Raw genomic sequence first — 576,716 nt, 5'->3', positions numbered from 1 at the left:
AAAGATTTTATTTATTTATCTCTAGAGGGGAAGGGAAGGAGGGAGGGAGAGAAATATCAATATGGTCACCTCTCATGCATTCCTTGCTGGGAACTGGCCTGCAACCCAGGCATGTGCCCTGATTGGGAATCGAACCATTCTTGTTTGGTTTGCAGGCCTGTGCTCAATCCACTGAGCTACACCAGCCAGGGCTGCTATTTCAGTTATTGATACATTTATTGGTTGGTCTTTGTATGTGCTCTGCCTGGGGATCAAACCTACAACCTCAATGCATCGAGATGATGCTCCAAACAACTGAGTTATTTGGCCAGAGCAGCCCTACTATTTTCAACTGAAAGTATTGCCATGCTCTCCATCCCATGTTGAATTGTACTTTAACAGTCAGTCGATTTTTCAAGTGCAGTATTTTGATTATACACTGATCAGCTCAGAACATAGAGAAGGGCATCCAGCACAAAAAAGGGGTGGGGTGGGGGCTTAGGAAAGGGTGGAAAGCCAGAAGTTATTGATCTGGCCTCATGTGTACCCCTTTTCCACCCATATCCCATGATGTTTGTCATTATCTAATGTCTCACATCCAGAACACCCATCAGTTTTGATTACATTTAGATTACTCTGAAAACTCTACCCTGATGAACCAAGTGCCCTCATCCCCTCCATGCTTCATCATACTGTTTAAAGACCAATGAATATGATGTAAGAGTCATTTCCATCCATACACAAAAGCTATCTATAGTGTTAACATCAACTTTCATAGAGGGGCAGGCCTTCATTCAAATATTTGGAAGCCTACTGTGTGCCAGACACTCTTGAACAAAGAATTTTTAAGACCTCAGATCAACCAGTGTTCTCTTTGTTTTAAAGGAGAAGAAAATGAGATCTAAAAGATCCAGAGTGGCTCAAAGTTCCCTGAAGCTATAAGAGGAGTTAGAATTAGAATATCATTGGTAGACTAAGATTAGTTTTTTAATATATTTTATTGATTATACCATTACAGTTGTTCTATTTCCCCTCTTCATTCCCCTCCACCCTGCACACCCCCTTCCCCACCATTCTCCCCTTTAGTTTATGTCCATGTGTCACAACTTCTTTACATTTTGTATTTCCCATATATTCTTGTCCTCCCCTTTCTATTTTCTACCTACCATCTATGCTACTTATTCTCTGTACCTTCTCCCCCTTCTCCTCCTCCCACTCCCCTGTTGCTAACCCTCCATGTGTTCTTCATTTCTATGGTTCCGCTCCTGATCTAGCTGTCCTCTCAGTTTGCTTTTGTTTTAGGTGTGGTTGTTAATAACTGTGTGTTTGCTGTCCTTTCACTGTTCATATTTTTTATCTTCTTTTTCTTAGATAAGTCCCTTTAACATTTCATATGATAAGGGCTTGGTGATGATGAACTTCTTGAATTTGATCTTATCTGAGAAGCACTTTATCTGCCCTTCCATTCTAAATGAAAGCTTTGCTGGAGAGAGCAATCTTGGCTGTAGGTGTTTGGATTTCATGACTTGGAATACTTCTTTCCAGCCCCTTCTTGCCTGTAAGGTCTCTTTTGAGAAATCCGCTGACAGTCTGATGGGGGCTCCTTTGCAGGTAACTGTCCCCTTATCCCTTGCTGCTTCTAGGATTCTCTCCTTCATTTTAATTTTGGCTAATGTAATTATGATGTGCCTTGGTGTGTTCCTTCTTGGGTCCAACTTCTTTGGGACTCTCTGAGCTTCCTGGACTTTCTGGAAATCTATTTCCTTTGCCAGACTGGGGAAGTTCTCCTTTATTATTTGTTCAAATAAGTTTTCCACTCATGGCTGTTTCTTTTCCCCTTCTGGTACCCCTATAATTCGGATGTTGGAATGTTTAAAGATGTCCTGGAGGTTCCTAAGCCTCTCCTCATTTTTTTGAATTCTCATTTCTTCATTCCTTTCTGTTGGATGTTTCGTTCTTCCCTCTGGTCCACTCCATTGATCAGAGTCCCAGTTTCCTTTCCATTGCTATTGGTTTCCTGTGCATTTCCCTTCATTTCAATTAGTTTAGCCTTCATATGTTCCTCTAATTTGTGACTGAAATCTACCAGTTCTGTGAGCATCTTGATCACCAATGTTTTGAACTGTGCATCTGAGAGGTTCACTATTTCTTTGTCACTTAGGGCTTTGAGTTCTTCTTGAGCCATATTTTGGACTGTTTGTGCCTATTACATATGAGGAGTGGAGCCCTAAGTGTTCACCGGGGTGGGGCAACTCAGTTGCTGGGTTGTGATGCTGTATGTGGGGGCAGGGTCAAAGAGGAGCAATGGTGGTCCCCTCTGCTGCTTCCCGCTGCTGGGGCTGCGCGGTTGATCTCACTGCGCACAAATATGTGATTGTGGTCAGCCTGCCACCTTGTGCCCTCACTGGGTCTGCTGCTGGGGCCTGCGCAGTCTGTCTCACTGCTCACTGCTCACTTTTTTGCTGGTTTATCTGTGCATGAATGTGTGACCACGTTCAGGCTGCCACCTTTTGCCCTCACTGGGTCTGCTCGATGCTACCCTGGCTGCCTGGGCGCCTGGGGTTGGGGGATCCTTCCTGCCCGACCCTGCTCCACTCTTGTTCTGCCCCTCTTACCAGTCCGGTATAATGGTTCATTGTTGTTGGACTTCCGTATAGTTCAATTTTCTGTTCTTTGGCTGTGTCTTTGTTTACTAAACCTTTGTTGTATTTAAACTTGGTTGTGGGAGAAGGCACAGTGTTTCCACCTATGCCTCCATCTTGGCAGAAGTCCAAGATTAGTTTTCTTTTGATTATTGACAAGAGAAGTAATGAAAACTGAGTGCTCATTACTGTAAGTATTGGTTTACCCATCAAAGGCAAAAAATAGAAATTAGAAGGTAGAAATGATCAGAGAAGCCAAATTAGGTGTCCCTTATAGTTAGTCTGTCACATTAGTGTCCATTAATTAGTCTCATTCAAATCTACTGAATGTTTAGCTCTCCTCTTCCATCTCACTCTTCATAACCCAAGAGGTTTAAAAATTTTATTTAACATGTAGAGGCCTATGTTCACAGAGAATGAATGCAGAACAGGGTACGTGAAGAAAGCTTCAGCCCAGGGAAAGCTACATAGTTATAGTACGCTGAGGGTGTGTGATGGCAGAGGCCTCAAAGAAGACACAGCCGAAAGCAGAGGAATGGGGACAGGAAAGCTTTTGGAGGAACTGGGATGAATCCTACAAATGAAGAGGACCAAGCCAGGTGGAGGGGAAGGGTGAACAGTAGGTACAGAATAAGTGTCTCAGGACCTGGTTTTTCTTCAGCCTTTGACCTGGAAATAAGAAGTTGATGCATTCCAGGAACTAGAAGCTTGATGTTGGTTAGATTGGAGTGAGCAGAGAGAAAGGAGGTATGTTCAGAGAAAAAGGAGCCTCATGGGCCCAAGTTAAAGAATGAGCACTTGATCTTAATGGTGGAAAAGGTCTTCAGCAAGGTGTGATCACATGTATGTTTCTTGCTTTGGATTTTGAGTCCTACTTCCCCCACCAGCTTCATTCTATCTCCACAGTGCAATGACAAGTTTGTGCATGAAGCTTTTCTAACATGGGCCCTCCCTTCAAACCAAGGGACCAGTTCCCACATTCAGAGTTGTGCACAAGTTTATCTAAGAACAACTGCTTCTTTTTACAAGAATACCAACATAGATTTGTTTTGGCTGTGAAACCTTGGAAAGGTTAAATTATAAGTACCTAGAGAATAAATTAGGCATTAAGTTTTGGAAGAATTTTTATTCAAGCAGAAAATGCTAATGAGTATTGAGAAAAACACTTTGAGATGGTACATAAACATGCACATAGAAAGATCCTAGTAATAAAAGAGAAGTATATCTATCCCTGGGGAGAATAAAACCAGGAAGATACAAACCTCTACATTTCATGTTCCTGGAATTTATTATATGTGGGCATTTCTTTTGTTCATGCTTTTATCAACTTCAGATGAAATTTTAATGTGGGTACAGCTTTAATAATCATAAACACATTAAGAATTTCTTGCTCTACCCAAAGACACAGAGAACTTTTGAGTGGGAACTTATTTCATATCATTGAGACTCCAAAAATCATTACTGGCTTCTACCTGAGTGATATTTTGAGTTACACATAATTTAAAAAGGGGTAGAGGGACTGGGAAAAAAGGTAAAGGTATCAGTTAATACTAGCTTATTATACACCATCCTTAAACCTATAAATTCACTTTCACATTGTCTTTGGCCTTGCTTAACATTGATTTCCTACAGTGTTAGAATGCAAACAATATGGAACTTTTGTCATCCTTTCAAAAAATTAAGTTAGGTCAAAGTAACTTTATTTGTGTGATAGGAAAGGAGTTAAATGCAGGATAGGCTTTCAGTGTGTAAAAATGTGTGTGTGTGTGTGTGTGTGTGTACATGCATACATTAAATAGGACTTTTTAAAAAATAATTTTCTTTTCATTTTTTAAAGATTTTATTTATTTATCTTTGGAGGGGAAGGGAAGGAGAGGAGAGAAATATCAATGTATGGTTGCTTCTCGTGAGTCTCCTGCTGGGAACTGGCCTGCAGCCCAGGCATGTGCCCTGACTGGGAATTGAACTGCGATCATGTGGTTGGCAGGCCCGAGCTCAATCCACTGAGCTACACCAGCCAGGGCTAAATAGGACTTTTTTAAAAGACTTCTTCCAGAGTTTTAGGTTCACTGATGGCTGCTTCAAAAATTGCTTTCTTGGTTTGGTTTATAATTCTGAAGTCTTCCCCATCAGGGGCCATCCAACAGTGTCCTGCCACCTTGGGACAGAAGTCAGGGCATGTTCTTGGCCCAATCCATCCTCCACTGGCTTCCTGACATTCACATCTGTGTCTGTGAGATGGGATCCAATGTACCATATAGGTTTTCTGGCTTCTTTTTCTTTTCATCCTCATCAAACTGAGCTTCAATCTCTGCTGGATTGATGTAAGTATAGAATCGAGCCATGATGGCAAAGATTATGCAGACAACCAGAAGCAATGAAGCAAACAGTATGTACTCAGCCCACTTTGAAGGAATTGGAAATGGAGCAAGAAAAAAACAAAAACAATATCAGTTATAGTAGTGTATATAGCACATGTACATTTTCCTCCTATGTCCAGATGGAAAGTGCTTTGAAATTAAATTGTTAGGGGAAATTGGTAGGCTTCTGCTACATATAGATATAGAATGGTCAGTTATTGCCACTGATACAGAAGGTCCAGCATTTTGTGAATGCTCAAGAATTCTAACATTTTTCTAGCAACACTGGAATGTAGAAACATGAGACTTTGGGAAGACAACACAAAATTTCTGAGAAACTCAAGTCTTACGGTACCTAGTCAGCCCCTGAAAGAATGGAGACCAAGAGAACACCAGGTACTTGAAAGAAAAAGAATATGCTGAACTGTTTGAAGTTAAGAGCTCCCTGTTATCCTTTGGCAGTACCTTGAGGTCATAAGCATGCTCTGAGGGGACCCAGTAGAGGAGGTAATGAAACTGATGGGGTGGAGTATGGGATAACTCCCTTATGGGGTAGATATGCTGATATACTGAAGGAGAGAATTTAAGCATTATAAAAAGCCCATACTTTATTTTAGCTGGAAAAATCACAACGATCTTTAGAATGGCTTTAACTTTAGTAATTATGACAGCTTCTGGATAACATCTCTAGTTAGGGACTATTAATTTACATTCACTGAAGCTAGGAAAGATCTTTTCTTTGCTAGTAAATGACATTAGGGTGTATGTATGTTAATCCAATCTGGTTATTTTGGTTGTCAATTTTCAACTGCATAACTCCCGGTGGAAATAAGAATCAGCACATGCTTGGCCATAAGAGCACTTGGTAACCACACTATTTGGCCAGTCTGGCAGTTTTATTCAGCCAGTAGCTGAGATGACCATGTATATATAGATGGCTAGGGAGGGACATCATGATGACCACTGATAGATAAGACAAAGGTACATCTCCTTTTCTACCTCATACCTGTTCACTGAGCTGGCCTGCTCCTGCCACAATCAGCACAATGATGTTGCCAACTGCCACTGTCAACAGCCATCCTGCTTGAAGAACTGACTTCATGTTGGAAGGAGCCTGAGGAAGCAAAGCAAAGAGAATCCCAATCCAGATCTCAACCTCGGCAGAATACAACTCACCAATTCATTTAATTAAGCACTCATGCTAAAAATGCGCATTAAGAGTCAGGCTGACTTGAATGTAAAAGAGATCATTACTTTGGTAGCAAGATACTCTAAATCCTCAAGTTGTACAGACATGCAAGAAGCCCTTGTTTACCCCTCTCCACACACTTGCAAAGTTGCCATCCTAGTTAAACAGACAAATCTACGGATGAACTGATTCTATTTCTGCAGAAGAGTTTCCAAGTAAAGATATCCAGTGTGACACTCCCCACCACCCCATGGAGGCTGCTGTCTGGAGGCTGTAAGTTTGCTCTTCTGTGAGCTTCCCTATCACATCACCAAAACCTCTCTTCAAACTCTTGCTATCTGTGTTATGTCGTCTCCTTTATTAGACTGAGGTCACCACAGAAAGGGGTTATCCAGCTCATATTTACAATCTGTACTGAAAACTTGAAGGTACTAGATATTATGGGGATGTAATTATTATAACTGTAGCTTTGATAAAATCATTAATAAATTAAACTCTACAAAAGGTATCAGCAAGATTTGCCTCATTAGTATATATATATAAAGTAATAGTTTTTTTAATGTTTAAAATCTAGGCCTTAATCAGTATGTTTATTAGGAGCTATAGAGAGACCTCAAATGAACCTTATAGATAATGAGAACACAGACCTGGAAATGAGCACTGTTATGAATTGTTGAAACCATTTGGTTGTTTCAGAATGCAGAGTAACCTGACTATCATGACCTTTGTAACCATTGTTAATACAATTTTTCCTACTAGGAGTATAAACCTCTGTGTATGACTGTGGGAATATAGACATGTGTAATATATGCACTCATGAAATTAAACAGTAATATTCGTAGTCAGTATAAAGACAAGGCATGGTGACCTCGAAAACATTGTTTGGTGGAATATACCATAATGTTTTCTAGAATTATTTTACATTATAAATATATGGCTAACCCAGATTTAAATGAAGGCCCTGCAGCATTTTGAAGGCAGGGGTTTAGAGGAAGGGTCATAAAACCAATGAACAAGAAACCTGAGAATATGAGAACTCCAATCCTGTGATAGAGAAAACCACCTCCCCACAGGTGATGAGGAAATACTGTGGGATTTGCAGGGCCATGCTAACTGAATTGGGTGAAATATCTTCAATTTCTTTCAATCCAGGGCAGCCATCACTCTAAATCAATAAAGCAAAAGTGAGAAAAATAAATTAAAATCAAGATTGCTTCTAAAGTAAAAATTGTTCAAACTAGCAAATGGAGTTTTGATTCTAGAGTTATCTCATATGATTTATCAAGTACACATTTTCAATGTAAATATACAACATTATGTTTTATACTTGTGATGAGATAGCCATGGTGGAATTTGAAAATATGTTCACTAGTGTTTTCTCCTTGAATAAGGGAGTAGATTGGCAGTCAGTTTTGTTCAAAACATTGCCATCTCTGTAAACTAAAAGTATCAAATACTTGTCAATGTGAACTGTTAGTGAGTTCAGCTTTATTCTAATGGTGAACTTAAGTCAATGTTAAGTAAAGACTTGGTGGTAAACTTAATTAATTCTAAGGCAGGGGTGTCAAACTCATTTTCACTGGGGGTCACATCAGCCTCATGGTTGCCTTCAAAGGGCTGAAATAGTTTTAGGACTGTATAAATGTAACTACTACTTAACTGTTAAGGAATTAAAATTACACTTGGCCCTTTGAAGGCAACCATGAGGCTGACGTGGCCCCCAGTGAAAATGAATTTGACACCCCTGTTCTAAAACCATTTAAAATACAGATCCTAATAATAATTTATATCATGACTATGTTCTGAGTGTTTCTCAGGTTAAGAAAGTTTGAGAAGCACTTCTGATTTTATTAAATAGGTTACTAACCTTCTTGATGATTACATAGGTATATGCACTACCAAAACTAAGGTTGGGTGTAAAAGTATTGTTGCAGTTCCCTGGAATCTCTGAGAAGCTTAGTGTGATGTTTTTTCTATGGAAAGAAAGGATAATATAGGTTAACATTCTAGGTATTAAAAGCTTCAATATATTCAGAGGCATGGAAACATGGAACAGACAAAGAGTGACCAGAGGCGAGGGGAGAGGGGGATAATGATGGACAGAAGGGGAAGGGACTAGTCAAAGAACATGTATAAATGGCCCATAGACATGGACAACAGTGTGGGGAGCGACTGTGGGAGCAAGGGAATGGGCTGGGCAGAGGAGGACAAAGGGGGAAAAATTCAGACAACCGTAATAGAATAACAATAAAACATTTAAAAAGTTTCAATATATTGTTTAAAGAATGACTTGATGTCCTTGAACTTTGGAACAAACTGTCTAGTATAGGTACTTACATGCCAGAAGGAAAAAACTGATATACGCTGGCATTGTGGCTGGTGACATGTTCATATACTTTCCCATCCACTGTGGCATTGAAGCTCTCACCAAAAGCATTTACAAATCTGAAACAGAAAACAGGAATCTGTCTTGTGACTGGACTAAGGAATTCTCAATCAGCTCTAAATCACAGCACCTGAAGAAGGCTATACTTCCTATTAGAAGGAATTGAAGGTGTTTACTCTAGAAATCATCTAGATTCCTAGGATGGCAACAGCAATCTTCTAAAAATCTAGAAGATTTCTAGAGGAAGGGCAGAAAATGAACAACTCCAGGCTTGCCCTTGCTCACCCATTCATGAAAACACACCTAAAATTTTAATGTAGTTAAATACCAGGAACTGTTCTAAGTACTTTGTAACTAGGAACTATTTCAAGGATGTTTGGGATATTAAATATAGACTGAAACAGGCACTAATCTCTTTCCCTTCAAGAAGGTAGCTATGCCATTGTGTTCTGCGCTTCAGAAGCTTTAGAGCTAAAGTGGTAGAGGACAAAAAGCAGAAATTGATGGGAACTTATGAATTAAACTCAGGTCCTGATATCCGTAGGCATTCAATGTGTTGTAGTTTGATAGGTAATTAGTATAGGAAACTGAACCTGATATGTGTCCCAAGTAACCTAATAGGTAGAATTAATACTGCCCCAAAAACTCAAAGCTGCTTTTATCAAAGATTAAGATGAACCACTCAAAGGAGACAGTGGGAAGAAGACGAATTTAGGAACTCGGGCCTGGGGCCTGAGCCTGGCTTTGTAGCTTAAAACACTCTGAATAAAACTCACCATAAGGCTAGAGTACCATAATAGAGTACCATACTAGAGTACTATTATCTTCCTGACATACATCTCAGCCTATATAAGATATCAAAAAGAATAAAATAATCTGAAAAAAGGCAACATCATACATATCAGATGTGTTTTAAACAATAGAAAATAGAGCATAAGTAGCAAACACACTTTGAGTGCTTTGAAGGGTGAGGAGAAAAGAGATCCAAGGTTTCTTATACTCTACTAATTGTGATCAGGCCCAGTCAGTCTTTGTTAAGGCTCAAGTTAACTTAGGCCTCTTATGAGTGCCAGGATCTAAGGCTACAAAGTGATCATGGAATGAGGTATGGAGAATGGGAACCAGCTGAGAAAATGACAAGATGAGACCAGTTCCTTAAAAAATAACCAAGGCACCTAGAGACTGGTTCCTTCTCATTCTTTTAAATGGCTTTGTGAAATAAATTTACATACAACAAAACTCACCCATTTAAAGTATACAATTCAGTGGCTTTAGTACATCCACAAGGTTGTGCAACCATCACAACAATCTAATTCTTATCACTCCGAAGAGAAATGCAAACTCATTAGCAGTGATTCTCCATGGCCCCTCCCCCAGTCCATGGCAACCACTAATCTGCTCTGTGTGTACGGATTTGCCTGCCATTTAATGTAAGTTGAATCATATAGTATGGAGTATTTCTGATTGGCTTCTTTCACTTAGCATAATGTTTTTAAGTACACTCATAACATATACCAGTACCTTATTCCTTTTTAAGGCTGAATAATATTCCAATGTATGGATATGGATAGACCCCAGTTTGTTTATCACCTCATGGCCATTTGAGTTGCTTCCACATTTTGTCTTTTGTGAGTAATGCTGCTATGAACATTCACCTAGAAGTTTTTGGGTAGACATATGTTTTCATTTCTTTGGGGTACATACTTAAAGAGTGAAATCGCTAGATCATGTGGTAACTCTGTTTAACATTTTGAAGAACAGTTTTTCAAAGTGGCTGCATCATTTTACATTTCCATCAGCAGTTTTCAAAGATTCCAATTTAACCACATCCTCACCAACACTTGTTATTGTCTAATTTTTTTAAAAATAAAGCCTAATAGTTTGAAGTGGTATCTCATTATGGTTTTGATTTTCATTTGGCAAATCACAGTCATCTGTAACAATTAATGATTTTAAGAAACTTCTCGTGGGTTTTTGGCCATCTGTATATCTTCCTTGGAAATTTTTCGGTTTAAATATTCGCCCCTGTAAAAAATTGGGACATCTGTCCTTTTATTACTGACCTGTAAGAATTCTTTATACAGCATCCAGCAGAAGTAATGCCTTCTTGAGTGTGGTTGGTAGGGTAATAACATGGGTGTAGTAATTTATAGTTTTAATTTGAACATTTAAGTTAAAATGTCATATGGTGTGCTTGAGTATGATATTGTTATGTTACAGAATTAGATGCTCATGATTTTGAAATAGGAGATTTGATAACAAAAAGAGGTATTATTTGTGCCAGACCCTGTATGTTCAGAATATAAGTCTTTCATCAGATCTACGATTTGCAGGTATTTTTCTTATTCTGTGAGTTGTCTTTTCACCTTTCTGATGATATCATTTGTAGCACAAAAGTTTTCAATTTTGATGAAGTTATTGTTATTTTTTCTGTTGCTTGTGTTTTTTGTTTCATACCTAAGAAACCATTACTAAACCCAGTTCACAAACATTTACTCCTGTTATTCTTCTACATTTTACTACATTAATTTTATTAGGTTTATGATCCATTGAGTTAACTTTTGTGCATGGTATCAGGCCAGGAAAATCTAGCTTTACTCTTCTACGTGTGAATTTCCAGTTGTCTTAGCTGTTTTGTTGAAATTTTACTTTTTAAATGAACATTTCTTTTTGAATCTACTTAAAGCCACTTATGTCTTACCCTCACTCCTTCCTTAAAGTATTTTTATCACTATGACAGGATTGAAATAAACCTAACTTAAAACCAGGACTCTGCATAGCTTTTTTCCCCAAGTCTTAAAATTGAGATTTTTAAAAGAAACTAATGAAGCATACGTTCACATTATCTATAATAATTATTTCTGTACCTATAATGAATAAAAATATTTGTAAAATATTGTTTGTTTACTTTTCTCATATTTTACATTTCTTTATTTGTATTACTATTAGGCACATATTAATTTGGTACAGTTATATGTTGGTTATATGTACAAATTTATAAAGGATGTGATATTCATCCATTGTGGTTGTGTGCTCAAAATATTTTCATTGAATATGATGAAAGGCCTAAAGACCACTTCCCTAGAGAAACACCCACATGTGGACTAAGAAACACATGAATGTAGATTGTGGCATTGTTTGGAAAAACGTGAAAAGCCTGAATTTCCTTGAAAGAGAAATGGACAAATGGTGGTATGCCCATACAATAAAGTATTATACAGTGGATGTCAATATGGCTAAACATTAAAAAATATTTTATAATATGATTTATATTATTGCAGAATGACATATACACAGGGCAATACCAATTATTTTAAAATATGCTCAAAACATATTGTTTATAGACACGTGCATATGTAGTAATATCTAATGTCAAAAAGATAGAAGTATCTATCTTTTTTATAGAAGCATAAAATAGAAGGATCCAGGATGGTAGTAGAATAAATGGAAGATATATCTACCTCATGCCAGGGCAAAACTGAAGTTACAACTAAATTATACAGCAAACAATCTAAATAACCAATAAAAGACTAGTTGAAGAGAAGTCTTATAACCAAGGATTTACAGAAGAAGCCACATCAAGATGGGTAGAGAGAGTTGAGATGTGAAAACAGCTGGCTGCTCTTTTAACCCATGGGCAGTGATTGAGATTCCAAAAGGATATCTCATCTATGGAGTCCCACCTGGGAAATGTGGGATATCTCAACCCCAAGCTGGGGTCCCCAGTCTAGAGCACCAGAGCAAAGAAGAGGTACCCACATAACATGTGGCAATGAAAATCATTGGGGATTCTGTCTACCAGGGAGAGACAGAAGTCTGCTAGAGACACAGATGCCCTCTTAAAGGGCAATGCACAAAATCTTACTTATATCCCCTCACCCTAGGCTCTGCTGGAGGGACCCTAGAGTCACATGAGGAGAGACTGGGGTTTGTGGCTCTCGGGGAGAGCTGAAGGGAGCCACTGGAATCCCTGAGCTGAGTTCTGCTCCCACACCACAGATGACAAATTTCTCAGGTGGAGCACTTCCCTCTATACAGCATCAGATTGGGGGAATGCAATAGCCCTATCCTTTGGACTCCCTGCTGCCCATCCATGTGGAGTTTGCATCCTGCCGAGGAGTCAGCTGCCTGGGTCAGGGTGTAGAGATCTGGGCTGAAGGGGTGTCAGTGATTGAGTTGTGTGACTTTGGGGTGGGAGCTATTTCCTACATCTTCCCTTGAAACTGACTGGTACCTCTCCACAGAAAATCCACAAGCCCAACCCCGTGGCTCCATTCTCCTGACTTCTGGAGGCTCTGCCCCGCCGAAGGCTGGAAAGAATCCAGGACAGATTGAATTGTGTGGCTCTTGGCTGGGGACTACTCTCTTTACTTTCCCACAAGCCTTATTGGCACTTCCCCCTCATGGGAGATGAACTAGTCACCCCTGCTGCTGAGATCAGGCTCTGGGAAGAAATTAGGACAGACTGAGTTGTGTGGCTCTAGGATGGGGGCCTATTTCCTCTGTATGCCTGACCAGTGCACAGATCTCTATTTACATGGTCAAATCTTGGTCTCTTTGGGCCTGGTAGTCTCTGCTGGCCTCACTCTGACAACTATAGCAGATTTACCTAACATATAGAAAGAAACACAGAGAGGCAGCCAAAATGGGTAGACAAAGAAACCTGTCCCAAATGAAAGAACAAGAGAAATCTCCAGAAATAGACCTAAAAAATGGAGTTAAGCAATTTATCAGATACAGAGTTTAGAAAAAATGGCTATAAGGATGCTCAAAGAAACTTAATAAGAACTACAGGGAACTTAGTGGGAACTACAACATGATTTCCTTGAAAAAGGACACAGTAACCTTAAAAACCAGTCAGAAATGAAGAATACTATGTCTGAAATGAAGAATACACTAGACAGTAGGTTGAATAAAGTAGAAAACTGAATGAGCAATTTGGAAGATAAGGTAGAAAAAAACAATCAGAGTAGAAAAAAAAGAAGATAGTTTAAGGGATCTTTGGGACAACATGAAGTGCATATTTGCATCACAAGGGTACCAGAAGAAGAGAGAGAGTGAGAGATCAAGGACCTATTTGAAGAAAGAATTACCAAAACTTTCCCTAACTTGGTGAAGGAAAAAACATACAAGTTTAGGGAGTACAGAGTTTCAAACAAGATGAACCCAAAGAGGCCCACACCAAGATATTTTTAATACATCATATTTAAAATGGCACAGGTTAAAAACAAAGAGAAAATCTTAAAGGCAGCAAGAGAAAGACAGTTACTTACAAGGGAGCTCTCATAAGACTGACAGCTGATTTCTCAACAGAAACTTTTCAGGTCAGAAAAGATTGGTTTGAAATATTCAAAGTGAGGAAAAGCACTGACCTATGACCAAAACTACTTTACCCAGTAAGACTATCATTTAAAATTGAAGGAGAAAAGCTAAAAGAGTTTGTTACCACCAAACCAGTATTAAAAGAAATGTTAAAGGAAGAAGGAGGAGGAGGGAAAAACCACAATAGGGGACATAATTAAAACAGTAAAATAGCAATAAATATGTATCTATCAATAATCACTTTAAATGTAAATGGCTTAAATGCTCCAATCAAAAGACATAGGGGAGCTGAATGGATAAGAAAACAAGATCCATATATATGCTGACCATAAGAGACCCATCTCAGAAAAAAACATACACACAGACTAAAATAAAAGAATGGATAAAGATATTTCATGCAAATGGGGAGATAAACAAAGCTGCAGTAGCAACATTTATATCTGACAAAATACACGTTAAAATGCACACTATAGTAAGAGAGAAAGAACACCATATAATGATAAAAGGAGCAATTTAACAAGAGGATATAAACCTTATAAACATTTATGCACCCAACATACAAGCAAACATAAAAAAATGAAGGATAAAAATCACATATATCAATAGATGCAGAAAAAGTATTTGATAAAATTCAGTACCCATTTATGATAAAAACTCTCAGCAAAGTGGAAATAGAGAGTACATACCTCAACATAATAAAGATTACATATGTCAAACCCACAGCTAATATCATATTCAATGGGGAAACACTAAAACATTTATCTTAAGATAAGGAACAAGGCAGGATGTCTGCTTTCACCTCTCTTATTCAACATATTACTGGAAGTTGTAGACATAACAATTAGACAAGAAGAGAAATAAAAGGTGTTCAGAATGGAAAGTAAAAGCAAAATGATCATTATTTGCAGGTGACATAATACTGTATATAGAAAAATCTAAGTATTCCACCAGTTAACTACTAGAACTGATAAGTGCATTCAGTAAAATAGCAAGATACAAAATAAATATCTAGAAACAAGTGGCATTTTTATACATCAATAATCAGAAAAGGAAACTAAGAAAACAATCTCATTTGCAATTGTATCAAAAAATAAGTATCTAGAAATAAATTTAACCAAGAATGCAAAAGACCTGTACTTAAAAAATTGTAAGACACTGAAAAAAGAAATTGAAGAAGATACAAATAAGTGGAAGCATATATATATATACCATGTTCACAGATAGGAAGAATTCAACATAATTAAACTGTCCATACTATCCAAAGCAATCTACAGATTCAACACAATTCCTGTCAAGACACCAATGGCTTATTTCAAAGAACTAGAACAAATATTCCAAAATTTTATATGGAATCACAAAGGACCCTGAATAACCACAGCAATCTTGAAAAAGAAGAACAAAGTTGGAGGAATCACACTACCTGATATCCAACTATAGTAGTAGGCCATAGTAACAAAAACAGCATAAACAGCATCTCCTTCTGGTGATGTAAAACCAGCATATGGTACTGGCATAAAAACAGACATAGAGATCAATGGAACAGAATAGAGAGCCCACAAATAAGTCTATGCTTTTCTTGTCAATTAATATTTGACAGAGGAAGCAAGAATGTACAATGGGGTAAAAATAGTCTATTCAATAAATGGTGTTGGGAAAATTGGACAGATACATGCAGAAATGAAAATAGACCATCTTTTATATCAGAAAAATAACCTCAAAATGGATTCAAGACATTATGTTAGACTCAAAAACCATAAACATTTTTCCAATTCACTTTCCATAAAAGTCCTAGTAGAAAACATAAGGCAGTAAAATTTCAGACATTTCTCATAGTAATATATATTTTTTGCTGTATCTTCTTAGCCAAGGGAAGCAAAAGACAAATAAGCAAATGGGACATCAAACTAAAAAGCCTATGCACAGGAAAGAAAGCCATCAATAAAATGAAAAGACAACACACTGAATGGGAGAACATATTCACCAATATGTGATATTCACCTTATACATCTGATAAGGGGTTAATATCCAAAATTTATAAAGAACTGATAAAACTCAACACCAAAACAAGAAACCCCAAACAATCCAATTTAAAAATGGGAAAAAGCCCTGAATGGATACTTTTTTCAAAGTGGACATACAGATGGCCAAAAGACATGAAAAGATGGCCAACATCCCTAATCATCAGAGAAATGCAAATTAAAATCTCAATGAGATATCACTTCACAACTGTCAGAATGGCTATCATTTATAAATCAATAATCAACAAGTGTTGGTGAGGATGTGGAAAAAATGGACCCCTTGTGCACTGTTGGTAAGAAAGCAGATTGGTTCAGCCACTGTGGAAAGCAGTATGGAGTACCACTTCAAAAAATTAAAAGTTGTACTGCCTTATGACCCATTGATTCCACTCCTGGGTATATGTCCAAAGAGATCTGAAACACTAATTTGAAAGAATATATGCACTCTTACATTCATTGCTGCATTATTTACAATAGCCAAGATTTTGGAGCAGCCCATGTGCCTATCAGTATATGAGTGGATAAAAAGCTATGGTACATTTACAACCTTTTGTGACTCCATGTATGGACCTGGAGAACATTATGCTAAGTAAAATAAGCCAGTCAGAGAAAGACAAGTACCATATGATTTCACTTACATGTGGAATCTAATGAACAAAAATGAACTAACAAATAAACTAACAAACAAAATAGAGATGTACTTATAGATAAAGAGAACAGGCTGACAGCTGTCAGAGGGAAGGAGGGTTGAGGAGCTGGGTGAAAAAGGTGAAGTGATTAAGCAAACAAAATAACCAACACACAGACAACAGTGTAGTGATTACCGGAGGGAAAGGGGGTGGAGGGAGGTAGAAAAAGGTAATGAGGGAGGGAATAAATAGTGATGGAGGACATTTGAGTTGGGGTGGTGAACATACAATACAATATACAGATGATGTATTATAGAATTGCACACCTGAAATCAATATAATTTTATTAACCAATGTCACCCCAATAAATTCAATAAATAAAATTTTTAAAAAGCATGAGAAGAATGCATAAGTATCACAATTTCAACTAATTTTTGACTGAAGTATTGCCACCTTATTTAAAAGCTCTATTTAGGGTAGTCTATTTACATCCTGCAACTTAGTTATACCACATAATTAAAGGATACCATTTTGCTTAAAATTTGGTGTGCTCTTTGTTTTCTTTTTAATTTGAAAGAACACTTTTTAATCTAATGAAGTAAAAATCAAGCTTGTTCATGTTTTCTCACACTGAATGATATAATTTTAGAAGACATTCAGCTTAAACACAATAAGAAAAAAAGAACAACGCAAAATTATAATTATTGTGCTTGTCAAATTTACACTAAATCAAATTTTCTTATATATTTATTTACTAACAATTGAGTACATTTGGAACTGCATGATCCTCTCCCCTTATTTTGTTTTAGTTTTGCAAATTTATAAGTTCAAAGAAAATATTATTATATCATGGTTGTAAACACTTCAATTAAACATAAAGTTAGAATCTCCTTTCATATTTACCCCATTACCTTTCTTTCTCTTTTTTTTTCAAGAATGAAGGATTTTCTTTTTTTAAATTATTGTTCAACTACAGTTATCCCCATTATCCCCCCATTATTCTACTCTGCCCTACCCACCCCACCTCCCATCCTACCTGCCCCATTGTCTTTGTCCATGAGTACTTTTTACATGTCCCTTGACTCAAACCTGCCCCTTCTTTCCCCACCCCTTCTTTCTCCCATTATCCTCCTCACCACTCCACTATGATCACTGTCAGTTTGTTCTTTATTTCAATGTCTCTAGTTATATTTTGCTCACTTTCCTGTTTAGTTGATTGGGTTCTACTTACAGGTGAGATCATATGGTATTTCTCTTTCACCAACTGGCTTACTTCACTTACGATAATGCTCTCCAGTTCCACCCATGCTGTCGCAAAGGGGGGGAAGTTATTTTACTTCCTTCTTTCTGCTGCACAGTATTCCATTGTGTAAATATACCACAGTTTTTTGATCCACACATTTACTGATGGGCACTTAGGTTGCTTCCAGCACTTGGCTATTGTAAATTGTGCTGCTGTGAACATTGGGATGCATAAGTCCTTATGGGTTGGTGTTTCAGGATCCTTAGGGCATAATCATAGCAGTGGAATTGCAGGATCAAAAGTGAGTGCCATTTTCAGTTTTTTGAGGAAGTTCCCTACTGTTCTCCACAATGGCTACACCAGTCTGCATTCCCACCAACAGTGCACTAGGGTTCCCTTTTCACCACAACCTTACCAGCACTTGCTGTTTGTTGATTTGTTTATGATAGATATTCTGACCAGTGTGAAGTGGTATCTCATTGTGGTTTTAATTTGCATCTCTCTGATGGCTAGTGTTGCTGAGCATCCCTTCATATGTCTCTGGGCCCTCTACATGTCCTCCTTGGAGAAGTGTCTGTTCAGGGCCTTTGCATATTTTTAATTGGATTATTTGTTTTCCTGGTGTGAGGTTGTGTGAGTTCTTTATATATTTTGGAGATCAAACCGTTGTCTGAGGTATCCTTGGCAAATGCATATTCCCATATGGTTGGTTCTCTTTTCATTTTAATACTGTTTTTTTTTTTTTTAGCCATGCAGAAGCTTTTTTACTTTGATGAGATCCCATTTCTTTATTCATTCCTTTATGTTCCTTCCTCTAGGGGACATATTGGTGAAAATATCGCTGCATGGAGTATCTCAAACTTTCCTGTTTATGTTCTTCTGAAGGACTTTTACGGTGTTGCAACTTATATTTCACTCTTTTATCCATCTTGAGTTTATTTTTGTGTATGGTATAAGTTGGTGATCGAATTTCATTTTTTCCATGTAGCTGTCCAGATCTTGCAACGTCATTTGGTGAAGGGGCTATTTTTACTTCATTTTATGCTGCTGTTCCCTTTGTCAAATATTAATTGACCATACAGATGTCAGTTTATTACTGGGCTTTCTATTCTGTTCCATTGATCTATGTGCCTTTTTTATGCCAGTACCAGACTGTTTTGATGACAGTGGCCTTGAGGTTAGTTTGATATCAGGTATTGTGATCCCTCCTACTTTGTTCTTTCTCAAGATTGCTGAGGCTATTCAGGGTTGATTATAGTTCCATGTAAATTTTTGAAAGGCTTGTTCTGTATCTGTGAAATATGTCATTGGTATTTTAATAGGGGTGGCATTGGATTTATAAATTGCTTTGGGTATTATGGACATTTTGATGGTGTTAATTCTTCCAATCCAAGAACATGGTATATACTTCCATTTATTTGTATCTTCCTGAAATTCTTTCTTCACTGTTGTGTAGTTTTCTGAGTATAGGTATCTTATCTCCTTGGTTAGGTTTATTTCCAGGTACTTTATTATTTTTTTTGCTATAGCAAATAGGATTTTTTCCCGATTTCTTTTTCTGATTTTTTTTTGGTGGTGTACACAAATGCCCTCAGTTTCTGAACATTGACTTCATATCCAGCTGTTTTGCCAAATTCACTTATTAGGTTGAGTAATTTTTGGTGGCGTCTATAGGATTTTTTATGTATATTGTCATGTCATTGCAAACAGTGACAATTTCACTTTCTCCTTTCAAATTTGGATGCCATATTTTTTTGTCTGATTGCTGTAGCTAGGACTTCCAATATTATGTTGAACAGAAGTGATGAAAGCTGACATCCTTGTCTTATTCCTGATCTTAGTGGGAAAGATTTTAGTTTATGCCCGTTGTATATGATGTTTGTTGTAGCAAACATTCTAGCCTCATTTATAGCCTTTACTATGTTGAGGAATGCTCCCTCTACTCCCACTTTGCTGAATGTTTTTACCACAAATGGGTGCTGTACCTTATCAAATGCTTTTTCCACCCCTATTGATATGATTGGTGATTTTTGTCTTTCTTTTTGTTTATGTGATGTATGTTTATGATTTGTGAATGTTGTACTATCCTTGTATCCCTGAAATGAATCTCACTTGGTTATGGTGTATGATCTTTTTAATGTATTGCTGGGTGAGTTTTGCCAACATGTCATTGAGGAATTTAGCATCAATGTTCATCAGCAATGCTGGCTTGTAGTTTTCTTCCTTTGTTGCATCTATTCAGTTTTGGATTTAAAATGATGCTTGTCTCACAAAAAGAGTTTGGTAGTCTCCCATCTTCTTGGATTTTTTGGAATAGTCTGTGAAGAATAGGGGTTAGCTCTTTCTTAAATGCTTTGTAGAATTCTCCCATGAAACTATCTGGTCCAGAGATTTGTGTGCCGGAAGTTTTTTATTACTTTTTCAATTTCACTAGCTGTTATTAGTCTGTTCAGTCTTCCCGCTGCTTCTTAATTCAGTTTTGGAAGAGCATGTCTCTAGACATTTATCCATTTCACCCAGGTTTTCAAAGTTTGTGGCATATAGTTGTTTGTTATAACTTCTTACAATTCTCTGTGTTCTGTGGGATCTGTTGTAATTTTTCCTCTTTTATTTCTGATTTTGTTTATTTGGGTCCTCTCCTTTTTTTTGTTGATGAGTCTGGTTAAAGCCTTGTCAATTTTGTTTATCTTTTCAAAGAACCAGCTCCTGGATTTTTTTGATCATTTGAATTGTTCTTTTAATCTCTATGTAATTTAATTCTGCTCTGATCCTGGCTATTTCCTTCCTTCTGCTTGCTCTGGGCTTTGTTTGTTGTTGTTCTTCGAGTTCTTGTAAGTGTAGGATTAGGTTGTTCATTTGAAATGTTTCTGTCTCTTTAAGGTAGGCCTATATCACTAGGAACTTCCCTCTCAGGACTGCCTTCCCTATATCCCATAGGTTTTGGACTGTTGTGTGCTCATTTTTATTTATTTCCAGAAACATTCTGAGTTCTTCCTTGATGTCATTATTCAACCATTTATTGTTTAATAGCATGCTATTCAGTTTCTCTAAGTTTAAAACTTTTTGAGTTTTTTTCCTTGCAGTTGAATTTTAGTTTCAAGCCCATGTGGTCATAGAAAATGCTTGGTATGATTTCAATTTTCTTGAATTCATTGAGGCTTGTTTTGTGTCCTATCATGTGGTCTATATTTGAAAATGTTCCATGTGCATTTGAATAGAATGTGTATTTTGCTTCTTTGGGATGAAAGTTTCTATATAGATCAGTTAAGTCCATTTGATCTAACACATCTTTCAGTTCCACAATATCCTTGTTGATACTTTGTTTGAAAGATCTATCTATTGTTGACAGTGGAGTATCAAAATCCCCTGCTATAATTTTGTTGTTGTCTATATCTTTCTTGAAGTCCTCCAAGATGTTCCTTATATATTTGAGTGCTCCTGTGTTGGGTGCATATATGTTTATAATGTTTATATCTTATTTATAGATTCTTCCATTTAGTATTATGAAGTGTCATTCTGCATCTCTTTTTATGGTCTTTGTTTTGAAGTCTACTTTGTGTGATAGAAGTATTGCTACCCTGGCTTTTCCCTCACCCTGTCTGTTTGCTTCGAATATATGTTTCCAGCCCTTCACTTTCAGTCTGTGTAAGTTTTTTGTTCTGAGGTGGTCTTTAGTAGGCAGCATATGTGCAGGTCATGTTTTCTTACCCATTCAGCTAACCTATGCTTTTTGATTAGAGCATTTAATCCATTTAGATTTAAGTTTATTTTGACAGGTACTTTTTCATTGCTATTTCACCCCCTTTGTATCTGTGTTCTTCTCTCTCTCAATCTTTTTCTTCATCTACTTAAAACAGTCCCTTTAGCATATCTTTCAATGCTACTTTGGTGGACATGTATTCTTTTAGCCTTGTTTTGTCTGGGAAACTCCTTATTTTGTCTTCCATTTTAATTGAGAGTTTTTCTGGACAGAGTCATCTTGGCTACAGGCCTTTGCTTTTCATTACTCAGAATATTTTTTCCTATTCCCTCTGACTTGCAGTGTTTTTGTTGAGAAATCAGCGGCTAGTCTTATCAGGGCTTCCTTGTATGTTACTTCCTGTTTCTCTTCCAAAAAGAGTAGGAGAGGGGGCCAGTAAAATTTGGTATTTGAAATACAAAATTAATGATGATCTAGAGATAAAAATGAAAAAGTACAACTACCCTATGAGCAACCAATGAGCAAATATTACTAAAGGTGGAGAGAGAAGGCAGATATTTTAAGAGCAGGGGGAAAAGTATGTGAGATGGCCACTGACAGGGAACTTGGTTTTATGAGGCTGTATGGGGAAGAAATGGTAAGAGAGAAGAATGAACACGAATTGTAGCAAGAGAGAAAACAAAATTTAAAATGAAAATAATGAGAGGAAAGAAGAAGGTAAAATGGGGTTAGAGAAGGGACAGGCAAAATACGTGAATTGAAATAAACTGTAGTATGAAATCTAGTGACTTAATATGCATAAACTTGATGGACAAGAAATGAAAGTTAAAATGCTGTGCAGGAAAGAAAATATCACAGATCATGAAGACCATGGTGGATTTTCTCTTTGTAGCCTCTAGTATTTACCAATGTTTTTTCTTTCTGGATCTCCTTCTGGTGATGTGAAATGGTAACTCTGTCTGACCTTAGGCAGCCTGTTCTGAGACTTCCAGGGATCTACTGTCTATGGCTGTCTCCTGCAGTTGTTAAGCTAGTCACTCTGCATTCAGCAGTCAGATAGTACCACAGAGCAGGGCAGAATCCGTCCTGGGGTTGGGGCTATTATTTCCCCTCAGGCTACTGCTGCTTGGAGGGGAGTGGTCTGCCTGAGCATGATGGCTGCTGTTGTATGAGGGATGATTCAGCACCAGGATTTCCAGGGGCTACTCACTCAGTTCTCTCCCCAAAGCTTCCATGTCCAGTCTCTCCTCAGGAGTCTCTAGCCTACTCTGCCCTCACCTTTGCTAGAGCCCAGGGTAAGTGGCTGCAAATGAAAATTTGTGTCTTGGCCCTTTAAATGCTCTTTGTGTCCCTAACTCACTGTCTCTGGCAGAGAGCAACCCTGATGCTTTTTGCAGCTGGATGTCATCTGTGTACTTTTTGGGTTCTGGTGCTCTAGCTGGGGATCCCAGCTTAGGGTTTAGACTCCACACTTCTCAGGAGGATCCAACTAGTCATTTAGTTATCCCTCCGTTGCTGCCACCTGTGGGGGCCTAGCCAGCCTTCTTGAGTCTCCACTACACTCCTTGGCAATCAAGTTGTGCTAAAAATAATTCTTCTATCTGCCTGAGATAGAAGACTCTTTTCTCACTATTGTTCAGTTGTTTGTTCCAGGTGTTTTCTCCACAATTTATTTGTAAATCTAGATTGGTCCAGTGAGGAGGTCAGTGTGATGGAGTATTCATTCCTCCACCATCTGGCAAGCCCCTTGTGTGCTCCTTGTTTAATTCACATTCTTGCAAATCTGCCTTCCTGAAATTCTTGAAATTGTTCTATTTATCAGTTAGTTTCAAACTAGTTTTTTAGGACTTCCCATTTTTTATGCGTTAGCTCCAGAACATTTGGATACATTAAGAATTTGATGTTGCAATTAAAAGAAAAATGTTTCTAGTTTATCTTTTACCACATGGGTGGGTTGGTGGGGTAAAATGTTGCTGATGTCATGGGTTCTTTTCCAAGATCTCAACAATGACAATTTTTAAAAAATGAAGCTTTAACAGCACTGAAATAAGAAAATATACTACAATTTAAATTGTTCACATTTTCCAAAGATAAGAGACATTTCTGAAGAAATCAAAACAATTATTCAGAGGCACAAAGAATATCCCAGAGGCATTTCAGGCTTAGAATCCAATACAAAGGTCAGAAAGGGGCCAGGTGACTATCGTCAATGTATTTCTTTCCAGATATTCTACGGCAGCTGTGGTAGATGTATGTGTGGGGGACAGAGGAGTATTCCAGAAGACACAAAATAAAGTATATGGGCTAAATTATATTCCAACCACCCCAAATTCATATATGTTGATATCCTAGCCCTCAGTATTTCAGAATGTGACCATTTGGAGATAGGGTCTCTAAAGAGGTAAAGTGGTCTGGCCAAGATGGAGGCATAGGTAGAAACCCTTTGCTCCCTTGTACAACTAAAAGGAGGATAACAATCAATCTAAAATCAATAAACAACCAGAAGTGCCAGAAAATCAGACTGCATGGAACCCCAACAATCGAGGAATTAAAGAAACAGTCAACCAGACCAACCAGACTGGGAAGGCAGGAGGACGGAGAGAACCTATGGTGAGGTGGCAAACCACACCAACTGGTCTGGCTGAATGGGAAACTGAAACTTAGAGCTGACTGTAGACTATGGTGTGAATTGCCTCAGTGGGAGAAACTCCCAGTCTTACATGAGGGTTCACTGGAAAGTGGGCCAGAGCTAAGCAGGAGAGCTGCATTGTTCCCTCTCTGGCCTCTCCCCCACAGGCAGTGCGGCAGCACAGCATGGCTAAGGCCATGCCCCCTTACAAGTTAGCAGGTCTGCCAAGACAAAGAAATAGGGCTAAAATGAAAGAAAAAAGCAAAACTTCAGAAAGAGAGCTAAGTGATGAGGAGACAGCCAACCTATCTGATGGAGAATTTAAAGCCCTGGTAATCAAAATTCTCACAGAACTGATTGAGCTTGGTCAAAAAATGAAAGAGCAAATGAAAGATACCCAAAATGAAATAAAGTAAAATATTCAGTGAACCAACAGTGAAGGGAAGGAAACCAGGACTCAAATCAATGATCTGGAACAAAAGAAAGAAATAAACAAACATCCAACCAGAACAGAATGAAGAAACAAGAATTCAAAAAACTGAAGAGAGTCTTACAAACCTCTGGGACAACCTGAAATGTTCCAATATCCAAATTATAGAGGTGCCAGAAGGAGAAGAACAGTGGCAAGAAATTGAAAACTTATTTGAACAAATAATGAAGGAAAACTTCCCCAATCTGGCAAAGAAAATAGACTTCTAGGAAGTCCAGGAAGCCCAGAGAGTCCCAAAGAATTTGGACCCAAGGAAGCACACACCAAGGTACATCATCATTAAGTTACCCAAGATTAAAGACAAAGAGAGAATCTTAAAAGCAGAAAGAAAAGGGACACAGCTACCTACAAAGGAGTTCCCATAAAGCTATCAGCTGATTTCTCAAAAGAAACCTTACAAGCAAGAAGGGACTGGAAAGAAGTATTCAAAGTCATGAAAGGCAAGAACCTACATCTGAGAATACTGTATCCAGCAAAGCTTTCATTTAGAATGGAAGGGCAGATAAAGTACTTCCCATATAAGGTCAACTTAAAGGAGTTCATCCTCACCGAGCCATTATTATATGAACTGTTAAAGGGACTTATCTAAAGAAAGGAAGATAAAAAAATATGAACAGTAAAATGACAACAAACTCACAACTATCAACAAATGAACCAAAAATAAATAAATCAATGAAAACAAAAACTAAGCAATTAGAACAGGAACAGAATCAGAGAAATGGACATCATATGAAGGGTTTTCAGGGGTGAGGGGGAGGGGAGGAATGGGGGGGAAAGGTACAGGGAAGAAGAAGCATAATTAGTGGCATTAAATAGATGGGGAGAGATCAAAAATGGTGTAGGAAGCAGAGAACTCAAAGAACTTACCTGTACAACCCATGCACATGAACTAAGAAGGGAATGCTGGAGGGTTGGGGGTGCAGGGTAGGGGGGGGATAAAAGCAGAAAAATTGGGAAAACTATAATAGCATAATCAATAAAATATACTTAAAAAATAAAGAGGTAAAATGTCATTAGGGTGGGGCCTAATCCATTTGGCATTGTCAGTTAAAAATATTATAGCCATCCAAGGTATGTCATGAAACTCATTGTAGTTTAAAGTTATATTTCTTTAATGGCCAATTGTGTTGGACATCTTTTTATGTGTTTGTCATTTGTAAATCTTCAGTGAAATGTCTGTTCAAATCTTTTGCTCTATTTTTTAACTGTGTTATTTTCTTATATTGAGTTTTGAAAGTAATTTATATATTCTGGATACAAATTCTTTGTCAGATATGTGATTTGTAAATATTTTCTACCAGTATGTAGCTTAACCTTTTACTCTCTTAACAGTGAGATATATAGTTTTTCATTTGGGTGAAATATAATTTATTAATATGTTCATATATATTAAATTTGTAATTATGTATAATATATAATGGAATATTAGTCATCCCTAAAAAGAAAAAAAATTCTGCTATTGTGACAACATGGATGGACATGGAGAGCATTCTGCTAAGTGAAATAAGCCACTCAGAAAAAGACAAACATGGTATGGTATCATTTATATATGGAATCTAAAAAAAAGCTGAACTCATAGAATAGAAAGAAGAATGGTAGTTGCCAGGGTGTAAGGGTTAGGAAATGGGGAGATGTTGATTAAAGAGTATAAACTTTTAGTTCTAAGATGATCAAGTTCTGAGGATCTAATGTACAGCATGCTGACTATAGGTAATAACATTGTATTGTATATTTGAAATTTACTAAGTGAATAGATCTTAAGCATTCTTATCACAAAGAAAGGTTAACTGTGATGTGATGGATGTGTTAATTGTGGTAAATATCATAATGTATACACTTACTAAATCATGATATTGTACACTTTAAATACATACAGTTTTGTCAGTTATAACAGAATAAAACTAGAAGAAATAAACAAGAAATAATGCTGTGATTTTGATAAGAATTGTACTAAATCCACAGATCAATTTGAGGAGAACTGACATCTTTACAATATTAAGTCTTCTAATCAATGAACCCAGCATATCTGTCCATTTATTTTTCTCTTCATTGATTTCTTTCATAAACTTTTTGTATTCAATTCTCAATTCCTTATATGTTTCCTTATAACTAGTATTTCATCCTTTTTTGGAGCTATTGGTCATGCTATTTAGTTTTAGTTTCCAATCAGTCACTGTTGGTATATAGAAATATGTTTGATTTGTGGTTGGCCTTGTATCACGGACTCTTTTCAAACTTACTTATCAACTCCATGAGTTTTTTTGTAGAGTCTTTGGGCTGTTCTCTGAAGATAATTATATCATCTGTGAATAGTGAGTTTTATTTCTTCCTTTTCAATCTAGATATTTTTACTCCTTTTTCTCATCATAGTGTATTAGCCTCTGAAAGGATGTTGAATAGGAGTAAAGAGAATAGAAGATCTAACCTTGTTTCAGATCTTACAGGGAGAGCACTTCGACTTTCACCATTAAGTATAATGGTCACTTGGGATTTTTTTTAGATGCCATTTCCTGAGTAAGAAAGTTGCCTTCAATGATTAGTTTGTGGAGAGTTTTTCTCATAAATGGATACTGAATTTTATCAAATGCTTTTTTCTACATCAATTGATATGATTTTATGGATTTTCCTTTTTAGTTTATTAAGGTAATGAATTATATTGAGTAGTTTTTAAAATATTGAACCAACTTTATCTTCTTGGGATAAACCCACACTCTCATTTTATATCCTTGTTATAGGTGGACTTTACTACGGATATGCATTACTTCCGTAAGAAGGTGATATAGCTGATTTAAAAAAAAAAATACGTGTACCTGATTCCATTTTGTCCTTCTTTTGGCTTCTGGTAAAGGCCATCTTTTACCTGAAAAAAAAAAGCATTTTAAAATCTAATCCACTAGAATACATTTAGATTAACATTTCAGCCTCTGAAAAGGAGAATGATGTTGACATTTATCCTGGAAGCTGAGAGCATAATGATTACATTTGCAGGACTCTATCCTTCAGCCCTAGTTTTCTTTCAAGTTAACATGAGCCTCTATAATTTTTCATGCTTGCTTTCCGATGGTTCCACAGAATACTACTCTCTGAGAATGTAGAACATGCCATTCAACAGCTCCCTAATGAAACACATGATCCAGAAGTCCTAATCCTATATTGCAGTTCTATAGAAGTTCATTTAAATTTACCTTACAGAATATCCACAACTCCCTCATTTAGCTAAACTACACCTTCATAACTGCTTCATATGCTGAATGGCATATCCAGATGTCTATATTTGTAATGAAATATTTATATGTATTTTATTGCTTTTACCTGAAGTATTCACTGTATTTTTTTTATAAAAACTGCTCCAATTTTCCAATTACTCAGTGAAATTTTTAAATTATGCAATTAAAGGTATATTTTAAACTTCATCTCAAAAAGTTACTGAGAGACTTCCGGCCAAGATGGAGGCATAGGTGGAAACACTGTGCCTCCTCCCACAACTAAATTTAAAGACAGCGAAGTTTTAGTAAAAAAGACGCAGCCAAAACACAGAAAATTAAACTCTACGGAGAAGTCCGCCAACAATGAACCATTCAGCCAGACTGGTAAGAGGGAGTCAGCAGCGGAGCGGGTCAGGCAGGAAAGATCGTTCTGTCCGACCGACCCAGGAGTGTCCTAGGCGCAGTTGGTGGATCCCAGGCATGGGGTGGCAACAGGCGGACCCAGTGAGGGCGTAAGGCAGCAGGCTGACTGCAGTCACACATTCGCGTGCAGATAAACCAAGTGGGGGAGTGAACAGTGAGACAGACCACTCAGGCTAGGGCCCCAGAGATGGGAATTAAAGCCTGAAAGCACCAACTGGAAAGACTTTCTCAGGGTTGAGGGGCCAGGAGAGGCTCCCAGGCTCACAGAGAGTTTGTTGGAGAGACCCACAGGATCCTGGAGAGTATACGGGCCCACACACCTGGGATCCAGCACCAGAGGGGCCCAATTTGCTTGTGGGAAGCCGCAGAGGGGACAGAAATCTGAGAGAGAGTGGAGCGGAGCAGAGCAAAGCGTCTTTTTTTCCCCTCTCTGACCCTGCCCCCACATACAGCATCACAACCCAGTGACTGGGTTGACCTGCCCTGGTGAACAACTAAGGCTCTGCCCCTCATACATAACAGGTGCAAATAGACCAAACATTATGACTCAAGAAGAGCTTAAAGGCCCAGAGCCTATAATTCTAAGTGACCAAGAAATAGCCAAACTTTCAGATGCACAGTTCAAAACACTGGTGATCAGGATGCTCACAGACTTGGCTGATTTTAGCCACAAATTAGAGGAACATATGAAGGCTAAACTGATTGAAATGAAGGGAAATACACAGCAAACCAATAGTGATGGAAAGGAAACTGGGACTCAAATCAAGGGATTGGACGAGAAGGAAGAAAGAAACAATGAAACAGAAAAGAAGGAATAAGCAAGAATTCAAAAAAATGAGGAGAGGCTTAGGAACCTCCAGGACATCTTTAAACATTCCAACATCTGAATTATAGGGGTACCAGAAGGGGAAGAGGAACAGCCACAAGTGGAAAACTTACTTGAACAAATAATAAACGAGAACTTCCCCAGTCTGGCAAAGAAAATAGACTTCCAGGAAATCCAGGAAGCTCAGAGAGTCCCAAAGAAGTTGGACCCAAGAAGGAACACACCAAGGTACATCATAATTACATTAGCCAAGATTAAAATGAAGGAGAGAATTCTAGAAGCAGCAAGAGATAAGGGAACAGTCACCCACAAAGGAGCCCCCATCAGACTGTCAGCTGATTTCTCAAAAGAGACCTTACAGGCAAGAAGGGGCTGGAAAGAAGTATTCCAAGTCATGAAACCCAAACACTTACAGCCAAGATTGCTCTACCCAGCAAAGCTTTCATTTAGAATGGAAGGGCAGATAAAGTGCTTCTCAGATAAGGTCAAATTCAAGAAGTTCATCATCACCAAGCCCTTATTATATGAAATGTTAAAGGGACTTATCTAAGAAAAAGAAGATAAAAAACATGTGTAGTGGAACGACAGCAAAATCACAGTTATTAACAACCACACCTAAAACAAAAGCAAACCAAGAGGACAGCTAGATCAGGGGCAGAACCATAGAAATGGAGATCACATGGAGGATTAGCAACAGGGGAGTGGGAAGAGGAGAATGGGGGAGAAGGTACACAGAATAAGTAGCATAGATGGTAGGTAGAAAATAGACAGAGGGGAGGGCAGGAATACTATGGGAAATACAGAATCTAAAGAACTTGTGACACATGGACATGAACGAAAGGAGGGGAATGGAGGGGGAGGAGTGTGCAGGGTGGAGGGGAATGAAGGGGGGAATGGGACAACTGTAATGGCATAATCACTAAAATACATTAAAAAAAGAAAAAAACTCACTGAGAATGCACACATGTACTTTGTGTGACTTGTGTATATGTGTACACACATGCACACACACTACACTTAAAAGTTCTTTTAAAAAATTTAATACTAATCCCTCCCATCCACTAGTTAAACTTTTATTGGAAGTCGAATGACTTGTGTCTTTAAAGAAGGAAGAAATTGAGGGTTATCTAATGTAATACTACATAGGGGTAAAACAAAGTCACACCACTAAAAGATCATGTCTTCAATATGACATATAATAAAGAGTCAGCTGTAGGTGTCCAGCTACTTATACTTACCACTTGGTAATGGTTGGGTTCCCACACTAGAAGGGTATGGCGATGGCCCGCCTCAAAATTATGAGTTACTGGAGTGACTGCTGATCCAGCAGAAGAAATGTTTATACTTGTCAGTTTGTCCACATCAAAAGTCCTAAATATGTTTGTCTGTAACCGGAAAAGGAGTCATAATTAACACCACAGAGTCTTGCTTTGCACTGTGTCACTGAACACTGTCATGGCACATTATTTGACATTGCCAGTGCATGTTCAAACACATTGAAAAGTGCCTTGGGGAGCTGGCATTGGTTTGTCTTAGCCCCCCACCCTTAAGGACCCTCCCATGAGGTTGCTTAGTACTGCCAGGATAATTATAGTTCTCATCCAGCACTTTACTTTTGTTTTATGAAGATAAATGAAGAAGAGCATCAGCCATGGAGATAATAAATACTGGGCTGTGCCTAACATCAGGAGTCAAACTTTCTTTTTCCTTCAAAATTATTAGTTTGGCAAAGTCTAAGGTAGTAGTTCTTAACCATGTCTAAACAGGAATGAGATCAGTTCAATCAAAATCTGTGGGGATGGGGCCCAGGTATCAGAATTTTCAAAGCTTTCCAGAAGATTCCAATATAGACTCAAGATTGAGAAGCTTTAATCCAGACCAATGACTACATCAGGTTTTTCCAACCTCAGCATTATTGACACATGGAGCCAGATTACTCTTTGTTGGGATGGGGTACTGTGTACATAGAAGATGTCAATAGCATTCCCAGGTGTGACAACAAAAATGCCTCCAGAGATCGTCAGATGTCCCTTAACTATGTAACATCTGGTTTCTAGGATCTGATCTCAGACTAAGGACATTAGGAGTCTAGTTTAGCCTTGTTGTGGGTCCAAAAGGCATGTGAATTAGCTTGGAAACTAACCGTCATTAGAAAAGTTAGAATACAAAAGGGAAGTTCATCAAAAAGACACATTTCTGAAGTACTTTGTAAAGGCTGAACTTCTTTTAACCAGATCTTTTAGGAGCTAATGTTACCAAAAATAAGTTTCATAAACTTTTCTCCCATTATATATCGCTCCTGGTGGAAGACAACTGACACAGCTTTTGCTATTTCAATTGTGGGTCCATGCACTACTAGCAGCAACATCACCTAAAAGATTTTTAAAAATGAAGGTTAAAGACCTCCCAATCAAGAATCTGCATTTTAACAAGCTCCCTCAGTGATTCACATGCACATTAAAGTTTGATATGCATTTGTCCAGTGTTGGGAACCATCCTGCCTGGTTTCAGAAGCTGTAATCCCACCAAAAGGTGAAAAGGCCTCATAGCTAGGGGGACTTGGGACCATAAGCCACTAAGGAGACAAAACTTATCCTCCTGGCAGGGATAGAGCCTCTGCCTCCTTTACTTCACCTTGCTTGGCCCCTGAAGGATGGCTGGATAGTCAATGACTAGTAAGATTCCTCAAGAAAGGAACAACCTAAGACAGGCACAGTTGTGGAGGGGCCATCAGGGAGGACTTGGGGTATTGTGGAGAAGGATCAAAAAACCCCCACCCCTCAGCTTTGTCCTAGCCTGAATTCTCATTCTATCTGTAAAAAGTCTCCTAATCTCTTGGTTGCCTTGCTTCCCCCACCTGACTCAGGCCTGAAACAATGCCAAAGAGGGGTGCAGCCCTGTGCCAGAACTGGTGGTTCCCAGTGTGTGTGTGGGGGGGGGGAGGGGGGGCGGGGTGATCAGGCCTAAGAAAGAATGCATAAAGTCCTGTGAAACCTGCTTTGCTAAGAATGTCCTCAATTTTTTTAAAGACACATTTATTCAGCATCATGATCAGACTATTACATTTAGCAGTCAACAGCATGGGTGCAAAAAGGGGAAAAAAGTGCATTAAAAATCCTTTGTTGTAATGCTTTACACTTTCTACGGAACAGACACTAAAATAACCTGTAATATAATTAGTCATAAATACAGTCCTTGAGATTTTTTGCCCATTCAATGAGTATTGTCTAAAACATGTCTTCTTTGTAGCAACTAAGCCCTGCCACCACTGTGCTTGGCTGAGTTCACGTCTGTTGTAACCTGTAGCTTCCCTGCCACTCTCTGGCTCTCCTCTCCTGCTAAGCTTTGTTTCCTGGCATAATTAAAATCTTCTGCCACTGCCATAGCTACTGCTACTGCTGGAACCACCATAGCCACCTTGGTTTTGTGGTTTGGCAAAGTATTGGCCTCCACCACCACAGGGGCCAGGGCACCTGCCTCCAAAGTTTCCTCCTTTCATGGGTCCAAAATTTGAAGATTGATTGTTGTAATTGCCAAAATCATTGTAGCTTCTACCACCTCCAAAGTTGATTCCATCATTACTAAATCCAGTATAGCCATCACCACTGCCACCATATCCACCACCACTACGGCTACCACGAAAGCCACCTCGACCACTGAAGTTTCCTCCAGGACCAAAGTTGTCGTTCCCACCACAACCACCTCTGAAGTTTCCAGAACCACTTCAACCTCTTTGGCTAGATAAAGCACCAGCCATCTCTTGCTTAGATAGGGCTTTCCTTACTTCATAGTTGTGGCCATTTACAGTACGGTCTTTCTGAATAACAATTTTTTCGACAGAGTCATGGTCATCAAAGGTTACAAAAGTGAAGCCTCTCTTTTTGCCACTGCCATGGTCAGTCATGATTTCAATCACTTCAATTTTCCCGTACTGTTCAAAATAATCTCTTAGGTGATGTTCTTCAGTGTCTTCTTTAATACCACCAACAAAAATCTTTTTCACCGTTAAATGGGCACCTGGTCTTTGAGAATCTTCTCTTGAGACAGCCCTCTTTGGTTCCACAACTCTTCAATCCACTTTATGTGGCCTTGCATTCCTGGCTTCATCCACCTCCTCCACAGTGGCATATGTGACAAACCCAAAGCCTCTGGATCACTTGGTGTTTGGATCTCTCATCACCACACAATCTGTGAGTGTTCCCCATTGCTCAAAATGGCTCCTCATACTCTCATCTGTTTTTTCAAAACTCAGACCTCCAATAAAGAGCTTCCATAGCTGTTCTGGCTCTTTGAGAGACTCTGACTTAGATATGACGACTGCAGAAGAGAGAATTTCAACGATGCTTACTCAATGGCGTCCACCGGCAGAAAGGAGTAATGTAATGAACATACCTCGAATATCCTCAGTTTAAATGTTAAGGGTCCAAGCACAAAATAAGTTTGTTTCCCAGGATTTTACAGCCAACTGGTGTCACCCTGTCTACCAGACCCTGACTCAAAAGGACCCCCATGATCCCAGAAATGTTACCTGTAAACTGTACCTCCTTTCTCTGATATGCATCCCTATGCAAGCTAAACTCAATGAAAGCCCATTGAGAGAGAGGCTAAATGCCTTTCTCCTCTGAGGGACTGGTCAGCCTTTCTTCCTCAAGCAGATCATGTCTGGGTAGACTTATTTTCATCTGCAGAGCCTCCCCACAGTCCAGAGTGAAGCCAAAAGGAGATCAAGATAATAAGACATTTCACTTCTGGGCTTCTCTTATACAAGGACCAAGAAGATCAGCTTCCACAAATTCTATTATAACTCAGATCAGATGACGAAAAAGAAAACTGCAGTTCCTTCTACTTACGTGAGACATTTGGACAAGGTGCACTGTCTCTTCAGGAAAATATATAGTCATATTATAATTTCCTATATTCAGTACTTTAATTTGGACTTCATTTCCTTTGGGGAAGACTGGAAGAGTTTTCTGAGCAAAATAAAACATAATTGGAAGTGAGGTCTTCAGTTTGTACAGAATATGATTTAATCATGGCACTGGTGTCACTTTCCCCAGCCATTGAAAGCTGTGCTGGCTAAGGTGCACTAAATACTCCTCTGCTAAGCCTCCAATCTCTCACTTTATTGCACCCATATAAAATGATGTAATGAGAAAGAGGCTGTTCCTGTTCATACCTTGGATCTACCCATCTACCTCTGGGTCAAGGGGTGCTAAGTTATGAAGCCTAATATCTGAGGGGGTCAGAGTAACCATAGTTTAAATGAATGCTTATCTTGTGACACTTGAGATGTGCTTTCCCTGGATGCCTCCCCTGTAACTCTGGAAGCCCAGACATCAGCCCTAGACTGGCACCTTAAACAAGCCCCTCACAAATGCTTTATGCCCTCCTGCCTCAAGGTTTCTGCCTTTTCTCTACATGTCCTCCCTCAAATTCCAGTGTCACTAAAGTAATCTATTTCATTTTAGCCCCACAATTCATTTTCCACAAGACTAGCTATGTTCAAGGGAAAGTAAGTACACCTATGATCTTAGTAGCATTATTAATAATAGCCAAGAGGTGAGACAAACCAAGTGTCTATCAACAAATAAATGGATAAAATGTGTTATATCCATACAGAATATTATTCAGCCTTAAATGTGCTATATCCATACAGAATATTATTCAGCCTTAAAAAGGAAGGGAATTCTAACATATGCTTCATATGGCTGAATCTTGAGAACATTATGCTAAATGAAATAAGCCAGTCACAGACAAATACTGTATGATTTCACTTAATACAGTATCTACAATACTCAAATCCATAGAGACAGAAAGTAGAATGGTAGTTATGAGGGCTTATAGGGTAGGGAGGAGGAGTGAGGAGTTGTTGAATGAATATAAGGTTTCAGTTTGGGAAGATATAAAGCATTGGAAGATTAAGTGCACAAAAATGTGAGTATACTTAACACTACTGAACTGTACATATACACACAATTAAGATAGTAAATTTTGTTATGTTAATAACAAAATAATAACAAATTTGTTATCTAAATTTACAATTAAGATAGTAAATTTTATCACAATTAAAAATTTAAAAAATAGAGCTCTGGCTGGTTTGGCTCAGTGGACTGAGTGCTGACCTATGAACCAAAAGGTCACTGGTTCAATTCCTAGTCAGGGCACATGCCTGGGCTTCAGGCCAGGTCTCCAATAGGGGGGCATGTGAGAGGCAACTGATAGATGTATCTCTCACACATCAGTATTTCTCTCTTTCTTCCTCCATTCCTGCTCTCTAAGAATAAATAAATAAAATATGTTAAAAATAAAAATTAAAAAATAGAGAAGGAATGAGGGAGTGAGGGAGAGAGAGTGAGAGTGGGTGTGGGAGGGATATATATATATATATATATATATATATATATATATCAGGTTTCTAGGACCTGATCTCAGACTAAGGGCATTAAAAGCCTACTTTAGTCCCATTATGTGTCCAATAGACATGTGAATTAGCTTGGGAACTAACCATTATAAGGAAAGTTAGAATACAAAAGCCAAGACATCCATCAAAACGATAATTTATACAATTCTGAAGTACTTTGTGAGTGATGAATTTCTTTTACCTAGATCTTTTAGGAGTTCATAAAAGAACAAGTCCCATAAACTTCTCTCCCATTATAAGAACTGCAATGGAAGCTCCTTATGTAACTGCTGTCTAGTTTTTCTCCTAATTACGTGTATCCATTTTACTTTATTCCTGGCATCCTTTGCAGAGCTAAGAACCCATAGCCCATGCTGTCAGGAAGGGACTATTTTGCCCCTTAGTACATCATCCATAGCTCCTGAACTTATTTTATCAGCAAAAATTATGGTCTCCCCTAATCCTTTTAGTCCTGGAAAAAGAAGACTTCTGAACACCCCACCTGAGCTAAGAAAGGCCACTGGAGAATCAGAGGGCAACTCACATCAATTTCCACCTGCACAACTGCAGCTGCCACAAAAGCCATGGAAGCCAGGAACATTCCAACTGTCATCTTCTTCAAGGAGCTGATGGGACAAGCAAGAGAGTGATTCCCAATCAGTTTCAAACAAACAAGCTAATGATAAATTCCCCAAAGAAGCACTCCTCTCCTACCATCCCCCCAAAGAAAACTAACTTCCCTCCCAACATACATGAGATTGAGAGCATCTCTTCATCTGTTTTTCATCACCAAGACTAGGGATGCTAAATGTAATACAGCTTCTCATTTACATTCTTACATTTAATTTCTAGAAATTCTAATCCTGGTGATACTTTGAATTATAGTTAACATTTCTATTGTCTAAATTATGGGAGAAGAAGAAATTTTTCTTTACCTTTCTGGGTCTTTCTGCTGGTTTAATAATTAAATTGACATGTATCTCATGTCAATTTAACAAGAGATTAACAAGAGAAAGTAACCAAATTTAATTGCATACATATGTGTGGGAACCCCACATATATGAGAAGTTCAGAGACAGAAAGGGAAAATGAGGTATATGTGGCATCCTGAGTCAAGGAACGACGAAAGATGCCTTGGGGCTTCAGAGGGGAGAAGCACAGTTTGCAAGATGATAAGAGAAGCAGGTGTTCAGTAATTTAGATATTTACCCTGCCATATAGATAAGTCATAAAAAGTTATTTCTGGTAATGACTCATTATGGGAAAGACCCCAAATTTAAATTATTTAAGGGAGAGCTAAAAGTTTTCCATAAACCCATAGGGTCTGGATTGCTTTCAGGTCAAGACCCCCAATTTATATTCTTCTAGGTAGTGTAGGGAGGGTCAGAAGATTCTCCTGAGCCTGCAGGGTCTAGATTGCCTTCAGCTGAAAATACTCTGTGGGCCAAAGTGGTACACCCTGGGGAAGCCTGTTCTAACAATCTTCAATGTATATAAGAGAGCCTTAATTACAGGCTTTTACAGGCTGCTGTAAATAGCACTTTTATTTTAAGGACAAATTTTCAGAAACATCAGCACACAAAAATCTAATTCAAATGTATTTCTTTAAAAGCCCCATTACATAGGTGGTGTTGTGGGAAGGAAGAAAGACTTCTTTCCATGGAGGTCTGGAAGCTGAGGCAGTGCAGTCTAGTTGCAAAGCCCTAAGACTAATGGAGGTTCCCACCAACACCAACACTAAGGTCACCTACGTGAAGTTGAAGCCACATTTTGCAATCAGAGGATACACCACAGCATCTATGATGGGGACCATGATGATGATCAAGATGGCATTGACAGTCTGCAGGTAAAGTGGAGATGAACTGTTACCATTGTTTCAAAGGTGACTTTGATCTCCAAAAGCAATTTAAATACTTTCTCTTACCTGCATCTGATCCGGCTGAATTTCAATACTTCCCTAGAAATGGGGGTGGGGAGAGTCTTATTTAGTTGATCATCTAGTTTCCACAGATGATCAATTTGGGGGTTGAAAATGTCATAAAAGGAAAAGAGAAAGGGGACAAAGGGACTAAAACAAAGAAATAGTGACCAGGGGAGTTAAAATATCCTGATGGCTCACACTTACAATTTTCCCATTCATAGTTGTTGCTTGAAGTGTCCACCTTGAGCCCTTAAAAACAAACAAGGTTACTGCATCATTCGGAGCATGGGTTTTAAACATTTCACAAGTCAATCAATACTGAGTTTTTTCCAAATCAGAAAGGAGGTCTGAAATATCACAGAATTTACAATTTTTTTTCAACATCAAGTTCATCTCCCAGTTCCATTGTAATACTGGATGAAAAGAAACAACTTGCATTTCTGCTCTGCAAGTTAACATAACATATAGTACCCCCACCCCCACAAGGAATCTACAAAGTACTATTCTGAGATAGAGCTTTCCTCAGGAAAGACAGAAATGCCTTTCTGAGGATTGTTGGGAAGCAAGACATTACCTGTAAGATGAAAATAGCTTTAAACCTTGGGGATATTCTACATTCACTGGCATCATAGTGTAAAGAACATTATTATTGCTAAGAATCATTTTTGACAGGGTAGGCTGTCCTAGAATGTGATTCCAGGAAGAGACTGACAAATTTAAACCTGGGCAGTCTCATTACATTCAACCTATTTTATAGAAAAAGGTGACTCAGGACTGCATAAGTATATATGATCATTTCGATGGAGGACTAAAGATATGTGTCCATATAAACTATCAACTCCACTAGGAGAACATCATAGAAAGTCATGAAATATACCACTGTTTGTATTATTTTTCTTTTTATACATAGCTAATTTTTTATTGTATATTTTTCCATTACCATTAATTGTTTGAATTCTTCATATATGACAGTCTCTGGTTACTTTATATATGTTCTCCATTTTGATCCTCACAACTTTGCCATCTGTTATTACCCTTTCAGACAGGTTAAGAGATTAACCCAAGTCACACAGCTAAAAGGTGATGAATGTACTTCTAGTGCAAGTCCAAATCCAATAACAGCTTTGTATTCAACATGCAAGATCACCTCCCTGGTCTTTAAAATGCTGTTCTAAATTCCATCCTTACAAATAAGGAGAATAATGTGTACACTCAAATTTTTTCCAAGAGATGGTTTACCCTTATAATAATCCCTCCTACACAATAAAATTCTGCATATTTGTAATTTTTTTGAAATTCCATTTTCTAAAAGGAATAATATCTTAGTACTTTGATTAATAGGCATCATACATTGAATTTTCTAACCCTATGTTGAAAATTTCCTAGGCACACATCTTATAGCTGTGGGAAAAAGAGCAGGTAACATGGCAGTGATCAGGGTTCTAGTTCCCTGCTCTAATAAGAATGACTTTCCATCCCTGGATGATACTTCTAAACCAAGCATTCAATTTTACATAGGAAGATACCAAGTCCCTGTCAGTTTAAATATTCTGTGGATCCCATAAAAGGTAATACATCCATTTACCATGATGCATCAATAGAAAAACTCTTCTCAGTTTTTTGTTTAATGTTCTTTTTTTCCTCAGTTTTTCTTTTTTTTTAATTTTCTTTAGTCTCAGTTTTGATTTGAAAGAGTCTTGGACACTTTGATCAAATCTTTCCTCCTAAGGCTCCTTCACTTGACCACATCTAATTTATTCATTGTTTTGCAACAGAGATAAGGATGGAACCATCTAGAGTTGTTTTTTAAAAAAGAGATACAATGTGATTAAATTATCAAATACATGAATAAAAGAGAAACTGGAAAAGAACATTTTTAAGAGCTAGAAACTAACTATGGCTTGGTATGTGATAGTGATCAAAGGATGTTTGCTACATGAAGATATACAAAAACACAGTTTCACATTACCTGCTGATCAAACAAGGCCCAGAACATGGGGAGTGGAATATACAGGAACATCACCCTTGTAACCATCTTAATTTGAGAGATAAGCCGCTCCTATAGTTGGAGTGGGGGAGGGACAAATAAGAACCACCTTGTGTTACAGTTATCAGTTAATTTCAGTGTAGATATTTACATCTAGAGACAACTTGGGTGGTGGTTAACAGTTCTAAAAACCATTCCTCACGTTTCTTTGGAAAAGCAAAACTTCCTACTCTATTTAAAATATGAGTGAAAATGTCTGTTTAGGAGGTAAGTTACTCGAATTTATATTTCAATTCCACTAAAGGTAAATTCCACTACCATCTTTTAATTCTTCTATGTTCAAACTAGTTATGTGATCACAATTTCATATAATAATTGGCAGACTGTACCAAATGAAAATCTATGACAAGATAATGTTGTTTCCAGAAACCCTTCATTTCCTTGCACAACCAAAAGAAGGATAACAACCAGTCTGAAATCAATAAACAACCAGAAGTGCCAGAAAATCAAACTGCATGGAACTCCGACAACCATGGAATTAAAGAAACAATCAGAGAGAACAACCAGACCAGTAAGGTGGCGGAGGGAGAGAAACCTCAGTGAGGCAGAGGACAGTGGGGGTGAGGCTGGCTGCAGACTTTGTGGAAAGAGCTGACTTAAGGGGAAAATGAGACTCAGAGGTGGCTACGGACTACAGCAGTTGCAGAGGTGAAAGAAACTCCCAGTCTCACATGAAAGCTCTTTGAATAGTGGGCTAGAGAGAAGCAGGAGAGCTGCATTGTTCCCTCTCTGGCCTCTCCCTCACAGGCAGTGCGGCAGCACAGCAAGGAGGTTTGCCCTGCCTGGGTAAATACCTAAGGCTCTGCCCCCCCACCCCCACCCCCCACAATTTAACAGGGGCCCCGAACAAAGAAATAGGGCTAAAATGAAAGAAAAAAGCAAAACCCCAGAAAGAGAGCTAAGTGATGAGGAGACAGCCAACCTATCTGATGGAGAATTTAAAGCCCTGGTAATCAAAATTCTCACAGAACTGATTGAGCTTGGTCAAAAAATGAAAGAGCAAATGAAAGATACCCAAAATGAAATAAAGTAAAATATTCAGTGAACCAACAGTGAAGGGAAGGAAACCAGGACTCAAATCAATGATCTGGAACAAAAGAAAGAAATAAACAAACATCCAACCAGAACAGAATGAAGAAACAAGAATTCAAAAAACTGAAGAGAGTCTTACAAACCTCTGGGACAACCTGAAATGTTCCAATATCCAAATTATAGAGGTGCCAGAAGGAGAAGAACAGTGGCAAGAAATTGAAAACTTATTTGAACAAATAATGAAGGAAAACTTCCCCAATCTGGCAAAGAAAATAGACTTCTAGGAAGTCCAGGAAGCCCAGAGAGTCCCAAAGAATTTGGACCCAAGGAAGCACACACCAAGGTACATCATCATTAAGTTACCCAAGATTAAAGACAAAGAGAGAATCTTAAAAGCAGAAAGAAAAGGGACACAGCTACCTACAAAGGAGTTCCCATAAAGCTATCAGCTGATTTCTCAAAAGAAACCTTACAAGCAAGAAGGGACTGGAAAGAAGTATTCAAAGTCATGAAAGGCAAGAACCTACATCTGAGAATACTGTATCCAGCAAAGCTTTCATTTAGAATGGAAGGGCAGATAAAGTACTTCCCATATAAGGTCAACTTAAAGGAGTTCATCCTCACCGAGCCATTATTATATGAACTGTTAAAGGGACTTATCTAAAGAAAGGAAGATAAAAAAATATGAACAGTAAAATGACAACAAACTCACAACTATCAACAAATGAACCAAAAATAAATAAATCAATGAAAACAAAAACTAAGCAATTAGAACAGGAACAGAATCAGAGAAATGGACATCATATGAAGGGTTTTCAGGGGTGAGGGGGAGGGGAGGAATGGGGGGGAAAGGTACAGGGAAGAAGAAGCATAATTAGTGGCATTAAATAGATGGGGAGAGATCAAAAATGGTGTAGGAAGCAGAGAACTCAAAGAACTTACCTGTACAACCCATGCACATGAACTAAGAAGGGAATGCTGGAGGGTTGAGGGTACAGGGAGGATAAAGGGGGAAAATTGGGAAAATTATAATAGCATAATCAAGAAAATATACTTAAAAAGATAATATTGTTTCCAGATAAATTATATCCATTCTTAATCAAGTTCTTTTTAATATAAAAAATCACACTCCCAGAATCTTACTTAATGTGATATATAGGTTCTGAAGATACAGCTGGTAATCTTGTCCATGGAGCCTTAACAATATGAATTGCAATTATGGAGTTCACTTTCTAGAGGAAGGTCACTGGGACCACTGTACCAATAATGATCACTTACATCATACTTCTCTTTGGCCCAGTCTAGCCAGTGCTCCCTTTTAGGAAATTCCTTACTCCGGTGCCTAAACCTATTTTTGATGGCAAACTGAAAGAAGGAAGAAAAGTGGAATTTCAAAACAGGACTGATTACTTTACCAGGAAAACACATTTCAATTAAACTCCTTTTAATGGAAAACTTGTGAGAGAAGCAAAATAGAAAATTGTATACACTAATATATATATGACAATGCTAAAAGGCATGACATGCATTTATCTAATCTTTTACTAACTACGAGTGTGTAAGTTTAAGGTAAACAAAGTCATTCTGTTACTACTCTACGCTCTAGAGAGGAACATTGAATAGAAATAAAAGATGACATTTATGTTTTCTGGCAGCCATATTAAAAAGCAAAAAGGAAACAGGAAAAATTAATTTTAAATACATTTTCTTTAACCCAAGGAACACAAAACATGATCTTAATATGTAATTAATGTTTTAAAAATTCATAAGAAGTTTTACATTCTTTTTTAAAACCAAGCCTTTCAAATGCAGGGTATATTTTACCCTCACAGCACATTTTAATTTGAATGCTAAATTTTTATTAGAAATATTTGATCTGTATTTACATTTCATAAAATTTTTGTGAAAAACTAGATTTATATACCTATGTTGTTCCAAATATAATTTAAAGTTTTCCAATAACTGAACTAAGTATTCATTTTTAAAATCTAAAAGAACACATTATATAGAAATACATGTATAAGAAATTATATAATTTAAATTAATTGAAGTGAAATCCAATAAAAAACTCTGTTACTCTGTTGAACTTTTTGCATTTCAAATGCTTAATAGCTATATGTGGCTAATATTTACCATATTAGATAGTGGAGGTCTATAATAAATGGATCATAGCTACATAAAGGACAGTGAGAACCCACTACAAAGAAATGGATTCATAAAAAAATAAAGGTTATAGTTGAACATGTTTTAAAATATGGTAACACTGATTAGAAAAATACACTGAACACCCATCATAAAATTAGGAGTTTCTAAGATTCCTTGTTAATAAGAGGCCTTTAGGAAAAGCAAAACACATTTACATATGTAGCACCAAAAGAAAAAGATGGTGAGGTTTGTTGGGAACATGGATGTGACTAAAAGGTAGTAAATAATTCAAAGCTGTGGGCTGATTTTGGATGCTGGGCAGTACAGTTCTCATGACTCTAAAGAGCTTGAAGTTCTTCTTTTGGATTTTAACTAAGTTGTCAATTACTAGGGAAGTAAGAACTTGAAGAGACCTTGGTAAGATACCTTCCTAACTTGGAAAAAAGTCTGTGAAGGGAATTGCTGTTAGAGGAAAATACAAAAGGAAAAAAATAGCTGAAAGGAAAGATAATGTTTTTTATTTTGAGAGAACATGTTTATTTCATGAAGTAAAGTACACATGTATAATTTAATGCAATAAAGCCAGGCAAAGGGAAAGTAAGTGACCTAACATTGCCTTCAGGTTGCCTTCACATCCCCAAAGTTATCCATACATATTTTTTTACAAGTAAGTGACACATGTCCTCTGATTATATGATGTATACATATTCACTAAAAAAAAATGAGAGGAAAATAGGGGTAATTTGACTTCATTATATAAAGATTCCTACACTCAACATTTATTTCCTGACTTTAAATGTGCTCGTATGTACATACACTAGGAGGTGGAAGGTTTGGAAAGTTCTAGGTTGACTGAAAATGCCACTGAGAGAGAGCTACTGAGATACTTACACCAATGCACTTGACTATTTTCTTCATAATGTTACCCTGGGGCTGGAACTTCTTGTACATTCTACTGCCAAGGACAAATACAACTGTACAGAGCAAAAGAATATGTGTTAAGAGGGTATTGTCAGAACTACTTCAGACCTAGAAGATGTGCGTTTATTTCAGTTAAAACCTTGTTCCATATATACTACGATTATTCATAGAATGGGTTTACCTACCTACCTCCCAGTTTAGAAAATGCTTTTGATTCTAACAATTACAGGAGCTTCTGAGTAATGTTATATTTGGGTTCTCACATATAAACAATGAGGTCTACTACTATTTAATTCCCAGACTTGGGGCAACTCAAAGAAACTAAATATAACTATTTAGGAACAAATTCTGTTACTGTGTAAGGGGAGAAAAAAGGAATGAATGCTTTCACATAACAGATTAACATATTACTCTATACAGACTAAAACCAGCTTTATTTTTCCAATTGCAATGACAGGAGAAAGTTTCTTTTTATAATCTTCAGAAAAAAATAGGAACTAATGTCTTGAAATGTTTACTTATTCAAATGTGACAAAATTTATTCCGTCCGGAAACACAGCTCATGGTCTAGAAACACAGCTACAGTTTTACACAAAAAAAGCACTTACACAAGGAGGCAATTCTTCCATGAACCCTTGTAGAAAAGACATATTATAAAAAACAAAATACAACAAACTTAGGGAAAAAAGCATTTCTGGAAGAAACTCTGAAAACACAATCTCAGTTACCAGAATTTCTGATTATCCAATCCTGGAATTCAAAAACTTTAAAACATCAATGAATTGTCTGAATTAGATTTTTTCCCCTCAGTTAAGAGAGGGCTTGAGATTTTGAAAGGTACTAATTCTCAAGCATATCTCCAAATGGAAGAAAGGGGAGCTTACTCATGTTCTCACCCAATGCCAATTTTCCTCAACCCAGACATGGATGGTAGAGGTTAAGTATACATTTTTGCTAACTAATATTTTAATCTTTAAGCTTCCGATTAACTAATTCAAGCATAAGATTGCTGCAGATAGAAACTTCTAGAGTTGATGTTGACACATAGGATTTGACCTGTCTCAATTCTTCCATAAAAAGAAGCATAATCTTTGATGTAGGAAGGACTCATACATACTAAATGACTACTTATCTAATACCAACTTAATACAGTGTCCGGCCTAAAACAACATTTTTTGAAATCCTCTTTATCTCCATTTCCTTATCCAGAATTAGAGAAGAGAAGGCATATATGAGCCTTTTAGGGACTAGGGAAGTAGATAAACAATTAGGGAAGAAATTGGACATATATAAAAAGGAGAATGATGAACTCTTGCATAAGTGTATGGAAAAAGCTAAATTTCTACATGAGCAAAACATGTTAAAAAGGTGCATACTTTATACTATTAAGAATTGAAAACATCAGCAGAGAAAGTAACAGTGCTGACTTCTACCTCTTTGAGTGGGAATAACAGCTAAGAAGGTTTGAGACAGCAAACTGGGCTGTTTCCCTGTTGTACTACTGTTACAGGTTGAATTATGCCCCATGCCCTGCCCCAAATATGTTGAAGTCCTTATCCCCAGGACCTCAGAATGTGACAAGGTAAGATGAGTCATTATTGTGGCCCTACTCTACCATATGACTGGTAGCCCTATTAAAAGGGGACATTTGGATACACAGAGGGAAGGGCATTGGTAGATTGCCATTATGCTGTCACATGCCAGGGTGCTTCAAGAGGGAGAGAGGCCTGGAAGAGATTCTTCCTCAGGTCTTAAATGGGAACATGACCCTTCCAACACATTGATCTTGGACTTCCAGCCTCCAGAACTGTGAGACAAAAAATAAATTTCTGGTTGGTTAAGCCACTCAGTCTGTGGTATCTTGTTATGGTAGTCCTAGGAAATGAAGATCCCTACCATCTCTCACACTAGACTGTCCCATGTAGAAATCTCTTTATGCTTCTTAAAAAGCCAGTGCCAAGAACTCACGTGCAAATGAATGCATCTAAAATAAACATATATATTATGATAGAAATATTTTGAGATGATACCTTACAGAAATCTAGATTGTACTGGAGGTATTTAAACAACTGGACTAGGTTACCGTGTCTTCAATTTGTAGACGGTCACATGTTGACATGAAGAAAAGCTTTCAGCTATGGGTTCAACCAGTCTAGCCTATCCTATCATCTTCATCTTATACTATCAAGCCTAAAGTATCACTAGCCTAAACAGTATCACACCTTTAGATGTTCAACTCAGTTGATCCCTTTTCCTGTAAAACTTCTTTGACCTTATTCCCTCTGAAAAATGCCAAGGTTACTTTCTTTAAATTCCCAGAGCATGTTTAACATAGGATGGCAGTTCTTCATACTACTTATTATTATAATCTGTTACATGAACTTTTAAAAATTGGTCACAATAATTAATGTGAAGGCCTGATCCGATCATAGGATTATATTAATTCAACTCATTTCTACTTACTCAGAGAAACAGCCATGAGAGCAGCAGGAACCCCAAATGCCAATGGGTAACAAGCTTGCTTACTGTGAATCCCACATTCTTGAACTGGGGAGAAATTACAAGATAAAAGCTTATTATGGCATTGATAATGTTTATCTACTTCCCATGTTAAAAATCCCTAACTGGTTATTACATATTTGTGTTCACTTAATCTGCTAGGCTTATCTATTTGCCTTACTAACATAGCAGAGAAGTTGCTGAGTAGCTTCATTAGATCAGCTCACATGCAGCAGGCCAAAGACATAGAAATGCTGGCACCCCTGATCAGAGGTGGCCAAGCCTGGGAAGGGATTAACTGCTAGGAACAAAGAAAGAATTGACTTGGAACTTTTGAGATGATCCCTAACATACCATAATGATGTGCTTCCTCCTCTGTAACAAGATTGGTTTTTTTCTCTTTTTGCCTAACTACTTCAGCTACAGGAAGTATGAGGCCATTTCAGGATTTGGGCTCTCTGTAATTAAGTGGATGCTCATTGTCAGGTTTTCCCCTATTTCCCTGGATATTTTGATGGTCAGTATTGGGTCTAGCGGCTGTTGCTAGTTTTAGGCTTTCTCCTGTTTCTCAGAGGGTATGCCAGTTATGGTGCCAGAAACTTTCTCTCCCTTGTTTCGCTTATCTTTATTTGTGTGGTCCATTCAATTCCTTGTTCATGACCACCAAGAGCCTGGACCTCATATCCATCTGCATCAATCTGGCAACTGAGCAAAGGAGTTTTGTAGTAAAAAGAGCAGGAGATAGAGACTGGTCTAATCTCAGACCTTAAGTAGATATCTGATACTAGCTAAGCCAAAATCAATTCTTATGTCAAGTGGGTTTTCTTAGTGGGGGAGTTAAAAAATAACCAGAATACTCAGTAAATAAAATGAAAAGTGGCTTGGAAAATCATGGTTGCATGTTCCTGAATTCACACCAATTTGAAAACAATTAGATGACCCAGGGCAGAGGTCAACAAACTTTTCTGTGAAGAACAAGGAAGTGAATGTTTTAGTAAAAATATGGGCCATTTAGTCCTTGTCCCACTACTCAACCCTGCTTTTGTAGTAAAAGGAGCAACAGACAATACACAAATGGATAGTCTTTTCTACATTTCTGGATTTGGCCTGTGAGCCATAGTTTTGCTAACCCCTGAATGAGGAACAATTTTAACTCTGAAATCCTAGGATTGGTATGAAAATAATTAAGATTTTGGACGGGGCAACAGAGAATTCTGTAAATCTTTATAATGGAATGCTGTAACCTCCATGAATCTGATCTTAAAGGAGTTTTAACTTTGTCTTTGACTAGCTATTTCATAATTCTGTAGAGCGAAAAGTTAACTAGTAGAAAACTAATATTCACACAATGTTTCCTATTCATGGCAATACAAATAAATTCCCTCTCTGTAAAGAATATAAATAAATCCTTGTTAGTCAAATTCCTATTTCAATGGACTATTATCCAGTTCCCTCATTAATTAATAAGTTATGTAAAATATTTGTCACATGCTTATTTCATATTTGTGTGAGAGTCATGATTTTACCTTTAAAAAAGTTATCCTTTAAGACTCTAATTCAAACATGCATAGTAGATATTCTAGTAGGTGGGGAGGTGGTGGAGGTGAGGGAACATAAGAATAAAAACTACTAAATTTTTATAATACAAGTTGAAATGTGGTCTAAGTATATCTGGAGATGTCCAGACAGTAGTCTATGCAGATATCCAGAAATACTTACAAAATATTTTATTTCAAAATTAAAAATGTTTCGGTGTGCATATCATAATCTTGTTTTGGTCTAATTTGTCCCCAAATATTCCCTTCCATGTCAAAAATTCACAAACTCTAAATGGATCATTAGTAAGCATAAAAATCTGAGTGATTTTGCTAGTTGCTGTCTCATCTTTTTTCCTGGGCAGTTCTTTTTGAAATATGTAAGATAATAGAAAAGCAAAAAATAAGACCTTGCTGACAAAATTCTTCCTAACTCAATGAACATCACTGGGGAGCAAAATCTGAAGGCAAAATGTGTAGTTTCCACAGCCTCTCCTGTCTTATCTTTTACCATAAGTAAGGATTTTGCGTTAGTAATAACTTAGAAAAATTGACTGCTATGCTAAGGATGCCATAGATTATTCAGTAGTCAAATAAGATTGAAAAGGAGATAAAACTCAAAAGAAAAGAAGCACATATTCTGGATTTCAATGTGTACTCCAGTGTGTCTGGTAGCTGAAGTATAATTGGAGACTAAAGATACAAAACAGACAAAGCAAGGACTTAAACTTTTAATCTGACTTTCTCCCCACAATTAAAAAAAAGAAAAACAGTAGTCCCCTTCTGATATTTTTACCTCTGAGAATGGGAGTGATGATAGTAGAAAGCAAACTTCCAGCATTAACGGCGAAATAATATATGGAAAAAAATCGGTTTCTTTGTTTTTCCTATAATAAAAAGGATAAAGTTAAAGTATAATAACTTTGGCTGTATATCAACTGATCAAGTGTGGCTGGTGGCCTGACTTTACTTCTCAGATTTGGTCAGTATCTCACTTCAAGTCTACTTGAAAAGAATTGGAACTGGAGAGCATTATGGAAGAATTGGAACTGGAGAGCATTATGCTAAGTGAAATAAGCCAGGTGTTGAGGGGTAAATACCATATGATCTCACCTTTAAGTGGAATCTAATCAACAAAACAAACAAGCAAGCAAAATTTAATCAGGGACAACGAAATTAAGAACAATCTGACAGTAACCAGAGGGTAGGTGGGAAGGGATAATGGGGGGAAGGGCAGAAGTGAGGAGGGGAGAGGGTTTTCAGGAACAACTATAAAGGACACAGGGACAAAACCAAGGGGTGTTAAAAGCAGGATGGCTGGGGTGGGGGGGTGTGGTGGGGGGTAAATGCAGACAATTGTACTTGAACAATAATAAAATCATTTAAAAAAAAGAAAAAAGAATCTAGTGGAGAACAGACTTTGTGTCAGTAGGATTTGATTCCTGGAGGTTTATAATTCATTTATGTGGTTTCCATGAATGCGCATGCTCTTACCTGGCCCTCTTCAAACTGATCTCCACCAAATGCAGCCACACAGGGCTTGATTCCTCCAGTACCGAGAGCTATCAATGCCAGGCCAATCATAGACAATGCCCTAGAGAAAGAACAGCGTGGGAGTTATTGCTGAAATGTGAGATCATTATAAGCAGGAACCTCTTTTTTCCTAATTTCCCACTGAAGACCAGGTGCAGCAATAAACACAGAAAAGGGACACAATCTATATGAGAGGAAAATGCACAGATATGCAGTCTTGATGGGTGAATGGAATTTGATCTCTTGGACCTTTAAGCTTATACCATTATGTAATAATTTACTAGCTAGAAACTTTAAAGTAATAGCTTGCATACTGAATAAGAATTTTTGTAAAGAGTTCTTTTGCAGCCTTATCATTTTCAGTAAAAGAATAGATAAGTGAAATGTTTGAGCATTGTCTCTGGTATAATCTTAATAGACTCATAACAGTCATTAAAAACATTAGAAAACATGATTTAATTGCAAAGCAGAATATCAAGTTATTTAGTATGATATTGTTTACAAAAGGCTAAAAAAGTAGAGAAAAAGATTTATTATTCTAATCTTTTTTTAAAATTTAATTCTTGTTCAAGTACAGCTTTCTGTCTTATATTCCCAACCCTGCCCACCCCCCGCCCCATGCTCCCTGCCTCCCTCCCATTTCCACCCCCCATCCTTAGTTATTGTCCATGTGTCCTATATACTTGTTCATGCGAGTCCTTCTCCTTTTCCCCTGTGATTCTCTCCCCTCTCCCCTCTGGTCCCTGTCAGCCTGTTCCATATTTGAGTGTCTTTGGTCATATTTTGCTTGCTTGTTTGTTTTGTTGTTTAGATTACTGTTAATGGTGATATATGGTATTTGTCTTTCACTGCCTGGCATATTTATTATTATAATCTTTTATAATATTAAAATATTATTTACAATAATTACAAGGATAAGGGTTATTTTTATTTACTTTTGCATTTTCCAAGTTATCTATATGTGTTCTACTTTCTGAATTGAAAACAATCACTCAGAATTTACCAATCCTCATTTTGTAGTTCATTGAATTATAGCAGGTACTACAAATTTTAGATTTTATAATTTTTTCCATATCTTCTTGGTTGCTATGTTGCTTTAAAATGCTAAAAAATATTTAATGGAACAGATAAAGTCAAGAGAGATACAGCACATAAGAAAAAATTCTTTTTAAAAAATACATTATATTGATTATGCTATTACAGTTGCTTCATTTTCCCTCCTTCAATCCCCCCACCCCCACCCTGCACAGCACCTCTCATCCACATTCCCCTCTTTAGTTCGTGTCCATGTGTCATGCATATAAGTTCTTTGGCTTCCACTTTTCCCATACTATTCTTGCCCTTCCCCTGTCTATTTTCTACCTACTGTCTATGCTACTTATTCTCTGTACCTTTCCTCCCTCTCTCCCCCTCCCCTGTTGACAACCCTCCACATGATCTCCATTTTTGTGTTCTGTTCCTGTTCTAGTTGTTTGTTTAGTGTTTTTGTTTTAGGCGTGGTTGTTAAATGTGATTTTGCTGTCGTTCTACTGCACATGTTTTTTATCTTCTTTTTCTTAGATAAATCCCTTTAACATTTCATATAATAAGGGCTTGGTGATAATAAACTCCTTGAACTTGACCTTATCTGACAAGCACTTTATCTGTCCTTCCATTCTAAATGAAAGCTTTGCTGGATAGAGCAATCTTGGATGTAGGTCCTTGCATATCATGACTTGGAATACTTCTTGCCAGCCCTTTCTTGCCTGTAAGGTCTCTTTTGAGAAGTCAGCTGACAGTCTAATGGGAACTCCTTTGTAGGTGACTGGCCCCTTATCTCTGGCTGCTTCTAGAATTGTCTCCTTCATTTTAATCTTGGGTAATGTAATCATGATGTGCCTTGCTGTGTTCCTAGTTGGGTCCAAAATCTTTGGGACTCTCTGAGCTACCTGGACTTCCTGGAAGTCTATTTCCTTTGCCAAATTGGGAAGGTTCTCCTTTATTATTTGTTCAAATAACTTTTCTACTTGTTAACCTTCCTCTTCTCCTCCTGGTACCCCTATAATTTGGATGTTGAAACGTTTAAAGGTGTCCTGGATGTTCCTAAGCCTCTCCTCAATGTTTTGAATGCTTGTTTCTTCATTGTTTTCTGTTTGGTTGTTTCTTTCTTCCTTCTGCTCCACACTATTGATTTAAGTCCCAGTTTCCTTACCATCATTATTGATTCCCTGTACATTTTCCTTTATTTCATGTAGCCTTCATTTTTTCATCTAATTTGTGACCAAATTCAACCAATTCTGTGAGCATCCTGATTACCAGTGTTTTGAACTGTGTATCTGATAGGTTGGCTATCTCTTCATAACTTAGTTGTATTTTTGCTAGAGCTTTGATCTGTTCTTTCATTTGGGCCATTTTTTTTGTCTTGGCATGCCTGTTTCGTAGTAAGGGGCAGAGCTTTAGGTGTTCCCCAGGGCGGGGCAACCCAGTACCTGGGTTGTGACACTGTATATGGGGAAAGGGCTGGAGAGAGAACAATGGTGCTTGCTCTGCTCTCTGCTGGATTTCAGTCACTTCCCTCATTTCCCACAAGCAAATTGGGCCCTTCTGGTGCTTATTCCCAGGTGGGTGGTTTGTGTATATTCTAAAATCCTGTGGGTCTCTCCAACAAACTTTCCCATGAGGCTGAGAGTTTCTCCAGCTGCCGCCACAACCCCCACAGGTATTTTCAATCAGTGTTTTGAGGCTTTATTTCCCTGCTCCGGGGCCCTGGGTTGTGTGGTCCATCTAGCTCCCCCTTTGTTTCGCCTGGTTTATCTGTGCTCGAATGTGGGACTGCCTGGTCTGCCAGCCACTGCCTTGCCAGACAGCTACAGCCTTGTGCACCCCATTCCACAATCTGCTGTCTTGCTGGGTTCTCCAGCCACCACCTTGCTGTGAGTCCTCTCTTCCCTGGCTGCCAGACTCTCCCCCTGATACTGGTCTGGATGAATGTGTCTACTTTAATTCCTTGGGTGTTGGACTTCCATACAGTTCAATTTTCTGTCAGTTCTGGTTGTTTTTGTTTTTAAATTGTTGTTGTCCTTCTTTTGGTTGTGAGAGGAGGCACAGTGTATCTATCTATGTCTCCATCTTGTCCAGAAGTCCAAGAAGGAATCCTCTAAAAAATCATGTTCATCTTCCCAAATTAGCTGATCCAAGAACCTCTTTCATTGTTTGCTTCTTAATACAACTTGAGTGCTGTCACTCTAAGCATTTTTTTTATTCCAGAAAGAGAAGAAAGGAGCAAGAAAAAGAGAAACACCAATGTAAGAAACATCGATTAGTTGCCTCCTGTGTATGCCCTGACCAGAGATTAGACCTAGGAATTGAAACCACAATCTGTTGGTTTACAGAACAACACTTTAACCAACTGAGTCACACTGGCCAGGGTTGTCACTCTAAGTATTTCAGAATACAACAAAAACATGACTAGTTCAATATAATATATCATGCACTCTTGTGAGAATTGTTAGTATTAAATGTGTTAATATTCACTCCATGAAATAAAATAAGTAACTAAGCTTTCTTGAGTACTTCCCACTAGCCAGACAATGTTCCAGGTGCTCTATTTGGATTAACATACAACAGTCCTAGAGGAGATAGGTGCTATTATGAATAAGGAAACTTAGGCTCATAGGTTAGAAAGCTTGCTTAAGATCACACAAATAGTAAGGGGCACAGCCAGAATCTGAACCCACATAGCCAGACTCCAGAGTCCATGTTCCTAATATTGTAGATTAGAAGATTGAGGCACAGAGAAGATAAGTTGCCCCAGGTCTGGGAGTCAAATACTGGAAGCCTGAGCTGCCACTAATAGCCAATCCCCTGGACCAACATAGTTCCCTATGGGCACTGAGAGTATTGTGTCAAGGGACCTAGTGTAGACTGCAGTCTGACTGATGAACAAACCAGAAATACAGGGACTGAAGATATGAATTTGAATGTCAGTTATATTTTCCCAACAGATAAGGTGGTTTACTTAGAGATCAAGGAACTAAAGCACAGGAACAGGAAGCAAAATAAATCTTTGTAATGTGTCTACTAGACCAGACTGCTGTGAAGAGAAATTAATCTCACAGAGGAGCATTTGTCAATAGCAGTTTCCATCAAGGACTCAGAACGCAGGACTCAAACACATATTTATAAAACTGAAGTACTGAAAGCTCAGCAAAAATGTAATACAAGACAGAAAACCAAACATACAGAGTCTTAAGGAAACCTGGCACAATTAACTATCAAGGTCAGTAGGAGTTATGTCTCTCTAGGGAAGATCAAGATTAACACAAGTATTCTGTGCACTGACTTTATGAAATGTACTCTCGACAACAAGCTTTCAGGTTAGCAATGATTCCAGACAACTGCTAGGATGGTGTCCCACTGAAGACCTAACTCTTAGTCAATTAAATGCTTTCTCTATACTGCTAATGAGGGAGTAAAGCCCTTCTTACACTTACAATGAAGTTTGAGGGAAAAGATTAAAAATTAGAGCATCAGATAAGACCAGGGGGAGGGTTCAGGTAGGGCAGCAGGGGTAACATCAACTCACACATGTACAGCAATGTTGTTAGGGGTTCCATCGTGGTCGAAGTCTGAGAGGTCATTAATGGAGCTTACTGAGGTGACTGCCTGTCCAATTGTGTAGACAATGGATAGTGACACAATTGTCCTGCATTTCAAGAGGTTAAGAAAATCCAAATTAATTGTACAGCCCACTTCCTATTCCACCACAAAAAGTTCCCCTACCTTAAACTTTCAAGAGCCCAGACATGAATATATTTGTTTATCAAACTTGAGTAAAACCAGTAACTTTTAGAAAGGCAACCTGCTGAAGAATTCATTGACCAGCCTGCAAGTGCAGAACAAAGTTTTGGCTGGAGGAGCCAAGGCAAGGAGGAAGATCCATTTCATGTTTGAACTCTTTGAAAGACTCACTGTTTGCTTTAACCTAACTATTGGAATCAGTACATAAAACTCCAGATACTTATTTTCTGCCTGGTAACATTTGGGCTGGAGTGAACCATTAGTTATTTTTGTGCTGTATTAAATTACTTTGAGAAGGAATTTTTCTGTTCCTATGCACTTCATGTCTTTGGCCTGGAAGAGCCTCCACTTCCTTGCTTATTAGGTCCTAGGAACTTCCTAATAATCCTCTATTGAATGCCCTTCCTGAAGGACTGGGTGAGTGTCATATGTCCTCTCTACTTACAGAGGAGTGTGAGCCTTTTGGCAACTGGGACATAAATTAGGGAGTTTCTTTGTTCTCCCTGCCCGTAACTCAGTGCCCCACACATTATTAATGATACACAGTATTCCTGCTACTATTTCAAGGTGAGACAAAGATCCTTGTTTGAAGGAGGAAAAAAAGAATCTACCAGTGCTATTTGCAGTCACTGCTAAATGCCAGGCACAGTGCCAAACTCTGGGAGTAAGATGATTAGCAGAAAGAGAGTCCAGCATGCACTCCTAAGAGGTTTATCCTCCCAATTCTTTGCTCCCAGAGTCCATGATCTCAAATCACAAAGCTAATAATTACGTTTTGTCTTGTTTGTGAATAAAAAAGTTGCAACAACTCACTTGAACTTTCCGATCCAGGAATCAGCAATGAGAGCACCGAGAATTGGTGTCAGGTAGCACAGAGCAGCAAACGAATGGAAGATTGCAGTGGATAGATTGTCATTCCAACCAAAGAACTGTGTGAAGTACAGAATCAGGACCGCTTTCCAAAGTGGGCAGGGGGAGGGGAGGGAAACACAGTTAGGAGTGGCTGTGGTAACTGGCCCCTTTCACACAAAGGGATGGGATATTGAAAATATTTACCTCTCATGCCATAGTAGGAAAATCTTTCACAGAACTCATTGACCACAATGAAGAAGATGCTCAGGGGATACCCAAAGCAACTCTGACAAAAAGAAACAGTCAGGGGTTAAAATATGCTCTTCATTGGCCCATATTTACAAATGAGTGCTAATGGCATGAAAAGTAGCTTGTACCTATTTAAAAACTTGTCAGTGACTATCCAGAGGTAGAATATAAAATTTTAAAATCCTATATTTCTATTCCCTTACACACCACACAGAGACAACAATGAAATGAAGCATCTAACAGTTTTACTGTTCGTCTAAGAAGGGCTATATATAGCATTTCCTTAAGAGAAGGAATGTCACACAGAAACTCAGGATTGTCCTCTCATTCATGTTAGATACATGATACACATTTGTTATGTTAATGAAGCACAAATATGAACATTTAGGAGCAAAACAGACTAAAGTTCATAAGATGAAGCCAAATGGAAAAGAAAAAAAGGATACTTACCTGTGGTTTGGACATTCCTGAAAGAAAAACAAAGATGCCACTATTAAAGTCAAGTAACTAACATACCTTTTGTTGAGCCTAAACACAGACCCTCTGACTTTTCCTGGCAGTCAGATATGTTGAGTCCAAGGGTCCCAAATCACTTTCAATCCCACCCAACCAGGCTGCACAGCAGTGGATGAGAAGCAGGTGAGTTAGCAAAGCTTCATTCACATTACTGCCTGAGCTCTGTCTTCTGTCTCCCTCCCATCCCCCGCCCCCGTCCCTGGTCCGTGGAAAAATTGTCTTCTGTGAAACTGTTCCCTGGTGTCAAAAAGGTCGATGGGATTCCAGATGGCTCCAGAACTCTCCAGGGTCCCAGCCCTAGACCATGTGTCTTATCCTTTTAATTAACTCTGGGCAATTCTCACGTGCAGTCAGAGCAGAGAACCAGAGGCACAGAAAATGGTGCCAGAGCCATTTCCTTCTTAAACACTTCAAAGGCTGCCTATTTGCCCACAGAATAAAATTCGAACTTTTAGCATGTTCTTTAGTATCTCACAAGGTCAGTAGATTTGGTGAGGATTAAATTATGGAAATATGAAATGCTTATGGGTACCTAAAACACTGAGGATTCAACCACCATTCCTGTTTACTAGACCTATTCTTCTTCCAACCCCTTCCCCATACCTAGAGGGCTCCCATGATGCCCAAACATTTGTTCACTGACCACATTGTATACCCACGCAAAGCCCTTAATGCAGAAGACAGCAAATCCTCTGGAAGGAATGCTCCTTTTATGCCCTCCTTCCCTTCATGAAGCCTTCTCTGACCTCCTATGTTACCACAGTGCAATAACAGTTTATATTTTTGTCCTACTTTCATAGAAGAATCATGTGCTGGCCATCTCTACATCTTTTCCAATACCTACCAGAGCAGGGCCTATTATTGAAAGAGTGAAAAGACAAAGGGTGAGAATCTAAATGAATTGGTACAAACCAAGGGCCATTGACTATCTTCTTAGCTTAGTGCCCTTCATCCCCACTGCCTAGCTCCTGATCTTCTGTCCTTGTCCCAACTACTCAACCCTGAGTTCTGATAAAAGATCAGTTTTGTCAGAATTCTGACAAAAATTGAACCATAGTCTTGTCTCAAGTCTAAACATTTCTTTGTACTACTTCCTACACCAACACATTGCCCTGTAATTATCAGTGGCTGTTACATGCTAGACCTCTTTCCATGGGGAATCATCTCCCTCCCCCTCTCCAGCCCTCATAGTCCACATTTTAGAGTTCTTTGTTGTTGAGATCCTGTTCTCAGGGTCCCCTGGGCCCCCCTGCCTCACCCTGCCTCTATTAGGAATCAGTGATTCCATAGCAGTGTTTCTCAATCTGGTATGTACCTCAGCATGACCCTATGGGGTTATGAGAACTGGCTGCTACACCATATGCCCAGAATTGTTGTTCCTATAGGTCTGGGGTGGCCCTTTGAGCTTTCATCTCTGACAAGTTCTAAGGCGATGTTGATACCCTGGTCCAGGTACCACACTTTAAGAACCATGGGTGGGCTGTGATGTTAAGTTGCCTGACTGATCTACACAAATAAGTTTTATCACTTCACTGGCCCTGAGACCAGAGACCATTCTGTGTCCATTCAGAGCAGGAACTGACTACAGAAGCTGGACAGTATACTGAAGTTTTCACCAAGGCTTCCCGTCTCAAACTCCTACATGGTTCCCCATTCAAGGCCCTTCTTCTTGGGTCTATTATGTGCAAGTCCAGGGCCCCATGACACAATAAAAAAAACTGCAACTCTACCTGAGGAACTCTGTTCTTGGCCCATGTGGTCTTTCAGGCCTCCACTTGCTCCTCTAGTGGGACCATACTTCCTGATTCTGGACATGTTTTGCTGTGGGTATTTGCACTTCTCCAGTTCAGCATGGCCCCATGGCCTCATACCAGATAGTTTCACTTTGGTGCACTTAAGAACAGTAATGCTATTTTAGTCCTTGTCTTTAGGAGGAAAATAAACTGTCCTGATCTCACAGGGCTCTGGTTCTGAACTCTTCTTGCCTACAAAAATTCTGGAAGGAGATTCCTCAACACTAAAAGACTGGTTTTCCCATATGATCTCACCTATAAGTGGAATGTCGTCAACAAAACAAACAAACAAGCAAAATATAACCAGAGACATTGAAAATTAAGAACAAACTGAAAGTAACTAGAGGGGAGGTGGAGGGGATAATGGAGGGAAAAGGAGGAAGGGTTTTCAGGAACACCTATAAAGGATACATGGACAAAATCAAAGGCAGGTAGGATCAAAGGTGGGGAGTGGGGATGGCTGGGGTGGGGGGAGTGTAAGGGGGAATGGAGAAAACTGTACTTAAACAACAATAAAAATAAAGACTGCTTTTCTTCTCAGTTAGACTTCCTTGTGGGAATGGGCTGCTTTGAGGGGCATGATGTGAAGAATTCGGGCATGGGTTCATATGATTGAATCTCAGTCCAGTTACTTTCCAGATGTAACCTTGGGCAGCCTGCCTATCAAATGAAGATAATGCCACACACCTTACAGGACTGCCGTAAATGTTCCATGTGAAAAGCCTCAGCCCAGGGCTTGACACATCATTCATTGGGAAATTCTACTACCACAGAGTCCTCAACACCTTGCACAGTGCTTTTCACAGAGTAGAAATTGAATGTTTGTTGAATAAATACATATTCCAAAGTAACAAGTCATCAAGTACCGTGTTCAGATCTTGGCTCTACTACTTGCTAGTTGCATTTGCCTCTCCTGCTAGCTGCTTTCTGCCCATTAGGTTGACCTGCAGGGATTTTAGGACACATGTTTTGTAAAGCCTGTTGGCAGTATTAGAAGCCCAGTTTCATTGCAGTGGTGCTCTGTCTTCTTGATGACATGGCAGGACCTTACAGTGTTCTGCCTACTTACACTCTATATAACATTCTCTTACTATTATCTCCCAAAGACCAGACACAGAAGGGACTGACACCCACAGACTGGTCCTTGCAATGAACCTTTAGAAAAACAGGAGGGAGGTATGAACACTCAAACTCAACAGAGATAGGCAAGATCTTTACTGCAATCATGCCTTCTCCGAATTTCTCAGAATTTCGGTTTTCAAGAAAAGACTTTGTTTGGCCAAGGTAATATCTATAATTTTTCTTTTGCTAAATTTTATTTAACACTGATTATTTGTTAAATAATAATGGCAAAGGTTTTGTTTAGTTCAAACATAAATAGAGTTATAGAAAAGAGACCAAAACAATCAGACAACTTAGGTCTTGTTATAACCATCAAACCGAGAACTACATTATGGAAAATGATATTTCTAAGCTCACTCAAGAAAAAATCTGAGTACACAGCACCACTCAGGAAGTTTTTTATTTTCTGACAGGTGTACTTTTAAAAGGCATATATTGCAGGGCAGAGGTTGATAAACTATTCTGCAGAATTCAGAGCTATTTACTAGGTGTAATACTGTAGTCAGTATTTTTTATCTTAAAACGCCTGTGTTAACAGGATTGCTATCTTAGATAGCAGAAGTGGCGCTTATGTTGAGCCTTAAGTCTGAACTCAAATTTCAGCTGTCACGAGAGTCTGTTTATTCTGGTACAACTGTGTCTGTTCTTGGTATCCAGATAGTAAATCTAATCAGCATATTTGAGTGGTCAGATGTTTCTAGCATCATTCATGGGTTGCTCGGCTTTAATTACTGATCCAAGTAAACCAGTTTAGAATCAAACTTGCCATGGAGCTAGCTTAGCCAGTACCAGGCACATGGCAAGCACTGATCAAAGCTGGTTATTATTGTTATTCTAAGACAAGCAGTGCTTTTATCTTTTGGCTAAAGAATTTAATAAAATAAATATACATTATACATTTCTATGATTACTGACTTGGGGGTAGTATCAGGAAAAAACAAGAAAGACAGTCTACACTTCTCATTACTTAATGAAATCTTTCCATTCAGGTGACTATTTCCTACTATCTAACAAAACACATTGCATTTTTTAAACCATTTAGGGGTAGAAACTGTAACTTTAACTGTCATTACCTAGAAATTAAAAACTCCCTTAGCACCTTGATGGGTTTAAAGAATGAGTTTCTAGCACTTACACTTAAAGAGAGAAGGAATGAAGCACTTTGCTGAAGTCTAACAGAGGAGCTCTCACCTTCATGTTGACAGAAAATTGTTCCTTATCTGTACCAAGAATGAACTTGGGGGAATACTTTAAGTGTTGCATAATTTGTTAGAGATAGTATTTCCAAACTTGTGTGGTGTGGTATGCAGTATGCTGGTGCCCCAAAGATGTCCATGTCCTAATCCTTTTGCGGTTATGGTCATGTTACCTTCCCCAGCAAAGGGACTCTGTGATTCAGTGAAAGACCTTGAGATGGAGTGTTCACCCTGGATTATTTGGGTGGCCTCAGGGCAATCACAAGGGTCCTTAAAAGAGTTCAAGGAGGAGATATGAGGCAAGAAGCAGAGGTTGGGGTGATGGCAATTGCTGGAAGGCCACCAAGGGCCAAGGAATGGTGGTTTCTGGAAGCTAAAAAAGGCAAGAAAATGGTTTCTCCCCTCAAGGCTCCATCAGGAATACAGCCTTGCTGACCCTTTGATTTTAGCTTAGTGAGATCCAGGTTGGTTTCTTACCTCCAGAACTGTAATACAATACATTTGTGACATTTAAAACCACTAAGTTTGTGCTAATTTGTTATAGCAGCAATAGGAAATAACACATATGCAGCCTCAAGCTTGGTAAACATAGGTTTTTAATCATAATTTATATAGAACCAAGACTTGAACTTCTTAGCAGTTTTATTTGTTGGCAGACTGCCCTTTTTGTATTTTTTTTCCTTGGCTACATACATGTTCTACCTGGGGCCTTAGAAGTCCGTACCTGGCATCTTCCTTTTTGATGTGATCTAGCAGCATCTGTATGTGCTCTGCTACCTTCTGCACGTTACTGACTCTCCATCTCTAATGCAGGGATGCTGCCTTCAAGGGGTGCTGCAAAGTGGGAGTGGTCTTCCAATAGTTTCATGAACCAGGATTAAAATGAGTTAAGTTGATCATTATTGTTTTTAGGCTGTACACATGCCTCACAAAGTAGGTCACATAAGACCCCAAGGAAGGTAGTGGTCTCTGCTATAATACACTTAGCCTCACTCTTAGTCTAAATGATTTCTGAATTAAGGTGAGCATTCCTCTCCCACCACTACTCCTGAATCTAATAGGGGCAAGGACATGGGCCTTGGAAATAAGGAGGTTGAACCGCAGCTTGGAGGCATTCTTCCTAGTCATGTGACTTTGTTCAAAGCACTTAACCACTGGACCTCTGTTCCTTCATCTAGAGAGGCTAACATCTTCTTTGCAAGTTGATTAATCAGAGTCTACATTAATAAAATGAAGTTTGTTATTCATTCCACCCCATGAAGACAGCTGGGTAGCATAGACGGGTGTTTCAAATGAATTGACTTAAAATGAAAATATGGAGAATTTTCCATGGCGAGCCTTGGCAGGAGTGAGAAGGCTCTCAAAGAAAGATGCAGTTGCCTCCAGGGTTGCTCACATTGACCAAACACAGAAGGTCCTCATGATGTCACCCTGGGAACTTCAGGCATGGAGGTTAGGACAGAGAAAAGTCCATCTTCTCAAATATGAGCCACAGTGGCAGGCATTGCTTTTCAATCAAGCTGCTTTTTCAATGGGCAGCACTATAGTGTGTGACATATGGGTATCTATAAGGGTTTAAGTATCATTTTTAATTCCCCAGGGCAATGGGTCTCAAAATGGGGTCTCTGGACCATCAGCAGCAGTACCTGATAACTCATCAGAAATGCAAACTCTCAGGTCCATCCCAGACCAACACAATCTGAAACTCTGAGGGTGGGGCCTGACTTTCTGCAAGTTATGAAGCCTTCCTGGTTATGCTGAAGCCTAGAACAGCATTACAGAGCATAAAGAAATGGGCCTGGTGCAAAGATGTGCGTGCTTAGTGGCCACTCCTATCCAGGTGATTAGCTCCTCTGATACGATTCTGGCCTTTGCTAATTTTGCCTGTTTCTAAGGCTCCATCCTTCTTTTACCTCCCAGTCTTCTGTTCACTCAACCTGAGCTTCTCTAGATGGTGCATTTCAGGACTGCTCTCAAACCTTGCTTGTTCTGTTACCTGTACTGTCAGACCTGCTGCTCCATACAGCACTCAAAGCCATTTGGGATCTGACTTCCCATCTTCCTCCACCCAAACAGAGTGTGGGCACACAACTTCTCTCTCTGTGCCAGGCTCTTCATAGTTCCCTGCACCATTAGGGCAGTTAGTACCTCACCTACTCTCAGCCTCCCAAATATTTTCTCGCCATCTTAGGTCTTTTTGGTCAGCTGCCCCTGACCAAGCAAGTTGTTCTGATTTCTGAAAAAAGTTAGAGCCTCACATGTTACTTTTTTTTTTTTTTTTGAGAAAACAGTATGTGCCACTTCAGAAAGAGCCTACCAGGATATGCATGAGGCATAGCTGTGGTTGACCTGAGGCAAGGCAATTTGGGAATACAGGGGAAGATGAAAAAACTTGTGTGCCTTGTGTTGCATACTTGCTTTGATTTTTTCCCCCAAATTGATCAACTTTGATCAACAGTGAAAACTGCTCTGGCCTGTGTGGCTCAGTTGGTTGGAGCATCAACCTGTAAACTAAAAGGTCAAGGATTCAATTCCCAGTCAGGGCACATGCCTAGGTTGTAGGTTTGATTCCTGGTCTTGATGCATACAAGAGATAGCAAATAGATGTTTCTCTCTCGTGCCAATGTTTCTCTTCCTCTCTCTGTCCCTCTCTAAAATCAATAAGCATATCCTCAGGTGAGGATAAAAAAAGTGAAAAGTGCTCTTCTCTCCTTAAATGAGTGATTCCATAACAGCAGATGAACTTTAAACCAAATTCTGTGTCTGTAACCAGTCCCTTATTTCTGAAGCAGCTCTTATTGAGTCTGTTTCTTGACTGTTCCTTGGCAAGTAGAATAGGGAAACTGAGACACACAGCTGAACAAACTGGCCCAGCAATTTACAAGAAGATACAAAAGGTCACCTCCCTCTAGATAACATCTAGGCCTCACTTGTGTTTCAGCTCCAGGGCCAGAAAAGCAGCAGAACCAGGTGGGCAATGCCAGAACCAACTACAACGATTAAAGACCCCCTGCCCTGGCACTGACCAATCAGAGGAGATCATGACCCTGAAAGGGCATATCTGAAACCCTCTCCTGAGATCTCCCCTAAGATTCCTGCCTGCAAGAGAGAGATAAAAACCTCAAGACAAAGGACCCAGTGTGCATGCCCTCTGGGGAGTAGTCCAGGCCATTCCCTTCTTCTTCCTCCACTTCCTCCCCCACAGCCACCCCCAAGTCCTAAACTCTAAGGCAATGGACAGCAGCAGCATCTTGCCCAGGTGGTCCTCAGGGCCCCTTTTTCTCTGACTTCCCAGCAAGCTAAGGCAACCCAGCCTAGGTTCTTCTGTTGCTTTTGCTATGCTAAGCCCTTCCTTGTTTCACCATCCCTAGCTTTAATAAAGGATACTTTAATGAGGATACTATGTATCCTCATAGTCACCTGGACTCCTGTTGTAAAATCTTTCCTACACAAAGTCAAGAACCCACACACTACAGTGGCTCTAGGCTGACCCACTCCGTAACAGGGCCAGGCCCCTGTCTGGTAACAACTTGATGAGTTTTTTTTCCCCCTTACTTGAATGTTTTGCTACATGTCCTACCCTCAGGGTCCCTGCTAGTCCACACGGCACTTCTTTTATGCATTAGGAAATTGTGATCTTTCAGGCCAGATGCTGCTCGGGAAGGTACAGCTTGATGAATAGACAGTGACTTGGCTCCAATAAGAAAAGGTGTCCTAGGGAGGATGCACTGCATGGGAATGGAGCATGGGCTACATCCCGGCCCCTGGGGCCCTCTTGCTGGGGCCTTCATGCAGGATACAGCCTGTCCACATATGGACAGAAGCCCTGCCCATCCTTCATTTTTTTCTTTTATACAAACAGCTCTCTCCACAGCCACCTTCTTTCCCGCTAAGAGAGAATTTACTTGTTCCCTGATATTCAACAAGTAGCTACATAAACACAGAAGGCACTAACACATGGTCTGCAGAATTAAGTCACTTTAAACAAGCCACTGGTTTTCTTGTCTGCACCATTGTGAAAAGCTAAGGAGTAATCAGTCCTTTCAGAACTAAGAGTGTCAACTAAACCCCAATAACATGAAGCTGCTTTAGAAATATGGGGCAATCAGTGCTAACAGGACAGCATAGGTTTTGTTAAGTGACTTTGGCCTGATACCATTGTAAGGAATGGCTCAGCTCTGGAGCACTTGCAGCCTTACTTGTACACATGCAGTCAATGCAGGCAAAGGTGTGAGCCCAGCTGATGAGGAATGGAGCTTTCTGTCCAGGTCTCATCCCTACCCGCCCCACCCCCCACCGAAAACAGATATAGAATATAAAACCACTTAGTTGGTCTTCCTCTGTCATAGTCTTCTCAGCAATGAGGTATCTCACAACGCATGTTGCCATCATGAGCTCCTGTTGTTTCAGTGCTGCCCTTTTTGTTGTAGGAACAGGGACCACAGGGAGCTGACACCTTTGGCTAGTCTTCCCTTGCTGTGGGTATAATAAACTACCTTGTTGTGTCTTTAGCCATCCATCAGCCAGGTCTTGTCCTTGCCTTGTCCTGGGTGTGATTGACAGCTATGCCTTTGCCTTTCTTTAAACCACCTTGTGGACTCCCATCAGCTTGGGAGTCCACTGGTCAGGGCTGAGGGAAACAGCTCATTAGTTTGCTGGGGCTGCCATAACAACATACTACAAATGAAGTGGCTGAACACAATGGAAATGTATTGACCCACAATTCTGGAGGCTGCAAATCCAGGATCAAGGTGTGGGCAGAACTGGTTCCTTCTGAGGATTGTAGGGGAGAATCTATTCCAGGCCTCTTCACTAACTTCTGGTGGCTTGCTGGCAATCTTTAACTTGTAGGAGTATCACCCTGATCTCTACCTTCATCTTCACAGGATCCTCTTCCTGTGTACATGTCTGTGTACAAATTTTCCCTTTTTGAAAGGACCCAGTCATAGTGGACTAGGGGCCCACCTACTCCAGTATGACCTCGTCTGAACCAATTTTATCTACGATGATCTTATTTCCAAACAATGTCACTTTTTGAGATACCAGGGGTTAGGACTTCAGCACACAAATGTGGGGGTTTGGGGAGCAACAGAGTTCAACCCACATCAGTCAGAGAACATTTGTAGTATACAACCTAGTATTGTATGCTACAGATATTCTCTTGCTGTTTAAAAAGACTGCTACACATGACAGACTTAAGAGGTCTGTAATAGCTGCCTCTGATGGTTTCATAAATAAGCCATGACTTTTATCATTGTTACCATAACTACATTTTTGCATCCTGACCACCACTTCTCTTCTCTTTCAAAAAAACTATCTCTATGGGTCTCAGGATCCAACGGAGATTGGATCTCCAACTGAGATCCAACAGGACATGCTCTGAGATTGATCGTTCCTCAATTGTAGGGAAAGGGCAGCCAGGCCAGAGGGCGCTAGAGAGTTAATATGGAATAACCTGTTAATGCAAAACAGGCTTAGGCTCTGCCTCAGGTGGAAGCAGGGAACAGTTACTTCAGGGAGGTGATTTTATTGGGTGTTAGGAAGGCAGCACTTGCTCTTCATGTGATGTCCTTTATCTACACCTGGACAGTCTTTTATTCTAGAAGAACATCCTTTATTCTGCACATCGAGTCAGGCTTACTTTAAGTTCTATGATTGCTGAGAGTGAATAAATTTTCAGATTAAAGAGAAGGCAGACTTATCCTCAGAGTAGACTCCAAACCGAAATAAGAGAACAGCACAAGAAGGGAAGCAGCTATCAGCTGCCTGAACAACACCCTCCCACCACAGGTAAGTGTTACACACACCCAACAGGAGACACTAGCAAGTTTATTTGCATTGGCCCTAATAATATTATTTATTGTCATATAAGAAAACAATACCAAAAACTCACAAGTGTCATTAAATCAAAAGGAACTAATATTCTTGTCCTTGGGTGGGGGGCGTGGGGTGGGGTGAGGGGCCTGTTGCTTTGGAGGCAGTTAAGTTATAGACTTTAAATATTAGAGACAAAGATTTACTCTTGGATGTTAAATCTTGGCTAGAAAATTTGCTTTATGATCACGGAAAGTGTGAAGTTAGGATACAAAGCTATGTATGAAATGCACATTCCCCCCACTGGATATTTAGATTGCACATGCCTCATTCCTATCATGAGACTATCTATAAAAAGTTCCTAGAACGACAATGCTGGTAAAATATTTGCACATTTTAAATTCTGTTAGATGTTACCTAACAACTCTCCATATAAATGTTAGGTGACTCATTTTTTTCCATTCTTGTAATTTTTAAATGCATAGAAGAAACAGCTATAAAGAAAAGGTTAAACATTATCCATAGCTAAATGCTGCCTGGAAATTTTATCCACAGTATGGACATAATTTTTAGAATTAATTTGAGGTAAATTACCTGAATCTATGACATCACTGTGAGCATCTCTGATTCACTAGTTATAATACATGGGAAGTGTTTTCTACATACTAATTCTGTTATTAAATGGATTGTTGCTTACAATTGATTAAAACTATGACCAGAAAAGTCCATCTACTGTTTGGGGGGAAGATACTAGTCACCAAATTTAGCACCTTAAGCTGAGGATGCAGGTTGCAATATAGTTATCCTTACACATGAAGAATATTTTCTACCTAATGTTGTGTATTAGTGATGTACATATTTTGGAGAGAACATTTTCTATTACCATGTATACTGGGTTAAATGGTGTGTGATCCCAAAACTCATTTCCTTCTCAGAATCTCAGAATGTGACTTTATTTGAAATGGGGTCACTACAGATATAATGAGCTAAAATGAGGTCATACTAGAGTAGAGTGGGTCTTCAATCCATATGACTGGTGTTCTTACAGGGAGACAGCCATGTGAAGACAGACATGTACAGAGGGGAGATGAGGCGAAGACACACAGACAGAGTATGATGGCCAGGTGACCATGGAGGCAGAGATCAGAGTGATGCATCTATAAGCCAAGGAATGCCAAGAAGCTAAGAGGGAGACGTGGAACACATCCTCCCCAAGAGTCTTCAGAAGAAGCATGGCCCTACCAATACCTGAGTTTGGGACTTCCAACCTTCAGAACTGTGAGAGAATACATAGAGGTTTCTATTGCTTTAAACCACACAGTTTGTGCTACTTTTTTTTACAGTGGCCACAGGAAACAAATACACCGTATGAACTTATGTGTTTTGGCTAAATGAAAAAAAAAATTGGTTCCTCCAAGAACATCTCAAATATACCGCCTGATAGTTGTAATAGATCTCATAACAAAATGTTCCCACTTGGGGCAGATCATAGAAGTTTCAAATGTTTGGTATGAGAGCTTTCAATGAATTGTCACATGTAAGTATATTTTGTGAACTTTCCAGTCTTAAGTCTGATTCTTAAACCACATTTTCCTTTGGGTATTTGCTCAGTCATACAAGTTCCACACAACAACTGATGACTGTAAATCCAAACCCAGTGAGAGACTCCCTTTGGAAGGCCAGTGGGAGGCCTTGGTTGTTTTCCAATCTGGAGGAATTAAATCATCTATCATGATCCTATCCCTTCCCCTTGACTGTGGTAATTTCCAACTGTGGAGACTGTTCAGTGAATCATTAGCTGCACTTGTACCCAATCTCGGCAGTGAGCACAGGCATGGCCAGGCCTGTCTGACACAACCCTGTTCACATCAATCCCATGAGATGACCCTGTGGCCATTTTCCTCAGTGATATATTTCTGGACTCTGAAACCAACAGACAAAATTACAAAGCAGCAATTCTCTGGTTCTTTGTGTTGCAACCCCAGTTTATGAGTCAATGTTCTCATTCACCTGCTTATGACACTACTCTCATTCTTCCATCATCCTCAGATTCCACCTTTGGTTTTAGTTCCTTATCAGCTCACCTGGGACACCTACCCACTTTCTCTCCTGACAAGGATGAAATCAAGATGCAGTTGTGTCCTAGAGCTACCCTGGGAGAGGACATAGCTGGCAATGTAGTCCTAGCTTCATGTTTCCACTCATGCCTTGACGACTGTCCTTGTCACTAGTGAACTTTCCCATCGGCTCAACAAGCCCATTAACTAATAGTGACTCAAAAGGTAGCAGGAAAATTATTAATCCAAAAATCCAAGTAAACCAATAATGGAATACTTCCACTCAAGACATTTTGCAGAGGTGTGAAGGATTATGTAAAAATTTAGCATTAAGATGGCAAATCATCCAACTTTGACAAGCAACTTTTAGGGGCTGCTTTCACTGGTCTTATACTTCATGCACCTCAACTGTAACTAAATGTGGAAAAATGTTGTTTATGGGCTTGTGTTTCTCTTCCTTAGTATATGTATTTCTTCAAGGCAGAATTCTTTTCTTCCTTTACATGGCAAATAAATATCTGCATAGATTTTTAAGGAATTCAGGCTGGCCCCCTGCCAGCCTTTGCTGGGCTATATAGATTCATCACTTTTATTCTTTTCCACCCCAGGTTCTTAGCCTTTGCAAGCTAGTTTTCAAATTCACCCAAAACTTGATCACCATGAATAAGCCAGGGGCTAGACTGCTCAAGATCTTCTACCCATGACCTCATTTGGGGCACAGTGACAACATTTGGACAAGGTGAGGGTCAAGAAAAAGAGAGCCTGTCATTTAAAGCAGTGATTCTCCAAGTATGGTCCTGGGACCAGCCCCAGCACCTGGTGGCTTGTACAAACATTAACCCTTGAACCTTGCCCTAGATACCCTGAAGCAGACACTCTAGTGATAGGGCCTGGCAACCTGTTGGAATAAGCCCTCACTCTGGTGATCCTGATGCATGCTAAAGTTGGAAGACCACTGACTTAGAGTCATGCCAACATGGAAGAACCAATGTCAGTTTTTTCTTCTTGCTGTCTGGGATGAAGAAGAGTCCCTCAGGGGTCAGAGCCCAAGGCCACCTTTGGCGGGCAGCCATCTCAGATTCTAGCTATACATATATAGCCTGTAGCAGAAGTGCCAGCTGGGACCTCAGTATTGTTCTCTGGTTTACCCAAGAGCCTCTAGCAAAAAGAGAGGATGCAGAAGGGTTTTTAATAACCTGGTCTTCTACACCTTTAAGGCTAATCCATCATTTTATGCTCAAGCAGGAGGCTGATAACTGGGGAAGAGAGGCAGGAACATAATAAAGTATCCTTTCTTAAGTGAGTGAATTTCTCAAATCAGCCTGGAGGCCCTGGAAGAGGGAGAACTTGAAGCCTCCTCATACTTAATTTTCTCTTCTTTTTTTTTAAAGATTTTATTTATTTATTCTTAGAGGGGAAGGGAAGGAGAGAAGGAGAGAAATTTCAATGTATGGTTGCTTCTTGTGAGTCCCCTGCTGGGAACTGGCCTGCAACCCAGGCATGTGCCCTGACTGGGAATTGAACCTCAATCGTGTGGTTTGCAGGCCTGCACTCAATCCACTGAGCTATACCAGCCAGGGCTCTTTTTTTCCTTTTTTACTGTATTTTTTTCATTACTATTTAGTACCCTTACACCTCCTCGCCCCACCCCACAACCACCACACTTTTCCAAGTCTGAATCCTTTTCCCTTTTTGCTCAATCCCTCTATTCCCTCATCTTCCCTTAGTTGTTATCCTGCTCTCAATTTACGAGTCTAATTTTCAGTCAGATATATGGCAAATCATAGAGCAGAATCCATGGTTTTTCAGACCAAAGTAATTTGTGATAGTAACAAGTTTAATGTAGATGCTTGCTAAACTGTGGGCAAGAAAATGGGGTGGGGTAAGAGGAGAGAGATCAAATACTTAAAGTCTTCAAAGCAAGTCTAGCTCCACAAAGGCCTGAGAGGCAGCTCTCCAGTCACTTGGGGGGTTCTCAATCATTCTGAGTCCTAACTACACAAGACAGCCCTTGGGAAACTGACCCTCTTTCCATTCCCAACTCTGATCAGCACACCCATATTTTAAAGCAAGGGCCAGCACACTATGTTTCGTGGGCCAAATTAGGCATGGTTTCTACATTTTAAAATGATAAAAAAAAAACAATTTTAAAAGACTATTTAGTGACATATGAAATTGCATAAAATTCAAATTTTCATGCCCATAAATAAGGTTTTTTAAAAAATCCTTATCCGAGGATACATTTACTGATTCTAGAGAGATGAATGGGTGGGAAGGAGAGCAAGAGAGAGAGAGAGAGACATGGATTGATTGCCTCCTATATGTACCCTGACTGGGGAGTGAACCTGCAACCTAAGTATGTGTCTTGACTGGAGATCAGACCTACAACCTCCTGGTGCATGGAACCATGCTCCAACCTGGCCAGAGCCATAAATCAAGTTTTATTAGAATACAACTCTACCCATTTGTTCATGTATTTTAAACTACAAAGGTGAAGTTGAGTAGTTGTTACTCAACTGTATAGCCCCTAAAGCCAAAAATATTGACTATCTGGCCCTTTGCAAGAAAAGTTCGCTGACTCCTCTTAAAGCAAAGTGTTGGTATTAGAGATTCTAACCAGATTCTGCAGCCAGATTTAACTATCCAGCCTCACCCCAAAGCAATTTTCTACCCAGTTTATTCTTGTGAATTCTTGTTGTTTGTGTTACTAAGTCTAATGCCTTAATAGTACAGTTCTGACTCTCATCCACCTCTCACTTTCCTATTTGGTCATAATTTCTGCCTCTTCGTTCCTAAGGTGAGTGAAAGAACCTGGTGTGAAAATCAGTTCCAGTGACACATGAGATGAAATCAGCTCAAAGCAAACATTTTTCTGTGAACTGTTTCCTTGCTTCTTTCCCGCCCACTGTATTCACCAACTGTTTCAAGTGTCCCCTTCAGTCACCAGGGGATCTGAAACAACTTGGCATAATCTAAGCACCAAAGATCTTAAAAATTCTTAAAAGGGGAAGTTACTGTTAGATCTTTACTAAAAACGTTTCCAATTATTTCTTTCACTTACTAACTAAACCTAGATATTGAAAATTTAGGATCCGAGTTAAAAATAAAACTGTTGTCTGCATATAAACTTTTTGTTGCTACTCACATGCTATGCCAAACTCATACGCAAAATGAAAACAAAACTCGCTTAAGAACCAATTTCTAAACTGGAAAAATTCAGTTCACTAGGGCTACATTTCAAAAGCTAGTTGTGTTTATTCATCAATAATCAGCCATCCTGACTGATGGGCCCCCGTCAGGGCCCTCCGTATCTGCACCCGGGAGCCTTCGAAGACACCCCCTGGCAGGTGATCCGGCGCCCAGTAACTTCCCCGGAGTCCTCGAATTCCAGCTCCAATAACCCCTCATCGCTTCCCTTTGCTTCCACGAGTTCCTGAGGTGCGTCCCTGAGCTCGCCCTCGGTGCCATCCCTCCCTGAACAACATGCCGGTCTTCGAGACGCAGGCGACATCGGGGACTAGCTGTGCAGCCCGGCTGGACCCTTGACACTCCCTCTCAAGCGCCCTGACCACGCAGCCTCCGAAAACCCCGCCCGATCCCGGACACAGGAGCCTACCTGTGGTGGCGGATACAAGAGCTTCCTAGGACTGGCGACCAAGGAGTCTCGGCCGGAAGATTTTTTTTTCAAGATGTTGCTCCTTTGACTTATTTCCAGGCCCTGCCCAGCCACCTGCGCAGCTGGAGGTGTGCGGGCGGGTTGGCAAGACTCCACCCAGGGAGCAGAGGTTAGCGCTCCCTGAGCCTCCGCAGAGGGATACCTGTCCCTTGTCCAGCCCTGGGACGCCTTTGATCCGCCCCAGGCCCTTGGAGGAGGGCGAGGGGCAGGGCTGCACGTGGCAGCGGGGGTCCTGGGCTAGGGACACCCCAACGTGAGTGCTCACAGAGTCACTCGCAGGGCTTCTCAAAACGCAGGTTCCGTGCCTCAACCCTATTTGCCGACATGGTATGTAGGGGTGTGGGCCCCCAAATTTGCATTTCTGACAAGTTCTAATGTGATTTTCCTGCTGCTCCTGAGGACTCCACTTTGGAAACCACTGCGCTGAGAAAACACACTTCTGCAGCAGGAAGCAAAGCGGGTGGGGCATTGACCAATTTCACAAGTGTGCCACCCGCACACACCTGGAATGTGAACCCATGGAAAGCATTTCTGGAGGATTCTACCTATCTTTGGGGGGCAGGTAGTAAGAAGCTAGGAAAATTCCTGGGCAAGTGGAATGGGGAAACCGAGACAGAGAGCTGAACGTACGGCTGAGCAATTTACAGCCAGATACAAAAGATCACCAGGGTGGTAAGCCCCTGGTGCCTGACAATGGACAAAACTGGTGCTGCCTGGCCCCCAAGGAATCATCTCCTCCCCTGGTATATCACTGGTCTTGTGGTTTAGACCCTTGACCTTTCCCCCTGAGATAGGCCTCAGTTGTATTTCAGCTGTATTTCAACATCTAGGCCTCAGTTGTATTTCAGCTCCAGGCCCAGAAAAAGGATCAAAACCAGGCAGGTGTTGCCAGGAGCAGCTGAAATGACTAATAACCTTCTTCCCTGGTGCTGACCAATCCATGGAAACCATGACCATAAAAAGGCACACCTTGGAAAAGCTGATGAATATTCTATTGATATCCTCCCCTAAAACCACCCCTAAACCCCTGACCTTTAAAACCCTCAAGCCAAAGGACCCAGGGTACTTCCTCTTCCTCTGGGGAGCAAGCCTGCACCTTTTCCTTACCCCTCTTCTTCCCCCACAGGTATGCATCTTCCTAAACTCTAAGGGCCCCCATGAGGCTTACAATCAGGGAAGCAATGCACAGCAGCAGCTTGTCCTGGGCTAACCCCCTGAACCTGTCTCCAAGGCCTCCTTTTCTCTGACTCTCCAGTGAGCTAACAGCAGCCCCACCCTGGCTCCATTTTCTTCCTATCATGTTTCTAGAGTGCCAAACGCAGCCCTGCCTAGTCTCTCTCCTGTTGCTTCTTCTATCAGAGACCTTTCTTTGGTTCCCCACCCCCAGCTTTAATAAACACACTCTCAAAATCACCTGTACTTTGTCTGAGCTGGCACCCTAAAATAACAGAAACAAAAATAACAATGATATAGTGATTATATCCAGGTTATTTTTCTGTTTCCTTGTCTTACTTGAAAGATGTGTGCTCTGCACACACTGAGAGAAAAATTAAAAATGAAAATGAAGGTGAGTTTCTATTGCCTTTAGATAATTGTGGTAAAATATACATAACATAAAAGTTACTTTCTTAATTGTAAGTGTACATTAAGTGCCATTAAGTACATTTACATTTTTGTGCAAACATCACCACAATTCAAATCCAGAACTTTTTCATCTTTTCAAAGAAACTCTATTAAACACTACCCATTAAACACTAACTCTCCACTCCCCCTTTCTTGGCCCCTGGCTGTTACCCTTTTACTCTCTGTCTATGAATTCGACTACTCTAGGTACCCGATGTGGCTGAAATAAAAAAGTATTTGTCCGTATGTGTGTGGCTTCTTTCACTTAGCATAATGTCTTCAAGGTTCAACCATGTTGTTGCATGTGTCAGAATTTCCTTCCTTTTTAAGGCTGAATTACATTTCATTGCACACACACTTTGTGTGTATCCATTCCTCTGTCTTTATTAATTTTTGTCTTAGCAGTTCCTCTAGCCTGACTGGAAGACTGTGGTAAGAGAAATCCAGGCAGGTCTTCCCAGAAAGTGCCTGAACCTGGCCTCCTCAGGCTTCTTCATTGTGCATGAGGAGAAACCTCTTCATGCAGTGGCTTAATTGATACACACAGGCAGGAGCTGATGTTACCAAAAGGCATGGAGCTACAAGTAGAAACACTACATCAAATAGAAAAATGCAGCATTGACTGAAGGAAAGAAAACTTACCCTTGAAGGAAAGGAAAGCATGCTTTCCTTTCTACCCCAAGAGCCAGGGGTAGAAAGGAAAAACTTGTGGTATTTTCTCTTGATTAAACTTTTCTCTACCAGGTGGTATTTCTGTTGATGAGCTCATGAAGCTGGGAATCCTGGACACTCTTCTAGGCCCTGTTAATCTAAAACTAAAAGGCCTTTCAAAGTGAGAGACAACAAGCATTTATTTCAGATCAAAGAATAGCTATGGGGAAGCACTGATTCAGGCAGAACCCCGAATAATATTCCAATTAGGAGACAAAGCCAATGGGTATTTGAAAAAGGGAAAGATGTCATTTCTATCAGTGCAGATGGGCTAACATAGCCCTGCTAATTCCAACCCAAGTCCAGTAGTCAAAATAACTTCTTTCTTATTATCTTTCTTTGCAAACAGCCCTTTGAGATACAATGTTGCTTTAGGCCCAGTCCAAAGGTTATATTGCCCTGTTTTGACATTCCAAAAGTTTGAAGCATGAGATGCTTGAGGTAGCTCCAGCTCCATTTTAAAGTGGCTGTGTTATTATTATACAGCCAGTGGTTCTCAAAGTAGGGTCTGAAAGGGTAAAGCCAGAACTATTTGCTATCGTGGCACTATTTACTGAGCAGGCCTATGACCTTGTTAACTGTGACTGTCATTTTACTCTTTAAATTTGTCCCCAGGACTGGAAATTACTAGAAAGCAAGAACAGAACATGACTTAAGTGACTAACCACTGCCTACAGCCACAGGCAGAAGATAACATTGGAACAAACTATTAGCTTTACGTTATAATGACCTAAACAGCCCAGGGGCCATACAACAGCACCCTCCACCCTTTTTAAATCCAGTTATAATCTATTAAAAGTTCAAAGCCCCCACCTCTTAGTGCTGCCTAATATCTCCACTCCGCACCCCTTTCCTTTCTTGGAGAGTAAATAAAATCTTTACTCTCTACATTTTCTTCTCTTTGTGAATTCTTTCACAGCCTGTGTCACCGACCACCACGACAAAGTCTACAGACCAGTGGCATCAATATTACCTGAGAACTTGTGACAAAAGAAATTCTCAGGCCCCATCTCCACTGAATCAGAAACTCTTCAGTGGGATGATAAAGCCCACTTTTCAGTACTCATAAAACAAATGCTGTTTCTTCCATGTGATTATGTAAGTGCAGTTATTATTTATTTATCATCTCCACAGGCAAAGTACTATACTAGTGACAGGTATCAGGCAAACAGCCTTGTACTCACAGAGCTTATGTTATCTTTTAAGCATGAAAAGAAGTAAGTTACTTGAGATGGAGAAGCAAAACTGAAGAACAAAAATTGAGGGAGTAGAGGCAGTGCTTTCCTCCTAAAGGCTACAGTGGGAATCCTTCCTTGCTTCTTCCCTCTTCTAGTGGCTTACTCCAATCTCCATCTCTGTCTTCACTTCCCCTTTTCTCTGCTCTCCTGAGGGAACTTGTTATTAGATTTAAGACCCACCCTACCTAGGAGGATCTCATCTCAAGACCCTTAACATAATTCTGTCTGTCTTTTTTCAAATAAGGGCATATTCATTGGTTCCGAATAGACTTACTTATCAGGGACAGTGATGGGGTAGGGCCACTGAACCCACTACATATCCCCAAAGTGCCCCTATGTGTGGAAATTGAATGTGCAGAATTGGCAAACTGGTTCTGGATATATAGAACCGTTACTTAGCCTCAGAAGGTGGTCCTCATGAATATTATTAGGGGAGAAGTGAATGTTAGTGGTAACACTGAGATTGGCACAAAATGCTTGTATTAAGAGTGTTTTAAACCTAGACCATTCATAATCTCTTTTACTGAAGCAATGGTACAGAGGTTTAATAGAATTTATTTCAGTAAGAGTGCTAACTGGGAAGGTGGCTTGTGAACTTTTTGTAGTAATAGAGTATCATTTTCTCCAGCTCTGCCCCTCAGATTTCTTGACTGTAAAGACCTTTTAATTTGGTCTCAGAGGACAATTAAGTAGAAGTCTTTTTAATAATGTTACCGAAAAATGAAGGGACCAGACACTGAGGGGTTCAGGAGCACGATCTTTATTATGTGCACGGGCTCAGAGGAGAGTGACTCCCAAATTCTGAGCCCCAAACACTGGCAGGGGTCTTACTTTTATACTCCTTTCTTTCTAAGCTACGTGGCAAAAGCAGGTTACAGAAGCAAATGCGGAAGTTATGTCTATTTCCTTATTCGGGGATAAAATGCTAGATCTCTCTTATGATTGCCTGGCAGAAGCAAGTTACAGAAGCAGATGCGGAAGTTAGATTACTTTGTGGCATTCTTAGGCTAGCGGGAGGGGCTTTTTCCCTATCATTCCCCCCTGTGGGTGCTTAGACAGTGTTTTCGTCTGTCTCAGCATCCAATAATGGGACTCTCTGCTCTTGTTGTTGCTGGAGCATAAGGATGCGGCTAGTGGTCTTCCGTACTAGTGCTCCTTCTAACTGGCTGACTACTGTCCTGACGGCCCAGGGTCCTACGGTAATAACTAGGATGAGGATGATCAGAGGTCCTGGGACGGGGGCTAGGAGGGAAAGAAGAGTGTTCTGCCACCAAGAGGTGTCTCCCGTCCCAGCTCCGGGCCGTAGTCTGCCTTTAAGTTCATGTATGCGTTGTATGTTTTCTTCAACTAGGCCACTTTCATTAACAAAATAGCAACACTCTTCTCCTAGGAATATACAGGTCCCTCCTTTATCTGCCATTAGGAGATCTAAGGCCCGCCGGTTTTGCTGGGCTACTCTAGCTAGAGATAGGATCTGGCATTGCAGGGAGGCCATCTAGAGGTTGCTACTGATCCTAAGGCCTCATGGAGTTCTTGGCGGAGGGCCTCTTGGGACTGCAAGCTTGTGGCTAATCCTGCTCCTCCTACACTGATACTGGCGAGTGAAGCAGTGAAACTTAGTCCTACTAGCACAGGGAGGAATAATGCCCTTCGGCGGAGAGTGGAGTTTATATACTTGGCTTCTAGTTCTCCGGGTGGGTAGGCTAGTAATTGGGGGGCTAGTGCTACTAGGAGGTAAACACGAGAGTCCGAACAGTTGACACTTGGGACTAATGTCTGATTAGTCCAAAAGAACAGCCCCGGTGGGGGTACAAGGGGAGGTGATTTGTCCCCCTTGCACCAGCTGGTACTATTTGGGTATAAACTCCTCTCTGGGGACTGATAGAGGGGGGCCTGGACGGGCCCTAGGAGTCTACCTTGGCTGCCGTGGTCTGTATTCTGAGGAGTGGCATTAACTTAGACTGCAATTAGCTGGGGGGGGGGGGGCTTGCTTAGGGAGGCACAGAGGAAACAATCTGTGAAGTTTCCTGGGTCACTAAGGTTGAGGAGGGCTGCTCCCTCCTGGATTAGAGTTATCCAAGAGAAAGGAGTATCTGTTTGGTTGACCTGGGGTTCAGCCCTTTCAATGGTTTTCTCAACTGTTTTCAGCATGTGGAGACCAAGGTACAGATCTTTCCTTTTAAAAACTATTATATCTCCTACTGGTCCTGAAAAGGCCATGCCTATGTAGACTTTTCCTTTAACTCCTTTTTCCCAGATAGGGTCTTCTGCCCTATCTAGGGTTATAACAATTTCTCTGCTATTTGTGCAGTGGACTCGGCAATATTTGTAGGCACAACCCCCATAGGTCTCCAGCCACCGATTGCATGACTTATCAGTCTGATCTTCTTTGAAACAGACAAACGGGTCCCTGAGCCAAACCCACCCATTTAGGCTTTGGAAGGAGCCTCCCAAGATCTTGAGTACTAATTTTCCTCTGCAGGGCCCAAGACACTCTTTTGTGCCTATGGTGACTACAGTCGTCCACCTCCCCTGTTTCCCGAACTACGATGGTCTCATTATATTCCCAGTGGGCTGACCCATAGGCTAGCAGGGGCAATAGGATTAAGAGCGTTTGCCAGGGGTTCATGTTGGGTGGGTTAGACAAAGCAAGCAATAGCTATGAATATACAAATCAAACCTAGGTATAGTAGTCCTAGGGTTACTCGGTCTCTGGTGGTCCAGTCTTCTGGGGCAGTATACCAGAGTCCAAGTCCCCCTACTGTGGTGAGGAGTCCAATGATGGTGTAATAGTCCCAGGAGCAATTGTCCATTCTGCTCTCCTCTCTCGGGTTATTCTTCAGAGTCTCGAGGCAGGCACCTGGCGGGGACTCTCAGATTCTCCCTGGGGTGACGAGCCGGTGCTCAGGGTCCTCATGGGTCACGGGGAGTCTGGCGGTGGTTCTGCAATGGTCCGCTCTTCTACTCCGTCGTGGCAGGTCCTCTGCAGCTTCAGGGTGGGCACCCAGTCCGGTCTCTCCTCAGGTCTCTGTTCGGGCACCTCTGGATCGGCAGCAGCCTTCGCTCTGGTGTGGTGGATCCAGGGGGTGACACCTGCGACTTCTAAAGTGGTAGAGGTAGTTAACAGTACCAAGTAGGGTCCAACCCATCTGGGCTGGAGGGGCTCTTTTTTCCAATCTTTTACCCAGACATACTGTCCTGGCCTGAAGGAGTGGGCTGGCCCCCCCTGTTGGTACTAGTTCTTACCCAAGGTGGGCTTGCCTTACTCTTTCTAATTCTTGGCCTAGGGCGACTAGGTAGGATGCTTGACGGGTCTCTCCTAAAGCAGTTAAATCTGTGGTGGCTGGTATTCGGGTTAAGGGGGTGACTCTTCCATATATGATTTCATAAGGGGTATATCCAGCTGCATTCGGGGTGCACCTTATCCTGAAGAGGGCAAGAGGCAAAATGTCTGTCCAGGGGAGGTGCGTCTCTTGGCAGAGTTTTCCCAAAGTCTCCTTTAGGGGTCAGTTCATCCGTTCTACCTTGCCTGAGCTCTGGGGCTGGTAGGCAGCATGTAGTCTCCACCTCAGATTCAGGGTCCGAGTCAGCAGCTGCATGACTTTAGCGGTGAAGGCTGGTCCGTTGTCACTCTGTAAGCTGAGTGGCAGGCCAGGCCGCGGGATGATTTCTTGGAGTAGTACTCGCACTACCTCCTGGGCCTTTTCTGTGCACGTGGGGGACGCTTCTACTCAGCCTGAAAAGGTGCACACTAGAACTAGGAGGTACTTATACCCCCGGCTGGGTTTGAGCTCCATGAAGTTGAGTTGGAGATCTTCAAAAGGCAGTGTGCCGGTATACTGGATGCCCTGGTGAGGAACCTTGGGTGCCTTAGCGTTATATTGTGCACAGGTAGGGCAACGGGCTGTGATGGAGGTGCACAGGGTGTCCAAGGTGGGGATATATAGGAACTTTCCAAGGAGCTGGCTTAGCTTAGTCTTTCCTAGGTGGGTTAGACTGTGGCAGTTCTGGACAATATTCCGGCCTTGACTCTGAGGTCTGTATATCCTCCCATCTTTTAGTTTCCAAAGCCCCTCTGGTGTCTTCTGGGCTTGGACTTGACTCGCCCACCGGTCCTCCTCTGGGCTGTAATCACGCTCAGTTGGGGTAACTCCTAGTATTGGGTTGAGGGTAATTATAGGCTCCGGCCGTTTGCACGCCACCTCCTTTGCAGCCTGGTCAGCGAACTTGTTTCCTTCTATTTCTCTGGTGTGGCCCCGCTGGTGTCCACGGCAATGGATTACAGCCACTTGGTTGGGGGCCTTTACCGCCTCAAGTAGCCTGAGTATTTCTTGTTTATTTTTTATCTCTTTTCCTTCCGTGGTCAAGAGCCCCCTTACTCGGTAAATTGCCCCGTGGAAATGCAGGGTGGTGTAGGCATATTTGGAGTCAGTAAATATGTTGACCTTTCTGCCTTTACTTAGTTCTAGGGCTTGTATGAGGGCATATAATTTGGCCCTCTGGGACAACCACCCAGCGGGTAGGGCCCTCGCCTCTATGACTGTGTCTTGGGTGGTGACTGCATAGCCTGTTTGGCTCTCTCCGGCCTCAGTCAAGTAGCTGCTCCCGTCAGTGTACAGAGTCCAATCCTCATGGGGTATAGATTGGTCTTTCAGGTCGGGTCGGCTAGTGTAGACTTGGTCTGTAATGTCTGCACAGTCATGGTCTGGGGCCCCGTGCTCTGCGGGCAAATATGTGGCCGGGTTCATAGACCGCACAGTCTTCAGGTGGACCTGGGGATTCCCTTGGAGCAGCCCCTGGTATTGAGCTAACCGCGGATTGGATAGGTAGTGGTGCCCTGCCCCTTCTAATAGGCTATGGACAGCGCAGGGCAAGTAGATGTGCGTTTCCTGCCCGAAGGTTAACTTGTCTGCCTCTTGTAGCAGGACTGCCGCTGCTGTGACTGCTCTCAAACATGGCAGCCACCCCGCTGCAACATTGTCTAATTGCTTAGACAGGTATGCTACTGGCCTTTTCCAAGGTCCGTGATCTTAGGTTAGCATGCCTAGGGCTATTTTGTCCTTCTCGTGCACATAGAGCCAAAAAAGGCTTCTCTGGGTCAGGCAGACCTAGGGCCAGCGTGCTAGTTAAGCAGTTTTTGATCTGCTGGAATGCCTCCTCCTGTTCGGGGGTCCATAGAAATGGATCAGAGTCCGGTCTTTTTGTGGCCTGGTACAACAGTTTGGCTATCTGGGCGTAGCTGGGTATCCAAAGACGGCAGAAACCAGCAGCTCCTAAGAACTCTCTGAGTTGTCTCTGGTTTGTTGGGACCACCATTTGCCTGATGACTGCCTTTCTTTCTACCCTGAGGGCCCGCTGTCCCTGGCTAATCTCTAACCCTAGGTATTTGACAGTCTCTTGGCAAAGTTGTGCCTTTTTCCGAGACACCCGATATCCCCTGTCCTGCAATAACTGGAGTAAGGCGCCTGTGTGGACTCGGCAGTCTTCCTTCCCTCGCCCGGCCAGTAGCAAGTCATCTACGTATTGGAGTAGAATAACTTCAGGGTACTCGTCCCTATACGGGCGCAGGTCTTTTGCCAGGGCCTCACTGAATATGGTGGGTGAGTTCTTGAACCCCTGTGGCAGTCTTGTCCAAGTTAACTGGGACTTTTCTCCAGACACTGGGTCCTCCCACTCGAAGGCGAAAATGGCCTGTGACTGCGGGGCCAGTGGGCTACAGAAGAAGGCATCTTTCAGGTCTAGGCAGGTGAAGTGATTGGCTGCCAGTGGCAACTGCCCCAACAAGGTATATGGATTTGGGACTACAGGGTGCAGCAATGGGGTGTTCCACGGTGACTGGCAAGGGACTAGGATCCCTGCTTCCAGATGTTTATTGATTATTGGAGCTATGCCATGCCGGGCATCTCTTGGTATCGGGTATTGTTTAATGCACCTCGGGTTGCTCTGGGTATGAGTTCTACTAATACGGGCTCCCGCCCCCTCGCCAGTCCTGGTGGGTTGTCCTCTGCCCAGACTCTGGAGTAGGCTGCCCAAAGGGGGTCCTGGACTGGCCCCTTGTCTTTCTGGGGGAGTCTATATTCTTCTCTCGGTATTACCAGGGCGATGGTCCGCTGTGTGGGCAGGTCCAGGGAGGCCCCCCCAGGTTGGAAAGTGACTTGTGCCACCAGTTTGGTTAGAATGTCCCTGCCCAACAGGGGAATTGGGAAGTCTGGCAGGTACAGGAACTCATGGGTAATCTGGTAGCCTCCCAGTTTGACCTTCCACAACTGGCAAAATCTTTGCAGGCTGGCCGAGAGGCTAGTGGCCCCCTGCACTAAGACTTCTTTTCCAATGAGGGGTCCTACCGGGGCGGTGTCTACCTAGTGTTCTGCCCCGGTGTCTACCATAAAGTCTATGTCTTGGCCCCCGACTTTTACTCTGACCATGGGCTCCTGGGGACTGAGCGCGATGGAGCCTGGTCGCCCTCAGTCTTGGCTGAACCCGGCGAGGGCTAACACGTTGGGGGCTGGTGCCGGCGGGACTGCCCAACTGTTAGTTGACTCCTCTCGCTGCTTTCGGGCTGGACAATCTCGCTTCCAATTCCCCCGCTCTTTGCAATAAGCACACTGATCTTTTTCTACTTTGAAGTGTCCCTTCTTTTCACCCGGTTTGATTTTTGATGCTGCCGGGGCTGGTTTTCCTAGTGTGGCGGCTAAGAGGGTGGCCTGTAATTTCTAGTCTTCTAAGCGGGCAGCTGCCGCGGCTTCATCTTGGTTTTCATATACTTTGTTGGCTACTGCCAAGAGTTGGTTCAGAGTCATGCCTGCGAAGCCTTCTAATTTCTGAAGCTTCTTTCTGATGTCTGAGGCCAACTGAGAGACAAAAGCCATGGCTACCATACACTGGTTCTCGGTCGCCTCTGGGTCAAAAGGTGTACAAACCCGGTAGGCCTCCATTAGGGGCTCTAGAAAGTCCCCGGGGCACTTGTCTGCCTTCTGAATTATGGTGGCTACTTTAGCCATGTTGGTGGGTTTTCTGGCTGCCACTCTTACCTCCTGTAGTAGAGAGTGGCGATACTGATCGAGGGCTGCTTGTCCCTGTTCTGTATTTGGGTCCCAGGCCGGCTGCTGTTCAGGGGCGGCCGAGTGAGCAGTCAGAGGGGTCGAGGGTCCCAGCCCTGGCGTGCGCCTCTAGGTAGCGTCGGGCCTCCTGCAAAATCTTTCTCCTCTCTTCTGTGTTAAAAAGTGTGAGGAGGAGTTGGCGACAGTCAAACCAGGTGGGCCGGTGGGTTTGGAAGATTGAGTCTACTAACTCAATCATGGCCTGTGGCTTCTCCGAAAATGGAGGGGTATGATGTTTCCAGTTTAGGAGGTCAGTGGTGCTAAAGGGCTGGTAATAGTAGGTGACCTGACCTGGCTGGATGGTCCCATCGTTATTGACTCTAGGAGCCGCCTGTACCTCCTGGAGTGGCATCTGGAGAGGTGGCTGATGTTGGCTTCTGAGCCTACTGGCCACGGGCAACGAGCCCGGCTGGGGCAAGGCTGGGTACCAGACAGGTGCCGATTCTGGACTAGGCCGTTGCTCTTGAGGCGGAATGGAGGGTGGTGGAGTTAAGGGCTCCTGCGGTGGGGCCGTGGGCAGCACTGGTGGGGCCTGATAGGGTGGCGGCTGGAGAACAACTAATTCATCTTCTTGGGCCTGATCCTGATGGATGGGGGGTCTAACCCTGGCAACTAATACAGATGGGATCCTCGGTCCCCGGGGCCGCGCACAGCATGTTCCTGAGCGCGTCCCGCCCAACGTCCCTTTGGGACACCTCTGAGTTCCTGCACACTGACTCAGCCATCTGGGCATGTCCTGGGCTAATTCCTGCCATCTGTCTATATAGGGGTATTGATCTGGGTGATCTGGCTTCCCTGCAACTATAAGGTGAACTGCTCTAATGGTGGACAAGTTTAGAGTTCCCTTGGGGGGCCAGCTGACTCCGAAGGTTGGCCATTCTGATGTGCAAAAAGTCTCTAGTTGTTCTGCATTCAGTGACGGGTCCTGCCCTCTGAATTTACTGAAGTTCGGAAGCATACAGTCTAGGACTGTGGAAGGCTCGCCTCCCATGGTCTTCCTCCCGCTCGGCGCAGACACGCAAAGTGTGGGGTTCACTCACTCGTCCACCTGGCCTGCTCCCTGCGGGACAAAAGGTCGGTCTTGGCTAAGGTTGCCCCAGCAGAATTCGGGGTTAACTGTCAACCGTTATGCCATATGACCTGACACAGGAACCGCAGGTTGGGACCCAATCTTGCTCAGTAGGTTTTTCACCCATGGAGCCACAAACACATGCACTCTCACTTTCACCCTCAGACACTCAGAAGTTAAACATCCCCTCCCCGAGTGAGGGTCCAGTGATCTGACTACCTAGTCTCGATCCTCAGGCAGATCTGGGAGGACTCAAACCTCCCTTCCTAATCTTGGGTCCGGTCCCCGGGGCACTTACCGATCTGGCGCCTTCTGATAGATCGTGGTCCGATGCCCTCACTTCCCGTCTGGAGTCGCGGGCCGGCATCCAGTGCCCCGACCGGTAGGGGCCTAAGAAATCTCAGGGCACGTGCTCCCCCGGTCCCCAGTCGGGCCACCGGTCGCCTGGCCCACCCTGTCCAGCCGGCGGCAAATCGGCTCGAATTTATGTAAGGTCGCTTCCCGGTCAGGGAACCAAAATGTTACAGAAAAATGAAGCGACCAGACACTGAGGGGTTCAGGAGCACGATCTTTATTACGTGCACGGGCTCAGAGGAGAGTGACTGCCAAATTCTGAGCCCCAAACAGTGGCAGGGGTCATACTTTTATACTCCTGTCTTTCTTTCTAAGCTATGTGGCAAAAGCAGGTTACAGAAGCAAATGTGGAAGTTATATCTATTTCCTTATTCGGGGATAAAATGCTAGATCTCTCTTATGATTGCCTGGCAGAAGCAAGTTACAGAAGCAGATGTGGAAGTTAGATTACTTTGTGGCATTCTTAGGCTAGCAGGACGGGCTTATTCCCTATCAATAAAGCAATTAGTCACAGCAGAGATGCTGATGGTTAATAGGAGAACTTTAGAAATAAACAACAACAAAAAAGGTGGGTCCCACTGTTACCTATTTGAGAAGAGTGACAGATTTTGTAAAGTGGCCTGGCATGAGAAAAGGAAGAATTTGAGGTCTGAAAATATACTAAAGTTCATTTGAAAAACAGGTTTCAGGAGAAGATTATCAGCAACCAGCTCAAACTGATTCAAAGATGGTTGTCTGTTTTTATTTAGTTTTATATTTTTACTCTTGTTCAAGTACAATTGTTTCCACTTTCCCCCCACCACTTTACCCTGCCCCACTCACCCAAACTTCCCACCCTCAATTCTACTCCCTTTGACTTTGTCTGTAGGTCCTTTATACATGTTCCTTGACTACCCTTCCCGTTATTTCCCCCATTATCCTCTGTTTCCCTCCTCTCTGGTTGCTGAAAGTTTGTTCTTTATTTCAATGTCTCTGGTTGTATTTTGATTGTTTGTTTGTTTCGTTGATTAGCTTCCACTTATAGATGAGATCATATGGTATTTTTCTTTCACTTTCTGACTTATTTCACTTGGCATAATGCTCTCCAGTTCCATCCATGCTGTTGCAAAGAGTAAGAAGTTATTTTACTTCCTTCTTTCTGCTGTATAGTATTCCACTGTGTAATTGTACCACAGTTTTTTGATCCACTCATTTACTGATGGGCACCTAGGTTGCTCCCAACACTTGGCTATTGTAAATTGTGCTGCTGTGAACATTGGGGTGCATAGGTCCTTATGGATTGGTGTTTCAGGATTCTTAGGGTATAATCCTAGCAGTGAAATTGCAGGGTCAAAGGCAGTTCCTTTTTTAGTTTTCTGAGGAAATTCCATACTATTTTCCACAGTGGCTGCACCAGTCTGCATTCCCACCAAAAGTGCACTAGAGTTCCCTTTCTCCACAACCTTTCCAACACTTGTTGTTTGTTGCTTTGTTCATGATGGCCATTCTCAATGGTGTGAGGTGGTATCTCACTGTGGTTTAATTTGCATCTCTCTGATGGCTAGTGATGCTGAGCATCTTTTCATATGTCTTTGGACCCTCTGTACGTTCTCCTTGGTGAAGTGTCTGTTCAAGACCTTAGCTATTTTTTAATTAGGTTGCTTGTCTTCTTAGAGTAGAGTCATGTGAGTTCTTTATATATTTTGGAGATCAAACCCTTGTCTGAGGTATCACTGGCAAATATGTTTTCCCCTACGGGTGGTTCTCTTTTCACTTTAATACTGTTTTCTTTAGCCATGTGGAAGCTTTTTATTTTGATGAGATCCCATTTGTTTATTCTTTCCTTTATGTCCCTTGCTTTAGGGGAAATATCAGTGAAAACATTGCTGTGTGAAATATCTGAGATTTTCCTGCCTATTTTCTTCTCTAGGACTTAATGTTGTCATGACTTATATTTAAATCTTTTATCCACCTTGAATTTATTTTTGGGTATGGTGCAAGTTGGTGCTTGAGTTTCATTTTTTTTTTTTTTTTTTTTGCATGTAGCTATCCAGTTCTCCCACCACTATTTGTTGAAGAGGCTCTTTTTACTCCATTTATGTGGCTTACCCCTTTGTTGAATACTAATTAACCATAGAGACTTGGATTTATTCCTGGGCTCTCTGCTGTGTTCCATTTGTCTATGTGTCTGTTTTTATGCCAGTACCAGGCTGTTTTGATTACAGTGGCCTTATAATACAGTTTGATATCAGGTATTGTGATTCTTCCCACTTTGTTCTTCTTTCTCAAAATTGCTGCAGCTATTTGGGGTCATTGATGGTTCTAGATAGATTTTTGAAGTGTTTGTTCTCTATCTGTGAAATATGTCATTGGTACTTTAATAGATATTGCATTGAATCTATAAATTGCTTTGGGTAGTATGGACATTTTGGTGATTCTCCTGATCCATGAACATGGTATATGTTTCCATTTGTGTCTTCCTTGATTTCTTTCTTCAGTGTTGTGTAGTTTTCTGCATACAGGTCTTTTACCTCCTTGGTTAGGTTTATTCCTAGTATTTTATTTTTCTTGTTGCTCTATCAAATGGGATTTTTTTCTGAATTCTGTTTCTGATGTTTCATTGTTGGTATACAAAAATGCCTTTGATTTCTGGATATTGACTTTGTATCTTGCAATTTTGCCAAATTCATTTATTGGATTGAGCAGTTTTGGGGTGGAATCTATGGGATTTTCTAGGTACACTATCATGTCATCTGCAAACAATGACAGTTTTGTTTCCTCCTTTCCGATTTGGATGCCTTTTATTTCCTTTTCTTGTCTCATTGCTGTGGCTAGGACTTCCAAAAGTATGTTGAATAAAAGTGGTGAAAGGGGATGACCTTGTCCTGTTCCTGATCTTAGTGGGAAAGATTTTACTTTTTTTGCCTACTGAGTATGGTGTTGGCTGTAGGTCTCTCATACATGGCCTTTATTATGTTGAGGAATACTCTCTCTACACCCACTTTGCTGAGTGTTTTGATTGTAAATGGGTGTTGTACAGTATCAAGCTTTTTTTCTGCATCTACTGATATGATCATGTGATTTTTGTCTTTGCTTTTGTTTATGTGATGTATTATGTTTATTGATTTGAAAATATTGTACCATTTTTGCATCCCTAGGATGAATCCTACTTGATCATAGTGTATGATTTTTTCGATGTATTGTTGGGTGCAATTTGCCAATATTTTGTTGAGGATTTTAGCATCTATGTTCATCAGGGATACTGGCCTGTAGTTTTCTTTCTTTGTTTCATCTTCATCTGGTTTTGTTTTAGGATGATGCTGACCTTATAACAAGAATTTGGGAGTCTTCTGTCTTCTTGGATTTCTTGGATAGTCTGTGAAGGACAGGGGTTAGCTCTTCCCTAAATGTTTGGTAAAATTTTCTTGTGACACATTCCTGTCCAGGGCTTTTGTGTGTTGGAAGTTTTTTGATTCCTTATTGTATTTCACCAGCTGTTATTAATCTGTTCAGGCTTTCTGCTTCTTATTGATTCAGTTTTCGAAGATTATATTTTTCTGGAAAATTTTCCATTTCACCCAGGTTTTCTAATTTCCTGGCATATAGTTGTTTGTTGTAATTTTTTATAATCCTCTATTTCTGTGGTATCAGTTGTAATCTCTCTTTTTTTATTTCTGATTTTGTTTATTTGGGTCTACTCTCTTTTTTTCTTGATGAGTCTGGTTAAAGATTTGTTAATTTTGTTTATCTCTCTAAGAAACCAGATTCTGGATTTATTGATCCTTTGAATTTTTCTTTTAGTCTTTGCATCATTTAATTCTTCTCTGATCTTGGTTATGCATTCCTTCTACTTGTTCCAGGCTTTGTTTGTTGTTGTTCCTTCAGTTCTTGTAGGTGTAGTGTTTGGTTGCTTATTTGAAATGTTTTTATCTTTTTTAGGTAGGCCTGTATTGCTATAAACTTTTCTCTAAAGACAGCCTCCACTGTGTCCTATAGATTTTGGACTTTTGTGTTCATTTTCATTTGTTCCCAGAAACTTTTTTTGTTCTTCCTTGATCTCATTATTCACCCATTTATTGTATAATGGCATGCTATTCAGACTCCATGAATTTGAATGTTTTTTGAGTTTTTTTCCCTTGAAGTTGATTTCTAGTTTCAAGCCCTTTCTGGTCCAAGAAAATGTTTGATATGATTTAAATTTCTTGAATTTGTTGAGGATTGTGGTCTATAATGTGGTCTATCTTTGAATATGTTCCATGTGCATTTGAAAAGAATGTCTATTTTGCTTCTTTGGGATGAAAGGACCTAAATATATCAGTTCAGTCTGTTCTAGGGCATTGTTCAAGGCCTCAGTATCCTTGTTGATATTTTTTTGGAAGATCTATCCATTATTGACAGTGGGGTGTTAAACTCCTGTATTGTAACTATGTTGCTGTTTGTTTCTTTCTTGAAGTCCTCCAAGATTTTCCTTATATATTTGGGTTTTCTATGTTGGGTACCTATATGTTTATAATGTTTTTGCTTTCTTTTTAAATATATTTTATTGATTATACCATTACAGTTGTTCTATTCCACCCCTTCATTCCCCTCCACCCGCACACTCCCTCCTGCACCATTCTTCCCCCCCTTAGTTTATAACTACATGTCTCAAGTTCTTTAGATTCTATATTTCCCCCACTATTCTTGCCCTCCCCCTACCTATTTTCTACCTACTGCCTATGCTATTTTCTGTACCTTCTCCCCCCTTCTCCTCCTCCCACTCCCCTGTTGCTAACCCTCCATGTGTTCTTCATTTCTATGGTTCCACTCCTGATCTAGCTGGCCTCTTGGTTTGCTTTTGTTTTAGGTGTGGTTGTTAATAACTGTGAGTTTGCTCTCCTTTCACTGTTCATATTTTTCTTCTTCTTTTTCTTATGCAAGTCCCTTTAGCATTTCATATAATAAGGGCTTGGTGATGATGAACTCCTTGAACTTGACCTTATCTGAGAAGCACTTTATCTGCCCTTCCATTCTAAATGAAAGCTTTGATGGATAGAGCAATTTTGGCTGTAGGTCTTTGGATTTCATGATTTGGAATACTTCTTTCCAGCCCCTTCTTGCCTGTAAGGTCTCTTTTGAGAAATCCGCTGACAGTCTGATGGGTACTCCTCTGTAGGTGACTGTCCCCTTATCCCTTGATGCTTCTAGGATTCTCTCCTTCATTTTAATCTTGGGTAATGTAATTATGATGTGCCTTGGTGTGTTCCTTCTTGGGTCCAACTTCTTTGGCACTCTCTGAGCTTCCTGGACTTTCTGGAAGTCTATTTCCTTTGCCAGACTGGGGAAGTTCTCCTTTATTATTTGTTCAAATAAGTTTTCCACTCGTGGCTGTTTCTTTCCCCCTTCTGGTACCCCTATCATCCGGATGTTGGAACATTTAAAGATGTCCTGGAGGTTCCTAAGCCTCTCCTCAATTTTTTGAATTCTCATTTCTTCATTCCTTTGTGGTTGGATGTTCTGTTCTTCCTTCTGGTCCACTCCCTTGATTTGAGTCCCAGTTTCCTTTCCATCACTATTGGTTTCCTGTGCATCTCCCTTCATTTCAATTAGTTTAGCCTTCATATGTTCCTCTAATTTGTGACTATAATCAACCAGTTCTGTGAGCATCCTGATAAACAGTGTCTTGAACTGTGCTTCTGAGAGGCTGGCGATCTCTTGGTCGCTTAGAGTTATTGGTTCTGGGACTTTGAGTTCTTCTTGCACCATCTTTTGGGCAGTTCGTGCCTGTTACGTAGCAGGATTAGAGCCCTAGGTGTTTACCAGAGCAGGGCAACTCAGTCGCTGAGTTGTGACGCTGTATGTCAGGGCGGGGTCAAAGAGGAACAATGGTGTCTTGTCTGCCACCTCCCACCGCGGCCTCCACAGGTGGCTGGTGCTGCAGCTGCCACCATCACCGGGGCCCACGCGTTTCGTCCCACTGAACGGGAGTGCACCACCGCCGTTAGCCCTCCACTGGGTTCGCCCCCTGAGGCCTGCGTGGTCTGTCTCACTGTGCGGGAATGTGTGACCGTGGTCAGTCTGCCCCACACCCTGACTGGGTCCGGGCTACTTGGGCGCCTAGGTCTGGGGATCTTTTCTGCCAGACCCTGCTCCACTGTTGGCTCCGAGTCTCTTACCGTTCCAGTTGAATGGTTAGTTGTTGTCAGACTTCGTATAATTCAATATTCTGTTCTTTGGCTGTGTCTTTGTTCTCCAAACCTTTGTTGTATTCATACTTGGTTGTGAGAGAAGGCACAGTATTTTCATCTGTGCCTCCATCTTGGCGGAAGTCTATAATGTTTTTGTTTTCTTGGTGGATTCTTCCTTTGAGTATTATGAAGTGAGCTTTTGGGTCTCTTTTTATGGCCTTTGTTTTGAAGTCTATTTTGTCAGATATAAGTATTGCTACCCCAGCTTTTTTTCCCCCTGTCCATTTGCTTTGAATATTTGTTTCCAACCCTTCATTTTCAGTCTGTGTAGGTCTTTTGTTCTGAGGTGGATCTCTTGTAGGCAGCATGTGTGCAGGTTACACGGTCTTATCCATTCAGCTACACTATGTCTTTTGATTGGAGCATTTAAACCATTACATTCATTGTTATTATTTTAGGTATGTATTCATTTTTTTCTGCTTTGTACTTGTGTTCCTCTCTCTCTCACACTCTTTTTGTCTTCTTAAAGCCATCCCTTTAGCATATCTTGCAATGCTAGTTTGGTGGACATGTATTCTTTCGGCCTTCTTTTGCCTGGGAAACTACCTATTTAGCCTCCCATTTTAATTGGGAGCCTTGCTGGATAGAGTAGTCTTGGTTGCAGGCTTTTGCTCTTCATTCCTTGGAATATTTATTGCTGTTCCATTCTGGCTTGCAGTAGAATCAGCTGCTAGCCTTATTGGAGCTCCCTTGTATGTCACATCCTGTTTCTCCTTTGCTGACTGTAGGATTCTTTGTCTGAAATTTTTCATTTTAATTATGATATGTCTTGGAGTGGGCCTCTTTGGGTTCATCTTGATTGGGACCCTCTGTGCTTCCTGAATTATAGGGGACCCGGTTTGTCTTGGCCTGGCAAATGTGACTCAGCTCTGTATGGAAAACCTATAGATGTGAAGTGGTCAGCAGGAGCCAGATCTTCAAACTGAGTTTTCCCCTGGGAATCAGGCCTAGAGAATGCTTACAGACTGTTATAGCTTGCTTGCTCTTGCGAAAACTCCCTCACCCTGGTCTAAAGCAACAGGTGTATATTGTCTATCTTCAAGGTAGTTTCCAAAGCCTGTGTGAGCTCTCCCAAGGACAGAACTAATCAGCTCATTGCCATCCCCCTCTGCATGTTATTTTTATTTTCTTGATTGTACCTAGAATGTAGACAATAATATTCTATGTGATAGATGTAGTCCTATCTTCCTTTGATGTAGGACTCCAGGAAAATAATAAAAGCCTGTCTAGGCAAAAGTCAGGATGCTCCCCTCTTGAGGGAGCGGCTGAGGCATCCAGAGGCACTCTCCCCTTGAGAGAGCAGCTGTGCCTGTTCCCTTTTTCTCCACAGGATTGTTGTCACCTGTGCACTGATTTTCGTTGTAAGCCACAACAGGCGGACTCTGCTGGACAGGGTCTGCTACACTGAACTAGCATGGCTTTCCCCCCTCCAGGTTAGGGACTTTTTTATCATTATTTTTCAAACACATTTTCTAGCTCTTGCTCCTTTTCTCCTCCTTCTGGTATTGCTATGATCCAAAGGTTGTTGTGTTTCTTGTTTTCCTGCAGTCCCCTTAAGCTGTCTTTATATTGTTTGAGTCTTTTTTTTGGTACAGCTGCTCTACCTAGGTATTTCTCTCTACCTTGTCTTCCAGCTCATTGATTCCATCCTCTGCTTCATCCAGCCTACTTGTAATTCCTTCTAGTGTATTTTTTTATTTCAGCTATTGCACTGTTCATTTCTTCCTCGTTCTTCTGTATAGTTTCTATTTCCCTTTTCATTCTGTCATAGTTCCACTCAGTTCCTTGTAGTTGTCAGTGAGTAGCTTGAGCATCCTGATAACCATTCTTTTGAATTCTATATCTGATAGTTTGTTTGCTTCTATTTCATTGGTCTCTTTCACTGGGGAAATGGGGCTGCAGAGGAAGACTGGCACTGGGATTTAAACCAGATGCAGCAGCTGTGGGGGCAACTTTTCCTACTAGTTCCCCCATCCACCACGGATGAAAGTAAACACTACCAAGACATGATCTGCTTGGGGAGGAGAGGTTGCCGATCCCTCAAAGGGGAAAAGCCCTGAGAAGTGGCCAGTTTCTCAGGGGAAAAAGGCCTCAAGCCCCTTCCTCCAAGAGCTTTTATTGGGTTGTAATACACAGGAATACAGGGCGGCAAGGATCAAACAGCAGATAACATTTCAAAGAAATCTGAGGGCTTAGTCTGAGTCAGAGTCTGTCAGGAAGGGAGTTTTGGAGAAACTTTAGGGTTTCCTGCTCGGACCCTTAACATATGATGAAAGCACTCTTAGTAGAGCAGATTTCACAGGTTTTTGAGGAATTCTTTGTGATGCCAGATTTTCTCCCCCGGATCTGCTCTGGCAAGGAACTGCATCCCTCCCCATCAGGTACTCAGGCTTGCAGGGATTAGAGCCAGGAAGCGCTTCTCCCAAAGGACATGGGGACTCGGGCTATGTCACATAGTCAGGGGGCAAGGGTCTATTGCTTGCTCTTTATTGCAGTTAAAGGACTTGTTCCCCAAGTCCTTCCATGATGGCCTCCCAAGTGATCATGTCTGGCTTAGATTGCTCCCCACTGTGAGGAGACTTACCCATCAACAACATAGACCAAGCTTTGGGGGCAGGGAGGAAACTGAGACAGCATTTGCTACCAGAGACAAGCTTTGTCTTCTGTGGCTCGCATTCCAAAGGTCACTTGCTTATCCTTAGCCACGGGGGTGGGGGATAGATACAATTCCTGACACCAGGCAGAGTGGCCTACAACAAGCAGCCATTGGAGAGAGAATCATGTGGCTTTGGCAGAGTGGGGACCCCCGTAGCTTTAGTGAGAGCAAGGAGCATGTGGCTTTGGGGTGCTCCCTTTTGCCATAGGGCTTAGGAAGCAGGAGAGACTTTGCCTGGAAGAAAAGGGGTGAAAGGACTCTTGCTGGTGGGCCATGAGAAGGTGCCACATGGCTTTGGATTAACTGAAGATCACAGCCGTGACACAGCAGATGGTGCTGAGAGCCCAAAATCACGGACTTCTGCTTCTTTTCCTGAGATATGGTACCCCAGATTGGGGCAGAGGGAGAAGGAAGGACTGTGTGCGTCTGTGGGTATCCTAAAAGACTTGAATATTTTAATGAAGACATTGGGTCACTACTTTGTCTGTCTGTATAGCTTTAGACTTTCCTCTGGCGGTGGGCATAGCGAACCCAGTGGGGGTCCTTTCAGTAACAGTATATCAAGTATCCTCCTTTGGCTCTGTTCTGTAACAAGGTCTCCTGCTGATTTTAAACCTGCCAAGCCAGTTTTGCAGGTCTTTCTGGATCCTGCAGGCAGAGGGTACTGGGCTCTGTTTTTGTTTTGTTTTTTTCTTTCCCTGTGGCCCTGCAAGGATGGAGATTCAGTCTGGGCTACAATAATCACAGGTGCCCAGTTTCCAGCCCACACCCTCCGAGCACTGTGTGGCCTGCACTGTCCACTCTGTGCATTTGTACCAGGCTGGCACCAATAATCCACCTTGTTTTGCACCTCTTTCATCAGTCTGTGAGGTGCATTGATTGGGAGCAAATCACACCCGCCCTCCTCCTTCTTTGTTGGCCCAGCTGCTGCACGTGTGCACGAGGTATCTGCCCATTTCCCTCTTGAAAAAAGTCTCTATGGGTGCTGCTGCCTCTCAAAGCCCCTGCTGTCCTCCTTTGATAAATCCATGAGGCACCCTGAGAGGGAGCAAACTGCATCTACACTTCTCCCTCTTTGCTGTCCTGGCCACTGTGCATGTGAGGTGCCTGCAGAGCAGCTCAGTTACTTATTTTGAGAAAAGTCCCCTTGGGTGCTGCCTGTTGCTTCTAACAAGCACCTGGTTTTCCACACAGTCCAACTCTCTGACCAGTCCAGAGTCTACCTGGGTCATGGCCAGTCACAGCCCATCTCTTGGCCCAGCTCCAGGTGTCACCCACCTCCTACATTTCTCTGGTAATGGTCCAGTTGATGATCGCTTTCCTAACTGGGGTTTGCCACTAGCTGTGTGTCACTTACTGCCTTTTTATCCTCTCAGAGACTACTCATGCAGGCCTCTCCTGGCACAGTTCTGGGACCTCCCTGCTCTCGGAGGGGAGGGAACTGTTTGGTTGTCATCACTGACCCAGCTCTCCTCCAATGCTCTGCTCAGCTCCCACCTACATCATCCCCATCTTCCCACCTCTCCACTTGTCTGGTTTTGCAACTTATGCCATTTCTGCAGGATCCCAGTGCTTTACACATGGCTGCTAAGAACTATTCTGCAGAAGCTCCTTGTTGGGCAATGTGGGGAGCACAAACAAGTATATAAGATTTCCTCTTCCTTAACACATCTCTTTATAACATTCCAAAATCACTTTAGCTATACATATTTATATCTGAACAAACTCTTTCTTACAGCAAGGATATGACAAGATCAAAGTTCAGGGTGTGATGACTTGTTTGTGAAGGCACAGCCTGGAGGAGGGGTGTGGAGGAGCATGAGGAACACAAGCTTTCAGCAACATACTAATGTAGGGTTGGGAGGTGGACTCGCAATGTTCATTACATTAATTAGAAAGAAACGTAGCCCTGGCTGGTGTAGCTCAGTGGATTGAATATGGGCCTGCAAACCAAAGGGTTGCCGGTTCAAATTCCAGCCAGGGCACATGCCTGGGTTGCAGGCCAGGTCCTCCATAGCAGGGCACATGAGAGGCAACCACATGTTGCTGTTTCTCTCCCTCTCTTTCTCCCTCTCTTCTCCTCTTTCTAAAAATAAATAAAATCTAAAAAAAAAAAAGAAAGAAAACTCAATGACAACAACACAGAGTGTTTCTGAGCATCTTCCATCGGTCGGAGAGAGGGACACTCACATGATTTCAGGAGCCTTACAGTCAATTCGAGAGTTGCTGGCTCAGTGGCATCACCCTGTGTGATCTTGGGCAAGTCACCTTCCTTCACTGGGTTTCATCTTCCTCTCTTGTCAAAGAGAGATCTGGCCTCTAAGACTAGGCTTACTTTTTTCACAAAGGTTCCAAAGGTTTATTGTGGGGAATAAAGGTTTATTGTGTTTATTGTTAGGTTTATTGTGGGGAAGAGGGAGAATTGTCACTGTTGCAAGGTAAGTGTTTAAGATCTGAACCATTATCACAACTGCTCGTGTTGTCTTGTTCTTGTCTGTCCCAACTGTAAGTAAAGGGTCTAGCACTTAGTAAAAAACTCAACAATATTTGTGTGTAACTGATAGACTCATTCTTATACTGATGTGGCTGAGTCTCTTACACATATTATATTTAATACACATATATTAAATACATATAGTCTATAAGAGGTAACCACTCTAAATAAAAATTTGTTTTCTTTCCCCAAAACCTTGTAAGTTGAACGTCAGCAACCATAAAATCAGCAATCCATGGTATTTGGAGGGGTTGGAGTGGGAATAGTACCCAGAACCCTGGGTTCGATGCCACTTGGATTACTGAGATTCTCTGGAATACTGGGATCCTAGGGGTGGGGAGAAGATGAGTATCAGGACCCAGCATCTCTGGGTTGACTGAGCTCCAGTGAGAATTAAATAGACTGTGAATTCCTCAACATGGTGTACAGAGAGATTTTGGCCTCTGTGGTCATGTTACTCTTTTTTTCTTGTAATAGCTTCATTGAGATATAATTCATATCCCATGCAATTCCCTCATTTAAAATGTACAATTAAACAGCTTTCAAAGTTGGACAGCCATCACCACAATCACTTTTAGAATATTTTTATCATGTTTGTAAAGAAACCTCACACCTAGCCCTGGCTGGTGTAGCTCAGTGGATTGAGTGCAGGCCTGTGAATCAAAGGATTGCAGTTCAATTCCTAATCAGGGCACATGCCTGGGGTCCAGGCCAGTTCCCAGCAGGGGACACACGAGAGGCAACCATACATTGATATTTCTCTCGTTCTCTACTTCCCTTCCCCTCTAAAGATAAATAAATAAAATCTTTAAAAAAGGGTTAGTATATTCATTATGTAGCAATAAAAAGTCAGAACATTCTGACACACACTATAACATGGATGAAGCTTGAGGACATTATGCTGAGTGAAAGAAGCCTGCCACAAAGGACCACATATTGCATGACGTGAAATGTCCAGAATAGGCAAACTCTATAGAGGCAAAGAGCAAGAGTAGTTGCCTAGGAGTGTGGGAGGAGAAAGTGACTGCTGATAGGTGTGGGTTTTTTTTTTTTTTAAGATTTTATTTATTTATCTTTAGACGGGAAGGGAAGGAGAGAGGGAGAGAAATACCAATGTATGGTTGCCCCTCGTGTGTCCCCTGCTGGGAACTGGCCTGCAACACAGGCATGTGCCCTGACTGGGAATCAAACCACGATCATGTGGTTCACAGGCCCATGCTCAATCCACTGAGCTACACCAGCCAGGCTTATACTAACCTTTTTTTATCCAGTCACCATCTGATGGACATTTGGGTTTAGTCCACTTTTTTGTAATTATGAGTCTGTTATAAAAATTTAGGCACAAAATTTTTGTGTGAATATATGTTTTCACTTCTTTTTTGTATATACCTCAAAGTAAAATAGCTGGGTTATATAGTAACTTTAAATTCAATCATTTGAGGAATTGCCAGACTGTTTTCCAAATGGCTATACTATTATATAGCTCTATCAGCAGTGTATGAGGGTTCTACTTTCTGCACATCCTCACCAACAGTTGTTATGTCTTTTTGATTATAGCCACCCTAGGTAGTACAGAGTGATGTGATTTGTTTTTAATATTTTAACAGATCTTTACATATAGTGTAATATATTTACATAATATTTAAACATTTAATATATTTTAGCATTAGTGGAAGCACTTGAAATATTTCTTCAACCTGTTTTCTTCAAAGCAAGGCAGACACTGAAACCAGAAAAGTTGGCATTTGTGCTGCCTGTCACTACCCGAATCAATAAGTAGAGACAAGGATTGAACTTTATGGATGCTTTATGCAGATGCTGGTGATCTGAGAAGATGGTGTACCCTCAAAAACCATTTTAAGCATCTTATTTCAAGCTGACCTTTTTATAAGAAGAAAGTGTAGGTAAGAGGTTTTGGAAAAAGACTAATCGGGTAAGAGTTGCACTCTGGCAGCAATTTTCCTGGGGCTTCTTTAATCTGTTGGTCAACAATTCTTTATCTGAGTCAGGGAAGTTCCCTTCAGGGAACATAATGGCTCAGCTTGCAGACCCCCTGGGGCACAAGACCTCCTGGAGTCACTTAGGTCAGGCGTCCCAACTCACGGAATAATAGCTTTCCACAGCATTAATCACTTAAGCCTGTCAACTATGGCTAAAGCTACCTTAACTTGAGCTCCCCTATCAGCACCTGCAACATCCCCAAGCTGTAATGAGAGTGAGCATTGTTTTTGACAGAGTTACTGCTAGGTTATGTTCTTACTGGGTGGGTGGGGGGAAGATTACAGGAGTGGAAGCACCTCGAGAGGGTGACCATGGGGGATGGAGAATCAAAATCCCAGATTCACAGATGAGGAAGGATAAAGAATAGATATATCATACTTCAAACAAAAGGCATATTTTAGGACAACCTATGAAATGTTGATTCCCTGTAAATAGCTTGCCCTTTTTGAATTATTTTCCTTTCATAAATGTCTCCTGTTCCTTAGCCATCAAGGTCTTTATGTTCCCTTTCTCCATCAAAATCTACTCTCAGGAAGGAATCTGGTAACTCTTCCACACTATGAAATAAATGCCTGTTAATTCTCAAAGTATTACTTTTTAAAAAATATCTGCATTTTAATGGTGGGGGGGCTACCTATTTAAATTAAACAAAGGAAACTTTATCTGTGAAATTGAGAGAAGGGAAGATAATTTTAGAAGCAAGTTTCTTCCCAGCATTTAGGTAATTATACCACATGGGCCACCTCCTATGCATAAGACTGGCTTGCCTCATGATGGCTGAGGTGTAGCCCAAGTCACAGTTTCTCCATGGCTTCTTCTTCTTCTTCTGGTCAGCCACTGAGTGAAAAGTTATGGGAAGTATGGCCAGAGTCATAGCCTGGGGAGGGGAAGATGTATTAACTAAAACTGGTGCCCTCAGCTTGACCAGCAAAGAGAGAAAATGGGGGGTGAGGGAGGGACTGATCTAGGGTGCTAAATAATCTAATCTCTGTCTTCACCAAAAGTGTCAAAAAATAAAACAATGACAATAACAAACCCAAATTATTTTGATATAAAAACATATCATTTTTTGGAAAATAAAGGTTATAAAATAATTCTAGACTTCCATATGTTGAGAGACCAAATAACATAATATGATTTACCTTCTGTAGGCACTTGGAGGAAACTAAAAAGAGGTCTATTTTTCGGGCTATAAGACACACTTTTACTACCACATTTTTGCTTCAAAAAATTTTCCCCTATTTTCCTCCTCTAATACCTAGGTGTGTCTTATCTTCCAAAAAATAGATGCACCTAGGTTTTAGAGGAGGCAAATAGGAAAAAAATTTTGAAGCAAAAAATGTGGTAAAAAAACTGTGTCTTACAGTCCTAAAAATACTGTGTGTACACACACACACACACACACATACACACTCCATCTAGATCAGCAGTAGATGCTGGAAACTTTGAATTATCTATAATGTCACTGTTTTAGAAAGTGTTAGGACAGTGTATTTTGGAAAAACTTCTAATTAATATAAAATCCCTAGGACAATCAAAAATAAAAATGAAGGCAGATACCTTTTCATTTCCTGTGTGTTCTTTCCACTGCTTTTTCTCAAAAGAAATTAAATAAAATCATTGGTAGTTGCTCAGAAATTATTTCAAACAGCTAGGCACAAAAACGATAATGTCTCGTGCATATTATTTTATGTGCCAATAATATTATAACATTTATCATTTGATATAAGAAATACAGACCCAAATGCCCCATTTATTCTCTTCATGTTTAATTACACAAAACCATAATTTGTCAAAGTGTATCTATCTAATGACCTGTTGTAGTCAATTATTGCTAACTTGAAATAATATAAGTGATGGAGTCTAGGGAATTTACTGTGAATAAATAAATGCTTTTGGCACCTGGTTTACTCTTATACAATTTTCAATTTTATTTTCTGGAATTAATAAAGACATATATATGATCTTTGCAAATGCCATGGAAGGCACAAATTGAAAAATTCAGGCATTTTTATAACATATCACTTAATTTATCCTTCAAGTTTTATATCACTCAAATATACATTATTGGCAAATAAGGGAAGTATAAATGATTTTTGAGGCAGTATATTAGTTTCCTATTGAAATTAGAAAAGACACTGGAGTTTCGGCTGCCTGTCATTACCAAACCCAATAAGCAGAGACAAGGATTGAATCTTTATGGGCACTTTATTCAGATGGCCGGTGATCTGAAAAGATGGTGGGTTCATATCCTAACAGACCATCTTGTCTTTTCTTTCTAGGCCAAGGTTTTTATAGCAGCGAATAAACAAGGTGCAGTGAGGGGTTTTGACATTCAGGAAATGTTCATTGGATTAGAAAAAAAACAACTTCAGCATTCTTGTCCTGGGCGGTGGTCTTAAACTGTGCCCCAGGTGGCAGTCTTTAGCTGTGTCCTGGGCGGTGGTCATCTCACCCTGGAGTTCAAAGGCTCAGATATCATCTTGAGTTGCTTGCAGTCCTTCTGAGGAACAAAGCTGGAACTGCTTATGGTTTCCTGGAGTCAGGGTGGATCATACCTTTAGTTTCTGGAACAAAAGCTTTTACATGCATTAATTACTAAGCTTATTACCTATTACTTAAACTAAAATTTTCCAACTCTTAAATCCCCTATTGCTATTACTGCTATAACAAATTACCACAAATTTAGTGGCACAAAGCAACATGAATTTATCAGAGTTCTAGAGGTCAAAAGTCGAAATGGGTCTTATGGGGCTGAAAGTGTATGTTGGGGGGAGTGGTTCAGAATGAGCCACCCCAAGGTGTGCACTATGGCATGCAGATTGCTTTAACCTAAGGCAACTTTAGCCACTTCGGGCAATTTCAGCAAGAATAACATCTTGCCCCTCCTTAACTATGTAGGAAAATTTAAATTAAAGGCCTTGCCCATAATAAGACATTATCAGAGATAACCTCTTTTGACTTACCTGTAGGGCAGAGCAAACTTCTATTCTGCTCTCATTGTGTTGCAACAACCCTTTGAAGCCTTCAAGGCAATTTACTTCATCCCTAGTTCATAATGGCTTATATATCTTAATTCGCCATTCTCTCTCTGAACCTCCTCTGCATGTGGGGTCTCTCACTCTCTCATGTATGTGGGGTTCCCATACATATTTATGTATTAAGCTTGGTTACCATGTTTTGCCATGTATAATGTACTCCCACACTTTTGTGTGCATTATGCCCAGGATTATTATACACATTATTATAACCATGGTATGTAATCATCATACCCATGTATAACACACATCCTTATTTTTCCCTCAAAAATTTGGGCAAAAAAGTACACATTATATGTGGCAAAATGCAGTATTTTTCTCTTGTTAATCTGTCTCATGTCTGTGTGATTATTAAACCAGCCAGAAGAATTGTGAGGGTAGAGGAAAGTTTATTACTCTCCAGCTAGCAAAGCTGACTTCCTTCTGGAGGCTCTAGGGTAGAATCTATTTCCTTGTCTTTTTCAGCTTCTCAAGGCTGCCTGCATTCCAAATCCACAGTGTAGCATCTTCAAATCTTGCTCTCTGATACCTGCTTCCCTGGTCACATCTCTTTCTGACCCTGACTCTGACTCTCCTGCCTCTGCCTTATAAGGACCCTTGTGATTACAGTTGACCAACCTGGATAATACAGAATAATCATTCCACGTCAAGATCTTTAGTTTAATCATACCTGGAAAATCATTTTTGCCATCTAAGGTAGCATATTCACTCAGATTCTGGACACTTGCACATGGACATCTTTGTGCAGACAGGACATTTTGCTGTCCACCACAGGCAGTAATAATATGAAAATATTGGTTTCTACCATTTCGACTGATCATTTCTTTATATGGTCAAAGATGGTAAGATATTTAACTGAATACCGCTAGTATATGACAATGTTTTCTTAGAGGGAAACACTATGGCACACATGATTTTAAAAGCATATTTGGATGACATCAAGTAGATTCCTCAAATTCACAATTAATGTGGAGGAGAGACTATTCCATGACATGACTGCTGCCTGACCCTGCCTGACTACTACTGGGCCCTTGTGATAGATCCAACTAGATCTGGGCCAGAACAGAGATTCCTTCCCTCAAATCCCTTCAGAGACTATCTGACCACTCCCCTGTGCCTTAGGTATGCTGGTTCCTGAAAGAAGCCCTGGCTCTGGTAAAGTATGTAAAGGCATTTCCCCTGGCTCTGCAGTGACTCACACCCCAGTGTCCCTATCCATCCTGCTGTCCCATTTAACCCTTTAGCTTCTGGCACATGAGGCAGGGATATCCACATAGTCTTGCCACCACCCAAGATGAACCTCTTTGTAAATTTCCTGAAACTCTGATGTAACAAACTATGGAGCTGTCAGTTTCTTTCTCCAGCTTCTTGGCCCCAGAAAATTTCATATAATATGCAGGAATAAAAGGAAAAACAAATGAATATGTAAGGAATCCTGAGCATTGATTGTCCTACATATATAAAAGTCCTAAGTGTATATAAGCCTTTAAATGTAGAGGACCAATGTACTGCATTACTTTCCTCATATGAAGAAAGCAATGAGATACTTTTTTCCTCACGTGAGGAGTGTAAATCTCATTAGGCAAGAAGGGGAAAACTGGCAAATAATTAAAAATTATGATATGGATATTTACAAGTTAGATCCTTTGTCATTATTAGAGTCATTACCTAGCCACTCTAAAAACCATTTGGGAATGTTAAGGAACTCATAACCAATAAAAATGAGCAATCAAAGGATATTGCATCTAGTCTCAAAATATCTTCTCAGGAAATTTATTACAAGAGGAAAACCAGTAACTTCCCTGTGGAGACATTTTACAGATACCACCTTGACCAAATGATCAAGGTCAATATTCACAAAGATGATGACAAGTCAACACATATACCCGTGATATGGTACACTGAGATGGGTAGGATATCACTTCTGTAGAATTATTGCCAAAAATGCATAACTTTATAATGAGAAAACATCGGACAAACCCAAACTGAGTTACAAGCTACACAATAACAGATCAGTATGCTTAAAAAATGTAAAGGTTATGAAAAACAAGGAAGACTGAGGGACTGTCACAGATTAGAGGAAACTGAAGACATGAAAACTAAATGCAATGTGGGATACTGGAACAGAAGAAGCATGTTAGTGAAAAAAAATCAGTAAATTCAAACAAGGCATGTAGTTTTAATTAATAGTCTAGTATCATTATGTCACAGATGGGCACAGGTAACCAGGTTCTTAGTGATCATGGACAAAGAATTGAATCAAACACACAGAGTTGATAGCATAAAGAGTGATTTATTAAGCAATAGTACACTCCACAGAACATGGGAGTGGGCCAACTCTAAGCAGAGATTGACCTCATGGGCTGGAGGGATTCTATTCTTATAGGGCGGATCCCTCCTGGCTAGTTTTGGCAGCCTTTTATTGTGCATGTACAAGTAGTCGTATTTTAAAGCTACTGCGCATGTGGTCTCCTATGATTTTCCTTGATTGGCCACAGGAGAAGGGGGTCACACAATGTTAATTTATTATAATGAATCAGGGGTCATGTAGCATCCTCTGCGCAGGTGCACTCATGAGTCACCATGATTCAGTGCTTTTCCAGGAAGCAGGGACAACCAGTCTTAGAACAGGGTCTCTGTCTTGTATGGATGTCCTTTATCTTAGCCCTGGGGGTATCTCCGGAGTTTCCTCCTTCCTAGCTCCTGCCTCAATTAGACTATAGTACCATTGTTAATGTTTTGGATTTGATTGTTGTACAGTGGTTATATAAGATGTTAACATTAGGAGAAATGAGGGCAATAGTATATGGTAACTCTATACAACTTTGGCAATTTTTCCATAAGTCTAAAATTATTTTAAAATAAGAATGTTTTGAAGATATAACATTAAAAAATTACATAGATTGTATAGATTGTGGTAATTTAAAATTTTTCATTTGACAAAATACAATAAATTATTTTTCTTTTAAATTACATTGCTGCATTATGGGAGATTATTTTTCATCCTTAAATTTTTATTTAACAAAAAATATTTTCATTTTATTTTGTATGGTGGAACTTAATCTTTATTTAAGTTATCTTTACATATCTTCATACTGTAAGATATGAAGTTCCACATAGAAATAAGAAACCCATTGACAGGAGAATTTTCATACAGTATGTACAGTTTGGAACTGTCCAAGTATAGTTTCATTGCAAAAAGTGCTACAATAACAAACCACATTTTAAAAAAGTTCTTAGTAGAGAAACAGTAAGACAAATTTATACCAAACATAGTACACAAAAAACCTCCAACATTTTATGCCTTAGCTGTACAATCTAAAAGTAAAGGTACCAGGAGTGCCATCCTGAACTTGGAATGTATAGCTCTCAGAGGTAGTTTCTGGCACAACATTCTGATATTCCTCTTCCTCTACAGAGAAATACTTCTCAATAAAGTTTAATGAAGCTTTGTATACATATTCATTTTCATCATTTTGTAGAGCTTCAATTTTGCCCAAACCTCCACATTCTTTGATCATTATACCAAGTTTCTCAGTTTCCCCTAGTTTCTCAGCAGCCTGGGAGATATTTGAAATGGTATCCAGAAAAAAACAGAATAATTTTGGTATCTTTCATAGTTAAGATGTTTACCAATGGCTCTATTATTCCACAGTGAGTAAGGTATACAATCTGTTCCACTGTCCCACCACTTGTATAGTTTGGTCACAGGCCCAACAGCTTCCTTTTGTGTCTTAGGATCAGGATTCTTGTTGCAACAAAGGTTTGAAAATGTACAGGTAAGATTACATAAATAACCACATGTTAAAGATGACATATCATCAACTGCAAGGAGAGCCAACAGTGGATTAACTGCATCATACTAGATAGTCAAGTCTTGGAAAACTGAACTATCACCTGTAATGTTTCCTAGAGCCCATTGGCTTGTTCACTGATTTGAGCAAGGGGAGATGCCAACAGAGAAATGAATGCTGGGATAGCACCTCCATCTTTTGCTCTTGGTTTGTTCCAATGTCCTTCAAGCAATGTTAGTGAGGGCCCAGGCAGATTCAAACTGAATGGGACTACAATCAGTTCTGCCACAGAAACACACAAATTTTGGAATCAAACCAGCCCAGATTATGTTGTCTATGCCTGGCTGTTTTCCCCTAGAAAGCAGTTTCCTTGCAGCCTGAGTAGCTTGGAGCTGGCTTTCCAAATTGTTGCTGTTTATGCCTTTGACAATGTCCTCAACAGACCAATTTATAGTACCCTGGTTGTTGTGGTTTTTCTGCAGTGGAAAAGTAGCATCATCAGGAAAGAAGCTTACATTTCTTCTTTTCAGCATCTCTTCATACTTTTTAGCTTTTCTCAGCTTCATATTAACTTCTGTTCAGCTACTCCTCACTTCTGTATTAACTTTCCCCTTGTTTTTAAATCTATTAAGGCAGGCAGCTGGCGAATTAGCATTCTCACTGGTGGACATGGTTATGAGACACAGGGAGATGGCTCTCTGGCTGGACAGGGCCTGAGTTTGAACCTAAACAGCTGGCTTAGGCTGTTCATCGGTGACAGTGGAAAGTGGATGGGCTGTGTTTTGCTTGCTCTGAAAATGTCCAACATTAATCAGCATGGAGACTGTGTAATTTTAATTTCTAAGAGCTTTTCCTATTACATTTATTCTTTTTATTTTAAAGATTTTTTATTGTTGTTCAAGCACAGTTTTCCACCTTTTCCTGCCATCCCCCACCTCCTTCTCATTTCCACCCACCAACCCTTGTTATTCTCCATATGTCTTTTATGATTGCTCCTGTAAACCCTTCACCCTTTCCCCCCATTATCCCCTCCCCTCCCCTTTCCCTTCTGGTCACTGTCAGCCTGTTCTCAATTTCAATGTCTTTTGAAATATTTTGCTTGTTTGTTCATTTTGTTGATTAGGTTCCAGTTCAAGGTGAGATCATACAGTATTTGTCTTTCACTGCCTGGTTCATTTCACTTAGCATAATGCTTGCCAGTTCCATTCATGCTATTGCAAAGGGTATAAGTTCCTTCTATCTCTCTGCTGTGTAGAATTTCATTCTACAAATGTACCATAGTTTTGTGTTTTTGTCCATTCAATTACTGATGGGCATTTAGGTTGCTTCCAGCACTTGGCTATTGTAAATTGTGCTGCTATGAACATTGGGGTGCACAGGTTCTTATGGATTAGTGTTTCAGGGTTCTTAGGATATAATACTACGAGTGGAATTGCTGAATCAAAAGGCAGTTCAATTTTTAGTTTTCTAAGGAAATTCCATACTGTTTTCCATAGTGGTGCACCAGTCTGCATTCTCAACAGTGTAGTAGGGTTCCCTTTTCTCCACATCCTCTCCAATACTTGTTTGTTGATTTGTTTATGATGGCCATTATCACTGGTGTGAAGTGGTAGCTTATTGTGCTTTTAATTTGCATCTCTCTGATGGCTAGTGATGCTGAGCATCTTTTCATATGTCTCTGGGCCCTCTGTGTGTTCTCCTTGAAGAAGTATCTGTTCAGATCTTTTGCCCATTTTTTAATTGGGTTGCTTGTCTTCTCAGAGTGGAGTCCTGTAAGTTGTTTGTATATTTTGGAGATCAAACCCTTGTCTGGGGTATCATTGGCAAATACGTTTTCCCAAATAGTTGGTTCTCTTTTCATTTTAATGCTGTTTTCTTTAGCCATGTGGAAGCTTTTTATTTTGATGAGATCTCATTTGTTTATTCTTTATGTCTCTTTCTCTGGGAATGTATCAGTGAAAATATTGCTCTGTGGAATATCTAAGATTTTCCTGCCAATATTCCCCTCTAGGACTTTTATGGTGTCATGACTTATATTTAAATCTTTTATCCACCTTGAATTTATTTTTGTGTATGGTGTAAGTTTGTGATCGAGTTTCATTTTTTTGCACATAGCTGTCCAATTCTCCCAACACCATTTTTAAATATTTATTTATTTCAATTGTTCAAGTACACTTTTCTGTCTTTTACCCACATCCCAGCCACCCCCCTCCAGTGCTCCTCACCTCCCTCCCATTTCTACTCCCCTTAGGGACACAGTTTTTATCCATGTGTGCTTTATACTTGTTTCTGTAAATCCTTCCCTTTTCCCCTGAATTCCCTCCCCTCTCCCCTGTGGTCACTGTCAGCCTGTTCTCTACTTCAGTGTGTTTGGTTACATTTTTCTTGCTTGTTTTGTTGTTTAGGTTCCTGTTAAATGCCAACACCATTTATTGAAGAGGCTCTTTTTACTCCATTTTATGCTGCTGACCCCTTTGTTGAATACTAATTGGCCACAGAGACTTGGATTTATTTCTGGGCTCTGTTCTGTCCCATTGTTCCCTGTGTCTGTTCTTATGCCAGTACTAGGCTGTTTTGATTACAGTGACCTTGTAATACAGTTTGATATCAGGTATTGTGATCCCTACCTACTTTGTTCTTCTTTCTCAAAATTGCAGCTGCTATTCAGGGTCATTTATGGTTCCATATACATTTTTGAAATGTTTGTTCTATGTTTGTGAAATATGTCATTGGTACTTTAATAGGTATTGCATTGAATCTATAAATTTCTTTGGGTAGTATGGACATTTTGATGATGTTAATTCTTCCAATTCATGAACACGGTATATATTTCCATTTGTTTGTGTCTTCCTTGATTTCTTTCTTCAGTGGTGTGTAGTTTTCTGCATACAGGTCTTTTACCTCCTTGGTTAGGTTTATTCCTAGGTATTTTATTTTTCTTTTTGCTATATTGAATGGGATTTTGTTTCTGCTGTTTCATTGTTAGTATAAAAAATGCCTTTGATTTCTAGATATTGACTTTGTATCCTGCCATTTGCCAAATTCGTTTATTAGGTTGAGCAGTTTTTTGGCAGAGTCTATAGGATTTTCTAGGTACACTATCATGTCATCTGCAAATAACAACAATTTTGTTTCCTCCTTTCCAACTCGAATGCTTTTTATTTCCTTTTCTTGTCTGATTGCTGTGGCTAGGACTTCCAACAGTATGTGAATAGAAGTGGTGAAAAGGGATAACCTTGTCTTGTTCCTGATCTTAGTGGGAAAGATTTTACTTTTTTTGCCCACTGAGTATGTTGTTGGCTGTAGTTCTCTCATATATGGCCTTTATTGTATTGAGGAATGCTCCCTCTAGTCCCACTTCTCTGAGTGTTTTGATCATAAATGGGTGTTGTACCTTATCAAATACTTTTTCCACATCTACTGATATGATCATGTGATTTTTGTCTTTGCTTTTGTTTATGTGATGTATTATGTTTATTGATTTGAGAATATTGTACTATCCTTGCATCCCTGGGATGAATCCCACTTGATCACAGCATATGATCTTTTTAATGTATTGTTGGATGCAATTTGCCAATATTTTTTTTGAAGATTTTAGCATCTATGTTCAGCAGCAATATTCGCCTGAAGTTTTCATTCTTTGTTGTGTCTTTATCTGGTTTTTGGATTAGGATGACCCTGGCTTCATAAGAAGAGTTTGGGAGTCTTCTATCTTCTTGGACTTTTTGTAATAGTCTGTGAAGGACAGGGGTTAACTCTTCCTTAAATACTTTGTAGAATTCTCCTGTGTAACCCACTGGTCCTGGAGTTTTGTGTGTTGAGAATATTTTGACTACTGCTTCAATTTTGTCAGCTGTTGTTGGTCTGTTCAGGCTTTCTGCTTCTTCTTCATTCAGTTTTGGAAAATTATATTTTTCTAGAAATCTGTCCGTTTCACCTAGCTTTTCAAATTTCTTGGCATATAGTTCTTCACAGTAATTTCTTATGGTCCTTTGTATTTCTGTGGTATCATTTATAGTCTCTCCTGTTTCATTTCTGATTGTATTTATTTGGATCCTCTCTTTTTTTTTTCTTGATGAGTCTGCTTAAAGGCTTATTGATTTTGTTTATCTTTTCAAAGAACAAGCTCCTGGATTCACTGATCCTTAGAATTGTGCTTTTAGTCTCTGTGTCATTTAATTCTGCTCTGATCTTGGTTATTTCCTTCTTTCTACTTGCTATGGGCTGTCTTTGTTGTTGTTCCTCAAGTTCTTGTAAATGTAGGGTTAGATTGTTTATTTGAAATGTTTCTATTTTTTTCTTAGGTAGGCCTGCAGCACTAGAAACTTCCCTCTCAGGACTGACTGCCTTTGCTGTGTCCCATAAGCTTTGGGTTGTTGTGAGTTCATTTTCTTGTGTTTCTAGAAACTTTTTTATTTCCTCCTTGATTTCATTCTGGACCCATTCATTGTTAAATATCATGCTATTCAATCTCCATGAGTTTGAGTGTTTTGGGTTTTTTTCCCTCAAGTTTGGATTCTAATTTAAGACCCTTGTGGTTGGAGAAAATGGTTGATATGATTTCAGTTTTTTTGAATTTGTTGAGGCTTGTTTTGTGTCCTGTCACATGGTCTATCTTTGAAAAAGTTCCATGTGCATTTGAAAAGAATGTGTATTCTGCTTCTTTGGGATGAAAAGCTGTATATTATCAGGTAAGTCCATTTCATCTAGGGCATTGTTCAATGCTACAATATCTTTGTTGATATTGTGTTTGGAAGATCTGTCCATTTTTGACAGTGGGGTGTTAAAATTTCCTGATATAATTTTTGTTGTCAGTATCTTTCTTGAGTCCTCCATGATTTTCTTTATGTATTTGGGTGCTCCTATGTTGGGTGCATATATATTTACGATGTGTAGTCTTGATGGATTCTTCCCTTGAGTACTATGAAGTGATAATAATTATCTGGGTCTCTTTTTATGGCCCTTGTTTTGAAGTCTCTTTTGTCTGCTATGAGTATTGCTACCTCAACTTTTTTTCCTGCCCATTTGCTTGGAATATTTATTTCCAGCCCTTCACTTTCATTCTGTGTATGTGTTTTGTTCTGAGGTGGGTCTCTTTTAGGCAGCAGATGTGCGTTCATGTTTTCTTATTCATTCAGCTATTCTATTTTTTTATTGGAACATTTAATCCATTTATGTTTAAGGTTATTATTAGAGGTACTTATTCATTATAGGAACATGGTTTTTCATACTTGTGTTCCTTTCTCTCTCACTCTTTTCCTTCCTTTTTTGTTTTTTTCTTACCGTTTTATTTTTTTTTTTAATTCCTGTATTTTTTAATTTAATTCTTGTTCAAGTACAGTTTTCTGTCTTGTACTCCCAACCCTGCCCCTCCCCCCAGTGCTCCGCACCTCCTTCCCATTTCCGTCCCCCACGTTAGTTATTGTCCATGTGTCCTTTATACTTGTTCATGTGAGTCCTTCCCCTTTTACCCTGTGATTCTCTCCCCTCTCCCCTCTGGACCCTGTCAGCATGTTCTGTATTTCAGTGTCTTTGGTCATATTCTGCTTGCTTGTTTGTTTTGTTGTTTAGATTCCTGTTAAAGGTGAAATCATATGGTATTTGTCTTTCACTGCCTGGTTTGTTTCACTCAGCATAATGCTTTCCAGTTCCATCCATGATGTTGCAAAGGGTAGGAGCTCCTTCTTTCTTTCTGCAGCATAGAATTCCATTGTGTAAATGTACCATAGTTTTTGGATCCAGTCATTTACCGATGGGCATCTAGGTTGCTTCCAACTCTTGCCTATCGTAACATTGTGCTGCTATGAACATCGGGGTGCATAGGTTCTTTTGGATTGGTGCTTCGGGTTCTTAGGATATACTCCTAACAGTGGAATTGCTGGGTCAAAAGGCACATCCATTTTTAGTTTTCTTAGAAAATTCCATACTGTTTTCCATAGTGGTTGTACCAGTCTGCAATCCCACCAACAGTGAACTAGAGTCCCCTTTTCCCCACAACCTCTCCAACACTTGTTGTTTATTGCTTTGTTTATGGTAGCCATTCTGACTGGTGTTAAGTGGTATCTCATTGTGGTTTTAATTTGCATCTTTCTGGTAGCTAGCAATATTGAGCATCTTTTCATGTGTCTCTGGATCCTCTGTATGTCCTCCTTGGTGAAGTGTCTGTTCAAGTCCTTTGCCCATTTTTTAATTGGGTTGCTCATCTTCTTTGAGTGGAGGAGAGTGAGTTCTTTGTATATTTTGGAGATTAAACCTTTGTCTGAGGTGTCATTGGCAAATATGTTTTCCCAAACAGTTGCTTTTCTTTTTATCTCGATACTGTTTTCCTTGGCAATGCAGAAGCTTTTAAGTTTGATGAGATCCCATTTGTTTATTCTTTCCTTTATGTCCCTTGCTCTAGGGGACGTATCAGTAAAAATATTGCTGCGTGGATTATCTGAAATTTTCCTGCCAATGCTCTCCTCTAGGACTTTAATGGTGTCACGGCTTATCTTTAAGTCTTTTATCCACCTTGAATTTATTTTGGTGTATGGTGTAAGTTGGTGCTCGAGAAATTCAAGCATAGATTCTAAATTTAGTTGAGCATCAGTTTTCAGAAGAACTGAACTTTTGCTTATACTTTTGCCAACTTTATTTCACCAAATCTAAGATGCCAACTATTATGAGAAGTTGCATGAATTACTAAGAAAAAACTACATTTCAACAATGACACAAGGCTTTCTTATGATGGACTATATGTGGCATCTAACTTCAGAGATGTTTAAATGGGAAAATGCACCTTGGAATCATTGAATAATGGTTCACTGTGCTTCAGTAGATAAGCTCTGTGACTTCTGAACTCTCACTTGGGGCAGAAAGCAGGATAAGAAGATGAGCACAGGCAGGTGAGAAGCCTCTGAGAATACAGCCAGGACAAGAGGGTAGGAGCCAAAATGTCTGGGTGACTTTTAATCCTTTGCATGTACGTGAATGTTCCTGAGCATAGGTTGAATATACACAAGTTACTTACACACAAGCTAAATTTCCTAGGGACACACCTCTGAGAAGGCTGTGTGCTCAGAGATGGAAGCAAGAGGCTGTCAGAAAATTTCTGGAGATTAATAAGAGATCAGAACATTTTGTCTTAAACTTCCTAGCTCTTAAAGAATCCTATAGGGCCCTGGCTGGTGTGGCTCAGTGGATTGAGCGCAGGCCTGCAAATCAAAGGGTTGCCGGTTTGATTCCCAGTCAGGGCACATGCCCAGCATAGAGGCCAGGTCCCCGGTGCGGGGCGTGCAAGAGGCAACCACACATTGATGTTTCTCTTCCCGTCTTTCTCCTTCCTTTCCCTTCTCTAAAAGTAAATAAAATCTTTTTAAAAAAAGAATCCTATAGGGTCTCTAACCTTTTAAAATGTGTCTTATGTCATTTTCAGGGTGACCTGAAGAAATACAGATTTTACACCATAGTGCAAAAAGAAAATATTCTGAGAATTGATTCTTTGGTTCAAAAATATTTACTGAGACCTCCAGACAAGATGGAGGCATAGGTAGACACACTGTGCCTCCTTGCACAAGCAAAAGAAGGACAGAAACAAATTTAAAAAGAAAAAAACAACCAGAACTGACAGAAAATTGAACTGTATGGATCAAGACAGGTAGGAGGAGCAGAGACAGGCAGCTGGGTGGAGAGGACTCATGAATGGAGGACGGGGCCCTGGTGGACAAGGCTGTGGCTGGTGGACCTGGTGAGGTGGCAGATTGTGGACTGGGTGGTCCCACATTTGTGTGCAGATAAACTGGGAGGAACAACTGGGGAGCCAGACAGACTGCTCAACCTAGAGCTCCAGTGCAGGGAAATAAAGACTCAAACCTCTGATTTAAAACACCTGTGGGGATTGAGGCAGCAGCAGGAGAAACTCTCAGCCTCACAGGTGAGTTTGTTGGAGAGACCCACAGGGTCCTAGAATGTACACAAGCCCACGCACCCAGGAATCAGCACCAGAAGGGCCCAATTTGATTGTGGGTAGCAGGGAAGTGACTGAAAACCAGCAGAGAGAGAGGAGCAAGCACCATCATTCCCCCTGAAACCCCTCCCCCACATACAGTGTCACATGCAGTGACGTGGGTTGCCCCATCCTGGTGAACACCTAAGGCTTTGCCCACCACTATATAACAGGTGCGCCAATACAAAAAAAAATGGCCCAAACAAAAGAACAGATCAAAGCTCCATAAAAAATACAACTAAGCAACAAAGAGATAACCAACCTATCAGATGCACAGTTCAAAGCACTGGTGATCAAGATGCTCACAGAATTGGTTAAAATTGGTCATAAATTAGATGAAAACGTGGAGGCTATGCTAAGTGAAATAAAAGAAAATGTACAGGAAACCAACAGTGATGGGAAGGAAACAGGGACTGAAATAAACAATTTGGAACAAAAAGAAGAAATAAACATTCATCCATAACAGAATGAAGAAACAAGAATTCAAAAAGATAAGGAGAGGCTTAGGAACTTCCAGGACATCTTTAAACATTCCAACATCGAAATCATAGGGGTACCAGAAGGAGAATAAGAAGAGCAAGAAATTGAACATGGACAAAATCAAGGGTGGTGGAATCAGGGAAGGGAGGTGGGGGAAGCAGAAAACTGTAACTTGAACAACAATACAATTTAAAAGTATTTTAAAAAATAATAAGAAGAGGAAGCTAAGCAAGATGCTAGATATCAGATGGGATCTTAAGCGCCTGGGGCCCAGAACTGTTTCTACTACTTACTGGCTCTGGGATCTTGGACACCTAGTTTTGTGGTGGTCTCTGTGCCTCAGTTTCTGCATCTGTAAAATGGGCCTTAAAATAGTACTTATGTCTTAGAATTGCTGTGAGGACTCAATATGTTACTAAATGCTTGCACATTATGAGTACTTATTAAATGTTCATTATTAAAAGTTAGAAGGCTGTACCAAATTTCTTCCCAAATATTAAAATTCAAGAGTATAGGAGAGTAAAAATTCTTTCTCCCACTTCTGTTCCTCAGCTACCCACTTCTCCCAATACCCAAATTGTCTCCAGAGATAATTTAGGAATATACAAGCCAATGGTAGCACATATATATAAAAAAGCACACTACACACAGCATTCTACATCTTGTTTTTTTAAACTTAAAAGTTTATCTTAGCTATTTTTTCCAAAATAGTGCACAAAGAAGTGTATTCATTCCTTTTTTGATGATGTTGAATTTTTCTGTTCATGTATATTTGAATCATAAATTACCTTACAATCTTCTTATAAAAAGTGCCTTTTTGAAAATAATAAAACGTTTTTTTTTTCAAAACAGAAGAATTGGAGACTTAAGATGGCAGTGAGATAGGTGGGAGCAAAGCCCACTTCCCCTTGCACATGAGTGAAACAACTGGCTGATCTACTGAGGAACAGGGCGAACAGCCAACAATACCTCAGTATGTATGAAGATAGGAGACCAAAAATTGTAAGAACATTGAAAAATCAGATAGTAAAGAGAGTGCTTCAGGACAATAAGGTCCCTTGGACCAGCTCAGGGACTAGTGTGGCTGCAGCTCCAGGCCTGGAGCCCCTGGGTTTGCCACAGGGTTCTTGGGAGAGAGCTGGGTCAACCGCTCCCTCCCCGGCCAAACAAGGTTTGAACAGCATCTGGAGAGACCTGGTTGCTTGAAGTCACAGAGAGGGGAATAAGGATTAAGTGGCAAACCTGCAGGGGCTGTGAGCACCCACAGAGTCTATGGACACTGGCTGGGAAGGATTGAGAGTTGGGCAGTAATGGGCCCTGACCCAGATAGTCCTGGGTCTCATTGGAGAATTGGCCAGACCTCATTGGCCAGGTCTCATTGTGAGAGGCCAGACCTCTGTATGGAGTGGCAGGCTTGAATAGGAGGAATTTCGCAAAAAGAAAAACTGAAAAAAGAAGCACTTGGTGGCTGTTTGGGGAGTTTTCCTGCAGCAGCCACTCTGGCCTCCTCTCCACCCAGGCGCTGGGCAATCCCAATGTGGGTTGGAAGGTCCTGCACACACACCCGAAGCCCTGGGAAGAGTGTGCACCTGAACCTGAGGACTGGAGGCAGTCTGGCTTAGCATGCATGCCTGCAGCCCCAGGGAGATTGCACACCTTGGAAGGCTTGGCGCCCACACCCGAAGCCCCAGGAAGAGGCCCCGAAGCCCAACCTGTAGCCCTGGTGAGAATGCACACCTGAACCTGCAGGGCCAGAGGCTGCAGAAGAAAAGCTGGAGGCTGACTGAGTGCCTATTAAGAAGAGAGAAAATCGAAACCAATCACCCCTAAGCAGCCAGGAAGACCAGCAAAACTGGCTTGGCCAGGTTGAAGCAAGCAGGAGGCTTTATTTATTTATTTTCTTAAAGTAATTCTTCATTATTTATCTTATTTTACTTTTTAATCTTTTAAGTCCTTCTTCTTCTCTTTCCTTCTTTCTTGTTTTATTCCTTTTTTGTTTCTTTCCCTTTTTATTCCTTCTTACTTCCTTTTTTTCTTTTTTAATACCCACAAGTGAGACAAAAAAACCTGGAACTGTGAAAAGGCCAGAGTTGGACCCAAAGAGGGGGCATCCCAACAGCTGAGACAGTGAGACAAATTTCACTTTGCTACTACAGAGAACCTGCAAGTTATCACATATTGGTATTATTATTTTTTCATTATTCTTACATCTTTTATTTTATTGGTATTTTTGTATTCCTCTTTCTGTTTAGTCTTCTACACTTGGCTGGTTAAATTGCATTGTTTGACTGGTTTCCCTTGTTCTCTCTTTCATAGTGTATTGTTAACTTATTGTCTTTCACTTCACTTGTGTTCCTTTAGCACACTGCTCTAGGTCCTATATTTCCTATTCTGGTTATCCAGATCACATAGATTCTGCCATATGATTGTTGCTCCCTTATTATTGTAAATAATAGCTGTTCCATACAATTATAAATACTACACAGCACCCCTCCCAGATCTTAGCCCACTTCACAGTTTCCTGATCTCTATTATGGTTCTGGTTAACTCTACTCTCTCACACACTACACCTATTTTTTTAACCTTTACTTTCACTTTACCTGATAATCTGACTTCCCACAAGCTCACTGCTTTCTAGATCCAAATCACAATCCTTCCCTCACCAACGAGAGTCTTATCTTCTTTCCACCCTTTCTAAAAAGTGGCCAGTTGGGTGGAATATCACAGTTAACACTATATATATCCAAAGGATCTCCTATCTCTTCTCTATGGGCTGGTACTGTAAATATCATAAAATACATTCTTGCTGTCTTAAACCATTTTGCCTTCCCCCTCCAACTGATCACAAAAAAAGAGTAGGTGGAAGCTATGAACACCAGGATACCTGCTGGAAGAGGAAACTCACCAACAAAGGAACCACCAAAAGATAACAACAGAAGAAGATGAAGGAGGGAGTGGAAGCCACACTAACTCAACCCAGGATGTATCTGGAAATACAACTAAGTAGTAGAGAAATTACCCAGAACAAACAACTGAACAAGAGCGAGTCAACAAAATCTACTCACACCTGTAAAACAGAATACAAGATGTGGTAGATGGAGTGAAACTTAGTTAACCATCCGGTGGGAAGGACCCACCAAAGAAAGACACAACAACAATCAAAACACAAAGACATACAGAGAGCCAACACAAATGACACCCCAAGACCACTGAGCTCAGGAGATCAAGGGGACTGCACCACTGAATCTCACAGGTCTTCTACCATAGAAGTTCACACCATGAACCCAGGGAGTCAGAACAGATCAACTTAAAAAGCTGAAGCTGGGGACTTCCGCCAAGATGGAGGCATATGTGGAAACACTGTGCCTTCTCCCACAACCAAGCTTGAATATAGTAAAGGTTTAGTAAACAAAGACGCAGCCAAAGAACAGAAAATTGAACTATACAAAAGTCCGACAACAACGAACATTTCAACCGGACCCATAAGAGGGGCGGAGCCAGCAGTGGAGCAGGGTCAAGGAAGAATCCCCGACCCCAGGTGCCCAGGCAGCTGGGGTAGCATTGTGCAGACCCAGTGAGGGCGTAAGGTGGCAGGCTGACCACGGTCACACATTCGTGTGCAGACAAACCAGTAAAGGAGTGAGCAGTGAGCAGCGAGACAGACTGTGCAGGCCCCAGTGGCGGACCCAGTGAGGGCACAAGGTGGCAGGCTGACTGCAGTCACACATTCGCACACAGTGAGATAGACCACGCAGCCCCCAGCAGCGGGAAGCAGCAGAGGTGACCACCGTTGCTCCCCTTTGACCCCGCCCCCACATACAGCATCACAACCCAGCAACTGAGTTGCCCCACCCTGGTGAACACCTAGGGCTCCACTCCTCATGTAACAGGCACAAACAGTCCAAAATATGGCTCAAGAAGAACTCAAAACCTCAGAGCCGATAACTCTAAGCAAAAAAGAAATAGCGAACCTTTCAGATGCACAGTTCAAAATACTGGTGATCAGGATGCTCACAGAATTGGTTGATTTCAGTCACAAATTAGAGGAACATATGAAGGCTAAGCTAATTGAAATGAAGGGAGATGCACAGGAAACCAATAGTGATGGAAAGGAAACTGGGACTTAGATCAATGTAGTGGACCAGAAGGAAGAACAAAACATCCAACCAGAAAAGAATGAAGAAACAAGAATTCAAAAAAATGAGGAGAGGCTTAGGAACCTCCAGGACATCTTTAAACATTCCAACATCCAAATTATAGGGGTACCAGAAGGGGAAAAGAAACAGCCAAGAGTGGAAAACTTATTTGAACAAATAATAAATGAGAACTTCCCCAGTCTGGCAAAGGAAATAGACTTCCAGGAAATCCAGGAAGCTCAGAGAGTCCCAAAGAAGTTGGACCCAAGGAGGAACACACCAAGGCACATCATAATTACATTACCCAAGATTAAAATGAAGGAGAGAATCCTAGAAGCAGCAAGGGATAAGGGGACAGTCACCTACAAAGGAGTTCCCATCAGACTGTCAGCAGATTTCTCAAAAGAGACCTTACAGGCAAGAAGGGGCTGGAAAGAAGTATTCCAAGTCATGAAATCCAAAGACCTACATCCAAGATTGCTCTATCCAGCAAAGCTTTCATTTAGAAGGACAGAGGCTGTACAGGCTGGGCAGTTTACACCCCACACAACCAAATGGGGCAGGTTTAACTAGAATCAACTCTTTCCAAACTCAACACTGATCATGGAACCTTCCTTGAAATAGGAAGGTTAATGGCCTCATACCACACTCAGAACAAAGATAAAACTCCTTTACCACCATATGACCAGGGGATTGGGAAGATGCCAATGGAGTAGGATAGAGCAGATTCCATTTCCCTGTACACATGGGAGAAAATCCTGGCCAATCTACAGAGGAACAGCGCAAATAGCCAACAGTTCCCCAGCATATATGAAAATAAGAGACCAGAAATCATAACGGACACTGAAAAAACAGACGGTAAGGAGATGGCTGCAGGACTGCAGAGTCTCAGGGACTGGAGCAAAGACAGGAGCAGCAGCAGCCTTGCCCAGTACCTAGCACCCAGCGCCAGGCACCCGGTGCGTCTACTACGGACTCTTGGGAGCCCCAGGCCTGTCGGAAAGTCCTTGGGAAAGAGCTGGGTTATCAGCTCCCTCCCTCCCCAGCCAAGTAAGGTTGGGTGCCAGGAGAGACCTGTTGGCTAGAGTTTGCAGAGAGGGTACTAAGGACAAAGGGCCGTGATCAACACGGCCACCCAAAACCACTGAGTCAGTGGTCTCCAGCTTGAAATAATTCAGATGTACAGTATTGGACTCTGACTCCAATAGTCACCAGTCTGGCTGGGGGATTAGGCTGTGCTGAGAGGCAGGCTTCCTTAAGGAGAAATTTTTTGGAAAGTAAACTGAAGGATTCTTCTGCGACAGCCACCTGGCCTGCTCCCCACTCAGCCTGGCAGTGATCCAGAGGTTGGGCAAAAGCCCTTGTGTTCCCCCACAAAACTGGGAAGGGTCCGTGCCAGATCCCAAGGGACCCAGGCAGGCTCGCTGGTGCACGCACGCACCCCCGCACCCTAGCCCACAGCGAGGACCTCTGGGGAAAGTGCTCTCAAGAGGACCTAGATCCCCTTTGTGGGGCTCTGGAGAGAGGTGCCAGGTTAGCTCTTGGGAGAGCACTTGCAGAAAGAACACATAAATTGCACCTCAGCCTGCTGCAGCCAGCAATACCAGAAATACCGGTTTGGCCACTTTGAAACCAACAAGAGGTGTTTTGGGGTTGTTTTTTTTTTTTACGAAATCTTTTATCTTTTTAATTTTATTATTGTTTCACCTTTTGATACTTTTTTCCTCTCTTTTCTTTTTTCCTGTTTTATTCCTTCTTCCTTTCTTTCCAAACTTATCACTCCTTCCTCCTTTCTTCTGCCTTTTTTTCCCTTTTATCCACAAGTGACACAACTTGGAACTGTGAAAAGACTAGAATTGCACCCAAAGAGGGGGGGGGAACCCAACAGTACAGACAGAGAGACAAATTTCACTTTGCTATAGCAGAGAAGCCACAAGATGCTATATTATTTTTTTTCATTTTTCTCACTTTAAAAAATTTTTTTTCTTTGTTTTCTCCCATCCCAGCCCACCACGCCCCCATGCTCCCCATTTCCTGCCCCTTCCACCTTAATTTTTGTCCATGTGTCCTTTATACTTGTTCCTGTGAATCCTTCCCCTTTTCCCCTGAAATTCTCCCCCCTCTCCCCTCTGGTCCCTATCAGCCTGTTCTCTATTTCAGTGTCTTTGGTCATATTCTGCTTGCTTGTTTGTTTTGTTATTTAGATTCCTGTTAACGGTGAAATCATATGGTATTTGTCTTTCACTGCCTGGCTTATTTCACTCAGCATAATGCTTTCCAGTTCCATCCATGCTGTTGCAAAGGGTAGGAGCTCCTTCTTTCTTTCTACTGCCTAGAATTCCATTGTGTGCATGTACCATAGTTTTTGAATCCATTCATTTACTGATGGGCATCTAGGTTGCTTCCAACTCTTGGTTATTGTAAATTGTGCTGCTATGAACATTGGTGTGCATAGGTTCTTTTAGATTGGTGTTTCAGGGTTCTTAGGATATACTCCTAACAGTAGAATTGCTGGGTCAAAAGGCATATTCATTTTTAGTTTTCTTAGAAAATTCCATACTGTTTTCCATAGTAGTTGTACCAATCTGCAATCCCACCAACAATGAACTAGGGTCCCCTTTTCCCCACAACCTCTCCAACACTTGTTTGTTGCTTTGTTTATGATGGCCATTATGACTGGTGTAAAGTGGTATCTCATTGTTGTTTTAATTTGCATCTCTCTGATAGCTAGCGATATTGAGCATCTTTTCATGTGTCTCTGGATCCTCTGTATGTCCTCCTATTCTCACTTCTTTTATATTTTAATAGTATCTTTGTATTCCTCCTCTTTCTGTATAGGCTTCTTTGCCTTGGCTGGTTATATTGTATCATTTGACAGGTTTCCCCTGTTCTCTCCTTCACGGTGTATTGCTAATTTACTATATTTCACGCCATCTGTTTTCGTTTAGCACACTAACCAAAGATCTATACCCCCTATTCATGTTATCCAGATCACATAGAGTCTGTCACATGATTATTGCTCTAATACTATTGTAAATAATAGCTGTTCTACACAACTGTAAATACTTCGCAACACATCTCCTGGATGTTAACCCATTTCATAGTTTCCTGAACTATATAACTGTAGTGTTTAACTCTATTTGCTGACACACTACCCCTATTTACTGTCCTTTACTCTCACCTTACCCCAGAATATGACCTCCCGTAACCTCACTGCTGTCTAGATCCAACTCAAAAGCCTTCCCTCCCAAACAAGAGACTTATCTTTTGTCCATCCTTTCTTAAAAGTGGCTAGTTGGGTTGAAGATTACAGTTAACACTATACATAGCCTAAAGATCTTCTATCTCTTCTCTACTGACTGTGAGTGTAAATATCATAAAATACTCTCCTGCTGTCATAAACCATTTTGCCTCCCCCTCCAACTGATCACACATACACAAAAAGGAGTAGGTGGAAGCGGTGAACACCAGGATACCCACTGGAAGAGGAAACCCAACAACAAAGGAACCACCAACAGATAACAACAGAAGAAGGTGAAGGAGGGAGTAGAAATCACAGAAACCTGAATCCAAGACCTATCCCAAATACAACTAAATAGTGGAGAAACCTACCAAGGGCAAACAATTGAACAAGAGCAAAAGAGAATCCTCAAAACGTTGTACAAGTGGAAGAACTAGCTTCAACACAACTTGCCTTCATAAGTACAAGAAATTAAAACAGGTGGTGGGGGACCATCAGCTAACCAACTGGTAAGAAGGACCCATGAAAGAAAGACCACAAAACAACCAAAACCCAAAGACAAACACAGAGCCAACTTAAACGTCAGCCCAAGACAAGTGAGCTCGGGAGATCAAGGAAACTACGCCACCAAAGCTCAGAGGTATTATACCACAGAGGTTCACACCATAAACCCAAGAAGCCAGAACAAATCAATTTAAGAAGCTGAAGCTAACAAGAAGAGTTTCACAAACAAGGGGAAGAAAAAGAAACAATCCCCAAATGAAAAAAAAGGGAAGAAGCCTCAGAAAGAATGTTAGATGAAATAGAGGAAAGTCAGCTATCAGATATTGAATTCAAAGCACTGGTTATCAGGAAGTACAAAGAGCTCACAATGAGCTACCAGAAACTACAAGGGAGCTACAATGAACTCACTGCAAACTACATCAACATGAAAAAGGAACTAGAAACTATCAGCAAGGGCCAAGAGGAAATGAATAATACAATGTCTGAACTGAAGAACACAGTAGAAGGAATCAAAAGTAGGATCAATGATGCAGAAGTTCAGATCAGCAAGTTGGAGGACAAAGTAAAAAAAAACTCCCAGAAAGAACAAGAAAAAGAAAAGAGGCTCAGAAAGAATGAGGAGGGATTAAGAGAAATGCAAGACAATATGAAATGTAATAAGATCCGAATAATAGGGATACCAGAAGCAGAAGAAGAAGAACAAGGGATAAAACACCCATTTGAAAAAGTAGTGAGGGAAAACTTCCCTAATTTGATGAGAGAAAAAGTCACACAAAGCCAGAAATCACAGAGTCCCAATCAAGAGGAACTCAAAGAGGCACACTTCAAGACACATCATCAATAAAACAGCAAAATTCCAAGATAAAGAGAGAATCTTAAAGGCAGCAAGGGGGGAAAAGGAAGTAACAAACAACGGAGCCCAAATAAGGTTAGCTCCTGACTTCTCAATGGAAATGCTCCAAGCAAGAAGAGAATGGCAAGAAATATTCCAAGTAATGAGAAACAGAGGCCGACAACCAAGGCTACTTTACCCAGCAAGGCTCTCAATCAAGATAGAAGGCCAAATAAAGAGCTTTCAAGACAAGAGAAGTGTAAAAGAATACACCTCCACCAAACCAGCTCTGCAGGAGATGCTTCAAGGACTGCTTTAAGGAAAGGAAGAAAAAGAGAGAAAGAGACAGGAACACAGGTATAAAAATGGTAATGAATAAGTACCTATCAATAATAACCTTAAACATAAATGGATTAAATACTCCAATCAAAAGATATATAATAGCTCAATGGATAAGAAAGCATGACCCACATATTTGCTGCCTACAACAGACCCACCTCAGGACAAAAGACCATCGCAGACTAAAAGTAAAGGGCTGGAAACAAATTTTCTCAGCAAATGGACAAAAAAAAAAAAAAAAAGCAGGGGTAGCAATTCTCATATCAAACAAAATACACTTCAAAAAAAGGGCCATAAAGAGAGACTCAGAAGGTCACTTCATAATATTCAAGGGAAGAATCCACTAAGAAGACATAAACATTCTAAATATATATGCTCTCAACATAGGAGCACCCAAATATATAAAAAAAATCTTAGAGGATTTCAAGAAAGATATTGACAGAAACACAATTATAGTTGGGGATTTTAACATCCCATTGTCAAAAATGGACACATCTTCCAAACAAAATATCAACAAAAATATTGTGGCATTTAACAACACCCTAGATAAAATAGACTTAACTGATACATATAGAGCCCTTCATCCCAAAGAAGCTAAACACACATTGTTTTCAAATGCTCACGGAACATTTTCAAAGATAGACCACATGATAGACTACAAGAGGAGCCTCAATAAATTCAAGAATATTGAAATCATACTAAGCATTTTCTCCGACCACAAGGGACTAAAACTGGAAACCAACTCCAAAGGAAAAACCCAAAACACCGAAAATCATGGAGATTGAATAGCATGATATTAAATAATGAATGGGTCAAGAATGAAATTAGGGAAGAAAGCAAAAAATGTCTGGAAACAAATGAAAATGAACTCACAACAATCCAAAACTTATGGGACACAGCAAAGGAAGTCCTGAGAGGGAAGTTCATAGCAATACAAGCCTACCTAAAAAAGATAGAAACATTTCAAACAAAAACCTAACCCTACACCTACAAGAACTCGAGGAACAACTACAAAGATAGCCCAGAGCAAGCAGAAGGAAGGAAATAACCAAGATCAGAGCAGAATTAAATGACATACAGACTAAAAGCACAATTCTAAAAATCAATGAATCCAGGAGCTGGTTTTTTGAAAAGATAAACAAAATAGACAAGCCTTTAAGCAGGCTCATCAAGAAAAAAGAGAGAGAACCCAAATAAACACAATCAGAAATGAAAGAGGAGAGATTACAACTGACCCCACAGAAATACAAAGGAGTGTAAAAAATTACTATGAAGAACTGTATGCCAAGAAATTTGAAAACTTAGGTGAAATGAACAAAGTTCTAGAAAAATATAATCTTCTAAAGATCAATGAAAAAGAAGCAGAAATTCTGAATAGACCAATAACAGCAAATGAAATTGAAGCAGTAATCAAAAATCTCCCAAAGAACAAAGCCATGGACCAGATGGTTTCACAGGAGAATTCTACAAAGCATTTAAGGAAGAGCTAACCCCTATTCTTCACAAACTATTCCAAAAAATCCCAAATGATGGAAGACTCCCAAACTCTTTTTATGAAGCTAGCATCATCCTAATTCCAAAGCCAGATAGAGACACAACAAAGAAAGAAAACTTCAGGCCAACATCGCTAATGAACATAGACCCTAAAATCCTGAATAAAATATTGGCAAACTGCATCCAACAATACACTAAAATGATCATACACCATGACCAAGTGGGATTCATCCCAGGGATGCAAGGATGATTCAATATTTGAAAATCAGTAAATGTAAAACATCACAAAACAAAAGACAAAAATCATATGATTATCTCAATAGATGCGGAAAAAGCTTTTGATAAGGTACAACACCCATTTATGATAAAAACACTCAGCAAAGTGGGAACAGAGGGAGCATTCCTCAATATAATAAAGGCCATATATGAGAGACCTACAGCCAATATCATAATCAATGGGCAAAAACTAGAATCTTTTCCACTAAGATCAGGAACAAGACAAGGTTGTCCACTATCACCACTTCTATTCAATATAGTATTGGAAGTTTGAGCCACAGCGATCAGACAAGAAAAGGAAATAAAAGGTATCCAAATTGAAAAGGAGGAAACAAAACTATCATTGTTTGCAGATGACATGAAGTGTACCTGGAAAATCCTATAGACTCTACCCCAAAACTGCTCGAACTAATAAATGAATTTGGCAAAACAGTGGGATACAAAGTCAATATCCAGAAATCAAAGGCATTTTTTATACTAACAATGAAACAGCAGAACCAGAAATCAAGAAAAAAATCCCAGTCAATGTAGGAAAAAGAAAAATAAAATATCTGAGAATAAATCTAACCAAGGAGGTAAAAGACCTGTATGCAGAAAACTACACAACGCTGAAGAAAGAAATCAAGGAAGACACAAACAAATGGAAGCATATACCGTGTTCATGGATTGGAAGAATTAACATCATCAAAATGTCCATACTACCCAAAGCAATTTACAGATTCAATGCAATAACTATTAAAGTACCAATGACATATTTCACAGACATAGAACAAACACTTAAAAATTTATATGGAACCATAAAAGACCCTGAACAGCAGCTGCAATTTTGAGAAAGAAGAACAAAGTAGGAGAGATCAAAATACCTGATATCAAAGTGTATTACAAGGCCACTGTAATCAAAACAGCCTGGTACTGGCATAAAAACAAGCACATAGACCAATGGAACAGAACAGAGAGCCCAGAAATAAACCCAAGTCTCTATAGGCAATTAATATTTGACAAAGGGAGCAGTAACATAAAATGAAGTAAAAATAGCCTCTTCTACAAATGATGTTGGGAGAACTGGACAGCTATGTGCAAAAAAATGAAACTTGAGCGCCAACTTACACCATACACAAAAATAAATTCAAGGTGGATAAAAGACTTAAAGATAAGCCGTGACACCATTAAAATCCTAGAGGAGAGCATTGGCAGGAAAATCTGATATTTCATGCAGCAACATTTTTACTGATATGTCCCCTAGAGCAAGGGACATAAAGGAAAGAATAAACAAATGGGATTTCATCAAACTCAAAAGCTTCTGCATGGCTAAGGAAAACAGTATCAAGATAAAAAGAGAAGCAACTGTATGGGAAAACATATTTGCCAATGATACCTCAGACAAGGTTTTAATCTCCAAAATATACAAAGAACTTACATGACTCCACTCTAAGAAGACAAGTAACCCAATTAAAAAGTGGGCGAAGGACTTGAACAGATACTTCTCCAAGGAGGACATACAGAAGATCCAGAGACACATGAAAAGATGCTCAATATCACTAGCTATCAGACAAATGCAAATTAAAACGACAATGAGATACCACTTTACACTAGTCATAATGGCCATCATAAGCAAAGCAAGAACAAGTGTTGGAGAGGTTGTGAAGAAAAGGGGATCCTAGTTCACTGTTAGTGGGATTGCAGACTGGTACAACTACTATGGAAAACAGTATGGAATTTTCTCAGAAAACTAAAAATGAATATGCCTTTTGACCCAGCAAGTTCACTGCTGGGATTATACACTAAGAACCCTGAAACACCAATCTAAAAGAACCTATGTACCCCAATGTTTATAGCAGCACAATTTACAATAGCCAAGTGCTGCAAGCAACCTAGGTGCCCATCAGTAAATGAATGGATCCAAAATCTATGGTACATGCACACAATGGCATTCTATGCAGCAGAAAGAAAGAAGGAGCTCCTACCCTTTGCAACAGCATGGATGGAACTGGAAAGCATTATGCTGAGTGAAATAAGCAAGGTGGTGAAAGACAAATACTATATGATCTCACCTTTAACAATAAGCTAAACAGCAAAACAAACAAGCAAGCAGCATATGACCAAAGACACTGAAATAGAGAACATGCTGACAGTGACCAGAGGGGAGAGGGGAGTGAATTTCAGGGAAAAAAGGGGAAGGATTTACAGGAACTAGTATAAAGGACACGTGGACAACAACTAAGTGGTGTGGAAATGGGAGGGAGGTGGGGAGCACTGGTGGGGGGTGGGCTGGGATGGGAGTAAAAGACAGAAAACTGTACTTGACAATAATTAAATTAAAAAAATAAAAAAATAACACATAACAAAAGCAGAATATCAATTCTTTTCAAGGGCATAGGGAATACAATATCCTAAAATATAGGGATGCAGGTAAACCATTTCTTAGACTAATATTTATATTTGTGAATTGCTATGTTAAAAATTAAAGAGATTTCAGATTAATAAGCATATCCTTTAAGAAAATGGAAACAAAAGAAGAAACTGAATCCAAAGCAAGAGGAAGGAAATAAAAACTACAGTGAAAAAGAAAAGAATAGAAAAACAATAGAGAAAGTAAGTAAAACCAAAAGTTGGTTTTTTCTTTTAAAAAAATTTAACAAAGTTGACAAATCTTTAGCTAGATCAAGAAAGAAAGAAACTCAAATTACTGAAATCAAGAAAAAAAGAGAGAGCATCACTACTGACCAGACAGAAATTAACAAGATAATATAGAAATAATATAAGCAGGTTTATAATAACCAATTTGATGATATCACTGAAAAGGAAAAATTCCTAGAAAGACTCAAACTGCTACAACTTATTGAAGAAGAAGTAAAAAGTCTGAATAAGCCTTTAACAAATTAGGTGGTTGAATTAGTACATCATAAACTTTTCCCAAAGCCTATGCCCTGATGACCTCATGGGTAAATTCCACCAAACACTTAAAGAAGGATTAATGCCAAACCTTTGTAAACTGTTTGACAAAATGGAAGAGGAGGAAACACTTCCCAACTCATTGTATGAGGCCAACATTTCCATAATACCAAATCTAAAAACGTCACAAGAAAAGGTCAACTCACCTTATGAATAGAAGCAATTTCTTAACAAAATACTAAAACTGAATCTAGCAATAAATAAAAAGCATCATACACAGTAACTAAGTGGGATTTATCCCAAAATATAAGATTTAATTACAAAAATCAACATAACATACCATACTAACAGATTAAAGGACAAAACCAAATGATTATTCCAATAGACACAGAAAAAGCATTTGACAAAATCCAACACCTTATCATGTTAAAAACACTCAACAACGGGGGGTGGGATGGGATGGGAGAAATAGACAGAAAACTGTACTTGAAAAATAATTAAATAAATTTTTAGAAAAAGAAAAAAACACTCAACAACCTAGAAATAGAAGGGAACTCCTTCGATTTGATAAAAGGCTACTTTTCAAAAGGTAGCCTTTTATCAAATTGCTACCTAAGATCAAAAACAAGGCAAGGATGTCTGCTGTAGACAGGTCTATTGAACCTTGTATCCAGCAATTCCACTATTAGGTAAATCACAAGGGAACTGAAAACACAAAAACTTGTGCACAAATATTTATAGTAGCATCATTTACAATTGACCAAAAGTGAAACAACCCAAGTGTCCATCACCTGAGTAAAAATAAACAAAATGTGGTTTATCTACATTAGTCAGCTATAAAAAGGAACGAAGAATTGACACTTACTACAACATGGGTGAACTTTGGAACTATTATGCTAGGTGGATGAAGCCAGTCACAAAAGACCACATATTGTATTAATTGATTTATATGAATGTCCAGAATAGACAAGTCCCTAGAGATAGAAAATAGGTTAATAGCTGCCAGGAGCAGGGAGGAGAGGAACATCTTTTCCTCAGACTTTGTCTCCTCCTGGGGGTTGTGAACTTTGAGAGTATGAATCAGTCTTTTGCCACCTCTTTGGTTACCCCTCATCCTCACTAGCTACTTGACTGATTGAAACAAAGATATTTCCTGTTACTACCATTAACTCCTTCTCAATGGCACTGGGAAGCTAACATTTCCTAACTATATGCAAACAGTTTCATACATATAACAGAACTGTTAAGTTCCACAAGGACAGGGGCTTTATCAGTTGTGTGGCCTGATGTATTCCAAAGGTTTAAAATAATGCCTAGTATATAATAGGAGCTCAAAAAATTGTTGAAGAACGATATAATCTCATTTACTCTTCACAGGAAACCTGGTTGGTAGATGCCATTATTATTCTCCATTTACTATGGCAGATATGAGTAAGTGGCTCCAAGTCACAGTGTTGGGAAGTGGCAGAGTCAGAATTCAAGCCCAGGTCCCTTGACTCCAGAGCCCCAAAACTTTTCATTCTGCTCTACAGTCTCTCTCAGGTGCCAGCCATGATTTTGTTCCTGATGGGGACGAGGCAGGGAAAAAAGGATGCTGGAGCCCTTGGGAAGATAAAAAAGTTAAGGAAGAGCTCTTCTTGGTAGTTGGGAGATTCAAAGTCTTAGTTAAGAAGCTCAAGAGTGGAGTGCTCAGAGGAGGTGATGGTCCTGTTTGGAGGTAGACTTTTGGTGATTCAGGTCTACCTCTGAAATTAACCATACCCGCAGAGATGTGTGCCAGGATTGCATGGTGATGCCCTTCATAGAAATGCTTTTATTGAATTGCTCTTCCATATGCTACCCTTGGCTTTTTGATACACAAGATCTACTGGAAGCTTGTTGAAATGGTCATTCTTTAGGGACCCCAAGAAGAACTTCATGTCCAATCTCAGTTTCAGGACCACTTGTTTTCCTTTGGCAATTGTTTTACTCTTCTATTGAAAACTGAATTTCTTTCTCACTGGCAAGTAAAAAGCCAAATGTGTGCTTTCCTGTGGGCAAATGTCTAGGTCTTTAACTATTGACTTTTGTCTCAGTCTCACTCCTGCCTCTCTTTTACGTTCCTGGCCTTGTTCTTGCCCACCACCTTCTACTTTCTACCTTATTTATGAAACAGTATGAAATACAAATAAATTAGTTAAACATATTAAAGTCTTAATAAAGAGGACTCTCTTTTCGAGCCTTATCTTTTTAGCAGCTCTGTCAGCCACTGCTGTTTGTAGTGGGTCAGGGAACACTAACATAGGGGACTTGGAGTTGGTCCTGACTCTGCCAGCAAGTCATTATACCCTTTGAGCCTCCTTTTCCTGTTGTGAAACTTTACTGTGAAGTGGTTGTTATTCTTTACTGTGAAGAATAACAACATAAGCACAAAACAGTTGGATCAGGTACTTTATCAGCACAATAACAGGCATAATTGTGATGAGAGTTCTACTGAAACAGAACGCCAGTACTTGGATTTCTGCTCACAAACGCACAAGGAAGGGCAATGAAGAGTGGGAAGCAAACTGAGGAGCTAGGTCCAAATTCTTGCTAGCCCTTGAATTCTTGGCAAGTCACAGATATCATTCTAGAAATGATGTGTTGTGAGTTCAGAGGAGAAGGTAAAGACTTCAAACTGATGATTTTCAGCTAGAAGAACATTTTGAAGCAATTCCAAGGCCTGCAAGGGTACTGGTGGAAGTTGACCAGCTCTGGTATCTCACTGCTTTCCTCAGCCACCCTCTTAGTGGTGGAAATGAGCACTATGAGGATTGTACTTTAGGGAGCTTCATTCTATGGACTTAAAATTTTGTGTTCTGAATGTTTTCTGGAGGCAGTGGCTTTCCTTTTCTTCCTTCCTTTCTCCCTCCTTCCCTTCCTTCCATTCTCCCTTCCCCCACTCTCTCAATTCTCTTAATCCAACCTGTGGAATATAGTCAGTCCTCCTTTTTTATGGGTTTCATATCCACAGATTCAACCAAGCATGAATCAAAAATATTCATAAAAAGTTACATTATTGCTGATGTACTATGTAGGCCTACAATGATTGCTTGTTGTATCTGTACTGAACATTACAGACTGTTTTCTTGTCTTATTCCCTAAACAATATAGTATAACAACTATTTACACAACATTTACACTGTATTAGGTATTATAAGTAATCTAGAGATGATTTAAAGTATGCAGGAGGATGTGCATAGGTTATATGGAAATACTATAGCATTTTACACAAGGGACTTGAGTATCTGCAGGTTTTGGTATCTGTGGGGTTACTGGAACCAATTCTCTGCAGACACCAAGGGAAGACCATATTTACTAACTGCCCAGCACTGTGCTTGGACAGCTTTCTTACGAAACTCACTTTCTGTGTAGGTTATTCTAACACACAGGAAGTAACTGGGGTAGGGTGAGTGGGTAGTGGGTTTCAAGGCTGCACCTCTGTAACTGACCAGCAGATACTCTGACCGAGGGCCTTAAGGGAGTTTCACAACCCTTGAATGCGCAACTGAAAGGTTTGTGGAATCTTTTTATTCTGAGATTAAAAATCAAAATTATGATGGTACCTGTCTTCACACATTATATAGTATTCATTTATAGCACTTCTTAGTATAAATCATTCCTAAAAATATCTTAAATTTATTAAAAGAGTTGGCTAGCTAGACAAAATTTCTGTTGAACACTGCATTTTGGTGGGAGATTTGACTCTTTTTTTTTAAAAGATTTTATTTATTTATTTTTAGAGAGGAATGGAAGGGGAGAGGGACAGAAATATCAATGTATGGTTGCCTCTCGTGTGTCCCCTGCTGGGAACTGGCCCACAACCCAGGCATGTGCCCTGACTGGGAGTCGAACTGAGATCCTCTGGTTTGCAGGCCTGCATCCAATCCACTGAGCCACGCTAGCCAGGACGGAGATTTGACTTGGGGATCTTGGCATTGGGTTGGAGATCACTTACAACTGTGATTCACAAACCTTAGCATAAATCACCTAGGATCATGTTGAAATGTAGATTCTGATTCAGTAGGTCTGGGGTTGAGGCCAAGATCCTCTGTTTAACAAGCTTGCTCACTTGTCTGCTTGAGACTGCTGGTCTGCAGACCACATCCTGAACACAGACGGACTAATTGGATCAAGGTCTCTCAGCTGTGGCACTACTGACATTCTAGGCCTGGCAATTACTTGTTGTCAGGGTGTCCCTATACTAAAGACCATTAGCATCATCCTTGGAGTCTACCCACCAGAATCTAGTAGCACCCATACCCCCAACTGTAACAACCAAAACATGTCTCCAAATGGAGGCAAAATTCTTCCCAGTTGAGAACCACAGGATTAGATGACTTTCAAAAACTCTCCCAGGTCCAGGTTTCTCTGATCAAAAACCTATATCAAAACCTCTTAGAGCTGGGGACATTTGGCCTCTTGTTTTACTTCTAAAGATATAAGGTCACAGATCAACCTTCTTCACAACAGTTACATGCAGCAGCGCCACCCCCCACCCCAGCTAGGGCTGGGCGCAGTGGCATTTTCCAGGGTTCTCAAAGGGACCCTGGTGTTTGGTGTGACTGGGTGGGGGTGCCCGGGAAGGGATGTAAGATCTCCCCACACAGGTGCTCCATGATGAGACAGATGGGAGCCCACCTGCTGGGATAAGTGCTATTCACTCCTGCTTAGCAATGGAGCTCTTCCTCAAGAGGCAAGAGGGCAATTTATCTAAATCAACAGAACGTGTTCTTTTCTTTATGAGGGGACTTTGCTCCCATTATCCATGGAACCCAGTAGGTGTGTGAAGGCTTTAAATGGGGTTGGATGAGTGGCTGATTGCTCAGTGCACATCAGGATGGTAGCAGAGGTCCAACACTAATTGAGAAGACAGGCATTTTGGTCCCGCCCAGGATGGATGAGAGCCTGGAGACTGAACACCACAGAGAGAGTGAGCAAAGATGACAATTATTAATGACTATTGCCTATGTGGATGCCTGTCTATTTGAAAATGAGCTATTAGCTTTTATTGCTCTGAAGGAAAAATGAGACAGTATTTCAACAGTTGGATAAACTACTGTGCTTCCCAAGTAACAAAATCAAGTCTTCAGATGGAAAGTTCCACATACAACTGTAGAGAAATTTCCAGAAATAGTGATGAGTAGGAATAGTGTTCATGTGTATTATATTTAAAAAAATGAGAACATAATCCAAAATGCTTAACATGGCTTTTCTTTAAAGAGGGACAAGCATAGAAACTAGACTTCTTAAAATGTACCTTTTTATTCTGACATATCTGACCCTGGAATTATGAAAATTTAAAAAATACTTTATTTTTTCGAGCAGTTTTATGTCCACAGCAAAATTGAGGTGGAAGTAGAGTTCTCACATACTTCCTACCCACACCCACACAAGTACAACCTCCCTCACTATGGACATCCTACACAAGAGTGGGACAATCATCACACTCCATGAAACAACAGGTCATTATTACAAAAAATCTATAGCTCAAGACAAAATAACTACAAAAAAGATTTTTAACAGTTTTCAACACTTGGCATTATACAGTTATTTTTTGAGATAGTGTTGGTATTGTTATTATGAGGTTGTCAGGTATACAATGTGGAATAAAGTTAACAGGTTATAGTGATAGTCTATCATTCCTGATGTCTGAAAGCCAGGATTATTAGCATGGAAGAAAGGGGAGAGAAATGGAAGATAGACAGCTAAGTGAACACCTGCAGTCCCGGAAAACTAGCATTAGGAGCTTATGGTGTAGGAAGTATTTTATAGATTTGTATTTTCTAGCTCTTTCACTGTAAAGGCCTCAAACCAGTGACCAACCCAGAGAAATGAGTACCCTTTTTGTCCAGACTGTGATTTGCAAATTGTTAACCAAAAAACAACAACAACAAAAAACCCTCAGGGATCCTTGGAGAATGGGCTGATTCCACATCTGTGCCAGGAAATGTACAAGATGAATCTGAAACATCTCATGATATCAAAAAGAGAGAAGTTATCAAAGACTTTGAGGGTCATGGCAGCAGGGCTCAGGTGCAGCCTGAGGAAGCACCCACTTCTTACGGATGACAATTTGAATACCAGTAAGATAATACTGCAATGCAACATCAAATATATTTAAATTTGTGCACTCATAATGGCAATAAAAAGAAAACAAATTGGTTGCTGTAGGTGGATGCAAGTGAACTAAGTCATTATTTTGAAAAATGGTAATTAAAGAAGGTTGGCCGAAAAATTCGTTTGTTTTTTTTTCCAGTAAGATGGCTCTAGTAGCACTTAGTTGTCTTTAACTTCACTTGAAACAATTTTGTTAGATTGCATTGTGACAGCTGTCATATCAGTGTGTATTTTTAAAGAACTTATCAAAATTGGTGAATTTTAATATTGTATATAAGAAAAAAATACATATTTTTGGCAGATCATGCTTTTTTTTCGAGAAAGGCAAACACGCAACTGAAATGCAAAGATTTGTGCAGTGTATGGAGAAGGTGCTGTGACTGATTGAAAGAGTCAAAAGTGGTTTGCAAAGTTTTGTGCTGGAGATTTCTCCCTGGATGATGCTCCACAGTTGGGTAGACCAGTTGAAGTTAATAACAATCAAATCAAGACATTAAATGAGAATAATCAATGTTATACCACACAGGAGATAGCTGACATACTCAAAATAGACAAATCAATAGTGTTATTGGTGAAAATAAAAAATGTGTCTTTTATTTTATGGAAAAAAGTACATGGACTTTTTGGACAACTCAATATTTAGCTTGCTTTTCTTACATGAACTGTACTGAGGACTAATGGAATGGTATATGAAGTGCAGTTTTTCTTATTAGAAGTATTTCAGTTAGAAAACAAAAAATATCACTATTTTGCAATCTCTAATTAATTAATGGAATTGAATTCTTAACAGCCACACGACATTATGTACCCCGGGATGGAAGAATACACGACCACATACAAAATAACCTTGCTAAAAAAAAAAATCCAGTTCTGAAATTGATCAAGCCTCTGGATCCCAATTTCCACTCATGGGCAATACAAAGGACAGAACACATTAAGAGACATTGCAGGGATGCAATCTGGAAACTCTAGTAGGAAACTCCACAGGAGAAATGCATTTGAAATTTTCTATGATGAAAAAGTAAAAAATAAATACAGGTGTGGGCAAAAGTAGGTTTACAGTTGTAACACAAGGAAATAATAATTAATAACACAAGAATAAACTCTGTGTTTTGTGTACTCACAACTCTAAACCTACTTCTGCCCACCCCTGTACATCAGAGTCAAGTGTTTATAAAAGCCTTAGGCTCCAAAGGAAGGGATGTCTTTGCCTTTTGTTGTGTTTCCTTTCAGACTCTATCACTATTCAGTACTAGCTGCCTGATCTGTAACCTGGGCCTGCATGCAGTCTTAGGGATCCTTAGTGATGGCTCTAATTTGCAGAACAGCAGGATGGTGATGAGCATGGACTTGGGAGCCAAGTGCATAGCTTCAAATTCCAGCTCTTCTATTTCCTAGCTATAAAACCTTGCATCCTTTCTTTCTTTCAGTTCCCTCATCTGTGAAATGGGGGTAATAGAAATACCACTGTAGAGGTTGTTGGGCAGATTAAGTAAGCTCACATTTGTCAGTTACCAAGATAGTGCCCACCACATACAAAGTGCTAAAGGCATGTTAGCTTCCCCTCTTTGCTATTTCACTATTTCTTCAGTTTCAGCTCAGGGCTCAGAGAGTGAAATAAAAGAGGGTTAATTAAGAAGCACAGAGCACCATGTGGGTACTGCCTCTGCTTGGGGGTATGGGCCATGCCCCCAAAGATGTAACAGCTAATCAGCACCCACATTATGGAAGATTGGCCCACGAAGAGGGGGGTAGTGGGGCCAGGGTGTCCCAGGCCAATGCTATTTCATGTACAAAGATGCAGAACTCTGCAACTTTGGGGCAGGTTGAAGCAACAGTGAACAGTTCATTTGGGCAGCAGTGGGACAAAGAGGAATTCCATAGGTCCCCAGGATGTTTCTGAAACTGCAACCTCTGCACAGTGCAGGGACAGGATGGAACGGCACCTTTCCTAAGAACCGTGTGCCAGACTCTGTTCACACGGGATTGGATCCTTGCAACAGTCCTGTGATGTTGGCAGGGTAAGGGAGTATGAGTCACCTGCCCAAAGTCATGTTGTTAGTAAGTAGGTAAGCTAGTATTTGAGCACGCCAGCCAGTGTGGTTCCAAAAGCCCTTTAGAAATCTGACTTTTACCAGATTCTCCTTGACTCTGGGAAAGTAAAAGTAAAGCAGTGTATGTATATAAAACCCTATTTCCTCACACATACCTCATTTTCATTTGGCAGTGCTATCAATTGGGCCAAGAAAGGCTCTCAGTGATGAGTACTTTGACTTGGCACATTTAAATTACAAATTCTAATCCATTTCCAAGTGGGGCTGTCAAATACATAGGTAAGTAGAGAGCCTGGAGTTTGGAGAAGTCTGTACTGGAGATGTGTGGAAGCCATCATACAGAGGGTAGAAGTGATCATACAACCAGCATATAAAGGGTATCAGTTGGTATCACCAAGGGAGCAAGTGAAGGTAAACAAAAGAAGTGATGTTGAATGCTAGGGACTCTGAAAAGAAAAAGTTGGAGGGCAGCAAAGGCACCTGAGGAGCAACCATGAGACAGGAGAAAGGCAAGAGAGAGCTGTGTCTTAGAAGCCAAGTGAAGACGGTGAGTCAAGGAGTGACTGTTGTATCCAATGCCACTGGTGATCAGGCAAGGTGAGGACTGAGGGTTGTCCAAGGGATTTGGCAACATGAAAGGCATAGGAGGATTTTAAAAGAGAGGTTTTGGTGGAGTGGTGGTAACCTCTCAGGCCTAAAGCATCCTGGTAGGAGATTGTGGTGGTTAGATGTATCTCTAAGGAGCTTTGCAAAACAACTCACTTTGTGCCAGAGGAGAGAAGGCCTGAGGTCATGGGTTCACAGTTGGAACTGGGAAACCTTCTTGACAGGACCCCAGGAAAGGCTAGAGTCTTGGATGCTTTTGCTGGGTCTAAGGGCCTTTGCCAATTGCACCCACTGCTACTATTGTCAGGTGGAGTGGCCTAGACAGGTACAGCCTTGGTGGTGCTGTGGGAACTGAAGGGATCTGCAATCTGCACCATGGCCAACCCCTGCCTTCCACTAGGCTGAGGGAGATGCTTGTTCTCAGGGCAGAGGTCTGCAAGAGGCCCAAGCTGTAACCCTAGGGGAGTACATAATAACCCAGGAGGGCAACTGCCACGTGGATAACTCTTGACCAATGGGAGAGCTCAGTCCCCCTCTCTCCAGCAGAGATGGAGAGATGACTGAGGATGATGACACTTGAAAGAGACCTGGGGAAAGAGGTTGGCCCAAGGATTCCGTGGAACTAGGGACCTATACTGACAACAAGGAGAAGCAGGCAGGGCCACTGGCACCTCCCACCATCTAGTGCCTCCAGGGGCTACAGAGTGTTCTCTGCAGAGCCAGAGAGGGTTGGTTTCCTCAGATCGTAAATGACTTCTCTTACTTCCTCCAACAAGACTTCCCTTTCCTTAGTGCAGTTAGTATCACCTGGGAAAAGAAAAATCATGGATTGACACAATTATCACAAAGACTTGGAGTGGGGTTTTTAAATGGCATGTGTTAAATTGTATGACTTTCCTGTTGGTGGAATTTAAAACAGTGAAATAAGAAGGTGCAAAGAAACTATCAGCAGGGGTGTTCAAACTTTTGGTGTCTCTGGGCCACACTGGAAGAAGAATTGTCTTGGGCCACACATTAAATACACAGACAATAATGAAAACAAAACAATCTCATGTTTTAAGTAAATTTATGATTTTGTGTTGGGCCACATTTGTAGCCATGCTGGGTCACTGCAGGCTGGACACCCCTGAATTATGGTGATGAATGTTAACAGTACTTATTGTGGTGATCATTTTGCAACATATACAAATACCAGATCATTATGTTGTGCACCTGAAACTAATATAATGTTATGTCAATTATAACTTAATTAAATACAAAAAGAAGGGGCAAGAAAATTCAGATTGGTGCAGCCTTTTAATTTATTTTTTAATGGAATGGGATCATGATGAGGAGTCCTTTCTCAAAGCCCACTCTGCCTCCAGTTAAATTTTAGCAAGAAAATAAACATATTGGGCAAAAGAAGTTAACAGTAGGTTAGAACCAGGTTTCCCACTAGACTGAGGTCTCTTACAATTGGCACAAAGAACCCTTTTGGAGTGGGGATTGGTTGAACTGAGTGTCACGATGAGATGTCCACAACTCTACCCTGTGGAGGCAGCTGATGCCTTGAGCTCAGGTGGGATGAGGTGAAGCTGACACCAGGGACAGACTGCTTAGTTTTGTTTTAAAGGAAATGAGCTCCAAGTCCAGGAGAGGTTGACAAGCTGGTAATAATAGGTGCTCCTACACAGTGTTTACCTGGAACAAAAACTTCTAGTGTTGAGGCAAGCCAAAATCTGTAGGTCAAGAATAATGGGGAGATTTAAAAAAACATAGGGAAAATATTGGAATTAAGTCAATTGAAATGTTAGTGAGTTATCTGAAAGGGAAAAAGCAGAGAAGATGGATATTTTAATTCTCGTTTATATTTTTCAGTATTTTATATATTTTATACTATGAGCAAGTATTGCTTTCATAATTAGAAAAAAAGAATATGTACTATTTTTATAGAGAAAAAAGTTTACTGGATTTTCCTAGAACACGAGACTGACTGTGAAGAGATTAGTGACAAAGTAATCTATTCTAGACTTTCTAGAAATGTAGGAAATTTGAGTTCAGAACCTGGTGGATGGATTTTTTATGTTTTGAACCTGCACACTGAAATAAAACTATTATTATTTTTAATCAACACCCAAGGACTTTTTTCATTGCTTTTGTAGAGAGAGGAAGGGTAGAGAGAAACAGTGGTGTGAGAGAGAAACATTGACCAGCTGCCCTCTGCATGGGCCCTGAATGGGAACCTAATGTGCAATCTAGGTATGTGCTCTGACTGAGAATTGAATCTGCAGCCTTTGGCTTCTGGGATGATGCTCCAACCAAATAAACCGCAATGGCCAGGGCATAAAACAACCATTTTAACTACTGTGAAATGCTTTACTTTTTAAAAAGAGTACAGTAACTGAAAAAGCAGTATCTTAAACTTTATAGTTTTTCCTATTGTGTTTTTACTTTTTCTCTTGGCTGTTCAAAGATAAATTTTGGGCTTAGTTCATGTTTTATAGTACAGACATACCTTGAAGATTACAGGTTTTGTTTCAGACCACTGCAGTAAATCAAGTATTGTAATAAAGCGAGGCACAATCTTTTTGCTAGTGGAGGGTCTTGCCTTTAATTTGTAAAAATACGCAACATCCATGAAGTTCAGTGAAGTGTGACAAAATGAGATATGCCTATAGTACAACAATCTGTTCCTTGACTTCCATTATTTTATGGTCACTTAGATGACTCTATTTAATATCTTTTTAAAAATATCTTATTTATTTATCTTTAGAGGGAAAAGGAAGAAAGGAGGGAGAGAAATATCAATGTATGGTTGTCTCTCATGCATCCCCCACTGGGAACTGGCCTGCAACCCAGGCGCGTGCCCTGACCGGGAATCGAAATGCGATCCTTTGGTTCATAGGCCCACACTCAATCCACTGAGCTACACCAGCCAGGGGTTAATATATCTTTAAAACAAGTTCCCTACCATCCTTTTGGAGAGGGTGTGGAATGTAATATTAATGAATGATCTTGTTTGAGAGAAAACTTCTGTGATGTCAAGAGAAAACAAGGATTTTTCTCATTTACAGATGATGAGACTGATGCTCAGAAATGGTGAATATGGCTCCATACTTGATGTACTTGAACTAGAACCCAACTTTTCAGACTACTCATCCAGTGCTTCTTTCACTGTGCGAAGTGAAAAAGTAGTGGGGCATTAGGATGGCTCTCTGTGACACCTGCCAGAGATGGTGACGGGTAGGACCCTATTGCTTTCCAATCCCGGTGACCCCCCCCCCCCCCCCGCCATCTGGAAAGGTACTAAGTAGTTAACCAGGTTGTCCATCTACTCCTAGGAAGCACATTAAGAACCAGTCAAACAAGGCTGCCAAATTCAATGGTGACATTTCCCAATATTGGTTTCAGATTAAGGCTTAGTCCCTCCAAAGACTTGCTGTCCTCATTTCTGTCCTGGTTTGGTGACATTTTTGTTGTTGTTGTTTAAAATGTTGTCCCTCTGAGTGTCCTGAGTCCCTCTACATGACTCTGGGGAAGTCTTTGCCCTGTCTTCCCTCATCCACGAGAATCTTGCTGTGTTAGGTTCTTGGGGTCGCCATAACAATTACCACAGACCGGGGGCTTCAGTGACAGATTTGTTCTCTCACAGTTCTGGAGGATGGAGTCCTAGATCAAGATGCCAAGAGGATTAGTTTTTTCTGTGGTCCCTCTTCTGGCTCATAGATGCCATCTTCTCCCTATGTCTTCGCATTGTCTTCCTTCTGTGCATATCTGTGTCCAAATTTCCGCTCCTTGTGAGGACACCCATCATACTGGATTAGGGCACACCCTAGTAACCTCATTTTAACTTGATTACCTATGTAAAAGAGGTCACATTCTGAGGTACTGGGGGCTAGGACTTCAACATTAGAGTATTGGGGGGGGGGGCATAACTCAGCCCATAATACTTAACCTTTGGAAGTTTGGGCCACAGCTTCTGCAGAAGTCTATGATGCTGGGTGGCCCCAGGAATCCAGGCTAGCCAGGGCATACCCATTTTTCTTAGACAGCAGCTGACCAAATCTTAGTTAAGATTTGGTCAGACAAATCTTAACTAGAACCCCAGATCCACCATTCATGCGTGACCTTTGGCAATATCCTCCACTTCTCTGAGGTTTGGTTTCTTCATATGAAACCACCACCTACTTAATAGGATTGTTATTAAAATTAAGAGTGACAACATCTGTAAAGTGCTGTCATCTGGGAGGAGCTCCTGAGACAAAGCTATGGTTGATACTTATGCAAACTGCCAGCTTTTGCAAGGGATGCCAGACTTGTTCTACTTCTGAGCTGATGGGTTAGTCACACCTAGAAAAAATTTTGCCTGGAAGTTTTTTGGTTTCCTCAATGAATGACATCCTCCTCCACTGAACAACTTTCAGAGCTCAGCTCAATGTCTGTGTCCAAAGAAAGAGAGAAATTCTCTTTCAACTTCTCTCATGCCTGGTGACTTCAACATCCTAATAGTGGGCTTGGGCCTCGAATCAGGTGTGATGCTGCTCGAATACCTAAGGCTTATTTAGCAATTCAATGTAATTTCTCCACATGGTTCCCTTTACAAAGCATGGATCATAGGTGTGACTGGGCCATAGGACGCCCAGATATTTGGCCTAACATTATCCTGCTTGTTTCTATAAGGGTGTTTCTAGATTAGATTAACATTTAAATCAGTAGATTAATGTGGGTGAGCCTCATCCAATCACTTGAAGAAATAGTACAAAATATTGACCCCCTGACCCTTGAATAAGAGAGAATTCTTCCTTCCTGACAGCTTTTGAACTGGGACATAGGCTTTTTTCCTGCCTCTGGACTCAAAGTAAAACACTGGATCCTTAAGCCTGCCGAATTCAGACTGGAACTACATCATCGACTCTCCTTGGTCTCATGCTAGGTGACACATCCTATTGATCTTGGGACTTCCCAGATTCCATAATTGTATGAGACCAGTTCCTTAAAATAAATCTTTACACACACACACACACACACACACACACACACACAACCTACTGGTTGTTTTTCTAGAGAAACCTAATATAATAATTGCCAGTAAACCTGTAGGTGACACCACCCCTATCTACATTCCAGCAACTTCTAATTGACAAAGACAAGAGGAGGGTGTTCCTTCTCAGCCTGGATGATCCCCTCCTGTAATATGCATACTACCCCCACCTGATGTAGGAGATGACATGGCTTTACCCTTGACTTGTAGAGGGAGACACAGAGAGTGAAAGATGAATCTACTGAGTCACATGCAGACAAGGAAGGAACATGATCGATTTTGGTTTCAAAGCTTTTGATCTTCAATGCCTGTGCAGCATGACAAGCCACTTCATACATCAAGAGGGCTTGGCTGATCTGGTGGAGCATCCCTCCCCTTCTCCAGTCAATGTGTGTCCTACCCCATTGCATTGGCCAAGGGCAGCAGCATATGGCTGCTCAGGTAGAGGAGGTGACTGCTGCATCTGTGCTCCTCGCTGGAGTCAAAACAAGTATATCAGAGCCACTTCTCTATACAGAACTGGGAGAGAAAGCAGGGCAGAGAATGATCTCATGTGGTCTAAAGGAGCAGTCCCGGAGTACTAAGTATAACCTTTGATACCACCAGCTGGTGAAGAGGGAATGGAAAATAATGGGCATGCTGGTCAAGGGGATTGTTTGGTTGACAGTAGGACTCAAGGCCAGGTTCTCAGGCTCTGTCCCAAGGTGAGCATTACTCAAAGAAATTTGCAAGGTTAGATTGCACCGACATGGGTTAGAACTATGAGAGTGCTGAGAGAATGACAACTGTGTATTTCAAACTCTGTGGGGAACCCCCTTCCAGACTTGTCACCATGGGGTTAAGTCATATAAGAGAATGGGGACATACATAGTTATAAAGAACAGGACCAGAGAGTGAGTCAGGAAAAGGGAACTTCATTATTTTCATACCACGTGAGACCAGCTTGCTGAAAATGACATTACCCTTCACTGAATCATCTGGCAGGTATTTATGGCCCTATCTCTAAGCCAAGCCCAGTCACATGTTCTCTACTTGATGCTCAGCTGTGGTGCTGGCTCCGACAACCCCCCTAAGGGCAGCACAGGCCATCCCAGCAGTAGGAACATTTGGCTGGCAGGAGACAAGACAGACAGCAGGAAGCTTCAGGGATCCTTCACACTGCCCTTTCACAGTCCCCAACTTCCCTTCCATCCAACCTCCTCTTTAATCCCTGCCAGCCAGTAATCTGGTATTCATTTCTATAATTGGCATGTTATGTAAATAGAATCATACCATATGTAACTTTTTAGGACTGGCTTCTCTCACTCAGCATAATTCCCCAGAGTGTCACAGGTCCTTGTGTCAGTAGTTCATTGTTTTACTGCTGAGTATCACTCTGTGGCCTGGATGTACCAGTCATCTGTTTACCTGTTGAATAGCATCTAGGTTGTTTCTGATGGGGGCTATTATATTGTATATAAAGTTCCTATAAACATTTCTGTATAGGTTTTTGTATGAATATAAATTTTCATTTCTCTGGGGCAAGTGACCAAGAGTGCAATTTCTGGGTGATATGGTCTTTACATATTTAACTTTTTAGGAACATTTTGCAGAGCGTTGTGCGATTTTACTTTACTACCAGCAATAGATGAGTGATCCAGTCTTTCTTGCCAGTATTTGGTGTTGTCACTATGTGTGATTTCAGTCACCCTGGCCAGTTGTGTACTGACCTCTCAGCGTGGCTCTGATTTGCATTACCCTCATGGCTAATGATGCTGAGTATCTTTTCATTATTTATTATGTCTACTCTTTCCAGTGAAATGTCATATTCTAAAAGGATTGTCTAGAGAATTATAGAGCGTGAGAAGAGCCAGTCCTAAAAGTAAAAACTTTTGCTCTTAAGATGCTGTTAAGAGGATGAAATGCAAGCTACAGACTGGGAGAAAATATTTGCAAACTAACATAACCAACAGAGGACTAGTTACCATTTTAATGCATACAGTTCTGTGTCATTAAGTATATTCACATTATTGTGCAACCATCACCACCACCCATCCCTATATTTTTATCTTACCCAACTGAAACTGTGTACCAGTTAAACACAAACTCCCCAGTTTTCCTCTTCAAAGACCTTGGAAATCACCTTGCTACTTTCTATGAATTTGACTGGTTTAGGTACCTCATATGAGTAGGATCATCCTTTTGTGTCTGGCTTATTTCAGTAAGCATAATGTCCTCAAGGTTCATTAGTATTGTAGTGTGCTACAATTTCCTTCTTTTAAGGCAGAATAATATTCTGTTGTATTATACACCACATTTTGCTTATCCTTTAATCCATCAATGAACATTATGTTGTTTCCATCTTTTGGCTGCTGTGAATAATGCTTCTATGAACATGGTGTACAAATATGTTTCACTTCCCATTTTCATTGCTTTGGGGCATAGCATCAAAAGTGGAATTGTTAATTAATATGGTAATTCTATGGGTAATTTTTGAAAAATCACACTATTTTCCACAGCAGCTACACAACTTACATTTATACAGCAATGCACAGGGGTTCTAATTTCCTCACATCCTCTCTACTTTGTTTTTTTTAGAACCTTAAAATGTATTTTCAGAGGGGAAGGGAGGGGGAAAGAGAGGGAGGGAAACATCAATGTGTGGTTGCCTCTTACATGCCCCCAACTGGGGACCTGGTGAGCAACCCAGGCATGTGCTATGACTGGGAATCAAACCAACCACCCTTTGGTTCTCAGGCCAGCACTTAATCCACTGAGCCACACCAACCAGGGCATCTTTTCTTTCCTTTCCCTTTCCCTCACTTCCCTCTCCTCTCCTCTCCTTTCCTCTCCCTTCTCCTTCCCTTCCCTTTTCTTTAACAATAGCCATCTTACTGGGTGTGAAGTGGTATTGGTCTTTTAGTCTGTGCCTGTAGGCATTTTCTTGTCGCTGGCTTCTTCAGCTCCAAGTATGGGACATATGAGGCAACAAGAAAAACAGGAACTTTCCCCTTTGGGTCTCAAGGACCCTATTTGGCCTGCTTTCTCCACTGTGTCAGAATCTTCTTTTTTAAATGTATAATGGCCAGGGTTTAAATTGTATTTAGTAAAAGGGATAGGGAAAAGTATATCCGCTTTACCTAGTTTATAGATATACAATATGAAGAGAACCTTGTATCCTTTATAATATACAGGTGCCTTCTCTATTTTTTTTTTTAATTTACTGAATAGAACCAGGTTGTTTGTTCTACAGAGCTTCCCACAGAATTGAATTTTGCTGATTACATTTACTTAATATCATTTAACATCTCCTCTGTGCCCTGTATTTCCTGGGGAATTAATTGGTAGTTAGATTTAGAGACTTTATCAGATTCAGGTTAAGTTCTGGCAAGACTCTGCCATAGGTGGTGGCATCTACTTCTATCATGAGGCACATGACATCTTAGTCTTTCTTGGTAACACTAATTCCTTCAATAGTCACCAGTTTTCTTTTTCTGGTAATATCATGAACTCGGGAGTTTAATTATATAGTTTCAATCTATTGCAATTATTATTCTTGTTGATGTGCATTCCACATCTATCTAAAAGGAACGTCTTTAAATCCTTTTGACAGGGCCCCAGGTGTTTGCCAGTCTCCTGGATATCTGGTAAGAAAAGATGGTCCAGACTCATTTTGGACACCTTTAGCCCCGAATTTAGAATCAGCCTTTCCCCAGGGAGCCCTAGATCCTTTTGGTAGAAAAGGGATTTAGAGAATAGGCATTTAGGGGTGATTAATAGCTACTGGCTTGGTCATTCTCAACTTAAGAAATAAGCGTGTATGTTTAAGAAAAATCTATCATAAGTTCAAATTGGTATTTCCATATCAAATTCAGAACTAAAGGGTTTTCATTTAACTTCTTTGGTCTTGTAGATGCAACTTTTTTTTCTCTCATGACAAAAGCTTTATTCCCAATGATTTCAACATAATACTTATTTACTTTCTCCAGCAATAAACAAACGAGTCTCAGAAAAGCAATACAATCTCATAAAAATAATACACTGCTTCCACAAGCAAAACAATTACTGAAAATGGTTTTTATTACCATTTATTTATTGCCACTATTTTTGTTAAGTACATCCCAGTGAAATTCCTAGTCATTTGAAACAATTCTTGTGCGTTTGTCACCAACCTATTTCTTTATTTCATTTGCCTTCAATTTTTAGAAACTAAAAACATCATTTAAATAATTATGTAAATACTCACATGATTCTAAAGCCAAATATATAAGGCAAATTATATTTGCACAGGTTTATCTTCTAACCCTGTTCCCTATTTATTATTCTCTCTCCCCCTATAGGTAGTAACTTAAAACACTGTTTTTGGTTTCCATATAAAAAAACAAACAAATATGTGTTTATATATCTCTCCTCTCTAAATAATGGGTAGTATACTACTTACACTTTTCTCTATCTTAGGTTTTTCACTTACAGTATCCTTAAGATCACACCATGCACAGTTTATGTAATACATCCCCTGTTGATGGGAAACAAGTATTTTTTGAATGGAGTTTCTATATAGAGTAACTCTGTCACATGGTTAAACGAGTACTCATGGTTATTTCTAAGTTACCTTTCAATTTTCCATCCTTAGTCTCAGCAGCTTTCTCCATGCAAGGGACTGGTTCTATTTATATACACTAACTAGAGTTAGTTAGGTCCCAGGTAGCAAATACGCCTGAGAAAGGACTGACTGGAGTTTTAATTTCTAGGTTATTTCTAAAACAATTTTCCCAAAGAGGGGATGCACAGTTAATTGGTTAATAAATACAGAGTTTCTGTTTGGAATATGAAAAAGTTTTGTGGATGGATGGTGGCGATGGGTGCACAATGAAAACATACTTAATGCCACTGAATTGTACAACTAAAAATAGTTAAAATGGTAAAGTTTGTTATATACTTATTTCAAAAATAAGTAAAATTTATGGAAAACACTAAAAAAATTTACTGAAAAACGACAATATTCTCTAATGTTAAAAATTTTCTAATGCTACTTTCTTGAAATTACATTTAGATACAAAAACTAAATGTGGTTTTTAATTGATATGCACTTGTGTCATTGCAGGGTCAATAGCAGCTGTCCTCAACTTAGAGATGGATCCTTTCTCCACTGTTGTAATAAATGAGGGTTGGTCACCTTCCAAGCTGAATCTTATCAGACACTGACATTGGTACAGATTACTCTCCACGTTTAAAGATGAGATAGCAGGTTAGCTCTTTCTAGACTTGTATTTATATTTCTATATGGTGACCTGAATTTTATGGCTTCTAAATAAGGTATTTACAAGTAGGAAATCCAGCTCAGTGACAAAGAAGACAACACCCATTCCTGCTGATGAGAGTCAAGAGCTGGGGACGTCAGACCCTCACCAAACTTATACAGAAAAATTTCTTAAGCCCTAAATCTGGATCCACTAATGAATGGGCTGTGGACTCTGATAAGTTTCCATAACACATCATCATCTCTTCATGACCCTGTCTCCCTCTGTAAAAAGATAGTCTTACCACTGATATGGAACATTTCAAAGACATCGAAAGATCCTTAGCATCTGGGTGCTTAAGATGTACACAGCATCACATTCTCTTTCCTCAACTGGCTATGTAAAAGGACAACCTTTAAAACCCTTCAAGTAGAAAACCAGCCATTTCATTCCTCATGGGAAGACTTCTTCCACTACTGGAAGTATATGGGGCTGAGTGACAAGGAACTGACACACCTGCTGTATCACTGTGCACACTAGAGGCAGGACTGGTACCTACACTTGGAACCATCACTTGACTTAGGTTCAGTGTTTGTGATACCATTGGGGACAGGGAGTGTGTACGCACATGGCCACCAATGCATTGGTGGAATAAATAATGACTTTGTCCCACAGTAGTCACCTCAAAGCAAGCAAGAGTGATGAAAAAAAGTGGAAGTTTTGATATAGTTGGAAAGCAAAAGTGGGAGGTAATACAGTGTCTGCATATACTTGGGGAACAATAGTAGAATTCTGAGCCAGACCATGGTGCAGCAAAGCATTTATCCAATTTCTCTGGAAGATCTGATCCCTACACCTACCTGTTGACATTTGTATCATGGAAACTTACAAAAGACAGAAAAACTGATATAATGCTTCCCTTGTACCCAGCTTTAGCTTTAAGAACTACCAACATTTGTCAAACTTGTTTCATCTACCTACCTCTTTTCTTTCTTAAGTATTTTAAAGCAAATTTCACATGCCATGTTTTTTTATTCTTGAGTATTTCAATATCCTGTCCCTCTCAGGATAATTTAACAATAAATAACCAATATTCACTACTAGAAAATCAGCTTATTTTAATACAGATGTGGTACAGAAAGTTTAATTACTGCCGGTCAGGGCATCTAGTTAAATAAAATTAAAAACCTCTATTTTCCCCAATATAAAATTGCTAAATTAATGTCTCCAAAGAATATAACATGGTGAAAGCTTTAAATCACACCATTTTCACCACAGGATTAATGTTTTACCAATTACATACTCCACCACTTTGGCAAAAGGATGAACTTTTTCAAAGTTTATAAACCTAACACAGCAAAGACTGTGTACATCTCCATACTGCACTTTTTATTTACAAGAATAAAACAGTAAAGTCAAATGTCTTGCATATGCTAGGAACAGCACAAATTTGTCAAAATAAAACTTAATGCAGAAGCTACTGTGAGGAGTATTAAAAATGTAAAAATGTAACACATGTATGTACAGAATGCTGAGAGTGTATTAACAAACTTTATGTACACAATAATATACTGTATTACTTTAAACTTTCTAACATAGTTATGTTATAAAGGCATATTAACATAGGCCTTTGGTTCTAAACTGCTTCACTAGTTTTAAGCTCACATAGTTTCTTAATCCTTCCTGTTTTTTAGATGAAGTATATATGTATAAAAGCACTAAATCTGCTTGATCACTAGTACAAAAATTATGACGATCAGTTCTCTAAGGTCATCAAAAACTAGTCACAAAAATAGTTCTTGTATTCAACTTGAATGTGCCACAGGAAAATAAAATATTTTCAAGATTTTCCAGCTTAGCCCAGAGGCAAAGGGTTACCCCAGCCTCAGTTTCAGTGCTACTGTCCCTGCTATGTTTATTTCAGAACACTTGTTTTCTCTAGGCCATTTATTTTAATACTACTCTGTATGGAAAATAAAATCTAACTTCTGTTTATTAGTGTCCACCACACACACACTTCTGTTAAGACAGAATGAAAATACTGAATATTGACAGTGAGATTTAAAAAAAATATGCATCCTTTTATGACTCCTCTAGAAAATCTGCTATGAAATAACATAGTTCTTCATTACTTTTCTCTCCCACTCCCACGATTTTTCCTTGTGCTTGGTTTCCCAGTGTCTTGCATGAGCCCCAAGATTAGCTCTGAAAATCATCCCGAGTTTGCAAATGACAAAGTCAGTCCCCACACACGGTCCATGAGATGAATCACAGAACTGAGGACGAGCTGGTCATCCCGTGAACCATTGTGCCTGTTGGAGTCCCACTGATGGCATTGAAGATATGAAGGGAATTCGGTAAAACGCTTGTCTTCTCCTCCAGAAGGCAAATCTCGAGGCACAGAAACACAACATTACCCAAGTGTAATGCCCTGAATAATATTTCTCAAAATGGTATGTTTCATTAAACATACACAATTTATCATCCAACAGTAACTGTTACTGGGAATGATGGTCTGCTCAGATAGAGTTTGGCTTTGGCGACTTGCCGAAGGATAGTGTTGGCTTATCTAGTAAGTGACATTTTTCAGATCAGGATTGTAAGGAGAAAGTCCAGAACAAACATGTTTTGTTTCCTTTACAAACCAGTGAGTAGAGAGCCTTCTAGACTTACCAGATTATAAGGTGTCTTTAAGTCTATGTTACACATACTTGATGGAGACATGACCTAGCTTTGTCCCTTAGAAAACTCTTTTAAAATGAATGTGGAGCATCTGTGTTTCTCTACTGACTCCTTTCTCAGGATCTTAACAGATTTCCATCCTGGGACAGAGACAGTGCTGCCCCTTTGACCCTGAACAAGTCTCTTTTTGCATTCAGTAATGCAGGAAAGGATTCTAAGGTAGAAACGGAGAAGAACATACACACTCAGAGGCTCTCTTGGAAAAGCCCAAATCAAGTCTACTCCAGGTTATGACCTTTTTCCCTTAAGGGTTCAAAGGAGTTTAATCTTCATAGTTGCGGAGATAACAGAAAGTTCAAGTTTAGAGCACAGCACTGCATCAGTGTCCATACAATCTGGGAATTTATTTTAATATTTTCAGCCCATAATTCTTTTTCTACTTTCACCTTTTCTAGTGCCAAATGCTGGCACCCACTGATCACGCTCTCTATTCTACAGGAATCTGAAGGTCCCATGGAAAAGACTGTCAGTGTTCTCCAAACACTTGTTCTCCACGAGGCCCTCACGTTCTGGTTAAGTATTCACATGTTAATATCTTTAATCATTTCAATTTTTTCTACTTTTCTAAGTGCCCAGAAGAGGGATGCCTTCTTTTGGACATGCATTTGTCATTATGCCAATGTCTGAGGTTGCCCAAACTCAGGAATAACTTTATGAGTCAGGTTATCAAGTTTCAGAAAAATAAAATTAAAAAATGACATTACCATCCCATCTGAATGTGTCAGCATGAAGGAGAAAAAAAGTATGCAAATTAGAGCTTGGGCATTTACTTTCCTACAACAGAAATTTCCTAACTAAATCATCACATGATAGTTAATAGACATAAATGGTCCTAGCTTCCATTTTGCAAGAATGAAAGGCAATATTGTAGGGAAGAGAAAAACTAGTTCTGTGTTATCAAGGTACTGACACTAATTATTAAGACTGACACTATGACTAGGAAGGAGTGACTAAGGTTGATGGAGAGCAGACCTCTCTGAAATTATGTGGAAGCTGCTCTGTAACATTTATCGGGTTCCCTGGGCATCTGTCCCCTCTGATGACTACTGAGCCCACATACGTGATTCTACTGAAAGGAATTCTTACAGGAAGGTGACAGTAGCAGTATAATCAGACAACATCCCATAATAACAAGGAATATAGAAGTAGCCAAGAAGAATCCACTGGAGCACCCAGGTCAGCTGTAAATAATAAAAAATTGAACAACCCTATTTTTGTAAATAGCAAAAGAAATTTAATGCAACAGATAACTCCTTAAACAGGCTGGCAAACCTGTTCTTTCAAAGGAGTGGCTAAATAAAGAAAATTCTGGGAGCAGTATGGGTATTTCTTCTTTATGTGAGTTTTCTTATTAAACTAAATTGGAATGGAAAGGGGCCACTTGTAAGAGTGCTGAAGAGGAGGTGGAAGCTACTCTCCTCTGGTCAGATTGGATAAACACAGGTGGGCAATTTGTTAGTTGTTTCCCAAGTAACCTGTGGTTAGATGGTAGCAGCAGTGTAGTGGGTTGTATTATTCTCAAAATTCTGGAAGGATGTCAGAAGGTGTAGGCCACTGTAGGGTATACCTAAGACCCCAACTAACGCATGCTCCCTAAAAATGGGCAGAACTCTACTGTGGCACTTACCTGCTCATGCAAAATTTCAGAAAGCTCTTTTGCCATTTCCCTGTAGTTGGCCTTCATTTCTTCCTGATACTCTAACTGGTCTTCTTTAATGAGACGCTCATTTACGGATAAGGCTTGACCACAAGCTTCCACAAATTGCCTGAAATGGTATGGGGGAAGGAAATAAAGGCATGTTGAGAACAAAGAATGAGTCCAAGTGTACCTTCCTTGACTGAGCACAGAACTTGTTAATACTTGAAGAGAAAAAGACATTTCCCATGTGCTTTACCTGAAAACTTCTTTAAGCAACTTCACTTTATTGTCAGGATATCTTTTTGTGTTTGTGTCATCTAAGAAAGCTCGGGCATATGCTAGGGGACCAGCATTGACCTAGAAAAAGAACAAAGACTTAAAATTATGTTATTAAGAAAATGATCTTATCAGTGATTTAGTTTCAGTTGGTATGTGCTAAAAATGATGTTTGAGTTAGTCATGACTTCTGTCCTCCAGGAACTTACAACCCTAAAGAGGAAACCATGATGAAAGCTTCTACTGTTACATGTCATTTGGTTTTACTATTTCAACCATCCTGAGGGCACTTGTGATGATGGTTTTATGTAGGAAGAACCAAAGCTTGGAAAATGTAAAGACCTATTAAAAGTCAAACACCCAGTAAGTGAAACATCTTAAATCAGAGCCCAAGTCTTCCAATTGATATTTGTGCCACAATACATTCAACCTGGTGAGTTCAGGGGAAAACTGAAAATAATATGGTATGTATGCCAATTTAAAAAAAAAAAACAACTGTTCATCTCATTGAATTGTGTAGACAGCCATAGCAAACTGATCTTTTATCTTTGAATGAGGTAACCATCTGAGGTGTGCTGGAAGGCCAAAGATTAGGGGCATTTAGCAACAGAGTGTAGGAATCAGAACCCTGTATGTCTCAGCTAACCAAGAAAAGTTATCTGGAGTTGGTTGGGTAAGTCAGGTAATGTGGGAATAGAGATAAAAAGAAAATTAGACACACTGAACGGGAAAGAGAAAATTCTAGACATCTGAGACAGCTTGGAGAAGGACTTTACCCCATGATTACTACATAATTATTCCTGGAAGGTCTGGTGGGCTTGGAAGGTAAGTAAGTAGGGAGAGCCATCTGTCTTTTTTTGTTGCTGTTTATTGCTGTGGGCTGTGGTTCTGATACATGGTGTGCACGACTTACAAAGCAATGGCAGGAAATCTGAGGTATGGGAATTCATAGCAGAGGTGGGCTCTTGAGACAGGAACAACTAGCTAATTTTCTGATGATGATTGAATGTGTCATCAAACTGGATATGTGTGTGTGAAACTATGTTAAAAACTATGTTAAGCCCTGGCTGGTATAGCTCAGTGGATTGAGCACGGGCTGAGAACCAAAGGGTTGCCAGTTAGAGTCCTAGTCAGGGCACATGCCTGGGTTGCAGGCCAGGTCCCCAGCAGGGGGAGTGTGAGAGGCAACCAGGCATTGATGTTTCTCTCCTCTTTCTCCCTTCCTTCCCCTCCAAATAAATAAATAAGTAAGTAAGTAAGTAAATAAATAAAGTCTTTAAAAATAACAACACAAAACTATGTTAAAAGATGACCCAAATGACCAATTCTCCAAAATGATACATATGTAGTTGGCTCTGTAGCCAAAAGTTCTGCATGGGCAGATTCAACTAACCATGGGTCAAAAATATATATTTTTAAAAGTTACATTGTTGCTGACATGTACTATGTAGTTAGACCTAAGATGGGTGTTTCTGTTCTGAACATGTGAAGACTTTTTTCTTGCTATTTTATCCTAAATAATACATATAACAACTGCTTATATAGTATTAGGTATCATAAGTAATCTACAGATGATTAAAGTATGCTGGAGGATGTATGTAGGTTATATGCAAATACTATGCCATTTTATGTGAGGGACTTAAGCATTTATGGATTTTGGTATCCCCAAGGGTTCCTGGAACCAATTCTCCACAGGTACCAAGGGATGACTGCATTCAATTTTAAGAAAATATAAACGGGAAAGTTGATGAAACTTCAAAAGATCTAATATCAAAAGATCTTGGAGTGCAGCCCCATGAAACTACCCTGATAGCTCTGTCCTATACAACAGCAACCCCAGTGAGGCTCTTGGTGAAAGAATTACAGAAACCACAAATAAAATGATAAAGCTAATTTCCTCTGGCTGTAACTTTGTGTTGACTTTGGTGGGTACAGATGTTCAAACTTAATCTTACTTCATCATGCAATTCTTTGCTTTTTAAGATACTGCACATTTGTAAAAGTCTAAGGTCACAGTCTAAAGGTAGGGCACATTTTGCCCTTTAGAAAGCTCAACCTGTCCAAGCCCCACATTTTACTGCCACCCACGCCCCTCTGCAGGCCTTTTGATAGAGGCTGGATGTTCCCAGGTCATGTTACTGAGTGGTTTTGTTTGTAGTTGAAGAAAACTGTTGCCCCTGGACTCACCTTGCTGAAATAATGATCACATTCACTTGATAACTCATTTTGACACCTAAGTCTTTTGGGCCATAAGAAAAGAGGTTGAAAACATGTATAAATACTTTTCTGGTGAATGACATTTAGAAAAATGTTAGGCAGCAACTCAGCATGAATCTGATAAAAAGTTGACAAAAACTGATTTCAAAAAATGAACCAAGGAAACCCCAAAATCTATGTATTATAATCTATATATAACTTTCATAAACATGCCTCTTGAAAGAGAAAAAAGTGGAGATACATATAAACACACACACACACAAACATGTGCTACAATTACTTACATACATTTAAAAATACAAATAAAGTAAGAGGCATACTGATTACCGGAAGGAGGTGAGTTTACATTTACCAACTTCTTGGGAAACCACACAAGAAACCCTTTACAAATGTATTTTTGAAGTGTAATATACAAACAGAAAAGTACACATAACATATATGCATAGCTTGATAAATTTTCATAAACAGAACATATTTATATAATCATTACCTAGACCAACAATGACCCTTTCCATAAACAATATATATCACTTGGATGGCTATACGGAAAAAAATGTGGCTATCTACTACCACATGCAAAAATCAATTCTAGATGGACTACAATCTACATAGGAATCTTAAACAAAGAAGGAAAACATACATATGTTTCCAAGATATTCTCTTAAGAACAGACTGTTTTAAAGTAGACTAGAAAAATGCTACCAGCAAAGAAAAAAATTTATTAGGCCATATTAAAAATAAAGAATTTATGTTAATCAAAATATACCCTTAAGAGAGTAAAACTTAAGGTACTTTTCCAGATAACAATTTTTAGAGAAACAATAGTTTTATAAGAGAACCTACAGCTATCCATACTTCTTTATATTTAGAAGGGTCTTCATGCTCCCAAATAAGGAGGCATCCCAAATTTGGGATTAGGCATCCCAAATCCCCCAAATAACCAAAAAAATCAGGTTAGCATGGAGAGCTGTCTCCTGCCTCTGGCAAACAGTTTAGTGAGAATGATATTTTTGCAGGTGGTGGGGAAAAAGGGGTACCCTAAGGCTACTACCGCTCTGGTATCAGGAGAAACTGCATAGACACGGCAGGTAGGTAAGGGGATCACTGGTAAACCTAGAGATCTACACTAGATCTTGCTGGTGTGACTGGCCTGAATTTTTCCAGTAACTTAAATCAAGAGCCTTTTCCTCAGTTGCCCTGACGTTTGCTTTGATTGGTGCCTGGCTTACCTGAACACTCACGCTGCCCTGGAGTTTCAGCTGTAGTTTGATCATGTCCACTTCAGCTGAGGAGCACAGCTGCCGAAGCTCAGCCACCTTCTTACTCATCTCATCAATGGCCACTTCAATGGGGTTCAGGTCCGTGTGGTGTTGGTACATGACAGGGATCCGCTTCTTTACATAAGGGAAGCAGTGTATTGCTGTGGAGGAATGAGTCCCAGAATTATCCCACAGTTTGCATGATCTTTACTCATGATCTTCTACTTGAGGTAGAAGTAATTATTATTAACATTTTACAGATAAGGAAACAAAGTCATAGGCCAGTATTTCATGGATGCACAATACTGTCTTTTTTAATCATCGTGTATGTTTAATGACAGTTTCCTTGTTAACATTTAATGTGAGAAGTGTATCTTTGAAGACATCATTTTATTGTTCCCTCCTAAATTTTCTCATCCATGACTTCCTTGCCTTCCTTGGAGGTTGTGAGATTTGAATGAGCTACTAGATATAAGATGGTTTTGGAAATGCAAAAAAAGTCTAAGTAGTTTTAAGATATCATATACATATTAAGTCCAGAAAAAATATGAAAAACTCATTTTTATCCACAGAATAACTTTGAATCACATGCTAATGTCTGCACAAATCAGAAAAATTAATGAAAAGAAGTGAGAATATAATTCCAAGCAAAGTATTCTGTGAACCAGAAATGCACAACTGTTGAAGTCACAATAACAGATATTTTGAAACAAATAATGTACTAAAAAATACTCACTTTTTCTTATACATAAACTTTTAGTTATATTTTATTGATTATGCTATTACAGTTGTCCCAATTTCCCCTCTTGATCCCCCTGTCCACCCAGCAACCTGAATGCCTTAGGCAATTCCCACACCATTGTTTATGTCTATGGGTCATGTGTGTAAGTTCTTTGGCTACTCCACTTCCTATACTGTACATTCCCATGACTATTCTGTAACTACTTATTTGTATATCTTATTCCCTCACCTCTTTACCCATTGTCCCTATGCACACCTTCCATCTGGCAACTATCCAAATGCTTCCCATATTATGATTCTGTCTCTGATCTGGTTTCCTTAATTTGTTTTTTAGATTCAATCGTTGACAGATTTGTATTTATTGCCATTTTACCGTTCCTAGTTTTGATCTTCTTGTTTTTCTTAGGTAAGTTCCTTTAACATTTCATATAATAATGGTTTGGTGATGAACTCCTTTAATTTTTTCTTGTCTTGGAAGCTCTTTATCTGCCCTTTGATTCTAAATGATAGCTTTGCAGGGTACAGCAGTCTTGGCTGTAGGTCCCTGCTTTTTGTCACTTGTCAGCTAACAGTCTTATTATGGGAACTCCCCTGTAGGTAACTAACTTCTTTTCTCTTGCTGCTTTTAAGATTCTCTCTTTATCTTACCTTTGGCAGTTTAATTATGATGTGTCTTGATGTGGGCCTCTTTGCATCCATCTTGTTTGGGATTCTCTCTGCTTCCTGGACTTGCATGTCTATTCCTTCACCAAATTAGGAAAGTTTTCTTTCATTATTTTTTCAAACAGAGTTCCAATTTCTTGCTCTTTCTCTTCTCCTTCTGGCACCCCTATGATGTGAAGGTTGGACCTCTTAAAGTTGTCCCAGAGGCTCCTTAAACTATCATTGTTTTGGACTGGGGTCGGGGAGGGGTGGATTCTTTTTTCTTCTTGTTCTTATTGGTTGTTTTTTGCTTCCTTATGTTCTGAATCATTGATTTGGTTCTTGGCTCTAGTCACTGTGTTATTCTTTCCCCATAAATTGTTCTTTATTTCAATTAGTGTATTCTTCGTTTCTGACTGGATCTTTTTTATGCGGTTGAAGTTCTCACTAATAAGTTCTTTGAGCATCCTTATAACCAGTGTTTTGAACTCTGCATCTGCCAGAATGCTTATGTCCATTTCCTTTAGTTCTTCTCCTGGAGTTTTTGATCTGTTCTTTTATTTGGGCCATGTTTCTTTGTGTCCTTGTTTTGGCAGCCTCCCTGTGTTTGTTTCTATGTATTAGGTAGAGCTGCTTTGAGTGCATGTCTTAGTAGTGTGGCCTAATGTAGTAGGTGTCCTGTAGGGTCCAGTGGCACAGCCTCCCCTATCACGCAAGCTGGGTAACTGAGGTGTGCCCTTTGTGTGGGCTGAGTGCACTCTCCTCTTGTAGTTGAGCCTTAGTTGTTATTGTCAGATCAATGGGAGGGATTTACCCTAGCCAGTCATCTGCAAGGACTGGCTGTGACCACTTACCACCAACCTCTGCCCTTCATGGAGGATTAGCTGTGCAAGGGCAGGGTTGTGGTGCTCTGACATGGTCTGTAGCTGTCAACTGGGTGCACAGGTCCTGGGGTTTCCTGGGTGTTGCAGGTCAAGGTTGGCCACCACTTGTATTCTGCCTGAGCTATAAAGCAATCCGAATGGTTGCTACTTGTGCTGGGCTTGGAGATTCCCAGTCAAAGCCAAGCTGTGAATCTAGGCTGGCTGCTGCTAGTGCTGTGCCTGGGGCCACTTAGCAAGAGGTACAGGGGCTGTGGGCCCACTGAGGCTGGGTCTTGCTTGTTTGAAAGGATTTAGGAAGTTGCGAAGCATGAGCCAAGACCAGTCTATTAACAGCCGTAAGTTGGGTGGGATGGAACCACAGGTGATCTCCAGGGCAGGGCGAACAGTGTTAGCCAGGTTGATAGTCTCAGATATAGCAGCAACCTGCTGGCTCTATGAGAGACGGGTTCAGAAAAGGAACAATGGCTTCTGCCCACCTTTCTGTCTGGGAGAAAGCTGACTGCCAATTTGCACCTTGATGTCAGACATTTCATTTCCTCCCTGTGTGCCACTGGTTCCTTTCAAGCTGCTACTCTGGTACATATACCAGCTGCTACTCTGGTACTGGAGCTCAGAGGGAGTGAATCTGAGGAAGTTCATGTGTGAGTTCTTTAAGGGGATCTACTTTGTACTCTAGCAAGTTTTTCCACTGACTCAACCCTGATGGTTTTTGTAGCCAGAAGTTAAGGGGACATATTTTTGTGACACTGGAATCCTAGGCTGGAGGGCCTGGTGTGGGGCTGGGACTCCTTGCTCCTGAGATATCCCTCCTGAATTTTGACCCACCACATGTGGATGTGGGACCAGCCCATTCTGCCTCCTACCAGTCTGTATGGACGTGGTTTCTTTTAATTCAGTAGTTATCACACTTCCATTCAACTTGATTTCTGATGGTTCTGAGTGATGGCTGTTCTATAATTTAGCTGTAATTTTTATGTGGTTGTGTAAGGAGGCAAGCCATGTTTACCTATGCTGCCAGCCTGGCCACAAATCTCTCATGTTTTTTTACCTCCTGCACCCCCCAAATCAGTATTATTTTATCATAATAAGACACCTGAACATATCAACACCAAAGAGTTAAGTTTAAAAATGAACAGAGAAACAGTTGGTTCTAATTTGGGTCTGTTTCACATTCCTACTTTGTTGCTTTATATGGCATATAAATACCTGCAATATTCTCATTTAACATCTATTTACTAATTGACATTTAGGTATATGCTTAAAAGTTATTTTTTAACAAGCAAAAATAAGATGAGAGTGTGAGTTTGGATTTGTTACTACTTAGTAAGTGGCTGGGGTGTTACTCAGAAAGGACTTATCACAAGATGAGAAAACAGGCCAGCCCCACAGAACACAGAGTTCCAATGGGCCACTCAAAGTCTGCACAAAGCTGAATGTTCAACCGAATGAAACCTCGTTTGTCACACAATCATTGGCCTGTCTTAGTCTCTAAACATTTTATCAGTGTAAGGTCAGTCTCTGTGTCTCATGTTTCTTTTGTACTCCTTGTGGAGTTTTTAAGTGACAACACTGGGATCAATAAATCCTACTTAAACCAAAGTCTCCCTTGAAAATGTAACAAGACCTGGGCACTGCTGCTTACTAGTCAGGGAAATGGGGAAAGGACCTGCAGACCAGAATAGTACCCGAATGGGAAAGACTGACGTGCTTTATGGAGAAGCATGACAGCTTCCCCATTTATAATGAAGAAGCACCTGTGAAAACATTCCATCAGGCTGACAGCCAAGTTAAAACACATACAATTAGTTTTATCATAGTATTGAGTGCTGTGGTGCAGTACCACCTCTATTTTGGAGAGAAAAACCAACTCCAAGGATGTTTATGAGATGTCCATGGATTATACTGACTTCTTGGCAAAAAAGTCCCGAGTTACTGCTTCTTGTGATGATAACTGGAGATTTAAAGAAGCAGGGTGGGGCAAAAGTAGGTTTACAGTTGTATGTGAAATACAGAGTTTATTCTTATACAGCTCCTTTCCCCCCTACATATATTCACAACCTACTTCCTCTTTCCAGTCTGAACTCAAATGTCACCTCTTCAATGAGGTCTACCCTAGTCACCCTATTTAAACTGCAACCTCACATTCAACTTCACATTTCCAATCTCCACTTGCTTCCGTTTAGAGAATATATTATCTTCCAACATAGGTACAATTATGCATTATATTTACTGTTTATAATTTATCTCCTCCTGCTAGTATCTAAGGTGCACAAGCCAGAGAGTTTTGTTTTGTTAGTATGTTAAGTTGGAACACTGCCTATGCTCAAGAAATTTTGCTGAATTAATAAATGTTATCACTGACCAAATGGCTAAATGAAGGAGCAAAGTGGCTTGGAAGGTGAACAATTAGGTGATGGACTCAGTGAGCTATCATCTTATTCATAAATGGGCTGCACTAGTGATCTGCAGCTCTTTAAGAAGGAAGCTGGGGAGGAGAATGCTGAGGAGTGATTATATGGTCTTATTAGACTGAATACAAAGTGAAGAGAGGAGAGTATTTCCAACCTGAGTGGGAGTCTGGGCATGATTTGGAAGACTCTGAGAGAGTGACTAGGAAGGAACTCCAGGCCAGAGGTTCTATATTGTTGAGAACTGCCTGGCCTGGTTTCAGGAGCTATAAACCCTCCATGGCTAAGGCTGAGTGAGTGACCTTCGGACCATAAGCCACTAAGGAGACAAAGCTTATCTCTTGCCAGGAGCGCTGCTTCTCCACCTTTTTCCGTAACTGGCTTCCAGTGTTTGATCAGTTAGCCAATGACAGGTAAGATTTCCCAAGGGGGGAACTACGTAAGGCAGGCATGATCACGTGGAGGCCCCAGGGAAGGACTTGAGGGGCTATGGAGAAAGGGGTGATGGACCCTCGCCCCTTGGCTATGACGAAGCCTGAGTCCTTATTTCTCCTAATTCCTTGGCTATCTTGCCTCCTCTGCCTGACTTAAGCCTGAAACAATGACAGAGGGTGGTGCATCCCTGTGCTGGAAAGGGCGGGCTCCCTGGGTGATTAGGCCTGAGAAAGGATATGTGAAAACCTGTGAAACCTGCTTTTCTAAGAAAGCTCTTAGATAAATGGTAAAGGCCCAAGAAGAAAATGAGTTTGTTTCCCAAAGTTTTGTAGCCTTTTAGCTGATAGACCCTGACTCAGAAGAAGCCTTAATAGTTCTTTGTATGCTATCTATTGTTTGATCCTTACTGCCTGGCAATGATTAATAAGCTGTACCCATATTCCTGTGCAAATTAAACCCAATAAAAGCCTGTCTAGGCAAGGCTCACCCCTTGAGGGAGTAGCTGCGCTGCCCCTTTTCCTTCACAGGACTCAGTAGTCCGTGTGAATTTGTCTCATATTTCATCCATGATGCTGTGGGCACTGTGGGCCAGTGCATGTGTCACTATATGAAAGAAGAAATAGAGGGGATCATGTTGGGAGGTAGGGTCAGAAATGTCTTGTACGCCAAAGGGGTCAAGAGGGTAATTATTAGGTTTTTAAATGATTACAAATTGAAGCTGACTGAACTATCCAGAATAGTGAGCATTTGCTGGATTCAGAGGGCTGGGGCCCTCTTGGATCTTGGATGGCCAAAGGTCAGGTTTGAAGCAATTCAATGAAAGAAGAACCTGAGGTATTAATAACATGAGGAAAAACTCTCAAGTTCAAAGTTTGTAGAATAGCCTGGCCTGTGTATCTTTAACCATAAAGGTTGATAATAGTTTTTAGTGGCATTTTTATAACTCCCTCTCTAAATCTTTACACTGCCCAGTAACTTATCCTTTTGATATACACTTTTATTTTTGTGTTGTATTACAATCTCCTTTTAGTTATCATCAACCTCAGGGGCAAGGTGCTCAATGGTAAGTGAGATTTTAGCAAAATGATGTACATTCTTTCCCCTCCTGGGTATGATTCACAAAATTCTTTAATAGGAGATGGAAAGTAAAACTCTCTTACATATAAGGAAATTAAGGTACAGAAGGGTTAAGTGAACTGTCCAAGATCACAAAGTAAGTGTGACCCAGGTCTGCAAGACCCAGGCCCAAGCTTTGCATTGCTCATACTTTCTCAGCCTCCCAGCTATGTTAAGGTGGTTATTTTCTAAGCCAACAACACACGTCTATTTTGCCTCTCCTGGAGTGGAGTTACTCTTGGAGTTACTCTGAGCAAAGTACAGAGCTTTGCTCATCTTTATCTAATCTAAAATATTTCTGTGACAAAATGGTAAACAGTAACCCAGAAGGAAACATGCCTAGGGAAAATACCTTATGGTAATAACGGTTCATGAATCAGTATGGTACCAGTGATAATAATAATAAAAAATCATAATAAAAAATCCTGGCCCTGACTCACCAGTGAGTGGAGTTTATTTAAACCAGCAGTTCTCCAACTTGAGTGGCACCAGAATCACTAGAAGGAAGGGCTTGTGAACCACAACTCACTGCCCCTCCTACCCCTAGTGTCTGATTCATAGGTCTAGATTGGGCTGGAAAATTTGCATTTCTAACAAGTTTCCAGGTGATGTTGATGCTGCAGATCCAGGAACAACCTTGGATAAGCACTGATTTAAGGTCATCACTACTACAGTGACAAACACTGTAAGCTGACAGTTCTCATTAAATGATCCCATTTAGAAATGTAGCTATCTTGCCTCATTAAAGAAGAATGTGCTACTGTATCCATTAGAAAAACAAGTCATGACATATAGGGGAGAGACAATACTGTTTGTGCTTTATATGTTATTTTATTACTTTAAGAACAGGAGTAGGAACCATTTTTTAAGAACTTAAGTTTTTGCCCTGGCCAGGTGGCTCAACTGGTTGGAGAATCGTCCAATAAACCAAAAGGTTACAGGTTTGATTCCCAGTCAGGGCAAATACCTAGGTAGTGGATTCAATCCTAGGTCAAGGTGTATATGGGAGGCAACTGATCGATATTTTTCTCTCACAGCAATGTTTCTCTCTCTCTTCCTCTCTCTCTAAAATCAATGAACGTACTCTCAGATGAGGATTAAAAAAAAGAATGTAGGGTTTTTTTACACACAATTTTTACCTTTTATCCCAGTTCCCTCATAGAAAGGGTGAAAATTCTCTGTAATACGCTGTTCTGAGCTATTTTATAATGAGCCATACTTTGTTAACAGCTTTATTGAGATATAAATCATATCCCGCAGAATTCACCCCTTTGAAGTGTACTTGTGAGAGCAGAGCCTCACCTGAAATGCTGTACCTTAGCAGTGCTCTTTTATTTATTATAATGTGCCATGTGATCGCCCCGATGGAACACTGACAAGACTGACTCCTAGACTAGTAACCGGTTGCCTCCTGGTTCAATCTAACTATGGCCATTCTTTGAAAAATGTGGCTAGGTTGTGCATACAGACACACCAGGTCTTCTGAATAGGCTTCTCCACTGATTTTTTTTAGGTCAAAGTGTTTTATTTTAGGTTACCCTTGCCATGTTGCTGACCTCCCAATGAAGGTAAAAATCACTCCTAATGTGGTTCTGCAATTATCAGGAACTGGGAAATAGTGCAAAACATATATTTGAGAATGGCTGATTGATGGCTAAACAGTACCAAAAAATAATTAAAACTCTGCAACAGCTGCATAGGTGGCCTCAGAATACATTGAGCTTCCTGGTACTGGAGGTATTCAAGCTGAGGTTGATCAACTGCTCTCAGAGACCAGGTAGAAGGGATCCAGCATCATGTTCTATTTATTCACCCAGCTTAAAATCTCTGAGCATGCTCATGATGGGACCTGAGATCATTAAAGGGTCTCTTCTTGTGAGGAAGATATAGTACTATGGCCAGGGGTTCTTGAGCTGGTGGCCACAGGTTTAAGAGGGATCCATGTGGGTTTCAGAAGGAGTCTGTAAACCACCTGAAATTGTGTGCAGAAGCATTCTGAGGAGGTAAATGCCCACTGTTTTTATCAGATGCTAAGAATGGTAAGTGACCTGAGATTGAATATGAACTTCTGGTCTGGTAGAAGAAAATGCAAACAGAGAACGAGAAAAATGTCATGACTATTGCAAAGCAAGTATTTGATAAATGTTAAACTGAAATGGATTTGTGAGGAAAGTTAACTAAGCTTGAAGGAACTTCCAATTCTAGAAGCTTCTGGATCCCTTCTAGAGAGCTCTGTGTTTCGTGTCCAGGCTGCCATCTAGATCTGATTCTTAAGGGGAGGAGCTAGGGAAACCATACCTGTCAATATCGTGCGCCGTTTGCACTGCTCCTCGACCCCACCTTGCCTCTTCCCAGCCTGAGTGAAAGGCATCTCAAACATGAAGCGGCGAATGTTGTGAGATCTTTCAAACTCTGTTTTCCTTTCTTGCAATTCTTTTTCATCAAAGAATGGGATGACATGTGTCACCTGGATATATGCATACTTGGAATCCAGGTCCTTTGGGTTGACCTTTAAATAAATGAACAAATAAAATAGAAAATTGGTGCTAGCTGAAGTACTCCCTCAAAGCATGCCTAAACTGTGTTTTTCTACTTTTTATTAGTAAAAGCTTTGGACAAATTCAGAAAAGTTGAAAAAAAATTGTACAAAGAACATACCTACCACTTAAAACAATTGCTAATATTTTGCTATATTTGTTTCAAATTTCTACACCCACAAAGTATTTTTAGCTAACCATTTCAAAGTAAGTAGTATATATCATGACACTTCAGCCAGCATCTCCTAAATATGAAGACATTCTCTTCCATAACCAAAATACATTATCATACCTAAGAAAATTAACACTATTTCCCTAATATACCCCAATACCCAGTCTGTATTAAAATTTCTCAAATGTCCCCAGAATGTTATTTATAGCTATTTGTGTTTGAACCAAAAACTATCAATGATCACATTTTATATTTACATGTGATATTCTTAGTCTTGTTTAATCTAGAATTTTAATTCCCCATTATGTTTTCAAAACATTGAAATGTTTATTTCAGTAAAAATGTTCAAAACCAAGGCCCTCAAATTATAATTAATCTGTAGAAAGATTAGATTTAAACAGATGTAGATGAATTAATTAAATACAGGTACAACCTAATAATCTAAAACTAATCTAACCATAAATGTAGATTAACTCAGCACATTATGCTTTTAAAAGAACATTTCTGGAACACTGGGCTTTAACTTCTGGGACATGCTAGAAAATTAAACATAGGCATTTTTCATACAAAACCCAAAGCTAATTTATTAGGGAGACAAATCAATTTGGCACATATAAATTACAATCAAGCTTTCAGAACAATAAAAGGGGACAAAAAAGAAATTCAGAGAGCTTGGAGAGTAGATTGGCATCAGTGCAGGCAAACAAACATAGCCAAAATAGTTTTACTGGTCTCAAATTATCATGCACCACTGTTCTCTTAGAGACATTTGTAAAGAAAAATGAAAACAGATGTGAAAATACCTTAACCTTTCAAAGTTAAGAAAATACATATTCATGAGTTATTTCTATTTTAGAAAAGGCCATCTGGCCAATCACTGTAATTGTATTCAAACCTATTAAACTTAACTTTTTTTAGTAAAAACAATTTAAAGCAGTGGAAATGAACATTCTTCCCTATTATTTCAGTGGTATTTCCCTAGTCTTCATTTTCAAAGTTGTACATGTATCTCAATAGAAGGAAGGGAAGACTGGTAATTAGGGGAAGAGAAGGTCTAGGAAGTCTTTCAGCTGCTACATCAAGGACTACATATGAAAAGGAGAAGGAGAATACATGAGAGTCTTGAGAATAGGCTATAATTTTCAAGCCACAACTTGACCCAGACAAAGGTTTCAGTTTCAGAGAGAAAGGCAAATTGGACCCGAGTAATGTACCTAGGAAGAAAGTAGGCCTTAATACAGTTGTACTGAGGTTCCTGGTTAAACACAGACCAATGACAGGTGTTTAACCCTTTTCCTTTGTGTGAATCTGTTAAAATGGCAATATAGAATTTGTGTGCAAGGACCAAGAAAAGAGGACAGAAGGCAGCTGTGGATCTGAGACTTTAATGAATTTCTGGAAGGCAGGTGAATGGAGGTGTGCTATCTGATTTGGCAGAGAGAAGAAGTTCTAATCCAAATTCTGACAGAGATGAGTAACAAGTGAGTCAGAGCATCACTGAGAAGCCTGCTGCTACAGACTGAATGTCTATGTGTCCCCTAAATTCAGTTTGAAATATTAACCTCCAATGTGGTGGTATTAGAAGGTGGAAAGTGATTGGGTCATGAGGGTAGAACCCTTAGGATGGGATTAGTACCCTTCAAAAGAGACATCAAAGAGCTCCCTTATCTCTTCCACCATGTGAGGACACAGAGAAGACAGCTGCCTCTGAATTAAGAAGAAGGACCTCACCACATACTGAATCTGCTAGCACCCTGATCTTGGACTTCCATCCTCTGAAACCGTAAGAAACAAATGTCTGTTGTTTATAAACCAGCCAGTCTATTGTGTTTGTTACAGCAGCCTGAATGGACTGGTATCTCTAGAACACTAGCACTAGGACTAGGTTGACCAGGAGAGGTGTGGGGCAGAAACCAGGGCAAATGGCCTAATGTCTATGTGAAGCAGCAAAACCCCAGGTTCACTTCCCTGGTCCTTGCCCCATAAGAGAATAGAATGTTCATTGGAGAAACTGGTCTGGAGAAAGTCTAAGTGCAGTCACCAGTGTCAGTGGAAAATAGGAATGAGGTACATAAGGCAAGTAGGTGATAGGCTGCAGGCCAAACATGAGACCTTCAGCCTCTGCCTGTCTCCTATATCCAGAATCCAGAATCACCCCTTTCTTTGTCTCCTCCCTACCACTTAGGCAGGAGACTAGAAGATTCTTCTCTAGAGAAAATGAAGGGCTCTAAGGAGCCAGATTCCAGACACTGGGGACTCTAAAAGAGGGAGAGCTTATCATTGCTGGAAACTGAACAGGGGAAGCATTTTTTACAAGATTTGTTTATTTATCTTTAGAAGGGAAGGGAAGGAGAGAGGGAGAGAAATATCAATGTGTGGTTGCCTCTCGTACGTCCCCTGCTGGGAACTGGCCTGCAACCCAGGCATGTGCCTTGACTGGGAATCGAACTGTGATCCTCTGGTTCGCAGGCCAACACTCAATCCACTGAGCTATATCAGCCAGGGAAGGGGAAGCATTTTTAATGCAAAGAACAGGAGCAATATTTTGGACTGAGTTTCAGGAGGCAAAGGGATATCCAACTTTCTGGAGATATCCTGAAGACACTTGGAAATGTATAGGAGAAACAAGGCAGGTTTAGAAATGGTCTTCAGGAGAGCAATATAATCTCTACGTGGAAGGTAGATCTCATTTCTACAAATGTGTGCTGGCTAGTTCACTTCCTGATGTGTCCATCTGCTGGTCTATCTGTCCATATATTCAACAATCAGTCAAAATGTCAGATAAATATGCCTATGCTAAGAGCAAGGAAGAAGTGCTATGAGAAACAGAACCTTGGACACTCCTCTTACAGAGTTTCTAAATATCTGGACTACAAAGGGTATATTCTTTCAGACATTAATTTGTAAATGAATGTCTTTTTTAAATTATAAAATAAAAATTTGCTTAATGAAGGACATCTGGAAAGCACAGAAAGAAAAGGTATTAAGAAGAAAATTACACACTTGCCACTCAAGGCCAACCATTCTTATTTTTTTTTCCTGCGTCTTTGTTTTCTTCTATGCACATTTATGAACATATATAGTCAACCGTGAATAATCAAAATGATATTATATTGCCATAATATGTTTCCAAACATAGTCATACCTTGCCAGAATCTTGTATCATTTTGACATTTTCAGAACCAAATTTATCTGAGTAAAGTTTAAGGAGTCTCTGAGAAATTTCTGACAGAGGTGTGAGCTTGGGTTCTTTGTAGATATACTCCTTTCCATCTTCATCTTCAAAGAATCCCTGTGACATAGAGCACAATTAGAAAACTATCACCAAATACAAGCCCAAGGCTACCACCCAGGAAGGGTATTATAAGGGTAAAAAAATATAAATGACTCTAACATAAAATCCTAACTAAACAGGCTTTTCAAATAGGAAGGAAAATGATAATAACATTAAGTCTGGGTACAAAGATAAAGGAAAAACACACAATTGCAAACTCATTCGCAAATGCTATCATTAAGTGTTGAGTAAAATGAAAGACTGGAGATTTAAGACTGTGTTCTCTCGATGAAGTCTGATGATGGGATTCAAGCCTGTTTCACATTCCCAAGAAACGGAACTCAGCAGCCTGCTCGAGACAGGCCTCAGAAATACACATACATCCCTTCTCCTGAATGTTCCCACTTATAGAGGATTTTATGGCATAAATAGGTCTAGAATAGGTTTAGCAAAAGCTATGTAAAGTTTGTATAAATTCTATTTTGCTATACTGATGAGAAAAATATTCAAGGGCTGTAGCATGATATCAGAAAATATTTTCATTATTACTAGTCATATGGTATCATATCACCAACATTTGCATTATTATCATGCTTTAGCACCAAGCATGTCTGAATAAAAACAAGTCTTAGAACTGCATGGGAAGTGAAAAAGGTTGAAAATTTATAAGTGCAGATTGGGGTTAATATTGAACTAAATTAAAATAAAACGTTTCTCATCTAAAATGGAAGAGGAAAAATGGTGGCAAAACTACAGTATGTGTTTTAAAAAAGCAGGCTAATATGAAACCAAAAAAACCCCACATCAAAATAGGAGTTTAGATGCAGTAATTTCACTTCATTATTTGCTTATTAAGCATTTACTGTAATTACCTCCACATCTGTTTCACTGTCTGTAAACTGGTATTGCTATGAAGTTATAAAAGACAATAACAGGATAAATTTAAGGTTACATAATGCTCATAGAAAACCACACATTCTAAATAAATGGATTATAATTTATATCATTTAGTTATGTTAGAGACTTGGAGGTTAAACGTTCAGTTAAATTTAAATTAACCCATTCATGTAGGGTTTCTGAAATATTACAATGTAAATATACTTGTGGAGATACTATATTACAAGACATAGAAACGCACAGGGATAAAAGAGACCAGAAAGTCTTAACTTTGGTTTAAAACATGCAGTATAGATGTATGAGGACACAGATGATTTATTTCTGTAAATGAAATAAACTGTTAATTACTTTGGAGTCTGTAATGACTGGACAGATTAATACATACAGACTTAGAAAAGAAACTTTTAAACCATATGAAGTACCAAAGATGCTGCTAAGAAAGTCTTATGGAGGAAGAACTTACCGCTGCCTTAAGAAAGTAATAAGGAAAAAATAGGAAGAAAAAAAAGCAGAAAGTTTACTACTGAGAAAGATAACAGTCATACTAAATATGACAAATTCATGAAATTAGCATTTATAAGCAGAAAATTTACAAAATACAATTTTATGGAGTTAAAAAAATAAAAAAGGACTTGGGACAGCCTACAGAGTAGAGAAGAGGCTCACCTGTCCAAAGAAGGCCACTCGGAAGTAGGTCCCCAGGAGCCTGCGGCCTGAGTGCATGACCTCGGTCACTTTGCTGTAGGCCTGGTGCAGAGTGTCATACAGATGGGCTAGCCTCTGGAAAGCAGAACAAAACCCATATCTTCCTACTTGTAACTAGTAAAATCAATTTAAAAATAACAAATGAGATCATGTGGGTGAAAAATCCTTGGACTTGAGTTTTTAGAAAAATCAAGAATATATTTTGACTGCACAAATATCAGTGATCATCTCTGAGTTGCAATATTTCCTATCCAAAGGGCCAGTGTGAATATAAGGACTCATCAAATTTCCACAATGTGGTAAGCAAATTCTGCTTTCAAATTAACATGAAATGTCAGAGACAATAAAGTCTTAACATGATGTTCTTAGTCCTTAATTTTCCCATGCAGGTACAGCAACAAAGCATTACAAGAAAAAAAGGCACCTGGTGCTTATAAAATTGTTCCTGGCAACCTTTCAAAAGTAGAGTGCCAAAACTAACAATCTTTGTTGTTTTGAGATTTGGGGTCTGTGTAGAGGTGGGGCCTGTGTGTACAATGCCCGATGGCTCTGAGGATGGTGACTGCCGCCACCAAGTGTCAGAGACCACTTGCTCATCTCTGACAGTGGTCTGTCTGCTCTCTTGCATGTAAGAAAGTCTGGGGACGTATGTCACTCCATTGTCCTATACACTGGAAAAAACAAACCACTCAGATACCTCAAAATCTCTCCGCTTCTCATAAATGGGGATGATGAGTTTATAGATGTCAGCAATCAGTTCATAGCGTTCAGCCTTCCAGAGTCCATCTGCACACTGTTCTAGGAGCTCCATGAGCACATCCTGATCAAAGAAGAAGGCCATCAGCCAGAAAAGAGTGTTATATAAGGAAGATGACATTGTATTCCTTGCAGAATGCATAACTGATTAAGATGGTTAGGAGGAAAATTTCAAAATATAGAGTATTTTTCATTTTTATTTTTTAAAACTTTTTTAAAAAAGATTTTATTTATTTATCTTTAGAGGGGAAGGGAAGGAGAGAGGGAGAGAAATATCGAGGTGTGGTTGCCTCTCCTGTATCCCCTGATGGGAACTGGCCTGCAATCCAGGCACGTGCCCTGACTGGGAATTGAACCGTGGTTGTTTGGATCACAGGCCTGTGCTCCATCCACTGAGCTACACCAGCCAGGGAAAAATATGAAGTATTTTTTAAATTAATTTCCACACTTGTTAACAACTCATCACTATGTTCTTTTATTTAATTTTTTAAAATATATTTTATTGATTATGCCATTACAGTTGTCCTATTTCCCCCTTCATTCCCCTCCACCTTGCACAGTACCTCCCCCACCATTCCCCCCCTTTAGTTAATGTCCATGTGTCTCAAGTTCTTTAGATTCTATATTTCCCATACTATTCTTGCCCTCCCCCCTATCTATTTTCTACCTATCGTCTATTTTACTTATTCTCTGTACCTTCTCCCCCCTTCTCCTCCTCCCACTCCCCTGTTGCTAACCCTTCATGTGATCATTTCCATGGTTCCGCTCCTGATCTAGCTGTCCTTTCAATTTGCTTTTGTTTTAGGTGTGGTTGTTAATAACTGTGAGTTTGCTGTCCTTTCACTGTTCATATTTTTTATCTTCTTTTTCTAAGTCCCTTTAACATTTCATATAGTAAGGGCTTGGTGATGATGAACTTCTTGAATTTGACCTTATCTGAGAGGCACTTTATCTGTCCTTCCATTCTAAATGAAAGCTTTGCTGGATAAAGCAATCTTGGCTGTAGGTGTCTGGATTTCATGACTTGGAATACTTCTTTCCAGCCCCTTCTTGCCTGTAAGGTCTCTTTTGAGAAATCCACTGACAGTCTGATGGGTACTCCTCTGTAGGTGACTGTCGCCTTATCTCTTGCTGCTTCTAGGATTCTCTCCTTCATTTTAATCTTGGCTAATGTAATTATGATATGCTTTGGTGTTTTCCTTCTTGGGTCCAACTTCTTTGGGACTCTCTGAGCTTCCTAGATTTCCTGGAAGTCTATTTCCTTTGCCAGACTGGGGAAGTTCTCCTTTATTATTTGTTCAAATAAGTTTTCCACTTGTTGCTCTTCCTCTTCCCCTTCTGGTACTCCTATAATTCAGATGTTGGAAGGTTTAAAGATGTCCTGGAGGTTCCTAAGCCTCTCCTCATTTTTTTGAATTCTTGTCTCTTTGTGCTTTTCTGTTTGGTCATTTCTTCCTTCCTTCTGGTCCACTCCCTTGATTTGAGTCCCAGTTTCCTTTCCATCACTATTGGTTTCCTGTGCATTTCCCTTCATTTCAATTTGTTTAGCCTTCATTTGTTCCTCTAATTTGTGACTATAATCAACCAGTTCTGTGAGCATCCTGATCACCAGTGTTTTGAACTGTGAGTCTGATAGGTTGGCTATTTCTTGGTCGCTTAGAGTTATTGGCTCTGGGGCCTTGAGTTCTTCTTGAGCCATAATGTTTTGGTCTATTCCCGCCTGTTACATATGATGGGCAGAGCCCTAGGTGTTCACCAGGGTGGGGCCACTCAGTTGCTGGATTGTGACGCTGTGTGTGTGGGGTGGGGTCAGAGAGGGGCAATGGCGGTCCCTCTGCTGCTTCCTGCTGCTGGGACTTGCGCAGTCTGTCTCACTGCTCACTTCTTCTCCTGGTTTATCTGCACGCAAATGTGTGACTGTAGTCAGCCTGCTGCCTTGCACCCTCACTGGGTCTGCCCGTTGCAACCCCATGCTTGGGATCTGCCAACCGCTGCCTGTGCACCTGCGTCGGTCTGGCTGAGTTTTCCTGCACAACCCGCATCAGCCAGCCCCTGGCCCTACCCTTCTTACCGGTCTGGCTAAATGGTTCGTTGTTGTCAAACTTCGGTATAGTTCAATTTTCTGTGTTTTGGTTGTGTTTTTGTTACTAAAACTTTGCTGTATTAAACTTGGTTTAAGACAGTGTTTCCACCTATGCCTCCAGCTTGGCCGGAAGTCACCTATTTAAATTTAATTTTGATTTTTAGAGAGAGGGGAAGAGAGAAAGAGAACAGAAGCACCAATGTGAGAGAAACATAGACTGGCTGCCTTCCTGATGTGCCCCAGTTGGGGATCTAACCTGCAACTTAAGCACATGTCCTGACCGGAAACAGAACTAGTGACATTTTGCTTTGTAGGATGAAACCCAACCAACTGAGCCACACCAGTCAGGGCACTATGTTCTTTTTTAATGAGCCATTTTCCAAACATGTTTGCAAGCAGAAATGAAGGGTCACATTGTACAAGTGTGTAGTAGTTAACTATAAGGAAAAAATTGACACTTATAGCCTCATGTAGGCTCTCAATATTTGATCTTAGTTCTCTTTTTATAAATATAATTAGAAAAACAATTTTTTCCTTTCTGAGGAATGATGTCAATGCTGAGACATGAAGAGTTACTAAGCATGACTTCAATGCAAATTATAAATCTCAGGATAACTCAGTGATGGTGTGTGGTAGGCATTAGGCCTGCCTCACCAAAATCCTTTTCACCTTCCCTTGGAGATTTCTATTTACTGAATTTTGGGTAGTCACCATGCCTCTATTAAAATTCTTAAACTAGATCTGGCCAAGATGGAGGTGTAGGTAGATAGCGTCCCACCTCCTTGCACAGCTAAAAAAAGGACAACAACAAATTAAAAAACAAAAAACAATCAGAACGGCCAGAAACTCAAACTGTATGAAAGTCCGACAACCAAGGAATTAAAGAAGAAACATTCATCTAGACTGGTAGGAGAGGTGGAGACAGGCAGACAGGGTGAAGAGGATGACCAGCAAGAGGTGCTGGTGGACCAGCCAGGCAAGATGGCAGCTGATGGACTGGGAGGTCCCATATTTTTGTGTGGATAAACTGGGAGGCAGCAACTGGGGAGAGAGACAGACTGTGCAATCCAGGGTTCCAATGCGGGCAAAACAAAGTCTCAGAACCTCTGTAGAAATCTGTAGGGTTGTAGTAGTGGGAGAAACTGCCAGTCTCTTGAAAGCAGGTCAAGAGCCCAGCAAGCAGCTTACTTTCCTCTCTGACCCCACCCCATATACAGCGTCACAACCCAGTGACGTGGGTTGCCCCACTCTGGTGAACACCTAAGGTTCACCCCTTACAACATAACAGGTGAGCTGAGACAAAGAAAGATGGCCCAAATGAGAAAACACATTGAAACTCCAGAAAAGAACCTAAGCGATAAGGAGACAACCTATCAGATGCAGAGAAATGCAATGATCACGCTGCATTTCTCTTTTTCATATACTATTAGATTCAATTTGCTAATATATTTTTAAGGCTTTTTATAGTTGCCTTTAAATATGTTTGATCCTCTGTCATACTGTAAATGAAGAGTAGGGCCTGTCACAAAGATAAATACTCTGAATTAAGAGCAGCAGGGATTTATTTATTTAACAGTAGTCAGTGGATCTCTGGGTGAGTACTGGGGAGACCAATGATCAAGTGAAAAAAGCATTTCCTGCTCTCATAGAGCTGAGATTGTGGAGACATATCCATAAGGAGATTATAAAAGATGGTGGTAAGTGTGCTGATGAAGAAATGTGCAGTGAATCAGGGATGCAAAGGAGTGGTATCCATCAGTGATGAGGAAAGGGGGGTGCATAGAGGACTGAAGAAGGTGATGACTGACTGGTAAAAATTGTCAGGATTTAGGAGGCAAAGGTAAAAGATATAAGTGGATGCAGGAAGGATGAGAGGGGAGACATTCCAGGGAGAGGGAACAGATAGGCAGACATGGGGAAGAAGGCAGCATGATGTGGGAGGAATTTGCAAGTAGTTCGAAGTACTGGATTATAGAATTGGAATCAGAGAGTAGCAAGAGATGAGGTTGGTCATGTGAAAATGATTTAAAAAGTACTACATCGTCACACTTGAAGTTTTTTATGCGTCAAACATAAATTAGTAATTAAATATTGATAATTTTATGAGACATGAAAATGTGTAAAGACATACAACTATCACAACAATGAAATAATATATAAGACAGATGTTAGTAGATTTTAATATAATGTTCTGAGACTTCCAGTCAAGATGACAGTGTAGGCAGACATGGCTTACCTCTTTGCACAACCACAGCAAAATTACAACTAATATATAAAACAACCATCACTCAGAACCGTCAGAAATCAAGTTGAATGGAAGTGTGATAACTACTGAATTAAAAGAAACCACGTCCATACAGACTGGTAGGAGGCAGAATGGGCTGGTCCCACATCCACATGTGGTGGGTCAAAATTCAGGAGGGATATCTCAGGAGCAAGGAGTCCCAGCCCCACACCAGGCCCTCCAGCCTAGGATTCCAGTGTCACAAAAATATGTCCCCTTAACTTCTGGCTACAAAAACCATCAGGGTTGAGTCAGTGGAAAAACTTGCTAGAGTACAAAGTAGATCCCCTTAAAGAACTCACACATGAACTTCCTCAGATTCACTCCCTCTGAGCTCCAGTACCAGAGTAGCAGCTGGTATATGTACCAGAGTAGCAGCTTGAAAGGAACCAGTGGCACACAGGGAGGAAATGAAATGTCTGACATCAAGGTGCAAATTGGCAGTCAGCTTTCTCCCAGACAGAAAGGTGGGCAGAAGCCATTGTTCCTTTTCTGAACCCGTCTCTCATAGAGCCAGCAGGTTGCTGCTATATCTGAGACTATCAACCTGGCTAACACTGTTCGCCCTGCCCTGGAGATCACCTGTGGTTCCATCCCACCCAACTTACGGCTGTTAATAGACTGGTCTTGGCTCATGCTTCGCAACTTCCTAAATCCTTTCAAACAAGCAAGACCCAGCCTCAGTGGGCCCACAGCCCCTGTACCTCTTGCTAAGTGGCCCCAGGCACAGCACTAGCAGCAGCCAGCCTAGATTCACAGCTTGGCTTTGACTGGGAATCTCCAAGCCCAGCACAAGTAGCAACCATTCGGATTGCTTTATAGCTCAGGCAGAATACAAGTGGTGGCCAACCTTGACCTGCAACACCCAGGAAACCCCAGGACCTGTGCACCCAGTTGACAGCTACAGACCATGTCAGAGCACCACAACCCTGCCCTTGCACAGCTAATCCTCCATGAAGGGCAGAGGTTGGTGGTAAGTGGTCACAGCCAGTCCTTGCAGATGACTGGCTAGGGTAAATCCCTCCCATTGATCTGACAATAACAACTAAGGCTCAACTACAAGAGGAGAGTGCACTCAGCCCACACAAAGGGCACACCTCAGTTACCCAGCTTGCGTGATAGGGGAGGCTGTGCCACTGGACCCTACAGGACACCTACTACATTAGGCCACACTACTAAGACATGCACTCAAAGCAGCTCTACCTAATACATAGAAACAAACACAGGGAGGCTGCCAAAACAAGGACACAAAGAAACATGGCCCAAATAAAAGAACAGATCAAAAACTCCAGGAGAAGAACTAAAGGAAATGGACATAAGCATTCTGGCAGATGCAGAGTTCAAAACACTGGTTATAAGGATGCTCAAAGAACTTATTAGTGAGAACTTCAACCGCATAAAAAAGATCCAGTCAGAAACGAAGAATACACTAATTGAAATAAAGAACAATTTATGGGGAAAGAATAACACAGTGACTAGAGCCAAGAACCAAATCAATGATTCAGAACATAAGGAAGCAAAAAACAACCAATAAGAACAAGAAGAAAAAAGAATCCACCCCTCCCCGACCCCAGTCCAAAACAATGATAGTTTAAGGAGCCTCTGGGACAACTTTAAGAGGTCCAACCTTCACATCATAGGGGTGCCAGAAGGAGAAGAGAAAGAGCAAGAAATTGGAACTCTGTTTGAAAAAATAATGAAAGAAAACTTTCCTAATTTGGTGAAGGAATAGACATGCAAGTCCAGGAAGCAGAGAGAATCCCAAACAAGATGGATGCAAAGAGGCCCACATCAAGACACATCATAATTAAACTGCCAAAGGTAAGATAAAGAGAGAATCTTAAAAGCAGCAAGAGAAAAGAAGTTAGTTACCTACAGGGGAGTTCCCATAATAAGACTGTTAGCTGACTTCTAAAGAAGAACTTTGCAGGCTAGAAGAGATTGGCAAGAAATATTCAAAGTGACAAAAAGCAGGGACCTACAGCCAAAATTGCTCTACCAAGCAAAGCTATCATTTAGAATCGAAGAGCAGCCCTGGCTGGTGTAGCTCAGTGGATTAAGTGTGGGCTTCGAACCAAAGCGTGGCCAGTTTGATTCCCACTCAGGGCACATGCCTGAGTTGCGGGCCAGGTCCCAGTGTGGGCCAGATGGCAGGCAACCACACATTGATGTTTCTCTCTTTCTTCCTCCCTCCCCCTCTCTCTAAAAATAAATAAATAAAACCTTAAAAAAAAGGAACCGAAGAGCAGATAAAGCACTTCCCAGACAAGAAAATACTAAAGGAGTTCATCACCACCAAATCATTATTATATGAACTGTTAAAGGGACTTATTTATGAAAAAAGATAAAAACTATGAACAATAAAATGGCAAAAATAAATATCTATCAACAACTGAATCTAAAAAATAAACTAAGCAAACAAGAAGAACAGAGAGTGAATTATGGATACAGATAGCATTTTGATATCTGCCTGATGGGAGGGGTTGTGGTAAGATGCGTGAAGAGATGAGAGGAATTGCAAGTTTTTTTGAATTGTAACAAATAGATAGTTACAGAATAGCCATGGGAATATAAAGTACAGTATAGGAAATGGAGTAGCCAAAAAATTTATACACATGGTGGGGGGAGTGGTTGCCTAAGAGAGTTGGTGGTGCTGGATGGAGGGAGGCAAAGGGGGAAAAATCAGAAAAAACTTGTACTAGCATATTCAATAAAATATAATTAAAAAAATAATGTTCTGTCTATCCACATTAAGGCATCTGTATATGGCAGCATTTCAGGTAAATTTTTAAACGGTCCTGGATTTTGCTCACTTAATGAATATATGTAAAATAGAGTTTATGAGTAATTTCCTGGGCCAAATGCTCTTAAATGGGAGGCTAAAATTTGAGTATTATTTTTACTCTTGCTTAGTCAAACCAAAACCACATGGAAAGTTTAATAAAGTGAAGCCTGAATTCAAGTAGCATGTCAATACTATAGATAATTGAGGTCATTATGAAAAAATCTGTTGTGTTTGGTACAAAATGATGGACTTCAACCAGAAAGGTTGGAAAATGGGAAAATTTGATGGACTGAACTGAGTTTTATAAATAATTATGCAATAAATATAATTTGGGAGGAGAGAAGATGTGGGTGAGGTAGGTGAGCAGAGTCCACTTCCCCCTGTGCACGGGTGGAACACCTAGCTGATCTTCTGAGAAACAGTGAACAGCCAATGGTATCCCAGCTTATACGAAGATTGGAGGCCAAAACTGTACAGGATATTGAAAAATCAGACACTAAGGAGAGTGCTTTGGGACAATAAGGTCCCCAGGACCACTGCGGCAACCAGGGCAGCTGCAGCCCCAACCGAGTATACCACAGGATTCTAGGGAGAGTGCCAGGTGAACGGCTCCATCCCCTGGCAAACAAGGTTTGAGCAGCACCTGGAGAGATCTGGATGCTTGAAGTCACTGGGGGAAAATAAGGACAAAGTGGCAAACACACAGGGGGGGTGTGCACCCACGGAGACTGTGGATGCTGGCTGGGAAGAGTTGTGCAGTGACGGACCCTCACCTGGTCACTCCCCAGTTTGGTTCAAGAACTGGGCTAGAGGCCAGGCACTTCTTTGGTGTGGCAGGCTTGAATAGGAGGATTTTTCCAAAGAAAAAAAGAAAAAAGAGGCACTCAGCGACTGTTCAGGGAATTCTCTGTAGCAGCCACACCATCCCCTGTGCCCCTACTCCACCCAGCCGTATACTCACACCTGAAGCCCGGGGGAATGTGATCCCGCAGCCCTGCAGTTACCCATCCTGCCCCAGCAGCAGAGGTTGAGCACTCACACTGGAAGCCCCAGGAACTGTGAGCACCAAACCCCTCTGCCCAGAGGTACCTCCCATCCGGCCCTTGTGCCAGGGACCTGCAGGGCTCAGGGAGTCAGCAATCCCCAGAAAGACTTAACTCAGTAGGAGGGCTGAACTACTGTGAAGGGACTCTCAAGGAGTCCCTAGCATCTAGGACAGCAAAGAGTGAGAAGGTGTTGTGTGAGTTGCCCCAACTGGTGCACTTCAATGACAGAACAACTGGTAGACTGAAGGCATAGGCTAGGTGCAGAAGGGGATTGGGGGCCTGCAGCAAACTGAGGAACTGGAATGGAGGCTGGGCAACTGCTAAGAGTGTGGCTCAGGAAGGGAGAAAAGCAAAACCAATTCCTCCTCAGCCTGCTGCAGCCAGGAAGACCAGCAGAACTGGCTTGGATGGTTTAAGACCAGCAGGCAGCTTTTTTTTTTTTTTAAGATGTTATTTATTTATCTTTAGAGGGGAAGGGAAGAAGAGAGGGAGAGAAATATCAATGTATGGTTGCCTCTTGTGTGTCCCCTGATGGGAACTGAACTGTGATCCTCTGGTTCGCAGGCCTGTGCTCAATCCACTGAGCTACACCAGCCAAGGCAGCTTTTTGTTTTAATACCTTTTTAAAAAACTCCTTCTTCCTTTCTTTCCTCCTTTCTTGTTTTATTCCTTCTTCTTTCCATTCTTCCTTTCCTTTTTTATACCTTCTTTCTTCCTTCCTTTTTTAAAAATTCCCACAAGTGAATTAAATAATTACTGACAATAAAAATTGGAGCTGTGAAAAGACCAGAATTAGACCCAAAGAGGGGTCCATCCCAACAACTGAGACAGTGGGACAAATTTCACTTTGCTGCTCCAGAGAACTTGCAAGTTATTGTATATTTGTATTATTATTTTTTCATTATTCTTATATATTTTATTTTATTAGTATTTTTTTCTCTTCTTTCTGTTTAGTCTTCTTCACTTGGCTTGTTAAATTATATTGTTTGACTGGTCTCCCTTGTTCTCTCTTTCATAGTGTATTTCGAATTTCCCATCTTTCACTTCACTTGTGCTCCAGTAGCACACTACTCTAGGTCCTGTACTTCCTATTCTTGTTATTCAGATCACACAGATTCTGTCATATGATTGTTGCCCCATTATTATTGTAAATAATTGCTGTTCCATACAAATGTAAATACTACATAGCACCCATCCTGAATCTTAGCTCACTTCACTGTTTCTTGAACTTTATTACTGTTGTGGTTAACTCTATCCTCTTGCAAACCACACCTATTTTCTACCCTTTACTCTCACTTTACCTCATAATCTGACCTCCACAAGCTCACTGCTTTCTAGACCCAACTCACAATCATTCCCTGCCCCTAATCAGAGTCTTATCTTTTTTTCACCCTTTCTAAAAAGTGGCTAGTTGGGTGAAATATCATAGTTAAAATAATACATGTTGAAAGGATCTCCTATCTCTTCTCTATGGGTTGGTATATTAAATACCATAGAATACATCCCCGCTATCTTGAACCATTTTGCCCTCCCTGTCCAACTGATCACAAAAAAGAATAGGTGGGAGCTGTGAACACCAGGACACCTGCTCGAAGAGGAACCCCACCAACAAAGGACCCAGCAACGGGTAACAACAGAAGATGAAGGAGGGAGTGGAAGCCACACTAACCTTAACCCAAGATGTATCTGGAAATAAAACTAAATGGTGGAGAAATTACCCAGAAAAAACAACTGAACAACAGTGAGAGAGAAACCTCAAAACTACATACACACAGAAGAACCAGCTTTAACACAACCAGTCCACGCCTGCACAACACAATACAAGGGGTGGTGGACAGAATGACCCTCAGTTAAACAGCTGGTGGGAAGGACTCACCAAAGAAAGATCCAACAACAATTAAAACCCAAAGACAAACACAGAGACAACTTAAATGACAGCCCAAGACCAGTGAGCTTGGGAGATCAAGGAGACAGCACACTGAATTTCACAGGTCTTCTACCATAGAAGTTCACAATATAAGCCCAGGGAGTCAGAACAGATCAATTTAAGAAGCAGAGGCTAATAAGAAGAGTCTCACAAACAATGGTAATAAGACAAAGAAACAATCCCCAAATGAAAGGAAAAGAGGAAGCCTCGGAAAGAATGCTAAATGAAATAGAGGCAACTCAACTAGCAGATACTGAGTTCAAAGCAATGGTTATAAGGAAGCTCAATGATCTCATACAGAATTACCAAAAACTACAGGGAAACTACAATGAACCCACTGAAAAGTGTATCAACATGAAAAAAAGAAATAGAAACTATCAACCAGGGCCAAGAGAAAAAATAAAGAATACAATTTCTGAATTGAAGAACGCAGTAGAAGGAATCAAAAGCAGGATAAAGGAAGCAGAGGATCAAATCAATGAGTTGGAGGAAAAGGTAAAAAAAACCTCCCAGGAATACAATAAAAGACAAAAAGATTCAGGGGAATGAAGAGGTGTTAAGGGAACTGCAAGACAACATGAAACATAATAATATCCATATAATAGAGATAACAGAAGGAGAAGAAGAAGAGCAAGGGATAGAAAACCTGTTTGAAAATTAATGATGGAAAACTTCTATAATCTGATGAGAGAACAAGTCACACGAATCCAGGAAACACAGAGAATCCCATTAAAAAGGAACCCCAAAAAGCCCATTTCAAGACACATCAAAATTAAAATGGCAAAATTCCAACACAAAGAGAGAATCTTAAAGGCAGCAAGGGAGAAACAGGAAGTAATATACAAGGGAGACCTGATAAGGCTAGCAGTTAAATTCTCAGGGAAATGCTCTAAGCCAGAAGAGAATGGCAAGAAACATTCCAAGTAACAAGAACCCTACAAGAGACCCACCTCAGGACAAAAGACAGAAAGTGAAGGGCCAGAAACTAATTTTCTAAGGAGGAAAAAAAAATGAGGTAGCAATACTCACATCAGACAAAACAGACTTCAAACAAAGGCCATAAAAAGAGACGCAGAAGGTCACTTCATAATACTCAAGGGAAGAATCCATCAAGAAGACATAAACACTGTAAATAGATATGCACCCACATAGGAGTACCCAAATACATATAGAAAATCTTCGAGGACTTCAACAAAAATACTGACAGTAACATGATTATAGTAGAAAATTTTTACACCCCACTGTGGAAAATGGATAGGTCTTCCAAACAAAATATCAACAAAGATGTTGTGGCATCGAACAATGCCATAGATGAAATGGACTTAACTGATATATATAGAGCCCTTCATTCCAAAGAAGCTAAACACACCTTTTTTTTTTTCAAATGCACATGGAACATTTTCAAAGATAGAGCATGTGACAGGACACAAAACAGACCTCAACAAATTCAAAAACACTGAAATCATATCAAACATTTTCTCTAACCACAAGGGTCTGAAACTAGAAACCAACCATACAATAAAAACCCCATAAAACTCAAACTCATGGAGATTGAATAGCATGATATTTAACAATGAATGGGTCAAGAATGCAATCAAGGACGAAGTTTCTGCAAACAAATGAAATTGAACTCACAACAATACAAAACGTAAGGGACATAGCAAAGGCACTCCTGAGAGGGAAGTTGCTAATGATACAGGCCTACCTGAAAAAGATAGATACATTTCAAATAAACATCCTAACCCTACACCTACAAGGACTTGAGGAACAACAACAGAGACAGTCCAAAGCAAGTAGAAGCAAGGAAATAACCAAGATCAGAGCAGAATTAAATGACATAGAGACTAAAAGCACAATTCTAAGGACTAGTAAACCCAGGAGCTTGTTCTTTGAAAAGATAAAAAAAAAAAATCAACAAGCCTTGAAGCAGGCTGATCAAGAAAAAAAGAGGGGACCCAATAAGCACAATCAAAAATGAAAGAGAAGAGATTACAACTGACTCCACAGAAATACAAAGGATTGTAAGAAATTACTATGAAGAACTATATGCCAGGAAATTTGAAAACCTAGGTGAAATGGACAGATTTCTAGAAAAATGTAATCTTCCAAAACTCAATGAAGAAGAAGCAGAAAGCTTGAACAGACCAACTACAGCTGACAAAATTGAAGCAGTAATCACAAAGCCTCCAACACACAAAAGCCCTGGGCCAGATGGTTTCACAGAAGAATTTTTCAAAGCATTTAAAGAAGAGCTAATCCCTATCCTTCATAGATTATTCCAAAAAATCCAAGAAGACGGAAATCTCCCAAACTCTTTTTATGAAACCAGCATCATCCTAATCCCAAAACAAGATAAAGACACAACAAAGAAAGAAAACTTCAGGCCAATATCGCTGATGAACACAGACACTAAAATCATCAACAAAATACTGGCAAGCTGCATCCAGCAATATGTTAAAAGATCATACACCATGATCAAGTGGGATTCATCCCAGGGATCTAAGGATGGTATAATATTTGCAAATCAATAAACATAACACCACAAATAAACAAAAGCAAAGACAAAAATCATACGATCATAACCATAGATACAGAAAAAGCATTTGATAAGGTAGAGCATTTGATAAGTATTTTTATCATTTATGATAAAAATACTCAGCAAAGTGTGAATAGAGGGAACATTCCTCAACATAATAAAGGCCATACATGAGAGACCTACAGCCAACATCATACTCAATGGGCAAAAACGTAGAACTTTCCCACTAAGATAAGGAAGAAGACAAGGCTGTCCACTTTCAGCACTCCTATTCAACATAGTATTGGAAGTCCTAGCCATAGCAATCAGACATGAAAAAGAAATGAGGAATCCGAATTGGAAAGAAAAAAGCAAAACTGTCATTGTTCGCGGATAACATGATGGTACACACAGAAAATCCTATAGACTCCAAAAAAAACCTGCTCAACCCATGCCTGGGTTGCAGGCCATTTCCCAGCAGGGGACACACCAGAGGCAACCATACATTGATGTTTCTCTCCCTCCCTCCTTCCCTTCCCCTCTGAAGATAAATAAATAAAATCTTAAAAAACCCTGCTCAACCTAATAAGTGAATTTGGCAAAACAGCAGGATACAAAGTCAATATTCAGAAATCAAAGGCATTTTTGTATACCAACAATGAAATATCAGAAACAGAAATCAGGGAAAAAATCCCATTTGATAGAGCAACAAGAAAAATGAAATACCTAGGAATTAACCCAACCAAGGAGGTAAAAGACCTGTACTCAAAAAACTACACAACACTGAAAAAAGAAATTAAGGAAGTTACAAACAAATGGAAACATATACCGTGTTCGTGGATTGGAAGAATTAACATCATCAAAATATCCATACTACCCAAAGTAATTTATAGATTGAAGGTAATACCTATTAACATACCAATGGCATATTTCACAGACATAAAACAAACACTTCAAAAATTTATATGAACAACCCAAAATAGCTGCCACAATTTTGAGGAAGAAGAAGAAAGTAGGAGGGATCACAATACCTGACATCAAACTGTATTACAAGGCCACTGTAATCAAAACAGCCTGGTACTGGCATAAAAACAGGCACATAGATCAATGGAACAGAATAGAACCCAGAAATAAACCCAAGGCTGTATGGTCAATTAATATTTGACCAAGTGGGAAGAAGCATAATATGGAGTAAAAATAGCCTCTTCAACAAATGGTGTTGGGAATGCTAGACAGATCCATGCAAGAAATAAAACTCAAGAACCAATTTACACTATATAAAAAAATAAATTCCAGGTGAATAAAAGACTTAAATTAAATATAAGTCATGACATCATTAAAGTCCTAGAGGAAAACATCGGCAGGAAAATCTCAGACATTCCACACAGCAACATCTTCCCTGATATGTCCCCTAAAGCAAGGGACATAAAGGAAAGAATAAACTAATGGGACCTCATCAAAATTAAAAGCTTCTGTGTGGCTAAAGAAAACAGCACTAAAATGCAAAGAGAACCAACTATATGGGAAAACATATTTGCCAATGATACCTCAGACAAGGGCTTGAACTCCAAAATACATGAAGAACTCACATGACTCCATTCTAGGAACACAAAAAACCCAATTAAAAAATGGGCAAAAGATCTGAACAGATACTTCTTCAAGGAGAACACACAGAGGGCCCAGAGACATATGAAAAGATGCTCAGCATCACTAGCCATCAGAGAGATGTAAATTAAAACCACAATGAGATACCACTTCACAGTGGTCGGAATACCCATCATAAGCAAAGCAACAAACAAGTTTTGGAGAGGATGTGGAAAAAAGGGAACCCTAGTGCACTGTTGGTGGGAATGCAGACTGGTGCAGCCACTGTGGAAAACAGTATGGAATTTCCTCAGAAAACTAAAAATGGAACTGCCTTCTGACCCAGCAACTATGCTGCTGGGATTATACCCTGAGAGCCCTGAAACACAATCCAAAAGAACCTATACACCCCAATGTTCATAGTAGCACAATTGACAATAACCAAGTGCTGGAAGCATCCTTAGTGCCCATCAGCAAATGACTGGATCAAAAAACTATGGTACATTTACACAATGGAATTCTATGCAGCAGAGAGAAAGATGGAGCTTCTATGCTTTGCAACAGCATGGATGGAACTGGGGAGCATTATGCTAAGTGTAATAAGCCAGGTGGTGAAGGACAAATACCATATGATCTCACCTTTAACTGGAACATAATCAACAAAAGAAAAAAGCAAGCAAAGTATAATCAGAGACACTGAAATTAAGAACAATCTTATAATAGCCAGAGGGGAGTGGGGAGGGGATAATTGGGGGGACGGGTTTTCCGGAACTGCTATATAGGACACATGGACAAAACTAAGGGGGAGGGTAGAAGCAAGGGAGGGAGGTAGGTTTGGGTGGGATGGGGCCAAGCAGAATGGGGAAAATGGAGACAAGTGTCATTAAACAACAATAAAGTAGTTATTTAAAAGAAAAGAAAAATAAATAAATATTATAATTCGATTGTAATAAAAACTTAGGAAATAACACATCATCAACTTTTATACTCTACTAGACTTTATCTTTTTTCTGACTCAGGAGGCATTTATAGAATCTATAGTTTATCAGTCTAAAATTACTTTTTATAAAGAAATGGCAATATATAATATGAAAAGCAGAGTCTGTGCAGACTTTATCCAGTAACACACTAAAAATGGCTTTTATGAAAGGTAAATTCTTTTCTCAGAAAAGTAGAGTATACATTACTGAACATCTGAGCTAAATTTGCAAAGGTAAATTATTCAAGGTAATGTCAACTCCATACCTAGACCTTTTTACAGCTGGTGCATCAAGTAATGATTCTTTGAAAAGAACAAAAACAAAAAAAAACAGTGACCATAGGTAGTTAATTTGAGAGAACATATGTCAAAAACACAAAATTATATAGTGTCATAAAAACTAAGATATCACAGTGACTAAATATTGGAGCATATAAATCAGTAGTAACTCCACAGATTAATTGACTTAGAATCCTCAGGAAGCATTTCACATCAAAACCAGAACTCATCCAATGGTGAGACAGTAGTGACTTTGAAAGGCAATCACACAGAAAACCTCATGGCTTTACCACTCTGTCTAAAATTTAAATGCCAAGATACTTTTTTCTAAATTGTTGATATACATAAGGAACTGTAAGTAATTAATTACTGGTTGGGGGAAAAAACCCTCAATGAAATTAATGCATCTGAAAAATACACATTTTATGAGGAGTCTTAAAAAGCCCTCAGTGCACTAGGCTCATAAACCATTGAGGAAGCTATTTAAAATGTAATTAGCCAGTGCTAGTTTTAAGTGTGCCACACTGATACAATGATGGTACTTAGCACCTGTCTGTGGAAACAGCACACTGATGCTGTGCTATGCAGGATATTTAAAATGTTTTCATTTAAATGCCATTTGCTCCATTTCAGGATTAATTTAATTTTACCTTTACGGTATAAAGCTAGATATTGTCTGTATTACCTGCCATTCGGGAATAACTGTGAATGTGCAACCTGGCTTGGGCAAATGCTATACTTCATGGCATAATTCAAATTACCACCTGTGTTTCTCAAGACACATCTGAGAATCCCTGGCATTAGAATAGGCACCTGGGATGCTTGATAAAATTCAGATTCTTAGGTGCCACACCCACCCAAATGAATCTGGGGATGTATGTGTTTGTGTGTGTGTTGGGGGCAGAAGTACAGTGACTTGTAACAAGAATACAAGTAATTTCCAAGCGTACAGAAGTTTGAGCACTAAGTGAAACTTTCTGAGGCAGGCACCTCATTTACACATTCCTAAATTAGCACATGACACACAGCTAGTTCATGGAATGCATCAACTTATGTTAATATAGAAATGTCCAGGTCACAAAGAGCTGAGACAACTTGGAATTCATATTCGAAGAGAGTGGCTTATGTGTTTCTCCTTGAAGGGAAGAAAGAATCAAAAGCAGCATAGCTTGCTAGGACAGTGACAACATCTTGCACACCCTTGTATTTCAGTACCTAGCTCAGGGGAGAAGCTTAGCAAATATTGGAAAGTGAAGCAGGGAATATGTCCTGATATGAGTCAAGGTGGGGCATTAGACTAGTTCCATGCATCAAGCTCACTACTCACTACTGCTCTTATTTTGGGGAATCATTCTAATAGTGAGAATACACTACATAACTCTCGGTCAAGGAAAAGTGGATGATTAGAAAACTTTATTGAATACAATCATCAAGCTTGGATAAGATGTAAACAGAGGAATCATCCAATATATTCTGCTACTACACCTATCTCTTGAGATGTTCTACAGATGTAAACATTTTATGTTTGTTACTGGCAGCTGTTTCTAAATAGAAACAATTTGGCTAATATAAGCCAGACTTGCCTGGTTAACGTCATATTTACTATATGCAATGGTGACAGCTGCTACTTGGTGAAACACCAGTTGAGTGTGCTTGACACAGTTGATTCTCATTCTCATGATTCATGGTAGTTACATTGTATAAAATCACCATGAACAATAAATTAGTGAATACTGAACCACTCCTTGGGGAAATAGAAAGTTAGGTTCCTGGGAGCTCTTGTTACAAAATTATGGCAGACCAATGTACATAACTTTGTTTTACATGTGTTTCTGTTTAAAGAAACTTAATTTAGTATATATTGTTGATTCATTAACATTGAACGCATGGCCAAAAGCACTCATGACTAAACAAAGCTTATCTAACACAAGTATTTTCTCTGTAAGGTACATCACAGACTTCCTGTGCTTACAAACACTAGACAACACTATACTTGGGGGCCATTTGAAACAGCAAAATCACTAGCTTAAAAATGCAATAATGTGAAAAACATGGCACTAAATAGAAAAGGACACCTGTTTACAGCATGAGAGCTGAACCAAGAAAGCAGAATGCTACCCTTTTCCACCTCAGTTAGGAATAGGTGAGTTCATGTTTTTTGCCATTCTGTGCATGTCCCCAATGACCACAAAAGTACCTTGATGAGTACTGATTTGGGGGGGTTACAAAGAAATTTTAGCAAGTGGGCAGATAATGAGGATGGACTGCATTTTCCAATTTCCCCTCTAGAGTCCCTCTCAGCCCTCTCAGCCCTGTTGTCTCTGGCTCTGTGCTTCGGGAGGCCGATGCTCAGGACTACTGGCCTGCTCCCTGTCCTCTAGCTCCTGGCTGAGTTGGCCAATGGAAGGCCCAGAGGGAGTCTGGGGGTCAGGAGGAGAGTGAGAGTAGGGTGGTTACTTGATGGCTCCCTCCCTACAAGGGTGCTAGGATTGCACTCTCCCCTAAATAAAGCCCACAGGTCCTATCAGGCTGTGCCTGTGTACTTTCTCTCTCTCCAACCTGAGTCCAGAGGTTGAAGGGTGGTAACCCAGCTGCTGTTAACCTCAAGGAAACTGCAATATTCCTTGGTTTTCCCAAGCCATGTCCAAACTTTCAAAAATAGTCCCTTGTTAGGGATTTGCCATTTTCCCAAGCATGACATCTTTTTCCTTGTAGAACTCTGACTGTCTGGCATAATGAGGGAGGGATCTCAAACTACTTGGGCTGTGTAGAATTTTTATATCACAGCAGACTCAAGAGTTCTTCTCTCTGCACAGGATCCAACTTATGAAACAAAATTGCAAACAGAAATGGAATGTTCCTTTTTTTTGAAAATCCACACCCTGGGATGTTTTTTAACTGATTTTGGAGAGAGAAGAAGGGAGAGAGAGACAAGGAGAGAAAGACTGAATGAAACATCAATCGGTTGCCTCACATATGCACCCTGACCACAAATCAAACATGCAACTTAGGTACATGCCCTGACTGGGAATTGAACTGCAACCTCTTGGTATACTGAATGATGCTGCAACCAACTGAGCCACCTGGCCAGAAAGGGATGTTCCTTTTCATCTAATCAAAAGAAGATGGAGGGAGTCTGCCCTTCAGCTCAGAGTTAGGAAAGATAAACTGCAACCAATACAAACTCACTGAGGCCTGCTGAGAGAAGAATTGTGTATTTCTGGGTAGCTTCTCTAAAATCATTTAGGGGAATATTAAAGGTATTTATATATATCTAATAATGCAAGTTAAATGGATAATGATTTCTTATTAATCTTTTTGTATTCCCTTCTCTGGCAGAGATTTCCAACTTTCTCTTTTTCTTAAAACATCCTGATAGCTAAAGCAAAAATGTACACAACAATTTCTGTTTTCCTGGCTTTTGGGACACATGTTATCCTTTTCATCCCTGGCTGGTTTCGATCTTGATGTGCAGGGCTTGCTCAGGACTTTATAACCCTGTGTGGAACATCCTAATCATTATAGATTGTCATGTACTATGGACCTCGTTAAAGATTTTCTAACTTTATGCTTCAAGGTCAGGGTGGAAAATCCTTATTCTGAAAATAACTGATAAAGTTAATCTCTACCACATGTTTAGCTATTGCTCAGCGTGGGCACCATTCACAAATTTCCCAATAAAATTGGTACCTGATTTCACAGGCTAAATCTCTAGGCTGTAGTGATTATTCCAGGCTATTATTTAATCAGATGAGCAAACTTGAGCTTTATTTTATGATCCCTGTGGGACAGGTTCCTGAGAACTGTTTACTTTCAAACCTTTAATTGTTCTTGACACCACTGATTTTTTCCTTATTGAATTCTAAACAAAGTGCTGCACTCCAAAGGTCTGACTTGACATGGAGGACAAAGATGGTTTCTGTGAGGAGAAGATCCATTAAGCCTCTTCTCAAGAAAAAAACCCAGTTAAAACTGGCCTTGAAGTGAGAGGTTCAAAGCCAAGAGTGTGTGCTCTGTTGCTTTACCTCAGTGGCAGGTTTCACATTTCACAGTGAAAAATAAAAAAATTACCACCTGTTCTGGTGTTTCAAGGTGAGGAGACTGCTAAACTGTTAATGCCATATAATAACCAAGTTGCACTTTTTTTAGGATACGAAGAAAACTTTATTTATTTTGGTTAAAATTATTTTAACATTTACATATAAAAAACACTCAATATATTACCCCCTTTTCTCATGTTTTTAATTTAGAGCATCCTTTGAGACCAGACATTTTATGATAGGGGTACTTAAAACTTTTGGGGCTTAAGAACCGTTTATATGTCATAAAAATTATTTAATACCTTAAAAATTACTAAGAACCTTTATGTATGTGTTATCACTCAATATTTACAATATGAGGAATGGAAACTGAAAAAAGTAAAAGTACTTATTAATTTAATTAAAATAACAATAGTAAACTTAATGCATGTTAACAAAATAACATCAAAAAATTTCATTTCCAAAAAAGTTTAGAGAGGAGTGGCATTGTTTTATGTTTTTGTGACTCTCTTTAATGTCTGAATTTATCATGGAAGAAACCTGGATTCCCATAGCTGCTTTCTCCATTTATTCTGTTCTATGTGCTGGTTTGAATGACATGTATATACAAAGAAAGTCCAGCCTCACACAGACACTCAGTTGGAAAAGTAAGGACCTCAAAAGACTTTCTGAGCCCAAGGCAGGATGTCTGTGCATAGGCGCTACCTACCTATTGGCAAGAACATGATTAAAATTCTTCCTATTAATTGTAGGACTCCACAATATAAGAACAAGTATAACAGAGGCCATAGATATTTATTCCTTTCTCTGTTCTTTCTTTCAACATGAAGAAAGAAACAATGTGATTTTCTCTAAAAGAAGGGCAGGATTGAAAAGCTTTCCCGTGACTGTCCCATTCTACCCTGAGTTGAGGGGAGGCAGGCACGCGTGACAAACCCTACTGGCATATATTCAAGGAAGAGGAAATTCAGGGAACATAGCAGATAACTGGTATTTATTCAACTTTCTAGCTTTATTTCAAAACTCTCTTGTTATAGGTAAGTAAGGTGATCCTGTTTTGGCAAAACACAGAAATTGCTTTGATGATCTAATGTCAAACTTTTTGTTCTCTACTAGGGGTGGGACAGGGTGATCTTATTTTTTAGTGGTGCCAGAACCTGGGCTACAGAGCACAAGTGGAGGCAGGAACCAGAGCCTGATGGGCTGTCCTGTTCCAAGCCCAGTCTGGCCTCCCATGTGTTTGACTGTTTGGGGACACTGGGAATACATGTAGTGTCATACACACTGATTTAAAAGTCAGGTGAAAACAGCAACAAAACCCATGAACTGGAGAAATATATTGCTGGAAAGAATGAGAAACTTTATGGCCAAAATACTAGGCCTTTCACCACAAGAGTTTGAACCTTCAGCCTCACTTAACTACTGATTAGCTCCTCGAACTCCCTTTCCAGAGTACAGGAGGGAATTCCTGGAAAGGGAGAAAGGCGGAACTTTGGCTGCTCTGTTTCAGTTGTTTGGAACATTATTTTAATTAGACAAACAGCAGATGCAGAGAGAAAAGCCTTTGTTTGATACACTGGGCAGGGTAAACAGTGGATTCTGAGATATTTAAGTAACCGAAAACCTACAGGGCCTGGAGCACTCACCTCATTGAAATGGACATCCTGCATTCCGACATCTTCCATCATGGAGGCCTCCTCATCTATATTTGGGGTAATCATCCTGAAGGCTGTGCATCCTTGTCTAAACATTCCTAGAATGAAAAGAAAAAGGAGAGAGTTATTAACCTATAAGTGGATGAACCTTGAGGGTTCCTCTTGTGCCCTGTATGTTTTTGTATTACATGAAGTAACTGATTTTGAAATCCCCTATTTGTCAGACCAGAATTCCCATGGCAGCCTGGGGACCACTGTGTGTTTTTCTTCATTCGCTTCCTCATATTTAACCTTTGCTTCCCTCAATTTGTTTCTTTTTCTCACCCTTCTTCATTCACCTACTTTTATTAAAATGCATGCAATCTTTAAACTGTAAATGAAATAAAATAGGTACTGAATCAAATTAATTATAAAATAACCAATAAACTATAATTTGATTTGGTTAGATGACATTTGCTCAGATACAAAGAAAAATAAAGAAGCAAAAGCCAATCAAAGCAAAATATAGGACTCAAAAGTAACTCTGTTTCCTTCTAGGTGTCATCTCACCCACTCTGGCTGGGGTTAATCCAGAACTCAGATTAGAACTTGCCCTGTTCCTTCATGAAGCAGTCTACAAAACCAAGACATACTCAACAGCCACTGCGATGAACTGAAAGGGTGTCTTAGCTGGTTCCAATAGGCTGTCTAAGGTAAAGAGAGGCTTCTGTCCTCCCTACAGCTGCAGAGCTGGAGCACAGAAAGCATGAATAGTTCAGGGGCACAGGCACTCAGTTCTCTAGGGGGGGTGGTGTAAGGTTAGAACTGAGACAAATACCTGGAATAAGATAATAACAATAATGGCCAATTTGGGGCCTCTACACATCTTGGAGACACTGGGAAAAGTTTTGTTAGTTGGATAATTTCAGCTGGGAAAAAATAATCAAATGAAGGACTTGAAATATCTTGTTACTTTATTTTGTGATAATTATTTACAGTAATACAAAACAGGCATCGAAATTTGAATTGAGACCTCCCACATTTTGGGGAAAAGGAACACAGTGAATTTTTATATCAAGTCTTAAAGGAGTAGGTCCTAAAGTCAGAGATTTTCCTGCTGAATACTGGTCAAGGTTTCCAAGCCTATCATGGGTTGTCTAGTGTCTCTGCCACTGTCCTAGTTTAGCCTTGCTTTTGTTTTATGCAGACAAATAAAAAGCATTAATTTAGGAGTTTGACATTAATGTATACAAAGCAAGATTATAAAAGCCAACCACTAATTTTAGGCTACAGAGTACATTTAAATATACAGCTTTACACAAGTGGAACAACTACAAGGGTGGCCAAAGTGCTTGTCTCTCATTGAACCAGAGGGGTGAGGAAACCAAGGGAGGAAGAAGAGCCAAGGCCAAGGCCAAAGCCATCCATGCAGAGCTGAAAAAGAAAACCTCCAAATCTCTGAGTGTCATGTGGATGGGGCAGCTGGAGCCCTTGGGATCAGGCACCTCCCTGGCACCTCCTCTGGCAGGTGCTGTGGCTACAGGGAAAGAGGGTTGGCTCCTTTGGGGGGCTTTGCTTCTAAGCATGAGGAAATGTATTACCTGTTAATATAGGTCTTAACAGGAAACTGCGTGGTAGTGAGAGATTATGGAGCCCTTTTTGAATTTCTTCCTCTTTAAGGCCCTCATGTATGACAGGACCAGACTCCCTTAAATTTCATTTCAAATAGCCAGCTGTCCCAGAATATAGAAATTCCCTGACCTGGGCAGCTGTGACTTTCTAGCATTTCTCACTTTGTAAATGTGCTCCTCATTAGCCAGATCTGGTGCTGCCGTGCTCCAGCCCACATGTGCACATGGCCAACTTTTCTAAGAACCCCATGTTCCAAAAAGAAACACTCTTTCAGCCTGCACTGATTTTGAAATGGAAATGAGCAGCTGGTGTTTAACCAAAAGGTGCCTGTGAAGAGTTCATGGCCTGCTAATTTGTGAAATGCACAAACAGGCAACATTCACTCCCTGCCTTCTCCTCCTTCCACTGGAAGACAAGGTTTCCAGCCAGCAAGGCTGCCTTCTCACAAAATTGGGCTGCATTCCAATGCTGTCTGATGATCTGTTACAACTGTCTTTTGATTGATAAACAGTTTTAGTTGGAGCTATCGTAAGGGAAAAGTAAAATCTTTTCAGCTTAAGACTGACTTGTCAGGGACACCCAGATTTAAAGCTCATTAACTAATTCTTGGGAGAGGGAGCCATCAGTAAGAGGTTATATGACAACATGCCATTCATTTTTCTTTTTGATAATGGCATTTCTTCTGTGCCTACCAAGTCAAGCAAATGTCATGCCAGTGAACAAAACAATGACTACAGTACACAAGTATTTTTGTACACACACACACATAATCCCCCACCTCCAAATCTTTCTCAATGGCTCTTGCTTGTGTTTGCAGCTTTGTACAGTCTTATAATCATTTCACAAAACACAGGAATCATTCCTCACCTTTACGTGTGAGATATTCTGCCACCAAGGCCGTGACATGGACATAGCACATTGCTGCCTGTAATAAAAGACACATGCCTCAGAGTCACCATTTATAAAGCTTGTCAAAACATGACTGAAATTTAATGGCTATATGTACTTACATTAGATCTCAAGGAACCAACTAGTATTTCTAATAGCTGACATCATACCTTTTGAAAAAAGTGGAACAATTCACATAAACTGAACTTTTTAAATAAACTGCAGATATCTGTTCAAAATTGCAGCATAGGTAAACATGGTTTGTCTCCTTGCACAACCACATCAAAATTACAACTAAACTATAAAATAACCACCATTCAAAACTGTCAGAAATCAAGCTGAATAGAAGTCTGACAACTACAGAATTAAAAAAGAAACCACACTGAGACCAGTTGGGGGGGGGTGGATATACAGAATGGGCTGGATCCACACCCACATGAGGCAGATAAAAATCAGGAGAGATATCCATGAATGAGAGGTCCCCACAACTTCTGGTTATAAAAACCAGCAGGAATTGAGGCTATGAAAGAGAAACTGCTAGAGTCCCAGGCACTTCTTCTTAAAGGGCCCATACACAGACTTATTCAGATTCACTCCCTCTGTGCTCCAGCATAGGGGCAGCAGACTGAAAGACATCAGAGACATAGGGGGGGAAACTGAATTGTCTAGCATCAGGGCGAGAGCTAGGGGATAGTTTTCTCCCAGACAGAAGCACTGGAGGAGGTCATTCTTCTTTTTCTGAGCCCTCCCCGACAGAGCCAAAGAACTAGCAGACAAGGACCATATCTGACACTTTATCAACCTAGCTCACACTGTTTGCCCCTCCCTGGTTTCCCTGAGGCCCCAGTGCACCAAATTTACAGGTGCACCCAAGGTGTTTACAGTGGCTTTTTCATACAAATGGTTTGTCTTAACCCATGATTCACATTTTCCCAAATTCCCTCAAACAAGCAGCATCTGGTTTCAGTGAGCCCTGTACCTCTCACTAAGAACCCCAAGGCCTGGCACTAGTAGCAACTGGCCATGGTTCATAGCATGTACTTGCCTGGGCACCTCCAAGCCCAGCACAAGTAGCAGCCATCTGCAGATTGCTTTGTAGCTTATGCTGTGTGATCATGGAGAGAACACTGTCAATGGCTGACCTTGGATGTGCCAAGAGCAATCAAGGCTCAACTACAACACAGCCTACATGGTCGGTGCAGCTTGAGTACTCATCTTGAATAATAGGGGAGACTGTGCCCCTGGACTCTATAGGACGCCTACCACACAGGCCACACTACCAAGCCTGGGAGATGTAGCAGCTCTACCTAATACATAAAAACATACACAGGGAGGCTGCCAAAATGAGGAGACAAACAAACATGGCACAAATGAAAGAACACAATAAAACTTCAGAAAAAGAACTAAATAAAATGGAGACAAGCAATCTACTAGATGCAGAGTTCAAAACACTGGTTATAAGAATGCTCAAGGAACTTAGTGAGGGCCTCAAGAGCATAAAAATAATCCAATCAGAAATAAAGGACATGCTTATTGAAATAAGAACAATTTACATGGAATCAACAGTAGAGTGGATGAAGCTGAGAGTCAAATCAGTGATTTGAGTGGATGAAACTGAGAATCAGATCAGTGATTTGGAATATAGGAAGCAAAAAACAACCAATCAGAACAGCAAGAAGAAAAAGGAATCCAAACAAATGAGGATAGCATAAGGAGCCTCTGAACAACTAAAAGCATACCAATATTTGCATCATGGGAATGTGAGGAGAAAAATTGCAAGGAATTATAAACCTATTTGAAAAACATGACAGATAACTTCCCTAACTTGGTGAAGGAAATAGACATAAAAGTCCAAGAAGTGCAGAGAGTTCCAAACAAGATAAACCCGAAAAGGCCAATACCAAGAGACATCATAATTAAAATGCTGAAAGTTAAATAGAAAGAGAGAAAACCTTAAAAGCAGCAGGAGAAAAGGAGTTGGCAACCTACACATAAGTTCTCATAAAACAGTCAGCTGATTTCTCAAAAGGAACTGCAGGCTAGAAGGGACTGGCAAGAAATACTCAAAGTTATGAAAAGTAAGGACCTACAACCAAGATTACTCTACCCAGCAAAGCAATCATTTAGAACTGAAGGACAGATAGTTTCCCAAACAAGAAAAAGCTAAAGTTGTTCATGACCACCAAACTAGTATTATATGAAATGTTACAGGGTCTTCCTTAAGAAGAAGAATCAGGAGTGGGAGGTGGGGATGGTGGGTGGGAGGGATGGGGGTGGGGAATTGGAGACAACTGTACTTGAACAACAATAAACAATTTTTTCTTAAATGAAACATAAAAATATGAATAATAAAAAGGCAACAAGTATATATCTATCAACAATTAATTCTAAAAAACAAAACAAAGAAACAAGCAGAACAGAACAGGAATCTTGGATACGGAGAACGTTCTGATGGTTGCCAGGTAGGAGGGGGTCAGGGGAATGGGTGAAAAAAGGTGAAGGATTAAGTACAAGTCGGTAGTTATAGAACAGTATGGGGCTGTAAAGTATAGCATAGGGAATAGAGTAGCCAAAGAACATATACCCATGACCCATGGATATGAACAAGAGTGTGGGAATTGCCTGAGGGATTGGAGAGGAGGCACTGGGTAGAGGGAGGCAAAGGGGAAAGACTGGTGCAAGTGTAATAGCATAAAAAAATAAAATATAATTTAAAGAAAGAAAGGAAGAAAGAAACCGCGAATTGAGACAAACGGCAATAAATTTATTAAGCCTCATTTCTATTTAGTTATTAAATTTTGATGTAAAAGAAAAAAAGACATTTTTCTTACTCTTAGATTTCCGCATCGTAAAGCAAAAAGAAAACCATTTAAAGAAAAGGCATGTGCCTTTCTGGATTCTGAGAGAACAACTCAAATTTCAGGGACTAATATAGTTTTCTCTGAATTTAAAAATGAAGTTGTAACTTTTTCCAAACATAAAATTATAAACCAAAAGTATAATTCATTTTGACATGATAACATTATGAACACCTTAAAATGAAAGAAAAAATAAAGTCACCATAGTCTTATAAAATTCAGATAGCTGTTGGCAATGAACCTGCTGTAAATTGTAATATGTGAGTCCCTGGTTCCTGTCAGAATAAGAGAAAAATTACATCTACTAATAATATGTAGGTCATTTTTTAAAAGATTTTAAAAATATTTTAATTTATTTATCTTTAGAGGGGAAGGAAGGAGAGAGGGAGAGAAATATCAATGTATGGTTGCCTCTCATGCATCCCTTGCTGGGAACTGGCCTGCACAACCCAGGCATGTGCCCTGACTAGGAATAGAACCACGATACTTTGGTTCACAGGCCTGTGCTCAATCCACTGAGCTACACTAGCCAGGGCTGCAATTCATTTTTCATTAGAGCTAACATACAGTTAAAGTTATGGTCAAACAGAATGGACCCCATGACTAATCAATATGTAAAAATAGTTACACAATTTTTTTAGATGTAGAGCATAATTTTACTAATTTAAGCAATTATAGAAGTTTAAAAGTAAAAGCATGCTTTTTTTGGTAACAATGTTGATCATGCCTAAATGCCTTAGGCACACACCCTGGACAGAGTATTCATGGGAACCCAGAATTGCCTGACGGCCTGCTGTTTTCCTTACTTCCCCCATTTCATAGATAAAAACTGGCTCAGTATCACAAAGTTAGTAAATGTTGGATCTGGGATGCAGTATGTCTCTGGAGCCCACACACCCAACTCTTCCCTACACTGCCACCTCCTGAAACACAGCAGCTTTGTACACAAATGACACTCTAACATCTACCACGTCCACAGATGGAGATGGATAACACCAAAAGAAAAAAGCTAGGCCCTATCATTGCTTTAATAACAGAAAAATCTAATTGTATCATAAGTAAAGCAATTTTAGAACAAGAGAGGATTTTCTTGCAGAAACTGAGTACACCTCAATTAGCAGGCATTTATATGAACATGAATGTTTTCTAAGAGCTTTTAAACAGTACTCTTAGAAAGCATAAATATCTGACATAAATATCCCCTTACAGTCTGACAAATTATTAAAATAATTTGATGACTACGAAGAAACTCTAAGCCCAACACTGTTTAAAAAGTATCATATATTTTAAGTTGGTTTCTTTTAATTACTGGATAATTCTTCTCAAAATTGACTTCTAGTGAATGGGGTGTGGTTTTATCAAAAACCTTGCTGGCTAGGCTGGCAGGACTACCTCCGAGAGATCCCCATTTTTGACGTGGATCCTGGCCATGCTGTCCAGCCACGTCTTCCTGAGCTCAGGGGTGCTGGCATAGGACTTGGCCAGACTGTACTGCAGGTCCACTAGCATCTCTGGGTCATTCTCGTGCTCCTTCATCTGGGCAGTGGCCATCAGAACGGTTCGTATCCTTTTGGTCAAGTCCTTCACATCTGAGGAGAATGTGGTGTGCTAAAACAAGGGTGGAAGAAGGACACATGGCTTTCAGTTGTGTTCTGCCTGTCCACAACATAGTAGATATGAAGCAGAGTCTTATATCTGAGATAATATGGATGAAAAAGAAAATGGGGCCAGGCCACCCACCTTGATGAGCCTGTCGCTGTTGGCACAGTTGTTGATAATAGACAAGGACTGCTGGAATCTAGTTCCCCCAATTCCCACAACATCTGCTATCAGCTGGCTGACAGAAATAATGACCTTAGGGAAACACAAATGTGAACAAATCAATTCACTTTCAAATGACTCCTCTGGCTCAGCTCCTACCTTCAGTTAGGATGTGTGTGAAAGCAAAGAGGAAGTTTTGAGCAGGGATCACTCCAGTATTTGGAAACAATGTACAAGTCATTTTTCTTCCCTTCAAGAACTATTCCACAAGGTGATTATGCTATCTTTTAAGGGTTTTAGTCACATAGGGAAGTGGTAATTGGAAAGTGTAGAAGAATGAAAATCAGAGTAAGCCTGTATCACTTGGATAGTTACCTACTGCTTTCTCTAACAAAAAGAGAGACCTTATTATTTACCTCCTTGGTTTTTGGTTTGAACATTCAATAACTGGACCATCCTTAGCATTTTTTGTTAAGATGCAAAGCACATTAACTCTGCAATGATGGGACTCTTTCTTTTTAGGGGTCAGTGAACAGCACTGTCTTTACCCAGTTACTCAAGCTAAAATGTATGGATGCTATTCTATTCCCTCTTTTTCCCTCACCAAACCCAAGTGCAACCAGTCACAAAGTACTGTCAACTCAACCTCTTTCTCCTCCTAATCTTACCATGACTGGTCCAGAATCCTCTCTTACCTAGATTTACTTGTGGTTTCCCCAAGGTCTCCCTAGATAAGGTCTAGGCTCCTCCATCTATTCTCAGCACTGGAGTCCAGGCAATCCCTCCAAATAGCACTGATGCCTCCTCAACTGGTTTTCACATATTGTTCTCAACTCCACTATAAGGATCTTCTCTGGTTCCTTGGATGGGCCCTTTCCTATGGGTTGCTAAGCCCCATTCATCCTTCACATCTTCTGAGAGGCATCCTTGGCCCCTCAGCCAGATGCCCCTCCTTGGTGCAAAAAAAGTTCCTCTATTACAGCCCCGGACACACTGCGTCACAAAAGCTGCAAGGGTTGTCTCTTCTCCAGTTGGATATACACTCCATGGGGGCCAAGAGAGAGTTCTGTTTCGTTCATGGTTGGATGCATGGGTCCTAGTATGTAGCTTGCAAAAAATAAATACTTGTTAAAAAATTACTGGGATGAAAAGGGCAGTCTTATACATATTTGCAGAAAAAGAGTCTATAAAAATACACATGACTTTTCAGTATCTTGCATGGTTTCCAGAGCAGAGAGTGTAGGACATTTTGACTCTGGAGAGACAGGTGTGTACCAGTAGATGGAAGATGGAGAAGAACCACTTTGGACTTTCATGTCTCACCTATGATGTTTACAATGAGCAGCCTTACACAGATTCTAATATATCTTGAATCAAGGAAACTTTAGTCAGTCCCATATTGAATCAGTATGTAAATGTTAGTTTACCAATAGAAACATATCCTGGGCCTAAATCTTACAAGGTGGAGGATAAAATAAACCAAACCAGTCAATGTGACTTTTGAATTTTCCACCTCGATGCCAAATCTTGTAGTACTCATGCAGAGGTGAATCAATAAATGTAACACTCAAAGTTTTCCTGTGTAAGGTAAAGTGTAAAGGTAAACTACACTCACTTGCAAATGTGTCCGGACAAAGGACTTCTTTCCAGTGTAGTCAAAGTTGTTCCTCATCAGGAAGTAGAGCAGCTGGGAGGCCTCGCTTCTGATGGAGCTCAGTTTAGAGTTACAGAACTTCAGAATCTCATAGCACAGTGCAGCGCACATGTCAGCTCTCCCTTCATAGAACGTTGAGGGAAACTAAATAAAACACAAGAAAGCAAATAACCAAATAAAAGTCAGTGCTCCCTTCAACTCCAGGTGCAAAGAGGAAACATGACAATCAATAATGACCTTCCCTGATGAAACAACTTACCTTATAAATGAATGACCTTAAGGCAGTGAAGACATTTTTTAAAGCCATTTCAGACTGATGTTTTTGAAGAAAACACAGGTAGACATCAAAAACTTTTTTCATGAGAGGATTATGTCCATGGTCAGTCAGGAGCTGGTTCTTAAAACACACAAGGATGGCTTGATTATAGGACACCTATAATAACATTTCACACAATTTTGAAGCTGAAAGGTTAAATTTTTCCGGTACTACATGAGACAACTTATAACTTAAACAAATTCTGCCATGAATCCTCTAGGAAAGGAACAGAATCTTCTTGTATTACAAATAAGCCTAATAATAAATTTTTGCTTTGGAGAGTGTACTTTTTCCTATAAAAATAGGGACTAATTATAAAACCTCCCAGCAAACTGTAAGATGGTTTAAAGGCCACTGTTCCCCATTATTGATTTGGCTTCTATTTATTTCCTTATTTTTACTGTATACCAGCAACTCATACAAAGGTAATGTTTATGACACCTTAATTCCAACAAAGGAGTGTTATTACAGGTGTGGGCTAATTTAGGGGCTGGAAAAAAATACTGACATGATGTATATGAAACCGGTCTTCTAAAAGTGAGGTTCCCCCACCCCCATGCTTCTCAGGCATTCTGTTAAGCTTTGAATAATCAGTTTGGTAAGGCGGAAAATGTACAGGCTTTGCTCAGGCATCACTTATCATGTGTATGGATTTGGCAAGTAAACCGAGTCTCACCATTCTCACCTGTAAAACAGATGGCCCTAAAACTGACCTTGCACAGCTGCTGTGAAGCCCTGAGGTCAAGTATAGGAAACATCTGACACATACTTTGGTCTAGCTCAGTAAGTGGTTGCTAGAAGGATTTTAATATGCTAGGGATTTTTACTTGATTAAAAAAAATAAAAGGGTCTCAATTAATTACTTCTCTTCACTCTTCAAGACTTCCTCATATCAGCAGCAAATTCACACTTATTAAACACATTGTAAATTTGGTTGGCTATAAAATGCCCATTGACTGCTGTTCACACACAGTAGACAGAGGTGTTGTCCAGCTGGAGGCCAGCACACAGCTATCGTATTTAAACATGTGTGACAATAAAGACCTGCATCTTCAAATACAGACAAGCCTCTCTGAACAAAGGTGTGTGTTTGGGAGAGCAATTGGTACAAGTAGGCAAAAATGGCTATAATAAAAAACTGTTAAGAGGCCATTATCTCAAACTGATCTTACAATTTAGCCAAATGAACAAAGATAACATATACAAATAATTTTGTTACACAGCAAGTTATGGATGGAGTAATAGTAATAAGAGTTACCACATCTTATTGTTGGTAAAAAAATTTACTCAAGGAGTAAGTTTTGTTTTTTTAGTGATTCACAGTTGTGTTCACAGCTGGCAGGACACTTGGAATCCACAGTAACCTTTATATCATGAAACACTGAGGTACAGCATTGAACTCTACCATGTTAAAGAGAAGAAATTTAATAAGCAGAAAATATGATTAAAATAACTGATAATTCTCAGCCATGCTAAAACAAGGAAGGGTGCTGTTTCTAGTGTTTGGGGAACTGCCAACATGTTTTGTTATCTGTGAACACCACTTTCGCAGAAACCATAGTCCTTCCTAATTATGGATGGTGGATTAAGGTTTGGGTGAATCTGGACGTAAGCTTTTATTTCTTAGAGCTTTTTGCTGGAGAGATCCAGAAGACAGGATTCACAAAATCGTGAAACCCTGGTCCTGCCATCTGAATTGACCTGTCTCTTTAAGTTCTTCCCTCTGGAATTGAATTTTTCTTCCTTCCACTCCCTCTGGGCAAGGTTTTGCTTCTCATTTTCAGGACTTAGCCTCTTAGGCTCGGATCTCAAAATCTGCTTGCAAGAATAGTTAGCACTTGCTTTCACTGAGACATAAATAAGCTCTCATTTAAATGGGTAAAGGACCTCTAATCCTGGGTGCACCCCAATTTACCAACTTCCTTAATTTTCTAATCAATTTGCTCTCTCTCTGTGTGTCTGTGTGTGTGTCTCTCTCTCATTAATTAGAAAGTCATAGACACTAAACCTAAAAAAAAACTTTTAAACATTCACTGGGGGAGAAAAAAGAAAACGAAAATCACCCCTCACTTTTGCACTCAGAAATAACCACAGGTAACCATGGGGTGTCTATTATTTCCACTTTTTTCTTTATAGACTTTTTTAAAAGGAAGAGATACTTTTAAATTTTTTTAGAGATACTTTTTAATTTTTTTATTTATCTTTAGAGAGAGGGGAAAAGAGGAAGACACGGAGAGAAACACCAATGTGAGATATATATATATATATATATATATATATATATACATCAATCAGTTGCCTCTTGCACTCCAACTGGGGACCTGGCTGGCAACCCAGGCACGTGCCCTGACTGGGAATTGAACTGGCGACTTTTCAGTTCACAGGCTGGCACTCAATCCTCTGAATCACACCAGCCATGGCTCTTTATAAACTTTTATTCAGTATGGGAAAATTTCATTCAGGAAATTAAGACAGAATAATATGAAAGGCACGACATTTCAACCAATAAGATGGAGAATAGGTTATATACAACTCTCAGGAATTGTCTGAAGTGGATTCAGGTTTGACTGCTGAACATGGCCTCCTCGGGAAATGGGTCTTTCAGAGAAAAGCACACAATATAATTAATTTTTAAAGATCCAGGAACGAAAGAAAAACTTAAATCTTGGGTGCCAAAGTAAGATATCTAGAACTACACTATTCAAGACAGCTACATGTTTCCTAGGCATACAGCATTTATTTTTATTTAGGCACAGATTTAAAAATGACTATAAAAGTCTAGTTTAAGAAGAGCTGTTTCAGTTGTAGATGCTCACCCATTGCTAAGATGACCCAAACCTCATGTGTCTTTGCAGACCAGGCTTATGGTTGTACAAACCAGATCACAAACTCCTTAGTAAGACCCCAAGTATCCGAGTGCTCCTCACTCTGGTCATTCCTAGCTGTTTATCATCATGTCCTGGTTCTCACCCCACAGCTCAAATCAAGAAAAGGCACCACATGGAATTGCTAACAATACATTTTCAGATTAAATTTGTGGACACATTAAAAATATTATCAACTATTTAAAGGCCAGCATTGTTTTGGGGTGGTGTTGATAAGCATTGGAAAACAGCCAGAGAAGAACTGTATTTTTCTGAACTGTTACTATCTTGGTTTACAAACACAACTTTAATTTATTACATGAGATAACATATGTGAAAATGCCTAGTGTGGTCCCAGCATCTGGTGAGTACTTGGTAATTTTATTCTTTTCTCTCCTATGAGAGACCGTTCAATTACCTTCACACACACACACACACACACACACACACACACACCCTCCTTAATGAAGAACAAGGGCTTTGACAGGCCAGTTATGTGGTGATCTTGGGCAAATTTTGTAACCTGTCCCAGCCTCAATCTTCTCATTGATAACACCAGAAGTAAGAATATCTACTAGGCCAGACTGTTGTGAAGATTCATGCTTGATCCTTGGAAGGTGCTCAATAAATAGTAGGAAGTTACTTTAATAACAGCCAGAATTCAGAGATTAAGTTTTTTCAAATGTTTTCACTCATTAAGGATGTGATTTCTGATTGCCTTTGGTAACTTCATCTATGTTAAGAAACATATAAGAAAATTAACATATAAAAATTAAGAAACTCAGAAATGATGGGGCAATATGTATGGAAGAGGGTTTTTCTGCAAACAATTATGTCAGCTAACTCAATGTAATAATTTAATTTTTCTGATATGCTCCAATTGATGTCTCAGCTGACTAAAGATTTGCAAAGATCCCAGTGGCTGCTGTGCCAGTGAGTGCCAGTGAACCTGTGAATCCGGGATACAGCTTGGTGTGACTTCCAATGATGCCATAACATTTGCCCATCTTCCCACTTTTTAATGGGGTAGGGGTGTTAAGCTTGAAACATCAAATGTTTTTGCACACAGGCATATAGACTTTGACAAAGAATCAATCCATGACACAGTAGACATAATTGCCATGTTCTACACAAGGAAATCAGGGCTTAGAGATGTCAAGTGGACCTGCCCAAGGCTTAAAATCTGGCTAACAGTGGAATTGGAACTTAAGCCTGAATCTGTATACATGGTATATCTGTATATATGGCTGTCTCACATGTGTATAGGCCCTTTCAAGGGTCATTTCACTCATTTTTTTAAATTTTTATTCTATGTCACCTCACTTTAAACTAGCAACAGCCCTGTGAGGCAGATACTAGTCTTCCAATCTTACAAATGAGAAATCTTAGGTCTGGAGACATGAAGTAATCTTCCTAAAGATATTCAGCTAATAAATGTTACAACCAGTTTATCAGATGTTTCTCTCTCAACAGTCAGAACCTATTGGTAGCCAGTCATTGAATATCTAGGAATTCTGACCAATATTCTTCTTTACTATGAAGCAAACAATTTCCAGAGGGGTGGATAAGAACTACAGGCTGCTTAGTAAGGAAACTATCACTATTCTCACGGTACTGCCAAACTATGCCTGTGCTGCATGTGCCCTTCCTGGCACCTGTCAGGCCAGGTCTGTACCTGCCTTGGGGCTCCAGGGCTCCCTGCTCAGTTATACCGTGAGGCCCAGGCAGAGAGTGGAAGAAAAGTGTTGCAACTACTGTCCTGAACTTATGGATTCATGGTTAGCAGTGATGCAGGTGCAACTACTCACCTTAGAAACCTGACTGCTGGGTGGGCTGGGATAGGGGTAAAAGGCAGAAAACTGTACTTGAACAACAATTAAAAACAAACAAACAAACAAACAAACAAGAAACCCCAAAACTTGACTGTCTATTTACATAAGCATTTTTAACTAAAAATATCCAAAAGAACACTGAAAGGTGTTCCAAATATGGTTCCAGTAGAGCAATAGTGTTCAGACCTCATCCTGAGTTTGATTCAGTTCATCTGGGGTAGGGCCTGAGACCTGGTGTTTAATAAGTTCCCAGGGTCTGCAGTTCTAGGAGCCTGGGAAGCACACTCAGTGCCACCAGAACAGAGAGACTCTTCGCAGTAGGACACTGCTGCCCTCACACTCACTGTATTTCCTTGTCTCTCAGCAGGTCGCTAGTAATAATAGTTCAGGGCACGTGAGTACAGCCTGGCGTCTATGAAGAATAAAGGTATATTACAATAAAGTGACATGAGACCAGGGTAAATATTTTTAGTTTAATAAAGAAATATGCCAGGCGATCGGGAAAGATGGCGGCGGAGTAGGACAAAGGATTTCGCTTCTCTCCACGCGCCGGAGAAGGACCTGGCTGATCTGCGGAAGAACACAGCAGATGCTAAACTGGGACTCAGCATATAAGAAAGCAGGACTCCAGAGACTGTAGCGGACACTGAATGACCAGAAGTTGAGGAGAGGAGATGACCACAAATCAACAAGGTACGAGGGAGCAGCACAGAGGCGGTGGCGGGGGCCCCCTGCCAGGCCAAGCCAGGGCCCGGGCCGGCCGCCCCGGTCTCTGAGAGCCGAGGGTGGGCAACACCGTCTCTGGGAGAGAACTGGTCACCGGCACCACCCCTGTCTGGCAGGGCGCAGATTGGAAAACACCATAAGAGATCGGTCTTCCAGTAGTGGCAGAGAGAGGAGTGAGCATTCGGAAGCAAGCTCCGATAACTCGTGGAGTCAGGTTGCTGGCTTGGGAGAACTGAGAGTTGCCAGAGCACTCCCTGCTTCAAGGGGCCCGTGCCTGCCTGCGAGCAGTCCCGGGGAATCTCGGACTGCTGTCAGGGCCTCCAGAAGTGCGTCAGTTTCGAGCTCCATCCCTACTCAGCCGGCACAGATCAGCTCCATCCCTGCTCGCTGGTGGCGAGGCTGCTGCAGACCGTCTACATCCTTGCTCAGCTGGCGCAGACTAGGAGACACTGTGAGTCAAGCACTGATCTTCAGCTTGACCAGCTGCAAGTCGCTCACTCCTCCCCATTCCCGAGTGGCCCGCGCCATCGCCCGCGCGGGCTCCTACAGCCGCGCGCATCCCCCCGGGCCCCGGTTTCCTGGACCTCGGGTAGTGCGCACCTCCCCGGCACCCGGGCGACCCGCGCCATCGCGGGCGTGGGCTCCTACAGCCGCCCCCCCCCGCCCCCCCGGTTTCCTGGACCTCGGGTAGCGCGCACCTCCCCGGTCCCGAGGGGCCCCGAGCAGGCCGTCTACTCGGGGAACTGCCAGTCGCCCGTGCTTTTCCGGTGGGGCGGGGTCTGCGCCGACCCTCGGCTTGGGGAATTGAGAGTCGCCCAGGTGATCCCTGTGGCACAGGACCTGCACTGGCTGGCGAATAAATTCGGGGAGTCTCTGGCTGCTGGCTGGGCCCCTGGAAGAGAGCCAGTCACCAGCTTCACCCCTACTCAGTCGGCGCAGACAGGGAAACACAGGGAGTCGGGCTGTTGCTGTTGGGTGTGGGAGAATTGTGAGTTGCCCTGTGTATTCAGCCACAACACAGGGAAAGGTCCACACCCAAGCCTACGAGAACAAGAAAGCCAGGCTGGGAGCGTGCACCCTCATGTCAGACCAGGGCTGGGAAGCCTGGGAGAAAATCTGCTCTTAGTGGGGTGCGGGTGAGAGGCGCCAGTCTGGATCTTGGGGGGTACTGCCAAGACGAGTTGAGTGTACCAAGGCGCGAGAAGAGCCACAATAACAGCCCCTCAGGCTGCTGCAGTTAGTGAGACCAAACGGGTTGACTCGCTGGACACCAACCGGAGGAGTAGAGAGAGCAGAGAAGACCAAGATACCTACAGGAGACTGCACCACTGAATTCCACAGGTATCCTACCACAGGAGTTCACGCCATAAACTCAGGGTACCAGAACAGATCAATCCAAGAAGCTGAGGCCAATGAGAAGAGCAGCACAAACAATGGGGAGACAAAGAAACAATCCCCAAATGAAAGAAAAGGAGGAAGCCACAGAAAGAATGTTAGATGAAATAGAGGCCAGTCAACTATCAGATGTGGAATTCAAAGCACTGGTTATCAGGAAATTCAAAGAGCTTACAACGAACTACCAGAAACTACAGGGGAGCTACAATGAACTCTCCACAAATTATACCAGCATGAAAAAGGAAATAGAAGCCATCAGCAAAGGCCAAGAGGAAATGAAAAATACAATTTCTGAATTGAAGAACACAGTAGAAGGTATGAAGAGTAGGATTGATGAGGCGGAGGACCGCATAAGCGAGCTCGAAGACAAGGTAGAAAGAATCTCCCAGACAGACGAGGTAATGGAAAAGAGAATCAGAAAAAATGAGGAGAGTCTAAGAGAAATACAAGACAATATGAAACGTAATAATATCCGAATAATAGGAATACCAGAAGGGGAAGAAGAAGAACAAGGGATAGAAAACCTACTTGAAAGAGTAATAACAGAAAATTTTCCTAAGATGAGGGGAGAGAAAGTCACACGAATCCAGGAATCGCAGAGAGTCCCAGGCAGGTGGAACCCAAAGAGGCCTACTGCAAGACACATCATCATTAAAATGGCAAAACTCCAGGACAAAGAGAGAATCCTAAAGGCAGCAAGGGAGAAAAAGGAAGTAACATACAAGGGGGTCCCAATAAGGTTGGCTAATGACTTCTCAACGGAAACATTCCAAGCAAGAAAAGAATGGCAGGAAATATTCCAAGTAATGAGAAACAGAGGCCTACAACCGAGACTGCTTTATCCAGCAAGGCTCTCAATCAAGATAGAAGGCCAAATAAAGAGCTTCCAAGACAAAAGAAGTCTAAAAGAATACGCCTCCACAAAACCTGCTCTACAAGAATTACTAAAAGGGCTGCTTTAAGGAAAGGAAGGAAAAGAGAGAGACAGAGAGGAACACAGGTACATAAATGGCAATGAATAAGTACCTTTCGATAATAACTTTAAACGTAAATGGATTAAATGCACCAATTAAGAGACATAGAATAGCTGAATGGATAAGAAAGCATGACCCACACATATGCTGCCTACAAGAGACTCACCTGAGGACAAAAGACCACCACAGACTGAAAGTGAAAGGATGGAAACAAATTTTCCAAGCAAATGGACATGAAAAAAAAGCCGGGGTAGCAATCCTCATATCAGACAAAATAGACTTCAAAAAAAAGGCTATAAAGAGAGACCCAGAAGGTCACTTCATAATACTCAAGGGAAGAATCCACCAAGAAGACATTAACATCATAAATATATATGCACCCAACACAGGAGCACCCAAATATATAAAGAAAATCCTAGAGGACCTCAAGAAAGATATTGACAGCAACACAATTATAGTAGGGGATTTTAACACCCCACTGTCAAAAATGGACAGATCTTCCAAACAAAATATCAACAAAGATATAGCAGCATTAAACGACACTCTAGAAGAAATGGACCTAATTGATATATATAGAGCCATCCATCCCAAAGAAACTAAATACACTTTCTTTTCAAACGCACATGGAACATTTTCAAAGATAGATCACATGATAGGACACAAAACCAGTCTCAACAACTTCAGGAAAATAGAAATCATACCAAGCATCTTCTCTGATCACAAGGGACTGAAATTGGAAACCAACCCCACAGGAAAAAACCCAAAACACCCAAAATCATGGAGACTGAATGGTAGGCTATTGAACAATGAATGGGTCAAGATTGAAATTAGGGAGGAAATCAAAAAACTCCTTGAAACAAATGAAAATGAACTCACCACAACCCAAAATTTATGGGACACAGTGAAGGCAGTCCTGAGAGGGAAGTTCATAGCGATACAGGCTCACCTAAAGAGGATAGAAACATTTCAAACAAACAACCTAACCCAACGCCTGCAAGAACTCGAGGAACAACAACAAAGACAGCCCAGAGCAAGTAGAAGGAAGGAAATAACCAAGATCAAAGCAGAATTAAATGACATAGAGACTAAAAGCACAATTCTAAAGATCAATGAATCCAGGAGTTGGTTTTTTGAAAAGATAAACAAAATAGACAAACCTTTAAGTAGGCTCATTAAGAAAAGAAGAGAGAGGACACAAATAAACACAATCAGAAATGAAAGAGGAGAGATTACAACTGATACCACAGAAATAGAAAGGATTGTAAGAAATTACTATGCGGAACTGTATGCCAAGAAATTTGAAAACCTGGGTGAAATGGACAAATTTCTAGAAAAATATAATCTTCCAAAACTCAATGAAAAAGAAGCAGAAAACCTGAACAGGCCAATAACAGCAAATGAAATTGAAGAAGTAATCAAAAAACTCCCATCACACAAAAGCCCTGGGCCAGATGGTTTCACAGGAGAATTCTACAAAGCTTTTAAGGAAGAGCTAACCCCTATTCTTCACAGACTATTCCAAAAAATCCAAAAGGAGGGAAAACTCCCCAACTCTTTCTATGAAGCCAGCATCACCCTAATCCCAAAGCCAGATAGAGACACAACAAAGAAAGAAAATTACAGACCAATATCACTGATGAACATAGATGCTAAAATCCTCAACAAAATATTGGCAAATCGCATCCAACAATACATCAAAAAGATCATACACCATGACCAAGTGGGATTCATCCCGGGGATGCAAGGATGGTTCAATATACGCAAATCAATAAATGTAATACACGAAATAAACAAAAGCAAAGACAAAAACCACATGGTCATATCAATAGATGCGGAAAAAGCTTTTGATAAGGTACAACACCCATTTATGATAAAGGTACTCAGCAAGGTGGGAATAGAGGGAACATTCCTCAATATAATAAAGGCCATATATGAAAGACCTACAGCCAACATCATACTCAATGGGCAAAAACTAAAAGCTTTTCCACTAAGATCAGGTACAAGACAAGGTTGCCCACTTTCACCACTTCTATTCAATATAGTATTAGAAGTTCTAGCTGCAGCGATCAGACAAGAAAAGGAAATAAAAGGCATCCAAATCGGAAAGGAGGAAACAAAACTGGCATTGTTTGCAGATGACATGATAGTGTACATGGAAAACCCTATAGCCTCTACCAAAAAACTGCTGGAACTAATAAATGAATTTGGCATAACAGCGGGATACAAAGTTAATATCCAGAAATCAAAGGCATTTTTGTATACCAACAATGAAGCAGCAGAAGCAGAAATCAGGAAAAAAATCCCATTCGATATAGCAAAAAGAAAAATAAAATATCTGGGAATAAACCTAACCAAGGAGGTAAAAGACCTGTATGCAGAAAACTACACAACACTGAAGAAAGAAATCAAGGAAGACACAAATAAATGGAAACATATACCGTGTTCATGGATTGGAAGAATTAACATCATCAAAATGTCCATACTACCCAAAGCAATTTACAGATTCAATGCAATACCTATTAAAGTACCAATGGCGTATTTCACAGACATAGAACAAACACTTCAAAAATTTATATGGAACCAGAAAAGACCCCGAATAGCTGCTGCAATTTTGAGAAAGAAGAACAAAGTAGGAGGGATCACAATACCTGATATCAAACTGTATTACAAGGCCACTGTAATCAAAACAGCCTGGTACTGGCACAAAAACAGGCACATAGACCAATGGAATAGAACAGAGAGCCCAGAAATAAACCCAACTCTCTACAGTCAATTAATATTCGACAAAGGGGGCAATAACATAAAATGGAGTAAAGACAGCCTTTTCAACAAATGGTGTTGGGAGAACTGGACAGCTACATGCAAAAAAATGAAACTTGAGCACCAACTTACACCATACACCAAAATAAATTCAAGGTGGATAAAAGACTTAAATATAAGCCGTGAAACCATTAAAACCCTAGAGGAGAGCCTTGGCAAGAAAATCTCAGATATTCCACGCAGCAATATTTTTACTGATACGTCCCCTAGAGCAAGGAACATAAAGGAAAGAATAAACAAATGGGATCTCATCAAAATTAAAAGCTTCTGCATGGCTAAGGAAAACAGTATCAAGATACAAAGAGAAGCAACAGCTTGGGAAAACATATTTGCCAATGATACCTCAGATAAGGGTTTAATCTCCAAAATATACAAAGAACTCATTCGGCTCCACTCAAAGAAGACAAGCAACCCAATCAAAAAATGGGCAGAGGACTTGAACAGACATTTCTCCAAGGAGGACATACAGAGAATCCAGAGACACATGAAAAGATGCTCGATATCACTAGCTATCAGAGAGATGCAAATTAAAACCGCAATGAGATACCACTTAACACCAGTCAGATTGGCTATCATAAACAAAGAAACAAACAACAAGTGCTGGAGAGGTTGTGGGGAAAAGGGGACTCTAGTTCACTGTTGGTGGGATTGCAGACTGGTACAACCACTATGGAAAACAGTATGGAATTTTCTAAGAAAACTAAAAATGAACGTACCTTTTGACCCAGCAATTCCACTCTTGGGAGTATATCCTAAGAACCCTGAAACACCAATCCAAAAGAACCTATGCACCCCGATGTTCATAGCAGCACAATTTACGATAGCCAAGAGTTGGAAGCAGCCTAGATGCCCATCGGTAAATGACTGGATCAAAAAACTATGGTACATTTACACAATGGAATTCTATGCTGCAGAAAGGAAGAAGGAACTACTACCCTTTGCAACATCATGGATGGAACTGGAAAGCATTATGCTGAGCGAAATAAGCCAGGCGGTGAAAGACAAATATCATATGATCTCACCATTAACAGGAATCTAAACAAACCAAACAAGCAAGCAAAATACGACCAATGACACTCAAATATGGAACAGGCTGTCAGGGCCCAGAGGGGAGAGGGGAGAGAATCATAGGGGAAAAGGGAATGGACTCACATGAACAAGTATAAAAGACACATGGACAATAACTAAGGGTGGGGGGTGGAAAGGGGAGGGAGGCGGGGAGCATGGGGTGGGGGGCGGGCAGGGTTGGGATTATAAGACAGAAACCTGTACTTGAACAAGAATTAAATAAAAATTATATTAAAAAAAAAAGAAAAAGAAAAGAAATATGCCTTATTAGTGGAGATCAACAAAGCAGAGAATGACTTAGGTTGTTTTCCAAATACCCTTGCAAATAAACATATTGTTTCAATATTCACAGAATATTAATACTCATTCAATTTCTCCTCTCTATGGTAGAAATGGAGGAAATCACTTAGCAAGAATGGGAAGAATTAGGTTCCTAAAAACAAGGGAGTGCCTACAGAGGCCATCTCCACCTACCTGAGTATTTCCCAAAAGCTAAAATAAGACCAAAACAACTTTTTTATTTTCTATCCTGGAAATGCTTCTACCATTTAATTTAATAACAGATTTTTAAAAATTTAAAAAGGTGAATGTGTTTGTACTAAATGCTTCTCTATGGATAAATATCTAATTTCAAATGCTACCACATTAACACATGTTTAAAGAGAGTAGAGGCAGAACTATCTGATTACATTCTCATATTTATTACCCTTGAGGGCATAGCAAAGTGTTTTTTTCCAGTTAAATACCGTCTTCTAACCAAGAGTTAACCATCGTGAGAGACTGTTTTCACCACTTGCATGCCTGTGGCCCACCCGGACCTATTAAGCTTTCTTATATTTCAGGGAATGTAAGTTGGTAACTGTTAAGTAATTTCATTAAGGAAATTTAAGGACTAACGGTTTCCTTATAGGGGCAAAAACAACTGCCATAGTAAAAAGAAAACACAAGAAGTTCAGCTGAAAAAGCAGGATGAATTCAAAAGGTAAAGCTCTAATCACAAACAGCTGTTCAATACTAACCTTAAATGCCAGTGTAAATAGAGAGAGAGTATCCAGAACTGTGAGGCACACCTCAGTAGCAATGTTGGCTTCAAGTAATGACTGGTGAAGAACATCTGCGTCCGAGTGGCCATAGCCTGCACGAATCATAACACCGGGTTACTGCTGGGTGGCTGAGCACAGAGAGGCTGGAGGCGTGGTAGAGTTACAGTCAACTTTTGATTATTAAGAGAAGGCTTACTTTTGGGGGGGGGGGGTTGGTAGTTAATAAGGTTTCCATTCATATAATAATTATTTTTAACCTTAGAAGGAAAGTAATAGCAAACATTTATTGTGTGCTTGCTATGTACCAGCCACAATTCCATGAACTTTACATGTATTGCTTCATTTAATCCCTCAACAGCCCTATGAAATATGTACATTATTAGACCCTGTTTGCAGATGAGGAAAGAGAGGCACAGAAAGACTAAACAACTTGTTTTAAGTCACACAGTTAGTAAACAGTGGAGCTAGGAAGGCACCTGACTGGGAGTCACTCAATCTAGCCACTTGGCTGAGCTGTTAGGACAGTGAGAATGGTGAAGCAGGTTGAGATTTCCAGAGCTTCCCATACAGAAAGATGCAGCAGCACAGCACAGGAGTTAAGAAGGTGTGCCAAGGGTCACGCTGCTGGTCACTGAATCCAGCCTAGCCACCTACTAGCTGTGTGACCAAGGGCAAGTCATTTGACCTCTTTATACCTCAGTTTCCTCATCTGGAGAAGGGGATAATAATAGTATCTATCTCAGAGGCTGTATTGAGTATTAAATCATTAATATTTGTGAAGCTCCTAAAACAGTGTCTTGTACATAATGAATGCTACATACCAGGTAAGTCTTAAGTCAATAATGTAAAGAGCTGTAATATCAGCTAGAATAATGAATGATAATCAAGAATTGACTGTACTGCTAATAATATTCTACTTGCTTCAATAAAAACACAAAAGCCAATATGCCACAAAGAAATGTTTAAGAAAAGGAAAGAACTTGAAGTATCATAATTTAAGTACAAACTGGTATCTTCTTATGTGGCTGTAAAATCAATTTAGTACTAAGAAAAATGTAGCTTGACATACAATTTGAAATGTTAAATTATGAAATGGTATGCATTAGCAAAAATATATATAGGGATGCAAAGATGTTACAGTACTGATCTAGATTACAAAGAAAGATTACATTATAATAAAACATTATGTAATGTCTTTCTCCAAGGAGCAAAAAACAAATCAACACTTACTATGCAGGTAATTTTCTTAATACTCCAGAGAGGAGGACATTTTGTACATAGATCATGAAAAGGAAGTACAGAAAACATAGAGAATTTTCTTGAGGCCAGAAGTGGGGGAAAAAACAGAAACTCCACTCCAAATTTCTTATTTAGGTCACTGCATCATACTATCTATTATTAGGACAAAAGAAAGTAATTAGTATGAATCTGTCTATTCTGACTAATAAATGTCAGTTACAGGAGGATTTTTAAAAGACTACAAAAAAAGCTGCTTTTGTCAGTTGCTTTTTAAAATATGATAAGAACTATTATGTGTTTTCATACAGTTTTGCTTGGCTTTTAAAAGGTTGTTCTGAAGCTCTGTGTTTGTGGACTGCGGATTTTCACACTGTAACCAAGTCCATGTACAAGGGTACATAATGAATGCTACGTATTTTATTTTATTTTATTTATTACTTTTTAAAAAGACTTTATTTATTTACTTTTAGAGAGGAAGGGAAGGAGAGAAATATCAATGCATGGTTGCCTCCTGTGAGTCTTCCGCTGGGAACTGGTCTGCAACGAACCGCGATCATGTGGTTCGCAGGCCTGCGCTCAATCCACTGAGATACACCAGCCAGGGCTGAATGCTACATATTTTAGTGACACATGTAACACATTTGACATCATGCTAGTTCTCTCTCTTTTTACTTCAGCTTTTTTGGTAAAAAAAATCTCTTAAGAGGAAAGAAAGATGGATATTTTTGGTACTAATATTCATTTGTCTGGTCAGATACAGAGACAATGAGAGGAAAACAGATTTATGATTATTGTTACACTGAACACAAACTGGGGCAAGGGGCAAAAAAAACATACCTTTTATCAGACCAACTAAAACTATCACCCAGGTGGAAGGACCCTTTACTGGGGGCAGCCATTTACACCAAATTTAAAGTTGTAAGAGTCTGGGTTAAATTGTAACAATGAACTTGCTTTGGTGATTATTTTAATTCTTTCTCTGAATGAAATTGCCCTTTCTTTCTCTCTCTCTTTTTTAAGGTGGAGATACAATATTCAAATGGTATGTTAATATTTACATTTAGACTCAAATTCTACAGAAAAGTAGTAATCACACTAAAAATAAGTGGCACATTGTTTTGTTGATGTATTCCCCCAAATGCACTAAGTTACAATTATTTTGTAGAAGTCGTCATTTTTAATTGAATTTATTGGTGTCCTTTCTCCTTCTACATAACTTACTGGCAAAGTGTACCCAGGTGATTATTATAGATAAGGTGGCTTATACACTGAGAGTCCCCATAGAATTTACCTGATTTTGGAAATACTGGCTAATGTGCAAAACTGTTATTTCTAAATCAAGGAAACACGTCTGAGAATCAAGGAAATGTGGCTTTACAGCATTTTTAATTACTATCTTGAATACAGATATTAAAGCTACAAGCCAACTTCACCTATTTTAAAATATATATTGTGCATGCTTAAACTTTTGAAAAATATTAATTTTACTTCAGAGAATACATGTATTCTCTACATTTTTCATATTAATTAGTAGTATATACAATAAAGGAATATATTAACTTTCTTGCTCTTGATTCACAGACATGAAAGAATTTTGGAGTGAGATGGGGTTGTAGAAGCCATCTCTTCCAACTCCTGATACCATGGGTCAGCGACCCAGAAAACAGTCCCACTGGGTCCTTGCCCAGTCTCTGTTTTCACAACTCTAGCTGCACATGCCTGCACTAGCTAATGGGCGTTTCAGGTAGCAAATGCTTCCCCACATTAACCTGAAATCTAATTCTCTGCAACTTAAACTCTTATATTGAATTATATGAAATACAGGTTTTCTTCAAGCATTTTTACCTCTTGGCTGTTTTTTCCCACACCAGAGGGAAATATGAATTACCATGCAAATTAATTTAATATATTCCTAGATAATGCATAACATCAAAATAATACAAAGTGTTATGTTATATTCTTTGGAAATGTATCACTTATTTGCAAACCTGTTTCACATAGTTTCCCCCTCATAACTTGGTTTATATAAAATATTCTGCATGTAGCCATTTCTCAACATATCACTTGGCACAGATCTCTTCTAATGATACACAGTGGGTACACTTTACAGTAAATATAAGTCATTGTCTTCATGTTTTAAACATTTACTTTTCATATAATTCCTGGGCAATGACCCAAACAACAAGCCTCTATCCTCTGAATGTTTTTGAAATGGATAAAACTATTGGCAATGGGGGGAATTGTCATTTTCACTATTTCCTATTAAAATCTGAGAGTACAGATAGGTCCCTGCTAGAGTACCCTGTGTAGTGCATATGAGGTCTTTTCCCATGTTCTATTAATGGGTGATGAGGATGGTATAATTTAGCCCACATTGGATTAAGTTCCTTACAGTCCTCTGCTGCACCCTGCTGATCAAGATGAGGTCTGACAAAGCCTTTCCTATGGGAACAGAAGAGAAAATAAAAAATGTAGGGGACTCTTCCTATTTTGATTCTTCTCAAAAATAAATTCATTTTAGAGTCTGGCATCCCAGAAAATATTTCATATATTGGATCTATGTCATATTGGTTGACCTAACAAGGTATTGTACTCATAGTTAAATAGGAATTTTTTGAAAGAGACATATATGGCTATAAACTTGCCATAAAATGCCTAGATACAGATGTAAACAATCATGTGTGTACAAATACATACATATAATCACACCTCTACATGCATACATACAGTATACACTCCTTTCCCTGTGGTTTTTGGCTCAGTTGACAATTTGAAGCTCAAAATGATAACAAAGGGAAGGGCTGAAACCACCCAAATATACATAATGAGAATTAGAGCTGTAAGTTAAGACTGAGTTCTAGGGGAAGATGCAAGGACTATGAGACATCAAGAGCAATTTGGAATGATCAGGAATTGTACAAACACAGGAGAAGGCTAAAAGAATCAGCTATGCACTGTTTATGGGGAAGGCAGAAGGAGAAACTGTGATTGAGGATAGTGCCACAGAAAACTGACTAAAGAAAGAAAAAACTCCAGGATGAAGGAGGAGAAAGGCAAGAAGGATGGGTTCCTTGTGTAGGTAGCAGGAATGCAGAATGGAAATCAACCATGTAAACAACAGAGTTTTTGGCAGTGGAACATAGTCAGCTGTCTCTCTCCTCTGATTCAAGCTGCCACCACAAAATCCATTTGCAGTGGGAAGGGCTGCTGCATATCTTAGTGGATTAAGGTTATTATTTGGCTGTTGATCATTTATTTTATTTTTATTTGTTTTCTGTGTTTCCTAAATAATTATCTTTGGAGGTGGGGGGGCTTTGGTCTACTTATTTTTTTTTAAGTGCTTTAAAGTTTAAGCATTTGTGTCAATTGATAGTGCAATAGTTCCTGTGTTACAAATTATCTGGGCTAAGGCAATGTAGCAGCTAAGTGGGAGTTTAATTTGTTTGTTAATTAGGGAATGAAAACTAAAAATAAAAAAACTCCTTATTTTGTTTGTTTCAACTCCTTGTCTGCAGAACTAGAAAAAGCCTTAACAGAGAAGATGTTGAAAAATCAAGTATGTTAGCCTTAGATGTGTCACTAATATAAACTTTACAGCTAAGTATACAACTCAGAACTAGCATTTGCAAGCTACCAATTCAGTATGTGGCTGACATAATACTGACTTAAATTAATCCTAGAATTTTATGAAGAGAGACTATGCCCATTACATTTAATGTTGTTGGGGTGGAAAAATGGGAAGCTGCTGTGTTTTGATTCCTCAGCTTCCTTATCCTGAACTATAGTTGACCCTTGAATAACATGAGTTTGAACTGTGTGGGTTCACTTATAGGCAGATTTTTTTTCAATAAATACTGTAAATGTATTTTTCTTTGCTTATGATTTTAATATTGATAACATTTCCTTTCTCTAGATAACCTACTACAAGAATATAGTATATAATACACCTAACATAAAAAATATGCATTAATCAACTGTTTGTGTTACTGATAAGGCTCCCAGTCAACCATGGGCAACTAGCAGTTAAATTTTGGGGTCAGAAGTTATATGTGGATTTCTTACTGCAAGGGTGGTTGACAGTCCTAGCCACTGTGTTGTTCAAGGGTCAACTGTATTACTAACTTAATGTTATGGGAATACTGTCTTTACTCTTGGCCTACATTAAAAAAAAGATATAGAAATCACTGTGAATAGAGTTCTTATGATTAGTAATGATGAGGAGATATTAATAATCATGTATTAAAGACATTACTTAAAATGAGAACAACTAATTGTCTAGACAGAACAATAACTACTATGTCATGCTTGGAGAAAACGTGGAACAATTAGAGAACACACCACTAACAGAAATGGTATTTATCATAAATGATCACATTAGTTTTCAAAGTGCTGCATGGTTGATATCTTTTCGGTTTTCTGCTTTGAGAAACCCTTAAGAAGATGAAACACTTAAATTTTAGGAACAGCACACGATGCCATATCCCCTCTGGTGACTGAAAAAAGTCAATTAAAAATATGCACCCATATTTTGATAGAATATCTACTGTGAAGTTAGAAAGCACCAAAGTTAGGAAGGCAAGATGAACAAAAGGTCTCGATTTGTAAGTGAAGCAGCCTCGTAAAGCAGACTTCAACCTGATTAAATCTTACCATTGTCTACAGAAATTCCAAGCACACTTGATATCTTTCTCACACTGAAAACACAGAAAAAGTCACTTTGTTATTGGCTGTTCCACACCCTCACAAATTGATTCATGGGCTTTATGTTTTCACAACAGTTTAACATACATTATAAGCTTGAATGTCAGAATGTGGACTATGGTCAATTACATGCATGGGATCAGGGTGAAGAAGTTGTCCCAGATGTTCTCGGAAGTTGCAAGGGGAAAATCAATGAGAATTTGGCGCCAGGCAATGAATCCAAATATTAAATTAAAAATATCAGAGACTGTTTGGCTAGTGATTGAAACTGCCAAATTTTGTTTTAAAAATACCAAGCAGAGAAGTTGGGACAAAAGGTCTAACACTTTAGTTCTAGTATTGCAGTTGACTATGGTCCACATTATGTCACTCTCCTCCAAGGAAGGGAATTACGCCATGAGCTCTTCATCCTACTTGCTTTGAGCTGGAAGAAAAGTTAAGTTGGTGAAGTGGTGTGGTGTGGCCTGGGGCTCTCGCTTCTGAGGTGTCACATGAGATGGCTGGCTGTTACGATGGTATGTCGTGGGACTTACTGTGGTTAAAAGTGAGAGAGTTATCCAGGCTGCCCAGCTGCTGCAATCTGGCATGCATCATTCCTGTTCTGATATGGGAAACAGGCAATGTCTGAGACTTTCGATCATGAACTATGGGTCCCAACCCTTCCTGGTTCCTGCAACATGAGTGAAATGGGATAGAAGCAAAAGTTAGACTTGTTACACTGCAGAGAAACAGGGAGTGTTAGTGAGAAGAGGACACAGCAGAGAGGAGACAGGCCACATGAGGACCAAGCATAGGAGCCTGTCTGTGAGCCAGAGACATACAGGCAGCAAAGCACTGGCAACAACACAGGAACAAAGACAAAGCCAAAGCAGAGAACTTTTCAGGTTTAGAAAATACTTTAGAGATGCAACTTAAAAAAAAGTTGAGCATCAGTCCAATGTGGTGCTACAGTTAGCATTTTGACAAGTGCCAAAACACCACATATCTTTTTGAATTATATATGTTCTTGAAGAGCAAAGATTGTATCATTAAAATAATGCTTTGGAAGAAAACAGAGAACAAACATGCAATGGGAGGGATTATATGAAGCGGTTTTAACACTTTTATTCTTACCCAGGCAGGAAGGAGAAGAGCCATATACTTTGTTAAACTTGTCAGCAGTCAAGTAAAGAAAATAGAAAAGTGATCTGGGTTAGCAATCAAACAGCTAACTTCCTACCATGTACCACCGCCAGAGCAGATGAAAAATGAGGCCAGTGCTAGAAAAACACCTGTCCCCATCTCTTGGCCAATCAAATCCACCTTGTGTTATTTATTGTGTGGGCATGCATGAAATACCATCTGGCAACATGCTGCTGGCTATTTTCAAAGTGACACAATGAGAAGGTGTAGTATTCATAAAACTGAACAAGTATAAATGGCAAACTCTGACGATGTTTGAATTATTATTCAGAATCTTTTTCACATGCAGCAAAGACCATGACAATTTTCTATAAAGCATGGCATGACTTCCTATAGCGCACATAACAAAGAAACATCATCCTCTACTTTCACTTTCCTATGCTCATCTATTTTTAAGATGGTCAAGGGATGTACAATTTTATGTGCAAATATATATAAGGTGCTTATAAAGATAGAAGACTTTTTTAAAAAAATTAAATGTATAGCCATCAAAAAATGAATTAAGTTTCAAAAAACCCAATTTTAAAATACTTGGTTGGAGCATAAAACTTCAGCTTCCCACATATATCATGTTCAGCACTGTGGCATTTTATTCTATTTTGCACATTTTCCAAATGCTACCTTGTGACATAGATGACCATTACTGCAAGAAAGGTGTAAAGCTTGCCCAGTTCAGTGTATTTCTATTACAAACACACTGTTTGCCCGTCTTCACAGGACAAAGTCAAAGGGAATATATCCTATAAGGATACCTTGTGTATACTTGTATTTGGTACTCAAAATCTCAAATGTAAAAATTACTGACGAAAATAAAAAATTAAGATCAGAGAACTTTAAGTGCCACCACATTTAAATTAAAAATAGGAAATATTAATAGGAGGAAAGCATAAAACAGAATTTCTAAATTTGCTCTTTTTAAAAGAAAACATATACTTTTATTTAACATAAACTGTAATTCTGAAAATTTCTCAAATAGCCCAAGAAAAGAACAATATTAACATAAAAAGCAAAATATTCCCATTCAAACAGAAAGTGTATTAAAAATCTTTTTCTATTTCATTGCTAGAAAACAAAATTATAGGTAAGAGAAAATCTCAATTAGAACTAAATGATGTTTTTCTTAAAACCAATGTTTACTTATAATTACACTATTAAAAACAACAGCATTAGAAAAATATATCTAGACCAGGACCCCATAAATACATTATCACAGAATACACAACATGGAAAAAAACAAATCTAGTCCCACACTAAATGGCTACAGAGCAGGAGTAGGTACTTGGTGAGGACATGATACGCTCTGGGGAAATACCTCCAAAGAAGGAGCCGCTTGGGTGCCCATCAGCAATGAGTTTTTAACTCTCCTCAAACTCAATGCAGGATCAAGAGTATATTGTGGGGCAAGGCAGTGTGGATTTATGATACTCCACAAAGAGTTCTGGTCAGATAAAAACAAAGCGCATGGATAGATCACTTCGAAGTGGAGGAGAAAAAGCTAAATTTTAGGTTTTGTATAAGTCCAAACTTGAGATGGACTAAAAACATTCTTTCATTCAGGAAGAAGAAAAATGGTTAGATGAGAAATTAGTATCTCTGTAGTTGGGAGGTAAAGTGGGTAAAAATGAACTATGAAAGTAAAATAGGGAAAGAGAAATAATTGGGGAAGGAGAAAAGAGCCAGAAGACACATTAAGAGGGAGAGAAGAAAAAGAGAAGGCAGAAGGAACAGATCATGAGGGAGAATTTAGAAACAAGGAAGGGTAGAAGTATAGCAACAGGCCACAAAGGAGGATCTTTCCAAGAGATATGCATGAGACAAAAAAAGACAGGATTCTAGGCAAAACATGCTAACAAATTTTACGGTAGCAATCCAAAGACATGCCAACTGTCTTCATGGCTGTTTATGAGAATTCCAACTGCCAATCACTGCAGATGACAATCCCCCCACATATAGATCCAAGTAATACGGAAAATGACACAACACTTTAAAGATAAAATCCCTACAGTACCTGGCTATATAGCGTTTCCCCATGTACTGGAACTGGTGCAAGCAGACTCTGCAGACAGGATGAAGGGTTATTAGGGAAACATGAAGATAAAATTATTTTCAATGCATTGTTTTATATAAATCCATGAACAATAAAATGACACATTCAATAAATTCTTACTAAGCCCTCTGGTTTCCAGAAATTCTCTGAAAGGTCCCTCTAAACCAAGAGAAAACTACTTACATGCAAAGGAGGCCCCATATTATGTGCCTATCAGTACTGTGGTGGGCAGTTAAAGCCACACAGAAGAAAGGCCTAGGAGCCATAGGACCACCCATCCACTCAGGGTTTAGACATTGACTCTAGGCAGTTTGCCTTGGAAACCATGACGGAAACCGTATACATTGCTGCACTATTCTGAGATGCTTATTCATCTTCATTCAAACCTATTTAATAAGGAGCTCTCTCTTTTGGCTTAAGTAAAAAGACTGGTCCCTTACAGACATCAAGTATGTAGTTTTCTGTTTTGTTTTAGAGTATCCATAAAATTGATTTCTTTTTTGGTAAACAAACAAACAAACCCATATTTTTAATAAGAGGCAGTTAAAATAATGTTCAGTAAGTTCTTCTGATGCTGAATCTCACCTCACCATGTGACAACTCTCACCTTTAACTCAGTAGAGAGAACAGTCATGAGACTATGAACTGAATGCACAAAGCTCAGAACACCACAGGTTTCCACCGAGTTTGTGCAAATATATTTGCCAGCAAATGATGACCCCACTAACAAATATAAAGCTACTTATAGTTATGATTTACCCAATGACTCTGAACAATCACAGTACTACAGAAATAATTTTTTTACTGCAGAAACAGTAATGAGTTTGACTATGAGGTGTTGCCTGAGAACCTGCTGGGGTCTTATGGAGTTTACTTAATATGCATATTTTTCAAAAATCCTAAAAATTCTGAATTTGGAAAATCATCTGGCCCCAGCAGTTTTGGATAATAGATTGTAGATTCCAAAACCAATGAGCTTAGCCCTGGCTGGTGTAGCTCAGTGGATTGAGCGCGGGCCTGCGAACCACACGATTGCGGTTCGATTCCCAATCAGGGCACATGCCTGGGTTGCAAGCCAGCTCCCAGCAGGGCACTCATGAGAGGCAATCATACATTGATATTTCTCTCCCTCTCTCCTTCCCTTCCCCTCTAAAGATAAATAAATAAAATCTTAAAAAAATAAAACCAATGAGCTTAAAGGAGATAAGAAACTTAAACTCAAGAAATAAAATAATATAGGTAACATGTAAAATTTTACTTATAGCAATTTTTCCATCTCAGTTTCTGCATCTACTTGTTAAGTTAGATTTAACTTAGACTTGCAGGATCCACCCAATTCAGCTAATACATTTTCTGTTATTTTATTAAAATGGCTTGTATACATAAGTAGTTACCTCTTATAACAGCCATATATCTATAACAATTTAAGGTTGGTCACTGACCGCTAAGTCATAAGCTCCTGAGAGCAGGTGCTGGTCCAGGAAATACAGCTTAATAGTAAGCATGGATGTGAATCTGCTACCTTCCTGGTTCAACCACATAGTATTCTTCATATCTCTTGACTAGCCAAGAAAAATCAAGAGGCAATTAGCAAAACAAAACTACTCACTCAGATATTGTAAAAAAATCCATAAGTTCAGATGTTGAAGCCTTGTTCCAATATGTGAACAAAGCATCTAGAAAGTAAACATTTATCTGGTCAGAATCATGATGCGTCTTCTGTACTTTGTAACATGAGATCTTACATTGTAGTCCTCCAAACCCTGCTCCCTTTTTATAGGTAATGAAAGGACAAACCACAGTGACCAATCTAAACTGGATAACAAATACAACAGTCTTATTCAATTTAAAGAAGCTACATTTGAACACTTGAACTTTAATTTTGTCATACAGCATCTAGTGGTATATAATACATATTTAACACATATAATGTGCTCTTAAGTGGACTACAATATTCAAAGAATAAAAGTGGGTATAAAATTTAAAGTCAGGTTCTCTCTTCACCTACTACAGAACCCCTCACCAGTAGGAAATCTGTTGAAAAGTCTTGCATGTGCATAATTACTCCCTTCCTGACACATATGCACACATGCATGCACATACTCCAAAATGGAAGCATGCATACTATATACACTGTTTTACACTTTTGAGTTTTAATTCAACAATGCAGCTTAGCTCTCTCTCAATCTTTTTCAAGCCCCATGGATGCACTATTATTTACTGGTAGTCCCTTACTGATAGAACCGATAGATATTTCTTTGTTTTACCCTGAATCTTCTGCTATTATGAATTATGCTTTGATGAACATCCTTTTACCTGGGTCTTTGCACACCTGTCCAACTACATCTATGGGATAAATTCTTCAAGTGAAATAGTTGTGTCAAATGGTATGTACATTTACAATTTTCAAAGATATGGCCAAACAGCTCCCCAAACAAGCAGTGTGGGAATGCCTGCTTCCCCACATGATGAAAAACTCACACTCGCTCTTCATCAAGAGGATGTGGCATATTTGTAGTTAAAGCAAATCCTACAAGTTTATTTACAGGAAGAATGTTCTGTGTAGGACCCTTAACCATTTAGCACACTGCACAACTGTTATCACTTCATACACATTTTTGCATTTATATAGTATTTTACACTGAGGTTGAGAAACAGGTAAAGAGATTTCTATCAGAGAAAAAGTCACTGAAGGGGGGCCTGAGGTTGAGTGAGAAGGTGGCCACAGAGGTCCTCCTGGCTTGTGAAGATGCACAGCCACACACTTGTACTCTATGCTGTCAAGAATGGTGCCATACGGGGAAGCCAGGGGGTATATACCAAGAATCTGTTATGTGTGGGCACTGTGCTAGGTGGTCTCATGATGTCACATAGAGAACACCATTGAATTTTCACCAAAATCAGAGGCAGAGACTTTCAATTTACAGAGAAGCTAATGAAGGCTCAGGAAAGTTAAGTAATTCTCCAAGTTAAGAGCCTAAGAATCATGGTGGAATGGTGATTTAAATAAAGTACACCTGATTCTTAAAGCCACATTTAGCCTATTAAGCCACTAAAAAGGGTGGTTCAGGGAACTTTCCATTTTTTAGGGACTCTGAGTTTAGATTCAGATTGAACAAACTCTGTTACTTGAGGCTGGTCATCCAGGTGTGCTGAGAACCCAGGGAGCAAATGAATGCTGGCGGGTTCTCGGGGTCAATTTATAGACATCTGTGGTCACCCCAGCCCAGACCAGATAGATCCAGCCAGCCAGTGGCCATCTGAGAGGCACTAAGTTGGCCTTTCCTTACTTGGAGCTCAGGCTACTCGGCTGAGACGAGGGGAAAAACGAGCTATTCTCTATGAAGATGTGAGGCACAGAAGGTAAAGGCCCAGTGTGTAGAAGGTGCTCATTAAATGTGGGATCAAGGAAAAGGTAGCCACAGAGTTATACAATCAAGTTTGGCATCCATCTGGTAAACTAGGCTGAAGGCAACTTCTCCACCCCATCCCATGCACAAAAATCCATTCTATGTAGGTATTAGAATTTAAATGTGAAAATTTAAGTAACATAACCTTTAAAGAAAATATAGGAAAATACTTCATGATCCTGGGAATGGGCAAAGATTTCTTAAACATGACAAGCAAAAAATTCTAATTATGGAGGAAAAAAATCAATAAGTTCAGGTAATTTTTTAAAGTTATAAAACTCTTTTGAAGAGTTTGTTCTAGTCTTGAAATATGTTCACAACCTTCTGAAGGGCTGACTTTAAATGATAACTTTCACCTGGATGTAAAATTCCTGATATTTGTCTTTAAAAAGCAATTATGTGCCCTGGCTGGTGTAGCTCAGTGGATTGAGCATGAGCCTGTAAAGCAGAGTCACCGGTTCAATTCCCAGTCAGGGCACAGGGTTGCAGGCCAGGTCCCCAGTAGGGGACACATGAGTGGCAACCACACACTGATGTTTCTCTCCCACTCTTTCTCCTTCCCTTCCCCTCTCTCTAAAAATAAATAAATATATTTGTTAAAAAGCAACTATATTCTAGTTATAAATCATATTTATTATTTGAAACTTAAAATATTTTTTAAAAACTTTCAATAAAGTAAACAGGATCATAATGCTGGCTTTAAGTCACTACCATGATGTAAAATATAATGTAAAGCTTAGAACTTCTGACTTAATGGAAAGAATTTCAATTTTATAAACCAATTATCAGAAAAAGTGTTCAGTGCTTAGTCATTTGGTCATCATCATTCAGAGAAAATCCTGTTTGTTGGTTCTTTTTTGTAAATATGCATTTTAAAGTAACAGACTGACAGAAGACTAAAATAATCTGGTCCTGAAGCACTTTCCGGATAGGTATGCTGCTCCTAACACCTCAGTCATAAAGTTGGGCTGTTTTGCTGCTAAAATGGAAACTCAATATAAAGACACACTATTCGCAGACAGAAATACCTTCAAGAGTGCTCCATGACCACACCTACTGCTCCAGACACAGGCAGCACAAGAGGTCTTCAGGTTCTCAAAAAAGTGGCATTTTGCTTTCAAAAGTGAGTCATTTTTACTCATTTGACCTTAACAAAATTCACAGTAAACTTTCTAATTTTTTTTTCAGGGAAAATAAGAGAAGATTTTTGACCAAAATAGGAAATGAGACAATTGTACCATGGCATAATTTCACATGACTGGTTATATCACAAAACCAGAGTTGGAAGTGTCCTGTTATGGATGTTTATAAGCTTTATGTGGTAGCAATAAAGCACTATTGATTGTGGTCCTTCCTATTGAAAAACGTGGTTGTCAAACCGTTAATCAAAAACTTGATCTACTATCACACTACTATTTCCATTAGAAAATAAAAATAACACACTTTGCTTCCAGTTAAAGCCAGCGATGTCACACATTCTACATAGAAGAGATGCTGAGGTTCTCCAACACTGTATGTTCTAATTCAAGAAGAAGACTAATAAAGTTATGCAAGTTATCAGTAAGTTTGTTTAGAGAAATGAAATTTAAAATAAAATCAAAAGATACTTTATCTGTATCTGCCTTCTTTAGTTAACATGGTAGGTCTGAGTTTAATATTAATTTAGAAAATAGGCCCATTCACATTTTAGAACTCATTTTCTAGATTATAATAATTAATAAAGATACTTTTCCAAACTAAAAATTTTATTTCTACTTCATTAAAAAATTAACGTTTGTAAAACAAGGAAGAAAAGCCCCTTTAAATCTTTATAGTCCTTCAACTAATAACAATTTTAAAACAATAAACCAAATACTGAAATGAGGAAAGCAAAACAGATATCTTCACTTTACCTACCATCAGACATGCTTTTTAAGATGTAGAGGAAACACATCAGCAGGCTCTTAATCTCAGATTGGTCAAGTTTGTCACAACGGACCACAGAGTTTCCCAAAGTGCCACTTTGTTGGTGCTAAAAAAGGAAATGTAGGTGAATTTTTCTCCTTCAATAACAGGTAAAAGAAAATTAGATTCACTATCTCCCTTGGAAGAAAAACATTCTTAGAATTGAGTCCAATCATTCAAATTGGAAAGTATAAATAATTTGTACATAAACTGTAAGCAAACCTTCATTGAATATACACAAGCTGTTCCACAGAAGCTTTGGCTCATCTTCTGTGCATACTTTCCTATGGGACAAGCCAGAAGGCACTGACCTTTCAAACTGGATAACCATTGTTTTAGTTACCAGCTTAGTTCTGAAATGTCAAGTAATACCTCATGCAGAAAAGTATGTGTGCTGGGATCAAACACAGAAATGATGATTCAAAAGACACAGTAGAACCAGCCATATCCTCAGGAAAACATCAGTGGCTGAAACAGCAAATGAAATCTATGGTGCTTCTGAGTACCAGTCACAAAAACCTGGGGCTGAGTTGCTGTCATTTAGTTACATCATGGGGTGAAAACAATGGGCAGGTGCCTGACAGGGACAATTAGGAACACCTCAGCACAGCATTGCCAAAGACCCTAAACTGATGAGGTCATTCCATCATCAGCTTAGCTCAAACAGCAAACGTCAGAAAGCTCAGGGTGCAGGATGAGGGCAGTTTTGCCACTACAGAGCAGGTTCACATATTCAAAGGTTAACTTAAAAAAAATACAGAACAAGAATCTCATCTCATGATAAAAACACAAGACATTTAAAAATCCAAAGTTATATTTTCAACTGAGATCAGGGAAAAATTATCTCTCCTTCAAGATATTAGAGGCCAATTGGAAAAAAGATATAATAAACAGGTTTAGTAACATCTGTGAATATTTGTATTTAAAGAACAAATACAGAAGCAATTAGTGGCAAAACTGGTGCAGATGCATCACCGGGCTCACGCACTTCACCAGAGCCACTAGGAGAACTCAGCACTTCCTGAAGCGGGAGGGAAGGTGCAGCATGCAATGTTTCCTCTGGCAAAGTTGGAATTGTTAGAAGGGAAAAATCCATGGTGACCCGGTTTTTCCTGGCTGACTGGCAGCTCTCCTCCTCATCAGCACTGCGTATGACACAAGCAGAGTGCCTTCTGAGCATCTTCTCCCTCTATACATGAAGGCATGTCAGGGTCAAGGGAAAAGTTCAACATGTCATGACACACACCCACACTGTGATATACCTAACTTAAAAGAACTGGAAGTTCAGGATAATCATGTCAATGACAGCCATGGAAAAGTATGATAAACCTAGTACCGAGGAAGAGTGTTTTCCGTATTTCTGAGTACTAGGAATACATCCCTAAATGGTTCATCTCTTATTCATACATGTGTTTGCCTATACCTTGAAATAAATTAGGACAACAGTGGCAAGGTGAGACCAACATGTCATGGTTCCAGGTTTAAATCCAAGCCTTCTCCATTCCCACAAAGTGCCAAATAATCCGAGCCTCAGTTATTTCAAGACAGAAGGTTAAATATAAAGATTTGTTGGACTGGGGTTGGAGGCACGGTGAGAACAGAATGATTTCAAATAAAGCTTTATCCCTGAATCATCGGTGTGCTCAATTAATCTTTTCTGGAACTGGCTTTGGACCCTATGCCCATTTGTGTGGATAGCTATGTTATAAATGGTGTTTTCCAGCATATAGACCACAGGGATTTTAAGTGAGTGACATTTTTATTTCTCTAGCTGTCCAACATTCCACTCAAACTGTAAACACTGCCCTGATCTGGAATTCTGGAAACAAGAATCAGGGGGTTTCAGGGAATAGGCCCCACCCTTAGTTAATACCCTGATTATGTACCCCAGGTTAACTGAATTTTTTTAAGGTCACACAATGAACACTAGAACATGAAGTATGTTTACTTTTAGCTAAATCTATTTGTTAAAAGAAACACAAGTCATATAAAAAAATTTACCTTATCCAGGGAGTTGCTTTTCTCACTATTCCTTTCTGGAAGGCTGTTCCCTGAATCTGTGCTTATGAGGGATCCTCTTGAATCAGCATTTCTGACACTGTTGATATTTGGAGTTGAAGTTGTATATGGAGAAGCTACAGGGAAATTAAGCCAAGACCAAAGATTAGGTGAGAGAAGAAAATAAAGATAAGCACTAGACTTAAAAAAATTACTTTCATAGCACTTATTTTTTCTGTTAGGAATTTGGTTTAAGCATTGCATTTAATTACTTATTGAGTAGTTAAAAATAAACTTTAATAAAAACATTTAGATGTAGCTACTGATTAACTTATAAGAAACCACTTTGCTAAAATTAAAGGAGTACACACTATTTCCAAAAGGGATAGAAAGAAGACTTAAAAAATTATTTTAAAGATTAAAGTACCTACAACTATTAAATAAAAAAATTAAACCATGCAACAAACCTGCAGTATTCAAACTGTATGCTGAGGTGCCCTAAAACTCAAGAGGGGTATCATGGGATATTTTACATTTTCAAGGAAAACACAATGATACTTGACATCTGTTGGAAACTGCAGTTTCAACATTAGATTGTGCTACATTCCTTTTGATGGTGTCGTATCTTTGTGAAACTGGACATACGGTGGTTGCTATGATATAAAGTTGGGCAAAAAACCAATGTGGAACAAAATGAGAAGGGCTGCAAGCAACCTGATTCCAAATTGGAAAAGCCAATATGTACACACATTCCATTACTAAGAGTTCTGGTTATTAAAAAATAAAATAACAAGTGTTTTTCTTTAAATGAACGTATTTTTCAAATGCCTCCCAAGTTGTTAGTCTGTAAGTACTTAAGTTATTTGGCTCTAAATACCAAATAAACAGAGCTGACAGGTGTTACTTTTGGCCTGGGGACTCCATGAAAAAACTGCTGGGATAATAATGAGTGATGTGAACCGAGTTTGGGAAGCACTGCAATAAGCAGTTACAAGCAGAAAGAAAATCTTGTGTCATAAATTTTATGACACATGGACATAAAATTTGTGACATCTGTGAATAAACAGCATTTGAAGGCAAAAATCAGTGCCTACCCTGGTACTGTGGAATTTTTCAATGTAACAGATTTATTTCCTCCTTACATAAGATGTACATAAATCATGTGATTAAAAATGACTCTCAGACTTGTACATTTTGTACTGAACCAAAACACATGCCTCCAACAGAAAGGCCTAGCTGGTTGTGCAGATGGCACAGAACAACTTTGGCATGTGCTATAGCAAGCTGTAAGCACAGCCTCCCATACCTAAGCTGAAGGTGCCTTTATCTGGCACAACAGAATAGGCTGGTCGTTTTCAGGTTTCAGCATGCAAATTAGCTGCCATGAGCCAAGATACTTCTAAATTAATCCCTTCCCTACCTAATATTCAGGTATATCCACCACTATACCGGAAACCCATTCAGTGCATTAAGACCAAGAAAAGAAGAGCCAGAGGAATTTGAAAATATAAGTGAAGGATGGAACATGTAAACCATCGGCCACATGCTGCATTCCCCAGAACAGAAACTATGGGATTGTCACAAGGACCAGGTGAAAACCCTATGAAAAAACTATGAGCTTTTTTCTATACCCACAAAAGAAACACATATTATGAGCAAATTACAATTATCTAATTATCTATAACTATCTCCTAATAATCATGGACTTCATATTTAATGTAGAACACAGAGCTCAAGAAAAAGAGGTCCTTTAGCAAAATTTGATCCTAAATTCTCAGGATTGTAGGCTCAATTCCAAAACTATGGGCTCAATCCAAGGCAAATAGATGGACATGCAATAAATCAAAATCAACACACTTAGTAGAATTACGTTCCTATATATTGTGTGGGTTTGTATTTAATATTCTGGCCTACTGTACACCCTTAAAATATTATACAAGATGTAAGTAATATAAGAAGCATAGTTTACCTCTTTCTCTGTCATTGGGATGTGCTAGACATCCCGACACAATATACTCTGTAGGTGATAAGAGGAACTTTGAGCCTAAGAATGTGTGACTTTTAAAATGAATGTAATTTGTATCCAGCAATAAATCAGTTTTTACAAATTTTCATGTACCCTGTTCCAAAGACACTTAAAAAAACCCTGCTGAGGGCACATTCTCAATATGCAGAGAAACAGGATTTCTTCTAAATGGAGACATAAGGAGAAAGTCTGCTCTTAAAGGATAAGCACTGGGACTAAAGTTAACTGAAAACTTCTTGCTTAATAAAACACGAGTTGCTAAAGCTACCAGAAAAACAACTAGTAAACTCACATCCAGGTGGAGCTTCCCTGAAAGGCATTCCTAAAAGGGAACAAGGATCTAAGTCTTTAAAGATGAAGGAAAACACAGTTAAAGCCTGGGTATAAATGTCTGTTGTGGTGAATTCCTATGAAAAGTGTATTCAGGTCTGGAAATGCAAGAAAGTGAAAAGACACTAAGTCAGTCTCAAGCACTTTTTATGACTTCACTATGAACACTGAGTATTGAAGGCCATGCCGTTCAAGTCATGCTAAATGGTTCATCTCTATAGTCCCAGTGCATCCAAAACCCTAACAAGGTGAAAGGGGAATAGGAGAATAAAGTCAGAACCAAAACATCACCTCATTCCATTGGGTTGGCCAGAAAGTTCATTTGTCTTTTTCCATTAGATGGCTCTAGTAGCTTAGTTGTGTTTAACTTCATTCAAAAAATTTTTGTTAAATTGTATTGTGACAGCTGTCATTATCAGTGTGCATTAAAAAAAACATGTCAAAACTGTTGAATTTTCATGTAGCCATTTTAATACTGAAGATGGAAGGAAATAAGTAACATTTCCAGCATACTATGCTTTATTATTTCAAGAGAGGTAAAAATACAACTGAAATGCAAAAAAAAAAAAAAGATTTGTACAGTGTATGAAGAAGGTGCTGTGATTGATGAAATGTGTCAAAAGTGCTTTGCAAAGTTTCAAACTAGAAATTTCTTGCTGGACAATGATCCACAGTTTAAGTTGATGGCAATCAAACCAAGACATTGAGAACAATCAACATTATACCATGTGGGGAATAGCTGATATACTCAAAATATCCAAATCAATAGTTACTAGTGAAAACAAAGTGTGTCCTTTATTTTACGGGGAAAAATGGACTTTTTGGCCTATCCAACAGTATGATCATTTCCAGTTTTTTTCTTAAATTGTTGTTCAAGTACAGCTTTCTGCCTTTTCCCCCTGAACAGAGCCATCTGCCCTCCCTCCCCTAATTCCACCCTCCCTGGGTTTTGTCCATGTGTCTTTTATATTTGTTCCTGAAAATGCTTCCCCCTTCCCCCAATTATACCCTGGCATCTACCCTCTGGTTACTGTCACATTCTTTTTAATTTTGATGTCTCGGGTTATATTTCGCTTCCTTTTTTTAAATTTTGTTGAGTAGGTTCCAGTTCAAGGTGAGATAATATGCTATTTGTCCCTCACTGCCTGGCTTTTTTCACTTAGCACAATGCTCTCCATTTCCATCCATGATGTTGCAAAGGATAGGAGCTACTTTCATTGCTGCGTAGTATTTCATTGTGTAAATGTACCATAGTTTCTTGATCCACTCCTTTACTGATGGGAACTTAGCCTATTTCTAGAACTTGGCTATTGTAAATTGTGTTGCTATTAACATTGGGATGCATAGGTGCCTTTGGATTGGTGTTTCAGGATTCTTAGGGTACTCATAGCAGTGAAACTGCAGGGTCAAAAGGCAGTTCCATTTTTAGTTTTCTGAGGAAATTCCATTGTCTTCCATAGTGGCTGGACCAGTCTGCACTCCCAGCAACAGAGCACTAGGTTCCCTTTTCACCATAACGTCTGCAAACACTTGTCTGTTGCTTTGTTTACGATGGCCATTCTGACCAGTGTGAAATGGTATCCCACTGTGGTTTTAATTTGCATCTCTCTGATGGCTAGTGATGCTGAACATATTTTCTTATGTCTCCTGGCCTACTACTATATGTCCTCCTTGGAGGAGTGTCTGTTCAAGTACTTTGCCCATTTTTTTATTGTACTGTTTGTCTTCCTAGAATAGTATTGTGTGAGTTCTTTGGAGACCAAACCCGTCTGAGATATCACTGGCAAATATGTTTTCCCATACGGTTGGTTCTCTTTTCATTTTAATGCTGTTTTCTTTAGCCGTGCAGAAGCTTTTTGTTCTGATGGAATCCCATTTGTTTACTCTTTCCTTTATGTCCCTTGCTCTAGGGGACATATCAGTGAAAATACTGCTGTGCAGAATATCTAAGATTTTTCGGCCTATGTTCTCCTGAAGGAATTTTATGGTGTCAGGACTTAATTACGTCTTTTACCCACCTTGAATTTATTTTTGTGTATGATGTAAGTTGGTGCTCAAGTTTCATTTTTTTGCATGTAGCTGTCCAGATCTCCCAACACCATTTGTTGAAGAGTCTATTTTTATCCCATGTTATGCTGCTGCCCCCTTTGTCAAATGATTGACCACAGAGATTTGGCCTTATTTCAGGGCTCTCTATCCTGTTCCATTGGCCCATGTGTCTGTTCTTATGCCAATACTAGGCAGTTTAAATTACAATGACCTTGTAACACAGTTTGATATCAGGTATTGTGATCTCTCCTGCTTTGTTCTTCTTTCTCAAAATTGCTGCAGCTATTCAAGGTTGTTTATGATTCCACATAAATCTTTGACATGTTTATTCTATATCTGTGAAATATGTCATTGGTACTTTAATAGTTATTGCATTGAATCTATGAATTGCTTTGCACAGTAGGGACATTTTGATGATGTTAATTCTTCCAATCCATGGACACAGTATATGCTTCCATTTGCTGTGTCTTCCTTAATTTTTTTTCTTTAGAGTTGTGTAATTTAACAAGCATAGGTCTTATACTTTACCTCCTTGGTCAGATTTATTCCTAGGGACATTATTTTTCTTTTTGCTACAACAAATGGGATTTTTTCCTGATTTCTGTTTCTGATATGTCATTGTCAGTGTACAAGAATGCCTTTGATTTCTGGATATTGACTTTGTATCCCACCACATTGACAAATTCAGTTATTAGGTCAGGCAGTTTTTTGGTGGAGTCTATAGGATTTTCCAAGTACACTATTATGTCATTTTCAAACAATGACAGTCTTGTTTCCTCCTTTCCAATTTGGATGCCTTTTATTTTCTCTTCTTGTCTGACTGCTGTGGCTAGGACTTCCAACAGTATGTGAATAGAACTGGTAAGAGTGGATGACTTTGTCTTGTTCCTGATCCTAGTGGGAAAGATTTTACTTTTTTGCCCACTGAGTATGATGTTGGCTGCAGGTCTCTCATATATGGCCTTTATTGTGTTGAGCAATGCTCCCTCTATTCCCACTTCGCTGAGTGTTCTGATCATAAATAGGTGCTGTAACTTATCAAAAAAATTTTTGCATGTATTGATATGGTCATGTGATTTTTCTCTTTGCTTTTGTTTATTTGGGGTGTATTATGTTTATTGATTTGCAAATATTATACCATCCTTAGATCCCTGGGATGAATCCCACTTGATCATGGTGTATGATCTTTTAACATATTGCTGGATGCAGCTTGCCAGTATTTTGTTGATGATTTTAGTGTCTGTGTTCATCAGCGATATTGGCCTGAAGTTTTCTTTCTTTGTTGTGTCTTTATCTTGTTTTGGGATTAGGATGATGCTGGTTTCATAAAAAGAGTTTGGGAGATTTCCGTCTTCTTGGATTTTTTGGAATAATCTATGAAGGATAGGGATTAGCTCTTCTTTAAATGCTTTGAAAAATTCTTCTGTGAAACCATCTGGCCCAGGGCTTTTGTGTGTTGGAGGCTTTGTGATTACTGCTTCAATTTTGTCAGCTGTAGTTGGTCTGTTCAAGCTTTCTGCTTCTTCTTCATTGAGTTTTGGAAGATTACATTTTTCTAGAAATCTGTCCATTTCACCTAGGTTTTCAAATTTCCTGGCATATAGTTCTTCATAGTAATTTCTTACAATCCTTTGTATTTCTGTGGTGTCAGTTGTAATCTCTCCTCTTTCATTTTTGATTGTGCTTATTGGGTCCTCTCTCTTTTTTTCTTGATCATCCTGCTTCAAGGCTTGTTGATTTTGTTTATCTTTTCAAAGAACCAGCTCCTGGATTTATTAGTCCTTAGAATTGTGCTTTTAGTCTCTATGTCATTTAATTCTGCTCTGATCTTGCTTATTTCCTTGCTTCTACTTGCTCTGGGCTGTCTTTGTTGTTGTTCCTCGAGTTCTTGCAGGTGTAGAGTTAGGTTGTTTGTTTGAAATGTTTCTATCTTTTTTAGGTAGGCCTGTATCACTAGGAACTTCCCTCTCAGGAATGCCTTTGCTGTATCCCTTAAGTTATGGATTGTTGTGAGTTCATGTACATTTTTTTTTCCAGAAACCTTATGATTTCCTCATTCATCTCATTCTTGACCCATTCATTCATTAATAGCATGCTATTCAATCTCCATGAGTTTGAGCGTTTGGGGTTTTTTTTTCCTTAAGGCTGGTTTCTAGTTTCAGACCCTTGTGGTTAGAGAAAATGTTTGATATAACTTCAATTTTCTTGAATTTGTTGAGGCGTGTTTTGTGTCATATCATATGGTCTATCTTTAAAAATGTTCCATGTGCATTTGAAAAGAATGTGTATTTTGCTTCTTTGGGATGAAAGGTTATCTATATATATCAGTTAACTCCATTTCATCTAGGACATTGTTCAATGGCACAACATCTTTGTTGACATTTTTGTTTGGAAGATCTATCCATTTTTGACAGTGGGGTGTTAAAATCCCCAACTATAATTGTGTTGCTGTCAATACCTTTCTTGAAGTCCTCCAAGATCTTCTTTATGTTTTTGGGTGCTCCTATGTTGGGTCCATATATATTTACAATGTTTATGTCTTCTTGATGAATTCTTCCCTTGAGTATTATGAAGTGACCTTCTGGGCCTCTTTTTATGGCCCTTTTTTTGAAGTCTATTTTGTCTGATGAGTATTGCTACTGTGGCTTTTTTTACCTGTCCATTTGCTTGGAATATATTATCCAATCCTTCACTTTCATTCTGTGTATGTCTTTTGTTTTGAGGTGGGTCTCTTTTAGGCAGCATATGTGTGGGTCATGATCTTATCCATTCAGGTATTCTATGTCTTTTGATTAGAGCATTTAATCTATTTATGTTAAAGGTTATTATTGATAGGTATTTATTCATTGCCATTTTTGCACTCGTGTTCCTCTCCCTCTCTCCCTCTCTCTTTTTTTCTTTTTTTAAAGCAAACCCTTTAGCATGTCTTGCAGATCTGGTTTAGAGGAGGTATATTCTTTGAGGCTTCTTTTGTCTGGGAAACTCCTTCTTTCACCTTCCATTTTAATTGAGAGCCTTGTTGGATGGAGTAGTCTCGGTTTCAGGCCCTTGTTTTCATTACTTGGAATATTTCTTGGCATTCTCTTCTGGCTGGGAATGTTTCCATTGAGAAGTCAGCTGCTAGTGTTATAAGGGCTCCCTCGTATGTTACTTCCGCTTTCTCTCTTGCTGCCTTTAAGATCCTCTCTTTGTCTTGGAATTTCGCCATTTTAATTTTGATATGTCTTTTAGTGGGCCTCTTTGAGTTCCTCCTGATTGGGGCTCTTTCTGTTTTCTGGATTTATGTAACTTTTTCTCTTATCAAATTAGGGAAATGTTCCATTATTACTTTTTCAAACAGGTTTTCTATCCCTTGCTCTTCTTCTTCTCCTTCTGGTATCCCTATTATTTAGTTTTATGTTGTTTTGAAATTCCCCTAACACCTCTTCATTCTTTGAGAGACTCTTTTCCTTTTCTTGCTCTTTTTGGGTGTTTTTTTTCTACCTTGTCCTTCAGCTTGCTGATTCGATCCTGTGCTTCATCCAGCCTGCTTCTAATTCCTTCCACTGTGTTCTTCAATTCAGAAATTGTGTTCTTCATTTCTTCCTGGTTTTTGTTTATAGTTTCTATTTCCTTTTCCATACTGTTGTAGTTCTCACTCAATTCCTTGTAGTTGTCTGTGAGTTCCTCAAGCACCTTTATAATCATCAATTCGAATTGCATATTTGATAGTTTGATTATCTCCATTCCATTTAGCTGTTTTAGTGGGGAGTCCTTTTGATCGCATGTTCTTTTTTTGTCTACCCATTTAGGTGACTCTTTTTGTGTGTTTCTGCACTTCCTGATGTTTCACCTTGCTAGCTGTCTTTGTAGAGTGAACTTCTATGGTAGAGATTCTATGGGGTTCAGTGGTGTGTTCTCTTTGATCTCCTTGTCTGGATGCTTTAGGTTTGACCTTTTTTCTGTTTGTGTGGGCTCTCTTTATGTATTTGGGTTTTTACCTTTTGGCATTTCCTTTGTTGGTGAGTTCTCTCCTCTAGCAGGTATACTGATGTTCACAGCTCCCACCTAATTTTGTATGTGATCAGTGGTACGAGGTAGGCAAAATGGATTAAGACAGAGGGAGAGTATTTTATAGGATTTAAAGTACCAACAAGTAAAGGAAAGATAGGAGATCCTTTGGATAAGTATAGCATTAAGTGTGTGTGTTATTTCACCCAACTAGCCACTTTTTATGGAAGGTGAAAGAGAGAGAAGACTCTTGTTAGAGGGGAGGTAGACTGTGAGCTGAATCCAGAAAACAGAGCACTTGTGCATGGTTAGATAATGAGATATAGTGAGAGTAAAGGATAGAAAGTAGGCATAGTGTGCAAGAGAACAGAGTTAACCACAACCATAATAAAGCTCAGGAATAAAGTGAAGTGGGTTAAGATCAGTGGGGGTTGCTGTGCAGTATGTACAATTGTATGGAACAACAATTATTTATAATAACACTGGAACAACAATAATATGACAAGAAATATATGATTTAGATAACCAGAATAAAAAGTATATGATCAAGAGTAGTATGTTACTGAACACGAGTGAAGTGAAAGAAGGAAAATTAAAATACAATACAGAGAGAATAAGGAAAACCAGTCAAACAATGCAATTAAACAGAGAAATAAAATGAAGAAAACTAAACATAAGAAAGAGAAATAAGAAAAACACTAATAAAATAAAAGTGGTAAAAATAATATACACATAAAGAATAAAATGCCAGCTGTATGGGACAGGAAAGTGACATTTGTCTCAGTTTCTCAGTTTTGGGGGTTAGCTTTGTGCTCCCCCTTTGGATCTGTCTCTAGACCTCTCATAACTCCATGTCTTATTGTTTCACTTGGGCATTTCCATAGTATTGAATCCTACAGATAACTTGGACCCTACAGTTAATATTTCAACACATTCCTATGCCCTGGGACACGTTTAATTAGCAAATGAGAGTATACTACAAACATAAATAATGCTCATTATGCTTTTTATAATAGCAGTTAAATATTAACACTGAGTGTTTACCATGCCAAGTACTGCACTCATCATATTAACTCCTTGTCTCTCACTGTGACTTATTTTTGGCAATGTGGACACAGGTTGAAGAAGAGAGAAATTCTGCTTATGCCAATTAGTAAATGCTGTAGTCTGGATCCAAAGCCATATCTGTCTGACTTAAAAGCACTGCTGTGAACCATTACAGACTAGACACTAGAAAACAGCCCTTCTCTAATCCCACAGCAGTGACTGGACACATGGGCAGAGCAAGACAAAGAAGTCAGAGCAAAGGTCCCAGGAGAATGGCTAATGGAAACACTGTATGAGCACTGTATATGAATTAATTCATTTAATCTCTATGACACAAAATTAAGTAGGTATACATTTGAAAAATACATATGAATGTAAGTAAGATTAAGGATTGGTATTGGTATGGTGGGATAAATTGAGGCATTAAAATATGAGATTTCTAGTTTTATATTCTTCCCAGTTTCACCACTTACATGAAATAGTATATTAACAAGAAGAACAACACAAAAAGTTAAGGACATAAACTTAGCATAAATAACAGTTCTGTAAACTAATCAGCTAAGAGGACTGCCCTTTATTCTGTCCTGATGGCAACAGGTTTCATGTATTCCAAGTGTTGTTTAAGAGAAAGGAATAAAGACAGAATAAAAAGTTTCTGTGACAATTCTATGAAAACATTTTTTGTATCATTTTCTTTATGCAGGAGTTGGCACAGGGGCTCAATTATGCGGAAAACTAATAAGCATATTTCTCAGGTACTTTCTTTTGAAAACCACTCCATTTGGATCTTTATTTACGCCATCTGTTTTCTTCCTCATAGGGGCTGCTCTTACTTTATTTAGGATACAAAAACATATTCCAGGAAAGAAGATTTTAGAAAATCAATTTTAAGATTGCACCCTAGCCATAAACCACTATCCCCTTCAGGAATTACTTTGTCACATTTCATCTAAATTGCTAATACTACAAATATATCCTACCATATTCCTCCCACACACCTACAAAGATATTCCTTTTCTAAAAGCATAAGCACTCCAATTTATAGATTTAAAATTATAAATTAAGTTACACATTAATAAAAAGCCAACAGTACAAATATGGGATTAAGTGTGCTATATTCAGAATTCATGAGAATCTGGGAGTCTTTATTTCAGTGAAGAGTCGAGGGATTTTGATTGTTAACTATCAAAACCAGGAAAGCAATAGTCTAAGCAGAAACTCAGACTTCAAAATCCTAATTTGAAAGCTACAAACTATCATATTAAAGACACTTTCAGAATTAAACTACAGACAAGCAGATAAGGTCCCAAAGCATTACCAATGCCAGAAATAGCACCAAAGAGATCTTTGTGCAGGTTGTTATCCAGTGTGTTTCCAGACTTCTGTGGTGTCACCAATGGATTGACAGCTGGCAAAATAAGTGATTCCTCCTTCACAGTCTGCCAAAGGAGTGAAAAAAAAAAAGAAACAATCAAAGATGATTTAAAAAAAGGCATCAACTGATCTTGGAAGTGTGAGGGCAAGTGTTAGAACAAGACAGAACAGCCTGATGAGTTAAATGTGCCTAAGTGGGAGAAGCAGCCACAGGATATGAGAGGGAGGAAGCTGGCAGGTGAATCAGAGGAAGAGTAAGGAGAAGGCAGCACAGATATTTAAAGTGGGGATAGGGTAGGCAGAGAAATCTTGGCCATAAAGTCATTTCCTTGTCCAGAAGATCAGGCACCTCTTCTTTCCAGAGCTCTGATGTCCAACATTGCTTTAAATTATTATTATTATTATTATTATTATTATTATTGCCTTCAGAAAAAGCCTCATGTGTTCTTTCTAACTGGAACACTAGTTTTTCTCTCACATCAGAAACCCTCCTACTGAGCAACAGTAATTTACAAGAGCAGCAGTAAAAAATCTCTGCAAATTTGGAGCTTCATACAGAACTCCCAATCAGTGAAGAAACCATGTTAGGTTTGAAGTGATGTCACAAAAGAGATTTAACTTGGTGTAAACCAAGGAAAGAACTTTGTTATTTTTTCTCAGGACTGAAGCAGTACAGAGAGGTATGCCTTGAATTACTTGTTCTGATTACAAAAGGTTTAGAGAATGCACATGTGAAACACAGTGTTGTATAGGGTGAGATTAGTGTGGGGAAGTTCATTTAAGAACAGTAAAAGTTTATGCCCTTTGGAACTAAAAAAGCATGCTATAAATATGGCTCATCTCAGTGTATTACTATTTAGACATATTCAGAGATGGAGAGTAAAAAAAATGGAATAATGCATCTCTGTTTCAGGACAGGGACAGAAAGATCAAAAGAAACTCCCCAAATGTACACCAGATGACGAAGTGGCAAGATTAACAGCTGAGTTGGTTCATGGATCCAAAATGAAAGGGAAAAGGAAATTGCGGAGCTGGTAACATCTGTCCAAATTAATGGCAAGTGGTTCCTAATTTAAAAGTTTTGAGATAATTTCTGGGATCATCCTCTAGTCAACTTAATTTCCAAAACATTTTTAAATGACTGCATGAAGATAATACAAATTAAGGTGGTCAGTTCTTGAAGGTGGGGCCTATGTCACTCACCTTGGCTCTCTGACTGACATCCACCTTGATTTTCTACTTTTATAGAGAGAGACTTTAGCTCAAAGTGGTGGTTTTTCCAAGACTGTGTTGTATATTACAACCAGAACTGGGGCTAAAGATTTGTACACTACATAAAGAAGATCCTGATGTTTTACAAGATATCAGGGCATTAGAAAAGCATGATTTTATAATGATTTTTAACAAGAGTTGAAGGTTTACTGATTGACCTCATCTTAGCCAAAAATAGTTTACTAGTACTGTGCAATGTTATTGTTTTAGTAGTGAAAGACACACACACACACACACACACACACACACACACACACAGAGGGAGAGGGAGAGAGGGAGAATAGGTATGTACTGTGTTGAATAGTGTCCCCACCCCCCCACCCATTTCACATCCATCCAGAACCTCAGAATGTGATCTTTGGAAATAGGGTCTTTGCAGATATAATTAAGATGTAAGGTGAGATGAGGTCACCCTGGATCCTAAATCCAATCAATTACTGGTATCTTTATAAGAAAAGGAGAGTACAACAGACACCAGAGACACAGACACATAGGGAGAGAAGGTCATATGAAGACAAAGGCGAAGATCAGAATGATGCAGCCACAAGCCGAAGAATGTGAGGATTTTAGGCAACCACCAGAAGCTAGGAGAGAGGCAGGGAACAGACCCAGACCCTCCAGAAGTTACCAACCCTGTTGACACTTTCATTTTGGACGTACAACCTCCTGCCTATGAGAGAACAACTTCCTGTTGTTTTGGCCACCTAGTTTGTGGTACTTTGTTAGGACAGCCCCAGGAAACAAATACAGGCTGTATATATGTGAATATGCTTACGTACACTGCCAGAGTTCACAGGGAAGGGTGATACATCTCTCACATTGATCCGCTGGACATTTTCAATCAGCAGACCAAACAGAGGCAGGTAGAGAGTGGCGATCCTTGCTTGATGGCTCTGAAACAAAGGCACACATTGTAAGTTTATCTCAGGCTCTGAGAATTTAATGACAGATTGAGCCAGTACCAGTCATCTCCTGTATTCAGATATTTCCTATAAAAACTGCTATTAGATTTTATTGTATAAACAAAGAAAAGTCTTAGTGCTGTTACCACTAAATTTCTAATTGTTAGTTTCTTTATATTACTTGAAATAAAGGACATTTATCAGACCCTATTTATTTGCATTGGGGACCACTCACTCTTGAAGCATATCTGTCATCAAAAGAATGTTTTATCAGCAGATTCTTGAGCATGCTGATGGCAATCAGTCGGACCTCCCTGAACTCCTGGAGGGCGGTTCCCACCTCCCTCAGTAATAGTCCTACCAAGAAGTGGTTTCTGCAGAACTCATCTGTTAATGAGTAGTCAAGCTGGAGATCTGAAATGAGAATAAAAACTGCTTTAGCTAAAGAGAATGTACCACTCTTTGAATAAAATAAAAACCAAACCCACCCCTGGGTGTATCAACAGATGATAAGACTTGGTTTCCAACCGGAAAAGTGTGACTATCTAAAATAGCTCTACTTTATATATGAAACTCTTAATGAAAATAAAATTTCAATACAAATAATTGCAGTGGATTTTAAAGCATATTACATCATATATAATTAAGTTAGTGAACAGTTTTAGTACCAATTTTTAGAATATAGAACAACATATATCACATTACAAATATAATTTTGCTATTGAAATGAAATTTAGACAGCTGTTCATACTAATTGACAGTATTATAGAGAGAAGTAGTCTATGATTAACAAACATGTAATAAAAGAAAGAATAAAAATACATGGTCTATTGAAATGTTCTTTACTAAATGAGTTCATTACCTGCTCATTTAATGGTCAGATAAGCCCATTAAAAACAATATGTTTAAAATTAATAAGTTAGCATATAGCCTTCATTATCACTGAATAAAAAAACTGAATGTAGATTTTTAAAAAATATAATCTTAATACTTCTGTACCTCTAAAAGCAAATAAAAAACTAACATAAACTAAAATGAAAATGGACAAAACACCAACCCAAATTAGGAAATCATCATCAAACTAACTGGCAAAATTAAAACTCTTCTGGAAAAGAGATGCAAGTAAATGTAAAATCTACTTAGAGAAGGCAAATAAAAACAAACATCACTCTGAAGCTGAAATGCATCTTTTCAATAAGCTGTAACAAAGATTTTAATTCTATTTTTAAAATTTTTAATTTTTTTGGTGGTTGTGCGATTTCAAAACAATTTATTACTTATTTTTTAAAATATATTTTATTTATTATGCTATTACATTTGTCCCATTTTTCCTCTCCCCTTTATTCACCTCCGCCCTGCACTCCACCTCCCACCAGCATTCTCCCCCTTTAGTTCATGTCCATGGGTCATACATATAAGTTCTATGGCTTCTCCATTTCCTATAGTATTCTTTTTTTTTTAAGATTTTATTAATTTATCTTAAGAGAGGAAGGGAAGGAGAGAAGGAGAGAAACATCAATGTATGGTTGCCTCTCATGAGTCCCCTCCTGGGAACCAGCCTGCAACCCAGGCATGTGCCCTGACTGGGAATCAAACCACGATCATGTTGTTCGCAGGCCTGAGCTCAATCCACTGAGCTACACCAGCCAGGGCTCCTATAGTATTCTTAACCTCCCCTTTAACCTATACTATTTTGTACCTACCAATTACGCTTTTTATTCTCTGTACCCCTTCCCCCATTCTGCCCCCTCCCTGGCCCCACTGATAACCCTCCATGTGATCTCCATTTCTGTGATTCTGTTCCTGTTCTAGTTGTTTGCTTAGTTGGCTTATCTTTTTGTGTTGTTTTTTTTTTAAGTTCAGTTGTTGACACTTGTGAGTTTGTTGTGGTTTTGCTGCTCATATATTTTATCATCTTCTTTTTCTTAGATAAGTCCCTTTAACATTTTATATAATAAGGGCTTGGTGATGATCAACTCCTTTAACTTGACCTTATCTGGGAAGCACTTTATCTGCCCTCCCATTCTAAATGATAGCTTTGTTGGATACAGCAATCTTGGATGTAGGTCCTTGCCTTTCATGACTTCAAATACTTCTTTCCAGCCCCTTCTTGCCTGTGAGGTTTCTTTTGAGAAATCAGCTGATAGTCTTATGGGAACTCCTTTGTAGGTAACTGTCTTGTTTTCTCTTGCTGCTTTTAAGATTCCCTCCTTATCTTTAATCTTGGGTAGCTTAATGATGATGCTCCTTGGGTCCAAAGTGGGTCCAACTTCTTTGGGACTCTCTGAGCTTCCTGGACTTCCTGGAAGTTTATTTCCTTTCCATCACCAGATGGGGGAAGTTCTCCCTTATTTTTTCAAATAAGTTTTCAATTTCTTACTCTTCCTGTTCTCCTTCTGACACTCTTGTGATTTGGATCTTGGAACATTTCAAGTTGTCCCAGAGGTTCCTAAGCCTCTCCTCATTGTTTGAAGAATTCTTGTCATTCTTCTGGTTGAATGTTTATTTCTTCCTTCTATTCCAAATTATTGATTTGACTCTCGGTTTCCTTCCCTTCACTGTTGGTTCCCTGAAATATTTTTCTTCATACCCTTCACCTTTTCTTCTATTTTGTGAAAATACTGAACCATTTCTGTGAGCATCCTGATTATCAGTGTTTTGAAGTGTGCATCTGATAGGTTGGCTTTCTCTTCATCACTTAGTTGTATTTTTGGAGCTTTGATCTATGCTTTCATTTGGGCCATATTTCTTTGTCTCAGCACAACTGTTATGTAGTAAGGAGTGGAGCCTTAGTGGAGCAAGGCTGGAGCAAGGTGGAGCAAACCAAGTCCCTGGTTGTGGCACTGTATGTGTGGGAGGGGTCTGCAAGGGAACAATGCCACTTGCTGGGTTCTCAGCTGGCTTTCAGTCACTTTCCCCACTACCCACAAGCAAATTGGGCCATTCTGGTGCTGATTCCAGGTGGGTGGGTGGGTTTGTGTACGTTCTAGGACCCTGTGGGTATCTCCTGTGAGGCTAGGTGTTTCTCCCATTGCCACAATCCTCACAGGTTTTTACAGCCAGAGGTTTTGAGGCTCTTTTCCAGCGCTGGAACCTTGGGTTGCATGGTCTGTCTCACTCCCCAGTTGTTCCTCTCAGTTTATCCACAGGCAAATGTGGGACTACCAAGTCTACCAGCTGCCACCCTGCCGTGCGTCCTCTCTGCCTGGCTGCCTGTCTCCACCTCCTACAGGTCTGAATGAATGTTTCTTATTTAACTTCTAGTTTGTTGGACTTCCATACAGTTCAAATTTCTGGCAGTTCTGGTTATTTTTTGTTTTTAAATTTGTTGTTGTCCTTGTTTTGGTTGAGAAATGAGGCAAAGTGTATCTACCTACTTCTCCATCTTGGCCAGAAGTCCAAGGATTTTAATTCTTATACTGAATCCATTATTAGAGGAAAATCTATAGGCCCCTCATTTGACTTTAATCTCCTATTAGTACTCCTAAACTTATCCAAAATACTGACTCGAGTCTCACGAAACTGTTACCATCAGTATTTATTTATTTATTTATTTATTAAAGATTTTATTTATTTATCTTTAGAGGGGAAGGGAAGGAGAGAAGGAGAGAAGTATCAATGTATGGTTGCCTCTCATGAGTCCCCCGCTGGGAACTGGCCTGCAACCCAGGCATGTGCCCTGACTGGGAATCGAACCGAGATCGTGTGGTTCGCAGGCCTGAGCTCAATCCACTGAGCTACGCCAGCCAGGGCTCTATTTAGCTAATTATTGATGGGAAAGGAGGAGCAAAGGTACTTGGATATTGAGGTTAATAAAATGGGGAACATAAACCTGCTTACTTATCCACAAAGCTACAACTTTATACCCAAGGGGATTATAGTATTGCTCTCCCAAGGAGATCAACACTCTTCCCTCTCCCCCTCTGGAAATGGAATGTTAAGGGGTGCAGGGGGAGGTGCTTGACCATAGAAGCCTGTCAGTCTAACTGGGGGACGTAGACCTATCCAAAGTCTGCTAGACCCTGGGAAATTGGTCATTTGGTAAAAAGCACCAGGTTAGTCCCAAGCCCAAACTAATATAATTCCAGGGAGACAAAGAAGCACCTGCTATCCCTCTCTCTCTGTCTTTCTGTCTCTTTCTCTGTTACTTGTGACTCGCACTCACCTCATGTACTTGCATGTCCTTTCTCCACAGCCATGTGGCCTTGGTAGCCACAAGGCCCATGGCCGTGTAGGCTCCACACACAGGCTCCAGGAGAGAGCCTGAATTCCACAGCAAAGCAACAGAGAGCAGTTAGAAACACATGCTAAGCTAGCTGGATGCTGGACTGGACTGTACACTGATATGGAGCAGAAACTCTGGGCACTGGCTTTCATCCTGGCCCTGCTGAAGATAAGACTGGAACTTTTCATGGCAAGATGGATAGAGATGGGACACTGGAAGCCAGGAGGGGAAACCCTGCTAATTTTGCATCATTGGCAAAGCTTACCACAGAGCCACATTCTCCTACAGTCTCAAGAAATTCTTTTCTACGTGATACCACAAGAACTCATTTTCCACTAATAACAAAACCCTTTAGTAGCAGCAAGGGAAAGATTATTTCCAGAATAATAGTGTCTACTCTTTACATTAAGCCCAGTTTACTCTAACAACAGTTCACAGGTTGACTTCAGATAAACCACTTAGAAGGAAACTGTTGATAGGTTTAACTGTGTGTGTGTGCATGTGCAAATGTCGGGGATGGGTGGCAAGGGACAGTGAAAGGGAGGAAGAAAAAAATGATTAAAAGTACTCATTATTATCAATGTAAGGTAAATTATCACTAAGTGACTCACACCCATCTGTCTGGGGCAGTCCCTCTTATTACCAAATACCTAGCATTCTACTAAGAGTTTGTATCAGTCTCCAGGGCACCTGAAGGATTTCTACTTCACTCAATAAACAATTGGGCCTTACTGGGTCAGAGCAGAAGGTGGGCATGAGCATACGTTCACTGCTCAACAACTAGGTATAAAGAGGTATCCTCAGTACCCTGACATGTAAAAGGAAAAGACAGTCACAGTTAACAAGTACAGGGGACCTGGTAAGACTGTGAGGTGAGGGTGTGACAAGGTTTTAAGTGTAGGGTGGAGAGCAATTAATTTCAGTTGGGGTACTGGGAGAGGGTGAGGAGGAAACCTGGCAGGGACCACATAGGAGGCACTGAGTGTTTGGCTGGGGAGGAAGATGAGGACAACCCTAGGAAGGTTTGAGGTTGAGGTGTGGTCACGGGTAGCCATGTCATGTTTGAGGAGCTGGGAGTAGCAAGTATTTCTGAAATGGGGATAGTGGGGAGTGAGACCAGATAGCTGGGCCAGGGTTGAATCAGGGAATGCTGAGTAACTGGCTATTACCTTGACCCAGAATGTTTTCCCCCATGAGTGTTCATGGCTCAATCCCTCACTTTCTTCAGATTACCAATTTCTGGTCACTCTATCTCAAGCATCACCTTATATCAAATCCCCTTTCCTTGTTTCGTTTTTCTGTCCTTAGCAATTATCACTCTCTAACATTCTATAGATTTCCCTTAGGTAAAACAGCCAAGGATTATTGCCCTTGTGTGGATGAAAAAGGGGATTCTATAGAAAGTAACCCCACAGGTGATCTGATCATAAATTCCTAATAGGGCAGGTCATTGTGGGTAATGATTCCCAATGCCTATAAAATTTTTAAAAGATTTTATTTACTTATATATTTTTAGAGAGAGAGGAAGGGAGAGAGAGAGAGGGAGAGAAATATCAATGTATGGCTGCCTCTCACACGCCCAATACTGGCCACCTGGCCACAACCCAGGCAAGTGCCCTGACTGGGAATCGAACTGGGAAGCCTTTGCTTCAGTCCAGAGTTCAATCCATTGAGCCACACCAGCCAGAGCCTTTTAACTTTTTTTAGTAAAAGATTTTTCTTTGCCTTAAGCAAGATCTACCCATTGTTTTTGTGCAGCTAGGTTACATTCCTTCGAAGGTTACATTCCTTTGAAATAAGGGTAACTATCCTTAAGAAAGCATATGTTCTTGTTAATTATCCTGTAATCTCATCTCTACCTTGCTTTCTTCCACCTTCATGTAACCATAAAGGAAGCTGCTGACTGACATTCTAAGAAGTGTTTGAGATCTTTTCCCACAATTGTTATCAGCTTGGCTCAAATAAAATCTTACAAAAATTCTCAACAGGATTAGACATCGTTATGTGGACACTTGTCCATGACTGTATCCTGAGGCTAAACGTAGTTGGTACTGGGTAAATATTTGTTGAATGCATAAATACCCATTCCAGGATACAGTCCCTCTTCTATTCCCTAAAAATCAGTCTGAGTCTGTTTTGGGGGAAATATAATTATGTCTCTGAATGAAGGCCTTTGTAAGGCCTTTGAAGGCCTTTGAACTTCAGAGTCAGTTGATTTGGGTAATATTAATAGTTTGGTGGCATCCTTGCACTTTCTCTCTCCTTTAGCTAAAACAATTCTGAGCACATACAAGGCACTAAAACCAGTAAAGATCACTTGACAGATCCAGCATCCTACTTTGACTGACTTAGTAAAGATAAAGAAATCACTATGAGCTGAACTTAAAAGGATACAGAAGAGTTAATAAAGACTCAACATGCAAACATAAAAAGCATGTGAAAAGCCAAGTTGCTACTGATTTAGGCTACTGACACCATTATGGACAAGGGCTATGAAAATGGTGGAACAATACATTTTTAGAGTAAGGCAGGGATTTTGTTTGCTTTACTTCTAAAGAAATATCCTAGAGAACCCATGAGCAAAAAGCAAGATGCCTCCCTGAGATGTTACCACAATCTCTTAGCTATAAAAAGAACACATTCTCTGGTTTATCATGAATTTAAAAACTGACCAAAGTATATGGGAAATGCCTAGCTAAATAGCATACAAAAGCATTTCAGCAATCACTTGCATTCTTTTTCTTTTAAAGGAAGAAAATGCAAGAAAGCAAGCATCATATCCCATACCCACCTATAGGAGTTTCATTTAACTCCACAGTTGGTGAAAGAAAAGCTAATTCAGGCCCTGGCTGGTGTAGCTCAGTGGAGTGAGCGCGGGCCTGTGAACCACACAATCGCAGTTCGATTCCCAGTCAGGGCACATGCCTGGGTTGCAGGCCAGTTCCCATCAGGGGACTCACAAGAAGCAACCATATATTGATATTTCTTTCCTTCTCTCCTTCCTTTCCTCTCTAAAAATAAATAAATAAAATCTTTAAAAAAAAAACAACCTGAGACCATGTTATTAATTAAAAAAAAAGAAAAGCTAATTCATGAGAAAAAAGAAAAAGTGAAACAAATAAAAATAAACCACAGTAAGTAAAATGGATTTCTATTGTTTCAATGAAGAAGAGTCACACTAATATGATCTGTAGTCTGGTAAGTTTGCTGAGAAGTAGGTTCCCATAGAGCATTTTATCAATACTTTTAACATGAAAATTTAACTAGAAAAAAATTAACCCATCCATGAAAAAAACAAAAAAAATGTCATGTTGGAATCAATTCTCTCATCTTATTAAAAGTAAATGACTCTCTGAGTGAAAAGACTAAGTATGTATACCTAAATGTAAGATTACCTTGGTATCGTTGAATCCTGCCTTTTCCAAATGGCATTGGTAAATTCAATGGAATATAATGTTCATGATTGCACACCACATGGAGAAATTCAAACTTGTATTCAAAGAGGGTCTGCAGGGAAAAAAATGTTTAGTCCTAAGTTAAATACCTCACTGGATATTTTATATAGCATCCTAAAAATGTATAAGAAACAACACACCCAGTCTTTAGCTTCTGACCTTTTCAGAACTGCATGCTCTGGGGAGAGCTGCCAGCAGATTGTCCTTGGGCTCAACTAGCAAGACCAGGCCTTTCCTGGGTCTCCAGCCTCTTGCCCAGCCCACCTCTTTTGGACTTGCCAACCTCTACAAACTCGGTCCTCAGAAGACTACTTGGAATAGTGTGCAGCTGGCACCTTTTGGTAACCTTCAATAGGCCAATTTTCTTTATTTCTTGAAAACATACATGGCATTACACAGAAATACTTTCAACTGAGGTTTTAAAAATGGCTGTGGCAAGGTAGTGGACCGCGTGGGCAGGGCTGCCTGAACAGGAAACAGACTCACAACTGACTGTGGACTACTGCAGTTGCTGAGGTGGAAGAAACTCCCGGTCTCACATGAGAGTTAACTGGAAAGGGGAGCCAGAGACAAGTGGGTGAGCTGCAGTGTTCCCTCTCTGGCCCCTCCCCCACAGGCAGTGCTGCAGTGTAGCAAGAAGAGTTGCCCTGCCTTGGGTAATACCTAAGGCCCCGCCCCCTTACAACATAATGAGTGTGCCAAGACAAAGAAATATGGTACAAATGAAAGAACAGAGTAAAGTTTCGGAAAGAGAGCTAAGTGATTAGGAGGTAGCCAATCTATCTGATAGAGAATTTAAAGCCCTGGTAATCAAAATGCTCACAGAACTGATTGAGCTTGGTCGAAAAATGAGAAAACAAATGAAAGAATCCCAAAATGAAATAAAGCAAAATATTCAGGGAACCAACAGAGACAGGAAGGAAACCAGGACTCAAAGCAATGGTCTGGAACAAAAGAAAGAAATAAACATCCAACCAGAACAGAATGAAGAAACAAGAACCCAAAACATGAAGACATGCTGCAGAGTCTCTGGGACAACCCAAAATATTCCAATATCCAAATTATAGGGGTACCAGAGGGAGATGAGGAAGAGTAAGAAATGAAAAATGTATTTGAAAAAATAATGAAGGAAAACTTCCCTAATCTGGAGAAGGAAACAGACTTCCAGGAAGTCCAGGAAGCCCAGAGAGTCCCAAAAACATTGGACCCAAAGAGGAACACACAAAGGCACATCATCATTAAGTTACCCTAGATAAAAGATAAAGAGAATATCCTAAAAGCAGCAAGAGGAAAGGAGAGAATTACCTACAAAAAAGTGCCCATTAGACTATCAACTGATTTTTCAAAAGAAACCTTTCAGGCAAGAAGGGACTGGAAATAATTATTTAAAGTAATGAAAGGCAAGGATCTACATCCAACATGACTTTATCCAGCAAAGCTACCATTTAGAATGGAAGGGCAGATGAAGTGCTTCCCAGATAAGGTCAAGTTCAAGGAGTTCATCATCACCAAGCCCTTATTACATAAAGTATTAAAGGGACTTATCTAAGAAAAAGAAGATGATAAAATATATGAGCAGCAAAATGACAACAAACTCACAACCATCAACAAATGAACCTAAAAGAAAAGACAAACAGTGAAAACAAAAACTAAGCAACCAACTACAACAGGAAGAGTCAGAGAAATGGATATCACATGGAGAGATTTCAGTGGGGAGAGGGAAGGGAGAAATAGCGGGGGAAAGGTACAGGGAAGAAGAAGCATAACTGGTAGGCATGACATAATTGGGGAGAGGTAAAAAATGCTATGAGAAACAGAAAACTCAAAGAACTTATCTGTACTACCCATGGACATGAACTAAGGGTGGGAATGTTGCAGTGTGGGGCCAGTGGAAACAAAGGGGCAGAAATCGAGAAGAAAAAAAAGAAATGCATGCTCTGTGGTATTTTAGATTTTAGAATGGCTGCAAGGATTTGTTTGAAAATTGAGAACACATTTCATTCAACAATATTCACTGACTTTCAGAGCATTTATTATTTATGCTCCTCCTACATCAATAAAGGACTTCAGGCAGCTTATAATTATAGACACAGACTGAATACAATAAAAAAATGAGTAACAGGAAGGGCACAGTTAGTTCTATTACCTTGCTAAATAAACTATGACTCCGAACACATATACTTTTAGTTCTGCAGTTGGGAAATCATTTCAGGTGTTTATGAGAAAATCAAATGAATGTTTCTCTTACATCTGAGATTCCAGCTTACCTAACATCTCACATATTAATGCAAGTAAGTACTAGTTAGTATCTTCAAAAAAGGGGAATGAGTAGTACCTCTGAGAATGAAAGAAAACTCTGCTGTGAACAAAGAGAAATGGGCAGCTTGCTGGTAGTGTCTCAGTGAGAAAAAAGAGACCAGAGTGTAACACACACACACTACCTTCGGATCTCCAGGAGCAAAGCAGCTGATGTAGTTGTTGATCTGCTTAAAGACGAAGCCCCGGTCCATGAAGGTGAAACATCTCTGTGGACAACCACAACCCACAGAAGTAAGTATTTAGGCCCAAACTTTTAGAAAATTGGGTCTAATCAGTCTTTACTGTTAATCAGTTTATCCTGTAGCATACAAACATGTCATTGACATTGAGCAACTAACTATAAACTACTATATACTACTCTGCTAGAAAGGACACTTCAGTCACTTAAAAGGCAGCACTTGCTGGTCTGGAGATTCCCCACCTTGATGAAGACAGCAAGGCTATGATTTGCATTCTTAGATGCCTCTGGGTTATCTCGAAATTTCTGAGTGATGTGTGGCATCAGCATATTCACAACAGTTTCCACCGCATGATGATAGGATGCAGGGAATCTCTGGTTTCTCAATACCTAAAAAAGAATTGAGAGGCAACATTCATTACTTTTTTAAGTTACAACCTTTGGGGGGAAAATATCTCATCTCTGAATTCATTTTAAAAACTCAACATTCTAACCGTATTTATCTGAAATCAGAAAAGATAAATGAATTCCTTCTCTCAAAGTACAGTACAAGTAATCTAATACTTAAATGAGTGCTGTGGATTAGACCTGAGATTTCAAACTTCAGCATGATAAAGATCACCCTGGAGACGTTTATAAAAATGTGGAGATGTGCCTGTAGTAACAGACAATGACCAGGAGCTGCATTTTTACTGAGTATGTTTGGTGATTCTAGTGCCTGTGCCTCTCAAAGATCTCTTTAGAAAACACTGCCTTAGGTTTAAGCTTCAAGTATGCAAACTGAAAACATACAGATTGGAGATTCTACATTATCAGTTGAAACTCCTTAGAGCAGTTCTCTTCAAATTAACTTTATATAGTAATTTTTTTCTCAACAGGAATACTTAACTAAGAAATTACACTCAGGCCATTCAAAAATTAGCTGGGTCCCACTTACTGTACATCTCTTAACAGGTCAGGAACTGCATGAGATATCTTTATGTACTTTTTCATTGAATTATTGTAAGATATCTTATGAGTTTAACCTTCATTTCACTGAGGGTCAGACAGGTTAAGCAAATGTGTGCTCAGCCACATCACTATTAACGAATAAAGATTTAAATCCAGATTTACCATCAGTTCAAAGCCCCTGCTATTTCTGTTCTGGGATGCCTGTTGCCCCTCCCTGCCTATAATAAATAGAACTATTTAATGAGGCCTTAAATGTAACAGAGTTTGATTAAAATGCTCCAGGCATTTATCCACTCATGCATGTGATTCTAACAGCCACAACAGGGAGGTATTTTCATTTCCATTTTACAGACAAGGAAACAAGCTTAGGGAGATGCGGTAACCAAGTACTAACTGACCATTAATATCCCTACTTTCCTTCTCCTTTTTAGCTGTGGAATGCTCAGGTTTTATAGAAGCTCACAGCTGTCCAGCTAAAGACTATATTTCACAGTTTAATTTGTTGCTAGATAAAAACCATATGACTGAGTTCTGGCCAATGGGTCATGAAAGGAAGAGACACATGTCTTTTCCAGCCATTCCTATAAAAAAAATGGCTTGCTTTCTAAATTCTCTTCTTTACCACTGCCTGGAATGGGTGGTGGTAGTGAGCCAGTTTCTTAATCATGTGGATAAAGAAAATACCTGGGCTGGATAATTGGATAGGAGGAGCCCAAGTCCCTGAATTCCCTTGGGGGACAAGTTCCCCTACTCTCTGAGCTGCCTACTGGCTCATTAATTTCCAAAAGTGAGACATGAACCTTCCATTTTATTTAAGGCACTACAATTTTGGCTTGCTTTGGAGAAGCCAAACCAGTATCCCAATACAAAACAAACAGTATTTGGTAAAATGAGAACTGGAACCCAGTTATTTCTGACAGGAAAGCATGTTTTATGTTTATGCATTAAATACCAGAATTTATTTTAAAATTTAGAAATACTAGCTTTATAATAATCTTAGTTATCAAAACAGTAACAAGAAAATCTTTGTAAATTTATATAAACTCAGGAATTGAGTGAAGTAAGGACCAAGTGATAAAAATTTCAAGTTCACCTACTTTCAAAAACAATGCAGTAAAATCTGAAATTACAAAAATATTTTTTCAATACATGCAATAAATAACTCAATACTCAGGTAAGGCCAACTCTAACTACCAGACTGACAGCCAGCTGCCCAAGATTGCTATTGCTGAAAAACAAGTCTCCCAAGAAATGCTTGTGGCCTTTAGCCTTCACCATGAGGCTGAGGCAATGACTGCTAAAACCACTAAAAGTGGATGGGGAACCCTATAATGAATGGAAGGGGTGGAACACCACATAAATCTATTGGTCCAGCGACTTTCAAACTTTTTCATGCATAAGCTAATTATGAAAGTTCTGTGGCACACAAAAAAATATGTGTTTTTGATGATCTGACAAAAAATAGGTATAATTCTGATTCACTCACAATGGAAGGTTATTGTTGTATTGGCTCATGTCATTTCTTAAACAGTCTAAGGAAAAGAGATCAGTGCCCCTGACTAATAGTCAGATATTGTACATTTTATTTTTCCTTTTTAAAAATATATTTTATTGATTACACTATTACAGTTGTCCCAATTTTTCCTCCCCTTTGTTCCCCTCCATGCTGTACCCCTCCTCCCACCAGCATTCCTCCTACTTAGGTCATGTTCATGGGTTATACATCTAAATTATTTGGCTTCTCCATTTCCTATACTATTAACCTCCCCGTCTATTTTGTACCTACTAATTATGCTTCTTATCCCCTGTACCCCTTCTTCCATTCTGCCCCCTCCTGCTCCCCACTGATAACCCTCCATGTGATCTCCTTTTATTTGGTTCTATTTCTGTTCTAGTTGTTTGCTTAGTTTGTTTTTGTTTTAGGTGTAGGTGTTAATAACTGCGAGTTTGCTGACATTTTACTGTTCATATTTTTTGTCTTCTTTCTCTTAGATAAGTCTCTTTAACATTTCTTGGTGATGGCTTGGCGATGATGAGCTCCTTGAATTTGCTCTTACCTGGGAAGCACTTTATCTGCCCTTCCATTCTAAATGAAAGCTTTGCTGGATAGAGCAATCTTGGATGTAGGTCCTCACCTTTCCTGACTTGGAATACTTCTTGCCAGCCTCTTCTTGCCTGTAAGATTTCTTTGAGAAATCAGCTGATAGTCTTATGGGAACTTCTTTGTAGACAACTGTCCTTTTTCTTGCTGCTTTTAAGATTCTCTCCTTATCTTTAATCTCGAGTAATGTAATTATAATGGGCCTTGGTGTGTGCTTCCTTGGGTCTGCCTTCTCTGGGACTCTCTTGAGCTTCCTGGATGTCCATTTCCTTGACCAAATCAGGGAAGTACCCCTTCATTATTTTTTTCAAGTTTTCAATTTCTTGCTCTTCCTCTTGTCCATCTGGTACCCCTATGATTCGGATGTTGGAATATTAAAAGTTGTTCTGGAGGTTCCTAAGCCTTTCCTCATTGTTTTTGAATTCTTGTTTCTTCCTTCTGTTCTGGTTAAATGTTTTTTTCCTTCCTTCTGCTCTAGATTGTTGATTTGAGTCCCAGTTCCTTCCTTTCACTGATTCCCTGTATATTTTTCTTTATTTCACTTTGCATAGCCTTCACTGTTTCCTTTAATTTGTGACCGTACTTAACCATTTCTATGAGCATTCTGATTACGAATAATTTGAACTCTGCATCTGATAGATTGGCTATGTCCTCATTACTTAGTTCTATTTTTGGAGCTTTGATCTGTTCTTTCATTTGGGCCATATTTCTTTGTCTCAGCACAACTATTATGTGGTAAGGAGTGGAGCCTTAGGTATTCACCAAGGCAGGGATAACCACGTCCCTGGTTGTGGCACTGTATGTGTGGGAGGGGTCCACAAAGGAACAATGTCACTTGCTGGGTTCTCAGCTGGCTTTCAGTCACTTTCCCCACTACCCACAGGCAAATTGGGCCCTTCTGGTGCTGGTTCTTGGGTGGGTGGGCTTGTGGATGTTCTAGGACCCCATGGGTCTCTCCAGTGAACATTCATGTGAGGCTGGGAGTGTCTCCCACTGCCACAGCCCCTACTGGTTTTCACAGCCACAGGTTTTGAGGCGTATTTCCCCACACGGGAACCCTGGGTTTCTTGGTCCATCTTATTCCCCAGTTGTTCCTCCTGTCTTATCTACACACAAATATGGGACCACCTGGGCTGGCTTGTCAGCCGCCGCTTTGCCGTGTGTCCTCTCTACCCCTGTTGTCCTTCTCCATCCCTACTACCAGTCTGAATAAATGGTTCTTCTGTAACTCCTTGGTTGTAGGACTTACATACAGTGCGGTCTTCTGGCAGTTCTGGTTATTTTCTTTTCATTTTATTATTTGTTTAACTTTAATTGTTGTTCAAGTGCAGTTTTCTGCCTTTTACTCCCAACCCAGGCCACCCCCCACCACTCCCCAACTCCCTCCCATTTCCACCCCCCCCCCCCATTTTTGCCCATGTGTCCTTTATACTTGTTCCTGCAAACATTTCCCCTTTTACCCTGAAATTCCCTCCTCCTCCCCTCTGGTCACTGTCAGTCTGTTCTCTATTTCAGTGTCTTTGGTTATATTTTGCTTGCTTGTTTGTTTTGTTGATTAGGTTCCTGTTAAAGGTGAGATCATATGGTATTTGTCTTTCACTGCCTGGCTTATTTTACTTAGCATAATGCTTTCCAGTTGTATCCATGCTGTTGCAAAAACAAAGGGTAGGAGCTCCTTCTTTCTTTCTGCTACATGGAATTCCATTGTGTAAACGAACCATGGTTTTTTGATCCATTCATTTACCGATGGGCACCTAGGTTGCTTCCAACTCCTGGCTATTGTAAATTGTGCTGCTATGAACATTGGGGTGCATAGGTTCTTTTGGATTGGTGTTTCAGGGTTCTTAGGATATAATCCTAGCAGTGGAATTGCTGAGTCAAAAGGCAGATCCATTTTTAGTTTTCTGAGAAAATTCCATTCTGTTTTCCATAGTGGTTGTACTAGTCTGCAATCCCACCAACAGTGCACTAGGGTTCCTTTTTCTCCAGAACCTCTCCAACACTTGTTTGTTGCTTTGTTTATGATGGCCACTCTGACTGGTGTTTTGTTGTCCTTCTTTTGGTTATGTGAAGAGGCAATGTGTATCTACCTATGCCTCCATCTTGGCTAGAAGCCCTGGAGTGATATTTTACATTTCAAAGATTCCTGCGACACACTGGTTGAAAATCACTGTATTAGTCCATATTATCATAACAAAAAGTAAGACAACCAGACACTGTATGCCTCCTGATGTGATGCAGTAGTGCTGGATACAAAGCATCCTTTACAAAACACAAATCAAACCTGCATGGACTTGAGCATCTAGATATTGGTACAAGTTTATAGGAAAGACAGGGGACATAGAACCATATCTGAGAAAAGTGTGAAGTTATGACTAGTCAAATCTAGAATGTGGGAAATTCTAAAAGGCAAATGGCCCACTTTCTTCAACAAATACACTGCATTAAAAAAATTCCAAACAAATGGAAAGGGGACTGTTTGAGAATTTGAGAAACTTTGAGAACACATCAACAAAAGGCAATGTATAGACTATGTTAGATCCTAATTCTAACAAGCCAATAGTAAAATGACATTTTTGAGACACCTTGGGGAAAAATGGAACACAGATTTGGTGTTAGATGATAATAAAGAAATATTGCTAATTTTGGTGAGTGCGACAGTAGTAGTAGGTACTTATCTTTATTTTAAAGGCTTTATCTATTAAAGATGACACATTAAAGTGCTTACCAATGAAATAAAATATCTCAGAGTTGCTTTTAAGAACTCTAGTAAAAAAAGTGTAAAGGTGGATATATAAAGTAAGAATGGCAACATGCTGGTTCACTGTTGATGTTGGGTAAGGACAATAGAACATCCGTTAAACTATTCCCTTTCCTTTTATTTTTATTGAAAAACTTCTGTAATAGCCATGGCTGGTGTGGCTCAGTGGGATAAATGGTGCCCTGTGAAAAGAAAGGTCACCAGTTTGATTCCTGGTCAGGACACATTTCTGGGTTGCGGGCTAGGTCCTCTATTGAGGTATGCAAGAGGCAGTCAACTGATGTTTCTCAGTCATTCGATGTTTCTCTCACACATCAATATTTCTCTCCCTCTCTTTCTCCCCTCCCCCTAAAAAACACATAAAATCTTCAAAAAATTTCAAAAATTCTGTAATAAAAAGTTTTAAATAAAAAAAAGAAAATATGGTAGAGAATGGTAGATAACTAACACACAAAACAGCAATGCTGTTCAGTGATTAGGAAATGACAACTCAGTGTCTTTGAAGACTGAAATGAAGCTCTCTGAAGTGACAAACGGCTATGGTCAAGAATCATAATTTGGCAACAAAACAATGAGGTAAGACACACATATAAAGGTAATAAAGACAGAGGTAACCAGGCATTTTCATGGAGAGCACTATAAACTGAAATGCAACAAAATCATTTAGAATATTGACTGACATCTGGGGTGGGGGCGGGGCAGGGGACCATGAGTATATAAGCTCTAGCTCAGAGGAGAGGATGCTGAGACTTCTCAGGTCAAGCAAAACCCAACTCCTGACCAACTTCTGATCATGTCCTGCTGTAGTAGCTTCACTGAATGGTGCTGCAGCAACCCCAGTGGCCCAGCCGCCACCATCTGCTCCTTTAACAAATGCTGCTGGTGCAGAGTCTGCCTGTCCAGTACCAGTCCACACCAGATCAGCATCCTCAAGCTGCATGCTGTGTCCCATGCCCCCCCATCCTGTTGGTTGCTCAGCTTCTACCACCTGCCTCTTCAGCTGAGTGGAATCTCTCTGATGACCCACACTTAGTCTTGCTGTGAAGGGTCTTGTGAGTCCCACTGCTAACCACCACACATTTTTGTAGACACCAGCAATGGGCTACAACATGTACTACATGTCATGTTGTCTGGGCTTTAACAAATGCTGTGGCCAAAAATATGGCTTTACATACAAAACTACAAAACTACTTCCCAACAGTCTTCAAATGTTCATTCTTTGTTCCATACTGTGTTCTACATTCTTGAAAGGTTTACTGCTCACTGAGATAGAAGAAAGAAGTTCACTAACTAATAAACTTCATTTTTTTCTGGCTTAGCAAGCAGAAAAGTAATGGTACAGACAAGAAATTTTCCAGTGACATTTTCCAGAAGTCCGAAGTTACTCCCTAGTATTGGAACTCCTAAATTATTTTTTTCTGTTTTTTTCTACAACATCTTTTCTTTCTCTGAGCTCTTCATTATTTTCATTCACAAAATCAGTCTCTCTACCCTGCTGGTGCCATGAAAATGGTCACTCGTATCTCCAACTACAGGGAGCATAAGTGACCCACAGCCCAGGTTCTGTGCTCTGAATTCTGCTACTGCATTTACACCATGGCCACATCTTGCATGGGCTTTCCCCAGCAACTGACCAAGGGTGTCAGGAGTACCAAAGGAGGTTTGTTCCTGGGGAACACCAGAGTCCTCTGATAGTCAACCTGGGCTCAGGGACTTTCCAGTAGCCTTGCTCAATGCTCTGCATTGCACTTAGAATTGCACTGCAGTCTAAGATTTTTCCTTCCTTCTCTCTCTCCTTCTGCCATCTGATGGTTTTCCCTCTCTCTCCTGGGCTTCTTTCCCATTTTTTCTCATAGTAATTGCTCCTAATAATCTCTTATATAGATAACCTTATCTGATGACTACACACTAACACAATGCTTTTTTCCGATGAAAAGCTTAGGTGCATGATTTTAGCAGACTGGTGCTCAGTTATATTTCTCTAGCTATGTCTATTTTCTTCCTTGCCCAAACCTGAATCTCCATCTGCAAACTTTCTTGGGCTATGCCATTGTGTCTTGTGGCAACAACTGCTGGTTGCCTCCCGATATCCGTTCTCTCTTCTCTTTCATGGTAATAGAACCTCAGCATTTTAACTGAGGGCATAAACACTCAGAATAAAGACTACATTTACAAGAATCCCTTGCAGGTAAGTGCTAGCTAGTATGTGACTAAACCTGGCCATTGAGGAAGCAACAGGTCACATCCAGGGGAAGATTTATCTTCTCCTTCCCACTGGCTCCACAAGGGCATGGTGGCGAACCCAGTTAGATGGGAAGTATGAGCAGCAGCACTCCAGGTATACACAGCAGTGAGATGGAAAAAGTCTTGGTACCAGATAAACTTTGTGGTACAGAACCCCCATACCAGCTTGTACTTTCCTGTGAGAAGAAATAATATTTTTTTCTTTAGTTACTGTTATTTTAGATCTCTGTGACAGGAGCTGAACCCATGGCCCTGAAGCTTAAGATGTATATCCCAAACAAAACTCGTCATGTCCTGTCTTGCTTGGTAAACTACATCCTAATTATCTCTCCCAAATGCTCTACTCGTCTATGCTCTCAAACATAGTATCTAAGCAACCTTTTTATCCCCACTAAAAACTAACTTTACTACATTCTATTTGTTTAAGTCAGGTTTATTGATATTTGTTATATGCACTAAAATTCACTCTTTAATGTATACAGTTTGGTAAGTCTTGGCAATGAATATAATTGTGTAACCACCATGACAACCAAGATATAGTACATTTCTTTCACCATAAAAGTTCCCTGATGTCCCTTTGAATTCATTCCCCCCACCCCCAGCCTCTGGAGACCACTGCTCTGTTTTCTGTTCCTAGGATATTTTCTTTTTCTAGAAGGTCATAAAATGGATTCACAGAGTATAAAGTCTGCATGGCCACAGTGACTTCCTCCACTTAACATAATGCTTTTGAGATTTATCCATATTGTTGAACAAATTAGTAGTTTGTTCCTTTTTATTACTCCATTGAAGTATTCCACTGTATGGAGTTACCATATTTGTCCATTTGTTAGTGAACATTTGGTTGTTTCCAGTTTTGGGCTATTATGAGTAAAGCTGCTATGAACATTCACATACAGATCTCTCTGTGAATAGAAGTAGAGTTGCTGGGTCAAATAATTAGTTGACTTAGTATTTTCTCTTATTCATTCATCCTTTGATTATTCTCATTCCCAATCCCACCTCTTCCACCCAGTGAGAGAGCTAAAAAACAAACAAACAAATAAACAAACCCAGACACATAAAAATGACAGGTATATTAATCTGTTCCACAGGTTAAACTCCAGGGGGAAGACAGATTCATTGGTATAAAGTTCACAAGCCATGCTGCTAACATTTATATGCTCTTCCATCTTGTCATTCCTGTTGAAGAACCTATGCTACCTCTCTATGGTCTTTATCAAATCATTGGCTGCTTGGCCTCAAAGCTCCCAATTATCTCATTGTTGTTTCTATGTTGATCTTGTTTTGTTTTTTAAATCTCATGCATTTTTTAAAAGATTTTATTTATTTATTTTTAGAGAGAGGGGAAGAGAGGGAGAAAGAGAGGAAGAGAAACATCCATATGAGAGAGAAACATCACTTGGCTGCCTTTCTCGCATGCCCCCAGCTGGGGACCTAGACTGCAACCCAGACATGTGCCCTGAATGGGAATCGAACCTGTGACCTTTTGGTTGACAAGCTGGCACTCAATCCACTGAGCCACACAAGGCAGTGCTGTTGATCTTGTTTTTCACTCTTTCCCTCTACTCGCAGCCTGAGGCCCACCACAGAGGCCTTACCTGTGCATGAGTTCTCTCCTGTTCCTAATGCTTATTCTCTTCTCTCTAAATGTGGCATGTTTCTAGGCCCAGGTAAAGTTCCATCTCTATCTCCTCATTAATCTCCTATCATTTGGGGGCTCACATATACACCTTCTTGCATTCTTCTCCAACTGTTGCAAGCTGAACGTCTTTTTTCTCCAACGACTCTGTCAGTTTCAAGGTTGAGGATGCATCCTCTACTCCATGTGCATTTCTCAATGTTCTGTACATAGCAAATAACTGTTCAAAGTATTTATCCATGGATGAAAGTATGGATGTGAACATTCTGCCATCACCTATGTACATGGTTTACACATATAATTTAGGAGAGGTCCAAACAGTCCATTTAGAACATGAATCACATCATCTTCCTTCCACTTTTCAAATAAAAACTCTTTCCTTGCTCAGTTAAGCCAGAAAATGGTTGTAGGTTAAATAAGTGACTCTTAAGGGTATATACTCATCCTATCCTATGCCAGGTTTTCCAACTTCCTTGAAGTACACCTGAGTAATGCCAGCAATTTGCTTGATTCTGTGTGGGAGGGCAGGAAATTCAAAAAGAGTCTGCTGAAATTACAGTTGCTAAATATAAATGATACAAAAGAAATACCTACAATATATTACTTATTGAAGCAGAGTGGGGTTGAGGGTTACAAACTTAGCAGGCCTCCATGAGGTCTACTCAAAAACCACTTACTTTAAATTCCAAGCATATGTCACCTATGAAACACTCAAGTCTAGCAAGGAAATGCTTATTTTAGATGCTTGTTCCAAGAGAGGCTCTGATACGCAGCCTTTCTCAGCAAATGTTATACAGTGTAGTTTAACTTGACTGGCTGGGGATGGGAAAGTGGACACATGGCCACCTCCATTCTCCTCCATCAGAAGAGTGTAGCATCAGAAACAAACAGAATAGCATGCAAATTTATCCCTCCACATAAATATGCACCAGATGGAATGACCCCACTAACACAGGGAGTGTACACTAAAGGCCTCAGCTCAATATACATGATGTCTCCAAATTCTGATCAATGCCAGAGAAAACACATTCAGCAACACCAAAAGCATTATCTGGTCTGGTATGAATCCATGGCCTAGGTATACCTACAAGACAGGCATGAGCCTGGTTATGGCATTTGAAGAAAAACCAATGAGGAAGGAAATCAAGTCACAATTATAAACACAATGGATAATATTATTAATCTTCAGTCAAAAAATATTAAAACTCTGACAGGATTTGATCATGATTCTGGAAATCACTGATGGTACAGCAATGGTAAACATGACTTTGTTCCTTAAATTCAGAACATCCTTAAGACTTAAGTATAAGATGAACATAAAAATAATTCAAACACAGAAAACTCATTACTCCTAAGATATAAGGCAAACTGAATGAAGGCTTCAAAAATGTGGGAGAAGTTCCTAGATCAATAACATGTGATTTAGGGAAACAGTGGCATGGTTTCTGGCATGACATGGAAATGTGCAGCAATCCCAGGTGCTAAGTAGGTGTTTTGAATGTCTTTTTATAGTAAATTATGCTATAGTTGAGTTTTCTCCTTTTGGATGTCAGTGTTTATTTTTAAACTGAATAACAATTTTAAAATAAGCTACTTCTAAAAACTTACTGAATACTGTTTTAGGACCAAAATACAATTAATTTCCAGAAAAGGATGTACATGGTAGCACTTGAATGGTCTGTTTTGTGGAGTTCCAAAAGCAATTCCCAGAGTCTATAAGAGAATTAGGTTATGAGACTGGAGATGGCAGTGCATCTGAGAGAGGCTGGTTCTGACTTTAGCTGGAGTTCTTGGCTCTGCTCAGTTGTGTGACCCTGGGCAGGTTACTTCAGGGGTCCATAGTTCCATCTCAACCTCTGTGACATAAGAGAGGAGCTGGACCAGAAAGTAGCTTTCGGGTCTCTATCATCCCTAAAGGTCTATGGTTTAATTTGGCCTCTGGAGAAAAGAATGCATGCAACTGAGTTCCTTTATTAATCTTCTATCACAGGTCTCAGAAAGATGTTATTGATCCTTGATTTTATATATACTTCTTGTGGGTGTTTCAGAACTGTCACTTCCTTGACTTTTGTCTCCATGGTCTAATTGTACACTTTCCCACCTAATTTCTGTGAGGTCAAAAACACACTACAGTTAACTCTATAACCCTTGAGCCTGCATATAATAAGGGCTCATGGAATACTGTATACACAGATCAGTTACATTTTAGAATATAAGTGAGCCATTAATCTCTCTGAAGTGATTACATTTACTTAGAGCCAAAAATAATTTTTAAAAAATCCAGTGGGACCTTATTATGGACTGAATCGGGTCCCCTCAAAATTCCTATGTTAATGTCCTATACCTCAGAATATGATAGTGTTTGGAGATAGGGTCTTTAAAGATGTAATTAAGTTAAAACAAGGTCATTAAAGTAGGCCGTTAATCCAACAGGGCTGGGTGTCTTTATAAGATAAGAGATTAGGACACAGACACCCACAGAAGAAAGACAATATAACAGCACAAGAAGAAGACAGCCATCCACAAGCCAAGGAGAGGCCTCAGAAGCAATCAACCTTACAGACATCTTGATCTTGAACTTTCAGTCTCCCAAATTATGAGAAAATAAATTTCTGTTATTCAAGCCATCTAGTTGTTACGGCAGCCTTAACAAACTAATATAGGCCTAAAGTCTAGCCTGCATGTGACAACATTCTTAACAGAAAGATAATATATACAAAGAACCTGCATATATGCGGGTGTATGCCCCATGTACGCATACACACACATATGCTTGTACACTAGCTGCCCTGCCAAGTAGGAAGTCTGCTAATACTTTTTCCTTGGCAGGCTATTGTAGCATGATTTAGATGGTGTGTTACTCTGTGGAAGCCAGGGCCCACCTCCAACTGGCATTTCTGTGTGCTAAAACTGGATTGGAAAAAGAACAAAAAAATGGACACCATCTGGTCAGGTGCCAGTGCCCACTCTACTACAGAAACTGCAGCTTTAGGTTCTGAACCGCCAGCCTTCTGCTTGACAAAATCCATCAGCCTTTCCCAAGCCTTCCTCCTAGAGTCAGATGGCCAACATTATTAGCCTCCCTGCCTGTGACTCTGCCTTCCTTCCTACATTCACTGATAGAGGCTGCCAGGCAACACAACTGCTCCCTGTACCAGTGCCCCCCGCTCTCACCCAAGCTCTTCAAGCTCCCACTTCTGTACAGCTACAATGTGGCAAGAATTCACAGTTATAATGGCAACTCCAAGACTGCATTTCAGAAGGAGCTGTGATACATCTACCTGTGTTCACTGCCTTGGAATTTTATAAAAATCAATCTAAGCTCAGACAGCCAGCAACAACCAGTCACACCTTGACAGGCATCAGTCCAGAGATGAGCATGGCACATACCCAGGCACCTCAGAGAGGAGACTAAGTTGTCTCAGAGTCAATTCATTGGTTACAGACATGAAGTAGCATCAGAGACCCATCTAAGTCCTGGTGAAATTTCTAAGATGTTCAAGACACTTAGAAAACACCAGGTAAATGTGCTTCAAATGAATGCTTAAACTACTATTCCCATTTCAACAAACTAGATTTCTAAGCTAGTCAAAGGAAAAAAAACACATTTTCCTTTGGATTTAATAGCACAGTACTTAAGAAGCGTGGGCTTTAGAGCCAGAGTGGTCTCAAAACCTGGCTCCCTCCACTCACTAGCAGCATGGCCTTAGGCAATAACTCAAGCATCCTGACTTCAGTTTCTTCATCTGTAAAATGAGGGGTAACACTAATACTTCCCCTATAGAGTTGTTATAAAGCTAAAATACTTTACTACTAGAAAGCACTTAAAACAATACTTGTAAGTGGAACACAGAAAGTGTTAATAAATGTTAGCTACAAATACAATAAATTGTATTTTTCTCTAAAAACTACCATACAAGCCCTAATATGAGGTGACATACCTTAACTTTGGAGTTCTCTATCAAATGCTGAGCCATGGATTTTATCAAAACATCAAAGAAAAACCATGAATACTAAAAGAAAAAAAAAAGATTCCAATAAGAAAAGCAATCAGTTACATGAGATGTTTATTCTCTTAAGCTGACAATGTTACTGACATAAGACAGATGTGACCAAAAAACAAGGCTGAACCTCTCAGTAAATGGTCAGACTGGAGGTGTATGGCAGGTACTCTCCTGCTTTCACGTGTCTGACAGCACATGACTTCATCCCCCTAGGAAATAGGGCGCAAAAGCTCAGCATGACATAACCCACACAAGTGGTGCTGCTCGATTAGACATACAGTCTTTCCCCTTGGCTGAGTCTTGCCTGATGACACTTGCCTGTATAATCTCTAACTCACAATCCCCCAATGATTTAAATATAATGACTTATTAACAGCTAGACGCCACAAAACTTTGAGTATAATAATAATTCGCAGCTTCCATAGAGGCACTATGGAAGTGGAGCAAAAGCGGTATTGAAGAACTGACTCTGTTACCACTTTTTAGGAGCTGGTGATTGTCTCTAAAAGCACACAAGGTAAACTGATCAAGCTGAGGAGTATGAAATTTTTTTAATCAATTTAAATACTGCAGAGTCACACTGGCTCTCCCAACATACCTTAAGTAGTTTGTTGCTGGTGAGAAAGTCAGCAGAAGGCTTGAGAATTGTGGTCATGGATTTGGTCAGTTCTTCATGCACTGTCTTATATTCAGAGGCAATATATGGCTCAGCCTTATAAGCATACTTTGAAGAAAAGGGAAAGATCATTTAATGCACTCGTTCTTCAAGATGAGCTGAATGCTGAAAAGACTCCAAAAGATGAGATCAGGGACTGAGATACAATTGCATGGGGGGGGAGAGGAAGGTATGGACACGGAAGGTGAGAAGGGTCGTTGTCATGTGACAGAAAGAGGCGGTTCAGGATGTCTTTGGGGATCTTATCAAAATATTGTTAATCACCTGACTCAGGTCAGTGGTCATGTAGCCCACGGCTCCACATCCTAAGGACTTCATGAAATGTGTCACACAACACTAGGTAACTGATACCCTGAACAAGCCAAACTTCATTTTTTAAACAAACACACAGCTGTAATTCATAGAGTGTCAAAGACTAAATGGAATGTGTGTAACTGTTTAGAACAATAACTGGCACTACGTTTACTAAGTATTGTACAAAAACGAAGAACTTGTTGGTATTTGTCCCAACAGCATCTCTTGCTGTCCTACATAGTCATCTACTTAGATGATGGCCAGGGCCAACCTTCCTGTCTTGGGAGAAGCAGTTTTCCTGGGAATTTTGGATGGAAAAAAGAAAAAAGAAGACAACAAGCTATACCAGAGGCCTAGCTAAGAGTAAGTTAATAGCCTTCTTTCAACTTCCACATCATTTGGGTCACATTATTTGCAAAACCCACTAAAACAAGAAATGCAGTTGACAAAATTACAGTAAGTAAATAAATGAACAGCTGCCCCTCTTTGGACTTCCTCTCATGTAGATGCTAGCACTGGTTATGTGATATAGAAGAAAAAGCGTAGGTATTAAGTTTCATCCCAACATACATCCAAAGACAACTAGATTTAAAAAAAGTTCTAGAAGGAAAATTGGAGAGCCACAGATATAAATGACTGGGACGATTTATTTTACATACCTTAACATATGACCTCAAGTGGCTCTCCAATCCTTCCTCATGGCACTGGGCAACCACATGAATAATGACCCTACATACCATAGGAATGAATAAAGCAATGAATAGTAATGTGAAAATGGAAACATTTCATTATCATCACAGCATTAGAACAATGATGATCCTATTTGCACCACAGGAAATAAGGCATTAGATGGGATCTCTACATATGGGATCAAAAGAAATGTCTTAAATATAATGTTTAACACATACTAGCATCCCAGATATGTATGGCTATGCTCTTTCATGGACAGACTGAAGGGAAGAAGAGTATCCACCTTTCCATGTCTCTCACCGTGTCACGTTGACAGCGACTTCCTCATGAGTTGCTCTGGTGAGGACTCGAAATAGCTGGTTTAGGATGGTGGGCAAGAAGGCAATCATCACATGGCCTTCTATCGCATGCAGGCTCTACAGACATGGAATACCAAAGTCCAAGTTATCCTTTTATAAGTAAACCAAGTCTAAGCAACTTCCACTCAATTTCAAAGAAGGATGGAAGAAGTCCATCTAAAGCAAATGGAAGGCAGTGGCAGGCAAAAAAAGGGACCAAGATGTCCATGTTTTAATCTGCAGAATCTGTGAATATGTAACACAGCAAAGGGAAATTAAGGATGCTAACCAGGTGGCCTTAAAATGGGAGATGCTCCTGGATTTACCCAGGTGGGCCTGATGTGATCACAGGGTCCTTAAAAGTGGAAGAGGGAGGCAAAAGAGGAGAGTCGGGGGACATGTGTCTAAGGAAAAATGGCCTGAGGTACAATGGCTTTGAGATGGACAAAGTGGCCACAAGCCAAGAAATGGGGGCAGTGTTTAGAAGATGAAAGGGGTAAGAAAAGAGATTCACCTCTACTTCCCAGAAAGCAAACTTCCTACTAATAATACCTTGATTTTAGCTCAGTGAAGCTCATGCCAGACTTTGGACCTACAGAAGTGTAAGGTAATAAATACGTGTTGTTGTAAGCCACCAAGGCTGTGGTAATTTTTTACAGGAGCAATAGGAAACTAATAAAAGGAATGTTCTTCAAGTCAACATATGTAAGAGCTCTTCTTCAAGTCATATGGCTCATAAGATAGTTGAAAGGGGAATTGGCACAGCAATAATTCAGGATTCCCATTCCACTTTCCTTGCTTACATCAAACTTCTATTCCATTTCTCATGTTTCTTATATTTTGTCCCCATGCCTTGAATGTCCTTTTAACTACTCTCCTTTTAAAATGTGTTCCCCTAGAATCATGTTCTGAATGGAATTCCCTCAGACAAACCCTCCTTGCTCCCATTGTTCAATAATTCTAAGAATCTCCCTGACCTTGCACAAAGCTGGGGTGGTGAAATACATGATCTGGTATGTTTTTTTTGACCCATCTAGTATGTGTTCATGAAGCTTATGTCATAACCTAAAATGAACTAGAAGTTCCTAAATTGTGGGACTAAAGTCACTGCTCCTTACGTTCCTCTTCCTGTGCTCTGTGCCCATGAGAACTCACATGATGAGCCTCTGTAAGTGAGTGGTTGTCTGTGCAGGAAACAGTGTGTTTTAGGTCTAGCATGAGAAGAGTATACATGGGATGAGGACGAAGCTAGGAGAAGCACTATTTCTGAGTTTCCTCCTTGACACTATCTAAAACCATACAGAAGCTGTTGGTATGAGAGCATCTAGCAAAAAGCATTCTTACAAGACTCACCACCAAACAGAAAATCCAATCAACTCCAAACTCTTTAAAAAGGGCTTATTAAGAAAGCCATCTGATACCTTAAGATATTTTACAAGTTCATTCCCTAAAGCTTGGGCTCCAGATTCAGTTTTCTGACAGTACTGGAAAAAATTATGCAAATGCTGATCCTGGGGGAGGGGATAAAGAAAACAAAATGAAAACTTATTAACATATTGGCTGTGAAAATAGTAATATTTGTTTCTTGCAGTAGGCATGTTTTATTTAGACTATGAAACTAATAAAAAAATGAAAACATCAAAAAGATAAAAATAAATTTTAAAATAGGTTTCAAAAGATCTTCCAACAAAGGAGGAAGACTGTTAAATATTACTTGTACTCTTCATTTATTTCAGTACATGAGTACCTTATATATACCTCTTTTCTTCACAAGAGACTTACAGAGTAAAAATATATCCATATAACATATCAATTAGACTTTTGTTTTGCCAAAAAATCATACAAACTCATTCACAGAGCAACCACTGCTAATTTTAACAGAATAGGATGTACCTGAGTATACACTGTGGAAACCAGGTGAGTTGAAACTTTCAGCAGCGGCTTGCTTCCATCTACCCATTTAATTTCAGGACCACAATGCTGAAAACATGGAGGGAAAAAAACATCCCAACACGTTAGTGATCTTGTCTTCAGTCCCCATCTTGAATGAGGGCACTGATGAGGTACTGAAGACCCAAACAGCTCTGGGGACCTGACAGTCATGCCTATGCCTGGCTCACAGCAAAAATGCAATGAACACTAATTTCTGCCCATTTTCTTTCTCCAAGTACAGTGCTCTTCATAGTGGATCTTCTAAATTATCTTTTCTGTTTAGTTGCAGCTATAAGAATTACTGTCCATTTGAGAGGGAAAAAATCCTATTTCACTAGTGACTTAACCAAACTTGACTTTTGAGATTCTAGGATGGCACAAGGTGCCAAGTAGATGCAATACAACAGTGAGTATTCCTGGCACAAAGGGTCAACATCTGTCTGTACTTATTTTAGTTTCAAAAACTTCCAACATTTCTCTCATGTTCAGATTAGGAATTATAATGGAATGTTATTTGATTTACCCTTATTTTGGAATATTTTAACTTTAAAATATTTAAAATTTAAAATATTAAATTTTAAAACAGGTTAAATAATAAATATTTAATATTTAAAATAACTTTAAAATTTGTCCATAACATGGGTCCACATTTAGCACTACTTAAAATGTAGAGAAACATTAAAAGCCATTCAAAATGAAATGAAACTAACCTTATCTAAGCATGTCTATAATTTCTAAGATAATTTAAAAAGAATGCAAAACCCACAAACCAACTGGAGAAATCTGAGACAATTCAGACTTTAATGAATCAGAAAGGTATCAGAATGGGATAGCACATGGATAAGAGATTTGCTTAGACTTACAGTAGGTTGGAAGACAATTACTAATCATTTGCATGACCTTAAACACATCTTTATTTGAGTGTGGCTGGTTTGCAGAGATTTTCTAGCTTATCCAACATCTCCAAATTTCTACTGCATTCAGTATCTCCAAGTCTCCACATCCCTATTGAGGCACTGTTACTTCTGGGCTTATACTAAAATTATAACTATAATTCTAGATTGTGATATTAGCACTGCCTTCAAATGGCCTAAGTTTACTTGAAAATGAATAATTAAAGCCAAAATGTTGGGACTGGCAAAAAATACTATATGCTTTTCTGTGTTACTGCTGCTTTAATTGGTCTTTAATGTTTTCTGAAGGAATTGGGATAACAATCTTAAAGTCCTATACCCTGCCCATCCCAAGCTCTTGGTAGCCAAGGTAGCCAGATGGGAGATTAGCTGAGACAGGAATGTGCTGCTCATTAGTCACCACCCTTCCATCTTTCAGGAGGGGAAGCCAGGAATATCCAACTGTTGAAACAAAGCACAAAAAAATTCACTGTAAATATACAAACACTTATGAAAGAAAGCCAATGTTACTAAATTGCCTGCTTTTTAAAAACTGTCAGTATCAATCAAGGTAAAGAAACTGAAAAGACCCTGAATACAGTCTCTGCAGAACATTGTATACAATGTACTCTGACTGCTTTGGGATTAGAATTCTAAAATTATTTTTTATGGAAATTTACATATACCAGCCAGACATGCTACCTGCACAAAGGTCATGTGAAAACTCCTTTGTAAAAGGATGCAAATTCAGATCAAAGTAATATTTAAGAACCTAACATGTAAGTTATAAACAATCAAAGGAATGATGAAATTTCAGACCTTGTGTTTCAACAACATCCTTCTTCTTTGTGCTTCCTTTACTTGAACTATCACAGCTGACATGGAAAAACGTGAACAACAAGTGGTGCTTTTCGTGTAGCTGGGTGGGCAATTCTATTTTAATCTGTAAGGGAGACAACAATTTTTTTAATATTCTAAAACAACAAAATTTCTTTTTTTAAAAGATATTCTCATTTATTTTTAGAAAGACGGGAAGGGAGGAAGATAGGGAGGGAGAGAAACATCGATTGATAGACTTTAGTACACACCCCAATTGGGGACTGAACTCAGGCATGTGCCCTAACTGGGAATTGAAAGGACACCCTTCTGGTTTGTGGGACAACTCTCATCCAACTGACCCATACCAGCTAGGGCAAAAAGCAACAAAATTTCTTGGTGAAAGCAACCACACAATGTGTCACCCAATGCGTACATGTACATCTATCTGGTCTCTGGTCAAAGAAATCTGAGACTATAACTTGTGGTAAGGAAGAAAGGTATTCTTAATACAATGTTATACTGTTATGGTCTGAATGTTTATGTTCCCCTCCGCAAATTCCCCCAGAAATTTGTGTTCAAATTCACATGTTGAAATTCTAGCACCGTAGGTGATGGTTATTACGAGCCTTTGGTGATTAGGCCTTGAGGGTGGAACCCTTAAAAATGGGACTAGTGCTCTTACATAAAAGAGATCCTACAGATCCCTTGTCCTTTCCACCATGTGAAAATACAACTGAGAACCTATGACCCAAGAGATGGCCCTTGCCTGACCATGCTGCCAATCTCATTTCAGACTTCTAGCCTCCAGAACTACAATAAATAAATATTTGCTGTTTATAAGCCACTTAGTCTGTTATACTGTGTTACAGCATCATGGAACAGACTAAGACATTACTGACCAGAAATAGGAGAGTTGATATTCCAATTCTAGACGGAATTGGAAAACACATGAGAGAAACCACTACATTAACTTAACATAGCCAAGCCATGACAAAAAACAAGGGTAGAACACTTCTAAGTAGAATTCATTTAGTAGTTTTAAAGATCTACATATAATTTTATATAAGGAAACCTAACAATAAGAAAGGTCTAACGAACATAACTATATATAAGTATGAATTTGAAAAAAACTATGTCAAAGTTATTTATTGTGGTTGTGATAGAAGAGGGAGTTTAACTTTTTATTTTCTATATTATCTGCATTTTCCAAGTTTTTATTTTTTACAATAAATACATTACTTCTATAATTTAAAAATATGTAAAATAAATAATTCAACATTTAGTTCTATCATTGTGTTCTCAGTGTAGTATGCAGCTTCTCCTGAATTTTGCTATACTAAGCAAAGAACTTAAGAGTTTTCCTTAAAACTGGTTAAACTGGGTTTTCCCTTGAAAACCTTACTTACCTCATCATAAAATTCTGGGTTTTGGTGATGGTGTAAAACTGCAGCAAGGGCGTTTCTTGTGAACACCGGCCCACCAGGTCTGCCATAAATGCACTAAAGTAAGAATTAACAATGGAAAACACCAGCATTCAATTAATAGAGTAAGAAATTAAACTCAGAAGTGCTGTAAAGAACACTCCCACAGCATAAACTTCACCACCTTTGATGGATTTCTTCTGCCCGTGAGACTATAGACCTGCAAACCCCCTTACTCCTGGGCCCAACTCACCTGCCAGCTCACCTCTCTGCCCTCCCTGCACTCTCCCTCCCCTTCCTCCAAGTTGTAGCTCTGAATCAGACCCTGCTCACTATGCCCTTTCACACTTCCATGTCTATATGCTATACAAATCTCCTGTCCCAATGATATTCCCTTCTATGTGCCCCAAGCAAAGGGTGCTGATGCACCCTTCAAAAAAGGATTAATTTCTTCCTCTGTGTCCCTCCAGTATTTTTCTGTTCCAATTTTCCAGTTTGGTAAAGTAAACCATTTCAGTACCTTTTGTATGCCAGAAGCTTTCCACCCCCATAACTGTCTTTCCCAGCAAGCTATTAAATTTCTCGAGGGCAAAAACTACACTGCATTGTTCTTTGCCACTTCCTTCCTGCAAAGTCATTTTCACATAGTTTATCAGTAAAGAATTTGAGCTCTGGAGCCAGACTGCCTGGATTTGAACATCAGTTCCTCTAATGTAGGACCCTAAACAATTTATTTAAACTCTGTGCATTAATATAATCTAAAAAAATGCAGAAAAATAATAGTACCTAACTCAAAAGACTGTTATAAAAATTAAAGGAGTTTAATAATACCTATGAGGCTCTAAGAGCAGAGCCTGGAATATCAATAATCTACTACTACTATTATTGCCGTACTATAATAAACATTTGATAGATGTCAATCAATTATTATTATTATTTCTATTATTAATGTTGGTAATGTAATTCTTAGTAACCATTCAATGCCTGGCTTACAGTAGGTACATGATTAAGTTTACTGAATAGAACATGCAAGAAGCCTTCATCCCTAAAAAGTATAACAAAACAGAAACAGTCAATTAGGAATAAGAGCTCAATTATTCCATATTCTGTAAGGTTCACCATATGTGGTTACATATTATGTTATACTTTTGTGTTTGTGTCAATTAAAATGTGCTAAATTACTTTAGTTGTGTAATATTATGCAACTGTATCATTAAAATGGGAAAATGTGAATATATTTAAAAAACAAACCTTCAAAGGTTGAGAGTCTTCCTCATCTGAATCTTTGAATTCAATACAAATAGCAATATTTCTGGCCTGCAGCAATATTTAAAGAAAAAAAGAAAAGAAACAGCCACAATATATGATATTTATCAAGGAACATGAGAACCCAAGACCTACAAGAGTTTGATTCTAAAAATGAAACCTCAATCTTTATACTCACCTTGGCAAAAGACTTTTGACTGTCATATTTCAAGTACTTAGGATAAACATAGAGGTGACTGTTATAGATAGTATAAGGCTGAGTGTGTTTTGGTATGCAGGGCACAAACTCCTCTACTTCAAATGTGATTGGAGTTTTACTACAGGTTTCAAATTGCTTTATGGGAATGTATGATGAATTGATACAATCTGAAAAATTAAAAACAAACAAATTGAAGTAAAGACCAAACAAAATTTTGTCTGCAATATTTTGTCTGCAACACAGAACTTACACTTACTAGGAAAGTCTGAGGAAACATTATCAATGGTAATGTCTAGATTGCCCAAAATTACTGGGAGCTTAGCCATCTTCTCAGGTCTGCAAAGAGAAAAATTAAATGTTTATAAGTTAGGTTAGCTCTAAAACCTAAATTCTAGAGAGAACTTCGCAGAGAAATACAATGCAAAGACACAAAAGTAGTTTTAAAGTAACAGGTAAAATTAGTTTGAAAAACACATTTATTTAACTCAATATATGCAAAATATTGGTTTTTCAATATGTAATCAGTATAAAGAGTTCATTCTAATTACTCAAAACCAGCTGTGTTTTTTACACTCACAGCTAAATGAGCTGAAATGCAGTTAGAACTTGCTATATAACAGCCGCGTGTGGCTAGTGCCTAATGAGTTGGACAGCAACATCATCATATATTCTTGGCTCATTTAGAACCATGAAAATTCATAAGTAGAAGTCATCTTAGTTTCTAATGTCTAGCAAAATGTTGAGTACAAAGTAGACACTCAATGAAGTATCTGAGGTTTGTATTTACCCTGACTCAATCCAATACAGGAATCTCTTCTGTAATACGCCTGACAATCACTGCTTACCTAGTGACAAGAAAACTTTCAACACAGCCATTTCAACACAGCCAGGTAAAATTTACCTCTCTGAAACTTCCACTCCTCAAGGGGCTTAGTTCTTATGTTTCTCAATGTAACACCTTTCAACCATCTATAAACAGCTTTCTGAAGTCTTCAATTCTCAGCCCTTTTGCACCTTCCTCCAATGCCATTTTACTCCTAGAAGAACATTCCATTTATATGTGGCACCTAGAACTGCACAAATCAGGCCCATTATGGCCTGACCACATAAAGACAGAATACTGTGTGTGTGTGTTTAAATTGATTTGGTGGAGTGGAGAGAAAAAAAGAGAGAGCGAGATGTTGTTCCACTTATTTATGCATTCATTGGTTGATTCTTGTATGTGCTCTGACTGAGGATCAAACCCGCAATCTTGTCATATCCTGACAATGCTCTAACCAGCCAAGGCCACAGCTGTCTGGTTTTGAACAATACATCCATCAATTAATGCTATTACTTTTAGGTAGCCACACCTAGTGATGTACATGAAATTTACAACTACCTAAAATCCTTAAATCTTTTTTCATATGCTTTACTCTCTCTCATGCTACATCTCTCCATTCTGTATTTTGTATAATTATGCTTTTGGAAATCAGAAAAGAATTAGATTTTTATCTTTATGAAATTTCATCTTTGTATACTTGAGCCTGTTCTAGTTCATCAAAACTCTCTTAAATCCAGGTTATAACATTTAATGTATTAAGATATTCCTAATAGCTTTATGTCGTGAAGACATTTCACCAGCACATTATATTCTCTTATAAAAGTCAGTGATGAAGACAGTGCACAGAATATTGGCTTGAACAGGTTTCTTCTCAAATTTCTAAATGCCCATAGCTGGAATGACACTAGCCCATTTATCACCCTCCCTGGTATCTGGTTACTCCAGCGACTGAACAACTTGTCTACGCAAGTGTACTACACTTCTCTGACTTGTTCATAGGACATCTTGGAATACACACTTGTCAGAGGCTTGCCTCTGTCATACAAGCTTAGCAATCCAATTAAAAAGAGAGAAGCAGAAATGTGATTTAGGATGACTAGTTCAACATGACATTAGTTATCTTAGAAAACAGAACAGTCTCATGTTTCTTTGTAAGTCACCAGTTTATTAATGATGTCTTTCAGACACTGCCAAGAATATCAAAGCACACTGGCCTCACTGGCCAACAGATTCAGCATTTGGTTTTATTCCAATTTTTGAAAAGTTCTTAAATTCTGTTTTTAAGATTCCTCTGATGTTACTGTTATCTACTAAGCAGTCACACATAACTTGTCAGCATACCCCTGGGGTATTGTTAATCTGAATCAGATTTCCCTAACAGTTCTAAATTCTTGCCTAATAATAACTACGGAGTACACTCAGCATATTCATCTGTGCCCACCAGTAGCTCCAACCTGCAGAATCACTTTCTCTCAGGGTTCCTTCTCATTTCCACATCAGCATTTAAATGAACAGTCTGAAATCCTAAGATACAACTATCAGGAAGGCAAGTCAACAATTTTCACACATTCTGCCTCCAGTTAAAAGTTTTATGGCCAAAAGACTTCCAAGTACGGTCCAGCATTACCCCTACATTTTGTGCCCATTCTGTGATTTGTTCACAAACCCAATATCCTTTTCTACTACCAGAAAGTTGTGCCTTCAACAATCATTTGCAGAGAGCTGCCAACGGCCGTTCAAGCACTGTATGCTCCAACAATGATACACTGTTGGAACCTCTCTCAGCTCTAACAAAGCTTTTGAGGGGCATCAACCCTGTGACCCATTGGTGTCTACACAGGTACACATTTTCTTGACATAATGACTTGCTCCACGTCTTCATTTGAACAATTTAACCCTGCAACATACTACAAAACATTGCATTCCACGAAATCTTAGAGCCACCTCTTAAATTGTATTGGCTTCCTTGAGTCAGAAATACGTTGCTTATTACAACTAATAGTTTTACATGTAACTACTCAAGAGTATAATATTTCACTCCTTCCTACTTATTTTCACCTGTGAATAAATATGTACTTTCTTCACCACTTTTTCAATCACACTGAGATCACCCACCTATAAACTTCTGAGAGTTGGATTTCTAAGCAACAAATTTTGAACATTCTTCACTAGAACTCTGTGTACAAAGTATTATATACTTCTATGTCTAACTATACTTGTTTCTTATTCAGGTTCCTCCTTCTGCTGGGAACGTTTACTTCTAGTTGGTACTTCCATAGAGGCATTATAATGTCCAAATACAATGTCCATTTCCAAGGAAGCACAGATCTGATTTTCATTCCATACCACATAGCACCTTGGTTTTGTGGAAGCTATTTCTACCAACTTAAATTGTTTTTAAAAACATAATCTTAAATCTATTACAAAAGTTCAGGGTTTTTTATTGAACCTGGCTTTTTAGACAGCAAAACCTCACACAACAAAAATTCCACTTTTTTTAATCTGCATTTGCAAAGTGATGATGCTGATGACAATGACATGTTATACAAAGTGAATTCTCTCATGACAGGGATTATTTTTTAATGCTACAACATGTATATATTCTATGCAAAACTTACAATAGTTGAGAAGAAAAACCCATCCTAAAAATGCATTGATTAAATAAATGTATAATGTAGAAACACGTATGGTGACTGGAATTTGGGCAAAGCTTATATCTGTGTGTAAACCTAGGAATGAGGCTGAAACTCCCTCTCTCTCAGTAAAGGGAAAGGTTTTCTTTCCCCACTGCCCATACATTCCTGCTGACTCGACAATTCCCACAGGGGGAAGAGGAATGGTATCACAAACTAGCAGTCATTTCAGGCCAACAGGTTTGGTGTCCCTACATCTGTGTTTTTGTACCCGGTTCTCTTCATTCTACCTCCCATACTGACACATCAATGTGATTAACTAGCAGTGTAGACATGCTTGGATCTGTTGGTGGCGGTGAGTCTAATCTTCTAAGTGTATTTTATAAAGGGAAATATTACTTACAGGCATTGTTGGTGTCACTTAAACAATTTATATGCAATTGAAAAAAATATGAGATATTTTTGTTTAAATAAAATCACCGAATTTATGCATTGGAGAAATTTCAATCTGCCTTTATTAAGTGTGTATGATGTAATACAACATCACATTAAGCACCATGGATAGAAGACAAACAAGATATGATTCCTAGCCTCAAGAAGCCAAAAATTCAGCAGACACATAACTACTCCAAAGAGTTTACCTAAGCCTCTACCAGAAGGCAGATCTTGAGAGAGAACAGGGAATGAGACTACCATTCACAGTTTGAGAAAATCACCCTTACAATATATTCATTCATGAATATATCCATTTATTCCCACCACAGTTCTAGGAGGCAGAGCCATTACAACTCCCCTTAAAAAGAAGAGGAGATTCAAGCAGAGAAGCCAAGTGACCTGGCCCAGGTCTCCCAACCTAAAAGTGAGATATGGAAGGGGTTTTGAATGATGAGTAAGTTTGCCTTGGAGAGACAAAAGTAGAAGGGGAATGCATATGCTGTATGTGTTTGTCACTTGTATGCTACTGCTTGAGGGGACAGAAAGTGACACAATTCAGGCAGAAGGCAAAGCATGATGGAGTGAAAGCTCACAGTGAGTTCAGGCAAATAGCCCCACCTGCCTTGAGTGCAGTGTTAACTAGAGAGAAATTTCAAACTTGAAAACAAAGAACATAAAAGTATAAATAAACACACATATATCAATCTCATGCAAGAGCCCTGACAGTGTTATTATCTAAATTACCCAATGTGGTAGGATTAAAAAGGTCTACATTTAAAGGAAATACTCTATTTTATACTTTGCCTTCATGTCTTCAGATTTCTTGCAGAAGTGAGGAAAGACATCACCATGAGCAAACCAAAGTGTAAAATACATACCAAGTCTCTTTTCTTAGATAAATACTTTATAAAGCATGTATACCAGCAATACTATCTGACAGAATTATTTTCTCCCTAAATCTTGGACAGTATCCTCTGGTAATGATTACAAAGGATGGAGGGGGAAGTGGCTTATGAGCTTTAGCAACTGTTTTCTAAAGCGGGGGCAGCTTGAGAAAAAATTTCTCATCCATATTAAATGACATTTTGAGACAATCATGGGAATAGAAATAATACCTCTGGATTCCAGCTGGTACCTAAGCCACTGACATAAGATTCTTCTTTATGAAAAACAAAGAGGAAAGAAAAAGTACAATGATAAGGTTTTGAAAAAATGAAAAGAAATCCTTCACTTCACTAACTCTACTGTGAAGAACACAGGCAGCGGACACTGGCAGTTCTCTGGATTCTTGTTGAGCAGGACCACTGCTCCCTCAGTGCCGTTGCTCCCAGAGTGCCATCATACCTTCTGATGCCAGTAGCACTGGATCCTTATTATCATGTTCGTGTATCTCCCATGGCCATCTGGAGCACACTCTACCCACAAAGTCCTTCCTACCGAGCACACGCATGAAGGCCTAGTGTGTATGCTGGGGGTAGGGGGACCCACCCCATGCTCTGAACCAGTGAAGGTCTGTGCTGTTTACTGCCTGGCTACAGACTCTCAGCTCAGATCATGTGTTGACCAAAGGCCCTTTAAAGTCCTACCCTTTGGCCTCCACTGAAGAAGGCAGATCCAAGAGCTACAGCTACTCTCGAAGAGCTGTCACTGCAGGGGAAGCTTCAAGAGCTCAGCTAGGAAGTAAGTTCTAAGACATGGCTTCCAGCCTCCAACATGTGTTTAAAAAACTTCATTGTTTGTTTTGTAGGAATATAAAAGTAAATGTTAGTTACAAAAAGTGTCCACACACAATCATGAAAATTGCCCTGCCTGGTATGGCTTGGCAGGGCATTGTTCCACAAAGCAAAAAGGTTGCTAGCCTGATTCCAGGTGAGGGCACATACCTGGCTTGCAGGTTCAGTCCCTGTTTGCAGCACATGCAAGGGGCAACCAATCGATATATTTCACATCGTTGTTTCTCTCTCTTTCTCCCTCCCTTCCCCTCTCTCTAAAAATAAACAAAATATTCTTAAAAGATTGTGAAAAGCTATAAAGTGGAAAGTGAAAAATCACTCATAAACCTATCTCTCAGAGATGACCATGACTCACATTTTGGTGTCCAGCCTATATGACTATTTTTATGCCAGTCTATCTTTCCATCTAACTAGCTATCCATTTATTCCTTTATATATAGAAGTATATATAAAATATTTTCTTTTCAAAAATGAGGTCATAAAGATATACTTCTCCTTCCTAATAATATAGTACGTTCACCCTCCTAAGTGAGTACGTTCAGACCTACATGATGATCACCATGATTACTGAGAACTGCATGGTAGTAGAGTAAGGGAAAACTGTGATCTATCCAATTAAAGGTGAGTGGAGTTTCCAAATAAACAACTTTTATTCTACAAAAAAGGCTAAAAGTTTCCTGGGACTCAAATAAAAACATGACAATAATTACTGTGTAACACATTATCTATGACAGTATATTTCTTGCTATAACTAAGTAAAGGTTTTTAAGAGGTATTAATTAAGGCTGTATTTAGAATTCTGAGAAATCAGGAGAGAGAGAATTAAGAAAATGGTGCAAATGGCCCTGGCTGGTGTAGCTCAGTGGATTGAGCACAGGCCTGTGAACCACATGATCGAGGTTCAATTCCCAGTCAGGGCACATGCCTGGCTTGCAGGCCAGTTCCCAGCAGGGGACTCAAGAGAGGCAACCATACACTGATATTTCTCTCCTTCTCTCCTTCCCTTCCCCCTCTAAGGATATATAAACTAAAAACAAAAAAAAGAAAGAAAATGGTGCAAATGAAGTGAGAGAAAGCTAACCAGCCACTCTTAAGTTCTAGGCAAACTAATAATTACTTTGATATATATATTTCACCCCCCCCCCCCAAAAAAAAAATCCAAAACTGAAAGGTCCCTGTGATACAGAATAGTCAGTGGCTGGCTCTTGGCCATTCTTTCATTTCATTGTCTTTTAATATCCTCACTTCTTTCTCACTGTGGGAATTCTCCCAGAGAAATTCTAAAACCTACACCCCTAGGAAAGAAAATCAGTTTTTATACGTTCAGAAATGAATTCCTTATGATCGAGTGGATAAGAGCAGATTCTCAGCCAGAATGACTTCCATCACTGCTCAGCCTCTCTTTACCATATTGTACGGGTTGAGTTGTATTTCCAAAGAGATATGTTTAAGTCCTAAGCCTAGTACCTATAAATGTGACCTTATTTGGAAATAGGGTCTTTGTATGGATTGGCCAAAATTTGTTGTTTTTTTTCCCATAAGGTGGCTCTAGTAGTACTTAGCTATCTTTAACTTCATTCAAATAATTTTGTTAGATTATATTGTGACACCTCCACAGTTGGATAGACCAGCTGAAGTTGACAGCGATCATATTGAGACACTGAGAACAATCAACATTATACCATGCAGGAGATAGCTGACATACTCAAAATATCCAAATCAATCAAGTTATTGGTGAAAATGAAAAATGAGTCTTTTATTTTATGGGAAAAAACATACTTACTTTTGGCCAACCCAATAGATGTAATCAAGTGAAATGAGGTCAACTAGGGTTGGCCTTAATCCAACATGATGTGTTTTATAAGAAGGAAATTTAGACAGACACAGAGGAAAACAGCCATGTGACAGCAGAGACAGAGTTTGGAGTTATGCTGCCACAGGCCAAGGAATGCCTAGGGCTACTTGGAGCTGGAAGAGGCAAGAAAAGATCCTCCCCTAGAAATCTTGGGAGGCAGAGGGCCCTGCCAACACCTTGATTTGGGGCTCTAGCCTCCAGAAATATGAGAGAACAAATTTTCATTGTTTTAGGGCACCCAGTTTGTGGTACTTTGTCATGGCAGCCCTAGGAAACTAATACAGTCAATAATATATGTAAAGTATTTAGAACTATGCTTATAAATAGTACTATATAAGTTACCTTTGCCAATCCCCCATCACCCATTCAGTTAATAATACCATGAGTCACTCCACTGTGTAAGTCAGAATTCTGGGATTTATTTATCTAAGACAATCACCCGTTTCTCTCATTCCACCCTAATACCCAATCAGGAAACCAGGACCCAGTAACTGAGCCTCTCTGACATGGCTTAAATTGGTTCTGTTCTTCCTATTTCCACTTGCATTGGCTTTGCTGAGTCCCTTCCCACCTCTTGCAAAAGTTGCTCAACTGTCTCTTTCTTCCATAGGTTCTACCTCCAATCCACCGTTCACTGAACCAGCAAAAACATCCTTTACAGAATTCAAATTAACTAGGTTACTCTTACAATTGTAAACACTCTCTTCCTTCCCAAGGTCTTGAGGTAAAGCCCCATGCCCATCCAACATGCCCCATGATGTTTGAATGAGCAATTTGAAAGATAGCTCCCACTTCCTCCCTCCCTACCAAACAACTTCCGTTTTTCAGATGTGGAAATAAATAAGGCCTCGAGACTCACTTCCGAAAGTCTGCAAGTAACTTGAGCATGTCATCATTGGAGAGCTTATTGCTGTCTTGCTTGTAGAGAGCAGAGAATCTGGCATTTCTGTCAAGGTTTCCAGATGTATCCTTAAACAACGTCCTGAAATAGCAAAACAACTTCTAAAGTGAGTTTCCAAAAGACAAAAATAAATCCACAACTTGAAGACTATTTATTATTCCACTGACTGTAGTCAACAAAAATCTCACCTAAAAACATGGAAAATAGTTATGAGGATGAACACAACTAAGTCAATTTACATAGAAAACATTTCCAGCAAATGGTCTGTGCTTCCGAAACAACACACACAGTCAAATGCTTAAGTTGAGATCACAAAACAAAGATGATCTGAAGACGTCACTGGACTGTCACCCCACTTCGAGCTGAAGGTGTGGCTGGAACCTGGAATATCAGCTCCACAATCAACATTCCTGTTCACCCCGCCAGTTCCACATGGCTACCCTCCAACCAGCATCTTTCCTTTCTGTGACTCCAATAAATGATTATTGAAACATGGGCTTATTTATTTTCCAACTTTACACATTCAAATCCTCTTTGTCTCTGGGCAATAAAACAATAGGTTTGTCCATTTCTAAGTCAGTCTGTTTGTCTCCTCCCTGCTGCCCCCCACATACATGTCCACATCCATATCACAGGTATTGAGGATACTCCCCTCACCTTGCTGCCCAAGCAAATGGCATCCTGTACTGTCCTAGTCTTTGGCATGCCTGCTTGGCATTCTTCAGCACCTTCTGAGCAACCTTGAAGACATTAGAACAAAGCCATGAGACGCTGCATCCCACTAACAGAAGAGTATCATCCTACTGTAGTATTAGATGCAAAAAGCACACTGTGTTATAATAAATACGGCTGGATTTATACTCAGCACAAAGTATTGTTTAACAAATTCTCAGCAGCCATTTTCAACAAAATAGAATGAGGACTGTCTTTTCTTACCTAAAATGTTGCTTTTACAGGTCAACAACCATGCTATATCATAGGCTTTCAGTTTTTTATGACTAAGGGCTATATATTATAAGTTCACAGAGTTGTTAATAATTACTAATACTTGGTGTTCATACCAGGCATTAATAGAGTTTAAATCAGAACACTAATGTAAATACTAAGCTCTAATATGCCTCTAATATGTACTAGCTTATGCAGAATCCCACAATTTGGGGGTAAATTTTCATTATTAGAACATTATAGGCATTGACTTGTTAGGGCAAGGCTTTCAATTGCTTTATTTTTGCCTTCTAAGTGTAAACTCTGCTATTTTCACTTCCAAATGACCATTTTTGACTTTTCATGGGTTGACTGATTAACCCTATAGTGCACAGTGAAGCATGTTTGCTTTTGGATTAAGATGTATGCATAGTAAGCCCTGGCTGGTGTAGCTCAGTGGATTGAGCACGGGCCTGTGAACCAGAAGATCGCGGTTCGATTCCCAGTCAGGGCACATGCTTGGGTTGCAGGCCAGTTCCCAGCAGGGGCCAGTTCCCAGCAGGGGATGCACCAAAAGCAACCATACACTGATATTTCTCTCCTTCTCTCCTTCCCTTCCCTTCTAAAGATAAATAAATAAAAATTAAAAAAGATGTATGCATGGCAAGTCTATTAATCAACTCTTATTGATTAACTATACTCTTACTGCTAAAGCAGATGACACTTATTTTCCCAAATTTGCTTGTTCTGGGATTTTGCTTTGTTACCAAGGCAAAGCTTGATTCAGTCAGAGTGAAGGGGTTGAAACGTCTTTTACATTACTTGAGTACATCAAAGACAAACCAGTTTTGGTAAGTAACCTAACTTCTGTGAACTAGTATGTGCTCAGAAGAGCTGCAGCATCAGCAACACCTGGAAATCTGTGAGGAATGCAGAGCCTCAGGCCCCACCCCAGAGCTCCTGGGTCAGAATCTGCATCTGACCGAACCTCTGGTGACATGAGTACACTGGGTTTGAGACATGTCCATCTAGAAGGCTCAGAAGTAAAATAATAGAATCTCCTCTCTCTAAGTCAAATTGAAATCACCTGTGTGAACCTATAAGCCATTACAACTCTGTAGGTTCCACTTTCTATACCTTAAAAACAAAGAGTTTGGTTTATACTTTTGATTATGAAACACTATGATTCTACCTATTCATGCTGTGGGAATTGCTGCCTTCATGAGTGAACTGGAAAACACATCTTGACTGAAACATATATTAGGAGCTCATATCTTCCCTCCTCTTGTCTGAGTGGGATCCATTCATGTGGTAACTTGGAGGCACACAGACATAGGGTAAAATGGACTACTTTCCTAGAGTGGCAATTTTGGTAGCAACTATTATTTTTAGGTTTAACAATAATGACTACATCATGGAGTAAAATGCAATATTTGCATAAAATTTAAAGCTAAAACACAAGGCTTCAAATAAGTTTCACTCTTCACTGCAGTGAACAGGACTGAGCTCTCAGACTTCCCAAGGGTGCAAATGGAACATAATGTATGTCCCAGAGAGTTGACAGGATTTGTGTAAAGTACCTAGGCTAGTTAGGTGCTCAGCACTTATGTGTCTGATCCTAGAACCTGTTCTTCAAGGAATATCCTGTGTCTTCATGGACATGTAATGTATGGATGGTCACAGAAAGGAAGAGAAGAAACTGAGTCAGCTCAGCAAACCTCACCTTACAGCCTCTGGGTGACCCTTCCTACTGTTGACCAGTCCTTGGCAATGTATTGGGTAGTCTTCAAATTATCACTTATAAATTGTTTTTAAGTAAAAATACTGCAAAACTGGCATGGACAGCACTGAACAGCTTACTCTAACTAGATAGCTCAATGTGCTAGCAAATGATAGTCAAGTGTCCTTTGGCTATTCCATCTGTGGGACACTAAGTAGGTAACTAGACCTTTGTAAACCTCAGTCTCCTAAATGGAAAGAAGGTGCTGGACTAAATGACTTCTAATATTCAATAATTCTATGGTGTGTCCATTCCCCAGGTAATGAACAGTAAATTGCACATAAACAAAACACACATCTTATACATTTTCCTTCCCTCTTCTACCTAAGGTCACACTACCTCTGCCACCATAATCCTGCCCCATCTGACAAAACACAAGTAGACCTGAACCACCAATCCTATTGGCTGTACCATCTGAGCCAGACCATCTCCTAGTCTCAGTCTCATATTTAAGTGTAAATGGACCCAAATATATTTCCAGAACCTGAGAGAGACATCAACAAGTGAAAAGAACTCTATCTGAATATAACATATGAACTTTATAATGACAAAAGGTTTACTATTAAGCTGATAAATTCTCTGCATTATTTCATATCAGGACATTCCAGCCAAATGAAGTATAATATGTACACAAAGAATTATTTTGCATTGAAAACTAGACACATAAGGTTAAATATAAGGGTAAGTCTATGTACAGTAGTCTACATCTGTTGAAATATAAATATGGTTTAACTCTGAGTTCTTTAAGCATTTCTACTTCAACAGGGAGCTCTTTCTCCCAATTGCTATTTACCATCACAAAACATAGAAGTCATCGTACCTTAGAAGAGTCTGAACTTTTCATGTATGGCTCAGCACCATGTGTGATGCTCCCCTGAAGGACTTTTTCAATTCTAGCCACAAGAAATATATCTGGATGAGGACATGTGACTGAAAATATTCCCTAGGGAACAAATGATTTTCTTCAGTAAGTTGAACATGCATTCAGTAAGTAGAGCCACATTAAACAAATCCCATGAATATTAAAGATTCTAAAGCAGGAAAGAGTGGTGAAACTGTTTAGCTATTAGGAAGTACACAGTGTTGTCCTGACCAGTGTGGCTCAGTTAGTTGGGCATCATCCAGCAAAGCAAAAGGTTGCCTGTTTGATTCCTAGTCAAGGCACATGCCTGGGTTGCAGGTTTGGTCCCAGATAGGGATGTGTATGCGAAACAACAGACTGATGTTTCTCCCTCTCTCTTTCTCCCTCCCTTCCCCTTGCTCTAAAAATAAATAAATACAATCTTAAGAAAATAAAAATTTAAAAAAGTACCCAGTGCCAAACTGGTTAACTGCTCAGCAGTTTATCATTTACTCAAATAAGCTATTTGATGGGGAAGGCAACTAGCAGAAAGTTTAGGGGAAAAAAATGAGAAATCCAAACCCACTTCTCTCAGCTTGCTTTTACTGTCTAATTAGATAGTTTGTCAATATAATCAACATCTCACCGCCTTATGGAGGTGACAAAGTTTGCATGACAAAGTTTCTATGTACATACATAGCATGTGTAAGATACATCTCAGTAGTATGACTACTGGGCTCAGGCCCCCCACCTGCTTCGGATATTGCATGGCGCCTTCATGAAGGATGTCCTGAAGGGCAGGTGAGCTCTGTCCGCTGCCATTCAACAGAGCTGGGGATATGGTGGCCAGCATTTGCCTCACTGAGAAATGGTTCAGGTCCACGTGGAAATCAGCGGAAATCTTGCGGTTGCACTTTATGTCAAACAGGGATAGAGTAACAAAGAAAGGCTCTACCTAAACAAAACAGAACAACCCAGACCATCGCTATGGCTCAGACTCTTGGGGAAAACAAGAATGCTGCTATCAGAGAAGAGATTATTGGACTTATTTATGGTTGTTGCTATAAATTACTGCTAGAGAAAAATAAACTTGATCCCTATCCTTTGTCACAAACATCCTGTCCCTACAGGCTAAACAACCTCCCCCCACATCCTGATCTACACATTGTACCTCACTGATACCAGGATTAGAATTTCATGTCCAGACTGCAATGTGCAATAGGCACACATGAAATCGCTATTATTTAAAAAACCTTCTTAAAAATTACATTTGTAGTAGGTCCTTCTTCATTTTCAGCAACACAGCATTGCAAATTGAAAGATAAATCATTGCACTTGACAAGAATTCTTTTCCCAAACTTCTCTTCAAATGGCTTCACTTCTGGTTCAGCTGATGAGAAGTCAGGCTTCTTCAAAAAAAAAAAAAAAAAAAAAGCAAACATGTAAGTTCATTATGCTCACATTTAAAAACATCCCATTATCAATGTACAGCATCCTAAGGAAACTGCCATATGGGAAAGCTATATAACACTCATTACTCGCAATAGTGTTAATATTTTATAAATGTATATAGTTTATAAAAATGGTAAAAAATGATGGTATATCTACTTAATGTGTCATCATACAGATCTTAAAAATTATGCTTATGAGTAACTCAGTGTCTATGAACAGATGAATGAATAAGCTAAATATGATATATACATACAATTGAATATTATTCAGCCACAATAAAATAAAATTCTGACACATGCTATAACATGGATGGACTTTAAAACCATTATGGTATGTGGAACAAGCCTAACCCAGAAGACAAATATGAGATTTCACATATATCAGGTTCCTAAAATAGGCTAATTCACAAATATAATCAATAAAATATACTTAAAAATAAAAAAAGTAGAATAGAGGTTTCTAGGGTTGATGGGAAAGAATGAGGATGTTATTGTCTATTGGATAAAGAGTTTCTCTTTGGGCTGATGAAAAATTCTAGAAATGAATAGTGGTGATAGTTGCACAGCATTATAAATGTTCTTAACCACTAAACTGCACACTTAAAAAGAATTAAAATTGTAAATTTCATGTTACACATACTTTATCATAACTAAAACATTGTCAAAAAACAAAAAGTAGGCCCTGGCTGGCGTAGCTCAGTGGATTGAGTGCGGGCCTGCGAACCAGAGGATTGCGATTCGATTCCCAGTCAGGGCACATGCCTGGGTTGCAGGCCGGTTCCCTGCAGGCCAACTCCCAGCAGGGGATGCAAGAAAAGCAACCATACATTGATGTTTCTCTCCCTCTCTCCTTCCCCTCTAAAAAAGATAAATAAATGAATAAAATCTTTTTTAAAAAAAGTATATACGGCTATGCACTCTGTGAAGAAACATAACAAATGTTAAGTGGAAGGAAAAAAGTCTGAATTGCTAGTCAGAAAATAGCACTGTCTACTGGGCATCTGCAGTGATGATTGTTATTTTCTGAATATTATTTTATGGGTAAATTATAGGTTCTCTGTGCTCTTGACTATGTCTCTGGATAAATCTGTCTCAATTTTCAACAATCTATTGAAAATTAAATATTCCCAATGCTAGTTCTATGGTGACAAGATTATAGGTTCTTTTTATTTTTCCTATTCCCCTTGATTTCCCATCTTGTTACTATATTGTTTGTAAGTCCAAAATAAACAAAGAAACAAATAACCTGTCAAAGGTTTTCTTTCTCAAACTTAGTTTTAAATTTGAAACATTAAAACAGTTCCTACCTGGGCATCTGGGTCCAAATAAAAAAGTTTAACTCTGCTTTCACTTTTCAGTTTGATTTCTGCTTCTCGGGTACTCTAATAACAAAATGAACAAAAAATACAAATTATATTAAAATATGACCCTTTTCTCACAGGCGTGTCTAAGTATGTTTGAAAGCTGCCCCATCCTGAAGAGCCAGGTTGCTAAATGACTGTCCTCAGCTTGGGGAGTTAGCTGCATGTTGACGAACAAGGACAGACTGTCAAGTTTGGCACACAGTGACACTGCTTGGGGAGGAAGAGAGGTTAGTGATATCTGATCCCTGGCTTATGATGTTGATAATCAACTGGAGAGTCAATACCAATACAAAGAGAGTAAAAGAGAATAATTATTACTATCAATAAAGGCTTCAAAATTTAATGGAATAGGAATCAGGCTTTGAAAAAAACGGTAGAATTTAGATAGCAAAAAGGAAGAAAACAAACATTCTAGTTGAATTAATAAGATGCATAGCATGGATAGATACTGAGTATGAAAATGAGCTCAGATATTAGAAAATTTAGGGTCCACTTAAGACTGAGGGTACAAGTTACAGAAGAGAAAGGAATACGTTTTCAATGTCAGGATAGAGAAAACCACAGCAGACACTGAAGGACAGCCATAGGTGTCTGGGGCATGGAGGGGGCATTGCTGATTCATTAAATAAATATTTACTGAGCACCTATTGTGTGCCAGGCACTAGGGACACAAACATGAGTGAAATGAAGTTCCTGCCCCCAAGGAACACTGGTTAGGAAGACAATATAAACAGGCAACAACAATTGCAAAAGAAAACATAAGATACTGTGAGTGCTAACCTGGACCAGGAGGGGCAGTCAGAAAAAAGCTCCAAGAGGGAAGACCTACCTTGAAGTACCAGAACATTTGGCCAAAAAAGGAGAGAAGGACATTCTAGGAGGAGGTACTGCAGAAACAAAGATGAAAGTCACATCTGACAAATTACTAAATCATTTGCTATGACTGAATGTGTGGGCATAGTGGAAAAAGTAAAGGAAAATGAGTTTGGGATGTATGTGAAGGACTAGAACTTCATTCAAAATCCCCCTCCACCCAAATCCTGCAGTATTTTAAGCAAAGGAATAAAATAACAAGTTCTGCATTTTAGAAGCATCACTTGAATAGGGCTGAAGAAACAGATTGGAAGAAAGACTAGGAGGCCATTGTTTCTCCTGGGTTATCAAAACTGCCTCTCCATTTCACAGCAAGGCCCATAATACACTCCACATTCCCAGCTTTAGTAGCCTGCTTACTGGTCACTCCATTAACTGAGATAGATAATTAAGGAGAAGAGTAAGTCTATGCAGTAGGTGATACATTAGAGTCTAGAGATGCCTGGGGGATTTCCATCTAGAAACATCCAGTATACAGCTAGAGAAACAGAACTTGAGCACAAGGTAGGGATGAAGGTGGGAATCACAGACTTGGAGAAGAGAAGCCATTGAAGGAACGAGATATATGGTGGCAAGATGGGGAATGGAGAAGTGGGATCTGGGAACAGAAAGAAGCAGCTTCTAAGATAGGGGTATCAAACTCATTTTCATCAGGGGACCACATCAGCCTCATGGTTACCTTCAAAGGGCTGAAATAATTTTAGGACTGTATAAATGTAACTACTCCTTAACTGTTAAGGAGCTGAAATTACATTCGGCCCTTAGAAGGCAACCACAAGGCTGATGTGGCCCCTGGTGAAAATTAGTTTGACACCCCTATTCTAAGATATCCACAAGACAGAAGTCATCTCCAACTACATTATTTCTCACCCCTGGTGCCCCTAATCTATATGCTGCTCTTGTTACTTTCACTCTCAGTGGTTAAGTTTATAGAGTCAGAATAGAATGTCTTACATACTTTCTGCAAAGACCAGAAGTCACATCTGTCACATCTCAGCATGTGATGGGTCAGTGACAGCCACAGTGCAGAGGGTATTTTGTCCTCTCTGCTGGTGGCTGACCTAGGTCTAATATTACATTTCTAATCATGGCTAATAAGAAATTGAGCATTGTCTTAATTTTCTCAGGCATGCAACTATTATAACAGGTTCTTAGCAATGGCCCAAATTCTATCATAACTATTTTACCAACTGTCCACAGGTCTAGCAAAATGAAATGACCACCAGGATACTAACAAACTGGATTCTATTTATAGTTCAGTCACTGACTAGTGGTGTGAATTTGAACAAACCAGTCTGCCTCCCTGGACTCCATTTTCATTTCTGAGTAAAAATAGTGAACAAGAAGATGGCTCAAGTTTCTCACCACAACAAAGTTTATCTTGATGCTATCTACGAAAGCTTTCAGGCTTCTGGAGGTTAAGGATGATTCCTACAAATCACCTGTCCATGCTTACAAAGGAACATATGCCTATGGCTGAGCAGGCTCCCACCATCCTTCCAATTTTTTCACATCAAAATAGCCAGAACAGTCCTGGCCAGTGCAGCTGAATTGGTTGGAGCATTACCCTATAACTGAAGAGACTGTGGGTTCAATTCCCAGTCAGGGCACAGCCCTGAGTGGCAGTCCAATCCTCTGTCAGGTACAAACGAACCCCAAACTGGGCATGCACAGGAGGCAGCTAATCGATGTTTCTCACATCACTGTTTCTCTCTTTCTTTCTCCCTTCCTCCCTCTCTAAAAGCAATGAAAAAAATCCTTTGGTGACAATAAAAAAAACAAATAAAAAAGAGCTAGGACATGTGCGCACAGAATCTACTTTATTGAAATCAAAGAATTTGTTTTACTTTGCACAGGGCCATAATATTTCCTAACAAAAACATCAGTATGAAGTGCTGTGAGCTACTACCAACAGTAATGCATTCTACTCATGAATTTCTACTGAGTCCTTCAACAAAGGTGAATACTATGGTCTCAGACACTGAAGCAGAGCAATCAGTTCTTAATGTAGAGGCAATTCTTTGTGCCTTTCTGAAAAATGCTTGTTGTCTCAAGCTGACTGTGTTAGGAGATGAGAAATGAATAAGCAAGAATGACTGCTACGAGCTCCCCACAGACAGAAGACAAACAGAGATGCAGGCACATAAAAAGAAAAAAAATCAACAACTAACCAAAAGAGACTCATCCTGATGTTGCCACTAGTATCCACTAATATCCAAGAGATACTGTCTTCTCTGGACAAACCATTTAAGGGGAAAGAAGGGACAACTTTAGGCTAAAAATAACTGAAGCACTTACAATACACCTTCTATACACTGACAGCTCTGCTATGAGATAGATAAAAAGCAAGCTCAGCTTCTTAATGTTCCTCCCATCTCTCTAAAAAGCCTAGGCTGCATTAAACAGAGGGTATGCCCAATAAATCATGTTTGAAGAAATAACGAAGTAAATCTAGAGGGTAAGTAAATGAGGCTCAGGACCAGCTCCCAGAGCCAGGGAATAATAAACATCTGAAAGGATCATGATGATAAAAATTAATATTGATAACAGCCAATATCTCTACTATGCTAGGTATCATCCTAAACACACATTTAGGATGGCCTTAGTCCCACACATGGATCCCAACCCTAACTGGGAGACTCAGGAGGATATATGGAGTATGGGAGACTCAGGCCACACACACACTCACACACACACACACACCATCAGGCTGCAGCCAGCTGTGATCACAAGAAACATTTTGCTTTCTGAGGAGGGGATCTGTGCAGAGAACTAGACAGTAACACAGTACTGTGGTATAGATAGCACATCGAGTCTTTTTTAAAAGGAGCTGAAAAGTGGCTGGGAAAAGATCATGCATATAGCTGCTCTGCCAGCAAAGAGACTAGACTGAAAGCATTATTTTGTTCCCACTAAATACAGCTGGGCAGGGAGTTCATAGAACTGCACAACAAGAGGTTTGCTGGGCCCAACCCAGCTCAGCTAGCATTCCAGGGGCTGCAGAGAACAGAGTTCTGGATTGTGTTTCCTGCAAAGACAGTGGCCTGGGAGTTAGATAAGCAAGAGCTAAGCACCAGAGATCCTTTGCAGCCAGGCAGAACCCATCCACCCCCACAGAGTAAAAAAATCTAGGAAGGGAAAAGCATGTCCATCTCCTTCATGCAAAGTAGTCCAGCTAGGCTTAGGAGCCCCCTGCTAGGCACATATCTGCAGGGAACAGAAAGGGAGACACCAGGGGGGTCCCTTCAGAAATGTTCTCAGCCTCAACAAGACACATTGGTTCCTTAGGCTCTATTCCACCAAAACCAGCTGTGCAGAAATGGCACAGCAAGGTGAATTCAGGGGCCTGCCCAGCCTTGGCTCTTATACAGCGCTGCCATCAGTACCAGGCAGGAAAGAACTGATCCCTTTACACAAATTGGCCCCTCACATGAAACTGACAGCTTACTCACCAGAAACTATACATTACAGAAGATAACTTGGGACACACCAAGATGTTTGGTGCAGGGGCAGAGGAAAAATACCCACCATCTTCCCTGAAGTCTGAACAGTGTTTCCAAGGGGAGATTCAGGGCCCCCAGACTCTCAATTGCACCAGAAGTCCTCTTGGAAACAGATGGGTCAGTGGTAAGGCTAAGACTAATGGCAAGACTGCAGAAAAAGGCAGGTGGAGGTGGTAACTACAGTTATTTTGTATGCTGGATGACCAACTCCTAGGCTTTGTGCTGATGAAAAGCCAGCAGGGCAGAGCAGTAAGAAACATCCCAGACACAGCCAATCCTGAAGGAGACAGTCACAGACTATCGATTGTTTACAGCCTTGAACAGGCTGCCTAGAGCTAGACCTGGGATGGTGTCTGATGCTACCAGAGTAGGAAACCCAAGAAAAAGGTCTGAGGCCAAGGACTGATCTCTGCTGAGATGAATTCCACCTTATTCTTTTTCATTGTTTACATGTTTTTTTTTTCACATAGCTTTTTTAACATTCTTTTCTTTTTCTTCAAATTTGTTCCCACTAATTCACTATGTATTTTTTTATTTCAAATCTCATAATATATTCTTCCCTTTTCTTACTCCATTTTTCTTTCTGCCTTCCCTTATGTTATTATTTTTACTCTAAAATTTATTTTTCGCCCTTTCTTCACCTCAAAATTTTAGTTCTTTACTCTTATTCTTTACCCTTCTATCTTTTCAAAATCATTTTCTTTCCTTTAGTCATTTCATATTCAGCAAGTTAGAAGACAAAGTAGAAAAAAAGCACCAAGTCAGAGCAATAAAATGGGGGAAAAACCCACAAAAAAAAAAAGAATGAGGATAGTTTAAGGGAGTTTGGGGACAATAGAATGTAACAATACTCACACCATAAGGATACCAGAAAGAGAAAAAAAGTAACAAGAGATAGAAAAACTTGTTTGAAAAATCAATGACAGAAAAGTTCCCTAACTTGTGACGGAAAAAGTCACACAAGTTTAGGAAGCAAAGAGGGTCTCCCTAATTAAGACGAAGCCAAAGAGGTCCACTCCAAGACACATCACAATAAAAATTTAAAGATGAGAGATTCTTAAAAGCAACACAGGAGAAATAGCTAGTAACATACAAGGGAGCTCCAGTAAAGCTATCAGCTGATTTCCCAACAGAAACACTACAAGCCAGAGGGTATGGCAAGAAATAATCCAAGTAATGAAAAGCAAGGGACTGCAACCAAAACTACTCTAGCCAGTGATGCTCTCACTCAAAATGGAAGGAGAAATAAAGAACTTTCTAGACAAAAAAAAAAAAAAAAAAAGGCTAAAAGAATACAGCTCCACTAAACCAGGATTACAAGAAATGCTAAAGGGACTGCTTGAAGAAGAAGAAGAAAGACAAAAGAGAAAGAGAGAGAGAGAAAAAGAGGAATGTGGGTAAAAAGGTAAAAAAAAAAATGGCAACAAACACCTATCGATAATAACCTTAAATGTAAATGGATTAAATGCCCCAATCAAAAAACATAGGGTAGCTGAACTGATATGAGAAAAGGACCTGTATATATGCTGTCTACAAGAGACCCACCTCAGAACAAAAGATTCACACAGGATGAAAGTGAAGGGATGGAAAAAATATTCCATGCAAATGGACATGGAAAAAGAGCTGGGGTAGCAATTCTCACATCAGACAAAATCAACTTTAAGCCAAAGGCAATTAACAAGAAACAAAAGAGATCACTACAAAATACTTAAGGCAGTAGTCCAGCAAGAAGATATATATGTTCTTGTAAACATACACGCACACAACAGAGGAGCACCTTAATATACAAGGAAAATCCAGGAGGGTTTTCAGAAAGAGACTGACAGCAACACAGGGGATTTTGTTGTAGGGGATTTTAACACCACATTGTCAACAATGGACAGCTCTTCTAAACAAAGAATCAAGGACACAGTGGCACTGAATGACACTGTAGATCAAATGGACCTAATTCATATTTATACAATATTTCACTCCAAAGAAGCAATACATATATACTTCTCAAAAACACATGGATTATATTCAAAGATGAACCACATGGTAGGACACAAAAGAACCCTTAAGAAAATAAAAAAAAAATTGAAATCATATCAAGCATTCTCTTAAATCACAGTGTCTTGAAACTAGATACCAACTTCAAGGAAAAACCTCCAAAACATTTAAATACATAGAGACTAAATAACATGTCATTAAATAATAAATAAGTTAACAAAAAGATCAAGGAAAAAATTTAAAAGTACACAGAAAAAAAATGAAAATGAACACACAACTCCAACCTATGGGACGCAGCGAAGGAAGTACTGGGAAGTAAGTTCATATCAATAAAGACCTACCTAAAGGAGACAGAACAATCTGAACCAAAGAACCTAACCCTGCATACAAAAGAACTAGCCCACGGGTGTCAAACTTAATTTCCCCAGGGGCCACATCAGCCTGTTGCCTTCAAAAGGCAGAATGTTATTTTAGGACAGAATAAATATAACTTACTCCTTAACTAGGGGTAAGGAGCTTGGTGCTGCCACCAGATAGAAACAAGGTGCTGGGCCACATAAAACAAGGTGTAGGGCTGGATTGGGCCCACAGGCCTTGTGTTTGCCACCTGTAAACCAGAGGAACAACAACAAAGTACAGAACAAGTAGAAGGGAGGAAATAATCAAAATCAGAGCAGAATTAAATGACATAGAGACTAAAAATAATTCAAAAGAATCAATGAATCTCAGAACTGACTCTTAGAAAAGATAAACAAAATTGACAAACCTTTAATGAGACTCATGGAGAAAAAAAGAGAGAGGACCTAAATAAATAAAATCAGAAATGAAAGAGAAGAAGTAACAACTGATAAAACAAAGATAAAAAGGATTATAAACAATTACTATGAACACCTGTGTCCAACATATTGCACAAACAGGGGGAAATGGATAAATTTCTAGAAACATACAATCTTCCAGAAACAAATGAAGAAGCAGAAAACCTGAATAAACCTATAATGACCAATGAAATTGAAGCAGTAATAAAAAAAACTCCCAACAAATAAGAGCTCTAGACCAGATGGCTTCATAGGCAAATTTTAATAAACACTCAAAGAATTAACACCTATCCTTCTCAAACTATTACAAAAAATTCAAGAAGAGGGAAGACTCCAAACTCTTTTTACAAGGCCAGTATAATCCTAATTCCAAAAGCAGGTTAAGCCACAACAAACAAAGAAAATTAAAGACCAATATCTCTGATCAACATAGATACTAAAATCCTTAACAAAATATTGGCAAACTGGATCAAGTAATACATTAAAAAGATCACACGCCATGATCAAGTGGGATTTATTCCAGAGATGCAAGGATGGTATAATATTCATAAATCAATAAACACAATATATCACATAAACAAAAGGAAAGACAAAAAACAGATGATCATATCAACAGATGCTAAAAAGCATTTGATAAAATCCAGTGCCCATTTATGATTAAAAACACTCAGTGAAGTGGGACTAGAGGAAGCATTCCTCAACATAAAAGGCCATATAAAGCAAACCTACCATGACGATTATACTCAATGGGAAAAAACTAAAAGCATTTCCCATAAGATCAGGAACAAGAGAAGGGTGTCCACTTTCACCACTCATTTAACATAGTACTGAAATTTCTAGCTGCAGCAAACAGACAAGAAAAAGAAATGAAAGGCATCTAGGACTTCCGCCAAGATGGAGGCATAGGTGGAAACACTATGCCCTCTCCCACAACCAAGTTTGAACACAACAAAGGTTTGGAGAACTAGGACACACCCAAAGACCAGAAAACGGAATTATACGGAAGTCCGACAACTACGAACCGTTCAACGGGGACGGTAAGAGAGGCGGAGCCAGCAGCAGAGCTGGGTCAGGCAGGACAGATCCCCCGACCTAGGTGCGAAGGCAGCCCAGAACCAGTCGGGGTGTGGGGCAGACTGACCGCGGTCGCACATTCGCGCACAGTGAGACGGACCACACAGGCCCCGGGGGGCGAACCCAGTGGTGGAGGGCTGATGGCCGTGGCACACTCGAGTGCAGTGGAATGAAATGGGTGGGCCTGGTGACGGTGCTGGCTACGGCGCTGGGGCCACGGCGGCAGATGGCAGACGGGAAGCCATTGTCCCTTTGTGACCCTGCCCCCACATACAACGCCACAACCCAACGACTGAGTTGCCCTGCTCTGGTGAACACCTAGGGCTCTGATCCTGCTACGTAACAGGCACGAACAGTCCAAAAGATGGCTCAAGAAGAACTCAAAACCCCAGAGGCGATAACTCTAAGCGAATGAGAAATTGCCAGCCTCTCAGAAGCACAATTCAAGACACTATTTAACAGGATGCTCACAGAACTGGTAGATTATAGTCACAAATTAGAGGAACAAAGTCACAAATTAGAGGAACATATGAAGGCTAAATTAATTGAAATGAAGGGAGATGCACAGGAAACCAATAGCGATGGAAAGGAAACTGGGACTCAAATCAATGGAATGGACCACGAGGAAGAACAAAACATCAAAACAGAAAGGAATGAAAAAATGAGAATTCAAAAAAATGAGGAGAGGCTTGGGAACCTCCAGGACGTCTTTAAACGTTCCAACATCCGGATTATAGGGATACCAGAAGGGGGAAAGAAACAGCCACGAGTGGAAAACATATTTGAACAAATAATAAAGGAGAACTTCCCCAGTCTGGCAAAGGAAATAGACTTCCAGGAAATCCAGAAAGCTCAGAGAGTGCCAAAGAAGTTGGACCCAAGAAGGAACACACCAAGGCACATCATAATTACATTAGCCAAGATTAAAATGAAGGAGAGAATCCTAGAAGCATCAAGGGATAAGGGGACAGTCACCTACAAAGGAGTACCCATCAGACTGTCAGCAGATTTCTCAAAAGAGACCTTACAGGCAAGAAGGGGCTGGAAAGACGTATTCGAAGTCATGAAATCCAAAGACCTACAGCCAAGATTGCTTTATCCAGCAAAACTTTCATTTAGAATGGAAGGACAGATAAAGTGCTTCTCAGATAAGGGCAAGTTCAAGGAGTTCATCATCACCAAGCCCTTGTTATATGAAATGCTAAAGGGACTTATATAAGAAAAAGAAGATGAAAAATAGGAACAGTGAAAGGACAGCAAACTCACAGTTATTAACCACACCTAAAACAAAAGCAAACCAAGAAGACAGCTAGATTAGGAGTGGAACCATAGAAATGAAGAACACATGGAGGGTTAGCAACAGGGGAGTGGGAGGAGGAGAAGGGGGGAGAAGGTACAGAAAATAAGTAGCATAGGCAGTAGGTAGAAAATAGATAGGGGGGAGGGCAAGAATAGTGGGGAAATATAGAATCTAAAGAACTTGAGACACGTGGTTATAAACTAAGGGGGGGAGAATGGTGGGGGAGGGAGGGTGTGGGTGGAGGGGAATGAAGGGGGGGAATAGAACAACTGTAATGGTATAATCAATAAAATATATTTTTAAAAAAGAAAAATAATAATATAAGAATAGAGAAATACTCTACATGGGGAGCAGGAGGAGATGACCGTCTCCACAGAATTCCAGTGCCAAATCATGGAGGAACTGGTTGAAGGGTTCACATATGCCTTCAACTATAGCAGGGGACAAGTGAACCAGGCCAGAGATCCTGTCCACTGCCAGTCTGAGAGATAGGAGAAGATGGCAGCAGAATAGGACAAAGGCTTCCACTTTGGGAATTCCACGCATGGGAGAAAAACCTGGCCGATCTGTGGAGGAATAAAACAAATAGCCAACAGTGACCCAACATATAGGAAAATAGCAGTCCAGAAAGAGTAGCGAACACTGAAAGACCAGACGGTGAGGAGACGGCTGCAGGTCAATAAGGTCCAAGGGACCAGCGCAGAGACCGCAGGCCACAGCAGCCGCCTCTGCCAGGGTGGGTGCGTAGGGCCCGGGCCAGGTCTGCCACAGACTATTTGGGAGCTGAGAACTGGCAGCATCGTCCCTGGGAGAGAGCAGGATCATCAGCTCCCTCCCTACCTGGCCGAGCGAAATCTGAAAAATACTGAGACCTATTTGCTTGAAGTGTCAGAGGGAGGAATGGGCACAAGGAAGCAAACAAGGGGGAGTCTTGATCACCGATGGAGTCCATGGTCATCAGCTTGGGAGAACTGAGAGTCGCCCTTGCTTTCTCCCACAGCACTGGGAAAAATATGCACCCAAGCCTGGGGGACCAAGGAAGCCTACCCAAGAGCGTGCACCCACATCCCAGCCAACAATGGTGATTCCCGGGGGAAAGACTGTTCTCAGTGGGGCTCTGGGGAGAGTAGCTGGTCTGGATCTTGGGACAGCGCTCCTGAGACTGGCTGAGTACACTGAAAAAGGAAAAAGGCCACACCAATTACCCCTCAGACTGCTGCAGCCATTAAGACCAGAAAAAGCGGTTTGGCCACCTGGAAACCAACAACAGGTTTTTTGTTTGTTTTGTTTTATTTTTCTAAATAATCTTTTATTATTAACTTTATTATTGTTTTATCTTTCAATAACTTTACCCTCCCTCTTCTTTATTGTTTTATTCCTTCTTCCCTTCCTGCCAAACTTACTGCTTTTTCCTCTCTTGTGCTGCCTTTCCCCTCCAACACATAAGTGAGAAAAAAAATGTGGAACTGCAAAAACACCAGAGTTGGACCCAAAGAGGAGGCATCCCAACAGTAGAGTCAAATTTCACTTTGCTATACCAGAAAAACTAAAAGTTTCTGAATATTTCTTATTTTTTTCACTATTTTTCATTATTCTTACATCTTTTATTTTAATAGTATCTTTGTATTCCTCCTCATTCTGTATACTTTTCTTCGCCTTGGCTGGATATATTGTATCATTTGACAGGTTTCCCCTGTCCCCTCATTCATAGACTATTGTTGATTTACTGTCCTTTACTTTCCCTTGTTCCATTAGCACACAACTGAAGGTCCAATACTCTCTAATCTTGGTATCTCATAGATTCTGTCATATGATTGTTGCTCTAATATTATTGTAAATCATAGCTGTTAGATACTATTATAAATACTACACAACACACCCTCCCGCAGATCTTAGCCCACTTCATTGTTGCCTGAACTATATATAATACTGTAGTAATTAACTCTATTCTCTCTCACACTACACCTATTTACCATCCTTTATTCTTACCTTACCTCAGAATCTGGCCGCCCTGAAACTCACTGCTTTCTAGATCAAACTCACAACCCTTTCCTCCCAAACGAGACCCTTATCTTCTTTCCATCCTTTCCAAAAAGTGGCTAATTGGGTTGAAGGTTACAGTTATTACTATACATAGCCAAAGGATCTCCTATCTCTTCTCTACCAGCTGCTACTGTAAATATCATAGAATACTCTCCTGCTGTCGTAAACCACTCTGCCTTCCCCTCCAACTGATCACACAAAAAAAGAGTAGGTGGAAGTGGTGAACACCAGGATACCCACTAGACGAGGAAACGCAACAACAAAGGAACTACCAACAGATTAACAACAGAAGAAGGTGAAGGAGAAAGTAGAAACCACACAAACTTCAACCCAAGGCCTATTTGGAAATAAAACTAAACAGTGAAGAAACTACCCAGGGAAAACAACTGAACAAGAGCAAAACAGAATCCTTAAAACCCTGTACACAAGAACTAGCTTCAACACAACCAGCCCACACGAGCACAACAAATTAAAACAGGTAGTGGACGAAGGGACCATCAGTTCATCAGCTGGTGGGAAGGACCCACAAAACAAAGACCCCAAAACAACAAAAACCCAAAGACAAACTCAGAGCTAAAGTAAAGAAAGCCCAAGACTAGGGAGCTGGGGAGATCAAGGAGACTACACCACTGAATCTCTCATAGGTATTATACCACAGAAGTTCACACCATAAACCCAGGAAGCCAGAACAAATGAATTTAAGAAGGTGAAGCTAACAAGAAAAAACTCACAAACAACGGTTGGACAAAGAAACAGCTCCCCAATGAAAGGAAAGAAGGAAGCCTCAAAAACAATACTAGATGAAGGAGGGAAGATGGCGGCAGAATAGGACAAAGGATTTCACTTCCCTCCAACCACCAAAGAAAAACCAGAGTGATCTGCAGAGGAGAGCAGCAGATACTCAACAGGGACACAGCATATAGGAAGGCATGACTCCAGAAAGTGTAGCACACACTGAATGACCAGAGGTTGAAGAGAGGGGACAACGGCAGATCATCAAGGTAGGAGGGAAGATCGCAGAGGCTGCAGGCCCTTCGACAGGCCGCACTAGGGGTCTGGCTGGATCAACCCGGTCCCTGAGAGCCAAGGGCGGGCAACAACAATCCTTGGAGAGAACTACTCACCGGCACCCTCCCTAACCAGCAGGGCACAGTTTGGAAAACGCCAGGAGAGATCGGTTTGCCTGTAGTGGCAGAGAGAGGAGTGGGCATGGGAAAGCAAACCAGAGAGCACTTATAACCCATTCAGTAAGGCTGTGGTTACCAGCTTGGGGAACTGAGTCGCCCCTGCATTCCCAGTAGCCTGAGCCGGCGCTCGCACAGTGTCGGGGAGCTGCGGGCAACTGGCAGGCCCTTGGAAGAATGCCAGTTGCCAGTTCCATCCCTACCCAGCCAGGGGCAGACTGAGAAGCACGGGGAGTCAGGCTGTTGTTGCCGGCATGGGGAACTGACATCTCAGGACTTGAGCTGGTGCTTCCACAGTCTCGGGGAGCTACAGGCTACTGGCAGGGCCCCTGGAAGAGCGCCAGTTGCCAGCTCCGTCCCTACTCAACCAGGCGCAGACTGAGAAGCACCAGGAGTCAGGCTGTGGCTGCCAGCTTGGAAGAATTGTGAGTGATCCTGTGTGTTCAGCCACAGCACTGGGAAAGGCCCAAGTCCAAGCCTGGGAGACCAGGAAAGCCTGCCTGACAGTGCCCACCCTCACGCCAGGCCAGGGCTGGGAAGCCTGGGGAAAAACCTGCTCTCAGTGGAGTGAAGGAGAGCGGCGCCAGTCTGGATCTTGGGAAGGCACTGGCGAGACCAGCTGAGTTCACCGAGAAGAGAGAAATGCCACTCTAATAGCCTCTCAGGCTACTGCAGCTAGTGAGACCAGAAGAAAAGGTTTGACCAGCTGGAAAACAACAAGAGGAGTAGGTGGAAGTGGAGAACACCAAGATACCTGCAGGAGACTGCACCACTGAATTTCACAGGCATTCTACCACACGAGTTCACACCATAAACCCAGGGAACCAGAACAGAGCAATTCAAGAAGCTGAGGACAACAAGAAGAGTATCACAAACAATGGGAAGACAAAAAAACAATCCCCAAATGAAAGAAAAGGAGGAAGTCTCAGAAAGAATGTTAGATGAAATAGAGGCAAGTCAACTATCAGATACTGAATTCAAAGCACTGGTTATCAGGAAATTCAAAGAGCTTACAACGAGCTACCAGAAACTACAGGGGAGCTACAATGAAAACTCTGCAAATTATATCAACATGAAAAAGGAAATAGAAACCATCAGCAAAGGCCAAGAGGAAATGAAGAATACAATTTCTGAACTGAAGAACACAGTAGAAGGTATGAAGAATAGAATCAATGAGGCAGAAGATCGCATAAGTGAGATCGAAGACAGGATAGAAAGAATCTCCCAGATGGAACAAGTAATGGTAAAGAGAATCAGAAAAAATGAAAAGAATTTAAGAGAAATGCAAGACAATATGAAACGTAATAATAATTGAATAATAGGAATACCACAAAGAGAAGAAGAACAAGGGATAGAAAACCTACTTGAAAGAGTAATAACTGAAAATTTTCCTAAGTTGAAGAGAGATAAACTCACATGAATCCAGGAATCACAGAGAGTCCCAATCAGGTGTAACCCGAAGAGGCCTACTGCAAGACACATCATCATTAAAATGGAAACCTCCAAGACAAAGAGAAAGTCCTAAAGGCAGCAGGGGAGAAAAAGGACCTAACATACAAGGGGGTCCCAATAGGGTTGGCTACTGACTTCTCAATGGAAACATTCCAAGCAAGAAGAGAATGGCAAGAAATATTCCAAGTAATGAGAAACAGAGGCCTACAAGCAAGGCTACTGTACCCAGCAAGGCTCTCAATCAAGATAGAAGGCCAAATAAAGAGCTTCCAAGACAAAAGAGGTCTAAAAGAATACGCTTCCACAAAACCATCTCTACAAGAATTACTAAAAGGGGTGCTTGAAGGAAAGGAAGGAAAAGAGAGAGATGGAGAGGAACACAGGTACATAAATGGCAATGAATAAGTTCTTTCAATAATAACCTTAAACATAAATGGATTAAATGCACCAATTAAAAGACACAGAATAGCTGAATGGATAAGAAAGCATGACTCACACATATGCTGGCTACAAGAGAACCACCTCAGGTCTAAAGGCCACCACAGACTAAAAGTGAAAGGACAGAAACAAATGTTCCAAGTAAAGGGACAAGAAAAAAAAGCCGGGGTAGCAATTCTCATATCAGGCAAAATAGACTTCAAAAAAAGGGCCATAAACAGAGACCCACAAGGTCACTTCATAATACTCAAGGGAAGAATCCACCAAGAAGACATTAACATCATAAATATATATGCACCCAACATAGGAGCACCCAAATATATATAGAAAATCCTAGAGGACCTCAAAAAAGACATTGACAGCAACATGATTATAGTAGTGGATTTTAACACCCCACTGTCAAAAAGGGACAAATCTTCCAAACAAAATATTGACAAAGATATTGCAGAATTAAATGACACCCTAGATGAAACAGACCTAATTGTTATATACAGAGCAGTCCATCCCAAAGAAGCTAAATACACATTCTTCTCAAATGCACATGGAACACTTTCAAAAATACACCACATTATAGGACAGAAAACGAGCCTCAACAAATTCAGGAAAATAGAAATCATACCAAGCATTGTCTCTCATCACAAGGGACTGAAATTGGAAACCAACCCCACAGCAAAAAACCCAAAACACCCAAAAGCATGGAGACTGAATGGTATGTTATTAAACAACAAATGGGTCAAGATCAAAATTAGGGAAGAAATCAAAAAACTTCCAGAAACAAATGAAAATGAACTCAAAACAACCCAAAATTTATGGGACACAGTGAAGGCAGTCCTGAGAGGGAAGTTCATAGCAATACAGGCTTACCTAAAGAAGATAGAAACATACAAACAACCTAACCTGAACCCTGCAAGAACTCGGGGAACAACAACAAAGACAGCCCAGAGCAAGTACAAGGAAGGAAATAACCAAGATCAGAGCAGAACTAAATGACATAGAGACTAAAAGCACAATTCCAGGGATCAATGACTTCAGGACTTGGTTTTTTAAAAGATAAACAAAATAGATAAACCTTTGAGTTGGCTCATCAAGAAAAAAAGAGAGATGACGCAAATAAACACAATCAGAAATGAAAGAGGAGAGATTACAACTGATACCACAGAAATAGAAGGGAGTGTAAGAAATTACTATGCAGAGCTGAATGCCAAGAAATTTGAAAACCTAGGTAAAATGGACAAATCTCTAGAAAAATATAATCTTCCAAAACTCAATGAAAAAGAAGCAGAAAAGCTGAACAGGCCAATAACAGCAAATGAAATTGAAGAAGTAATCAAAAAACTACCATCACACAAAAGCCCTGGACCAGATGGGTTCACAGGAGAATTCTACAAAGCTTTTAAGGAAGAGCTAACCCCTGTTCTTCACAGACTATTCCAAAAAATCCAAAAGGTGGGAAAACTCCCCAACTCTTTTTATGAAGCCAGCATCATCCTAATTCCAAAGCCAGATAGAGACACAACAAAGAAAGAAAACTACAGCCCAATATCACTGATGAACATAGACGCTAAAATTCTCAATAAAATATTGGCAAATCGCATCCAACAATACATCAAAAAGATCATACACCACAACCAAGTGGGATTCATCCCAGGGATGCAAGGATGGTTCAATATTTGCAAATCAATAAATATAATACACCACATAAACAAAAGCAAAGACAAAAACCACATGATCATATCAATAGATGCGGAAAAAGCTTTTGATAAGTTACAACACCCATTTATGATGAAGGTACTCAGAAAAATGGGAATAGAGGGGGCATTCCTCAATATAATAAAGGCCATATATGAAAGACCTACAGCCAACATCATACTCAATGGGCAAAAACTAAAAGCTTTTCCACTAAGATCAGGAACAAGACAAGGTTGCCCACTTTCACCACTTTCATTCAATATAGTATTAGAAGTTCTAGCCACAGCAATCAGACAAGAAAAGGAAATAAAAGGCATCCAAATCAGAAAGGAGGAAACAAAACTGGCATTGTTTGCAGATAACATGATACTGTACATGGAAAAGCCTATAGCCTCTACCAAAAAACTGCTCGAACTAATAAATGAATTTGGCAAAAAAGTGGGATACAAAGTCAATATCCAGAAATCAAAGGTATTTTTGTATATCAACAATGAAACAGCAGAAGCAGAAATCAAGAAAAAAATCCCATTCGATATAGCAAAAACAAAAATAAAATATCTGGGAATAAACCTAACCAAGGAGGTAAAAGACCTGTATGCAGAAAACTACACAACACTGAAGGAAGAAATCAAGGAAGACACAAACAAATGGAAACATATACCATGCTCATGGATTGGAAGAATCAACGTCATCAAAATGGCCATACTACCCAAAGTAATTTACAGATTCAATGCAATACCTATTAAAGTGCCAATGGCATATGTCACAGACATAGAGCAAACACCTCAAAAATTTATATGGAACCATAAAAGACCCCGAATAGCAGCTGCAATTTTGAGAAAGAAGAACAGAGTAGGAGGGATTACAATACCTGATATCAAACTGTATTACAAGGCCACTGTAATCAAAACAGCCTGGTACTGGCATAAAAACAGGCACATAGAACAATGGAATAGAACAGAGAGCCCAGAAATAAACCCAACTCTCTACAGTCAATTCATATTTGACAAAGGGGGCAATAACATAAAATGGAGTAAAGACAGCTTTTTCAATAAATGGTGTTGGGAGAACTGGACATGCAAAACAATGAAACTCGAGCACCAACTTACACCATACACCAAAATTAATTCAAGGTGGATAAAAGACTTAAATATAAGCTCTGACACCATTAAAGTTCTACAGGAGAGCATTGGTAGGAAAATCTCAGATATTCCATGCAGCAATATTTTTACTGATACGTCCCTTAGAGCAAGGGACATAAAGGAAAGAATAAACAAATGGGATCTCATCAAAATTAAAATTTCTGTATGGCTAAAGAAAACATTATCAAGATAAAAAGAGAAGCAACAGCTTGGGAAAACTTATTTGCCAATGATACCTCAGACAAAGGTTTAATCTCCAAAATATATAAAGAACTCACTCTACTCCACTCAAAGAAGATGAGCAACCCAATTAAAAAATGGGCATAGGACTTGAACAGACATTTCTCCAAGGAGGACATACAGAGGATCCAGTGACACATGAAAAGATGCTCAATATCACTAGCTATCACAGAGATGCAAATTAAAACCACAATGAGATACCACTTAACACCAGTCAGAATGACTATCATAAACAAAGAAACAAACAACAAGTGCTGGAGAGATTATGGGGAAAAGGGAACCCTAGTTCACTGTTGGTGGGATTGCAGACTGGTACAACGACTATGGAAAACAGTATGGAATTTTCTAAGAAAACTATAAGTCAATGTGCCTTTTGACCCAGCAATTCCACTATTAGGAGTATATTCTAAGAACCCTGAAACCCCAATCCAAAAGAACCTATGCACACCAATGTTCATAGCAGCAGTCTTTACGATATCCAAGACTTGGAAGCAACCTAGATGCCCATCAGTAAATGACTGGATCAAAGAACTATGGTACATTTACACAATGAAATTCTATGGTGCAGAAAGGAAGAAGGGGCTCCTATCCTTTGAACATCATGGATGGAACTGAAAAGCATTATTCTGAGTGAAATAAGCCAGGCGGTGAAAGACAAATACCATATGAAATCACCGTTAACAGGAATGTAAAGAACAAAACAAACATGCAAGCAAAATATAACCGATGACACTCAAATACGGAACAGGCAGGGTCCAGAGTGGAGAAGGGAGAGAATCATAGGGGAAAAGGGGATGGACTCATATGAACAAGTATAAAGGACACATGGACAATAACTAGGGTCGGGGGTGGAAATGGGAGGGAGGTGGGGAGCACAGGAGGGCAGGGCTGGGAATATAAGACAGAAAACTGTACTTGAACAAGAATTAAATAAAAATAAAAATTAAAATTAAAATAAATAAAAAAAATAAATAAATTTAAAAAATCAGTTAGAAAGGAATAAAAAAAACAAACCCAGGGAGGCTGCCAAAGTCAGTAGACAAAGAAACATAGCACAAATAAAAGAACAGATTAAAACTGCAGAAAAAGAACTAAACAAAAGGGAGATAAGCAATCTATCAAATGCAGAGTTCAAAATGGTGGTCATAAGGATGTTAAAGGAACTTAGCCAGGACCTCAACAGCATAAAAAAGATCCAGTCAGAACTGAAGGATAAACTAATAAAAATTCAGGACAACTTACAGGTAAATAACAGTAGAGTGAATGAAGCCAAGAATCAAATCAATGATTTGGAACATAAGGAAGCAAAAAACAACCACACAGAGCAAGAAGAAGAAAAGAGAATACAAAAAAATGAGGATAGTTTAAGGAGCCTCTGGACAACTTCAAGAGGTCCAGCATTCACAGGGGTGCCAGAAGGACAAGATAAAGAGCAAGAAACTGGAAATCTAGTAGAAAAAATAATGAAAGAAAACTTCCCTAGTTTGGTGAAGGAAATAGACATGGAAGTCCAGGAAGATCAGAGAATCCCAAAGAAGTTGAATCCAAGGAGCAACAGACCAAGACACATCGTAATTAAGTTACCCAAGATTAAAGATAAAGAGAGAGTCTTAAAAACAGCAAGAGAATAGGAGACAGTTACCTACAAATGAGTTCCCATAAGACTATCAGCTGATTTCTCAAAAGAAACCTTACAGGTAAGAAGGGGCTGGGAAGAAGTATTTGAAATTACGAAAGGCAAGGACCTACATCCCAGATTACTCTATCCAGCAAAGCTTTCATTTAGAATGGAAGGGCAGATAAAGTGCTCACCAGATAAGGTCAAGTGCAAGAAGTTCATCATCACCAAGCCCTTATTATGTGAAATGTTAAAGGGACTTATCTAAGAAATAGAGGAGGATCAAAACTATGAACAGTAAAATGACAACAAACTCACAACTATCAGCAACTGAACCTAAAAAACAGAAACAAAAGCTAAGCAAACAGCTAGAAGAGGAACAGAATTCCAGAAATGGAGATCACATGGAAGGTTATCAGTAGGGATTGGGAGAATGTGGGGAAAATGTACAGGGAATAAGAAGCACAATAGGCAGGTACAAAATAGACAAAGAGAGGTTAAGAATAGTATAGAAAATGGAGAAGCCAAAGAACTTGTATGTATAACCCAAGCGTGGGGGAATGCTGGAGTGTGTATGAAAGGAGGGTGATAAAAGGGAGAGAAAAACTGGATCAACACTGTAATAGCATAATCAATAAAACATACTTTTTAAAAAGCTAAAAAAATAGAAAAGCGGTGGAGGAGAAAAATATAAATTGGAAACATGAGGATTTTCTTAATACTGTCTTTACAGAAGGAGACAATATACATCCCAATGTTATCTAATTTAAGTGCAACCAGAGAAAGAAATTATTAAACAAATAACAATCAGGTTTACAATTTGATCATATTTACCATAGACTTTGAAGGGTTGACTAATTGTATACTTTACATAGTCAATAAAAATGTTTTTAAGAATAAGTATTTTGATACTATTAAATGCTGTTAAATTCACAATAAACATGTTTGTTTCCACACTGGACAACTGGAAGAAAAGAACAAGGTTTAGGATAAATACAACATGTCACCTAATAAAATAATAATGATGTTCAGTAGTAAATATACAAACAACATAAGGGCTAAGAATATACAAAATATTCTGAAAACCGAAGTCCATGTCATCCCTACCGCATGTAAAGGACCTCTCCATTATATTCCAGAATGAGACTTAGTTATTTTTGTACTAAACAATGTCCTGTCACTCACATCCTGTTTGAGCATGTCTCAATCACAGTGGAAAACAAACGCTAGGGTAACGGGATAAATGAAACAGAAAAGGAGTTACACCTTTAACAAACTTCTGCCTGCCCATCATGTTCTGTTCTTTTCTTCAAAATCTTAACTGTGACCTAATCACCTGCTGGACCTTTCTTATACTCTCCTTCCCTGGTACTGACCACTTTATTCTTCATCCCTGATTAAACTCCCCTCCTTGCACAGCTTTATGCCTCCAGACTCTCCCCTCTCCTTTCCACTCTGAATCCATTCCTTGTATAGGCAGGATGACCAGTTATCCCTGTTTTCTTAATAGATACAAATTATTACCACCCTAGATACACTGGATGGGGCTGGAAACAGCCAAAACCACAGTCCCAGTAGAAGCCTTGGATTGTGAAAGACCTGAGAGCGGGACACAGACTCTGGGTTCCTTACACCGCACACCACAAAGGCATCACCAATGGCCACCTGCCACCTACAAGCATGATGGCAGCACAATGAGTGAACAATAATACATCTTAATTTGCTTTATTCTTTTTTTCCTTTGAAAAATGGCTTTCTTCCTCTTTCTGCCTTCCTAAATCAAATTATCTTTAAAACACTTGAGAGCCGAGGGGGAAAAACAGCAGTTTAGTCCCTTACAACACGGCATTTGTCTGGCTTTCACCATGACCCACAGTAAAACATATATTTATATCACAACCCAATGCACACACAAGATCTGTATCTATATCTATAGCTATAAAGTAATATCCATCCTCATTAAGAGTAGTGTACTTTAATATTCTCTACCAAATTCTATTCTTTTAAAAAAATCTGGGTCACGTAATGTGACAGATGGTGCATGCTAAATGATTCCATTTACAGGAAGGTCCAGAATAGCTGAGGCTAATCTACAATGATAGAGGTCAAAAGAATGAGAATATCAGCGTGGAGGGGGGTACAGGACAGTCTTCTGAGATGCTGGAAATGTTTTATATATTGAGATCTGAATGGTAGTTATGTGGGTACACAAATGTGAAATCCACCAAGCTGTATAATTAGTATTATACTTGAGCATTTTACTCTATGTAAGTTGTATTTCAATAAAAGAAAGAATAAAAAATAAAAAAAGTAAGAAATGGTGGTTGAAACTAATTAAATTGATTTTACCAACTAAAACAGCTTCAGCTAGTTTAGTGGTAACTCACAATTTGAAAATAGCTCCAAATATGTTACGCATATATATTTTAAAAGAATATACACACATATACATATATACACACATATACATATATATACTCATATGTGTGTGTGTGTGTATTTGTGTCAGGCTTTGTATCAGGCTTCTTTAGCTCAACATTATGTGACCCAGATTTTTTTTAAAAATGTGTGCGTGTACATATATTTTTTATCTTTAAAGTCTCCCTAGGTCTCAGGAAAAAAGAATTCTGAATTATGCTGGCTAAATAGTAGTAGGCAATGACGAAAGAAGAGCACCATTCCTGGATGTCTTCACAGGGAAAAAAAAAACATTACTAATTAAACGACATTAGGCTCAAATATAATAATAGGTCTTCTCTTAGGTATCCCTTGTGTTCACCCAGTAAGCATAGAAAGTTACTTTTTGAATTATAAATTGCATTGCATATATTATCTGTTTCAACAAATCTTTTGCTTTGAGAAATTATGAAGCCCCAAACTGAAGAAATAAAAAAATCTCAATGCAAACTATGATACACGAAAGTTCATAACACAGAAAAGCAAACACACACACCAAAGCTCTTCCCAGCCTAAAAAGTAGTTACAATGGTAGCACTAAAATTAGCTGTAATAGGCAGGTGCTAAAAAGATACTGTGGTTAACAGTCAAGTCCTAAGAAAAACAATATTCTAAAGTCCTAGCCTGGGAAGGAGATTTTATAATTTAGAAGAACCATGTTATTTAAACTAAAGGTCAATGCTGAATGCTAGTCTATTTATAATTGTGTATGGAGAAACCATGTCTTCTATTACAGTGTTTAAGAGGTGGGTGTGTACAGTCTGTATTTTATTGTACTAGGGGGGAAAAGAATAAAAAGGCTGTAACAGAGTAAGAATATAAAGATCTAGAGAACACAAAGATACTTCTCTCATTTGAAAAAGAAATCATTCATTGATGCACATAAGGAGGTACAAGAATATTCACTGTGACAATGGAAGAGAAAAAACTGGAAATAACACAACAGCTGATATAAAATGCTCACACAATGCAATAACAGGGCTGAACTAGAGCTATATACTAATTTGGATAAATCTCAAAAACAATGCTGAATTAAAAATAAAAGCAAGTGTAGAATGATACATTACTATTTATAGAACATTTTTAAACATACAAAACACAATTGTATATATCATTATAATAGATATATTGGTAAAGACATAAAAAGTAAATGGAAGTAATCCCAGAAAACTCTTAATAGTGGTTGTCTCTGAGGTTGCAGGAAAAGAAGGGAATGGAATAAGGATGATGTTTAAAAAGAACTTTATAACTGATGTTTTCTTCCTTTAAACAAAGAAAGCTGATAATATAGTAACAAGTGTTGAATCTGGGTGGCAGGAACATGGTTGTTTTGACTTTGTGCTTTTCAGTAACTTGTACATTTCTCAAAATTATAAACAATACCAGGTGTAACTTTTTTCCATTCCAAATAACCCACAAACAATTATATCATACAGGCAACCCCCTCTTTGGTTTCGTGGCAAGATTAACATGGACCCATCATCTTTTAAACTGTGTTTATTGACTTGAATAAGGGCGTGTATATGTGAACACAGTATTTCATTACCATGGGAACATTTACCTGTGTATTTTGGTTATTTCTTTAATACTTGTAATATGATGTTAATATTATGGAGGGAAAAACACTTAAAGTGTTTTTCAACTTTTCAACCTTTTTCATTTCATGACATACAAAGGAATTACTAAAATTCTGCAGATGACAAAAAATGTTTTTTGCTGATCTGACACAAAAAGCACTATAATTTTGATTCATTCACACCAACTGGCTAGTGTTGTGATTGCTGTTGTCATTTTTTTGACAATCAAAGGAAAAGGAGGTCAATGCCCCTGACTAAATAGTAAGGTATTGGATGTTTTAAAAATTCTTGCAGCACACTGAATGAACACTGCTGACATAAAAAAATAATAAAACAATCCTTTGAATATTTTGTAAGGCACTTTCCGGAAAACAGACTGAAATTCGATTCTGGTCAGTAGTGTATTTCACCTCAGCACATATTCAAGTTAGAAGAGTTATAATAACTACAATGTCATTCACTGCAATGTAACTGCTGCTAAGCATTTCAACAGAAGAAACGAGAAATAGGACAGGGGGACCCCCAAAAACCTGAAATTATCTTCTGAAGGGAGGACTCTTTGTAGTACAGGATTCCCCACTAGGCGATTGTTCTAGAAACCCATCTGTATCACTGTACCAGCTGGTGTTGTTGTGAAAGGCTGCATTCAGCTTCAGTGAATTTTTTTTGAAGACTCTTTCAATGCATTTGTCCATTTCATGATAGGTGATTTATGAGTGCAGCTGCCCACTCCTAGCTGAATATTCAGCTAAGTTTTTGATTAAAAACAACATGAACCCTGTGTCCCACTCTCCCCGTTCACCTAATCTCTCCGGGAGCAACTTTTTGTTTTCTGGGGTAAAAAAAAATCCTCAAAGGAAAATGTTTCACCAATGTGGAAAAGGTAAAACAAAAAAACAGAAGAAGCACTAAAAGGCACCAAAATCAACGAATTCAAAAACTGTTTTGAGCAGTGGAAAAAACTTCTTGATAGGTGTATTGCATCAAATGGAAAATTCTTGAACATGACTTAAGTTTAAACATGTAAAAATACACAACTTTTTATAAATAAATTTGGGGGTTACAGGAACAAGTATAAAGGACACATGGACAAAAACTAAGGGGGGTGGAAATGAGAGAGAGGTGGGAAGCACTTGGTGGAGTGGGCTGAGATGGGAGTAAAAGACAGAAAACTGTACTTGAACAATAATTAAATTAAAAATGCTTAAAAATAAATAAATAAACTTGGGGGTCTTGGGGGGCCCCTCTTCATATTTCCAGATCATTCTATAAAGAGCAGAAGATTTAAGATGATGTTACCTTGACTAGTTCAGGCAGGTAGCTATCTAAACCGGAACCAGAACCTTCCAATTTGCTTTGTTCATCATCTAAAATGGCAAAACAGATTACCTGAGTCACTTACAGTTGAACAAATTTTTTGAAAAACAGGACGAAGAAGGTCAGTTCTCATACGTGCCCTTGAACACACTGGATTTCAACTCTGAATGCTCTTTAGAAATACCCTGGAGCTTTAAATAAATACTCTGATGCCCTGGCCCAATGGTGAGAGTTCAACGTCTGATAGCTGGTACAGCACTGATACTGTCTAATTAGAACTGTCAATAGACATGAACACCATCCCCACAGGGCCACACCCAACAGATATGCTAAAAATCAAGCCTCCCCAGACCAACTCAGTCAGAGTCTTCAGAATCTTTGGTGGGACAAGAATATATATATATATATTGAAAATATGTAAAATTTTATATTCTTCTAAATATAAATATATATATATTTCATATATATAACGTGAAAAAATGTTATTGGCTGAGGAGATGTATGTATGTGTATATATACATATATATATATACACATACATACATCTCCTCAGCCACTTTTCATCATTATGAGGCCCAAAAGATATTAGGACACTGTGTCTACCTTCCCCTCCTCTGATGCCTGTGGTTTTTATTAATGGGGAAGGGTGTAGTCCATGGGCATTAAATGATGAAAGATGAACATGCCCTAGATGTATATATATATACATCTCCTCAGCCAATAACATTTTTTCATTGCTTTTAGAGAGAGAGGAAGGGAGACAGGACAGGAAAGAGAGAATCACTGATGTGAGAGAAAAATGCCGACTGGTCGCCTCCCATACACATGTGGACCAGGGATCGAACTTGCAACCTTCCAGTTACAGGACAATACTTCAAACAACTGAGCCATGCAGGCCAGGGCAAGAAAAAATATTTTTTTAAAGTTTCGAGGCATTTCTAAGAGACAGAGCTGAGAATCACCTGTCTAAAGAACTAAAAATATAAAATAAAATAAAAACCCCAAAACCCACACATGAATTATCAAGAAAATAGCCAGATTTTCCCACCAATTTCATCTGAGGCTTCTGCCCTGTACCTTTGCTTTGGAAATTCCAAAGGATATGATTAATAATAACAGTAATAAGTAATAATTAGTATTTAAGCATTGACTCTATGTCAGGTACTAGACATGCATTATCTTACTTAATCTTCCCATGGACCAGCACATTCCATTTTTTAATTCCTGTTTTACAGGTGAGTAAACCAACACTCAGAAAAACAGCTTGCCCAAGTTCTCACAGCTGAAAAATAATGTTTATTGTTGGGATTCAATATCTCAGGTCTTCCTTCTGGACTCCAAAGCTATGGTTCTTCTAATTACATAATTTCCTTATAAAAATGATGTTAGGGTAATAAATCATAATGTGACAAAATCTTTTTTTGACAGGCCATCTTTAAAAAGCTCACATCTGTCTCATGTACATATGCAATATATGTCTATTTTCTATACTCTCTGGCAAAAATAATGGACACCTGCAGAGTGTGCCTGTATGTGGGAAAAGCTAGACGTACCTACCTTCATGAGAGTCTCCATTTCGCTTTTCTTGCATTGCAGCTTCAAAGTTGAGCTGGAGAATCTTGTTTAGAATTGTGATCCATTCTTCCATTTCCAGTTCACTGTCTGCTGCCAAAAGATAACTACTTTTGTCCTGCATTTTGAGCTCAAAAGCAAAACGCCTGACTTTGTTGTTCTGAAATGGCAAAGGGGTAACAAGACATATTTAAAAGAATTGGAATGGCCTTTAAAGTTTTTCTCTTTATTATTTGCTGACGAGTGCTATCACATTGGCATTTGGGAACAAGTCCCCTTCACACAAAACCCAAACCCATCACTATCTACCTTCCCTGCTTTATTTTCTCCATAGCTTTGTTTTTCTATCCGACACACTACATATTTTATGTAGTCATCTTATCTGCTGTCCCCTCCAATGGAATGAAAGTTCCTCAGGACAGAGATTTCTTTTATTCAGTGCTACATCCCCATGTGTAGAACACTGCCTGGCAAATAATAGGCTCTTGAAAAATATTTAAATGAATGAAATTTCACAAATATTTTCAATTCCCCTAGCTCCTATTTTTTTAATGAACTAGTGTGTGGTATTACATTTTGAAAAGCAAACCATTATCTATCAATATGTTTGACTTCCTTACTTCAAAACTTTTCATCATTTATGAGGCCCAAAAGATATTAGGACACTGTGTCTACCTTCCCCTTCTCTGATGCCTGTGGTTTTTATGACTGGGGAAGGGTGTAGTCCATGGGCATTAAATGATGAAAGATGAACATGCCCTAGAGCAGGTTTTCTCAACCGCTGCACTACTGATGTTTGGGCTGACAATTCTGTTCTGAGGAGCTATCCTGTGCATTATAGGTGGTTTAGTAGCATCCCTGGCCTTATATCCACTAGATACCAGTAGCATTTCCTCCAGTTGTGAAGATCAAAGCATGTCTCTAGATATTACCAACTATCCTCTGGGGCTAAAATCATCCCCAGTGGCTATATTAGATAGAAGTTAAGCTTGAAAGACCATGGTACAAGATTCCTTGTAAGTACAGGCTAAGGGACATTAATATCACAAACTCCTGCCAACCTGCAAAGGACAGAGCAGACCCCTTGCCCACTAAAATTCTAGCTGGTTAGCTGTCTCTGTGAGGGCTCCTCGATGCAGGTCTCAGGGATAGGGCCATACTCCCAAAGGCATCTCTGTGTAGTTCTCAGAAACATGAAGGAATGTGCTGCTCCCGGCAAAGCCACAAAAACTACTGTATACAGATGACCCAGTGTGGGTGCCCTAATTGCTGCCTTGGACCTCACTTAAACTTCACTTTACTTCAAAGAAAGAACCAAAGTCTGGAAGTTAAATGAGTTTTCTTTCCCTTACATTCCTCACATACTCGCAATTATGAAAGTAAAAAGTTAAAGGGGAACAGGGAAAGAACATTAGGTCTTAATTCTGAATTATTCCTGTTTCCTTACCTACAAAATAAGTACAATCACTTCAAGCTCCTAAAATACTTTTTAGGCTTAACATTCTAAACTGGATTCAAGTCAGGTCTATTTTAAAATTTTAGTTTCGATATTTCTTTGAACTCACAGTATTAATCAACTAAATTTTAAAATAATGTCCAATAGCAATATATATTTTAAAAATCCCAAAACACTTAAACCACAACTTTTGAATCTTAGCTTAAAAATGGACATGGAAAAAAACAAATAATTTTAAACTTCTGAAGCCTTAGATACAATTCATTAAATAAAAACCACCACCAGCAATATCTGCAAAAAAAAAAAAGGATGAAGGATGAGACAGCCATTGAAGTCAGAACCCTGGATTCTAAAATGTACTCCAGAGACTGAGTAATAGACCATCCAGTCCATACTTATAAATTACCTATACACTGCGTTGACAACTGACAAAAAAATCTCTTGCAAACAAAATAATCACTTCCTACTTTCCAAATGCTAGAAAATTCAACTATAGTAACTTAAAAAGTGTCTCAACTTTAAAAATATAAATCAAACTCCTATTTAGGAATCCCACACAAGAAGTTAGTTCGCCATCACTGATAATTCACTCTGATAGTCCTTACTTTATACTGTGAATAAACATACTTTTCGATATAATTTGGTCTCTACAGCAGGAGCTTTCAGGTGAGGTTGGGTTACCAGCTGGGGAGATATCTATGTGCCAATTAGCTGTTCATGCATAGTAATTTTCAGTGAATGCTAAGTGATGCTATACTCTTTTTTTTTTTTTAAAATTTTATTTATTTATATATCTTTAGAGGGGAAGGAGAGAGGGAGAGAAACATCAATGTATGGTTGCCTTTTGTGCGCCCCCTGCTGGTAGTTAGCCTGCAAGGAACCGGCCTGCAACCCAGGCATCTGCCCTGGCCGGGAATCGAACCTCGATCGTCTGGTTCGCAGGCCCGCGCTCAATCCACTGAGCTACGCCAGCCAGGGCTTTGATGCTATACTTTTGATCCAGGGCCCAAGTACACTGAATACACTTTTATGTATTCCACACACACCCCTTTTTGGGATCTTGCACAGTGGTTTTCTTTTATATCAGTTACCAGTAATTAAGAACACTAAGATTTAACTACAATTTTCTATTTTTGCCTTTCCTGAAAATCCCAATGATCTGGCAACCCTGACCTGGTATTTCTGATACAGGGTGCTGTCAAGAAGGGGGCCCCGGAGGGGGATTTGGAATGGGGTCCAGAGCTTGGGGTATCTAGAGAATATTGGAGAGACATACAAGATAACCTCACTCCTTCCCCCACAGGTATGAGTTGGGGGAAGGGACACATGGAGCAGGAACATGCAGGGCTGTTTTGTACAGCCACAGCCATGCAGCTAATCCCTGGCATAGCCATTTAACATATCTATAGCCTCTGGTGGGTCACTTGGATATGTTAAATAGCTATGGCCACGCTTGGAGCCAGGGGGATGGAAGTCACTCCACCCCCAAGATGGAAATAGGGGCAGGTCCCCCGAATTACAGCACGTGTGTGTGAGCTTGGAGAAGATTGGCTCCAGGACATGGGGCCACATCTGCCCAGACTCACGATGGCAGCCCAGTAAACGTGGAATAATACAGGAATGCTGGCAGGTGTAACTGATTGTGGGAGGAGCTGGAAATGGGGGTACAGAGGATTAGCTAGAGGATTTAAACTGAGACACAGCAGCCACTGGGGGAGCCACACACTTTTGGCAGAGTGAGGACCCCCTCTTGGCTCTGGTGGAAGAAGGGAGAACCATGAGGCTTAGCCAGAGTGCAGACCCCCACAGCTCTGGTGTAAGAAAGAACCATGCGGTTTTGGTCAGAGTGCAGACCCCTGCAGCTTTGGTAGAAGAGGCCAGGTGGCTTTGGGGTGCTTCCTTTGGCTTCGTAGCCTGGGAAGCAGGAGAGATTTTGCCTGGAAAAATGGGTACAAAGAACTCTTGCCAGTAGACCATGAGAAGGTGCCACATGACTTTGGATTAATTAGAGATCCTGCTTGGATGGTGACACAGCAGACAGTGGAAGGAGCCTGGATCCCAGACTTTTGCTTCTTTTCCTGAGTTATGGTACCCTGAATTAGGGCAAGGGGAGAAGGGAGCGCTGTGTGTGTAGGTGGATATCCTAAAGGACTTCAATATTTTAATGAAGACATTAGGTCACTACTTTAAGTCTGGATAGCATTAAATAAACATTTCCTCTCCTTTTCACAAATCTCTGGCATTGAGAGATGTCTTTCCAATTGGCGGAGGACAATCGAGCCAGTAGGTGGTCCGGACGGTATTAGTATACCATCCTCCAGAGTCCAGGCCCCTGTGTGTCTGTTCTGTAACATTTCCACCTGGCAGCATCAGTCCTCTTTAAATGGGACCACTTGTCCTCCAGTTTGTGACACTTCCAAGTATTCCCTATTTGCTTTACACCCAGGCTCCTTCTTTCACTGTTTGGTCCCTGAAAACATCTAAGTTTGGATGGACCCCCAACTTCTACTGCTGGCCATGATTAAGTAATAAAGTCTGGACTTAACTCTTCCATAATAACAACTAGAAAACTGGACAAACTAGATAAAACTGTTTTCAGATATTTGGCAATAGGGAGAGCAGGCCTGGGATCCCTGACAGAAAGTAAATGAAGTGAACACTACTGCCATCTTAGATTTTTGCCTAGAGGCAATACCTGGATCATAGCATGGGGAGGGAAACCCGAACAGAGTCCTGCAGTCTCCCTGAGCTGAAGAGACTGGAGGTCAAGAAGGCCCAGGTGGCTAGAACATGCAGGACAGGTTTCAGAATGAGAACAGAGCTCTCAGCACAAAAAAGATCCAAACTTAGTAAAAATATAGTCTCACATTCATTATATGTATATTTTCTATTTATATGTTTTGCCTTAATAAAAAGCTTATCCCCCCCCAAAACAACAACAAACAAAAGGCACAATAACCTAAATTTCAGGTGACCAAAGATAAAGAGAAGATCACAAAAAATGAAGAATAAGAATAACATCAAACTCCAAAACAACATGAGCACCTACAGGATAATGAAATGCCTTCAAATTCTAAGGTAAATTTTACCTTGCATTTCTACATATAGCCAAACTACTAGTCAAGTATAAATGCAAAAATAAAGATATTTTCAGATATACCAACCCTCAAAAAATTAACATCTTACACATAATTTCTCAGGGAGCTACTGTAGGGTATGCAAGAAAATAAAACAAGAAGATGACATAAGATCCTCAAAATAGGAATCCAACACAGGGAAGAAGGTAGAGGGAATTCTCAGGATGTATGGCTATGCAGAGGCTATGAAAGCAATTATATCTGATGCTTGAACATGGGTTTGAACCACCCAACTCCACTTTTATATGGAATTTTTTCAATAAGTATTTTGGAATTTTTTCTTTTCATATTTGTAACTATTTGAAAAAACTTGCAGATGAGCTACATAGACTAGAAACATTGAAAATTAAGAAAAAGTTAGGCATGTCATAAATTAATAAAATCTATGCAGATGGCCGTCTGTTTTTATCATTTACTACCATAAAATATTCATAAATCTATTATAGAAGCTAAAATTTATAAAAACTTATAAACATAGTTACAGACCAGACATGGCACCATTAGCAGTCAAGAAAAATATAAACAAACATATTCATGTGTAACATACAAAATATGTGCTCATCGACTGTTTTTATCAGTAAGGTTTCTGGTCAATAGCAGGCTATTAGTAGTTAAATTTGGGGGGAGTCAAAATTTACACATGGATTTTCGACTCTGTAGGTGGATGCTGCTCCTAATCCTTGTATTGTTCAAGGGTCAACTGTAGTCCAGATTAGAGCAGAAAGGAAGATGACAGGAGCTAAAATCCCATCACCAGCACATAATGTCCACAACTGATGAATGAACAGCACAAACACTGCTTATCTAGCAATACGAAGACAAACCCCAGAAAAGATTATGAAAAGAGTTCAAAACCATCATTTTAGGAGAGTGGGGATGCAGGCAGGAATGTGCATTTAGTGTTACCTTTCTGCACTATTTGACTGTTTAAATCCAATGAACAATCCGATGAACATGTAACTTAATTTTAAGTAAACACAAATACATAATAAACAAGTGTACCTAAGGGTCAAACCAGAGAGCTATGTGTCTAACATTAACCACGCTGGCACAAAACAACCTTTTTTGCTTCAGGCTGATGTCATTGACTAACATAGAGTCATTTTAAGAAAGATTCTCTGATAATGGTGACTATATCTATTGTGAAGAATTATCAAGGAGATTGTTCATTAATCACACAGAGTTCTCTGTCTGAGTGTCCCCATGAAAAAATCCCTGATTGTCATTCTAATTAGATTGTATCTGTGTGCTGTGTGACTGAATGTGTCTCCAAGCTACAAAGCACAGAGCCCAGTTTGTTGCCCACCCAAAACTGGTATTAGGTCTTCGTAACACACTACTTTTTTCTTACCTTAATTCCACTTTATCTCCTCCCTTTCCTAACTCCATGTTTATCTTTCTGCTTTCCAACACACTTTAGATCTTCCTGAAAAATGGCAGGGGAATGGGTGGATGCCTGAATGGACAGGTAACCTGCTTTCAAAGACAATTCTATAAAGGTATAAAAGGAGAACACCAAACTGGTAAAAGTAGCTCTTTGGGAAAGGGAGCAACTGGAGTCAACAGGGACTTCCACCATCTGTATTGTCTGATACTTATAATATGTATATATTCGTGTCTTATATATTATAATAAAAAATATTTTTTAAGAATAATTCTACACCTGCAACAGCACTATGATAAAAATACCTAATACTGGCTAAATGTTTACTATGTGCCATCACTGTCATAAGCTGTTCCATCTTTTTTTTTTTTAATATTTTATTTATTTATCTTTAGAGGGTAAGGGAAGGAGAGAGGAAGAGAAACATCAATGTATGGTTGCTTCTTGTGCATCCCCTGCTGGGAGCTGGCCCCTGCTGGGAACTGGCCTGCAACCCAAACATGTGCCCTGAATGGGAATTGAACCCGGATCATCTGGTTCACAGGCCCGCGCTCAATCCACTGAGCTACACCAGCCAGGGCTAGCTGTTCCATCTTAAGATTAATTAATTAATCCTCTCAGAAACCATATTCGGTACTATTACTATTCCTACTTAATGAATGAGGAAACTGAGGCTCAGAGAGGTTACACGGTTGGTAAGTGGTTGATTTGAAGTCAGTCTGGTTCTGAAACCCAATCTCTTGTTCCATATACTACTCTGTCATTGGTAAAGTCATCACTAAGATGTTAAGAACTGTTCTAAATATTTCCAAGTTAGCTTATCCAATCCTTTCATTCAGTCTATTTAGGAAACATTATCACTATCCAAATTTTGCAAATGAAGGAACTTCAGATAATAGCCCGTCCAAGGTCACACAGCTAAAAAGTGGCTAGTCAGGTTTTAAACACAAGAGCTTGTGCATAAGAGCACTTGTGCCTACTACAACAATTCATCTCCATGTCATTCCTGACATCTTCCAAAATGATGAAAAACAATCTTGTTCTAATTTAAAGTCAGCCACTATATTTCTACCACAAAATTGCCACTTTTGAAAGTCTATGATTAAATCAGATGGTACTTTACAAATAAGGAAACTTGATAGCCTCTTTCGATATTTACCTGAACCACACCCATACAGGAATCCAAAAATATCGATCCTTTCGGTTCTTTAGAGATCTTTTCATCTTTATAAAAATTCAAATTGTAGGATCCATCACCAAGTTGAATCAGGTGGAAAAACCGTCTTTTAAATGACTGAGAGAAAAATACATACAACAGCTCAAAATGAAAAGAGTTACAATATTAATAAGTCACAATTTGACACACGTGTAAAAATAAGTTTAGTTCTCTCCAAAACAAATCTAATTTTGGCCAATGCCCTAGGTAACTGGGTGAGTTAAGACTCTCTTTCACGTCTAATAATTTAATTGCATTTCAATTCTAAGGAGGTGGTTCACTTAATGTCTACAATTATTTTTCTCAGCCAAACCCCAAAGAATTTAGGGTTTTACATAACTACCCAACAGCAATGCAGTGGAGCTCCAATTTGGGATGCAGCTCAGAGGGATGGAAACTTTCCAAATCCCCAGGGGTTTTTTGCTCACACAGAATAGAAACTATTCTCTGCTTCATGACACTGAATGATTTTCCAGATTTCAGGATTAAGATTGTCAGCATTTTGTCCAATTTAATTTTTATCACCCTGTCTACCATACCACTGTTTATTTTCTTTTTATTATTATTCCTCTTTTTTCTCTGGCTCAGTATTTCTGCTGAGTAGATTTTATACTGGTTTTACTTTCCTCTTTGCCACCAATGTAACCATTTCAATTTGGTCCTCAATTTTTACTTTACTTGACTTTGTTGCAGTAGACCTCCACAAAAGCGCTTAGTTTAGCCTCTCGGGGGTGTTTTTTGAGGTACCAAGTATAATTTTCACAGTTAACACAGAGAAGAAAGCCTATGTTAGCATTCGTACTTTCATGCCAGCCCAATGATGATCTTTTCACACAGGTTGTGAGAGGGTGACAAGGGTAAGTGAGTGGAAGGGTCTCTACAAATTGACATCAATCATATTAATCAAAGGGAGGCATCTTACTAACTAGACAATGTCATTTTTGTCAGAAAATACAGCATGCCCATTCATTTTGAGCATTATTCCTAAGACCTACAACAAGCAGGGTGACAGGCCTCCTTACCCTCATGGTCACGCTTATCGCACTGTTCATGTTGCCCTTGTACAGCCACCCATGCTTGGTGATTCCACCCTTCTGAGAGCCAAGGGAGGCAGCATCCTAGGAGAGAAGGAAAACACCTCAATCAATGTCCCATTATTACCTATGTTATTTTGTGTGAGTCTGTTTAATAGGAAAATCATTCATTTGATGTCAGGTTGGCCCTTGTTCCTTTACTGGAGTAACCATCTGAACCTAACACCTAGGAAGTCACTTTAGAGTCCACTTAACAGGGGAAGAGAAGGACAAGCAAAATTTCTGAAAATCCTAGTCCATTAAAAGGCAAAACTAGTTCCACTTTGTTTTTATTTTTAAGTGTTTAATGAGCCACAGAAAGTACATACCACATTTGACTGCTCAAGTTGTAAGGTCTTGCCTGGTCTCATAAAAAATATTTTCAAATTACACTCCCCTATATTGAAGAACAAAAGCAAATTCCTGGAAAACTTCCCAGAGGCTTAGTTCAGGGAAAGGTGAATAAAGAAAGGAAGGAAGGAAATGTGAGGCAATAAAGGAAAGAGAGGTAACACAATGGGGCAACGGAAAAGAAGGAAAAGGAGGGAAGAATATAATAGAAACGAAAGAGGGAGAGTTAGAAAATAAAAAGAAACATGCTCCTTCAAGATTTTTTCAAATATTTTTAAATAATTTATTCTATTTTTCACAAACTAAATATTTTTTAATTGTTGTTCAAGTACAGTCTCCATTTTCCCACCATCATATCACTTTCCCCCCACCCACCCACACTCTTTCCCTCCTTTGGCTTTGTCTATGGGTCCTTAACACATGTTCTTTGATGACCCTTCCCCTTCCTTCTCATTGTTGCCCTCCTCCCTCCCCTCTAGTTACCGTCAGTTGCTCTTTATACGTCAAGGTCTGACCCCAAGCTCTGAGATCTGGGCTTAAGGGGGTGGTGCTGTGAACTGTCACTAAAAACATAGATATATATTTGTCCACATAATAAACAGAGTGATGAAACATATACACACATGAATACACAATCTAGCAAGACTTCCACCACACCCTTCCACACTCCTTAAGACTACTTCCTTGTGACTGCTTTCTCCCTTTAAGGCTGTGCCCAATACATATTTCAGTACGTACCCTGAGAAGAGAAGGCCACACAGTGTCAGGTTACCTAGCTCACACAGCTAGTCTCTGGTTACAGTTCTTATTTTTGGAATCAAACAGACAATGGCAAAAAGACTCATTTTATGCTTGATTTTAGACTATCTCAATATTAACACTGGTGATTTTATTGTTGTTATTACTGGCAATAATAGAAATAACTTATCTGTCTGGGATTTTATAGTTTTGTGTGTTTAGACATGCATTGGTCTTCCCTCTTACTATTAATTAGCACCAAGTTTTTGATATTTTGTTTTTCATTTTGAATGACGACCTCCTCTTCCCAGAATTATTTTAAAAGTGGTTTCTAAAATAGTTTGCTACCAAGGATATTGTTAAAGTTCTTGAGTGGCTGGTGTCACTGGCTTAGCTGACAATTAAAAAAAGAAAAGAAAAACTGAACTCATGATGAAGTATCTAATAATGAGTAGAGGAGAAAGAGAAATGCAGAGATGGGTAGCACTAACATTTTATTAGGTTTCCCTTGTTCAGTGGACACAGTCACTTTCACTCCTACTCTTTTTGTACACTAGCCATATTCATCTCTCCAATCATAGTGGGGGAAGGGGAGGGTATGTTGTTAAAATCAGAGCTTCTGGGTACTACATCACTCAAAGCAAACACTGAAAAAAATGGCCATTTAAAATTTACTGGCTACTAGTTTGTTTTAAGACATCCTGTAAAAAAACAATACAAACTTAAGGTCTAAGTAATAACAGCATAACCAAATCTCATCCAGGCCTTGGAAAATGATCTCAGAACAAATAAACAGGATGAAAAGAACATGCTATTCATGCTAAGTAGTTAAGTTGAAACAGAAACCTTATTTCAATCTATCAAACAACACATTTTTAAAAATTCTTCCCCTGTTTCAAGAAACATTCCAACCCCTGTTTTGGCTAAATGTTGGTTATTTTCTAATTATCTTCTAAGTCCACAAAATAAATCAATTTTTAAATCTGTGAGTGATTATCCTACCTCATCTTTGTCAACCTCCTCATCAACTTCATAGACATGAACAGGAAGTTTATCCAACTTGGCCACTTTGCTTTAAAAAGAAGAAAAAAAACCTTGTTTTATAATTACCTAATCCATGAAGAGATGGTACATTTCTTCTCCTGTCCAGAGGAACCAGCATTTAACAAATCCAAAGCTGGCCCACTGAGATGAAGAATTAAAATCATCAATGCTACTGTTTTTCATCGTGGAGTTAAGATGGCATAACTTGTCCAGAGTCATAGGTATTTCAAAATGGGAATGTTGTTAATGAATAAAGTCTTGGTAAAATAACTTTTAATATGAAGTTTAAGAAAGAGCACAGAAAATGAGGTTACTGCATTTACATTTACTAGGAACCATAATCTTATATGATGATGGCACTCACAACAAAAACACGACAGTAAGAGTAGCGGCTGGCATTTATTAAATAGCTACTATGCAGTAAGCACTGTGCTGTGTACTGCACATGTTATCTCCTCTAGTCCTTTAGATGGTGGGGACTGGTATTAAGATCATTTAATAGGTGAGGAAACTGAGGCTTAGAGAGAGCAGAGCAAGTAGATGACACAGGCAGACATGGAACAGAATCTATGTTCTTATTCACTATTACAATCTTCCCTCTCATTGTCACCATAATCAGAAAATGTTACTAATGCCAAAAAGTGAAATCTACCAGCAGTAAAAGTATATCATACACTAAGTACGATATAACTCACATTCTATTCTCTTTCATCCACAAGAATGGTACGAACAAGATGATCAAGTGATCTGATCAAATAGGAAGAATTTTAAAAGTCCCACAAGAGTATTGGATAAATATAGAACTAAGAGGCATACCCATCTGGAGAAGATAATGCTGGAAGGGAGTATTCTTGGCTGAGGTTTTAAAAAGGCACTTGGGAAAAAAATATAAATAAATAAAAAAGGCACTTGGGAAGTTGGCTAAACATTCTTAAGGAGTGGCTGAACACACAAATAGAAAAAACAAAATAGCTAGGTTCACCAAGAATAGTGTAAACAAATTAAGTCCATAGATGCAACAAACACAAAGAAAAATATATTTATAGGTTCTCAAGTAAAATTTTCATTGGCAATGGTTACTTTTGAAACAATCCATAATTATTTGCTTTCAATTTTCATGATCAACTATACTTAAATTTGCTAACTCCATCATTTAAGGGTATACTCCTTTATATCCTCTCAAGGTGAACCATACCTATCTCTGGTTCACTTTAACCACCACTAATCAATCTAAACACATGTGCTTTTAGTTATTCTAGAAAGAGTTAACACTTGAAAGGAGGTAAAGAAGTTTGTCTGGGAAATGCTTGTTCTATGATATATTTTCTACATAAAATTTATTTAATAAAAAATGAAACAAAATTTGTTATTTACTCAGTACAAAATAAAACATAAAACTTTTGTTTCTTAAAAATATTCTTCTTAAGAGAAAACACAATGTAGCATTTTCAATATCCTTATATTTTCTTTGTTTTCTATTTCTCACTGAAAAAATTTCACCTGTTTGTGTTTTGTTAGCAGTACCCTGAAAAGAATCACTGGACATAATTATTGTGTGCCACCTGTGCCAAGCCCAGAGTACTGGGATTGAGTCCTATTATCAAATGCCCTGTAAACAATAGCCACCCCATATACATACAAACCATCTAGGAGTATTTCTCCAATTACTTAGACTGCATAGCAGTCACATACCTCCCTAAACATTTTCAGTACAAAGAATTTTCCCTACGTGTGTAATACCACCTTGTGTGGTCTGACCATTGACTCACTTTGGAAGCTTCCGAAACTCTCCTGAGTAATCTTCATATTTATACTTCACAAGATGCCAGTCGGAGTTATAGGTTTTGATGCACTATTGGGCGGGATCAAAAAAATAGAAAGTTTATGAGAAAAAAATAATGATGACTTTTAGAGAATGTTTAGGAAGGTTTATGAATGCACAACCATACAAACATCAAAAACATTTTTCCTTTTAACCCTCTCATGCCTAAAATCACACCATTACAGTTTCCTCTGAAGCTTAAGAACCACTGAAACATTACCCCTGAGAGAGGGGTCACTTTAGGTTACCATCATTCAGGATTTGAGAATTTTTTCCCTTTTTTTGAATTGTATTTTTTCCTATTACCATTTAGTCTCCTTATACCCCCCTTCCACCTTGCAGTCACCACACAGCTGTCCATGTCCATGAGTCCTTTTTCCTCAGTCTCTCCTCCCTCCCACCTTAGCTGTCATCTGAGAGCAGATTTTATAGGAGACAAATTTCACCTCCTCTTGCTACATTTAGGAAACAACATACAGTTTCTGCCTTAAAAGCACTTGGTTCTTAAGAAGTAGTGGCCTCTACTAGAACATGAAAATGAACAAAAACTGTGAACCATAAGATGCTTTCATGATATTTACTACTATTACCACTGTCTCTGTTACTCAGTATTATATAAATTCTCCCTCAGTTCTTCCTTCTATTTATAAGGAACATAGTAATAAGGTCAGTAGGAGGAAGGATTCCATTTTTTTAGTGGCACAGTGACATCTTCTGTGTATGTGTGTGTAGAATGCACAAATTATGGAGCATGCCATTGCCAAGGATTCTATCTATGACAGTAACCTACAGAGAATGCATTAAACTAGTTTGACATGACAGACTCAGGGGGCCAGCATGGCATCTTTCATTCATCTACCCGGAGGATCCACTGAGTAGTACACAGAGGCTCAAGACTATAAGGCCACATCTGCCAGATCTTCAAACATGGGTAAGTCAAAATTAAGAGGTGACATGTTTGATTTAGTTACCATCAGCTTAGTCCTAAGAATTTTTCTGTGTCATCAGCCTTTAACTACACATAGGTAGACCTCTCACAAAAAAATGAGTAAGTGAAAACATCAGTATACAAATATACTTGTCTTACCTAGTTGACTTGACTCTGGCTGCTTGTTTCTTTTCATTAATTGCCAACCTTTTTATCTATTTCATGGCCTATGCCCGAACATCTAAGGTAAACTCCCTCCACACCAAAGCCATAAAAATAACCATAGCAACAACAGTGGGTGCTTCTCTCGTGTCATTGGCAAGGTTGTGAAGGAAATGTAGTAGAAGTTTTTCCCATCATCAGTCAGACAGGTGTAATAAATAGCAGAGAAGGATCAAGAACAGTCTGAGATGTGGGAGCTAAACAATTTTCTAATTTCTTTGCTATGTAGTTACAGATGTCTTTAAATACTATTTTTGTAAATGCCTTTTTAAAGTTTTTCGAGCATTTTCACACACCAGATATCTACACTCAAAATTACATTAGAAAACCAGTATGATTTCTGAATTTTCCTTAGGTTTGGAACAACTAAGTCAAGTCTGACTATGAATGATACAGTCTTGTGGACATGCTGCTATTCTCCTTGTGAGGGAAGTCAAATCCAAGACAGAAGCAGCCCTCAGGGCTACAGTGTTTTTCATCATGCACAGCCACTAACATTGTGCCACCAAAGTCTCTTGTAGGTCATTACAATGATTTTGAAGCATAAAATGTACCTATCCAGTTAAAAAATAAATAATGCAGGCAGACATACACAATCATGTGCATTTATGAGTGGAACATCTGAGTACCCAGATTTTTTAATACCTTATATAAAATTAGTATGAAATATAATGTTTAGATTTTTAAATTACAAGGAACTGCAAAGATCAAACAAACAAATCCACACTTAGCCAAGTTAAATACATAGAGATTCAGTCATTTAATAAGCCATTGTTGATTGCCCATATAGCAGGTATCTGCTAAATTCCAAGGTAGAAACAGAGAATAAGGCAAGCAACACCCATCCCTCTGGGGATGTAGAAAATCTAGGAGACAATGAGTTCAATTAGAAACCAGTGCCCAGAGAACCAGTCTCTAACAACACCCTTCTGACTGATTTCATGACTGACCTTTCAAACTTGTGAAATTCAATAATATTTTGAAGTTATACTGAAAGGTTTTTGAAGTTGTTTTTTAAAAAGCCATTAGGTCAATCTCCTCTGGACGAGAGGATGGAGAGGAAGTGTTGATATACTCCACCCTACTGGAAGGGTACCAAGGGGGTTTAGTTATATTGGCTCTAGCAGCACTGGATGAAGCCGCTATTGCTCAGCCTGCAGCGATTGAAGAACTTACTGGAGAGTTGCCCTTCAAAAACTGTATTTTTTTAAGCAACTGGGAGTCTAAATTAGTAATTAATAATTTCACTACATGCTTTAAGACAAAAGTCAACAGACTTTTCCTACAAATGGCCAGATAGTAAACATTCTCAGCTTTGGGGGACATATTGTCTCTGTTGTAACCATTCAGCTCTGATCTGTGATATAAAAGTAGTCATAGGCAATACAAACTATTGGGTGTGGCTGTGCTGAAATAAAACTTTATTTATAAAAACAGGCTGCAGGCCACATTTTGCCTGTAGGTCATAATTAGCCTATATCCTATTTTAAAACAAACATTTAAGGATACATAACATACCTAGCTGTTTGTCCAGAACTAATTTTAGTAGTATAGTAGCAAAGGAAGTAAGATAAGAAGTTACCTTTTCAGAAGTATGAGAGAACACACTTTAAAACATTTAAATACATATTTAATTTTTCAAAAATCTCCATGGAAACTAAATCTTGTTATTTTAATTGGTCTTCACTTATAAAAGCATAGCTTCCTTATAGTGGGAAAATTTACCAATGGATATATTTATCATCTAGAAAATGGGGATAAAAATTAATTATTTTTAAATGAAGGAGCACTTCAAGAAACAAAATTAAAACCTAATTAATTCATCCTACCTAAAAGCAACTGGAGGAAGAAACAAACACTCCAAGGTGGGGGAGAGGCAATCTAAATGCAGTAAGTTTTCTTTCTTCCTCATAACAATCGTTTATATGTTCAAACAAAAGTAATACTAATTAAACGTTGGTCAGAGATCATCAGGCTCAGCTCACTTTCACCTGGCACTTCATAAATATTGAACTAGTCTTAAAAATAACTTCCAAATATAAACATGAAATTAAGTAAATAAATACATAAATGTCTGTGCTGAGTTTCCATGAAAAAATATCAATAACAAAGCCTCTGACACCGTACCCAGTGAGTTCATTTACAAGTTACTCTTTATAAGTTCTGCAGAATTTATGTTTTTTTTAAAGATTTTATTTATTTATTTATCTTTAGAGGGGAAGGAGAGAGGGAGAGAAACATCAATGTATGGTTGCCTTTTGTGAGTCCCCTGCTGGTAGTTAGCCTGCAAGGAACCAGCCTGCAACCCAGGCATGTGCCCTGACTGGGAATTGAACCGCGATCGTCTGATTCACAGGCCCGCGCTCAATCCACTGAGCTACACCAACCAGGGCTGCAGAATTTATGTTTTGTCTTCTGCTGACATTTCTAAGTTTCAGATTCTGAAAACTTCATTCTTCTCTGATTTTAACTTCTATTATAAAAATATAATTACCTCTCTGACACTTTCTTGACAACAACATTAAAATTTAAAGACAAGGAGGAGGCATTAGAAAAAATGATTTAAAACGACAGAAATTAATATAGAAGAAAGAAATTACCTCCGTAACAAACAAGCTCTGTGCTTCCTCTTGTGCGTTTGTAGGAACTGTGGAGCATCTGTATCGACCCTGTCGTTTCACAATGGCTGTCTGTGAAGGAAAGCACCAGGTAAGGACTTTGTTAAGAGAAGAAAGGGGCCAGCCTCCAAGTGCAGTAGGACGTGAAATGGACAGCCACTTCAGCCTCTACCAGCCAGTGCAACTTCCACCTTCCTCCTTAGCTCACATACAAGAGATCCCATATGACACCCTAAAGTTCAAAAGTCACGCGGGGCAATGGCCCCTGCTTCTTCCAATGACCCCTCCAGGGAGCCCTTCTGCTCCCCTCAGGCAAGGTAAAGGCCCATTCAGAAAGTCCCTAACACCCAGGTTCTTGAGCTAGTCTCATTATACTGCTTTTTAATTTCCTTAACTGTCTACTTTTTTAACTGTCATAAAATTTACAACTGTAACCATTTTTAAGTGTACAGTTCAGTGTCATTGCACATTTACACTGCTGTGCAACCACAACTACCATCCATCTCTTAATTGCCTTTTATGTCTGTTGTTCATTGCCACAACTTCAGTCCTGAAGAGCAGGGCAACCAAACAGAAGATCCTCAATCAATATTTGTTGATTGACTCCATGAGTTGTGAATTCTACCTCCCCTCCTATGAACCTTAGGACTGTTCTTGCTTCATGAGGCTTAAATGCTTATATAAATAGTAAAATGCCTTATGACTTTAGGCAGAAGCACATCCACCCCAATTAACATTGTTTGTAAGGGACAATAATGTTGCTAGAGATAACTGGGCATCAAGCTTCAGAAAGAAATGTTCTAAGTTTTTCTCTCCCATGGACTACAATCCTCAGAACTATTAACAGATCATAAAATAGCATACATGAAAACACTTTGCTAACAGAATCTACGCTGTCGGCTCTTTGTAGCTAATTACTAAACTGGCACCTCCTAGCACTTCATCCAGCTGTTTCTCTTCTTCCTTTGGTTAGAAGCTTTGAGTCAAATTTGTGATCCCTGCCCCATCTCCCACCCCCCACCCCCACCTCCAACACAGGTAAAGAACCTCAGGGCACATATTTTGTGCATAATGTAATTTTACTTCCTGCCCACATTTTCTCTGTGTTGTGTCTGCTTCACCGATATTTATTCTTTTCTTGCACTGTATTCATCTTTGAAATTAATTTTATCTCTTATTTATAGAATAAGGCTCCCTTGTTCTAAAGAAAGGAAAATAAGGAATTCTATTCTCCACCAAAGTCCTTCACAAGTGAATTATTAATTCATTCCACCTCCAAGAGGGCTTTTAAGACCCTCGGTGTCTTCATTTCTTTGCAAACATCACAAACAAAGGATGACTCCTATTACACACCTATTACCATGAAATGTCATAGACATATGTGACAACAAGCACTGCAGAGGCACAATCTATTCAAAAAGCTTCAAAGTAATATATCAATTACAAAAAGATTGTCAAAACTGTTAGGAATCAAGTATAATATTAGTAAAGGGAAACTGCTTAAGAAATTGTGTATGCTTCTTAATATTCCCACTTATTATGTCTTTATCTTGATTATTTGTGTCTATCAAGACTTTTGAAATTAATGACTATATTTTAAATATGTTGAGGAAATGGTTCAGGTTAAGAATTAGAACTATGTGAGTTATTTCAGCTCACTTCCTATGATAAGACCAGGAGGAAATAAAATAGATTACAAAATTTTCCCAGTGAATTACCAACTCAAGAAAATTTAGTAATATGATAATTTTCTAAACAAGAAAAATTATTAAACTTTAGAAAATGAATCTTTTTAATCTCATGGATCAAAGTGTCATGTTCTCACTTTCAAAAGAAAGCAAAAACCATTAGGGACTTGACCTTTACAAATAAGAGAGCACTAAACATAATTAAACCAATCACCCCATGTTTATTACCACCCACCAAATACCAGAATACTAGGTTTGACTCCATTTCTGATCAAGTCCTAACTATGATTTTGATAAAACTTAGTTTACTGACCACACAGAGCCCCTTTATTCCTCCAGAGACTTCATCCAAATAAACTTAGCACATTTCTTCAAAACCAGGCACTTAAATTCGACATGCTCCTTTATTATGTATCTAGCTTAAATGTTATTTTTGTGTATATTTCTTTTTGTATATTATCTGTGGTATTTAGATCATCTCTTTTAGATGCTCACTGTCCTTCACTGTATGTGCATGCCATTCCTCACACCAGAAGGTGAAGTCTATTTCCCCTCCCTTCTAATCTGGATGGCCTTCCACTGATAAAATGAGGTAGACGTGATGTCCTGCCAGATTCAAGCCTAGACTTTAGGAGAACTGGCAGCTTCTGATTCTTTTTGGAAGACAACCAGCACATTAAAAGATCTACTACCTTGTGACCACCATGTTGTAACAAAGTCCAAGCTACTCATATGGAGAAGTCACATATAGAAAGATGCCCCCCAGCCTCTAGCTGGTACCAGCCATCCTAGTTGAAGTACCTCAATGTGAGTGAGGAAGGCATTTTAAACATCCCAGCCCCTTTAGACACTAAATAAAGTAGAACTACCCGGGTTAGCCTCAACCACATTTCAGAATTGTGAGAAACAATAAATTATCAGCTTTGGGGGGATTTGTTATACTGAAATAGATAATAGTAACAAGACTTAAAACAAGACTGTAAGAGAGTAGGAACATCTAACTGAAGGACTGGAGAATACTGCCATTTTCATGAAAATATCACACAGTATAGCATTAGGAGAGAAGCATTGAGGGGATTCAGTAAATTTCAATCTGGTTTTTACACTCATCTTCTATTCAGTCAGTGTCCAAACAGTGGTGAAGTAAGAAAAAGTTTCTGTTAAACCTTGAGAATAACTTTAATGGTTTCCCTTCCCAAAGAATAGTCTACTGATCACTTAAGGGCTCAGCATAAATATCTCTCCATCCATCCATCCTTCTTCTCTCTCTCTCTCTACCCAACCTTCAACGCTCTGTCCTTCTACTGGGTCCCTACTTTCTACCAACGAACACTGAACCAGCATTGGAGCTACCGTGTTAAATTAAATGTTGAGAACTTCTGGCCAAGATGGAGGTGTGAGTAGATACACTTTACATCCTCGCACAACCAAAAGAAGGACAGCAAAAAACTTAAAAACAAAAAACAACCAGAACTGCCAGAAAATAGAATTGTATGAACGTCCAACAACCAAGGAATAAACGAAAACCATTCATTCAGACTGGTAGGAGGGGTGGAAATGGGCAGCTGGGGCAGAGAGGACGGGTGGCAAGGCAGCAGCTGAAGGACTGGGTAGGCAAAGCAGAGGCTGGTGGCCCCACATTTGTGTGTGAATAAACCAGGAGGAACAAGTGGGAAGCGAGACAGACTTCGCAACTCAGGGCTATAGCATGGGGAAATAAAGCCTCAAAACCTTTGACCAAAAAAACCTGTGGGGGTTGCAGTGGCAGGAGAAAATCCCAACCTCACATGAGAGTTCATTGGAGAGACCCAAAGGGTCCTAAAATGTACACAAACTCACCCACCCTGGAATCAGCACCAGAAGGAAGACATCTGCTTGTGGGGAGCTGGGGAAGTTACTGAAAACCCACCAAGAGCCGAACAAGTGGTACTGTTCCCTCTCAGACCCTTCCCCAACATGCAGCACCACAACTCGAAGTATGTTGCCCCACCGTAGCAAATACCTAAGGCTCTACCCCTTAAAATATAATGGGGGTGCTGAGAAAAAGAAATATGGCACAACTTAAAGAACAGATCAAAACTCCAGAGAAAGAACTAAGCGATGAGGAGAGAGACAACCTATTAAATGCAAAATCCAAAACAGGATGGAGCAAAATAGAGGAAAAAGTGAAGGCTATGCAAAGTGAAAAGAAGGAAAATATATAGCGGACCAAAAGTGAAGGGAAGGCAACCAAGACTCAAAGCAATGGTGTGGACCAGAAGGAAGAAAAAAACATTCAACCAGAACAGAATGAAGAAACAAGAATTCAAAAAAAAAAAATGAGGAGAGGCTTAGGAACCTCCAAGACAACATTAAACGTTCTAACACCAGGATCATAGGGGTACTGGAAGGGTGAGAAATTGAAAACTTACTTGAAAAAATAATGAAGGAGAACTTTCCCAATCTGGCAGAGGAAAACAGACTTCTAGGAAGTCCAGGAAGCCCAGCCAGTCCCAAAGAAATTGGACCCAAAGAAGCACACATCAAGATATATCATAATTAAGTTACCCAAGATTAAACATAAAAAGAGAATCTTAAAAGCAGCAAGAGAAAACAAGACAGTTACCTGCAAAGGAGTTCCCATAAGACTAACAGTTGATATCTCAAAAGAAACCTTACAGACATATAAGGGGCTGGATACAAGTATTCCAAAACATGAAAGGCAAGGACCTACATCCAAGATGACTCTATCCAGCAAAGCTATCATTTAGAATGGAAGAGCAGATAAAGTGCTTCCCAGATAAGGTCAAATTAAAGGAGTTCATCATCACCAAGCCCTTACCATATGTAATGTTAAAGGGACTTATCTAAGAAAAAGAAGATGATCAAAACTATGAGCAGCAAAATTATAACAAACACAACTACCAACAACTAAATCTAAAAAAAAAAAAAAACTAAAACAAAAACAAACTAAGCAAACAAGCAGAACAGGAACAGAATCACAGAAATGGAGATCACATGGAGGGAAAGGGAGGAGAATGTGGGGAAAAGGTACAGGGAATAAGATGCATAAATGGTAGGTACAAAATAGACAGGGGGAGGTTAAGAATAGTACAGTAAATGGAGAAGACAAAGTACTTATATGTATGACCCACAGACATGAACTAAGGGGAGGATTGCTAGGGGGTAGGGCAGGGGCAGTGCAGGGTGAGGGGCATAAAGGGGAGAAAAAACATGGCACAACTGTAATAGCGTAATCAATAAAATATATTTTTAAAAAATAAATAAAATGTAGAGTTTACCATCTGATCATAGAGGAAGGAGAGGAAATAATTTATGAGAGTGTGATAAGTACTATAGTAGGATATGAGAGAAGAAAATACAGACGCACAGGCTGGTATGAGAGGAAAGAGTAGGGGAGTCTAAAACCAACAGGGAAGAGGAAGGCATCAGTAAGACACATGCTGAGGCAAAAATGCTTAAACTAAATTGTACGAGATTACTAAAAGTGTGTTCAGTACTTGTACTGAATACACTTGACACTTGGAGATACCCTTGTGAAGTTAAAAGATCAAAATCAAGAATTAATGAATGAGCCCTGGCTGCTGTAGTTCAGTGGATTGAGCGTGGGCCTGAGAACCAAAGGACTATGGTTCAATTCCCAGTCAGGGCACATGCCTGGGTTGCAGGCCAGTTCCCAGCAGGGGACACACAAGAGGTGACCATACACCGATATTTCTCTCCCTCTCTCCTTCCCTTCCCCTCTAAAGATAAATAAATAAAAATCTTAAAAAAAGACTTAATGAATGAGATTAGCTCTTTGCAGACACATGAAAGAAACAAACCTATTAAATGCCATAACTGGGGACTTCCACTAAGATGGAGGCATAGGTGGAAACATTGTGCCTTCTCCCACAACCAAGTCTGAATACAACAAAGGTTTAGTAAACAAAGACGCAGCCAAAGAACAGAAAAATTGAACTATACAGAAGTCCAACAACAACTAACCATTCAACTGGACTGGTAAGAGGGGCGGAGTCAGCAGCGGAACGGGGTTGGGCAGGAAGGATCCCCTGACCCCAGGCCCCCAGGCAGCCGTGGACAGATCCCAGGTGTAGGGTAGCATCAGGCAGACCCAGTGAGGGCGAAAGGCAGCAGGCTGACTGCGGTCACACATTCACTCACAGTGAGACAGACCACGCAGGCCCCGGCAGCGGGAAGCAGCAAAGGGGACCGCTATTGCTTTCCTTTGACCCTGGCCCCACATACAGCATCACAACCCAGCGACTTAGTTGCCCCACCCTGGTGAACACCTAGGGCTCCGCTCCTCATACGTAACAGGCACGAATAGTCCATAATATGGCTCAAGAAGAACTCAAAGCCCCAGAGCCAATAACTCTAGCGACAAAGAAATAGTGAACCTCTCAGATGCACAGTTTAAATGCATTTTTTCTGTGCTCTATGAGGTCTGTCCAGAAGGTATCCAGCCATAGGCTATGAAAAATAGAGATCTTTATTAAAGAAGATACAAGAAACATTGTACATAGGACAAAGACACCTTAGTCTACTTCAAATTAGGCACCTTGGGACCTCACACAGTTCTTCCAGTCACTATCAGCTGCCTCGCTGTATTTTCCTGAATCTCATTGATGGTCTGAAATCTCTTCCCTTTTTAAGGTGATTTTAGTTTGGGGAAAAGCCAGAAGTCACAGGGCCCCAAATCTGGGCTGTAAGGGGTTGAGTCACATGGATGATTTGATGTTTCACCAAAAACTCTGCACAAGTTGTGATGCTTGAGTTGGAGTGTTGTCATGATGAAGGTGCCAATCACCAGTTGCCCATACCCGCAGCCTTCTGAATCATCTGAACAGTTTCCACGGAGGAATATTCAAGCTTAACACAAAATGTGATGCAGATTGTTGTTCTACTGGCTCAGTCATTTTAAATGCAATACACATCCTCACTCAATGGCTTCTATCGACCCCAGTAACTGGTCCAGTGAAGTCGTCATTGTTTACATATTCTCATTCTGACTGGTATTCCACTCTCCTTTGCTGCCAGGTTACATTGATGTCTCACAAACTGTTCTCATTATATTAACAATGGCTGGCCTTTTTTCTGCACAGATCTTATATTCAAAGGGAAAAATTCCTAGAAGTCTAATTAAATTTGAATTAAACAACACTAAAACTACACCAACACACAGGCTAGTCAGTGGTTTTAATTCATGTGGGGGAAAAAATGAGGCAACAGGAAGAAAAGGGTTCACATGACCAGAGCACTTTTCTCAGTATCTTTAAAAGGAAAGGCTGGGATCTATCAGGTTGCGACCCACTGGGGGACTTCTGGACTTGGCACCAATGAGAAGTCACCATTTAAAACCACCACTTATAGAGGTCTTCCAAATCACTGCCTTTTTGCTCTGAGTCCAGCCTCAAAAATCCACTTGTTTATAATGTGATCCCCATTTAGGTTTTGCTAATTAGAAAGAGAGCACAGTGAATGTATCCTGATCTGCTTATTAATTCTAGTTCTGAATGCACATTTCTATTTATTTTTCATTTCTGAAACTTCCAACTTTATTGCATGGACTTTCTATTTTCTTTTTTTAAAATTATGTTATTGTTGCTCAATTACAGTTGTCCGCATTTACCCCCCACCACTACCCCCCCCAACCTAGCCATGCCCACATTCCTCCCTTGCTTCCACCCCCTTTGGTTTTGTCCTTGTGTCCTTTCTAGTTGTTCCTGAAAACTCTTCCCTCCATTACCCCCTTCCACTTCCCCTCTGGTTACTCTCAGATTGTTCTTAATTTCAATGTCTTTGGTTATATTTTGCTTGCTTTTTTGTTTTATTGATTAGGTTCCAGTTAACGGTGAGATCATATGGTATTCGTCCCTCAATGCCTGGCTTATTTCACTTTCCATAATGCTCTCCAGTTCCAACCATGCTGTCGCAAAGGGTAGGAGCTCCTTCTTCCTTTCTTGAATGCACATTTTTAAACAGTATTCTAGTTTATTCTCTTGTAGGGCTAGCTACTACAAGTCAGTTCCCCTGAGCCCAAATAACTGTGATTATACTGACCAAACCCAGTCTCTGGACTTGGAAAGTGGGACCTTGATGACCTCATAAACCATGCCCCATGAGGTTCTGTCTGACAGCTTGTCAATCCCTGATTGCATTATCCAAAAGTCTCCTGCAGGCATGTCCTTCTTTACCCTACCAGATTATGTATGCCTTTGAGGGCAGGATATTTGTACAATATCTCTGTGCCAAGTACTTAATAAATGAATAAATAAAATAGACAACTGAGATAGAAACAGGAACCTACCAATAATCATCCATTACTTGCACATGTTTTTTTTTTCTATTATTACGAAAGTTCTCTAGTCCATTACGAAAATTGACAGAGAAGGCCACAGTGTAAGTAAATGCTCTATTTTAATTTCTCCATAGATTTTATGTGTTGAAAATCACATTTGGGTAATAGTCAACTGTGTCCCAAATCAATTCACATTAAATTTCTGTAGATTTATTTGACTGGCTTATAACAGAGTTCAAATCAATAACAGGAGATGTACATGAACATTAAAGCCCTTCTGAAAAGCAGCATAATTTTCTTTTTCATGGTTGTAGTGTTCTTTTTCTGCTTTTCTATCCATTAAAAGCATATTCCTGCTAAAAGATGTATCTGTGTCCACTTTATATAAATCAGTGTCAAGGCTGGACATTCAAAGAATACCAGTCCCATTTTTATGTTTGGAAATAAACTATTTCTGTTCTACTAAGAAAGCTTAGTACCTTCTAAAGGGGAGAGAAGAACATTTCACATTATAAAGTGTGAGATAAGACTTGAAAATTAAATCTAATCATAGCTAGCATCTGAGACAACCATTGGGATATAAATCTGACAGCACAAAAAATAGTCAAAAGGAATTGTCAGATTAAAAGGAGGGAAGATTCACTAAATAGACTTAAATAAATAGAGGCATGAGTATTGACAAAGACATGCTTTTATGTCATCATTTTTTATTTTTCTAACCCTCCCAACTCATATGGCATTGAATTTTTTATTAATCATTTTACAATGGGCATGAAACTAATAAAAAAACAGCCCTCTGGGAGGCCCGGGTTCAATTCCCGGCCAATGAAGCTAATTAAAAAAAAACAGGCCTCTTAATTCTTGGTGGGAAGTATGCATATCCACTGGGTATTTAAAATATCTTATTTTATAGGGTTTTAATTAAGAGGCTGAAACAATAGCCCACCCTTCTCCTGGGACCACATGAACAATTAGCTAAAGACAATATTCCAGAGAAGTGGGTGGGCTGCATCCTGAGCCAGTTATGTAGATCTACCACAAATTGTCTCCCCATCTGTCCTATGCAAAGGAACACAGGGTTGTGAATGCCTTGCCTTAGAAAAACAAACATCACAGGGAGTACAGTCTTAGAAACAGGAAGAGATGGTTCTTAGGGTGTCTGAAATAGAGCACCGAAGTTAGATGAACGAAGAGGGGTCTCTCCTAACAGGTTAGAAACAGAACAAACAGAGCGAACAGAAATTTCCTAGGTACCTGCTGCCTTACCTCTAAGGTACAGACAGCCTGAAGTCAGACAAAAGGTCCAAGAGCCATTCCACTGACAGGCTGGACAGCGAGGCCCGCCAGGTCTTAGAGCCTGGTCAACTCCAAGCTACTCTTAAGCTAAAATGCAGACTATCTTCACTTAGCAGTCAACCTCTCCTGTTTGTAATTCCCTATAAAGCATCTGTAGTTATGTTTGTTTTAGTGTCTTCTCAATTTATTTAATTATCCCTTCGAATCTTTGAGAGCTTGATGCATCTATCAGAGACAAAGTCCTCTGATCCGCCAGGAGAAGGGAAACTTTGCAGTGGGGGTAGGAGTGGCCAAGAGCTCAGTGAAGGGAGGGAAGAGGATGCCACCAGAGATGAAAGATCAGACAGCCTAAGTAAGACTGGGAGCTCCTCAGGTGGGCTTCCCTCAGGCCTGGCCCATCTTCCTCACTAAAGACTGGCTTTCAGTTGAATTTTCACTGTGCTCAACTGGGCCAAGTAGAGACAGTGTCTGCTTCAATGTTTTAAAGTTATCTAGATTTTCAACTACTCCCTCTTAGATTGATGGCTCCTCATACCTCCCTCCTTTCATCTCTAGGTCTGAGCCAAACTGCAGATGCCTCCTGTGTCTGTGGGGGTTAGGTCCCTTTGTTGTCTGCTGGATATCCCCCTTGGCTGTATTTGTCTGTACGTTAAATGTTTTGTATCCAGGGCAATATTAAACATTACTATTATGCACTCTGGGAACTCTGTTGTGACTTACTGAGCACAACAGTAATGAAGCCTTTCCAAATATCTGGCACATGTATTTGTTTCAGAGCAGATGACACACTTTTGAGAGGATTCAGTCCCAAACTAGGCTGAAAACTACAATCCACGTAAGGTGTTCCCCATGTCTCATTGAGAGATTGTGTCTTGACAGCCCACATGTTCTATTAAGATCAGACAATTCCATTTTCAATGTTTAATTCACTAATAATTAAGAAAACAGACAAAGCATGGAACAAGACAATGATCTGAAGAAGGAAGTCCATTCAGGTTTTTGGAGGAATCTAACAAAAAATAATTCCCAAGGAACTAATTAAAACATTTCAAGGGTAGAGCTTTGATTATGCCCAGAGAAATGGACATTTCTCTACCTCTTTCTAACAGCTTCTGTTCACTAGCCAACTGCATGGTCCCTAAGCTTCCATCTTTAACTGTTTTTCTCTGTTCCTTCAACAGTGTCACTCTGTGAGGTCAATGACTTGCTATACACCCCCATGTCAACACACAGAATGAGGATGCTCTTGCATGAACCCCAGTGCAGCACCCTCCCTAACTAGCATGTCCACCTTCCTTCTATTTGCCTCTTACCCATTCTCTACATAGCTGCCAGCAATCTTTCTGAAACTTTGATCTGACAGTATCATGCCTTAGATTAAAGTCTTTCAATTTCTATGACTCTTCACTACTACCAGAACAAAGTACATACTCCTCAGCATGACCTAAGACTTTCCAAGATCAACCATATTGATGTTTTTTGACTCTCCTCTTGTCCTTCTCCAACCCTCCAGCACATGTGGAACTTCTGACCCCTAATGCACAGACCCCTCTGCCTGGCTGCAGAAATGCTTATACCAACCTCAGGGCTCCTGCAGGACACTGCCCCCAATTAACATATGTTATTCTACTGAAATTACTCAAAAACCTTCCTGTATCTCCTATTAGAGTTGAGAACCTCCAACTACACTATTCATCTTTGCTTCTCCAACACCCCAGCATGCATAACATCTGGTACGATGTAAATGTCTGCTGAGAGAATAGGCAGTTGGGATTTTAAAATGGAGATTGTTCTATTTAGTTGTGAGATCACTTGAGGTTCCAAATGAGACAGTGTTTCAGCAACTGGTGAGACATCAGGGAGCTTTTATAACTGCATAACGTCTTGTTTCCAAAAATGTCATGTACATTTATAAATTTTAAACACAGCAAAGCAGAGATCATGCTTTGCAGATAAAATGCTAAGCAGATGGGGAAGACCTGATTCAAAGACTTCTGACATCAGGGGACTTTGCTGAATTTCATTTGTACCCTCTGAATCTCATGTAAATACTCGAGGTGCTGCTGACACCAGGCTGTATACTGCAGAACACTCTTTGCAGTACACAGGCTCTGCCATGAAACTTTGGTAGAAAAAAAGCAGAGGTGTGGGCACAGCAGGGCCCTTTCAGGATATAGGACCCATAAAGATTTTGCCTGGCAATATTTTAAATGGCATCTTACAATTCTGAAGCCCAAACCTGAATTTTATTTTTCTTTAAAGACTTCTGTTTTCTGTTTTTGCATGTCTACATATTATATCTCCCCCTCTTCTACTCCATTATCTGCTACCTTGAGAAATGCTCTTACAACCTCAAAAGCAGCTAGTGCCAAGATCCCAAATCCATTTCTTCAATACATGTTAAATGCCTACCACAAATAAAAACTTCTCGTAGAAACTTTGGCAAATGCAAAATGAATTTTCAAAAAACGATGGTTTGCTACTCTCACAGAGATTTTCTTTTCTATTTAGGGAGAAATTAAAGTCATTATTACAAATAAGCTGTAATAAAGAACGATACTCAATGAATGCTACAGATAGAGTATTATGAGGGGTGACACATCCCACAAACAGAATTTACTTATAAAAAATTGTATAATTATTCTGACATGTTTAAACTTCAGTCACCTTCAAAGTACTCTCCATTTGGTCCAAAACACCTATCAAGACTTTGTCTCACTGCTCAAGTTTTTGAACTTGTCAATATTGATGCCTTTTGGTGCTTCCATTGTTTTTTGTTTCCCCTCTTCCACATAGGCAAAATATTTCCCTTTGAGGACTTTTTTCCATGGAGAAACAAAACAAAAAGTGGCTTAGGATGAGATCAGCTGAATAGAGAGGGTGGGGCACAGGGGTCATGCCATTTCTGGTCAAAAACAGCTGAACACTCAGCATGGTGTGGGCAGGTGCGCTTGTAAATCATCCATCAGGAAATGGGCAAACACATTGAGTCTTCAAAAAAAATTCACTGAAGCCAAAGGCAGCCTCTCACAACAATACCAACTATTACGCTGATACACATGGGTTCTTAAAACACTAACCTAGCAGGGAAGCCTGTTTAGGGACCCCCTCCCAGAAAATAATTCCATTTTGTGGGGGAGTTCCCCCCTCATAAATAAATCTCTACGTGCTTAAAGCTATTTCTGTCATAAGATATCATCTTGATTTAATTCTTCCTCTAGCCATATGGAGTTCACATGAATAAACAATAAAGATGTAAGTAAGTCTGTTTGCAGTAGATAGGTGATACAGTGAGAAAAAAATGAAACAAAACAAGGTAAAGAGGGCCAGGAATGCCAAAGAGGGTTGGAGGATATGGCAGTAGCAAGGGCCTCACTGAGAAGGTAAGATCTGGGTAAAGGTTTACAGGCGAGGGACGGCTAGGTAAAGAATGTGCCAGGCAGAGGGAACGGAGAGAAAAGGTCCTAAGGCAGGAGTGATAAAAGGAGCCCCTCCCACTCCACCGGGCCAGTGTGGCTGCTGTAGAGACAATGGGGAGACAGAGACTTAGTAGGCAGACAGAATCACAGGCCCTTCAGGCCATGGTAAGGCCTTCCCTGGGGACCCCCAAACACAGGAGTGATGTCATCTGACCTTTTAAACTTCTTAAACAACCACTCTGACTACTCAGTTAGAACAGGATCCAGAAGGCTTGATAGGAGGCTTTCACACTAACCAAGTCAAGAAAGGGTAAAGGCTGTGGCCATAGTCACAGCAGTGGGGACGCTATTTGATGATTCCTACTGTTACCCACTTCCTACTATTCCCCATAGCCAGCTTTCCAAACTTCCCTTACTCTCCCCAAAGCTGTACCTCAACTGGGCTCACCTGTGCCCAATTCACCTCTGAATTTCTTAATATCCAGTCCTCTTTTTACAGGTCAGAGATAGGCCTGTCTCTTCTTCCTGAGTTATTCCCCCAAAGACCTATAATTCCATCCCATCAAAGCCCTAAAGTGCCTTGCTTCGAAACACATTCCCATAACACCTATTTTGTCATGTATAATGCACTCCCATGTATAATGCACACACACGCTATTGGTCATAAAAGAATTAAAAACATTTATGTAGATACAGAATTAGTACTACCCATATATAAGGTACATCCTTATTTTCCCTCAAAATTTGGGCAAAAAACTGAGCATTATACATGCCAAAACACAGTATCTTACATCCTCAATCTTCCTCATGCCTGGACTTCCCTCCTTAGCCCATTCTTTCATTTCGCTGATCCTGATAAAAACCTCTTCTTGTTGCTGAGCCAAATGATTCCTTCTCTCTCCTATTTAATGTGAACCTCTGTGTAACACCCACTCAATTCTTCAGCCCTGCCTAGAAAATATCTTTTCTTTTTCCTGCCTAGAAAATATCTTATTGGCAAGGACATCCTAATTACCTACTCTCAAAATTTTCCTCCCCACCTAATAAGCCAAGAGTGCACAACTGTCCACTGTCGGCCTGCCTTCCTCAAATTAATTGCTCTTGCTGCCTTCCAGGACCCCTGGACTTCCTGGTTCTTTCTTTACTTTCTGTCTCTGCTTCCTCACTCCCTCCTTCATAAGTGAAGGTACTCCCCAACATCCTGTCCCCATAAGCATCCTCGTACTCCTAATGTTTTTAGCCACTGTCTGACATGAACCGTGGCTTCTCTCTTACAGTAAACTTTTGCATTTCCAATACCTAAAAAAACTCTTAGCAACTGAATGTCCCACTACCTCAAACTTCATAGAATAAATTTCCACAGGATTCCACTTCTGCCATGACATTGGTCATATTCTTCTTATTACTAGTATTGATTATCTCCTCTCCTTAGTTTTAAGCAACTTGAAAGCAAAAAACCTATCATTTATTTATACTGTTAAGCATCTCACAAGGCTGAGCCCTTTGCACAAATAGTATAACCATAAACTATAAGCTAAATAAATACACTCTTCAATTCAGCTGCTCAGTGCTATGTGAGAAATAAACTTTTCTTTTTAAGGCACGTTTGAAGCCCTAGCTGGTGTAGCTCAGTGGATTGAGCACAGGCCTGCGGACGAAACAACTGCGGTTCGATTCCTAGTCTGGGCACGAGACTGGGTTGCAAGCCAGTTCCCAGCAGGGGACACACAAGAAGCAACCATACATTGATATTTCTCTCCCTCTCTCCTTCCCTTCCCTTTTAAAGATAAATAAATAAAATAAAAAATAATAAAGGTACGTTTGATTATAAAAGAATGATCTGTCACTGTTTTCTGTAAAAGCTATTATACTTGAGCTAGAATTCAAATACTCATCTCCTGAAGTTCTGGCCAATGTGGATTCAGAACTATTATTTATCCAGGTTTTTCAGGAACGTAATATCCTAAACAGGAATATCCCAGAATTACTATGTTCATGGAAAGTACATATTGGCAACTGAATTCTGACTGGCAAAAATTTCAAGAAATGTACCTGGCTGGTGTAGCTCAGTGGATTGAGCACAGGCCTGTGAACCAGACAATCACGGTTCGATTTCCAGTCAGGGCACATTCCTGGGTTGCAGGCCAGTTCCCAGCCGGGGATGCACAAGAAGCAACCATACATTGATGTTTCTCTTCCTCTCTCCCTCCCTTCCCCTCTAAAAATAAATGAATAAAATATTTGAAAAAAATTTTTTTCAAGAAATTTCTCGAAAGAACACTTTTTAGTAAAAGCTCAAAATAAAGTATTTGATACGGGACTCAAGACTTGGAAAATTTGGCCTTTGAAAAACAGAGTATAAGAAGATAGGAAGAGAGAAAACCACAGATCAACAAGGTACGAAGGAACAGCGCAGAGGCTGCAGGCCCTCCACTGGGCTGTCCAGGGCCCTGGAAGGGCCACCTTAGTCTTTGAGAGCCGAGGGCGGGCAACAAAACCCGGGAGAGAACTAGTCACCAGCACCCTCCCTGTCCAGCAGGGCACAGATTGGAAAACACCAGGAGAGACTGGTATGCCTGTACTGCCAGAGAGAGGAGTGGGCACTGAGAAGCAAACCAGAGAGTTCTAATAACCCATGGAGTGAGGCTGTGGTTGCCGGCTTGGGGAACTAAGAGTGGTCCATGCCTTCCCTGTAGGGCAGGGCCTCAGCCGGCTCTCACACAGTCTCAGGGAGCTACGGTCTACTTTCAGGGCTCCTGAAAGAGCACCAGCCGCCAGCTCCCTCCCTAACCAGCCAGTGCAAACTGAGAAGCACCAGGAGTCAGCCTGTGGCTGCTGGCTTGGAAGAATTGTGAGTGGCCCTATGTATTCAGCCACAGCACTGGGAAAGGTCCAAGCCCAAGCCTGCGAGACCAGGAAAGCCTGGCTGGGAGCACGTGCCCTCGCGCCAGGGCTGGGAAGCCTGGGGAAAAACCTGCTCTCAGTGGGGCTCGGGAGAGCAGTGCCAGTCTGGATCTTGGGAGGGAACTGACGAGAATAGTTGAGTTTACCAAGACGCGAGAAAGGCCACACTAATAGCCCCTCAGGCTACTGCAGCTAGTGAGACCAGAAGAAAAGGTTTGACCAGCTGGAAACCAACAAGAGGAGTAGGTGGAAGTGGAGAACACGAAAATACCTGCAGGAGACTGCACCACTGAATTTCACAGGCATCCTACCACACGAGTTCACACCATAAACCCAGGGAACCAGAACAGATCAATTTAGGAAGCTGAGGACAACAAGAAGAGCGACACAAACAATGGGAAGAAAAAGAAACAATCCCCAAATGAAAGAAAAGGAGGAAATTTCAGAAAGAATGTTAGATGAAATAGAGGCAAGTCAACTATCAGATATTGAATTCAATGCACTGGTTATCAGGTAATTCTAAAAGCTTACAACCAGCTACGAGAAACTACAGGGAAGCTACAATGAACACTCTGCAAATTATATCAACATGACACAGGAAATAGAAACCATCAGCAAAGGCCAAGAGGAAATGAAGAATACAATTTCTGAGCTAAAGAACACAGTAGGATATGAAAAGTAGGATAGATGAGGTGGAACAGCACATATGAGAGATCAAAGACAGGGTAGAAAGAATCTCCCAGATGGACCAAGTAATGGAAAAGAAAATCATAAAAATGAGGAGAATTTAAGAGAACTGCAAGACAATATGAAACGTAATAATATCGAGAAGAAGAAGACCAAAGGATAGAAAACTCACTTGAAAGAGTAATAACAGAAAATTTTCCTAAGTTGAGGAGAGATAAACTCACATGAATCCAGGAATCGCAGAGAGTCCCAATCAGGTGGAACCCAAAGAGGCCTATTGCAAAACACATCATCATTAAAATGGCAAAACTCCAAGACAAAGAGAGAATCCTAAGGGTAGCAAGGGAGAAAAAAGAACTAACATACAAGGGGGTCCCAATAAGGTGGCCACTGACTTCTCAATGGAAACATTCCAAGCAAGAAGAGAATGGCAAGAAATATTCCAAGTAATGAGAAACAGGCCCACAACCAAGGCTACTGTACCCAGCAAGGCTCTCAATCAAGATAGAAGGCCAAATAAAGAGCTTCCAAGACAAAAGAAGTCTAAAAGAATACACTGCCACCAAACCAGCTCTACAAGAATTACTAAAAGGTCTGCTTTAAGGAAAGGAAGGAAAAGAGAGAGACGGAGAGGAACACAGGTACATAAATGGCAATGAATAAGTTCTTTCAATAATAACCTTAAACATAAATGGATTAAATGCACCAATTAAAAGACATAGAATAGCTGAATGGATAAGAAAGCATGACCCACACATATGCTGCCTACAAGAGACTCACCTGAGGACAAAAGACCACCACAGACTGAAAGTGAAAGGATGGAAACAAATTTTCCAAGCAAATGGACATGAAAAAAAAGCCGGGGTAGCAATCCTCATATCAGACAAAATAGACTTCAAAAAAAAGGCTATAAAGAGAGACCCAGAAGGTCACTTCATAATACTCAAGGGAAGAATCCACCAAGAAGACATTAACATCATAAATATATATGCACCCAACACAGGAGCACCCAAATATATAAAGAAAATCCTAGAGGACCTCAAGAAAGATATTGACAGCAACACAATTATAGTAGGGGATTTTAACACCCCACTGTCAAAAATGGACAGATCTTCCAAACAAAATATCAACAAAGATATAGCAGCATTAAACGACACTCTAGAAGAAATGGACCTAATTGATATATATAGAGCCATCCATCCCAAAGAAACTAAATACACTTTCTTTTCAAACGCACATGGAACATTTTCAAAGATAGATCACATGATAGGACACAAAACCAGTCTCAACAACTTCAGGAAAATAGAAATCATACCAAGCATCTTCTCTGATCACAAGGGACTGAAATTGGAAACCAACCCCACAGGAAAAAACCCAAAACACCCAAAATCATGGAGACTGAATGGTAGGCTATTGAACAATGAATGGGTCAAGATTGAAATTAGGGAGGAAATCAAAAAACTCCTTGAAACAAATGAAAATGAACTCACCACAACCCAAAATTTATGGGACACAGTGAAGGCAGTCCTGAGAGGGAAGTTCATAGCGATACAGGCTCACCTAAAGAGGATAGAAACATTTCAAACAAACAACCTAACCCAACGCCTGCAAGAACTCGAGGAACAACAACAAAGACAGCCCAGAGCAAGTAGAAGGAAGGAAATAACCAAGATCAGAGCAGAATTAAATGACATAGAGACTAAAAGCACAATTCTAAGGATCAATGAATCCAGGAGTTGGTTTTTTGAAAAGATAAACAAAATAGACAAACCTTTAAGTAGGCTCATCAAGAAAAGAAGAGAGAAGACCCAAATAAACACAATCAGAAATGAAAGAGGAGAGATTACAACTGATACCACAGAAATAGAAAGGATTGTAAGAAATTACTATGTGGAACTGTATGCCAAGAAATTTGAAAACCTAGGTGAAATGGACAAATTTCTAGAAAAATATAATCTTCCAAAACTCAATGAAAAAGAAGCAGAAAACCTGAACAGGCCAATAACAGCAAATGAAATTGAAGAAGTAATCAAAAAACTCCCATCACACAAAAGCCCTGGACCAGATGGTTTCACAGGAGAATTCTACAAAGCTTTTAAGGAAGAGCTAACCCCTATTCTTCACAGACTATTCCAAAAAATCCAAAAGGAGGGAAAACTCCCCAACTCTTTTTATGAAGCCAGCATCATCCTAATTCCAAAGCCAGATAGAGACACAACAAAGAAAGAAAACTTCAGGCCAATACCGCTGATGAACATGGACGCTAAAATCCTCAATAAAGTATTGGCAAATCGCATCCAACAATACATCAAACAGATCATACACCACAACCAAGTGGGATTCATCCCAGGGATGCAAGGATGGTTCAATATTCATAAATCAGTAAATGTAATACATCACATAAACAAAAGCAAAGACAAAAACCACAAGATCATATCAACAGACACGGAAAAAGCTTTTGATAAGGTATAACACCCATTTATGATAAGGTACTCAGAAAAATGGGAATAGAGGGAGCATTCCTCGATATAATAAAGGCCATATATGAAAGACCTACAGCCAACATCATACTCAATGGGCAAAAGCTAAAGTCTTTTCCACTGAGATCAGGAACAAGACAAGTTTGTTCACTTTCACCACTTCTATTCAATATAGTATTAGAAGTTCTAGCCACAGTGATCAGACAAGAAAAGGATAAAAGGCATCCAAATCGGAAAGGAGGAAACAAAACTGGCATTGTTTGCACATGACATGATAGTGTACATGGAAAATACTATAGCCTCTACCAAAAAACTTCTGGAACTAATAAATGAATTTGGCAAAAAAGTGGGATACAAAGTCAATATCCAGAAATCAAAGGCATATTTGTATACCAACAATGAAACGGCAGATGCAGAAATCAAGAAAAAAATCCCATTCAATATAGCAAAAACAAAAATAAAATATCTGGGAATAAACCTAACCAAGGAGGTAAAAGACCTGTATGCAGAAAACTACACAACACTGAAGGAAGAAATCAAGGAAGACACAAATAAAAGGAAACATATACTGTGTTCAGGGATTGGAAGAATTAACATCATCAAAATGTCCATACTACCCAAAGCAATTTACAGATTCAGTGCAATAACTATTAAAGTACCAATGGCATATTTCACAGACATAGAACAAACACTTCAAAAATTTATATGGAACCATAAAAGACCCCGATAGCAGCTGCAACGTTAAGAAAGAAGAACAAAGTAGGAGGGATCACAATACCTGATATCGAACTGTATTACAAGGCCACTGTATTCAAAACAGCCTGGTACTGACATAAAAACAGGCACACAGACAAATAGAATACAACAGAGAGCCCAGAAATAAACCCAACTCTCTACAGTCAATTCATATTCAACAAAGTGGGCAATTACATAAAATGGAGTAAAGATAGCCTTTTTCAACAAATGGTGTTGGAAGGACTGGACAGCTACATGCAAAAAAATGAAACTTGAGCACCAACTTACACCATACACCAAAATTAATTCAAGGTGGATAAAAGACTTAAATGTAAGCCATGAAATCATTAAAGCCCTATAGGAGAGGATTGGTAGGAAAATCTCAGATATTCCACACAGCAAGATTTTTACTGATATGTCCCCTAGAGCAAGGGACATAAAGGAAAGAATAAGCAAATGGGATCTCATCAAAATTAAAAGCTTCTGCATGGCTGAAGAAAACAGTATCAAGATTAAAAGAGAAGCAAGAGTTTGGGAAAACATATTTGCCAATGACACCTCAGACAAAGGTTTAATCTCCAAAATATACAAAGAACTCACACGACTCCACTCAAAGAAGATGAGCAACCCAATTAAAAAATGGGCAAAGGACTCAAACAGACATTTCTCCAAGGAGGATATACAGAGGATCCAGAGACCCATGAAAAGATGCTCGATATCACTAGCTATCAGAGAGATGGAAATTAAAACCACAATGAGATACCACTTTACACCAGTCAGAATGGCTATCATAAACAAAGAAACAAACAAGTGCTGGAGAGATTGTGGAGAAAAGGGGACTCTAGTTCACTGTTGGTGGGATTGCAGACTGGTACAACCACTATGGAAAACAGTATGGAATTTTCTAAGAAAACTAAAAATGAACGTGCCTTTTGACCCAGCAATTCCACTGCTAGGATTGTATCCTAAGAACCCTTAAACACCAATCCCAAAGAACCTATGCATCCCAATGTTCATAAACACCAATCCCAAAGAACCTATGCATCCCAATGTTCATAGCAGCACAATTTACAATAGCCAAGAGTTGGAAGCAACCTAGGTGTCCGTCAGTATATGAATGGATCCAAAAACTATGGTACATATACACAATGGAATTTTATGCTGCAGAAAGAAAGAAGGAGCTTCTACCTTTTGCAACATCATGGATGGAACTGGAAAGCATTATGCTGAGTGAAATAAGCCAGGCAGTGAAAGACAATACCATATGATATCACCATTAACAGGAATCTAAACAACCAAAGAAACAAGCAAGCAAAATATGACCAATGACACTCAAATACAGAACAGGCTGACAGGGTCCAGAGGGGAGAGTGGAGAGAATCATAGGGGAAAAAGGGATGGACTCACATGAAAAAGTATAAAGAACACATGGACAATAACTAAGGTGGGGGGTAGTAATGCGTGGGAGGTGGGGAGCACTGGGCGGGGGGCCGGCAGGGCTGGGAATATAAGACAGAAAACTGTACTTGAACAAGAATTAAATAAAAATTAAAATTAAAAAAAAAGACGTGGAAAATTTTAGTTTAAGGTAAAAGGTTGTAAATGTGCCAAGTTATGTCTATGTTAAAGCTTTTGTTTCAGAAACTAAGGGTGAGGCCCATACTGGCTCCTGGGAAAGAGCCAGCCTCCTGGGGCACTAGCTAGAGATTGCTGCTTGGGGACAAATTGGAGGCATCCAGGCCTTTTGTCTTTGAGGAGAACAGAGGACCACCCCCCACCTGAGAACAGCTAACTGCTGAGGACAGGAGTGTTGCAGCTTCTGAATCTCAAAGCCCTCACTGCACCTTGTTTGTCCTCCCCGCACCTTGTTTGTCCCCCCCCCCCCCCATAAAAGGTCTGGCCAGGAAAGAAAAGGGAAGATGGTTTGTTAGCGAATGAACCCACCATCTTCTCATATGGTCGCCATCTGAATAAAGGTCCCATAAAAGATTCAATCACTGTCATTGCTTATTGGATTTGGTAGGGACAGGCAACCCAAATGCTGGTGTCTTTTCCCGTTACATACTGAGATTATTTTTTGACAGCATATAGTAAAATTTGAGGACAAAACTCTGTAAAAAAAATTCTCATCAAAATAAAAATAGATGGGAAATGAGATCAGGGACTTCCAGATCCTTTGTAAATAGCAGGGCCTGGCTTCCTTTTCAGGTCAGTGCTTTGTAGATCATTATCAGTCTCATGTAAGTAGAAGAGGAAAAGAAACAGAAGAAAAATAAAAATCAGGATGTTATTTAAAGGGAAATGGATTAACCACATTTTTCTATACAATGTCACAAACACCAGGATTCTCCTCTATCTAAACATTTTTGTTGCATCCACCACCCGCGAGAACAAATGTCGGAGACTTTCAGGGTTTCAAAGATGTTACTTTATTGGCCAAGTTTAACCTGCACAGGGGCAAACTCTCAGAATTTCCAGAGACAGTGCCCGCAATGAGAGTTGCGCCTAGCGCTTATAGCCAAGTCCTTATATAGGGGGGCAAGCAAGCAAGCGTTGCACAGAAGCAGATGTGGCGGTTAGCTATTGGCTTACATAGCCTGCGTGCGGGGAACAGGGTGGGGTCTGACTCAACTGAAAGGAAAATTTGAAACTAAACAGATGGCAATCAACTTACAGGATGTTTGCTAGGGACGCAGGCTCCTTGGGGCTGAGACTATTTTTCTTGTTCCCAACAATTTTCAAAAGTGAAAATTTCTAAAATTGCCAATCATTAATAATTTTTGCTTTGTGTTCCTGTCTTTCCTCAGTTGGTCTGACATCATCTCATAAACCAAAAGGCTGCAGGTTCCATACCTTGTCAGGGCACATACCTAAGTTGTGGGTTCAGTTCCCGGCAACCAATCGATGTGTGTGTTGTGTGTGTGTTTGTGTGCCTCTCTCTCCCGGACACCATTCCCTCCCTCTCTGTCCCTACTCCTCTCCATTCTTTCTAAGAAGCAAAGAAAAAAGTCCTTGAGTGAGGATTTTATATATCAGTAGAAAGAGTACCTGAGAAACCACTCCTCACCCTAACATCACATGCAGCTTTAAGGATGACAACATCACATGTAGCACAGAATTCCTATAATATGCTCTTTTTTAAAAAAGTGTGCTAAAATATCCATACAACAAAATTCACCATCTTAGTCATTTTTAAGTGTACAGTTCAATGGCATTATCATTGTTGAGCTACCATCACCACCTTCCATATCCAGAACTCTTTTCATCTTGTACAACTTAAACTCTGTACCCATGAAACAAAAATTCCCCACTACCCCACAGCAATCGCCATTCTACTTTTTCTGTCTATGAATTTGACTACTCTAGGTACCTCAAATAAGTGGAATCATACAATATTTGTCCTTTTTTGACTTATTTCACTTAGCATGATGAGATCAAGGTTTATTCATGTTGTAGTATGTATCAGAATTTCCTTCCTTTTTAAGGCTGTATAGTATTACATTGTGTGGATATACCACCTCTGGTTATTCATTCATGCATCAATGAACACTTGGGTTGTTTTCACATTTTGGCTACTGTGAATAATGCTGCTACAAACACAGGCATATAAGTATCTCTTTGAGTCCCTACTTTTAAATCTTTGGACTATATCCCCAGAAGTGAGATACAACATGTTCTTTTACTCCTTCCATACCAACTCTATTCCTTGTAAGTTGATATCACACACCAAATTCTAATATTTGTAAAATATAAATGGTATACAAAAATTGCTTCCCAATATCCTTTTAAAAATATTTGCTACCTTCTTTATATTCTATTACTTTATATAACTACACAAACATTATAAGCTACATTATAAGCCAGGATATAAAGAGCTTAAAAAGCCAGCTGTAGATTCAATGAATTGATGGCAACAGTTAAGAATGTCACCAGCAGTAGCAGCATCTGGTAAAAAGACTTCTCTTGAAGGAGAACGATGACTGAAAATCAATGGCCAGACCCATACCGAATTCTATGTCTCTGGTAGGAAAGAGAGGATTCCTGGGCATTATTTTCAGTTATACATAAATTTCTCACTTCTTAAGCAACAAATCAACTTACAGTTCTAAAACAGTTTAATCATAATAGTTATCATTTCTGTCTAACTGCCCAGTAACGTTTAATTACAATTTGGTTCATGCAATCAAAGCATCATGTTTTCAGACACAATTTGAGACCATTCATCAGTGGAACACAATTTGGCAGCAGCAGGACATGAAAGGTCAATTTCAATTCCACGGCAACCCTTACTTTTCAGGAAAGAACTAAAGAACAAAAATTTTCTACCCATGTACCTGTAATAAGTTAGAAAAAAGTAAACATTTGTGAAAATTCTCAGCCTGGTTGTAAACTGAAGTCTCTTAAAGTTGGTGAGAAAAGAAAACATTAAGGAACACAATTTAACAACTGTAATTAACATGGAAGTTTCTGAAGACAATTCAGTATGCCCAGAAATGTATAGAGTAGGTTATGTTCTGGGAGTAGAACAGTAAGAAGATAATAGGGAGGCTTTTAATGTCAAATATTGGGTTGGCCTAAAAGTGCATTTAATTTTTTCCCTATGATGGATCTAGTAGTGCTTAGTTGTCTTTGACGTCAGTGGAAACAATTTTGCATAGGGGCACCTGCCATAACAGCATGCATTTTTTTAAAAACTTATCAAAAATGGTGAGCCATTTTAATACTGAAGATAGAAGAAGACAGGCAACCATTTTCAGCACATTATGCTTTATTATTTCAAGAAAGGTAAAAGCACAACTGCAATGCAATAAAAGATTTATGCAGTGTACAGAGAAGATACTGTGACTGAACATGTCAAAAAAGGTTTGTAAAATTTCTTGGTATTATTGACATTGTGGCGAAATAATTCTTTGCTGTGGGGTTGTCTTATGTATTGGAAGATTTTTAGCAGCACCCCTGGCCTCTACCCACTAGAAGCCAATAGCAGCTAAAGATAGCTGACCTATTCAAAATATCCAAATCACTAAAAGTATTAGTGAAAATGAAAAATGTGTCTTGTCTTTTACAGAAAAAACTAAAGGGACTTTTTGGCCAACCCAATATTTCAACAGTGCCTGTTGGTTTGTTTGTTTACAAGTATATGGCACCTTTTAAATTAGAAAAAAAACAAAGAATCAATGAAGTTTTTAAAAAACTAACGCAGCTCAATTCACAGAAGACAAGACTTGGACAATAACAGCATCAGGTGGAGAAGCATCAAGGTAAACAAGAAAGAAGTGCCAAGAGTCAGTTCTAGGAGTGCAAAGGAAGTAACCAGAACCTCCAAATTGACCAGGGTAACTTTAGGTTACAAGGCACACAACACCACTGTATGGGGTTCCAACTGGAAGGATGTTCGTCTCACCCCTCACTAGCCTCTAAGTTCCTGTGAGTCCCTCAGCTACAGGCCATAATCTGAAAGGCTTTGAGCAACCATCTAGAGTGCCACTCATAGCAGGAGCTATGCTGAGTCTGCTGCTGGCAGCAACTTGAGCTCCCCCAAAAACAGCACCTGCTGTTGCACCAGAAAGGTAGGTGTCAGGACACACCTAGTTCCCTCCAAACCCTACTCTGTGAGCTCACATATAGTTCAAAGCCTCCTCATGGCAGTCACCTAAAAAGATATGTGACAAAATCCTCCACTGCTTACCAGCAAGTCTCAGCCTTAAGGCTCTAAGGCATGTGGGGGAAAAACCCTAAATTAAACCCTAAATTCCTCTTCAAACAAATCTCACAAGACATAGGAGGCACTTGTGTCCTTAGTTAAATCAACGCAGAGAACAGCACTTGTATTTGAGATAAAACACACACACACACTTGGAAAAAAGTTGTATGATATATATGTTTTATGCCTATCCTTGCATATACACACATACAGAATATATATTCATATATTCATACTTGTATATATATGCAAAAATACCATTTTAAAAAATGAACTCATGAAAGAATGCCTGAAGAATACAATGACATTGCAATAACTTTTCCATCAACTAATATCTTTTCATCTTTTAAAAATCCTAAATTGAACAAATAAATCAATATATAAAAATAATTGTCAAAATCAGCCACATGGTTCTATTTACAGAAACTTAAAAGTTATCTACCTGAAAGTCATCATAAGGGAAGAGCAGCATCTCCCTTAAACAATCATTCAGGATCTGTGTCTTCTTCTGGACGATGACATTTTCATAGTCAAGTGGCTCAATCAGCTTTGGCTTTGCCTGGAAGGTGAAAGACAAGCATTTGGAACATTCTTATAGATATATGCACTTTCTTAAGTTTAGAGAACTTTATAAATTCTACTCTATATGTGTTTGTATTCTCCAACTTTTCTACAATATGTAATTTAGAGTGTGTTAGTTTTGCTACCACGAAGAATCAGAAACAAAATAAAGTTGTTTTCAAAGCAAAGAAGGTACTTCACGGCACTCTGTCTACATTCAGTCATGCCTGTTTAGTTATTTAAGCACAAAGGAGGCTATGGATTCTGGTGGAACTTCCAGGTGCAACTTGAGTCGCTCCGGGCTAGATCAGTACTTCAAGCCTTAGGCTCTGCCAGAGCTGCCCACTTAGGGTTCCAGCTAGGATCTGACAGTGAAGGCTGGAGGCCCACACTGGTTCTAGCCCTGTCCACCCTTTCTCAGCTCAGGGCTTAAAGCATGCACAGGGCTCATTATTTCAGATGAGACTCTAAGGAATACATCTCTAAGTCTCAAAATATTACTGTCTAATATTTACAACTTAAATTGTAAATATTTCAACAGAAAAACCAGACAAGCAGGAGGACAAAAAACCAGGCAGGCAGGGGGAGGAAAAAAGTACTACTTAAACCAGAATTTGTGGGTGCACCTCACAGGGGTCAATGATACACTAAGAAGAGGAAGGAGGCAACAAGCAAGTGGGGAAAGAAAAGAGATAACACACTTTTTCAAATTATTCCAGAAGTTACTCTTCCCAGTTAAAATCTCTTACTGGGGAGAGGTTTTTGCCATGGTGTTTACTGATTACATTCCCCTTCAAGGCACTAACTGGGCTATGTCAGGGATATAGATACACATTCAACTAACTATAGCACAGCATGCCAAGTGTTAAAATAGATAAGCACACATACAGAGCAAGATTATTTTAAGAAACATCTAATACTCATAATCTAAACAAATGTTATGTATATTAAAATAAGATTACACACACACACACACACATATATATATATATATATATGATGCCTACCATGTGGCACCTGGATATTGTGACAATTGTGGCAATTGGATATTGTGACTCAGGCTGTTACATGTTCCCCAAATCTGTTCCTTTTCCTTCCAAATACAGCTGGACTACATTTCCCAGCCTCCCCACGGTTAGGTGTAGTCACATGACAGTCTTCTGTCATATGACAGAAGTGACCGGCATGTAAGTAGAAGATTTGTAGGGAATACACCTACTGTGTCAGTCCTCCCAATGTAATGACTCCTGACATGAAGGTGCAGCAAGAGGGCCTGGCTACATTGTAATACAGAGAAATCCCAAGGTGCGTGGCCCTGGAACTACCTTATTTGAGATAAGTTATTGCACAAACTAAGAATGCCCCCAAATCATATACTTCATATATAAAAGAAACCTAAGACAAGTTTTTCCAACCCTAAAAATGTATGTGACATTACCTAATGATCTGAAGCTGGAAAAAAACTTCCAAACTGTGATTAATACAAATTTTAACTAAGCATGCTACAGGAAAGATTAAATGATCTATCCTTAGGATATAAAATGGCAATACAAAATTATGACATATGAACAGGTGATCATAGTATGAATCCAAAAAATGTGCGGAGGAAAGTATTACTGAGTTCTGTCAAGAGGTTATTGATTGTACTATTTTCCTGTATCACTGACATTTATGGTTTGAGTTAATTTTTTTAAATTCGTACTTTGTTGTGATTTCTTCTCAAATTCTATATACTCGCTTGTGTACCTTATTTTCTATTGATAACTTGGAATCGTTGTTCTTAAACAAGGCACCCAAAATTCTAAGCTTCATTGCTCACAAAACATGGATCTGCACTGAAAGGACCACAGATACCCACATATTGATCAAATTTAATGTAGTAAAGTGAAGTGATTAAAAAAGCTGAGCTGTGCAGTTATGTGCAGCTGTTATTGGGCTCCATTGAGTTACTGTGGGTAAAATGCTTGGCAGAGACTGGCAAACTGTACACACATAATAAATACTGCTATTATTATTATTAAATGTATTACTTCCATGACAGTGATCTTAGATTTTATATATATATATTTTTTTAATTTTTTAAAAAAACTATGGTACATTTAGGTTTTTTTAGACTATTTATTTATTTATTTATTTATCTTTAGAGGGGAAGGAGAGGGAGAGAAACATCAATGTATGGTTGCCTTTTGTGCGTCCCCTGCTGGTAGTTAGCCTGCAAGGAACCGGCCTGCAACCCAGGCATGTGCCCTGACTGGGAATCGAACCGCGATCCTCTGGTTCGCAGGCCCACGCTCAATCCACTGAGCTACGCCAGCCAGGGCCTAGATTTTATATTTTTTAGTGTCCACATACATTAAACTTTACGAATCTGTTTAGAAAAACTTTTCTGCACCCTTCAGAACATATGAAATAAAACAGGCAACAATGGTAGAGGCATTCACAAAGAAGAAAAAGCCAAAGACGGAGGACACTGTATAAGAATATAGAGACATGACACTGGAATTCACAAACTGAGCCCAAAATGAACGTAAATAGATGCATACATTATAAACTGAATCGAGGAGTCTTGATAAAGTTTGTGTCAGGAAGGACTGGAAAGAACAACCATAGGGAGCCTCCAGGCATACAGAGAACTTCAGACCCACTCCCTTTACGCAAACTCCACAAGAGCAGCAGGATCTAAGATTCTGGAGCAGAGAGGACCAAGCAGTAAACTCCAAGGAACACTGCTCATAGAGGGTTATGTGGCAAAAGATGGAGACAGACTCAGCTGGGGAATGTAGGATGCCCAAGACCCACAAATGGTTTTCCAACAGAGAATCAAAACCTTGGTTTCCATGGAGGAGACCCACAGGCCAGGGCTATATGATCAGAATGCTGGGGAGAAGGAGATCCACCTCAATGGACAACATGTGCACAGGTTAGCCACTGACACTGAGGCCACACTAGCTCCCACCTACTACTAGGGGAAGCAGCAGGCATCACAGCAAATCTCCAGTGATCATGAGGGTGTCACAAGTGCCTAAGACCACAATCCACATGCCTTCCCATTAGCCTCCCTTTGAGGCTCTCTGAACTCCCTCCTATAGCATTTACTGCTGTGGGTCTGGCCGCTAAACATCCGTACAAATTGAAGGTCCATATTCACAGGCAACCAGAAACCAGGAAATCTTCTCTTTGCCAGGAAAATGAGATTCCTCAGAAATCCCGAAGAGCTGGAAAGTGTCAAATCACAAATGAGTTCAATTTTGGCCAAACACATATGAAGCTGAGAAAACCATGGGAAGAGCTAGGCAAAAAGGCTTACTGATTCTAGTGCTCTTCCTTCAGACATAGCATCCTGTGATCTTTCTAGTCATTTATTGCCTTTTTGTCTCTGATAATTTACTTTTTCTTTTTAATTTAATTTTACTTTTTTATTTTATTGATTATGCTATTACAGTTGTCCCAATTTTTTCTCCCCTTTATGCCCCTCCTCCAGCATCCCCCCCTTAGTTCATGTCCATGGGTCATACATATGAGTTCTTTGGCTTCTCCATTCTATGCTATTCTTAACCTCCCCCTGTCTATTTTGTGCCTACCAATTTTGCTTCTTATTCCCTGTACCTTTGCCACTACTCTCCACCCACTCCTTCCCCACTGATAATCCTCCATTTGATCTCTGTTTCTGTGACTCTCTTCCTATTCCAGTCGTCTGCTCAAATTGTTTTTATTTTCATTTAGGTTGAGGAGTTGATAGTTCTGAGTTTGCTGTCATTTACTGTTCATAGTTTTGATCATCTTCTTTTTCTTAGATAAGGCCCTTTAACATTTCATAAAATAAGAGCTTGATGATGATGAACTCCTTTAACTTGACCGTATCTGGGAAGCACTCTATCTGCTCTTCCATTCTAAATGATAGCTTTGCTGGATAGAGCAATCTTGGATTTAGGTCCTTGCCTTTCACGACTTGGAATACTTCTTTCTGACCCTTTCTTGCCTGTAAGGTTTCTTTTGTGAAATCAGCTGATAGTCTCACAGGCACTCCTTTGTGGGCAACTGTCTCCTATCTCTTGCTGCTAAGATTCTCTCCTCTTTCATCTTGGGTAATGAAATTATGATGTGCCTTGATGTGTCCCTCCTTGGGGCCAACTTCTTTGGGACTCTCTGAGCTTCCTGGACTTGCATGTCTATTTTCTTTGCCAGTCTGGGGTATTTTTTTTTTCATTATTTGTTCAAATAAGTTTTCCATTTCTTGCTCTTCCTCTTCTCCTTCTGGCACTGCTATGATATGGATATTGGAATGTTTAAAGTTCTCCTAGAGGTTCCTAAGCCTTTCCTCATTTTTTTTGAATTCTTGTTACTTCATTCTGTTCCAGTTGGATGTTTATTTCTTCCTTCTGTTTCAAATCATTGATTTGAGTCCCAGTTTCCTTCCCTTCACTGTTGCTCCCTATATATTTTCTTTTATTTTACTTTTTATAGCCTTCACTTCTTCCTTCATTTTGCAACTGAGCTCAATAATTTCTGTGAGCATCCTGATTACCAGTGTTTTGAACTTTGTATCTGATAGGTTGGCTATCTCCTCATCACTTAATTCCTTTTCTGGAATTTTTATCTGTCCTTTCATTTGGGCCATATTTCTTTGTTTCGGCATACCTTTTATGTTGTAAGGAGAGAAGGGGCACTGTGTACGGGGGATAGGTCAGAGAGAGAGCAATGCTACTTGCTTGGCTCTCACTCCGCTTTCAGTTACTTCCCCCACTCTCCAAGCGAACTGTGCCCATTCAAGTGCCAATTCCCAGGTGGGTGAGTTTGTGTACGTGCTAGGACCCTGTGGTTCACTCCAACAGACTATCACGTGAAACTGGGAGTTTCTCCTGCCACAGTAACCCCAACAGATTTTTACAGCCAGAGGTTTTGAGGCTTTCTTTTCTAGAGCTGGAACCATGGGATACATGGTCTGTCTTGCTCCCATTTTTCTTCCCAGTTTATCTGCATGTGAATGTGGGACCTGATGGTCTGCCCCCCACCATCTTGCCATGTGTCCTCTCCACTCCTGCTATCAGTTTATTTTTTTTAAGATTTTATTTATTTATCTTTAGAGAGGAAGGGGAGGAGAGAAGGAGAGAAATATCAATGTATGGTTGCCTCTCGTGAGTCCCCTGCTGGGAACTGGCCTGCAACCCAGGCCTGTGCCCTGACTGGGAATCGAACCGCAATCATGTGGTTCACAGGCCCGCGCTCAATCCACTGAGCTGCACCAGCCAGGGCTCCCTGCTATCCGTTTAGATGAATGTTTCTTCTTTAACTCCTTGGTTGTCAGACTTCCACACAGTTCGATTTTCTGGAAGTTCTGGTTGTTTTTTGTTTTTAAATTGGTTGTTATCCCTATTTTGGTTATGTGAGGATGCAAAGTGTATCTACCTGTGCCTCCATAATGGACAGAAGTACTGTCTCTGATAATTTACTTAAATGTTAACATAAGCTGAAACACCAGATGCCACTTCTTGAAATAATATACTAAGGAAATGGCAACTCTTAAAGCATTCTATTATAAGAAATGAAAAATTGATCATTTCTGCTTATGAAGAATTTAGAACTTTCTTGATTTGTCTTCATGCCTATGGAAGCTACCTGATCAACTGAGATTAAAAACCTTTCATGGAAATTGGTCTATTTTCAGAATGGTACACTTCTTCATGCTGCCAGTACTGTTGCTGGGGAGAAGGACGACAAATCTGCAGTAAGAAGGAAGGGGCTTCTGGAGCCAGACAATCAGTGTGACCCCGCAAGCCTTCCTGCACTACTCTCTTGTACGTACCATATTTTACCATGTATAATGCACTCCCATATACAATGCACACCCACATTTTTGTGTGCATTATACACAGGATTATTATACCTATGGCGTGTGATCATTATACCTATGTATAATGCATATCATTTTTCCCCTCAAAATTTTGGGCAAAAAAGTACACATTATACACAGCAAAATATGGTAACTCTCCTTACATACTCCCACCAAGAACTTCCTGAAGTTGTCAAATTTGAAGGAAGAATCCTTATTTTCCTATAATTAGAATGGGCCCAAGAAATTAGCAGCTGCCTCTCTTCCTCACATGCAATTGTTATTGGCAATTATGTTTCCTTCTCTCCAGAATTTACTGAGCCTTTTCATGCAAACTCTGCCAGGTCTTTGGGACACCAAGGTGAAAAAGACACAGCCCCCACCTCAGAGAGCTCGCAATACAGACTGGAAACAGATGTGTGAACAATTAGAGTGGAATGACTGAGAGCAACAGGACTCCACGAAAGGCATCTGACCCACCAGAATGAACCTGACTTCTCCCCACTGGATTACAAGCTCTACAAAACAAAGACTTCTCTATTTTATTCACTACTTTCCAGCGCCTAGGAAAACACCTGGCACAGGACAGGCACTCAATAATTGTGTTGGATGAGAGACAAAACCCAGCACCGTGGTATACTTCATGGAGGTTGTCAGAGTTGAATCTAAGAGATGAATGAGTTAGCCAGGATTCAGAGTGGACTGGAAATTCCTTGCAAAGAAAATGGATATGCCAGGTAGCATACTCACAGATTTTGTAGGGCCTGTGATGGGGGGATTAAAAACATAAAATTATGAATATAAAGTGGCTGGAATCTCTCTCAGGGTCTTGGAGGGGATCCTGAAACTGAAGGTTCACTAGCTTCAGGATAAATACTCCTCTGAGCACCATAATTTCAAAAAGCAGCAAGCAGCTCACAACAGCTGGGCAGAGTTTCATAAAGGGCGCAGGGTGGTGGCAGGCCAAGGGCTTAGGACACAGTCACTAGGGGTGCGACAGCATCACTGGAAATCAAATGCAAGAGAGAAAATCACATCTATGAGAACCCTATCTGAAAGGATATTCTATGTGACTGCAAAGAATACATGAGTAAGCTACCTCAGGTGAGCAGCAGGACTCTGAGATGGATGTGCTTGACAATGGGTGGTTAACCACTGTCAACCACCCACTGGCCTTGGTTTCTTTGGAGCCAGAAAAGAATAGCTCTGTACAAGGGGTCCTACTGGACCTCTGCTCTAAGCACCTTTCGGTTTCTCATCTAAAATAGTAAACAATTTGAGTAGCACCTGTTTCAGGGAGTACCAACGTTTAGCTCGCCTGGGATGCCACATGTCTCCAAGCCACCCCTGGCCTATAGCCTGTGGTGAAAGCTGAGGCCAGACAGGCAGATGGGCTATGTCAGGAAGGGCCCTAAGGAAGCCAGCAAACTGGTACAGCAAAAAGGGGACCCAAGACAAAAGGCCTGTACCATCCTCCAGTCATAAAAAATGACTTCCTATCACCTTGAAATGGACATGGTCTTCTTCTCTCAACCCAGTACATTAAAACTTAAGAGACCCTGACAAAATATGATCCTATTCCTTCTCCAGATTGTTCATTAGTGTGTAGCAACAATGGTTTTGGCAGCTCTTTAGGATCATGCTTATTTAAAAGGAGCTAGAGGTTCAGTAACATTAGAACTACAGTTTTGCAAATATTAGAACCTGAGATTATCTGGTCTAGCCCTCTCATCTCACACACAGGGAAACAAGGGAGTGTGGGAGTTAAGTGACCATCTCCGGTTCCAGGAAGAGTTGCTGCAAGGCTGGGCCTGGATCCCAGGTCAGGATCCAGGTCCATGCTTTTCTCCTTGACCTCTATATCTTAATTCTCATACTTTCATTGCCAATGTGCATAAGCACATGATATAAAAAAGCTGAAGAGAACCTCGTCTAAGCTTGCACTGAGAAGCCGGCTCAAACCTGAGCATTTAACCACAATAGTGAATGAATTGAAGAATGTTTAGAAGAATGCATAAAAACTACCAAACTTCAAACATCTAAATATAGTTCTTAAACTGAAATGTGGGGTTATGCAAAGGTAGGGTTAGTCCGCAGAGGAGACTAACACCAAGAATGATGTACTTGTTAATCTAGTATTTTTTAGTCTTGTCAACATGGATATTTTTATACCAAATTTAAGCATTCAAATTTGAGAACTTGTCACTGAATGAAGATTTTATTTATTAGGCTTGGCAGCATTACCAAATCTTCAACACTCAAAATCAATTAATTTGATAGGAAGAAAAAAGTCTGAAGTTTTGTATTTGTCAGTCCATGTATTTTATAAAATACATGTCAGACCATGGATTTTATAAATAACTGTGGTCTTCCAAAATTATTATCCTATCACTAAATGAACAGAATTAAAGAATGTATAACAAATTGTCAAATCCACAGCAGCTAGAAAATGATGTAAGAGAAACATAATAATGAAATTTAGGGTAATAATAAAGATAATACTGATTACCAAAACCCCACAAAAATGCTTGCATTAAGTGAGCTGTGCTCAATGGGGATGCTGCAGAGAATGTCAATAAAGAAAGAAAGGCATGACAGGGATTTAGGGGGCTTTGTCATCGCCCAAGGAGCAAGCACACGAGGAGATGAATGGAATGGTGCAACTGCCCTTGCAAAGACAGTATCTGAAGTGTCATCTATCCTGGCACAGGCAAGGGCTAAGAGAGACAAAGAAGAGTATTAGGAGAACAGAGAGATAACAGATGGAGAACCTGAGAGGTGGGCTTGGCATGTGTCTCCCATACACATAACCATCTCAGCTTCCAGTTCTGCCTGCCATTTTTTTTACATGTGAAAGCAAAAAAAAAGATACACCATGGTAGTTGTATAAATAATTCTATCTTAAATGTATGTTACAGATTCTTTTCCAGCCAATAATCATCCCCACCATAATTATAACATTATGACCTGAAATTCTTAATTCTTCCTATGCCCATAAAAACTTTTTTTGGAACTCTGAAATGAGGAGGTCAAGTAATTAAGCTAAAAGGCTATACAAGCCAGATTTAGTCAGATTTCAATATGATTTACTTAAGCTACTTATTTGAAAATAGCGATGGTGGGGGATGGAATATTCATAACATATATTCTATATACCTCACAGCTAAATGTCCCTGAAGATTTCAGAGACCAGTTAAGGGCAGATGTAGGGAGTATTTAGTCCTGGTGCCAAAAATGTTTACTATCATTGTAGGTGGTGACAGGTAGATGGAGGTTCATAATACCAGCTCTGTGTTTCTTAAAGTGTGGTCCTAGACCAGCAACATCATCACCACCTGGAACTTGTTAGAAATGCAATTTCACCGAAGACCTACTGAATCGGAAATTCTGGTGATGAGGCCAAGCAGTTTGGGTTGAACAAAGCCACCAGCTGATTCTGGTATCCACTCAAGCTGAGAACCACTCTACTAATCTACTTTTGTGTATGTCTGAGAATTTCATATTAAAAATCTTTTCATAAAATCCTGACTCCACTGATTATTGGCTATGTGGCCTTGGGCAAGTTATCAAATCTCCATACCTGCATCTATAGGTAGGAAGAAAAAGTAATTTCTCTTATCATCGGCATAGGATTATTAAAGGGTTTCAATATATAGTACCTTTAGAGGGCAGAAACTCAACAAATGGTGGTCACAGGGATCATACAAAGTTATGTCATTCAGACATAAAGAGAATTTTAGCCCATGTAACATACATATGACTTTGCTGGATCACACACACATTATCTCCTTAAACTTCCCCCAAATTCTACAGTTGTATCATCACCATTTCATAGATAAGGAATCTGAAATTCAGAGGGGTTATATGAATTATATCAACTAATTAATTAATTAATTAAGGGGTTATATGAATAATGAAGGGTCCTGGGCTTGGCTCTCCTGGTTCCAACTCAGGACCCTTCCCATAACCCAATGGCAATAAGCATGATGGAATCTCAGAGTTCTTGGACAGGAAATGCTTCCCCAATCCCCCCATTTCCCTTTGTATAAAACCTAAAACCACTCCATGCTGTGATGCTTCAGCCAACACACCCCAGGGAGAACATAAGTCTGAGACTCTGCTCTCTGCCCAGCTCTGATATCTGGGAATGTAAGCCACATTGAACTGCCCAGGCTCCATGATCTCACCAAGGAAGAGAAAAGGCAGAATCCCTTCCTGAAGGAGACTTATTTTCTCTCTCAAGAATATTAAAAATATAGCAAAATAGTAAATCTTCCTGAAGAAGCAGGTTTGAATGCTGGAATACATATGAGTGCCATTAGGTAGTACTTAATTTACTTTGCCAATAAATATTTCAAGGATGTGATGATCTTTGCAAGGAAAAACCAGCTTCACACAATAAAGTCACACAATGATGTCTCCAAGTGTACTACAACCACCATAGGTGATGTTATGGTTTCAGATGTGGCTGACAAGGAAGAAGTAGTTCTGATAACAGAAGGTGTGCTGGCTAAGAGGAAGAGAGAGAAGGCTTCTGACTTTGGTCACCTAAGTTTGCACTTCTGTACTCAAGTACTCACATAAAATATCAGGTAATATTTAATCTAAATTTTAATCTAAAAATTAATCTAAATTTTAATTTAGCTTAAAAAATAGAAGCACAGTTTGGCGGCACAATACCCACGTAATATTTATTCAAGTAGGTTCCTTTAGGTGCATCCTTTATTACTTTTTTTTGCAATTCATCACATTTGGATATTGGAGGCTTGGATATTTTGCCTTTGAAGGCAAAAGAAGGAAAAATAAATAAGAATCATCCTCAGACCCAGTCTTTCCTTGAAGCCCTTTCTGCAACCCATTTTTGTCAATATATTCTGCAAAGGGTGTGGAAAAGCAAAAACCACCCCCCCAAAAAAACAAAGTAAAAAACAAACAAACAAAAAGAGGAGGGGTGCAGTAGCTTCGGCATTTTGTCAGAGATGGAATACAAAGAAAAGGATATAAAGTACAGCATAGGGAATATAGTCAATAATACCGTAATAACTATGTATGGTGCCAGGTAGATACCTGGTAGATCCCCCAGGACATAGCAGAGGGATCACCTTCTAAGTTATATAAATGCCTAACCACCATGCTTTATACCTGAAACTAATGTAAAATATTTAATGTCAACCGTAATTGAAAAAAACAAACCCAAAAAACCATGGTTCCTGGTAGGCATACGTTACCGCCCACCCCCACCCAATTAAGTGAGGCAGAGATGCATAATTACTTAACATGCTAGAATAACGATGTCATGGTGGGCCAAAGGAGTACACAGTCTATGGGAAAATGCAGGGACAGGGTATGAAAAGGTTACGTGGAGGAGCTGACATGTGAGCTGGGAATTAAAGGATAAAAGAAAATGGTCAGGCAGTGAAGCACATACCAGACAAAGGAAGAGCAGTGCCCAGGTGTGGAAGCATCCCCAGTGGAAAAACACAGGGCCCAAGACAGGATGAATTTGGGAAATGGCAGAGATGAGGCCAGCAAATAAGTTCAGGGACAGCCTCTAAGGGCCATGCTTTGCCTTCTCTGCACAGAAAAGACATTTAAGCAGGAAAGTTAGTAACTCTAGCTGTGTTTTGAAAAAAAATGGTCAGGCAGCATGTTGAAGTATAGCTCAGAATAAGGAAAGACAGACTGCAGTAAGTTGACCTGGGCAGTCCAGATAATTTTCAGAGATGAGGTGTCTAAATGGCAGACACTACTATCTCCATCTTATAGAAACAGAATCTTGGCTTAGAAATGTCGAATGTTGTTTAAAATACACGGAACGCAGGTCCCCTTTGCAGCACACACTTCTGCTTCTCCCCTGGTAGTGACAACTCTCAAGAGCAAGGAGATCCCAAAACAGAACTACAGACTAGCTCCTCCCCAAGAACCTGGCAAAGCTCTCAAAGACCTGCCAGTAAGTGGCACATACATTGTCTGGAAATCAAACACTAAAAACTTCTAAAGCTTCAAAACAAAATGTCACTCTACGAGAAATGCAGGACTAGCTATATTACCTTACAAGGATATTTCAAACTTCTAGAAAGTTGAGGATAAACTATAATTTCCAAGCTTTTTCAGTTCCAAAATTATACTCATAGTGAAATGTCATTTGTAGGCTCAAGCCAGGGCTTCATGCCTCTTTTGTGTAATATTCCCTCCTAACTTCAAATTTTGCTGCCACTTTTATTTATTTCCAGCTTGGTCAATGTTAGGGTGGGCGGGGATAGGAGGAAGCCCCAGCTGGACTTTGCCAAGACGCACATCCTCACAGTAACCTGAATCCGAGGAAGAGACCACCAATGCTGTATTGCTGTTCAGAGGGCACCAATCCCCAGCTCCCACGGGGAGCCAACGAAAATAAAACCCCACGACATTCCCTGCTTGGGTGGGACTTCCCTGGCCTGATTCTGCAGACCGGGGAACCTCGCCCGGGCACACAAACCCCAGTAAAGCTCTTTGTTGCCTGATTTTATGGCTGATTGGTATTTCTTTCTCAGCGGAGCCTAAGAAAACCTTTCAGTCAATGCATTTCACCTGTGTTACTCATTTATCTTGGGTGAAAAGTCAATATCCCCTGTTTTGCAGCAACTCCAAAATTCAAGCAATTTTGGATAAACTAACTTAGAATCTAAAACTAAATTCCAGAATCTTGACCTGACTCCATCACAGGTTATTCTGGGATCAACACTAACAACCCTAAAATGTTAGCCCCTTCATAATCTCTAAGAGGAGACCTTAGAGGTTATTACTACATGCTTCTCATTTAATGTATTTAACAGGCTTAAAACAGTGTCTAGCACAGAGCAAGTCACTATATATTTTTTCCCATTTTATTATTATGCCCCCCAAAGAAAAACAACTGGCATTACTTTGTTATAAAAAATAGTAACCAGACATTGTGCCTCCATGTTGATGACATTCATGAGCAAACAAACACACAGGAGCCAGTTGGATTTTCGTGTTCTATACAAGCAAGAAACCCAGAAGGTAACAGTGGCTCAGCGTTGTGATGATGAGACGGTGACACAAGCTATGGAAGCCCCTTCTCTAGGATAGTTTTCCATGCTGGCAAGATTATTAAATTCACCCTGATGCTACTGAAGCACGCACTCTCCAAAGGTTCCTTCCACCAACCAGTCCACAAAATACGTGTGCAACTTTGGGGGCCTCATTCACGCGAATTGTTCATATGAATATTCAGGGGGCCCTATGCCTTCTGTAAAGCCAGGCTAGGCTTGTTTTAGGTGCTCAAAAATTAAGGATGTGTCCTTCCTGGAGCTGATGATGATTTAAATGTTGCCTGCTTTAGTGGGAAAGGATGGGCGAGATGAACAGTCCTCTGCGCCTAATAAGCACCATGTAAAAAGTATTTCTGAGGAACAAAGCCCCTCACTACTCAGACTTTACTGCTTGGGGAGAGAGGGGGGTGGCTGGTTTCACTCACCTGCCTCCCCAATGCACTACTCAGTAAGTCTGACAAATCTCAGTGTTTATAAATACAGTTCTGATGAATGAAAGAATAAACAAATTAAGGAGAAAACCAAAAAGCATAGGGAAGGCTTGTGGCTCTAAATAAGTACAATTGTCTGGTTTTTTGTCACCTGGGAATGTCACTACATAAACCTTGCAGGGACGTCTTTCCTTCACCACTCAGTATTTTAAAAACAAGGAACCTGCCCTGGCTGGTGTAGCTCAGTGGATTGAGTGTGGGCCTGCGAACCACACGATCGCGGTTCAATTCCCAGTCAGGACACATGCCTGGGTTGCAGGCCAGTTCTCAGCAGGGGACTCACGAGAGGCAACCATACATTGATATTTCTCTCCTTCTCTTCTTCCCTTCCCCTCTAAAGATAAATAAATAAGAATCTTTAAAAAATAAATAAATAAATAAATAAATAAATAAATAAAAACAAGGAAACTGCTTATTAAGTATCACCAAGGTAGTTAATATGGTTAATTATTTCTAAAGACCTCTATAAGGATGTAGAAAACCCATAGGGCTGAAGGGCTTTAAACACATAATTTAGTTAACTTAATCACAGACATCCAAAGTCTTATACTATAAGGGTGTCAAACTCATTTTCACCAGGGGCCACATCAGTTGCATGGTTGCCTTCAAAGGGGCAAATGTAATTTTAGGACTGTGTAAATGTAACTACTGCTTAATGGTTAAGGGAAGGCTCGGCACTGACAATGGGTACAAACAAGGTGCCAAGCCAGACAAAACAAGGTGGAGGGCCGGGTTCGGCCCATGGGCCTTGGAGTTTGCCACCTGTGTATAGGATATTGGGAACAGCACGATCATTGTCCATAAGCTTATACTTCAGGGTTTCTGTCTTAATTCACTTCTGCTACTTCTAAAGTAAAGAGAACTTCGGGGAGAGAAAAGCTTTTCTCAGATAATACACTGACTTGTCCAACCAAAGGCCCAGTCTCCTCATCCTATCTACAACACACTGGCACACATGCTGCCTTCTCATGTGGCCAGTTAACTATCATCTGTTCATTCAAACATCAAAATAAGAACTCAGATTCATTTTTTAACACTTGAAGATCTCAGGAAATAACATAAATAGAAAAGGTGTCTCTTAAAAGAACTTTTCAAAAACTACCTAATGAGTATATCTAACACATGAAAATTCAGTTCTCTTCTATCTTCATATCCTTCAACCTTCAAAATTCCCCACATAAGACCTGTGCTTCAGTCTTTACCTACCTCCTAAAAGTAACTCAGCGAAAGGACAACACAAATGACACATCTCCAACCATTTCTACTCTTTGAGGCCACACCTTTTTCTTCTAAACTGTTGGGCAGTAACAATTAGAATAAATTATTTCCAGGAATTACTTACAGTTGGGCTGGGGTGGGGGCAAGGAGCAAAAATAGGGATTCAAGTGTAAGCAGGGTAACTAATTTGTAGCCATCAAGAATATGCCAATTGTTCCCCTATTAGTCACTCACAGTCCACAAAGGCATTTTTCAATGGGGTTGGCAGTGAGCCTGGATAGGAACAGGGAAGTTTCACCATGTACTTCCTTCCCCGCTTACAGTCACAATGAAAGGACAACACCTACATAGGTGCCTATACTACAGCCTCTGAAACTTTATAATGTCCAAACACATATTTCTCTTAGAAATACTCAATGACTTTACCTTGCACAGAACAAGCAGCCACTGCTAAGAGTAACCTTAGCCTTTGTCTTAACAGAAAAGAAACATCATCGCCAATGAGGGCCCGGAGGAAACTTCTAATAGAAGTTTTATAGAAGAAGTACTTCTGATTTATGTAAGTGCTGTAAGCTATATTTACTAGTTCATTCACTGTTAGTTGTTCACAGCCCACACAATCATTTTTCAGTGACTGTACATTATAATAATTGCAAAGAATTAGAATCAAATTGAGTAATCATTGAATTATGATATAGCCATAAACTGGAATAATATGCAACCACTAAAAACAATGGCATAAATCTGTATGTAGTGGCAAAGAAAGATGTTCTTGACATGTTCTGAGAGAAAATTAATGTGGAAATCTATAGTATTAGCACATTTTCCAAACACACACACACATACAGTGTTATATTTTTATATGCACAGGAGGAAATCTAGAAGTATACACACCAAGTAATTAATAGGGAACACTTTTGGAGAATAAAGGTAAGGGCACTTTATTTTTCCATCTTTCTATACTATTTATATTTCTTATTATATGCATTAGTTACTTTTATGCTTTCTAAAACTATGTAATATTTCCCCCCCAAGGAGTGATTATGTACATAACTAAAACCAGCAGAACTTAATTTCAAAGTGCTATGTCTTGAATAAAGTTAAGTTACATTTAAATGTTATAGCCCTCACCAGGTAGCTCAGTTGGTTACAGTGTTGTCCCCATAAGCTAAAGTTGTGGGTTCCAACCCCGGGCAAAGCAGACACAAGAATCAACCAATGAGTGCATAAACAAGTGAAACAACAAATTGGTATTACTCTCTTTCTCTGTCTCATCAATAAAACTAAATTAAATAAATAAACATTGTAGACTTGGGAATTCTCAGTGAGCATGTGAGCTATTGATGTAACGAATAGCACTACAAAAACTAGATCTCATGGCTGTGTGGGCATACTTTTTGAAAACTGTCCTGGGAAAAAGTTTTACTCCAAGCAGTTTGCTGAATTCTCACTGCAGGCAGTGATAATCAGAGATAAGGAGGTCTGTCCTTGGGCAGAGGCCCTACTTAAATACCCTTGCTTCTCTTATCTGATATTAGCTCTTTGTATCTTGCTTACCCCATGGAAACAGAGCTTTCCACACTGCCAAAAGCTCCTGAGCCCTGATGAGCATCTCCACTAGGTACAGCTGCAGCCAGCATACCTCATCCATTACAGTGGGGAAAACCTCTCCATGGAAGTAAGTGCCTGGAGTAAGATTTGACCTAAACAAATATGGGATATTTGGGGATATGAGGGGCTGGGGTTTTTTGTTGTTGTTATTTGTTTGTTTGTTTTTTTGAGCACTAGAAAGACAAACATTTTTAACGGTCACTTGTGGAATTAAAAAATCACACAGAACCTTTCTACAGTGTAATCATCTGGACAAATATTTCTACACATTCTGAAGAATCACTGACAATATCTTTAAAAGATTTTTAAGAAGATTCACAAAGGAACCCAAACCACACAATTTCCTCCAATGAAATCTATTCAGCACATAAGCAGGTCAGCTACTCAATAGATAAATGAACTATTGTGCACCAGAAAGAATTCCAAGATAATGAATAACATCTCAAAACAATATTCCAGGGTAGGGACCTAAATCTCTCTGATGAAAGCCTGCAGTGCAAAGGCCCATCATACATTACTGACTTTCTCAGTTCATGGTTAGCAATACAATTTTGAAGTCAGTACAATACAAGGCAGTCTCAATGTCAGAGGAAAGCAGTTTAATTCATATTAAATCATTATAGGGAAGTTTAAGATCAGAGTCTTAAAGATATTAGTTGAAAATTAATTAACCACTTTATGATAATGTCAATTAGACCCTTATTTTAAAAAATCACTATATAAAATCACTAAGTATTAGTTTAAGAATCCCTTTAACAGCTCATTTGAAAAGCTCAACTGTCCCCTTTGCAGTACCTGTTGGTGATTTTATGCAGTTTATTTTTTAAAAATTATGTGACTTCATTGTACTAAATAAACTCTGAGACAGCGCAAACTACTCATTGATACTAACAACACGACTGTTTTTCACATTTCCTCCCTTACAAAGTCTACTGAAACACTTAAATTTATCAAACTGCTATGAGTTGGGCTAATGTTAAGAACAGAAACATTTCTATCAATTGGTTCAAAATATAGGTTATTTCTTACTGTGCTCAAGGCAAACCTGTTAAAATGAGTAAGACCGCACATGTAACTTTAACAGTTACATTCCTTAAAAGCCCCCAATGTCATCCTCCTCATTTTCACAATAACATAAATGCATAATGTAAAAATGTTTTAATTTTGCAAAGAACATCTTTTTCAACCCTGCAGAAGGCAATTAAAACACTCTTCCCTGGGTGTACATTTGGCAACACTGCAGCTAAATGGGACATAATTTTGAACAACACGGTTGTGTTATACAAAGAAGTCTCCTGGAAACCATGCTTACCCACAAAAAGTCAACATATCTTTCCTCACAAAGAAAATCAAAGTGGAACTGAAGACAATCTACAGGAAAAGAGAGACAGTTCTCAAGAGACAGGCAGAGCAAGTTTTAAAATCCAAAGGAGGGCAAGAAGGCACGAAGAACGCACACAATTATAAGCACCGTGTGGGGAAGGCGAAAGAATTACTGTGGATGTGCCCCTTACCAGCACTGGCTGTGTGCTCTCTGCTTCCACTTCTCCCTGAGATGCATCCTTGTGCTGCATGGGGGACTCGATCACCAGCTCCTTTTTGATACTTCTACTTGTCCTGCACTTATCAACCTGCATTCTTGGCTGAAAATGCAAGTCAGAAAGCCTGCAACTTGGACAGCTGTTGGACCCGGCTCTGCAAGACACACACGCATGCCAACGGCCAGAGGAAGGAAAGGAAGCTAGCTGGCTTCCCAGGCACAAGTGGTCAGCCCCACTGGCTGAGTCTGCAGAGCCTGCCAGGGTGGGAGGGCATGACAGTGACGGCCAGCCTTCAGGGGTGTTACTACCGCTCACAAAATGGGAGGGTCCCTCTCACAGGCCAAAGGAAAACAAATCCTGAACTGTACAATACACAGTGTACTGCCTCTCTGTTAAAGACCGGCCTCATTGTGTCTGCTCCGAGTAGGGTGGGCCAGATGCGCACAAATCAAAACAGTGCAGTGTTTAAAAGAAAACCAGACACAGTTAAACTCCTTCATAATTGTTTCAAGTAATTACTTCAAATGTGAAGCTTGTGGAGCTGAAAAGACAGTTAGGTCATCTAGACATTCTAAAATTCTTAGTTTTTTTGATGCTTTTCCTTTGTCTTATGGCTAAACACCAATAGCTAGCTGATGATCAATGCCAGCAAGAGAAATCAGCAGGGGATTCCTGAGCCTGCAACCTCATGGCTGCAGGTGTAAAGAAAGTTTCTACTTACACGAAAAACTTAGCTTACATGTTATTTTATGCTGGCAAAACAGTCATCAAACAGTTTCATGGGAAACCATATATCATGGTAACTGTTCTTATTAAACAGAATGTTACTTTAAATCCATCTATAGTCAGGGTGTCTGTCTCTCCTTTCAAGCAGTGTCAGAAGTGGTTGGGAAGGCAAGATGAATAGACAGCATAAGTGACAGATTAGCATAATGAACAGAGATTTACACAAAGCACAGGAAAGTAGCTGAGTCACCATCCCATGGTTCATTGGGGATGGCACCCAAAATGTGTTTTCCCAAAGCCTGTTTTTGTTATTTCCTCACAATAACAGTAACATTTAAATCATTTTAAGATCATCTCTTAGGGAAAACTAAAACAAGTTTTAAGGGATTTATTTTAAAGTTACATAGAAATGGACATTAAGATGGGATTAAACATTAATCTGTACTTCCTGGGCTGCTGCGGTGCTTCTCCCAGTTAGTTACTCTGCTTATTTTCTTGAAATCAGGGAGGATTTAGTTACAGCAGGTAATAGAATTAATAGTAGTAAACAAACAATGGAAATGGGTGTCATTTAGCAACAACAGGTGCCATAAGGTACACTACCCAAGGAAATCTATAAACTATCATATAAGATATAGTACAAGTCTCCCACTTTCCGGGCAAAGTAACTGGCTGGGAGGGCTATGATGGGGTGTGGGGAATGTGGGAGCTGAGATGGTACCCAATGTCCACCTATTTTTCTTTCTACCAGGACCTCTATCACTTAAACACCAGCAATTATTCTGAGTGTGGATACTAATTGTGTAATGAGTCACAAGTGTTCAACAAGTCTCTAATAAAAAAATTAGTCGTTTCTATAATTTTTTTTTAAAGATTTTTTATTTATTTATTTTTAGAGGGGAAGGAGAGAGGGAGAGAAACATCAATGTATGGTTGCCTTTTGTGCATCCCCTGCTGGTAGTTAGCCTGCAAGGAACCGGTTTGCAACCCAGACATGTGCCCTGACTGGGAATCGAACCGCCATCGTCTGGTTCGCAGGCCCGCGCTCAATCCACTGAGCTACGCCAGCCAGGGCTGTTTCTATAATTTTTTTTACGCTACCTAATCTTTCAACCTTGGGTAATTTTCCAAGGTAAATATAAACTCACCAAGTCTGTGTTTCAAAACAATATGATCTATGAATTTAAAACTCTATCTTTGTAAAGTTAAAAGAGAGTAGGAAAAAACCCAAAAGCCTCAGTTACATAAATAAATAATTGAAAGACAGTTAAATCAACACTTAGAAATGTCCCATGAATCAGAAGAGGCAAGAAAGAGTTAAGCCACAGTCACTAAACAGACAAACTAAGCCTTAGGAAAATACAGCATAACCAACAACTCAAAAGCTTTTTGAAATGGCTTGAGAAGTTCTGAATAGCCCAAATCTTCCTTGCATCCCCATAATCATTAAAGCCATCAGAAGTTCTGGACTTTGAGAGAATGCTATCCTATTTGTTGGATCAAAGTACCCTGACATTCTCTAGATAATGAGAAGGAACATGGGTTGTATATTTTATGAAACTAGAGTGCCCACTGTGTCCCAAGCCCTGAAAAGAGAATTTTTTTAATCTTCAAAACGACCCTATAAAGTAGGTAACATGGTTATTCCCATTTCACAGATGAGAAAACAGATGCATAGAGATTTTATGTATGTGAAGAAGGTCACACTGCAAGCAGTGGCAATATGGATGCAGTGTACACGTATGTTTAACCCATGACACCGTGCTGAACCAGCTGTCTCTTCAGACTATACCAACTGCTAAAAATCGTAAATATGTAAAAACTACCAATCAACAACTAAAAATAAANAACATGGTTATTCCCATTTCACAGATGAGAAAACAGATGCATAGAGATTTTATGTATGTGAAGAAGGTCACACTGCAAGCAGTGGCAATATGGATGCAGTGTACACGTATGTTTAACCCATGACAACGTGCTGAACCAGCTGTCTCTTCAGACTATACCAACTGCTAAAAATCGTAAATATGTAAAAACTACCAATCAACAACTAAAAATAAAGGCAGAATCTGGGTTTAATCCCATCAAGATAATTTAGTGAAAAGAGTAAAAAACAAAAATGGCATAGCATAGTCCCTGGTTCATTTCACGGTAATTGCTGTTATTGTTGATGTTTTTTATCATAGTCTGAAGCTGTTTATCTTAGTCCTGAAATCAGGACTTTGGATGTTGTGTTCTAAAATAACAATTCTACCAACTGCTATTTCAAAGGAGATTTTGTAATGAGTTGTAGCAACACATTACAAAGTGGTTCGGCTATTTAAAATCAACTGTTTTTTCCCTCTTTGCAATTCAACTGTGACAACTACCTTCGGTCATCTTGAAATCCCTGTGCTCATGCCATGAGCCAGGCATCTTCTTCAAGTTGTTCTATATGTTTCAAAATTTTGGCAGTGAATTTATATTTCTTTTGTAATCAAGGAAAAAATTTTGATTTGGCTCTGAGCTTCCAGGTAGCCAGGACAGAAAGGCAAACATGATCAGTTCCATAATTCATATCATCAAAAGAAGAAATCAAGTGGTAAGGCAAGTAAAACTTTTAGAGTTTCTCACACAGAGACTTATATAAAAGGAGAACTGATTAATGTACTGGACAAGGTTCTCAACATTTATATGAAATGCAGCAGCCAAATTCACACAGCTTTCTCACCACCATCTCAGAGCATTATACTTAAATTCAGGAGACAGGAGAGCAATTCTGAGAGCACCTTCAAGTAGGTCCAACTCATTTTTGGACCTAATTTTCCTTTCTCCATAGAAAGGAAATTCTAACAATCTACATGAATGGAGGCACTTTTGTTAGCCTTCCCCCTACCTAACTTCTCAGGCAATGTAAGATGTCCTTGTTATAGTCTGCTCATTTAGAACAGACCAACACTTTAGAAACATGACCAGCAGGGAGAATTACATGGGATAGCATTTAACTCCAGAACCTAAACCTCTGAGAAGGATGTGGTTTCTCTAGGGAGTTTATGAGATCAGTGTCTGAGGACAAGAAAAATGACATCTTGTGTCACAGCAGCCACAAGAGGAAATGCCATCTTAGGACAGGAAACAGGTAGCCAAGGTTTCCACCATTTCAAAGAACAACATATATGCATATGCTAGACCTATGAACTCAAATCCACTAACATCTACTAAGATCCTATGACCTAGCAACCTCAAGTTCTTTCACACACTAACTTATTTAACTCTTACAATAACAAACATATCTATGAAAACGTATTAAGGGTATAAAGTTTCACTGTCAAAACAAAGTGGAGTAAACTCTGTGGGGAAACAGGAATACTTCAGGATGGAATCAATGCTTCTATATACAGGTTTCAGTTATCAGATTTTAATATGCATGCACGTTATTTTAGAGGTTAGGTACACAAAAATATAAAAACATTATGAGAAATTTAGAGGATTTTCTAAGGGAAATTTTTTTACTATAAAGAAGGCAAACTTTAGACACAAAAGCCCCCATATCTCTGCCCTCCCACTGTACAGTGAGGTTCCATCACATTCTGAAAAGCAAGAAGGTGAAGGACCTTCTCACCCAGATGATGCCCTACGTGTGACTCAAAGCCCAGATTAAATACCACCCTGCTCTATGAAATCCCTTGCTTCTCCTAGCCAGATCAATTAGCTTCTCTTCTGCTAAACTTGTACTTCTCTCTCTTTCGGAGCTTTTCAGAATCCTGTCTTTTACTAAGTTTGTACATGTCACATTTTTAATGAGACTGTAAATTCATAAGGGCAGGGACTATATTTTTACCACATTTGAGTACCCAGTGTCTCTAGTATTGCAAGTGCTCAAAACATATTTGCTAAACTTAACACTTATGTCCATTTCATGTTACTGGTTATCTTTAGCTTGAAAGTTAAATTTAGTAGCTGTAAAAATATGCAATTATTTTCATTTGTTAATGGCCCGAATTAAGGCAGAAGCATTCGACTGTTTGTAAACCGAAACCCAAAGGATCATTTACTATTAATTAAAATGTCCCTTTCTCCCAGCCAAGAAAATATTATCTGAAATAACTTGCTAGTCATTTTTTGAGACAAACATATTCTTAGAAACAGTATAACCGAACCTTTAAGAAATACAAATAGCGGGCTGAGAACCAAAGTGTCGCTGGTTCGATTCCCAGTCAGAGCACATGTCTGGGTTGCAGGCCAAGTCCCCACTTGGGGGCACATGAGAGGCAACCACACATTGATGTTTCTCTCCTTCCCTTCCTCTCTCTCTAAAATATAAATAAAAAATAAAATATTTAAATGTAAAAACTAATAAAATGCTTCTCTCTAAAAAAAAGAAATACAAATAAACTTGTTTTTAGCAATGAATTACACAAAATTTGAAACTGCATTTTGCTGTAGCTAATAACTGTATAAGGAATAACCATACACAGAATAAATATCTCAACACAATGGAGCTTTTTTACCCACCTATTAGGGGTTCTTGGCATATCAGAAGCATGCTTTAAATATATCAATTACCCATGGCTAGTGTGGCTCAGTGGATTGAGTGCTGGCCTGCAAATCAAAGGAATTCTGGTTCAATTCCCAGTGAGGGCACATGTCTGGGTTGCAGGCTTGGTCTCCTGTTGGGGGCGTGCTAGAGACAACCACACATCGATGTTTCTCTCCCTCTCTTTCTCCCTCCCTTCTCCCCTCTCTAAAAATAAATACATAAATCTTTAAAAAATATGAAATATATCAATTAACTTTAAAGGCACACACATATATGTTAGAGAGTTTAAGGTACATGATGAGGTATGTCCAGAAAGTATCCAGCCACGTGCCATGAAAAATAGACAAAGGAAACATTGTACATGGGACAACAATGCCTCAGTCCTCTTCAAAGTAGGCACCTTGGGACCTTACACAGTTTTCACAATCACCATTAGCTGTCCTGTCAGATTTTCCAGAATCTCATCAACAGTCTAAAATCTCTTCCCTTTCAAAGGTGATTTTAGTTTTTGGAAAAGCCAGAAGTTGCCGGGTACCATATCTGGGCTCTATGGGGGCAGATTCACCTGGGTCATTTGATGTTTCACCAAAAACTGTACAACATGTGATGCTTGAGTGGGTATGCTATCATGATGAAGCTACCAAACATCAGTTGTCCATAGATGCGGCCTTCTGACTCATCCAAATAGTTTCCACAAAGGAATGAATGTTTAAGCTTAACACAAAATTTTGATGTACATTCATTGTTCCACTAGCTCAGTCATTTTGAATGCAACAGCCACACAGAACACAGGCTTATCCAACGGCATGTACCATGCCCACCGACTAGTACAGTGAAGTCATCACTGTTCACCCATGCACATTCCAGCATACTCTCCTTGGCTGCCAGGTTACATTGATGTCACACGAACCATTTTTTTATATCAGCAATGGTTGGACTTTTTCCGAACAGGCCTCATAAATGCCTTTAGAGTACATACAAAGCATATTTAAATATATAGAGCATACAGATATGTAACACATATTTTGGAAAACACCCTTAAATATGTATCTAAATATTATATATATGGCTCTAATCTAAAGTAATCATTCCTTTTCTCTTATTTTGGGAAAAGTTAAAACTATAGGTAAAAATTATTATGAAAAACTGCAGAAAGGTAATGACTAAATATTTTCCACAGTGTATTATTACAGGTCAGCTTGCTGGCCAAAGAAAAGAAGAGGTATCAGGGAAATGATTTTCCCTTCTGAGAAAAACAAAAGCATTGTACCTAAGAGACACAAGAAGCAGAAAACAGAGCAGCACAGGATTAGAGTCAACCCTTGCAAGGAGTGAAGTGATAAATATTATAGTGATGGCAGAGACAGGGTAGAACAATGAATAGAGAATAGATGTAGGGACGGGTGGAGGTGAGAGAGAAGAGAGGGTCTCTACATCAGACCCCTTGGTCTCTTGGAAGAAGTAATATCAAAAAACACATTTTGATATAAAGTCTGATGCTCACCTCAAATAATCACAGAAATGGAAAACATGCTGTCATCTGGTCTAGTGCTTCTTAGACTGGAATCCAAGGCTGAACTTGGGGAGAAAGTGGTCCATGAGCCCTCTAAAATGACATTCAAATGTTTGTATGCCTGTAATTTTCTTGAGAGGCCTCTGGAATTCATCTAGTTCTTAGAGAAGGAACCAAGTGAAGATTTGACTCAATTCGCAGAATAAGGAAACTAAGATCCAGAGAGATAAGCTGGAGAACCACCCAAGTTATGGAATACAAAACTCCTCACTTTTGTAGATTCAATTATATCCAAGTAGAGGTAACAGCAATTTAAACACCAAACCCCAGTTAAATAAATAAGCATTAGATGGCAATCAGCAGTGTCAACACCTGTAGTCTACTTTCTTGTTGACAGATGGCCAGATCAGCAAATGGGTCATTACATGAAGCCTGATGCCCAGTGGACAACCCAAGGCCAATAATATATAACCCCCAAACAGGATAAATAACATAACCAATACAAAGTATATGTCTTGAGAATTTTTAATGACAAAGAAAAAGCCCATAATTAAACACACATACAAGACAAAAAAATGTGACTTCTGATTACCTCTGGTATGTGAGACTATCACATAGAAGAAGAGAAGTTTAGATGACTTCTCTAAACTCTTGTTTTCTAAAAATTTTCTTCAAAAGTACTTATCACTTCTACAGTCAGAAACAAATGAAAACGTCGGATTACTAAACAGTGGCATAAAAAAAGCTCACACTGAGGTTTTAGCCTCCACCATGCCACTCAACAACTTTGTGATACTTTAAAGGCACTTTGCCTAAGTCCTACCTTTCTGGGTCCTATAAAATGAGGGCTTAGACTACAAAATCTTTCCAGTTCTACATGTCTATAACATTAACTATTAAAACTTCCCTTAATGATGACACTGGGGAAAAATAAGTCACCTCAATGGCATGATAAACATTTCCAAATCATACTGCCCTACTACACACAAAAGAAAAATACAAAGACTAAAAGTGGATATATTTCTAAATGTGTCACATCCTCATTTCCAAAAGAGCAGAGGAAGAGCTGAGAGGCTGGCAGACAAAAATAACTAAAAGATGTTCTATTGGTAAAGAAGAGTGTCCAGAGGAGGCCCACTACCCTCCTCTCTACACAGCTCTAGGGTAAGACCATTGTGCTGGGACAGCAGTGGAAAAGCCCTAAAGAAGGCTTTGTTTACAGATGAAGAAACAAAGATGGGGAGAGTCCTTCTACTTCTAGAGATGGCTCTCTGGTATACTGGCTGTGTGAATTTAGGACAGTGTATTTACCATTCTGGGGGCCCCAGTTCCCACATTCAGAAAACACGAATTATAATATCCACCATTATAATCCTAGCTAGATTCTGTTCACCCCCAAAGCCCAAATGGATTATGGCTATGTCCCACTCTGTGGAGGAACACTGTGTGCAGCTCCATTCAAAACGCTTCTCAGTAAAGACAGCCCATGGCCACCTGAGACTGCTGCTTTTCCTGCTTGCATTTTTCCACAGCCTCCATCACCATCATACATTCTCTATGCTACTTTTCTTATTTGTTTAATGTCTGTCTAATCACAATTTAAAAAAAAAACACCCAAGAAGTTCCATGAGGACAGGGGTTTTTGTCTATTTGCTCACTGCTCTGCTCTGGGTCCTAAAACAGGATAGGTACTCAAAAAACATGTCTTGCATGAATTTACTGAAGGGTCAGGATCCCCTCAGGCTGAACATAGAGCTTTTACACTATAGATACCAAGAGTTTTCCTGCAAACTGTAAATTTATTTTAATCACCATAATGATAATTTAGCCAGCAGTATTACTTATTTGTTTTAGAGATGGAAATTCACAAAGCCAAAGAAAACATAATGTGCCTGAGATTTCTCTGAGGAAACAAAACTCCCAGACTGAGTCACCAAAGCCTGGCCCGCCTCACAGCCTCAGCCTTAACTGGAGCAATCTCAGCATGCTTTATCACCCCTCCACACACCCAGTACTGTGTATGCGTGTGTGTGCAGGTGACTGCCAGCAGGCACTATGTGTACTTTATGTACTGTGTCCACAGTAGGCAATCCATAAAGATTTGCTTATAGAAAAAATAATGAAACTGCCTCATATTGGTTTGATTTATCAGAAACCCAACCCTCAAAGGAATTCATATGGAGCAAAGTTTTCTAACTTTCCTCAGTACATGTACAGATGCTAAGGTTAAGATCCACAGAATACACACTTGGTGAGAAAAACAATCAAAACCTTTTTTAAAAGCTCTAAAATGCTTCTTTCTACATAAAAATGCTTTGTTCGATTACAACTGGAAGACAAATAATGTCCATTTTCCACTTCTTCCCATATCCACCCCCCAAAGCAATCCAATTAAAAAATGCAAATAACCACCCTCCAAATTTATGGCTTTTGTAATATCTTTGTGTATGTGAAATTCACATATAGCAAATCCCATCAGTGTTTATAAGGCACAACACCAGTGAACCATCTAGATTTATAGATGACAGAGATGGGACAAGCTGGCAGAGGTCACACAATTCTGACTACTCTCAGGTATCAAAGTGAATGGCCATTAGTTACCTAACATAGGGAAAGAGAGAGGACAGGCTTGCAGGAAAATGCTGGATACCTACTTCTGCAAAAAGAAAAACACCCCAGGGCTACAAGGAGAAAGTTGGCAAAGGGGGTTGTGGACTCTCCACTAGTACTTCTAAATTAATTTAGATTGTACTTAAAAGACAATGATCATTTACAATAATACCAGGTTTCCTAACAATAACTGGGAAGTCCCCTCTTTTAAAAACCATTAGATCATGTCCCTTCCATAAGATGAACTCAACAGCAGCAAAGATGATCTATCACTTTTTCATCCTACTGCCTAAATGATGGCCTTCCACTTCTTCCCAGTTCACTGTGACTGATTTCCTATGTGAAATTAAGAGACTGCCAAGGAACAGAAAAAAAGCCTGAGTTTGAGGGGACTCCAATGTTATTTATTCCTGAGCAACACATCCTGACAAGTCATGCTTTCCCCCTGAGTGCCTGCGAAACTATGTAACTAAACTAAATAACCTTCTTCATAGATACGCTACACTAAAGGTGACCAGAGTTGGAGATACAAACAGGTAGGTGGAGAGGGCAAATGTCAAAGTAGGCCATCAAAGCTTCCCTTTTCTTCCCTGCCAAATCAAACCACACACATCATATAACTTAGAAACAAGCAAAGCTGGTGACAGAGATGGTGAAGGAGTTGCAGCCACTGTTGGTCCTCTACTAAAGGTTGTTGAACAGTCCAATGTTACTTCTGTTACATTTCTAAAGTATTACACATGTGACACAATGGGCTTCCGCTTTTCCCTCTCAAACAAGAGGAAAAAATTCTTCCAGAAAACATGTGTTTAAAAGAGAGGGTGATATTTAATCAAGCTCTGAAAACTGGACCAACAGTGGCTAGGAATATTCCATAGGCCCGTCCACAAAGAGGTGCCAGGTCTTACAGTCCTCTGTCTATTCAAAATAGGTCAAATAATTACAAAATAAAAGGAGTTTCTAATGTAACATAAAATCAGCATTTAGGAACTACCCAGGCACACACTTCCATTTACTCTTTGCCAAGACTTAAATCTAGAAATTAATATCTATGTATGTACTTTTTTATTGTAATGGTCATAGAGGAATTCCAACACAGAAGGAGAGAGAGAGGAAAGGGAAGAGAATGAATGACTTGAAGTATGACATTTGAAAACATTTCCAAAGCCCCTACTATGTGTTAGGCACTTGACATGCACACATATTTAACATGGATCAATTTAACCCTTATAATCAACTATATATTAACACTATAATTAGGCATTTTTGCTTCTAAAAACTGATGTTAAATAGCTTACCGTTTACACAGTTACTATATTTTGGAGCTATGTTCCAAAATTAATCTTAAACCTGGTAATTAAATCAATCAGAATATCTTAAGTTTTACTTCAAACAATTTTATCTCCCTCTTGACTTCCGGCCAAGATGGAGGCATAGATGGAAACACTGTGCCCCGGCCCACAACTAAATTTAAAGACAGAAAAGTTTTAGAAACAAAAACGCAGCCAAAACAGTGAAAATTGAATTGTACAGAAGTCTGACAATGAACCACTCAGCCAGACCAAGTCACAACCTAGAAACTGGGTTGCCCGGCCCTGGTGAACACCTAAGGCTCTGCCCCTCGTACATAACAGGTGCAAACAGACCAAACACTATGACTGGAGAATAGCTCAAAGTCCCAGAGCCTATAATTCTAAGTGACCAAGAAATAGCCAACCTTTCAGATGCACAGTTCAAAACACTGGTGATCAGGATGCTCACAGAATTGGTTGACTTTAGCCACAAATTAGAGGAACATATGAAGGCTAAACTGATTGAAAGGAAGGTAAATGCACAAGAAACCAATAGTGGTGGAAAGAAAACTGGGACTCAAAATCAAGAGAGTGGACCAGAAGGAAGAAAGAAACAACCAAACAGAAAAGAAGGAAGAAACAGAGTTCAAGAAAATGAAGAGAGGCTTAGGAACCTTCAGGACATCTTTAAACGCTCCAACATCTTTAAACGCTCCAATTCAGATAGGTACCAGAAGGGGAAAAGAAACAGCCACGAGTGAAAAACTTATTTGAACAAAAAATAAAGGAGAACTCCCCCAATCTGGCAAAGGAAATAGACTTCTGGGAAGTCCAGGAAGCTCAGAGAGTCCCAAAGAAGTTGGACCCAAGAAGGAACACACCAACGCACATCATAATTACATTAGCCAAGACTAAAATGAAGGAGAGAATCCTAGAAGCAGCAAGAGATAAGGGGACAGTCACCTACAAAGGAGTACCCATCAGACTGTCAGCAGATTTCTCAAAAGAGACCTTATAGGCAAGAAGGAGCTAGAAAGAAATATTCCAAGTCATGAAATCCAAAGACCTACAGCCAAGATTGCTATATCCAGCAAAGCTTTCATTTAGAATGGAAGGGCAGGTAAAGTGTCTCTCAAATAAGGTCAACTTAAAGGAGTTCATCATCACCAAGCCCTTATTATATGAAATGTTAAAGGGACTTATCTAAGAAAAAGAAGATAAGAAATATGAACAGTGAAAGGACAGCAAACTCGCAGTTATTAACAACCACACCTAAAACAAAAGCAAACTAAAAGGACAACTAGATCGGGAGTGGAAACATAGAAATGGAGGGTTAGCAACAGGGGAGTGGTAGGAGGAGAAGGGGGGAGAAGGTACAGAGAATAAGTAGCATAGACAGTAGGTAGAAAATAAACAGGGGGGAGGGCAAGAATAGTGGGGGAAATATAGAATCTAAAGAACTTGTGACACATGGACATGAACGAAAGGGGGGGAATGGTGGGGGAGGGGTGTGCAGGGTGGAGGGGAGTGAAGGGGGGAATGGAACAACTGTAATGGCATAATCAATAAAATATATTTTTTTTAAAAGAAAAAGATAACCCAAAAATAAAAATAAAAAATGATCCCACAATCCCAGGGGGAAAAAATTTATCTCCCTTTTGAATGTGTATCTCTTTAGGGGAGCCACAAAGAATACTGGAGAGTTTTGTAAGGTCTGAAAACATTAAAATGAAAGATAGTAGGAAATAAAAAGCAAAAGTTATCAATAATGGTTGTGTATGAAATAAGGAACATAGGCCTTTATTGTCCGTACATCCACTTATCTATATATTTTAAACTTTTCTAAATAAGTGCAAATTACTTTAAAATGAACGTTTTTTTAAAACTTTCAAAGCCACTTATCACTATCTGGGAAATTTTTAAAAACAATGTCCACAAAGTAGCTCATGTACACACAGCACAGGCACCGCTTCCTCCAGAGCTAGGACTGGTGGGGAGTAAGTGAGGCGCTTAATTCCCGAACAGAATTTAAGAAAGTACTAAAAAGTCAATAATCAAGATAAACAAACTGTAATGAAATACTCAAATCAAAATTAATAACAAAAAAGCTATGATAAATCAAAACTTGAAATAAAGACAGAATCATTATTACTGATTTTTTTTTTACACCCACACTACAATTTGGCTCTGCTCAGCACGGACTTACTCTGTACCAGGTATTGTGATACACAGTATATTTATTTCTACACATAACGGGGTGGGGGGGGACGACTCAAGAGTTAGAAAAATTCAGTTTAGGTAACAGATAAGAATAAGCTTAGCAATCAATGCAGTAAAAAGCTATTTTTCCAGGAACCGAAGGTATGCCTCGCCCTGACCCCAGACCATCAACAGTTCACTAGCAACCAAGATGGTATCTGAGCCAATAAGCTCCAGGCTAGATGTCTACTGCCCAGGGCACAGATAAAGACCACTGCCCAGGACCACCTCCCCCAGGACACAAATGAAAGAATGCTGCAGCTTTTATCTGCTTAACTTTCTCCCTGAAGTGTAAACCCCCTACCTACAGGTTTCTTCTTATAAAAAGAATCTGTTTAAAATGTAATTTAAGATAGGCTGTTAGGGTACACAACCCCACCTTACCAGACTGCGGGCCATCTGAATAAAATGTCCATAAAAATTCAATCCCCATCTCTGCTTACTGGGTCTGGTAGTGTGTCACACAGCAGGACAGTAGCTTTACTGGTTTCACTCCAACGCTGAGATAGTTACTCTCATTTTACAGATGAGAAAACTGAGGCATAGAAGTTACAGTCCAAGGTCAAAAGAACTGTCATGTGAATAAACACCTTTAAACAGATTAATAAAAAGTCATTTTTGTTTGCCTTGACCATAAAGATAAAATCTACATCAATTTTTTAAAACTGGTCTACCAAAAAAAAAAAAAAACTGGTCTACAAATGACTAGATCTCCAGATATCCACAACTTGAAGATTTAAAGCTCAAGCTCAATGTAAGTTCTTCTTCTTCAGAAAATTAAGTAATACAGGGTCGATTTGGGCAAAGGACCCAAACCTCACTATATTGAAACCTTTTTTTATTTTATTGTTCACACATAGGTGAAACCTGATAGTTTAAAGAATGGAACAGAGTGAGGGAAAGAGGAAATGCAGAAGTGAAGGCAAAGACTTTCCTCTCATTTTAATTCCCCAAAGGAAGGAAGAAACAAAGAGTAAGACCTGGAAATCTGGCTCCCAGAACAAGGCAGTCCCTCCATATGCCAAACTGTGATTACTCCCCTGTGCATCCCCCATCCCACAGTCTTCAGGGTAATGAGGCAGACAGATGCCTCATAGTCTCCCCTGTCTTCTTCACCAGCACTGGTCCTGAACTTTATGCAAAGAGCACTGACTATACTGCTTCCTCAAGTGTTACCCTCATGCCTCCAGAAATGCTGTCCATCAACCTTAAATGTTACCACCTCCTTGCGGATTAAGATCTGTCAAATGCATGCTCACCTCTGTATTACACAAATTCCTGGAGTCCCACCAGAATTTCTGAATTGGAATCTTGAGCTGAGACCTAGGCACCTGTATTTTCACAGCTCCCCAGGTGATACCTATGCTGAAGTCTTTCATCCATCCACATCTGAGAATCACCAATCTTGATTTAATAATTTATTTAATAATTTAAAAGATACAGGAAAAACACAATTTTTAAGCTCAGATCCAACACAAGAAAACATGGATGTATTCCCAGGTATGTCTCTGCACAGGTATGACAGAGAGAGAGGACTGTATCTGGCTGAAAGGTGAGGGTGAGCTAAGAATGAGACCAAAATGTTTACTATCCTCCACAGGATCTTAGCCTTATTGAAAATGCCATGGCAGGCTTCGACTCACTGATGACTCGTAATTTCTATTTAGCTGGCCTTTTTGGAACAACATAACTTTGTGGGTGGGTTCTTCCACTAGAATTACCCTTCACCCACCTTCCTCATTTCCACCCTACCTCTGCCAAAATAAAATGCCTTTTAAATCAGTAAGACAGGACCTACAAAACAGTCCAAGCTCCACACATCTCTCATATTGTTAAGGGTGTGACCATGTAACTAAATGCTTGCTTAGCAGGATACTTTCCTAAAGATAATAAAGAACAAAATCCACCCTAGGGTTCTGTTACCTAGAATCCCTTCATAAACACCTCATTTGTTTGCCAGCTGAGTTACATGACCTCATTCAAGTTCACATTTGTGACCCATGTCCCTAACTAAAAGCAATGAAACAATCTGTTTAGAGGAAGGCAACATGCATTTCTAAGGATTTCCTGTCACCCTGCCATAAGAGAAATGACACGTCAAATTTACATCCGCCATATGCATCCTCCACGATTCACTGCTATTAGGCCAGTAATGGAAAAAAAAAAAAACTATCCAATATTACAGACTTAATGTCCTATTATTCTCTTTTAAATAGAATCTCTTACTCGGAAATACACATTGGATTAATATAGCTTTTATAAGCTTTCTAAGTCCCTAATTTAGGACTTGAAGTAAAGCCACTAAAATAAAGAAAAAAATCTTAAACAAGTTTTGTTGGCAGCATTTTAAAACTGAGACTATGTTAACAACGTTCACATCTCATTTTGAAATACCTGGCCTATCCTACAACATGCGTTCATTCATTTAAAAAAAATACAGGAATCTAGATTTACTGCAATAGAGTTAAATCGACCACACATTTCAACATAGCCAGCTCCCCAGAGCTGATGTGCAACCTCCAAGTTTCTACTTGTGTGGGGGACACAGGTCCATTAAATGAGAACATTAAACTATCTGATGGTCAAGTTCTTTTCAGCTCAAACTTTCTGCAATTTAATAATATATATTAGTTCCATAATTAACTGAGTTTGCTTTATCCTTCTTTTTTAGATTTTTTAATTGTATTCTTCCATTACCATTTAGTCCCCTACACCCTTATACCCCACTCCCCCCAGCAATCACCACACTGTTACAGTCCTTGTCCATGAGTTCTTTTTCTTTTCTGCCCAATCCCCCCATCCCCTAACCTCCCCCCATAGCTGTCATTCTGCTCTCCATCTATGAATCTGTCTCTATTTTGCTTGCACATTCAGTTTGTTCATTAGATTCCACATATGTGTGAAATCATATGGTATTTGTCTTTCTCTGACTGGCTTATTTCACTTAGCATGATGTTCTTCAGGTCCATCCTGCTGTTACAAAGGGTAAAACTCCTTTTTTACAACCAAGTAATATTCTATTGTGTAAATGCCCCACAGTTGTTTTATCTACTCACCTACTAATGGATACTTGGGTTAATTCCATGTCTTGGAGATTATAAAGAATGCTGCAAAGGAAAAAATGGGCAAAGGACCTAAATACACACTTCTCCAAATAGGACATGCAGATGACCAATGGACATATGAAAAGACGCTCAATGTCACTAATCAGAGAAATGCAAATTAAAATCACAATGAGATATCTCACACCTGTCAGAATTGTTATTACCAATAAATCAACAAACAACAAGTGCTGGTGAGGATGTGGAGAAAAGAGAACCGTTTTGCACTGTTGATGGGAATGCAGACTGGTGCAACTACTGTGGGAAATAGTAAGGAGATACCTCAAAATATTAAAAATAGATCTGCCTTTTGACCCAGTGATCCTACTTCTGAGAATACATCCAAAGGAACCCAAAACACTTATTTGAAAGAACATAAGCACCCTATGTTCATGGCAGCATTATTTACAATTACTTTATCCTTCTACTATGACACTAATTTTGTCATACTCTGCAACCACACTTATAACAGAAGAAAACATTTTAGAAACTTTCACTACATAATCAAAAGAGCCAAGAGGAATGTTCTCTTGTGTTTATGCATTAACCCCCTGCCTGCCAATCTCTCGACAAATATTTCTTAACCACAGGGCACTGTGAGAGGACTGGGAGGTAAGTAACACACAGAAATGAGATATAAGAAATGAACGGCACAGGGTGGGGAGCAAGATGGAAAGATATAAAGAAGTGATTTCAATACCAACTGTGGCAGGGACCTGCCAGACCTGTGCTGTCCAAAATAATACCCACTAGTCACATGGCGCTACTGAACATTTGACATTTGTCTAGTTTGAGATATGCTCTAAGTGAAAAATACACACTAGATTTCAAAGGGGTTGTATGAAAAAACAAAGAATGTAAAATACCTTATTCATAATTTTTTATTGTTTACATGTTGAACAATACTTTGAATGCCAGATTAAATGAAATATATTATTAAAGTTAATTTCATCTGTTTTTTACTTTTTAAAATTTTTTCTTAATGCAGCTACTAGAACATGTAAAATTACATATGTGACTGGCATTGTTTTCTTTTGTTTTGTTTTTGGACAGTGCTGGGCTTGATTCTCCCTAATACCATTTCTTCTTCCTGTGCAGACAGAAAGACTGCATTACCCCAACTCCTTTACAGTTGTGTTGAAATTATGTAATCGTGTTCTGGCGAAAAGAATACAAGAAAAATGAGGCAGCAAACTCCAAATGCATTTAGAAGACAAGGTACAAAATCACCCCACTGTATGCTCACTCTCTCTTTTTCAGTCCTTATGGCCAAGCTGAAAGCAGACATTCCACAAGAGGCCTCTACAGAGGTCCTGGGCAAGAGAGAAGCCATGAATGTAAGGAAGCTAACTTCCTAAATCATCACATGAAAGACCACCTGATGTATTGACAATGAGATATTGTAACAAGTGAAAAATAAATGCTTACAGTGTTAAACTGTTGTCATTTGGTTAAAGCAATTAACATACTTTATAAATTAATACACTAAGAATGAGTGCTTTGACAGGAGGGATGACTACCTTCTCAAGAGTTGTCAGGATATGCTTCAAAGATAAGGTGCCATGTAAGAGGTGTCTAAACATGGTGGTTCTCAAACTCAGACTCACTCAGAGAACTTGTAAAAGCACAGACAGCTGAACCCTCTTCTAATCCTCTTTAGGATGACCCAGCTGGGGAGGGAGTGCTGGCCCTCTAAGAGCACCAGGTCTCCAACCCCGCCCACCCACCCTCCCCCAGCCTCACCTCAAGTCTCTCCTTTGAGCTGCCATCGGTCTCCTTTCCCCCAACCCCTTAAATGCAGTAGTCTGGAGCACAGCTGAGGATCTGCATCTCTAAAAAGCTCTCAAGGTATGCTGGTGATGTTGCTAGGTCAGGGAGTAATACCTTGTTTAAAAAATTAGTAATATTTTGTCAAGCAGTAAAGAGAATAAAAGGCATTCCAGGTAAAAGGAAATCTCATATATAGAAACGTTTGAAGAGTTGGAAGAACATGGTGTATCTGGGGGAACAGCTAGACTTTTGGTCAAGAAGCACCACAGGGGCTGGAAAAGAAGTTTGGGAAGAAAAGGAGAAAGGTAGGCTGCTATTCAGTAATCAGAAGTCTGAATCCTGCCTCTTCAATGAAAACTTTGAAGCAGTTTTCATTTCCACAACAAATGAAATTCATATTTACTGTAAAGTAAATATGAATACGTACTAATCCATATACTAATATTTCAATTACCCACACAATTCTGGGGAAATGATAGGGGAACCATATGGTAACTTGATCATTATGGACCAAGTGTGAGACTCAAAAATCATGATCCTTGGATCAACCACCAATTTATTTTAATCTTGTTATGTGACTTGCAAAACAGTTTAACTGCTACATTTGTGCAGAGTAATATTTACCTTCAATCTACTTCTCAGAAACCTTGGGAGATTACAAGTGGAAATAAAAAGAAATGTGTTCCTAGGAAAAAGTATACAATTTACATTCAAAGAGTTTTTATTAAGTTACTATTCAACCTCATTCATAATATACAAATAAGCTACTTGTTTTGAAGAGACACAATCAAAACTGATAAACACCATGATGTAAGACAGATAGATGGGCTTGTGATGAGTAAGGAAGGCAGGGACTATGAGGAACACCATGACTTTCACTAGGAATCCTTTCCAGTAGAATTCTAAGTGCCCTCTTCCCACTTTTCAGGATAGACCAATATAAAGAAGCAGTTCCCAACTCATTCAACTAAATTAAAAGCCAGATGTTGGTGTCTTCTGAGTAGTTGTGAACAATATTCTATAAAATCATAGCCTAGTTTATGACTATACCTAATTTTCATCTCTACCACAATGTTTATACGAGGACTGTCTAGAAAATTCCAGCCATTGTTAACATAATTGATACAGGGTGCAGCTGGGGTGGGGCCCAGAAAAAGGATTTGGAATGTGTTCCAGAGCTCAGGGTATCCAGGAAATATTATTATGTCCTCACCACCACCCCCAGGTGTAAGTTGGGGGAAGGGACAAATGGAGCAGGGCCACTAAGAATTGTTTTGCATAGCAACACTTTTGCAGCTAACCTCTGGAATGGTCATTTAACATATCTATAACCTTTAACTGGTTTCATAGATATGTTAAATAGCTGTGGCCAAGTTTTGAGCCAGGGAGAAGTGAGTGGCTTCTACGCAGGATGTACCTGGGGGCTGACTCTCAGAGACAGGGCCTGCATGAGAGCCATGTGGCTTTAGCAGAGTGAGGACCCCCTCTTGGCCAGGTGAGGGGGAGAGCCACGCTGTTTTGGAAAGATGTAGACCCCTGTAGCCAGTAGGAGAGAGAGCCATGGGGTTTCAACAGAATTAAGACCTCCTCTTACCCAGGTAAAAAGGGAAAACCACGCAGCTTTGCCAGAATGGAGATCCCTGCGGCCAGGTGAAGAAGAAAGACATGCACTTTTGGTGGAGTGCGGACCCCTGCAGCTTTGGTAGAAGAGGCCCACGTGCACTCCCTTTGGCCAAGTGGCCTGGAAAGCAGGAGAGACTTTGACTGGAACTTGGTACAAAGAACTCTTGCCAGTGGAAGGTGCTGCATGACTTTAGATTAATTGGAGATCCTGCCTGGACAGGTGACACAGCCCACAGTGCCAGCGACCTGAAAAACAGACATGTGCTCTTTTCCTGATTTATGGTACCTGGAGTTGGGACAAGGGGAGAAGGGAACGCTGTGTGTATGTGTGTGTAGGTGTATACCCTAAAGGACTTTGATATTTTAAGGAAGGCATTAGGCCTGAATAGCATTAAATAAACATTTCATTTCCTTTTTACAAATCTCTGGCACTGAGAGATGTCTTTCCAATTGGCAGCAGACAGAAGAGCCCAGTAGGTATTAGTATACCGTCCTTGGGAGGGGCCTCTGTTTTCTGCAACAGTTTTTGGCATCCCTCGGTGGGCCAGATATTGCCCCTCCCCCTTGGACCTCTGTTCAGTAACATAATGAGAACAGTTTGCATGACATCCATGTAATCAACCTGGCAGCCAAGGAGAGTGGACTGGCATGTGCATGCATGAACAATGACGACTTCACTGTACTAGTCAGTGGGGGTGATAGATGCCACTGAGTGAGCAAGTATACTGTGTAGCTGTCACATTCAAAATGACTTGAGTAGAGCAACAAATCTGTACCAAATTTTGCAATAAACCTGAATACTCATTCCCCCACAGAAACTATTCAGATGATTCAGAAGGCCGCAGCTGTGGGCAAGTGGTGATTGGCAGCTTCACCACAACGCCACCCGCCTGTTCACAGACCATGTCCATGAAGAGTTTCTGGCAAACTTCAAATCACCCAGGTGACTCAGCCCCCCTATACCCCATATTTGGCATCCTGAAACTTCTGGCTTTTCCTACGACTAAAATCACATTTGAAAGGGAAGAGATTTCAGAACATCAGTGATATTCAGGAAAATCTGTTCAGGCAGCTGATGGTAACCAGGAAAATCGTGTGAGGTCCCAAGGTGCCTGCTTGGAAGAGGTCTGAGGTGTCACTGTCCTATGTACAACACAATGTTTCTTGCATCTTCTTTAATAAATGTGTCTATTTTTCATATTACATGATGGGATACCTTCTAGATAGACCTCGTATACAGGCACCATTAACAAGGAAATGGTGAGAACATGTTACTAAGTAGGTGCAAGATGCTGAAACCGTCATGCTAATTGTACAGCATTCAAATGGATGCTGGGGGAAAATATCAGTGTTTTTCTTTTTAGGAAGGAAGAGTTCTCTTTCAGCCAATATATTCTTTGCCCTATATGGAAATCTAATGGTCCCTTTATGATCACTTAGAGGGAAAAGAAAGGGATCAAAAGTTTGCTTTAAAACAACTTACTAAATGTGTTCTATTGCTGTAGTTAGAATTAGATGAATAATACATGGAATTTGCTTATGTCAAAAAATCAAGGATGTAAACTGGTTTACCTCAAAGAGAAAAAAATGTATGCTATTACTTTCAGCAACATACTTTTCTTGATAGGCCTCACTCACACACAACTTTGTAAAAGAAGTGCCACATAGCACTGGCTGATGTAGCTCAGTGGATTGAGTGCGGGCCTGCGAACCACACGATCTCGGTTCGATTCCCAGTCAGGGCACATTCTTGGGTTGCAGGCCAGTTCCCAGCAGGGGACTCACGAGAGGCAACCATACATTGATATTTCTCTCCTTCTTTCCCTCCCTTCCCCTCTAAAGATAAATAAATTAAAAATTAAAAAAAAGAAGTGCCACATATATGATCAACTTATTGTTATCAGGGCATTTATTCTGCCAAGCAGTAATACTGAACTACAAAATCCAAACAAACAAAATCAAATAATATTAATCACTACTACTGTTTTGTAAAGAAAGACTATTAGAGCGTACACATATATACAGAGTTGAAACTAGAAATGACAATCTTAGAACTGTTTTTAAAAGCTCTTAAATCTCTAAAAGTTCACCACATTTTCCTTATTTTTCTCACTGTCACACAGATCAAAAACAGGAATTAATGGGTGATTACCTCACTACTTACCAAGGTGGACTTGAGTTAGATCTTAAAGAATAATTAACAGTTGAATTGGTGCTTTAAGTGTTTTTGGTTTTTTATCAGTAAAATAGACTTCATTTACTTTAGAGAAGTCCAAATTGAGATTCGTACCATAGAAGGAAGGCTGTTGGCATGAGTCCCAACAGTAGCTGGGGCAAGCACACCATGTTCTACAATGGGAATTCTGATGTAGATGGGCGCCCTCTTCTGCCTTTGTTGTGTTTGTTTTGAGCACTCATTTTTCAGACTACGACTTAACCCAAAGCGCCAGATACTCTAATCCAATAGTTTCAACTTGGGGTTATTTGCCACGGGACATTTGGTAATAATGGGAAACATTTTTGGTTGTCATGACTTGTGGATTCTACTAACCATCTCACAATGTATCAGACAGCTTCCTACAACAAAGAATTATCCAGCCCAAAATGTTAACAGTGCTAAGACTGAGAAACCTTTGTACTAACCAGTCCTATCAGAAGAGATTATCAATGCTATCCTTCAACTGTATAATTCTTGTGCAACAAAAAAATGTATGGCCAAACAATGCAGTGTATTCATCCTATAGTTTTATTTATGTTATTTACATTCATATATAAATATTTATAATTATGTTACTTATCGAGATCAATTAATTCATTGTCTTTGTTCCTTCCTCTCAATTATGCTTTTAATTTGATGTCTTTTCATCTTGTATACAAAGTGGTAGTTAGTTCCTCTTCCCTTTTATTTCCATAAATTATTTTGTATGATTTATTAAAAAAGATTAGAAACATGCTTAGCAAAAGTCTAGGCCTTACATATGCTAACTAATTTTTGTGTCCAAGTTATAATAATTATTAAATTTTAGAATAGTACATTTTAGAAGCCCAACAAGATTAAGCACTGTATTATGTTTCTGTTTACTTTGAATTATAAATAAGTTAAAAAAAACTGTAACAAGTTAGTGAGGTAAATAGAAAATTGTATAAATGACCCAGATGTTCTAAAGAAATATTTATATAGGGAAAAATCACTAAGATCCAAATTATGCTCTTGGAAGTCCATCTGCTTGATGGTCAGTGGTTCTTAACTGTTTGGGCCTATGTGTAGGTCATCAGGCCATTAGGACACTGAGTCTCACCAGTATAGAAACAGAAAGGACATTCTAGTAATACTGTTCACTCATATAAAGCTAATGTCAGGGTACTTCTTTTACACCAGCAAGTGGGCTGGGAGAAAAATGCAAAGGGAGACATGTTAACTGTCCAGGGTTTCTACAAACATAAACAGAAGTCAGTGGGATCATCCAGTAAGCAACTAGCAATATAAGCACTATTTGTAATTGTGGTAAGTGCAGTAAAACTGGACGGTGCTTATCCGCAGTCAAATAAGCATTTGAGGAATATACTCTTGAGCTGTGCCTAGAAGAGTGCAAGTTGAAAGGGCTGAGTGGGTACAAGTTAAGGGCAGAGAGGACAGCATGTCCAAAAGCTCTGAGGTACAAAAAAACTTGTTCCTTTTGGGGAGCTGGAAGGTGGCCCAAGTGGTTTGAGTGCAAGTGGTCCAGGAAAGAAAGCTCTCGATGAGCCTAATGTGATTAACAGAGTGCAGATCATGCTGACAGGCATATTAAGAATTGTTTATTTTAGCCTCAGCTAAGTGAGAAGATATAAAAGGGTTTTCAGAAGAAAATGACATGTGGCCATACATGCATGAGGATGAGAAGAGAGCTTCGTATGCAGACATAGTGGGAAACTGCAGATAGGCAGGTGGTGGCTAAAACAATAAAAGTGAATGATATCACCTGAGAATGTTGGCCAAGGATAGAGCCCTCAGTAACACAGGTGCTACTACTAATAACCATAAACCATCCTTCTTACCCACACTGCATCCATCGTACAAACCAATAAAGCTATAACAATAGGCACACACCTTTTTCCAGATCCTGAGTACTAACAGCAATTCAGCATTAGCGGACTTATATCTCCTGAGTCTCGCCAGTATAGAAACTGGTGAGAGGGGATTCAATTGATAGGGGACTCAAGAGTTGGAAAATTTTAGCTTAAGGAAAAAAGTTATAAGCCTAGCAAGTAAAGTATATGTTTCAGAAACTACAGATAAGGCTTATCCTGGCTCCTGGGAAAACAGCTGATCTCATGGGGCACTGCTAAAGATTACCGCTTGGGGACAACTGGAGGCATCCGGGACTTTGTGTTCCAGGGACAGACAGAGGACCACCTGCCCCTGGGAAGAGCTAATTGTCAGGACAGGAATACTGCAGCTTCTATCACCTAATCCTCCTTGAATCTCAAAGTCCTCACCACACATTGTTTATTCTCAGTCATAAAAAGGCTGGCCTGGGAAGAAAAGACAAGATGGTCTGTTAGGGTATGAACCCATCTTCTCAGATCACCGGCCATCTGAATAAAGCACCCACAAAAATTCAATTGCTGTCATTGCTTATTGGGTTTGATAGTGACAGGGAGCCCGAACATTGGTGTCTTTTCCTGTTACAGAATCATTCTGAGCTAACATCAAGACTAACATTGTATATGTAACCTTCCATTTATACTTCATACTTCACCTGGACTGTGCTTTATAGTTCCCTGATGGGTGTGTGAGTGTGTCTGTATTTGATACTTAACTTCAAATTCAAAGAACTTCTGACCTGGAAGGGATAATCTAATTTAAACTTCCCTTTACACATGAGAAAATGGTAGCTCAGGAAAATTAAGCAACCTGGACAAGATTTGTCCACACTGGCCATGGGCTATTAGCTTTACAGAAGAATGACCATGAACATAATCTCCCATGTAAACTTGTTTACATTTTATTATAATAATAATTTGGAATTAAATTGCTCTAACAATGGGAAAGCAAACAGCACTAACATTTAAAAAAGTAAGTTTGGGTATTCTAAAACTCAAAAAAACTCCATTTGTGCTAGGCCCATTCTGTACTAACTTCTCGTCTGGTTTAACAAGAAAAGAGGCCTGCATGGAGCGCTCGGTCTGGAACACACCTGCTTAACAGGGGCACTTGTCTGTGCTGTGCCCCAAGTGCTACACATCTCAGTAAATTTCAGGGAACACACAGCAGAATGGCTTCACTTAGGCTCTCCAGATAACTTCACACTTTCCACTTGTTAATTAAGCATGGTTTCCCAACCAAATCTCCAAACAGGAGCCATCTAAATTTGGGATAAAAAAAATTCACCAATTTGTCTCAAATTTCTAACTAAAGTCTTCTCAGTCTTCTCAGTCTTGCTGAGCAAGATTTAATTAGAGTTGCTTTGCCTAAAAACTGTAAAGAGAACCTCCCTGACGGGCTTTGATAACACATCTCCCACTTGACCACTAGATTACTATTCGCTACACCTGAAGTAAAAGCAGGCCAGTAACAATGTGAAATAAGGTTTGCCTTTAAAACTACCCACTTCTCTAACATCCTTCAGCATTCTCTCAACACTTCCCTGCCTCACTCCATCCACAGCACCCACCTCTCTGTCCTCAAGACTATTTTCCAGGGTTTGCCATGTTCAGTTTTCACTGTTTCTTCCTAGTGAAAGAAACACTAGGAAACACCTTCCCCCTCTTTGTGCATTGATTTATTCACAGCTGATCAGAACTAGATGTTAACTCCTGGGTTCATGGGAACACTCCCAATCCTCCCCTCTCCCGATTTAGTGCATCTCTATTACAGAATAGAAAACACTCTACTTGCCAGCATGGTGAGAACACTGCTTTCCAACTTCATGGTTAAGGGAGGAAGGGTTTTGCTCCGTGTAGGTGTAGTACTGGCTAAGTCCACCCTCTGCCAACAGGACAGGTCCCTGCAAAATCCCCCAAATCCTCTTTGGTAGAGCCCTGAAAAGTTTCCCAGGCTGTGAGGCAAAGGCCAGTACACTTTTCTAAGCTGTGCTATAGACCCCAGAAACATCCTAGATAGTGGTCAAGTTATGATACCGCACCAAACCTGACACCCTTCTCTGCTTTTCCTTTGCACACAGTTAGCCTTTCATGGGTGAGTCACAGCCAACAACAGCTAACTCTGGAACTGGGTGCATGGGGGAGCCACAGGATATGCTAAGGAGACACATCACAGAAAAAAATCCACACAGAGTGTAGCAAAGTAAAGGTTGGAGCACCCTCTCACCTCTGCATACAGATCTCACTAAATGAAATGGAAGTCCCTGGAGGCAGGAACCACCTCACTTTCAAGGTTGAAGTTGTGCTTTCTCCCTGGGTATCAACTAAGGGCTAATCTTTTGTCCAGGAAGATTGACAAATGGAAAAGGCCTGTCACCAATTATGTGATGAGCCCCTTTTAACCTCGAGTGCACCTGCAGCACTCCTAGAGTTGGTTTCCTTCTGAGTCATTCTTATAAAGCTGCCAAAGTATTTATGAGTTTCTTACCCAAGAGACTTTGTAAAATCCATAAAGGAAGAAGATGTAGTTTAGGAAGCATGGTCTTGGTCAGCACCTCTTCCTTCTATACTAACCTCCCTAACTCCCCACCCAACTGAGCTCTTCGCAACCTATCTCCTACCCAGTAGAGTAAGAGTAGAGTAACCCTTTGCCAGGAGGTTACAGGGCTGCTAACAATGCAACTTAAATTCTACGAATATATATTCTCCTCAATCATTCAGATTACTCTCCATTACTTCCAAAATTAGTGATGGAGAGACGTAAGGGAGCAGGCTGTCTATCCTGGCGGAAAATCCAAAACAATCTATATTTGCCTATGGATCTCAGCAACGAGATTTATCTTCCTAATTTTTCATTTAAGGCTATTATCAAAATTAGTTTGCAATTCCAAACACACAGTGAGAGGGTGATGGGGAAAGTATCCCTGTGAGTGGAGGGAGGTGAGAAAGGGGTAAAAACGGATGTAAGCTGAGAATCACATTTTTACTTTTGAATTGACTGATACATTCATTTCGTTTTTTCTGCACAATGGCTCTAGTAGTGCTTAGCTGTTTTTAACCTCATTTGAAACAATTTTGTTAGACTGTATTGTGACAGCTGTCATACCAACCTGCCTTTAAAAACAAAATCAAAATTGGTGAATTTTTGTGCAGCCATTTTAATACAGAAGATAGAAGAAGACAGGCAACATTTTTGGCATATGATACTTCATTATTTCAAGAAAGGTAAAAATGCAACTGAAATGCAAAAAAAAGATTGGTGCAATGTATAGAGAAGGCGCTGTGACTGATCGAATGGGTCAAAAGTACTTTGTGAAGTTTCTTGGTACTATTGACATTGTGGCCAAATAATTCTTTGCTGTGGGACTGCCTTACACATCCGAAGATGTTTAGCAGCACCCCTGGCCTCTACCCACTAGAAGTAAATAGTGAAAAATAGCTGACCTACTCAAAATATCGAAATCAATAAAGTTATTGGTGAAAATGAAAAATGTACCTTTTATTTTACAGAAAAAGTAAACATGTTTTGGCCAACCCACTATATAAATCATCTAACCATAGAAAACAGGGTGGGTAGGAAGTCAAGGCTATGCATCAATTCCCCCTTTTACTTTTGTGATAAGAACCCAAAGAGTTTGGAAGTAGATGTTGATACACTGTATATTTTGGAATTAAATGGCCAAAGTATTCTCATAAAAGCTAGTGTGGAAATTCTCTCGAGTTCCTTCAAAAGTCTTTCCAACTAAGTAATCTTGTTCACAGGCTCAGAGGGTGGGTATGTGGCCTGGAACAAAGTTCACAGGAGCAGCTTATACCCCATCCACCCAACATACACACATGCACACACAGGAAAGTGGTCAAGGAGAGGATAACAGAACAACTCTTTTTTAATAAGAAAAGTCAAAGTAGTTTTAAGTTCTGCTGTTGTTGTTGTTTTAATTCATTTCCCAATAAAAGGAATTCTTAAACAATTAACTCTCTTGCTTGTTTCAAGATCATCTGGCCTTCTGAATTCTCTAGTTGCATGCTTACAGTCAAGTCCTCCATGCCTGGGACTGCAAGAGAGACAACATAAGGAGTCCTAAACCTATCCTCAATGTTTCCTTTTTTTTTCGACTGAGCCACACTGACCAGTCAATGTTTCCTTTTTTTAATGTTCTTTTTTAACAGAGGGTGATTAGAAATAAAAATGAAAAGTTTTAAGGTCCTGGTGCAGCTAGAGGTTGTTTTTTAAATTAAGAGTGTAACTGCCCGCTTGCCCTTTGGACAGTGCCCAGCTGCTTTTCAAATAAACCCACATCTGCAGAGACTATGAGAGCTTCCACTTGTTTTACAACACGAGTCACAAGACTATGATTTGGACAGTGGCCTGTATCCTTCTGTAACAAAAGAGCCCAATCTAAAAGGTGGCTGAATTACAAGGGTGAAAAGTGAAAATGGAAACCCAGCACTGACTCTCTTGCATTCAAGTTTCCAGAAACAATCAATACATCCGCACTTGTTAATCTGGTAAAGAAAAACTGGTGAACTCTTTTTAGGAGAAAAGGAAAACCAAAAATAAGACAATGGTGTCTATTTTGGAGAGCGGCTAAAATGTTCAGGGCTCTGCCTGACTTCAACACCCTATCCCAACCAAACCCCAACACAAGATTTTTAAAAGCAGGATAGCCTGGTCTGACTTAAGGGTCTGGAAAAGAACATAGAAAAGGCTTCTACCTACCAACTACAGGTTATACATACATACTGGTCAATTTAGTAGGCCTTCTCTGGATATTCCCCTGCCCTATTATGTTCTTCTTAAGATGCACCACTCAGTTCTAAACACAAACTGAAGAACACCAGCAGATCACAGATTCAAACAAGAAAGCAACATCTTACTGTCCTTTCTTTACAAGGTTCCAGGATTTGGGGCCCACTGATACAATGTGCAGATATTTTCAGTTCACAAGAATAGGATCCATCCTTTCCAAAGCAAGGTGCTAGATTACCAAGCTCAAATCTCTGGGGCCTTGGTAGAAGAACTGGGGTGGCTTGCAGGAGGCAAGAGATAGCAGAGAATGCCACCAATAAAAACCTCATACTCTCCCCAATTAAATATTTTACAATTGCTCTAGAAAACTATACAGAGACGAGTGTGGAAGAGAGATTCAAGATGGTGGAAGAATAAGTGGAAGCTACACTAACCTCTTCCTAGGACCAATCTGGAATCACAACTAAATTGTAGAGAAGTATCCTTAATAACCAACTGAACACTAGCTGAAGAGAAGCATTATAATCACAGACAGACAGAAGAAACCACTTCACCACAACATGACTGATAGGGAGAACAGAAACACGAGAGGGCTGGCTGGGCTCCCAGGGACAGCAGCTGAAGATCTGGAGGGATATTTCAGCAGCTAGGGGGTTTCTCCAAGAAACTGTGTTCTAAGCCCCAAGCTGGGCTCCCCAGAGCACCAGAACCTGGAAAGGAACCCAAATAATATATGGCTATGCAAAGGAGCAGGGTTTCTGTCTGCCACGGAGAGATGGCTGAAGACTCAGAGAGCCTCTTCAAGAAAGGACAAGAAAAAGCTAAGGGAGTTTGTTAACACCAAACCAGTACTGCAACAAATGTTAAAGGGCTTGCTTTAAGATGAAGAAGAGAAAAATAAAAATGAGGAAAGAAGTCTAATGATAAAAATGGTACTATATACATATCTATCAATAATCCCCTTAAACGTAAATGGCTTAAATATTCCAACCAAAAGACATAGGATAGCTGAATGGATAAGAAAACAAGACCCATATATATGCTGCCGCCACGATACCCATCTCAGATCAAAAGATACAAACAGACTAAAAATAAAAGGATAGAAACTGATATTTCATGCAAACGGAAAAGAAAAAAAAGTTGGGTAGCTATACTTACATCTGACAAAATAGACTTTAAAAACCAAAGCTACAATAAGAGACAAAGAAGGACACTACATAATGATAGAACTAATAAATGAATTCAGCAAAGAAGAATACAAAATTAATATCCAGAAATCAGTTGCATTTTCATATGCCAATAACAAACTAACAAAAAGGGAAATTGAGAAAACAATTCCATTCACAATTGCTTCAAAAATAATAAAATACCTAGGAATAAACCTAACCAAGGATGTAAAAGACCTGTACTCAGAAAATTATAAGACTCTGAAAAAAGAAACTGAAGAAGATACAAATAAGTGGAAGCACATACCGTGTTCATGGATAGGGAAGAATTAACATCATTAAAATGTCCATACTATCCAAAGCAATCTATAGATCCAACTCAATTCCTATCAAGATTCCAACAATGTATTTCATAGAACTAGAACAAATATTTCAAAACTCTACATGGAACCACAGAAGGCATGCCACAGATAGCAACAGGGATCCTGAGAAAGAAAAACGAAGTTGGAGGAATCACGCTACCTAATATCAATCTGCATTATAAGGCCACTGTAATCAAAACAACATACTATCTGCATAAAAACAGACACATAGATCAATGGAACCAAATCAAGAGCCCAGACATAAATCCATGACTCTATGATCAGTTAATATTTGACACAGGAAGCAAGCACATACAATGGGCTAAAGACAGTTTAGTCAATAAATGGTGTTGGAAAATCATACTGATATGTGCAAAAAATGAAACTAGACCACCTTCTTATACCACACACAAGAATAAATTCAAAATGGATCAAAGACTTAAATGTTAGACCAGTAACCATAAAAACCCTAGAAGAAAACATAGACATCAAAATCTCAGAAACTGCTCATAGAAATTTGTCATCAGATATATCTCCCCTGACAAGGGAAACAAAACAAAAGAAAATAAACAAATGGGACTTCATCAAACTAAAACATTTTTGCACAGCAAAGGAAATCATCAACAAATAACAAGACAACCCACAGAATGGGAGAATGGATTCAACCAATACATCTGATAAGGGCTTAATATCCAAAATTTATAAAGTACTTACAAAACTCAACACCAAAACAATAAACAATCCATTAAAAAATGGGCAAAGGACCTGAATGCACAATTCTCCAAAGAGGACATACAGATAGCCAAAACACATGAAAAGATGCTCAGTTTCACTAATCATCAGAGACATGCAACTTAAGACCACAATGAGATATTATCTCACACCTGTCAGAACAGCTATCATCACTAAATCAATGAACAAGTGCTGGTGAGTATGTAGAGAAAGGGGAACTCTTTTGCACTGCTGGTAGGAATGCAGATTGGCACAGCCACTGTGAAAAGCAGTATGGAGATACCTCAAAATATTAAAAATGGATCTGCCTTTTGATCCAGAGATCCCCCAATGGGAGTATATCCAAAGGAGCCCAACACACAAATCTGAAAGAACATAAGCACCCCTATGTTCATTGCAATGTTGTTTACAATAGCCAAGATATGGAAGCAGCCCAAGTGTCTATCAATAGGGTGGATAAAACAACTATGGTATATTTAAACAGTGGAATACTACTTGACCATAAAAAAGAATAAAATATTACCCTTTGCAACAGTATGGATGAACCTGGAAAACATTATGCTAAGTGAAATCCACCAGTTAGAGAAAGAAAAATACCATATGGTTTCACACATATGTGGAATCTAATGAACAACCTAAATTAACAAAGAAAATGGGGACAGACTCATAAATAGAGAGGAGATGACAGCTAGTGGGAAGTGGGGTTAGGAGGTAGAGGGACTGGTCAAAAAGGAAAAAGGACATGAACAACAGTGTGGTGATTGCTGGGGGGAGGATGGTATAAGAGAACTGAAAGGTAATGTAAAAACATACGATAAAGATTGAATTAAAAAGGAAAACTGTGGCCTACTTAGAAAAGAAAGAAGAAAAATTAGGTTAAAAAATTATTCTCCTGTAATCAAAACAAAGACCCAAACTCCCATACAGAGACTCCCTGGAATACAAACTCCATTCATTCTGCAGTTTGGAAATGAATTACAACAGGGTGCAACCAAGGGAAGCCCCGAGTAGGGATTTGTAATGGGATCCAGAAGTCAGGGTGTCCAGGAAATATTAGAAAAACATATACAAAAAATGTCCTCACCCCTACAAGTCTGAGCTGGGGGATGGGACACAGGGAACGGGGCCATTAAGAGCTGTTTCACACAACAACAGCTTTGCAGCTAACCTCTGGCATAGTCATTTAACATATCTATAACTTTTAACTGGTTTCATAGATATGTTAAATAGCTATGGCCTTGCTCTGAGCCAGGGAGATGGGAGTGACTTGAACCCATGATGTAACTAGGAGACAAGTCCCCCTCAGTACAGTGCCTGAGTGAGAGCTTGGAGATGATTGGCTCCACATCACAAGGCCACGCCTGCCCAGATTTACTATGGCATCTCAGAAAAGCTGGAAAAATATGGGAATGCTGCCAAGTGTAGCTGATTATGGGAGGAGTTGGAAATGGGGCTGCAGAGGCAGACTGGCGCTGGGATCTAAACCCAGGCATGGCATCCATGCTGGTTTTTGTTTTGGGGAAACACATGGCTTTGGCAAAAGTTGGGTGTAATAAATACTATTAATGAGCAGCTATGGGGGGTGCTTCCTTTCGCCATGTGGCTTAGGAAACAGGAGAGACCTTGCTGGGAAGAAAAGGGGTAAAAGGATTCTTGCTGGTGGGCAATGAGAAGGTACCACATGGTTTTGGATTAACTGAGATAATGGTGGCAACACAGCTGATGCTGCAGGGAACCAAGGGGTTGCTTGAACTGTAGACTTCTACTTCTTTTCCAGAGATCCGGTGCCCCAGACTGAGCAGAGGAAAAAGGAAGGATTATGCATTTGTGGGTATTCTAAAGGACTATAGTATTTTAATAATGACATTAAGTCACTACTTTAAATCTGTATAACTCTTAGAATAAATAATTCCTTTCCTTTTCACCAATCTCTGGCATTGACAGACATCGTTCCCCAGTGGCAGGCAAGGTGAACCTAGTACAGGGTGGGGTGGGGTGGACTCCAGGAGCAGAAAGGGGGGTCCATTTGGTAATAGTATATTGTATACACACACACACACACACACGGGTCTGTTCTGTAACAGAATGACAATCTGCTCCAAATCTTACATGATCACTGCTGATCATGTAAGCACCTTTAGTTAGAAAACTCCCCTCTAAAATGCAGACACACCCCTTGGCAGACATAATTCTGTTAGTTATTTATACCATGGTGCAAATGCTTCAATCTGGTAAAAAATCTCCCATCTAGGGATTTCCACCAAGACGGAGGCATAGGTGGAAAGACTGTGCCTTCTCCTACAACCAAGTTTGAAGACAACAAAGGTTTCGTAAACAAAGACAACAGCCAGAGAACAGAAAATTGAACTATACGGAAGTCCGACAACAACAAACCGTTCAATGGGGACCAGTAAAAGGGGCAGAGCCAGCAGCAGAGCAGGGTCGGGCAGGAAAGATCCCCCCGACCCAGGCATGCAAGCAGCACGGACCCAGGCGGGGTGCGGGGCAGACTGACTGCGGTCACAGGTCACACATTCGCGCACAGTGAGATGGACCACGCAGGCCCCAGGGGGCGAACCCAGTGGCAGAGGGCTGACCGCAGTCACACATTCACGTGCAGTGGGACAGAATGCGTGGGCCCTGGTGACAGTGGCAGCTGCGGCAGCAGTGGCGGGAGGTGGCAGACGGGACCGCCATTGCTCCTTTGACCCCGCCCCCACGTACAGCATCACAACCCAGCAAATGAGTTGCCCTGCTCTGGTGAACACCTAGGGTTCAGATCCTGATACGTAACAGGCACGAACAGTCCAAAAGATGGCTCAAGAAGAACTCAAAACCCCAGAGGCGATAACTCCAAGCGAAAAAGAAATAGCCAGCCTCTCAGATGCACAGTTCAAAACACTGGTGATCAGGATGCTCACAGAAATGGTTGATTATAGTCACAAATTAGAGGAACATATGAAGGCTAAACTAATTGAACTGAAGGGAGAGGTCCAGGAAACCAATACCGATGGAAAGGAAACTGGGACTCAAAGCAATGGAATGGACCAGAAGGAAGACCGAAACATCCGACCAGAAAGGAATGAAGAAATGAGAATTCAACAAAATGAGGAGAGGCTTAGGAACCTCCGGGACATCTTTAAACGTTCCAACATCCAGATTATAGGGATACCAGAAGGGGGAAAGAAACAGCCACGAGTGGAAAACGTATTTGAACAAATAATAAAGGAGAACTTTCCCAGTCTGGCAAAGGAAATAGACTTCCAGGAAATCCAGGAAGCTCAGAGAGTCCCAAAGAAGTTGGACCCAAGAAGGAACACACCAAGACACATCATAATTACATTAGCCAAGACTAAAATGAAGGAGAGAATCCTAGAAGCAGCAAGAGATAAGGAGACAGTCACCTACAAAGGAGCTCCCATCAGACTGTCAGCAGATTTCTCAAAAGAGACCTTACAGGCAAGAAGGGGCTGGAAAGAAGTATTCCAAGTCATGAAATCCAAACACCTACAGCCAAGATTGCTCTATCCAGCAAAGCTTTCATTTAGAATGGAAGGACAGATAAAGTGCTTCTCAGATAAGGTCAACTTAAAGGAGTTCATCATCACCAAGCCCTTATTATATGAAATGTTAAAGGGACTTATATAAGAAAAAGAAGATGAAAAATAGGAACAGTGAAAGGACAGCAAACTCACAGTTATTAACAACCACCCCTAAAACAAAAGCAAACCAAGAGGACAGACAGATCAGGAGTGAAACCATAGAAATGAAGAACACATGGAGGGTTAGCAACAGGGGAGTGGGAGGAGAAGGGGGGAGAAGGTACAGAAAATAGCATAGATGGTAGGTAGAAAATAGATAGGGGGGAGGGCAAGAATAGTGGGGGAAATATAGAATCTAAAGAACTTGAGACACATGGTCATAAGCTGGGGGAGGGGATAGTGGGGGACGGGGTGTGCCAGGTGGAGGGGAATGAAGGAGGGGAATAGAACAAATGTAATGGTATAATCAATAAAATATATATATTAAAATATATTATATTAAATATTAAATATATTATTATAAATAATAATAATAATAAAATAAAATTAGAAAAATCTCCCATCTAGCTGATATCATTCCCAGGCACAGACTGACAGAGCAAAAGGAGTAGGGGTGGAATTCTGGAGCTCTGAGAGAAGATGGGTGGATGGCCACCCAGAGGGCCAGCCCCCAATGGGAGTTCCAAATGCCAAGCCACAGCAGCAGGATAGAGGATATTTAACCTAAATATAATCTTGTCCTTGACTGTATCAGCAATTATCTCCCTGAAAGGGAAGGTTTTTCAGCAGGAGCTATCAAAGACAGACTAAACAAGTCTAAGTGTTCTCCATTCCTATTTTACTGCTACAGAACTCATGTTGTCAGTATTACTGGGATACCTATCTAAATGTGCCACCTTACATTTACTATTATGAAACCACTTTTAATCTCTATTTGGAAACCATTTACATTTGTTTTAAAAGGTTTTGTTCAAAGTGAAAGATTTTAGATAAAATAGTTCCTCCAAAACTTGTAACAGGAAAAGCTGGAAGTGCTTCAGTTCAATGTATGCATGGCTACTAATGCCTACTGGTAATCTAAATAGAGAGGGTATGCTTCATGGCACTATCTTCTTTTGGTCATGGGTGATGATAATACAATAAAGCCTTTATTTCATACGAGCACTGGATGCTGTTTTCTTTCAGTTTCTCTTTGTTAGAAAGACTGTGGAAGCAGAGTACCTTTTCCACAATAAAGTCAGAAGGCACAGCAGGGGCCCTCCTGAGGCAGGAGATAGTTGGAGTGAGGAAACGCTGAAGGCACCCGAGACTAAGGCAAAGGACATGGATACAGGACAGAGACCCTGTTATAAGGCTGGTTGTCCCTGCTTTCTGCAAAAGTGCTGAATCATGGTGAATCATGAATGCACATTTGCAGATGCTACAGGACCCATGCTTCATTATAATACCATTATAATAAATTAGTATTGTGGGACCCATCTCCCCCAGGGGTATAATCAAGAAAAAACATAGAAGGCTTCATGCCCAGTAGCTTAAAAGTAGTATTAACTACTTGTACATGCACAATAAAATCCCATCAAAACTAGCCAGGAAATAATCTCCCTCGAAGAATATAATCCCGCCCTGGCTGGTATAGCTCAGAGGACTGAGCATTGGTCTAGGAACCAAAGGGTTGCCGATTCGATTCCCGGTCAGGGCACCTGCCTGGGTTGCAAGCCAGGTGCCCAGTAGGGGGCACGTGAAAGGGAATGACACATTGATGTTTCTCTCCCTCTTTCTCCTTCCCTTCCCCTCTCTCTAAAAATAAATAAATAAATCTTTAAAAAAAATAAAATCCCTCCAGCCACTCTGCTCAGAGTCGATCCTCTCCCATGTTCTGTAAAGTGTACTATCATTTAAAAAAATCTGCCCTCTCTCTGCTATAAACTCTCTATGTGATTGGTTCAATTCATTGTTCACAATCACCAAGAACCTAGTTACCTATGTCCACCCGCAATGCTCCAAGACATCATGTTAAGGTAATCCTTGGATTAACTTTAATAACTTGAAACAGTCTAAACAAAACACAACTAGTCAGGTTGACAAAGAAGAACCTCAGGGAGCCTCAGGCATCTGCCATGATGGAGAAGCAGATTCACCAGAAGTTAATTAAGCTTAAGCTTCTAGATCCTTCCTTGAAGGGCCCCCCACCCCAAGGTCCTGTACCTATCCTGGTATTTGTAATTTTCTACTGGTTTTCTTAAGGAAAGACTCTACATTGTAAAAGCTTCAGGGCCCTACCAAAACTGGATATGTACCTGACCCGAAGGTTCCTCAGGCATCTGAACAGTAAGATCAAAAGTGAATTCATGCTCTGGCTGGTGTGGCTCAGTGGATTGAGTGCAGGCCTGCGAACCAGGGGGTCGCTGGTTTGACTTTCCGTCAGGGCGCATGCCTGGGTTTTGGGCTGGGTCCCCAGCAGGGGGCGCTTGAGATGCACCCACACATTGCTGTTTCTCTTCTCTCTTTCTCCTTCCCCTCTCCTCTCTCTAAAAATAAATAAAATCTTTTGTAAAAAAGACATTAATTCATGATCTCTTGCTCCTCCTTCTGTAAGAGGGTGCAGCCAGAGGGCCCCCAAAAAAGGATTTATAATGGGGTCTAGAACCCAGAGTGTCCAGGAAATATTAAAAATATGAGATGCCCTCATCCCCACAAGTCTGAGCTGGGGGAATGGGACACATGGAGCAGAGCCATGTGAGACTAGTTTTGCATAGCAACAGTTTTGCAGATAACCTCTAGAATGGTCATTTAACATATCTATAACCTTTAACTGGTTTCATAGATAGGTTAACTACCTGTGGCCATGCTTTGAGCCAGGGAGAAGGAAGTGACTTGAACCCATGATGTAAGTAGGAGGCAACTCCCCCTGGTTACAGAGCCTGCATAAGAGCATGGAGATAATTGGCTCCACACCACAGGGCCACACCCGCCTGGACTTACTATGGCAGCCCAAAAAAGCTAGAAAAATACGAGAATGCTGGCAGGTATGGCCAATTGTGGGTGGAGTCGGGTAAGGGCTATAACCTCTGCTATAAACTCTGGGTGTTTGGTTCAATTCTTTGTCCTGATCACCAAGAACCTGGTTACCTGTGCCCACCTGTGACAGTTCTTCTGCTCTCATAAACTTAATCCTGCCCTTCCCTTCTACGTAGGCATTTGATTAATAGCATCATCACCTCCCAAGTCAGGACACTGGGCGTAGTTATTCCTCACTCCCTCACCCACTTCCAGCACGCAACAGATGAGTAAATTCTATCTCTATTAAAAAAAAATCCCTCCAGTCTGATTTTTCCCCTCTATTTTCTCAATAGAAGGTGTGTTTGGAGGCTCAGAGTTTTTACCCTTATCCTTCTGCCTCCAGTCTCATGCTTTTTATTCTGATCCCACTGTCATATAAAAAGAACGGTCTAAAATACCCCACAGACATGCAGGCTTCCAGACAGAAACCGCTGATGTAGCTCTGTTCACATGCTATATCAGCACATGATGTAGCTCAGCACAGACTGGGCAGCTCACCTCACAACCAGCTCTGAACTTCTCACATTTACTTGCATACCTCTGAAGATGCTATTGTCTTCAGCTACAGGTTCTCCTCGCCACACACACAGCCTAACCCCACAAAGCCCAATTTAAATGCCACCTTCCCTTCAATCCTTCCCCCATTGCCCCTGCTCAGCTAGTTCACACCATCCTTTGATTTCTCTGGAATTCAGCAATTTTTTTCCTATTTACTTTTGTCTCCCAACTAGACGAGGCTCCCTTCTTCATCTCTGTCTCTTTCTCGCTCTTCTTTGTCTTTTTCTCACTCTTCCACTGTTGTGGAAATCACTCATTTTTAAATGAATAAATTTTTCCAGGCCCCATCTTCACTCTGCCTTAATACTCATGTGTGCTATACTGCAAGGCAGGACTCAAAGATATAATGGTTAAGAACAATGGGCTCTGGAACTCAATTACTGGTTTGAAGCCCAGCTGTGCTACTCACTAGCTATGTGACTTTTTAGACAATACCCTACCTTTTTCTTTGTTCCTTGGTTTCCTCATCTAAAAAATAAAGGTAAGAAGAGTATCTCTACCTGAGTTGTCATAAGGATTAAATGAGTAAACAGACATAAGGAGCTTAGAACAGTGCATGATAACCAGTGGACAGTCAATAAATGTCAGCTATTTTGGCATGCAGTAGGGTGGGCAGGAAGAAGAGAGGGAGGATGGCTTTATTCAATAATCAATTATTTTCCCACTCCACTATAGAAGTACCTTCTAAGGGCAGAAGAGACACTTACCTTGAAAGTTTGTTGTCCCAGAAAGGATACTGGGCCCATATTTTGTTAAATGTTTCTATGAATAATATAGATAATGGTGTCACTGCACAACAGAAAGGAGCTTTAAACAAATACCTGCAGGCAAAGTTCTCTAAGCTCTAGGTATTTAGGTGGCTATGATCCTATTACCATATGCAAACCTATCCTGTACCTCCCTGACCACTCAACTCCAGACAGTTATTCCAATTTCTTTTTCTATGCACTTTTTAGGGCCTGTGTTCTTAGTATTGGGTTGGCCAAAAACTCTGCTTCGTTTTCTCCATAAAATAAAAGGTACATTTTTCACTTGCACCAATAACTTTCTTGATTTGGATATTCTGAGTATGTCATCTATCTTCCATTATTGACTTCTAGTGGGTAGAGGCCAGGGGTACTGCTAAACATCTTCCAATGCATAAAACAGCCCCACAGCAAAGAATCATTTGGCCACAATGTCAATAGTAGCATGAAACATTGCAAACCACTGTTGACACATCCAATCAGTCACAGCACCTTCTCCATACACTGCACAAATCTTTTTTTTTTTGCATTTCAGTTGCATTTTTGTTTTTTGAAATAATAAAGCATAATATGCCAAGAATGTTGCATATTTTATTCCATCTTAGTATTAAAATGACTGCACAAAAACTCACCAATTTTGATTTTTTTAAATACACACTGATATGGCAGCTGTCACAATACAATCTAGTGAAAGTGTTTCAAATAGTTAAAGACAAACAAAAAATTAAATGAACTTTCTGGCCAAACCAATACTTACTCTAAGCACTCTCAATAGACCTCCTCCACTCTCACACTTCCCTCACATCGCTGATACCCACAACTCTGGTTACTGCCCCACTAGTCATGGCCCACTGACTTACAGATGTCTCGATTTTGACATCCCTAACCTCACACTCAGTATGTCCCCAACTGAAATTTTCTCCATTGCAACTTCCCCAGACTCATTCCTTCAAAATTGTTCCCTAGCTCCATAACTGGCACCCTGGAGGTGCCCTAGGTAAATATTTGAATGCACTTGACCCCTCTCCTTTAACTTTTTTTTTTGGTTTATTTTTAACATATTTGGTGTCACTTTGTTGTTGTTGTTGTTATTGTTGTTCTTATTCCTTGTCATTCACTGTCTCTTAAATCCATCTCTTAGATGCATCTCTCCATATCCACTACCATCAACTTTACTTTTTTATTTTTAAAAATATTTATTTATTTTTATTTTTATTTGTTTCAACTTTAATATATTTTATTGATTATACCATTACAGTTGTTCTATTCCCCCCTTCATTCCCCTCCACCCGCACCCTCCCTCCCCCACTATTCTCCCCCCTAGTTTATAACCACGTGTCTCAATTTCTTTAGATTCTATATTTCCCACTATTCTCGCCCTCCCCCCTATCTATTTTCTACCTACTGCCTATGCTATTTTCTGTGCCTTCTCCCCCCTTCTCCTCCTCCCAACCCCATGTTTCTAACCCTCCATGTGTTCTTCATTTCTATGGTTCCACTCCTGATCTAGCTGTCCTCTTGGTTTGCTTTTGTTTTAGGTGTGGTTGTTAATAACTGTGTGTTTGCTGTCCTTTCACTGGTAATATTTTTCATCACCTCTTTCTTATATAAGTCCCTTTAACATTTCATATAATAAGGGCTTGGTGATGATGAACTCCTTGAATTTGATCTTATCTAAGAAGCACTTTATCTGCCCTTCCATTCTAAATGAAAGCTTTCCTGGATAGAGCAGTCTTGGCTGTAGGTGTTTGGATTTCATGACTTGGAATACTTCTTTCCAGCCCCTTCTTGTCTGTAAGGTCTCTTTTGAGAAATCTGCTGACAGTCTGATGGGTACTCCTTTGTAGATGACTATCTCCTTATCCCTTGCTACTTCTAGGATTCTCTCCTTCATTTTAGTCTTGGCTAATGTAATTATGATGTGTCTTGGTGTGTTCCTTCTTGGGTCCAACTTCTTTGGCACTCTCTGAGCTTCCTGGATTTCCTGGAAGTCTATTTCCTTTGCTAGACTGGGAAAGTTCTCCTTTATTATTTGTTCAAATACGTTTTCCACTCGTGGCTGTTTCTTTCCCCCTTCTGGTATCCCTATAATCCGGATGTTGGAACGTTTAAAGATGTCCTGAAGGTTCCTAAGCCTCTCCTCATTTTTTGAATTCTTGTAACTTCACTTTTTTTTCTGTTTGGCCATTTCTTCCTTCCTTCTGGTCCACCCCCTTGATTTGAGCCCCAGTTTCCTTTCCATCACTATTGGTTTCCTGTGCATTTCCCTTCATTTCAATTAGTTTAGCCTTCATATGTTCCTCTAATTTGTCAATGTACTCTACCAATTCTGTGAGCATCCTGATAAATTGTGTCTTAAATTGGGCTTCTGCGAGGCTGGCAATCTGTTGGTCGCTTAGAGTTATCGCCTCTGGGACTTTGAGTTCTTCTTGAGCCATCTTTTGGGCTGTTCGCGCCTGTTAAGTAGCAGGATCTGAGCCCTAAGTTTTCACCAGAGCAGGGCAACTCAGTCATTGGGTTGTGACGTTGTATGTGGGGGCGGGGTCAAAGAGGGACAATGGCTTCCCTCCGCCGCCTGCTACCGCTACCCCCTCCGGCACCGCAGCCACCACCATCACCAGGCCCACGCACCTCGCTCCACTGCACGCCAGTGTGCCACCGCTGTCAGCCCTCCACCACTGGGTTCGCCCCCTGGGGCCTGCGCAGTCCGTCTCGCTGTGCGAGAATGTGCGACCTTGGTCAGCCTGCCCCGCACCCCGACTAATTCCGGGCTGCCTGCGCTCCTAGGTCTGTCCTGCCCGACCCAGCTCTGCTGCTGGCTCCACCTCTCTTACCGTCCTCGTTGAACGGTTCATAGCTGTCGGACTTCCGTATAATTCCGTTTTCTGGTCTCTGGGTGTGTCCTAGTTCTCCAAAACTTTTGTTGTATTCAAACTTGGTTGTGGGAGAAGGCATAGTGTTTCCACCTATACCTCCATCTTGGCGCAAGTCCCCACTACCATCAACTTTAATCAGGCCAACATCACCTGTCCACCCTGTAGTTTTTCCTCACTAGTGTTCCTGTCTTCAGAATTCACCTTTCTTCCTCAATTCACTCTGCAGTCTGAGTGGTTTTTCTAAAAACATCAGTCTAATCACATCTTTTTGTTAAAAAATCTTCAGTAAATGGCTCCCCTCCAATATTAGAATAAAGTTCCAAAAACCCACCATGACCTGGTCTGTGATTACCTCTTCAACAATACTGCTCACCACTGTACCCTGTGTATCCTCACTCTCTCTCTCAGAGCACAGACGGTGGCTTATTCACCATTTCATCAGCAAGTATCCAATGGAGATTGGGTGTGACATACTAGGAAATACATATTTGGCCTCTGCTATGATTCCTGGCACAGAGCTTCTAAAATTCTTGGAATTCCTTGAGAAACAGGGGTGAGAGGAGTATCTTTTGTTACACACAATAAGCTCCGTTCAACTATATCTGAGTTTATGCCATGAGGTGACTGGAAGGAAGGAAGGAAGGAAGCTGGTTACCACAGGAACCAATCCTGTGATTGGAGGGTTGTATCCACTCTACTCCCTGACCTCAGTGGAGGGGAGAGAGTCTGAAGATTGAGTTTAATAACCAATGGCCAATAACTTATTCAATCATGCCTACACAATGGAACCTCCATAAAAAAATAAATGAAGGAGTTTGAAGAGCTTCCAGGTCGATGAACACATACAAGTGCTAGGACAGTGGCACACCTAAAGAGGGCATGGAAGCTCCACACTCCTTTCCCATACCTTGCACTGAGCATCTCCTTCATGTGGCTGTTCCTGAGTTGTATCCTTTATAACAAACCAGGAGTAAGTAAAGTGTTTTCCTGAGTTCTGCAAACCATTCCAGTAAATTATCAAACCCACGAAGAAGGTTGTGGGAACCCCTGGTTTATTAGAAGGTCAGAAGCACAGGTGACAACCTGGGACTCACAACTGGCATCAGAAGTGGGGGCAACTTGTGTGACTGAGCCCTTAACCAGTGGGATATGCATTAATTCTGGGTAGTTAGATTCAGAATTGTTTAGAGTGAGGGAGAAAGCCCACACATTTGGTGTCAGAAGTGTTGTGAGAATAGGAAACAGTTTTTTCTAGCAGAGGATTAAAAAACAAGGAAGTAGCTTCAAGGTTCTCTTCTGATTGATTGCTCTTCAACAATAAAGAAAACATAGAGAAAGAAGAATAACTTGTCAGACTGATTTCTTTGATCCTGCTGCCTATTTCATAAGCTTGGAAAAATATATAGGGAATACCAAACATGCGGAAGGGTTATATCTTTAGCATACAGGACTGCTACCAAACCCACATCTTAGAATTCTATAAGCAAACTCCCATCATATACATTCTGTAAATGCAAAACCTCCTCCAGAAAACCTATCAGTATGCAACAAGCTCCATGTCCCTCAGCTTAGGTTCAAAAGTCACATGTACTCCCTGTTTCTCAGATACAGGTTTTTCCTTGGCAAGGAAACAAATGTTTATTGAAATACATCCTAGAATAAAGCCTTGGACTGTTCATTGACATGTGAAAGAAAGTAAAGTGCCTCTTTATCCCATATTCCAGTACTGAGGTGACAACAAAAAATACACACACAGTCACAAACGCGTTCGTAGACATACACATATCCAAACCTTCCCATGAGCACAAACTGCAGATAAGGAGGAAAATAAATTATCTTTGAAGTTCATATAATGTATAAGAAGAAAACTAGAATTTAATCTTCATCTATTAAGATACATGTATGTTCCCTGCAGACAAATACACTTGGTTTGAAAATCCTGGTAGCACTTCTACTTACATTTTGCTGCAACTCCTTTTGATTGCAAAGACCAAATATAGAATAAAATGTAGATTCAAATCAAGGTTACTTAAGGATGCAGCTGGAGTTTTTCTTTCATCAAAATGCACCACAGAGTCTTTATAAAGACAAGCTTAATCTACTTATGAACAAGCTAGTTCACAAGGAAACAAATTTTCAAATATAGTTTATCTACACTCAAACCTTAACCCTTAGGTCCTGAATCTTTGCCAATAAGTGCTTTTTAGACTACTTGATTCAGTGACTTATCCAATATATAGCATGTCCAATTGATGTTTTTCTCTCCAAATTCCCTGTTTCCATTTTTACTAAATTGCAGTTGAACAAACAGATGGATAAGAACTTTGTTTCTATAATGGACATAGAGTAGTACCATAACAAATCCTAGTATATGAAAGAACATAAAATATAATAAAGGAAGGATCACAAATCAATGAGTAAGGAATGGATTATTCATCAACAAGTTTAGAAAAAAAGTGTTGTGGCTAAGGAGAAAATCAAGTTAGGGTCTCCACTAAACTATATATACAAATAAATTCTAGATTGACTAAAGCATGTGTCAGCAAACTTTCTGTAAAGGGCCAAGTAATACATGTTTTAAGCCAGCTTGTAAATATCATAGATCTCTGTCACAAACACTCAACTCCACCACAATGAAAACAGTCACAGACGACACGTAAACAAATAAATGTGGCTATATGCTAATGAAACTTTAGTCATAAAAGCACTTGGCAAGCAGGCTGCCTGGATAGTAAATACATAAATAAGTGAATAAATAATTAAATAAGCAAACAAGTTCCAAAAAAAAAATACTGGTGCATATATGGTCTCAGATAGGCAAGAATCTCTAAGCATAAAAGCAATGAAAGAAATCCCCAAAGAAAGGACAATTATGTTCACTGACTGCATTTAAACTTGTTAGTAAAATAAAAAAATTAAACGACATTAAATGCAAATTATAAAATGGAAAAATATTTGAAATTAATATGACAGAGAACTGAGTTTCAAATTTATATCTTCTGTCTCTCAAATTGGCAAAAATGGCACTGGCAATGATCATTTATAAAACAAAACTAATATTAACTGGTCCTGGGAATGTGAGCTGGGTCAATCACCAAGCATTTAAAACATGCCTTTAAGGCCTTTAAAAAATTCACCCAAGCCTTACCAAGTTCATGCTTATGAGTCCAGCCTATGAAAATAACTACAGATCCATAGAAAGATTTCCGGGTAAAGATGTCTTCTATAATCTTAATTTGTAACAACCTAAATGCCTAACAACAAAGAAACATTCAAATAAATTCTACTACATACATTATAATGGAATATTACACATATATTGAATCATCCTTTAGCAGAACATTACAGGAATAAAAACGACCCTAAGAAAATGTTAAAAAAGCATCATCAAAAATTATTTATGGAATATTGTTGGGAATAGCCCTGCCTGGTTTCAGAAGCTGTAATTCCCCTGTGACTAAGGCTGAGTAAAGGACCTTGGGACCATAAACCACTTAGGAGACAAAGCTTATCTTCCTTGTAGGGGCACCACCTCTGCCCCCTTTCTCTTCACCCTGCTTGGCCCCAGGTGGATGCCTCGTTAGCTAACAATGGGTAAGATTCCTCAAAAGAGGGACAGCCTAAGACAGGCATGGTCACAAATAGGGCCCCCAGGGAAAGACTTGGGAGGCTATTGAAAAAGGGAGTGATGGACCCTTGCTCCTCCACTTTGACAGAGCCTGAGTCCTCATTCTGTCTGTAAGAAGTCTCCTAATCTCTCAGCTGCCTTACTTAGCCTGAAACAATGCCTTAAGACTGAAACAATGCTGGAGGTGGGTGCAGACCTGTTCTGGAAAGGGCAGGTTCCCTGGGGTGATCAGGCCTAAGAATGCATAAAATCCTATGAAACCTACTTTGCTAATACCCTCAATTTAAATAAGGGTCCAAGCAGGAAGTGAGTTTGTTCCCCAAAGTATTATGGCCCTTTAACTATCTGACCCTGACTCAGAATAAGCCCTCAGATTTCTTTGAGTGTTATCTACTGTTTAATCATTTCTGCCTGACAATGACTGATGAGCTTTATGCATATACCCTGTACTCCTGTGCAAACTAAACCCAATAAAAGCCTGTAAAGGCAAGGGTTGAGGCACTCTCCTCTTGAGAGAGTGGCTGAAGCTCTCCAAGGCTTTTTTTCCTTTTGAGATAGAAGCTGTGCCATCCCTTTTCCTCCACAAGACTCAGTAGTTGTTGAGAATTTGTCTCATCTCATCCATAACGCCGTGGACCCCAGGAGCCAGGATCTGAGTCGGAATACCGTACCAGTTTTCAATATTTGCATAAGCAGGGAAAACTATTTGAAAATATACAGCACATGTTAAACAGTAATTATTTCTGGGCTGTGGGATTATGGCTGATTTTTGTTTTCCTCTTTATTCTTCTCTATATTCTCTAAATTGGTATGGCTCAGTGGATTAAATACGGACTTGTAAATCAAAGGGCTGCTGGTTCAATCCCCAGTCAGGGCACATGCCTAGGTTGTAGGCCAGTTCCCAGTGAGAGATACTTGAGAGGCAACCAACCACAAATTGATGATTCTCTCCCTTTCTTTCTCCTTCCCTCCCTCTAAATAAATGACTAGATAGATAGATAGATAGATAGATAAATAAAAATTTTCAGCAGTGATTATGTATTTTAAATATGAAAGATTAATGTTACTTTAAAAAGCAAAAAAAATTGTTCCCGTTAAATATGTGAAAGAAACGTAAATCAACTACTTTGGATATCTAAGAACACTTGAGCAAAGCAATGACAGCTTTACTCATCTGTTTCTACTCAGTATTTCTGGACCTCTTTCCTACTTTTATCTCTTTGAAACAGCTATTCCAACTCTAAAAGGATAAAGACCTCCCAGAACAAACACATTCCAACTCCCATGATAGGACACTTCTGAATTCTCTTGGGATGCTGAGGAATGCTAGTGATCATGCTTCCAGAAGTTGAGGCAAAATTAGTGCTAATTTGAACTTCAGTATAACTATGTTACTTGCCTAAGTCTACAGCATCTTTGCATCTAAGTCAATATCTGTTATCCTGTTCAGCAAACAACTGTCAATAGCTTAATATAGGCAAACTGCTTGAAGTCACAAGGCAGAGAAAAACTCTCTTAGAGTCTTTAATTTTTTTAAATTTCAAAATAATATTTCTGGAGAGCAATCTGACACTCTCTCTCTCTACATATATACATAATCACACACACACACACACATATATATATATCAAAAGTCTTTAAAAAGTAAATACAATTCCACCCATTAATCCCAGTCTAGAAATCTGTGCTTAAAAAAATCTGCAAAGTGTTTAAAGTATATGTCCAAAGATGTTAATTGCAGCATTTATGATTGTAAAATAAATGGAATAGTGGACATAGCTTAAATAAAATGTCACTTCAATGGACAAAGTCTATGTCCCCTCAAAATTCATATGTTGAGCCCTGACTGGTATAGCTTAGTGGGTTGGGTGTCATCCCGTAAACTGAAAGGTTACTGGTTCAATTCCCAATCACAGCACATGCCTGGGTTGCAGGTTGGGTCTCCGGTTGGAAGCATGTGAAAGGTAAGCAATCGATGTTTCTCTCTCTCCCACCCTCCCTTCCCCTCTCTAAAAATAAAATTTTTTAAAAATTTTAAATCATGTGTTGAGCCATGGCTGGTATAGCTCAGTGGATTGCACGCGGGCCTGCAAACCAGATAGATGATCATGGTTCAATTCTCAGTCAGGGCACATGCCTGGGTTGCAGGCCAGTTCCCAGTAGGGGACTCATGAGAGGTAACCATACATTGATATTTCTCTCCCTCTCTCCTTTCCTTCCCCTCTAAAGATAAATAAATAAAATCTTAAAAAAAAATTTTTAAATCATGTGTTGAAACTTAATGCAAAAATGTGAAACTACTATTTATGTATTTATTTATTTTTAGGCAGAGGGGAAAGGAGGAAGAGAGGGAGAGAAATATCCATGATGGTTGCCTCTGGTGACCTGGCCCACAACCCAGGCATGTACCCTCACTGGGAATCGAACTGGTGACCTTTTGGTATATAGGCTGGCAATCAATCCACTGAGCCATACCAGCCAGGGCACAATGTGATGCTATTAAAAAGTGAGGGCTTTGGGAGATGATTGGCTCATGGGAGTCAGTCCCTCATGAAGGGGATCAGTACTCAGAAAAGATATCCCACAGATTCCCTGTTCCCTCCACTATATGAGGTTACAGTGAGAAAACAGCCATCTATATACACCCAATCTTCAGATGTCTTGACCTTGGACTTCTCAGCCTCCAGAACTGTAAGACAGAAATGTCTGTTGTTTATGAGCCACCCAGTCTATGGTACTTTGTTATAGTAGCCCAAAATGAACTAACACATATCTATATAATGAAATGATGGCATTAAAAATGAGACATAGCCCTGGCTGGTGTAGGTCAGTGGATTGAGTGTGGGCCGCGAATCAAGGACTCACTGGTTCAATTCTTAGTCAGGGCACATGCCTAGGTTGTAGGCCAGGTCCCCAGTGGGGGCCAGGTGAGAGGCAACCACACATTGATGTTTCTTTCCCTGTCTTTCTTCCTCCCTTCCCCTCTCTTTCAAAATAAACGAGACATAAAATACTGGGAAAACTGTAATAGCATAATCAATAAAATACACTTTAAACACCATTTGAAAGAGCCTATGTATCGATTAGAATTGGGTCATATGTTTAGAACTAAGCTTTCTTAAATAGTCAACTGAATTACAATGTATATAAAATGAAAACAAAGCAGTTACCCAGGAAAAGTACAACCATTCAGAGGATGGAGAGAGAAAATTTCTTCCAAAGCTCCTCATAAAGAAAACTCTAAAAAAGTCAGTATACTTACTCACTTGGAAAGATGTTTGTGATATATTATGGAGTCTCTTTCAAGCAAGTTACAAGACTATAAAATAAAGTGGCATATACTATGTATGTAGTGAGCTAGGGCTACCATAACAAAATACCATTGACTGGGTGACTTAAACAACAGAAATTTATTTTCTCACAATTCTGGAAACTGGAAGTCCACAGTTAGTGTACCATCATGGTCAGTTCCTGGTGAGAGCTTGTCTTCTTACTGTGTCCTCACTTGGAGGGTAGAAAGAGGGAGAGAGGGAGGGAGGGAGGAAGGGACAGGATGGGGAGAGGAGGGAAAGAGAGATCTTTCTATTCTTACAAAACCACAGTCCTATCAGATTGGTGCTCCACCCTTACAACCTCATTTCACTTTAATCACTTCCTAAAGACTCCATCTCTCAGTGCAAGTCACATTGGTGGTTAGGGTTTCAACATACAAATTTTGAAGGGGACACACAATTCAGTCCAACAGCAACCTGTTTTAACAGTGCTATACATGAATGAAACTCTAAAAGATTTTGTCTCAAAATGTTTATATCAATGGTTACTCCTGTGTAGTGAACACAGAGTGCTTTGTTTCTACCATAATTATTTATAACTTAATAAATGTTAAAGTAAATTAATCCCGTGGATAAATAAAATGGTAAACTTTAGTAGAGCATTGGGGAAAGATGCAATATGATCTCAGGCTAACTAGCTCACATGGGCAATGCCTCACAAAACACAACATTAGTTGAGCAGGGTGGTTTCGGGAGACAGGAAATGGATCTAGAATGAGAGCAGACTGTTCCTTGAAAACATCAGACCAAATAACTGTTGTGATCAAAACAAACAAAAAAACCCTGGTCATCATTAAGGATATTAGAAATAAAATGTAAAACACAGCCAGCCAAAGCCACTATCCCATGACCAAACCTGGAACTAAAGCAGTGTTCCAGAACATAGCCAAGCACATCCCTGCTCTCTAACTTTTTTCAAGACAATTATAACAATTCAAGAAACATAAGAAAACACCTTAAAATAATCAAGACCCAGCCTTCACTTTCCCAACTGTCTTAAGCTGACACATATTATAGCTCTTATCACACTGATTAAACTGCCATCTCCCCTGAAATCATCCACTCCACACCTCCTACCCCACTCATCCCCACCTCCAGACACACAGAGACACAGACAAGCAGGACTGCAGGCTCTTATGAGCCAGAGATCATATCACCTTCAACTCTTGTTCTCTTTGCACAGTGCATATATTCAATAAAGAGTTTTTGAATAAGCATGTGATAAATCAAAGGATTACCATAACCAATAAGTTTTTTAAATCACTGTTTGGCCTGGAGAGTCTAGGTGAGCTGATAAAATCCTACACGGCAATAAAGGCTGAGGACATGTTTAAGATGTAATAAGAACCATGGAAAATTTTAAAGCTTTAAGGAGGTGAGAAAAAAGTAAGTTTTAATTTAAAATGGGTAAAACTGCCCAGACTGGTATGGCTCAGTTGGTTGGTCATCGCCCTACAAAGCAAAAGGTCTCAGGTTCAATATCTGCTCAGGGCACATGATTGGGTGTGGTTTTGGTCCCTGGTCAGGGCACATACAAGGAGGCAACCAACCATTGTTCCCCTCTCACATCTATGTTTCTTTCCATGTCATTCTCCCTCTCTTTCCCTCTCTAAAAATAAATAAAATCTTTTAAAAAATAAAATGAAATGGGTAAAATTATCCCTATACTATCCTGACATGTTACAAAAGAAATTGAAGACAAGAAAGCTTGTTTTCTCTCTTTGTGACTTCCAGCAGTTTACCTTCATTATTGCCCTTTATGAAGCTGCCGACAGGGTCCTAGCCGCTGTCAAGGTTATAAATGAGTGACTTCCATTTCAGTTAGAATTAGTAAAAAAAGAACATGGTAAAGAATAATCCCACAGCTCCCTAATTCTTCCACATACACAATAAGAGAAGGGAATATCATATTACTAGCTACGAGTAAAACAGGTCAAGTCCTAGCCAATAAAGCTAGGCCCATCATGAACCTTAAAAGACAAGATAAAATGGGATTTACAAACATTTGGCCTCAGCTCGAGCTGCTTCCTCCTGGAAAATACCACATTCCAACAGTGCCCTGTGGGACCTGCGTATCAGCCTTCCCCCAAGGGGAGCCCCCTCATCACTTCAGCATATCCAGGCAGTTTCCTGAATGGGGTAAACTAATACATTCAATTAAGAAATGGGAGACTTTAGGCAAAATCTATACTCAGGAATAAAATATATCCCAACTTAGCCTTGCCCTTCAATGGAGAATTACTAGTCAAAATTTAAGTATAATATACTTGAAATTCAGTCAATCCACAATTGTCAGATAAGCTCATATCCCAGAAAACTACCCACCATAGGGCTGATTCATGCCACTTAAATATAAAAAGAACCTTCCTGTACAAGACTGTACAGATATAGCCTTACAAACTTAAAGTCTACACTCAGGGCATCTGACTTTGCTTCAGAGCCAAACTTAATGATTGTAAAACAGTTTTTTCTTCACTATATAGTTCTCTGTTGGCTTATTAATTTATACTTTGTCCTTAAATCCAAAAGGATTTAATGCTATTTACATAAATATATACAAAATAAGATTGAAAATATTGTAATAAGAAGAGGAGAAAAAGCAGACTGTGATAAAACAGTGCAGAAAAATAAAAAGCAAAGTTTAAGGATAATATTTTAAAAAGCCAAAGAACTTACATGTAAAAACCCATGGACATGAACTAAGGGTGGAGAGAAGGGTGGAGTGCTGGGGATTATAGCGTGGAGGGGGGATAAAGGGGAGAAAAATACTGGGAAAACTGTAATAGCATAATCAATAAAATACACTTTAAACACCATTTGAAAGAGCCTATGTATCGATTAGAATTGGGTCATATGTTTAGAACTAAGCTTTCTTAAATAGTCAACTGAATTACAATGTATATAAAATGAAAACAAAGCAGTTACCCAGGAAAAGTACAACCATTCAGAGGATGGAGAGAGAAAATTTCTTCCAAAGCTCCTCATAAAGAAAACTCTAAAAAATACACTATGTTATGTGCAAAACACTGTTCTAAGAACTTTAGACACAGTTACTCATTTAATAACTCTGTGTAGTACTTTTACTGATCTACATATAGCGGGTAATGAAACTGAGGAAAAGAGCAGTTAAACAAACTTCCCAAAGTCACACAGCTAGCAGGTATGGATTTGGGATTCAAACTCTAGGAGCTGGCTCCAGAGTTGTGACTCTTAACCACTACACGCCAGTGCCTTCTCTCACTGTTTCAAAAGCAAATGAATAATGTTCTCAAAAATACCCTCATAGTAGACACCACTTTCATAAGGATGTTTCTTATGATGCACTTCAGTGTAGACCAAGAGAAAAACACAAAGTTTACATAGATCAGGAGCAGTGATTCCACTGGAGCCAAAATGAGGCAGTCCACATATGTGGATTTGTGACTAATGGACAGGTATTTGGGATATTTAGAGAATTATCCCCAAAATATCCCATTTATCTTTTTAAAAAATGGGTGGCCTGAAACCCTTTCAGCTATTCTTCATGAATATTACTGTATTTTGCTGTGTATAATGTGGTTTTTTGCCCAAATTTTTAAGGGAAAATAAAAGATGAGTGTTATACATGGGTAATACTAATCCCCTATCTACATAAATGTTGTTAATTCTTTTATTTATGCTCATGCGTTAAAAGTGTAACTCTAGAATTGTTACATAAAACTTCTCGTAGCATATGTTCAAAAATAAACGCTAAAATTCCCTTATAATACAAAAAAACAAGTATCCAAATATAACTAAATTAGAAATTGAATTAAAAACTAAAATAAAAGATCTTTTTTCCTGAAAGTTTGAGCCAAAAATGTGGGTGCACATTATACATGGAAGCACATTATATACAGCAAAATACAGTAATTTCCCTCCACAAGGTCTGGTACACATTGAGTGGCTGAGGTAAGGGACAGTCACAGGCTGGAGTGGCCACCTGAGCTGGAGGAAGAAGAAACACCCTCCCAATTAAGGCTAAGGAGCCTGACAAGGACCCACACCCACCTGGATGCAAAGGTAGGTTGACCATCTCTGATGTGGTCAACCTACCTTTGCAACCAGGTGACCCAAGAGAGTGCCAGTGGGCAGAGCTCCATTAAGAAAGGGTTTGGCTGCTTCAAACCAAAGGATGAAAATGTTCCCAAATGCTAACGCCATGGAGTAGGTATAACAGACCTAGTCCGGATAAAATCCAAAGGTGGTATCATCGATTGTCATTCACATCCATGTCAAACCCATTCCCTCCGCCTTGAACCACATAGCCCAGTATAGCTCCGGGGCAAAAGGTTGGAAAGTGTATAATTCTAGGAAGCTGAAAGGTCAACATGATAGGAGGAATTATAAAAGATGAGCAAGTACTTGTTCAGGGTTAACTACATAAATTTTTTTCAAGACTGGTTTTAGAACAAGTGATAATATCCTCTCTTCTCAGAAGCTTCTCCAAGTTCAGATTCAGGATAATAAAACCATGTCCTAAGAACTCACTCATTAACTGAGTACTTACTATGAATCAGGCATTGTTCTAGCTGTTGGGACAGAGAGGTAAATAAAATAGAGAAATTCCTACCGTCATAAATCTTATTCTTGTACTTACTATTATTAAGTAACACCACTATCTACCATTACTATACTTATTCTGGTATTCGACTAACTACATGCCAGGGACAGATAAATACAAGAAACTTTGGCAGGGAATCAGAGAAGGATGTGCTGAAGTGTTGCAAGATGACATTGGTGGACAAGGAAGCCTCAATGAGAAAGAAATATGAACAATACCCTGCAGGTGGTCAAGAGTGAACCAGGTAAATACCTGAGTAGAGGTGTCCTAGGAGGAGAGAAGAGCACGGTAGCCTCAGAGACCAGAACTGAATGAGGAATGAGGAGAGAGTGAGAAGTAAATTAAGGCAGGGCATGTTGTAGACAAATCTGGAGGCCACTATAAGAATACTAGATCTGACTCTGAGCAGAGAAGAAAGAATCTATCTTTTCCTTTTCAAAGGAAGGCCACTATCTACCATGTGGAAAAGAGGTCATAAGGTCAAGGACAGAAGCAGGAGACCAGTTTGGAGGGCACATCTTTCCACTCAAAGCACCTCAGCCACATGCACTCAAGGTCATATCAGCTTTCTTGACCTGCTGGTGTGGGCAAGGATAGCGGGCAGAGAGCATCCAGTACAATATACATGCACAGTGTCTCCAAATCCAGTCCAGAGCACCGACAAAGACTCTGGGAAGTTATTATTCCCTCATGCGACAAAATAAAAAGAAAAACAAGCACTTTCACAAAAGCAGGTTAACCAAAAACAAGTCAGTATGGCTTGAGGAAGCAAATGCTAGTAGCCTGGAAGAGGCATTGCCATCACTGGCTAAGTAGTTCCAGGGCCATCAGGGTTATGAATTATACTGCTAGTGGGACAGACACTGTAATGAGCTAGTCCTTCTAATTTCTGATACTAGTTATTCTCAAATAAGTCCATTCCAAAATACATTAGGGCTTAAAATATTTAGTAGTTAATACAGTACCATTTAAACTCCACACCCACACATAACACTATTTTCCAAAATGCATCTGATGCTCAAGTGATGCTATTTCTTCCGCCCAAGTATTTGGAGAGCAAACATCACATTAGCCACTGCACAAAATACACCCTCTCTTGTGGTCCTGCAAGGCTGGGGTGAAATGATCTGATCCTGAGATTCAGGTGGCAACCAGCACTCCTCCTCAGTCTCAGATGGCAGGGAAGGTTTCGGGATTTGGGCACACCTCACCCTCAACATACCATGTGGCTGCTGGCCAGACTCACACACAGGAACTCTCACATGTACTATTCTCATTCATTTTGACAAAACTGTGACAGGAACAAAAGGAAAGATGGCAAGGCATCCTGAGGGAGGAGAAGAGCAATGTGTAGCTTCCTCAGGAGCCTGGAATTTGTCAGAAGGCCGTGGAGAGGCACACCCATATGTGACTTGACACATCTTCAAACATTGTAAAGGGAGGAAAACACAATGAGTAAAACATTACATCCAAAACATTATAAACAGTTGCATTTAAAATACTAAAACTAAATTTCCCTTATACCTATTAGTTTCTTTCATATTCCCTTTAAATTTCTCCCCCTGAACCAAAGGACTGACCACAAGCCAACAGTAAGAAAAATTTAGCCAAGAAAAAGCTGTAAAGAAACTGAATAATTCTCTCTCTGGCAGAGGGTTCAATATCCAATACCCTTAATACATACTTTACCCAGCATTATGCCTGGGATAATACCAAGATAATATAAGCTCATAAAGCTAACTTAGAAAACTGTTCTAAAATCAAGTATCTTACTCCAGCTTTTCTCTGTACATATTTAGTTTTGATTAATCCATCACATTTTCACACATAAAAATGGGTACCTCAACTAAAAGTCACTAATTACCCATTTATACACACATATATGCTATATATAAGCATAATGAAATAAATATATTTGCTTTACAAGTAAATACTAGTTTATTTTAACACCACCAAACTATTTGTTAATTAAGCAAAACAGCATTTACCAGACAGAAGGAGATCAATAGTTCTGAATCTTCTTTAGTCCAATTGTATGCTGTGTATTCGAGGGCATTATTCTCTCCTTGCTGTTTGCACATATAAGCACAATTTCTTTCAAAAACACTGCGAATGCCTTTAAACAGAATCACACTAGTAGTGCAACCCATCCCCAAGATATGGATGTTCAGATTTCTAGCAATCTCTACTGCATTTCCACATCAGCTTCCTTGGCTCTTCAAAGCAGGCTCTCACTGTACCACCTTCATGACAGGCAGCTGCCGGCACCAGAACAGAAGGGAAGCTCTGAGCTGTCGCACTAGAATCTGCTCCTGCCCAACAGCCTGACAAAAAAAAAAAAAAAAAAAAAAAAAATCCAGGCTCCAAGTGTTAAACAGGAGGGGTGGTGCAAACGCAAAATGACACACCTCGGATGCACCAAAACCTTTCAAGTGTTGTTTTTTTCCAGCAGACTGCTTCACTGTCAATACCAAGGAACAAATAAGCAGATTTACATGTGGTTACTGGGAAACTACTGGCTCCTATGATTCGCTTGGGATTGTTCTGAATCTCAGAACCTGCCTCCCAAAAGGAAAAAGATGGTACCAGACAGCCACCCTGCTGCAGATACTGCTGGAAAGCACAAAGAATGATCTGCTGCAAGAAATCACTCTCCCAGAATGCTTTGCCTAGCATCTATATTAGCAAACATCTCTTTCCTTGACCTATATTTGCTGTTTGTTTAATCCTGCATCAGAAAGGAAGAGAGAAGCAAAAGAAAAATGTCCAAAAGCTAGTGAAACCACTAAGATGACTGCTGCTATGGAAACGTGTAAGCCCGCTTTAAACAACCACTGCATGTGTGGGCGACAGCTTGCTGAGAGCAAACAAAAAGGGACACAAAGTTGCTGTATGGATCTTGACTTCTGTGCTAGCAAGTTTACACTGCTTAAAAGTATTCTCCCATCTCTGGTACCCAAAGACGCAAATGAGAATATGAATAAAGGGTTACCTGGTCCTCCTGAAGCAGCACCTCAGTATGCAATGGTAATACACACTGGAGTCCCACAGCCAACAAGGTTATAATTTTTTATGCATAAGTAATACAGATCCTTCCACTGAGGAATGAACTCACTGACACTCCACTACCTTATGTGTATCTTCGGGGGCTAATAGAGAAGCCTGTCGTCGGTATAACAGTAAGTTGACTCTTGACATTTTCCTTCTAAAAAATGACAGAATTATGTAAAAAGACAGAGGCAAACCCTTTCCACCTATAACATGCATCTGAAAAAAAGTGACTGCTCTTTTAAGATCTATTCTGATATTCTTCCTTATTTTTACAAGGTAACAGAGGGTTTTCATTTCAAAATTACAATGGATTGGAATGATTGAGTACTTATGGTTAGTAACAGAAACCTATGTAATGTAGCAAAGGCAGATCTTTAGAAAACATAATGCAGTCACATAACCCCCAAATTTCTGTTTTCTATGGCTGGTTTATCTATTAGGCCCCATATTAAGGAAAAATCTAAGTCTTGTCTATTTCCTGAATTTTTATGCAATAAGCTAATAGCCACAGGAGATCAAGCAAGTAGAAATACTGACCACATGCAAAAGCACAGGAATTAAATGGTCTAGAATGTTTTGCTTCAGAATGGTAATTCTGTTAAAACAGAGCTATAGTGTTCAAGATCACACCCAAGACCTAACATTAAGACCCAAATCTTCATGTGACATAATAATGCTGGCATGTAGATAAATGGAAACATTCTACACAGAAAGTGAATACTGGAGACTATAAACCATCAGACACACAGGTTAAATTGTCTGTTTTAAGAATTCAGAAAATTTATAATTGTATTATAAGAGAAACAATTTTAAAAGTAACAGTTCATTGAATACAAATAAAAATGTAACTAGAAATTAAAAACAATCTATTATTATTACCTATTTTAGACATTCTGTGAAGCCAGGGAATATTATTTGAGATGCAAAATATTATATATGAACTTTACAAAGCAGTATAAATGATAACCAAGCAAATTGGAAGTATATATCTGGTTTACTTTAAAAGCTCCAAGTTAATATTTAAAACAATGGGAGAGAATGGAACAATTTTCTAACAATCATTCAGAGGAAAAAAATATTTTCCTAGATATACATTAATAAGCATTTCAGCAACTGTATCGCTTTTAAATATTAAAGCTTTTTCAACCAACAAAATTCATGGACAAGAAAAACATCAAAAAATATTTACAACAAAGGATTCAACAAGGCCAAAAAATACTATCAGAAAAATGACAATAAGAATCATTCAAAATGTGTACGTGGTTTCACTGATTTTTTCTGCATCAGAATTATCTTGGATTGGTCTAAGGTGATAATTAGCATAAATTCCATCAGAGGACAGGGACAGATGAATGGTATCTACTGACAACCAGTTCAGCCACCTACAAGTATATACAGGGTACAACACAAAAAAATGACCTTTTTTTATTAGAAAATCTTTTATTACAGAATCATAAGCATGTAATTCTGTCACATAACAATATCACACTCAAGTACACCAGATGACATTTTGATGAAATGTTCAAATTAAAACCATAAATTTATTACACTCACATTATTACCCTACCAACCACACTCAAGCAGGCCTTACTTCTGTCAGACCCCTGAATTTCAACTAGAGATCCCATTTACTCTCACATCTTTAAATCTCACCTCTATGTTATACATCTCTCAAGACTGGATATCTATCTTGATTCCTTTTTGAGATTTTTCCAGGACAATGTGGATAAAAAAGAATCTGATGGAACCCTAAAAATCTAGAACTACAGCCCTGGCTGGCGTAGCTCAGTGGATTGAGCGCGGGCCTGTGAACCACTCGATCACGGTTCGATTCCCAGTCAGGGCACACGCCTGGGTTGCAGGCCAGTTCCCAGCAGGGGACTCACAAGAGGCAACTGTAGATTGATACTTCTCTCCTCCTTTCCTTCCCTTCCTCTCTAAAGATAAATAAATAAAATCTTTAAAAAACAAAATCTAGAACTATAAACTAGAGATAATATTGTAGAGACAAACAGACATAAGTTTTTTACCTAGGTTAGACCTTGGGTCCTTCCTACCTTCGGAGGCCAGGAAAGAAGTGAAGTCTGTTCTGCAGTGGCTGAAATGAAGACCTCACATTACAATAGTACATCACATATGATATAGCTACACTTCACAAAACCTAAATAAAAGGAGTATGGGTAGAAGTCAATCTAATATGTCATTTATTCTATTTAAGTATCATAATGATGGCCAGTCCATATGAAAAGCTTACTTCCACCCCTGACACTACATATTTCATATATTAATGTAGTGAATTCTGCTGAACAAAGATCTTATATAAGTTGGCCTGTCAACACCCCGACAACACCATTTTATATTCAATCAGTATTGTCAAAGGTAAGTACAGTGTCTAAAATATGGCCTAATACATACCACATGCTCAATAAATATTGGCCTCCCTTCCTCCTTTTACCCCAAATTAAGTATTTTTCTTCCTTAACGTTAAGAGTAAAGAGTACTGTAGTTCAAGGATATGAGAATTTCAGCTCTAATAAAGTCAAATTACAAATTACCTCTGTTGAGAAAAATGGTTAAAATAGAGAAATGTAGGTTTGGTAGGGGAAAAGGAGAGTTAAGATGGTGAAGGTGATCATTTCATCAATGATCAGTAGAAAGTTTTTTTTAAATAAGAGAAATTAGGTAAGTGTTATTAAGTAAGGACCTTTTAAAAATACGGAAAAGAGTCCTGGCCAGGTTCTCAGTTGGTTGGAATGTTGGAACGACATTCCATACATCAAAAGTTTGCAGGTTCAATTCCTGGTCAGGGTACATGCCTAGGCTGCAGGTTCAATCTCCAGTCAGAGAGCCCACGAGAAGCAAACAATTGATATTTCTCTCTCATACTGATGTTTCTCTCTCCCTCCCTCTCTCCCCCCTGGCCACTCCCTGTTCCTCTCCCTCCATCCTTTTCTTCCTCCCTCCCTTCCTTGTTCTCAAAAAGGAATGAAAAATTGTCCTCAAGTGAGGATTAAAAAAAAAAAGGAGAGAATGGAAAGTTACAAAGGTGTCTCCAAATTGATGGTAGAATATTAGGGAGGGAACCAGTCCCTGTGGGCTGCCCTGAACACCTGGCATACTCACTGGGTGACCAAGTAAAAGAAGTAGAAGCAACGAAGTGAGCTCTATGGAACTAAGGGTGGTCGTCTCCCCAGAGATGATCAGCCTCTCAAAAGAAAGGAGAATCCTTTATTTTTTTGGCAGGAGATCAAGTTTAAAAGCTTTTAAAATAGAACAGATCTCCTATGGGAAAAAAGGTTTGGGGTAAGAAAACTAACTTACTTACTGGCAGGAATATAAATGGGATAGCCCCTGTGAAGCAAAGTATGGTGATTCCTCACAAAATTAAACAGAATTACCACATGATCCACAAAGTCACTTCTGTGTAGTAGGTACACAAAAGAACTGAAAGTAGAGTTTCGAAAAGTATTTGTACAGCCATGATCATAGCAGCATCATTCACAACAGCCAAATGGTGGAAGTAACATAATTGTCCAATAAAAGATGAATAAATAAACAAAATGTGTTATCTACATACAATGGGTTATTATGCAGCCTTGCCAAGAAAGGAAATTTTGACATATGCTACAACATGGATAAACTTTCAGGACATTATGCTAAGTGAAATAAGCTAGTCACAAAAGAACAAATACTGTATGAGGTACCTAGAATTGACAAATTCATAGATACAGTAGAATAGTAGTTACCAGGGTCTGGGGGTTTGGGGGGAAGCAAATAAATAGGGAGTTGTTATTTAATAGATATAGAGTTTGAGATGATGAAAAAGTTCTGAAGATAGACAGCTGCACACAATGTGAATTCACATAATGATAATGAATGATACAAATGGTAAATTTTATATTATGTAAATCTTAACACAACAAGCAGAAAGAAAGGAAGAAAACCAACTTACTAGGCACAGCTTTCCTATGACTTCCAGGAACAAGTGGTGTAAAATAACAGAAAACCAGGACAGCAACTAGTCCTTTAGTCTTTTCTTCTTTCTCTCCACACACCCCTTATAAAGGGCAGACAAGCCCAAGGAATAGATTTCATAATGTTTATTTTCCTCATAACTATTTCTAATAGTTTATATTGGATTAATTTATACATAGTTTACATAACTATAACTAGTAAGTAATTTGTCATTCTATTTGGTAATGCACTTGTCAGAAAAACCCTTTGAACTATGTACCAACACAGGAAAAAACAAGGCCACAAAATAAACAAACCAACAGTATTTATACAGGTTCCAATTATCCCTCAGCTCAGGAAACTGCAGGGGATGTCAAAACTTCAATTAACTGTTATAAGAGGTTAGTTAGGAAACAAAATCATGGTGTCACAAGGAGCTTGGTTCTTTGAAGAGAAACCAATAAACCCATGAAGGGTCAAATAGGAGAAGCTGATAAAAAAGCTCACCTATCTGCAAAGCTTCACATCCTCTGCAAACATCTGCAGGGAAGGGGCAGAGTGAAGGGAGACTAATGGCACAGAACTGAAACAATACTATAAGTAGCAATGTCCAACTGTAAATAGACACTAAGTAAAAAGCAAGGAAGCTGAGCAAAGTCACAATGAAATCAGAGCTCACAGTGACCTCTTCTTGGCCTCCAGCAGCCTGTTCAAGGAAATTCTATTTTAGGCAAACATATCTAAAAAGATCACTTAGCAGCAAGGGATACTGACTATAAATCATGGAAGATCTATACAGCATAATTCATGTGCAAATGCATCCATGAAACAGTTTGTGTGCTTCAAAAATGGAGTTTAGGCTGTGGGTAAGATGTTCTTTCATGTAAATAAAGACTGAAATTCAGATTCTATGAACCTCAAGTACTTGTGTATTACCTTTCAGTATTTTAATTTTTTTACTGTCATTGGGTCAGTAGAGAAATATTGTCTCCATGTGGAGAAGGAAAGGAAATAAAAACATAAACATGAAACTTAGTTTGCCATTTTAAAAACCATTGCAACATATTCAGATTTTCAATTAAATTAATCAAAAGGTAATAAAAAATAAAGATGCTACAATGGTTACCTCTCCAAAATATAGGAGAAAAATGAAATTTTTCAAAATCCCTATGGTTTTGAAAAATCAGAATTAAAAGACAAAATAAAATACATACTCCTCTGTGCAGGCTTCCAGCCAGGTCAGAAGGAACTAGATACACTATTATGTCCCTGCTTATGGAGGCTCACAAAGCTCCATTCTCTACCTAATTTCTTCTTCCAAAGACACAAAATTCAGAACATTCATAAGATTCTCTTTTATACACAGCCTACGGATGAATTATGGCTTAACTATAACTGTGTTTTAAAAGAATGTTACTTCAACCAAACATTCCTTGATGCGTAAGTAGATTTCAGTAGGTCAGAGAAGTGGAAAATGTTTGGGGGAAACCATCCTCCACGTAAGAACTGGAGAGATTACAGATGCTGCCACTCCTCCATGCCAACTAAAAACATACAAGACCAGAAGAACATACGCAAATGGCCAACAAGTAAATGAAAAGTCACTGGAGAAGTGCAAATCAAAACCATGAGATAGTACTTCACAGCTACTAGGATGGCTAAGATAAAAAATAGAGACAGTAAGTGGTAGTGCAGCTCTTGATGTGAGTGTAAAATAGGACAGCTGCTTTGAAGAACAGTCTTACCGATGTTCCCCAGATGTTTAAACATAGAGTTACAATATGATCCAGCAATTCTACTCCCAGCTGTCTATATACCCAAGAGAGTTGCAATTTTTGTCCACACAAAAATTTGTATGTGAATGTTCTTAAGATTATTATTCATAATGGTCAAAAAGTAAAAACAGCACAAATGTCTACTAACTAATGAATAAGCAAAATGTAGTATATCCACACAATGGAATGTAATTCAGCAGTAAAATAAAATGAAGTACTGGTACATGCTACAACATGGATGGACCTTGAAAACATGTTAAATGAAAGAAGCCAGTCACAAATGACCACATATTGTATGCTTTTGTCAGTATAAAATGTCCAGACTAGGCAAATCTTCACAAAAGCAAAGTGGACTGGTAGCTGCCTATGGCTAGAAGGGTAGTAAGTAGGGTAAAACTGGGCGGTGCTAGCTAAGGACTACAGGGTTATTTTGCAGGTGTTCTAAAATTGATTATAGTGATCAACGCACAACTGTGAAATACTGAAAACCACTAGACTGCACACTTTAAACAGGTAAATTACACAATATGTGAATCATATCTTGATAAAGCTATTTTAAAAAGATAGGACATATCAGGGGTGCAGCTATAAAAAGCTGAATTTCTCCTGAAGGCACTTTGTCTATCCTCAACAGAAGTCTCTCTCCATAATATTATCACTACCTCCAAAACAGCAAATTTCCAAAAGCATTCCTGGCGCTGTATATATGAAAGAATACAGAGAGAATGTTAGATGATTTCTCCAAAAAGGTCCAGTTATTCTGCTCTAAACTTACAGAGCACTTCAAGGAAACCTTTTGTCTGGTCAATAATTTTGGCTCATTCATTTTTTAAGGCAAGATCTGGGCTGAGAGCTGAGTCACCTATCCCAATTTATTCTAAGATTTTTACTTTGCAGATCTTTTCCCATAAAATTTCTATCTCTGCTTTAAGCACAAGGCTCCCAAGAATCAAGAAAAAAAAAAAACGCTGGAGAAAAAGTCAGAGGAGGGTGGAATTATTAACATGGGATCTGAAATTTTATTCAAATCACAGAATTGGCTCTATTTAGGTCATTCTAGGAGATACATATTTTAAATGTAAATTTTATTGTAAAGTTTTTAAAAATATTACTCAAATAGTACTGGGCACATCTTGAACAGTGTGTGTTACATGGACCTAATTTCTGTTACATGCCAGACACTGAACAAAGAATTCAGTCACATGGTCTCATTTAATCTTCAAACAAATCCACAAGCTTGTAGATTTTATATTTGCTCTTCTTTGACCTTGTTTCAAGTATGCAAGATTTCCACAGAAACCCATCCTTGTGTGTGGGCCCACTAAAGGATTACAACCGGCACTAACATCAGGGGAGTGGGATATGAGATATGTAACCACAAATTCAAGTATCTCCTTAGACCAGTAGCTTTCAAAGTACTGTCACCACAAATTTTATGAAGAAATTAATTTTAAATCATGATGCAATAAATCTGCAGAAGAGTATTTCCCCCCAAAATGCGTACCCTTACAACAAGCTTCAATTTTATTTGTCCTACTTTATTTTCTCTTCCAGCCTCTCACTGAAAGGAAAGAAGGGAAGGAGAAATAGATCTGGTCATGGTCCACTGAACTGTTTGCAGGATCCCTGTGGTTCATGGACTACAGTGTAAGAAACAACACACAAGCCAGTTACTAAGTAGTGTGTCAGCACATGGAACTCACTAGTCTCATCACACCTCATTACCTACAAGCAGCTGGCCCAACAGAAGAATGGAGTGGCCTACTAAAGACAACAGTTGTAAGGCAACATTCTGAAAGGACAGTTCTGTCCCATACAATAACTGTATTGCTTCGAATAAGCTGTCTTCTCTCCCAAAGTCAGAATACACTGATCAAGAAATCAAGGTGTAAAAGCGGAGTGGCTCCCCTCATTATGACCCCAATAGCACATTCCAAGAACTTTCGTTTCCTGTCCTTGCTGGTTTTAAAGGGAGGAAAGCTCCCACTAAAGAGAGACAACACTGTACAGTGATTCAGAAAGTAAGACTGCCACCATGCCATTTTCAGTTCTTCAAACACTGAACCAAGAGACAAATGAGGAGGATACTCCAACAGCTGGAGTAAGAGGAAACAGGTTTGCTGTTTCCAAATAGGTCAGGAAGGACTACAACTAGAACCCAGGGTGGATTCTTCTGGGCATCAATTAGTGCTTCTATCTTAAATAGTAACAGCTCATGGAAAACCACAGCGTTCTTCAGAAAGGTAGGATCACTGAAAAATCAGACCTTCCAGTGAATTACTCTAATCAGTTGAGGTCCTACCTGGGAGTAAAGGAAATATGTTATGAGTAATAGGAGAATAAAGATATAAACATCAACTGCCAAGTGACCAGTCAGAGAACTGAGCACTGCAGCATATTTCCTTCCGGCTTTCCTGCTTGGGCGGGTAGGGTTTGTGCATGTGGGTGTGTGTGTGTGTACCAATTTCTTCTCTCCTCCTCCTTCTTGTAACACTTCATACAAACACTGTTGTTGAAATTTAACTCTGCAATTTGGACTTTGGGTAGCACATATCCATAACAAGACTGCAACTGAATGTAAGGGCTAATTAACAAAGCCCAGAGATGAATAATGTGTCTCTTTCTAGAGGGATACAATGACGACTGTGACTCCTTGTTTTGGGGAGCTGGTGAGAATCTTCATTTGCATGAGGAGTATCTGTCTTCTGTTAGGTTGAAACATAGAAATTTTTGTTGTATGTAAGTTCAATTCATGTGGAAGGGTAGATCTGCATGCTGAGTAGTCAAAGGGGTGGTCTCTGCCAGTTATTAAGTTATTGCCTCCCACCTCCAACCCCACTCTTCCACACTCAGTTCTGGATAGGTCTGGTACTCTGAAAACCACACTATGTTACTGTTGGCTCCCTGTTAGGCTTGCCACCAAGGGCACCAAAGGGAGACTGCAAACCTGGGGCAGGAGAAGGAGCTCGCTCTTTGGTACCTGCTTCTCTATTGCTTTGGTTCCTTATTTCACCCAGCAACACTTCTTCACCCTGGCAGTAGCAGTTCCTTCCTGTGCGCAGCTGAATTGGGTTTGCAGCTTTTCTAGCATTTATAGAACCATTCTCACTGCATCCCCTCACAAATACCATCCCCAGGCACCCAGCACCACTCCTCAGAGGTCTGGGTTTCCAATCTATAGGGCCCCTCCTCTAAGCTTCTAAGATTCAATAACACAATCTATCCTTGGATCCCCCCAGACTCAGAGCTGATGGCTGCTTCCTGCATCCACTACTTCTGTAACATGTTAATGTCCTCTTTTTAACTTTTCAGTTCCCTACTTAACTTTGTACCTATTAACAATTCTTTTTTTTTCTTTTTAAGACTTTACTTATTTATTTTTAGACAGGGAAAGGTAAGGAGAAAAGAGAAGGAGAGAAAACATCGATGTGTGAGAAATATCCATTACCTCTGGCAAGCCCCTAACTGAGGACCCAGCCTGCAGCCCAGGCATGTGCCCTGACTGGCAATCCAACCAGCAACCTTTCAGTTCACAGGCCTGTCACTCAATCCACTAAGCCACACTAGCCAGGGCCCTAATAGCAATGTTTGTTCAATTGTTAAAATATAACCAGCATGATTTCTGTTTCCCGGCTAGACTCTTGACTACTATACTATACTAGGTTCTAAACAATTTTAAAAGACCAGGATCACCAAAGAATAAGAATGGCGAATAAGCACATAAAATGATGCTCAGCATGATTAGGGCAATGCAAATTAAAACTATAATGACATCCACACCTATTAGGATGGCTAAAATTTTAAGACTGGCCATTATGAATGTAAGCAAGGATGTGGAGTAGCTGGAACCCTCACACACTGTTGGCAGAGCCACTTCGGTAAACAGCTTATCAGTGCTTAAAAATGTTAGACAAAAAGTTACTACATAATCTAGCAATTCCACTTCTCTGGTACCCACCCAAGAAAAACAAAAGCACAGCCCTAGGCAGTGTGGCTCAGTTGGTTAGAATGTCATGTATAGACCAAAATGTCGTGGGTTCAATTCCTAGTCAGGGCACAAACCTAGGCTGTGGCTTCGATTCCTGATCAGGACACATACAAGAAGGCAACCAATTAATGTTTCTCTCTCATATTGATATTACTTCCTCTCTCTCCTTCTCTTTCTCTAAAAGCAATGAGCAGAATGTCCTTGGGAGAGGATTAAAATACAAGAAATAAAAGAAAAATGAAAGCACATGTTCACACAGAAACTTGTATAAAAATATTCATAGCAACATTCTTTATGATAACCAAAAAATGGATGAAAAGTCTATCAACTGGTGAAAAGGTAAACAGAATGTGCTCTAGACAATGGAAGGGAATATTATTTGGCAATAAAAAGGATCAAGTACTGATACATGCTATAGTATTAATGAACCTTAAAAATACTGAACTAAGTGAAAGGAAACAGTCACACACCAACTTACTCCATTTATTTATTTATTTATTTGCTAACAGAGTTTACAATTTTATTTTCATATTTCACAATACAAATAAATTTTTTTTGTCCCACTACTCCCCTCCAAAACTATTCTCTCTTTGATAGGAAGAGGGAGTGAGTCTTCCTTGTTGTGCTGTTAGAAAACACCCAGAGTCACAGCACCACACTCTCCCGGTGAACTAGAACAAGTAATATAAAAGTGACAGAAAGAGGCTCCCCTCTCTCCTTATCTGTCTGGTCGAGTAATTCCTGGCCAAGTGGGCACCATCATGGGATGAGCAGGAGGTCTCATCATTGGGGGCCCAGGCATCATGGGCATGTGCCCTCCCATAGATGGCCTCATTCCAGGAGCAGTTCCTACTGGCATCATCCCAGGAGGAGGAGGACCCATCATTGGCATCATGGAAGGGCCCCCCATATGGGGTGCTGGCATCATGCCAGGGTGAAGAGGACCCAGAAGATTTGGGGGAGGAGAAATCATCGCCTCCCCCCCCTTCCAGGAGGAGGAGAAGAGAACAGACTGGGAGATATCTTTCCTTGCTAAAATGCTATGGTTGTTTTGTTGATCAGGCTCTGAGCCTGCTCCTCCATCCATTTCTGATAGTGGTCTTTCACATTCTCTTTGTGTTTCCTGCCACTGTAGTGTGTCTTTCTCACAGATGGAGAGTCATGGATGAGGTATGTATCACAGTAGTCACAATAAAACTTGGGCACGTTGTTCGGCAGGCCATTGGGCCTGACTTACTCCATTTAAACAAAATGTTCAAAAAAGAAAAATCTATAGATACAGAATGAGTGGTTACATGTGGGAACTGAGAGTAAATGCAAATAGGGACGATTATTTTGGAGATGACTGAAATGTTCTAAAATTAGATCACAGTGATGATTGCACAAGTATGCAAATTTATGTAAACTCACTGAATTGTACATTTAAATTTTAGAGTGAATTTTATGATGTTGTAATTTATACCTCAATAAAGCTGTGAAACAAAAGAATAGAAAAAACAGGACTTCCAGCCAAGATGGAGGTGTAGGTAGATACACTCTGCCTCCTTACACAACCAGAAAAAGACAACCTCAAATTTAAAAAATAAATAAACAGAACTGCCAGAAAATTGAATTGTATGAAAGTATGACAACCAAAGGAGTCAAAAAAGAAACATTCATTCAGACTGGTAGAGGGGCAGAGATGGGCGGTGGGGGTGAGAGGACTACCAGCAAAGCAGCAGCTGGAGGACTGAAGGGCAAGAAAGTGGCTGGCAGAGTGGGCAGTCCCACATTTGCATGTGGATAACCAGCAAGAAAAACTGGGGAGTGGGACAGACCATGCAACCAAGGGTTCCAGCTCAGGGAAATAAAGTCTCAAAACCTCTGGCTGTAAAAACCTGTGGGAGTGCACGGCAGGAGAAACTCCTGGCCTCACAGGAGACTTTGTTGGAGAGACTCACACAAGCGTCGAACGTACACAGACCAACCCACCTGGGAATCAGCACCAGGAGGTCCCAATTTGCTTATGGGTACCAGAGGAAATAATGGAAAGCGGCCAAGAGCTGAGCAGGAGGGATTGTTCCCCTTTGGACCCCTCCCCAACATGAAGTGCAACCACGCAGTGACATGGGTTGCCCCGCCCTGGTGAATACCTAAGGCTCCACCCCTTACTACATAAGAGGCACACCAAGACAAAAAAAATATGGCCCTAATAAAGAACAGATCAAAGCTCTCAAAGCTCCAAAAATAGAACTAAGCAATGAAGAGATAGCCTATCAGATGCACAGTTCAAAACACTGGTAATCAGAATGCTCACAGAAATGGTTGAGTATGGTCACAAAATGGAGAAAAAAGTGAAGGCTATACAAAGTGAAATGAAGAGAAATGTATAGGGAACCAACAGTGAAGGGAAGGAAACCAGAACTCAAATCAAGAATCTGGAGCAGAAGGAAGAAATAAACATTCAACCAGAACAGAGTGAAGAAACAAGAATTCAAAAAAATGAGGAGAGGTTTAGGAACCTCCAGCACAACTTTAAATGTTCCAACATCTGAGTCACAGCAGTGCCAGAAGGAGAAGAAGAGCAAGAAACTGAAAACTGATTTGAAAACATAGTGAAGGAGAACTTCTCCAATCTGGGGAAGGAAATAGACTTCTAGAAAGCCCAGGAAACCCAGACAGTCCCAAAGAAATTGGACCCAAGAAAGCACACACCAAGATACATCATAATTACATTACCCAAGATTAAAGATACAAAGAAAATCTTAAAAGCAGCAAGACAAAGGAGACAGTTACCTACAAAGGAGTTCCCATGAAACTATCAGCTGATTCCTTTCTCAAAAGAAACCTTGTAGGCAAGAAGGGGCTGGAAAGAAGTATTCAAAGTCATGAAAGGCAAGGACCTACATCCAAGATTACTCTATCCAGCAAAGCTATCATTTAGAATGGAAGGGTAAATAAACTGCTTCCCAGATAAGGTCAAATTCAAGGAGTTCATCATCACCAAACCCTTATTATATGAAATGTTAAAGGGACTTACCTAAGAAAAAGATGATAAAATATATGAACAGTAAAATGACAACAAACTCACAACTATCCACAACTGAACCTAAAAAAAAAACAACAACAAACTAAGCAAACAACTGGAACAGGAACAGAATCACAGAAATGGAGATCACATGGAGGGTTATCAGCAAGGGGAGAATGGAGGCAAAGGTACAGGGAATAAGAATCATAAATAGTAGGTACAATATAGACAGGAGGAAGTTAAGAATATTATAGGAAATGGAGAAGCCAAAGAACTTATATGTGTGACCTATGGACATGAACTAAGGGGTGGGGTGGTGAGGAATGTGGGTTGGAGGGAGGGTGCAGGACACAGGAGAATAAAAGGAGGAAATGTAGAACAACTGTAATAGCGTAATCAATAAAATATATTCAAATAAATAAATAAATAAATAAATCCACGACCCAAAAAAGAATAGGAAAAACATTTTGAAGAAAATCTAATGTCACAGGCAAACAAAATAAATCATGATAAGAAACCACAATGTGCTGATAAGTAAAATGAAATGTTTGTTCCTAGACATACATATAATTGCATATGATAAATATAGCATGCCTAAGAACCAAAGAATTTTAGCATATTAAATATCTTTCAAGTGCTTAAGAATAGGTCTGGAGTAGGGCATTAAAAACATGCTCAGCTTGAGTGGAACTAGTTTGGTTGCCTCAAAACTAAACAAACAAGATTGCACCAGCATTCAGATCTAGCTGATGTCATTCAAGAGGTAGATGCTGTTTTAAAGTTCAGGCAATTCTCTTGTGTGAGGGGACAGGCTTTCCCGCCTCCATAGGAATGCTTTTTACCAATGACAATGACACTGACAAGACAGACTGATAATGCCTCATTGCAAAACAGCAAAGACTGACTGTCCCTAGGCATCAAACACTATACAATTAAAGATATCATATATATCACTGAAATTGTGCTTGACCTTGAAAACTGGAACTGAGATATCATTACAATGTAAAGGCAAGGGATCTTTAAAGACGGATAGATTCCCTCCACTAAAACCATTCAGATAGGTAAGTACTTTTTTTTAAATGAATGGCTCAGATTTTCAACTCACTTGTTGATTCCTAGATAATGAAAAACGTCAATGCTTGGTACAGAGAAAAGAACTATTCTTTAGGCCAAAGTTTTTATTTTGTTCATATTTTATGTTCATATTTTAAGACTTTCCCTAAAATCCATGTAAAATATCTCAAAAAGGAATATATCGATAACATGGACTTTATAATAAATATCTTGTTTTTCATAATTAATATTTTAAAAAGCAGGTATTTGTTATAATTTTTTATAATTTTAATCATATTTGTTGCTTTTATGGTATAAATAATTTTCTCCAATAAAACCTAAATTTGTAACATTCTGCCTAAGGTACAGTAAATACAAACTGAATTTAACAGAGATCTCTTTAAATGTTATCCAGGAACTAATAATTAGGCCAAGAGACATAGGTCACCTACTTAATCCCATTACACATGATAAAACTCAGGCTCAGAGAAATAAACTACTTACCAAAGTCACAGAGATGGTATGTGGGATATGAGCCAGGTCTCCCTTGCTCCTAAATCCCTACTCTATCCAGTATGTCACAAATGTCATTAAGGATAACGACGATAATTTAGATTATATTAGTTTATTAAAACAGAGCTGGTCATCTATTTGAGAAACCTAAGGCCAGGGCTATGTCCTTTTCATCAACTGAAAGGGGAGGCACACTCCCCAAAGTCAAACAGTACCAAAGAAGATCCTCGATAAGTAGCCAGATGTCATTAGTATTATCCCAAACCTCCTGATTCATATAAAGTTTCTTTTTGAAGGCTCCCTCAATTTCTACTTAAAACAAAAATTCCTCACTTCCACAAAAGGTGAGGAATCATTTTTACTGTTCTGAATGAGAACCACAAGGAATTCAGGGACTGATGTCACACACTTACCTGCTTAAGACACTCCAACACATCTGTAATAGGAGGAAGAGATTAGAATCTTTCAAGATCCACAAATGAACAAATCAATGCCACTCTAAGAAGACACGTTTCTTAATTTCATAGCATGAAATTAAGAAATTAAGCCCAGGCTGGTGTAGCTCAGTGGATTGAGCGCGGGCCTGCGAACCACACAATCGCGGTTCGATTCCCAGTCAGGGCACATGCCTGGGTTGCAGGCCAGTTCCCAGTTCCTGGCAGGGGACACACAAGAGGCAACCATACATTGATATTTCTCTCTCTCTCTCCTTCCCTTCCCCTCTAAGATAAATTTTAAAAAATCTAAAAAAAATAAAAAAAATAAAAATAAAGAAATTCTGAAGAATCCGCTTCCAAATATAACATTCTTTTGTACTTGGCAATCAATAAGGATGTCAACCTATGTGAAAGTCTTTATTAGAAGATGTCTATTTAATGAAAAATTACGAACAGAAATTATAAATGGTGAAATTACCCATGTGCATAGAAAGTTCAAAGCAGCCTAAAAATGAAAGTTTAGTTTCACTTCACTAAACATTAGTAGCAGATTCCAGTAGTCTAAGATAACATTTGCCTTTTAGAAACAAATGTATCAACAATTGTTAAAGAATACAGTTCCTTGCTATGAAATCTAAAAATCTTAGGACATATGATGTCTTAACATAGCTGAGCACAGATAACACATTTAAATATAAATGGCTCCTTTCCCAGCCATCAGGTGTGAACTAAAAACTGAGAAAGATCTTGATGCTACTTTTTACTTCTTAGAGATCATTTCATTTAGCCAGGCCCAGCAGTAGAGAAGGTAAAGACAAATGCTCCCTCTGAGCTCTAAAACAGAAAATCTGAATATGGAAGACAGATTAGATGTACAAGATCTGGGCTATTCTAGAAAGATCAATATGTAAAAATTCTCTAATCACCAGTGTTGCCCTAAAATAAACTGGGCTGTTTCGGAGGCAAGGAAAGTGCTGCCCCCATGTGTGCTCTCCAGGTGAATGACATTGCAGTAAGAATGATCCAAATTACCTCAAAGATCATTTCAGGTCCTGCAATTTGATGGGTTCTCCATCTGATAGACATTGACTGTGAGTGCAATTTCAGTAAGACAAAAAGGCAGCTAGGGCAGCTTTGGTTAGGTGGGTGAGCTGAAAGGATGGTCAGGAAGGCCCAATATACCTAACATGTCTGAGGTACCTCTTACATATTGCCTAGTTCCAAGTAAGGATGCTGAGGCTCAAAGATGTTTAAAGATGACATATTCAAACAGAGTGTTGAGTATCTGAACTTGAATAGCTACATTGCTCATCCCCAGACTTGCAGATTCAAACTCTTTCTACTTCTACCATGATGCTTCTCTGTCAGGCTCCCAAAGAATCTCACATATTCCTTACACACAGAAGTAGTAAGTAAAAGAAAAATTTATGGCGGCATGGGGGGGGGGGGGGCGCACAGATCAAAATGCCTGATCAACTTCAGGGAGACCTGCAAAATGGCTGTGATGTGAAGACCAGATCTTTTCTTCCAACTTCTTATCATGAAATATATTCAAAGCATGTGCTCCATCTAGTGGGTTAAAGTAAGATCCTTGGTCTGAGGGAAATGCACATTTTCAATACTGCTCAGTTCACATAATCCCAAGCATTCATTAAACCATACCTCTACCCAAAAGAGCAGCACTAAAAAGAGATTATAAAGATCAGAAGCTTTCAAGAATCAAGGATGACTTCACTCAACTAATTAAAATTATACTCTCAATTTGCTTCTTCTCCCCTGTTCTCATTTTTCCCCAGCATATGCAAGGACTCAGCAAGTTGGCCCCCCTCCAAAGTAATCAAAAAAGGAGTTCTCAGGTGGCACACACCCAGCAGGTCTAACTCAGACCTGACTTAGAAGCTCAGATATTATATAGCTCTTTGATATTGCTGCAGTTACTAATCTTCATCTTAAATCTGAGAGTAAACCTTTCTCTCAAAGAAAAAAAACAAAAAACAAAAAACGAGGTGTTAAGAAAAAAACAAAGCTCAGAAGTCAGCCAACATACCTGTTCTTGCCAAGTTTCTTAATGTAGTAACAACCTTCAGTAAGTAATTTATTTAACTTCTGCCTCATTTCCTCCTTTGTCTAACATGGTATACCCCAACGGATTTCTGTGAGGATGAAGAGGGATGACTGATGAAAAGCACCACAGACGCTTTCTGGAGGACCAGAGCACACAATGAATGGCAAAACCTAAGTAGGCTCACTCCTCCAGTTTATGAGCCCTTTCTCTCCTTTTCTTCACCTCCAAATTTCTATTTTAAAAAAGTAATACAAATGGCAAGCTGAGTTGCTAGAAGATAGGGAGATACATAATAATAAGGAATTGTCCCCTATTCAGTGACAGAAACATAGGTAATAAAGGTAGGTGCCTTGAGTTGAGGTGAAAAAGGAAGGTGGGTCCTTGTAGACCATATTAATGTGTTTGGATTTCATCCAACAATCAGTGGGGAGCCCCCAGATTAACTTTCCATGTCCCCAATCTGTCACAGTCCCACACTGCTGCAAAACTTTATCAACCCATTTCCTAAAGAATGAGGTAGAATACTCTTAACAAGATGGGTTCCTGTCTTCTGCCTCAGGTTCACAAGTTGTACGTCAACTTTCACATACCTGTTCACCCAAGACTTATGTTTTAAGTGCTAAAAAGAGATCAAATTCAATAATACCAATTATGAACCATTTGTTGGGTCATAACTCTAAACTTTTCAGTTTTCAATGAGCATATTTAATATTATCAGTAAACACCCTCAACTACAATTAAACTGTTAACTGTGATGTAACACAAAATATGAATGAACACTGTCAGAAATTATTGGTTGCCTCCAAAAATCTACCCTTCCCTTTTAATACAAGAGAAGTATTCATGGGCTTATGACTACCCAGCCAAAGATTATGTTTCAAAGCCTCTCCTACTGTAACGTTTTACTATACAACTGGATTCTGGCTAATGAGAGGTAGGCCGAAGTGATGTGTTCAACCTTAAAGTCACGCACTTAATGAGAAAGAGAATACCATCCTCTTATCATCTCCTCTTCCTGCTACTCAGAATTCAGACACATCAACCAAAGCTAGAGTACCAATTACCTAAAACGAGAAAGAAGAAAGATATTGTGGAAGATGAAAGAACAACAAGATAGAAGGAACCTGAGCTTCAAAATGGTGGAGTCATTAATTAGCCCAGGTTGTACAGATTTGGATTATTATGTAAGAGAGAACTTAACTTCCATCCTTTATAAGCCACTGATTTTTGGTCTTTGTAAAAGTTAAATCCTAACTAATAATGAAACTACAAACCTGAAAACAAACATTTTGCCCACTTAACAAATATTTATTAGGAACCTATTATGTGCCAAGCATAGCACAAACTCTATAAATACGATTGAGAATAAGATTCAGTTCCTGCACTCTAAGAGCTCAGGAACTTCGGCTTTTTAAAACTTTGGACTATGGCATTAAAAAAAGAGGATGATGTGAATGTACCCAATGCCACTGAACTACACAATGAAACAGTGTTTAAAAAGTTAACTTTATGTTGTGTATAGTTTATAACAATAAAAAATGCAAAAGGAAAAAAATCAGAAAAAAACACTTCAACTCAGTGATTTAAGGTTTTTAAATCATATGCCTAATAAAGGCTTGTGTATAGTAAAGAACTTCTGAAACTCAATGATAATAAAAACAATAAACAATAGATAAATAATTTAAATACACACTTCACAAAAAAAAGATACACAGAAGGTAGCACATGAAAAGCTGCTCAGCCCTGACTGGTGTGGCTCAGTTAGCTGGCGCTGTCCCTTAAAGTTACAGACTGTCAACTCAATTCCCAGTCAGGGCACACGCCTGGGTTGCAGGCCCAGTCCCCAGTCAGGACCAGGGTGTGTGCAAAAAACAACCAATTGATGTTTCTCTCACATCAATGCTTCTCTAACCCTCTCTGCCTCTCTTTCCCTCCCTCTAAGAATAAAAAATAAAACCTTAAAAAAATATATGTTCAATGTCACTAGTAATCAGCAAATTTTATTTTAAAATTCAACGAGTTAACACTATACACTTACTAAAGTGCTGACAGGGATGTGAAGCAAAGGAACTATAATATCCTCCGATATGCTGTTGGTGAAAATATAAAATGGTACAACTACCTTGGAAAATAGTCTGGAAGTTTCTTAAAAAGCAAAACTTTCACCAGCCATATGACCCAACCATTCTACTGTTAGATATTTACCCAAAAGAAATTAAAATATGCACCCACACAAAAACTTACATACCGATATCCATGCCAAATTTATCTGTAATAACCAAAAGCTGTAAACAACCCAAATATCCAAGTGAACTGACTGACTGACAGATAAATTATAGTATATCTATCTAAACAAATGTTACTCATCAATAAAAAGGAATATTGAAATATGAAACAACATAAATCTCAAAATAATTATGCCACATGAAGCAAGTGACATCAAAACAAGCATGCAACTGTAGGGGGGTTTTATGAAAACTAATCTATAGAAAGAGAAAGAAGACCTGTGACTACCTAGGAATGAGGAAGGAACAAAAAGAATGGATTACAAAAGGGCATGAGGAGATTTGGGAGATGATGGGTATGTTTACTATCTTGAATGTGGTGACGGTTTTACAGATATCAAAACTTATCGTATTTGCTCTGGCTGATGTGGCTCAGTGAACTGAGTGTCAGGCTGCATATCAAAAGGCTGCCAGTTCGATTCCCAGTTAGGGCACATGCCTGGGTTGTAGGCCAGGTTCCCAGTTGTGAGTGCACAAGAGGCTACCACACATTGATGTTTTTCTCTCCCTTTCTTTCTCTCTCCCTTCCCCTCTCTCTAAAGATAAATGAATAAAATCTTTTAAATAATAAATAAATAAAAATAAGTAGTCCATTATGTAATTAACATCAATAACTTAAAAAATTTGGATTTTCAAAGACACTGAAATACAGAACGTGCTGACAGGGTCCAGAGGGGAGAGGGGAGAGAATCACAGGGGAAAAGGAGAAGGACTCACATGAACAAGTATAAAGGACACATGGACAATAACTAAGGTGGGGGGCAGAGATGGGAGGGAGGTGGGGAGCACTGGGGGGGCGGGGCTGGGAATACAAAAAAGAAAACTACTTGAACAAGAGTTAAATTTAAAAAAAGAAAAAAATTGTATTTTAATTTTACATATATGTTTTCTAATGTATGTCAGTTATTCTCAATAAAGCTATTTAAGGAAAAGGTCTTTATGACAGCAGTTTCACACAAAGACTCAAAAATACATTCATCTGTCTTAGTTTGAACCAATCTATTATTCAGATTATGCTCTAAAATTACCAAAATACCCTAATTAGTAAGCTGAAAAACTGACATTGTGCCATTTTTAACTCAAAACAAAACTGACTTCGAAAAGAGGGAAGAAGAACATGCATTTCACACTGTCCTTTGAATAAAAAGAATTTCAGTTTTCTCCCATGCCATTTTTGGCTTCTCCCACGGGAAAGTACATTTACACTCAGTGTGTGCACACATGTATTCTTCAAAGGGGGTTAAGAAAGAAAATAATAAGTGGTACCCAGAAGTTATCAAGCATTAGTGGATGAACCAAAGTTCTCATTGTACAATGAGAATTTCTCAAAATGCAATGAAAAAATCCTAAGTATAAAATATCTATTGGATATCTTGGAAGCTACACACACATTTGGTGCTTGACAATTATTGTTCCACATCATCCTTTGAATAATTGTAAAACATAAAAAGGGCAATTTAACTTTATAAACTACTTGATTTATATTTCCTTACTTCATAAAGAATATCTAAATAAAAATCTGTGCTATTGCATTTGCTATGCTATACCCAGCATGAAGTATCAAAACCTTTCAGAAAACATCTTCTACAGGTTAATTTTTACTGTATTATTTTAAAGAACAACATCTGCTTGGACAATAGATCCACTAACTAAAATATTTCTTTCTGAAGTTAGAAAAATTATTGTTGTACACATAATAATTATGTTATTAAGTGCCCATAAATAAGACAGGATCTTAAAAGTCTTAACATTTCAGCTCACAAAATAAACCCTAAAATTTATGGGTGTTAAAATGGCTCTACAATCCAACTTTTAAATAACATTATTGTCAACCACGACTCATGGGAAGAAAAAAATGCTTTTTATTTCTTAACACTTGGGAATTGTTTTATTTTTAACTACCGAATAGAATAAAACCCATTCTCAAATGAAACTGTGGGGAAGTGTTACAAAGAAGAAACCTTGGTAGAAAGACATACATGTAATACTTTAATTGAATATTATTAATAATAAAGCATAATGGCTATCATCTACAAAATGACGCCACTCTTTCAACAAGCATTATACTTGGTAGAGGAATATAGCAAAAAAGTAATTCAATCCCATAAAGGTCTCTGTCTAGCAGAGAAATTTTCTACATAAGAGGGAAAGACTAGCCCATTCTTGATAACAGACTCTTGCTCCTTTTCCATATTTGCTCAGTTATCAGTATAGCAACACCATCAAGAAGACCAAGTACCATTCTATTACTTTAATTATAAATATCTGTATGGACTGCCTTATGGGAGTTTTATTTTATTTATATTGAGTAGGTGCTCAAAATCCAAACGGGACCTGGAGTCAGACAGTCCTGGTTTGAGGAATTCTAGCTCCACTGCTTACTGAACAAGTTACTTAACCTCTCTAAGGCTCAGTTTTCCCATCTGTTAAAGGGGGACAGTAATAGTACCTACCCCTAATATAGTAAGTATTCCATAAATGCCAACTATCACTATACCATTCTTTTTTTTTTATCACATTCTGCAGGAGGGACATCTACAAGTATTGCCGAGACCTGAGTGGAAACAGAAAAAAATTGACTCCAACTCTCTGAGAAGCCAAGGATATCATCATCAGAAATACATACATTTAAGACAAATACGTACAGTGATTGTGTAAACAGAGCACTCTACTTCAAAATTCAATCTAAATATTGGACCAGAGAGTTGGTGGCTGCATAAATCATTCATGTATCCCCAGAATTCAAGTACCTATTCACCAAACATTTATGGATAGCTCTTATTCTGTTAAGACTGAAGACACAGAGGGAAGATCTGCATCCCTGCTAAAGGAGCCCATGACAACAGGAGGCGAGGAGATTAGGAGGGAGGGAAGGAGGAGGACACAACTTGTAATATTTAGAATGTACTGACCAACCCTTTCTTACCTCACTACTCCGAATCATCCCTGCATGAGATGATCTTCCCTAAGTCAGTGATGTAACAAAAGACGGTTTTATTACTTTAAAGCAAACTAGAATGAAAACAAGCAAACAAAATACAACCAAAGACAAATAAAGAACAATCTGACAGTAACCAGAGAGGAGGGGGGAGAGAGATAGTAGTGGGTAATAGGGAGGACATCAAGTAACATGTATGAAGGACACATGGACAAAGCCAAAGGGGGTGGGCTTGAGGGTGGGAGGCAGGAATGGGTGGGGTGGGGGCGTGTTGTGGGGTGAAAATGGAGACAACTGTACTTAATGAAAAAACTCATTTGGCAGCCCACACAAAACTTTGAAAAATTGGTTTTCCTGTTCCTAGGCATTCTACTCACAACCAAGGTGAGCCCCGCAAAACCCTTTGTCCGGAGGCATCTAGAAGCTATCAAGTAACTTTGGGGTTACTGGGTGTAGGGCATATACTAGTCTGTGCAGGCTGTCATAACAAAGCACCACAGACTGACTGGCTTACACAGCAGAAGTATATTGTCTCACAATTCTAGAGATCAAGGTGTTGGCAGGGTTGGTTTCTTCTGAGGCCTCTCTCCTCAGCATACAGATGGCTATCTTCTCCCTGTATTTCCACATGGTCTTTCTTCTGTGTATGTCTGTGATCTGATCTCTTCTCATAAAGATATCAGTCATATTAAATTAGGGCCCACTCCAATGATCTCATTTTACCTTAGTTACTTTTTTTAAGACCCAGTCTCCAACTACTGTCACAACCTGACGTACTGGTTAGGCTTCAAAATGTGAACGGAGGGGACACAGCTCAGCCTATAGCAGGAACAAAAGAGCATCTATGGCTAGCAGGTGTCTAACCTGAAGCCTAAAACAAAATCATAAATTTACTTAAAATATTACATGATTTTTTGTGATTATGTGTTGCAATGTATTTAATGTTTGGCCCAAGACAACTCCTCTTCCAGTGTGGCCCAGAGATGCCAAAAGGTTGGATACTCCTGGCTAGAGAATCTTTGAAAGGAGTACAAGGAGGCATGAAGATGCTTATTTAGGCAGGATAGAGGGAGAGAATAAGCTGCTCTCTCCTACTCTGCTACAAAGATATGTACTGATAAGCAGATACATTTTTTTCCTGGTTTCTTGATACTCTTCTCAACATTTTAAATGCTCTACAGTAAAATAAGAATCAACTACTTTGACATAGTTCAAATGAAAGCATCATTTGAGTTGGACACCTAATACACATACTCTCTTGTCTTCAGGATACAGATGGAGTATAGTGAGTTGAATGATATCCCCTCAAATGATATTGAATATGTTCATTTCCCAACCTCCGAAACCTGTGAAAAAGGGTCTCTGCATATGTAATGAAGTACCTTACAATCAAATCATCTTGGTACTGAGGTGGACCCTAAGTCCAATGACAAGTGATCATAGAAGAGACAGAAGAGAAGGCACAGACCCAGAGGAGAAAATCATGTGAAGACAGAGGCAGAGACTGGAGTGTCCCAAGGACACCTAGAGCCACCAGAAGTTGGAGGTGCCTTCAGAAGTAGTACCACATTTCAGACTCTGATTTCCGTAACTGTGAAAGAACAGGTGTTTTAAGCCACTAAGTTTGCAATAATTTCTTATGGCGGCCCTAGGAAACATACAGATAACAATATCATTAATACAAGAGAATTAATAAGATTTTTCTGGTGGCCTTTTATTGGCAGCTTACAGTCAGGCACAATTATTTCAGTTATAGCCAATAATCCTAACAAACTACAAGGTAGGTATTAGATATGTTCTACAAACAGGCCCTGATGCACCAAAAGTTAACTTGCTTGAGATCATGAAGCAAGATATGGTGAAGCAGCATATCACACCCCTGGATCCACTAAGTGAGGTCTTTTTCCTATTCCTCCATGCCTTCCACCTAAAAAATGTGTTTAAGTTTCCTGGGCTGTGCAGCCTCTTCCTTCTGTCCAATAGCCACCTCCCTTCCCTACCCGGCCCTGTCCTACTAGGCAAAGTGATGCTTGTCAGACTTCTAAATTCCCTGTCATATGAGGAAGCAACCTGGAAATATGTTTAAATTTGGACTGAAATATGCTAACACCAATGACTTACTACTCCCCAAGTGTGTACATTGTTAGACATTTCATTTTATATGGAATTAAAAGATTTGTCATTGTTATATAAAGATGGCCTCTGTGCACTGGCCCCTAGATAGTTTATCTCTTCACTGCAGTCTGGGACTGGTTAGCTCAAAAGTTCACCAGCACCAAACACACATTTTTACACATCCAATTATTTTAAAAATAGCACAAGCAAGCAGATTTTTAGCCATTAAGCCTGCTTTTCATACCCTATGAACCTCACGTTACATTAATAAGATGAAGTATTATAGGGTTAGGAAGGGAAGCTGAGGACACCCCAGAGAGAACTGGGGGCTTCAAGTAGGCAACAGTAACAATAGAGAACTGACTTTTTTTTACAAGAAGCATCTTGTCCACAGCCCCACACTCAGCTCAGCTCTTCTCTTAGCCCTCCAAGGTCACACACACAGCCAACTCCAGTGTTTGCTCACTCCCTGTCCCCCACCAGCCTCTGTGCATCTGGCTGTTATAGCTGGGACAACACTGGTGTAACTACCCTTCCACACTACCTGGCACCAGAGGCCTCTAGTAAATGTTTGCTGAATGAACTCGAGCCCTTATTATTTACATGTAATTACTGTATGACCCAAATGTAATTCTTATTTATATGACATTAACTTTGCTATAAAGTTATCTGCTAGTAATAGCTCAGGGAGGTTCAGTCATGGTTTGTTTGTCACAAAGCATGTCCAACTGCTCCAGCAACATTGCTGAACATTCATCCACAAGTGGAAAATCAGGACCAACTCTTGACTGTTCACTGTCCTGAGTTTTAGTGATCAAGTTGATCTTCACACAGACAGTAAGAGAAACAACAGGCCATCCCTCTTACAATTATTTCTGGTGGAAACAATGACTCAACAAACAAGAACTCTGCAGGTGACTCAGCCACAGACAGTGGATAGTACTTATGTCTGTTTCCTTAGCAGTATGCAGGATGCCTAGTACACAGTAGGGCATCAATAAATGCTTACTTATCCTGAGGTTTTCTGCAGCAGCAGATGCTTCCTATAGCTGAGGTGTTTCAACCTCTGGAGACAACAAGTGCCCCCTCACCTGAGGGCACCAGCCAAACCCACAGCACTCGGAATGGCAATGTGGCAATGTGGTGGCAACTGCAAAGAAATGATAGACCATTATTTCTGAAAACCAGAACTCATTCCTACTTCTTTTTTTTAAAGTAATACAGAATAACTACTCACTGATGCTTTATAAAAGTGCAAGTTTTGCCACAAAAAAGAAAAAAACAGCATTTGGAAATCCAAAAGCTTAGAACAAGGAACAATGGAGTTATCTTAAAAGGCACATATTTTGACTCCCTTAGTAATCATTTCCATATTGGCTGAAGACAAGAGCAATCATTTTCCCCACTACAATACAGTTTTTAAAACCACAGAGTAGAAGTAAATAACAGAACTATCACCTGATTATACATGCAGATGCCTGCATCATACATGTATGTGTTGTTTCATTTCTCTATGTTTTTGAGGGACAGGATAAGATTTTTATCATACTGAGAATAAAGGGGGGTAAACTTCCACCCTAATTCCAGCACCCACCCCCCACCCCCGCAAAAAATCCCCACCAACCAACCATTTGGCAGCACCCAGGCGGACAGACCTTCTGCAAGAGATGTCTTACTTTACTAATCAGCATTTTTAAGTGTCTGTCTCTAACAAGACAATCAGGAAATATCTAAAGCAAAAACAGAAAAGGTTCTACACCAGCCACCCCAGACTCAGCAGAACCAAGCTGAGTGACTGCTCCCACCTTGTGTTTCTCTATGGAAGATGGGAGGTAGAATACTCACCAACAGGTTTTGCTGGAATAAGGCCCACTGGATCTGAGTAGGAGATTCTGACCTTGGGGCCACACACATTACATAACTAAAGGCTCCACAATGGAGATTAAGAAAGGAAGTAGTTTGCTGGTTTTGAGGTTTTCAAAAGGAGGAAGGATTTTACACTCAAAGTGCTAACTCCCTTAGCTCTATTCTGGAAAACAGCAATGAAAGGGTTGCTCAACTTTCAGGACCTGTCTTAGCAGCAAACACCCTACAGAACTTGCCTAGTTATTGAGAGAGACACACCTGACAGGAAAGTCAAAAGCCCAAGAATGGGGTGGTCCTAAAAAATCACTGTGAATCACTATTGTGTTAAATACATTGAGAGTAGACCCTGACTGGTGTGGCTCAGTGGATTTAGTGCCAGCCTGAGAACCAAAGGGTCTTGGGTTGGATTCCCAGCCAGGGCACATGTCTGGGTTGCAGGCCAGGTTCCTAGCTAGGGACACAAGAGAGGTGGGCACACAAGAGGCAACCACACACTGATGTTTCTCTCTCTCTTTCCCCCACCCTTTCCCTAAAAATAAATAAATAAAGCCTCAGATATTCCATGCAGCAATATTTTCACCAATATATCCCCTAGAGCAAAGGACATAAAGAATAAACAAGTGGGATCTCATCAAAATAAAAAAGCTTCTGCACAGCTAAAGAAAATAGCATTAAAATGAAAAGAGAACCAACTATATGGGAAAACATAGTTGCCAATGATATACCTCAGACAAGAGTTTGAGCTCCAAAATACACAAAGAACTTATACGAGTCCACTCCAGGAAGACAAACAGTTCAGTTAAAAAATGGGCAAAAGACCTGAACAGACAAGTCTCCAAGGAGAACATAGAGATGGCCCAGAGACAAGTCCTAGTTAGTGGGAGCACCAGGAACCACAATGGCAGAAAAGCCTTAATCCCACACTGGTGTTCAATGTCAGTGCCCACTGATAATAAATTCCATTGTGCTCCAAGGTTCTAGAAAATGTTCACATGGGATTAAAAATGATTCACCATTGTGCCATTTCTTGGCTTATTGTTTTGTTTCTGTGTTTGTTTGTTTTGTTTCAAAGCTCTGGCAAGATTTTCACCAAATTGGGTTTAGAGAAAAGCAAACCTGAAGACAGCCTATGGGTGACCAGGACTCTAGGCTTCCCCTAATTCAGTCCTCACTGCCACTGCTTAAAAGTTCACCACTCTGCTACTATCTGGTACCTACTCTAGAAGGGGAGAAACTTTTAATATTGAGTATTTTGTATTTATCAAAGTAACATAGGTACATATCTAAAAATATAAACAGAACACATATAATGAAAAGCAAGTGTAGTCTGGCTCTCGCTCCACTCTGCCTTGCTCTTCAGAGGCAAATTCTTTCAATGATTTTCGTGTTTCTCTGATAGTTCCCTCCAGACCTCTAACATATAGGTTTTCTAAATTTACCTTTTCTACTCATTTCCAATCAACTAATATGAGAAACAAGGAGAGCACACAAACAACACTCCTATCCTCTCACAATGTCACTAGTTTTAGGTCTCTTCAGTCACCTGTGTAACTTTATGTAATATACTTTATTATACTAATCCATCACTGACAGTTTCTGATAATCTGCCACTTTGTAAAGATATCAGTATTAAAAAATGAAATCTGGAATCACTGGAATTTAGTTTGCTACAGATATCAGCTGATAAATTATGTGTCTCAGAATGGAATGAAACAAAACAGTTACTGTTCTGACATTATATGAACTTCAGTAAAACACTGCTCCCTGGTTTCAACTGGCAATGTAATCAATAGTTATTCTTATTCAATTCACTTATTACTTAAGAATTTCACAGGTGAAGCCAAAATGTAAAGCAAAACTTCATGAACAGTAACATTGAGTTCATCTGAACATGTTTACAATATCTCCAAACTCACACACCATACCTGCCTCATCACCTTCCAACCTCAGCATATCTGGCTAAGGGAAGGTAACAAGTGATGTTGAAGGCTTCACATCAGAGCAGGGCAGCTTGGCCAACTCAGAGCTCCAGAAGCTTGCTGTAACCATGGAGTAAGGACATACTAGAAAAAAAGAGAGATCTCTTCCCAGTGATGAAACATTCACATGTCTTACCTACTGTTCTAGTCCCAGAGCCTGTAAAGGTGAACCTACTGGGGCTGGCTGTGGGGAGAAGAGGAAAGTTTGTTCCAGAAGGAACTGTCTGAGGGATGAATAAAAAAATAATAATTTAAAAAAAGAAAAAGAGAGATCTGATTCAAGGGGGCCAGTTAAAGGTTACTGATGTAACAGATAAATGTTTGATGGCATGACACACACTATATGCCCAGGTAATGATTTCTAACACATAAAACTGCATTTCATTAGGAAATTATTAATCTTTCAAGGCCATCAATGCTATAGGCACTCTCCTAGGCCAACAACTTCACCATATCTAAAAATACAAGCAGCAATTATGGTACAGACCAAAAAGAACTTTAGTCTAATATATAGATATATTTAAAATAACTCATGAGGCTTTCAAAGTTTATAGAAGATATGTAGGTTTCAGAATGTAACATGACACCTGATTACATGTTGGATCATGTCTAAAATTTCAAACAGGAGACAGCAAGTAAAAACAAATAAAAAATTGGAACACACATAGAATGGGTCATTTATGTATATCAAAAAGCATAAGATAAAACATTAGTAATGCTTTAATTATAATCCAGTACCTACAGCTCATCCTGTATTTCAAGACCACAGGAGAAGAGTAAACAAAACAGTTTCCTTCAGGATAATACACCAGTAGAAACATAGGAAAGCAGGAACATGAATCAACAAATAGTCCAATCTTTAATGACTCACTTATTCTCTTGTCCATTCAATAAACATTTCATAAGCATTCACTATGTTTCAGACACCTTGACAAACAAGTCCCATAAACTGTTCACCTATAACCTAGAGCAGCCACAGCTCACTTAAGGTACCTCTGGTTCTAAATTAGATTCCACTTCCTAGACATGACCTCCCCTAATGTCAGTTCCCCCTTGATACAAAGGTGTTTGACTCTCAAATGCAACGGTCAAAAATTTTCAGAGACAGTTATCAGCAGGTAAAGCCAAGCACAATAAGCTCATTCTCCAAAGTGAGTGTCAGAAGAATGGAGAAGCAGGTGGGAGACTTCCTTCTCCACCACCCACCCTCAAACTAAGCCCCCTTGCCCATGTGTGCCAGGGCCCTTCCATCGAGCAAGAGTGGGTATGAGGGCTACTGCCCTCGGTGTGACTGACTTACAGCCTCCTCTACCGTCACCTGAAGCACCAGGGGAAAGAATGAACTTTAAAGGCTGAAGGGAAACCTGACCCAGATTCTCCTTGCTTATTAGCCAGATCAACACTTCACTAACAGGGAGCTGGCAATTAAAATTGTAGACTCTTCCAGGCTAACCCCTCCCCCTAACTCCTTGGGGTCCAAAGTTCAATTATTGCTTTGTAATTCACTGATTTCCATAAAAGCTCACTATTCATGCACACCACATCTGCAACCTTCTCAAAGTCCCTGAAGACAGAGCCTAAAAACATACATCTCACCCAGGGTGTGGGACCCAGGGCCTACAGACTTATCATCCTTGCCCTTCACTTCTACCTCCTAACAGGAATCTGAAGCCTGCAGCTTTCGTGCCCAAGAAAATATCACCCAAACAAGAAAAATGTGGGTTTTTTAAAAATCCCCAGGCTTTAGTGTTATCAGAATGATATACACCTGGCTGGTGTAGCTCAGTGGATTGAGCGAGGGCCTGCGAACCACACGATCGTGGTTTGATTCCCAGTCAGGGCACATGTCTGGGTTACAGGCCAGTTCCCAGCAGGGGACACATGAGAGGCAACTATACATTCATATTTCTCTCCCTCTCTCCTTCCCTTCCCCTCTAAAGATAAATAAATAAAAATCTTTAAAAAAATGATATACAAGTCATTCACTGATAGATATGGAGCAAATCAAAAAAAGCCCAATGTGAATGACAAAGACAATCTATAGCGGACTTGATCTAACTATAGAATTGTGTCTTTTGCCATCATCACATTCATCACTTTTATCTGCAATTACCTCAGTCCACAGACAAAAAAGAGTCCTAGTTGCTAAATATGATCCGCAAAGTACATAAACCCTCTCAAAAATCATAAAATAAAAATTATGTTTCAGTCTAGAGATAAAGAACATGTTTCACCCTCTAGTGGCTAAAAAGAAGTTGTAACTCACAATCTTCTAAACTTCCCTCATAATAAATTTGCCCACAAAAACACAAGAACCATAGGAAATACCTCATAGGAAAAGATGTGAGTTGGTTTTCTGAAAATAGAGAAGAAACTCAAGAAGCAACAGAGGCCAAGCTGATATTCAGCCAAGGTATTATTCCTGTTTAAAGATTCAAAACATCCTTAACAATCATAAATCATAAGTTCTTGGCATCCATGCATGACCACTTTCTTCATGGAAATGCTTGGACATCCGCGGAACTAAGGTGACAAGCATAAATCCACCACTTCACAGCTCGGAGTGAACACCGAGGGACCTGCCTGGTGTAGCATACCCAACACAGCAGTCTGCCAGAATCCTCTCCTCCTCAGGGACCTCCTTTCCTTATCTACCATTCACCACCTGGGCATGAAGTAGAATGGAAAATTCTCATGTTAATCAGGGACCAGTACACAGCTTACTCTCCATCTCCCCAGATTCCTTGAAAGAGTAATAATCAACAAAATATTCTACTCTCCTAAAATATTTCCAAGTATCAATTTCTCTAGTCACCCCCTTGCCACAATTGCCAAGGAAGAAAGACAACAGATAGTTTTTACCCGAGAACTTTGCCTTTCATTCTAAACCCTTTTAAGAGAGCAAAATTATGCCATTCGTTATTGATAACCACTAATATTATATTATTGTAAAGAGGCTTCATAAATTCAATGCCTACCATGTGCCAAAGCTTAAGCCAGATATATTATATGCATCATCTTTCATCATGCCAGATTAGAGTACAAAATCAGTGATAAAGAAGAGGTGTTCTGGATCATTGCTGATCTATTCTTGCCACAAACAGCTGCCTGATAGTGAAGTTCCCAATCTTACTACCAACTTGGCCATCAACCAAGGCCAAACTACAAAGCTTATGAGGTTGCTCTCCAACTTTGTGTTCTTTGTGCCCCTCTATTTTTCATCTTATCTCAGAGGTCAGTTATCTAATAGAAAATTTAATTATAAAATCCCACACAAAAACTAATTTGTACTAAGATATCAATGAGTTAAGACATTATTGCTCCCAGTAATATATGCTTAATAAAAGGAGACCACAGGAAGACAGCTATGATTAATACAAAAAAATAAATTACTAATGGTAAACTTTTCAGGTCTCACTAAGGATTACATGGTGGGATGAAGTCTTTCCCATTACCCCTTCAGTAAGACCACTTCCAGCACCCTGTTTCTCAGTTGTCACAAGGAGCCCTGTTGCTAAATAGCCTTAAAAATACCACCTCTGAGCAATGACCTCTCTCTCCCCCCAGTGAATTACTACTGACATCACCAACACAGCCTCTCCCAACTACCACTGTGTTCCCTTTCCTACTACCCTTCTCTATTGAAATCAGGCAAGAAATATGTTGATTATAACTTAAACGACATAGATAAGTAGGACTTTGTTAAATGAGAAAAGTGAAAAATAACAATCTTATTAAATTTGCAGGAGAACTAAGAAGATAAATTTTGTCACTCATACGTTCAAAACTGCAGCAATGAGTAGTATAATTTCCACACAAATCACGTATGTCAAAAAGAGAGGAAAAAACCTTAGTAACTCTGATACATGTTTCCAAAATACCACACATGCTTTTAAGAAAAAAACAAGAATACAAATGTAATTATTCAAATTTAATGTAATTACGTTAAATTAAGTTGTTTTCAAAGATATTCTTTCTATAAGAAACTTGCATCAAGGAGGACACCTGGTTTTATTTAAGGCCAATGGTAAGAATTTACTGAGACAAACAGAAGCCTCTGTAACTCAGATAGTTGTACAAAGGAATAAAGAAATTAAAACAAGGTCACAGTTTCGGTAAGCACTGCAGGATTCTGCTTCCTTCCACTGCCTGGAGTCAGGCTCAGTTACTGTAACTGAGCCTGTTACCAGCTCCCCAGTGACAAATATACAACATGTGGCCTGGGCCCATCAGATAGCACAGACTCAGAGGGTTATTAGCAAAGGGAACAAAGCACCCCATACCCTCCACTTCCACTCACCCTCCTTCCTACAACCAAGAAAACAGCATGTGGTTTTGGGAACAAGGTTAATTCCACATTGGAAACACACACAACCAGTAGGGCTGAGATAGTTTAAACACCTCTCAAAGATTATCTGACCAAACACATTAAACAAGAAAAAGGAAATCACGGAGAACCCTAAGTGAAAATCTGGGGTGAATTTCTCCCCACCCCACCCCAACTATGAGGATACATTTATTAAAGCTGGGGACAGTGAAACAAGGAAGGCTCTAGCAGAGAATTATCAGCATAAGAGCCTAGGCTGGGCTGCCTTAGCCCACTGGGAAGTCAGAGAAGAGGGGGCTTTGGTGACAGGTTTGGGGGATTTCTATATTACTCATTTTCACCTTTGTCCTTTTCTACTATAAAAGATGTTATGATGCTTTGCCATATGTCAAAGAATGTAACTCTCCTTGTGGCTTGCTCTGAAATATAGTTCACAGGGATTATCCAGGTCTATTTATATACTCCAATGGATACAAAAATTACAACTATAACTGCCCTCACCTAGAAAAAAGCAGCCTCAGCTCTAGAGTAATTGCAACATACAAATGTGACTCTCCACTCCGCGAGATCCTAATGTGATGTACTTCTGTCCCAGCTGAAAATTTCAGAGAAGGCAGGCCCACACAGCCCACTATTACCTAGATATATAGGCCAAGATAGCTTAGCAATAATCTTAGTACGTCCTAAAAAACAGACACAGCCGTGATCAATGTAGTTCAGTTGGTTGGACGTTGTCCCACAAAGAAAAAGGTCACCAATTGGATTCTTGATAAGGGCACATGCCTGGGGTATGGGTGCACTCCCCAGTCAGAGCACGTATGAAACGCAATCAATTGATGTATTGATGTTTCTCCTTCACATCGATATTTCTCTCCCTCTCTCTCCCAATTCCCTTCTCTCTAAAAATAAATAAATAAAATATTTTATATATAAGATACAACACCTCCATGAACTTGAGGAACAACAACAAAGACAGCCCAGAGCAAGTACAAGGAAGGAAATAACCAAGATCAGAGCACAACTAAATGACATAGAGACTAAAAGCACAATTCTAAGGATCAATGAATCCAGGAGTTGGTTTTTTGAAAAGATAAATAAAATAGATAAACCTTTAAATAGGCTCATCAAGAAAAGAAGAGAGAGGACCCAAATAAACACAATCAAAAATGAAAGAGGAGAGATTACAACTGACACCACAGAAATAGAAGGGATTGTAAGGAATTACTATGCAGAGCTGTATGCCAAGAAATTTGAAAATCTAGGTGAAATGGACAAATTTCTAGAAAAATATAATCTTCCAAAACTCAATGAAAAAGAAGCAGAAAACCTGAACAGGCCAACAACAGCAGATGAAATTGAAGAAGTAATCAAAAAACTCCCATCGCACAAAAGGCCTGGACCAGATGGTTTCACGGGAGAATTCTACAAAGCTTTTAAGGAAGAACTAACACCGATTCTTCACAGACTATTTCAAAAAATCCAAAAGGAAGGAAAACTCCCCAACTCTTTTTATGAAGCGAGCCTCAGCCTAATTCCAAAGCCAGATAAAGACACAACAAAGAAAGAAAACTTCAGGCCAATATCGCTGATGAACATAGATGCTAAAATCCTCAATAAAATATTGGCAAATCGCAACCAACAATACATCAAATAGATCATACACCACGACCAAGTGGGAATCATCCCAGGGATGCAAGGATGGTTCAATATTCGTTAATACATCATATAAACAAAAGCAAAGACAAAAACCACATGATCATATCAATAGATGTGGAAAAAGCTTTTGATAAGTTACAACACCCATTTATATGAAGGTACTCAGAAAAATGGTAATAGAGGGAGCATTCCTCAACATAATAAAGGCCATATATGAAAGACCTACAGCCAACATCATCCTCAATGGGCAAAAACTAAAAGCTTTTCCACTAAGATCAGGTACAAGACAAGGTTGCCCACTTTCACCACTTCTATTCAATATAGTATTAGAAGTTCTAGCTGCAGCGATCAGACAAGAAAAGGAAATAAAAGGCATCCAAATCGGAAAGGAGGAAACAAAACTGGCATTGTTTGCAGATGACATGATAGTGTACATGGAAAACCCTATAGCCTCTACCAAAAAACTGCTGGAACTAATAAATGAATTTGGCATAACAGCGGGATACAAAGTTAATATCCAGAAATCAAAGGCATTTTTGTATACCAACAATGAAGCAGCAGAAGCAGAAATCAGGAAAAAAATCCCATTCGATATAGCAAAAAGAAAAATAAAATATCTGGGAATAAACCTAACCAAGGAGGTAAAAGACCTGTATGCAGAAAACTACACAACACTGAAGAAAGAAATCAAGGAAGACACAAATAAATGGAAACATATACCGTGTTCATGGATTGGAAGAATTAACATCATCAAAATGTCCATACTACCCAAAGCAATTTACAGATTCAATGCAATACCTATTAAAGTACCAATGGCGTATTTCACAGACATAGAACAAACACTTCAAAAATTTATATGGAACCAGAAAAGACCCCGAATAGCTGCTGCAATTTTGAGAAAGAAGAACAAAGTAGGAGGGATCACAATACCTGATATCAAACTGTATTACAAGGCCACTGTAATCAAAACAGCCTGGTACTGGCACAAAAACAGGCACATAGACCAATGGAATAGAACAGAGAGCCCAGAAATAAACCCAACTCTCTACAGTCAATTAATATTCGACAAAGGGGGCAATAACATAAAATGGAGTAAAGACAGCCTTTTCAACAAATGGTGTTGGGAGAACTGGACAGCTACATGCAAAAAAATGAAACTTGAGCACCAACTTACACCATACACCAAAATAAATTCAAGGTGGATAAAAGACTTAAATATAAGCCGTGAAACCATTAAAACCCTAGAGGAGAGCCTTGGCAAGAAAATCTCAGATATTCCACGCAGCAATATTTTTACTGATACGTCCCCTAGAGCAAGGGATATAAAGGAAAGAATAAACAAATGGGATCTCATCAAAATTAAAAGCTTCTGCATGGCTAAGGAAAACAGTATCAAGATAAAAAGAGAAGCAACTGTTTGGGAAAACATATTTGCCAATGATACCTCAGACAAAGGTTTAATCTCCAAAATATACAAAGAACTCACTCGACTCCACTCAAAGAAGACAAGCAACCCAATTAAAAAATGGGCAGAGGACTTGAACAGACATTTCTCCAAGGAGGACATACAGAGGATCCAGAGACACATGAAAAGATGCTCGATATCGCTAGCTATCAGAGAGATGCAAATTAAAACCACAATGAGATACCACTTAACACCAGTCAGAATGGCTATCATAAACAAAGCAACAAACAACAAATGTTGGAGAGGTTGTGGGGAAAAGGGGACCCTAGTTCACTGTTGGTGGGATTGCAGACTGGTACAACCACTATGGAAAACAGTATGGAATTTTCTAAGAAAACTAAAAATGAATGTGCCTTTTGACCCAGCAATTCCACTATTAGGAGTATATCCTAAGAACCCTAAAGCACCAATCCAAAAGAACGTATGCACCCCGATGTTCATAGCAGCACAATTCACGATAGCCAAGAGTTGGAAGCAACCTAGATGCCCAATGGTCAATGACTGGATCAAAAAGCTATGGTACATTTACACAATGGAATTCTATGCTGCAGAAAGGAAGAAGGAACTACTACCCTTTGCAACATCGTGGATGGAACTGGAGAGCATTATGTTGAGCGAAATAAGCCAGGCGGTGAAAGACAAATACCATATGATCTCACCTTTAACAGGAATCTAAACAACAAAACAAACAAGCAAGCAAAATATGACCGATGACACTCAAATACGGAACAGGCTGACAGGGTCCAGAGAGGAGAGGGGAGAGAATCATAGGGGAAAAGGGGAGGGACTCACATGAATAAGTATAACAGACACATGGACAATAATTAAGGTGGGGGGCGGAAATGGGAGGGAGGTGGGGAGCACTGGGGGGGCAGGGCAGGGAATATAAAGCAGAAAACTGTACTTGAATAAGAATCAAATAAATAAATAAATAAATAAATAAAATAAAAAGTAATTACCTAAAGCAATAAAATAAAATAAAATAAAAATAAATACAAGATACACACACTTAGCTCACAATTGCATAAATAATACAAATCATGAAGAAACTAGTTCTATAGAATAACTAGAGGAAACTACACAAGCCTACACAATACAGTGAAACTCCTAATTGTGACAAAACCTAAAACTGGGCTCTTCTTGTTTATTAGGTTTGCTGAACAGCGTTTGAAGACAAGTGCAAAAGAAACACAGGCACAAAATAGCATCAACTTTCTCTTATTACTATTATTTCTGTCCTAGACATAAAGCACCGAGGTCTGATGAAACCTGCTCCTCTTTTCACTCTTGCTACTTAGGTTCTCTATTCTCTGCTAGGAGATTCTTTTTTTTCTAAGATTTTATTTTTTTTATCTTTAAAGGGGAAGGGAAGGAGAGAGGGAGAGAAACATCAATGTATGGTTGCTCCAGTGAGTCCCCCGCTGGGAACTGGCCTGCAACCCAGGCATGTGCCCCGACTGGGAATCGAACCGAGGTTGTTTGGTTTGCAGGCCTGTGCTCAATCCACTGAGCCACACCAGCCAGGGCAGGATATTCTTAACACCAGTATTACTACACAAGTGCAATCAAAGACACCACCATCCTGAAGTTAAGGGATGAGGCTAAAGGATAAGGAGAAACACTCAAACTACCTTTCATCTGAGCTTGCCTTTAATACGAGCCATTTTTAAAACAAATATCCCACAAAGAAAATACAAAAGATGGTATCTCAGAATTATGTGGTGTCCTATCCCCTTTTACCTTTCCAACTCAGAAAATGAGTTTTCATATACCCATTTTAGAGATTGAGAAACTAAAAGAGTTGCAATTTGCTATTAGTAGACATGAAGTAGGGAGAGAATGGTTCCCATGTTTTTTATACAGAGAGCCTCCATTATGAAAAGTTCTTACATGAACATAAGAATGAATGGTCTATGACTCCACTACTTGAGAGTGCAGTGGCTTAACTGATTCTGTTTAACTTATACAGAGAAATGTACCAAGAAAGAGGAGGAACAATTCTCCTCCTGGTATATACCCAAAGAAACTGAAAGCCAGAACTTGGATACTTGTATATCAGTATTCATTAAAGCATTATTCACAAAAGCCAAAAGGTAAAACAACCCAAGGTTCCATCGACAGATAAGTGGATTTTTTTAAAGCCACATAAAAATACAATGAATTCTGATTCAGCCATAAAAAAATTCTCTGACCATGTGCTACCATATGAATGAAACTTGAAAACCTCAAGCTAAGTGATGAAAGCCAGAAATGAAAGGATAAACATGTATGTCTGATTCCACTTTCAAGGAGCCACCTAGAATAGACAAACTCATAAAAAGAGAAAGTAGAATAGAGGTTATCAGGGGCAAGAGAGGAGGAATGGGGAGTTACTGTTTAATGGGTACATGGTTTGTGTTTGAAGTATAAAAAACTATCTGGATAAAAATAAAATGATGGTTGCACAATATTGTGAATGTAAACAATGCTACTGAATTGTACAATTAACATCATTTAAATATCCTCAGAAAATGAAAAACATTATTATCACATGATGCAGCAATTCCACTTGTGGGTATTTACCCAAAAGAACTGAAAGCAAAGACTTCATATATTTGTACACCAATGTCCACAGCAGCATTTTTCACAGTAGCTAAAAGGTGGAAACAATCTAAGTGTTCAACAGGTAAGTGGATACATGACAGGTGAAATGAAATATTATGCAGCTTTAAAGAAGAAAGAAGAAAATTCTGACACAGGCTACAACATGGATCAACCTTGAAGACATTATGCTGAATGAAATAAGCCAGTCACAAAAGGACAAATACTGTATTATTTCACCTATATGAGGTACTAAAAAAGTCAAGTTCACAGAGAGAGAAAGTAGAACAGGAGTTACCAGGGGCTGGGGTGAGTGGTGAGTTATAGTTTAATAGGTAGAGAGTTTCAGTTTTGCAGGATGAAAAGAATTCCATGAATAAATGGTGGTGATGGTAGCACAACAATGTGAGTGAGTGTACTTCAAGCAACTGACCTATACACTTAAAAATGGTTAAAACAGTACATTTATATTTTGTGTATTTTACAATTTTAAAAAATAAAAAAATGTTGAGGAGATCTAAGATAGCAGTAGAGTAGGTACAAAGTTACATTCACCCCACCCACGTCCAATCTGGAATTACAACTAAATCGTAAGATGATCAACCTGCATAACCAACTGAACACTAGCTGAACAAGTCTTAGAACTAAGGACTTACAGAAGGAGCCATATTGAGACCAGTAGGAAGGGTGAAGATGCAAAAAGGGATGACCCCATACCCATGTGTGGAAACTGGAAGAATTGGGAAGGATATCTCAGCTGTGGGGATCCAACCCGAGGAGCATGGGGCTCGACCACAGCTGAACTCTCTAGCCTGCAGCACCACAGCTGGGAAGAGGAGGCCATGTAACATCTGGTTATGAGAAAGCAACAGAGATTCTGATCATGAATGAGAATCAGGAGTCTGCTAGAAACCCAGGGACCTTTTCAAAAAGCCAAGGCACAAAATCTCATTTGCAGTCACTCACACTAGCCTCCTGCAAGGAAGGGTGAATCAGAGTGGACGACAGTCCAAGGAAAGACTGGGTTGTGTGGCTCCCAGGAGACGGCTGAAGGGGCAGTGGCCAGAGTCCCTGTCTGAGACCCTCTCCCACACTACCCATAGATGCCATCTTTCCTAGGCTGATCACTCTACTCCATACCACCTCAGCCTTCACTAGCCCTACTTTCCCCACTCACTGTTGCCCTGCTGACACAGGGGAGTTAGTTTTCTGGGCCCAAGGTGTAGACTTTCTTGGTAGCCTCTTGAGGGCAAACTCAGAAGGAGCCAGAGACAGAGTTGTGTGGCTGTGGGGAGGGGACATTCTACATACTGCCTCACCCACCTCCTCAGGTGCCACATCCCCCCAGGAGGTCCACTAGCCCCAACTTCCCAATGCCCTGTAGCCCTGCCCTGCAGAGCTCATGCTCTGCAGGGGAGTCAGCTGGTAGGGGCCCTCAGTGCACTCTCTTGGAAGGTTCTTGAGAAGATCCAAATAGAATCCAGAAGAGACTGAGTTGTGTGGCTCTAGGGTGAGACCATGTCTCCCTCACTGCCCTATAAGCATACCATTCCTATGCAGAGCCCTCCCTTCACATGGCCAAACCATGGTCTGTTTGGGCCTGATGAATTTTAATGGCCTCACTCTCATGACTCACTGAGATTCTACCCCACCAAAAAGGTCCACCTGGCACCTGGGAAGTGGCAGCTGTCCTTGGTGTACCTGAGACTTTTCTGAGTGGACTCAGACCCAGTACTGGTGCCTAGTTTAAATCTGTTATCAATCAGGTGAACATCACTTGTTCCTACATGGTCAGACTCACTAAGAATCGACCTCACAAAATTCATATACCACCAGAGGCTATTTCAGTGACTGATCCTAACATGAAGTTGCCAGGCAGACCTAGGATGTGTTAGCCTTTTGCTGACCTGTGCAAGAAACAGTTGCTGACAGAAGCCAGCCTTGGTGTGTAGCTTGACCCCTCCTATGCACACCAAGGGCAATGAAAGACAGCCACAAACTACAGATAACTGGGTAGCTGCAAAAAGGTAGCCCAGGGCTAGTCACAAGCAGTGTCTGACAGTGAACTGCACCAGAGTACTCCAAGAGGCCCCAGAACCAACACACCCTGTGCCAAGACCATACCAGAGAACAACCCAATTAGCTCCACAAGTGGCACATCCCAAGGGAGATCTCGGCAGGCATCAGACCCTGCTGAAGCAAATTCCTCTTCGTGAGGTCTCAGCCCCCACACAGCAGCATATACACAGTAGCTGGGGTCCATCCTAATAGTCAGCCAGTCTGAGAATCAACCCCACCCATGGATGGGCCAACAGTAATCAAGACTCAGCTACTACAAAAGAGATCACAAAACACACACAAGGGACATTCCTGGAATACCTACCTCAGGTGATCAGGGGGAATGTGCCACTGAGACCCACAAGACACTTACTCTATAAGGCCACCATACCAAGACTGGGAGCCATTGCAGATCTACCTATACACAGAAACAAATACAGAGAGGCAGCCAAATGGGGAGATAAAGAAACATGTCCCAAATGAAAGAACAGGAGAAATACTCCCCCAAAAAACTGAAATTAACTAAAGGCAAGCAAACTACAAGATACAGAGTTTGAAGCAATGATTATAAGGATTCTCAATGGGATTTAAAGGAAGAAAGGGTGGATTCAGTGACGACATGAACAGGACAGTAAACATAAAACAGGACCATAAAAAAGAACCAGTCAGAAATAAAGAATAAAATGTCTTAAATGAAAAATATACTAGAAGGAATCAGTAGCAGGTTGAATGAAGCAAAGGATCAAATCGGTGATTTAGAACACAAGGTAGCAGAAAACATCCAATCAAAGCAGAAAAAAAGAAAAATGTATTAAAAAATGAGAACAATTTAAAGGACCTCTGGGACAACACCAAACCTAATAATATCTGCACCACAGGGATACCAGAAGAGACCAAGCAAGGGATTGAGAATTATTTGAAAAAACAATTACTGAAAAATTCCATAACTTGGTGAAAAAAAAACAGTCACACAAGACCAGGAATCACAGAGATCCCAAACAAGATAAAACCAAAGAGGCCCACACCAAGACCTATCATGACTGAAATGCCAAAATCAAAGACAAAGAATCTTAAAAGCAGCAAGACAGACAGTTACCTACAAGGGAGCTCCCATAAGACTGTCACCAGATTTCTCAAAACAAAACAAAACAAAACAAAACATTCCAGGCCAGGAGAAACTGGCAAAAAAATATTTAAAATGATGGAAACCAAGAACCTAAAATCCAGACTATTTTACCTAGGCAGACTATCATTTAAAATTGGAGGAGAAATGAAAGGCTTTGTGTACACACATACACACACAGAAATTTTTTAAAAAGCAAAAGTAGTTTGCTACCACCAAGCCAGTATTACAAGAAATGTTAAAGGGATGCCTTTAACAGAAAGAAAAAGAGGAGCATAGTTATAAAAAATAAAACGGCAATAAATATGTACCAATCATAATGTAAATCTAAATGATTTAAATGCTCCAATCAAAAGATACAGGGTAGCTGAATAAAAAAAAAAGGACCCATATATATGCTGTCTACAAGAGATCCACCTCAGAATAAAAGATATACACAGACTGAAAGTAAAGGAATGGAAAAGGTACTTCATGCAAATGGAACAAAAAAAAAAAAGAACTGGGCTAGCAATACTTGTATCAGACAAAATACACTTTAAAACATAGGTTATAATAATGAAGGGCATTATATAATAATAAAAAGATCAACAAGAGTATGTAACACTTGCAAACATTTATGCACCCAACACAGAGCATCTAAATATATATATAAGGCAAATCTGGATGGACATAAAGAAAGAGGTTGAGAGCAATACAGTCACAGTAGGGAATTTTAACACCCCATTGACATCAAGAGATAGATCTTCCAGACAAAAAGAGTCAACAAAGAAAGAGTGACCTTAAATGGCACACCAGACCAGGTAAATTTAAGTGATATTTTCAGAGCAATTCGCCCCAAAGCTGCAGAATATACACTTTTCAAGTTCACACGGAATGTTAAGTTTATTAACATTCAAGTTTATTCTGGAATGTTATCCAGAATAAATTACATGTTAAAAAACAAAAAAAAAGTCTCAATACATTTTAGGAGACTGAAATCGTATCAAGCATCTTCTCTGACCACTGTGGTATAAAATTAGAAATCTATTACAAGAAAGAAAAAAAGAAAACCACATGAATAAAGCTAACAAGATCAAGGAAGAAAAAATTGATACCATGAGACAAATGAAATGAAAACATAGAAACCCAAAATCTTTGGAACTCAGCAAAAACAGTCTTAAGATACTCTTAAGAAATTCACAGCATTACAGGCCTATTTCAAGAAACAAGAAAAATATCAAATAAGCAATCTAACCATATAAGACCAGAAAAAGCACAATAAACAAAGCCCAAAGTGCATAGAAAATAAGAAATAATAAATATCAGAGTGGATAAAAACAAAATAGAATCTATAAAATACAAACGATCAAACAAAACACAGAACTGCTTTTTCAAAAGATAAAACAAGACAGATAAATCTTTAACCAGGCTCATCAAAAAAAAGAATAAAAACACCACAGAAATACACAAGAGCTATAAGAAAATATTGTGAACTATATGCCAACAAACCTAGAAGAAATGGATAAATTCCTAGAAACATACAATCTTCCAAAACTCAACCAAGAGGAATCAGAAAATCTGAACAGACTTAACTACAACTAACAAAATTGAAGCAGTAATCAAAAGACTCCCAACAAACAAAAGTCCTGTACCAGACAGCTTCACAGGTGAATTTTACCAAGCATTCAAACAAGAATTAACACCTATTCTTCCCAAACTATACCAGAAAATTCAAGAGAAGACTCCCAAGATCATTTACAAGATCAGCATTATCCTGATTTCAACACCACAAAGAAAAAAAGAAATATAGGCCAATATCCCTGATGAACATACATGCTAAAATCCTCAACAAAATATTAGCAAATAGAATTCAGCAATACGTTAAAAAGATCATATACCATGACCAAGTTGGATTTATTTCTGGGATGAAAAATTGGTACAATATCTGCTAAAACCGCATGATCAGCCCTGGCTGGGTAGCTCAGATGGTCAGAGTGTCGTCCCATACACCAAAAGGTTATGGGTATGTGTCCTGGTCAGGGCACATACCTTGGTTGCGAGTTCTATCCCAGTCTGGGCGCTACAGGAGGCAACTGATTCATGTTTCTCACATCAATGTTTATCTCTCTACCTCCCTATCTCTCTAAAATCAATAAGCATATCCTCGTGTGAGGATAAAAAAACCCACATGACTGTATCAACAGAAGCAGAAAAGCATTTGACAAATGGAGCACCCATGTATGATAAAAACTCTCAGCAAAGTGCAAATACAGAGAACATACCTCAGTATAACAAAGGCCATGTATGACAAACCCACTGCCAGCACCATGCTCAACAGGAAACACTAAGTACATTTCCCTTGACATCAGGAACAAGGCAGGATGTCCACTTTCACCACTCTTATTCAACAAATTACTGGAAGTTCTAGCCACACAATCAGACAAGAGAAATAAAAGGAATCTACATTGGAAAGGAAGAAGTAAAACTGTCATTATTTGCAGATAACATAATACTGTATATAGAGAACCTTAAAGATTCCACAAAAAAACTACAAAAACTGGTAAGTTAATTCAGTAAACTTGCAGGACACAAAAGAAATATTCAAAAATTAGTTGCATTTTTATCTACCAATAATGAATTATCAGAAGAAAAACTAAGATAACAATCCCATTTACAATTTCATCATAGAAAAATATCTAGGAATAAATTTAACTAAGGAGGTAAAAGACCTGTACTCAGGAAATTATAAGACACCAAAGAAAGAAACCAAAGAAGATACAAATAAATGAAAGAATACAAGGGGGGACCCCAAAAAGGATTTATAAAAAATATATATTTATTCCTACACATTTAAAATTCAGTCAGCTTCAAAGTACTCCCCATTTGATGCAATACAACCTACTGAGACATTTTTTCCACTGCTCAAAATAGTTTTGAACTCATCGACTTTGATGTACCTTAGTGCTTCTGACACTTTTTGTTTCACCTCTTCCACTTGGCAAATGTGTCCTTTTGAGGACTTTTTTCATCCAGGGAAACAAAATAGAGTCACTCAGTGTGAGATCAGGAGCATACTGAGGGAAGGGCACAGGGGTCATGCCATTTTTCATCAAAAACTGCTGAACACTCAGCTAGGTGTGGGCAGGTGTGCTTGTAAATCACCTATCATAAAATGGGCAAATACACTGAAAGAAGTCTTCAAAAGAAGCTTCACTGAAGCCAAATACAGTCTCTCACAACTACACCAGCTGATACGTTGATACAGATGGGTTCCTAAAACACATAGCAGAGAAAGCCTATACTATAAGGAGCCTGCACTCCAGAAGAGAATTCTGGGTTTGGGGGGAGTCCTTGCTGGAAGAATTAACATCATTAAAACTGTCCATACTACCCTAAGCAATCTAAAAATTTAATGCAAGTCCTATCAAAATATCAATGGTGTGTAACAGAGAACTAGAACAAATTATCCAAAAATTTATATGGAACCACGAAAGACATGGTAATAGCCACAGCAATCTTGAGAAAGAACAAAGTTGGATGCATTTTGCTACCTGATATCAAACTATACTACAAGGCTGCAGTAATCAAAACAATGTTGTTGCAGAAATATATATATCAATGGAATAGAAAAGGGAGCCTAGAAATAAACATACATCTTTATAGTTAATCAATATTAGACAAAGGAATGCAAGAACATACAGTGGGGTAAAGACAGTCTATTCAATAAATGCTGTTGGAAAAATTTGGACAGATAATGAAAACAAGGAAACTGGACCACTTTCCTACACCACATAAAACAAGCAAACAAAAAAACTCTCAAAATGGAATAAGTACTTAAATGTAAGACTGGAAACCATAAAACTTCAATAAGAAAATACAGGCAATATAATCTCTGACATTTCTCTTAGCAATATTTTTTCCAATTTATCTTCTTGGGCCAGGGAAACAAAAGAAAAAAATCAATAGCCATGGCCAGTGTGGCCCAATTACTCAAGCATCCACCCATATCCAAAGGGTTGCCAGTTCATTCCTCATCCAGGCACATGCCTAGGTTGTGAGTTCAGATGCCAGTCCTGACATAAGCAAATCTCAATCCAGGTGAATATGCGAGGCAACCGAGTAATGCTTCTCTCTTGTATTGATGTTTCCCTCTCTCCCTTCCTCTCTCTCTCTAAAAGCAGTGAAAAAAAATTTTCCTCAGCTTAGGATAAAAAATTTAAAAAACTAACCAAATGGAACTACATCAAACTAAAAAGTTTTGATAGCAAAGGAAACCATCAATAAAACGAAAATACAACCTACTTAATGGAAGAAGATATCTGCCCATTAACATCCTAAATTAATAAAAAACTCATACAACTCAGCACTCAAAAAAATCCAATTTAAAAATAGGCAGAGGACCTGAATAAACTCTTCTCCAAAGAGCACAGATGGCCAACAGACATATAAAAAGATGCTCGATGTCATTAATCATCAAAGAAATATAAATTAAAACCACAATGAGATATCACCTCACACCTGTAAGAATGACTGACTATTGTCCATAAATCTACAAACAACAAGTGCTGAAGAAGATGCAGAGAAAAGGGAATCCCAGTGCACTGTTAGTGGGAATTCAGACTGGTGCAGCCACTGTGGAAAACAGTATAGGACTTCCTAAAAAAGTTAAAAATGGAACTGCCTTCTGACTCAGCAATTCCTCTGCTGGGAATATACCCTAAGAATCCCAAAATACCATTTCAAAAGAATTTATGCACCTACATGTTCATAGCAGCACCATTCACAACAACAAAGATTTAGAAACAGCCTAAGTGCCTATCGGTGGATGAGTACATCAAAAAACTGTGGTACATTTACATAATGGAATACTACACAGCAGTAAGAATGAAAGAATTCTTACCTTTTGTGACAGCATGGTTGGAACTGGAGACTATCAGGCTAAGTGATATAAGCCAGCCAGTGAAAGACAAATACCATATGAGCTCACTTATAAGTGGAATCTAATGAGCAAAATAGAATCAGAGGCATAGAAACATGGAATAGATTGACAGCTGTAAAAGGGGAAGGACTTGGGGACCGTTTGAAAGAAGGTGAAGGGAATAGTCAAAGAACATACATGAAGGACCCATGGGTATGGACAAGGACAATGGTGTGAGGACTACGGGAGTGGAGGCCAAGCTGGGTGGAGGGGGCCAAAGAGGGAAAAACTGGGACAACTGTACCAACATAAACAATATTTTTAAAAATTATGTTTCTGGGAGATATTAAAAATGTATAAAAATAAGTGAATAAATAAATGTTAAAGTAGTAAATTTTTGATATTTGAAATACAACCTTATTCTGATTATAAATGAAAAGGAATGAGAATGACAGTAACAAACAAAGTTTTGCCACTGAATATCCTGATGGGGCTTGGCAGTCTTATGTTTGAAACTCAAGGAAACAACCGTATTCCAAATTAGCGAAATACGCAGGTCCAAAAAATGAAGGCATTTTTTTAACTGCCACAGTCACTCCAAAGTCTATTCATTTCCCTCAGCATCCAAAAGACCAAGTACACACTCTGCTTAGCTTAAAATAGTAAATTTTATGTCACATATTTTACCACAATTTTTAAAAATTAATAAATATATCAAAAAACATTGTGCTGTACAATTTCATAGGGTGAATTTATATGGCAAGGGAATTGTATCTTAATAAAGGTGTTTTTTAAAAAATTGAGGAAAATATCATCAAAGGGAGATCTAAATACTAAATATTAAAAAGTGTTATAAAGATAATGTTAATGCCCCTATGAAGGATTACAAATATTATTTTGTATATTAACTTTGGTGGGGGGAAGGATATTACATCTGAATAATTCAACTAGGTGTGGCATAGGCCTCACGAAGAGTAAAACCAGCTCCTAACCACGCAGAACAAAGAAATGAGCAATCAAAAGTCATTTCTGAATGAATTCATGTTTTGGAATGACAAACATCCCTCCCCAATTCTGTTTTTCTAAGTGAAAAATACATTTCATAGAGTATCTGTTGGAGTGGCTGCCCAGCACCTTCTTTTCCCCTTAAGATACTTTTTTTCTGAGATGTCTCCTTTACCCTGTCCCCTTCCCCTCCATGGCAGTGGGGGCTCTCTCCTGCCAGTAGAGGCTGAAAGGTCATCCAGGCCAGTTCTTCTCTGGGACTAAGAAGCAGTTCCTTGCTCTGACAAAAGAAAGTGGCTCTGGTACAGAAGCAGGGCTCCCAGAAGCCACATTCTTACAATGCACCATGACCCCAATCACAGTGGAGGGTTCTAAGGGTGAACATCAGATCCAATCCAGATCCCCTCCCTGGGGGCTTAGGGCCAGGCCCAAGAGAAGGACCAGTCTCTTGCCAGATAGATGGACTGTCACAGAGCCATTTCCCATTATGTAGATGGGAGCAAAGAAACAAAATATCCAGGTGGAAAAGGAGCCAAAGACTTAATGACAACAGCAGCGATCAGGGAGATTTTTGGAGGCTGGGAAACCGATTGATACACCTAGTTGCATTTCTGCTCTTTGGCCTTTGGAGATAACCTGTGTCCCTATAATACAGTTCCCTTTTTCACTTAAATTACTTGGATTTAGTGTCTGTTACTTGTAACAAAGAGTCCAAATAAACAGAACACACACCAAAGAACTGGTCTCAAAATATTAGGAGTTAATACATTGGGCCTGAAACCTTACAGCACAGATAAGCATGGAACACAAATAAAAATAATATTTTTAAGTCTTTATTTTTAAACAATTACCTTGGCCCTTAGGAAGGCATAGTCCTAAATGAGCTAGATGATCGCCTGGGTTTTCATTTCACCTCTGATTTCTTTACTAATCACTGACTCAAGATCAGTTTTACAGGTAGGGCACTTCCATATCCCCAGGTGGTGAAGCGGCAGCTGGCAGACTGGATGGTCTCACATTTGTGTGTACATAACCAGGAAGAACAACTGGGGAGCAAGACAGACCACGCAACCCAGGGTTCCAGCTCAGGGAAATAAAGCCTCAAAACCTCTGGCTGTAAAAACCTGTGGGAGATGTGGTGGCAGGAGAGACTCCCAGCCTCACAGGAGAGTTCATTAGAGAGACCCACAGGGTTCTAGAATGTACACAAACCCACTGGAATCAGAGCCAGAAGGGCCCAATTTGCTTGTGGGTAGTGGTGGAACTGACTTAAAACAAGCAGAGAGCAGAGCAGGGGGCATTTTCCCCTCTCAGACCCCTCCCCCCATAAACAGGAGCCAGGACACAGAGATGTGGGTTGCCCCACCCTGGTGAATACCTAAGGCTCCGCCCCTTATAACATAACACCCCTATTTGGTTGGTACAAAACAGACAGGGGGAGGTTAAGAACTGTATAGGAAATGGAAAAGCCAAAGAACTTATATGTACGACCCACGGACATGAACTAAGGAGGAGATTGCTGGTGGAAGGATGATGGATGCAGGGTGGAGGGGAATAAAGGGAAGAAAAAAATGGGACAACTGTAATAACATAATCAATAAAATATATTTTACAAAAAAAAAAAAGAAAGAACAGCAGTTTTGAAAACACAAATAGGCAGATCTCTAGAATCCCAGGATGGTTCAAAACAGACCAAAGACTAGCAGGCACTCTGCTTATCTGTGTTTTTGAAGATACTGTCATTCACATTAATATTTCTCATACAGAAAACACACTGTAACTTTGTTATGCTGAAAACTGATGAGATATAGATTTACAGTTCTAAGAGAACTGAGTAACTTTTATTAGGCAATATTTCAAAAAGAAAAAGAATGTGCCAAAATCAGGGGTGGGGTGGGAAATGGCTATTATTTCCAAGCATTTGTACAGTATTGCTCTGAGCTGTGCATGACCAACACATCAAGAAAACTATGTAATGCCCTAACTTCAAAAACCCCAGACCTCAGTGATTCAGTCCCACAGCACAGGAGTATATATCTTGACACAGTGTGAAGGCGACGGAGCAAAGCGAAAAACAGACAGGACATCTACTCTGCCACAATGTGGCATCTCACCTCCCCCACCCAGCTCTATGTGCCCCATATGCCTAGGCCACTCACCAAGGGTTCCCCCCTAGGATGCTGGTGACACAGTCAGGGTCAATTCCACAGCGATGGCTATAGAAGCACATATCGTGCTATGAGGCCACACCATGGAATGGAGCACAGCCAGGGAAAACATGCTGACTGTTACAGACCATCAGCACAAGAACTCCACCCTTGGAGAACCCTACAGCTACATGTGGCAGTCCCACACTAGCCAGGCTCTGGGGACACACCTGCATCATTCACGGTCCTCACGAAAGTCACCATTTTGTTGGTAAATAAATGTAATGCACATTTTGCATCTCTTATCTTGAAGCTTATGATACCCCTGGACACTATCTCACTTTGAAACACTCTTCCTTTAGTTTCCCTGACACCCACCCTCCTAGACACCTATGTCTCCAGCCTCAGGGCTCAGGTCTCTGTGAGTTCTCCTCTTTCACTACTGGATCTGTAAATGATGGATCCACTGCTTGTCTCCTCTATGTCCTCTCCATAGGAAATCCCATCCACTCCTAGGGTTCCAAGGCACATCCACAGGAGGAGGCCTTACATTTTAGGTAGAGCCACCATGATCAGGGATTCTGACTCATATTATGTCTGGAGTGAAACTCAAGATTTGCCTTTTTAACAAGCCCCCTGAGGTTTTGGATTCCTGACTAGATACCTCTATGTGCCTGGCTCAAGGACATCTCACCACTGAGGATGATGGGGACATGCTCAGGTCACCTTTTCTTTCAAATCTGCTCATTCCTCCACCATGGCTTAACCTGGGCAATACAGGCATCATCCTTGATTCCTCACTCCTACATCTAATCAACCACCAAAGCCTACTGAGTTTTGTACTTCGAACACGTCTACTTCCTGTCATTCCCACTGCCATTTCCCTAGTTTAAACTACCATGTCTCACTTGTATTATTCTAATAACCTCTTAATGGGATCCCTGCCTCTAGTCTTGACCCTTCTAAGCTGCTTTCCTCACTGCATCCAGAATAATCTTCCAAACACACAAATCCAATCACGTCACAGTGCTGCTTAAAACCCTTCAACCAAGCTCAGAATAAAGTTCACACTCCTTTGTTAAAATGTTTTATTGAGATATAATTCATATACCACAAAATTCACACATTTAAAGTGTACAATTCAATAATTTTATATATCCACAGGCTTGTGCAACCACCTAATTTTCATCACTCAAAAAAAAAACAAAAAAACCTTGGACCCATTAGCAATCATTCTCCATGCCCCCTCTCCCCAATCCCTAGCAACCATTAATCTACTTTCTGTTTCTGTAGATTTGCCTATTCTGGACATTTCAAATAAACAGAATCAAATAATATGTGCCCCTTTATATCTAGTTTCTTCCACTTAGCATATTTTCAAGTTTTATCCATGTTGTGAATTGTATCAGAACTTCATTCCTTTTTATGGCTACATAACATTCCATTTTATAGATATACTGCATTTTGTTTATCCATTCATCAGTTATATTTGAATTCTCAACCTTGCATATATTCTTTAAAAACATGTTTTTTAGATTCTTTGCCCATGTTGTTATTAATGATTTTAACAGTTCTTTATACGTTCTGGACACAAGTCCTTTATCAGATACATGATATGCAAATCTCTCCTTTCATTCTGTAGGTTGTCTTTTCACTTTCCTCACTGTCCTTTGATACATAAAAGTTTACACTGTTGCTCGGACTTCTGGTATCACATCTAAGAAGCCATGGCCTAATCCAAGGTCATGAGAATTCAAACCCACATACTTTATCAAAGATTCTTACACTTTTAGGCCTCACATTTAGGTCTATGATCAATTTTGAGTTCATTTTTACATACAGTGTGACATGAGGATCCAACTTCATTCATTTGCATATGGATATCCAGTTGTCCCAGCACTATTTGTTGAAAAGACTATTCTTTTTTTAATATATTTTATTGATTATGCCACTACAGTTGTCCCATTTCCCCCTTCAGTCCCTTCCACCTGCACACCCCCTCCCCCGCACATTCCCCCCATTTAGTTCATGTCCATGTGTCATAAGTTCTTTAGCTTCTACATCTCCCACACTACTCTTGCCCTCCCCCTATTTTGTCCCCATCGTCTATGCTACTTATTCTCTATACCTTCTCTACCCACCTCCTCCTCCCATTCCCATTGCTAACCTTCCATGTGATCTCCATTTCTGTGGCTCCACTCCTATTTTAGGTGTCACCCTAGTTTGCTTTGGTTTTAGGTGTGGTTGTTAATAGCTTTGCTTTCCTTTCACTGTTCATATTTTTTATCTTCTTTTTCTTAGATAAGTCCCTTTAACATTTCATCCAGTAAGGGCTTGGTGATGATGAACTCCTTGAATCTGACCTTATCTGAGGAGCGCTTTATCTGTCCTTCCATTCTAAATGAAAGCTTTCCTGGATAGAGCAATCTTGGATGTAGGTCCTTGCATTTCATGACTTGGAATACTTCTTTCCAGCCCCTTCTTGCCTGTAAGGTCTCTTTTGAGAAATCAGCTGGCAGTCTGATGGGAACTCCTTTGTAGGTGACTGTCCCCTTTTCTCTTGCTGCTTCTAGGATTCTCTCCTTCATTTTCATCTTGGCTAATGTAATTGTGATGTGCCTTGGTATGTTCCTCTGTGGGTCCACCTTCTTTGGGACTCTCTGGGCTTCTTGGACTTCCCGGAAGTCTATTTCCTTTGCCGGATTGGTGAAGTTTTCCTTCATTATTTGTTTGAATACGTTTTCCACTTGTTGCTCTTCCTCTTCCCCTTCTGGTACCCCTATAATTCGGATGTTGGAATGTTTAAAGATGTCCTGGAGGTTCCTAAGCCTCTCCTCATTTTTTGAATTCTTGTTTCTTCATTCTTTTCTGTTTGATCATTTTTTTCTTCCTTCTGGTCCACTCCATTGATTTGAGTCCCAGTTTCCTTCCCATTACTATTGGTTCCCTGTGCATTTTCCTTCATTTCACTTACTGTAGCCTTCATTTTTCCATCTAATTTGTGACCAAAATCAATCAACTCTATGAGCATCCTGATCACCAGTGCTTTGAACTGTGCATCTGATAGGTTGGCTATTTCTCGGTCACTTAAAAATATTGGCTGTGGGGCTTTGATTTGTTCTTCTGTTTGAGCATTTTTGGTCTGGTCACGCCTGTTACATAGTGAGGGGTGGAGCCTTAGGTGTTCACCAGGGCAGGCCAACCCACATTGCTGGGCTGAAACACTGTATGTGGGGGCAGGCTCAGAGAGGGAACAACAGCGCTTGCTCCACTCTCTCTCGGATTTCAGTCCCCTCTACCACTTCCACAAGCAAATCGGGCCCTTCTGGTGCCAGTTCCTAGGTGGGTGGGTGGGCTTGTGTAGGTTCTAGGACCCTGTGGGTCTCTCCAACAAACTCTCCTGTGAGGCTGGGAGTCTCTCCCAACACCTTTCCAATAGGTGCTTTTAGGCTTTATTTCCTGTCACTGGGGCCCTGGGTTTCGCAGTCTGTTTCGCTGCCCATTTTTGCCAGGTTTATCTGCACGAGAATGTGTGACCAAGGTCAGCCAACTGCCTTTCGGGCCCTGCTCATTTCCCACCCGCACTGCCAGCAGTCCCGGGTCTGGCAGCCACTGCCTTTTCCTGCTGCAACCCTTCTCCACCAGTCACTGACTTTTGCAACCCCCCTTACCGGTCTGGTTGTCAGACTTCCATACAGTTCAATTTTCTGTCTGTCCTGGTTGTGTTTTTGTTTCTAAATCTTGGTTGTCCTTAATTTTGGTTGTGCAAGGAGGCACTGTGTTTCCATCTATGCCTCCATCTTGGCCAGGTGAAAAGACTATTCTATATCCATTGAATGATCTTTGTTGGTGCTCCTGTTGAAAATTAACTGACTATAAATGTACAGGTTTATTTCCAGACTCTCAATTCTAGTTTAGTGATACACATACACACACACACACACACACACACATATATAATTATATATTAAATATTATAATATACATATATTATATATATGTCTCTCCTTATGCCAGTATCACATTATTTTATAACTATAGCTCTGCAGTAAGTTTTGAAATCAGAAAGTATAGTCCTATAACTTTCTTCTTTTTTCAATATTAATAGAAATACTAATTTTAACAAAGTGAGAGCTCTGAGACCTGCTCAGTGATATTTATTGACATAAAATAGTGGAATGAGCTTCTTCATCCATGGAACATTCTTCATTCCATAGCACATCTAAGTTTGTCAATTGGCAAGATGTGGTGGGAATGCAAAGTCAAGAAAACAATGAAAGATGAAGAAAGTCATTTCCACATTTCCTCCTCCACCCACAATTATTCAATTATTTTACCTTTCTGCATCTTCTCTTTTATATTTGCTTTATCTCCCTTAAAGTCAAATGTCTCAAAGATTCCATCTCTCTCTCTCTCTCATCTGAGAGAGTCAAATTTCACTCGCACACACTCACACTCACACACACAGNAAAACAATGAAAGATGAAGAAAGTCATTTCCACATTTCCTCCTCCACCCACAATTATTCAATTATTTTACCTTTCTGCATCTTCTCTTTTATATTTGCTTTATCTCCCTTAAAGTCAAATGTCTCAAAGATTCCATCTCTCTCTCTCTCATCTGAGAGAGTCAAATTTCACTCGCACACACTCACACTCACACACACAGACACAAACACACACAACATTCACTCACCCACTGATGAGTAAATCTGTCTCTTGAGAATCTCATTTAGCACTCCTTCTTCTTGATTGACAATATGTAAAATGCAGCGAGTTAACTAAACTTTCAACTTTACAGTGTCATTACAGTGTCCCAGTGTCAACTGTGTCATTACACAGTTTTCTAGCTCTAAACCAACTTGGAATGGTCCGTTCTAGACTTGTGACAGACTGGGAGGCCAGCCTTAAAAGATATGAAGTCACAATTGAAGGTGTGGCATTCCGGCAAGACAACTCCCTGGGGGCTCAGGGAGACCTTCCCTGAGCCTATCCCAATCCCCACTGCTCCCAGAAGACACTCCTTCATCACTGGCTCTAATTTCCATTTCCATATCTTTCCAGCCCATTATTATACTATTTAGTTGCCTGAATGTGTTTTCTAGTTTTCCTATAATAAACATGTATTGCTCTCATAATAAGAGAGGAAAAAGTTCTTTTTCAAAAGTACCAAGAAAGAGTCCCCTAAGAGTATATAACAAGCTATCTTCTTATAAATCTAATTCTGCAAGAATTTGCCATTTTAAGTAATTTTTAAACTTAAAAATAAATAAAACTTGGATAGAGTTTACGCTGACTTTTAGAGTTCACTGCCCAATCCCAGGCAAACTTAGAATGACCTCATAGGAAACAAAAATACTGTTTTGTTTTTCTAATTTGTCATATGCTATACCTCTTTGAATCTGACAAGTTTTTAAATCACAAAGCATACATTTATAACCTCCTTATTAAGCACCATAAATAAAAGGAAACCCATTCTGGCTTGGCCTACAGAGTGATTGATTTCCTTTCCATCTCCTCAGCTTCCTTAAAGACAGAAAGAATGATGTGTATTTGTCTGCATTTACTCCCCCAAGCCTTCTACAACAGGATATCTCCATCCGCTGCCTGCTTTTTGTTCAGGACTTATAACAGGAAAACTCTCTTTCCTGCTTTCTCAATACTAAATGGGTAAGTGCTGCAAGGAAAAATCCCCTCAGAATCCACCCCAAGTCTACAGAGAAAAGCAAGAGAAACAAAAGCTGGTTCATTCCCCCCCAAATATTCCTTTGGCAGGCAGCCGAGGACCGTACCAGATCAGTGGTTTAATATCTGGTTGCTTTGGGGGAAAAGACAGAATGAAGCTGCCAGTACAGGATCAGAATCTGCTCTGCTAGTGTTAATGTTTACTGGGCATCCATCACAGTATCACCTTTCACAGAAAGAAAAACCAGTCACCTTCATACAAGTGACAAAATTAAGAAAAGGCCAATGGAAAGGTATATGGCTTAGAATCCAAGAGGTCCAAGATAACTATCAACAGAGGGAATCATTCTTCATTTTGGAAGAATTTTAAGGGTTTAGGGGGAAAAAAGAAAAGAATCACCATTAAGGCTTATACAATATGACTAGGCAGAGTCAAAGTAGAAAAGAACAGGGACAAATAAAATATGAAAAGCAAGAGTAGGGCACACAAAGATATGATCCCATATTCTCGTCTAGTAAGGCAAAAACAACACTGCTGTTGATGATCCACAAACCCCTACTCAGACCGCAGGCAATCTCTTCCAGCTCAGAAGGCTACGCCAGCAGGACAATACAATTCCCCCTTTATCCACGGCTTTGCTGTCTTTCTGCAGTTTCAGTTACCCATTGAGATCCAAAAATACTAAATGGAAAATTCCAGAAATAAACAATTCCTAAGTTTTAAATTAGACACTATTCTGAGTAAAGTGATAAAATCTCGTGCTGTTCCACTCCATCCTGCCTGGGACATGAATCATCCCTTTGTCCAGTGTATCCACACTGTATACACTCCCCAGCCATTAATCACTTAGTAGCCATCTCTTTTATCAGATCAACTGTCTTGGTATCGCTGTGCTTATGTTCAAGTAACCCTTACTTTATTTTATAATGATGCCAAAACATAAGAGTAGTGATGCTGGCAATTTGGATATGCCAAAGAGAAGACATTAAGCACTAACTTGAAGTAAAAAGGTATCTATGTCTACGGAAAAACAATAGGGTTTGGTACTATCCACAGTTTCAAGCATCTGCTGGAGGTTTTGGAATGTATTCCCTGTGGATAAGAGAGAACTACAAGGCACACATTCCTACCAAATGCTGGGGCTGGGCCTCATGTCAGTGTGGGTACCATGTGTCTAAACACTGACCTCCACCCACGACTCCCTTGAGTCCCAAGACTCCTTCTCACTAGGGCCTCTTTTCCTTCAGGTATCCCTAAGTTCTGGCTTCCCAAACCAACCACTTCAAATAAAGTTACCATATCCAAAAACCTACAACGGACCTTCTCAAACTACTTGTGGTAAAGGTCTACTTTCTCCTCTGCTGCACTGAGAACTAATAGCTGTATAAAATACAAAATAAGAACAACTAATAAATAAAACAAAGACTTGTAAAAATGTCCCAAATTTTTATTAGATTCAACAGACTTAAAGTTGCCCTTTCAAATTGTTAAAAGTTTCTAAACACTTATTCATCATTTCTTAATCCTGTTCATGGATTTCAAATTGTGTAGCACTGCCTTAAAACAAGCTGGGGAGGTTCAACACCTTCACATCTTCACTTCCCACTGTGCTTCTCTATTCTGAAGGCTTCCACTAAGACCTGCAGATCCTCCATTGGGGGAAACTCTAATTTATCCTCTTCCCTTCTTACTCATCATATCCCTTCACCAACTGGCTTTCTCCTGACCCTCACAAATGTCTTAGTCAAGGCTGGAAATAAAGGAGTCATTGAAATAAAGGCAATAGCTCTGTAAGGTGGAAGACAGACAGCATCAGGTTCTCATTCTTCTGGGGGAATAGACAGAGTAGGAAGCTGATTGGGAACACAGTGAAAAAGAAAGACATGAAAAAAAGTTATTATTATTACTGCTCTCACCATACTGATTAATAGCCAGGTAGTAATAACATTATATGGATATCAAAGGAAGATAGAATTTCCGAGAAGAGAGATCTGTGGTTACAGGAAGCAAAGAAATCCAAGAGGAAGAAAACTGAGAACACCTTTCTATCTATAATTTATCAATCCATGTAGTGACTTAATTTGTACTTGAAAATGTTAAAGAATCCCACATTCAAAAATGAACTGGGACCCCTGTTGTAACAAAGGAGTCACATTTATCTTCTCTTACCTAAAACAAGTACACTATGGAAATGTGCACCAAAAAAGGTAACAAAATTAATTACCTAACTATCTTGTCTCTAAATAATTGTTTATGAACCAACATTTGTAAAAGCTTCTTTAATTTTTCCCTTAAAAATGAGAGAGAAGAAAGGTCATCCTACAAAATCAATATGAAGTCAGCATGTCAGTAAGCCTTGGAGGCACAGTGGCAGAAAAAGTAGCTGACTGGAATCTCTTGGTTAAAGAGCACACTGATTATGATTATTTTAAAGAGGACTACTAGCTAGATGGTTTTTTAAAGCTGCCTGCTTTACCCTAAACACTCTCTAAAAAAAAATGAAGGTCCCTAGCAGTTCACTGCTTATCCCGTTCTCTGGTGGTAGTTTATAATGGGAGATCTCGAGATTCTAATCTGTCTGCAACAGTTTATCTGAAAGCCAACCTGGAGACCAGATAAGTTTACCCTCCCCTCAAGGCCTGGTAACAGAGGTGAGTGTTCTCAGATTTCTGCCTCACCCCCTTCCAGGTTTCCCAGGGATAAAACCTAAGGCTATATTAATACCTCCAGCTTTACAATCTCACCTAGCCAGGAAACACAAACCTCATCTAGGTGTGGGGGGATGGAGAATTATTGGTAAATATTTATTAAATAAATAAATAAATCACCTAATCTAATCAGGCTCAAATACCCATCCACTTTATCCCAAAATGCTTCCTTTTTAAAAAAAGATTTTACTTATGTATCTTTAGAGGGGAAGGAAAGGACAGAGGGAGAGAAATATCAATGTACGGTTGCGTGCGTCCCCTGCTGGGAACTGGCCTACAACCTAGGCATGTGCCCTGACTGGGAATCGAACCGTGATCCTTTGGTTCACAGGCCCACACTCAATCCACTGAGCTACACCAGCCAGGGCCCAAAATACTTCTTATGTATAACTTTTCTACTTCATGACCTCCTTACTAATTGTTGCCTAAATTATAGCAAAGCTTTCCTAAATAATATCTAAACCCCCAGCTCTCTGCCCCCAGCCACTAGGTTCCAACAACACAATCACCATCTTCCCACTGCAAAGCTGTAATCTGTGTGCCTTCCAGCTCAAAAACCCACAACAAAGAATAAAGTTGACACTCCACAACCTCACCAACCCTCCTCCTCCATGGATAACCCAGATCTGTGTACCCCTAACTCTTCCTACACTTTGCCAGATTCAAACTGTTCCCTGTTCCCAGGTTACAGCCCATAATTTCCTCCCTGCGGGCCTTTAATTACACACATCCCTCTATCTAGAACAACTGTTATCTCTCAAGTATGTTTTCAGCTCAAAATGCCATCTCCTTCATTAAGCGTTTTCTGATTCCCTGGATTAAAGGCACTCTCTCTCCTTAGCTCCCTTTATCACTTTCCTTAAAACTTTCCAGTGACACAGTCTTCTATTTAAATGTGTATTATACATGTATAGATGTGTAATACAGATGCTCCCACATGTATACAATACATGTGCCTGCATATTTGTCAAATATTTACTTGTTTCTTTTCCCATAGAACTAACATGATCTACATATGTGCTTAATGGCAGGAAGTTAAAAATAGAAAGATAAAACTAAACAAAAACCAAGCCTAAATCAAGTGCATGAACTTTTACATAAGAACCACTTTCAGTATTTACAAATAAAGATGTTTCTTGGCACCTGAAATGTGGTGCTTTTCCAGAAGCAATGACCAGTACCTTAGTTATGCTATCATTAGCCTAACTGCAATCAGCAGGATGTCATCTTGCTTCCAAAAACCACCATCTTATTCAGTGCCTTTTACATTCACTTAAAAACCCAGGCAATAGCACCACCATGTAAATTTGTGTTCCATGACACTTAAAGTCACTGACAATTTTACATAAAACTCATTTAATTTTGTTTTCTCACACAATTCTCACAATCAATTCAGATTACTTTTAATCAGGAGCTCCACAATAATTGGTTTCATTTTCAGGTCTAAAGAAAGCAGAGGTTTTATAGTTCTTGCACCCTTGAATATAGTATATAAAGAACTACAATAACATACTACCACATTATTTGATATAAGTTTAAAATGCTAACAATACTATGTTATTCAACATAAATGTCATATGTTACTTCTAGGATTAATTAAGGACATAATTGCGATCCAAAGTCCTGCAAATGTGAAGGTCTTTGCGCCAGGGGACATATTCTAGATGCCAAAAGAAATAAATCTTTTGAAGACCTAGTTTTCCCTAGTTAGCCTGAAGGTAAGTTACATGTGTATAGTTAAAACCCTTTTTCTTTTAAAGATTTTATTTATTTATTTTCAGAGAGAGGGAAGGGAAAGAGAAACAGAGGGAGAGAAACACTGGCCTGCAACCCAGGCATGCGCCCCAATTGGGAACCCAAAACACAACCTTTCGGTTTGCAGGCTAGTGCTCAACGCACTGAGTCACACCAGCCAGGATTAAAAATCTTAATTTTACGAAACTTTAGGATGTTATTAGCCTTCTCTCCTACCATTCCCTCCCACCCTTCTAGACTATTTCTTTGATCCCTGGCCCACAATTCTCACTGTACTCATATCACTGATGTGAGTTTCTTTTATCCCTACCCAGTATCTTCATCAGAGAAACATTCTATTCCAACTGTCATTACTCTAAACATCACTACTCCTGCAATGAGCATGCACATGGTATGCTGAATCTCATGAAAGCAAAGTAATAGATGGGAAGTCCACGCATATTTCCACTTCCCAGAAAGCTGACTTGAGTCTCAGCACCTTCCTATGAACTTGATCTGAACTGGTTCCTTCTTCCTTCAAGGATGTGAAAGAGCCAAGATGTAGAGGACTCTCAAAGGAGTACACACCTATAAGCTCCTTGAGTACCATCTAAGCTCTTTTTTCCCTCTAAATTACATGCTCCTTGAGGACAAGGTCATGTCCTGACCTTTAAAATCTCGGTATATTAGTTGGGTTTTTCACAAAAATCACCTCTAAAAGCGTCAGTAAAAAAGCACACACAGTCTTCATTTTAAAGGGAAAAAACACAACAGCAGTTACTTCTGTTCTTCTACAAATAAATGATTAGCTTTCTCTCAGAAGGTTTCCTTAAATAAAGAAAATAAAAAATGAACAAATGAACATACTAAAAAGCCTGGGAAGAAAAAAAGTTCACCTAAGAGATCAAATATCTGTAAATTCTAACTAGTTTAATAGTTTACAAATGAATCTAATACACTATAAATATTATGGCACCTCTGTTATCACCATAGGAACTCAGTTTTCTATTTAAGAAAAACAGCACTATGTTAAAACGACAGATTAAAATAAATCCTCTAAACAATCTTAGAAATGAAACCTCTTTCTGTAATATACAATTTGAACCAAATTGCCTTTTATAGCTGAACACTTAGTTTAGCCAAGGCAAAGGAGCTTGCAAGGTAAAATGACCTAAATTAACAGAGTTTGTTCTATATTAAAGAATTTTAGGTTAATAGGCCTGGGAAGGTTTCTCAAGCCACATAATTATATTAACTACAGTATATATAAAACCATGATTTTCCACTCCTTGATAACTTATGTGACTACTAAATTAATTCTTCCTTCTTCAATAAGTTTCTACTGAGACTTTCTTTAGATTAATCCTGTAATTCTTGCTTTTTTCTCCCTCTCTTTTGTCCTAATACTCCTTAAACAAAAATATAGAAAAAAATGTATGTCAATTTCACCTACAAACTGACCTAGGACTAATGAAATATAAAAGCAGGGAGGAGATCTACGGTGCAAATAGATGTTTTATATTCTGATATCTGATTGCTATTGTCTGTAAAAACACTGAAAAATGCAAGTGTAAACAAAGTAAATTCAATTACTTCCCATGATCAGTGGAAAATACCCTCAACCAGTAGTTAGTAAAACTAGATTTTCTTCTCTTCCGTAATACTTAGTTAGTATTGGAAAAACCCGTACTTAGCTGTATGACCACAGACAAATCCAAGACTTATTATTCCTCATCTTTAAAAATTAAGAAGTTGAATTAAATGACCTCTGAAAATATCTTTCACCTCCAAACAGTATGACTTCATTTCCACATCACAAATATCTATCAATGCAGAGAATCCGTGGTACTTTCCAGAAAAGTGCTAAATATTTCAAGTTAATAATTTAAAAGTTTCCAAGAAATTCAAATTTTAAAATATCTTTCAGAGAATCCCTGCCATCAGATTGGGGAGAAAAATGTTACTGTTAGCCAGGTAACTTTAAGCAAACTGAAAATCAGAATTAAAAAAAAAATTATCCCTGCCTGACTAGATTTTCCAAAGGCTCAAGCAAGAAGTTTTTTGAAAGAATTTTATAAAACTGTCAAATGCAAAGTTTCATTATTTCGCATGGGCCTTTTCCCTCTTTCAGCATTTAATGAGCAGGGCTCCTCACTAGCCAACAATACTTTTGCTATCAAGACCCATGTGTACATCTCACTTCAGGAACACATTCTACATTAAGATGCACACCTGCACACGCACTGAGAAGTACAAATGGAATGTCCAAAGCGTACTAATTTGAATGTTTTATATGCCAAAATTTCTGTTTTCTTTTTCTTGACAGATTATTATCTGGACTTTTATTGTAAAAGTAAAAGCCAGAAAATATTGGGATATATAGGGAAAAATCATATGCCTATGTTTTCATTTATTTCCTTCCAACACATTTCTGAACATAAAAGTTATTTTTACACAATTGTGATCACACTATTTCCAAATACTGTGTCATTTTCACCCAATATTTTAATTTTTCTATATTATAAGTTTTCCAGAAGGGTTATATGATATTTCTTTCGGTTGCCCTCATAAATAACAAAAGCTGGCCCTTATTGGCATTTACTATGGGCCAGGCCCTATTTTAAGTGCTGTATATGCATCTGCTCACCTAATCATCACAAAGATCTATAGGGCAAATGCTATTATAATTTTCATTCTCAGGGTAAAGACCTTCCTCAAAAGAGCAAGGTATAGAACCCTCTGAGATCAAGTCCTTAGGGCAACGATGCCCTACTGCCATTCCTAGCAAGAAAAAAACAACTTTATTATCACAAACATGGTTATACTACTGTATTTTCTATGTTCTAGAATTCAGAAACTAAATATCTGATATCTAACTCATTCTTGAAACAAAAGAGAATATTACTGCACCTGTAAGATCGTAAAACTTTTCTCATGAACAAAAATACTTCTTATACTTTTTTAAAAAGTGAATTAATCCTGTATATACTGTTTATACATTTTTAACTCAGTATGGTAAACTTATCTCTTTAAAACATTACTATAACCACATGACAGAATATGTACTCTTTGTTAAGACAAAATGTATGAAAATAGAGTATGTGAATCTCAAACTAAGTACATGAGAGTTTGAGAATAAATTTCAAGTGGTCAATAGAGACCCTCAGCAATTCAGACATCTGCTTTCACATTCATTTCAGGTTAATATTCAATAAATGTTCATCTATAGTAAATAAACAGGCATGTCTTTAACATAGGCACTGACCCAGCCAGCCTCCCAGAGTAGACACACCCAAGCACTACCTTAACTGAATTATCCCTGCCAACTCCAAAGAAATGAGGGACAAGGAGGTTCACACAAACCGTTCTGCATTACAAAATTGTGATCAGATTAGGAACTTGCTACCAATTCACTGATAAGGACCTAAGAAGTCCATGAAAGAAAAAGTGGCAAAAAAATGTAAAAGAAACAGAAACCTCAACACCCAAGTAAGTGCTCCTTTGATGGTTTGAAAACTCGTAGTTTAACTGAATTAAAAGCCATTTCAATGGTTTTTATTATCTGTATATTTGTTTTATTTTGTTGTTTTTTGTTTTCCCCAAGTGAATGTGTTACTAAATCCCAACAGAAGAATTTAGATAAGTGGAATTTACATACTGGAGCTCTACAGAGTTGGTGAAAACAAATCATGCTAAAAAAAGAAATGAGTATTACTTGAATCAAAATGTATAGCGGTTTTCAAAAATTATGCAAAGATGATGCAGATTTACTGACAACCTGACCAACTTTTTCTAAGCTAACACAAACACAGGACTGGCCCCCAAAGCAATACATGCAAGACTACCAGCAATTTATCAGGTGGCAATGAAAAAGTAATGATAATAATGGAATCTGTGCTTTAGGAAAATTAATCTGGCAGAGGAAAGTAGGAATGAATGAAGTAAATAGAAACAAGTGTAGAAGAGAGGAAGAAATTAAAGACAACAGCAGAATCAAAAAAGAATGAAAAGCTGAAACATGTAAGGTGTTTCATCCACAAAATATTTACTGAGCCAGACACTGAAGAAACCATAATGAACAAACAGTCCAGTGAGGGAAATATAGACTGACAAATGAATACACAAATAAATACGTAAATGTGCCCAGTGATACAAAGGAAAAGAACAGGCAGGGCCTGTTTCACTTTGGGTGGATAGGCAAGGCTGTGTAAGTACAGTTCCAAAGATCAAGGGGAGTGGCCTTGCAAATAGAAGGCAGGCAAGGATGTGATTATTACCCTAGGCAAAGGTAAGAGCTTCTGCCAAGGTCCTGGAGTATGGGAGCCTGGAATCTAGAAAATGTTAAAACCAGGCTGGTGAGCAATGCAAGGTTGTACCCGATAAGAAGAGCACCTTACTGTCAAAGGGAAGATGCTTCTACTCCAAGGACAGTAGGAAACACTCGAGAATTAAGGATTCAAAATTGAAGCCTTAAGGGTAGAGTAAGAATGGCAGCAGAGACCAGGTAGGAGGACCCTATCCCTACTACTACATGGAACAAGATAAGGGTAGGAGACAGAGGGGAGGGAGTTACAGGTTGCAATAGTCATGAATGCTACTCACCAAACAGTTCATCTCTTCTTCCAGGCAAACAGATGGGACTGTACCTCCCTGCCCTTTGGAGCATTAGACTTGCTTTGGCCAATGCAAGAAAAAAGTGCTGGGTGGAAGTTAAGAGCTTGTGAAGGAGTCCCCACACTTTTCCTCAACATGTACCCATTAGGTTCAAGATGGTGGCAGTTCCATCAACCCAGGTCCCAGGACATGGACAACATGGTCTCCAGCCACCCTCAATGAAGATGAAGAATGAGGGGGAAAAAATAAACCCTTCTGTTTTGAGCCACTGAGATTTAGGAGTGATCAGCCCATACTGACTGATACAGAAATAGAACATAATGGATGTCATGATGAAGGAATGAGGAAGACAAAAGGAAATGATCAGAAGAGACAAAAGAGGAATTGGAGATTTCACAGTTGGTGACCGTGAAAATGATGCAAGCATGCAAAAAGGAAGGCTGATTTGGGATAAAAGTGACAATTAGGCTTCACAGATGCTAAAGGTAAAGGACTGATGGGACAATCAAGTACACATCAGGCAGGTGAGCAGAAAACCAGATCTGAGCTAGGAGAAAAATCAAAACTGACATCAAGATGTAGAAATTGCAATAAAGGTATACAGCTCCCTTCAGAATAAAGGGAGGAGAATGAATTCTATGAACCAATAGTGGAGAAGAGACCCTTTGGGGAGGCCATTGAGTGCGGAATGCAGACAGAATAAACACAGCAAAGGAGGAAGAAGAACCACAGAAGGGGATGGAGGGGTACTGAATGATATCCGATGCTATAGACAACTGAAGACAAATTAAAGTAGTGAAAAGCCACCCCACACAAATGACAGACACCAGGTTGCAAGGTTACAACTAAAGGTCCCACCCAGGAGGCCAGGTCCAAGCCCCTGAACTCAACCACAAGCTCCACTGCCTTCCTGTACTGTAATGGAAGAATTTGCTCAAGTTACTATTTTTCTAAAATAAAACTTAATGGCATCACAAAATAGTCCATGTTTCACAGTTTTCTAGACTATGTGAAGACCTTTAGATAGTTTGTAGTTGGTCAGCATTCTACATGTTCTACTCCAAACAGTCAGCACTGTGACTTCAGATACTTTACACATTTCAGGTTAGTCCTTAGAAATTCCCACAAATGTTAGTATTGGGACAAAGAATAGGAGTTTGTTAAAGTTGTTGTTACATACACACCAACCGCAAAAAGATTATATCATTCACCATGTTATAAAATACAGGAGACAGAAGTCTTATAAAATATTACCTGAATGGGGCACTGGAGTTGTACAATGCTGTAGCCCTACAAATAAGAGTGCCCAGGGCTTGCAAATACCTTTTCTATCTTTGTAAATTTGCAAATTTATCAGAAAGAATGGAATTTTATTTAAGTTAATGTTTTTTTAATTATAAGCAAGGCTGAACATCTTTTTCCACTTTTTTTTTAAGATTTTATTTATTTATTTATCCTTAGAGGGGAAGGAGAGAGGGAGAGAAACATCAATGTATGGTTGCCTTTTGTGCATCCCCTGCTGGTAGTTAGCCTGCAAGGAACCAGCCTGCAACCCAGGCATGTGCCCTGACTGGGAATTGAACCGCGATTGCCTGGTTCCCAGGCCCGCGCTTAATCCTTTTTCCACTCTTTATTGGCTAATTGTATTCCTTTCTTTGAAGAATTGCCTATTAATGCCCTTTCCCACTTTTGTACTGGAATATTTTTAAGCTAATTTCTAAGAACTCCTAATATTTAAAAAAAACTCAATTCTATAACCAAGATATAGAAACAGATAAATACTGTTTCTAAGCTTATGTTTAACTTTTACATTTATGGTAGTTGTGACATACAGAACAGAGGTTTGTTTATATGGGAAAACATCAGGCCTTCCCAAACTGAATAAGAACACATGATCTGCAAAATAACTATGGGACATGTATACAATGAATACTATTCAGTTGTAAAAAAGAAAATTTCATCCTTTGAGACAGTAGGGATGGGCCTGAAGAAATTACGCTAAGTGAAATAAGCCAGTGAGAAGAAGACAAATACCATATGATTTCACTCATATGTGGAATCTAATGAACAAACTGAACCAACAAGCAAAATAGAAACAGATGCATAGATGGTGAGCAGGATGACAGATACGGTCCGGGAGAGGGTTGGGGGTGGAAGGATGGAGCAAAAAGGAAAAAGGACTCAAGGACATAGACAACACTGTCTATGTAGTGGTTGCTGGGGGGGCAGGAGGGGCATAGGGGAGATAAATGATAATGAAAAAATACAATAACAAAATATTATGATAAAAAAACCATGGTCTTAAGCCACAGTGGCCAGTTTCAAGAGCCAGACCCACCATTTACAGCTGTATATTCTAGGAGAGAGTAAGTGCTCAATAAACACTAGCTCCTGATGTATTTAGTCAAGATAATAAGTGTTTTCCTTTATTAACATAATACAAGCTTACATTCATTAAGCACTTATTATTAAGTACTTCATACACATTACCTTATTTAATCTTTTTTAATTCTCTAAAATAATAATATTTAACAATCCCAAGTCTCAAATAAGCAAACTGAGGCTTAGGTAAAGTGACTTGCTCAAAGGCCTCTCAGTTCATCAGTGGCAAAGGCATCGCTTACCTCCCAAGCCCAGGCTAAACTGGTTTTTCTCTTTCATTTCATGCTTTAAAAATGTTCTTCACCCTTATAGGATGATTCACCCATGATTAATGCTGTCTCTGTTATTCATTTATAGATAACTCTCATGTTTAGTTACACTTATTTTAGTATGTGATTTATGATGGGGTTCCAACACTGTTTTATGCAACATCATTTACTTAATGGTGTACTCACCATATCCGACTCTTCACATGATACCCTAAATGTTTACACACATACAGAGGTTTCAGAGTTTTCTCCTCCACACCACAGACCTCTATCCTGTCCTTGGGCCTACATGACACAAAACTATCACATTTACCCCACAATTGTACTGAGGGGAAAATCTCCTTAAGAAGCATAAGCATATGTTCATAGGCTGGTTTGAACTTCTTTCCTAAAACAGGTTTCACAAAGACAAGAAAAAAATCTTTTATGATGTATTCTCAGCCAATCACTGATATTTTTTACAAAACTGGCAACTGTATTTCTCAAAACTTCTCTCCCCTCATCCTAAAACATGCCACTCTTTGCCCAAGCTGCTCTGCTCGCTTTTGGCCTTCCTGGGCATCCTAAGCATGTGCTCAATCTCTTATTCTTTTATGGGGCAGAGGGAGAGCCCCCCTCATGCAAGATACTTCCAGGTCCAGTGCAATTCTTCATCAATCCTTTCCTAGTATACCAATTCAGTCATTTCACCTTCCTCAATTCTCTGCAGCAGGCATTTGACCCTTTAAATTTGCTCTTTTGTACTGTTATCCATTTTTTTATAGATAACTGACCTTTCTACCCGTTTCATAAACACTTCAGGACAAGGGCCTGCTCTAACAAAACAGCATACCCTCAGCACCCAGCAGAGTCCTAGCACAGAGCAGTCCCTCAATAAATGTGGATAAAAATTTCCCAATTCCTTCCTTCCCTGTTCAAATTCAAGGCCCCCTTGTCTCCTAATATTCAGAGACTAGAAGCCAAAGAAATAGAACCTGTTGTTGATTATCTAGTTGGAGATGGGCCTTCACTGTGCTTCCTGTATTTTAGGATTATTTCTGTTAGGACTCCACTAGAGGGTAGAGAAAGACAGTGAGGTGAAGCTCAGGCCAATTTAGTTGTGGATTTACTAACATATCTGATTTAAAATTACAGCCAAAATGAGGTTTTATGTTACCAGAGCATTTCAAAGAACACCACTTGAGTTTCACATTTCCTCAGATAATACTAGACCCAAGCACATACGCTGGGAGATTATCATTCCACACGTTCTGTCTGTCCTCCAGCAACGCAAAGGAAAATTTAGTAAGGATCTGACTTGGCTTCATTTCACTTCATTTTATATTGCTATGTCTCCAAGAGGCACAGAATGGTATTGCTGGCAGGGGCTTCACACAGTAGAAGAGTTTGAAACTGAACATAACAAGGTAAGATCAGTAAGAAGCCAGCAGCCAGATGACTTGGGCATATAAATCGGCAAATCCATACAAAGAGCTGCGTCACAATACTTAAACAAATCTTTCAAAGGATAGTTTTAGGCCTTGAGTGATAGACTGTTAGATCTAGGCCATTATGACACTATCTTTAATACATTGAGAAACCCAAGGTAAAATAAATACCTTCAGGAGTTCCAAAAGCAATCACAACTCGACTATGCTCAGGGAATTGTCTTTCTTCTGAGCTTGCATATATTTTGAGCATGCTGCCCTCCTGACGATTCTAAATCATGGAAAGCTAATTCTAGAATCATGAGGATTCTTCTTTCATTACCCAAAGTCATAAATTACTTTTCCTAATGTGTATATTACTGGAATATTACTAGTAGCACATCTGTTACTCTAATACAAGCAGCTTAGAATCAAAGCAAAGGAACTTTGCTTTGGTGGTGAAAGGAACTCTAGAAACAACCCAGTAAAGCCCCAGAACAGGAGTCCTGAAGTTAAGCAACAGCGCAAAGTGACTTAGTAGCTGAAAGAATATATGCCAAGCACTAAGAGTTTTACCTGTACTGCTCATTTAATCGTCACAACAGCCCTGTAATTCAAGCACAATTATTATCTCCACTCTACAGATGAAGAAACTGAGGGACAACAAGGTGAAGTTATATGCCTAACACTGTATAGCTGATAAGAAGACCATTTTTAAAAGTCGACAAATCTAAACACTAAAAAAATGAAGCTATGATTCGATTCCCAGTCAGGGCACATGCCTAGGTTGCAGGCCAGTTTCCGGCAGGGGACACACGATACATTGTGTGTCCTCAGCAGAGGCAACCATACATTGATATTTCTCTCCCTCTCTCCTTCCCTTCCCCTCTAAAAATAAATAAATAAAATATTTTAAAAAATGAAGCTATGAAAAATTTATGAGCACATCTCACTTCTACATTTTAAAGAGTGTTTGTTAAATGGAAGCCTTTGCAACCCACTGAACTATTTAATTTGGTTGTTTCTGAACCCAGCACTGGCCACTCATTAATACCAGAGGCATGGGAAGAGGTAGTTAAATTGATAACCTATGCCTTTTTTCTTTCAGTCCATCTGCAGAACTGCTTTATTAATCAGTTACTTAAGAATATTTAATAAGCATTTATTACGCTAGAGACATTGTATTAGCTCTGAACCAAGTCGTCAAAGATAGAGCAAAGTAATACTTCCATCCAAACATAGATCCAAAGCCTGGCTTAGTTGTGGCTCTGCCTCCAGCACAGATCAGAGTTACTTTGTTAGATCCTCCTAGAACAAAGCTGAGCCAGAACCTGTATGGGAGATGCACCTGCTGTGACTTCCTGGCAGACACAAGGGAGCAGCAAGAGGAAGGAAACAGTGATAGAGTAGCTGGCAGGAGGTGAGGGAATTGAAATTTACGGGTAATTTTTAGTATCTGTAACCTATCCCAAATTCCTCCTTCTGCAATGCAGAACCATTTCCCATTCAGGGGTAGCCTTTTACTCACCCGAATAGGCCCATCTGCTTTCCTACAATTTGTATTTGTTTCTTAACAGGTTTCATTAAACAAGTGACCACAGATAAACAGCACTACAAATTGAGATACCAGCCCAGTGTTCATGCTTAAGGGTATCCAGAGAAAAAGAGATACACTATTAAAAAATGTCATAAGGTAACACATTAGAAGAATGTCACACACAGGAATGAACAGTAAGTCGCTATCAGTAGGCCATTCTCCAAAAGGAAAAGCAGATATTCAAGGACTTGCACATCAATAACAAGCAGTGTTTTGTCTATGTTGGCACTTCTGTGCTCAACAGAACTGCTTATTAAGCTCATTCCTCCTCTTCAGTACAGGTCTGCCAGCACTTTGGAAATCATGGCAGTTATATTTTATTCACTCTTCTTTTTGCCACAAATCTCTATGAGAACAGCAGCCCCCAGTTTAAAGAACTAAGTTTCCTGCGAAATAGAAAGGATGCAGTTCGATCCTTAACATACACACATTGGCTAAAGTTGGGAAGAAGCAGATGTCCTACTAAAGCCAAATCAACAGAAGTTAGTTGAGATCATGGACGAGATGCCAGGTTCTGGTCTTTTGCCAACTCTACCTCTACTCCATACCATCAACGGATCCACTTTAGTAAAACTGAAAAACAGAATCCGTTTATTATGGAACAAATTAGAGTCTGTGGAATATAGAGTGAGTTGGCAGAGTTGGCAATTGAGAGAAAAATCAAACTGAGCAAGCTGAATTTGGAAATCAGCGAAACTTCACCTCCAATTTCCACAAACATCACTCATGCCATCCTGTGTTTGCCCAGGCAGGGCCTCTCTCTGCCATCTTTTTAGATACCTAGCCCCTGTTTTAAGGGACCTGGCACTCCACCCTGATAATACCCCACAAAGCCCAGTGAATCGCTTCCAAGGCCCATCTTCTTGCATCATTCCAACAAACACCATGAGTTAAAACACCCACAAACAAGCCCCTTTCAAGAAAACAAATGTCAGTGACAAGGCGAGTTGCTACTAAAAGTTTCCAGCTGCCGGGGAAAAACACGCTGCTGCTCAAACGTCGCTCCTCTCCTGGACCATCCAACTGATCAGGCACACTGAGTTTCCCAATATAGCAGGGCCAGCCCTGGCTGTGGAAAAGTTGATTTAAAACTTCATATCCCCCACATCCAGGGGTCTATTCTCTAAAGATCTTCTGCTACAACCAGATTAATCTCGGAGAAGCTTGCTTCACTTGCTTCAAATCCCCAAACTTCACAGTAATTTGCACCAAGGTGAAGTTACCAATGACTCCTATCCTGCCCCCCAACCCTTTATAAGAGGAGGCCAACCCTCAGGATGCCGGCTAGAAGGAGGATTAAGATGAAGAGCCCCTTCGCTCTTGGACCTCAGCCCACCCAAAAGGGTCCACGGGGCCATCTCCCAACCCTATGTTGCAGACTGGGAAAGGAAACCCCCATCTCCACGCCCCTGCGCCCCTTCAAGCTACAGGTGTCAAGCCTCTCCACAAACCTAAGGAAAATAGGGCTGTGGCAGGGACTAGGGGTGGGGGTAATTTCCCTTTTGGCAGAGGGAGGTAAGCTGGCTGGGGGATGGGAAGCGGAGGTAGCGATCTCACTGCCGAGTAAGGGGCAGCAGTGGGGCGAGGACCTCCGGATGCAGGGTGGGATCTGGAAGTTGCTACCCCTCCAGTATCCTCTTCTTCTCCCCGTTCAACACCCCCGCCCCTTTTTCCCACCACGTCATAATATTTAAGGCCCAGCAAGGTCGACTACTCCACCTCTTACAAGAACCACTCGGAAGAGCACGGAGGAAGTGGCCGCCCGCCCACCTCCCTCCGTCCCAATTCCTCACTCACCAGGACCACCGAGCCGCGCACTACCTCCGACACGCTCTGCCGCAGCTCGGCTGCTGTGCCCGGCTTACTCAGCGCCCGGGTGAACTTCCGAGTCTCTGCGGAGGCGGGGAACAGCGATGGCTGCGACATCCTCGCAACTGCCGCCACCGCCGCCGCGCTTGCTCCAGGAGTCTGGCCCCACCGCGCCGCCGCCAGGTGCGTCCTCGACGCCCCGCCCGCCCGAGGCTCCCAGCGCCTCCGCCTGTTTCCCTCGCAGAGAGTCCTCGGGCGCAGCCCAGGCCGCGTCCTCCGAGCGGTGTCACGCTGCGAAGTGACCCTATCTGCGTCTGCTGTTCAGCACGTTCGGACCTGCGCCTGGGTTCGCTAGGGGTAACCGTGCTTGTGGCGGCTGCGGTTCCCCCAGGCCACCAGCCTTCCACCGCAGGCGCTCACCCGGCCGCCTCTTCGGGGCGGGGTGTCCGGCGCGGTGTGGGGCGGGGCGGACGGAGGAGGGGCTGGCGCAGGCCTTGAAGGGGTGTCGGGCCAGCACCGCTCAGCGCAGGGCACGCTGCTTATATCCCGCTATGAAGTGCCCCCAGCGGGGCAGGTGGGGACTCCAAGGAGCGCCTCCGCTCCGGTTCGATCCTCCCCGAGCCGCAGGCCCGATGGACTTAGATGAGGGTGTCGCACGGCAGCGGGAGGATATTTAGCTCAGGCGAAGACCCTGGAACTGGCGCCTGTTCCCTAGGAGCTTGGGTTCCCTGCTCATGGAGCACCTCCAGAGCTCTGGGGAGTCACCCTTACGATCCGGGCGTGATGGCATCTTGTCCCCCTGTGCGCCTGGGGTTTGTGGGGACAGAAGTTTCAAGAAGGTAACCTTTATAGGCCACCGAGAAGACACAGGGACGTTCGGAAGCCACGTTGGTGTGGGCCAGACGGACTTCTAAAGAAATGTGGGACCCTGAGTGAGCATCCCGCGATAAGGGACACTGTAGGCCAGAGTTGCTTGCTAATCACGCAAACACCCTGCACGCAAGGACGACCTGCTGCGTCACCTTGAATAGGATCAAAACTGAGTTTCGTATACGTCTTCTCTAGAGACAAAGTTACAAGAGGCAGAAATGACAGGACATGCCTGCCCAAGAGCAGGTGGCTGCGAGCAACCACCACTCGGAGGAATTTCTTCAGATATCCTTTCCTGCTTTCCCACCGCAAAGGACACTCATTACTTTTTCTTCTTTCCCCCTACTTTTTAAGGATTCCCTGAGCAGCCTAACACTTACCCCGCGGGGAAATGTGCTGGGAAGGCGAGTTTGCGTAGAGACTTTAGCGCATGCTCAGTGATTTGGATTTGGGCGGATTCTCCGAGGGGGCTGGTTGGCCGGTTTGCGCAGATCACGCCCGTACCCTGCTGATGGACAGCTCTTTACCTGCCAGCTTGGCTTCCGCAAAGTGAGCGTTGGCCTCGCTACCCTTCAGGGGAATCCCAGTGGCTCCTCACGCCCAAGTGTCCGGTGACGTTACTGCGGGGAAGAAGGCCGCCCATTGCATCCCACCCTGCCGGAAAACCAATCTCTGGCTTAATACGGAATCTTAAAGTGGTAGAGAAAACTACCAATCCGGTGCTAGAAGCAAAACACCGCCGTTCCTGACTTAATGGGTAGGTCTGGCACATAAGACTTGAGGTTAGGCATGCAATCAGCACTCAATAAATGCTTGTTGCTTTGAATTGTTTTTCTAGTCTTAATCAATTGGAACCTAGGATGTGGCACTGAGTGAGCCTAACGGCCTGGAAGAGAAACAAAACAAGTGATGTGTGTATAGTAACAATCTCACACAAATCTACTTCCTCTACGAAATCAGGGAATGGCGTTAGACATTTTCCAGGCCTTTTCTGTTCCAAGAGTAGACTGGGCAATCCCAATATGATAGGGAGATACAGGGCAGCCTCACCCTGCCTCGTGCTGTTTTACAAGACCATCCACACCCCAAGTTTACACCTCTGAGCTACACTGGTATATGTCAGCTCAGTTCTTTTTGTTTGGTTGATTTTTATTCTCATCTGGAGTACTATTTTTTTTTTTACATTGCTTTTAGTGAGAGAGAGGGGAACTTCAATGTGAGAAAGAAACATCAATTGTTTGCTTTCTTGTACATGACCAGCTGGGGTTGGAACCTGAAACCTGGATATATGCCCTAATGGGAAATTGAACCCTCAAACTTCCAGTCTACCAGACAATACCCTAACCAAATGAACCACACCAGCAAGTACTGTAAGCTCAGTTCTTACCTGAACTGTCAGATGCTAGTCTGAGAATTCTAAATTAAGATTTCCCTTTTGAGTTTCTGACTCCTGAAGAAATCCCAAACAGCACAAACCTTTACCCACCATATTAACTTGGGTCGTTAAACAATATCTACTTCCATAGAAGGGAAATAGATATTAAATATTAAAAACAACAACAAAAGCACCCAAAATTGTGGGGCTTTATTCTTTTTGTTTGTTTGTTTCATTTTGTTTAACAAATACATGAGGAGAGAAAAGAGCACATGTATCTATCTGGATAGTGAAGAGTTCCCCAGCCTTTTAATTTCATCCTCATCTCTACCAGCCCTAAATTCTGTGCTTGCTTGCTGACTCATTACATTCTACGATTCAAATTTTCATTTAGGAAGCAGGGAGTGAAATGTAAGGTGCTGACGGTAGTCACTGACAGTATCTAACCAAGTGCAAGTTATTATAGTCAAGAAAGAAGCATGGAAATGTGAACTAAGCCCAGAAAGACTGATTTTCCCAGCAACCTAGAGCTGAGACCTTTTTTCCTCGTAAAGTGCATTGTTAACAAATAGAACATTGCTCATGTTTAAGTTTCAGCAGAAACTTGGTTCTACTGTTATGGGTTGAATTGTATCCCTCCAAAATAAATGCTGGAAGTCCTAATCCCGGTACCTGTGAATGTGACCTTATTTGCAAACAAGGTTTTTGCAGATGCCAAGTTAAAATGAGGTCACACTGGACCAACATGATTGACATCCTTATGAGAAGAGACACAGATGCAGACATACAAGGAGAAGGCCATCTGGCAACAAAAGTCGATACTGGAATGATGCATCTTCAAGTCAAGAACACAAAGGATTGCTGGCAACCCCCAGAAGGGGCACAAGACAAAGGACTCTTCCCTTTGAGCCTTTGGAGAGAGTATGGCCTTGCTTAAACCTTGATTTTGGAATTCTAGCTTTCGGGATTCTGAGAAAGTAAATTCTGTTGTTCTAAGCCATCCTGTTTATGGTACTTTATTAAATAAATGACCTTTGGAAGCTAATATATTTACTAAAGACTTTTAAAAAAAATCCCCACCTAGAATTGTGTGAGTTTTAATTGCATCAACTCCTGGAGAGAGGCAGTCACACCTTTACAAAAGGAGCATGAGCTCCAAGTGAAGGTGCTTTGTGGAATGGAATGGATGGTGTTTAAGTGTGGTGAAAGATACATCCATCTGCTTGAGGAGTGACTCTGTCTTGGTTGTCCTGAAGCTGTAGAAAGTAAGTTTTCCTTTAGTTGAAGATGAGACTAGTTGATAGTGGAGATATAATGCAGCCAGTTTTTAAAAATTGCATATAAATGACTGTACTATGCTAAAATGTTTCTAATGTTTAAATAAGCTCTTACTGTATCATTTCCTGGTTAGGTTTGCTATAGGATTTGTATATGTCTCAATGACACATAATTCATTTAAAATTATTTCTATATATATCCTGAAAGAGCACATCTGTTACTAGCATAAATAAAAAATTAACCTCTAAAGAGTAGTCAGACCTGTCGACTATAGCATCCAAGCAAGTGTACAGGAAGCTTTCATTCTTTATTTTATCCTTGCATTAAGTGCATTTTAAAAATAAGCATCTATTAATTTTATACTTCTTTTTTCCTATGAAAGTTGAAACTTTTATTAAAAATATGAACGCTATTGTATACAAGGCATTACTAGAGGTCAAAATTTATAATAATAAAATTTTTATTATAAATTTCATTATTTATAATGAAAATTATAATGACATTTATAAATTTTCATTATTATAAATTTTGAAGTTTCTTCAATCTAATGGTAAATAGGCTTTGGATTTTTTATTTTGGTAAAATACATGTAATGTAAAGTTTACTATTTTAACCATTTTTAAGTGCACAGTTCGGTAGCATTAAGTACATTTGCATTGGTGTCCAACCATTGTTAACATCCATCTCCAGAACTTTTTTCGACATGCCAAACTGAAACTCTGTCTATAGCCATTACACAGTAATCCCCCTTCCCTCAGCTTCTGGCAACCACCATTCTATTTTTCTGCCTCTAGGAATTTGACTACTCTAGGTACCTCATATAAACAGGATCATACAATATAATTTTTTTTGTGTCTAGCTTATTTCAAATAGCATGTGTCAGAACTTCCTCCTTTTACACCTGAACAATATTCCATTGTGTGTGTGTGTGTGTGTGTGTATCACATTTTTTCAATCAATTCATCCATCAATGGACACTTACTTAAGTTGTTTCCCCTTTTGACTACTGTGAATAATGCTGTTGTAAATATGGGTGTACAAATGCTTTTTGGGGCCTCTACTTTCCATTATTTTGGGTATACACCCAGAAGTGGAGTTGCTGTATCATATAGTAATTTTATGTTTAACTTTTTGACAAACCATTATACTGTACTGTATTTTCTAAATGTTTCTTCTAATGCTTGTTTTCTAATTTTAGAAAACAAGGTTTTTAAAATTTTGCTAACACAAGTAGAAGATACAACCTTTCCTTCAAGATAGAGCATCTGGGGAAAGGTATGCAATTAATATAACACATGAGTTCACAGACACCAGTTAGGGTTAATGGTACTGGAGGAATACAATCCCCTCTTCCACTGCTATTTTATTTTTTAAGACTTTATTTATTTACTTTTAGAGAGAGGGAGGGAGGGAGAGAGGAAGAGGGAGAGAAACATCGATGTGTGGTTGCCTCTCATGCATTCCCTACTAGGAACCTGGCCTGCAACCCAGTGCCCTAGGCTGGGTGAACCAGCAAACCTTTGGTTCACTAGCCAGCACTCAATCCACTGAGCCACACCAGCCAGGGCATCTTTCACTTCTCTTTTAGTCAGGAGAGGTTCCTGGAGGAGATGCAATATGAGATCTTTAAGAGATCATTGAGACCAAAGTTTCTCAAACATTATTAGACATAGAAATCAACTGGGGATCTTGTTAAAATGCAGGTTCTGATTCAGAATGTCAGGTGTAGTGCCCAAAACTTTACAGGTCTAACAAGATCCCCAATGATGTCAAACTCTTCACTGATGGAGATGGTGATCATCCACAGACCACATTTTGTAAGTGGCAAGCACTTAGACTTCCCTTTCTAGCAGTATGGCAAACCACAAACCCTTAAAAATGCTCTAACCAACCTTTAAATTTTAAGGGGAAAGACCAAACATCCAATTGGAAAATGGACAAAATTCATAACCAAATAATTCGTAGAAAAGATATAAAATGACTGGTAAACACCATTCTGTCAAACACTATCCTGCTTTATATTTGGGGTTGCTTTAAGCCCCGCAAATAAAGCATTACTGTTTTTGTTTGATACAGTCAGTATTTGATTAGATATGCTCACTTATTTATTAGTTAATCTGTTCACCATTCTTTCCAACAGTTCATTCCATTCATTCCAAATCTTTCATTAGGGATCACATTTCTCTTACCCAACAGTAAACCCAATGACAGTTTTAGTACCTATGTAGTTTCTCTCATAAAATTCTAAACCCACAAATTCTTGCACCATTATGATGTATCTTGAGAGTTATCAGTGTCATAACTGAACTTTCCTATCCTCGCCTCTTCTTTCTGCACAACTTCAAGCAAAGGGAAGTATTAACCAGTACCTTTTTCTCACTTAGCTTGACACCCCAATTTCAATAGTTCTGCTGTCCAACAAGCAGAGAAAAAATATCCAGCTGCATCAACATCCCTTCTAAATAAATGAAGGTTTACCATTAAAGTGAAGGAATAGTTAACCTGTAATATACAAACAAAATGTAAGGAATTGTTAGTAAAATGATCCTATTAACTTATAAAAACTGCTTTCTATTTTTTTAATTTTTAAAGATTTTATTTACTTATCTTTTCTGTGCTCATGGAGTTCTTTTTTAAAATTTATTATTTTTTATTTTTATTATACTTTTCATTAATATTTAGTGTCCTTATATCCTCCCACCCTGCAATTACTGCCCTATTGTCCATGTCCATCAGTTCTTTTCCCTTTTTGCTTGATCCCTCCCCCCCAATCCCACCCCACACCACCCCACACCACCATAGCTGTCAGCCTGTTCTCCATCTATGAGCCTGTCTGTATTTTGCATGCCAGCTCAGTTTATTCATTAGATTTCACATATCAATGAAATCATAGGGTGTTTGTCTTTCTCTGACTGGCTTACTTCACTTAGCATAATGTTCTCCAGGTTCATTTTTGCTCTCATGAAGGGTAAAATTTTCTTTCTTTTTTTTTAACTGCCCAAGAGCAGTCCGTTGTGTAAATGTTCCATAGCTGTTTATTCATTCATCTACTGATGGACACTTGGGGAAGGGAGGAAGAAAGAAGGGGAGAGAAACATCACTGTGTGAGGCAACAATGAGCAGCAGCCTCTGGCATACACCCAACAAGGACAACCCACAACCCAAGCAAGTGCCCTGACCAGGAATCAAATCAGTGACCTTTTGCTTTATAGGACAACACTCAACCAACTAGCCACACTAATCAAGCAAGATTGTAAGGGGTTTTTTAGTATTTTCAATTAAATATTTTACTGTTCTATTATAGTTGTCCCAATTTTCACCTTTTGCTCTCCTCCACCCAGCCTACCCCCTACTACCACAGTCAATCCCTACCCTGTTGTACATGTCCATGAGTCACTCATACATGTTCCTTGATTAGTCCCTTCCTCTTCTTTCCACCTTATCCCCTTTCCTCTACACCTCCCGTCACTGTCAGTCTCTTCCATGTTTCCATGCATCTTGTTCTATTTTGCTCATTTGTTTTGTTCATTGGGTTCCTCTTATAGGTGAGATCATGTGGTATTTCTCTTTCACCACCTGCCTTATTTCACTTAGAATGATAGTGTCCAGTTCCAATGTCCAGTCATGCTGTTGCCATGGGTAAGAATTCCTTCTTCCTGAACTACTACCCTTTGCAACATCATGGATGGAACTGGGAAGCATTATGCTGAGCAAAATAAGCCAGGCGGTGAAAGACAAATACCATATGATATCATCGTTAACAGGGATCTAAACAAAACAAACAAGCAAGCAAAATATGACCAATGACACTCAAATACGGAACAGGCTGACAGGGTCCAGAGGGGAGAGGGGAGAGGGGAGAGATCATAGGGGAAAAGGGGATGGACTCACATAAACAAGTATAAAGGACATATGGACAATAACTAAGGGTGGGGGCGGAAATGGGAGGGAGGCAGGGAGCATGGGGCAGGGGGCGGGCATGGCTGGGAATATAAGACAGAAAGCTGTACTTAAATAAGAATTTTAAAAATTATTTAAAAAAAGAAATTTGTGTTGAATGAATGGCTTTTTAACTGTCACATAAGCATGATATTAAAGAATTCAAAAATAAAAATAAAAAAAAAAGAATTCCTTCTTCCTTACTGCTGCTTAGTATTCCACCATGTAAATGTACCACAGTTTATGATCCATTCATTTACTGATGGTCCCTTAGGCTGTTTACAGCACCTGGCTGTTGTAAATAATACCGCTATGAACAAACGGGTGTATAGGTTCTTTAGAATTGGTGTTTCAGGGATTTAGGGTATAATCCAGGCAGTGGAATCACTGCATCCAAAGGCAGTTATATTTTAATTTTTTGAGGAAATTCCATACTGTTTTCCACTTGGCCACACCAGTCTGTATTCTCACCAACAGTGAACTAGGGTTCCCTTTTCTCCTCATCCTCACCAGCACATATTGTTTGTTGATTTATTAATGATGGCCATTCTGAACAGTGTGAGATGGTGTCTCATTATGGCTTTAATTTGTGTCTTTTTCATGGCTACTGATGAGCATCTTTCCATATGTCTATGGGCCATCTCTATGTCTTCCTTGGAGAAGTGTCTTTTCAGGTCCTTGTCCCATTTTTTAACTGGATTGTTTGTCTTCCTGGTGTTGTATGGTTTCTTTTTATATTTTGGAGATCAAACCCTTGTCTGAGGTATTATTACCAAATATATTTTCTCATATGATCAGTTTCCTTTTCATTTTGATGATTGTTTCTCTAGCTGTGCAGAAGTTTTTTAATTGAGTAGTCCCATTTGTTAATTTTTTCCTTTATTTCCCTTGCCCTAGGAGATATATTGACAAAAATATTGCTACATGAGATATCTGAAATTTTAGTGACTATGTTTTCCTCTAGGATTTTTATGGTATTGCAACTTGTATTTAAGTCTGTCTTTCTACTTTGAGTTTATTCTAGTGTATAGTATAAGTTGATGGTCTAGTTTCATTTTTTTGCATGTACCTGTTCAGATCTCCCAACACCATTTATTGAAGAGGCTATTTTTAACTCCATTATATGCTCCTGTCACCTTTGTCAAGTGTTAAATGACTATACAGACATGGGTTTATTTCTAAGCTCTCTATTCTGTTCCATTGACCTATGTGTCTGTTCTTATGCCAGTACCAGACAGTTTTGATTACAATGGCCTTGTAGTATAGTTTGATGTCAGGTATTGTGATCCCTCCAACTTTGTTCTTCTTTCTAGAGATTGCTGAGTATATTCAGGGTTGTTTTTTGATCCATATATATTTTTTAAATACTTGTTCTATATTTGTGAAATATACTATTGGCATTTTAATAGGGATCGCATTGAATCTATAGATTGCTTTGGGAAGTATGCACATTTTAATGATGTTAATTCTTCCAATCTATGAACACAATATATGCTTCCATTTATTTGTGTCTTTCTTAAATTCTGTCTTCAGTGTTTTGTAGTTTCCCAAGTATAGGTCTTTTCCTTCTTTCCTTAAAATTATTCCTAGGTACTTTATTTTCTGGTTGCTATAATAAATGGGATTTTTTCCCCTAGTTTATGTTTCTGATATTTCGTTGTTGGCATACAAAAATGCCTTTGATTTCTGAATATTGACTTTGTGTCCTGCTATTTCACCAATTTCACTTATTAGGTCAAATAGTTTATTGGTGGAGACTATAGGGTTTTCTATGTACATTATCATGGTATCTGCAAATATTGACAGTTTTATTTCTTCCTTTCCAATTTGGATGCCTTTTATTTCTTATTCTTGTCCAATTGCTGTGAAAAGGACTTCCAATACTATGTTGAATAGGAGTAGTGAAAGCAGATATCCTTGTCTTGTTGCTGATCTTAGTGGGAAAGCTTTTAGTTTATGCCCATTGAGTATGATGTTGGCTGTAGGTTTCTCACATATGGTCTTCATTATGTTGAGGTGTACTCCCTCTATTCACACTTTCCTGAGTGTTTTTGTGCTAAATGGGGCTGGAGTTTATCAAATGCTTTTTCCGTGTCTATTGACATGATGTGGTTTTTGTCTTTGTTTGTTTTATGTGTTGTATTATGTTTATTGATTTGCAAATATTGTACCATCCTTGCATCCCCAGAATTAATAGCACTTGATTATTGTGTATGATCTTTTTAATACATTGCTAGATCCAGACTGCCAATGTTTTGTTGAAGATTTTAGCATGTATGTTCACCAGATATATTGGCCTGTAATTTTCATTCTTTGCTGTGTCATTATCTGGTTGTTGAATCAGGATAATACTGACCTCATAAAAAGAGTTTGGGTCTTCCCTCTTGAATTTTTTGGAATAGTTTCAGAAGCATAGTGTTGGGAACCACCCTGCCTCATTTCAGAAGCTGTAACCCCACCCCACTCCACCCTCCCCCCCCCCGCCATGTCTAAGGCTGAATGAGCGACCTTCAGACAATAAGCCACTAAGGAAACAAAGCTTATCTCCCTAGCAGGAGAACCACATCTGCTCCTCTTTCCATAACTGGCCCCCAATGCTTGATTGGGTAGCCAATGACAGGTAAGATTTCCCAAGGGGGGAACCACCTAAGACAGGCACGATCATGTGGAGGCCCCAGGGAAGGAGCTATAGCAAAAGGGTGTGATGGACTCTCACCCCTCAGCTTTGACATAGCCTGAGTCCTCATTCTGTCTGTAAAAAGTCTCCTAATCTCTTGGCTGCATTACTTCTCCTGCCTGACTTAAGCCTGAAACAATGACAGAGGGTAGTGCAGCCCTGTGCTGGAAAGGGTGGGTTCCCTAGGGTGATCAGACCTAAGAAAGAATACATGAACTCCTATTAAACCTGCTTTGCTAAGAATGCTATCAATTAAATGATAAGTGTCCAAGCAGGAAATGAGTTTGTTTCCCAAAGTTTTGTAGCCCTTTAGCTAACAGACTCAGAATAAGCCCTCTTAGTTCTTTGTATGCTATCTATTGTTTGATCCTTACTACCTAACAATAATTAATGAACTTTACCTGTCTTCCTGTGCAAACTGAAACCCAATAAAAACCTGTCAAGGCAGGGGTCTCTCCCCTAGAGAGTAGCCATGCTGTCTTTTTCCCTCCACAGGACTCAGTAGTTCCTGTGAATGTATCTTATCTCATCCATAATGCCGTGGGCACTGTGGGCCAGTGCTGCATCAGCATATGAGTTAGTTCTTTGAATGTTTGGTAAAACTTGCCTGTGAAGCCATCCATCCAGTCCAGGATTTTTTTGTGCCGGGAGTCTTTTGATCACAGCTTCAATTTTACTAGTCATTATTGGTCTATTCAGGCTTTCTGCTTCTTTATTCAGTTTTGGAAGATTGTATATTTCTAGAAATTTGTTCATTTCTCTCAGGTTGTCCAATTTCTTGGCATATTGTTGTTCATACTAATTTCTTACACTCCTTTGTATTTGTGTGGTGTTAGTTGTAACTTCTCCTCTTTTGTTTTTGATTTTATTTATATGGGACCTCTCTTTTTTTCTTGATGAGTCTGGTTAAAGGATTATCAATTTTACTTATCTTTTCAAAGAAACAGCTCCTGGGTTTATTGATCCTTTGAATTATTCTTTTAGTCTCTATGTCATGTAATTCTGCTCTGATTTGGATTATTTTCTTTCTTGTACTTGCTCTGGGCTTTGTGCATTTTTCCACTAGTTTTTGTAGATATGTGGTTAGGTTGGGTTTGTTTTTTTTTTAGATTTTTCTGTCTCTTTTTAAGTAGCCATGTATTGCTATGAACTTTCCTCTCAGGACTGCATTGGCAGCATCCCATAGGTTTGGGCTGTTGTGTGTTCATTTTCATTTGTCTCCAGGTACTTTTTGATTTCATCCTTGATCTCATTGTTAACTTATTTAATAGCATGTTATTCAGTCTCCATGTATTTGAATATTTTAGAGTTCTTTTTCCTTCAGGTTGGTTTCTAGTTTCAAGTCATTGTGATCCAACAAGATGCTTGATATGATTTCAGTTTTCTTGAATTTGTTGAGGCTTATTTTGTGTCCTGCCATATGGTCTGTCTTTGAATATGATCTATGTGTGTTTGAGAAGAATGTGTATTTTGCTTATTTGGGTTGGAAGGTTCTGTATATATCAATTAAGTCCACTTGATCCAGAGTGTTGTTCAATGCCACAAAATTCTTGTTGATTCTTTGCTTGGAAGATCTGTCTGTTGTTGACAATGAGGAATTAAAATCCCCTATGATGACTGTTTTGCTGTCACTCTCTTTCTTGAAGTCCTCCATGATCTTCCATATAGACTTAGGTGCTCCTATATTGGTGCATGTATGCTTACAAGGGTTATATCTTCTTCATGAACTATTTCCTTTCTTTGTCTCTTACATGCCCTTTATTTTGAAGTCTATTTTTCTTTTTATTCTTTTTAATATATTTTATTGATCATGCCATTACAGTTGTCCCATTTCCCCCCTTCATTCCCCTCCACCCTGCACACCTCCCCCCACTCACCATCCCCCCCCTTTAGTTTATGTCCATGTGTCACAAGTTCTTTAGATTCTATCTTTCCCATACTATTCTTGCCCTCCTCACTGTCTATTTTCTACCTACCATCTATGCTACTTATTCTCTGTACCTTTTCCACCCTTCTCCTCCTCCCACTCCCCTGTTGCTAACCCTCCATGTGATCTCCATTTCTATGTTTCTGCTCCTGATGTAGCTGTCCTCTTAGATAGCTTTTGTTTTAGGTGTGGTTGTTAGTAACTGTGAGTTTGCTGTCCTTTCACTGTTCATATTTCTTATCTCCTTTTTCTTAGATAAATCCCTTTAACATTTCATATAGTAAGGGCTTGGTGATGATGAACTCCTTGAATTTGACCTTATCTGAAAAGCACTTTATCTGTCCTTCCATTCTAAATGAAAGCTTTGCTGGATAGAGCAATCTTGGATGTAGGTCTTTGAATTTCATGACTTGGAATACTTCTTTCCAGCCCCTTCTTGCCTGTAAGGTCTCTTTTGAGAAATAAGCTGACAGTCTGATGGGTACTCCTTTATAGATGACTGACCCCTTTTCTCTTGCTGCTTCTAGAATTCTCTCCTTCATTTTAATCTTGGCTAATGTAATTATGATGTGCCTTGGTGTGTTCCTTTTTGGGTCCAACTTCTTTGGGACTCTCTGAGCTTACTGGACTTCCTGGAAGTCTATTTCCTTTGCCAGACTGGGGAAGTTCTCTTTTATTATTTGTTCAAATAAGTTTTCCACTCATGGCTGTTTCTTTTCCCCTTCTGGTACCCCTAAAATTCAAATATTGGGATGTTTAAAGATGTCCTGGAGGTTCCTAAGCCTCTCCTCATGTTTTTGAATTCTTGTTTCTTCCTTCTTTTCTGTTTGGTTGTTTCTTTCTTCCTTCTGGTCCACTCCCTTGATTTGAGTCCCAGTTTCCTTTCCATCACTATTGGTTTCCTATGCATTTCCCTTCATTTCAATTAGTTTAGCTTTCATATGTTCCTCTAATTTGTGACTAAAATCAACCAGTTCTGTGAGCATCCTGATCACCAGTATATTGAACTGTGCATCTGAGAGGTTCACTATTTCTTTTTCGCTTAGAGTTATCGGCTCTGGGGCTTTGAGTTCTTCTTGAGCCATATTTTGGACTGTTTGTGCCTGTTATGTATGAGGAGCGGAGCCCTAGGTGTTCACCAGGGTCAGGTGACCCAGTCGCTGGGTTGCGATGCTGTATGTGGGGGTGGGGTCAAAGGGGAGCAATGGCAGTCCCTTCTGCTGCTTCCTGCTGCTGGGGCCTATGCGGTCTGTCTCACTGCACACGAATGTGTGACCGTGGTCAGCCGGCTGCCTTACACCCTCACTGGATCCACTGCTAGGGCCTGGGCGGTCTGTCTCATGGCTCACTGCTCATTCATTTGCTGGTTTATCTGTGCGCGAATGTGTGACCACGGTCAGTCTGCCGCCCTGTGCCCTCGCTGAGTCCACCCAATGCTACCCCAGCTGCCTGGGTACCTGGGGTCAGGGGGTCCTTCCTGCCCGACCCTGCTCCACTGCTGGCTCTGCCCCTCTTACCAGTCCGGTTGAATGGTTCGTTGTTGTCGGATTTCCGTATAGTTCAATTTTCTGTTCTTTGGCTGCACCTTTGTTTACTAAACCTTTGTTTTATTCAAACTTGGTTGTGGGAGAAGGCACAGTGTTTCCACCTACGCCTCCATCTTGGCAGAAGTCCTGAAAGGTTTCTTTTGAGAAATCATCTGATAGTCTAATGGGCATTTCTTTGTAGGTAACTCTTTCATTTTCTCTTGCAAATTTTAAGATTCTCTCCTTATCTTTAATCTTGGGTAAGGTAATTATGGTATGCTTTGGTGTGTTCTTCCTTGAATCCAACTGCTTTGAGACTCTAAGCTTCCTGGACTTCCTGGAAGTCTATTTCTTTGGCCAGATTGGGGAAATTTTTTTTATTATTTGTTCAAATAAGTTTTCAATTTCTTGCTCTTCCTCTTCTCGTCTGGCACCCCTATGATTCAGATATTGGAACTCTTTAAGTTATCCCAAAAGTTCCTAAGCCTCTCCTCATTGTTTTGCATTCTTACCTCTTCATTATGTTCCAGTTGAATGTTTATTTCTTCTTTCTGCTCCAAGCTGTTGATTTGGGTCCTGGTTTCCTTCCCTGCATTTTAGTTTTCTGTAGATTTCTCTTTATTTTACTCTGCATAGCCTTCGCTTTTTCCTCCATTTTTACAACCACGCTCAACCATTTCTGTGAGCACCCTGATTACCAGTGTTTTGAACTCTATATGATAGGTTAGCTATCTCTTCATTGCTTAGTTCTATTTTTGGAGTTTTGATCTGTTCTTTCATTTCCACCATACTTCTTTCTCTCAGTGCACCTGTTATATTGTAAGGGGAAGAGACATAGATATTCACCAGGGTGGGACAACCCACTTCGCTGCATTGTGGTGCTGTATGTGGTCCCAAGAAGGAAGGGGTCCAAGAATAAACAATGCTTGGTCAATTTTCTGCTGGCTTTCAGTCACTTCTTGCACTACCCACAAGCAAATTGGGACCTTCTGGTGCTGATTCCTGGGTGGATGGATTTTTGTACATTTTAAAACCCTGTGGGTTTCTCCAACAAACTCTCCTGTGAGGCTGGGAATTTCTCCTGCCACTGCAACCCCCACAGGTTTTTACAGTCAGAAGTTTTGAGGCTTTATTTCCCTGAGCAGGAACCCTGGGTTGCATGGTCTGTCTCACTCCCCAGTTGTTCTTCCTGGTTATCCACATGCAAATGTGAGACCACCCAGTCTGCCAGCTGCCACCTCACCCATGCAGTCCTCTAGCCACCACCTTACTGAACATCGTTTCCACCCAATTGCCTCTCTCCACCCCTCCTACCTATCTAAATGACTATTCCTTCCTTAACTCCTTGGTTGTTGGACTTCCATACAGATCAATTTTCTGGCAGTTCTGGATTTTTTAAAATTTGTTGTTGTCCTTCTTTTGGTTGTGCAAGGAGGCTAAGTGTATCTACCTACTTTATCTTGGCCAGCTAGTCAGACTTTTAAAACACCACATCAGTAAGTACTCTCTAGTGAGCAACAGAATTTTTTAAATAAAAAGGAGAGATCCAAGATGGCAGAGGAGTAAGTGGAAGCTACACTAATCTCATCCCAGAATAAATCCTGAATTACAACTAAACTATAGAAAAATTATTTTGAATAACCAACTGAACACTAGCTGGAAGAAGTCTTATAACCAAGGACATACAGAAGAAACTACATCATCACAGCAAGACTGGTAGAGAGTGTGGAGGAGGTACAGGAGGTCTTGCTGGGCTCCTACAAGTAGCAACTGAAGTTCTAGAGGGATTTCAGCAGCTGAGGGGTTATCCTGAGAAGTGTGGGGTCTAAACCCTAAGCTGGGCTGCCCAGCCTACAGCAGTAGAGCCAGAAAGGAACCCGAATAACATCTGGCTATGGAAAGCAGCAGTGTTTCTCTCTGCCAGGGAGAGACACAGAGAGCCTTTTAAAGGGTCAACATATAAAATTTTGCTTGCAGCCACTCACCCTGAGTTCTAGCAGAGGGAGGGCAGAGTGGACTAAAGACACTTGAGAAGAGTTGGTGGCTCTGGAGAGAGAACTGAAGGAGCAGCAACAGGATGCCCATGCTGATTCATCTCCCATACTGTAGAAACCATTTTTCTCAGGCAGAGCACTGCATTCCAAGTGGTATCAGGCTGAAGGGAAGCAATTGCCCTGACCATAGAAATTATTCTGTTCCACCCTATGGAGATTAAACTGGGATGCTGATTATAGCTTGATTAGTTTAATAGCTAAGGCTGAAATTACAAAGAAGCAGGCAATATGGAAAGACAAAGAAATAGACCCCAAAATGAAAGAAAAAGAGAATTCTCCAGAAGAACTAGACAAAATAAAAGCAAGCAATTTATCACATAGAGAGTTTAGAGTAATGATTATAAGGATACTCAACAGCATGAAAGAAGACATAAAAGCCATTAAAGAAAGGATAGGTCAGAAATAAAGAATGCAATATTTGAAATAAATAATATACTGGAAGGAATAAACCATAGATTAAATGAAACAGAGGATTGCACAAGTAATTTGGGAGACAAGGTAGAAAAAAATACCCAAGCATAGCAGCAAAAAGAAAAAGAAAATTAAACAAGATCTTAAGAAACATTTTTGATAACACAAAGCAGAACAACTCCTGCATCATGGGAATACTGAAAGGAGAAGAGAGCAAGCAAAGGATCAAGAATCTATTTGAAGAAATAATGACCAAAATCTTCCCTAATCTGGTAAAGGAAAAAGACACACAAGTCCAGGAAGCTCAGAGAATCCCACACAAGTTGGACCCATATGGACAAGGAGACATATCATAATTAAAATGACAAGGCTTAAAGATAAGGACAGAATCCTAAAAGCTGTAAGAGAAAATCAGGTAGTTACCAACAAGGGAGCACCAATTGCACTGGCATTTCATTACTCATCAGTAAACATTTTAGGCCAGAAGGGGGTGGTGTGAAATATTCAAGGTAATGACATGCAAGGACCTAAAACCAAGGCTGCTCTATCCAGCAAAACTGTCATTTAAAATCAAAGGTGAAATAAAGAGCTTCCCAGACAAGAAAAAGCTAAAAGAGTTTGTTAACACCAAACCAGTACTGCGACAAATGTTAATGGGCTTGCTTTCAGAAGAAGAGAAACATAAAAAAGAGGAAAGCAGTCTAATGATAAAGTGGTACTACATACATATCTATCAACAATCACCTTAAATGTAAATGGCTTAAATACTCCAACCAAAAGACAGGGTAGCTGAATGGATAAGAAAACAAGACTCACATATATGCTGCCATCTCAGATCAAAAGATACACACAGACTAATGATAAAAAGGCTAGAAATATGTATTTCATGCAAACAAAAAGAAAAAAAAAAGCTGGGGTAGCTGTACTTTTATTCAACAAAATAGACTTTAACACCAAGGCTACAGTAAGAGACAAAGAAGGACACGACATGATGATAAAGGGAACAATCCAACAAGAGGATATAATTCTACTAAACATTTACCCACTCAACATAGGGGCACCTAAATATATAAACCAAATCTTGATGGACATAAAAGGAGAGATCAACAGAAATACAGTCATAGTCTGGGATTTTAACACCCCATTGGCTTCAATGGATAGATCTTACAGGTAGAAAATCAACAAGGAGACAGGTTTAAAGGACACACTAGATCAAATGGCTTTAATTGAATCTTTAGAGCATTTCACCCCAAAGCAGCAGAATGTATGTAGTTTTCAAGTGCACATGGAAAGTTTTCTAGGAAAGACCACATGCAAGAACACAAAACAAACCTCAATAAATTTAATAAGATTGAAGTCCTAGCAAGCTTCTTCTCTGACCACAATGCTATGAAACTAGAAACCAATCAGAAAAAGAACACTGAAAAATAGAAAAAGAAAAGGAAGTTAAATAACATGTTATTCAACAATAAATTTTTCAACAATGAGATCAAGGGAGAAATCAAAACATACCTTGAAACTAATGAAAATGAGGACATAACAATTCAAAATCTATGGGACACTGGGAAAGCAGTCCTAAGGAGAAAATTGATAGCATTTCTTGCCTATCTCAAAAAGACAAGAAAAAACTCAAATAAACAATCTAACTTTACACTTAAAGTTAGAAAAAATAACAACAAAGCCCAAAGTATGTAGAAATGAAATAATAAATATCAGAGCAGAAATAAACAAAATAGAATCTTAAAAAACAATACAAAAGATCAATACATCCAAGAGCTGGTTCTTTGAAAAGGCAAACAAGATTGAAAAGCCTTTAACCAGACTCATCAAGAAAAAAAAGAGAAAGGACCCAAAAATTAAAAACAGAAATTAAAGAAGAGAAATAACTGACACCAAAGAAATACAAAGGATTATAAGAAAATATTATGAGCAACTATGTGCCAACAAACTGGCCAAACTGTATGAATTAGATAAATTCCTAGAAACGTAGTCTTCCAAAACTAAATCAGGAAAAATCAGAGTAACTGAATAGACATATCATACCTAGTGAAATTGAAGCAGTAATCAAATAAACTCCTAATAAACAAAAGCCCTGGACCAATGGCTTCATAGGTAAATGTTACCAAACATTCCAAGATGTTCCTCTTAAAAAACACACATATGGGTATACCTACTCAAACTAACTCCCTCTGAGCTCTAGCCCTGGGGTGTTAAATTGAAAGGTACCAGGGGCATACTGAGAGAAAATGAAGTGTCTGGTATCAAGGTGAGCAGAGGCCATTGTCTTTTCTGAACCCTCCCCCCACAGATCCCCTGAGCCAGCAAGCTGGTGCCATATCTGAGATTCCATCAGCCTGGCTAACACTCTTTGACCCACCTTGGAGATTCCCAGAAACCCCTCCCACCAGGCCCACCCAAGCTGCTTTCCCATATGAATGACTTTTTGGCTCATGCTTCACAACTTCCTATATCGTGTCAAACAAGCAACACTGACCCCAGTGAGCCTCAGTGAGCCCCAGGCCTGGCACTAGCAGCAGCCAGCCTAGATTCACAGCTTGGCTTCACCTGGGAATCTTCAAACCCAGCATAAGTACCAGCCATCTCAGATTGCTTTATAGCTCAGGCAAGGTGGCCCAGGGTAAAATATAGGTAGGGGCTGACCTTGGCCTGCACTATCTGGGAAACCCTAGGGTCAGTGCACCCAGTGGACAGCTACAGACCACGTCAGAGAACCGCCACCCTGTCCCTGCACAGCTAATCTTCTGTGAAGGGTCAAGGTTGGTGGTAAATGCTCAAAGCTACTCCTTGCAGCTGACTGGCCTGTGTAAATCCCTCCTATTGATCTTCCAACAGCAATCAAGGCTCAACTACAAGAGGAGGATGTACTCAGCCCACATTAGGTGTGTATCTTTGGTGATAGGGGAGGCTGTGCCACTGGACCTGACAACACACCTACTACATCAGGTCACATTACCATCAGCAGTTCTACCAAATACATAGAAACAGACACAGACAGGCAGGCTACCAAAATGAGGACACAAAGAAACATGGCCCAATTAAAGAACAGATCAAAACTCCAAAAAGAGAGTTAAACAAAATGGACATAAGCAAACTATCAGAGGCAGAGTTCAAAACACTGATTATAAGGAGGCTCAAGGAACTTAGTGGGGATTTCAACAGCATAAAAAAGATCCAGTTAGAAATGAAGGTTACACTAGTTGAAATACAGAACAATTTAAAAAGAAACAACAATAGAGTGGATGAAACTAAGAATCAAATCAATAATTTGGAACATAAGGAAGCAAAAAACAACCAATCAGAACAAGAAGAAAAAAGAATTAAAAAGAAAGAAGCTAGTATAAGCAGCCTGTGGGACAACTTTAAGCAATCCAACATTTACTTCATAGGGGTGCCAGAAGGATAAAAGGAAGAGCAAGATATTAAAAATCTGTTTGAAAAAAATAATGAAAGAAAATTTCCCTAATTTGGTGAAGAAAATAGACATGCAAGTCCTGGAAGCACAGAGAGTCCCAAACAAGATGGATATAAAGAGGCACACTCCAAGACCTATTATAATTAAAATGCCAAAGGTTAAAATTAAGAGAGAATCTTAAAAGCAGCAAGAGAAAAATAAGTTAGTTACCTACAGGGGAGTCCCCATAAGACTGTCAACTTATTTCTCAAAAGAAACTTTGCAGGCTAGAAGATATTGGCAAGATATATACAAAGCCATAAAGAGCAGAGACCTACAACCAAGGTTCCTGTACCCAGCAACCTACCATTTAGAATGCAAAGGCAGATAAAAAGCTCCCAGACAAGAAAAAACTAAAAGAGTTCATCACCAAACCATTATTATATGGAATATTAAAGGGACTTATTTTTTAAAAAAGAAGATCAAAACTAGGAACAATAAAATGGCAAAAATGCATATCTATCAACAGTTGAATAAAAAAAACCCTAAGCAAACAAGAAGAACAGAGACAGAATCATGGATATTGAGAGTGTTTTGATGGTTGCCAGATGGGAGGGGGTTGTGAGAGAATGGTTGAATGAAGTGAGAGGATTAAGAGATACAAATAGGTAGTTACATAATAGCCACAGGGATTTGAAGTACAGTATAGGAAATGGAGTAACCAAAGAACTTATACACATGACCCATGGACATAAACAGTAATGGGGGAATTGCCTGAGAAAGTGGGGTGCTGGGTGAAGGGTGTAAAGGGGCAAAAATCAGGACAACTGTAATGCCACTAAAAAACATTAACAAGTTAATTTTAAAAAGATTTTTTAAATGTTCGAGAGATGATGGAATCACAATTAGTTCCTTATATGGAGAATGAAGTAGTTAACTTTTTCTGTATTACTTTTAAATAATTTTTATATACTATATATTATTTTCCATAAATACGTATTATATATGCTTTTATTACTTTACTTAATGATTTGTACTTCATGGAAATCTCTCCAAGTCAATTGGTTTAGATTTGATTCAGTCTTTTTAACGGGGTGAATTCGTGGGGCTGGCATGCCATAAATTATTCAGCCATGGGCTTTGTTTCAAGCTTTTTGCTGCAATAGCACCCATGTGAAAAAAATAAATAAAATAAAAAGATAAGTTTGAACAATATTAGGGTCCAAAGAGAGTGCTTTACCAAATCAACCAGCTCCTACAATAACTGACTATGGATCACCTGGTAATTTCTCAGTATCAGCCTGATGATGGTAATAATAATAACAGCAGCTAAGAATTTCACATGCATTTACTCCTCACAAAAATTCTACCATTTTAAAACAAATAAGCCAAGGCTTACATACTTCAATTAACTTCTTTTTTAATGTTTTTATTGATTATATTATTACAGTTTTCCCAATTCCCCCATCCCCTCTCCGCCTTGCCCCCCAAACACTACAGCATTACCTCCTCCTTAGTCCACGTCCATGGGTTGTACATATAAGTTCTGTGAATCCCTTGTTTCCCATACCATTTTTTATTTCTCCCTGTCTACCTTATGCCTACGAATCATGCTTCTTCTTCCCTGTACTTTCCCCCTCTATTCTCCCCTTCCCCCTCCCCACTGAAATCCCTCCATGTGATGTACATTTCTCTGATTCTGTTCCTGTTCTTGTTGTTTGCTTAGTTTTTATTTTCATTGTTTTTCTTTTCTTTTAGGTTCATTTGTTGATACTTGTGAGTTTGTTGTCATTTTACTGTTCATATTTTTGATCATCTTCTTTTTCTTAGATAAGTTCCTTTAACATTTCATATAATAAGGGCTTGGTGATGATGAACTCCTTTAGCTTGACTTTATCAGGGAAGCACTTTATCTGCCCTTCCATTCTAAATGAAAACTTTGATGGATAGAGTAATCTTAGATGTAGGTCATTGCCTCTCATGACTTGGAATACTTTTTCCCAGTCCCTCCTTGCCTGAAAGGTTTCTTTTGAGAAATCAACTGATAGTCTAATGGGCACTCCTTTGTAGGTAACTCTTTCTTTTTCTCTTGCAGCTTTTAAGATTCTCTCCTTATCTTTAATCTTGGGTAAAATAATTATGATATGCTTTGGTGTGTTCTTCTTTGGGTCCAACTTCCTTGGGAGTCTCTGGGCTCCCTGGTCTTCCTGGAAGTCTATTTTCTTCACCAGACTGGGGAAGTTTCCCTTCATTATTTGTTCAAATAAGCTTTCCATTTCTTGCTCTTCCTCTTCTCCTTCTAGGACTCCTCTAATTTGGATATTGGAATGTTTCAGGTTGTCCCAGAGGTTTGTAAGAGTCTCTTCACTTTTTCAAATTCTTGTTTCTTCATTTTGATCTAGATCAATGTTTATTTTTTTCTTTCGTTCTAAACCATTGCTTTGAGTCCTGGTTTCCTTCCTGTCATTATTGGTTCCCTGAACATTCTGCTTTATTTCACTTTGGGTTTCCTTCATTTGTTTTTTCATTTTTCGACCAAGCTCGATCAGGTCTGTGAGCATTTTGATTAACAGGGCTTTAAATCCAACCATCAGATAGGTTGGCGATCTCCTCACTTAACTCTCTTTCTGCAGTTTTGCTCTGTTCTTTCATTTGGGTCACATTTCTTTGTTCTGGCGCAGCTGATAGGTTGTAAGGGGGTGAGGTCTTATGTAATCACCCAGGCAGGGCAACCCTCCTTGCTGTGCTGAGGTGCTGCCTGTGGAGGAGGGGCCAGAGAGGGAATGGTGTGGCTCACCTGCTTGACTCTAGTGCACTTTTCAATGGACTCTCATGTGACACTGGGAGCTTCTACTGTGGCAACCCCAGCCGTAGCCCACAGCCACCTCTGAGTCTCAGTTTTCCCCTTAAGTCAGCCCCTCCACACAGCCCACTGAGCTCAGCAGCCAGCCCTGCCCACAAGGCACGGTTTTTCTGAGTTGGCCAGCGTGGTCCACCTTACTTGTCTGGTTGTTCTGGTTGATTTTTTTCTTTAATTCCTTTGTTCTCAGAGTTCCATGCAGTTTGATTTTCTGTCACTTTTGGTTGTTTATTGGTTTCAGATTGGTTGTTTTGGGTTGTGCATGGAAGCGAAGGGTCTTTACCTACACCTCCATTTTGGCTGGAACTCCTTCAATTAGCTTCTTGAAGCTTTCAAATAAGTAGTTGAACTTTGGTCATTTGTGTCTAAGTTATAAAATTTATGGGCATTCATTTGTTTATGATATTTATTTGCCTTTTAACTTTTCTCACTAATCAGTTATTACTGATTTGTATTTTCTCTTTTTTTCCTGATAAGTTGGGTTAGATATTTAGCAATTTTATTGATCTCAAAGAACCAGCAACATTTGACTTCATTGACTTTTCCTCTATTGTTTATGTTGTTATTGTCATTGACTCAAATTTCATTTATGTCTGCTCTGCTCTTTATTATTTCCTTTCCTCTGCTTCTGTTAAGTTCAATTTGCTCTTATTTTTCTAGTTTCTTAAGATGGAAGCTGAAATCATTGACTCAAAATCATTCCCTTTTGTAACATAGGCATTTAGTACTATAAATTTCCTCAAGCATGCTTTAGTAGAATCCCACAAATTCTGGTAGGCTGTTTTCATTTTCTCTTTTTTTAAATTTTATTTTCAATGATAATTTACATTTAATATTATTTTGTATTAGTTTAAGGTGTACAGAACAGTGGTTAAATAATCATATACTTTATAAAGTGTTTCTCCCCAATATTTCCAGTACCCACTTGGCACCATATATAGTTATCACAATAATATTTATTTATTTATTTATAATAGAATTTATTGGTATGATGTTGGTTAATAAAATTATATAGGTTTCAGGTGTACAATTCTATAATACATCATATGTATATTGTATTGTGATTTTACCACCCCGAGTAAAGTCTCCTTCTATTACTATGTATGCCACCTTTACCCTCTTCTACTTACCCCCACCTCCTTCTCTCTGATACAGTATTATTGACTATATTCACTAAGCTGTACTTTACATCTTCATGACTATTCTGTAACTACCAATTTGTACCTAATCTTTTCACCTTTTCCACCCAGTGCCCCAACCCAACTCTCCTCTGGTAACCGTCAGTATTCTCTGTGTTTGTGAGTCTGTTTCAATTTTGTTTATTTTGATAAGTAAAATCATATGTTATTTGTCTTTCTCTGACTGACTTATTTCACTTGAAATAATGCCCTCTAGGTCCATCCATGCTGTCTTGTTAAGCTTCAACATCAAGCCTGTTGAATTGAGGCCATGAACAGTTTCTGGAGAGAGATGAACAAAGTGATTTTTACTAATGTGGATGAATTCTAGAAAGTGATGGAGTAATATCCATTAGAGTATGACTGTGTATTTTTATATAAATGTATTAAGATAAACAAGGTAGTTAAAAGGCATGATGTAATTTGGAAAAAGTCTTCCTGAGTCACATTGTCTTTAACTAAAAAAAATGAGAGAATTGCTAAGGTCCCTCTAATTCTTACATTTGAATTCTATATTGTTCTATTAATGTCCACACTGTTTACCTTTCATCTCTTCACCTTTCTTTTTCACCCCTTCATATAGTCTTAGTCTCTTTCTTTCTATTTTTACATACCACAGTAGGAAAAAAAAATTTAAGGCCAAGTTTCACCAGGTCTATACATAGCTCAAGAAAACCCCTTGGAATGGGAATGGGAAATTCTATTCCCTGGTCAAAGTATTCAGGCAATAATTGTTCAGTCTTTCCTGTAATACAAAGCAGAGGTCTCCAAAGTTTTTTTATAAAGGGCCAGGTTATAAATATTTTAGGCTTTGTGGGCCATACAGTCTGTTTCAAGTCTCATTGTATTGCTAAAACAGCCATAGACAATAAGTTAATTAATGAGCATGACTGTGTTCCAATAAAACTTTATACAATTGGAAATTTAAGTTTTACATAATTTTCACTTGATAGGAAATAGTTTTCTTTTAATAGATTTTCAATAATTTCAAAATCTAAGTCATTAGGAGTTTATGGGCCATATAAAACCAGGTAGTAGTGTAGATTCAACACAACACATATTATAGGAAACCAGTCCCTGTGGCAGTGGCAAATGTAGCTCAGCCCTGGTTCAGAAAACTGATAGGCATGAGGTGGCACACAGGAGCCAAGCCCACAGATTGGCTTTCCCATGGGGGACCAAACCTGCATTATATCTAGGCTGCTTTGAGGCTTGCTTTTGCTAACACTCCCTCACTTTGAGTTAAGACAGCAGATTTTTAAAGTATATTTTTGAAGTAACTCCTAAAGTCTGTGCTAAGCCATTACAAGGATGAAATGTAATCAGATCAATCACTCTTATTGTTCCCTTCAATTTGCAACATACTTTTCTTTGTTATAGGTAAGTAATAATCACTTAAAGCAAACCTGAGCATAGTGAATGAGGACCTTCTTGATGTGATGCTTTCATAAGGCAATAAAAGCCTGTCCAGGCAAGGGTCAGGGTACTCTCTCACTCTGAGAGTGGCCATGCTCTCCCTTTTCTCCACAGGAGTTCTATAGTCCATGTGAATTTGTTCATCGCATCCATAACACCACGGACACCTCTGGCCAGAGTCTGCATCAACTTATCTTAATTCCAGTTACTGTTTTTGAAGTTGACAATCTTATCCTAACTTCATATGGAAATCCAAGGGTCTCAAAATATCTAAAATAATCTTGAAAACAAGAGTTGAAGGCCTCACATTTTCCAGTTTCAAAGCTTACTGGAAAGTTACAAGACTTTTTTTTGTAATGTGTTTGTCCTTATGCCAAACAAGACTGTGTGGTGTTGTCATAAGGACAAACGCATTACAAAAAAGAAAAGTAAAGACACTCTTTCTCATGAATATAAATGTGAGAAACTTTCAAGGTTATTAACAAAAATAATTAAACATTGTATGAAAATCATTAGATAACATGACCAAGTGAGGTTTATTCTAGGGGTGCGAGACTGGTTCAATATTTGAAAAATGATCAATGTAATTTGTCAAATTAACAAAATAAAAAAATCAAATGATAGTACCAACTGATGCAAAAAAAAGTGACAAAATTCAACACCTGTCAATGATAAACAAAAATTTTAAAACTCTCAGAAAAATAGAAATAGAAGGAACTTCCTCAACTTGTAAAGAAATGTACTAAATACCTCAAGCTAACATTATGCTTAGTGGTAGAAGGCTGAATGATTTTGCCTAGTGGTACAATGCTTTTGTCATAAAATTGGGAACAAGGCAAAGATAGTCACTCTCAGCACTCTCAAATTCAACATAGTGCTGGTTGTTCTAGACAGTGCAATAAGGTAAGAAAAGGAAATAAAAGTCATATAAATAAGAAAGGAAGAAAAATCATTCCTACTGCATATTTTTTATTGTCTTCATAGAAAATCTCAAGGAATCTATAAAAATACTATTAGGAGTGAGGTTCCTGGGTCATATGGCAGATGTATGTTTAGCTGTATAAGAAACTGCCAACTTTTGGGAACATGGTAGCAAGATAAGTGGGAGTGAAGCCCACTTCCTCCTGTGCATGGGTGGAACACCTAGTTGATCTTCTGAGGAACAGAATGAACAGCCAACAGTGTCCAAGCACATTGGAAGGTTGGAGGCCAAAACTGTAGAGGACATTGAAAAATCAGATGGTAATGAGATTGCTTTGGGACAGTAAGGTCCCTGGGACCAGTGCGGGGGACCAGGGCAGCTGCTGCAGGATTCTTGGAAGAGAGCCAGGTTAATGGCTCTCTCCCCTGCCAAACAGGGAGGTTTGAGCAGCATCAAGATAGACCTGGATGCTTGAAGTCACTGGGGGGAATAGGGGCAAGGTGGCAAATGCACAGGGGTAGTGTACACCACATGAGACTGTGGACACCGGCTTGGAAGAATTGGACTGTGATGGACCCTGACCCAGATAGTCTCCAGACTGGTTTGAGAATTGGGCTGTGTGAGAGGCCAGGTGCTTTTTTGGAGTGGCAGGCATGAACAGGAGGTTTTTTTTTTTTTAAGACACTTGGTGGCTGTTTAGGGAATTCTCCTGCAGCAGCTGCACGCCCCCTCCCAATGGCTGAAACTTTGCAGTCTCTGCAGCTTCGGCCATGGGCCACCAGGCCTGCAGCTGTGCCCCTTGCCTACCCAAAACCCCAATGTCAGAGGGTGCCCAACTGTGCCCGTGACCCCAGTGGTGTGCGACCAACCCAGCTGCTGCACCCACCACCTCCGCTGCTGCAACAGCAGAGGCCAGCACTTCACAGACTATGCCACCCCAAGACTGCGCTCCCATCACAGCAGTGGAGGTCTCACATTTACAGAGGTCTCACATTCAATCCTGAAGCCCCGGGAGCAGAGAGCACCTGACCCTACTACCCAATGGCTGTGTTCCTGTCACAGCAGCAGAAGCAGAGCATGCACACCTGCAGCCTCAGCCTCTGTGGTGCCCAAAGGGCTCCCTAAGAGGAAGGCAGATGCACCCCCCACAGAGGAGAGCAGTAGGGCTCAGGGAGTCAGCAGTCCTCAGAAAGACTTAATTCAGTGGGGGAACTGAACTACCCTGAAGAAACTCTGAGAGTCCCTAGCATATAGGACAGCAAAGAGCAAGAAGATGGCATGTGAATTGACCCTAACTGGTGCACCTCATGGACAGCATGACTGGCGTACTGAAGGTGCAGGCCTGCTGCAGACAGGAAGAGCAGCAAAACTGGCTTGACTGGTATAAAGATAGCAGGAGACTTTTTTTTCACCCTGTCATCCTTTCTTATCTTCTCCCACCCCCGTTCTGCCCCCACAAGTGAGTCAATAAAACCTGGAGTTGTGAAAGGACCAGAGTAAGACCCAGAGAGTGGTCATCCCAACAACTAAGACAGTGAGACAAATTCCACTTCGCTATTCTAGAGAACTTGCAAGTTATTGTTTATTTGTATTATTTTTTAACTTCTTTTATTTTTATTAGTATTTTTAAATTTCTCTTCTTTCTGTTTAGTTTTTATTGTTTTGTTTGTTTAATTGCATTGTTTGACTGGTTTTCCCTGTTATCTCTTTCATAGTGTATTTTTAATTTTTCTTCTTTCACTTCACTTGTGCTCTAGGTTCTGTATTTCCTATTCTTGTTACTCAGATCACATAGCTCTGTCATATGATTCTTGCTCCATTACCATTGTAAATAATTGTTGTTCCATAAAATTGTAAATACTACCCAGCACCCCTCCTGGATCTTAGCTCACTTCACTGTTTCTGAAACTTTATTACTGTTGTGGTTAACTCTATTCTCTTGCATACTACACCTATTTTCTCTCCTTTACTCTCACTATATCTCATAATCTGACCTCCCACAAGCTCACTGTTTTCTGGATCCAATTCACAATCCTTCTCCCTCTAACAAAAGTCTTATCTTTTTTCTACCCTGTCTTAAAAGTGACTACTTGTATGAAATATCATGGTTAACACTATACTTATCCAAAGGATCTCCTATCTCTTGTCATTGGGTGGGGAATTTAAGTCCCATAAAATACACTCCCACAATCTTAATCCATTTTGCCTTCCCCCTTCAACAGATCACATAGAAAAGTAGGTCAGAGCTGTGGACACCAGTATATATGCTGGAAGAAAGAAGCCCCAAACAAGGGAACCATCAACAGATAGTAACAGAAGAAAGTGAAAGAGTGACTGGAAGCCACACCAACCTCAACCCAGGACCAATCTGGAATTACAACTAAATGGTGGAGAAATTACCCAGAACAAACAACTGAACAATAGCAAAAGAGAAGCCTCAACACCTCACACAGACAGAAGGACCAACTTCAACACAGCCTGTCCACACCTGAACAGCAGAATACAAGACGTGGTGGGTAGAGTGATTCTCAGTTAACCACCTAGAGGGAAACATGCACCAGAGAAGGACCCAACAACCATCAAAACCCAAAGACATCCAGGGAGCCAACATAAATGACAGCCCAAGACCAGCAAGCTCAGGAGATCAATGAGACTTCACTACTTAATCACACAGGCCTCCTACCATAGAAGTTCACACCATAAACCCAGTGAGTCAGAATAAATCAATTTAAGAAGCAGAGGCTAACAAGAAGAGTCTCACAAACAAGGGAAAGACAAAGAAACAATACCCAAATGAAAAAAAGGAGGACACCTCAGAAAGAATGCTAAATGAAACAGAGGCAAGTCAACTATCAAATATTGAGTTCAGAGCAATGGTAATAAGGAAGCTCAATGAGCCAACCAACAATTACCAAAAACTATAGGGAAACTACAGTGAACTCACTGCAAGCTATATCAGAATGAAAAAGGAAATAGAAACTATAAACCAGGGCCAAGAGGAAATGAAGAACACAATTTCTGAATTGAAGAACGCAGTAGAAGGAATCAAAAGCAGGCTAGATGATGCAGAGGATCAAATCAGAAAGCTAAAGGACAAAGTAGGAAAAAATACCCAGAAAGAGGAAGAAAAGAAAAAAAGACTAAGAAAGAGCAGAGAAGTGTTAAGGGAACTGCAAGACAACATGAAACATAATAATATCTGTATCATAGGAATACCAGAAGGAAAAGAAGAGCAAGGGATAGAAAACCCATTTTAAAAAGTAATGATGGAAAACGTCTCTAATTTGATGAGAGAAAAGGTCACACAAATCCAGGAAGCACAGAGAGCCCCAGCCAAGAGTAACCAGAAGAGGCCTATTTCAAGACACATCAAAATTAGAATGGCGAAATTCCAAGAGAAAAAGAGAATCCTTTTTTATGTTATTTTTATTACAATTTTTTTGTTGTTTTTCAAGAACAGTTTTCTGCTTTTTGCCCCCAGCCCTCCCCACAATCCTAGCCCTCCCAGCCTCCCTCCCCCATTTCAACCCCACCCTTCATGTTGTCCACATGTCCCCTATAATTGTTCCTGTAAACCCTTCACCCTTTTCTACTTTTATCCCCTCCCCTCTCCCTTCTGATCACTGAGGGCCTGTTTTCAATTTCAATGACTTTTCTTGTTCGTTTTGTTGATTGAGTTCCTGTTAATGGTGAGATCATATGATATTTGTCTGGTTTATTTCACTTAGCGTAATGATCTCTGGTTCCATCAATGCTGTCGCAAAGGGTAGGAGCTCCTTCTTTTTTTCTGCTGTGTGGAATTTTATTGTGCAGATGCGCCACAGATTTTTGAGTCATTCATTTACTGATGGGCACCTCGGTTGCTTCCAGCACTTGGCTATTGTAAATTGTGCTGCTATGAACATTGGGGTGCATAGGTTCTTTCAGATTGGTGTTTCAGTGTTCTTAGGATATACTCCTAGCAAAGCAATAGCCATGTCAAAAAGCATTTCCATTTTTACTTCTCTGAGAAAATTTCATACTGTTTTCCACACTGGTTGCATAAGTCTGCAATCCCACCAACAGTGCACTAGGGTTTCATTTCTCCACATTGTTTCCAACATTTGTTGTTTGTTGCTTTGTTTATGATGGCCATTCTGGCTTGTGTGAAGTGGCATCTCATTGTGGTTTTAATTTGCATGTCTCTGATGGCTAGTGATACTGAGCATCTTTCCACATGCCTATGGACACTCTGTATGTTCTCCTTTGGGAAGTGTCTCTTTTAGTCCTTTGCCCATTTTTAAATTGGGTTTTTTGTTTTCCTGGGGTGGAGTTGTGTGAGTTTTTTATATATTTTGGAGATCAGACCCTTGTCTTAGGTATCATTGGGAAATATGTTTTCTCCTACAGTTGGTTCCCTTTTCATTTGAATGCTGTTTTCTTCAGCTGTACAGAAGCTTTTTATTTTGATGAGATGCTTTCATTCTTTGTTCATTCTTTTCCTTATGTCCTTTGCTTTGAGGATATATCAGTGAAAATATTGCAGCATGGAATATCTGAGATATTCTTGCCTATGTTGTCCTCTAGAACTTTAATGGTTTCAAGACTTATATTCAAATCTTCTATTCACCTTGAATTTATTTTTGTGTATGGTGTAAGTTGGTGGTCAAGTCTCATTTTTTTTGTATGTAGCTGTCCAGTTCTCCCAACACCATTTGTTGAAGAGGCTATCTTTGCTCCATTTTTATGTTGCTACCCCCTTTGTTGAATATTAATTGACCATAGACACTTGGGCTCTCTATTCTGTTCCATTGGTCCATGTATCCATTCTTATGCCAGTACCAAGCTGTTTTGACTACAGTGGCCTTGTAATACAGTTTGATATCAGGTATTCTGATTCCACCTACTTCACTCTTCTTTCTCAAACTTGCTGCAGCTATTCAGCGTTGTTTATGGGTCCATATAAATTTTCAAAATGTTTGTTATATATCTGTGAAGTATGCCATTGGTATGTTAATAGGTATTTCATTGAATCTATAAATTGCTTTGGGTACTATGGACATTTTTTAAAAATTATTTTTCAAGTACAGTTTTCCATCTATTACTCCCATCCCATCCCACCCCCTGTGCTCCCCACCTCCCTCCCATTTCCAGTCCCCTTAGTTGTTGTACATGTGTCCTTTGCACTAGTTCCTCTAAATCCCTCCCCTTTTTCCCCTGAAATTCCCTCCCCTCTCCCCTCTGGTCACTGTCAGCCTGTTCTCTATTTCAGTGTCTTTATTTCTATTTTGCTTGCTTGTTTGTTTTGTTGTTTAGCTTCCTGTTAAAGGTGAGAGCATATGGCATTTGTCCTTCAACACCTGGTTTATTTCACTAAGCATAATGCTTTCCAGTTCCACCCATGCTGTTGCAAATGGTAGGAGCTCCTTCTTTCTTTCTGCTGCATAGAATTCCATTGTGTATATGTACCATAATTTTTTGATCCATTCATTTACTGATGGGCACCTAGGTTGCTTCTAACTCTTAGCTATTGTAAATTGTGCTGCTATGAACATTGGGGTGCATAGGTTCTTTTGGATTGGTGTTTTAGGCTTCTTAGAATATAATCCCAGCGGTGGAATTGCTGGGTCAAAAGGCACGTTCATTTTTAGTTTTCTGAGAAAATTCCATACTGTTTTCCATAATGGTTGTACCAGTCTACAATCCCACCAACAGTGAACTAGGGTCCCCTTTTCCCCACAACCTCTCCAACATTTGTTGTTTGTTGCTTTGGTTATGATAGACATTCTGACTGGTGTAAAGTGGTATCTCATTGTAGTTTTAATTTGCATCTCTCTGATAACTAGAGATATTAAGCATCTTTTCATGTGTCCCTGGATCCTCTGTATGTCCTCCTTGGAGAAGTGTCAGTTCAAGTCTTTTTCGCATTTTTTAATTGGGTTAGTTGTCTTCTTAGACTGAAGTCATGTGAGTTCTTTGTATATTTTGAAGATTAAACCCTAGTGTGAGGTATCATTGGCAAATATGTTTTCCCATACAGTTGGTTGTCTTTTTACTTTAATACTGTTTTCTTTAGCCACGCAGAAGCTTTTTATTTTGATAAGATCCCATTTGTTTATTCTTTCCTTTATGTTCCTTGCTCTAGGGGACATATCAGTAAAAATGTTGCTGTGTGAAATATCTGAGAATTTCCTGTCAATCTTCTCCTCTAGGACTTTAATGGTGTTACGGCTTATATTTAAGTCTTTTATCCACCTTGAATTTATTTTGGTGTATAGTGTAAGTCGGTGCTCAAGTTTCATTTTTTTGCACATAGCTGTCCAGTTCTCCCAACACCATTTGTTGAAAAGGCTATCTTTACTCCATTTTATGTTACTACCCCCTTTGTCAAATATTAATTGACTGTAGAGATTTGAATTTATTTCTGGGCTCTCTGTTCTATTCCATTGGTCTATGTGCCTGTTTTTATGCCAGTACCAGGCTGTTTTGATTACAGTGGCCTTGTAATACAGTTTGATATCAGGTATTGTGATCCCTCCTACTATGTTCTTCTTTCTCAACATTTCAGCTGCTATTTGGGGTCGTTTATGGTTCCATATAAATTTTTGAAGTGTTTATTCTATGTCTGTTTTATTCTATGGGTTTTATTCTATGTCTGTGAAATATGCCATTGGTATGTTAATAGGTATTGCATTGAATCTGTAAGTTGCTTTGGGTAGTATGGGCATTTTGATGATGTTAATTCTTCCAATCCATGAACACAGTATATATTTCCATTTGTTTGTCTTCCTTAATTTCTTTCTTCAGTGTTGTGTAGTTTTCTGAGTACAGGTCTTTTACATCCTTGATTACGTTTATTCCTAGGTATTTTATTTTTCTCACTGCTATATCAAATGGGATTTTTTTCTTGATTTCTGCTTCTGCTGTTTCATTGTTGGTATACATAAATGCCTTTGGTTTCTGGATATTGACTTTATATTTTGCTGTTTTGCCCAATTCATTTATTACATTGAGCAGTTTCTTGGTGGAGTTTATAGGGTTTTTCTATGTACAATATCATGTCATCTGCAAACAATGACGGTTTTGCATCTTCCTTTCCAATGTGGATGCCTTTTATTTCTCTTTCTTGTCTGATTGCTGTGGCTAGGACTTTCAGTACTATGTTGAATAGAAGTGATGGAAGTGGGCATCCTTGTCTTGTTCCTGATCTTAGTGGAAAAGCTGTAAGTTTTTGTTTATTGAGTATGATATTGGCTGTAGGTCTCTCATACATCACCTTTATTATGTCTAGGAATCCCCCCTTTATTCCCATTTTGCTGAATGTTTTTATCATAAATGGGTGCTGTACCTTATCAAATGTTTTTCTGCATCTATTAATATGATTATGCGTTTTTTGTCTTTTATTTCATTTATGTGGTGTATTATGTTTATTGATTTGTGAATATTGTACCATCGTTGCATCCCTGGGATGAATCTCATTTGGTCATGGTGTATGATCTTTTTAATGTATGGTCAGATGCAGTTTGCCAATATTTTGTTGAGGATTTTAGCATCTATGTTCATCAACGATATTGTCCTGAAATTTTCATTCTTTGTTATCTGGTTTGGGGATTGGGATGATGTTGGCTTCATAAACAGAGTTTTGGGGGGTCTTCCATTTTTTTTTAATTTTTTAAAATACTCTGTGGAGGATGTGGGATAGCTCTCTCTTAACTGCTTTATAAAATTCTCCTGTGAAACCAACTGGTCCAGGGCTTTTCTGTGTCAGAAGCTATTAATTACTGGTTTAATTTCCTCAGGTGTTATTGGTCTGTTCAGGCTTTCTGCTTCTCCTTCATTGAGTTTTGGAAGATTATATTTTTCTAGAAATTCATCCATTTCACCTAGGTTTTCAAATTTTTGGCATATAGTTCTTCATAGTAATTTCTTACATTCCTTTGTATTTCTGTGATATCAGTTGTAATCTCTCTTCTTTCATTTCTTTTTTTTAAAGATTTTATTTATTTATTTATCTTTAGAGGGGAAGGAGAGAGGGAGAGAAACATCAATATATGGTTGCCTTTCATGCGGCCCCTGCTGGGAGTTGGCCTGCAGGGAACCGGCCTGCAACCCAGGCATGTGCCCTGACTGGGAATCGAACTGCGATCCTCTGGTTCGCAGGCCCATGCTCAATCCACTGAGCTACACCAGCCAGGGCTGTTCTTCTTTCATTTCTGATTGTGTTTACTTGGGTCCTCTTCCTTTTTTTCTTGATGAGCCTGCTTAAAGGCTTATTGATTTTGTTTATCTTTTCAAAGAACCAGCACCTGGATTCATTGATTCTTAGAATTGTGCTTTTAGTCTCTATGTCATTTAATTCTGCTGTGATCTTGGTTATTTCCTTCTTTCTACTTGTTCTGGGGTGTCTTTGTTGTTGTTCTTCATATTCTTGTAGGTGTAGGGTTAGGCTGTTTATTTGAAATGTTTCTATGTCTTTTAGGTAAGCCTATATTGCTCTGAACTTCCCTCATAAGACTGTCTTTGCTGTGTCCCATAAGTTTTGGATTCTTGTGAGTTCATTTTCATTTGTTTCCAGAAACGTTTTGATTTCCATCTTGATCTCATTCTTGACCCACTCGTTGTTTAATAGCATGCTACTCAGTCTCCGTGAGTTTGAGTGTTTTTGAGTTTTTTACTTGAGGGTGGTTTCTAGTTTCAGTCCCTTGTGGTCAGAGAAAATGTTTGATATGATTTCAATTTTCTTGACTTTGTTGAAGCTTGTTTTGTGTCCTGTGTTGTGGCCTATCTTTGAAAATGTTCCATGTGCACTTGAAAAGAATGTGTATTTTGCTTCTTTGGGATGAAAGGCTCTGTATACATCAGTTCAGTCCATTTGTTCAATGCCACAACATCTTTGTTGATATTTTGTTTGAAAGATCTGTCCATTTTTGACAGTAGGGTATTAAAATCCTCTACTATCATTGTGTTGCTGTCAATATCTTTCTTGAAGTCCTCTATAATTTTCTTTATGTATTTGAGTGCTCCTATGTTGAGTGCATATGTATTTACATTGTTGATGTCTACTCAATGGATCTTTCCCTGAAGTATCATGAAATTACCTCCTGGGTCTCTTTTTATAGCCCTTGTTTTGTCTGAAATCTGTTTTGTCTCATATGAGTATATGAGAGGGGGGAAAATTATCTTGTCTTTTTTTTCTGTCCATTTGCTTGGAATATTTGTTTCCAGTTTTCACTTCCAGTCTGTGTATGCCTTTTGTTCTGAGGTGGGTCTCTTGTAGGCAGCATATGTGTCTGTGATGCTTTTGTATCCATTCAGCTACTCTATGTCTTTTGATTGGAGCATTTAATCCATTCATATTTAATGTTATTATTGATAGGTATTTGTATTTTTGCCAAAAAAGTATGGGATTCTAATTGTTCCACATCTTTGCCAACACTCACTATTATTTTATATTTTAACCATCTTAATACATGTGTAGTGGGTTTCCTGCTGGGAACCGGCCTGCAACCCAGGCATGTACCCTGACTGGGAATCGAACCGCGATTCTCTGTTTCGAAGACCTGCACTCAATCCACTGAGCTACACCAGTCAGGGCCATGTGTAGTGGTACATCATCATGATTATAATTTACATCACTCTAATGGCTAATGAATTTAAACATGTTTTTATATATTTATTTGCCATCTGCATATACTATTTTTATTTCTATCTTTATTATTTTAAAATATATTTTATTGATTATGGTATTACAGTTGTCCCATTCCCCCCCTCACTCCCCTCCACCCTGTGCACCCCCTCCCAGCCTCATTCCCCCCTTTAGTTCATGTCCATGAGTTGTAGACATAAGTTCTTTGGCTTCTACATTTCCTATACTATTCTTACCCTCCCCCTGTCTATTTTCTACCTAACATCTCTATTAGGAACCTCCAGGACATCTTTAAATGTTCTAATATCTAAATTATAGGGCTATCAGATGGGGAAGAGGAAGAGCAACAAGTGGCAAATACATTTGAACAAATAATAAAGGACAACTTCCCCAGTCTGGCAAAGGAAATAGACTCCCAGGAAGTCCAGGAAGCTCAGAGAGTCCCAAAGAAGTTGGACCCAAGAAGGAACACACCAATGCACATCATAATTACATTAGGCAAGATTAAAATGAAGGAGAGAATTCTAGAAGCAGCAAGACATAAGGGGAGAGTCATCTACAAAGGAGTTCCCATCAGACTGTCAGCTGATTTCTCAAAAGAGACCTTACAGGCAACAAGGGGCCGGAAAGAAGTATTCTTACCTACTTATTCTCTGTACCTTTTCCCCTCTCTCCCCCTCCTACCCTCGTGTTGATAACTTTCCATGTGGTCTCCATTTCTGTGGTTCTGTTCATGTTCTAGTTGTTTGCTTAGTTTGTTTTTGTTTTTGTTTTAGGTGTGCTTGTTTATAAGTGTGAGTTTGTTGTCATTTCATTTTCATATTTTATCTTCTTTTTCTTAGATAAGTCCCATTAACATTTCATATAATAAGAGCTTGGTGATGATAAACTCCCTTAACTTGACCTTATCTGAGAAGCACTTTATCTGTCCTTCCATTCTAAATGATAGCTTTGCTGGATGGAGTAATCTTGGATGTGGGTCCTTGCTTTTAATGACTTTGAATACTTTCCAGCCCCTTGTTGCCTGTAAGGTCTCTTTTGAGAAATCAGCTGACAGTCTGATGGGAACTCCTTTGTAGATGACTCTCCCCTTATGTCTTGCTGCTTCTAGAATTCTCTCCTTCATTTTAATCTTGCCTAATGTAATTATGATGTGCGTTGGTGTGTTCCTTCTTGGGTCCAACTTCTTTGGGACTCTCTGAGCTTACTGGACTTCCTGGGAGTCTATTTCCTTTGCCAGACTGGGGAAGTTGTCCTTTATTATTTGTTCAAATGTATTTGCCACTTGTTGCTCTTCATCTTCCCCATCTGATAGCCCTATAATTTAGATATTAGAACATTTAAAGATGTTCTGGAGGTTCCTAAGCATCTCCTCATTTTTTTTGAATTTTTGTTTCTTTATTTTTTTTCCTGGTTGTATGTTTCTTTCATCCTTCTGGCCCACACTGTTGATTTGAGTCCCAGTTTCCTTCCCATCACTACTGGTTCCCTGTACATTTTCCTTTATTTCACTTAGCATAGCCTTCATTTTTTTCATCTAACGTGAGTAAATTCAACCATTTATGTGAGCATCCTGATTACCAGTGTTTTGAACTGCTCATCTGATAGGTTGGCTGTCTCTTCATCACTTAGTTGTATTTTTTATGGAGCTTTGATCTGTTCTTTTGTTTGGGCCATTTTTTGGTCTTGACCTGCCTGTTATGTATGAGGTGCAGAGTCTTAGGTGTTCACCAGGGCAGAGCAACCGAAGTCACTGTGTTGTGATGTTGTATGTGGGGCAGTGGTCTGAGAGGGAACAAGGGCACTTGCTCCACTCTGCTGAATTTAAGTCACTTCCCCTGCTTCCCACAAGGAAAGTGGGCCCTTCTGGTACTGATTCTTGGGTGGGTGGGTTTGTGTACTTTCTAGGACCCTGTGGGTCTCTCCAAAAATCTCTCCTATGAGGGTAGGAGTTTCTCCCATTGCCGCCGCAACCCTCAGAGGTATTTTCAGTCAGAGGTTTGAGGCTTTATTTCCCCATGCTGGGGCCCTGGGTCACACAGTCCTTCTAGTTTCTCAGTTGTTTATCCCGGTTTATCTTCGGGCAAATGTGGGACCACCTGCTTCACCAGCCACCACCTTGCCCTCCAGATTCAGCCTTGTGATCCCCGCTCCACAATCCGCCATGTCTCTGGGTCCTCCAGCCACTACCTTGCCCTCCTTGGTCCTTTGGCCACCACCTTTCCATGAGTCCTCTACACCAAATTGCCCCTCTCTGCCCCTCTTACTGGATTGGACGAATATTTCTTCTTTAACTCCTTGGTTGTCAGACTTCCATACAGTTTGATTTTTGGTCAGTTCTGGTTGTTTTTTGTTTTTAAATTGTTGTCCTTGTTTTGGTTGTGTGAAGAGGCGCTTTGTATCTACCTACGCCTCCATCTTAGCTGGAAGTCCTAGTTTTTATTTACTCTTTAGAGAAAGGGAGAAAAATATCTACCATTTGCCTTTTGTAGGTACCCTGAACAGGTACCAGGCATGTGCCCTGACTGAGAATCAAACCAACAACCCTTTGCTTTGTGGGACAACACCCAGCCAATTAAGCCACATAGTTAGGGACTATATATGCCATTTTTAGTGAAGGGTTTAAGTCTCTTGCACATTTTTAAGCTAGGTTGTTTTCTTCTTGTTGTGTTTTGGAAGTTCTTTATATATCCTGGATATAAATTCTTTCTTGAATATGTGATTTAAAAAATCTTTGCTCCCCATTTACAATTTGTCTTTCTATTCTTTTAATAGTATCTTTTGCAAAATTTTGATGAAGTCTAATTTTAAAAATATTGCTTGCTTTTAATGCCATGGAAGAGAACTCTTTACCTAACTTCAAATCACAGTGATTTGTCCCCTTCTGAGACTTACAAAGCTTTGTGTTTTACATTTAGATTTACAATCCATTTTGAGTTAATTTTTACACAAGTTTGAGGTTTAGGCTAAGTTTTTTGGTGGGGATTTTTATTTATCTATTTATTTATTTTTACATATGGATGACCAATTTTTCCAATACCACTTGCTTAAAAGACTATTTTTCTTCATTAATTTGCCTTTGCACCTTTGTTGAAAATCAAATGACCATATCTTTTTCTTCTTTGTTCCATTATCCTTTCTGTATGTTGTTTTTTTCAATGTCATTTCCATTTATAATATCTTTGCTATACTATTAGAATCTGTCCTGTGTCTGCATCACCCCAATAGCCAGTCTGGGACTAGGGTGGTGTCTACCCATAGCTCAATTCTCAAAGTTTGTGGTATGATCTTTATGGTCAGATTTTTGTAGCTTGTAGGTAAGCCCAGGAGTTCATGGATTTTCCTGGGGATTTTTCTCTTTCTGCCATGTCCCTGGTATTTTCTAGTTTCCTGTGGTTCCCTGTTTTTGGTCCTCCATGTGGAAAGCTGGAATATTAGTTATTCCACTCAGTGCCCATGTCCAGGAAAAGAGATGTGAGGACAGAGAGAGAAAAATACTTTGGAAGTTTGTTCCCCATCTAGTGATCATAGTTCCTCTTATTAAAAAGGAAATCTTCCTGCCCTGGCTGGTGTAGCTCAGTGGATTGAACACAGGCCTGTAAACCAGATGATCATGGTTCGATTCCCAGTCAGGGCACATGCCTGGGTTGCAGGCCAGTTCCCAGCAGGGGACACACAAGAGGCAACCATACATTGATATTTCTCTTCCTCTCTCCTTCCCTTCCCCTCTAAAGATAAATAAATAAAATCTTTTTTAAAAAAGGAAGTCTTCCCACCTCACAGTTTTAGATACCTTCAAACTCATACTGCTGCAGCAAAGGCTGTGATTGCCTGAGGGGTAGGGCTTAAGAAAATGGAGGGAAAAAAGAAATGCAAGGGATCTCTTGGAAAACTCTGGTGATTAGTAGTCTCCTTTTCAGTTACATCAACCAGAAGAGCTCTTTCTGTCCATGACTGGGGACTCTCTTCTAGGTTTCAGATTACCTGGAGTCCAGGTGTGGAAGATATGGGAAAGGGCAAAAACAGGAAATTCACTTTCAGTTCATTGGCAGTACAAATTCTGTTCTTCTATCCCAATTCATCTGCCCCCTGTTTACTCTTCAGAGTCCTCAAATAACTGTTCCATGAAGATTTATAGCTGCATTCAGAGAAAGAGGATAAATATGCTTTCTCCATCTTACCGAGGATCAGAATCCCTAAACACAAGGCATTTTTATACTGTTTTAATATATCCTGAATTTTTTAGGAATGTAATCAATGTGTACAACCAGAACATATTGTATTTGATTTTGTTTAGAACTATATAAAATGTGTTGATCATCTTCAGAAGTCACCAAAGGCAACATTTCCCATGGCATTAGGTTGTGCTTTTGGCCAGCACAACACACCCATTTGAGCCTGCATTTGTAGTTTTGTATTCTCCAATGATTCTATAGACACACACATTCTTTTTTTTCTTACTTCTTTGTGCTTTGCCTGAGGCATTAAAATATTGCAATATACCATGACTGATGTGGCTCAGTTGGTTGGGTGTCATCTTGCAAAGCAAAACATTCACCAGCTTGATTCCTGGTCAGAACACGTGCCTGGGTTGTGGGTTTTGTCTTGGTTGGGCCTGTACCCTGGTAGGGGTCCGTACATGAGGCAGTCAATAGATGTTTCTCCCTCACAATGATGTTTCTCTCTCTCTTTTTCTCCCTCCCTTCCCCTCTCTCTGAAAATAAATGAATAAAATTTCTTTAAAAAAATAAAATAGAATATTGCAATATGTATTATTTTATTGTAAATTACTTAACTTTTATTTTTCTTTATACTACTGACAGGAAATCCTAGTGATATTTTTTTTAAATGATGTGCTTTGGTAGATTAAGGAGACCTTTAAATCTTTTGACAATCCTCTTGTCTGGAAGTGAGTGCTTTTGGGGATGGCCAGGCATCTCTCTCTTTATGTAATTTCAGGAATTCTGCATTTGTTGTCTCGAGCATGTTGGTTTCAGGGTGGTTGGACTTCTTATATGGCAGCTCAGGGCTCCGTAAATGATGCAAGAGCTCCAGAACTCTTATTTGTATAAGATCTTCAGAATTCTCATAGTTGCAAAAATTTCTGTAACCTAGCATTGGAAGTCCCCAAAAGCCACATCCTATTGATCAAGCAAGTCACTAAGCACAAGCCTAGATTCAGGGGAGGCCAAGAAAAAAACTGCAGGAGCAGCCCAGAAAGAAACTTGTGTCAGGGATGGCTCCCTAGACTCCAATAAATAAATAAACTGCTCAGCACTGAATGAGTCTTGATAATTTATAAAACAAGTAGAGAGGAAAGTCCTTTTCACTGGGTGAATTTGCATGTAGTTTGCATGGTGTATTTCTTGTCCTTGAGCAGAGGTACCAAGGATGTCCTTTGAATGTCTATGTGCACAAAACAATATCTATCTACTCAAAATCACAATGCTAAATATGTGGATGATACAGTTTATACATCTCTGCCTTTTAAGGCTATGGTGTTGTTGTAAAAACATGTCTACAGATATTAATAAATCAGTATGCAAATATTGCCAATAACAGGATTGTTGAAGATCTGTAGGAATTCAGAAGACAGAAGTATCTATTTTCATCTCTAACTATTTATCTGGTATTCCAATCCTGACTTCCCGAAGGAATCAACTAGAGAATTTTTTAAACATAATTATCTCCTCCACAGAAAATGATTTAATTGAGGGTTAGAACCCAGGCATTGGTATTTACAAAGAGCTCACCACATGATTCTAGTGGAAAGCCTCAGCCGTGGCCAATACCTGGCCTCTCCCAACTTTCCTCATGATCAGATTCCATACTGGGTTCCTTTGTGAACAGTACTGCTTTCTCTGGGAGGTGGGGATTCAGCAGGTCTGAGTGGGACTAGGAATTTGTATTTCCAACAAGCACCTACTGGATTCTTGTCATCAAGGAAGTTTAATTAACACGGCTGTGTTCAAATCCTTTCCTAGTATTTAATGCAAATTCCACTCTGAATCTAAACTCTCTTTCAATCTCAAATAAAGAGGCCATCCCTGCCTTACAACTCTTGATAAAATTCTAACTCCAATGCCTGCAACATACTGAAACCTAACCTAATGATTTACCTCAATTGTCACTCTATTGCCTACTTCAAATTTTAACTCCCCTATTCATTTACTAACATCTCTGAAGAAAAGATCCATTTTTAACTCTATCTTCACATCCTTTTCTCCACATATCAGCTTGTTTAACCCTAAATGGGCTTCATTTGGTACTTAGCTCTAGAGATAGGCTGACCTCTGCCTGAATCCCAGTTCTTCTTTCAACAAGTTGATTAATCTCTCACCCTTCTTCATCTGTAAAATGGGGAAGATATCTGTTTTATAGGATTGTTCGGAAGAATTAAGTAAATGCTGTCTGGGAGGCACTTAGGGTTAATAGATGGATTAACATTCTTCCCACCTCTATGATGACTGCATTCAAGGCCTCAACCCCAGAAACCTCAGTTTAAACTCTTGCTTTAGAAAATCTGAACATATGTTTTACAGTGTTGTGAAGGTCAAAGAAAATCTTACCTTACTCAGAAAGAATCAGAAAAATTATGAGCTAAGAATGGTTTGCTAGGAGGTCTGATCTTTTTTTTTCCCCCTTTCTACCTATCAGTGAAAGTTTAGAAAGTAAGTTTTAAAAATTTATATCTACTTAATTTGGAAATTTTTACTATATTCACTAAAAGCATATTAGCAACAGACGTTTCATATTCTTTCTCTTTTGACCTCATTTATAAATCTACTATTGTTTGCTCTGTTTATTTTTTGAAATTTTGTTTTTCTCTTTAAACAGTCATATTTTCTCTAGGGTTTATGTTTCATCATAAACCCACATTACTCTAGAGGAAGAAAAATCACGTATAGGAATAATTTCATCTTTGTTATTTTCAGTATCTTAGAAAATAGAGGATGACAAATGACTTTTTTCACTCCCTTTCATGTATTCCTCATCATGCATGTGCTCTCTCCTAGAAGTAGGACATAACCTACTTTATGTCAGTTATTAAGAAGGATCAAAAGGAAAGAAATACTTTAACCTTTAAAAATAGTTTTTTTGATAGATTGGAAATTAATGGAAATAGAGTTCCCAATGAAAATGGGGAAAGAAGATAATTTATGAAAGAAATATATTCACTTTAACCACATATACAATCAGATTAAGGGTAAATCATATTAAGATAAAGAAAGTGCTTCTCTATTTATCTATCTATACTTAAACTTGGAAAATATGTGAGTATATGTAAATTCTTCAGGTTTATTTTTTTTAATTTCTCAGAAATTCATTAATATGCAATTAAAATGAAATAAAAATACTTAGCTCAAAAGACACGAGCTCTTTTAGCCAAACTTTTCAATTCCCTTCAATAACTCCTAGGTTCATCTAATTATCTCTTCTCTGTAACTGGGTGATGCTAAAACAAAGCAAACAATAAAGTCTTGGTTTAGTTTTAAAAGGAAAAATGTTTCAAATCCTAATTAGGATGTAAGAGTATCATTTATACAAATCTGTTACCAATACGTGTACACCATTGTTATTCATTCTTAAATCTTATGCTTTAAATTTCAGATAACATAAGATGAATTAAAACCCTTCTTGATCCATATGGCAGGTTGATAGGGTAGTAAAATGGGTTTCTTTTAGTAACAGAGAAACTGAACAAATATTGAGTACATTTAAAATTCTGTAAGAGGGCTTATAATGGCAGACCCCCCCCCCCAAAAAAAGGAGAAAAATGCATTGCTGTTTTTGCTCAAGGTGCTGAGATGGCACCTTGAACTGTGAGCCTAAAATGGCAAATAGAATAAAGACAAGGAGCCTGGCAGTAAAACCTTACATGTGTCCATGGTAGAGTTGCTTTCCTTGGAAATATCTGGAGTAAGCAGTCTAACCAAAACTAGGGGAAGGGATATGAGCCACAACATTTTTGTTATAACCTTCCTAATATCTCATAAAACACAAACGCCTACCCAAATGGGATTTGTACTGGTTGCCACGGGCCAGGCACTACATTGAGGAAAAGCTTTCTTGGGACTGATTAAAGAATTTCAAAAGGCAGCATTAGGACCAAGGAAAAGTTCAAAGCAGGTTAATTTCAGTCCAACCCAGAAAAAACAATCCTAAAAACTGGAGCGCTTCACTCCAAGCTGCCTTATTTGGAAAGTCACCCCCACTCGCCCCTCTCTTACTGATTTCTGAGTTTGAATAGCCTCAGCTCTCACTCCTCTCTAACCCAAACAAACTACAGTCCAGCTAGGTATTAGTCACTACTCCCTGCAAGCAGGTGGGTTTTGGCTGGTCTTGGCATTCCTTCTATTGTCCTAAGTAACTAGTGTTAAATAGTGCCAGGTCTGGTGAAAACGTTGCAATTTGGGCCTTGCATCTTCCATGCCCCTAATTAGCTTGCCCTGCTAGCATTTCCACTTGGCTCCTTGACACATATTTTCAGCTAGTTTTCCCCAAAGGAGGAGGAGGTGGAAGCCCTGCCCAGCTGACACACGCATATTTCCTTCCAACCCCTTTACCCAAGGCTTGACTCTGTGTCAGGTTTGTCTCCCTAAGGTAACATCTAGGTACTTCAGCCAGACAGATGCAGGAAGGCTGGCATTTCCATGTCACTCTTGACAGTTTTATCTTTTGCATTACTGGCATCTAGTCAAGGCCTGATGTCATCTGGAGCTGTTGTTCTCATTGTCATCTTCACCCCAATTTGACACAGGTTTTGCACATACTCCCTCAGACTTAGTACCTCCATGGCTGCTGCAGTGTTTTCTCCCTGTTCAGTTGTATCCCTCCCCATTTTGGACACTACTGGATTTAAGGAATGAATGTTGTGTTTCCTCCTTCAGGTCAAAAGAGGAAGGGGTCTTAATTCTTTCTGCCTTCCCACCATAGCTGGTACTGTTAGTTCCCCTTACCCCAACCCTTTTGGATTCACTTCCAAAATCAAAGCCTGCTTACCTGTGGGCCCTGAAAATGTCCACTTGAAGGCTTCTTCTGGCCTTGGGAACATACTGTGCCCAGGCATGGGAAAATAAAAAATGCCAGACAGTTAATTCCCCTGAAGCACCCTGAACCAATGGTGAATTAGTGGATAAAAATCTCAGTCCACCAGCCCATTGACTGTATTAATTCTGAGCTGAGGTTTTGAGACTTTCCTACTACAATTGAACTCTCTTTGCCCATGGTGGTAGCTTGCTTGATAATAACCCTCCGTTGCCTTCCATCCCTTCCCTGTCTCATGTCCATTATGAGCAGTGTTTCCTACGACTGTCTCTCAAACAAATTATTTGCACTTGAATCTTTGTCTCAGGGTCTGCTAATATGTGAGGCCTGGCACAATGTCAGAGCACACAGTAGGCACTAGATAAATCAACAATTAATCATTGGCAGGTCATCTGTCAAGTTTTTAGAAGGTATTTCTGCATTGGGAGAGAGGCTACGCTATATGACCATGAAGGATTCTTCCAGGAGCAATAAGCTTCTGTGTAGAAATAAATGTCTTTCCAACTAGGAGACCTGAATAAGGAGCTGTAAAAAGAAAACCTGAAAAAAAAGAGACTTTTCTCCTCTCTGTGTCAATGTGCTTTCAGATTTGAAGGAAGGTGGGGGGAGACAAGAATCACAGGTTAGGTATGATATCATACACTTTCTTAAGCCAGCACACTGCCTTTTATGGACACTGCAGTCTAGGATGCTGTGCAGGGGGTGATTTTCCATCATTGTCTACATAGTTCACAGCTTCTAGTTGAAGCAAGCAAAGCCAAAAATAATATTATATATTCAAACCCAAAAGTATTATAATATGAATATATAAGCGCAATATTATATATAAAATAAAATTTTAATTACTCTATGATGAGATTTCTCATAACACCCTTTCATGGTTGGTTGGCACTGCATTAGTTTTTCAGTGCTACAACTGAGAAAATGAGTCACAAAACTGTTAAAATAATGTGCTAAAGACTTTACAGCTGCTGTCTTAGGAGACCTGGAAAAAAGTGTTCTTGATCACTCTCCTCATATGCTCAAGCTAACAAGGGGTTTTAATCCAGTTTCAGACTCTCATATCTTTCTCATATATTTTTATAAGAGAGTAAAATTTTGTGGTTATTAGTTACATGGAAGCCATTTGTGAAGGGAAATTTATGAAACTATATTTTTGATGGTAAAATGAGAATGTGAAAATCAGATTATTTTCTAAAACTAGTAAGACTTTAATTATGGTTGAACAAAATCAAGTTACTTTTCTATAGCAACCAAATGTTCAATATATTTGAGCGCACACAAAATGAGGCCTCAACCTCCCTGGAGCTGCCGTGCAGTCTCTGGAGTCTCTGAACTCCACATTCTTTCTATCAAAACAAGAGCTTAGGGTTAGAATGAAGGGATCAGGACTGCCCAGGAGGGTTCTGCACCTGGAGTCTAGACATGCTCATGGGGTAAAGACCAATACTTGGAGAGAGAACCCACATGTAGGCAATGTATCATCTGGTGAGAGGACCATGTCTGGCAATAGACTAGGCAGTGCTCAGCACTTCTGAAGTTCAGAAAGAAAGTAGTATGTTGGTGTTTGTAGACCACTGAGGCATGGCAGAAGGGAGAAGGTAATATATGATGAACCAAACAGACAAGTGATAGTATCTAAAAGTAGCAGTCACTTGTCAGGCTGCAAAAATAACCTCACAAGTCAAGAAACACTGGAACTGAATACTAAGTGTGGGGGAGGTAAGGGCTCACAAAGTGTAAGAAAACCCATGACAGGGCATACTCCATCAAGACTTATCTACTGATCTACACTTTTGAATTCCCTGAAGCTAAGGCCACATTTGGCTCCAAAGCTTGGGGGGTGGGTGTTGTTCACTAAGGTTGTATGTAGGGTAGGGGAAAAGATGTTAGTTCATTCGAACATGGAAGGCAGGTACAGAGGCAGGGGATCTGGCAGGCCATACTGTAAGTAATTCCCCAGAAGGAAAACTTTGACTTCTACAAAGTAAAGGAAAGAGGTACCCTCTTTTTGAGACCCATGATGAAAAAAGGTCACCAAGTTTCCCAAAAGAGGATGGGAACCAAAATAAATTTAGTATTTAAAAATAGGGACTTAGGAAAAGGAGGGACTAAATGAAAAAAAAATGGATCTTAATGAGATGGTTTCTGGGATGTATCTTTGACTTTTACTTTATGTTTTTATCAATGTCTTGGATAAAGATGTAAGATGCATTGTTATCAAATTAAAGAAAGGTAAAATTCTGGGAAGCTAAACTCTGGATTACAAAATCAGGTTTAAAAAATCCTGATAAAATTTTGAGAAACAGTTGTCTTAAGTGTCCCCATGTTCTACTTCCCTCCCAATTCCAACTAACTCCAGAGAACCTAGAAAGTGAGTGGAAGGACTTGGGCTCTGCCACCATTCTCTTAGATGGCTCAGGACTCCCCCCCCCCACCACTATATCAGAGAGGTGCTGTGAAACCAGTGACCAAATTCTGGAGAAAAATCAGAGAAGCCTTCTTTGAGAGGGTTTGGCCTGTTGAGGAGATCTATGGATCTATAACAGTAGGATTCTTCAGAGAAATGGAACCAATAAGATGTGTATATTAAGATATCTATTGAGAGAGAGGGATAGACAGAATGATTTTTAAAGGATTGTCTCATGCAAATATGGAGGGGAGGCTGGCAAGTTCAGACTCAAAAGTCCATGCAAAAATGTCCCCAAACCAGCACAGCTGGTGACAGAATTCAGACCACACCAGAGCACAAACCAATTAGCTTCAAAGTGGCACACCCCAAGGGAGCACTCTGAAGGCACCATACCCCACTGGGGCAAATTCTTTGTGAAGTCAATCCCCAAAGAGCAGCATGTGTACTGTGGTTGAGGTTGATCCTCATAGTCATGTAGCTTGAGGATCAATCCCCAACCCCACCCATGAATGGGCCAACAGCAATCAAGACTCAACTATAACAAAAGAGATCACAAAACACACACATGAAAAAATTCTGGAACACTTACCTCAGGTGATCAGGAAGACTATGCCATATAGCCCCACAAGACACTTACTCCATAAGGCCACCATAACAAAACTGGGAGGGATAGCAGACCTACCTAATACATAGAAACAAATACAGGAATGCAGCCAAACAGGGAGAAAAAGAAACACATCCCACCTGGCTGGTGTAGCTCAGTGGATTGAGCTTGGGCCTGCGAACCAGATGATCGAGGTTCGATTCCCAGTCAGGGTACATTCCTTGGTTGCAGGCTAATTCCCAGCAGGGGATGCATGAGAGGCAACCATACATTGATATTTCTCTCTCTCTCTCTCCTTCCCTTCTCCTCTAAAGATAAATAAATAAAATCTTAAAAAAGAAACACATCCCAAGTGTAAAAACAAAAGAAATAACCCCCCAAAAGAACTGAAATGAAATAAAGGTAAGCAAACTACCAGATACAGAGATCAAAACAATGGTTGTAAAGGTGCTCAAGAAATTTAGGGAAAGAATGAATAAACTTAGTGAGAACATAAACAGAGAGATAGTTAACATAAACCATGACAATGAAACTATTAAAAAACAGTCAGAATAAAGAATAAAATATCTGAAATGAAAAATACACTAGAAGAAATAAGCATCAGTTTAGATGAAGTAGAGGATCAAATCAGTGATTTGGAATACAAGGTGGCAGAAAACACCCAATCAGAGCAGAAAAGGAAAAGTAAATTTAAAAAAATGAGGATACTTTAAGTGACTGTTGGGACAACATTGAGTCTAATATCTGCACCAGAGGGATACCAGAAGAAGAAGAGAGAAAGCGAGGGATTGGAAACATATTTGAAAACATGATGACTGAAAAATTCCATATCCTGGTGAAGGAAATAGGTACACAAGACCGCAGAGTGCAGAGAATCCCAAACAACATAAAACCAAAGAGGCCCCCATCAAGACATCATTATCGAAATGTCAAAGGTTAAAGACAAAGGGAGAATCTTAAAAGCAGCCAGAAAAAAAGGCAGTTACCTGAGCAGGAGAAGTAACAATTGATACCACAGAAATACAAAGAGCTATAAGAAAATATTATGAACAACTATATGCCAACAAATTGGACAATTTGGAAGAAATGGATAAATTCCTAGAAACATACAATCTTCCAAAACTAAATGAAGAAGAATAAAAAATCTGAACAGACTGATTACAACTAAAAACAAATGAAGCAGTAATAAAAAAGAAAAAAAAACCCTCCCAACAAACAAAAGTCCTGTACCAGATGGCTTCACAGGTGAATTTTACCAAACATTCAAATAAGAATTAACACCTATCCTCTTCAAACTATTCCAAAAAAAAGGAAAAAAAAACCTCCCAAGGGAAAAACTTGGGAAAAAAGGGAAAACTCCTAAGATCATTTTAGGAGGCCAGCATAATCCTGACAAAACCAGACAAAGATGCTACCAAAAAAATTATAGGCCTATATCACTGATGAACATAGTTACTAAAACCTTCAATAAAATATTAGCAAACTGAATTCAGCAATACATTAAAAAATCATACACCATGATCAAGTTGGATTTATTTCTGGGAGACCAGGTTGCTACAACATTCCCAAGTCAATTACTGTGATACACCACATTAACAAAATAAAGAATAAAATCACATGATCAGTCCTGGCCAGGTGACTTGGTGAGCTGGAGTGTTGTCCCATATACCAGAATGGTATGGGTTTGATTCCTCGTCAGGGCACTTCCTTAGGTTGCAAGTTTAATCCCCAGTCAGGGCATATACAGGAGGCAACTGATTGATGTTTCTCTCCCATATCAATATTTTTCTCTCTCCTTCCCTTTCTCTAAAAATTGAATAAATGCATCCTTGAGTGAGGATTAAAAAACATTATAATATCAAAAGAAGCAGAAAAGCATTTGACAAAACTGAGTATCCATTTATGACAAAAACTCTTAGCAAAGGGGAAATAAAAGGAACATGCCTAAACATAATAAGGGCTATATATGACAAACCCACCGTTAACATCATACTCAACAGGGAAACACTAAGAGAATTACCCTTAAGATCAGAAACAAAGAAAGAAGTCCATTGTCATCTCTCTTATTCAATATATTGCTGGAAATCCTAACTGCAGCAATCAGACAAAAAGAAAAAATAAAAGGCATCCAAATTGGAAAGGAAAAAGTAAAACTGCCATTATTTGCAGATGACATGATACTGTATATAGAGAGAACCTTAAATATTCCACAAAAATGACTAGAACTAATCAATGAATTCAGTAAAGTAGCAGCATACAAAATAACTATATAGAAACTAGTTGCATTTTATATACCAATAATGAACTATCAGAAAGAAAAGCTAAGAATCTGATATACAATTATATCAAAAAAATACCTAGGAATAAATTCAACCAAGAATGTAAAAGACCTGTATTTGTAAAATTACAAAATCCTGAAGAAAGATATTGAAGCAGGTAGAAATAAATGGAAGCATATACTGTGTTCATGCATCATAATAATTACCATCATTAAAATGTGCATACCACCCAAAGCAATCTATAAATTCAATGTAATTCCTATCAAAATACCAATGGCATATTTCACAGAACTAGAACAAATAAAGAAGAATTCATATGGAACCATAAAAGACCCTGAATAGCCACAGCAATCTGGAAAAATAAGAACAAAGTTGAAGGCATTATACCTGGGAAAGTTCTGGCCAAGATCAAGGTGTAGGTAGATATACTTTACCCCCTTGCACAGCCAAAAAAAGAAAACAACCAATTCAGAAACAAAAAAATACCAGAACTTCCAGAAAATCAAACTGTGTGGAAGTCTGTTGACCAAGGAGTTAAGAAACATTCATCCAGATTGGTAGGAGGGGCAGAGACAGGCAGCTGGGGCAGAAAGGATGCATGGAAAGGTGGCAGCTGGTGGACTGGGCATTTCCACATTCATGTGTAGATAAACCAGGAGGAACACATGGGGAGTGGGACAGACCACACAACCCAGAGTTCCATTGTGGAGAAATAAAGCCTCAAAACCTCTGACTGAAAAAAACCTGTGGGGGTTGAGGCAGCAGAAAAAATTGCCAGTCTCTTGAAAGTGAGGCAAAACAAGGAAGCAGCATTGTTCTCTCTCTGACCCCTCTCCCACATACAGTGTTACAACACAGCAAAATGGGTTACCAAGTGCAGGAGAATACCTAAGGATCTGCCCCTTACAATGTAACAGGTGCACTGATACAAAGAAATATGGTCCAAATGAAAGAACAGATAAAAATTCCAGAAAAAGAGCTAAGTGACATGGAGATAGACAACTTATATGATGCAGAGTTCAAAATACTGGTCATCAGGATGCTCACAGAACTGATTGAAATCAGGTGCAAAATGTAGGCCACACAAAGTGAAATAAAGGAAAATATACAGGGAAGCAACAGTAGAGAGAAGGAAGCTGGGACTCAAACCAATGGTTTGAAACAGAAGGAAGAAATAAATTCAACTGAAACAGAATGAAGAGACAAGAATTCAAAAAATGAGGAGAGACTTAGGAACCTATGTGACTACTTGAAGCATTCCAACATCCGAGTCATAAGGGTACCATAAGGATAAGAGCAAGAAATTGAAAACTTATTTGAGTAATGAAGGAAAACTTCCCAAACCTGGCAAAGGAAACAGACTTCCAGGAAGTCCAGAAAGCTTCGACAGTCCCAAAGAAATTGGACCCAAGGAGGAATAAATAGACCAAGGCACATCATAATTAAGTTACCCATGATTAAAGATAAAGAATCTTAAAAGCAACAAGAGAAAAGGAGACAGTTACCTACAAAGGAGTTCCCATAAGACTACCAGCTGATTTATCAAAAGAAACATTACAGGCAAAGAAGGGGCTAGGAAGAAGTTTTTAAAGTCATGTAAGGCAAGGACCTACATCCAAGATTACTCCATTCAGCAAAGCTGTCATTTAGAATGGAAGAGCAGCTAAAGTGCTTCACAAACAAGGTAAAGTTAAAGGAGTTCATCATCACCAAGCCCTTATCATGTGAAATGTTAAAGGGATTTATCTATTATCTAAGGAATAGAAGATTAAAAACTATGAATAGTAAAATGACAACGAACTCATACTATCAATAACTAAACCTAAAAAACAAAAGCACAAACTAGGCAAACAACCAGAACAGGAACAGAACCAGAGAAATGGACATTACATGGAGGGTTTTCAGATGGGAGGGGAGGGGAGGAATAGGGGGATGCAGAGAATAAGAAGCATATTTGGTAGGTATAAAATAGACAGGAGAGGTTAGAAATAGTATAGGAAACAGAGAAGCCAAAGAACTTATATGAACTTATATGAACCCATGGACATAAACTAAGGGGCGGGACAGAGAATACTGGAGGGCAGGGGGTTCAGGGTGGAAGTGGAGTAAAGTGCAGGGAGAAAATTGGGAAAACTGTAATAGCATCAATAAAATATACTTAAAATTAAAAATACATCTTTATAAATAAAAGCTTTTATAAACCAATAAGAAGAATAAAACTTAAATAATTCAAAGTTCTTTAAAAAAATAAACACATTTTATTTATTTATTTATTTGTTAATTTAATTTATTGTTATTTTATTTTTTAAAATATTTTATTTATTTATCTTTAGAGGGGAAGGAGAGAGGGAGAGAAACATCAATGTATGGTTGCCTTTTGTGCATCCCCTGCTGGGAGTTGGCCTGCAGGGAACTGGCCTGCAACCCAGGCATATGCCCTGACTGGGAATCGAACCACGATCCTCTGGTTCACAGTCCCGTGCTCAATCCACTGAGCTACACCAGCCAGGGCCTTATTTTTTTAATTTAATTCTTGTTCAAGTACAGTTTTCTGTCATATTCCCAGCCCTGCACCCCCCCAGTGCTCCCACCTCCCTCCCATTTCCGGCCCCCACCTTAATAATTGTCCATGTGTCCTTTATACTTGTTCATCCGAGTCGTTCCCCTTTTCCCCTGTGACTCTCTCCCCTCTCCCCTCTGGTCCCTGTCAGCCTGTTCTGTATTTGAGTGTCATCGATCATATTTTGCTTGCTTGTTTGTTTTGTTGTTTAGATTCCAGCTAACGGTGATATCATATGGTATTTGTCTTTCATCACCTGGCTTATTTCGCTCAGCATAATGCTTTTCAGTTCCATCCATGATGTTGCAAAAGGGTAGGAGCTCTTTCTTCCGTTCTGCACCGTAGAATTCCATTGTGTAAATGTACCATAGCTTTTTGATCCAGTCATTGACCATTGGGCATCTAGGTTGCTTCCAACTCTTGGTTATCGTGAATTGTGCTGCTATGAACATCGGGGTGCATAGGTTCTTTTGGATTGGTGCTTCAGGGTTCTTAGGATATACTCCTAGCAGTGGAATTGCTGGGTCAAAAGGCACATTCATTTTTAGTTTTCTTAGAAAATTCCATACGGTTTTCCATCGTGGTTGTACGAGTCTGCAATCGCACCAACAGTGAACTAGGGTCCCCTTTTCCCCACAACCTCTCTAGCACTTGTTTCTTTCTTTGTTTATGATGGCCATTCTGATTGGTGTAAAGTAGTATCTCATTGTGGTTTTAATTTGCATCTCTCTAATAGCTAGCAATATCGAGCATCTTTTCATGTGTCTCTGAATCCTCTGTATTGTCTTCCTTGGAGAGGTGTCTGTTCAAGACTTTTGCCCATTTTTTAATTGGGTTGTTCGTCTTCTTTGAGTGGAGTTGTGTGAGTTCTTTGTATATTTTGGAGATTAAAACTTTGTTTGAGGTATCATTGGCAAATATGTTTTCCCAAACAGTTGTTTCTCTTTTTATCTTGATACTGTTTTCCTTAGCCATGCAAAGCTTTTAATTTTGATGAGATCCCATTTGTTTATTCTTTCCCTTATGTCCCTTGCTCTAGGGAATGCATCAGTAAAAATATTGCTGCATGGAATATCTGAGCTTTTCCTGCCAATGCTTTCCTCTAGGGCTTTAATGGTTTCCTGGCTTATCTTTTAGTCTTTTATTCACCTTGAATTTATTTTGTTGTATGGTGTAAGTTGGTGCTCAAGTTTCATCTTTTTGCATGTAGCTGTCCAGTTCTCCCAACACCATTTGTTGAAAAGGCTGTCTTTACTCCATTTTATGTTATTGCCCCCTTTGTCGAATAGTAATTGACTGTAGAGGTTTGGGTTTATTTCTGGGCTCTCTGTTCTATTCCATTGGTCTATATGCCTGTTTTTATGCCAGTACCAGGCTGTTTTGATTACAGTGGCCTTATAATACAGTTTGATATCAGGTATTGTGATCCCTCCTATTTTGTTCTTCTTTCTCAAAATTGCAGCTGCTATTCCGGGTCTTTTATGGTTCCAAATAAATTTTTGAAGTGTTTGTTTTATGTCTGTGAAATATGCCATTGGTATGTTAATAGGTATTGCATTGAATCTGTAAGTTGCTTTGGGTAGCATGGACATTTTAATGATGTTAATTCTTCTAATCCATGAACATGGTATATGTTTCCATTTGTTTGTGTCTTCCTTGATTTCTTCCTTCAGTGTTGTGTAGTTTTCTGCACACAGGTCTTTTACCTCCTTGGTTAGGTTTATTCCCAGATATTTTATTTTTGTTTTTGCTATATCAAATGGGATTTTTTTCTTTATTTCTGCTTCTGTTGTTTCATTGGTGGTATACAAAAATGCCTTTGATTTCTGGATATTGACTTTGTATCCCGCTGTTTTGCCAAATTCATTTATTAGTTCGAGGAGCTTTTTGGTAGTAGAGGCTATAGGATTCTCCATGTACACTATCATGTCATCTGCAAACAATGACAGTTTTGTTTCCTCCTTTCCGGTTGGATGCCTTTTATTTCCTTTTCTTGTCTATTGCTGGGGCTAGAACTTCCAATACTATATTGAATGGAAGTGGTGAAAATGGACAACCTTGTCTTGTTCTTGATCTTAGTGGAAAAGATTTTAGTTGTTGCCCATTGAGTATGATGTTGGCTGTAGGTCTTTCATATATAGCCTTTATTATATTGAGGAATGTTCCCTCTATTCCCATTTTTCTGAGTAATTTATCATAAATGGGTGTTGTCCCTTATCAAAAGCTTTTTCCACACCTATCGACATGATCATGTGGTTTTTGTCTTTGTTTTTGTTTATGTGGTGTATTACATTTACTGATTTGCATATATTGAACCATCCTTGCACCCCTGGGATGAATCCTACTTGGTTGTGGTGTATGATCTTTTTGATGTATTGTTGGATGCGATTTGCCAATATTTTATTGAGGATTTTAGCATCTATGTTCATCAGCGACATTGGCCTGTAGTATTCTTTCTTTGTTTTGTCTCTATCTGGTTTTGGAATTAGGATGATGCTGGCTTCATAAAAAGAGTTGGGAAGTTTTCCCTCCTTTTGGATTTTTTGGAATAGTCTGTGAAGAATAGGGGTTAGCTCTTCCTTAAAAGCTTTGTAGAATTCTCCTGTGAAACCATCTGGTCTAGGAGATGGTCTGGTCATCTGGTCTCCAGGAGACCAGATGGTTTTGTGTGATGGGAGTTTTTGATTACTGCTTCAATTTCATCTGCTATTATTGACCTGTTCAGGTTTTCTGCTTCTTTTTCATTGAGTTTTGGAAGATTATATCGTTCTAGAAATTTGTCCATTTCACCTGGGTTTTCAAATTTCTTGGCATATAGCTCTGCATAGTAATTCTTTACACTTCCTTCTATTTCTGTGGTATCAGTTGTAATCTCTCCTCTTTCACTTCTGATTGTGTTTATTTGCATCCTCTCTCTTTTTTTCTTGATGAGCCTACTTAAAGGTTTATCTATTTTATTTATCTTTTCAAAAAACCAACTCCTGGATACACTTATCCTTAGAGTTGTCTCTATGTCATTTTAGCTTTTAGTCTCTATGTCATTTAATTCTGCTCTGATCTTGGTTATTTTCTTCTTTCTACTTGCTCTGGGTTGTCCTTGTTGTTGTTCCTGAAGTTCTTGCAGGTGTCAGGTTAGGATGTTTGTTTGAAATGTTTCTGTCTTCTTTAGGTATGACTGTATTGCTATGAACTTCCCTCTCAGGACTGCTTTCACTGTGTCCCATAAGTTTTGGGTTGTTGTGAGTTCATTTTCATTTGTTTCCAGAAACTTTTTGATTTCATCCCTAATTTCAATCTTTTTTTAAAAAAATTTAGAATACAGTTTTTAACGATTTTATTTATTTAACTTTAGAGGGGAAGGGAAGGAGAGAAGGAGAGAAATTTCAATGTATGGTTGCTTCTTGTGAGTCCCCTGCTGGGAACTGGCCTGCAACCCAGGCATCGCCCTGACTGGGAATTGAACCACGATCATGTGGTTCGCAGGCCCACGCTTAATTCACTGAGCTACACCAGCCAAGGCGCCTAATTTCAATCTTGACCCATTTGTCGTTTAATAGCATACCATTCAGTCTCCATGATTTTGGGTGTTTTGGGTTTTTCCTGTGGGATTAGTTTCCAATTTCAGTCCCTTGTCATCAGAGAAAATGCTTGGTATCTTCTCCATTTTCCTGAATTTGATGAGACTCATTTTTTGTCCTATCATGTGGCCTATCTTTGAAAATGTTCCATGTGCATTTGAAAAGAATGTGTAATTAGCTTCTTTGGGATGGAAGGTTCTCTATATATAAATTAGGTCCATTTCATCTAGATTGTTGTTTAATGCCACAATATCTTTGTTGATATTTTGTTTGGAAGATCTGTCTATTTTTGACAGTGGGGTGTTAAAATCCCCAACTATAATTGTTTGTTGTCAATATCTTTCTTGAGGTCCTCTAGGTTTTTCTTTATACATTTGGGCGCTCCTATGTTGGGTGCATATATATTTATGATGTTAATGTCTTCTTGTTGGATTCTTCCCTTGAGTGTTATAAAGTGACCTTCTGGGTGTCTCTTTATGGCCCTGTTTTTGAAGTTGATTTTGTATGATATGAGAATTGCTACTCAGGCTTTTATTTCCGTGTCCATTTGCTTGCAAAATTTGTTTCTAGCCTTTCACTTTTAGTCTGTGATGGTCTTTTGACCTTAGGTGGGCCTCTTGTAGGCAGCATATGTGTGGGTCATGCTTTCTTATCCATTCAGCTATTCTATGTCTTTTGATTGGAGCATTTAATCCATTTACATTTAAGGTTATTATTGAAAGGTACTTATTCATTGCCATTTACCTGCACAGTACCTGTGTTCCTCTTCATCTCTTTCTTTTCCTTCCTTTCCTTAAAGCAGACCTTTTAGTAATTCTTGTAGAGCTGATTTCGTTGAGGCAATTCTTTTAGACTTCTTTTGTTTTGGAAGCTCTTTATTTGGCCTTCTATCTTGATTGAGAGCCTTGCTGGGTATAGTAGCCTTGGTTGTAGGCCTCTGTTTCTCACTGCTTGGAATATTTCTTGCCATTTTCTTCTTGCTTAGAATGTTTCCATTGAGAAGTCAGTAGCCAAACTTATTGGGACCCTCTTGTATGTTACTTCCTTTTTCTCCCTTTCTGCCTTTAGGATTTTCTCTTTGTCTTGGAGTTTTGCTATTTTAATGATGATGTGTCTTGCAGTAGGCCTCTTTGGGTTCCACCTGATTGGGACTCTCTGCGATTCTTGGATTCATGTGACTTTTTCCTCTCATCTAATTAGGAAAATTTTTCATTATTACTCTTTCACATAGGTTTTCTACCCCTTGTTCTTCTTCTTCTCCTTCTGGTATTCCCATTATTCGGATATTATTATGTTTCATATTGTCTTGCATTTCTCTTAATCCCTCCTCATTCTTTCTGATTCTCTTTTCCTTTACTTGCTCCATCCGGGAGATTGTTTCTACTCTGTCCTCTAACTCACTGATGTGATCTTCTGCCTCATCAATCCTACTTTTCATACCTTCTACTGTGTTCTTCATTTCAGAAATTGTATTCTTCATTTCCTCTTGGCCTTTACTGATGGTTTCTATTTCCTTTTTCATGTTGATATAATTTGTGGAGTGTTCATTGTAGCTCCCCTGTAGTTTCTGGTAGCTCGTTGTAAGCTCTTTGAATTTCCTGATAACCAGTGCTTTGCATTCAATATCTGATAGTTGACTTGCCTCTATTTCATCTAACATTCTTTCTGAGACTTCCTCCTTTTCTTCATTTGGGGATTGTTTCTTTGTCTTCCCATTGTTTGTGATACTCTTCTTGTTATCCTCAGCTTCTTAAATTGATCTCTTCTGGTTCCCTGGGTTTATGGTGTGAACTTCTGTGGTAGGATACCTGTGAAATTCAGTGGTGCAGTCTCCTGCAGGTATCTAGGTGTTTTCCGCTTCCACCTACTCCTCTTGTTGGTTTCCAGCTGGTCAAACCTTTTCTTCCTCACTAGCTGCAGCAGCCTGAGGGGCTATTAGTGTGGCCTTTCTGGCATCTCGGTGAACTCAACTGGTCTCACCAGTGCCCTCCCAAGATCCAGACTGGCGCCACTCTCCAGGGCCCCAGTTAGAGCAGATTTTTCCCCAGGATTCACAGTCCTGGCCTGGCGTGAGGGCGCGTACTCCCTGCCAGGCTTTCCTGGTCTCGCAGGCTTTGGCACGGACCTTTCCCAGTGCTATGGCAGAAAACACAGGGCAGCTCTGAATCCTCCCAAGCTGGCAACCATGGCCTGACTCCCGGCGTTTTTCAGTCTGCGCCCGCCTGGGTAGGGAGGGAGCTGATGACTGGCTCTTTTCCAGGGGCCTTGCTAGCAGCTCAAGGCTCCCAGAGTTTGTGGCACACCTGGCTCAAGCCCAGTGCTACAGGGAACACAAACGTATGGGCAACTCTCAGTTCTCCCAAGCCAGCATCCACAGCCTGACTCCACGGGTTATCAGAGCTCTCTGGTTTGCTTCCTAATGCCCACTCCTCTCTCTGCCACTACAGGCAAACCGATCTCTTCTGGTGTTTTTCAATCTGCGTCCTGCTGGATAGGGAGTTTGCTGATGACTGGCTCTCTCCCAGGGTTGTTTTTGCCCACCCTCAGCTATCAGAGACCAAAGCAGCCAGGCTGGGGCCCTGGCACCACCTGGCTGGGGCCCTGGCATGGCCTGGTGGAGGGCCTGCAGCCTCTGTGCTGTTCCCTCGTACCTTGTTGACCTGTGTCGTCTCCTCTCCTCAACCTCTGGTCATTCAGTGTCCACTACACTTTCTGGAGTCTTACGTTCCTATATGCTGGGTACCTGTCAGCTATCTGCTGCGCTCCTCTGCAGATCAGCCCGATTTTTCCCTGGCGCCTGATGGGAAGCAAAATCCTTTGTCCTATTCTGCTGCCATCTTAAAACACTCTATAAAAATAAACACACTTTAACCTAAATTGTTAAAAGATAAAATAGTCACTGTTAGGATACAACATTGTAGCATGAAAGGCAAGTATGAAAAAAGCTTATAAGTTGACAACAATCTCACAACTGTCAACAACTAAACCTAAAAACAAAAACAAACACAAAGTAAGCGAACAACTAGAAGAGAAACAGAACCAGAAAAAAGGAGATCACATGGAGGGTTATCAGCAGGGAGGGGGAGGAGGGAAAATGGGGGGAAAGTACAGGGAATTAGAAACATAAATGGTAGGCACAAAATGGAAGGGGGAGGTTAAGAATAGTATGGGGAATGTAGAAACCAAAGAACTTATATGTATGACCTATGGGCATGAACTAAAGGGCAGGAATGAGGGTGGGATGGGTTATGCAGGGCAGAGGGGAAGACAGGGGGGCAAATGCGACAAGTGTAATAGCATAATGAATAAAATATATTTTAAGAAAAGAAATTGTCTGGATGGTAAAAGGCAGAAAGCTGTACCTGAACAACAATTAAAAGAAAAAGAAAAAAAGAAAGTGTCCAATAATGTCCACTATGTGCTCCAGATGTGATCCTTACCTTTGCTGATGGGATCATCTGGTTTAGTGTCTCTGGGGTTTCAAAGCCTTGAAACCCTTTTGTTTTCTCACTTTAGATAGGCATTTGATCCCGGAGTCTGGATCTTTCTTTCTGCAGTGAGTTCAGTTGATTCTACTTCTGCAGTGTCTCTATACCAGTGTCTTTTTTCCCACAGCACCAATAATGGTCTGATCCTTTTCATCTCTCAACTGGATGCCTTTCTCTCTACCCACATCCATTTTCTCCTACCAACTTAGATGTTTTCTCAGTGATTACATTTTTTTTGTCCACTGGAGGACATTTTGTTTCATTGCTTTGAGAGAGAGAGAGATGTGAGACACATCAATTGATTATCTTCTCTCAGTGCCCCTACCAGGGTTGAACCCACAATCTGAGTGTGTGCCTGCCTTGGAATCAAACCCTCAGCCTTTCAATCTATGGAAGGATGCTCCAACCAACTGAACCACATCACCCAGGGCTCAGTGCTTACATTTTAAAAAGAGGAAAATACACATGAAGTTGATGCTAACCCATAGCCTTAATTCTAGCAGAAATTAATTTTCCCTGGATACATGCAACTGGTTGAAGATATTCCCACCCATCTCAGTAAAGGAAGTATTTTCAATGCGTTGTGTAATGTTTTGTTTTGAAAAATTTGAAACATACAGAAAAGTCAAAAAGATTCTGCAGCGTTCTTGTGTACACTGCCTAGATTTAGAGTTATTTTTAGTAAGCTTGCTATATCACATATCTATTGATTTGTCCTTACCTCTCTCCACTTATCAGTCCGTGTAAGTTTCAAAATAAATTGCAGGCATCAGTGTATTTTCCCCTGAAACACTTAAACATATGTATCATTTGTTAAAATTCAGTATTTGTAGGCAGTTATTTCTTTTTATTTTGTGGCAAAATCAACATACCATGAAATACTCAAATCTTACATTGAGCACTCTGTGGGTTTCAACAAATTATACACCTGTGTAATTCACATTTCCATCAAGGTACAATCAACTGGAAAGCCCTGATACCATTTCTTATGCAGTCCTGCTCCAAGTCCACCCCAGAAGCGGTAAGTCCACCAGAGGTGCTCATGCTCATCCACCATAGATTAGCTTTGCCTGTTTTAGAACTTCATATAAATCAGAATTATGCAATATGTGCTCCTTGTGTCTGGATTCTTTCAGTGTAAAAAATGTTTTAAAGATTCATCCATGGTGTTCTATGTATAAGTTGTATGTTCCTTCCTATTGCTAAATAGGATTCCACTGTATGAATACACCACAGTTGGTTTGTACATTCTTTTATTGTAATGTATTTTTGGTTTTATTCAGTTGTGGACATTATAATTATAACATAAATTCAATACGAAATATAACTATCACTTTCAATTTCATAGTCACAGAAAGTTAAATTTATATATATATACTCTTATGACAAAGTACCATTAACAGGTGAGCAACAGAAAACTTTCAAGCATAAAAAATTACATTAGGATAAATTTCTAAGGTGGGAATGGAAAAAAATGAGTTTGAGGAGGGAAAATGAAACTGTGAACTGTCCAACTGTCAACGATCATCTGTATTTTTAAAATAAATGATGTGAATGTTAAATTGCTTTTAGAGTCCATTGGGTTTATCTGAGAATGATGTGACAATTTAAGTATTAAATCCTCAATATTTATAATACTCCAGAAATAGCCAATTTATGATGAAAACAGATGTCAACATAAAATTATACAAAGGGACTCATTGTTTTCCCAAATTATTTTACAAAGCCCATTCAAAATTCCAAGAAATAAAAGAGTTTTCTCTAGCCCTGGCTGGTGTAGCTCAGTGGATTGAGCGCGGGCCTGCAAACCACATGATCACAGTTCCATTCCCAGTCAGGACACGTGCCTGGGTTGCAGGCCAGTTCCCAGCAGGGAACGCACAAGAGGCAATCATACATTGATATTTCTCTCCCTCTCTCCTTCCCTTCCCTTCTAAAAGATAAAGAAATAAAATCTTAAAAAAAAAAGAGTTTTCTCTGATGGCTGATATCTACCCTAAATTGGGTCCTGGCCTCTAGTCACTCTCTTTCAGTAACTGTCATCTTTAAATCTCAATAGACCTTGAGAATACTACCAATTAGGCCATATCTGTGGGTAGATTTTGGTCATATTTTGTACCTCAGAAAATTGACATTGAGGTAAACACTTGGGCCAGATGTAACTCTTGTGGTTCATTCAAACATCTGTCTTCTTGGTCTATGGTGAAGCTCTGAACCAAAAATGGAAACGAGTTTACATTTCAAAGACTTACACTGGGAAGATTATTGGCCTTCTTTATCTTCTTCTTTTCCCTTTAAACCAATGTGACCTGGAATACTCCAAAGGAAATCATAGGTATCTTTGCATTGGCTATTTTTATTTTTCCTCAAAGAAAGCCCCTTTTTGCTAAAAATTAAAATACCCCAGCTCCTGTTACATGGAATATTGATTGTGTCCATATACATCATGTGAAAAGAGTTCATTAATTTGTAAAAACTGTAGTAAAAGTGGTAGGAATTACATAAACAAAACCATTGGCTATTGAATTTTTAATTTGAATATCCTGGAACTTTCCTCAAACCTAAAGGTCATTGGCAGACTCACCCATTCAGAAAAGCTAAAAGATTAATACTATGCCCTTGTATAATGTTTTTACATTTTTTTTCCAGAAGATCTTCACTTTTTACCTGTCAGGATTGAATGTGTACCCCCCAATTATATGTTAAAGTCTAAATCCCCAATGTGATTGTATTAGATGTGGCTATGGGAGGTGATTAGGTCATGAGGGTGGAACCCTCATGAATGAGGTTAGTGCTCTTATAAAGGACACTCAGTGCGACCTCATACTGGATGGCTTAAACAGCAATTATTTCTCACAGTTCTGGAGGCTGGTGAGTCTGAGATCAAGACATCAGCAGATCCAGGGTCTCGTGAGAACCTACTTCCTGATTCATAGACAGATGTCTTCTCACTAATCTCCCATGGTAGAAAGAATACTGACCATAACACTAGGGACTACCCTACCTGTGCCCAGCATTTTAGTTGTGGGGTTGGAGAGAAGTCCAGGGGTTTCAGGGAAGGGACCAAATTAGGATGGGCCATTCAGGACAAAGGCTGTCGATCACCCAATACAGAGCTACTTATGTGATAACAATCAGTATGTACCTATAGCAGATGAGTATCAGCCCTGAAAAGTGAACCTTTTCTAAGAAAAAAATTGTAGAAGCATTATCATTATCTCTTAACATTTTCAACTGAGGACCAAAATGCCAATGTGTGTTCCCAAAGTTACTTGAGTGAATAACAGGACTGGAAAACAGCATCCAGCTTTCTGGACTCCAGATGTTACGAATCAGATCATTTGACATTTTGGGTGATGTTGTTGCTATGCCTTGATTCCCTCATATCCCTTCTTACCATTTTATCTTTTCCCTCTTTGAAGGTGTTTTTTATTTCAACAGGCAACGTATGATGCACTTTTATGAAGAATTACCTTTTAGTTACTGAACCCACTCACCTACAGGTAAAGTTCCTCAGGTTAAAACTGTGACTGATGATTAAAAATACCAATAAGGTAGGATTGACTATTAAAATTTTTCCAGTAGAAGGGGCCAGGTGGCTTGGGTTAGTGATACTAGTGGATATTGTGATAAGATGTAGGTTTCAGGATACAAATATTATGAAACTAGAACTTGGCTGGAAAGAGATGTTGACTCTGAGGCATTTGGCCTGAGACACCAGGTCAACAATGTAGCAACTGATTGAGATGGGCAAGATTTGAGGATGAGCTAGCCTCTAGAAGCCTGTTTTAGAAACATCCTTCTAGATGTTTGATTTTATAATGTTCATTCATTATCTACTGAGGTTCTTCCCATCAAAATGAAATGCTGAGTCAAACTACATATTTACCATGTCTAAAACCATCATTTCTATGTTGCATGCATCCATATGTAGTGACAGAGACAAAGAGAGCTAACATAATCCCTGTGATGTGATCACCTCACATAATATCTGTTTCTGACCTATTCTGGGGACTTGAACATATTTTATATTATAAATGGAAAACACTGATCCACTTCTGTGTCTGACCTGATTTAAATAAGTTTTACTAGTTTGCCCTGAATTTACAATTTAACCGATGATTTCAGTTAGCTTAGCAATGACAAACTCAATGACAAAAAAAAAATCAGACCCATTTGTACCAGTCCAAAGGGCCATGGTTTCTAAGCTCAGTTGGTGGGGGTGGGTAAGAGGGTTGATTTTTTGAGAGACTTTGAAAATGTGAAATTCCACACAGATAATTAATAGTTCTATGCAACCTAATGGTTGTTAGCACACAATGGGAAGAAAATCTTATTGAAAGAGAGTAAAATGATGTTATGGAATGATCTGTGTAAATTTAAGCCATTCTCAAAGAAATCTTTGAAAGTCTGTTTTAGTCTCTTCTTTTTCTTATGTATATTTGACAGTGAAATTATTGGATATGCCAAAGAGCAGCTGCCAACTAACAGTTTAGTTCAGCCACTGAGGCTAATTTTTTACTCCTTTTTTATCATTTGCCTAGTCCCTCATTGTTCTCATGAAACCTATTTTACTTCCTAATATGCTGCAATATTTAAATGAGATTAAATGTAGGAGCAGCCACAGGACTAAACAGTGATGAACTGGAGCAGCCAACCCTACCTTAGACACACAGAGCAAGTAGTCCCCTGCAGGTGCAACTTTAGGAGGATAGAGTAGTAGTAAGAACTACATTGAGCAAGACAGCCCTGGCCTCAGAGAGCTTGCAATTAGGATTGCTTAGGAAGGAAATTAGAAAGTAGAAGTAATTCAAACAAAGGAAACCAGAGGGTAACCAGAGGTATAGGATCTATAAATAGATCATCACAACAGTGAAGGAATAAAGCTCAGGAAGAGGCAAATAGTAAAGGCCAAGGGTCTTCCAAAACTCAGCTCAGGATATCCCTTCCCAACCATGTGTCTTTTCTATCATTCTGCTCACCAAATACCAAGGACATTTTGGCATGACCAAAAGTCTCCATGGATGTTTTGGTCAGGACCTAATGTCTGCTAATTAGATAGATAGATAAACTGATGATAGATAGATGGATAGACAGATAGACAGATAGATGATTGATTTTAAGAAATTGACTCATATGATTATGGAGGTTTAGCAAGCCCCAAATCTGATATAATATCTGGCAGGTTGAAACTCAGGAAAGAGTTGTAGTTTGAGTCCCAAGGTCATTTTTGTCAGGATGCCTTCTTGCTCAGAGGAAAGTCAGTCTTTTACTCTTAAGGTCTTCAACTGATTAGATGATACCTACTCATATGAGGGAGAGTGGAAAAGAAATAAGAGTTTTACTCAAAGTCTACTGATTTAAATGTTAATCTCATCAAAAAAACACCTTCACAGAAACATCCAGAATAATGTTTGACCATTAATTACATCATTTAATTTTCATGTAGCTATTTCTATATAAATAATATACTTTTTCCCAGTTTGCTTGGCTATTTTATAAGTTACTATTTCATGTATAATTACTAATAATTTACTAATTTGTAATGTATATGTTCCACGAGTAAGTAAAGTATCTTTATTTTACTAAGTACAATGACCTAGCCAAGTTGACACATAAAATTAACCAGGGCACCTACCCACACTCACAGGCTGCACATACCTGAGTGTCAAGTTGACACTTTCAGAGTAGAAAGTAGGAAGTTGAATATACTGGAAGTAGCCGAGACGGGGGCTGCCAGTTTACACCTGCAGGAAGCCTGTCTCTGTAGAGGTCAAAGGGGGGACGAATACAAAACTATCTGTGCTCATGGAGTCTCCAATATTATTCTGTATTATATTTTCCTTTTCAACACTGAAGAAAAAAAGGTATTTGAGCCAAAGCAAATAGTTCCATTTGCCTAAATTTGTATTTAGAAACTAAAAGGAAGCCTGTATACAATTGTCACATGAAAGCAGAAAAAAGTGTATCTTTTCTAATGACACTTACCAACCAAACTGAAACCAATCATTTTTAGTAAAAAAATACTGACATTTTTAACCAGTTAACTTTACACATTTGATATGATGTGAAGAAAAAAGAAATGTGTACTCCTCTCAGCAGATATTCTCTTATACGTAATAGGAGAAAACAAAATCAAAGCCTTTTGCTTTGACAATCAAAAAGCATAAGCTTTTCCCTTTCTAGAGATTGGAGAAATGCCAGGATTGTTGAGATATTTCCCTGTGTCTGAGAAGTGAAACATCTTCAGAGACTCCCAATGCCACTAACCCATGTGGATGAAGAGTTTTGATACGTACGCAGATTAAATAATCCCTTTTCTTCAATCCCATTTTGAGGCAGGTGGAAAAAGATTTATTTAGGTGTTTGAATAAACTCAGCCAATTTGGTTAATTTAAGATGCTTAGGCTTCCAAGATGGCGATAGAGTAGGAGAGAGAGGATTCCATTTCCTCATACACATGGAAGAAAATCCTGGCTGATGTACAGAGGAACAGCGCAAACAGCACATATGAAAGTAAGTGACCAGAAATTGTAATGGTCATGGAAAAGCCAGACAGTGAGGAGATGGCTGCAGTACGGTAGAGTCTTAGGGACCGGAGCAAAGACAGGAGTAGCAGTGGCCTCAGGCGGTGCACAGCCCAGAGCCCTGTGCCCAGTGCACCAGTGCCCGGCACACCTCGGCCAGTGCCCAGCGCTCAGTCCTGGATCCGGGTGCGTCTCCCATGGGCTCTTTGGGAGTCCCGGGCCTGCTGAAGGGTCCTTGGGAGAGAGCTGGGTTATCAGCTCTCTCCCTCCCCAGCTAGGCAAGGTTGGGTGCCGGGAGAGACTTCTTTGCTAGAGTTTGCAGAGAGGGTACTAAGAACAAAGGGCCGAGATCAACCGCAAACTCTGTGGTTGCCAGCCCGGGAGAATTGAGAGGCACAGTGTGGGGCTCTGACCCGTCTGGCTGGGAGATTAAGGTGTGCTGAGAGGCAGGCTTTCTAAAGGAGAAAGTTTTTGGAAAGTAAACTGAAGGGTTCTTCTGCAACAGCTGCTTGGCCTGGCAGCGAATCCCAGGTTGGGTGGAGGGCCTGCAGTTCCCCCACAGAACTGGGACGGGTTTGCGCCTGAACCTGTGGGACTCAGGCAGCCTGGCCGGCACATGTGCACCCCGCAACCCAGCCCAAAATGATAACTCCTGGGAATGGAGTGCTCTGAGGAAGACCTAGATCCCTTTCCTGGGGCGCTGGGGAGCGGTGCGGGGTTGGCTCTTGGGACAGCGCTGGCAGAAAGACCACACCAATCTGCCCCTCAGCCTGCTGCAGCCAGAAAAACCGGTTTGACCAGTTTGAAACCAACAAGAGATTTTTTTAAAGTAATCTTTTATCTTTTAAATTTTATTACTGTTTTATCTTACAATACCCTTTTCCTCCCTTTTCTTCTTTTCTGTTTTTTCTTCCTTCTTCCTTTCTTTCCAGACTTATCACTTTTTTCTCCCTTCTGCCCTTTTTTTTCCTTTTACCCACAAGTGACACAAACAACTTGGAACTGGGAAAAGACCAGAGTTGGACCCAAAGAAAGCTCATACCAACAGTAGAGACAGAGAGACAAATTTCACTTTGCTATAGCAGAGAAGCCACAAGTTGCTGCATATTTGTATTATTATTTTTTCATTATTCTCACTTCTTTTATATTTTAGTAGAATCTTTGTATTCGTCCTCTTTCAGTATAGGTTTCTTTGCCTTGGCTGGTTATATTGTGTCATTTGACAGGTTTCCCCTGTTCTCTCCTCCACAGTGTATTGCCATTTTTCTACACTTCACCCCAGTTGTTTTCGTTTAGCACACTACCCCAAAGTTCTGTATCCCCTATTCATGTTATCAAGATCACATAGAGTCTGTCGTACGATTGTTACTCTAATATTATTGTAAATAAAAGCTGTTCTATATAATTGTAAATACTCCACAACACATCTCCTGGATCTTAGTCCACTTCACAGTTTCCTGAATTCTATTACTGGAGTGATTGACTCTATTTGCTCACACACTACACCTATTTACTAACTTTACTCTCACCTTACCTCAGAATCTGACCTCCCGCAACCTCATTGCTTTCTAGATCCACTCACAAGACTTCCCTCTCCAACAAGAGACTTACCTTTGTCTATCCTCTCTTAAAAGTGGCAAGTTGAGTTGAAGATTACAATTAACACTATATATAGCCTAAAGATCTTCTATCTGTTCTCTACCGGCTGTGGCTGTAAATATCATAAAATACGGTCCCACTGTCATAAACCATTTTGCCTCTCCCTCCAACTGATCACAAAAAAAGAAGAAGGAGGTGGAAGGTGAGAACACCAGGATAACTGAAGGAGACTGCACCACTGAATTTTACAGGCATTCCACCACAGAAGTTCACACCATAAACCCAGGGAGTCAGAACAGATCAATTTAAGAAGCTGAGGCTAACAAGAAGAGTCTCACAAGCAATGGGAAGACAAAGAAACAATCCCCAAATGGAAGGAAAGGAGGAAGCCTCAGAAAGAATGTTAGATGAAATAGAGGCAAGTCAACTGTCAGATATTGAATTCAAAGCACTGGTTATCAAGCAGTTCAAAGAGCGCACAATGAGCTACCAGAAAGTACAAAGGAATTACAATGAGCTCACTGCAAACTATATCAACATGAAAAAGAAAATAGAAACTACCAGCAAGGGCCAAGAAGAAATGAAGAATACAATTTCTGAACTGAAGAACACAGTAGAAGGAATCAAAAGCAGAATAGATGAAGCAGAAGATTGGATCAGTGAGTTGGAGGACAAAATAGAAAAAACTCACAGAAAGAGCAAGAAAAGAAAAAGAGGCTCAAAAAAAATGAAGAGGGATTAAGAGAAATGCAAGACAATATGAAATGCAATAATATCCAAATAGTAGGGATACTGGAAGCAGAAGAAGAAGAACAAGGGATAGAAAACCTATTTGAAAAAGTAATGAGGGAAAACTTTCCTAATTTGATAAGAGAAAAAGTCACACAAATCCAGGAATCACAGAGAGTCCCAATCAATAGGAACCCAAAGAGGCCCACTTCAAGCCATATCATCATTAAAATGGCAAAATTCCAAGACAACGAGAGAATCTTAAAGGCAGCAAGGGAGAAAAGGGAAATAACATAAAGGGAGCCCCAATAAGCTTAGCTACTGACTTCTCAATGGAAACGCTCCAAGCAAGAAGAGAATGGCAAGAAATATTCCAAGTAATGAGAACAGGAGGCCTGCAACCAAGGCTACTATACCCAGCAAGGCTCTCAATCAAGATGGAAGGCCAAATAAAGAGCTTCTGAGACAAAAGAAGACTAAAAGAATACAACTCCACCAAACCAGCTCTGCAAGAGATGCTAAAAAGACTGCTTTAAGGAAGGAAAAGAGAGAGACAGAGAGGAACACAGGTACAAAAATGGCAATGAATAAGTACCTATCAATAATAACCTTAAACGTACATGGATTAAATGCTCCAATCAAAAGACATAGAATACCTGAATGGATAAGAAAGCATGACCCACACATATGCTGCCTACAAGAGATCCACCTCAGGACAAAAGACCTATACAGATTTAAAGTAAAGGGCTGGAGACAAATTTTCCAAGCAAACAACCAGGAAAAAAAAGCCAGGTAGCAATTCTCATATAAGACAAAATAGACTTCAAAAAAAAGGGCCATAAAGAGAGACTGAGAAGGTCACTTCATAATACTCCAGGGAAGAATCAACGAAGAAGACATAAACATCATAAATATGCACCCAACATAGGAGCACCCAAATACATAAAGAAAAATTTAGAGGACCTCAAGAAAGATATCAACAGAAACACAATTATAGTAGGAGATTTTTATACCCCACTGTCAAAAATAAACAGATCTTCCAAACAAAATATCAACAAAGATATTGTGGCATTGAACAACGCCCTAGATGGAATGGACTTAACTGATACATATAGAGCTCTTCATCCCAAAGAAGCTAAATACACATTCTTTTCAAATGCACATGGAACATTTTCAAAGATAGACCATATGATAGGACACAAAACGAGTCTCAACAAATTCAGGAAAATAGAAATCATACCAAGCATTGTCTCTGATCATAAGGGACTGAAACTGGAAACTAACCTCACAGGAAAAAAACCAAAATGCCCAAAAGCATGGAGACTGAATGGCATGCTATTAAACAACAAATGAGTCAAGATTGAAATTAGGGAAGAAATCAAAAAGCTTCTGGAAACAAATGAAAATGAACTCAAAACAACCCAAAACCTATGGGACACAGCAAAGGCAGTCCTGAGAGGGAAGTTCATAATAACACAGGCTTACCTAAAGAAGATAGAAACATTTCAAACAAACAACCTAACCTGATGCCTGCAAGAACTCGAGGAACAACAACAAAGACAGCACAGAGCAAGTAGAAAGAAGAAAATAACCAAGATCAGAGCAGAACTTAATGACAGAGAAACTAAAAGCACAATTCTAAGGATCAATGAATCCAGGCACTGGTGTTTTTCAAAAGATAAAGAAAATCAACAAGACTTTAAGTAGGCTCATCAAGAAAAGAAGAGAGAGGACCCAAATAATTACATTCAGAAATGAAAAAGGAGAGATTACAACTGATACCACAGAAATAGAAGGAATTGTAAGAAAATTACTATGCAGAAATGTATGCCAAGAAATTTGAAAATCTACGTGAAATGGACAAAGTTCTAGAGAATATAATCTTCCAAAACTCAATGAAGAAAAAGCAGAAAGCCCCCAAAGACCAATAACAGCAGATGAAATTGAAGCAGTAATCAAAAAACTCCCATCACACAAAAGCCCTGGACCAGATGGTTTCACAGAATAGTACAAAGCTTTGAAGGAAGAGCTAACACCTATTCTTCACAGACTATTCCAAAAAATCCAAAATGATGGGAAACTCCCCAACTCTTTTTATGAAGCCAGCATCATCCTAATTCCAAAACCGGATAGAGACACAACAAAGAAAGAAAACTTCAGGCCAATATCGCTGATGAACATAAACACTAAAATCCTCAATAAAATATTGGCAAATCACATCCAACAATACATCAAAAAGATCATACACCACAACCAAGTAGGATTCATCCCAGGGATGCAAGTAGGATTCATGCCAGGGATTCAATATTCACAAATCAGTAAATGTAATACATCACATAATCAAAAGCAAAGACAAAAACCACATGATCATATCAATAGATGCAAAAAAGCTTTTGAGATAAGGTTCAACACCCATTTATGATGAAAACACTCAGCAAAGTGGAAATAGAGGGAGCATTCCTCAATATAATGAAGGCCATATATGAGAGACCTACAGCCAAACATCATACTCAATGGGCAACAACTAAAAGCTTTTCCACGAAGATCAGGAGCAAAACAAGGTTGTCCATTTTCACTACTTCTATTCAATATAGTATTGGAAGTTTTAGACCCAGCGATCAGACAAGAAAAGGAAATAAAAGGCATCCAAATTGGAAAGAAGGAAACAAAACTGGCATTGTTTGCAGATGACATGATAGTGTACCTGGAAAATATACTATAAATGCTACCCCAAAACTGCTCAACCTAATAAATGAATTTGGCAAAACAGCGGGTTGCAAAGTCAATATCCAGAAATCAAAGGCATTTTTATATACTAAGAATGAATCAGCAGAAGCAGAAATAAAGAAAAAAGTCCCATTTGATATAGAAAAAACAAAAATAAAATATCTGGGAATAAACCTAACCAAGGAGGTAAAGGACCTGTATGCAGAAAACTACATAACACTGAAGAAAGAAGTCAAGGAAGACACAAACAAATGGAAATATATACTGTGTTCATGGATTGGAAGAATTAACATCATCAAAATGCCCATACTACCCAAAGCAACTTACAGATTCAATGCAATACCTATTAACATACCAATGGCATATTTCACAGACATAGAATAAACACTTCAAAAATTTATATGGAACCATAAACAGCCCCAAATAGCAGCTGCAATTTTGAGAAAGAAGAAGAAGGTAGGAGGGATCACAATACCTGATATCAAACTGTATTACAAGGCCACTGTAATCAAAACAGCCTGGTACTGGCATAAAAACAGGCACATAGACCAATGGAACAGAATAGAGAACCCAGAAATAAACCCAACTCTCTACAGTCAATTAATATTCGACAAAGGGGGCAGTAACATAAAATGGGGTAAAGATAGCCTCTTCAACAAATGGTGTTGGGAGAATTGGACAGCTTTGTGCAAAAAAAAAAAAATGAAATTGAGCACCAACTTACACCATACACCAAAATAAATTCAAAGTGGATAAAAGACTTAAATATAAGCTCTGACACCATTAAAGTTCTAGAGGAGAAGATTGGCAGGTAAACCTCACATATTTCACCCAGCAACGTTTTTACTGATATGTCCCCTAGAGCAAGGGACATAAAGGAAAAAATAAACAAATGGGATCCCATCAAAATCAAAAGCTTCTGCATGACTAAAGAAAACAGCATTAAAATAAATAGAGAACCAACTGTATGGGAAAACATATTTGTCAATGACACCTGAGACAAAGGTTTAATCTCCAAAATATACAAGGAAGTCACATGACTCCACTCTAAGAAGACAAGCCACCCAATTTAAAAATGGGGAAAGGACTTGAACAGACACTTCTCCAAGGAAGACATACAGAGGATCCAGAGACACATGAAAAGGTGCTCGATATAGCTAGCTGTCAGAGAGATGCAAATTAAAACCACAATGAGATATCACTTTACACCAGTCAGAATGTCTATCATAACCAAAGCAACAAACAACAAATGTTGGAGAGGTTGTGGGGAAAAGGGGACCCTAGTTCACTGTTGGTGGGATTGTAGACTGGTACAACCATTATGGAAAACAGTATGGAATTTTCTAAGAAAACTAAAAATTAATATGCCTTTTGATCCAGCAAGTCCACTGCTGGGATTATATCCTAAGAACCCTGAATCACCCCTCCAAAAGAACCTATGTACCCCAGTGTTTATAGCAGCACAATTTACAATAGCTTAGAGCTGCAAGCAACCTAGGTACCCATCAGTAAATGAATGGATCCAAAAACTATGGTACATTTATACAATGGAATTCTATGCAGCAGAAAGAAAGAAAGAGCTCCTATCCTTCCCAACAGCATGGATAGAACTGGAAAGCATTATGCTGAGTGAAACAAGCTAGGCAGTGAAAGAAAAATACAGTATGATCCCACCTTTAACAGGAACCTAAACAACAAAACAAACAAGCAAGCAAAATATAACAAAATACACTGAAATAAAGAGCAGGCAGAAAGGGACCAAAGGGGAGAGGGGTGGGAATTTCAGGGGGGAAGGGGAAGGATTCACAGGAATAAGTATAAAAAACACATGGATAAAAACTAACGGTGGGTGGAAAGGGGAGGGAGGTGGGGAGTACTGGGGTGTGGAGGCTGGGATGGGAGTAAAAGGCAGAAAACTGTACTTGAACAATAATTAAATGAAAAAATATTTAATAAAACAGTTTTGAAAAGAAAACAAAACAAAAAAAGATGCTTAAGGTATGTAAAACATGAGTTTTTAAAATAGATTATTTTGAAATGTTCAGTGCTTGATTCTATTTATTTGAGACTCTAAATACCTAAAATAGTCAAGTTCATAAAGATAGAAAATTGAATGGTGGTTGCCATGGGCTGTGAGGAGGACAGAAATGGGGAGTTATTGTTTGATGGGTCCAGAGCTTGAAGTGAAGGGAATGTTCTGGAGATTATGGTGATGATGATTGCACAATAATATGAATGCACTTAATGCCTGAGAATTATATACTTAAAATGGTGAAAATATTAATTTTTATGTTATATTTATTTTACCATAATAAAAAAGTATTTACTGCTGAAACTTACCTGTAATGAGTGATTCAGTGGGTTACACTAGCTCCTTGGCAATGACCAGATTGTTTAGGTCTGACTGACTATAAAAATCAACAGCTTTAAGGAGTATTGCATAGTTTTCATTATAAAACATACATCTATTTTCCAACTTGCTGACAAAATAAGGAAAAATGTAATTAAGAGAACACTCTTAAAGATAAGAGGTCAAAAATTTGGCCTGTGTCCTATATTAACAATAGGAAGCATGTAGGGCAAGAAAAGTTCTTCTGAGTTCTTCTCACAGACCAGAAATTTTCTACAATTCCTCCTTAAAGACTACTTTTAAAAAATAGTAGGTAATCATAATCTAGTGAGAAAAATACTGTTTTTTTATTGTTGTCTCAGGCACAATCTATGAACAATGCATTCTTTGACTTTATTAATTTTTGCCTTCCCATCATTTTGACTAATATGCATTAATATTTTAACTACCAATGCACTTTAAATGAAAGCTTTTAAAAATGTTTTTTATTTATTGATTTTAGAGAGAGAGGAGAAGAGAGAGGGAGAAAAACACACATGGATTTGTTATTCTACTTATTTGTGCATTCATTGGTTGATTCTTGTATGTGTCTTGACCAGGGATTGAACCCACAACCTTGGCATATCTGGGCAACACTCTAACCAACTAAGCTACCTGGCTAGGGCCAAGTCAGTCTTTTTCAATAAAAAAATACAAAATTCCTAAATATCACTCTACCTAAATAGGAAAGTTTGTATTTTATTTCTTCTGACACTTTACTTAATTTTGGAGCTTATATATTATAAACTAGTGATTGTTAAGGTTTATACATAAAATAGCCAAATAGAAAATAATTATAAAGTAGACAAGTAAGTTGAAAATAATTATAAGTATTCTTTATATAGAAATATATATGTGACAATTATATAATATATGAAAAGCACTTAATACAGGGTCTAGTACATAGTAAGTGCTCAGTAAAAGCTGTTTTATATTTGACAATGTTGATGTCTTTAATTTGCTTCATTTTGAGTCTCTGAATATGTAATAAATACATAGTACAGCTTTACTGGGTAAAAGTTATCTTCCTAGTCTGTATGGAGAAACAGAAATTTGAAGGAAGATATATACAACATTGGGAGAAGCATGAATTTTTCCAGGGGCAGGGAGAAAATAAATCACATAAATAACAAAGTACTTTACACAAGAGAGGATACCCAAGAGTTATGGAGATTCAGTCAGATCAGGGGAAATTTCAGGAAGGAAAAAACATTTATCCTGGACCTCAAAGAATGGATGAGATTTCCACTGGCACACATGACAGAAGGAGATGAGAAACATTCTAGATGGAGGGAGTGGGGAGAGCACAGCAGCAGAGAGTGAAGAGTAAGTGAAGGAACTGGATTATCAGGTTTGTTTGACACAAGATATTGGCAGGAGAGTCCTTGGAGGTCAGATGGAAAAGACTTGGAGCACAGGACCTCAGCTTCAGAGAATCTCTCAGATTCTAAGACAAGAAGAACCCTTGAAGGTGTTTGTACATGAAAGAACATGACTAGAGGCAGTTTTAGGAAGACTGATCTAGAAGCATTCTGCTTTTGCTGTGTTGATATAGAGAGAAAAATCCCCTTTGTGTTGGGAAATGTTTCATTCCCAGATGTGGCCACTGGCTTGCATTAGGCCAGAACTCACCCTTGGTTTTGGGACTTGAAGTCCAGTGTTTTGTTTTGGTAGAACTTTAAAAGATATCCTTTGTCACTACTACAATATCTGAATATCTGTATGGCTCTGCAGGCAAGGTATCCCCATTGGCTCATGGGCAGGGTTTCTGATTGAGTCTGAGAAGCAAGTAGGATATTCGTGTAATTTTGATGACCTTCAACAGCACTGGCTGTTGCTCACCTGGCCCCTGCCCTCCTGAGCAGGGCAGGACACCTCAGTATTCTGTCTGGATGGGGCAAGAAAGAGGTGATCCTCTTTGGCAGTGTCCCACACAGCTGGGGAAACCAGATACTCACCTTCACTTTGCTCAGGAGAAATCACCACCAGAAAAGGTCTCTCTTGGCACTCAGCTGCACAGCTCTGGGTGGATGGGCAGTGCAGATAAAATGAAACTGTTCCTCTTACCATCTTCAATACATTCAATTCCTCACTCCCTCTTTTTTCCTCCAATGATGTGCTGGCATTTCTCTGCTGGACTCTTGGACTTTCAAATATACACTTTTACCTGTGGGAGACAGTAAAAATTTAGAGGGAATAGACTAGTGTCAATAAACGTTCACTGCCACCAATCTAATATCAACAGGAGTCTCCAATCTGGAGTGCAGAAAGAGGAGAAACTTTATTCAGGTAAACATTTTGCAAACTGGGGAAACATAACCCCTGGTGGAAACTGCAAGTGTGCTCTCCTGAGAAAAAGAGGGGGCCACTTTTTATAAAGTTCCTGCCTTGGTCCTTGATTGGCGCATTTTTACCCAAATGAGTAATCCAAATTTGCACAGTCTGATTGGTCCAAATAGCATTATTCTTATTTGTTGGAATTTCATGTTCTGATTGGTCATTATGGCGCTACTCTGATTGGTCAGTAAAGATAGATGCAAATAAGGATATTGCTATGCAGTTTTGATTGGATGGGACAGGTGTTAGCTCATTGGTTACAAGTTGATACCAGCAACATTTTTATAAAGCTCAGTCTACAGGGACCCGGTGCAGAAGTTTGAAAGTTCAGTCTGGATTTTTCCTGAAATGCAGTGTGTGAAAGAGGACTGTTAGCAATGCCTGTTAGACACTGGTTATGATTTTGGGCTCAATTAACCATAAGGAGTCCTTCTCAGCAGGTATATTCCTTTTCAAAATCGACAGTAGAAAGCTCCTACTTAACCATTTTGCTGATGTCACTCCACGGGTTCCCTTTTAAAGAATGAGAATAGCCCTGGCTGTTGTAGCTCAGTGGATTGAGTGTGGGCTTCGAACCAAAGGGTCACCAGTTCAATTCCTAATCAGGCCACACGCCTGGGTTGCAGGCTAGGTTTCCAGTATGGGTCATGCAAGAGGCAACCATACATTGATATTTCTCTCCCTCTTTCTTCTTCCCTTCCCCTTTCTCTAAAAATAAATAAATAAAATCTTTTTAAAAAAGGATGAGAGTACACATGGGAAGATTAATTTATCTTTGTTCATTCATACTTTGCAGAGAATTATTCTTATACTTTCTGATTGTGTAAAATCTGAGCAATTCAGGACATTTTGTTTAAAATCAAATGCCAAATTGAGGCTA

The 576,716-nt window shown here is 39.5% G+C and overlaps 2 protein-coding genes, 1 long non-coding RNA gene, 1 other non-coding gene and 3 pseudogenes across 25 annotated transcripts; 2 read left to right on the top strand and 5 right to left on the bottom strand.

Moving 5' to 3' along the window:
* Nucleotides 1-4,618: 4,618 nt before the first annotated feature.
* SLC15A1 (solute carrier family 15 member 1) lies at nt 4,619-71,118 on the bottom strand. The gene is made up of 23 exons (XM_037065838.1): nt 71,070-71,118; nt 55,406-55,422; nt 54,911-54,992; nt 54,668-54,809; nt 53,640-53,759; nt 49,037-49,136; nt 48,339-48,429; nt 45,972-46,055; nt 43,479-43,561; nt 41,721-41,807; nt 39,333-39,422; nt 37,568-37,612; nt 37,367-37,399; nt 37,194-37,282; nt 35,987-36,068; nt 33,893-34,012; nt 30,281-30,427; nt 27,398-27,447; nt 8,508-8,615; nt 8,038-8,143; nt 7,192-7,335; nt 5,988-6,095; nt 4,619-5,026 (listed from the first exon to the last, which is right to left on the bottom strand). The coding sequence occupies exons 2-23, from the start codon at nt 55,418-55,420 to the stop codon at nt 4,841-4,843; spliced, it is 2,112 nt and encodes a 703-aa protein (XP_036921733.1). The 5' UTR covers nt 55,421-55,422; nt 71,070-71,118; the 3' UTR covers nt 4,619-4,840.
* On the bottom strand, nt 32,260-33,553 carry LOC119000679 (heterogeneous nuclear ribonucleoprotein A1-like; annotated as a pseudogene).
* Nucleotides 71,119-102,924: 31,806 nt separating the features above from the next.
* Nucleotides 102,925-104,084, bottom strand: LOC119000681 (importin subunit alpha-1-like; annotated as a pseudogene).
* Nucleotides 104,085-145,333: 41,249 nt separating this feature from the next.
* Nucleotides 145,334-500,310, bottom strand: DOCK9 (dedicator of cytokinesis 9). 22 transcript variants are annotated; one of them, XM_037065828.1, is made up of 57 exons: nt 427,589-427,926; nt 354,903-355,019; nt 329,229-329,318; nt 325,426-325,508; nt 323,615-323,684; nt 321,473-321,568; nt 320,394-320,528; nt 313,243-313,417; nt 311,668-311,735; nt 286,918-286,992; nt 285,428-285,568; nt 284,911-285,114; nt 284,139-284,261; nt 281,272-281,354; nt 280,573-280,695; nt 272,491-272,570; nt 272,214-272,401; nt 272,021-272,086; nt 270,755-270,847; nt 269,349-269,472; nt 268,870-268,991; nt 267,598-267,684; nt 267,126-267,215; nt 265,667-265,782; nt 265,336-265,405; nt 264,305-264,430; nt 263,644-263,715; nt 250,247-250,393; nt 249,948-250,031; nt 247,447-247,558; nt 246,843-246,884; nt 240,062-240,240; nt 239,704-239,817; nt 237,597-237,717; nt 226,840-226,973; nt 224,791-224,905; nt 221,094-221,160; nt 219,446-219,493; nt 216,789-216,925; nt 210,292-210,407; nt 197,537-197,674; nt 197,239-197,421; nt 195,603-195,716; nt 195,255-195,470; nt 190,984-191,041; nt 188,497-188,603; nt 167,270-167,392; nt 166,534-166,647; nt 166,331-166,336; nt 165,843-165,878; nt 164,842-164,988; nt 161,286-161,496; nt 152,732-152,922; nt 149,266-149,366; nt 148,998-149,136; nt 148,075-148,082; nt 146,959-147,019 (listed from the first exon to the last, which is right to left on the bottom strand). In XM_037065828.1, coding segments are annotated over exons 1-57 (6,288 nt in total). In that variant the 5' UTR covers nt 427,751-427,926; the 3' UTR covers nt 146,959-147,018. The 22 variants fall into 22 exon arrangements, with proteins under 22 accessions (XP_036921711.1, XP_036921708.1, XP_036921715.1 ...); XM_037065816.1 differs by lacking the exons at nt 148,075-148,082; nt 427,589-427,926 and adding an exon at nt 500,077-500,310 and having other exon boundaries at nt 145,334-147,019; XM_037065813.1 differs by lacking the exon at nt 148,075-148,082 and having other exon boundaries at nt 145,334-147,019; nt 427,589-427,923.
* LOC119000678 (U1 small nuclear ribonucleoprotein C-like) lies at nt 438,875-468,917 on the bottom strand (annotated as a pseudogene).
* LOC119000721 (small nucleolar RNA SNORD22) lies at nt 456,733-456,859 on the top strand. Its single transcript, XR_005069388.1, has one exon. It is a non-coding gene; the product is annotated as a small nucleolar RNA SNORD22 (small nucleolar RNA).
* A 287-nt stretch (nt 500,311-500,597) lies between the features above and the next one.
* On the top strand, nt 500,598-502,803 carry LOC119000714 (uncharacterized). Its single transcript, XR_005069382.1, has 2 exons — nt 500,598-501,715; nt 502,728-502,803. It is a non-coding gene; the product is annotated as an uncharacterized LOC119000714 (long non-coding RNA).
* The last annotated feature ends 73,913 nt before the right edge of the window (nt 502,804-576,716 follow it).

This window comes from Sturnira hondurensis, unplaced genomic scaffold, assembly GCF_014824575.4.
Source record: "Sturnira hondurensis isolate 20B ecotype Veracruz unplaced genomic scaffold, ASM1482457v3 Scaffold0016184, whole genome shotgun sequence".
Taxonomy (NCBI): Eukaryota; Metazoa; Chordata; class Mammalia; order Chiroptera; family Phyllostomidae; genus Sturnira; species Sturnira hondurensis.
The sequence above is the reverse complement of the archived record's forward strand: the minus strand, read 5'-3'. Positions and strand labels throughout refer to the sequence as shown.

Coding starts and splice junctions, on each gene's coding strand:
- SLC15A1 (XM_037065838.1), bottom strand. Junction 53,760..54,667: donor TCCTGGATCGGAAAGTTCAA/GTGAGTTGTTGC, acceptor CTTGAAATGCAG/GACAATTGTGTCACTATCCA. Junction 41,808..43,478: donor AAATAGTCAAGTGCATTGGT/GTAAGTATCTCA, acceptor TCCTTCTTTCAG/TTTGCCATCAAAAATAGGTT.
- DOCK9 (XM_037065813.1), bottom strand. CDS start 427,750: ATGGGTTGCACTACTAGTGTGATTCTGTTTAAAGGCATTCGCAGTGTT. Junction 313,418..320,393: donor CCTGTATGGGTGTGGTTCAG/GTAAATATCGAA, acceptor TTGCCATTTCAG/AACAACAAAGTCAGGCGTTT. Junction 149,137..149,265: donor TTGCTTAAAGAAGTTTTCAG/GTAAAGCACATG, acceptor ATACCATTTCAG/GCAATTTGTGGAAGCTTGTG.